The sequence below is a fragment of the Symphalangus syndactylus genome, chromosome 1, assembly GCF_028878055.3.
Source record: "Symphalangus syndactylus isolate Jambi chromosome 1, NHGRI_mSymSyn1-v2.1_pri, whole genome shotgun sequence".
NCBI lineage: Eukaryota > Metazoa > Chordata > Mammalia > Primates > Hylobatidae > Symphalangus > Symphalangus syndactylus.
In genome coordinates, this window is record NC_072423.2 from 29486588 (window position 1) to 30063303 (window position 576716).

The 576716-nt window shown below is 38.2% G+C and overlaps 2 protein-coding genes, 1 long non-coding RNA gene and 1 pseudogene across 7 annotated transcripts; 1 reads left to right on the forward strand and 3 right to left on the reverse strand.

Annotated features, from left to right (window-relative positions):
* Positions 1-12705: 12705 nt before the first annotated feature.
* On the reverse strand, positions 12706-26224 carry LOC129489549 (uncharacterized). The gene is made up of 3 exons (XR_008660031.2): positions 26188-26224; positions 24467-24629; positions 12706-12974 (listed from the first exon to the last, which is right to left on the reverse strand). It is a non-coding gene; the product is annotated as an uncharacterized lncRNA (long non-coding RNA).
* Positions 26225-46391: 20167 nt separating this feature from the next.
* On the reverse strand, positions 46392-417443 carry WDR7 (WD repeat domain 7). Of its 5 annotated transcripts, XM_055298158.2 has the most exons (29): positions 417198-417414; positions 416959-417031; positions 395587-395758; positions 388800-388906; positions 386849-386927; positions 385364-385538; positions 381961-382037; positions 381012-381131; positions 376626-376771; positions 376175-376277; positions 372935-373076; positions 372495-372743; positions 371229-371449; positions 353298-353493; positions 338966-339180; positions 313161-313930; positions 311530-311618; positions 293053-293151; positions 290399-290517; positions 288290-288413; positions 255285-255398; positions 190810-191031; positions 146718-146904; positions 133436-133553; positions 130671-130820; positions 129965-130047; positions 106647-106746; positions 55250-55354; positions 46392-49177 (listed from the first exon to the last, which is right to left on the reverse strand). In XM_055298158.2, exons 3-29 carry the CDS (start codon positions 395743-395745, stop codon positions 48974-48976), a joined length of 4473 nt encoding a protein of 1490 aa, XP_055154133.1. In that variant the 5' UTR covers positions 395746-395758; positions 416959-417031; positions 417198-417414; the 3' UTR covers positions 46392-48973. The 5 variants fall into 5 exon arrangements, with proteins under 5 accessions (XP_055154133.1, XP_055154126.1, XP_063497464.1 ...); XM_055298151.2 differs by lacking the exon at positions 416959-417031; XM_063641394.1 differs by lacking the exon at positions 416959-417031 and having other exon boundaries at positions 293053-293205.
* On the reverse strand, positions 111624-111823 carry LOC129461845 (uncharacterized; annotated as a pseudogene).
* A 14725-nt stretch (positions 417444-432168) lies between the features above and the next one.
* TXNL1 (thioredoxin like 1) lies at positions 432169-468059 on the forward strand. Its single transcript, XM_055298179.2, has 8 exons — positions 432169-432564; positions 444476-444572; positions 446467-446640; positions 452751-452873; positions 454561-454630; positions 456280-456452; positions 459800-459904; positions 467825-468059. The coding sequence occupies exons 1-8, from the start codon at positions 432467-432469 to the stop codon at positions 467852-467854; spliced, it is 870 nt and encodes a 289-aa protein (XP_055154154.1). The 5' UTR covers positions 432169-432466; the 3' UTR covers positions 467855-468059.
* Positions 468060-576716: the final 108657 nt, after the last annotated feature.

Below are 576716 nucleotides of genomic sequence, written 5' to 3' on the forward strand. Positions count from 1 at the left end.
CAGTAATTTCGCATTCTGTTTAAGTCTGTTACACCACAGACTTAATTACAGTTCCTCTCCCCATATGCCTATGAAGTTTGACAAGATGCTGCCAACCTTTGATGAAAAGGGTTAGTTACTAGAAATGTATCTGTCTGATGCCCAACCTCGGCTTTATAAAGGGGGACTAGCACACACTTTGTCTACATTAACATAGAAATAGCAACTGTTTTTAGTAATAAATAAATGGTAGACTGTCCTTGGGAACCATAGAAACGAAAATAACTTAAGTTGATGAGATTTTTTGCTCAACCGCTGGAGCTGGTATTCATGCGCAAATCCAGGCACCAACTGTGTATCACTGGGCAAGTCTTGTCACTTCTCTGAGCTTCAGTGTCCTTACACATAAACCACAGATAATAATAGTACTCACATCATGTTCTGAGAGTTAAAATAGATGATGCATATAAAGCCCTCGGCAAAGCATCTGGAATTTAGTTATTGCAAGATAAAAGTTAATTGTTGTGTAATCATTATAATAATGTAGTTCTAATCCGAGTCACTTTCAACCCCCTGCTAGGGACGAAAAGTAGCTTCCAAGGACATTTTTGCTGAGCTTCCCAGCACTTGTGAGGGGCTGCCCTGCCCATCTGATAGAAGATAAATTCTGAAGATGGGTAGGCCTCATTTCTGCTGGGTCCCCTGGCAGTAACGACAGCAGAGCCCACATGATCTTTTCGGAAAGGCAGAGCTGTTCAACTGGTCAATAATCACAGACCGGAATTCGGGACACTCCAATGGAACATGACATGAGTCAGCTCAATTCCCTCATCCTCAGCTTCCTCATCCAGGAGGTAAGAGGACAGGGCAAAGGCATTCCCATGCCCCTGTGCAACTCCAGAGTTTTGTGATTTCAGGATTCATAGTCAGAGGGCCCAATAGAAATTGATGACTGCCCCACACACTTTTGTTAACTGGAGGCAGAAGAGTATCATTTGCTTCTTCAATTCCTCCATAGTGCCCAGCATAGTGCTTCCTCGTGCTCAGTAGATATCTGCTGACTGATCCACTGGTCAGATTCCAGGTCTCATGACTCCCAGATCCCTGCTCATTTAATTTCAAAAAGATTGATCAATCAATCAGTCAATCAATATATTTTCTACAGTGCTGCAGTGCCATTGTGCAGATCAGAAGAAGGTCGGCACCAGCCAAATAGCATTCCCATATTCCCATGTCAATCCAACAGGCGGATAAAGACCACACACACACACATATGCACACACATATTAATACACAGGCATGCACACACGCACATACATGCACACATAAGCACATGCACACACATGACCATAACACAAGTGTACACACATGAATATGAACACATATGCATGCACACATACACATATGCCCACATATGGACACACAGAAATGCACACACATGTACAGACACGAGGATATAGTGGCTCGGTCATGATGCAGAACCCTCATTTCTAGGAGTCCACCTCATAAGCACAAATCCTTTGGTGGACTCACTGGGGAATTTCCCTAAGGGGCTTTGTCAGGCCTCTGAGCCCAAGCCAAGCCATCACATCCCCTGTGACTTGCACGTATATGTCCAGATGGCCTGAAGTAACTGAAGAATCACAAAAGAAGTGAAAATGCCCTGCCCCGCCTTAACTGATAACATTCCACCACAAAAGAAGTGTAAATGGCCGGTCCTTGCCTTAAGTGATGACATTACCTTGTGAAAATCTTTTTCCTGGCTCATCCTGGCTCAAAAAGCTCCCCCACTGAGCACCTTGTGACCCCCAATCTTGCCCTCCAGAGAACAAACCCCCTTTGACTGTAATTTTCCTTTACCTGCCTAAACCTTATAAAACAGCCCCACCCCATCTCCCTTCACTGACTTTCTTTTTAGACTCAGCCTGCCTGCATCCAGGTGAACTAAACAGCCATGTTGCTCACACAAAGCACGTTTGGTGGTCTCTTCACACCGACGCACATGAAATTTGGTGCCATGACTTGGATCGGGGGCGGGGGGGACCTCCCTTGGGAGATCAATCCCCTGTCCTCCTGCTCTTCGCTCCGTGAGAAAGATCCACCTACGACCTCAGGTCCTTAGACCAACCAGCCCAAGAAACAGCTCATCAATTCCAGTAAGCGGCCTCTTTTTACTCTCTTCTCAACCTCCCTCACTATCCCTCAGCCTCTTTCTCCTTTCAATCTTGGTGCCACACTTCAATCTCTCCCTTCTCTTAATTTCAATTCCTTTCATTTTCTGGTAGAGACAAAGGAGACACGTTTTATCTGTGGACCCAAAACTCCGGCGCCGGTCACGGACTAGGGAAGGCAGCCTTCCCTTGGTGTTTAATCATTGCAGGGACACCTCTCTGATTATTCACCCAGGTTTCAGAGGTGTCAGACCACGCAGGGATGCCTGCCTTGGTCCTTCACCCTTAGCAGCAAGTCCCGCTTTTTTGGGGAAGGGGCAAGTACCCCAACCCCTTCTCTCTGTGTCTCTACCCCTTCTCCGCCTTTCTGGGGGGGCAAGAAACCCCCAACCCCTTCTCCTTCACTCTTAGTGGCAAGTCCCGCTTTTCTAGAGGAAGGGCAAGTACCCCAACCTCGTATCTCTGCACCCCAATCCCTTATTTCAGTGCTCCAACCTCTTATATCTCTGCGCCGCAAACCCTTATTTCCGTGCACAGACCTCTTTTCTCTGCACCCCAATCCCTTATTTCCGTGTCCTGACCTCTTATATCTCTGCACCCCAATCCCTTATTTCTGCACCCTGACCTCGTATCTCTGCACCCTGACCCCTTTCCCGCTTTTCTGGAGAGTAAGAACCCCTGAACTGCTTCCCTCCATATCTCTACTCTCCCTTTTCTTTAAACTTGCCTCCTTCACTCTGGGCAACCTTCTACTCTCCATTCCTCCTTCTTCTCCCTTAGCCTGTGTTCTTAAGAACTTAAAACCTCTTCAACTCTCACCTGACCTAAAATCTAAGTGTCTTTTTTTCTTCTGCAATGCCACTTGACCCCAATCCAAACTCAACAGTAGTTCCAAATTGCCGGAAAACAGCACTTTCAATTTTTCCATCCTGCAAGATCTAAATAATTCTTGTTGTAAAATGGGGAAACGGTCTGAGGTACCTGATGTCCAGGCATTCTTTTACACATCAGTCCCTCCCTGGTCTCTGTGCTCAGTGCAACTCATCCCAAATCTTCCTTCTTTCCCTCCCACCTGTCCCCTCAGTCCCAACCCCAAGCGTCGCTAAGTCTTTCTAATCTTCCTTTACTACAGACCCATCTGACCTCTCCTCTCCTCCCCAGGCTGCTCCTCGCCAGGCCGAGCTAGGTCCCAATTCTTCCTCAGCCTCCGCTCCTCCACCCTATAATCCTTTTATCACCTCCCCTCCTCACACCGGGTCTGGCTTACAGTTTCGTTCCGTGACTAGCCCTCCCCCACCTGCCCAGCAATTTACTCTTAAAAAGGTGGCTGGAGCTAAAGGCATAGTCAAGGTTAATGCTCCTTTTTCTTTATCCCAAATCAGATAGCGTTTAGACTCTTTTTCATCAAATATAAAAATCCAGCCCAGTTCATGACTCATTTGGCAGCAACCCTGAGACACTTTACAGCCCTAGACCCTGAAAGGTCAAAAGCCCATCTTACTCTCAAAATACATTTTATTACCCAATCTGCCCCTGACATTAAATAAAACTCCAAAAATTAAATTCCGGGCCTCAACCCCACAACAGGATTTAATTAACCTCGCCTTCAAGGTGTACAATAATAGAAAAAAGTTGCAATTCCTTGCCTCCACTGTGAGACAAACCCCAGCCACATCTCCAGCACACAAGAACTTCCAAATGCCTGAACCGCAGCGGCCAGGCATTCCTCCAGAACCTCCTCCCCCAGGAGCTTGCTACAAGTGCCAGAAATCTGGCCACCAGGCCAAGGAATGCCTGCAGCCCAGGATTCTTCCTAAGCTGCGTCCCATCTGTGTGGGACCCCACTGGAAATCGGACTGTCCAACTCACCTGGCAGCCACTTCCAGAGCCCCTGGAACTCTGGCCTCCCTCTGACTCCTTCCCAGATCTTCTTGGCTTAGCGGCTGAAGACTGACGCTGCCTGATCGCCTCGGAAGCCTCCTAGACCATCACGGACGCCGAGCTTCGGGTAACTCTCAGAGTGGAAGATAAGTCCGTCCCCTTCTTAATCAATACGGAGGCTACCCACTCCACATTACCTTATTTTCAAGGGCCTGTTTCCCTTGCCTCCATAACTGCTGTGGGTATTGACAGCCAGGCTTCTAAACCTCTTAAAACTCCCCAACTCTGGGGCCAACTTAGACAATACTCTTTTAAGCACTCCTTTTAATTATCCCCACCTGCCCAGTTCCCTTGTTAGGCCGAGACACTTTAACTAAATTATCTGCTTCCCTGACTATTCCTGGATTACAGCTACATCTCATTGCTGCCCTTCTTCCCAGTCCAAAGCCTCCTTTGCGTCCTCCTGTTTTATCCCCCCACCTTAACCCACAAGTATAAGATACCTCTACTCCCTCCTTGGTGATGGATCATGCACCCCTTACCATCTCATTAAAACCTAACCACCCTTACCGCGCTCAACACCAATATCCCATCCCACAGCATGCTTTGAAAGAATTAAAGCCTGTTATCACTCACCTGCTACAGCATGGCCTTTTAAAGCCTATAAACTCTCCTTATTATTCCCTCATTTTACCTGTCCTAAAACCAGACAAGCCTTACAAGTTAGTTCAGGATCTATGCCTTATCAACCAAATTGTTTTGCCTATCCACCCCATGGTGCCAAACCCATATACTCTCCTATCCTCAATACCTCCCTCCACAATCCATTATTCTGTTCTGGATGTCAAACATGCTTTCTTTACTATTCCTTTGCACCTGTCATCCTAGCCTCTCTTCGCTTTCACTTGGACTGACCCTGACACCCATCAGGCTCAGCAAATGACCTGGGCTGTACTGCCGCAAAGCTTCACAGATAGCCCCCATTACTTCAGTCAAGCCTAAATTTCTTCCTTATCTGTTACCTATCTCAGCATAATTCTCATAAAAACACATGTGTTCTCCCTGCTGATCATGTCCGATTAATCTCCCAAACGTCAATCTCTTACAAAACAACAACTCCTTTCCTTCCTAGGCATGGTTAGTGAGGTCAGAATTCTTACATAAGAGCCAGGACCGTACCCTGTAGCCTTTCTGTCCAAACAACTTGACCTTACTATTTTAGCCTAGCCACCATGTCTCCGTGCAGCAGCTGCTGCTGCCCTAATACTTTTAGAGGCCCTCAAAATCACAAACTATCCTCAACTTACTCTCTACATTTCTCATAACTTCCAAAATCTATTTTCTTCCTCATACCTGACGCATATACTTTCTGCTCCCTGGCTCCTTCAGCTGTACTCACTCTTTGCTAAGTCCCACAATTACCATTGTTCCTGGCCCGGACTTCAATTATTTCAATTTCTGCTCCCTGGCTCCTTCAGCTGTACTCACTCTTTGTTAAGTCCCACAATTACCATTGTTCCTGGCCCGGACTCCCACATTATTCCTGATACCACACCTGACCCCCATGACTGTATCTCTCTGATCCACCTGATGTTCACCTCATATCCCCACATTTCCTTCTTCCCTGTTTCTCACCCTGATCATGCTTGATTTATTGATGGCAGTTCCACCAGGCCTAATCGTCACACACCAGCAAAGGCAGGCTATGCTATAGTACAAGCCACTAGCCCGTCTCTTAGAACCTCTCATTTCATTTCCATCATGGAAGTCTATCCTCAAGGAGATCCCTTCTCAGTGTTCCATCTGCTATTCCACTACCCCTCAGGGATTGTTCAGGTCCCCTCCCTTTCCTACACATCAAGCTCGAAGATTTGTCCCTGCCTAGGACTGGTAAATTGACTTTACTCACATGCCCCGAGTCAGATAACTAAAATACCTCTTAGTCTAGGTAGACACTTTCATTGGATAGGTAGAGTCCTTTCCTACAGGGTCTGAGAAGACCACCATGGTCATTTCTTCCTTTCTGTCAGACATAATTCCTCGGTTTGGCCTTCCCACCTCTATACAGTCTGATAATGGACCAGCCTTTACTAGTCAAATCACCCAAGCAGTTTCTCAGGCTCTTGGTATTCAGTGGAACCTTCATATCCCTTACCATCCTCAATCTTCAGGAAAAGTAGAACAGACTAATGGTCTTTTAAAGACACACCTCACCAAGCTCAGCCTCCAACTTAAAAAAGATTGGACAGTACTTTTACCTCTTGCCCTTCTCAGAATTAAAGCCTGTCCTCGAGATGCTACAGGGTACAGTCCATTTGAACTTCTATATGGACGCACTTTGTTGCTTGGCCCCAAGCTCATCCCAGACACCAGCCCTCTAGGCAACTATCTTCCAGTCCTCCAACAGGCTAGACAGGAAATTCGCCAGGCTGCTAATCTTCTTTTGCCTACTCCAGATCCCCAGCCATATGAAGACACCCTAGCTGGACGATCAGTTCTTGTTAAGAATCTGACCCCTCAAACTCTACAACCTCGATGGACCGGACCCTACTTAGTCATCATAGTACCCTGACTGCCGTCTGCCTGCAGGATCTTCCCCACTGGGTTCACCGTTCCAGAATAATGTTGTGTCCATCGGACAGCCAGCCTAATCCCTCCTCTTCCTCCTGGAAGTCGCAAGTACTCTCCCCTACTTCCCTTAAACTCACTCGTATTTCTGAAGAACAGTAATAGCCCTTATGAGCCTAATACATCCCTTCATTCTATTTGGTCTGTTTGTCCTTACCCTACTTTTTGCAACAGGGCTTTACAAAGTCACCCCACCACTTAGGCCGAGCCCCAAAAAACCTGTCATCCCTACTATTTTCTGTCTAGTCATACTCCTATTCTCCATTCTCAACTACTTATAAATGCCCTACTCTTTTTTTTTTTTTTTTTTGAGACGGAGTCTCGCTCTGTCGCCCAGGCTGGAGTGCAGTGGTGCGATCTCGGCTCATTGCAAGCTCCGCCTCCCGGGTTCACGCCATTCTCCTGCCTCAGCCTCTCCGAGTAGCTGGGACTACAGGCGCCCACCACCACGCCCGGCTAATTTTTTGTATTTTTAGTAGAGACGGGGTTTCACCGTGTCAGCCAGGATGGTCTCGATCTCCTGACCTCGTGATCCACCCGCCTCGGCCTCCCAAAGTGCTGGGATTACAAGCGTGAGCCACCGCGCCCGGCCGCGCCCGGCCGCGCCCTACTCTTGTTTACACTGCTGGTTTACACTGTTTCTTCAAGCCATCACAGCTGATATCTCTTGGTGCTATCCCCAAACCGCCACTCTTAATTCCTTCTTAGAGTGGGTTGGTGATCTTTACTGGCAGGACACCCTCCAATACTTCCACCCTGATGAAGTTCTATTCTTTACTTTTATACTCACTCTTATTCTCATTCCCATTCTTATGCCACCCTTTACCTCTCCCCAGCTATCTCCACCACACTATCAACCTTACCCATTCTCTCCTAGCCGCTTCTAATCCCTCCTTAGCAAACAACTGCTGGCTTTGCATTTCCCTTTCTTCCAGTGCCCACACAGCTGTCCCTGCCTTATAGACAGACTGGGCAACATCTCCTGTCTACTTACACCTCCGAACTTCCTTTGACAGCCCTCACCTTTACTCTCCTAAAGAACTAATTACTTTCTAGACAGGTTCAGCAAGACTTCCCCAGACATTTCACATCAGCAAGCTGCCGCCCTCCTCCGCACTTATTTAAAAAACCTTTCTCCTTATATTAACTCTACTCCTCCCATATTTGGACCTCTCACAACACAAACTACTATTCCTGTGGCCGCTCCTTTATGTATCTCTCGGCAAAGACCCACTGGAATTCCCCTAGGTAATCTTTCACCTTCTCGATGTTCCTTTACTCTTCCTCTCCAAAGCCCAACTACACACATCACTGAAACAATTGGAGCCTTCCAGCTCCGTATTACAGACAAGCCCTCTATCAATACTGACAAACTTAAAAACGTTAGCAGTAATTATTGCTTAGGAAGACACTTACCCTGTATTTCACTCCATCCTTGGCTACCTTCCCCTTGCTCATCAGACTCTCCTCCCAGGCCCTCTTCTTGTTTACTTATACCCAGCCCCAAAAATAACAGTGAAAGGTTGCTCATAGACACTCAACGTTTTCTCATACACCATGAAAATTGAACCTCCCCCTCTATGCAGTTACCCCATCAGTCCCCATTACAACCTCTGACGGCTGCCGCCCTAGCTGGATCCCTAGGAGTCTGGGTACAAGACACCCCTTTCAGCACTCCTTCTCACCTTTTTACTTTGCATCTCCAGTTTTGCCTCGCACAAGGTCTCTTCTTCCCCTGTGGATCCTCTACCTACATGTGTCTACCTGCTAATTGGACAGGCACATGCACACTAGTTTTCCTTACCCCCAAAATTCAATTTGCAAATGGGACTGAAGAGCTCCCTGTTCCCCTCATGACACTGACACGACAAAAAAGAGTTATTCCACTAATTCCCTTGCTGGTCGGTTTAGGACTTTCTGCCTCCACTATTGCTCTCGGTACTGAAATAGCAGGCATTTCAACGTCTGTCACTACCTTCCGTAGCCTGTCGAATGACTTCTCTGCTAGCATCACAGACATATCACAAACTTTATCAGTCCTCCAGGACCAAGTTGACTCTTTAGCTGCAGTTGTCCTCCAAAACCGCCGAGGCCTTGACTTACTCACTGCTGACAAAGGAGGATTGTGTATATTCTTAAATGAAGAGTGTTGTTTTTACCTAAATCAATCTGGCCTGGTGTATGACAACATAAAAAACTCAAGGATAGAGCCCAAAAACTTGCCAACCAAGCAATTACACTGAATCCCCTTGGGCACTCTCTAATTGGATGTCCTGGGTCCTCCCAAATCTTAATCCTTTAATACCCATTTTTCTCCTTTTATTCGGACCTCGTATCTTCCGTTTAGTTTCTCAATTCATCCAAAACCATATCCAGGTCATCACCAATCATTCTATACGACACATGTTTCTTCTAACAACCCCACAATATCACCCCTTACCACAAGATCTCCCTTCAGCTTAATCTCTCCCACTCTAGGTTCCCACGCCACCCCTAATCCCACTTGAAGCAGCCCTAAGAAACATTGCCCATTCTCTCTCTCCATACCACCCCCCAAAAATTTCCGCCGCCCCCACACTTCAACACTATTTTGCTTTATTTTTCTTATTAATATAAGAAGGCAGGAATGTCAGGCCTCTGAGCCCAGGCCAAGCCATCGCATCCCCTGTGACTTGCACATATACGCCCAGATGGCCTGAAGTAACTGAAGAATCACAAAATAAGTGAAAATGCCCTGCCCCGCCTTAACTGATAACATTCCACCACAAAAGAAGTGTAAATGGCTGGTCCTTGCCTTAAGTGATGATATTACCTTGTGAAAGTCTTTTTCCTGGCTCATCCTGGCTCAAAAAGCTCCCCCACTGAGCACCTTGCGACCCCCACTCCTGCCCTCCAGAGAACAAACCCCCTTTGACTGTAATTTTCATTTACCTGCCCAAATCTTATAAAACAGCCCCACCCCTATCGCCCTTCACTGACTCTCTTTTCGGACTTAGCCTGCCTGCACCCAGGTGAAATAAACAGCCATGTTGCTCACACAAAGCCTGTTTGGTTGTCTCCTTACACGGACAAAGGCTTTCCCAAATGTCAAAGACTTGGAGGAAAATGACCCAAGATGGCTCCAAGAACCACACACATCCAGGCAAGCCAACTGGAAGTGCAGACACCCCTGCAGACATGACCGTGTCCTCAACTGTGTTCCAGTCGTTGGGACTACGAGAGCTCTCAGGAAGATGAACGAGAAACAACATCTAAATAAGTAATAGGGGTAGGGCAATTGGAGCCTCCTCATTCTCCAGCTTCCTCCCCTGAGAGCTCATTGCTTGACCCCAAACTTTCCCCATTTTCCAAGTCGGTGCACTTGGTGGGGGCCCATCAGGCAATGCTCCCTGATCACATCCCGTCGTTGCTTGGCCAGGGAACTGTTGTCAGTTTAGAGAGGGTGGAATTCATTTCTTTATATTCACATCCGATCTTATCAAACGGGCTGCCATGAGGGGCAGAGCTGCTGGTTTTGTTCTTTCAGCTCTCTCCCCCTTCCTCCACTCTGTGGGTCTCTCTCCCCCTCCCGCTTAGCCCCCAAGCCTGAGTCAGAGATCTCCTCTCTGAAGTTAATGGCTGTAAGAAGATTTCATTTTATTATATCTTCAACAACAGTCCTGATATTTTAAATTTGCCTTTGACAAACTCAGAGCCCTGGAATCACCATTTAGGAAACAAAGCTTAACCGGGAGCTTTTAAGAAGGGTTTTTTCCTTTCAATTTTAGCAGGCTAGTAAAAATCAATAATGCTGTGTTCCCATCTGTAGACCACCTGACATCTCATGAATGGTCAGTGGAGCCTGCTCTGGCTGCAGAAGCCACTGAGAGACGAATTGGCCAGCCCGGCATGCAAGCTGGACACTCGCCTTGCCTTTCTGCCAATTTCAGGGCTTCACTCACCCCAGAAGGTGCTCCTGGGTGCCTTCCTTCGGAGGAAGGCTGGGTTATTCCTGACAGAATTTACAGTGGCCAAATTGAGGATGGCAGAATTGTGGGATGGGGAAGGGAGATGTTATCTGAGCCCAGAGATGATCAAACCCTTTGTCCCCCAAAGGATTCGTTAAATAGGACAAGCCTAGGATGAGGATTTGGAGGTTATTATTCCAGTGCAAGTAGCCATGAGCTCCAGGAGGCAAGAAGCTGTCAATTGGTCCTCACTGATGCCAAAAGGTTTGGGACCCCAAACCCTGCCCAGATGCTTGTCAACCCCTCAATGGGTTGAAGCAGGGGCAACAGCAAAACTCAGCCCTGGTGCAGGACACAACGCCCTCTGCCTCCATGTGTGCCTCAAGGCATGCACTTGTCCCACTGCCCAGAGGCATCTAAATGTGTCCTTGCAGGACAGCCAGTGTGGCCTTTCCCACAGCACATTCACGGAAACAAATGTGACTTCCAAACAATGGAGCCGAAATTTAGAAGCCCCTGTGACTGCAGGACCCATGAGAAACAGGACTCCGTGGAAAACAGCCAAGACAAGGCGGGGAACCATGAAACAGTCAACCCCCCCCGCGCACCACCCTGAGGCCTTTTCAAAGACACAGACTGAACCATATTGTCACTCCCAAGCCAAGTTTAACTTCTAAAGAAATCTTTTCAAGATGTTCAAAGCACCGAATGCAGTTTAGCTCTAAGCGCTACCATCTGCCACTGCAGGCAGGCCCATCCCGTAATCCCTGGCTCGGGCAGAGGCCTGCAGAGCAGGATTGCCTGCTGTGCCCACTGGAGAATGCACATTGGGTAGCGAGCGACAAAGGGCCCGCTGGGGCTCTGCCGGCTCCTGGGCAGGGGCACATGGAGTGCAGCAGGGTGTGGAAGCAGTTGAGGAGACAGCACATCTGTGCAGACACACAGCACACCTGGGCCGGAGCCAGGTCTCAAAGTGACACCCAGAGCCCCTGTAGTCATTGTGAGTAGGGAGGGAAAACTCAAGGTCCACTAGTGAAGCTTGGAATTCCTTTGCCTCCAGAATCTCAGGTGCAAATAAATGAACACATATTTGATTTCCAAATGGAAACTCATCTTGCGTTGGTTTTTGTTTCTCTCTTTTTTTTCCTGTTTATTTTTTTCTGTTCTGGAAAATGCCATCATGAGTTGCCATGAAATTAAACAGCTGCCCATTTTAATGGGAGAACTAATACTCTTTGTGAGCTATGCCTCATCCACCATCTCAACTCCAACTTTGTATATCCTGACTGCAGGAAATTCAAGACAGGCCAGAAGGTCTGTTACGCTGGGGCCAGGATCACAGCACTGGCACATCACAGAGACTCAGAGGCAGAGAAGGAAGAGATGCAGGGGCCAGGGCCCCTCTCGGTGGAGGGTGAAGGGGCTCAGGGGCGAACTCGAGGTTAAGGGAGATCAGGGAGGCCCAAAGGGTCAGAGTGGAGTGGAAGGAGGCGAAGTCAGCCAGGAAACAAGATGACCACGAGGACCTCAGATGTGCCCTCACCCTCTGAAATCCCCTGGAGCCCTCAGACCCAGTGTGGCCTCGGCAAGGGAGAGACAGCCCTGGATCCATGGGCAATGCCTGCCCCAGGCACAGGGGTAGAAAGAGGCAGCATGGAGACCACATCCCCTGACAGAGAGCTCAACTCAAAAGACTGTGATCATTGATCCTGGGCGGCAGCTGCCCAATTTGCTGTCCCCTGCTCTGTGTGACGAGGGAAGCTGGAAGTCAGGCAGGAGGGTAGCCCTGAGGCTCTCTGTTGCTCTGGGTGGCAGCAGAGGGGCAGCAACAGAGGGGCAGTAGGGTGGAATCATTAGAGACGCACAACCAGGAGCCATGTAGCGGCTGGCATGACCCAGGCTCATCACTGAAACTCACTGTGCTTCAGTCTTCCCATCTGCGAAAAGGGCATAGGCTATGATAAAAGTACACCGCTCACAGGGTTGTGGCAAGGATTAATATACATGAAGCATCTACAACAGTATCCAGGACATAGTAGATGCCAGAAGAGGCTCAGCCATTATTATCACTCCTTTATTTATCACAGGAATTGGAGGGTGTCGGTGTCAGATGGCATCTTGGTTGGGTGCAGAAAACAGAAGAGGCAGCTTTGACTGCAAAACAAAGCTGGGTTCCTCTCCTGCAGAACCAGAGGCGGGGTCAGCTGTGGGATTCCAGAGCTGATTTGGCAGCTCTCCTTCCGCCCTTGCCAGCCTCACGCCTGGTGGCTTGGCAGATCTGAGACCACCCGCAAGGAGGCTGGGAGTTCGATTTCTCGGTGCAGATGTCTGTCAGAAGCTCTTCAGGGAGAAACCCACCCTTCGGGCTCTGCAAAGCCACAATTGGCAGACGAGGTCTGGCAGCAGGCAGGTGTGGGAATCAAGGTTCAGATGGGATCCAACCCATACGTGGGGAGTCCTGTGGGCCTGGGGACAACCCAGCTGGCTTGGGCCACAAAGAGCAATGGCTGAGTCGTAACAGGACAGAAACAGGAGATTGGCTTGGTTTGGGGTTGGGGTGTCGTTTTTATTTTCTCTGGTGCCTGACCAGAGTCTGGGTGATAGCCTTTAAAACACCTTGAAATCTGTAGCCACCACTTCAGCCAAATGCCCAGCCCACCATGAAAGCATCTAGAAGCACAGCGAAACGGCTGCACGAGGAGGCTCCAAATTCTTCCTCCCCTCACCTTTCCCTTTCCTGCAGGGCCCCTTGCACCCACTCCATCCCTGACCCTGCTCAGGGTTAGTAAACCTGGGGCTCTAGGTGGTGGCCCCAGCAGGCCCGGCTCCCTGGGGGCCATGTGTCCTTCTGTGAACTGTGCAACAGGCCTGTGGGGAACATACTGCTCCCATGGGCTGGGGGGAAATTTCTGGGAACCTGTTTATTGTCCCAACAATTGGTAGAGGAGATACCACTGGCATTTAGAGGATGAAGACTGGAACCGCTGAAGATCCAGACCCCTGAGTTCCAATCACAGTTCTACCACTGATTGGCTGTGTAAACTTCTCTGGCCTCAGTTTCCTCATCAGTAAAATGGCAATAATAATCATACCTACCTCCCAAGATTTTTGTGCATACAAAGCCCCTAGAACAAGGCCTAAAACTTACAAATATCAGTGATCATTTTCCTGAAATCTAAGGGACAGAATAAATAATCGTCCCGTGCTCTATGTGACTTTCAGATGTTCCACTAAACATTGGAACAGATTGAAAAACGTCTTTATAGTGATCTGAGCTTGAAATGTAACTCTTTTTTATATATAAACATAAAAAATTTAAAAGGTTTTAACATACAACGAGTCTTCCAGGATTGCAATCACTATATTGGATCGGACACAGCATATTCATCTCAGATTCTCTTCACTGCACCTTTGCCACCCGGGCTTTCAGCTTTCTGCTCCACCTGAGTCTCAACAAGGCATCCTCATTCCACCACCTGAGCCCCACCAGCCATGCCCCCTTGTGCCGTGAATCTCAGGATGCTCCTGTTGCTTCTAGCATCACATAACAGGCCACGCTCAAGGAGGTGCGATCTGGCTTCCTGCTCAGTTGCCAAGGGACCAGATAACATAACCCAGAAGTATGGGAGAGTCAATTCCCCATGGAATGAACTTTGGCCATTGGGTATCAGGATTCCCACTTTCTTCCTTCTCCCTAGGGACTGTTCTAAAGTTTGATTTCTCTGTACAAGCTGGCTGGGGACTTCCCGTGTGGCCAAGCATACACACCCTCCTCACAGCATGTCTTGAAGCAGCGGCTGTCCAGCAGCGCATCAGTTTGTGTGGCTTTCCACCTTCACTGCCGCGCTTCCTTGTCTTTCATGCTTGCTGCCCTGGGATTGCACCTCCTAGAGAAAGCATCACCACTTTACCCCAGCCTCATGCTGCATTCCAGGAAACAGGCTCACATTTCTCTACAGAGGGGAGCTTGCACTGTGTCTTTACCGAGAGTTGTTTGCCATTTCAGAAAAATCACAAAATCAGTCAGTTGCGGCGGCTCACACCTGTAATCCCAACACTTTGAGAGGCTGAGGCAGGTGGATCACCTGAGCTCAGGAGTTCGAGACCAGCCTGGCCAAAATGATGAAACCCCATCTCTACCAAAAATACAAAAATCAGCTGATCATGGTGGTGCCTGTATGTAATCCCAGCTACTTGGGAGGCTGAGGCAGGAGAATTGCTTGAACCTGGGAGGCAGAGGTTGCAGAGAGCCGAGATCGCACCACTGCACTCCAGCCTGGGCGACAGAGTGAGACTCCCTCTCAAAGAAAAAAAAAAAAAAAAGGAAAAATCACGTAATCAACAGCAACAACACTTAAGGTATTGAAGTCACAAATGCAATACAACTTACCTCCATCAGTCTGTGTGTATAGCTGTGGCATTCATTTGAGTACAGTTGTGCCTGTGTATTTACTTATTGAACTACTTTATTATAAATGACTTTCCTTTTATTTCTCCCTATATTACAGGTAGGGCATTACATTGATTTTTTATTATGGATAAAGGCAGGTTATATTATCTATAAATGCTATATCAGGATAGTAAAGAGGTCATTATAAAATATTTGTCATGTAAAGAGGAGACTGAGTTGACAATGCTGAGAAGCCATGGTGGAGGAGAAAGAGCCCCAGACTCACTCTAGGCCATTGGCCTGCTGTGTCATAGTGGATAAGACACTGGTCTCCACGGGCATTGCTTTCTCCTCCACAAAATGAAGAGGTGGAATGACATGCTCCCTTGAGTCCCCTGCAGTTCTACCACCCAGAGGTTTAGTTTCCAGAGCTGTTATCTGCTGCTATTTTTCTATGCTTCCACTAAGCTGTTTCCTCTGTTGTCAGAACCCATCCGAGACTGGCAGGCAGTGAGTGGACACCCACCTAAGTTAGATTTCACTCCAAAATTATAGGTACACCATAGGGCCCTGCTGGCTGCCATCCTGGGCCACCTGGGTCACCTGCCCTGAGTGTAGATGTCTGCCTGCACTGTGTAAGTCAGCCCACCTGTCACATCACAATGTCAGGCCCCTCCTGGGTCTCCGCGTGCTTCCTGACCTTGCCACACTCACTGTGTCCTGTTTCCAGGGCTGGCACCTGCCTGGGAACTTTGCCCCAGCTCTGTCTCTGTCCCTCCAGACAATACCTCCTGATCCTCTTCCAGGCCCAACTGTCAGGGAAGGCAAAGGCCGAAGCCCAAGTCCCGTGGCAGGAGCTGGAAGTCCTTACTGGAGGGCAGATGCTTTGAGAGCCAGGCCACTGCCCTTGAGCCTTCCTAGAGTGCTGGTGGGGAGGTTCTTTTTCTCCCTGAGAAACTCGAAGTCTGGGTCAGTAAATTACAGCTTGTGAGACAGTTTCGTAGTAGTTGGACATGTAATGTCCCAGTTCTAATGACATGAACATTAGCATTTACTAAGCTTCTGAACTCTTCCCATGTGAATCTTCACATCATCTCTGCAAGGTGGATAATTATTAGCTTGATTTCGTAGTGAGAAAATCAAGGCTCAGATGAACCTTCCTCAAGTCCTGGTAAACAAGGAGCAGAGGCAGGGCTTAAACCCAGCTGCTGTAGCTCCAAAGCCTCACCTTTTGCTCCCACTCTGGTGCCTCTCACCCTGCTAACTGAAGACAGTTCCACCAGATGACCCAGGAGAGCAGGGGCTGGGACAAGGAAGTGGCTGTGACCTGGCCCAAAGGCAGTGCTTTTCTTTGCATAGCATTTTTTAAATTTAAAAAGCACATTGCATACCAGTTGATGCTCCAGCCCTCCCTCCCAGGTAGATTTTGAAATCCTCTAGATGTGGAAAAATCTAAACATATTGTGCTATTTACAGAGTAAACGAGGGGAGTTGAGGATTTCATAAGCATGTTCTCCACTTTTTTTTTCCCTTTTCCTCTTCCATCTTGGGAGTAGAAGAAAACAGATTCGGTTTACCCGAGACTCAACTTCAATCCCTTGGACAGAAGAGTGCTATGCTAGGCACCAGGGTAGTAGGGGTTGGAGGTACAGATTTGGGGTTTGGGGCAGAAAAGAGTCAGCTATGGGGTAAAGTGGAGTGGAACAGCTGCCCTGGGGCATGATTCCAGCACCATTGTTTCTGGCAGGGTGGAGGGGGGTCCTGGGTACTTAGCAGCTCTGAGCTTTCAAGTCCTCTCATGTAAAATGAGGACAGCCGGCCCCTCCTCAGGGGATGCTAGAGAATTCACTGATCCCATGGGTGTCAAGGGCTTCACTCATGGAAAGATGCTACATCCCTCCTGACCCTCAGAAAGCCCCAAAGAGATGTGCACAGGAAGGCAAGGGATGGTCGCAAGGACTTCAGAGGACACAGTGACTGGGACCTGGCTGGGCAGTAAAGGAGATGGGGTGGCAGGAGACCACACATAGAACAGACTGGGAAAACGGGGTGGCAGATGGTGGTGCAGGGCCATGGAGATTTGTGGGCAGCCTTCAACGGAGTGTGTGCTTGGGGCACGCCTGGGGCATTTCTGATTCTTCTTCCTCTTCCAGCCCAAAAACATCGTCAGAGTGTCAGGGTGGGTCTTTCCCCTGTGGTTTCCACCACCCTTGTGCCAACTCAAATGATGGGAATGATGTCGTTTAACAGACCTAGTGTGACCAAGACCACTATCTGTCCCTCAGTATCTGTTCTTTTCTTATCAGAAACACAACTACAGATTTCTACCTGGTGCATGGCCACCCCTCATGAAGACTACAACTTCCAGCTTGCTTTGCAGAAAGAGAGGACTTGATGGCATTGTTGCTAAGTAGGAAATAATATGTGTGACTTCAGGGTTGTCCCCTTAAAGGGAGGGGATATTTTCCATCCTGCTGTTCAGAGTGTGGATATGATGAGAGACATCTTGGATGACGAGAGGAGGTGAACACCCCAGGACAATGAAGCCACAGGAGAGAAAGAGCCTGCACTGGCCCATCTAGCATAGCCACTGGACGCAGGGACCACCTGCCTCTGCACTGTTATGGAAGGAGGAAATCTAACTTTCCCAGTTTAAGGCACTGTTACTTTTGGCTCCTGTTACACAACTGTGGCAGAATGAAGGTTCAACATGGAAACTGGCAATGTTGAAGAAACATAAAGTTCATTGCTTGAATATCTGAAGTTGTGGACTCAATCTCATACCTGCTCCACTTATGAGTTATAGGTGAGTAGTGTGCTCACTAAATTTCAGCTGCACGCTCAACAGCATTAGACAAGAGGGAAATGCAAATCAAAAACACAATAAGATGCCAGTTCCCACCCACTTGAATGGTTATAACTTTTTTAAAAAGAAAAAAAATAACAAGTGTAGATGAGAACGTGGGTAAAGTAGAACACTCATGCACCACTGGTAGGAATGTGAAATGGTGCAGCCCCTTTGGAAAACTCTTTGGTCTGGCAGTTTCTCAAAAAGTTAAACATAGGGTTCCCATACGACCCAGCAACTTTGCTCCTAGGTATACACCCAAGAGAGTTGAAAACATGGTCCCACAGAGAAACTTGGACACAAGTGTTCACAGCAGCACTATTCCTATTAGATAGCAGTAGAAATAACCTAAATGTCCATCAACCGATAAAGAGATAAAATGTTGTCTATCCATACTGTGGAATCTTAGTCATAAAAAGGAAGGGAGTTATGATACATGCTACAGCATGCATGAACCTTGCAGACATGATGCTAAGTGGGCTCCATTTATAAGAAGTGTCTGGACTAGGCAACTCTGTAGAGATGGACAGTAGATTAGTGGTTGCCAATGGGCTGAGGACAGGGCTATCAGTGGCAGGGGGAATTGGGAGTGTCTGCTAACAAGTACACGTTTCTTTTGGGGCTGATGAAAATATTCTGGAACTAGATAATGGTGATAGTTGTACAACATTGTAAATATAGTGAAAAACACTGAATTGTACACTTTAAAATGGTGGGAATTTTTGTTTTTTGTTTTTGTTTTTGAGACTGGGTCTCACTCTGCCATCTAGGCTGGAGTGCAGTGGTACAATCATGGCACACTGCAGCCTCAACCTCACGGGCTCAGGTGATCCTCCTGCCTCTGCCTCTCAAGTAGCTGAGACTACAGGTGAGTGCCAGCATGCCTGGCTAATTTTTGTTGTTATTATTATTATTTTGTACAGGTGGGGTTTTGCCATGTTTCCCAGGCTGATCTCGAACTCCTGGGCTCAAGTGATCCGCCCAGCTCAGCCTCCCAAAGTGCTAGGATTACAGGCATGAGCCACTGCACCCAGCCAAAAGCCCAAAATGGTAGGTTTTGTGTTATGTGAAATTTGTCTCATAGCAAAATTGTCACACATAGAAAAAGCACCGTGTTCCCCATCACCCTCTCCTTCTGCACACAGCGCTACCACATCTAGCTTGATACGCCAACAAACATCTCTACTGATGGCATCTCAGTTCTCCCAGGTCTCAGGAATGGGATCAGCAGGTCTCAGGGCTGTCCTCTCCTGGATGGCTCACCAGCCACCTCTAACCAGCTGCCATGGCCTGTCCACTTTCACTCCAATCTTTTCTTTCTCGTTCACCTCCCTTGCACACCCTGATAACCTCAAGAGAGAACTCTTCCCAAGGCTCTGCTCCAAACACATCGCCACTCTGCTTAGAACCTTCAATGACTCCTCATGGCCTAGCAGGTTTCTCTCCCATCTGGCCCCAGCTGACGTTCCCAGCACCTTCTCCTGACTTCTGTCTTTTCTAGAACCAGTTCTGCCCAACAAAGGAGGAAAGGGCTGACAGAGTGAAAATCCCAGGGCATGTGGGAATGTGAATCTTTTCACTTTAAATTCTACTATGACTGGAAAGTTATGGGCAGAGTTGGACATGTGCACTTAGCTTCCAGAAGACAGAATCCTTTTAACAGAGTCAGAGAAAACATTGGCTTCCTGCCATGACGTGAGATACAGACAGGAGAGTTGGGAAGCTTTTTAAAGATGGCACTAAGACTACAATCACAAAAACTCTCCATGAGGAAGTAAAAGAAAGCACCTGCAGCACTCCACCTATGCAGACCACTCTGTAATGGGCTCAGATCTGGACAGGTATGTGGAAAGGTGGGTCAACAGGTCAGGCATCACAGACTTGGAACATTCATGGCAGAAAAGAAAAAGCCCCAAAGAAGAGACTTCAGGATAAATGAGAAAATACTCAAGACAGCAAAAGTCTCTTTTAGAAATGTTGGAGAAAGAACATTTAATGTCAGGAGTTACTGTTGATTGATGGCCTTACTGTGTAGCAGGTGAGAAACCCATTGTTCAATTCCCTGAAATCACCCTATTCTCCCAATCATCCTATGGAGGGGGAACCATGATGGTTATCCCCATCTTATAAATAAAGCAACAGAGGCTTAGAAGGATGAACTCTCTTTCTCAAGGTTACCCAGATCATTTTGCAGAAGTCCCTAGATTTGAATCATGCTCTTGCTTTGAAGTTAAAGACACAGAGGAAGTCGAACTCCTTATCTCCTTCTATATCCTGAATAGGGAAAACCAAACATGATCAAGAGGAGAGGAAGCCTGAGAGTTGGCATGAATCAGAGTGCTAGGCAGTCTGGAGTTTTCCCCACTGAGTTGATGATGGAACAGTAGAGTGGGGCCTGAGCTGCTGAATGATTCATGTGAACCCCATGCACATGGCAGTGAGGTTTTGAGCAGTGTGCCACAGGGGCCTGCCCTCAGGCCCCGCAAGTCCTACCTTTTATCAATGACTTGTGTGAACACAGAAAATGTGGATACAACCAAAAGGTAACAATCCAACTAAAAAATGGACAAAAAACTTGAATAAACATTTCTCAAAAGAAGATACACAAATGATCAAAAAGCATATGAAAAAATGCTCAACATAACTAATTGTAAGAGAAATGCAAATCAAAACTATAATGAGATACCACCTTATATTCATTAGGAAGACTGCTATAAAAGTAGTAAACAAACAAACAAAATAAGAAGTGTTGGGGAGGATGTGGAGAAATTAAAACTTTTGTGCACTGTTAGTGGGAAAGTAAAATGGTGCCGCTGGTAAGGGAAACGGTATGACAGTTCCTCAAAAAATAAAATGTAGAAACAGCATATGTTCTAGCAATTCTATTTCTGGATAATATACCCAAACGAATTAAAAGCAGGGTCTCAAAGAGAGATCTGTACACCCATGTTCATAGCAGCATGATTCACCCTGGCAAAAGGAGAAAGTAGCCCCAGTGTCCATTGTGAATGAGTGGATAAACAAAATGTGGCACATACACAGAATTAAATATTATTCAGCCTTTTAAAGGAAGGAAATCCTGATACACGGTACAAAATGGATGAACCTTGAGGACCTTATGCTAAGTGGAATAAACCAGTCTCACTAAAGGGCAAATACTATAGGATTCCACTTATACGAGGTACATACAGTAGTCACAGTCATAGAAATAGAAAGTAGAATGGCAGTTGCCAGGGGTCAGGGGAAAAAGTTTAAGGAGAAAGCCCCTTTGGGGGACCAAGATGGTGCCTGGAAAATAGAGGTTATAAAACCTGCATTCCAAGCCTTGGTGGGCTCAAATCTTTCTGCATGGAGCCAGGCTCTCCCCATCTGATTCTTCATGAAGTTCCCACCCACTCCCTCATTTCCTGCACAGACAGAGAGCAGCCTGGATTTACTGTGACAGGGTGCAGAGGGGGTTCCTTGCAGCTGCCTTTTGGGGTGGGGGCACAGCTGGTTGTTCTTGAACCCTAAGTAAGTCTTGGGATAAAACTGTTGCAAATGAAGCTATTAAGAACCCTGGTTAGTTTAATAAGGGCTTTTGAATAGCAAAACAAAAAAAAGTAGGATTCTTAAATCAGCATCATCAGCTCTGTATGTTCCTGGAGCTTGAGGGGTTCCTGCCAAAGGAGCAGAACTAAGGAGGCTTGGGAGAGGCTCCAGGGCCTTTCTGGGGTGCTTCAGAGTGTGGCAGAGGTTGCTTCTCAGCAGGTTTAAAGAGTGATGATTTTACTTACAACTGGGGCTTTGTGGGAAGTTTGGATATTGCTTACAAGTTTCCATAATGTGGTTTATTTAAAACCAGAATTTGCTGAGGACCCACTAGTCCAAGTTTCTGCGCTAATAAAGCCTGATTTGCAAAGATGGTTAGGGCAGTCACGGCATAGTCTGCGGCGCCACCAAGACCCAACAGGCTCGGACTCAGCGTCCTCTCCTTGCTGTCTCCAAAGCAGAGCCCTTACTCCTGCACAACTCTGCCTGTCAGCTGTTTTGTCAAAGCCAAGGCAACAATTAAAACAAACCAGAAAGCAAATTCTGGGCACCAGGAAAGCCCCATAGCAAACAGGGTTGGCCCTGGCACCAATCTGTGGGTGCAGGGCATCAGAGTGCCTACCAGGTGGAGTTGGGGGATTCGAGCAGTTTCCACACTGAGAGAAGTGGGGATGGCTGGGCCTGAACCTGCTGGGGAGGGCTGCCCATCCTGCTGGGTACCCTGTCCCAGACCCTTTCAGATGCTCCTGGGACATGGAGGGTGACACAGCAGCTGAGTCAGATTGCAAGGGGTTCAAATGCAGAATCCTGGGCCTCCCAGGCCCACCGAATGGGACCCTGGAGCAGTATGGCTGGAGTGTGCACGGCTAGGAAGCCAGGTTTCTGACACACTTCCAGCAGATCTGGGCACACTCTAGTTTGAGACCATCCTCTGGGTGACAGCCCTGCTGCAGGGGTCAAAGGGTGACGGATGAATCAATTTTATTGACTTTTAAAGCTAAAGGAGTCATGGGGCCCAGCCCAGCTCAGCAGGCCCAGAGGCAGCACGTTGAATATTCACCTCCTCCTTCAGCGTCCATTTCCCTCCATCCATCCTGGCTGTGTCTCAGGACTGGCAGTGAACCAGACAGACAGAATCCCTGTTCTCAGGGACCCACCATTTCAGATGATGACGGTGCCTTCAATTCAAATAGCACTGTCACATCACAATCACCCATGATTCTATCAGCCTGTTGTTGAGTATATTGTTCCACCAACTTACAGATGAGGGAATAGGCCCTAAGAAGACCAAGGGCTTGGCCATGGTCTGGAAGCTTATATGGGAAGGACAAATCCTTGAAGGCCGTGCCTTCTGCCCCCGCCCACCCCCGCCCCATGCCAACCCACAGAGAATTACTGGGCCTCATCTCTACAGAGCAGGGGTTCTCAATGCGGGCACTTCTCCAAGGGACACTTGGCAATGTCTGGAAACATTTTTGGTTTTTACAACTGGGGGTGCTACTGGCATCTAGTGGGTAGAGGTTGGGGATGCAGCTAAGCCTCCTACAAAACGCACAGCAAAGATTGATCCACCCCAGATGCCAAACAGTTCTTGTGGCTGAGAATAGAGGCAGGGCAGGGATTTATGTTATTTAACACAGTAGATTGGCTGTTTCATAGAAGTAGTGTGAGATAAATACATTCTTCACTTTACAGAAGAGAAAATTAAGTGTAAAATGTAATGAATGCTAAAGGTCCCATAACTAGAACCAGGCAGAACTGGGACCTGAACCAGCATCTGTCCTGCTCTAAGTAATCACAGTTTTGCCCCTGAACCTCCTGGTCACCTTGGGGCCAGCAGACTAGGCTCAGTGCAAACAGGAGGAGGCCTGGGTCTGAAACAGCTTAGAGAAGCACCTTACCCCAAATCCCCACAGATCTGAATGCTCATTACTTGCTGCTGTCCCCAGGGCCCTGCCCAGTGCCTCATTTCCCACTAAGGAAATCCCCTTGAAATTCTTTTTTGGTTGTTTTCTGTTTGTTTGGTTTTGGTTTTTTGCAGCTGCTGAGGTTCAGGAGTCTATGCTCAGCTTGTCATTAAATCAGGCTTAAACTGGAAGTCTGTCCAGACTGGGGCGGGTCTCCAGTTACCTTGTGTGACAGCCACAGTGGCTCACCTTGCTACCACTACCCTGGCCCCTGCTCTGGGGGTGCATGGAGCCTCCCACCCACCCCACAAAACTGGGTCCATTAAAGGGCTTTCCAGGCCACACCCAGCTAAGTTCACAACACCCCCTTCCCTGGCAGGCTGGGGCCAGGAAGGGCCCTCCCTTTCTTCGGAGGGATGAGCTGGGACAGAAGGCAGGGGAAGGAGGAGATCAGAGATTCCCTCCATCCAATTCAGAAATAATGGATACCTAGAGAAAAGTCACTTCCAGGGACAATTTGGTGGTACCTGCTGATTGGCATCACTTTGGAGGATTTATTGATGGGCACACAGTTCTTGAAACCTACCGGGAGGTGGGCCCAGCACCAAGGACCCACTGGGGCAGGGCGTTTCTGGAAGTAGTGCAGCTGGTTCCCACGGGAATGCAGATGCAGAGGAGGCCAACCCAGCTTCCCCCAGTGTAGCAGCCATAAAGTCAGGGGATAGAGAGGAGAGAGAGAGAGAGAGGAAATGCTTTGCAGGGCGTTGCACACTTGCTGGGCTTCTCCCCAAAGCCTGGGGCTCCTCTCCTCACCCTCTTCTGGCCCCTTCCTTTTCTCACCCTCCTCACCCCACCTAGGCTCTAAGTGAGGAAAGAGGTGCCACTCCCAGGACTCAACCATCCGCTCCCCAGAGTGAGCCTTCTCAAAGCCTCAGAAGGAGGAACATTCCAGAAGGGAACCGTTCCTGTGCTTGAGATGGAAAGGGTACGCTAAAGTGGTCCAGTGGGCAGGAGAGATGGTCAGAGGCATGGCCCATCTGCCAGTCAGGGCTGGGGTTTGCAGACATCAGCCTGGCCAAGCTGGGACCTTTGTACCCCAGCCCAGATGCCAGTGAGGTCGGCGAGGCCACGTCTGAAATGTAGAATGCAATCATGGCAATAACTTCCCTGTTTCCATGTCTCACCTTTATGACACATCGTTTGGCTGGCGTTTAAGGAAGCAGAACCACTAGGAGTGATGTAGAATGAGGAGCCCACTGCAGGCATTTGACTGCTGTGGGAGCTGGGCACACAGTCTTTTCTTCTGAGTGGGGTCATGTGCCTGAAGTCCCAGGGCCAGCGTTGCAACTGAAAGACAGGAGTGACAGGGGAGAGCAGGGACAATGGGAACCCCCAGTGGACAAGGTAGAATCTACCTTGGCCTCTCTCTCTCCAGGCTCCAACCTGGTTACCCAGGAGGCCTGCCTGCAGGAAGAGGCACGCTCCTGCCCTGGAACTGCACTGGCTCACACCTGGCCACAGTTTGGAGCAGCTGAAGGAAGGAGTCCTCTGGGAGATGGGGGAATGGGAAAGGTGGGGGGTGCTTGGAGAACTGAGAGGAGGTGGGGAACATATATTAATAATATGCCCATACTAGCCAGGCAGTGGCTCAAGCCTGTAATCCCAGCATTTTGGGAGGCTGAGGCAGGCGGATGGCTTGAGCCCAGGAGCTCGAGACCAGCCTGGGCAGCATGAAGAGACCCCCCCGACTCTACAAAACAATACAAAAAATTACTCAGGTGTGGTGGTGCGACCCTATAGTCCCAGCTACTCGGGAGGCTGAGGCAGGAAGATCACCAGACCCCAGGAGGCGGAGGTTGCAGTGAGCCGAGATCACACCACAGCACCTCAGCCTGGGCAACAGAGGAAGACCCTGTTTCAAAATAATAATAATAATAATATTCATCATCATGATCATATACCCACACAAATCTAACTCAAGGGAGGTGGGGAGAGGCAGGGGAGGTAGGGGAGATGGGGGACTTGCAAATAGGTTGGGGAGGAGAAATGATATGGCTGGAGCTGGGGGTCAGGGGCTTCCTGAAGTGCTTTAGCCAGGCATGAGCTACAGGAGCGCCTGTAGGGACCCTCCAGGATCCGAATGGCTCAGCTTCCCATCCGCTTCACCCATCTTGCACAAATTTCATCTGCACAAAGCCAGAAAGGGAATTATAGAAACTGCTATTCAGCTTAGAAGTTGACACATTGCAAAATCACCAGATTTTAAAATTCCATATATGGTTGTGGTTTGTTTGGTTTTATAGTTCAGGCTCTTGTGTATTTTTATACAGGTGTGTGTGTGTGTGTGTGTGTGTGTGTGGACTCCCCTTGGATTGAATATACCTCTGCTTTTCTCAGCGGAATTCCTTTGAGGAACCCTAGAAATTCTGACAGAAAAATGAGCGCCACTGTAAGAAATCTGCTGGAAAAGAATGTGGGGCGTGTGTGTTTAGTGTGTGTGTATTCAGACCGTGTGTGTCTCAGTGTGTGCGCCCTGTCTCCAAACTCATTTCATGCAGGGGGCGGGAAGAGAAGAGGAAAGGAGAGAGTCAAAGACAACAACAGAAAACGAAGCTGCATATTGCAGCTGTGAGGCCAGTGTCCTTTCCCCAAGAACCAGATGCAGATTTCAATCAATTCAATCAATGGGCAATGTTTGCTGGCCATAAAAATAGCCCAGAGGTTGCTGGTCAGCGGCTCTAAGATGGATGACCAGGGGCCCTGGAGGTCCCAAAGGTCAAAGATGACTATCACCTTAAAATGTCATCTGTGCCGGCCCCCAGCCCTGCGGCTGGCGGGTGGGGCCGCATCTGCAGCCATGCACCAAGCCAGGCCACTCTCAGCCACAGCCTGGCAGAGGGCCTACCTGGAGCCACAGCCTGGCAGAGGGCCTTCCTGGAGCCACAGCCTGGCAGAGGGCCTTCCTGGATCCTGGGCCGTGGGGTCTGCCTGTCCATCCTCCCGAGCCCTGGCCTGAGGCTGCCGTCCTGCCCGGCAGAGACGCTGCGTATTTCTCCATCCGTCACTGCCCGCCATGATGTCCCATGAGAGGCTGCAAAAGAGCAGGGCTGCCGTTTGGCTTTCAGCCTTACCTCGCCTTTGCACTAGGCAAACCCTCGCCTCCTGCCGCTCTGCGTGGCTGCGCCAGTTTCTTAGGTATCATCGTCTTTCGTTTGTCGTGGTGAGAAGGGATAATGGCAGCCATCCCTCTGTCCCTGGTTAGCGATGATTGAGCGGCCTTGCCGTCCTCGGCTTCCTCCCCTCCTTGACTACGGCTCCCTCATTTCATTTGGCTTTTTCCTCCCTCCTCAGTCGGGAGTCAGCTGCTGCTTGTTCACCCAGACATTCTTTCCCGGGCCTTCCTGCATTAGCATAGACAGGGAGCCGCGTGGGGTGAATCTTAGAGTCTCGCAGCTCATCTTGAAACCTCTCTCCCCTCTTCCTGTTCACTGTCTGAGGAGTGCCACCTTTCTTCTCCCCATGTTTGGTTCAGTGGTCTCTTTACTTTTGCCATCTGCTGTGTTGCATTCGGGCAGTGCTTAAGGATGAGGAAGGCCTGATAAGCGCTTTGTCGAGTTGCATTGTCTCCTGAAAAGGGCTGCTTCCCTTTCTGTCCACTGTTGCAGGATGGTTGCTGGGGTTGTGGACTCGAGAGCAGGGTCTGCCTACTGGTTATCAACGTCTTTCCACAAATCATCGCTGTTCGGCTATTTAATGGTTGACGTGTCACTGGAAGATGCAGTATTTCCCAAAAGTAAGGAAGCAAATAAATTATTACAGTTTAAAAATGAATCTATTTATTGATCTCCTTCTTTTACACTATTAATGCTAATTGTTTTTCATGGTGCATGCATTTGGGATTCATTGAAATGAATTCTTAATGAATTTCCAAACACAAAAGTTATAGCAGGATAACAGATAGCATCAAATCATTCTACAATTTCTCAAAGGCCTTCTGCTCTGAAGCGACCTTGCAATATGAGGAGGAATCGCATATATTTGTCTATAAGATTTGAGATAGTGCTGCCAATCGTGTAGATGTGTGGGTGGACACTACAGCTAGCTACATTGTTTGAGCACCTCCTGTGTGCCAGGTTCCAGGCTAGATTGTTTACATTGTTTCATTGAATCTGCACAACAGCCCAAGGTCAGTTTTGTCATTTCCACTTTATTCAGAAACTGAGACCCAAAGAGGTTCACACATCTATCAAGTGGAGAACCCAAATACAAGCCCAATTTAATCTGGCTCTAAAGCACACGCTCTTTCCCCTGGGCCAATCTCTGTGCTGGACAGGTATCACACTGGCTGCAGCAGGTTCATGACAGGGGATGTGGTCACTGTTTCTGCCCATCTGTCCCATCGGAGTAAACCTTGGGCCTTGCTGTTGAATGAGTCCAAGTCATAGCACATAACTCACACCTCACATTGGTCTGTTCCTTCTTAATCATCACATCAGACAAAAGCCAGCATTGTGCTCTCTTATCTGTCTTGAACAAGAGGAGACAACTGTCTGTGTCCCCTTATACCTCTATAGTAATTTTTGAGCTAGACATGTGGCCAAGCCAAAGACTATACTTCCCAGGGTTCCTTGCAGCTGAGTGTAGCTGTGTGACTATCAAGATGTGAGCAGACTTGATGTGTGCCATGAATTTGGATGTGTGCCTTAAGTTTTGATGTTTTGATGTATGTCTTGAGTTTTGCCTTTAAAGGAAAGAAAGAGCTTTTTCCCATCTTCTTACTATCTAGAATTTACATCTGATGGTAGGTGTCGAAGGCGGCTTCTAGAAGCTGGAAAAAGGCAAGGAAAGATAATCCTCCTGAGAGCCTCAGCCAGCCCTGCTGACATTGAGACTTAACCCAGTGAAGATGATTTTGGACTTCTCAGCTCCAGAACTGTAAAATAATAAATTTGTGTTGTTCTAAGGCACTAAGTTGGAGAAACTTATTATAGCTGCAATAGGAAATATAATGGGGGATCCAGATAAAAGGAGAATCCAGTCCATGAAGGAAAGGGCATGCCAGGGTGAAGCAATAATGCTGTTCTGCATGTTCCCAAATCCCATCAGTGATCTTCTCCCCAACCTTCAAGGTCCAGCAGCAGCCTCCTCTCAGAAGCCTTCCTGGACCACACCAAGCAACTGGCTTCCATGCTGATCTCATCAGAGAAACTACATATTGGTATAGAAAGATAGGGCCTCCTGGGGAGGAAATGAATGTAGCCGCAGCCCTGCTAATCCAAAGCCTGGCACAAGCTGCCCTTCCTTGTGGAACACCTGGCACCATAGTTACCATCGGTGCAGACCATGGTGCCTTGGAGTTTCAGCCATTCAGAGGAACAAAGTAGGCCCAAAGGTGGAAAGAGGGAGGTACACAGGCTGTATTCCTTGTAGCCAGGCCAGTGTGTTGGCCTGAAGGCCCAACAGGCAAGATCTATTCTGTAAAGGGGAAGGGACCCTCCTAGAATTGCCAATATGGCACCTGTCTGCTCACTCTCCACCTCCCCTCACTAGGTTGTGAAAACTTGACCTCACAATCCTTCCCCTGTTAAGAGAACTTGACCTCACAATCGTTCTCACATAGAGTTCCAGAAGGCCACCACCAAGTGGTTGGAACTTGCCATCCCTGCCCCAGATCTTAAAAGTAAGAAGAGCAATAATTCAAACAACTTCACCAATTGCATAACAACCACCCCATGATTATTACTGGCAGGAATCATCAATGGCTGCCAAAATAACTGCAAAAATGTATGATGGGGAATAGTGTCTTTGCATAATCTCAAAGCATTTCCTCACAAGACACATATTAATTACAAAGGAAAAAAATTATACTTTACATATTTTATAGTTAAGAAAACTGACAGATACTACCTTAATCATGTGATAAAAGTGGACATCGCCAGCAATGACCATCATGTTCCTCTTGATACACTGCACTGAGAAGGACACAATGTCACTGCTGTGGTCTCCTGGCAAAAAAAGCACAATCTGAATCTAATCATGAAGAAACATCAGGCAATCTTGAATTGGGACTGTCTGCAAAACAACTAACCTGTACTCTTCAAAAGTGTCAAGGTCATGAAAGACAAAGGAAGACTGAGGACCTGTCAGAGATGAGAAGAGTCTCAATTGGTATCAGAATCAAAGAAACTGTGGGGTCTTGGATTGGATCCTGGACCAGAAAAAGAACATTTGCTGAGACATTTGGTAACATTTAAGGTCTGTAGCTTAGTTTAACAGTATTGGCCAATGTTAATTCACTGGTTTTGATTCTTGAACTATGATTATGTCACATGTTACCATTTGGGATACTGAGTAAGGGCACATGGGAATTCTTTCTTCAACTTGTTTGTAAGTCTGAAATTATTTCCAAGTAAAGAGTTTATTTAAAAACTTTTTCAATTGTCTGAACACTTTCATATTACTGATTTGATTTTATCCTAATTACAGCCTCTCAAGAGGGTGGCATTATCTATATTTACTGAGAAAATGGGAGATTAAGTAAGGAAAGTGGTTTGTCCAGGTCACCAGCAGGGAAGTAGCATGCAGACCTGAGACTTGACTCCAAATTTCCTATTTCCAAATTCTAATTGCCTTTCCAACTAGAATGAACTGGCTATGCTACATGTCCTCATAAAAGAAGAAGATGACTTTTTGAGAGACTTGGGTCTAACCAGGACATAGTCAACAGTCCCGCTCTGGGGGCATTCTGATTCCATCTGCCTTGCCTCCACCCATGACCCCACAGGTGCATGCACAGCATCATCCATGATCAGAGATAGGCTGACCCCCTTGCCAGTCCTTGTATTCACCAGCGATTCCACCCTTCTCAAGGCTAAAACAGGGCCTCTTTTCACCACAAATAGGGTTATCAATGCACTGGGGAGTAGAAAGGATGCTTGTAGGGTTCTTAGCCAGGAGTTCAGTTCAGCAGGAACTTTGAATCCATTCAATTCTGGTTACAAATGAGTTGACTTCAGCTCCGAATCTATAAAAGAATTGTTGAGAAACAGAGTGTTGAACTTGGAGGGAGCACATTTGGGTTCTGAGCTCAGATTGTCAGGGATTTTAATCCCAGTTTTCCCAGGATTGGCTAGGTTTATGCCTGCTGTCCTGGGGTAATTATTAATTGTTCCATCTTTCACCCTCAGAAGTGTCCCAATTAGGACAAGAAACTATCTGGTCACCACACACAGTGATTATCTGGTTGAACCTCTGATTTTCAAGGAAAGAACAGAGGGACCAGAGAGGTGGAGTAACCTGCCCAAGGCCACACAGTCCTTTAGTAGCAGTGTCTCCAGAGGTCTCAGTACTATTCCCAGGGATGACTGGTTTTAACCATTTCGGTTGGGACTTTGGTGGCAGTGCCTTCCACCCCAGTTCTCAGTTTCATCGTTGGTTGCTTTCTCTGGGGCTCGATCTCACTCCCTGCAATGGAAGCAGTTGTGCTCCCTTCATCATCTCCCTCTGGGGAAGCTGTAGTAGTCTCCTAATTGGTCTCCTCATGCCCTCTCTTAACTTCTCTCCAATCTTGCACATCAGCCAATGGTTTCTTTGAAACACAAATTTCATGGTGTTCTCTTCCTGCTAAATGTCCCATCCCCCACCAACCCTATGTGACCTGACTCCCTTGCAAACCACTCCCTACCCCCGGCATCTTCCTTTTCCCCTTTTGCTTATAACGACTGCTCTTTATCTGTCTCACCCACTGGAATGTAAGCTCCACAAGAGCAGAAACCAGGTCTCTTCTGATTCAAAGTTACATCCCTGGTGCCTCTTAAATTCTCAGCACCATGGGTGATCAATAAAGATGAGATGTCCTATAGACATGGGCAAGGACTTCATGTCTAAAACACCAAAAGCAATGGCAACAAAAGCCAAAATTGACAAATGGGATCTAATTAAACTAAAGAGCTTCTGCACAGCATAAGAAATTACCGTCAGAGTGAACAGGCAACCTACAGAATGGGAGAAAATTTTCACAACCTACTCATCTGACAAAGGGCTAATATCCAGAATCTACAATGAACTCAAACAAATTTACAAGAAAAAAACAAACAACCCCATCAAAAAGTGGGCAAAGGATATGAACAGACACTTCTCAAAAGAAGACATTTATGCAGCCAAAAAACACATGAAAAAATGCTCATCATCACTGGCCATCAGAGAAATGCAAATCAAAACCGCAATGAGATACCATCTCACACCAGTTAGAATGGCCATCTTTAAAAAGTCAGGAAACAACAGGTGCTGGATAGGATGTGGAGAAATAGGGACACTTTTACACTGTTGGTGGGACTGTAAACTAGTTCAACCATTGTGGAAGTCAGTGTGGCGATTCCTCAGGGATCTAGAACTAGAAATACCATTTGACCCAGCCATCCCATTACTGGGTATATACCCAAAGGACTATAAATCATGCTGCTATAAAGACACATGCACGCGTATGTTTATTGCGGCACTATTCACAATAGCAAAGACTTGGAACCAACCCAAATGTCCAACAATGATAGACTGGATTAAGAAAATGTGGCACATATACACCATGGAATACTATGCAGCCATAAAAAAATGATGAGTTCATGTCCTTTGTAGGGACATGGATGAAACTGGAAAACATCATTCTCAGTAAACTATCTCAAGGACAAAAAACCAAACACCGCATGTTCTCACTCATAGGTGGGAATTGAACAATGAGAACACATGGACACAGGAAGGGGAACATCACACTCTGGGGACTGTTGTGGGGTGGGGGGAGGGGGGAGGGATAGCATTAGGAGATATACCTAATGCTAAATGACGAGTTAATGGGTGCAGCACACCATCATGGCACATGTACACATATGTAACAAACCTGCACATTGTGCACATGTACCCTAAAACTTAAAGTATAATAATAATAAAATTAAAAAAAAAAAAAGATGAGATGTCCTTTGCAGGGACAGGGATGACTTGTAGTCCTGACATTCTGATTCTATGGAGTTGATCAGAAAACCACTTAAGGCACCCGGGCCCCAGTGGTACAGTGTTTTCCCTGGATCCGATTCCTTTTGCCTATGATGCAAAGAAACATATAACTAGAAGAATAACCTTACAGAATATGATCTATGTAAAATGAAACATCCCGAATCCCACATCTCCATACACTAGCCTCATCTGGAAGCTGCTGTGGTTCTTGTCCTGCCCTTTTCATCTCAACCTACCATGTTCCTGGAACATGAACATGAACATGGACAGAAATCATCCTATCAATCCCCCTCAAACAAAAACCAAACAGATGATAAAGCCATACTGGCCTTCTGACATCAGCCTTTCCAACCACTCCATCATACAGATGGGAAAACAGATGCCCCAGAGAGATTGGCTTTAGGATCAGGGCTTGGGCCAACCTTTTGATGGGGAGCAGCATATCTTAGTACATACCTGTGCAAGAGGCCTGGGGTTCCACCTTGGGACACAGTGAATGGTGGTGCCCAGAGCCAGCCCCAGCCTGGTGCCTAATGAAACTATCAACAGTACCTGTGACGTTCCACATGGACTCCCGTGAAGTGTTTCTCAAACTGTAGGTGCACACGAATCATCCAGGAAGCTTGACAAAATGCAGTTGTGACCCAGGAGGTCTGGGTGCGACCTAAGATTTTGCATTTCTAAATAGCTCCCAGGGGTTATGGATGCGGCTGGTTCCGAGACCACACTTTGCTTTTTTGTTCTTGTTTTTGTTTTTGTTTTAATTATACTTTAAGTTCTGGGATACATGTGCAGAACGTGCAGGTTTGTTACATAGGTATAGGTACACCTGTGCCATGGTGATTTGCTGCACCCATCAGCCCATCATCTACATTAAGTATTTCTCCTAATGCTATTTGCCCTCCACCCCCAACAAGCCCCAGGGTGTGATGTTCCCCTCCCTGTGTCCATGTTTTCTCATTGTTCAACTCCCACTTATGAGTGAGAACATGTGGTGTTTGGTTTTCTGTTCCTGTGTTAGTTTGCTGAGAATGATGGTTTCCAGCTTCATCCCTGTTCCTTCAAGGGACATGAACTCATCCTTTTTTATATGTCTGCATAGTATTTCATGGTGTATATGTGCCACATTTTCTTTATCCAGTCTAGCATTGCTGGACATTTGGGTTGGTTCCAAGTCTTTGCTATTGTGAACAGTGCTGCAATAAACATACGTGTGCATGTGTCTTTATGGTAGAATGATTTATAATCCTTTGGGTATATCCCCAGTAATGGGATTGCTGGCTCAAATGGTATTTCTGGTTCTAGATCTTTGAGGAATCACCACACTGCCTTCCACAATGGTTGAACTAATTTACAGTCCCACCAACTGTGTAAAAGCATTCCTATTTCTCCACATCCTCTCCAGCATCTGTTGTTACCTGACTTTTTAATGATGGCCATTCTAACTGGTGTGAGATGGTATCTCATTGTGGTTTTGATTTCTCTAAGTGATCATGAACTTTTTTTCATGTGTTTGTTGGCTACATAAATGTCTTTTTTTGAGAAGTGCCAGACCACACTTTGAATGGTATGGCTGTAGCTCAGGAGTCAGTCACCAGTGTGGACTGGAAGTTTGTGTCCCCTCAAAATACATACATTAAAACTTAATCACCAAAGCAACCATATTGGGAGATGGGAACATTGGGAGGTGATTAGGCCATGAGGGCAGAGCCCTAGTAAATGAGATTAGTGCCCTCATAAAAGAGGCCCCAGAGAGCTCCCTCATCCCTTCCATATCCTGCCACAGCAGGAAGATGCATTTTGTGACCAGGAACTGGGCCCTTACCAGACACTGAACCTGCCCATGCCTTGATCTTGGACTCCCCAGCCTCCAGAACTGTAAGGAATAAAGTTCTGTTGTTTATAAGCCACCCAGCTTATGGCAGTTTGTTATAGCAGCCAAAATGGACTAAGTCAGCCACCTTGTCTGCTGAAGGGCCAGATAGTAAATATTTTAGGCTTTGTGGGCTAAGAGGCAAAATTGAGAATATTGCACAGAGAGAAAACAAATTTCCACACATTTTTTATTGATGAAATTCAAAATATAATAATTGAATACAATTTTTTTGGTAATTTTAGGAGTTCAGTAAGGGGAAAATCACCCTAAGCAGGTTTTCAGCATGAGGAATGCAGACTCTACCCTTTTCTACCCAGACTCTTCTTTGTTATCTAATACCGTATTTTACAAACAGCAAGAAATATAAGCCCCAGGAAGTGAAACAAGAATTGTTTCCAGTGCATTTCTGAGCCGGCAATGAAGCTTAGCCTTTGTCTTCAAGAAATAGATCCAATGTGACAGACACTGCAGCTTTGTATTTTTTGACTAAGTTATTGACCAATACATTTGAAGTAATTCAGCCTCCCACTCACCCCGTGGCTTGTCACGTAGGATGGCAGTGTTCCGAGGGTAACGTAAATACAGTTCATAGAAGTGCTTCTCACTCCTGGAGCTGGTGTTCCTGACTGAGGGACTGCAAATCTGAGTAGTGTAAATGGAATCTGACTTCCCCATGGCAGCAATGCTATAACATGGGATTATGTGAATGGGAATTTGCTGTGGAAGGATCCCACCTGTGAAGGGAACAGTAGCAGTGAAGGAATCAAGGTGTGAACCTGGATGATATTTTCCAAGAATGTGAGCATTCTGGACTGGCAAATGCTGTTGGTCCCCGATCTCTTGCACTGGAGAACCCTGGGCCTCTGCCTCCCTCCTGACATTTCACTCACCAACTCCTCTAACTCCTGCCTCTTAGATGTCCCTTGGCCCTTCCTTTTGGTGTCCATCACACCTGCTATAGTTTGAGTTCTCAGAATCTCTTGATTAGACATGTAGCCATCCCTGGCCTCCTGTCACAGTGATCTCCATTTTCCAAACTATCACGCACCCTGCCACCAGGTTTAGCCAAGATATGAGATCATTGTTGCCCTGAAAATCATTAAGAACTCCCCAGACCTCTCAGGAAACAGCCTAGCTCTGTGTCACTGGCTACAAAGATCTTCATGCTGGCTTCAGCTCATGAGTTTGAATCGCTTCCTGCCATGTCATTGTACACTGTACAGTCTGTTTTCAAGGGTTGGCTGCAAGGGGCTCAGCCAGTGGCAAAGATGATTATATCATATGACAACGTGTAAGAGGTGGGTGTCTGCAGGGCTGGCTCCTCTAGAAGCCCAGTGGTGTCACCGAGGATTTACCCCAGTAAGTTGGCTTGAGCTGAGGTGGGTTCCAACATAGGCCCAAAATGGCTTGTGGGTTCCCAGGTATCACAGATTCACATAGCTATGTCCACAGACAGAAACTTCTACTTGAATGTCTCTTTTTACTGGGGAGGAAAACCTTTCCCAAGAGCACCCCCCTCCCACCTCACGGGCCAGAATGGCATTGAAGGACTTTCTTATACCACTAGGCATTGCGTGAGCATGCTGGCTTGAATTAATCAAGCTTCCATTTCCAAGGCTGATAAACTTCAGCCTGAGCACATGGTCATTTGTGCAAAGAACAGAGCCCAGCCCAGGCTTAGAAGCATGGAATAAAGGGGAACATGGCTCTGGGTAAGGGATTGACTACATCTGCTGCTCCCTGAAAACATCACCTGCCTTCACAGTTCCATGCCTTCAGTCATGTCCCCCCTTTGTCTGAATGTTCTTCCACCCTGGGAAACTCCTATTCATCTTTCAATATTCAGCCATAATGCCACCACCCCTACAGTGGGACTGTGTTGGGAAACTCCAAGTGGCAGAGAGCTGTAGGAAGCCTCTAGGCTCCAGCCAACAGCCTGCAAGGGCCTCCAGTGACAGCCAGTGAGAAAGTGAGGCCCCCAGTCCTGTAAGCAGAAGAAAGTGAATTCTGCCAACTATGACATGAACTTTGAAGCAAATTCTCTCCCTCACAAGCCTCAGAGGGGACCATAGACCCAGCCAGTACCTTGATTTCAGCCTGTGAGAGATCTTGAGGCCAAGGCTCCTGGATGCCTGGTTCCGAGAAGCTGTAATGCCATAAATATGTGTGTGTGTGCACGCACGTGTGTGCATGCGTGTGTGTGTGTGTGTACACGTGTGTGTGTGTGTGTTTTGAGACAGAGTCTCACTCTATCACCTAGGCTGGAGTGCAGTGGTGCCATCTTTGTTCACTGCAAACTCCACCTCCCGGGTTCAAGTGATTCTCCTGCCTCAGCCTCCCAAGTAGGTAAGATTATGGGTGTGTACCACCACACCCAGCTAATTTTTGTATTTTTAGTAGAGATGGGGTTTCACCATATTGGCCAGGCTACTCTTGAACTCCTTACCTCAAGTGATCTGCCCGCCTCAGCCTCTCAAGATGCTAGGATTACAGGCATGAGCCACCGCACCCGGGCAAATGTGTTTTAAGAAGTTTTTGCTAATATTGTTACTGTGTAGATAATTAACAAACCCTGTTTCCCCCAACCCACTCCAACCCATTCTCCACATTGCAGCTGAGTGGTGTTTTCTAGCTAAATTAAATCACACCTTTCAACTCACAATTGTCGGATGGCTTTTGAGTCCCCTAAGAGTGCCCTTGACCATTGCCTACGAGATTTAATACTGTCCAGATGCCTCACTTGTGGCCACATCTGGCTTAATACCTGCTGTCACTCTCCCTTCTGCCTCAGGGACCTCACACGTGCTATTTTCTTCTCTAGAAGCTCTTCCCGCTTCCAACTGCTCTATCAACATCCAGCTCCTTATCTTCCTTCAGAGACCCCGGGTTGACATTGCCCACTCCTTCCCTGGGCTATTGGGTTTCAGCTGCTCCTTGTTTCCATCATTGCTCAGGTTACAATTTGTGGTTGGCTTAGTCCCCACCCCAGCCCACTAGACTGTGAGCCCATACAGGCAGGTGTCACAACTGTTGCCTTCCCCACTACAATCCCAGCACCTAGTTCTCTGCCTGATGAATGGTAGATGTTCACCAGATATTTACCAGATGAATGAATGGGCTTAATTGTCTTTGGAATCTACCAGAATGTATATGTTCCAATGAATGTTCATCTTAATGTCTCATGACTCTACAGTCAGAGGAGACACTCCCAAGGCTGATGCTCGTTTCTTTTCTCTGTTCCCTCCTCCTCTGTGCTCCCATTGTATGCTTCAGGCTTGGATCACACGTCCTGGGGAGGAATTCTGTGGATCAGAGCTGGAAGAGAAAAAAAAGGAATAAAATCAGGGATGGATGGAGCTCAGGTGGTTGGGATCCAGGGAGGGGCAGCTGAAGAAGGAAGCACTGAAGGAAGCAGACAGAGGCCTGGGATGCCAGGGAGGTGACCCAGAACTCAGTGCCTGTGTGCACAGTGCGTGTTTCTGGCTATGCACAACCATTGAGCATTGCTCCAAGTTAAACCATCAGAAGGAGGGGCTGTGTGTGTGTATACACTATGGATAATGGGCCTCACAACATCCAGCGCATTAGCTAGATAGCCTTTGAGATGCATAAAGGATGTGAGTGCCTGCACTGTATTAATTTCACCCTTGCTAGAAATGCCTGGAAAATAATAGGCATTCAATAAGTCACTGTGGAATAAATAAATGAAGATTGAATTTTGAGGTCCTTGGTTTTTTACTGAGGTCAATATGAGAATAAAGCATGTCTCTTCCGCTACTATAAAGCTGGCCTTGATGATAGCGTCCATTGATGGAGAGGAAAGAGCACTTTGGATTTTAATCCCAGCTCTACCACCTTACTAGCTGTGTGACCTTAGACCACTTACTTAACCTGTCAGTGTATCAGTTTTCTAACCTATACAATGTGGGCTAATTCCAAATTATTGAGAGACTTAAGTGAAATTACATATGTCAAATGCCTCACATGGCCTCCAAGCACATCTGGACCCTCAATCCCTTGACTTGTTAGAAAAGAGACCTAAGATGTGTGTCACAGCCTGGAGCCTGCTGCAGGGCCAAAGCTGAGGCTAATGGATGTGAGTATGGTGGCATATTATGGTTTGCTCTGGGAGGTTCTGATACATTCCAATATTTCCCAGAATGAGATCATCAGGGATGGGGAACTAAGGCTATGTAAACCCGATATGTGACAATAGAGACTGGAATGGCCGCTGTCCTGTCAGGGGGTGCTCTTTGTTGATTCCGGCCAAGTGGAGGGAGTAAGTCTTGTAATACTTCTCTGTTCAAGTCACCTGGGAGGCAAACCATTTTTTCAATCTTAAGTTTCGGAAGTCTGTTTTATATATATCAGTGACTCTCAAGTTATTAAAGATTGCCTCTCTGGAGAAGAGTATCTAGAGGAAGAGGAGGTGTCTGCAAAAGCAATTGGGAGAAGTCAGAAAGTTGTGGCCCCATGAAGGCAAGGAGAGGGGGCAGTGCCAGGGACTGGACAGCAGCACCAAATGCTACTGCATAATCAATGAAAAGCAGGGCCAATTGCTGTCAATCAACTTCCACTTTCCCAAAGAAAGTATCCGTGGTCTACAAGAAAACAAACAAACAAACAAAAAACTGGTTGCTGAGTTGTAAAATCACTCATTTGTGAATAGTCCTACTATTCACAAATGAGAATCAACATAGTTCCAGTACTTGTAAAATTTGGTGCAATGGCCATACATCCAAAAGGGAAACACAGTGGCTTACATGAACCAAAAACCTCTTCTATTCTCTCACACTTCCTCCTGCTTCTAAAGAGTGTGGCCGGATATTCCCTGACAATTCCCTCCTCATCTCCTGTTCCACAAGGGCCACTGGAAAAACGGGAAACTGGGCCTTGGCAACAGAGTCTGGGACTCAAAAATATTAGATTTCCCTTTTATTTTTGGTGCAATCTTGGTCATTTGTCTACGTGACCAAGTTATTTTCATTTCTAAAAGGGAGATAATTCATGGCTTTCAGAATGAAGAATTAAGAAAAATAATGAATGCACCTACTATGGTACCTGGTGCAAAATAAGTCCTCAGAAATATTAGTTCCCTTCCAGCTTTCCTCTTTACTTTTTAAAACTGAGCATTTGGATTTGGCTGAAGAAAGAAAAAAAAAAACACAGGAATAGAGTTCATGGTAAAGCGTATTTTCCTGTAACACAGAAGCAGGAAATGAAGACGTGAAAAATCTCATAATTATACTTCAAGGAGACAAGAAGAGTTAGGATAGTAGCATTCACTCAATGTTTACAATGGTCTAAGTTTTCTCTTTTTCTTTTCATTCTTTTCTCTTTTCATTCTTATAAGAAGACTATGAGGGAGGCATGATCATCGTTCCCATTTTCCAGGCAAGGACACCAGGGACATGGAGATATGAGTGGTATGCAAAGGGAGTTATCTGGCTAATAAGTGGCAGAGCCATACTTGAACCTAGGCGAGGTCATCTGGGAAGAAGACTCTGAGACAGATTTGCTGAAAGTGGGTGTATTAGAAAGTGTTCCTGGGATCAATACCTGTGTGAAGGAAGCAATACATAGGCAGGGGGGAGCTGGACTGTGATGTGGTTGCAACAGAGTTCTCTGCCAAATGCCCTGGGAGCTATGAAGCTGGAATGGCCCTTCAGAGATGTTCCAAACTGAAGCAAAGAGGGTTGAGTCCTTTTATCCCCATGATGGGTTATTGGGTGTAGCTCTCATTAGGGAGGAGGATGAGGCCTTGAGGAGAGTGGCTCTCTTCAGCCTCAAGCAATTCCTGTAGCAGGTCTCAGTTGGGAAACGTCAGCTGCCAACAACCCAGTACCTGGGGGAGTGAGCGCATACCACGGTGTCCCCTGCCTTCACCCTTTGCCCCACACAGATCCACTTGCTTTGAAAAAAGCCTGGGAACAGCCATTCCAGGATTCTGGGGGAAACATAACAGAAATATTAGTGGAACAAACTACAACCCCTGCTGTTGCAGCTGCTCCTAAAGCCACCACTGATATCTATTGCTTCCCTTCTCTACTACTCATTCTAAACTCTCCCCTCCCCCTTGGCAAGAATCTCTGCTACTTTCCATTGCTTACTACTGGGCAAACCCAGAGCCTCATCCATGAGAGGTCTGAGCTCCTGCTAACCATGCCATTTGGGTCTACAAACCAGGCAAGGGATTTTGACTTCTTACTGGAATGGCTGCTTTCAGCCTCCTGTGATCCATTTTTTATTTCTTTTGCTTGTATAGACAACAATACCCTTGTTGGCTGCCCTCCCATCTTGCACTTAGCGATGACAGGTTTTATTAGATCCAAAGATCTCTGCAGGTCTGGTCTCTCTGGCCACCACTCCAAACTTGCTACTAATTATGATGATTGCACCCACCAGGTCTGTATTATTTCAGGACCTTATCATCCCCCTTGATACCTGGGGCCCAGTTCTGTCATGATATCTTCTACCCTCAGTCCTGGCCTGCAGGGATGTGGGTGCCCTTCTAGCACCTTCCTTCCATTCATTGCTGGAATGAATGTCCCCAGCCTCTCTCGCAGAGCAGAGGCATCCAGTGGATTTGGGGGTACCTAGCATACCTCAGCAGTCTCCTCACTCTGATCTTTCCTATTCTTGCCTCCACCCTCCGTCACGTCAGTTCTGACATTTCTTCTTAGTGTCAGCCACCATTTTCTCCAAGCCGAGCAGCTTATAACATCAGGGCAGCACCTTTTCCCTGGGTCCTTGCAGGTTGTTCAATCTCCTATCGATAAACTCTCCCTTGACCCACTTTATAGTCTGTTTCCCCTTGACCTAGCACCTGCTAAATCCAGTCCCTTTTCAGTGGCTATGTTGGGTACATGTTGGTGAGGACCTACAGCTCCTATGGGAGATGGTTCTTTCCCTGTCCTAGCAGGTCCAGCACTTTGGCAGCCAGGTTGTACCATGACTTAACCCAAGTCACTCCAGTGGGGGGCACGTGTAGTTCTGCACGGGAGAAGCCTCTGCATTATCTTCAAGCAAAGGAGGAGGAGCGCCGGCTTTGAACAGGAAGGAGCAGGCCATGTAGGCAGGCCCGAGGAGGGTTTACTGGAATCGGAGGTTCAAGATTGTTCAAGTGCATCAACCCAGAGAACCCCGTTCACCTCTGTCAGGGCTCTGACCCCAGGGCAGCAGATTTTCAGAGGCGGGTTCAGCCTCTGGAGCTGTGCTTCTCCATGGGCTCAGCCTGCCCATGTTTGGCTGTAGGAGATGAAGCTCTCCTTGGATGTTGCTAAGGAGTCTCTCTGGCTTTCACATTTAGCCTCTACTGGGTGATTAATCACCCTTCAGCTTTTCATTGTCTTTTTCCAGAGCACTCCACAATAGTCATCCAAGTCCATTGTCTTTATAATTTTTCCCTTCCCTTACTTTTCAATTCCTGCCACGTGGTACCCTCCAGCACATCGCCCTCCATCAGCATGCCATACAAGCATCACCAAGGAAAGTTTTAACAATTGTGCAGCCAAGCATGCCAGAGGCTGTCCATGAGGGCCCACCACCAGTGATGGGTCCTTCTTGCCATGGTTCAATGGGTGGCTCAGCTCCCAAACTCCACTTTCGAATCTGTTTTCTTGGGCCACTCATGGTGGGTTCCCTGGGAGGCAGACTGTGTGTTAGAGAGGTCTGCACATAGGAAGTTTATGGAGCAGTGTTCTCGGGATCAGCATCTGTAGGGGCAGAGAGAGAGGTTGAGCTGGGATGCAGTTCAGTGAAGCCTTCAGTCAATGCTCAAAGGAGTTCTGGAGCTGGGATGGCCTTTCCAAGTGGTTTCGAAATGGAGCTTGGGGCTGGGTCTTTTATTTTTATTTATTTATTTATTTATATTTATTTACTTATTTATTTATTGAAGCGGAGACTCACCATCCTTAGCACCTTCCTTACGACTTGCTGAGTCTCTGTCACCCAGAGTCTCACTCTGTTGCCCGGGCTGGAGTGCAGTGGTACGATCTCGGCTTGCTGCAACCTCCACCTCCTGGGTTCAAGTGATTCTCCTGCCTCAGCCTCCAGAGTAGCTGAGATTACAGGTGCCCACCAACACGCCCAGCTAATTTTTGTATTTTTAGTACAGATGGTGTTTCACCACATTGGCCAGGCTGGTTTTGAACTCCTGACCTCAAGCGATCCTCCCTGCCTTGGCCTCGTAAAGTGCTGGGATTACAGGCGTAAGCCACCACACCTCGGCTGAGGCTGGGTCTTTAAATCTCTTTCCTGACCCATTATGGGATGTGTTTGCTCCCCAGGAAAGGAAGCATGACCTTGGGTGAGACAGTTCTCTTTGGCTGGGAAGCAATCTTTACGGAAGGACTCAGCACACATCTGTCAGCATGCTTCGGTTCTGCAGTGGGATTTGGGTGGGGGTGGGGGGACCTGGGCAGTGCACTGTGTCAGGCATTCAACTCACTGTGCCAGTCACACAGTAGAATCCAGGAGTAGGAGGAGACACAACTCATTTTTAAAACAAAAACTTTTTTTTAAAATAAAGAAAATGAAACATGGAAAACACTAAAGCCGGAAAAATCTTTTATTAGGGTTTTTGACTTATGGATTTCGAGTGTCCTTTGACACAGGAGTCTGGTTTTCTGTTATTGCAATAATGGCTGCAAAGTGAAGAACTTTCTGGATTGTTGGCAGCATCTACCAATGCCCTTCAGGTTGTAGGTCTGAAGTAGTTTATACCCATTCCGATCACACAAAACTTTGACTTCCATAAATTCCTACATTATAACATCCCCAGTATCCTCCTAATTAATTCCTATTTATTTTTTAAGGCCTAGCCCAAATGCTTCCTCTCTGGGAAACCTAACAATACCACCTCATCAGAATTGATCACTTCCTGTGTTCTCATTGCTCTTTACCTGCCCCGGGTCTCAGCACCTATTCCATAGTGTTATGGTTCTTGGTGAGATTGTGAGCTCATCAGCAAGAGGAAAATAAAATAAAGAACATATGCTTGGCATATTCTAAGGTTCAATAAAAGCTTGCTGATTGAATACAAATAATGTTTCATTGCCATATCTTTATTCACACATTTTCACTAAAACTTGAAGTGCCGCTGGGTGGGTCAAGTTTTAGAGCATCATTTCCCAACAGTTGTTGCACGAGGGACCAGTTTCATGCAAAAAACGCTGGTGGTTGGGGATGGTTTTAGGATGATTCAAATGCATTATATTTATTGTGCACGTTATTTCTATTATTACATTGTTATGTATATAAAATAATTATACACTCACCATAATGTAGAATCAGTGAGAGCCCTGAGCTTGTTTTCCTGCAACTAAGCGGTCCTGTCTGGGGGTGATGGGATACACTGACAGATCATCAGGTATTAGATTCTCATAAGGATAGTGCAAACTAGATCCCTCACATGCTCAGTTCACAATAGGATTCACACTTTTATGAGAATCTAATGCCGCAGCTGATATGACAAGAGGTGAGCTCAGGCAATAATGCAAGTGATGGAGACCTCTGGAAATACAGATGAAACTTTGCTGGCTCACCACCACTCACCTCCTGCTGTGCAGCCTGGTTCCTCACAGGCCACAGACTGATACCAGGGGTTGAAGGCTGCTGTTTTAGAGAATACATTTCAAATTTGGGAAGACTAAAGCACTATGTCATTTTGATGCTAAGTCAGAACAAGAAGATATTGGCAACAGACCCTACATATTCAGTTTCCTGTGCTTTGGTGATTCCATGAAATCCACTCTACAATACTTTTGTCCAGAGTCTTATTCAATCTCGATAGATGCATATTTGGAAGAAACGCATTAAGAAACTCAAAGTCATCCCTGATGCTAACGTGAGTCCTACATTTAATGCAGTGATCTTCTTTTTGAGGAATCAGTGATAACTTCAGCCACAACCAACCAGTTTCCTCCATTGGCACGTATTTTGGCATTTCTTAATGTGTACAAATTTTGGTGAGAAGCGGGGTGGTAACACATAGCAATATGGCAAAGCAGCTGGGGAATACAAACAAAACCACAGAAGCCCTCCTTTGGATAGGATGTTCAGATCTACTTGTGGAGTCCACATAGAGATGAAAACATAAAACAAAAGTCCAAGTTTTCCAAAGAACACAGGTCATCTTGTTTATCCATGCTCAATTAGGACTCCTGTCTCCTAAAAATATTAGCTTACATCTATTGAGTGCTTCCTATGTGCCACTCTTCTCAGCATTTGACAGGTGCAATAAAATGGATTTCACAAATGCAGCACATATTTACTTCATACCCCTACAATTCAAGCAGTGCTAGACGCCTGGCCTTCTCTGGGAAATCTCAGAATATTGAGGAGGTTTGGCTGGCTGCGTTCTCTTTTTGAAACAAAACAAAATAAAAATTTCCAGCCTGATCTATCACCTCAGAATAGAATGGGATTTATTAATGAGTAAGCAGGTATATAAATAGAAGCTATATTTTCACTGTATTTTTAATACTCTTTAATTAGCACGTTTACAGCAGGCCTGATGATGTACTTTAGATACTTAAGATTCCTTTGTCCTTCCGAGATTGTCTGGAAGGTATGGGCACCAATGGCTTCTTAGTTTTCTTATCAGTAGGAAAGCAAAGAATCTATATCCACTTGATGGAGGTATTTGTCTACAGAATGAATGGCTCTAATCTTGCTGGTAAGAATGAATTGTTTACCATCTTTCTAGAGGTGCATAAACCTCTCACTCAGAGACATTAATTAGAATATCTTCGTAAGTAATTTGTTTAAAGGGACTTGGGAAACTAGAAAAAAATTAAGTTCTAGGTACAAGAACTCTTTTCTCATGCAAAGGATTGAACTGAATGTGAAGGAGGATCCAGGATTTACAATGCCATTATGGCAGAATCAACATGAATTGCAAAACCAAATTCTGAGATGTTAGCACAAAACAATGTAATCACTCAAAAAAAACAAAACAATTTGTAGCCAAAAGGTGTACAGAAGCAGGAAGTCTGAATGCTTTTTGAGCATTCAATATTCATTATTCTGCTGCTTCAAAAATATAACTTTTGACTAAAGAAGGATGATCACCTCAATGTTCATACAGTTGTGAGCTTGGTTCATTAAGAGGACAATTACAAGCACAAAACTCTCTGTAGTCTTTTTTTTTAACAGCAAAAAGAACTGAACATCTAATTTTTGAAATTCTTCTGGCTTTTCTTTTTGACCTTTGGTATTTGTATGTATTGACGATCTCTAAACCATTGCACAAAAACACCTTGAAGTGTCAGGCTTTAAAAATGAGTCTTCTTTTCTCTTTCTCCTGCGCAGCTTGGATTATCTTGGCCTTGTCAAAATACATTCTCTAGTTAGAGGGTAGAAATATTTCCCTCCTGGCTCCAAAGTATTGATTTTCTTCAACACTCAGCTCTGTCAGTCAGTCGAAGGGGTGAAAGGTGAAAGTTCACCCAGCACTGCTTGGCTTTACCTTCCTATTAATGTCACACCCTTTCCACATTTGATCAGTTTATGTGATCACTGATCATATAGAACTGTTACTGCCCCTATTTTCCCTATAAGAATACATTTAAGTCACAAGATGTTACAACATTTCCTGGGGCCCACAGTGGGCATTTAATAGGGCCAAAGATGCCTCAGACCACTCCTGGAATGTTCACAGAATTCTTATAGCAAATTATACTGTTACATGATGATTGACTCAATTCAAGCTTTTGTGTTCTTATCTGAAATAATTAAGAGAAAAGAAGTACATTCACTACTTACACATAACCCTCTATGAGCAGTAAGGACCTATTTTATTATTCTTGATTTTTCTGAAAACCAATTATACCCTTTACCTCAGGGATTCAAATTCGACTCCAAACTGAGTGTGAAATGCAATGAACTTAATGATCTCAGCCTCGCTCCCGAGAGGCAGCCAACCCATGCCATCCAATCTGACAAGATATGATTTGGTGCCATTAACAGTCTATTTGGGAGCATGTAGAGATAAAGCAACACGCATGCAACGCCCTTGCCCAAACCACAGAGGGTGCCAGTGAGTTTCTGGAGGCAGAGTTTCTGTACTTCTGCTCTACTGTCCTCTGGGAATAAGTTGCCTTTTCCCAAGCCAGTTCTCCTGGGAAATGAATGATTAGAGGCAGCAGGGCTAGGGGAGCATACGGATTTCAACTGAGGATGTTTAAGATGAGTGAACACTGGAAAAGGTAATATTGTGAGAAAAACAGTTTTCAATACAATTGTTTTATTTAACACACATATGTACACAGGAACATTCAGCACACATAGAGTCTATTAAGTGGAATCATTAAGAAATGTCTGGAGAGGCAGACATTTTAATTCACTCGCTGTACGCAGGGAGTTCAATCATTACATTTTCATACAGGTGTCACATCATGTCATCTTTTGCTTGTAAATTACCAATGAAGCCACATATGTCTCTACATATACAAGGACAGGTCCAAATACAGTGCCAATGAAATCAATAAAACATTAAAGGTGCACGCTGGGATGACAATGCAGAGTTGACCTCAGTGCTGAGAAATCTAAGCTGGGATGAAGTTTGGGACCGTGGCTATTAAAATAGCCAAGGAGAGATTTATGTTAACAAGAATGCAGGTATTAGTTTAGCAGTTAGAGATGACCGTCTAATCATCAAACATCATCCACCCCAGGGTTTTGCAGCCACAGCTTTCTACTGGCCTTGGTTGCCTGTGCAGACAGAACACGTGAAAGGCCGACCCACGCTTATGACTCAGGGCTGTTGCTCCTCTGGGCCCCCTGGCTTTGTTCTCAACCTTCGTGGCGGTGGGAGCCATCCGTGTGTTTGCGGCAGGCTGCCTACCGCTCTCACACCTCTTTCCTGATACACAGAATATTTTTGTTAAAGAAAATGCTAAGGTATACATTTACCTCATCATTCCAAATAGAGATGTAGCCTACAATAAATTAATTTCCATTTAAGTTCATAAAGTAAACATATGTTGGGTATAGAGAAGACTCTGGACCCATTGGAAAACAAAGTGAGCCTTTTAGTTTACCTTACATTTCTCTAGCTATGCCAAACACAACAGCACGTTCACCAAACAAATAAAGTCTACACTGTATAGGTCTTTGTTTCTTCCTTGGAAACTACATATATAATCTTTATAAATACAATGTACATGCATGTGCCTAAATTCACTTTTGAAAGAATACCCAACTCTAAAACCAAGGAACAGTATAGATTTGCCGTCAATGGAAATAACATCATATCAATATGAAAGAGATGATCTAATGGTCTTAATTTCTTAATATGTTCTTTAAAAATCTGTTTCAGTGAAATAACCAATGTTTGTTCCTAGACTTTGATCCTACTTTTTTATATATTAGATAAACTCTGACAACCTAAACTTTTAAGACTAAATTCTCCCATTATCATTTTGGTTCCTTTGTAAACTTCACATATTTTCTCTGAATTTAACAAATAATTTTCTATTTTTGCATGTAATAAATGATTTTGCCCAACTAACCAACCAATTAACAATTAGGCAACCAAACAACCCCTCACAAGTATATACAGATCAAGGTTAGAAACAATTCATACAAAATATTATTCTATTTTTTCATTATTATGAGCTAGAACCAGAACAATCTGACATAAGAAGAAAGTGATCTAGTTAAAGCTTACTTAGAAGCATAATGAACACCCTCACTGCAATGTCTGCTGAAATAAATTGAGAGCCACACATTTTTATATACACTCCTGAACATTTGTGCCATAGTTATTATTTTCCAGAATACTTGTTTAAAAGAAACACCTTATTAGCTTTCCTTTAGTTGATCAGTAGTAGTTTGAAGGCTGAATTATAATAATTTCATAACTGACATATGTCACACATATGGGAACTACAGGATTGCAAGGTTTCCAGGGGAAAGGGGTAAGCTCTTTCTTCAACAGGATCTGTAGCAGTAGATAGGAGAGTCTTCATTTTCGGTACACGTTATGCTTCTGAACTTGGCTCTTTATCACAAAAGTCCCTTCAAGAGATTAGTTACAGTGACTGGATAATTACATTAACTAGATCATAGGGAGTGATTATTTTTATTTTAAACTACTAAATATACTATCATTTAAGCAAGAGATGAGCACTTCAGAAGGCTGTCTGGAAAACTATTTTCTACAAGGAAAATATTTTTGTGTACATAATTAATCATGAATCTCAAATTGGTTAGATGTTGATAAAGAAGGCAGTAGCTAAACCCTAGGAAATTGGATTGAGTAATTTCCTAGCAATCACCAGAAGAAAAGAACATGTAAACACAGAATCTTTTTGGTAAACAATATTTTAGGAAATTCAAAGGGCAATAATTTCAATCATGAGGACTGCCACATGACCTCAACACCCAGTGCCAGAACGGCCAGATTGAAGCAGCACTTCAGAGGTGGGGTTGAGATGGCTAAAAATGCTGATCTGGGCTGGGAGTGCAATCACAGTGTTTATTGATTTTTGTGCTTCTGTTGCACCAAGCAACAAGAGCGTTCCCAGGAACCGCTGGCTTTCCCTGCCCATCTCTGGCAGGGAAAAACTACCTGGTGACAGGATGGCCACATCCTGCAGAGCATGTGTGCGTGCCTCTGAATTGATAGATGGCACGAGCGGGTTCTGCCCCCCGAGAAGCATGCACAAGTGACAAGACCTGGCCGCGCCCCTAGACGGCACTGGGGTGGGCAGGCCCTTGGGAACAATCTGGTGTGAGGAAGGACAGAGCAACATCGGCTTGGATTATTTAGAGAACTAAAACGCAGTCACGGCGGCGGGCAGCAGCGCTAGACCATGAAGCGGTGCTCCTTCCCGTCATGGGCCATGAGGATGACGTTGCGGTTGGAAGTCCAGATGAGCCGGGCCAGCTTGAGGGCATTGTGGGAGCCAGGGGACGCAGGCTGCACAGGGGGCACCTGGTAGGTTTTAATGCAGCGCAGCTGAGGTGCGGAGTTCAGCATGCCGATGCTTCCCAGCAGTGATGTGTTCATCTGGAGGGACAGGAGAGCACATGTGTCACTTGAACAGTCCTCTCCCTTTCCCTATCACAGAGACTGGGTCGATCTCTTCTGGCCACTTTCTCCTCCATCATGGTTATTCTCCTTCACCTGAGCTTGTTCTTAACCTCAAAAGTTCCTTTCAGTGTGCTTGGAATTGTTCTGATGCTGTTACAGTAAATGCAGAAATCTAGAGGAATTTTATGGGGGTAGAACCTGACAACAGGAGAGTCCATGGATCTTTAGGAAGAGAGCTAAATTATAGCTCTTAATGGTTCATTTAGACAACACAGGTATTTGGAAATTGTGGATATTTAAAACTGAAGACTTTCATGTTCTTTACCACAATGCTAACTGCACTCCCTGAAGGATGAGTCAGCAAAGACAAGTTTTGGGATTTGTAATTAGTTCAAGAAAAGGAAGCAAAGTTAAGCAGTAGATAGAGTGACAATTTACTGGATCAAATAAAGCTCAAGACTCCCTTCCACCCCCATTTCCCACCTACTAATACCTTCACTCTTCACTTGCTTTTTAAAAACTCGCTTTCTGGAAAGCTCTTGCTTATTATAAAGTGCAGAACCAGAATCAATTTCATCTCAACACAATGTCTGTTCCTCACTGTTTTGCTATCATACTAAGGAGAGTCTGCTGTTAATATTTTATTGACAATACCTTTTTATCAATTGATGATTTCTGCTTTTTGGCAGTTTTTCTGGATTTAAATTTTAGGTTTTCTTAATCCAGCCACATAAATGAAAAATAAATGAAAATTATGATTCATGAACAACTATGCATTCAGGTTGAAGTACTAAATATTGAATGGTAGGTGTCTAAGTGAACTGTTTCCTAAGCAACTGAGTCTGAAGATTTATTTAGATTCTAAATATTACTTAAAATATTTTCAATAGCATCGTGTGTGCTATTATAATATCACACAGAAAGAATACTGAAAATCTGGAAAGCAGCCTCGGAAATAACACTTTTTCTTTGTACTAATTTTCATTTCCAATGCTTCTCTCCAGTATAACCTCCATCTCAATGTGTAAGATTCTAGAGATTTGCATGAAGCATGCAGATTATGATCCAACATCTACAAATGGTTGATCCATGAAACTCTGGCAAATCCTAGGACATTTAAGATGTGTTATCACTGACATCATCCCCTGCATGTGGATCAGTGCAAAACACAAGCCATTCCTTTTTCTAGCCCTTCTCAGCAGCAGGATGGTGTCAGAGGGCGTAAATCATGGCATCTCTAGCAGAGTGCGTGCAGGCTCCACTGACATTTTCACAATTTAAATCATCTTGAGTAATAACCCTTTTAAGATGACTAATGTTACTGATTTTCCTGCATTAATAATAGCGCCGAACACAACACAGAGGTGAAAAAAAATCACTAGTGTACGAGGTCACATTTTAAAACCAAATGTATGGTTATTGTTAACTCTTTCCGTTAAAGTTCGGTTCCTGTTTCCAGCCAGGCAGTTCCTTACTGTCACCCTTTCAGAAGCCTGTTTCTTTGCTTCCTTCTCTCCTTTTCCCAAAAACTTCACAAAAGATAAAAATCAATGCCTTATTGCTTTCTTGGATGTTCCCAAATAGTTAATATAAATAATGATGATGAGCTTGATTTGATAGATCCAAATGACCCAGAAGATTGCTGGTTAACATTAACTGGCATCAACAGCCATAGTGTGTTTTAGAAAAAATCTAATTTCTCAGTTGATAAATAACTACAAGGTATTTTTCATTCTTTATAGATTTCCTATGACTATATGTACCAAGCTTGACTTCTGCTGGTAACTCAAAATGCAAGGGGCATATAATGCTCAGACACTTCCTTATTTTTAATTCCTCTCTTCAAATTTAGCCACGAACAAAAAATGGGTTGAGAGCTAAACATGAAAAGGGAGAGAATATCTCATGGGAATACTCTAGATGTAAAGATTTTAGAAAAGGCCATTACAACTGGGTTCCTCTTATAACCTGAGCCATCCCTACTTTGATAAATGCCTTTGGTCGGGTCAAATAGCCTTCCTGCCTGAGAATAGGGATATGTGAAATTCTATAAGGGACACAACATGTGGGACAATAGAGACCCCCATGTTCACTAAAATTCATTGCTCAAGATCATCCTTTCCCTATGACCTCTTCAAATTTGGCATGAATGTGAAGTATTATAGTAACGGTATTAATTTTTCCAACAAACTCAGACAAATGACTCTCTCTGAAACAACTAACAATTTTGTTATTCAATATTAATGTTTTCTTGAATAGCGACTGGCTACAAATGATGCTCAAGTAAGGACATCTTGAGCCCTGAACGAATGAAAACTATGTGGAATTATGAGATTTGGTAACATTCACTTTTTCCTGATTGCAAAATATAGTAAATACTCATTGTGGAAAATTCAAATAATAAAGAAAAGTACGGCCGGGCGCGGTGGCTCACGCTTGTAATCCCAGCACTTTGGGAGGCCGAGGCGGGCGGATCACGAGGTCAGGAGATCGAGACCATGGTGAAACCCCGTCTCTACTAAAAATACAAAAAATTAGCCGGGCGTGGTGGCAGGCGCCTGTAGTCCCAGCTACTCGGAGAGGCTGAGGCAGGAGAATGGCGTGAACCCGGGAGGCGGAGCTTGCAGTGAGCCGAGACTGCGCCACTGCACTCCAGCCTGGGCGACAGAGCAAGACTCCGTCTCAAAAAAAAAAAAAAAAAAAAAAAAAAAAAGAAAAGTACAAAAAGGAAAGCAAAAAACCCCTGAAATATCTTTTCCCAAAGACAGTCATTGTTAAAATTTTGGTAAACAACCTTCCAGACCTCCACATATACATAAAGATGAAGAGAAGCAGAGTTAATAAATTTTATATAAACAAGCTTATATTAAAATGTAGTTTCATAATTTGCCTTTTTGTTCAACAAAATGCTGATGGCAGTCTTCTCTTGTCAATGACTATAGATTTACATTATTCCTTTTAAATGGCTGAATAGTATTCTACTATACAATGGAGTAAATAAAAATAAACGAAACCAGTATCTACCTAATTTATTATCAGCATTTCTGAAAGAGGATATTTGCTGGACAGTGGTGGTAAGATTTGGGTGAGAGAATTGTGACTGTATTTCATTACCAAACTCCTCCTCTTGCTCAAATACCAATGGATACAGAGAAGTGAAATATTCAAATTGTAGAAAATGGGGTTAGAAAATCAAAGGGCTTGAATGACTGCCAAATTACATCATTTGACAGATGAGAATGTAAATTCACTCAAATGTAACTTTGGCTTTTTTCATCCCTTCAAAAATAAATGCTTCACAAAACTGGTTCTGTGAAGATTATTTTCTGAACACACAGAAACACAGCTATAATTCATCACAACAGGAAATGTTTTAATGCTATTCCCAATGTAAGTAATGCTGCACACAGACCTTACTAAGTCTCACTTGAGTAATTATCCAACCAATATTTCTCATTAACACTCATTTCTCAGCAAAGATTTTAATAGCTGATAGCTTTAGTAAGGTTCTGTATTAATAAGACTTCATTAACTTTTCAAAATATATTACAGTACACTTACTGGAATAATATAAAAGTATTCTGATACATCATTACAACGAAACAACATGTATCTAAATAAATCAGCAAAGCCTATTTGGGGAGAGCAGCAGTAGATCTAATACAGTTTTTTGGACTCTTTTTAATTCAAATAAGACAACTACACTTCTGGAAGAGATTTCATTGCATTTTCCTGAGAAAGCTGAAAGGACTTGTTTTTGTGTCTTCCATTAAAATTTCAAGACTGAGTTTGGTATAACACAAACATCAAGAAACGGGCTGTATGTTAAATTCCAATATTGGTTTTAGAGGCAAGAATGACCTGGGTGTTGCCTGGGCTGCTTTGGCTCTGGCACATGCAGATAACAGGAAGCAGCCCTTGGAGTAGGTGAGCTTGTGGATTAAGGACATGTGCTGCAGCCCCACTGTGTGCAAAGCCATGTGTCCAGGCACACAGATGTGAGTGTGCTTGGCAAAGCAGGAGGCTTCAGAGAGGAACTGGAAGACGAAAAGATGTTACCTGAAAAGGAAGCCATCTAATCAATGAGCTTGATTTCTAAGTGAAACTGAAAAGGAAGCCATCTAATAAACAAGCTTGATCTCTAAGTGAAAAGGATGTTACCCATAATCCCATCAGTGACCTGGGCAGTAATTTTGATATAAATAGAAAAATATTCAAGGAAGGGATGAGCATATCCAAATAAAACCTTGAAGATCTAAGGGGGAAAAGATAATTTACCATTTAGAAAATTCCATTTAAAATACTCCTGAAAATACCGGGAAAAGTTTCAAATCTGGCTAATATGTGAGGTATTTCTTATATAAGAAATTATGTTTTCTTAGCAGAAAGAAAGTTGGAAAAAAATGTTTTGTTTGTTTATTCCAAAGAAGAAACCCTGGACAGAACACAGGTTTCTGGCAAGCACGGACCCATGACTTACTGATCTGTGTCTCTACTGCACAGGCCGGTACCTACCACTCAGACATCTAATAAATGTGGAATGAGTGGAGCTTTATAGAAATATTCCTCCAAGATCCCAAGAGAACAGGAAATAAAATTTGTATGAAGGTACAGCTGACATAATAGAGGCCATGGAGTTAGACATGAGCCGGGGAGGGACCCCAAAAAAATCAGTAGGTAAAATCCTTAAAGAACCACTGCTGCAAAAGCCCAGTTTCTGGACACCCAACGGAATCACTGTGGAATTTCAGGAGTGGAAAACACCAGTGCTGTGGTTACTCACTGGGAAAATGAGGGCTGGGTGAGATCTCTGATAAAGGGAGTTTAATATGAGCGAATTAAGATGCTGGAGATATATTCTGGAAGAAAGGCTAATGAGAAACTGAAAAACTAAATTAGGTAAAAGTAGAAGAAGTCTGTGACAGATTTTGAAGTTGTCATGCTTTAATAGCATGTTGTTAATTAAGTAATTTATTGTATCCATTTTACATTTTATTATCTATTGATTTTTTTCAAATATCACCCAGTTGTGCTGAAGCCTTGTTTAAACTTTTATTTTGTTTTGTTTTAGCTTTCAAAGCAATAAACTGAATCTCATAAAACATACTGGCATTCTAAGAAAATAAAGGTAACAACAAAATTTTAAATTAACTTTTTTGGGGGTGTTGGTAATGTTTAATTTCTTGGTAATTTTCAGGACTAAAAGAGTAAGGTAATTAAAAAGAAGATGGGATAGCAATTAAGCAGTGAGGATAAAACATATTCTGTTGCCAAAATTAGTTGCTCAAAATTAATGTTCATTTTATTCAGAATTAAACATATGCATTCTCATGAACTGCTTACCAAAGACTATGTGAGATCTTAAGAAATGTTTCGAACGGCTTAAGAATTATGAGTATTATGTGGGAAATTCAGAATGCAAAGAAAAATGAGATAATTATAAAAGGGACATGAGGTGAACACTAAGAAAACACCTTATTATCCTATGCCCTACGCCTTGTTAGAGTCACAGACCCAGGGACCTTGTGTGAAGGCCTCGTGTAAATGAATAGCTGAAGCCAGCGAGGCTTCTCCTGCCCGATTCCTCTCAGGCCAGGCCCTCAAACATGCCAGCCCTTGCTCACGGCTACATGTGCACCTGTGCCCCCTTCTTAACCACCCACACCTCCTGACCCACCCTGAACACCCAGCCCTTCCTCCACATCACTCAAACCTCAGCTTAGGTGTCACTTCCTCTGAAAAGCCTTCCCACAACCTTATTCTCAGGCTCCCCTGGGACCATAATTGCTTGCTTATTTATGTATGTCTACTTCAGACTGCAAGCTCCGTGAGAGCAGATGCCCCTCTTTCCAGATTGCTAATTGTATTCTCAGCACCCTGCATGCTAGTGCCTGGCACATCATCAGCAATCAATACAGACTGGATGTTTGCTGCAAGGAGGGAGGGAGGACAGGAAGGAGGGCCGGCAGGTAGGCTCAACAGGAAGGCTTACTACCAAAGGCATATCACGCAGTATATGCTTTAAGACCCTGGAGCATCTACTCTTACCTGCCAAAAAGAAATGTGGCTGTCAGTGTTTGAGTAGGTGGCAAGATATCTTCCATCAGGAGCAAAAGCCACTGCAGTGATTGGTCCCTTGTGTCCATGGATTGTCTAAAATAAAATTCAGATATCATGAATGATAAGCATTCCACAGGACAATTACAAGTACACACACAAATGCATTCAATGTTGAACAAGTTATGTCACAGGTATCAGATGCTGTTATCTTCTTTGTTTATAAAATCAGCTTAGAAAAATAAGCAAAGCAACCGATGTTCTCTCATTGAGGGAACTCTCCAAGAGCTTCAATCTTGTTCTGAGGTGTCCACCCGCCTCCTAGTTGGGAGGGCAGCGTGAGCCCAAAGAAAAATAATCTATTAACAGGCAAACCAATGTGCTAATTCATTTATGTCCACCACAGGGAAGAATTTTACAATTAGTTAGAAAGGTAAGAAACTGATCCCCAAAAGTATCCACAAACTTTGCTCATCTGAAATAAAAAACAATCAAAGCTGCGTTATAAAAATCCCTGTTCTGGAAGGAGTTAAAGACTATAATTTCATCTCCTTAATAATTATACACTGCTCATGCTTTATGTTTCGTTTTCTACCAATAACACTGTATTTAAATGCATATAGCTGCAATTAGTAAATATACATCCACACACATGTGGGAGGTTTGGGCACACACATAAATCAAATACCATTAAAAACAAGTTAACAGGGATAGTTTTGAACCTCTGCCAAACAGCTATCATTGATTTAACCATGAATAATAAAAAGGAAGCTGTATTTTAGACTAGGTCTTTGATAGAAGGTCCCTCCTAATAAAAACAATACTCAAGTCTGATGATATTAATAATTACAGAAGACACTGGATACTAAGCAAATTAGCATAATATTGTATTAACCTTCCTGTACTGAACTATTAAAAACCATACCTCTGCCACAACAACCAATATTCAATCTGGCTTACAAGCTGTAGGTTGGTCTCCTCCCTTTGTCTAGAAAGGAATAGGAAATGTGTGCCCTTAAACTAAGAAAATTCAGGACAGGTTTGCTTCCAGCTGTCATTTTTGATAAAGAATTGTGAGCCCTGAGTCTCAGTGGGAGCATCAGGCTTGTTATGTGTTTCGGCCCATAGGTACTGTACATTTCAGAAGATTTTTTTTCATACTACATATCTGAATGCCTAAGATGAAGAAGAAGAGGGAAAACAGGGGTAGGGACACAAGCACATTCCTTGCTGCCTTTGCATTCTGTCTTTTCTTGTCATTAGACTTTCAAGGGACTGTGGTGTCCCAAATAACACTTGTTTCCTAACACTTAAAAAAAAAGTTATGTTGGTATAGAACTGGGCTCTGGGGAGGTAGAGAGCACTGATGTGAGCCAGACTTCCTGGGTTTGCATGTGAACTCCACTACGTACTAACTGTGGAACCTAAGGCCACGTTATTTAAGGAACTTAACATCTCAGAGTACCCATGTTTGTAAAGTAGGAACGATGGTGATGATAATGATAATATCTAACTCAAAGAGCTTTGTAAAGGTTAAATGAGGTAATACAGAGCGTTCTGCACAATGCATGGCACATAACAATTCAATACTTTTAATATTTTTGTTACTCCTGCTTGGAGATGACCAGACACATATAAACAGTTATGTAACTCAATCACTTGAGTACACCATTCAATGAACCCTTCTCGAAAACTATGCCTTAATCACATATCTCAGATTCAGCATCATGTAGCATACCAGGTTGCCTACAAACACAGACTTCAGACTGTGGCATTTGATTAAATATATGTGATTACTCATGATGCTGGCCCATAAATGTACTAATTTAAGAAATGGAGTGCACTTGCTGCATAATTATCCCAAGAAACCAGCTTAACATCAACTATTCTGGAATGAGAATCACTCAGGCAGGAAAAAAGCCTTTAACCAATTAAATCGGAAAAAGTGGTCCGTTCCCACTTTCTAGGTCAGTTTAATCAGCTCATTGGGAAAGCATTTTTAACTGTTTTTTAAAATCAAGATGTAGTTCTGCTAAAAGTCTGAAATTCTATTGGGCCAATCTGAGGCCACTTTATGGTAAAGACAGTAGGACAGTAAGGCCTTGACTTAGAGGCTACAAACTCAAAACCCTTAACCTGAAATTAGATAATAGATGTGTTTGCTTTGGCCTGCAAAAGTGCAAAAAACAAATTTTTTCAGCCCGTCTTTCTAACTGATCAGATCTTATGTAAAATCAAGATTTCCAGCCTCTCCTGAAAAACTGGAGGATCAGGCAATACTGGGCCTCTGTTCACATGTGGCAGCATCAGCCAGGGCTGAGTGGTGGTGAGCACTTCAGCCTGAGCATGTACTCTTCACTTCACCAGTCCAGCACTGACACAAAAGAAGACCTGTGTACCAGGCTGCCCAGCTCACTTAAGTATTTCCCACCTGGTCCCTCCCGGCATTTAATGCAACCTTTCTATTACAAATATTTGATTCAAAGTTCAAAGTTTCTTCCATGCTCTGCGATCCTAATATCCATCTAAAACTGTGAGTAGATTAAAAGTTCTTCTAAGAAAAACTGGTCCTTCTTGAAAGCCCCCAAAGCCCAACTCTGTGTAGAGGCGGACTGAGCCTCCTTCTGGAGATTGGGCCCCTCAATTTCAAAACAGAATGCCAAGGCTTCCTCCTTCAGTTTAGTATCCTTCCTTAATCAGCAACCAGAAGGTTGCTTCAGTAAGTCAGAGAACATAACAGTAAGCAGGCTATAAACCACCAGGTCCAAAGGATGTTACAACCCAGTGGACACATTCACACCCCTTTCTTTGAGGCTAGCAAGTTAGCTTTTCATGAAAGTAGTAAAACAGACTCACTGGGACCATATTTGCTCCTTCAGAACAGTCTTCTCTAAATATGCCATTTTTTGTCTTCCTCTGGCGAGTATTTAAAACATCCACGTGAAGGGTACTTCTTTTCAGCTGAAGACACTGATCATTGTTATTTAAGTGTCTCTCAAAGATTTTGGGAAATAAGTTCAGCCTGGAATTTTCTGCTGGGAAAATGTTTGTCTTTCCAGATAAATTTGTTGCTTTCATTTATCATGTAACAATAATTACATAACCTAACACTGGCTTGCTTTACTGCCAGGAAACTTAGAACTAAATTTATGCTCATTCTATATACATGAAGTAATAAATACTTCCTCCTACCCATTTTACTCATCACTGTTCCGTTTTCATTTGTTGTTGTTGAAGTCCTGTCATATACTGAGTTTAACTTTCTTGAAAGTCTTCTTTGGACAAAGGGGACTACATCTTGGATCAGAACATCACACACACACACACACACACACACACACACACAAACCCACAGCATGACTTGGATAAGAACATCACACACACATGCACACACACACACAGCATGATGCTGCTAGGTGCCCCATAGGGCTGGCTTTTTAAAGCAACCTAAAGAAAAACCACAGAGTGCTGACTGCAGCTGACAGACAGACCTGCTGTCTCGTAAGAGCAAGTACTGCTCAAGCAGTGCAGGGAAGTTCGCTGTTTTAAATGGCTTGGTACATCTGGTGAGTTCATTACAATCTCAGCCTGAGAGGTGCTTCAGCCCTCACTGTAATGGAAATGTTGCCATTGTCTTTTGTTCAGACTCTCTGAACTTCTAAGATCTGTGCAGGCACCACCTAAACTGACTTTAACCTCTACACTGGCATTAGAGATGCAGCTGTGTGGATCGCACAGAACTTGTAAGTGCTTTGTGATGGGGCAGATTGGATGGTTTGGGTCTCAAATGCTAGACCCTGAAGAACATCTTCCAAAAAACAAACAAGTTTCAACATAAAAAGAGGTTTGGTAGACTTTTTATATGCGAATGAGTATCATATCATGCCTTGTTAAATTTTTAGTCAAAGAAATTGCTGTCTTGAAAAGACAGAAATGGAATATAAAGAAATTAATCAAATTCAGGAAGTGCTACGAACAATTAAAAAAAATCAAGCAATTATTCCTAGCAGGAGATAGACTGTTGAACTGTTAAACACCCCCATCCCTTTTTCTCATTAAAGAAAAGGAACTGGGAAGCAGAATAATGAGCAATACTTAATGTACCCAACAGTTTTTAACATACATTTTCAATGTACTCTGCAAAGAAATATAATTAACCCAGTTGTACAGAGAAGGAAACAGAAATGAGAATTTCTAAAATGACTTGGTCAGTGTCAACAAAAGCCATGACTTTCTAGAATATTCTCTTTAAAACTGCTCTCACATGGTCAGCTTCCAAATGACAAGTTTGGGACTTGAAACCAACCCACTCTGAGGTTGAATAAAATTAAAGAGAACATTTTATGTTTATTTGTAGGTCTCATCATTTTTTTCTTTAAGGGGGAACACAAAATCCTATCTAAATTTTCTTAATTTTAACATAATTATGAAAACAAGATTTCCAAAAGTAGGTAAGATTTCCCTATCATAAATACCAGCACAAGGAAAAGATTCATAAGTACTGACCCATGTATTTTGTATAACATTTAGTAACATAAACTGGAAAAATGCAGGAGCGTGGACTCAACCTTGATGGCCCCCAAGGTCTTGAGGGGCTGAGAGGGAAGCAGCTAGTGTGGCTGTGGGCTTCTCAGGAAGCAACGTGGCTGACTTTAGATTAAGTCAAGCAGTTGCAATTTGAGGGGCGCTTGAAAGATCTGCTGAGCCGAAATACATCCTCCCAGTTGGCTGCATGTGGCCTCTGAAATCTCGAAAAACACAATTATGACTTCACCTGAGGCATTTTCCCTAGAATGCGCTCTGGCAGAGGGCAAACAGGACAAGCTTGTTTTCATGAGGTACAAGCATGGCAGATGCCCTGACTTTAGGGTGAGCCTGAATGAAGTGTCTGTGTGTGTATGGAGGCAGGAAATAGGTGAGACAGTCCAGAAATTCAAGGCAGCCAGCGCCTCAGAAATGAGGAAGAACTCTCAAAAGGAGAGGCAATACCAAAGACCTGCAAATACCTACATCTTCCCAGTGCTGCTCCCACTTAATGATACCCAGCAATGCCAAGTGAGGTGCAGCGGGTGCTTGTAGCACTCATCGTACGTTTGGTATCTCTCTCATATTAACAGCAGCTGAAGTCAGAAAAGGGCAGCTAAGGAGGGGGAACCAGGCTCTGATTTGCATGCCTTTCTGACATCCCAATACAGGAGCCCATAGATTTCATGGCTGGCTGGCAGGGAGGTAACTGCTCAAGGCAGAGAGAAGACAAAGACATCGCTCTGACTGACAGCTCTGTTAGGCAAGGGAAAGGCTCATCAAAAAAGAGCCATTTCAAAAGAGTTCAAAAGTTAAGAATTAATTATGTTCCAGGAAAAAAAAAAATCCCCCTTCTTTTCTCCCAAGCAATCAATTTGTGAAAATTTTATTAGATATTTAAGGTTCATCTGCTCAAGGAAACAAATTACAGATTCAACAAATAATTTAGGCAGATAATAACACCATTAAAAAATAGATAATCTCATCTATGGCCGATTAGAAGGCTCAAGTCCAATTTAATTATCACGATGAACTAAGCCTTCTCAAGTCTGTTTGTGCATAGGCTCTTAAGACCACATGGTGTTGCCAAGAACATTGAAAGGTCACCCATTCTGCTGTGTGTGTGGACAGGGCTACGGTGAAGCAGGTCAGACAGATGAAAATCTATTCTGTTTTCAAATATCTCCAGAGAAAGATTCCCACATCTCCCCTGAGGACCCTTTTCAGTGTTTAACAATGTGTGCTGTCAGGAAATTTTTCCTTATATCAAATCTAAATCCAAAACACTGCAGTTGAAGCTTGATTCCTCTGGTCCTGGCCTCAGTAGAGATGGAGAACAGCTGGTGACCAATCTTAGCGTGACAGCCTTTTAAAAGCTTGAGGACTGTTGCAGCAACCTGCCCCCTCTTTTACTTAATTTTTGTTTTCAGGATTAAAAAAAAAAATCCCAGTGACTATAACCTTTCCTATCAGGTCTTATTTCTCAACTTTTTAATAATTTCAGTGGCTTTTCCTTAAACTCTCTCCAAGCTTTCCAATCAAGACATCTTAGAGTTGGATGGTATCTTTGAGGTCACCTTATTCAACTACATCTCATGATGTGGAATTTCTTTTCTTTTTTTTTTTTTTGAGACAGAGTTTCACTCTTGTTGCCCAGGCTGGAGTGCAATGGCACGATCTCGGCTCACTGCAACCTCCACCTCCCAGGTTCAAGTGATTCTCCTGCCTCAGCCTCCCGAGTAGCTGGGATTATAGGCACCCACCAACCGCCTGGCGAATTTTTTGTATTTTTAGTAGAGACGGGGTTTCTCCACGTTGGTCAGGCTGTCTCGTACTCCTGACCTCAGGTGATCCACCCACCTCAGCCTCCCAAAGTGCTGGGATTACAGGTGTGAGCACCTGGCCTCAAGATGTGGAATTTCTTTTATTCCTTTTCTTTTCTTTTTTTTTTTTTTTTTTGAGATGGAGTCTTACTCCGTCACCTAGGCTGGAATGCAGAGTGCAATGGCACGATCTTGGCTCACTGCAACCTCCGCCTCCAAGGTTCAAGTGATTCTCCTGCCTCAGCCTCCCGAGTAGCTGGGATTACAGGTGCATGCCATGATGCCCAGCTAATTTTTGTATTTTTAGTGGAGACAGGGTTTCCTCATGTTGGCCAGGCTGGTCTCGAACTCCTGACCCCAAGTGATCCACCTGCCTTGGCCTCTCAAAGGGCTGGGATTATAGGCGTGAACCACTGTGCTCGGCCAAGATTTCAAATCAGACTGAGTACTGGAATTAGGAGATCAGATGTCATTACAGTTTCTCATAACACTATGCAGCCTGGCCAACATATGCTTATTTTATCAGAAAACGGCAATTGTGGCTGATGATCACCATTAAAAGATAATTTACTAGAACTCCTTGAAAAGGAAAAACTCATACAGTTGTTGCCATGCAGATGGCTGACATCTGAAGTGCTCCCCGTTATCTTTAGGAGAGTGAGATGTGCACACCTAAGCCAATGGACAGAGTCTTGGGGCTGCAGAAACATCTTGAGAGGCATCCACTGACAAAAACCCAGATGATCAGCCACCTCCTGCTCTAAAGCCTCTTCTACCACTTTCCAAAATACATTAGTACTAATTTTGCACCCTGTTTATTTTCATTAAACATGTACTCCCATTCATTTATTGCTCATTAACTCTCTTCTATTTCTTTCTTCTCCAATTTACTAATTCTCAACACTTATATCACCTGGGTGCTTAAAGAGGTTAGTTTCTGTCTCGCCATTGGGTCTTGATAAAATTGCATCATATAACTTAATACTTTAATTTAAAACAAAAAGTGGATTTAGCAAAGGTCAACTATAAAACAGCTGTTGTCATCCTTGAAATAAATTTTAAGATTGTACATGGAAGGGTAAACATGCATTACTATGCTATACCACAGAACAGCAGTCCTCAACCCCTGGACCATGGACTGGTACCGGTCCATGGCCTGTTAAGAACCAGGCCATATAGCAGGAGGGTGGGTGACAGGTAAGCAAGCCTCTGCCTGTCAGGTCAGTGGCAGTATTAGATTCTCATGGGTGCGCAAACCCTGTTGTGAACTGTGCATGCGAGGAATCCAGGTTGTGCCCCACTTATGAGAATCTAACTAATGCCTGATGATCTGAGGAGGAACAGTTTCATCACAAAACCATCCACCCCACTCAGGTCCATGGAAAACTTGTCTTCCATGAAACTGGTCCCTGCTGCCAAAAAGGTTAGGGACTGTTGCTATAGAGAATCCAAAAAGCATACTAAGAAGGCAAACTTTCGTAGCATGTATGATATGCCAGGTGCTGTTCCAGACACTTTTACATAAACTTTTTAATCTTTACATATCAACCCAATGAGATAAGCAGACTATGTTATTCCCCACCTCATAGATGAGGGGACCGAGGCACAGAGAGGTGCAATAACTTTTTTGGGTTAGAATCCAGGCAGTCTGGTGCCAGAGTCTGCTGCCTCACAGAATACCAGTTAAAAGAAGGCTATGAACTGCTGGATCTTCAATTTCCGTAGCTTGACTTTCCTACAGCCTAGAAAGTCTTATGTATATTATACACTAACACTTATAAGTGACTTCCCCACACCAAATAACAAAGACCTTGAGTGATGTCTGGTGGTGCTTGGAGGCTGGGTGCAGCCCCAGCCCAGGCAGCTACAGCAGGGCTGCTTGGAAGCAAGAGCTTGTGGCGGTGCTGGGGCTTGCCTGGGGGAAGTGTCTGTCCCCTCGTTCTGGACAGGCAACAGTCAGCCAGCCCACCTTGCAGACCCTTCTCAATTTCAGGGGACCTCACAGAACCGCTAGACTCCCAACCCCATGTGGCATGGAGGTGGCTTCCACATACACAGGAAGGTCCCTGGATTGGCCCAACCTCCCTTCCTATCCTGGTGCTGTCCTGGTCCACAGCAATCTCCCTTGCCCTGCCATCCCTGTGAGGACGGCTGGGATGACAGCACTGCCTGGGACATAGGAAGCCCACTTTCTCAGGGGAGTCCTGCCTCCGTGTGGGGTGAGGCAGGGTCCACTGGCCCACTGCCACAGTGAGGATGAAGAAACACTCTTTTATTTGACCCACCTCCAGGAGTTCAAACCTCTTAAAACAGAGTTGTCCTGGCCTTCTTCACTGGCTAAGAAGGAGGAAGGTACCTGTGTTGATTCCCCCAGACACCAAGGCCAGGTTACAGAGATGGTGGCCCCATTTCTCTCACCAGCAGCCTCCCTCCCTGGTCCTCAGTGCCTGAAGGTTTTCACCCTCCCATCAGCTTGTCTGTACCCCAAAGAGGCAATACTTTCCTACAAGGACCATAAATAAGCACTTTTTAAGTAAAGGATAATTAGAGTTAGGAACCTGTTTCTTTCTCACTTGGGACCCAAAATATAAAACCTAAAAATATCGACCAAAATGGAAGTACATGGTAAATGCAATCCTAAAACTCTCTAGTATTGAAAAGAGCTCAGCTTTTCTTATTGGGTGTACTATCTCCTATAGTCTACGCACATAAGTCTAGATGCATTAGAGATGCAGCTGTGCGGATCGCACAGAACTTGTAAGTGGTTTGTGATGGGGCGGATTGATCAACATTTACAGTGCAAGGAATGAAGTGGAATCAGATAAGCGTAGATGGCAAATTAGTCTGAAGACAGACCATAAAGGGCCCCGTGATTTTCTGTGAATATGCACTGTGAACACATATTTAACATAAGGATTCTTAAATCCAACAATCATAATATTTTTAAAAATATTTACTGAAAGATATCGTGGGATATCGTGGGATCCAAATCATTACATTTTGCATATAATTTAACTTTGAAAATATAGCTATTTAATACTAGATTAATCCCTGAACATTGTGCTATTTATGGAGATCAAAAACCTGAGTAACAACATGGTTTTGTTCATTCTATATTTAGAAAGTGTGTTTGAGTTTTGAGTAACAAAATGGTGAATAACTAGATCACTCTCTCTGAGTAATTAGAGAGTGCTTTCTAAACGGTTAACTACCATGTTCAAAAAGTAGCAACATTTCCTTTGGATTGAGGCAGATCTAAAAGCAAAATGTCCTTTTTTGTATTTTTTTAGTATAAATTCTATTTCAAACACAGCGTTAGTCTTAAACTGATAATAGTTTTGTTTTGGAATGCTTAGATTTATAAAAGTTCTTTATGAATTTTAAACACTGAAGAAGCACAAAACACAGAAGGGGTAATTACTGAAGTTCATCCATGTTTAAGTTTGGCTTCTGTGAACACTGTAAAAAATCTATACCAATACATCTCACAAATGCCTCATAAATTTACATCTTCTTTGATTTCTCAACAATTTTCAACAATAGCAAGATGAAACTGCAGTGAAATATCAAGATGTGTAATTTACATAAATGATGTATAAAATTAATAACTGATTTTTTTAAGTCAGGCATCTTTGCACTGATTATTAGAACTGTCTAGAATGTGAACTGCATGACTTTTGATGACTGCACACTCAAGGACAACAGTGAGTGACCTTGAACAGCAGTGTATAAAAATACATTTATCACTGAAATGGCATGCTGGCTGTCAGTCAATATATGCCTCTCATTTGTTAGGAGGCTCTCCTGCTGTGATTCCCTCATTTCAATTTTGCTTTTACTTCCTGGGCAAATGACAACTAGAAAATGAGGCAGTTTCTTTCTTGACCAAACTTAATCCAGAAAAAATGAGCTGACAGCTGCAGCCATTCAAGTGTTACAGAACATTTTACACGTTTGTAAAAGACATGATTATATATTCTAAATATTATATCACTAAATGTGACAGCCAACAAGTTATCTTACTTTCTTAGTCTCTTTTTGCTTATAGAACAGCTTCTTATATCCTCTTCAATCTATTTTTCTAATTAAATAATTTCTGGTGTAGGATGCGATAAACAGTAATTCAGAGACACATTGTGGAAAACATTCTTGGATACTTAACAAAAATGTATGCAGCTAAAGTCTGACTACAGAAATAACTCCTGTCCTACTTTTTATGATAATTATTTTCAATGCACAGTTTACATTTTTCTAGGATGCAAAAATAGGTATTCATTTAGATAATTTATTTGTACTATATGTGTGTTCATATCAATAAAGAAAATTATAGTATAGTCACATATAGGTTTAAGTTATGTCTAATTTTTTTCTGTAAGCATTTTCTGACCCAAAGATTTCTAGTCTGGGTTCAAGACAACTCAGGGCATAGTACATTATCATAGACACTATGAAATTATCACAAAATGCTGAAGATCAAAACAATTTTTCCTTTTATTTAAAAAAATAGATATTATTATAGAAAGCACCTCAGGAGGGGTAAAACAAAGGGAATGAAAACCTGAACAAATAATAAGGTATAGAAATAAACTCCAAAAGTAATGACTGCTCTAATCATGGGTATTTTTGCTTTTCCTTTATTTAACATGGTTAAAGAATTTCGGTTCCAGTGTAGATGGGCCCAGTTTTCTAGTTAGGGTTCATATTTGGGATTCTATATCCAGAAATTTAATATTAGTTCTTAGTAAGGAAACAGATTGAAATACAGGTTAGGCAGATGAACATAAACGTGATGCTAAGAGAAATAAGCTAGACACAAACAATTACATGCTGTATGATTCCATTTATATAAAATTCTTAATCAGGCAAAAACCACAGTGCCAGAAAGATTGGTGATTGTCAGGAGAAGAGGACTGACTGCAAAGGGGCAGAAGGACACTTTTTGGGTAATGGATATGTTCTTATCCTGATTATGGTGGTGGTCACATGGTTGTATACATGTGCTACCACTTATCAAACTGTGCACTTAAAACAAGTGAAGTTATCTCATGTGTATTTTACCTCATTAAGGCAGTTACCTATGCCACATGCACAGAAAAATAGATACGTCAGGAAAGAGTGAGTTGTGGGAGCTTCTGTTGCTCCTGCCTGGATCCACTGAGAAATGAACATGCAAAAGGCTCACTATTGAGAGCACAAGGCTAAGGCTGTTCCCCAGAACACATTTTCAAGTTTTCCATCAGGTCTCAACTGACAGTGCTCCCACAATTTCCCTTGGGGGAACTTAACCACAAGCTACCATTTCTTGGTAAGGATGCCTTTCCTGTAAATCTGCTGGGAATGTTCTTTTCCTTGAATTCTTGTTCATCACTCTCTAGTAGATTTGTGTATGCCACAAGTGATATTTATTTTTTTAAAAAATATAAGCTAGACATTTTTGCTTAATTTATATTACTAGCTATTGATTCAAGATTGCTTGTCTAAACCATTCTTAATGTTTTTATTTTTGGGCCCTAAACATAAACTTACCTCTCTTTCTCTCTCTCTCTTTTGTAGAGATGGGGTCTCATGGTTTCACACTATGTTGTCCAGGCTGGTCTCCAACTCCTGGGCTCAACTGATCCTCCCATGTTGGCCTCCTAAAGTGCTGGGATTCACTGTGCATGGCCCTACATTTACATCTCTTATTGTCCACTAATATTTATATTCAACTGAAAAGCTAAAGAATTTAGAGAAATATTTTTAAAATTCCAGAATCTACAAACCTCTATACGCTAAAGATTCTACACCAGAAATTTATTAAGATCTATATTTAATAAACAGCACAGTCCCGGAATTGACAGGCTTTTACAAGAAGAAAGCTTTTGAACATTTTCTAGAACCACCACTAAACTATAAGAAAATAATACAATCATGCACTTCCTGTGTGCATCACTACAGAGTTTTAAAAGGGCTTTCCTCTTCTCCGAAGGCTTGTGAGTAGAGAGTAATCAGTTAAATAGCTGCTGTTTGAGCTTACAAATGTTCAATGAGCAAATTCTCTTCCAAAAATAGATTACAAAACCACTAAAAAACAAAATGATTATGGCCCATTAGAAAAAATAAATCTTTTTACAGAATATGGTACATATAGCTAAAATAACCCAACAAAGGGGCATAGGAAACAAAAATAATATTCAATGAAGGGAGAAAAAAATCAGTATTTTTATATCATGCTTAATTGACACCTTCTTTATTAAGAAAAACAGGAAATTGAATAATACAGGATCAGTGGAAATCAGCAAGAGTACGATTCATTAAGCCTTCTCTTCTTCTTGGCCACTGAATTACTTCTGGTTTATAACAGGCTTTTAAAAATATAAATGTGATTTTAGTTAATTAAATACAAATACTAATAAATCTCTTTTAAACTACTTCATAAAGGGAAGGATTATACTGTCAGGATTTTGGTTTACCAACATTCTCCCTGAATGTTTCCATACTAGAGCTCTTATTCTATGACTAAAAATATTTGGATACTTCCAATTCTTCATGTCCAGTCTGCTCCCAGCTGAGGAAATTGTGGTACGCTGGCCAGCTGCAGCACTGTTCCAGGTCCAGAGGATAGGAATTTGTCACAGAGAATTCTGCCTCAAATGCAACTGAAGTGGAGGGAATTTTGTTGACAGGAGAAGTTCATGGTGGCCAAAAGATGGGAGATCCCTTCTGTTCAGAGAACTGTCTTGACAAGGCCATGGGGTGGTCCATTCTCTAGGGGGGGTTTCTAGCAGTCCTATTTCTGCCCCAGCTACAAGGTTCTCTGCAGTTTTCTACTTTTCTTGCCATCCTTCCTCCTGTCTCCTTGGTATTGTTGCATTTATTGTATAAGATGATAGTGTAAGAGCATTAAATTTACATTAGTTTTTGTTATTTTTCCTTAATTGTTTTCTCTACTATAATATATCTCTACCTTTTCTCAGCTGTCAACACAAAGAACATGTTTCCTTGATAAGTGCCCACCACCTTTTTTTCTAGAGATTTTTCAAGGACTTAGATATCCCAGACTAATATAGGGGCTGACACCATGGAGAAAGATTAAAAACAATTTTTTACTTTTCCTTCCTATTATTTTAGTCACCTCAGAATAAGTGGTTTAAAAGAGTTCTATGGATTTCTCTTTCTGTTCAACTGAAGTTTAATACATAAACCATTATCACTATTTCATATATATTTCCTAATATTTACTTATTCCTAAAATATTTATCTCTAATATCTCCACCCATCTAACAAATTTAACTTTTCTATATTTCTGTATTCAAAAACATTCCCCCAAACCCCAAATTCTTCACCAGGCTTCTTCTAACGCACATAGTACAAAGAAACCAGATGGATTTTGTAGAATATGAAAAGACTTAGAACTCTGTTATTGTTTGCCATGTAGCCTCACATCAAACTAAAAGGTTATATTGTGAGGATTTCATTTCACTGACAGTCTCTGTAAACTTCTTCATACTATATTTGCGAATATAAGATTCCATAAATATTTTCATAACTCTGACTTTTTCCTGCAGGACATCCCCAGACATTGGAAATTGGAAATAACACCTTCTATATGACACATTATTTATACTAGTAGTTGGAAAAACTGTTGCTAAAAGCTTGTTTTCTTCAGCTATTAAGTGCTACGATGTACCATCAAGAACTTGGGACAATCAAGAATAAGGCCTGCCATTTCTCAAGTATTCAGTATTTTTAAGTTTTTAAAATATATGCTCTCATTTTGTAAGTAGAATAATCACTTATTTCTCTTATATAAATAGCCACTTAAATCACATTCAGACCCACAAAAAAAGACTATTCCTTGGGTAAGAAAGATGACATTCTATGTACACAATTTAGTACATTTAATTTTTAGTGACTTGCTTTTGTATAAAGACATTTTACAAAGATTTTAACAGTTATTGCATCATTTGATGGCAAACTCATTGAAGTGTACCTTCTAGCTTCAGCTCATATTCCTTAATATAATTCTATGTGGGATGTGCTATAAAAGCAAACAGCAGAGTAAAGAAGTATAGAAGTTAAACGATTAATTCAAAGCTACCAAGACCACTGTTTTCAAGTCTGCTGATAGAGTTTAACTCTTTCCCTGCAGATCATTATGTCCCACAAAGTATGCCCCCACTCCCATGTTTTAGGAAGGTCTACTTTGGCCCAATGTTATCAAATGGAACCCATAAAAAACCTGCATTATGCCTACAATTGCAGAGTCAAATATATGTGCAGAGAGATGGCAGCAGTTGACCTTTGCTGCTGTGATACCCAGTGAGAATCCTGGGGAACGAGCACAGCTCCCAGGAGACCTGAGTTTAAACCCAATCTCTCATGGGTCTGAGATAGTAAAACAGGCACAAAAATTACAGATACCTAAGTCTTCACTGCTTATACCTTGGGTCTTTTTGATATCAAACTTTTGAAAAATGACCTCAGCACTCTCCTCCCAGGTTTTAGAAGCCCCATGATGTCCAAATATACACCTGATTTGTCTTCACTCCTTTGCTTTGTTTTGCACAGAACATAAAGAAAGCCATACATGATAAGAAGTGTGGCTTCCCCGCTGCTCTTCATCCTTCCTGGAAAGATGATCAAGAAAAATAGTTTATCTAATATCAGATCCAGGAGGAAGGAAAGTTTTATAACACAGACACATACACATTTATGATTTAATCAGGAGACATATAATTGAATTTAAAAAACTGCAAAGGAGAAAGGCTGATTACTTTCTCCAACACTTTTAGCTCTTGCTATATACGTTTTACATCCCACTGTTATAGGCAGCTATCTGCTCATCTGTTTAGTTTATACTCTAAGTAATTTATTCATCTTTCTTCTGAAAAAGATGGAATCTAGAGATCAATCCAAGTGCCAAAAAAAATCCCAAGATGAATTAAAACATATTTTTTACAAGGAGTGAATAATTTTCAAAGGCTTTAAAAAAAGCTGAAGGTTGTATCTGTTTGTTTTTAAAAAGCCCTAAATAAACAACTTTTCCCTACCTCCTTTGGTTGACAAGGTCTTTGTTTTCTGTCCAAATAGAGATAAGCACCCTTTGGATAATTCAGCATAACTCTGTATTTCACTTTGTCAGGAAACAACCCATCCACATATATTTACAATAATGCATTAACTTCTGGTTTGAGTCATTAATACCCAACCTTACAAGTCAAATAGTAAATGCCCCCCAGATCTGACCCATGGGGAAATTCAAGAATGAATGTTGTCTTCTCAGCAAACACTTTGGCTTTGCCTGAGATGTTTACAAGTGTGATAAACATTTATTTTTTTTCTATATCTGCCACTACTGTGAGATTATTGATCAAATCATAGTTGAAAACACTCTGCCAGGGAGCATGGAGAAGGATATATGTTGTTTCTGAAAAGTAATTGCTTCCTTTCCTCTGAACAATTCATTGTTCAGGTTTGTTTTAAATTTGATTTTTTAAGGTCTACAGTGCAAGTCATACTCTCTTATAAGATGCTCAGAAAATTAAGTATTTAAATTCTATAATTTTCACTAACAGTAAACTCATATGATACTGTTTCTGGTTAAGATATGTTATTCTTTGTTACTCCTTTTGTATTAAGCTTAGAAAAGATCCAGTTTTTTTTTCTTCTTTTTAGTATATTTGCAGGTAAATTTTATAGAATATCACGTGCTTTTTTCTACTCAAGTGAAACATTAGAGAAGCATTTAAAAATAAGTTTAAGTGCTATATGACCATTACAGGCTAAAAATAATGAGGAATATTTGTGGATAGGTAGATATGGAACATCCTGCTGTCTGCTGAAAGCCTGATTTTAAGCTCCATTTTGTACTGATTGAAAGCTGAAGGAAGTAATGAGGCAGCCTCCCCTGCCCACTTCCTAATAATTCTGGGCACTTCTAACTCCACTGAGGGTTCTATTAGACTAACTGCCTCAAAGTTGAAAGGAAAACAAAATTTTTATCAGACATCGTCTAATTCTACATGATTTCCTAATCTACCAGTAGCCTAATTTTGTTTCTATCCTAGCTGATAACCTTTTGGTTGCAACCATTTGTAAAAACTACTAAAAATTTTACATTTCCAAATTAAGAAATGTAATCTCTCTGATAAATTTGGTCATAATACTGTTTTATCTTCCTGAAAATGTAATTTCTAAATGCTTTCTATGATGTATGAACTATGCAAAAGACTCTTTCAAAGCCTCAGAATCTATTAGATGACTCCCTTATTTCTTCTCTCTATAATTATATGCACAAAAGAGCATGCTTTATACAGAATCTAATCTTTCCTTTTAATTAGGTTCACCTAAAAAAGAAAAAAGAAAAAAAGGAAGCAGTGACCAGCTCTCACGCAGACAGTAGATGCTTGATGACCAATTTAGGAGCAGAAACAGATTCTCAATCAATTTATATTACAGGAAATTTTTAATGCATGTGTAAATTAATCAGGGTAAGAAGAGATCACAGTCAGCGCCTTATTAAATGCTTCTAAACTCACTTTAAAAAGTGGGACATGCTGATGCTCAATATCCCTTTGGCACATCTCAAATTATTGCTCTATTCTGTGCTTTGGAATCATTAAGACTGCAAAACAGCAAGTGGCCCAGCTACCAAATGTGCATTAATTCCAACCACCCACTCTGTGGAGCCCAGCTTCTATATGTATAACACAATGGACAAAATAGCTCTTCACTTGCAGACCCCATTCTATCTCCATGACAATGCCTCGGGAAAGGAGCCCACGGACATGCACACATCACACCAAGCTCAGAGAGCTGACGCTGGGACTCAGTCTGGGGATGTAGTATACACAGACAGGAGGCAGAGGTCAGAGGAACGTCAGAAACAGGGAGGATCTCTGTGGGTTCTAGTAGTTCTCATGAAATCTCAAGTGAAAATAACTTTGTAATGTTTTGTAGTATAAAAGGCTAAATTTTAGAAATTTGGGATGAATGACTGGAGGTGGAGGATGAAAGAAAAGCAAATCTACGAATTTAGGAAGAACTAGGAAAAGTTCAGAAATAGGCGATTATGAACATGCCTTAGAAAAAAACTGTGATGTCAAATAATCTCAGCAGTGTTTGTTGAATACAGAATGAGTGATGTACGGACATACTTCTTAGTACATGTAGATCTACTTTCAGTAGTATGCAATTCTGACTATCAATCAGATCCTTCCCTAACCCTAATAGATGCTACACATTCTATAATCATTTATACCATGCTTAAATGAAACCACATATTTCATATCCTTAAAAACTTGTTTCTGCCATGGAATATCAGGGGATAATCATTTTGAAGAGGAACTCATCCTATGAATTCAGGTAAAATGTGTGTTTCTGAGATGGGCAAGATTTTACCAAAAAGTTTCTCAATGTCCTCCTCTATCTTAATTTATCATATAACTATAGGCAGTTACTAAGCACACCAGTAACCACTTTCAGAATTTAATATCCTTAGCTTTATACCAGACTCAGAAAATATAGAAGTCTGAGTTTCAAAAGGAAGTTTTTTTCTCTCATATTCTAGCTTAAATTATTTTAACACAACAAATACGATGAGCAACTAAAAAAACTAAATCGTTTTAGCAACTTAAATTCTAAATTTGATAATTTAATTCACGTGAGAAATGCACCACTGGTTCCTGAAATTTTTGTTGAAAGAATTAATAAATTACTAGAAATTTAACACTGTCTAGCCTCTGGTGAGTTTGTAAAATCCTCTGTTAAAATCTTGAAGCCTAGAACTCTGGATGCTAGAATGAAGAGAAGCTATGCTATTAGTGGGTTTGAAAGACTGAATGTGTGCAAGAGTAGCATGCAATTGGGTTTTTTTCCCCATAATGATCACTACAGGGTATAGTTCATGGACAGATAGTTTACCAAGATAGGATGCTGAAAATCTTGCTACCTATTTTAAAAGCACAGAACCTATTCAATTATGCCCTTGCAAAAGTAAACATATTCAGCCAACATCGTAAGAGTTTGCAATTAAATTTTTCAGGGAAAACTTTAGGAGAGAAAACACACAAAAAGAAAAAATTCCCAGGACTTATGTGAGCAAGCTCTTTTTTAAAAAAAGATGATAAAGCACATTTAATGGTAAAAATTTAACAGAATCATTGAACAAGTAACTCAGAAATGCTACAAGCATAACAAAACTCACGTGTTTCCAAGGATTTTCATTTACGTCAACAGAACATACATAACACACACAGAATACAATGAAAATGCCCCTTTAAATAGTAATGAATGGGCTGGTGCAGTGGCTCAAGCCTGTAATCCTAGCACTTTGGGAGGCTGAAGCAGGCAAATCACTTGATCTCAGGAGTTCGAGACTAGCCAGGCCAACATGGAGAAACCCCATCTCTACAGAAAGAATACAAAAAAATTAGCTAGGCGTGGTGGCGTATGCCTGTAGTCCCAGCTACTTGTGGGGCTGAGGTGGGAGGATTGCTTGAGCCCAGGAGGTCGAGGCTGCAATGAGCCAAGATGGTGACACTGCTGTCTAGACTGGGTGACACAGTGAGACCCTGTCTCAAGAAGGAAAAAAAAAAAAAAAAAAGCAATGGATGAAAAAAATAAAGAGTAATGGATGAGCGATGACACTTGTTCCATTCAAATCAACAACAATGTAAAGTAAGCCGTATACTAGTGAGGAACACTCTGTCTCCCCAGGCACCTGCCTACAATTGACTGGCAACAATTTATCTGTTTGATTTCTGCCAAATATGTATCCAGTAATCTGAAGATTATCCTCTGAAATGACTGATCACTTTACAGGAAAATACCATTCCTGTGAAGGGGTTTCCTATAAATTTGGATGAACAGGAAAAACACACACTCATCACTCTCCCGCATCCCACCATCTTCCCTAGACAACAGCTCCTTTTGACAGCCTGAACAAAAATGCTTTGCTAACACACTTAAAATGGAGCATTTACAGAGTTAAAAGCTGAAAAGGCCTATCCTGGGAGATGGAGGGAAATTAGATACATTTCTGCATTTCTTTTGATACAAATTCAATTTTTTAAGAGCCTTTACCCTAGACACGACGTCACACTTTTTACGATAATAAAAATTTAAAATCACAGTACTGGATGATGTGGCTTCAAGAGTGGTCAGCAACTTTACAATTTTTCCAGGCAGCCTCATCTCATTATAGCAGATGGCATCATTCCAAAAGAAAATAAAAGAAAAAAATTAAATTGATTACTATGTCAACCTTGGCATCCATATGCCAAATTGTTTTTTGATAAGAGCTAAGTATTAGGTAGAAACTTGAGAAAAATTATTTCCTCAATTCCAAATTCTTGCTATAAGAATTTCTTAAGTTCATAGATGCATATTTAAACAATCTGAGTATTTCCAAAATAACTTAACCAGCTTTTAAACTTTCCTTCTAAGGAGACCAATTTATTCATCTACTAAGTACCTTGTTTCTTCCCTCGAATTACTCCATTTCATCTAAACTATTTGTCACATATGTAAAAACAGATATAATGTATAGTCAACTACCAGCAATAGAGCTTTGAGTTTGAGTTTGGGAGGTGTAGAATTCAGAAAATGTTAGGTTATTACAGTAGTGAGTCAGCTTGTAGTTTGAATCAGCAAGGATTGTTATCTGTCAAAACATCAGTATAGTTTACCTACTGCTCTCATTCAAGCCCCAAATGAGGACAAACAACTATCCAGACTTGGGACATGTCTCTTCATGAGAATCTTACCAAATGCATGCTGTAGGTTCTTTTAACTATCCTATCCCTGAACTTCTAGTTCAGTGAAATATTTAGGAATTGATTGGATTGGCTTAGAGAAGTCACAGGACAAGACTGAGGAAGACAATGCGCCAGAAAGCGCCTGGTTCATCATACCTTCATTTGACTAGGTTTGCATTACATCGTTTTTCAAAATAATTACTACCTTTTACCTGGAATAGTTCTCCATTACTGTTATATGTTCTGTATGGCCCTAATCTTAACTTCCAATTCATACTCCTAATTAAGAGATAGACCTTTTCAGAGTTTTGTTAGAAATATGTTGATTTCTACTTTTGGCCAAAATTCAAGCTTTAATATTAATTTTAAAATTAGCTTAAGAAAGTTCACTCCTTTGGGAATAATCTCTTTATGCAAAGTCTCTACACTATCCCATATTTGCCTTGATACTGGTCCTATCATTTTTGAGATAACCAAGTTTGTTAAGAAACATTCCACATAGATAATTTCATCATCATAAAGATATTCCATAGTTTCTTCTCATAGAGATTTAAATTCACCAAGTGACAAGTTGCTCTGTTCTATCACTAGTTACATAAAGAAGGCAGACACTCTCAACTTTCCAGCTCTACAGCATTCATATTAATGCATTTTGCTACTGATAGGTCTAGCTCGGAATAGTTTCTTAGGCTGAAGGAGTGATTACAGAAGATCAGCTGTCTTAAGACAGGTAAGGAAAAAGGAAGTTGTTATTTGATTAGCTAAATTATTCTTTTTCATTATGAGTACCTTATAAAATTAAACAGCATGGGCTTGAGGTTATTTTACACTGAGCAGGACTCGTTTTCTATTTTAATTGATTAATATGATTAATTCGAAGAAATGGAGAATATTAAAAATCAGGCAAAATACATTTGTAACAAAAATAATATATTTTGAAAGGCATGAATAGTCTGAACATTTTATTAAATTACACATGAACTCATAATGAGAAACTGAACTGAAAGATACAGATCATCTCTGTCCATTAACAGTTTGTTCTTAGAGATCGTTGGGATCACATTTTAAAGCAGGGTATTAGTATTCACAATTTAAATAATATCTTGGGCTGTTGCCAATAAGCCACATTTCAAATAAAGGTATCAGTTATGGAGAGTTCAACAAAGATAGATTCCTTTTTCTTTCTTACTCTATAATCACTCACACTTCCAAATCCATAGCTATGGACTGCCCCCAGGCTCAGTGTTGTCCATAAACCTGTTTTGTTTGGTCCACATAATGTCTAAAATTTTTAGAGTTCTTTTTTCCCCCAAACAGAGTTAGGCAATCTCTAGTTTATCAGGCTTCCTTGCCTCCTTCAGGATTACTCCAACTCTCATTTGGCCAGTTTCTCCAATATTTAAAAAATGAGGCCGGGCACGGTGGCTCACGCCTGTAATCCTAGCACTTGGGAGGCCGAGGCAGGCAGATCACAAGGTCAGGAATTCGAGACCATCCTGGCTAACACGGTGAAACCCCATCTCTACTAAAAATACAAAAAATTAGCCCAGAGTGGTGGTGGACGCCTGTAGTCCCAGCTACTCGGGAGGCTGAGGCAGGAGAATGGCATGAACCCAGGAGGCGGAGCTTGCAGTGAGCCAAGATTATGCCACTGCACTCCAGCCTGGGTGACAGAGCGAGACTCTGTCTCAAAAAAAAAAAAAAAATGAGGAGAAGGTGTACGGTAGCAACTAAGAGGTGGTGCTATCTTCATAAGTTGTGTCCAAAGCTGAGAAAGGCACATGCCCTGACTTTCATCACAGGAGAACAGGCGGTAAGCAACCCGACCTGAATGGGAACTGAATGGAATGAGAATCAGTCTAGTACCTTACAATTTGGTGTACTAGTGAGGTGGTAAGTAGTTGTTGGGTTCAGGAATAAGTGAGGAAAGAAGAGAACCCAGAATGGGGAAATGGCATATGCAAAGGCCCTGGGGTGAGAGAGAAAAGCTGAGATTGAAATAACGACAACAAAAAGTCAGCCAGTGTAGCCTGAGCACAGAGGCTGCAGGGGAGAGCCTGGTGAGAAAACGCTGGAGCAATAGGTAGGAGGGTAAGACAGGATAACTACGGTATATAGAAGTAAAGCTTACCTCCCAAGTATTATTAGTAATATAAACATTTACATCAACTCAGCCTTTATAATATTTGCATTTTAAAATCATCATGGAAACTTTTCCAAGTGTACAACAGTAGACAGAACACTAACTATAATGAACCTCTGTGTACCCTTTGCCCAGCTTTAACATAATTTTGCTTCATCCAGGTTCATCTTCTTTTTCCACCTCTCATATTGTTTGGAAGAAAACCTTAGAAATCATATGTACTCATCTATAGGATGTTTGTTTTTAATATAACTTCTTACTATTGTGAAAAAGAAGTTTAAAATGAAACGTAAAGGTGGAGTGAGTTGGCTCTCACTGGGATCTGGAAAAGCACAAGGATTCCCATATGGGCTTTTGGTCCACAGCACCTCTGATTCCCTGATTGCTCCAAGTTCCTTTCCTGCTAGGCAACACTGGCAGCAGCTTCTACTGCTACTCACCTAAGGACTTCAGATCTTTGTTTCAGACAGTTTTACCTGCCATGAATGGCAATGCAGTTCACGCAATGAAAGGAGAATTCTTGGGTCTTTAGCTCTGTGCTCTTTGGTTTCCTGGATTTAATTCCAAATTCTATGCTTTTATATACCGGCAATTTTGTTTATAGTTTTCTGCTTAGGATGGCCTAATCTTTTTAAAAACCAAAATTAATTAAAAAATAGGAATAGTAAGGAGTCAGCTTATGCTTTAAGAAGTGGTAACTTTCCACTTAAAGAAAGACATTAGTTTTACATGGTCCTGTTTGCTCATTTAGTGAACACTTACTATAGACTTGGGTTTGATAAATATTTTAGTTTAAAATCCAAAGACTGTTTTAAGAATGAACAAACTAAGCCATGTAAGTGATGAAGGCTGGGTGCCATCGAGAGAGCAGTCAAGGTTTAAATAATATTCTGGACATTTTCAATGTAGGAACTGTACCTATGGGAATAAAGGTAAGCTTGGAAATTTATAATTCTTATTAAGAAAAAAATACTCTATTGAGACAAATAAAATTACGGGTATAATCAAGTATCATAAGTTATTTAAAAAATAGGCACCAAAAGTCCTGGCATTTTTGGTTGATAGAAATTCTTCCTAAAAAAGTCTTTCACTTTGCCAGTAAAGTTATTATTTTAATTTCATTAAATGCCAAACTACTCGACAAGACCTTCTGAAAATTGTATACAAATTAGAGTAGAAGTTGTACTAAGAAGAATTTTAAATCTTTATAAAATGAACAGATGCTTCCAGTTCTTATTTGAACCCCAAAAGATAAAAAAGACCATCAAATAAACTTATTACTTGGAAAAAATATCATTTTTTAAAGCCATAAGATAATTCATTTATTGGAAATTTTGTGAGGAGCTTGAGAAAAATTAACTTTCAAGGATTTTCTTTAGAATATGCCATCTAAGTAAAATAAAGAACTCAATTCCTCAGTCTTATTAGCCACATATGGCTAATGGCTATCACACCAGACAGTACAGATACAGAATATTTTTATCATCACAGAAAGTCCTAATGAATAATGTTGCTTAGAAGACACAGTTAATTTCATGCTGAAAACATTATAAAATTAGCCATGGTATTCTTGCCATTTTTTTGTTTTTCCAAAAAAACATACACACATATAGTCCTGAGAGTTATATCTAAAATGTGGCATTTTTTCTCCTTTAACAGTCAAACCAAAATTAGTGTAGATAATTCAATTTTTTCTGTTAAATACCAAATCAGAGCCAATATAAAAAATACAAATTATTCTTCCCTGAAATATGATCAATTTACAAGAAGCCGGAACAAAAACAAGGCTACAAAACTAACATTTTTCTCCATCCCCCTCTTCCTTGGTCTATTACTAACTGTGATAATTGCAAATAAGTTAAAAATAATTTCCTAAACCAAACATCTAATTAATATTCCCTATTGAACTTCCAACTATTTAATAACCTTTTTTGAATTAAAGCACAACCATGCTTCTTCTGAATTTATAAGAATGCCCAATTTTTTTTTATTGGAGTAGGGTCTATTAACTGCTGCAAAATTGTGATGACGAAATACATATATATATATACATTTGCCTTCCATGAGGTCTTTCTTCTGAGGAAACTTACCTTTAAAAAATAAATTTATATTTTTTTCAAAGATGTACTTGCATGTTCAACTGATATCACTTAAACAACAAAATAAAAGCTTATGGGTTTAAACTTTGGCTTATAAATCTGAGACCTGAACTAACAATTTTATAAAAGCACCAATTTGGATGGGCTGAGAAGGTGGGCAAGGAAATGTCAATTTTACCTGTACTGGAGTGGTGCGCACATGCGGCAATGATATCAATGAGCAGCAATGTGGTATGTTTATCATGAGATAATCACACCCCTAGAGGTTTAGAAGCACTCAGCTGAACCTTATGCCTCACAACACACTTGGGGTGTCATTATCTCATGATAACCATACTCCCTGTCAAGCCTTATTGCTTAATTAGGGGTTACGAAGGTGATAAGACTAAAAGAAATTGGATGAACAGTACCTAAGATGAATGATACCTTAATCAACTTAAATCTGGTGGCTGAAGGAGGCATGATGAACAAACACACACAATGAGTTACATGTTATTTTTAGAGAAATTTGTTAATAATTAATGAGGAGAAACCCAGTCTGCATTCCCAGATTATTTGAATTACGTTTGCCAGGAGACATGATATTTATGATTAGTAATTTAAATTGTGTTTTCACACAGTATGTAAAATGTTCAAGAAATTAATCATAACATGAAATTTAACTTTGACCTAAGATACCCAGCTTATGCATGACAGTGATTCATCATAATCCAAGCATAGGATTTAAGTATTAAGTCTGCAGGGGAACTGATCAACAACACCTACACCATGTACAATTTTAACAAAGTAACCTGAAACCAGAGACAAAAAATAACATGATACACTCTTTACTATTTTTTCTCTATTACACCTTAAAATAATCAAGCACAAAAGAAAAAAAATCATAGCACCAAAATGCTTTAAAAGGCTATGCCCAAATACATAACTTTAGTTCTTTTGTTCTATTTTCATAAACAACTGCCATATTTGTGGACAGAATATTGCTCCAGATATGGTGCACTTGAAGCTGCTTTCTAATTCACTGTGAAACCTCAATTATCTTTATCAAATAACAGTATCTCATCTCAGTCCATTATCAAGATGGAGTCTTATTTTAGCTGGACTGCAGCCCTATCTGTGTATCAGGGCTGGCCGCGGTGGTAGAGCGTGAGTGAAAGGCTGTGAGATAATCAATAATCATCATCAAATTGTGGTCGAAAGGTTGTGAGGATGGAAGTTTTTGATGAAACCTCACCTTTTTTTTTTCTGGTTTTTTTTTGGTACAGATGATAAGGCTTAACCTTTGCAATACCTGATGATTATGTCTCAGTTAGAGGAAGCCTTGTGTACACTTTCAAGTGGTTCTGAATGTCCAAAGACACACTGAAATACTTAGGCTTAAGTGGAACACAAACCTCATGCTATCAAAAACCATCAGGAGGAAGGGCTCAAAACAATTGTGAACACGGTTATTGTAAACTTGATCCGCAAGTCAGACACAGAGAATTCAAACCCTGACTTACTATGGCTGTTAAATCCCTGTGAGTAAAGGTCAGCTCTGGAAGAACAATGTTTGCATAACAATAGGTAAAACACACCCTGTGGTTTTCCCAAAGGTTACTGAACTGTTGCCTAAGCCTATGGACCTTGATTTTAAAAAGGCCTCTGCTTGAGACTTATAGGGTTTAATGGCATCTACTCTCATCCTGTGTCCTAAAATGTCATGAATTTGGCATGAAAAATGTTGAGAGGAGATTAAATTTTTTAATTCAATAGAACAACACTAATTTGGAGGGATGAGAAGTGGAATGCCTTTTTTTTTTTTTTTTTCCATCATTGGGTTCTATTTACATCAAGTGGACATAAACTGAAAGTAAATCAGCTGAGAAGCAGCTAGATTAAAATTAGGGACAACTTTGTTGTCTGGGGTTCTGTACAGATCTGTCATCCAGAGGCAGCCCACTAAGGCTATACTATATACCACCCCACCCTCTGAAGCCATACTTCCCAAAGCTTTAATTTAAAAATCCTTATTTTATAATGGTTTGACATTTTTAAAAGCATACATTTAGAAAACTATGTATCCTTCAAACATAAAACCTATCAAAGTATGATAAAACATGAAAACTAAATCCATAAACCAGAACAAAGGAATTATCATTTCAAAATGTCAAAGTGTTGGTAGTTTGACAATACGACAGTTTAAAAGCAAGATCCTTTTCTTAAATTGGAAAATTCACTGATATAAATGGTCAAAATTTTAAACATCTTAAAGTGGTGAGCTACTATTCATTGAACATATTGCTATCAGTATTACAGTAGATGTTTTGGAAACAGACCCTAGTTCAGGGAATTCATGAAACTGAATACACACACACACACACACACACACACACACACAAAGAAGCTGAAATTAGCTCTATTATAATTCCCAAAGTCTGAATTTATTTAAAGTAGGTTTGTTAAAGAAAATTTTGTTCTAATGAAAACACTCTAAACTTCAGTAAAAAGCAACCAATGATATTAACCTAATTTGTGACCTATCTTTCCTATAAAAATGTCCAACACAAATTTAGAGTAATTGCCCCTTTTTGAACTATATTGCCTTTCCTATAGTAACAGCAGTTAATATACATGAAAATATTTAAACTCTCTTTAAGAAACATGTACATTTTATTCACTCTACTAACAGAAAAAGCCTGTTTCTTAGGATCTCTAGCTCCTTTTGACATGCTATAATTTCCATCAACACTTAGTGTACAATACCTATTAATGCTAATTGTGGATTAGGAAATATATCGGAAATAATTTAAAAAATATATTAATAAAATATATAAAACCTCCAATATAAAACAATATAAAACAAAAATACATGCTCAAGGAGACCCATTTTCCACTGATAACAGCTTCAATTAAAAAAAAATTTCAAGGTAACTAAGAGGAAAGATTTGACTTGATTTCGTGTACTTGATATAGAGAAGTTAAAATGTGTCTTGGAAGACATTTTGAGAATGGCAAATTAGAAACATACTAATCAAATACAGTCAGAAACTTCAACATCCCCCACCTCCTCTCCATTCACTATAACAAATATGCAGCACAGTAACAAATCACAGCATAATCCTTGTGATATATTTTAAAATTTGGTTTTGAAAATACATGTTACAGCAACATGTCAAGCCTAATGTTAATGCAAAATATTCTTTTCCTTAGCCTATTATTTTAAAACTATAACATTTATATTAATCATGCTAAATTTCATGTTGACAATATATGCAAAGCTAGCATTGGCTTTTTTCAGACAACAAAAATTTAACAGTGTGTGGAATCTTGCTATAGAAGTAGCTATTAAAACTACACAGGACAGAATCCTAAAATTGCTACAACACTTTACCCCACATACAATAAATGTTCTCCAGAAACACTGTGGTGTTGTAAGGCTGAATCAGTTGGCTCCCAGAGCTGAGTAGCAATAAGATAGTATGTTTTATTATGAGTGTCATGGAGACGGTGTGAAAAATCAAGAGCCACAGGCAGTCAGCAGCAATGGGTCAATAATGCTCCCAGAGACATTGTGTAGATAATCAACAACAAGGCCCGAGGTTCTCTCAGCACTGCACACAGCTGAAGGGCAAATCAATACAGCCAGGGAAGGGCACTGCCCTGCTCCACTTCCCACAGTACACTATGGCTGCTGTAGGAAAAACACCCCCAAAATGAAAATAAAGGAAACTGGTTGTGCAACTAACAATCACAAATTCATCCTTCAAAGACGCTTCCAAAAAATCCAAACACAATTCAGTATAAAGTCTGCCCAAAAATGAACCCAAGGGAAGGTTTCATTTAAAAAGTGCTGCATAAATAGGGTTTAAGACATAATGACTTAAATATAAAAAGGGCAAACATGGTCTTATGAAGTATTCTAGTTTATAATATTAAAATCAAAGTTTAACCAAATTTTTTTGTGAGTAAAACATTCCAGTTTGGGAGATTTTACTTTGTTAACTTTGGTGTCTAGTATTGCTAGTGCTCAAACAGATCATGCTCATGTTTATCATTAGAAGGGTAAATAAGAACTAAAACTATGCTACATTTTAGAAAGTGTGAATTATATTTGAATAACTTTGTTTCCAAAAAAGGAACATAACATTTAAATGTATTGGTTCTGAGGACATTTTGCCAACAGTTTTTGTAACTGACACCTTGTTAAATATATGATGCTAATATTTCATACATTTCAGTAAAAATTTATGGGTAGGAATATGTTGATTTATTATTTCTCAAGAAAAAGGTGATTCATCACATCCGTCATTCTGTTAATCATTAGGTGTTATTTCTAAGTTACTGTGTAAAGCCATCTTTCATGAAACATGAAGAAAAGGTGCTGGAAGAAAATAGGACAGTGAAAATTTTTAAGGTTTATTTCTTATTTTTCACAATTAAAATTTCTTTTTATTTTCAAACAGATAAAATAGTATCTTTAAGCATTAGAACGTGCCCTAGCTCAAGACTGTGGTAACTGTAAACACTCCTCAAACATGTCATAGGAAGAAGTGTAAAATGTTCCTATTGTTATAATATTTAAAAAAAATTAAAAAAGAAAAAACTGCAATTGTGTAAAATGGCATGTAAGTGAATTTAGGAAACAAATCACTGATCCCTTATAGCATTTTAATTGTATTTTAAAGGAATGTTATCTGTTTATTCTAGTGATGAGACTATCTTGTTTCTTTTTTTCACTGACAATTATTTACAGCTATTGAGGATAACAGTTCTATACTGTTTAGTAAGATGCTACCATAAGAATGCTCCAAAATTATACTTATTCTGGGGACACATTTTTTGACTAGTAAGAATATGAATCAAAAAATAATCTCTTTGTTGATGGTTATGTTTTACTGTTAGGAAACTGACAGAGAGTTTATTTCTCTCTCTCTCTCTCTCTCTCTCTCTCTGTGTGTGTTTATTGAAACATGATGTCTGTAAAGTAAACCTAGACTTTAACTAGGAGAGAAACTGAGTATAAATTGTCCACTCTGGACTCTACATTTATGACTGGTAGGTTGGTGCAATATAGTTAGAAGCAGGTTTCCATTTTTGAAAAGTTATATTATCTAGTCACCATGACAACAAAACTGAAGTACTATAGCAAGCTACAGAAAAATTACTGCCTCGAAAATAGGAAAGGTGGCTTCTTAAGTAGTTTGAAGCTTTGTAAATATTTACTTCATGAAAACGCCACTTTTAGTAACAATCTAAAGGTATTTAGTAAAAAATAGGAACCATTTCATTATCAAATAAGACAGTTCATACTGAGATGCTGCTAACAATGAGAAGTCTGAAATAAAAAGCAAGAGTATACACAGTCTTTAAAAAGCAGTTCTCCTCTGGGACCCCTTGTTGTCCCTTCACATCTACCTATTATTAGAGAATTTGTGTTGACCTATTTAATTTTAGACCTTCCACCTCTTTGTCAAATCTGGTTGAGATCAGCTTGCCTAAGTCCTGCTGTTGTCCTGCAGCTGAGGAGTGTGTGACATGACAGCTGGTTGATTTGCATATTTTTCTCTTATTGGCTGAGGAAACTGCCAAGGCAGTGAAATACTCCAAGACAGACATAGGTTTTAGATGCTTCCTCATTTTGAAAACTAGGAACATTTCTACATGTTTAGAGAGCATCTGCTGAACCTCAGACACTACACATTATTATGGTGCTTTATTTTCACCTAACATGAGCAGAAGTTAAGAATAATTTAGAATGTACTCCTATGGACATAATGCTAGCAGATTAAAAACCCCTTAATTCTAATTGTGTTTAGAGGCTTTGGTATTTGGTGGGATTTTTTTAAGTCCCATAACCACATGATCAATCCAGGTGATTTAAAATCAATGCCAAACCCAGACAAAGGCTGTAGTAAACAGCTCTCTATCTGCTTCATGGAAAAAGGTGAAAAATTAGAAAGAAGCTCTTCTTTCAGTGAGATGCCTAAACCATGTGAAAACAGCTCAAGCTCATGAGCCTTCTTGTATTTCCTTGATGAAAATTTTCCTTGATGAAAATTCTAAAACTGAATCTACACGCCCCCCAAAAAAATGAAGAAAAAGCCTCTAACAATTGTGGGAATCAATTCTGATACTTTTGCCTCTAACAACTGTGGGAATCAATTCTGATACCTTTGCTAATATGAAAAGAAAGCCTTTGTTGTGAAACGAATAATGCTCCCTCCTTGGCAAAACAGATATGCTCATTAATCCTGTAAGCATGATTTCTTTTAAGAATATTCAGAAGCTGGGTGCCTTTGAAATCCACCAAATTTTAAAGTAATGTGTGTCCTTGAAATCCCTGGACAAGTGGCCCTTTTTAAAGTCAGATATGGGCTTTTGGCACAAACCTAGGATTTCAGGTTTGTCTCAATGGTCCCTTCATTACTTTCATCAGCACAGACCCTAATGCCCCTTGGATTTTGGGGGTTAACATTAAATTGATATTAAAATGGTTCAGAATAATAGTGTTAACACTGATCAGTATACAATGTGCAGGAGTATTTTTTTTCATGGCATATCCAAAATCATATCTTTCACATCTCTTTTTAAACCCTTCCCTATCACTGAGGGTTTTACCTTGGTAAACCATGGGTCAGTTGTTCTCCTGCAGTAGTGAAATATCCTACAGCACATGTAACAAAAGACATCTCAAAAAGCAAAACTCTCTTCTGTCTCTTCTCTTACTTTTCAAGCTAAGCAGGTCTCAACTGGCCTGCCTTCCTACTTAGTCCACTGCTGCCAGGCCATTACCTCACTACTGCACAGAGCTTGCTTTTGTAAAGTCACCAGTGACCTTCTGTTGCCAAATCTGATGGACTTCTCACAATTTTTATCTTACTTGACCTTTTGGCAGCATTTCTTCCATGAGACACTCCTCTTTGAGTATCTATGGCACCACCATGTTCTGACTTTTCTCATGCCCTCAAACCATCCATTCTCCCATTGTTGCCAGATGCATCTCTCCATCTTATCTCTAAACACTGAAGTTTTTCAGGGCTTTGTCCCAGCCCTATTTTCTTCTCACTCTACATTTATCTGTTGCCATGGCTCTAAAACAAGCCAATGATATCTAAATTTTTATGTCGAGCACAGACATGTCTGTGCTCCAGAGCCATGCATATAGCTAAATACTTGGCATCTCCACATGTATATAGCCGAATACTTGTTAGGTATCTCAGAGCTGACATCAAAAACTGAACTATTCGTTTTCTTCTACTCTTTATTCCACAAATTGCTCCTCTTCCAATGTTTCCCATCTATTCAGTTCCTCATGCCAAAAACTCGGAATTATCCTCAAAACTTCATTCTCTCTTAATTACCATACCAAAGTCATCACAAGTTCAGTCAATTTTACCTTTAGGCTTTATCTTAAATTGGTTCATTTCTCCCAATTTTCACTGTCTTCATAACGGTCAAGGCTACCGTCATCTCTAACCTGGAGTACTTCTGGAATTGCCTGAAACTAGTCTCCCCATTTCTACTTTTGTCTTGCTGAATCCATTCCCCACACAGGAGCGAAAATGATCTTTATAAAAGGGTAGATCAGACAATGTAACTTGCTCAGAACCCTTCATGATTTCTCACTGCACTGAGGATAATATCAAAATTCCTCATCCTGACTGGCGAGGGTCTCTGGTGAGCTGGCTGTGGCCCATCTGTCTGTCTTGTGTCAGGTTCCCTTTCCTCCCATTCACTCCATTCAGTTCCTCAAGGACCCTAAGATCTTTCTCACCTCAGGGCCTTTGCACATGCTCTTCTCTCCCATCCACTTGATGTCTCCATAACCCTTACTCATTACACATAGCTTTGAGTTAGATGTCACTTTCTTACAAAGGTTGGACATCATCCTTTTAGTTCTCCCTGTTTTATACTTTTTCACTACACTTTATACTTTTCTTCATAGTATTTATCGCAAAATGTAATAATGTGTTTCTTTGAGTAATTATTTGCTTAACTTCTTTAGCCTGTAAGCTCCATGAAGGTAGTCAGCACTACCTGTCTTGCTAACCATTCTACATCACTGCCTGACATAGGACCCAGCACACACACCTACTCACTAACATGTGTTAAATGAATGAGTGGACGAACGAGCTCAGCCTTGTAAAAATCACACTCCATATGTCTTGGGCTTCTACACACGGTTCCGCACCACTGCCAGAGCGTCTGGTATGCAAATGCAATCTGAAGGTGCTAGCCACAGCTTGTGGATGGGGATCAACAGTCCCTCTGCAGGGGCTGTTCTAAGAAGCCCCTTCGTATTAAAAATATGGCTGAGGGAAAGAGGATAGCTCCGAATTCCCAAACAGTCTAAGTCTCTAAAATGGGAGCACCCAGGAACCAACCTGAACCTCCTCTATGTCTCATCATGACCTAAAGCCAGAAAACAGCTCTCTGGTAGAGCCTAACCTGAGTCCCTACTTTTGCTCTGCAGCACGTGTAATTGCCATTGTGGGTAGAGGACACTTAGAAGAGAGCTCGGAATGGCCTGTGGCTTTGGCAGAAAAAAGGCTATGGCTGCTGGTTAAGGAAGTGTCTCTGGTTGCTCTATCATAAAACTGTGGTGCATAATTTCTTTTAGTATATCATTAAGGATATAGTAACAAACTAAATGCTTAGTATTTTCCCAACATATAGAAATGGCTAATATCTTGGTAATTTCACCAGATTTACCACTTGGAAAAGTAAGGCAGCTAAAAGTGTTCTTCTAATTATCTCCACAGAGGAGGCATTAGTTTCCTCATAATAATTAAATAGAAATATATTACTTCAATAGTGTGTAGCACTAGCCTACACACTATTATTTACTAGTAGGCAGTAAATACTATTTGTTAAATTTAGAAATTATTTGATGAATACTGCAGCAAAAGAAGAGAGTCTACCAAATTGTGAGAGAGATCCAGAGATAGAGGCATCCTGAATTCTGTGTTGATCTGAGTAGATGGAGAAAATGTCCCTGTTCGGGGCAAAGCTACAAAGGGTTAACAAGATATTGGTGACTTCCTTAAGCACATTTTCTATTAGTGATTTTATCAGATAGAGGCTCCCTCCTGTTGCAATTTGAAGAACTGAAAAGACATCAAAAAGGGCACTGGTCTAGAGAAAAGGAGACTATATGTGTCTTCAACAGTAGGGACTTAAAATTCTGGCTGGGTAGTTTAGCATAACGTCACAGGAAAATTCTCAAATGTAACACAAAAATCTAGGGATCCTAGCCCTAACTCAGCTCAGGACAGTGAGAGAAATTTCTGGGTAGAAAGGAATAACTAAAACCTTATTAAATTAAAATGTTATGATTTTAGGTAATATTTCAAAGCAAATATAGGAGCATATAGACTGCAAATATCTATACTTACACATATTAATAACCCATATATAGCCAAAAATCATTGTTTGCAGGAATATCATGGGTTTCCCCCCTCTAAACCTTTCTTTAAGGCTGTTGCTACATTGCCTTTTCAATAATAATAAAAAAATCAAATTCCACCCATCTTAAAGTTCCATTTCAGCCTATATGATTCTAGATCTAAAGCAAATGATTTTTCCTTATTTTTAAATTATTTGATTTTATAGGCCTTGGGGACTGAAATATTAATTCACACATTATTTGTTCCTCATACAGTATGTTATTTTATTCCGTAAACTCAGTTTCCAAATCCAGCCTGCCTTAGAATTACATGCAGGCATGCTATAAAAACATAGATACCTGTGTCCCTGCATTAAAGATTCTGAATTGAAGACCTCAGGACGTCTGAGGAAGGAGGAGTCTATTTTGAAATTTCCTACATGATTCTGATATGTCACCTGGTTTGGAAAGAACAATGCTAAATGGTAATGCCCAGTGAATTTATATAAAAGGAACTCCTAGACAGATGGAAACAGCCATGGAGAACTAAACACACATACGTAATCAGATAAAGGAAATACTGGGTTTGTATTACAATTAATGATTATTTCCCCTTGAACGGGCTTTGCAATTTTCAAAAGCCCTTTCACATACCTACTTCTAGAAGGTATCTCACCTTTCTCTTCTCACTCTCTTTTTGCAAAAATAAGGATGTTGGACGAAACTATTTCCTTTAACCTAAAAAAACAGTCTTGTGTCTGATATATAGTAGTACTCAATAAATGTTTCTTAAATCAATGAATGCATGCATGGTTACCACTAAAAGCCATGCAGAGTACATTGGGGGACACTGACAGGTTTTTTAAAAAATTGTCTTATCTCTAATAAACTTGGGCTCAGAGAAGTTAAACAACAAACTTAGTAAATGGGTATACAAGTAAATTTTCTGACTCCTCATTTGATGCTCTTTCTTTGATGCTAGCATTCTTGTTGAAATTTGTGGATTAGGCTGTGTTGGGTGAAGGACAGTCCACATGCCTGTATTTTGTATTCATACCACTACCAATGAATGACAAACTGCTGTATAGGTATAATGGCATGTAAGTTGTTGCCTTCTTCAACCTCTGTCTACAGTAGAGGCAGTAATTCCAGAGGCTTGATATACGTGTCTACAAGTAATAAATCTGTGTGAGTTACTGCTGTGTCCTTGTAGATTTACAACTATAAGTTTTAATTAATCTCTGACAATACATTTACATAAATTACAGCAACGTAGTAACAATGCCATATCGCTGGGACTTTCACCCAGAGAAACTCAAGAGGCTTTAAGCAGCTGGCTTTCTTACTACTATAAAGGGCCACTCTCAGTATATATGAGATAGAAGCATTTTACTTATAAGATGTTTTCTTATATACATTCTTATATAATGTTTTCATTATATAGATGTTTTCTTGCTCCTGTCATTCCTTTGAAAGTAAACTACGTTTTCAATACCTTTCTCTGCATTAATGAATATTCTAGATTAAGATGATACTTTAAAACAGGAGCAGAATTACTTAACATTCAAAGCAATGAATGCAAATTATTTCTAAGCACCTACTTTGTCTACAAGCTGCTTAACAGCTCACTCTAAAGCAGGAACACAGATCAGCTGAGCTGGGAGGGATGTGGGACACTAAGGTTTGCAAGGCCAGCCTCTCCTCTCAGTGCAATGAAGCCACAGGGAAGCGGGCCGTGGCCTCTGTGCAGGATGCCAGAACGGATCAGAGCCGAATTTTCCAAGGCTTATCTTGCACTCTTCCATTCCAGCTCACAGTTTCAGTAAGAATAAAGGGGACAGCTGAAACTTTTAAAGTAACTTTACTATTAATGTCTAGTTACTTTTAACATGTTTCCTATTGGCAAGAGTTTTGTTCTTAGACCAAGGCAAAAATTCTTTTTCAAATTAACTGGACTGCCCTTTAAAGATGATTATTAATCAACCCACCATCATGATTTATTGAGTAGTTAAAATGTAACAGTCATGAATCTAAATATCTTACACACATTGGCTTGATTAATCTTCAAGAGGATCTAAAATTATTCCTATTTTACAGGCAAAGAAGCTGGTTTAAAGAGAACAAGTCACTTGTTCTGGGTCTCAAGGACAGTAAGTGAAAGGGCAGCTACCCAAACCCAGATCTATTCCAAAGCCTCTGCCATCGACTGTTATTTTCCTGTTGACTTGTCTCAGAGTACTCCAGGGCAGATGTCAGCAAGTTTTCTTGAGAAGGCAAATGTTGGCTGCCTTCCTTGGGCCAACCCCTTGTGCTCAGGGAAGGGTGAGGCCCTCTCTTCTCTCAGAAATGAATCTCAGTCAATCATGATTTCCATTTTCATTCCAGCAACAAGTTTTTAAATCGGTAAGTGATACGATTTTGGTCAACAAGACAAAAGAAAGGGATTTTTTTAAACTGTGTATTTGTTTTAAAGTTCTCCTTTCTGCCTCAGGATGGTATCCTCTGCACAGGCTGCTGGCTTGGTGGCAGCCATCTTGTACCCTGAGGTGGTCCTGCCAAACAGGCTGAGATGCCGAATAAGCAAAACAGAGTTTCCTGACAGACTCGGGTTTCTTTTTTTTTTTTTTCTTTTTTATTTTATTTATTATACTTTAGGTTTTAGGGTACATGTGCACAATGTGCAGGTTTGTTACATATGTATCCATGTGCCATGTTGATTTCCTGCACCCATTAACTCGTCATTTAGCATTAGGTATATCTCCTAATGCTGTCCCTCCCCCCTACCCCCACCCCACAACAGTCCCCAGAATGTAATGTTCCCCTTCCTGTGTCCATGAGTTCTCATTGTTCAATTCCCACCTATGAGTGAGAACATGCGGTGTTTGGTTTTTTGTCCTTGCGATAGTTTACTGAGAATGATGTTTTCCAGTTTCATCCATGTCCCTACAAAGGACATGAACTCATCATTTTTTATGGCTGCATAGTATTCCATGGTGTGTATGTGCCACATTTTCTTAATCCAGTCTATCGTTGTTGGACATTTGGGTTGGTTCCAACTCTTTGCTATTGTGAATAGTGCCGCAATAAACATACGTGTGCATGTGTCTTTATAGCAGCATGATTTATAGACCTTTGGGTATATACCCAGTAATGGGATGGCTGGGTCAAATGGTATTTCTAGTTCTAGATCCCTGAAGAATCGCCACACTGACTTCCACAATGGTTGAACTAGTTTACAGTCCCACCAACAGTGTAAAAGTGTTCCTATTTCTCCACATCCTCTCCAGCACCTGTTGTTTCCTGCTTTTTTAATGATGGCCATTCTAACTGGTGTGAGATGGTATCTCACTGTGGTTTTGATTTGCATTTCTCTGATGGCCAGTGATGATGAGCATTTCTTCATGTGTTTTTTGGCTGCATAAATGTCTTCTTTTGAGAAGTGTCTGTTCATGTCCTTTGCCCACTTTTTGATGGCAAACTGAATCCTGCAGCACATCAAAAAGCTCATACACCATGATCAAGTGGGCTTCATCCCTGGGATGCAAGGCTGGTTCAACATATGCAAATCAATAAATGTAATCCAGCATATAAACAGAACCAAAGACAAAAACCACATGATTATCTCAATAGATGCAGAAAAGGCCTTTGACAAAATTCAACAACCCTTCATGCTAAAAACTCTCAATAAATTAGGTATTGATGGGACGTATCTCAAAATAATAAGAGCTATATACGACAAACCCACAGCCAATATCATACTGAATGGGCAAAAACTGGAAGCATTCCCTCTGAAAACTGGCACAAGACAGGGATGCCCTCTCTCACCACTCCTATTCAACATAGTGCTGGAAGTTCTGGCCACAGCAATCAGGCAGGAGAAGGAAATAAAGGGTATTCAATTAGGAAAAGAGGAAGTCAAACTGTCCCTGTTTGCAGATGACATGATTGTATATCTAGAAAATCCCATTGTCTCAGCCCAAAATCTCCTTAAGCTGATTAGCAACTTCAGCAAAGTCTCAGGATACAAAATCGGGTTTCTAAGAATACCACTGAGCTGCTCACCATACTACCTACCTCTGGATGCTTTGTTGTATGAAATAATAAATTAATTTAAAGCCTTTTTATGGCTATTACTTTGCAGATGAAATACCCTAATTATTAAATCTTTCTAACAATTCTATAATTCTTTTAAGAATTCCTGCCCATACCTAAACTAAATCTTTCCATTGTCTCATGTCAGTCTTTCCCATCAGTTTGTAGCACATCCTTTTTCTCACGATTCTCAGAAAATGCAGCTTTTGCTTCTGCATTATAGTATCAATTTCTATTTTTACTTAATGTATATATTTAACATGCTGTATTTTAAGGTTCATCAAAATCTGCTTGCTATTTGTCATGATTCTTACTCCTTTTCTTCACCCAGCCACCAGTGAAGTCAATGAAGTCCTGACCGACTGTGCTGGGATCATTCCCAAAGCCTCCAGGAGCAAACCTTCTTCAACTCAACCTCAACAGTGTGGACAACGACCTTCCAAAATTGAAGATCTGATTTTGTTGCTTCCCTGCTTCAAACTCTTCAAGTGGTTTCTCTGAACGTAACACCAGGCATTCAGCAGAGTATTAATTTATGCACTCAACTTCTGAAGTCAGTCACTAACAATTAAAAATTGGGAGATTTTAAAATAAAAATCCAGATTTTCAGCTTATCTTGAAAAATCTGAAGATCAGGCAACCCTAGGTCCACACTTTCACCTGGCACCAACTGATGGGATCTGAGGCACATCTGATTCCTCTACATAGAGCATGTGCCCTCTGGAGTGCCACAGTCTCCACTACTCTCAATTCCAATACTGAAGCAGAATATCACTTGGCATTTTGTTCAAGGCTTTACCTGTTGTTTTACAGATGGTAGAATTAAAAAAAATAAATTTCTGGGATGGTACTACCAAAAATGGAAAAACATAAAAAAAGAAGGCTGATCTTTTATTAATTTATGCCACCTTCTTCGTTCTGCAGGCATTGGTGTTTGTCACTGCTGACTCATGACACTCCAAACTATAAAGCAATCTGTCCAGGGGAGGCTTTCCATAATCTCATCCCTCCTAACCATTAGGCTTGTCCACCTCCTCCTCTATCACACTTTCACACTCCTTTGCAACCTTTGCTTCAGGCATAACAAAAATAAAAACCTTACAGTCCCTGGAATGCACCATCAGCTAAATGATTCTCTGTGCTTCTGTTGACACTTCATCCTCTCTCGGAAAAGTTTTCTTCTCCCATGTCTGCCCACAGAACACCTACTCAGGGGTCAAGTCAAATATTCCTTTGCCCCACTCCCCCCGAGACAGAGTCTTGCTCTGTCGCCCAGGCTGGAGTGCGGTGGCATGATCTCCGCTCACTGCAACCTCTGCCCCCCAGGTTCAAGCAATTCTCCTGCCTCAGCCTCCCGAGTAGCTGGGATTAGACGCCCGCCACCACGCCCAGCTAATTTTTGTATTTTTAGTAGATACGGGGTTTTCACTATGTTAGCCAGGGTGGTCTCAAACTCCTGACCCTGTGATCCGCCCGCCTCAGCCTCCCAAAGTGCTGGGATTACAGGTGTGAGCCACCACGCCCAGCCCAAACATCACCCTTCTGATGAACCTTTCCCTCTTCTTCTCCCCTCCACAGGATTCAGCCTGTCCTCTTCTGTGGACTGACACATTCTACTGTAGCACTGAAAAGCTTTATTGCACTTATTTGTTTCATCTTTGTCTTTCCTGCCAGATTGTAAATACCTTGCCCACCCAGGTAGTCGTTCCCTTTTGCATTTCATAGTGCCATGTCAACACTTCTAGATATCATATGTCGAAGGTATGATAACACAGTCTCTCTTAATTGACTTCCACTTTACTGACTCGTGGGGTTAACCAAGACTCTTATTCCCTCTGTCAAATATCCTAACTGGTGCCTAGCACATGAGCAATGCCTGTGGTTGGGAGGCTACTCTCTGATAATTCCACTCACTATTGCTCTAACTAGTTAAGCTCTATGACCTAGAGTTAACCAAAGCTGAATAACAGTAGTGTGTACCTGTAGTACCAGCTACTTGGGAGGATCACTTGAGTCCAGGAGTTCAGGGCTGTAGTGCACTATGATCATGCCTGTGAACAGCCACTGCACTCCAGCTTGGGCAACAAAGTGAGACTCCCATCTAAAAAAAAAAAAAAAAAAAAAGAAAAGAAAGGAAAAGGAAAAGGAAAGGACAGGACAGGACAAGACAAGGCAAGATGAGCTAATGCTAGTTGTGCTTGGCAATGCAGTCGGGTTACAATGCAGTCGGGATATACAATTCATACAATAAGAGTGGAAAGAGGGCTTTTAAAAAACATATGTACACACATGAAATTAGGTGTGAGATAACTGTAAAAGATTGGAAAAAACACAAAAATCTAGAATTATACTCTGAGAATGCTTTATAAGTATCTTTAATCTGTCAGTCCACTTAAACAGAAAATGGTATGTCTTAGCAAGAAAAATGTTCCAGAACTACAACCAATGGACCAACAATGGAGACAAGAGCCTTTGGTCCCACCATAAAAGAGATGGGAAATAAGATTATCTTCATAAAACTTAAAAGGAAATGGTTTAGGACATACATCATTTTATATGATCCTACACTTAAGCAACATTTTTGATGAAGTGACCGACTTCTGGGGCTGAGGTCCTGGATCCAGGGCTTTAATGGTACCAGGTATGTGCCTCTTCCTCTACTAGATTTGAGGTCTATCTGAAGTTCCATTTGAGACAGGACCTACCAAATCTTGACACAACCCTTGAAATCAGCATCAGCATCTCTTTACAACCTATCAGGAATGACAGACTCATATCCTCATTATATATGTTTTAGAACACTCATGAGTCATATTTGGTAAATAACTATCAAGATGCCAGGCCTTGTTCTAAATTCTTTATATACTCAGAGTGGATATAAAGAATATGAGGCAGTGAATCCAGAATGAATTTAATGTACTAGGACTCTTCTATCTAACATTTCCTAATTTTGTGGACTATATATATGTGGAATACACCCCCCCACACAATATGCATATATATTAGGCATTTATATTTATCTTTTTAGTGTTGAAGAGAAAAAGAGAATGGCTAGATGGGAAAGAATGGCATTAAGAAATATACAAAATAATGTGAATTTTTAATCAAAATAAATTTTAGCCTATCAAATGCTTTTGCAAGGATGTTGAAATGCTTATAATAACTGCTCAGTTTGTAAACAGTAGAACTCTCTGTCTCATCCCATTATAGATATTACAAGGGATATAATTTATTTTTTCTTGGTGCAAAATTCTTGAATACTGCCATTCAAAGTGTAACACAGATATAAGAAGTACTCATGGCCAGGCGCGGTGGCTCACGCCTGTAATCCCAGCACTTTGGTAGGCTGAGGTCGGCAGGTCACTTGATCACTTGAGGTCAGGAGTTTGAGACCAGCCTGGCCAACATGGTGAAACCCCGTCTCCGCTAAAAATACAAAGAAAAATTAGCTGGGTGTGGTGGCACACACCTGTAATCCCAGCTACATAGGCAGCTGAGGCAGGAGAATCCCTTGAACCCAGGAAACAGAGGTTGCAGTGAGCCGAGATTGCGCCACTGCACTCCAGCCTGGGTGACAGAGTAAGACTTTGTCTAAAAGCAAAACAAAACACAAAAAACAAAACAAAAAAAAACCAAGAAGTACTTGTGAGTGGTGGGATAAATAACAGAGAAATACTCCTCCACACAGTCAGTTAAAACTATTCTTTAAAAAATTTTAAATTTTCAGAATAAATGATGGTCTAATTTCAGGCATTGTTCTGGATATCTGTTTCTCTACCTAGAAGTTCTTCTCTAAATAGCATTTCACTTTTAAAACTAGTAGTTTGTTAGGCAATTCTTCAATGCAGTGTCAGGAAGCCATTGTCTTCTCCAACCATTCATCTTATGATCACCCCTGATGCCATATTTCTGGTTGTTGCTCCAAAATGTCACAGAAAACACCTGCCATAAAACCAGCTGCTGAAATAGAGCAGGAAGAAAATACCTAAAATGTCACTGTCTAAGTACTGTAGTCAATTCTCACTGCAATTTTTGCAATCACCACATAAGTGCCCTTGATGTATAAGCATTACAGACTTCTGCTCAGTGAAAACTGTGCCCGAAGCTCAAAATTCTGCCTCAAAGAAACATCAATCTTACTGTCCACAAGATCCCTAAGGTCCACTGCTCCTTCTAACTAGAAGTAAAATCTTTGTTATTTTTAGAGAGAAGAACACATTGTTTTCCAAACTTCCATTAATATAGGTGTGTTTGCTGACACTTCTATTTAGACTTGAATATCAGCTTTCTTTTGCTATCTAGTGTCTTAGAGTGCTTGACAGAATTAAATCTGTCATAGAAGAATACATGGGCTCATTTTCATTAAATGCTTTAAATCACACACTGAAGACATTTTCATACCTTGCTAAGCCCCCTTTCCCCAAAAATATAATTTTAGCTAACAGAAAATGTCAGCATTCAGTTATTTAATACTTTGCTAATACTACTGTAATAATACTCCTTCAGGAAGCCCTTCCTAACTAATCCTCCCTAGACCCTAAACAAATCTGGATTAGTGCTCTTCTTGCTTTCTTCCCTATCACTCCAGGCTGCCCTCCCTGAAAGGTTGTGCATGGCACTTCAATTATGGATTTATATCTGCCTACTATACCAAATTATGTTCCCTGAGGGTAGGAACAGTTCATACTTACTTTTTGATCTCTTGCCTATAATACAGTATCTGGCGCACATAAGAGCCATCATAAGTTTGTTTTATAAACAAAATGAATAATAAATCATGAATAAATGGAGAAACAATCTGTTGTCTAAGATGACAAATACAGGAGGCAAAACAGGCCAATAGTGGGGGTGTTCCTTTTTTTTTTTTTTTTTTTTGGAGACAGAATTTCGCTCCTTGCTCAGGCTGGAGTGCAGTGGTGCGATCTTGGCTCACTGCAAACTGCAACTTCCGCCTCCCGAGTTCAAGTGATTCTCCTGCCTCAGCCTCCTGAGTAGCTGGGATTACAGGCACCTGTCACCATGCCCAGCTAATTTTTGTATTTGTAGTAGAGATGGGGTTTCACCACGTTGGCCAGGCTGGTCTCGAACTCCCGACCTCAGGTGATCTGCCTGCCTTGGCCTCCCACAGTGCTGGGATTACTGGTGCAAGCCACTGAGCCCGGCTGGGAGTTCCATTTTTTATGAGAATACCCACAGTTCAAAAGTCTTTCCATTATTCACAGTTGCTTGTAAACTACTTGTGAAACAGCATCAGAGCATTCTGATAATAAAATGCACAAATCTTTTGACTTAGCAGTGCTCATCCAGAATTTACCCTAAAAAACCAAATATTCATAAAAGTTATATAAATAAGGATTTCTAGGGCAGTGAAACTATACTGGATGATACAATAATGGGTGAATACATGTCATTATACATTTGCCCACACCCATAGAATGCACAACACGGAGAGTGAACCCTAATGTACTCCTGGTGACAATGTGTCAGTATAAGTTCATCTGTTGTAACAAATGTCCCACTCGCGCAGGGGATGCTGATCATGGGGAAGGCTATGCATGCATGGGAGCAGAGGTATATGGAAAATCTCTGTGCCTTCTGCTGAATTTTGCAGTGAACCTAAAACTGTTCTAAAAAAGTCTGTTAAATAAATTTAATCACTTGACTCAGAAGGAGCCTAATATGGCAGTAATGTTAAAAGCAATATTTATTTTATAATACATTTTTTTAACATACTGAAGAACAAAATATCAGTAGGACAACAGATTAATGTGCTGGAAAAAAATCAGGATAGACAAAGTGACAATTATTAAGCACAGATGAATAAGGACAGATCAGTAAGTATAATCTTGAATGTCGTATTCATTCTACTACCAGTTCAAATAGTCCTGGGGGAAAAAAAACAGCAAAAAAAAAAAAAAATCCTAAGAAAGCAATTTCAACAGATCTAGCCAGTATGAAGCAGTGTATCCTACAGCAGGAGGGAACAGAATGGGGTGAGCTGATTTAGTCTTATTTAAACCGATGGTTAAATAATAATTAGGATAGCTAACATTTTCTGATATTTATTTTATATATATTTATAACACAATGCTAGAAGTGTTATTATGTCCATTTTATAGATGAAGAAATAAGTACAGGAGTTTAAGTGCCTTGCTCGAAGCCACAAAACTAAGAAGAAGCTGAGGAAGGACTTGAATTCAGGCAGCTCAGTTTCAGAATCTACTCTATTAACTACGCAACTACACTGCCTTCTCTAGTAAGAAAGAGGAAATAAATGGCCTAGTAATTGAATTTAGAGATCACATTAAGTTTGGCATAGTATAAACACCAACAATAAAATAATTATTTTGAGCAACAAATATGAATACAAATAAAGAGCCTGAGAGGGCTGTGTAACTTACAACGGGTATAAGTAATACAAAGGGCAGGCAAAATTAATTTCAATAGAAGCATTAATGAAAACATTAACAAACACAGAGCCAACACTCATTATTTTAATGTGGACTGTCTTCAGCATTTTTGTTTGCCAGGAGTGCTTCACCTATTAGTATACAGTAACTGTATTTACTTGGTGAGACATTTCAATATCATATAAAGATAAACGTAACTGGAACCAGGCATCTCCTGAAATCCTTACTGTGTTTGTAATAAATCATCCAACAGATATTTCTGAATGCTTCCTGTGTAACCTGGGAAAGGAGGATAGGGAATGATAGCGAATGGGGTTATTGAATGAAACAGCTCATAGGAAGAGGGGATTATGTATGATGATCAAAACCAGAATCTCAAAGGTCTTGAGGAAAGGCCAAGAGCCTAATTTAGGCTGTCAGCAGAGAGAAAAGGTAGATTTCAGGTATACCATTAAAGAAAAGTTAACTGAACTCAGTAACTGGATATGGACAGGTGAAGGAGAGGCAACATAACTTGTGGTACCATATTATTATGCCAGTTACAGGAAAAGGCAGGTTAGAAAGGATGCTGGTGGAAAGTATGGGCTAGAGAGATTGTCTGACACATCGAATTTGAGACAAAAGATATCCAAATGGAAATGTCTAGCAGACTATTAAAAGTCATGGAGCTGGAGTTTAGGTGGGGCCCTGGCTAGAGACCTGATTTGTCTTCCCTGATTACAGGGAATAATCAGTATCAATAATAATGTATGGATTTTCAGCCAAAGTCAGGAAAAAGAATAGATGAAAGGAGAAATCTGTACCCTGGGCAGTAGAGTGATAAGAATTAACATTAAAGTCCTCTAAGAGATTAGGAAATCCAGTAAATGAGATAGTTGCAAACCAAGGCAGGTGACAACGCTATGGAAGTTAAGAGAAGATAGAATTTGAGAGAGAGGGAAGTCAGTTGTATTAAGCCATGCCAAGGAGGTGTGTGGTTTCAGTGGCTCGGTAAAGGTGGAAGCTAGAAGGCGTGGGATGGAGGGGGTGCTGTAGGCTGCGTGACAAGGCACATGTTAACATTCCAGAATTTACCTCCTGCTCTATACGGGATTACAGTTAGACCACAGTTGCCACAGTTCTGTAGATATCATCAATCTTTGCTTCTATTTTATTTCTTTCATTATCTGGCCTATGTCAGGCCTGTAATGGTTTAATACAGAAATATAGATAGATCTTTTATGACTCATAAGAAAGGTTTTTCTATGCTTTTTCTGAAAAGATATCCTATTCTCTCTATACAGAAACAACAATTTGATGACGTGATTCTGAAATACTGAAATATAACTATACCCAAATTAATATATTTGATATAATTACAGCACAGTTTGTTTTAGTTTACTATGTCATATTATATTTTTAAAGTTTTTTTTTATTCTAAAGCCTCAGAGTTTTTTAGTTGAACAACATGCATTGTGTTGTGCATCTACGATGTACCAGGCACTAGACAACAGGAAGCTTTAAGAACAGGTTCTTTAAGGAACTTAAAACTTTTCAATAGTAAAGTTATTTTAATAATTTGATATAGAGAAGTCTTCAGCTACACTTTCTTTCTCTATACATCATTGCTTTTTTTTGGTAGCCCTTCACCAAAGCATGAGAAGAAAGTACATGCCTACATCTACCAGAGTGGATGACGCCTCCAAGTGACACAGTACAGTCTGTCCGTGGTTTTCTCACCCTTGGATTCAGTCAACTGCTGACGGAAAATACTTGGAGGCAAAATGGATGGCTGCATCTGCATTTAATGTATACAGACTTTTTTTTTTGTCATTATTCCCTAACCAATACAGTGTAACTATTTATATAACATTTACATTGTATTTGATGTTATAAGTAATCTAGAGGTGATTTAAAGTATATGAGAAGATGTGCTTTTGTTATATGTAAATGCCTCACCATTTTATATCAGGGACTTGAGCATCCATGGATTTTGGTATCCCAGGGTGGCCCAGAGTCAATTCCCTGTGGATACTCCACCGAGGGATGACTGTACAAACTTCACTGAGGGATGACTGTTCAAACTTCACGAGGAAAGCTAGTTAACCTGAGCCTAAGAGAATCTTGCAAAGAGCGAGCAGTTATTACAAAGAATGCATTCAAAAAGGATTGGAAATCAGTGAGATATGATATCAAGTCTGCCAAACCAAAGGCAAATATTGCTAGAGGGAAGATTTTCATTGCTGACTTAACCAAACACATGCCTGGATCACTAAGGAGTCAGGGACCCTAATTCATCTGCTTAGCAAGAGCACAGCCTATCCACAAAATTTAAGCACTTCTTCATAGGGAGTTAGATACTTTAAAAAAAAATTAAGTAAAATTCCAGTCAGGTATATTCCTAACTTGCTGGCAGTTCCCAAGTAAAAGTGCAGTCAGCAGCACAGCAGGACCTTAACTACTGAATTGCATCAAAGTTTCTGATCTCCATAATCAGTGGACTCAGCTACCACCACAGGCAAGAACAGCCTGCAGAAAGGAAACCTTCACATGGCCTAAGGCAGTGCTGCTTCAACTTTTCCACCCAAGTGCTCCCTGTTGAGCAGGGTGAATTCCTAGCCCTAGCACCTACAAAAGCCTATATGTCTCCAGTTTCATCTGTAAAATTCCCTACAATTAATGGAATTGTAATGCAATATATTTCCAATTTTATTTTAATACAATAATGGCCAACACTTACCGAATGCCAACTACTTGGCTGGTGCTGGCTAAGAATTTTACCTAAGTTACCACACTGACTTCTCATACAGACTCTCTCCTTTGACCAAAACCTTCATCAGGCTCCTCTGAGTTCCCTGCCTGACTAGGCCTGAACTTGGGCTTCCCTCTCTGTCCTTCTTGAATCCAGTTTGAACAAGAACCCTAAGTCAGTTAGAAGGAAATCTCCCTCCCTGGGCATCTGATCACACCTCCAATATCTTAATCCCCTGGCCTGCTTTCAGCAAGAATCCTGTCTAGTCAGCTTAGCCAGAAACCCCGTATCCTTGATGTTTCTTTGTAATACCGTTGACTCTTGAAGAATGCAGGGGGGTAAGGGGTGCCGACTCCCGCAGAAAGTCAACATGTAACTTTTGACTTTCCCCAAATTTGACTACTACTTATAGAGTACTAGAAGCCTTAACCGATAACATAAACAGTCATTTCACACATATTTTGTATGTTATATGTGTTATATACTGTATTCTTACAATTAAGCTAGAGAAAAGAAAATGTTAAAATCATAAGGCAGAGAAAATCTATTTACTCTTCATCAAGTGGAAATGTATCATCATAAAGGCCTTCATCCTCCTCATCTTCATGTTGAATAGGTAGAGGAGGAGGATGAAGAAGAGGCGTTGGTCTTGCTATCTCAGGGGTAGCAGAGGCAGAAGAGGTGAAGGAGGTGTAAGAGGGGGCAGGAGAGGCAAGGCACACTTGACATAACTTTTATTGAAAAAAATCCACATATAGGTGAACCCGCACAGTCCAAACCCTTGTTCAAGGGTCAACTGCAATTTTCCATGCACTGACCCCACCCTGCTCCTTGGTTATAAATCCCCAATTGTCCCTGTAGGAGCTGGAGTCTCTCCCTCACTGCGAGACCCCGTTGTAGTGGTCACTATGCCCACCACCATGTCCGCCTTTGATAAAGTCTGCTTCACCATGTTTGTTAACAAGTGTGTAGATACATTTCTCTTTAACACTTCTAACAATAATAGACATTTCTGTTACCATTTTACAAATCAGGAAGCTTCAGCTTGCAGAAGTTAATAAACTTTTCCAAGGATACAGTTAATTATATTAACCTTATATCAATATAATTATATTAATAATCATTAACATAGAGATGGAGTTCAACTCCACACCAATTTCTAGTTATCCGTATCCTCTATATTATACTATAATGTTTTAAACCACTTTTAAATTAGTTGACTCTTCCTCCTCAATTATTTCAGGTAGGGGTTAGCAAACCCTTTCTGTAAAGGGCCAGATGATATTTTCGGCTTGTGGACCACAAAACAGTTTTTGCCAGTGACAACTACCCAATTCTGCCATTGTACTAGACAATATATAAACGAATGTATGTGCCTGTGTTCGAATAAAACTTTATTTACCAAAACAAGTGGCAGGCTAGCTTCGGGCCATAGTTTGTCAACCATTGATATAAGGACAATTCATGTTTCAGACCAACATGTCATATTTATCCTGTGGTTTTGCATAATCTGTTTGGGAATAACAGATCTAAAACAAAAAAACAGATTTAAAAAAAAGGCAGAAGTCAATACCAAAAGGTAAGGGAGAGGGATTTAATTTTTCCCTTATCTTTTACCAACCAATCTCACAATGACAACAGAGGACATATATGACCCTTCAGTCTCTCAGTCATGGGTTCTCTGACCCCACTGGGCCTCTTCTCAGCCTCAGGATCCTTTCTTTCCCTTCAGTGTGATTCCCCCCATCTAAGTGATCATGTCTTATTTTTCCATCCAACTGGGACCATACCCCTACAGCCAAGTGAATTTTCTAGTTATCCCTTTATATGTATTTTTATGTGATATCTCTGTGTCTTTGTTCATGCTAAAAAAAATTGTCCCACATCCTCTGTTAACTGATTCCAACAGATTATTTAAGAAATGCTTCATTGCATTCTTAGTTCAAAATGATCCTTTGATTCACCTATAATACATCATGTCTAAACATGCTACCCATACTATGAATTTTGTTTCAAATGTTGGCTCATTTTTTTTCCAAATATTATAATGCTAGTAAAATAAAAGAATTAAGAGAATACCTTAAGAGTTCAGTGTCGCTGGATATAACTGGTAACTGACAAAAGTAATGATTGACGTTACAGATTTAGCTTTGTTTTCATGTTGTGAATGATGAGACGAAGGTGCAGCCTTCCCTTTCATACGGAAGTGGAAGTTAAAAGTTATTCAATAATTTGGGTTGGTAACTTTGGGTATCAAAATCAAGAAGATGAGGTAGGAAAAAATTATGGGGACACTAAAATGTCTAAATAGGCTGGACGTGGTAGCTCGCGCCTGTAGTCCCAGCACTTCGGGAGGCTGACGTGGGCGGATCACTTGAGGTCATGAGTTTGAGACCAGCCTGGCCAACATGGTGAGACCCCATCTCTACTAAAAATATAAAAAAATTAGCTGGGTGTGGTGGTGTGCACTTGTAATCCCAGCTACTTGGGAGGCTGAAGTGAGAATCACTTGAACTGAGAATAGCTTGAACCCTCAAGGAAGAGGTTGCAGTGAGCCAAGATCATGCCACTGTACTCTAGCCTGGGGAACAGAGAGACACTCCATGTCAAAAACAAAACAAAGATAAGATGCATAAATATACTAAAATGATATACATAAAATGGACTATGAATGACATTACATATTCGTGTTAAGAAAGAATGTCTTTTTGATAAGTGTTTCTCAAGTATTTTAATTGAAAAAGGTAAGATATTCAAAATATTTTTTTTTTTTGCATGTTACCAAGATCTTCACTGAGACCACCTAGTAGGAAGAAAAATAAAGAAATGTATCCTGAAGTACAACTTGGTCCTTTCTCATTAATTCTTCTTAATAGCTGTTGTTCTCTCACTCATCTTGGGGTCGCCTCACAGTGCTCACACCGCCTCACTTTTCCTCTGCTGATGGCAGTTGTGTCTTATGTGGTAACAAAGAGTCCTCTCTGTGATTTCCTCACTTCATTTTTAAAGAAGCCTGACAAGGTCGCCTTGTTCTTTTTTTTTTTTTTTTTCTTTACCTAGTAGATGCTTGTGGTTTACTTCTCTCAAATTTACTAGCAGCAATATACTCCAGTTTTAAAAACTGTCTTAACAAAAGAGAGTCTGAAAATGCTATCTGAAGAACCTGTCTCTCTTATGAAAGGATCCTATAAACAACATGCAATTTAACTTTTAAACAACTATTCAGAGTGTTTTCATTGTTCTCAGTGAGGGCCCACAGTAGAAGAATATGGTGGGGAGTTAATGTCTTTAAAAAATCACAAACAAAATTTGACAGTTAAACAAATATGGCAATAGTGCACACTTGATGCACTCCCAGAAAATGCACAATGCACATTCACACATTAGAGACTTTGAGAAGGTCTGAACAAAGAAAGCTGTTTAACATTCCAACAGTATCCCCTAAACTTGTCTGACCCCTGAAATTTTTACCCCCAACACCTGAACACCTGTTACCATCTCTTAGAACTACTTCATGGAAAAAGCCAGACAAGCTTTTAGATAATTAATTAATAGTTCATTAAATTTAAGAGACAGTATAACATTTTAGCTGCATCCTTATGAATTTCTTCCTATCCTTCTGGAAATTCCTAATACGATAATATGGTTGAATATATCCACATTAATAAAATGCTACAAAGAAATATAAGAAGCTATGACTTGGAACTATTTACCACTGCAACATTATAAATTTACCATGATCATGGTGGAGCCTAACCCCAATTTTGTGAAGTAACAGTGCAACTCTTGGATAAAGTGATTTAAGGCTATGTTTCAATTCCTTTATATCTAAAGTGGGGTCAGATTTGCCCTCTCTTCCCAACTGGTATATATTGAGAATCAGGTGATCAAGATCAGGAACAAAATCAATTAATTTTTCATAAATACTGAAGTGTTATAGAAGCATAAAGAGTGTTATAAAAGTATAAAAAGTATTATTTCAAGTACAGCATCTATTTCCTTTTCATAGAACTATAATAAATGCTGTTGTGATTTCTTCTTTTTTGAACTGAGTAGATCACTGTTTTACAATTGTGAAATACCTCATTTTCCTTAGAGAAAATTAATTTTGTTCAATCATTATATCATAATAACATATCAAACTTTTCAGAAAACACATGGCAAAAATAAGATCAGAAAACTCGGTTTAAAATAAGAAAAGACGTATTGCAAAATAGTTTCTTAGCAGTGCCACTTTACTCTGGGCTCTCTTATGAATTCTTCTGTGGCAACCCTTCAGTCTCAGTGAATGAAGACAGTAGGGCTCTATATTCTGTGCGTCCTTCATTAAACTATTGATCCCTTTAGCATTATCCATAATGTTCCAGCAGCTCAGCACGTCAACTGGTGAAGTGCTAGTCTCTCTCTCCTCTCAATAACTTCCACGCTTTATGGAGAGGAAGTCACAATGATTTATTTACCTGACATTTTCCAGTCCGGATGTCGTACAGGGCCACTGAACCATGGCGAGCTCCAACTGCTATTCTGTGATTCCGCTCATAATAGCTGACCATGTAGAACCTGAGTTGAACATTTCAACAACAAAAACAAAAACAAGAAGCCAGGTGAGATGACCTGCACTTGGAAGTGGATGGCAACATTTCAGAGGTTAAAGCTAGCTCTGACATATATTTTGAAATAAATATATCAATAATAAATACATTATGATTTTTCAAAAATGTTTCATTTTAGTAATTCTTGAAAATTAACTGAAAGAAAAATGATGTAGAATATCACTTTGGCCTCTTAATAATTATTTTCAACAGAAACAACTTACAATCACAAGCACCCTTGAATTTTTGAAATAAGAAATAAGGGCCAAATACAAAAAAATTAAATATGAAAATCCAGTTTTGCTACAGTGACTACTATGTAAATATTTCCATTTCAGCAGAAATGGAAAAGATGAAAAGGCTTACATATTCCATGTAATTATGTTCTCCTGGTTTATTATAGTATTAAAGAGTAAAATATACTTTCTGGCAGAACAATCATAAAAAGACTACATAAAATTTATGCCTAAGTTCATATCAGTAATTTAGAATAAAATTAGAAAACTATCCACCAGAAAAAGTTATCCTGTCAAGTTCCCTTGATTTCCCATGTTTACCAGCTTATCTAATGATAGCCGTGGCTTTTAGCAATGTGAATAAGCATATTTGGTACTTATATTGTATTGCATAAGAACAGGATTTAGCAAGGATGGTTTGAAGATTGTAAGAGAGTGATTTATTACTTATTTTTATTTTTCCAGATTAATTTTCATGATGAGGTTAAGTATTTGAACTCCTTGTCTGTGCCTTGCCATACTGATTTCACATCTACATGGCTAAGGCCTGAAGGTAAGAATAAAAATTATGAGAAGTATAAATAAGGTATCATTTTATATCTGCGAATAGTTTCAAATATACCTTCCCATTATCTAGTCCTATTGTCTCAGTGTGAGTTGCCCAGATGAACAAGTGGCCTACCCTAAATATTTAGGAGGATTTTGCATCAATTCTATTACACATTCCTTGTCTTTTCCCCTTGGGTTCCATAATACCAAACTAACTGTTCTGTTAATATTTATATTTTATAAGGGCGGAGGGGGAGGCAAAACATGACAGAAAAAAAATCTCATTTCTCTAATGCTTTCTCGAGGTAGATATACCAGGGCATGGGACAGTATTTCTGATATTCTAGTAACAGAGGCTGAGAGAGACAAGATATTTGAATGTGGGAACATTCTGAAACCAGGGATATTCTGACAAAGCCATTTGGCATTATCAGACACTATGACATTCGTATATATTTCATAAATCTGGAAAACAAACCATTAAATTTTTAAACTTTTGTTACTTATTACCAAGTAATACACTGAACAATATTTTTGTCCCAACCCTAAGCCCCACTGAATAACCAACCTCCTCCCCTTTAGTGGAAGGTTAATGCTCAATTTTTTTTAACTTTTAGTAACAGGAAGGAAACCACTTTAGTGTGTCCTGCTGGGTGGATTTTCTGTGCTCATGAATGGCACTGTCCTCTTTGTACATTGGTTTGAGAGAAGGAAGGATACAGAAAGCTCCTAAAACATATGAAGCTTCCCCGGCTACTAAGTGGTTAGGAAAAAGCTAGTTTCTCAAAGCTTTTCTCGTCCAAAGAATATTACTCTACCTTAAGAGGAAGAGTGGGAATCAGCATTCAAAACCTACCATTCTCACACTTGAAAATGAAAATGATTTAGAAGAGTTTAAAAAATATTTACTGTTTTGTTACTCAATAATTACAGCAGTCTAAGTATTGGGCATCACTGTGCCTATATCTACATCTATACACATATACCCATGAATAATTTATGTCCTATTATGGTACATAGAATATAATATCTAACAAATGTTTTAGCAAATATTTATTCTGTGCAGGTTAATAGGCACAGGAAAATATAATTTGCAGTGGTATTTTGTTTTACCTATTATTTGCACAAATTTAACAACTATATTGCCAACATCCTTTTGCAAAACTGAAAATAATTACCCCCAAAATAACCCTCTTCAAAACAATACATTGGTAAAATATACTTGTGTTGACAAAATCTTACGTAGTGAAGCTAGAATCTGAAGAGGTTTTGTTACATTGCCCATTTCCTATGCTCTGGATATCAAACTCATCCTTCTATATCATCCACAAACACCATTATTTATGGGAGAAAGAAAGATCAAATCTATTCTTGGAATCAAATCTTTACTCTGCCTGAAAGGACCATAATATATTACAGGTCTGCATTTTTCATTCTTTGGAATTTACTACTGGACTAATACTTGTAAACAGTAACTTAAAGAATTCTGGACAGTGAAGGTCTTAAGGCATGATTTAATCTTAGGATTTCTTGTTAAACTTTTTATTTCTTTAGCAGTGGCTCTCTTAACAGAAGAAATCAGTGGTATGTATGCAGTCACTTCCCAAGTATCCACTATGGGAACCAGCTGCAGTGAACCAATCCCTGCTGAGGCTTCCAGAGCCCACCATCCTCCTGGTCTGCTCTTTCCTGGAGCCAGTCCTCCATGTAGGGTCTGTCAAGATGAAGGATGGTAAGATACGCATTACTTGCTCCCTGCCCTGAAGGGATCAATGGATTGAAGAGAAGGGTCCGTTATAGTTTTTAAAGCTGCACTTTTCTAATCTTGACTGGATCCTGCATGACCAGATTTTTCCTAAGGGATGAAAATTCCTATAAGATTTGGGGGTTTCAGAGTGTTATTGTGTGCTGAGCCTTCTGGAAATGGTGTCTTGGTCTCCAGTTCACTGTGTTGATAACACATCACTTAGGCAGTTGGCCATGACCTGGCAAGAACCATTTTTATATTCATGTTTGAACAACAGTTCTCCTCTGCTAGGCGGACCACAAGGCAACTGTGAAGCCAGAGAGCACATCACCACTCAAGTCAGTGAAAGAAGAATAAAACGGAAGTGGGTAATGATGTAACGTATATTTCTTGCTGGAGCTGAGGTGGTCATCATCCAACATGTTGAAAGTCACTGATCTCCATGCTTTCATCATTGTCCGCATGCAGTCAGAGTAACTTTTCAACAATAAATCACCTCCCTTCTGTTCACAGCCCTGTTCATGCTGCTCTAGTCACAGTGACCTCCTTGCAATTTCTTGAATATGACAAAAGGGTTCCCATTTGTGGGTTTTGACAGTTGCTGCTCCCTCTGCTTGAAACTCTCATCAGCCTGTTAACCGCCATTGCTCATGCCCTCACTTCATTCACATCTCTGTTCCAAAGTTATCTTGACAAAGGAGGCTTTTATGGGGCACCTTGTTTAACGCAACAGCATTTTACCCATTACTTTTAACCCAATATCCTACTTTTTCTTTATTATGCCCATCACCATTGAGATATTAAACAATGATTTTTATTTATTGCTTTTTATCCTCCATCTGTGACTTTGTGTTTTGCATGAATACATAAATATGGTCCAAGCAAGTAGGATGCAACAGTAAGTAAAGTTTGAAACATTACACTTACCCATTATCCAGTGTATAATCTATGCTAAACATGGATTTTTATGACCAATGAATATTTTATAGGGTCTAAAATAATAATTGAGATGAACAACAAAGGAAACAAAAACTGTCCAAAAATGGCAGAAATCAAGAAATGGGCTCTCCCATGACCCTTCTAGAAATGTATTTTCAAGGGAAACAAGCAATTGTAGATTTACAAGAAGGTATCATAAAGGATCCTGGAGTCTGGGTACCTTAGCATGAGACTGACAGTTACATAATAAAAAATATGTAATTATATATTAGGGAATTAGAAAAGATTGCATGAGCTGAAATTCAAAAAGGTAAATACAAATAGTCTAAATAATAATATACATAATAAAATAATTTTCAATATAAATGTTGTCCTGAAAAAAAAATGACTCTAAGAATTTGCCAAAGATTTATATTAGCACACATAAATTTCAATAAAAATGCTACCATTTTGATGCCATTATTGAAATAGGGCAAAACATAATTAAAAGATTCATATATCAATCATCATTAACTATTACTAGAACAGGTTATTGTGGAGGAGTGATACAATCCAGTTCTTCCAAGATGTATTTGTGACTTCAACTATTGAGGAGCAACCCACAGTGGGGTGTACAAAACGCTGGAGAGGGATGGTTTGAGTTTGAAACACAAATATGAACTGAGTCTACTCTGGCACAGCAAATCACTTTGAAGCACACCATGTTGCTTGGGAGTTTGCCAAACACTCAGTACCTGCGTTTCTAAATAACTTTGGCACTCCCTATTTATACTTTCCCTTGGATTGATGAACTTTTAATCTTTATCAAAAATGGCCCGCAAATAAGAGAAAATGTGTGAAATTTAAAAGTTAATTTGAAAAAAGAAATAGAAAACATGCAACTCTCAGCAGAACTAGGACTTGAGAGAAAGATGGAAACCTGTAAAATCACTTTAACTATGACTTCAGCAATTTGCAAGGATCTCAGGATGTTAAGTTACTGCTGTATATCACTTCTCCTTGAACGTTAGAATGCAACAAGAAACACTCTTCAATTAATCCAAGATTAACCTCCAGCTTCACATGAAACCATCTTAAATCTAAGCGTACACAAAAGAGAATATAGGGAATACAACTATCTTTTTTTCCCAAAATAATACCACAACGACTACTATGTGCAGCTAACATTTACTGAGTATTATGTATCAGGCACTGTCCTAAGTATCTGTATATGTATTTTCAAAAGTAACCGAGGTATTATGAGCAATTCTTATTGAGTTGTTTTTAGGAATTCTTAACATTGATTTAAAATGTTTCACACCCACTAACAGTAACTACTCTTAACTATTTACTGGATCTGGATCTTCTGAGAGCTTTTTCTACCTTTTTTTTTTCCCCATTCAGACTGCATCCTCTCCCTCTTACTCTTGCAGAGGAAGAGAAGAACCATCAGTAATAGCAAAGCACAGTTGAAGGGAAGCAACACGCTCAGGGGAGGACGCTGCGCCTCCTCTTTGTGATTTCTGCTGCTCTACACGTTCAGAGCAATTTCTCTAGTAACGAACTATAGAAATGATCCCTGAAAGTATATTCTCTAACCTTTAATACAAAAGTGATGTACACACTACACATACTTTTCCGCAACTTCGCTTTCTTCATGGGATGGTCCTCTCATGTAAGCACACATGGATCTCATGTCATTCTTGCTCACATCTGCACTGTAGTTCTGTGTATGTACATTATATTATTTAACCATTCTTTTTCTGATGGGAACTTAGGTTATACTGTACACGGATCCTTGTATACCTAGGTATTTTTGTAGTCACCAAAGCTGCATCAAAGCATATGGTAAATTTTAAATTTTAGTAGACAATGCAAAATTGCCTTCACTTTTCACTAAAAGAATGTTCCTACTTGGTATTACCAAAGTTCATACTTTTTTGCCAATAAGAGGAAAAAAAGTATCACATTTTTGTTTTAATTTACACAAAGTGACTTTTTAGATTGATCCACTTGGTTACAGTCTGCAGGATATGCATGTAGGTTACATTCTTAATGTAAAGAAAAATCATTTAAAATCGAATCAACTGCATGGTGCATCCCTTTATTCATCATGCATACTGGATGGGAAAGGAAATACCTATGAGGTATTCCCAATAAACCACAGGAAAGATTTGATTACACAACACAGGCAAGCTGGTTCTGCAGGAAAGAACAACAGGACTTCTACAGTGGAGCAATGTACATGTCACTTTGACCCCAAGAAGGTACCAGTGACAACCAACTACCTCAACCTCCTTGGCTAGACAGGACAAGATGCCAAAGAGCTCTTTCAGGGCCACAAACTTGAGGAGCTCAGCCTAAAAGATTCAAGGGTAGGTTCTCAGAGAATTGGTCAAAAGCCCTCACGGATGCCACAGCCACAATCAAAGGGGACAGTTTTGTTCAGGAAGAGGCACTTTCTAGAACATGTTTGTATACACCCTCCAGAATTTCAGGCTGCCATGCTGCTAATGTTTGAAAGGTTCATAGACAGCAAGGTGGCTTTGGTGAAGGCATCAGCTCAGGGCGAGCTGTGTTGTTAGTTTTTGGGGCTATGAACGGTGGAGGGTGGGGCAATGTTTTCCAGAAATGCATCATTCCTGTGGAGAGCACTAGTTCAAAAAACCAAATGAAATGTCTCTTATTCTGGGATGGTGACGGTCACTGGAGAATTCCATTTGAGAGTCACTACTTCCCAATCAGGGTTTTGCACACTGTAAATAGTCAATAAGTATTTCCTGCTGAGTAGTTCGTTTCCCTCGGAAAAACTTGCCACAAGCACACTGTAGCTGGCATATTACAAGCAAGATCAAAAATGTTTCCTGGGCTATCCAGGCATCAGAAATCCTGTGAAGAAAAATGGCATGTACATCTAGGGTTTGAGGTACAATGGCTGAGAAACAGGTTCCTTATCGCCTGGATCTATACTTACTAATTGTGTAACCGTGAGTAAGTTCCTTAACTTGTCTATGTCTCAATGTCCTGATAGGGAACATGGGAACAATAATAGTACTTATTAAGGTATTTTGTGGTTGAAATGAGTTAATGCAACAGAAGTACCTAAAACAGTGCCTGACACACAGTAAACACTGGTAGGTGCGTGCAAACCTTATCAGCTATCATCATCATCATCATCGTCATCATCCATCTGCATCTCTGAATATATACTACAGAAAGATTAAATAAGATGTAGTTGATTTGCTATTTTCCTAGGGCAAATAAGTGTCAACTAATAACATGCTAATACATAAGGAAAATGAGTGCTCAGAAAATTTTAAATTTATATATTTTCAAATACTTACAATTTACAAGTATAAACCTGATAATAATTGCAAATTATTTTATAGTTTCCATCTAAATTTGCTAATATAATAGGGATTTGGTCTGAAACACTTTTCTGTAGCATTTCAAACAGGCTGAAAATTAAATATTCCTCCTGTTATACAGTGAAATGGAATACTGCTGGAAGGTCAAGTTTTTTGTTTTAATATGAAGAACTTTAGTATTAAAAGATAGCCATCTGTCTGGGAGATTTTAGGATAGACAAACTGTACTAGAATGATTTTAGAGGGATTTCTACTTGTGAATATAGAAGTAACATCTATAATTATTTATCATGAAATGTATTCTATAAAATGGGACCTAAAAGAATTTTACTGGAATTTAGGACTGAAGCTACTTTACCTCCCATTATTGTAATCACCATATGGGATAAAAACAAACCACAGGTTTGGAGGAGTTTCTTAAAAAATGAGCTCATGCACTGTTCTAAAGTAGACAGTGTTCATTTCCTTACTAGATTTTAAGTGCCCATTTAGGTGAACAGAGCTGATTCAGCTTTTCACTTGAAAAGCAAAATCAATCAGTCTGTCTACATAATAACGAAGTTTAAGAAAAGGTAAGCTATCTCTGAAAATATAGACTTTTAACTGTTCTGTCTAGATTAGCTTTCTCAAAAGTTTAAATACTTATTTTACCTTGAATTTTTTAAATCTTATCTGTGTTATAGCTACGTTTCCCCAATGACACTTTTTACTATTTCTTTCATTTGCATTATTCTTATATCCAATTTTAAAGAAACACACACTCATTGAAAAGAGAAACACAGATGATTTATTATAGAAAAACAGTTAAGAAGTGAAAGTAACTCTTTACCAATAATTCCCTCCCATCACCCCCAGTATTCACCAGTCATAGCTTGGGGTGTGTCTTTCCAGATCTTTTTCTCTTCATATATATACCTGTATAGGTATGAATATTGATCTTCACATATAGTTTTCTTTTTTAAAAATGATTTTATTTTACATGCTCTTCTGCAATATTGCTAGTTTCTTTTAAAATTTCTCTTTTACTAACATCTTTCCATGTCAGTAGAAATGGATTACCTCAATCTTTTTAATGGCTGTATGGTATGCCACAGTTCTCTACATTTAATAGAAGTAACTGTTAGTAAGAAATAATTTCATTTAGAGGACACAAGTGAATGAGTGTTTTAGTATAAAGCACATTATTCTATGTAAATACTAAGATAACTTCTGACAAAGGTTAACTAAAAGTTAGTCGGTTAAATCCAGCAAAAACAGTATTAAACACTTTAAATTTTAATGTCAATGATTTTAGAGGGATTTCTACTTGTGAATATAGAAGTAACATCTTAAGTAAATTAGAGAAAATTATATCCCAAGTCCTTTAAAGTTAGTATTCTCCTTGCCACTACTAATGTCTTTAATATCTACTGGAAAGCCAAAGTAGTTGAGTCATTACATACATTGTTCAGTTCTATGCACATAGTGCTTGAGAATTTCTTCATTCTTGGCCATGAAATATGCAATGTAAAAGAATACACATTGTAATTTTTGCAAAGTAATCATTGATTCATTAGTCAGCGATTCACAATAGTGTTTAATTAGTATTTCGTTTAATGAGTCATTCTTATATATAAAAATAAGCATAGATTTTGGAGTCAGAAGGATATATCTGCCTGACAAACATCTACTCATCTTTGAAAACTCTGCTAAAAATACTACCAGTTCTCCTTTCGTCTATGCCCAACTGCCAGCTCCCTCCTTTGTGTCCCTCTTATCATGGCACTGGGACTCTTCTGTGTGTCCTGGACACCCTTTTCTCATAGTGTTTGTGACAGCTCACTGATTGACCTCTCTGCCTCTGCCAAGCCAACTTGAAGGCCCTTTAGGGCAGGGACTGCCTGACAGGCACAGCATAGCACACAGCACAGACAAACGAATAATTGAATGAACTGGAAATTTTCAGAGAAGTCACACAAGTGCTTAAAAATTATTTTACTTTGTTAAATTGAACAAGTTCCATTTTTTGATTCCATCATTAAATATGACTGAAGTTTCTATTGATTTTTTATCTCTTTAATAAGTATACTGAGTGGATGATATGCTTTTAAAAAAATACAGTTTATTTTTTATTTTTTTATTTTTTTTTTGAGATGGAGTCTCGCTCTGTCACCCAGGCTGGAGTGCAGTGGCGCAATCTCGGCTCACTGCAAGCTCTGCCTCCCAGGTTCACGCCATTCTCCTGCCTCAGCCTCTCCGAGTAGCTGGGACTACAGGCGCCCGCCACCACGCCCGGCTAATTTTTTGTATTTTTAGTAGGGACGGGGTTTCACCATGGTCTCGATCTCCTGACCTCGTGATCCGCCCGCCTCGGCCTCCCAAAGTGCTGGGATTACAAGTGTGAGCCACCGTGCCCGGCCAAAAAAAATACAGTTTATTTTTTAGAGATGTTTTAAAATCAAAGCAAAATGAGGAGAAAGTAGAGTTCCTATATTACTCCTACCTCTGCATACACACAGCCTTCCCCACTATCAATATCCTCCACCAGGGTGACAACTTTCTGATAAATTTACATATCATTTACATTAGCGTTCACTCTTGGTTTTGTACATTCTATGGATTTTGACAAATGTATAATGGCATACATCTACCATTAGAGTATCATATGTATCACATAACATAGTGTCACTACCCTGAAAATCCTTTCTCCCCCGACCTCTGGCAACCACTAATCTTTTTCTGACTATAGTTTTGCCATTTCCAGGATGTCATATTGCTGGGGATCATATAATAGATAGCCTTTCCAGATTGATTTCTTGCATTTAGTAATATGCATTTAGTAATATGCATTTCTCCATGTCTTTTCATGGCTTGACAGCTAATTTTTTAATAGTGCTGAATAATATTCCATTGTCTGTAAGAGAGGTAATATGCTTTTAAAAAACTATCCCTTTGGTTTCCACTTAAACATTCTTCTCCATAAAACTTCATCAGATACAAAAATAGCATTAAACAAAATAGGAACTCCTTGTTTTTCTTAAAACATATGATTTACTTTCCATATTAATTGAGTTCTTTGTTCATTAAATAGTCTTAGTGTAGGATTAGGTTTGAGAGTAATTATTTCAAAGAATTTTTAGGAAGGCATCGAAGAACCTGCAGCATTCATATAGCCCTGCATTAAGATGTATATATTTTAACATGTTTCAGAATTTATTGTAAGATAATGGTTGGTAATCATATATTTGTAAGTCAGTCATGAGAAAAGTAGCTGCTACGCAAAAATTTCAATATTTTGGAGTTGAATGTTGCCATGGTTAGCAGGCACAAGAGCCCCTTGTTTCACACAGGAGGAAACTGAAGTCGAGTGATGTGCTCCAGACTGCACAACTGGGTGTGGCAAAGGCAGGAGCCCTCGCCACCTGGAATTCGCTGTCTCAGCAGAGGCAGTCCCACAGGGACAGCTGAGAGCAGTGCTTCTCAAGTGTCCACACTGACACCAGGATGTTATTTGCCCTTTTCACTCTCCTTGTCTCACAAATGCATAGCTGAGTTTTCCAGATTTTACATGATCTAAGATATCACAGGTGGAAGCGGATAGGATAATTCAGCTAACTTATGTTAAGCCAGACATCAAAGAGGTTGGCAAACATCATTTTTCATGAGAGTATTTTTTATGTTAACATATAATGGGTTCTTTTTAAATAAAATAATTAAAAAATTTCTCAGTTTAAATTTCTAATATGGCAAATATTGATAGTTATAACTCACTGTAAACAAATGTTCTTTGGGCTCTTCAATAATTTTTAAGAGTTTAAAGGGGTCCTAAGATTAAAGAGGTTGAGAATTATCCACTTAGAGTCTTAAATCTTTGAAAAAGCAGACTATATACATAGTGTATATATGCATATATATATATGTGCATGTGTATGTACATATAGTGTGCATATAAATATCTTAAGATATAATACAGATATATAGTATATATGTAGCTTAAGATATATACATCGTGTGTATATATCTTAAGATTTCATATATAAATTCCATATTTTAGGGAATTATATATATTCTGTATCTTTGAGAATTTTGTTTCAAAGACACAAAAGCAAGCTAAACACAAGTGCTTAGGGTTGCTGAGAAGAAACTGTAAGATAACCTTAGAATAGACAGATGAGATGACATTTAGGATGGGGAAGAGGTAACTGTGAACTAGAGAAGGGAAAGCCAAGGTAACAAAGGTGAGGAAGAGGGTGTGAGGAAGAGGGTGTGACGAAGAGGTATGGGAGTGTGCGCCCTGGCTCTCTGTTCTAGGAGCAGGCTCTTTAATCCTCAATGCAGGCACAGGGTCTCTGCATTCATCATTCAATAGTTAAGGTTGCTGGGACTATAATAGGAAATTATCAGAGAAGTTCCCTGTTCTTAAGGGCCTAATGAGTAAAAAAAAGGATAAACAAGAGGAGTGCAGATTACAGAATTCTGTGAAGCTAAAAGGGTAATAATGTGAGAGTGATGGCAAGGAGGCTATTACACATAGGGAGGTCAGAAGAGGTTGACCTGAATGATGAGACCAAGCAGGCTCCGCCAATATCTGGAGGAGGTGCCTTCTAGGCAGAGGAAATAGCAAGAACAAAAGTTCTGAGGTAGGAATAGCTTGGCTTTATTAAAGGAAGAGAAAAAAGACTAATGTGCCCTGAGCCTAGAGAATTTGAGAATGGCACTTCAAGAATGCAAGCCTGACACATTTAAGAGGACGTCATCTATAATGTAACCTCAAAACAATAGGCAGATTTGCTACCAAGTATTATGTTCATGGTGTTTTAACATCAAACGCCCATGGTTCCTTAAGGAGGTCCCCTTCTGGAACCAGTGGCACTGGAATTTGAGGACAGTCAAGAATCCCAAGAAAAGTTAACGGTCCTTTAAAATAAGTAGAAGTTTCAGGATTTCTATTGAGCTACAGGAAACGTAGCCTTAGTTTTCCTGAAATCTAGCCTACCTTCTCTCCAGGTACTGGATTGTAAGAAAGGTTATACTTTGGGATATGGGAGATGCAGAAAATAAAGAGTTTTAAGAAAGAAAAAATACGTTTCATGATTCTGTGCAAAAGGATTTCACTACATCAGTGGTTCTCAAACTGTGGTTTGCAGATGCCTTTCCTTTGAGAAGTCCATGAGATCAAAACAATTTTCATAAAAATACTGAGATATTATTTGACCTTTTCATCGTGTTGACTTTGCACTGATGATGCAAAAGCAATGGTGGGTAAAACTGCTGGCACTTTAACCCGAATCAAGGCAAGGGCACTGACACGTACTAGTTTAGCAGTTGCTATGTTCTTCACTGCCACACTGGCAGTGAGCAAAACAACAGAACAGCTTCACTTCAGAATATCCATGAGGAAAAAGTTATTAATCAATTAAATTTCAACCCTTGAGTACATATTGTTTCAATATTCAGTGTGACAAAGTGGGAAGTACACATAAAGCACTTCTGCATACTGAAATCTCATGGTTGTCTTGGAGAAAAACACTCGTCAGATTGACTTGCAAAATGAACTAGCTGCTTTTTTCATCAAACGCCATTTACTTGAAAGCATAACTGAGAGAAAAACTACAGTTATTTGAGAGATACTTTCTTGAATATGAATAAAGTTAAGCCTTTCCAGGAAAACAACTAACAAGATTTATTGCCAACGATAAATTCAAGCTTTTAAGTAAAAATAAGAATTTTGGAAACCTATATCTGGCTTCTCAAAACTAACTTTTTGAGGAGATCAGCAGTAATATTAGCAAATGTGCTATTTTAATATTTTTAAAGGCAAAGTGATCATATATGGAGAGCCAACATAACTCAGTGGACCAACATTCTCCGAAGACCAGTGCATAATGTTACAAAATCACAGGCAGGTGAAAGACCCATTCAAAGTGCAAGATACACTGGTGGATTTAATATAACAGTAAAGTTCATGTGACTGCAGATTCCATATTGCAACTAACCTTTAAAAAACAATCACATGTTGAGTTTTGGTGTAGTGCCCAAGAAGATACACAATTACCTGAAAAGGCTATTAATACATTCCTCCCTTTTCAACTACACATCTGTGCAAGCAGATTTTTAAATTCTGACCATATATTCCAACCAAAACAATACTGCAACAGATGAAAGACATGCATAGATATTAAATTCCACCTGTCTTCTAGACAGTAAAGAGATCTGACAAATGTAAAACGATGCTATTTTTCTCAGTATTTGTTCATTTTGGAAAGTATTTTTCAGAAAATGTTTCTACATCAATGCAAAATGAGTTTATTTTAAATAAATCAATATTTTTAAAATGCTCAGTTTTAATTTTTAAAAGATGAAAATATAGATACCACCTTCATAAACAAAAACTCAGGTCTTCAATTTTGATGAGATCCTGAGACCAAAAAGTTTGAGAACCACCACTTTAAAAACTGAAAAGCATTTCGTAATAAAAAATTGCTTGTAACCAAAGGGAGAGAGAGAGAGAGACAGAGAGAGAGAGAGAGAGAGAGAGAAAGAAAGAAAGAAAGAAATAAAGAAAGAAAGAAAAAGAAAGAAGAAAGAAAGAAAGAAAGAAAGAAAGAAAGAAAGAAAGAAAGAAAGAAAGAAAGAAAAGAAAGAAAGAAAGAAAGAAAGAGAAAGAGAGAAAGAGAGAAAGACTTTAGAAAACCAGTGGGGGCAAAAATCGGATTCCAGTAGATGAAAAGAGTGGGAGAGGTGACAAACTGGATGAAGCGTAAACTCCTTGTCCTGGAGAAGGATGGATTGGACAGTAGGTGGAGAAGATGCAGAGAGAAGGGTTTTTACAAGAGAACAAAATACACTTCCAGTCTGAGAAAGAGATGCCATAGAGAGAAAATGAGATGAAGGATGGAGAGGAAGAGGCCTGGGCATGGAACTCAGCAATGGTCAGCTAATCCTCTGATGAGATGGCTCAACTCCATGTGTGCCCCTGACATGTGTAAGCCTGTGTAACAGTGCACACCCCACTCTGAAGAGCACAGAGCAGGTATGAGATCTGTTCAGGAAAGCTGGGCTTCACTTTGGTCTTACTGTCAGCACAAAAAAAGGTCATCAGTTTGCCTGTTTTTAAAATGAAGGACAGGAGGCAGTAAGTCACAACAGAAAGTCTTTTATAGAATCAAAATTTTACAACTTGCAATTCTATAAAAATAATGCAGTAAGGTCACTGCTTAAGCGAAAGAACTGATGCCATTTATTAGGATGAAATTAAGGACTAAACACATGAAGCGGCATAGCTAGTGTCATTATTCAAGCACAGTTATTGAGTGGCTACATTGAGGGCGTATATTTTTTAAAGTAAAAATTGGGACAGAGCCCAAGAAAGGATCTTTTTTTTTTTTGAATCTGTGAATTTGTTTGATAAGTCTTTAAAAACCATAAAATTAAATCACTCTTGGTTATACATCAAATAAACTGCCTTAACTTAAAACAATAAAAGTGCATGAAATAAGGACCTATCTGGGAATGCTGGGACATATAGTCTTTGGCCAGTTGGAGTCCTCTACTAGTTGCTATAAAAGAAATGAAGCGAAAAGCCCCTTTCCTCAGCTACTTATAATGTGCATGACTGTGCAGTTTTAAGTGACCAAAAATCACATCTAGAGGCATATCTCATTTTTGCTCTGAAGAAATCCTAAAATCTCTTATGACTTACAATTTCATTTAAAAAAAACCCTAATCCTTTATTTGTCATGCATTACACCACTATCAGACCTCAAGATCATGATACAATCACCTTAAACTTAAAAAGTACATTATATTTGTAGAAGTATTTTATCTTCATTTCTAATGGAGCCTTGATAGTAGCTTCTAAGAGCTTAAACCTCTCTATTCTGACATTAGTAAAGAATACTTTTGCCAAATAAAAAACAAGCATTCCTTTCGGAACATGTACATATCACACATACAGGTTCTAGAGTGCTTTTCTCTGGGCTCAGTAACATCTGTGCAGAACACACCGCAAGTACTGCTCTACACCTTCACGTTTCATGATGCTGCAGCACACTAAGTAGTGTAATATCAGTCAGCATTGATCCAGTGACCAAAGGAAGACACATAATCCAACTGAGTCAAGCATGGCACACTCTGTGTTGATTGATCTTCTGCATGAGGGACTTCACAAGGGGATCTGAGTTCAGTAACATGGCAACTTGCAACGAAATTTTAACACGGAATTCTGAAGAAATTTCAGTGATGTTTATCCTCCCAAGCCTTTAAAGGAGTCAGTTCTACCTTCTTGGCGTCTAGGGTATTTTTAACTGAGGATGCTGTATTATTTGTAGTCCAGGCAATTAAATGTAAATTACTCAGAACCCTCTAACAATAATTATCTAGAGTGCTAGATGATGCCTTTTTGAAGATCACCGAGGAGACATATGAAGGCAAAGCCAAGGCCCAGCTGGGAAAGGACCTACAGAGATTCATTTCTTAAATGTTATCTTATTGTGCTTCCTATTCTGCTCATTTATAAACATAAAACTAATTCAGTGCTGCAGCAGTCTTGTGGCCAATATGTTTGTGCTTTAAAATGGATGCAGTTTGATTCCTATATAATAATACAGCCATATTTGTTACAGTGATAAAAAATCTGACAGGAGAACTATTTTGTATAACTGTGTTTTGAAGGATGTGTGTGCTACATTTTTTCAAGGGCACTGAAATCTAAGTAATTTTCTTGTATTATTAGTAGATGACACTATATTATTAATATCCCAGAAAGTGAAATGTGAATTATTAGGAAATATTTAAAGCTATGACTATAACATTAATACAGCTAGTTAATAGTGTGTGATTTTTATAACTTTTACTGGATTTATTATAGAAAAATATCTACAGCTATATAAACAACTCCAGGAAGAGCCAAAGTATTTCAGTTAATACAAAAAATGTCTTTTTTATTTTAGAAAATAATCATAGCTGATAATATTCTTACAGTGATTTTTACTTTCATGGCTTTTGAAATAAAACCATGTATTTCATATACACACACACATATATGTACTTAGGTACATATACACATATATAATACATACACACATATAACATAAAGGACTTAGGGAAGCTTCTAGAATACAGTAAAAAAAAAAAAAGACAAAGCTGGAGGTACGATTATGAGGGAAGGAATACAGGAGACAAAAGCCATAACTTCCTAGACGTAAGCAGGGACTTTGGCTTTGAACTGCTTAATGGCCAAGGCAAATTTTAAAATCAACACTGGTTATACGGGAAAAACAAACAAACAAACAAAACACAAACAAAAAAATAAAAAACCCCACATTCTAGGTTCCTTAGGAAAACAAAAACGGGCTGTCATCTAGATTTAAAAAAACATCTTGATTGAGTCTTCATAGAAGGGACACTGAACAACGTACTGAGTGACATCAACACAACAGCCCTGCGATAACGAGACCACCATGTTCTTATGCACTCCCTTGAAAAGTGGCTCCATGCAAATGGCAGGCCTAATGTTGAAGAGGGACATGGGCAAGGAAACCCCAGAGGAGAACAGACAGCCTAGGCCAAACATGCAGCTCTTGGATGGTTTCACCCAATCTAGGGATGTAAACTAGAATACTCTGAGGAATAAATGGACCGCATGTATTCTAAACTAGCTTCTTAGTGCTCTGTGTTTCTCAGTTGAGTTTTAGACAAAACCTGATTAATGAAAGTTTGCACTTAAAGTCATCAGCAGGCATTCTGTGGCACTAAGATCAAGTCTTTAAAAGCTCATGGTGTATCTCTGGAATGCATGGTCTGAAGGAATATCTTCAGGCATTTCCTTAGAAATTCTGAGTTTATTCAATATATAAATGAATAAACATCCAAGGACTTAAGGTTTTATATAACACAACATGGCCACAGAGAACAATGACTCAGGTTTTGTTTTTCTTGATTTTGGATTACTAGGGTACTTGGTTTTCAAAGTTTAGTGTTCATAAGAATCACAGGGGGAGGCTATGAAATTACCAGGCTTCAGGAAAGTCAGCTGTAGTGGCTCTCATGTGGATCCTAGAAATCAGGTCATTCTCTTGAAGGTAGTCTAAGAACAGTATTCTGAGTTCATTCTTCTCCCCAGTGCCTGACAGGGAGCAAGTACTCTGCATGTTTCTAAATTTCACCTTCCTATCTGTGTCCTCAGTTCTCTCAGCTAATAGCACTGAATGTACCTTTTTTAATACTCAGTTGTGTGAGTTCCTTCCTAGCATGTTCTTGACGGTCACGGAATCTCTAAAACCACCTGGTTTATAAACTACACACATATTTTATATCTTCTATATGAGAACCTTCAATTTCATGCTGACCTCAGTCCTACAGACAGCTAGAGACTATTCTAGGACAGTCACACTGTTCATAGGATAGATTTTTATAGAGTTAGACACGAATTGCATAATAGAAGAGTTGAACAGTGTGACTGTTCAGAAAAGTCAGGTCTTCTTTGCACATTGGCCCCTAAAAAGTTTACACACAAATGTATGGCTCACCTCTGGCAAACACAGAGGACTTCTATTCTCATGTTGGCCTTGTCTTGCTTTCCTACTCTTATTCTTCCTTTGCCTCAATTTCCTCACTATTTTTACATTTGATGGTCACTTTCAAAGCTGCTTAAACTCCTTTATGGAACAGGGTTAAGTGGATGTTTTAAGTATGTGTGTATGTATGTGTACATGCATACACAGATGGATAAATACATACAGGTTAAAAGCTAGATATAAAAAATAATCAATGATGAATAAGAAGGTTTGGGTTTTATCTTGGAGTTAGAACATTTTTAGTCACTTAACTAATAAATATCACTATCTAATTCTCCAAAAATGTTTACATTTACATAGTGTCTTCTTTAATTTGCTTGTGAATTAACAGGTTTGAAAACATTTAATCTGCAAAGTGTGATATAAATGAAAAATATATTATTAATTATGCATTGCTATAATCCCATGTTTTAATATCAACAAGCAAGATTCAGTCAGTGATATAGAAAGAATGTCTATCAAATTTTACTGGTATGCATTCTAACCCATTTCTGTTTTCAAACAGAAGACATCAAAAGTTGTAACAGCTGATAGAAAAGCTATTATATGAACAAAATATTTAAAACTAAATTTTTTGTATCAATGCTTTCAATGGATTCACAGTTTATAGCTCAAATTTTAAATATGTTTTGAAGAAAGTTATCATAGAACAAAGAAATTCAGTTAACATTGTAATTTGGTGACTGAATGTACCACTCATTAAATTATATATTAAGTCATTATGAAATCATTAATAGACAGGACTTTAATAAAATGGAAATTTTAATTTGCAACCTGATAAATAACTGTCAAAATAAAGAAAATCTTAGAGAAATTACCACGTTAAAGTTTTAAAACCCTGAACCTAAAAATGAAAACCCAGGTGCATATGAGAACTACAAGACTGGCTGGGTGCAGTAGCTCACGCCTGTAATCCCAGCACTTCGGGAGGACGAGCCAAGAGATCAATACCATCCTGGCCAACATGGTGAAACCCCATCTCGATTGAAAAAAGAATACAAAAATTAGCTGGGCGTGGCGGCTCACATCTGAAGTCCCAGCTACTTGGGAGGATGAGGCAGGAGAACTGCTTGAACCTGGGAGGCAGAGGTTGCAGTGAGCCGAGATTGCGCCACTGCACTCCAGCCTGGCAACAGAGTGAGACTCCATCTCAAAAAAACAAACAAACAAACAAAAAAACCACAAAACAAACAAACAAAACCCTACAAGCCCACTGGTGAAGGTGAAAAACTAAACAACAAAATAAAACCAAAAAACGCAAACTCAGGACTATTCAGCATTCTATATATAATGCTATTTTATCTTTGGACTCAGAGAATAGTTAATTTTATGTTTACCACAAGTCAGAATACATTCTGTTTTTAAACACTCAATGACTTCAGGATACTATATTAGCTCTTAATTAAATTAATACAACTTGAGATGTGAAGATCATGTTTACAACGTTGACTAAAAATTATTTATTACTTTTTTACAGATATGAAAGCAATAATGTCACCTGGTAGTTTTTTACTTATATATTACTTTGAAATACATATTAGCTAATATTTTGCATACATTTTGGATTTTCATATTATTATTAGAGAGATCCGTGGAAAAATTATATTGTGTGAATACCCAAATCATAAGCACTTTTCTGGATGCATCCATAAATATTTCATTTACAAAGAACATTAATGAAGTTTCACACCATTTTGTGATCTGTCAACCACAGCAACCGAATGCTGGCATAAGGCAACATTAAAGAGGTTAGTCTAAGATAAAACCCAGAGCACATTTTAAAAAGGGTAAAAGGAAGGAAACAAACAAACAAAAAGAATACAAAACTATATAAAGATTTTAAAAACATACATCACATATCTGAACCACAGATATTCATGCCATTGACTTTGGAGTTTCCTATTTCATGAAAGGCATTTTGTACACAGAAGACTCAAAAATGCTGTAAAGCACCTAGTAGAATCCAACGGTACAGACACGGCAGATATTCAGTAAAATAATTTTAACTCCTACTGATATGTTATCTTTGTTGTTGTTCATATATTAACCTAGTAAAACTCAGCCAATAGATGGAGTGGCATTGACCTGTAAAACTTCTGAGATCCCTGCAAGCTTAGTGTTCTCTGAAGTCCTCTATAATTTATCATCTACTGCAACTCACATTTAGCATAAGCTACAAGCTTATATTGTTATTCTTCTATGTTTATGTGCTGACTCACAAATAAATGGGCCTATGTGGACTTTATTTTCACAATCTTAATAATATCTACATAACTTAATAACTTTGTTATAAATCTGATGTTTCATAAAATTATGTGTTATCAACTATGTTCCAGTAGAAGAGTTACAAATTTTTGCTTAACCTTTGTAGACAAAAGTTTGTAGACAAAAGAAACTATTTTGTCTATTGTCTTCTATTGTCTATTTTTCTATTGTCTATCAAATACAGTAAGTCCTCACTTAATGTGAGGATTTAATATGTTCTTGAAAACTGACCTATAATGAAACCAGTTGTACCACAGGCTAATTGATATAAAGAGTTATGTTTCTATGGCACATTTCTGGCCACAAAAACATCACCAAACTCAGAAAGACCCAAAATACTTCCAATATTAAACACTGAAATGAAGTTGAGCTCTACATACATTTAAGAAAGATTAATAAAAATGTTACCAGGACCACCCTGATGAAATAATTGGAAAAGTTCTTTTTCTTACTGTTTTTCTTTATTTATGCACTTTATTTGTAGGCACGCCTGCATAAAGAAACCAGACAGCCCAGTAGCACCAGAGCTTCTCCATTCCTGACCAGATACCAGAGGGAGATAAGATCCCCAACTGGTGCAAACTGGAACAAGTGACCCCTAGTTGCGTTTAGATCCTTAATATTATCATTATAATGCTAAAATTCCCTCCCTCAAAAGAACAGGTCGCCATTTTGTGTCATGGGTTGCATGAAGACATATGTTTATGCACTGAGCCTGTGCATCTGGAGTCCCACTCTGCGCATGCTAACATCCCTCTCCCTCCCCATACCCGGTGGTCCTTAAACACACCATGCCTTCTATTTTTCGGGGAGAGGGCGTCTTTAGATCAAGAGTTCTTTCCTTCTCCAGGCCTGGCCAGGAATAAAGCCTGCTTGACTTTTTCCTGCTTTGCAACTGATAACAAAGCAGGGAAAGAACTCCACCTACCAGTGACAAAAACAAGTAAGATCATTATTTACCCACTTATTCTAATTCAGGATCATGGATGGCTGGAGTCTCTCCCAGCGACTCAGGGCACTAGGCAGAACCAGCCCTGGATAGGATGCCATTCCGTGGCAGAGTGCGCGTGCACACGCCAGACACTCTCGCTCAGATGGGGACCATTTAGAAATGCTAGTTCACCTAATGGGCACATCTTTGGGATGTGGGAGGAAACCGAGTACCCAGAGAAAACCCACATGGACCTGAGGAGAAAGTGTAAAGGCCACATAGACAGTGACCCCAGCTGAGAATTATTTTTTTCTCTTCAACATTATGATGAAATGAGGTTGAATGAAATGACATTATTCAAGGATCTGCTGTAATAGTCAAACTCTTTCCTATGAAATTCAAAGCCCTCTATACTCGGGCACTATACTAGACTCCTAGCCTCAACCTACATTCTAGCCACTCTACTACACAGCATTTGCCAAACTTGCTGTACACTTCTGTGCTGCCAAACATTTGCCAGTCTGGTTCCCTCTGCATTTCAAGATGACACAGCCCTAATTATCCTGCAAAGCCCACCCCATCAACTCTTCTGTAAAGCTTCCAGAATCCACCACCACTTTTCCATCACCACAACTCCCTCAGAGGGAAAATCCTTCTTTCCATTTGGCAGACACTTTTATTAAAGCATTTTTCACAGATTATTATTATTATTATTGTTATTATTATTATGCCTTCTCCTTTGTGAAACTTTCTCAGACTCCCATACCCAGAATTAAGCACTCCATTTATAGCCCACCTCTGTCCCTGGTATGTAATTCTACTCCAGCATAGGAAGAAGCTGGAATCATCTGTCTGTATAATTACCTCCCCTGTGCCCCGTGAGGATATCATCTTATTCATCATTGTTTCCCCAGGGCCTGGTTAGTACTTGATACACAGTAGGTGTTCAATAAATGCTATTAAATTGATAAACAAAATACAACTGCTTTCTGCCAAATCAGAAAAAATTTATACTGAGCCTTCAGTTAAGACACATGCCTCCTTAGCATTCTAGCAGAACCCTGACTCTTCACTGACCACAAATAGAAAATGAAAGTGGATATGCAGCAGACTAAGGTGGTTTTAGGGACTGAGGATATGGCTTGTGGAGGAGGCAGGCTTCCAGCAGAGGGGAAAAACAGATCCTTTAAACATTGAGCACTTTCATGTTAACTCCAGGAAGCTTCTTTACATGCCAGTGGCTGGTGCTGTAAGGAGCACTGTTAACATTCAGTAAAATAAGCCCTAATAAAACTGCTTCCTTATCACCTCCAGGAAGTGACAGGCAAAAGTACATTTTCACTTAGACATTCCCATAGAAAACAGTCAACTGGAAAAATAACAACTACCTGTATTCTTAAAATCAATTAATTGTGCATAAGATTTAATATATACAATTCTTAATAAGAAGACCATAAGCCAAACACATGGCATAATGTTAAAACACGGCTGTATTCTAATTTGCCAAACCCCATCACAAGAAAATATGCACCTGTAGACATGTATGCTGCAGTATTGTTTTTTCTAAATTTGTGTTTATGTTTTTAAATTTTGGGATGCATGAATCAGAAACTGCAAAATAAAGAGACTAGGATACAAGGTCTATTGTAAATACAGAAAAAGATATGTGAAGGCTTATAGAGTATAATCACGTGCTGAAATACATTTGCATAGCAGGTAATGCCATTGCTCTCAGGAAAGCTGTAGTATAAAATGAAGCTTTCTACTACAATGTATTCATAAAAATGAGCAAAAATAGAATATCATTGAACTTGTCTTAAAAAGATAAATGTTATATAACTATGAATAACTGGTTGTTCTGTTTTCTACAAAAACAATGATCTTCAACAGATTTAAATACTATTTCTATTGACCGCATGGAGATTAAACATTTTTTAACAAGATGTACCTCAATCTATAAGTATTTTGAGAACCGAGCTTAAAACAGCTTTGAAAGAAAAGTAAACATAACGTCACTATACTTTGGCTCTAAAAATACCCCTTCATGCTATAATAATTATATGCTATATAATTATTAAATTATGTATATATATATAATTCATAAAGTTATACTTAGCAAATGCAACATTGTTTATGAAAGTTTTAACTTTTCTTGGCTTCTTTTCCTGCTTTCTCATAAGGAAAACAGGAACGTAATGCAAAGACTGGCCTTTGTATTAAAAATAAACTTTATCAGTGAAAGCGTGGCACGAAGAGTCTGCTGGCAGAAAACAACATTTTCTTTCCAAAGCCAGAAGCTTCCTAACTCAATTTTGTAATGTAAATAATAATTAGAGTAATGAATATAAGAATACAGACATATTCAATGAATGTTCTCTCTTACTCATTTTTTCTAAGGTTTGAGCAAAATATCTTCATCACCCAATTTCAAATAGCTAACTCTACTATATTTTTGTTTTTAACTGTAACCTGCCCGTATTGTTTTAGAAAGTAAGCAGACATTAATAAATAACTGGATTTCCAATTGACCAAGACTACTAATACCATGCCAAAATTTTTTAAAATTATTTGTTACTGAAAATTATTTATTTTGAATGCTCTTGAAGGCTTCTTTACCTGCAGATGGCTGGGAAACATTCTTGAAGACCTTTCTTTTTAACTAAAGATCCTTCAAGGCAGTACATAATGATGTCCATAACCTTTGACAGAAAAGAACAGATTTAAAATTAATTTCAAATACTGAATTTTCCAAAATGTAAATGATTAACTTAGGCCTCATTTGCCCATAAAAAGTCTATATAGCTTTATTTTAGCATTTAAAATAAAAACAAAAGCCATTTAAGCCATGTATATACTACAGTCTATCCTTTCTCTTATCTGTGAAAAGAAATTTAAAGGACAGTGCAATAAAATAAAGACAACAGACTTGTTTAAAGTCAATTCATATTTATGTATACATAATACATTATTCAACATATTATATATTTTATTTATAATGAAAAATGTCAAAGGGAACATAATCTTTACATATTACAGACCTTTACATATTACAGACCAACTCCATGTGAATGGTGAATGAACTTGAAAGTTGTTTTGATTTTTGAGGAAATTTAAATAAGTCTTCCAGAAATGGCACAAAAATTTTAATTATCTCTCTCTTACGCACACACACATACACACACACACACACACACACTCATTCTTTCTCTTTCACCCTTTATCTTTTTTAGTGATGCTGGAAATAAAGATACTGATTTATATTACTTCATTAGAATATTTAATTTAGGTTGCTGATGAATCATTTAAAACAGGATATTCTTACCTCCACAAGAAGATCCACAACATCTGTGGGCATCTTTTCAATAAGAATTTCAATGACTCTCAGAATTTCCCCTTTAGCTCGTGCGAGAGTTGTTGTGTGCATATTCTGCTGTGATTGGGTATTTGCTGCAAGAGCCGTATGTCTGTGTACCTACAAAACATTTCTATGATGTAGATATGATTGACACTGATATAGTTTTACATTTCTAGCCATGCTTTATTTTTCACTTTCTAATACTATGAAAAAAAAAACTTCTTGTGGGTGAGTCAGAAAATACTTGTGTTTGCAAAAACAATACTTAGTATAATAAAAACTCAATAGATATTTCCTAACACAATTCTGTAAGTTCCTGAACATTATATGAGACATTAATACAACACTATCATGACATGTTTAAAAAGAAACATATTGAGGACTTGTGAATTTGGTACATTTGGAACTGAGGTAGACAGAAGTTGGCAGATGCCCAGGAAGTAAAAGATACGACCCTTGCTCTCAAGTAATGATAGTGCAGCTGACCCGTGAACAACATGGGTTTGAAATGCATGACCCGACTTATACGCAGATTTTCTTCTGCCTCTGGGCCTCTGACACAGCAAGACTAATCCCCTCCACTTCCTCCCCCTCAGCCTACTCAATGTGGAGACGACAAGGATGAAGACCTTTATGATGATCCACTTTCACTTAATGAATAGGACATAGATTTTCACTTCCTTTTGAGTTTCTTCACATTTTCTTTTCTCTAGTTTACTTTATTGTAAGACTAAAGTATATAACATATATAACATACAAAATATGTGTTAATTGACTGTTTATGTTATCGGTAAGGCTTCTGGTCAACAGTGGGCTAACAGTAGTTAAGTTTTGGAGCAGTCAAATATTATTCGTGGGTTTTGACTGCTAGGGGGATCAGTGCCCCTAACTCCCTTACTGTTTGAGGATCGACTGCAAATAATACTTTAACCACACTCACCGTGTCCCAGAAATTATTCTCTAAGTGCTTTACAATTAAGTTGGAAAATCCAAATGAACATGCCTCCAAAAATAATGAGCATGGCAAATAATATAAATTCAGTGTGATTTTCCCCATACAATCGTAAGCTTTATAGTTCAGAGGAGAAAGAATATTAACAGGCCCTGGACTAGCCTGGGAAGAGCCATAAGGTAGTAGGCATAGAAATGGGGTACAGGTCAGAGATAATAATGAGAAATACTTTAGTATTTTACTCTCATACTCTAGGATTGAACAGTGAAGTGGAAAACTTGTGTGTGTTTTTTGTTTCATTTATTATATAATATTTACAGATAGGGTTTCACTTCACTGTGTTGCCCAGGCTAGACTCAAACTCCTAGGCTCAAGTGATCCTCCTGCCTCAGCCTCCCAAATAGCTAGGACTACAGGCACACACCACAGTACCAGACTGAAAACTTGTTTTTAAAGGTAATAAATGTGGACTGTTACTTTAAAATTATCTTTCCAACCAAAAGCTGTAGTAGAATGAATTCAAAGCATGGGTATTCTAATAGTTCATTTTTAAAAAAATACTCATATGTAAATGGTGCAAATGAAGTTTGAAAACACAATTAATAAAAGTACCTGTCAGAGTAATGTGAGGCTTATTCACTATATTCAATATTATGACTTGTGCATATTCCACTGATGGGAAAAACTGGCAAAAAAAAAAAAACCTTCCAAGACTAATAAAATTGGCCATTTATACCCACATATATATACACACATTATATATAACTATATAATACCTACAAAATAAATACATACATATGTGCATTTTAAATCTAGTGGAAGCTTACTATAACACTATGCACTATTAGAAAAATGCACACCCTTAGTCTACAAATTCATTTTAGATATGAATTCAAAGCCTCAGTGCCTCACATAAGCCTATACAAAATGCTATTAGGACTTTCTTTCCTCCCCTCCCAGCGAAATGCACGGCACAAATATTTGCAGCATGCCTATTAGGGATAGCTCTGGGGCAGACATGAGCCCAATAGGTTTCAGTTTATCTGAGTAGACTCAGAGGTATTTATTTCGTATTTTAAAAATTCATCATAGCTACAGGAAAAACAACTCAGCCAGAGCCCATACCCTATAGACACTGAGTCTGCCCATTATTCATGCTGAAATGGAATAAACCTTTAAAAAAAATTTAAGAGCTGATCATCCTTTCCTTTTCTTCCTCCTACTAAGACCTGTAGGAAAGTTCCTATAATTGGCTCATTGTTCTTTACTAGTTTTCCAGTTAGATGTGGGCGATTAGTTTGAACACTAAGAATGTGGGAATCAATTGGCATTCAAGTCTTTATCTGTGACAAGTAATAGGAAAAACAATTAGCAAGTTTATGACTTACATTTTTTGTTTACAGTTAGAGAGCCAGTGCTAAATAAGAAGTTTAGTTTTGATGACAAGTAGGTACTTATATGTGAAAAATGTGAACACCTTTAATGTATTTGAGTTTTCATACGCCTGCTATAATTCAGATTGAAAAATGATTGTCAAATATTTACAAGTGAATTAACTTTGAGAACAGAAATGAATACAGAAGCACAAGTAATGAATGCACCACACCGTGGAATTCAGCGTACATGCACACAGACACGTGTTCATTTCAGTACTAAATTATTAACTTGCATTGTTCTAGAACAAACTGGAAAGGGGATTTGTGGAAACGAACTCTCAGCTTATAGTATCAAATAATTCCTCTAAATGAGAAGATGGAGCACACTGAGAAGTTCCGCTCACCTCTTTGGCTATGGTGGTGATGAAGGCGGGTGGTCTGGCGGTGGCAATGAGCGAGAGGGCATGCCTCGCAGAGCGGGCCGAGTCAGCTGCTGGACTCAGAGGCAACCCCATTGTGATGCTAAACAGGGATCAGAAAAAGGGAAAAAAAGAAAAGAAGCATTAGAAATATAGACTGAAAAGATTAGACACAGCTTATAATGTCAGTTCAAGGTCAATGGGAGCACTCAAACAGTTAGAATATAATGGACTTGCAACAATGGGCAGTGATTAGGAGTCAGGGTGTTCTGGCATCAAATACAAAATGGAATAATTAACCGTGAAGATTGAAAACAGTATGTGCATCTGTCCAAAGTGTTAAAAATGCCTTGTTAACAAATTATCAAGAACTAGTACTGAATACATATCACAAAGCTCAGAATGAGGTAAGAACGAACATCGTGCTGAATATTTTCAAATTTTTTCTAAAAATAGTTAATTATTTATTTATAAAGCCATATTAAAAGACTGTATCTAAGGTTGTATATCTGAAAGGAAGGCAAGATTCACTCCTGTCAATAAAATTGTCACAAGTACTGAGAATGACAAAATTTTTTGTTTGTATATTATTTTTCATTTGAAATATCCTTAGTACCGCTGGTTTATCCTGGTTTAGTACGTTTAGAACCAATCTACTAAACAGCATGCTCCACCAACAGTTATTTAGTACTAATGCCAAAAATTCTATTAGCTGATACTAATTCTGTTTATATAAAGAAGGGATGGCATGATGTTGTCCAGGCTATTTGTAAGACGAGGCACACAATGAAATAAATCTTCCCAAACTCTGAGAATGCCAGGGTCATGATAGGAGAGTGATGCTATATTCACTCCCCACCTCTACTACATGAAAATATCAATATTCTTGATTCCAAGCTTCCTTTATATTATATATAATCCACTGGGAACAGTATCAAGACTTTTACTAAAATGTAGCACGTGATCTGCCCATTAACTGTATACAAGGAGTATTTTGTTACTCAGTATGGGATACAATTATAGTTTCCCGAGTTAAATATTTTTAAATTTAAATATGTATTTGAAGACATATGAACACTTACTCTACTCCAATTAAATGAGTCTATGTGCTTTATGTGTAAACTGGATTGTGTTTACTGAAAATTTTCAAAAAGTTTACAGGTATCTCTATAATTGATCTAAGAACCATTATTTTAACTTGTAGCTGAAAATAAAAATTACATAGGCATTCTCTTCATTGTTAAAGGAAATTCTGCTTATAAGTCTTTGTGACTGTTACACTGCTTAAATCTCTGACTGATAGTAAAACTGTCTCTCTTCTTTTTCCCATACTGAGGGTAGAGACGAAGCAGGGGCTTAGAGGACGAAGTATGGAGAGTTTTCCTTTGATGTTTAACACTAAAAAGAAAGATGTGAGCTGAGAGAACACACACATATTGAACAATGCACAAGCAGAAGGCATCAGTGGGCATCTCTCCACCTCCCTGCCATGGAAGAGCCCGATGCTCTTGGGTCCCAGTAGGAGTTGGAAAGAGGTGTTTTGCGAGAAAGCAGGATGGGCAGTTGGCCAGTTTCTTTTCTAGATTAAACTTGGCTAACTGCAAATTCAGTGAAAGAAATGTTTACTGTGTGAGTAGTGCTGGGGCTAGACTGCTTAATACTTATTGTAAAATTCAGATTATAAACCCAAATTTTAAGTCAAGTTTTAAACAATACAAAAGCCAATTAAACTACACGTAGATACCCTGTGATGCTTCTTTTCATCCATCAATGTGGATGAATAGGGATTGATGATACCGAAAGGCTGTAAACAATCAAAATGTTACATTAATTGAATAATTCTAAACAAAATGAAATCAAGTTTGGGAAAATCAATAAAATCACAGAATGCTGGAGTTGGGAAGGATTTCCCAGGCAACATCCCTGACAAGCAGTCAGCCAGGGAAAAGGAATGTCCATCTCCCAGGCAGCCCCTCCTAGATCTGGAAGGCATGCTACAGAGGAAGAACTGGGTGCAGAGCCCAAGGTCTAGGTTGAAAGCCAGGCTTTCCTGTGTTATTTCATGCCCTTTGCATCTGCTCCAGAATATCCCTATGAAGTGGTTGATACAGGGATTTACAAGCAAGAAGGTGGGTCCGAGAACTTAAGTGACGGGCTGTGTAGTTGTGGATGTCTTTCAGGACAGCTAACCTTTGGAGACAATACAGGGGGGAGAGGCGTGACCATATTGTGGTTACTTGGATTACTGAACCAGTAACATGACTAAACTCAGTGGCTTTGGATAAATGGTTAGATTGCATCTTTGAGAGAAGATTTTAGTGATATAATACTTGGCCTTCAGCTGTTTTATTCAATATTAATAATGGTTTGAATGAAGATACAGGATGCACAGTTATCAGTTGGTGTGGTTATAAAGTTGTAAGGGAGAGCAGCCATATTACATAACAGAACTAAGATCTACAGAGTTATCAGAAAGATCAAACTCAGCTAAATAAAGAAGTCTTATGTGTGGGTACAAAAATGACCAACTTCACAGGTGTGGGATTGGCAATACACTGCTGAACCAGGCTTGTGTACTGAGGATTGCATCTGAAACATAAATATGTGTGGTAGTGATCCTGCTGCCCAAAGAGCTGGGCTGTGTCATGAGAAATACAGTAATAGGGAAAGTGTTACTCCTGCTGTAGTTCATGGCTCTGGGCACCTGTCTGCCCTCCCCGTGGATATACTGCTCCCTAGGTGCTAAGAGAAAGGGTCTGGCTTCTGCAGGACAAGAGTTACAGTGTCCTCCCAGAATCCAGAGAAGTCCAGTCTATCCCCAGCTGTGTGCTGCTGGGACCCCTTGCCATTGGAAACCAACATAAGCAGGATCATAGCAAACTTGCCATTACCTCTAAGTTCTCGCTTCCATCCCTTCTCTGGTTCTTTTCATGGAAAAGAAATGTTTAGTGAGAAGCTAAGAGAGGGAGACAGACACACGCACACACACACACACACACACACACACCCAAAATGAAGAGATACAATCATGTGTGCACTTGAGTGTGGGAGTGGTCAGTTGACAGATCTTCAGGGCTCATGTCACAGTGACAAGTGGATAGTTTCCCCTTACCCTTATGCTGTGTCCTGTGGCCACCCTGGAATGAATAAGCACAACATCTGTAAAATGGGTATATTAAAACATCTACTTCACAGCACTGACAAGAAGACTAAATGAGGTAACAAATACAAAAACAACTAGCCCTGCCAGTTCCTATATCATATGTACAATAAATGCTTCTTCTGACCAAAGATGCTTCTCATAAAAAGAAGCGAAGTGAAGGGAAAATGAGATAAACTATCAGCAGGTCGCTGCTTCAAGCCGAAAGGCCTAGCCACACATCATCCTTCCCCCATGTCAATTGGCCTTGTAAATTTGGGAGAATCAGCAAACTTCCTATAGCAATAAAAATGATAAAGGTTGGTGCTTTGGTGCTGGTTGGTGGGTCTAGAAGAGAAGCTATAGGGTAAGGGGGAAGGAAGTGAATCAAAGACATGTGAACCTATTGCCCACTGAGTTCAGTGGAAGCTGGAAAAGCCAGTGCTTTTGAAGAGGCATCAGTGTGCGCACCTGAGGGATTCCCTCCATTGGCGTTCAGCAGTCTGAGCGCAGGAGTGCAGAATGTGGATAATTCTACAGCTCTGAGGTCAGGGCTCTGCAGTGACCTGTAGGGTATGGCATCCACAGTGCAAAAGTAGGGGGCTATGTGTGTGAGGGTAGAGAGATGGTCAAGGCATAGGGAGAAACCCTGTGTCCCTCCTCTAGTCTACTCAATTCACCATCATCATAGTCATCTTCCCAAAGCACCAACTTTATTTCCTGGTTTCCCTACTTAAAAGTAGCCTTCTCTACCACCTCTAGGAAAAACTCTAAACACCTTGGCTTAAGATTCTAGGCCCTCCATAATCTAGTTCCCTAATTTTCAACCTACTCTTTTCAACACCAATGCTCCTGAGGTCAGGCTAATTTCCAAGCTGGTCCCTAAAGGTCTGTTCCTTTATTTTATTCCAGTATTTTGCTAATGTTTCTCCTCTAGCCCTTTCCCCATTGGTGCAGTCTCCTCCCTCCTCTCTGTTCAATTCTGGTCTTCCCACATGGCATTCTCTAACTACGATAGCACTCATTGACTTCTAGTGAAACAAAAATAATCAACAGTAAACCCCATTTATTCCAGGCCCTTAATACGAAATCACATTCTGCCAGGCCTTACTAATTAGTTGTATATTATGAACTCTGTACAGATTTGAAACATGCCTGCCAATTCTGTGTATCTCCCCAAAGTACACAGTACAGCCCCTGGACATGGTGGTAGCTCCATAGTTACGCAGTAAGTGAAGTAGCTGGCAAATTCAGCAGGAGGAAAAAAAAATCATTTAAGCTAGTTATTGGACTGAACTGACCAGGCAATGAAGTCAAAGCAATTGATCTGGTAGTCCCAACAGATGAAGTCTAATTCTGCATTTGGTTATCTTTAAAGTCAAGAGTGCATTGTCTGTGTGATATATTTTAATGTGAGATTCTATCTGAATAAAGAAGGACCATACTATCAGAGGTTTGAAATTAAAGGAGTGTCAACCTTATTCTGGAATCTGCATGTAAACATGGAACGCATTTGTGTCATCTGATCCCGCCTATCTGGCTGTTATGCGGATCATCCGTTACACAGGTTTACAGGATGGGTCTTTCGGTTCTCTTTATTCTAAAAAAAGAGGACATGACAGACTCTCTGTTTTACTCAGCATTTCAGTGTACACACCCAATATGAAATATCAGAGATGACAGGTATTTTAAATAAAAATATGAATGGAAAAATAGTCCATGCAGGCTGAGCTCCCTCTTCACAGAACTGCTCATTAATCCTGTTCTAAAGCTCACTCCATCGTGGTGAAAGCATTTCAAAAGTTACATGTAAGAACACTTTGGTTAAATGTCATGATCTAAAATTGTCAGACTTAATCATCTGTCAGATTAAGGGATAATGTAAGAGAATATTCCAGGGGGGCCAGTGGAGGAGACACATAAACTTTCATTGAATAGTCTGAAAATTTTGGTTAATAGGAACAGGGTAATGAAAAGAGGCCACATCAAAAACAAAGACTTCTAAAATGACTTTAAAAATGCATACTTAATGTATAGCCCCTGGGATTCCCATTTTATTCCTTCCTGGCTAAACAGGTATGTTAATATTTGTCCTCAATTTCACAAGATATCTTCAATTCCTCTGTCATGTTGTACCTTTATTTCATAACTCGCAGGTGGCATTGAGTTCCTAAACTCAAAGGTGGCAATTCCTCCCTCAAATGTGTAACTTTAAGATCTGTTTCCTATATGCTAAATACAATTACAGTGAATAAAAACTATGCTAATAGGATTTACTTATATGGCTTCCTCAGATTATAAATTTTCTATTAAGAATAAATTTCACAGAAACAGGAAAAATATGAATAGCTTAAATATGGAATCCTAAAGCATCTTAGTGTTTGTATGATGTGTTTCTCCACTCCTCATCCCCAAAATTCAAGAATGGTTGAGATTTGAGTTAGCATACAAAAAATGTTTTTCTCCCATTCTATGTAGTTCAAAAAGAATCTTTCTAATGTATGGCACTTATCTGTGTGTCATCAAAGCATGTGTGGTTTCCAGTGACTTTATGCTTCTCTCTGAATGTTTGGTAAACTGTGATGATCCCAGAAAAGCAGTGGGCAGTCTGTAATTCCCTAATGTCCCTCAGCTGTGGCAGTATGTGATGCTCATCCGGTCCCTTCAGCAGCTGGGCCGGCAATGCTCCACTGTTCTCTTTCAGAGTAAAGGCCCTGCCACATGAACGAGGCAAATGGATCAAAATCACAGACCACAACTTAGAGAGATGGAAGTCTAGGCTTCCAAGAGCACAAGAATTTTTCTGCTCCTTTGTATAGTGGGATTTTCTACTGTTTCTATCATGTTATCAATCAATATGTACATAACCATGCTGATCTAACAAAATTATGAATGCATAAAAACGATAATACTATATGTTTCTACCTTTCTCACAATTAGCTGGGGATGGCTCAGTCTATGATTCCAATGAAGTACAGTCTCAATTTTCTCTGAAACAGTTCATCATGAATGAACAGTCCATCCCCATTATTTAAAATTTCCTCACATAAGATTTTACCTGTGAATCACTCACCTTATTAAGGGTGGCAGAGCCATATGGTACAGGAGCTGCAAGATGGGAGTCAGGAAACCTGAGTGACAGTCGGCTCTTCGAGTACCACTGTGATCTCAGCCAAGTTGTTTAATCTGTCTAAACCTTATTTTTGTTTAATAGCACACTGGGGTACTGGATCAGACGATGTTGAAAAAGATTTTCATCTCTAAAATGAAAATCTTTAAATCTCATGACTTTATTCAACATTTGTTGTGTGCAAATCACTTGGCAAATGTTAAGAGTAAATAAGAGTAATTTGGTTATCTTTAAAGTCAAGAGTGCATTGTCTGTGTGATATATTTTAAATAATAATATAGGACACAAGCACTCAGGAGTTTACTGATATGTAAATAAGGCTTTTACAATCTAGAAGGTACAAAATCTTTGATGAAAATATTTTTTTTTTGAGACAGGGTCTTGCTCTGTTGCCCAGGCTGGAGTACAGTGGTACGATCATAGCTCACTGCAGTCTTGACCTCCTGGGCTCAAGTGATCCTCCTGCCTCAGCCTCCTAAGTAGCTGGAACTACCTGCTCCTGTAGTTTTTTAAATTTTTTAAATTTTGTAGAGACAGGTTCTCACTATGTTGCCCAGGCTGGTCTCAGACTCCTGGGCTTAAGTGATCCCGCCTCAGCCTCCCAAAGTGCTGGGATTACAGGTGTGAACCACCATGTCCAGCTGAAAACAATTTTATTAAACATATTTAAAAATCTAAAGTACACTGAAAATTCTGATTATGTACTTTAACAAATTGTTTTAACTCTGTGGATGTTAAGATTTGGAATGCAAGATCGCACAGTATTAGGAGCTTTGGCTTTTGCAATAAGCTAGACTAGGGTTTGAATCTTATTTTTTTCAGTGACTACAATGTTACTCTGGACAAGAGGCAACATCTCTCTATCAGATTCATTTTCTTCTCATCTGCAAAGTGGGGATGATAATGCCTATTTGTTGAACTTCTCTATAACAAGTTGAGGACATTGGAGATCTGAATAGCACAGAAACTCATAGGTAGTAAGCATCCCAGGGCTCTATATCCCTACATAAGGCTAGCTATGTGATAGGTGCTAAAAGCAAAGAAAAAACTCACTGCAACAATCTTTTCATAAAGTAAAGGTATACCAATCCTTTATCTGACCCTAATCTATTCCCCTGAGATAATTGGGAAGGAAATTATGTTTGAGATTTATTTATTTATTTAGAGTCAAGGTCTTGTTCTGTCACCCAGGCTGTAGAGTAGTGGTCCAATCACCAGTTACTGCAGCCTTGGCCTCCGAGGCTCAAGCGATCTTTCCTCCTCAGCCTCCCTGGTAGTTGGGACTACAGGTACATGCCACCATGCCCAGGTAATTATTACTTTTTTTTTTGTAGAGAGGGGGTCTCGCTATGTTACTTAGGCTGTTTTCAAACTCCTGAGCTCAAGCAATCCTCCCACCTCAGCCTCCCAAAGTGCTAGGATTACAGGTATGAGCCACCACATCCAGCCACTGTGTTTGAGTTTTACATGGGAAAATCCCAGTTCAAGTTCTACAAGAAATTAACAAATAAAATTAGCTAAAAATAGCATTTTCCTCCTTTCACCAGATGTTTGGCATGCCTGTGCTTTCCTACCCCTTTCTTTCGCATGCCCCTGTCCTTCCCCTCCTCTCCTCATAATTACTCAAATGACAGATCCAAATGAAACCCCTCCTTGCATCCCCTCTGGTTACCCAGGGTGATTCATTTCACTATGCCCTGAATGTCTATACTTTTCACCTTCCTTCTCACTTTGTGTCATGGTTATTTGGGGGCAGATCTTGTCTTTCCTGTAAGACTGCAACTGTCTTGAAGACATGATCTTTGATTCAAATTTGCAACTACAGAGAAAACCTAAGGTTGTTCCTTTCACATATTAGTTATTCAATATGCTTGATTCATTAATAAATAAAATTTGGCAAAATATCTGAAAACACTAGAAAACAACTGTAGATATTTTGATTTCAAAGATGTAAAACTGCATATCATGTTTCTAAAATAAAGGTGTAACCAATTCTGAAAAAAATACTCTATTTTTTTAAGAGTCGGGTCTCACTGTTGCCCATGCTGGAGTGCAGTGATTCGATCATGGCTCACTGCAACCTTGAACTTCTTGGCTCAAGCAATCCTTCCCCCTCAGCCTCCTGAGTAGCTGGGACCACACGTGTATGCCACATGCCCTGTTCATTTTTTATTTATTTATTTTTTAGAGATGGGGGGGTCTTCCTATTTTGCTCAGGCTGGTCTCAAATTCCTGGGCTCAAGCGATCCTCTCACCTCAACCTCCCAAAGTGCTGGGATTACAAGCATGAGCCACCAAGCCCAGCCAGAAAATACCCTCTTCATCTCGAGGCATATACAGTGTTTTAGGAGACCTCTTAGGAGTTAGCTCAGCAGGAGATGTCGGGACATGGAGGAGAGTCAAAAGGGAACTCTGCCATGGTATGTGTTCTCCAGACAAGGCAGGGGACCTGACTGGTTGCCCCTCCACAAAACCCTTGCCCTCATAAACTCACAAGAATATGAAGAAAGTAGGAAACACTGCTTATTTTTTTTTTCTTTTTCAATAAACGTGAACTGAAATTTTAAAAAGCACAGGCCTAACATAAAAGCTTCTTCATAAAGCAAGCTTAACATCACAGACAGAAGCAAGGCGGCTGAGCACCGTTACTGTGTACACAGTAAATCAGGCACAAAAAGGGGCAGCCCAGCAGGGCAGCACAAGGGTAAGATCCACACTTAACCCCCTGCACACATCGCTGCTCCACTTCCCACCATCTCAGGCCTCTGCACCCTCTGCTGAGTGTGTCACGGATGTAACAGGCCATTTTCCATCTAAATCTTGTTATAGATTAATAAGCAAACATTTTCTTGCTTATTATGCAATTTATCATGATGAAAATTACATTGGACTCCTCAAGGCTACATGCTGATACATTCATTTATTCAGAGCTGTGTATAGAAAGTCATACTAATCTTCATGACAGAAAAGGATGTAATAGCAAGATTTAAATTGCCCACTAAAAACTTCAGTGTTTGTGTCTGTGGACAAACTACATGTAGATAAGACCTAAGCGCATCTTTATGCTTGCTGGTACAAGCCTAATGTAAATTTATTTAAAAACAAAATCAAACAAAATATTAAATACTAACCCTGAATAAAAGCCCATCACTTCTCCTCCCAGGCAACAAAACAGTGTATACTACTGAAATTGTGTTTTGATCAGATTTAAAAATAGGCTCCAAATTAAGTCAAATTTCAGACAATCGAAAAATGTGAATGTCTCAAGACAAACCAGGAGAGCTGCAATAACAGAAGCCAGCACTGCTGACGGGTGGCGGGTGCACACGGCAGCTGCAGGCAAGGGGAGGGCAGAGGTTGAAAAGATGTTCTAGGGCTTCACACAAAGGCCAGCTGCCTCGTACTATAGGCACAGACTCCTGGGCTCAAATTGCCTCCTAATCCTTCAAGTCCCATTGAGAATCTTCAGTCCTCCTGTATCCAGAAAACTATCTTGCCTACCATTATGCTAAACTGCTCATTCTAGAGTCAGGCAGCTCTTGATCTGCTGAATACAAGGACCTAACAATGGCATCACCACCAGTACTTCTGCCACATAGGAAGACATTTCATCTCTTAATATATGCTCACTCTTCTAAGTAATTTGCAAATATAAGTCCATTTAATGTATCTTACGAGACAGGTACTTTAATTAGCTCCAACTTGTAGATACAGAGAGGTAAAGTAATTTGCTGGAGGGCATACGGCTAGGGAGATACCGAGGTAAAGTGTAGGATGCATAGTAGTATGATAGGAGGTAACTCGGGGGCAGGCAGCAGCTGTTTAGGTTTGAAATGAATGTCCTCTACCAATCTTCTTGGGACTTTATGCTGGCAATGCCCAATCTGTAGACAAAGCCACAGCGTTCCCACTCTAGCCTTCAGTTGCTTCTCTGGTCTCTACTTCCTGAGCATAGAGCAGTCAGTAGAAAACTATGGACCCTGCTACCTGACTTCAAACTATACTACAAGGCTACAGTAACAAAAACAGCATGGTACTGGTACCACAACAGAGACATAGATCAATGGAACAGAACAGAGCCCTCAGAAATGATGCCACATATCTACAACTATCTGATCTTTGACAAACCTGACAAAAACAAGAAATGGGGAAAGGATTCCCTATTTAATAAATGGTGCTGGGAAAACTGGCTAGCCATATGTAGAAAGCTGAAACTGGATCCTTCCTTACACCTTATACAAAAATTAATTCAAGATGGATTAAAGACTTAAATGTTAGACCTAAAACCATTAAAATCCTACAAGAAAACCTAGGCAATACCATTCAGGACATAGGCGTGGGCAAGGACTTCATGTCTAAAACACCAAAAGCAATGGCAACAAAAGCCAAAATTGACAAATGGGATCTAATTAAACTAAAGAGCTTCTGCACAGCAAAACAAACTACCATCAGAGTGAACAAGCAACCTACAGAGTGGGAGAAAATTTTTGCAACCTACTCATCTGACAAAGGGCTAATATCCAGAATCTACATTGAACTCAAACAAATTTACAAGAAAAAAATAAATAACCCCATCAAAAAGTGGGTGAAGGACATGAACAGACACTTCTCAAAAGAAGACATTTATGCAGCCAAAAAACACATGCAAAAATGCTCATCATCACTGGCCATCAGAGAAATGCAAATCAAAACCACAGTGAGATACCATCTCACACCAGTTAGAATGGCCATCATTAAAAAGTCAGGAAACAACAAGTACTGGAGAGGATGTGGAGAAATAGGAACACTTTTACACTGTTGGTGGGACTGTAAACTAGTTCAACCATTGTGGAAGTCAGTGTGGCGATTCCTCAGGGATCTAGAACTAGAAATACCATTTGACGCAGCCATCCCATTACTGGGTATATACCCAAAGGACTATAAATCATGCTGCTATAAAGACACATGTACACGTATGTTTACTGCGGCACTATTCACAATAGCAAAGACTTGGAACCAACCCAAATGTCCAACAACGATGGATTGGATTAAGAAAATGTGGCACATATACACCATGGAATACCATGCAGCCATAAAAAATGATGAGTTCATGTCCTTTGTAGGGACATGGATGAAACTGGAAAACATCATTCTCAGTAAACTATCACAAGGACAAAAAACCAAACACCGCATGTTCTCACTCATAGGTGGGAATTGAACAATGAGAACTCATAGATACAGGAAGGGGAACATCACACACTGGGGACTGTTGTGGGGTGGGGGGAGGGGGAGGGACAGCATTAGGAGATATACCTAATGCTAAATGACGAGTTAATGGGTGCAGCAAAACAACATGGCACATGGATACATATGTAACAAACCTGCATATTGTGCACATGTACCCTAAAACCTAAAGTGTAATAACAAAAAATAAAAATAAAAAAATAAAAAAATAAAAATAAATAAATAAAAAAAGAAAACTATGGACCCAAAGCATGCCAGAACTTAAGGGAATGGCAAAGCAAAGGGCTAAGAACTCTACTTTTAAAAAAAAAGTTAACAAGGACAAGAATGAAACACCATTCATTGAGAAAATCCAAGTGGTGGTAACATTTTCATTAAGGACGGCATTATGGGACAGTTCAAGAATTCCAACCACTTCATACCCACTGGGATGATCATACTAAAAAAATAAAAAAGAGAGAAAGAAAGAAAAAACCAGTGTTGGCGAAGCTGTAGAGAAAATGGAACTCTTGTGCACTGCTGGTGGGAAAACAGTCTGGTGGTTCCTCAATAAGTTAAACATGGAATTATCAGATGACCCAGAAATTCTACTCCTACATATCTACTCAAATGAAAACAGGTGTTCAAATACTTATGCACAAATGTTTATAGCAGCTATATTCACAATAGCCAAAAGGCAGAAACAACCCACATGTCCATCAACAGGTAAATGGATTAACTGTATGTGATATAACCATGAATGGAATGTTATTCGGCCATAAAAAGCAACAAAGCACTATTATATGCCACAACATGAATGGAATTTGAAAGACATCATATCAGTGAAGAAGCCAGTCACAAAGGACCACAGTTTGTATGGTTCTGTTTATATGAGATATGCAGAATAGGCAAATTCACAGAGACAGAAAGAAGATTAATGGTTGCCAGGGCCTGGTGAAGTGGTAACAGGGGAGGACTGCTTAAAGGGCATGGGGCTTTCATTCAGGGTGACTTCTGTGGGGACTAAATAGTGGTAACAGTTGCACAACACTGTGATTATACTTAATGCCACTGAATTGTACACTTTAAGATGGCTACAGTGGTAAATTTCATGATATGTGTATTATACACCAAAAGGAAACAAAAGAACTCTTTGCAGGAATCAGGAGGCTGAGTTTTCAAACCAACAGTAATCTCCACCACCAACAGGACCTGCTGCCCCATCAATCCTAGTCAGTTGGTCACCACTTGTGTTTCCCACCTATTTGACTTTAGCAACTCCCTCAGTTCATCTTCCTCTTGTAGAACTCTCTCATCATTGCTTCCCTGGATCACTGCCACCTCCTCATGGCTGGTCCTTTACTGTGTTTAAGTGAAACCTCAACGTAGTTGATTTAAAAGCTAATATGAGTGTGGAGGAGCAATTCCCCAATTTGGCCACATATGCTGGCCATAGTCATTTCTGATCAAGTATCAGGTATTTAATATATATATCATTTTCCTTATAAACAATATTATACTATTATTAGCAAGTAATATTTCACGGTATAACATACAATTGGAAAACTATGTCACATAACATTCACTGGCTCAGGGCTAAATCTCGATTGTGTTAAAATTATAGAAACATGCTTTCTTTTCATTGTCCATATTCAAAACTTCACAAATTGAGACACTTGGCTATTTTTTTGTCTATTAAACATGAACAATATATACAGAATGATCAATAAGCCCACCAAAAAAACCCCTAAAACAAAAAATGGTGACAAATTAAATTAACCAGAATCCGCACATACTTGGCAAGTTGTTTCTCAGCATCGGCACAAAGTTCGAGAAGCCCCATCAGAACAGCGGACACATCCATGTAAGGCTCCCAAACAGTGAACCCGCGTCCAATCAGATCAATGGCTGTTCTTCGGATAGTGCTGTGTGGAGGAAGTTTGGGGCTTGGAGGCTGTAGCAGAAGAAATGTCAGTGCCTTGCCTGAAATTACAGAATAAAAGAGCAAAAGGGGAATTTTACTTTTGTAATTCTTTTGAAGCATACTTACAAAATATAATCCATTTTTGATTTTTTAACTGAAAAATGTATCGAACCTCAAGACTACACAAGATCTTGAATAAATGGTTTGCTCAGCCACATTCTTTGAAAAGTTAGGCTATATTGTTTTATACCATATTCTAAAGTGTTTTAATTACATATTATATGTAAATGAGTATATATAATTTCAAAACATATCAGTGATCTTAAATTCCAAACAACGTTTCTCCCTAACTCAGGGTCTTGCAAAGTAGAGATGGTTTCCAATAATGTAAGATGGTATTTCTTAGCCTTTCTTCTGCATCTAACACAGTTCATATGTAAAATACTCCCCCTCAGTAACACCTCTCATTACAGGCACGTTGCAATGAAGGATAGAGAATGTAGAACACGTAGTTTGAAAAAGCTTCCCTCCTGAAGCATCTATTTTCCTCTATATTCTGGTGTATGTACTGATATAGAACAATGATGTCAAGTATGTGGTAGGCTCTTCATATGATTTTGTTAAACATGTTAATAGTTCACTATTATTTCTAAATCTGATGAGATGACCTAGATCTTAGTGAACATGTATTCCTTTATGTTGAGGATGATGCTGACAATTTGTATACTTACGTCTAATGGCTATTAAGCCACAAAACTTTATCTACTTCAGAAGGCATTTTGACATTTAAAAAAGAAAACCAGCAAGGGTTACAAAAAGCAAATTGTAATTTAGAAGAGTTTTTGTTTGTTTGTTTTTTGAAGGGAAGAAAGAAAATAGTTCCTAAGTCACAGAACAGTACAGCATGCTGATTAAGAGGAACACATGCTTCAGGTTTAAAACAGGGAATTAACCACAGTTCCATAAGTTATCGCGGGCAGGCCTAGGAAGGTACTCACTCACTAAGCCTGATTTTTCTCATACTGTTGGGCTTATTCTGAATACCTATTAAACATGGCTCTTTTCTAAATGAAGAAAATGGCATATAGACTTTAATACAACATATCCGACCAACAAAAGCATATAATAATTTTTATATTATAGTCAATTGTTAGATGAGAATGTATTGAAATGGAAAGGATGAGAAGGGAAGAGTATTGTAAAGCCAGGATAAGAGTCAGTGGAAACACTGAAAAGTAGTGATTCTGAATTTCTTCTCAGTCACGGAACCCTTTAAGAATCTGATGAAAGCCATCAGTCCTTTCCCCAGGAAACTACACACACAGTCATACCCATCAAATTCTGCAGAAGAATGTCAAGGAAGCCATGGATTGTGGATTAACAATTCCTGCAGTAAACTAAACAACATCCCAAAATTCATACTTCGTATGTGTATTTGTAAATTTTACTCTTGTATTTAACCATATAATTATAATATGTAAAGCTTCATGTTTTACTTTTGGATCAGAAAAATAATAAACTCCTTTAAAAAAGGTACCACACAGTTTTCTATTTTCTGCCAGCACATACATGTCCTTTTATCATATGAAATGCTCATATTTTTAAATACAAGCATTTCCCTTTTCCTCAGTAAGTCTGTCTGCTCTTTGAGGGTAGAAACTGTGTTTCACATAACTTTGCATCTTCTAAACCACCAACCACAGTGCACACATTATTTACATAAATGAAAAATAGGTCTGCTTTTACTGTCAGAATATTTCTAATACAGCTTCCTGCCCCACTTTGTCAGAATGATATTTCAAAATGTCTAGTAATCTACCATTTTCCTGTTTATTTTTTACTTCTTGGAAGTCATAAGAGCTATAGAAAAACTCCAACTGCTATTCTCTGCAGACATCCTGAAACACCAGCAGCCACGGCTTCCAATCTAAGCAATAAGGGTCTCTGGAGGTGAATCCTTGCTAAATATTGCAAAAGGAGGTAAAGTTTCCTAAGTACAATCTTTTACAGCATTTCAGTCATCATTTTCCTTAGTGGCACTTTACCATTTTTGTATTCATCACAGATGGGAGCATACAGGCAACACTAGAGACCTTACTGATTTCTAAGGGCCTCTGTGTTGGGAGCTCTAGAGGAAGCTTCCTCACCACTCTGGACAATTTTTTCCTGAGAGTGAAAGTAAACAATAAGTGGTCGATGTTTTGATATTTTCCGTCACTGTTCTGACAAAGTGGGAAGGACAGCACAGGGGAACTGATCACTTGCACTTGGATGAAATGACAGAAAAGCGTTCTCCTTTTCTGCCTCCTTTCAAAAGACCCTCCTTTCAGAAGGCCCTGGCTCTACAAGGGCCACAAGAGTGCCTGCTGCTCCTCTGTCAAGCATGGCCTCACTGTGAGAATGTGTGGCTCAGCAGAAAACACAGGGTCCCTAGAGCACCAACATCCCTTCTCTTAAATCATTTTCTATTTCACTCAACGATCTCATAAGTAAAATTCCCCTACAGCATCTCTCCTTCTTTAGTTCAAATTATAGTGTCCAAGTAACATAAAGTTAAAAATCCCTACAGTTTTGGCAGGGCAGTTTTTACAGCTCTGGCAGGCCATGTGAGGGCATTAAAAGGAGAGAGGAAAATGGGCTACTCTACACACAAATTTCAAATCTACCGGTAAGAGTATGATGTTTTCTCTTTTTCAGGGAGCTGTTTTGGAATTACAAAGATGTACAAATGTTAAAACTCCCTATCTATCTCTAACAACTTTTCCCAAATAAAACATGTAAATAACAGAAGTGAAAAAGGATTTTCAAGTTAAACCTTTTGATTTCTAGCCTTGTTGATCAATAGGAAGCATACTACTTTTCTGCTACTAGCATTAATGACAATGATGTTCTGAAGGAATAATCCGGGATGCCTAAGACTTCAAACTTCTTAATCATCTACTCTTTATGCTGATATTAAGAAATCAGCCTTTAAAAAATATTATGTAACAGAAAGATACAGCTAAATTTATTCCTTTCTTAACTTTTATTGTATTCCCTAATTTAGGGGTTTTCTAATTTATAATTCCATATGACACAGGTGCTCTGCAGCATGGATCAAAGAGGACCAAATGCTGAAATTAAGATAATGATAGGTCTTCCCTTTTGATAAAGTCTCAGGACAGAATTTTATGAATTTTGCCTCCCATAATTTTTCTTAAACAGTTGGTATTGAGTAAAAGTTGTATATTTTAATCTGTATAAGATAGAATCTAATTTTGTAGAAAATAAATATTTTCTTATTTTATATAAATGGACCACTATTCCACAGTATCTCACTGAGAGGGCAAGGTGGGGAATGATGCTACCATTGACCATCATCACCAATCCCTTCTTAAAGGTTCTCCAGTGATGGTATGAAAAAGTTCAGCTAACTGGCCTGGCATTCAGTCAAGGATTTTCGCATTTGGTGCCAACACATCGACTGAAAGATTCATGTAATACCTATGAATTGCATATTGCTATACTCTACTATGTGCTAGGGAAAAAAGGAGAATAAGACTCAGTTCCTTCCCTTAAGGAAATTTATTATAATTCAGGAAACAGGAGCAAACAGGCAATCTGAATATATTGTGCATTGTGTTATAATTTTTATAAGCACAAGATATCAAGACAGAGCTTAACAGAGGCACTTAACCTCATCTTGGGGGGTATAAGAAGGCTTCCAGGAGAAGGTGATCTTTATGCCACAATCTTAAAAATAAGTAGGAATTAGCCAATTAAAGGAGAAGGGAAAGAAAACATTCCAGGCAGAGGAAACAGCATGTGTAAAGACCAGGAAATGAAAGAAAACATGGCAGGATCAAGGGGTTACATGTAGTAAAACATGGATAGAAACTGTGTGTACGTATGGTTGGGGAAGGGATAAATGGGTGAAGGGGAGAAAAGGGCAGGGGGGATGAAGTATAACAGTGAAACAAAAGGCAAGACAGGTTATTACCGCTCCAGGACAAAGGGCCTTATATGCCATGCTAAGGAGTTTGTTTATTCTGGTGATAAGAAAAAAACATTACAAAGTTTTAAGCAAAGGAGAGATCTGATCACATTTCATTTTTAAAAAATCAGTATTTGAGGTGTCATGTGATTAGAAAAGGGCAAATGCCCTTTTAATTCTGATCTTCTCATTGCCAGCCAAATGGGATTAATTAGAACCATAGAATTTCTGAATGGAAAGACCTTTAGAAAAATCTGGTATATTTCTATGTTCTATGAGATAACAGAACCATAGAGGACAAGTGGTTAGGTGTAGCACTGGGTAAGGAGTTGAGGTCTCTGTGGCCCCAACAATATGTAATAACCAGTACACAACTTATATCCTTGTGAACATGTTGTATTCATGACACTACCAACTATGGATTCAGAACTACATCTACAGCCAATCCCAAGTCCACTTTCTCCTCCTTCAGAAATAATTTCAGCTGAGTTACGAGCATCTCCCCAAAACAGAAGATTAAGTAATGTTTTATCTTTTCTCAAACAATGAGTTTTTGTCACTGATGCAACAGTTAACAATACCAAGGTTCCTGTAATTGTCTTCGCTCTAACTCAGTTGCATCATGGCCACAAAATGGTTAATTCCACATCCAGCATAGCATCCACTTCCCAGGCAGGAAGTGGGAAGAGGGTGAAGGACAAAAGGACATGTGTCAGTTAAGTCCAGCTCCTTTTAAAGTCTAATTACATATTTCATTGGCCAGAATTATACCATATAATAATTCCCTACTTTCAAGGGAGGATGGGAAATGCAGTTTGTCAGCTGGACATATTGCCAGTTTCAACAAAACTGAGGCTTTGTGACCTGGAAGGGGAGAATCGTATGGGGTAGGTAGCTACCAATTTCTACTGCATCTTCCCTGCTTATGTTAGAATGAAATTTTTCCTTTTAATATGGCAAATACTGCACACACAGTGAACAAACACAAATATACTATCTTTTGGCGTTTATTCTATTCCTTAAAGCTATTTTTATGTATTTATTAATTTACCTTTCACACTTGCTAAATAGGTTAAGTTCCCTGGGCCAAATGAGATTCAAGAAAAACACTTTTATGTTTGGCCTAAGGCTTAGCACAGTGCTTTATACTCAATAAGAACTTAATATATAATTGTTGCTTTGGTAAATGTTGAAAATTACTTTATACCATATGTGCCTAGCACAGTCAAAATTATGCACAGGTCAGAAATTTCTAAGAGTCTGCTACAAACTTGTTTTGGACAATGGCAAAGTTTCCAGTTATATGGTGAAATATGAAAAATATAAATGATGTACAAAGTCTTTTTCATAAAGCTATATTTATTCAATGTAAAGGAGTGCTTATTCTGAGGTATGGTCTTACTATTTTGGTGAGGTGATTTTCTTACCACTTTTTTTGGTGAATACATTTTTTTAATAGAGTCGTATTCTCTAATGTTTATAAAAAACAAAAAAAAATTGAAATAGTACTAATACATGCCCTCACATTTTATTTTTAGAAATTTTACTGGTCCATGATATCCAAAAGACTGGAAATCATTGCCATTTGTAATAAATTTACTGTCCTGGGGTAACTAAAGAGCACCTTCTCTATCTAAGTAACACAAGCAGTAAGATCTTTTACTAGTCACCCGTCTTGATTGAAAATGTCAAAAGACTCCTAACTCAACTTGTTATAGGATGGAATTCAGCATTATTCATGTCAATCTGGGGCCATCTTCAAGATTAAGTTATCAAATTAGTGGTGTTTCTTACCTATAAACTAGGTGAGCAGTAGAGACACTGCAGCAGCTTTATAGTGAGAATTTAGTGTGTAACATCTCAGCACCACCCCTGTATGTCGGGCCAAATGTACAAATAAACTACTGAAATGCAGACAGACTCAGAACACTAGAAGACAAATCAAGATGAAACAAAATCCTTTAAAAAGCAGAAAACACTTAAAATCCAGCATTGGATACATCACAATGAACGTAGACCCTCTGGCTGTTGAGAAATGTATTCTGCTATGCTGTCAAGAATAATAATAGCTCAAATTTTAATGCTATTAATTCATATCAAATTTTTAATTTTCTTAAGAGTCCCAACTTGAATTGTACTGTTTTTTTTAAGGTGTTATGAGGTAATATGAAATAGCAAAGCTGCAAGAAAATATTTATACTTTGCTGTAACAGCAAAATGCTAAAAACGAGAAAAGGATTGAGGCAAAGAGAGCAAAATACAGCCTACGTAAGCTGTGGTTAAATAGATGACAGTATTATACGATGGGTAACTTGTTGCTCCGGCAAGATGAATATTGTTCAATCATGAACCGACCAATGAAAAATGCCAATGTTTAAAACTTTTGTAGTATCTGGCTATGTATAATGGCTAGCCCTTTTCAAAAAGTCATAACACACACCCACACACATGCATGCACACACATTTGTTCTCTCTTATTACTTAGAATTGCTTAATGAATTTCTTTTTTGGAACATTTATTTATCCCTATCACAAAGCACAGACTCAATTTATTAACGCACCCTACACTTATTGAATGCCTGTTATAGGAAAACACATCATTAACTACAAAGAAATATAGTTACGTATTTTTATAAGCATCACGTATCATTTTCAGCATAAATTTGTTTGATAAATAACACTTTTATATTGCTATTTCACTTTTTTCCTCTCTTACATCTCTAGAACAAGGGTAGGGACTACACCTGATAATAGTACCTTCAGTTCACAGCACATACACAACAGACACATAGAACACAGGCTTTTTTTTTTTTTTGAGACAGAATGTCACCCTGTCACCCAGGCTGGAGTGCAATGGCGTGATATAGGCTCTCTTCAACATCCGCCTCCCGGGTTCAAGCGATTCTCCTGTCTCAGATTCCCAAGTAGCTGGGATTACAGGCGTGCGCCACCATGCCTGGCTAATTTTTTGCACCACCACGCCTGGCTAATTTTTTGTATCTTCAGTACAGACAGGGTTTCACCATGTTGGCCAGGCTGGTCTCGAACTCCTAACCTCGTGATCCGCCTGCCTCAGCCTCCCAAAGTACTAGGATTACAGGTGTGAGCCACCACTCCTGGCTAATTTTTGATATCTTTAGTAGAGAGGAGGTTTCACCATGTTGGCCAGGCTGGTCTTGAACTCCTGACCTTGTGATCTACCTGCCTCGGGCCTCCCAAACAGAACAGGGACTTCTTTTAATCACTAGAATTATTTTATTCATTTAAAACACATACACACAAACAGTAAAATGCCAATGGTGTATACTAATAGAATACCAGAGGTGCCTCACACCTTTATTTTCTTATAACCACAGATGCAACTGGGACATTAGTCATGTAGTTTTTTTTAAAGTTTCCATTTGTGCAGAAATGGCACAAAATAATTAAGGATTTTAAAAGTTGTAAAACTAGTGACATTGTTCCCAGCCTTCCATTTGTAATTTTTATTTCCTTTTTAAAATTTTTGTCTAAGTTCTGGATTAAGAAAATGTGGCACCTATACACCATGGAATACTGTGCAGCCATAAAAAAAGGATGATTTCATGTCCTTTGTAGGGATATGGATGAAGCTAGAAACCATCATTCTGAGCAAACTATCACAAGGACAGAAAACCAAACACTGCATGTTCTCACTCATAGGTGGGAACTGAACAATGAGAACACATGGACACAGGAAAGGGAACATCACACACCGGGACCTGTCGTGGGGTGGGGGGAGGGGGGAGGGATAGCATTAGGAGATATACCTAATGTAAATGAGGAGTTAATGAGTGCAGCACACCAACATGGCACACGTATACCTGTGTAACAAACCTGCATGTTGTGCACATGTACCCTAGAACTTAAAGTATAATAAAAAAAAAAAATTTAGTCTAAGTTTTTCCTTGATGTTTCCCTTAAACCCAAAGACCTCATAGGAATCTGTGGTTACCCACAGGAAGTTTCTAGAACCAGCCATCATAAGCCCCCATAAACCGCCAGTACACCCATTAGAAGACAGTGACAGGCGGTGGATTACTGAGGAGGCTGACAGAGGGAAATGTGGATGGATGGTACACAGAAAGGAGGAGGGGAGAACTCCTCCATGACAAAGGGTCCCTCGCTAGAGGCAAGGGAACTCGGATTGAATGGCAACCAATGCTAACAGAAGACCATTGCCAGAGAGAGGAGTTTTTAGGATTAGAAATTAAAACAGAGTCAAACCATGTTTACCAGGGAGAATAACATTTTCTTACTAGAATTATTACAAAACCAGAGAGTTTTAGAGAATTTTTTAAACACCCCTGAGGCACAATTCATGACTATTACTGCTGTCTGCTGGTAGGAAACACAAATAACTACTTTCTTGGGCTTTGGTCCCTCCTAGGCTAGTCAACTGGCCTAGTTAAGACAATTTCATTCCTCATACTTAAAAGAAAATCATCAGTGAAGACATAGCCACTGCCGGTTGCTGGATCTGAATAGTGAAGAAGGGGAAAAAGGTCATATTTTAAAAATACTTTAATTAATAGCTCAATTACAACCAAATTCCTATGGGAGAACATATTATATGCACTTTAAACCAAATGAATTTATGATGATTTATGCCATTACAATGAGTGCAAAATGAATTAATAATGATTGGCCACTTATTTCAAAGTGTAACCAAGTGAATGAAGCCTTTTCCCACTTGCTAATGTCCATCAAAGAACAAGGATGGCAGAGTGCCATCTAGAACTCTATTCCTTTGCTTTATATATATCCTTGATTTAATTAAAAATAATTCCAAGGTACCCATTATTTATGAATATGGAATAATTAAGAAACACTTCTATAACTAGAAGCTTTGTGTTAATGCAATTATTAAAAATTGCTTTCAAACTTTTTATATCCTGTACTGCATAAAAATAAGTCATTTCTTTTAACAGAAAGCATACAATAACTGTTAAATTAAGAAATTAATTTAATAAAGATATTTTAAAATTCATTAACATCAGCTTAATCAAAACAGTCTTCAAACTTAGTTAGCTATTTCCTGTCCTATAATCAGAAGAGTATAAAATCCAAATTCTCTTTGATTTAAAGCACATTTTTTTCTGTTCTGCTGAATTTCAAATTAAGTTGTGTCATGTAGGGAAATTTAATCTCATTTTGCTTTCGGTATAATGTATTTTGGATGGCAGACCAAAATAGGAGATAGTCTTAGCTTCCTATAAATAAGCAAAAGGATGTTACTTAATGCATGTAGCCTTCTTCTACCTAGGGAAGGTAAAAAGTGCTGATTGTTTGACGGTCAGGGGATCAGCAATAAAGAAGTAAATAACAGAAATAGATGTTTATGAGGTCAAAGAGGTGTTAAAAAAATCCATTAATCTACTGAATCTTTAATTGAATAGTCCTAACACTTCTATATCCCCTTCCCAAAAGTGGAAGGACTATTGAATGGCATGAGTGAAAGAGATGGAGGGAGGGAGGGAGGGAGACAGACAAGAGAACAGCCAGGTTTCAGTTCTAGCTCGAGCACCTATTAGCTGAATGATCCTATTATTCATTTCGTATTTACTGAGTGCCTGCTGTGTACCAGGCCCTAGTTTAAGTGCAGATTTACAAAAGTCTATGCTCTTCTGAAGCTTATCTTCTAGTTGGGACATACAAACCAAATAAACAAATATATCAAGTGGCACTAAGTGTTGTGAAGAAAAATAAAGCAGAGTAAGATCCTAGAAAGTGACAGACAGGGAAGGACTCTGCAGAAGGTGACAGTTGAACAAAGACTTGAGTGAGATGAAAGAGAACCAACCGTGTGAGTATCTGTGGGAGAAGCACAAAGGGCCCTGAGGCAGGAGCCTGCCTGGGATCTCTGAGGGACAGCAAAATGTCCAGTGTGGCCGAACGGCAGTGAACAAGGCAGAGAGTGGTGGGACATGAAGTCACAGAGGTAGCTGCGGAATGGATCACGCTGGGCCTTTTAAATGTGGGGTTTTATTCGAAGTGTCATGAGAAACTTGTGGAAGGTTATGTGGAGGACAGTAATGCAGACTGCTTTCAACTTGAAAGCAGCTGGGTCCTGTGTATGGAATAGACTGTAGTGGGGCAAGAGTAAAATTAGGGAGGCCTACTGAGAGGCTCCCAACGGCTCAGGCAAGACAGAATGCTGGGTTGGACTACAACAGGAGTCATGGAGTAGTGAGAACCATCTGAATTCTGGATTTTTAATTTTATTTTTTGAGACGGGGTCTCACTCTGTCACCCAGGCTGGAGTGCAGTGGTGCAATCACAGTTCACTGCAGCCTATACCTACTGGGCTCACGCGATCCTCCCACCTTAGCCTCCTGAGTACCTGGGACTACAGGTGCACACCACCACACCCGGCTAATGTTTTGTTTTGCTTTGTTTTTCTGTAGAGATGGGGTCTCACTCTGTTGCCCAGGCTGGTCTCAAACTCCTGGGCTTGAGTGATCCTCCCACCTAAGCCTCCCAAAGTGCGTGGATTACAGGCATGAACCACTGTTCCTGGTCTGAATTCTAGATTAAAAACATTTTTTTTTTTTGTTAAGATAGAGTGGACAGGATTAATTTAGGGATTAGATGTAGTCATGACAGAAAGAGAGGAAGTATGATTCTCAAAAATTGGGCATAAACAATTAGGTGAATGGTGGTGACATTTAGTAAAACAGTAATAAGAGAGAAGTTTCCTCTTGTTGTTTTGAAGCAAGGGGCAGTTATCCAAAGTTTAGTTTTGGGACATTTCAAACTTTAGATACGCTCAAACATTTCAGGGTGGGTGTCAGCCAAGTCACTGGATACACAAATCTGGAGACCAATATAGAAACCAGCACTAGAATTAAAATTAGGCTGGGCACAGTGGCTCATGCTTGTAATCCCAGCACCTCGAGAGCCTGAGGTGAGAGGATCATTTGAGCTCAGGCAATCAAGACCAGCCTGGGCAACAAAGTGAGACCCTGTCTCTACAAAAAATTCTTTAAAAAAATTAGGCATGGTGTGTGTACCTGCAGTCCCAGATAGCTGGAAGGCTGAGGTACAAGGATCCCTTGAGCCCAGGAGGTAGAGGCTGCAGTGAGCTATGATCGCACCACTGCACTCCAGCCTGGGTGACAGAGTGAGACTGTCTCAAAAATAAAAAAAAAAAAAAATTAAAACTAAAAATACATGTACAGATGGCTCAGAGGCCATGGAACTGGATGTGATACCTACAGAATTAATGTAGATACTGAAGAACTTTTATAGGTTGAAAAGCAATGTCAAGACTGAGTACAAGTGGCCAATGAGGTGGGTGAAAAGCAGGAGATGATGTCACTGAAAACAAGTGAAGAAAGTGTCAAGGTTTAACATAGTTGGAATTATCATATGCTACCAAGAGCCTGAGAGAAGGGCTGAGAATCACTTATTGGATTTGGCAATTTATAAGCCACTGGTAACCTCATGAAAAGATTTTAGTAGAGTGAAAGGCAGGAAAGCCTGGTTGAAGCAAATTCAGGAAAGAATGGTAGCTGAGAAAGCAGAGAAGGTAAATTTAGTCAGAGTATTTAGTATAGAATGTACAAAATTATATAGATCTCCTGTGACAATGATTTCTTATGGCTACTGATAATTTGGTGCAGTGAGCTCAATTCAGAGATCACTTATTAATCATGATGTTAATCTTGGTGTTCATGTAACCTTCTATAGGAAGAGAATGGTGGATGAAATGGATATGAGTGTCTCTGGTTTATGTGACACGGATTTCTTACTAAAAATAAAGTAGCAGTCCATGTTCTATCCACTGCTTCTATCAGCCTCCTCTGGGCCTCACCACCTCCAGGAATCAACCAATCAGAGTGAGTCTCTGGCCTTCCCAGGGATAAAACTCACCTAACACTCCAGCTTCACTCACTCACTTCTGATTTCTACAGGAATGCATCTTCACCCTTTCTGGTCACCCATACACCATTAAACATCCATGAAGGGGGGCTTGCCACATAGATTCCAGGGTTCTGATGGTGTCAGTGTGCCTCCCCAAAGTAATTAACTTACCACTCAGTCAAAGGCTCATGCTCAGTTTTTTATCCATTTGCGCTAATGTAGAGAGTTAAGAATTAAAGTATTATTAAAAAGTACATAAAACCCAAACAATGACATTCTCCAAAGAAATGCCATTAATGTCAACCAAAAATATGGCAAGAAACTGAAAAGAAGTATTTCATTATAACTTCATAATTGTCTCTTCTTTTAAATAATTCACATAAGCTAATTAAGTAAGCTATCATTACAAGATAAATCTCAAAGCAATTTTATAGGTAGTCCAGTGGAGATTAAAATCATATGAAAAATTATTTGATCTCTTTTCTAATAACCACAGTAAAGGATTCAACTGGAACAAGGAATTGCTGAGTGTTAACCCTTTACGAATACATAGTCAAAGACCCCAGATAAGTATGCCCTTGGTGGACACTAAATACTCAGTACACTGTGATATGGATACTAGAGTAAGTGTAGGAGAAATAAATTCAGAATTGTTTTACATGTTGGTAAATGGACAAATACTGACATTCTCAATACAAGCACTTTAAATGTTTCCTTTCTACACATTTATTTTATTGAAATTGAGTAAGGGGGAAAAAAGATGAGCAAACAAAAGTCACTCTGCTGCCCGTTTCTCAGTCTGGACATCTTTGTTTAAGCTTTGACTTGGCTTAAATGAACGAATTAATATTGACAAAAACATCAACTAAGCTAATGAGTTGTTAGTTAAGGCAATAAACATGTCACATTAGAGTCAGCGCAGTAAAGAGGTAATTAGCCCTGGAAAAGCCCTGCTGATTGGAGCTGTTGAGATCCTCTGCTCTTAACCTTTGAGTCCATTATCTAACCCAGGAGTGGTGGCTATGTTAATGGGAACTTGCCAGTAAACAGCAGCCTGACTACAGCAGCAAGCCCACATTCAGAATTCTGGGATGAAAGGGGTGCTGGTGTATTTACAAGACAACCCTCAACAAAGCTCTATGAAAATCTGCAACAGGGCTCTTTCTGGAAGAGATGTCAACGTCAAAGAAAGAAAGAAGGCAAATATATTTCCAAAGAAATATTTTTTAACAAAAGGATACACAGTAATTTTTAAGTAACAGAATATGACAAAGGAAAAGTCACGTCAATCACAAAATACTCTCCCTTCTACAAATAAGGATGTGCTGATCCTTTCAAGATAAAGCACGAGATACTATAATATGAATTCCCGACTATCTGAGCTATAGAAGAGAAATTGAAATCATAGACAATTAAAAATCTTAGATACTTTACATTCATTTAAGACAAAAAAGAAGCATAACATGCTACCGTACTTCTGAAATCTATATGTTTACATGAGATTACCCTTTAGAGAAGCTTGCTTTATAAAATCTGGGTGTTTTTGGAACTTCTCACTAATTTTACTGATTTGGCTTTAGGACAATTACAACTAGCATTTCAAAGTCTATGTTGAAAAAAAATTAAATGCTTGGAGAAAAATCACAAATAGCAGGACAAAAATCTATATAGGAGTGAAAACATACCATATCATATGACTAAAACTTCCATTCTCTAGATTAGTGGGCCATTTCTGAAACAGAGTGAAAGACCACATTGGAGAGTACCATTTGAGTCTGCATAATCTTCATATCAACTTCCCCACAAATTATCAAATACAAGCTAAGTTTTTACATTGCTTCTAATATCATATATTCATATCTATAGAAGCTACTAACATATATGATAGACTGAGATTACATTATCAGGAAATATTTATTTTCCCTTTGGAACTTGTTTATCTTTTGAGCTTAAACAAACATGTCATGAATTTATAACACTACACTCCTGTTCACTTTTGAATATTTTAATACTTTTATGCAATTTTCTTTTACAAAGGAAGAAAATATTCCATCCTAATTTTGTTATAAGTTTGAAGGAAGAAATTGTCAAATATGCAGCTCTTGCCGCTACTGCCATGTACATATGTATGGTAGGGTGTGTGTGTGTCTGGATGTTAAAGGGGGAGAAACAATGGGACATTTACTATACAGTAAATCAATATGTGCTATCTTTTTTTCAGGCTGAGTAATTTCAAAAGGGACAGGAAGCAATTAGTTGCCTCATACCTTATGGCTAGTGTATGGTTTTAATATTTCCTAAGTTTTCCCTCAAATATAGCTCCTCTTTTACTAAATTTGCAAAATAGCAGCAAATGGCTTAGTTTTCATCAGCTAATTGTTCTATATAATCAAATTTAGACTGAAAAGCACTATAACACCATCTTCACTTTTAATAAAAGTGAAAGAATACTGTAAACCAAAATAAGAAATATTAATATATTTTTCTGTTATTCTATTGTCATTGATAGCTAAGCATAACCTAAAATAACATAATACAGTATTCACTTCTTATGTTATATATAAAACATATAAAAATGTCCAAATACTTTCAAATTGTCTAGGAGCAATAAAGAAAAATAAATAAGGCTGTCAAAGTATTTTGCAAACTTTACAACCATGTATGAGTTTAACTTGCTATAATTATTTCTATAATAATTTCATTACTAGGCAGTATATCATAGAACAATAGTGCTCAATCTTTTCCTCTACCCTAACATACCTGAAGAATACGACATTACCAAACCATGTTTTAAAATGGCAAAATGTTGCAAAACTGGAGGGAGAATAATTTTTAAAAGCCCTCCAGATGATCCAGATATATTCCCTCACTCCACATCTTGCCCCTTCCCCTTTCCACACAGGAGCCAAATGCTACCCTTCTTTCTCTCTCCAGTGACTAAAAATCTACGGATGGTAGGAGGCAGCTATTAAGTAAGACCTGGATTCTAATCCCAAGCTTAATATTTTGTAACTGTTTGATCTTGGGTAACAAACTGGGTACAAGTTTCCTCATTCAACGAGATAAAATGAGACAGAGGTAAGACCTATTCTTGAGCTGATAGGAGTAAAAATAACACAGGGTAGCCTCTTAATATATTATATGCCTCTCCCTCCATACTCCTGTATATATGTACAGATAAACGGTTCCTTAGTTACTTTCTTTAATCACAGATATTTATCTGGAAATTATACTTAGACTTGAAAACTGACTATTTTTTAAAAAGGAAAACTTACTGGACTCCGATCCTTTAAAAATACTATAAAGCATGTTATCAAACTAAAAAAAGACAGTGCAATGATTGAATGATGGGAAGGAAAAGAGGGAAAAAGGGAAATCTTATTTGCTGACTGACTGGTAGGTGGCAGTCCACCTGGTAGGTCCTGTGCTGGGTGTTTACATGTAGTATTCCATTCATTTCTGAAAACAGACTTGTGAGGGAGATGATACTAGTTTCAATCTTGAATATGAGGAAAAATTGCTTCTCCAAAACCTAAATAACTTATTCTAGATTATACTGTTTGAATTGCCAAAATAAGGTTGACCTGACTTGACAGCCTCTGTCTGACCATTATATTATATACAATACTTGTTTAAAAGTAATAATCTATGTCATATTCCACACTTAGGATGCTATCTGCAAAGGAGTTTTATGTTTAATATTGCAAATGAAATACACCATATTGTTTTCTCCTGATGATCCCAGCATTACGAACTATAAACTGGGTTCGTAATCAAAGAAGTGCTGAAGCATTTTAACATGTATGAAAAGTAAAAAGCCTGACTGGCAGAGTTTCCCAAAGATGGCGGAAATTAATTTGAATGATCAACATATATTAGCACATAAAAATAAGTCAGAGGAAGGCAAACAAATATTCCAAAAACTGGTTTCCCAGCCTTTGCCCTGTTAACTCTGGCCTAGTTAAACTGAACTAGCAATGCTATTTTTCTTCCTCTCGAAGTCTGTGGAGGGTGAATCAAATGTGAAAGCAAGATCAATTCTGTTCTAAGACAGTAAATGAACTTAAAATCGGACAAGTTTCAGCTTATGGAGAGAGTCTAACTATATGAGCTTAAATGCATGTTTATAGAACTATATTACAGAGGCAGAAGAAAAGAGAATACACTCCCACCCGCAATGACAAACAAATGTTATGGCTACTGATAGTGCCAAAAAGCCATTCAGTCCCACCTATCACATCTGCATATACAGCTGCTGTTCTGCATGTTTGTAGCCTCCCAAAATCATATGTTGAAACGTAACCCCCAAGGTGATGTTATTACGAGGTGGGGGTCCTGGGCACTAATGACATTAGTGCCTTTATAAAAGAAGTCTGAGGGAGTTTGTTCACCCTTTCTCCCAAGTGAGGACTCTCAGGAAGAAGGCACCATCGATGAGGAACGGGCCCTCACCAGATACTGAATCCACTAGAGCCTTTACCTTGGACTTCCTAGCCTTCAGAACTGCTGAGCAATACATTTCTATTTTTAATAAATTACTGAGCCTAAGGTATTTTGTTATAGCAGCCCAAGTAGACTAAGATAATAGCTAAAGATTACAACAAAATATCTTCATGCCTATTTTATAAAAGTCAAGAGCTAGAAGGGTACAACCTTATTAGGCAGATCAGAAAATCAAACCTCAAGAGGTTATTATGGTTTACTCCACACTAAAGAGCCAAGTGTCACAGCACGTCCAGAATCCAAAGCTCCTGTCTCAAAAACTAGCATTCCCTCCATGGTAATAGAAGGCATCCATAAGAGGTGAGGCTCAAAGTTGTTGTCATTATAAATGTTATCATTTTAACTGTTTTGATCACAACCATACCCCAATGCTTAACATACTCTCTGGCATTGAGGAAGCACTAAACAATATTTGTGGAATGAAAGAATTGATTCACACTTCACTGTCCATATTTTAAGCATCTTTCAAGGTCTCAGTTCAGTTTTACTTTATTTACCAGAATAAAGGAAACAGATGGTCACCCCAGCTATTTTGTTCTTGAATCTCTGTAGCACATCTTTATATCATTAAAAAACACACAGACTTGGAAAGCTGTGTGAAAAAGAATCTTACAGATAATCCGTCCCAGAGGGTTCTAACCCTGGTTGGTATTGAGAATCACCTGATGAGCTTAATGAAAACACAAATTCTTAGCTCGACTGCAGACCTAGAGATGCAGAACACAGTCCAGTGGCATGAAGTTCACTATTCTGTGTGACAGCCAGTGCCAATCTTAGACCTTTTTCATTATGTAAAATGCAAAGATAAGCAAAAGTAGAAAGAAGTGTAGACTGGGCACGGTGGCTCATGCCTGTAATCCCAGCACTTTGGGAGGCCAAGGTGGGTGGATCACCTGAGGTCAGGAGTTCGAGACCAGCCTGGCCAACATGGTGAAACCCCGTCTCTACTAGAAATACAAATTAGCTGGCTGTGGTGGCACATGTCTGTAATCCCAGCTACTCAGGAGGCTGAGGCAGGAGAATCACTTGAAGCTGGGAGGTGGAGGTTGCAGTGAGCCGAGATCGTGTCATTGCATTCCAGCCTAGGCAACAAGAGTGAAATTCCATCTCAACTAAAAAAAAAAAAAAAAAAAAAGAAAAGAAAGAAAAAGAAAAAAGAAGCATATAAGCCTTGCTGTACCCATTGTCCAGCTTCAACATCTTTGAACCCGTGGCTAATCTCGTTTCATCCACACTCCCATTTGCTTCCCCCTCTTTAACGCCCTCTCTTACTTGTCTCTTTCATGCCTTTTTTCTTTCCTTCACTTATTTACATCTGTCTCTTCCAATCATAATACAAACATGTCTCCTAAATCGCTTAATCTACAGTTTGCCCCTACCCCCTTTCTTGAAGAAATCAGTTCTTTTATCCCATAGAGTCTCCTCAAATCTGGATCCTGCTGATTATATTCCTATGACAATATTTAAAGTGTTCTTCTAACCTTTGTAGTTCCTATAAACTGGTTGAACAGATTCAGTTTGAATTTTTGACGATTTCTTAGATCTGCTAGGTACTTCCATCAGAAGCGTACAATGCCTGGCTCTCACTTACGGTGGTATTAGGAGTGATTGCCCAGGTCCATTAATACATTAGGGGTGGCAAAATGATTACATTCCATCATTCCTTCTTCATTTATTGGCTACAATATTGTTATAAAGAAGAATTTCCTTTCATCAATCATTTGATTATGCTGAGGTACATGTGTATAAAATGTACTAATTTTCAAAATAAGTTAATCTCCTAGTATCACTCAAAAATGACAGAGGTTTATGTGATTTTTTCCCCCAGTACCACTTTGAACTCTTGAATGAATCAAAGTAAATTTGATAGGTTCCTATTTCAATCCACTACAGTTAGTATTGTCTTTTTATTTTGCTTATAATATTTGATAGAAATATAAATAGATAAATCGCTCCTGGATTCTCAGTCACTGTATGTGGAGGTGTTTTCACATTAAATTACATTTCTTTTAGCACTTGTATAATTTCATATGATACATATATAGTTTCATAATAAATATAAATAAAATTTCATGTAATTATTGCTATTAAATATAAAAGATTTTCCTTGAATTGTAAGTTCTCAGGGTACATTTGTAACTCTAAATCCTCTAGAATAAAAGTAGTCAGAAGCTAAGCAGAAATCCTTATCAATATCTTCTTAAAACTGTCTATAATCACACCAGGCACAGTGGCTCATGCCTGTAATCCCAGCACTTTGGGAGGCTGAGGTGGGCAGATCACTTGAGGCCAGGAGCTCGAGACCAGCCTGGCCAACACGGAGAAACCCCGTCTCTACTAAAAATACAAAAACTAGCTGGGTGTGGTGGTGCACGACTGTAGTCCCAGCTACTCGGGAGGCTGAGGCACGAGAATCTCTTGAACCCAGGAGGTGGAGGTTGAGATGAGCCAAGATGGTGCCACCGCACTCTAAACTGGACGACAGAGCAAGACTCTCTCTCAAAACAGAATAAAACAAAATAAACAAACAGAAATTGTCAATAATCATAAAGGGAAATAACACAATCTACAAGTTCTTTATTGTTTGAGGTAAGATATTCCTTAAATTTTAGGTTTAATTTTCTTCACCAAAGTCCTACCTTTTTCGTCCTCTCTAAGCCACACTTACCTTTCAATCTGTGACACTATCCATCTACTTTCTTCTTATGTTTGTAATGGCTGCGGGTCAATTTTTTTTGCCTGGAGAATATTTGCCCTAATAAGTAGCTGCGTCATTCCTTCTATGGTTCTCTCACTGTTTTATAAAACAATTTGTTAATGTTCTCTGGTTCATCTGGAGATGACCACACTACAAAAATTCTGGCATTTTGAGGGAAGAAGCTAAAAAAAAGGCTAATTGAAGGTGAGTTTGCTAAGCAAGATAACGTATTCAAACATGAACTTACACATAGTCACTTAATAATCCTAAATAAGAGCAAAAGACTCTGCACATGGATTCTTTCTTTCTGTCAGGAAGAAAGTGCATTCTTTATCTTGATTTCCACATGTGGAAAGCAGGAATGGCTGCCACTCTCCACTCTGCACATGGGCAATAATTGTAAAAACCTAATAATGTCACATAAAAAATCATGAGTATCTTGAAATCAAAAGGTTGCCCAAAAAGTTAGGCTATTTTTGTTACCAAGTTTAGAGGTAATTAAGTTTAAATGCAGAACACTTCTAATTAAAAACTACACTAATAGCTGAGGTTTTGAAAAATACACTGCATTAAAAATTATTATGAGGCCAGGCGCGCAGTAGCTCATACCTGTAATCCCAGCACTTTGGGAGGATGAGACAGGCGGATCACCTGAGGTCAGGAGTTAGAGACCAGCCTGGCTAACATGGTGAAACCTCGTCTCTATTAAAAATACAAAAATTAGCTGGGCATAGTGGCAGGCGCTTGTAATCCTGGCTACTCGGGAGGCTGAGACAGGAGAATCACTTGAACCCAGGGGGCAGAGGTGGCAGTGAGCTGAGATCGCACCACTGCACTCCATCCTGGGCAACAGAGCGAGGCTCCATCTCAAAAAAAAAAAATTATTTTGAGCATTCTCATATTTAAAAGAGTTCTGCAAATTTATCAATCCATCAACTTTAAACAATGCATTAACTAAACATTGCATTAACTGCACTTTAAGCTGTGAGTCAGTAAATAAAAAATTCTCTGAATAGCACATTGTAATTTAGCTAGATTTTGAACCATAGTAAGGTGGAATTAAATGAGGTCACAACCAAATTTTTAAAATAACTTCATTTCTGGATAATAGAACAAAATGATTGCTTATCGCCAGTGAGATGGCAAGGAATCTACTTGTGGTCCATAGTACTTTTCTTGAATCTGACAGAACACCAAATCCAACTTCCACTGAAAATGGAAAAATGGCTGGGCGTGGTGGCTCACACCTATAATCCCAGCACTGTGGGAGGCCGAGGAGTGCAGATCACTTGAGGTCAGGAGTTCAAGACCAGCCTGGCCAACATGGTGAAACCCTGTCTCTACTAAGAACACAAAAATTAGCCAGGCATGGTGGCACATGCCTGTAATTCCAGCTACTCGAGAGGCTGGGGCAGGAGAAGCGCTTTAACCCAGGTGGCGGAGGCTGCAGTGAGTCGAGATCGTGCCACTGCATTCCAGCCTAGACAGGGCAAGACTCCTTCTCAAAGTAAATAAATAAATAAATAACAAAAATAAAATGAGAAACAAATATATCAATTGGCTACTGTTTTATTAATGGATACTTACTACCCACAGCTCAACTCTCAAAAGAACAAGTAAATTTTACCACCTGAATGAAGATTATTAAAAATAATACCGAACTAATTACAACTTCATTCATGGAATTAAAAGACCTCAGTGAAACACCATCTTTAGAAAATAAAGGCAGGCCAATAAAAGATGCAAAACCTCAACGGCTGATGAGGTACTCTCTAGTATGTTTTTAGGCAAGGTTGTTATTAAGTATAAAACAACAGCAAGTAACTACCACCCAAGGCATTAATACACAATGCTGCCAACGGGCAATCACCTTGATATTTAAGTCAGAAAGGCCAACATTTATTTCAGAAAGGTTCTGAAATAAGAACCTACTAGGTGGTGTGTCAGGAGGGCAACCACGTAAGCAAGTTTGAAAGAACCTACAAAAATTCATACATTCCTAGGCATAAAACGCATTTTTGAGAGAGTGAAAAATCTGTTAACCAAAATATTTTCTATCGATACAGTGATGAGAATCACACCTTCCTCATACTGCTGCAGTAAAAGACTGAGTCATAAGTCACTCATTACCTTTTACTTCCCTTAACATCATACTTGTCTGTCTTTTGTCCAATTGTTAATTTGAGCTTTAATATACTTGTATATTACTATAGTATACTAAGTATTAATATACTTAATATATTAATATACTTAATATACTTCCAAATCCTAGCATAGTTGATAATTTACTATTAGGATGAGCCATGTGAAATAGCCAATATTCGACCATCTTTGACCCTCAAAAATGGCAGTTTCATATGACACAAGTTAATATTTGATACAATAGTCCTTAATACCACTACACCTGCAACACAGGCATTCAAAGAGAAAAATCACATAGAGTTTCCATCTGTGTTTACCTGGATGTCTGTCTGTACATGATTTAAGGGAGGTACTAAATAAGAAAGACAATAACATTTCAATCTTTGTCTAGCATTTAAAAAATATTGTAGCTTTTAAATAAGCACATTATATAATTATATATACATGTCCCTATATAAATGTCCCAAAGGCCAACTCTACTTTGTAGTTACCAAAATTAACTTGATTGACAAATGATAGGTTCAGCACTATGACTTCTGGGCAATGAAAACAGCTTGAATGACACACTGCATATAACTATGTAATATTGCTATACTTTAGAAGTAGCCACATCAATATTTTAGGACTTGTGTTGTTGCCCAGAACTCTTTTCTTCCCAGAAGCAGAGTGGCCTGTTCCACTGAAGCCAACTGCTATATGCAGCTCCGGAGGTCACAGAACTGACACTGGCGACATTCTGAGCAGACTGCTTTATGATGTGACGGTCAGTCAAAGTAGAATTTTAAATGAGCTTGAGCTTAACAAGCCTGAAACTCTTCTCTAGCGCTTAAAAGTCCGAAGAATTCTCCACTTGCCAATAGTAGTATTCACCCTTTAAACCATGATCACAAAGACACTAGTAAATCCTCTGCTTGCTATTTTTATTCTTTCTTTACTCCCAGAATGCTGTCCCAGTGAACTGACAAGCGCAGCTAAAATGGATGGCACTCCAACATTTTACAACATATAATGCAACTAGGTTGCCTTTTCTATTTTGGAGAAAATACATTGTAATGACCACTGGGACTGAGGATAAGAGATTATAGGAACCATTTCTTCAGTCTGATAAAGCACCCAGTAGCAGGCTCAGAAATCCATAGCAATTAAAAGGCAAATAAAAGTTAAATATAGAATTTGTACATCTATTGTACATTATAATCAAAGATGTGATCTCGTTAACAGATCATTAATTATTCCTTATCACTAACATCCCTGTGAAGTACTAGGTAAGTGATAGAACATCACTAGGCCATTGAAATGCAAATTTGGGGACAACAGTTGCCAACCATCATTTATTTATCTGTAAATGCAAAATGGAGTTAGTTGTGCTTACTCTACAGAGGTAGAATTCATTTTTTGAGGCATGGCCCGGTTTTCAAACCTACCCCATGACTATATTGCCTAGAGATCTACCCAGCTATGATAAGAGTACCTCCCAGAAAGCAACAAAATAGAGAACAATTTCTTTTTTTTTTTTTTTTTGAGACAGAGTCTTGCTCTGTCCCCCAGGCTGGAGTGCAGTGGCGCGATCTCGGCTCACTGCAAGCTCCGCCTCCCGGGTTCACGCCATTCTCCTGCCTCAGCCTCCCGAGTAGCTGGGACTACAGGCGCCCGCCAACACACCCGGCTAATTTTTTGTATTTTTAGTAGAGACGGGGTTTCACCGTGTTAGCCAGGATGGTCTCGATCTCCTGACCTCGTGATCCGCCTGCCTCGGCCTCCCAAAGTGCTGGGATTACAGGCTTGAGCCACCGTGCCCAGCCTAATAACAATTTCTTGATTGTCCTTTCAAAACTTAAGACAATATTATAATAACTATTTATAGAGAACATAATTAGCATTATTATTTTAAAAAATTTTCATAGACACGGTCTTGCTATGCCCACACTGGTGTTAAACTCCTGGCCTCAAGCAATCCTTTGGCCTCAGCCTCCCCAAGTGCTGGGATTATAGGCATGAGCCATCATGCCTAGCCCATGATTAGCATTATAAAGAACCAAGCAGATAATAAAATTTTAGTGATGTGAAAGTTTTGACTTATGAGACTGTATTTAGAATTATAACAGTAAATTATTCCTTCTAGAACAGTTAGCAATTTATAATATCTCAGCTCTAAATCCCTTGTTTACCTACTGCTTTGCAATACTGGAGCTGGACTCTGGAAACATGTCCTTTGCCAGCTGGCAGAATGTTAAGCTTCATTGATAGAGGTCAATGGAGAGATCCTGCAAGGGGAAAAACACTCCCCTTCCCAAGCTGCTGTGGATGGCCTAACCCTTGGAAAATGGCAGGCTGTGTCTATAGACCAGCTTGGACCAGCCCATCAGCTCTAGCCCCCATCCCTAAAGAAACTTCCAGATTAGCACCAAGCTGCCTCCACTCACAGGCAGCGGTAGGCCACTTTGGCAAATTTCATTATCTACAAGCCCGGTGTTCCCTAGTAGTCACTGACTCTTTAAAGAAGTCTAATCTAAGCCTTGGAGGAGGGCCTCTCCCGGTCCTGAGTCAGTTTACTATCCACTCTTCCTCACCTTAGACGAGGTAGTAGCTGTTATTTTGCACGTGGTATCTCTGGACCCCTGAGTCTCTTTTTACCTCTTTTAGTAGTTAATCATTTTCTACTAGTGAGAAGCTCTTTATATTAAATTTTCACTGTTTAGGTAACTGATGTGGTTTCTATTTCCTGACTGATTTACCTCCCTTCCTCTCCATCTCCCTTCAAGAATGAATGGGAACCAACATTACACTACCTAAAGAAACTGCTTTTAATTCTGTGGTTTGGAGACTACTACATAGCTTTAATAGTCTTCTAGAAAATTCTACCTTCTCTTTTCTTTACAAAATCATGAAGTAGTACAATTCAGTTACTATAAAAGTTCTCCAAAGTGTCCAGCCCGTCTACTCTATAGATGACAAGATAAAATTTCTGATAACAGTGAAAATTTACTAAAATGCCTAAATCAAAATGCCATTAACAATTATATATAGATACATACATATATATATACACGTATATATATACACATACATATATACACGTATATATATACATACATATATATACACGTATATATATACACACATACATATATATATACACGTATATATATATACACATACATATATACACGTATATATATATACATACATATATACACGTATATATATACACATACATATATATACACGTATATATATACACATACATATATACACGCGTATATATATATACATACATATATATACACGCGTATATATACACATACATATATATACACGTGTATATATATACATACATATATACACGTATATATATACATACATATATACACGTATATATATACATACATATATACACGTATATATATACATACATATATATACGTATATATATACACACATATATATACACGTATATATATATATATACATACATATATATACACGTATATATATATATATATGTCCAGTGAGCTTAATTCAGAGATCACTTATTAATCATGATGTACTCTTATTTGCTTAAAGGAGAAAATCTACAGGTTTGGAGCATAAATCAGACAGTCATCACCTAGGGACACATACATAATGCAAAACTTTAAAGCACATATTGAATTCTTAGGGATTATTTCTAAAGTTACTTGTTTATCAATGTGTCAGCACTTTGTCAATGGAAATATAAAACTCCTTTATTCTTAAAGCTTATATGATGATCAGAAATCGTTAACACAAAAAGCATTTATTTCTTACACATTAGATATAGTCAAGATTAGTTTCAGGCTTGTACAGTCTAGAATGATTTTTTTAAAACAATAAAATACAAAACTAAAAGTAACAAATGAAAAGTGTGTTGTACTGGGATCTAATTCCCATGGGCAGCTTTCCTTAGTGTGGGCTCAAGGAAAATACCAATTAATTGCAGTGGGCATGTGCAGAAGACAAACAACCTGAAAAGGTAAAACAAAAGATGCCTTAAAATTTTCAGGAATTTAGGCGATACCTTAGAAACACATTATTGTGTCTTTAATATAAGAATTTTTAAAACTGAGGACAGCATGGAAGATTTTTTTTTCTTTTTTTCTCCTATGACTAGCAACAAACAAAACTCAGAATATGACTTACTCTAATATTTTGTTTCAACTTTATTTCATGTAATATAGTGGGGAAAAATATACCTATTTAAAATAACGAATTAGAGGTAAGAAGCATTCGTGGCTTAATGGACACGGATAAAGCTGAATGAGAAAAATATACTCTCTATTCCAAAACCTACCTAATAATACAATGATATATGCTACAAAATCTCTAATTATTATGCTTCTATTTTTAAATCTATAAATAAAACTGTACTAAACTTTCTACCCATGGGTTGTATAACATCCTTGAAAACTGGAAAGGGAGAAATATTGGGGAAGGAACAGAAAAATTAAATTGCTATTTTTAATTCTTAACATAATCAGCTACTTTGAAATATAGTATTACTTATACTACCATAAAATATAAATCTATCTTTATTCTGCTACCTAGGAACAACCACTTTTTAAGAACTATTTTGAAATAATTTTTGGCTTCCAGAAAACTTGCATAAATACAGACAGAGATTTCACAGAATTCTTCACTCAGATTCTTCTAAGGTCAACTTACATAACCATTGTATGATTGTCAAAATTAGTATTGGTAGAATCCTACTCACTAGCCTACACACCTGGTTTAAGCTTCACCAGTGCCCTTTTTGGTTCCCACATCCACTTCCAGATCCCACACTGTATTTAGTTGTCATGTCTCTTTAGTCTTCTTCAATCTGTGACAGTTCCTGACACGGCTCGTCCTCTCTTCCAAGACTCTCATATTTTTGGTGAATAACGGTCCATTTTGTGGAATGTCTCTCAGTCGGGATGTTTTCTCAGGATTAGATTAAAGGTATGCCTTTTGACTAGAATATCACAGGTATGTCCTTGCAAGTGTATCATTCCAAGGAAAATCTGACGTTGAAATGTTTTATTACTGACAATGCCAACCTTCATCATTTGTTTAAGCTAACAAATTACAGTGGAGAAATCAACTTTCCCTTTGTAACTGATACATATCTTGGGAGGAAAAACTTGAAGGCTGTGTTAAATATACTGATTTTAACATCCAGACCTGAATCTTGTCTGCAATAATTATTTCTGTGATCTTCGCCTAATAAAGATTTCCCTCATTCTTGCTATATTTACTAACTAGAATCCTTCTATAAGAGCTGTCCCTTATCCTTCATTTATTTATTTATTCTGTTATAATAGTATGGCCTCATGGGTATTTTATTCTATAGAATATAATTCCATAAAATATATCATATTCTGTTGCCTAAATTGTTCCAGTTTTGGCTATTAGAAGCACCTTCAGGTTGGCCCCATGTCCTTTTGAAATGTCCCTATCCTTTTTAAGCCCTTATTTTTTGACATCACAGACAGATGTTCTAAGCCCTAAAATCAACTACTTCTCCAAGGAGTCCTAGTTCCTTTTATTAGAGAATGGTATTTCAAAACCAACATCTTCGCTATAGGAATGGACATTGTTACTGGAATGTCATTGCTTCTGGACCCTCTCAGTGGCCAGAGGTAGGAAACATACGTTTCCATACCAATCAAGGTATAAAAAAGTATTTATATTTATTTCTATATCTGTATGCATGCATACTAAAAACTATGAGGTCATAATTATATTTCGAGATTCATTCTACCCTTTTCCTTTTCCTTAATTGTAACTGAGAAAAACATTTTTATAATCTTGGTCCCTGCTATTTTAGATACTTGAATCATAATATTTACTACAAAACTGAATCAAAGTGTACACATTTTTATGCCCTTCTTTTATTTGGCTCAACAATACAAAGGTAAAGACTCATAATTTTTATGTGACAACATAAAAAATATCAATGTGTCTACAATATTTATGAAGCCCCTTGGGTAGTTCTACCTGAATTCACCCCCTTTCTTAGCACTCTTTAGAGTAATCATTGTTCTGAATTGTGTGGTTATCATTCCTAGCTTTCATTTTCCTTACTACCTACATTTGTATCCCTAATAAATTATTTCATTTTACATGGTTTTGAACTTCATAAAAGTTCATTCTTTTTCCATTTTCTTTTTTTGCTCAGTATTATATTTGTCCAATAGTTAATGCACATGCGCTGTTTCCAATTTTTATTTCAAACTGTTTGCTATGAACATGCTTGTACATGTTTCCTGGGTTACATGTGAAAAGGTTTCTCTAGATATAGAATAGGGTGGACTCACAAGTTAATACACTCAATTGTTTTCCAAAGAGACTAAACCAATTTACATTCTTATAATAAGTGTAAAAGAGTTCTGGTTGTTCCAAGTCCTCCACAAAATTTGATAATGTTGGACTTGAGGCCTTCAGTCTGGAAGGTAAAATATTATAGTACATTGTGCTTTTAATTTGCATTTCCTTGATAATAGGGCTTAGCATCTTTTCATAAGTGTACTGGCCATCCTTGTTTCCTTTCTGAGAAATACTTTTTCAACCTTTATCCATTTTCTGCTATGGATTTGTCTTTTTCTTATTTTTTAAATATAAAGATATTTAACCATCTCTTGTCAGTGACCTATGTTACAATCACTTTTTCTTTCTCTTTGTACCTTTACTTTTCACTTTCTTTCAAGTATTTTTGATTAAGAAAAGTTTGTAAGTTTAATGTACTTGAATTTATCAGTCTTCTTAATGGCTTGGTTTGGCATTCTGTCACCTATTTATGAAATCTTTCCCCATTCCAAGGTCATATTTTCCTATATCATCTTTTAAAATTTTTGAAAGGTTTTGTCTTTAAATCCACATGGAATTAATTTTTGGTGATGATAGGCATTAGGTGATCCAATTTCATCATTTTTTCTTGTGGTTGGCCAATAGTATATATACCATTTATTTAAAAATGCAACCTTTTATTTCACTGATCTACAATGCTAGGTCTATATAGAATCAAATTCCTATGCATGTATGAATGATTTCTGTGCTGCCTATTTTGTTCTATGAGTCTGCTGGTCTCTCCTGCACCAAGGTAACAATGTAATAATTACAATAAATTTAGAACAGCTTTTGACATAAGGTAAGGGAAATCCCTCCACCTTGTTTATCTTCTTTAGGAGTGTTATGGCTTTTCTTAGTTTATTGCTCTCTCATATAAATTTCAGAATCAGCATGCCAAGTTCAATAACAAAAACAATGACAAATATTCAACTGGTGTTTAGTTTGGAATGGTATTAATCTATAAATAAGTTTATGAAAATTGACATCTTTATGATATTCAGCACTCCTAGTCACAAAAAATGTGTATCTCTCTAGGTGTTTCAAAATGTCTTTCAGTAAGATTTTAAAATTTTTTCTGTAAGTCTTATATATTTTTTGTTAGGTTAATGCTTTGGTATTTTATATTTTCTAATATTGTTTAGTTGATTTTTTTATTATTACCTACCTCAAAGGTTGCAATGAGGATTATATGAGTTAATATTTATAAAGTGCCCAAAATAGTAACCAGTATATTGTCAGCACTACATGTGTTTATTGAATAAAACAAATCATATATTCCGTTTATCTCCATATATTCATTTTAGAATAATTTTGCCTAGTTATTAGAAGAATGATGAGATTTTGATTGTGATTGTGTACGATTTGTATATTAGAGAGTAACTGAGATATTTACCATATGGAATCACCCATCCAAGAAATGCAAACCATTTAGTCAAATATTATTTTAGTTCCCTCGGTAGTATATTCCGTAATTCTTTTTTTTCTCTTCTTTATATTTTTAATTTTTAATTTTCATGCGTGCATGGTAGATATACATATTTAGGGGTACATGTGATGTTTTGATACAATCATACAATGTGTAATAATCACAGCAGGAAAATGTATTTCTTAAGTGTATTCTTAGCTATGCAATTTCATTTGGTAGCCATAATTGTTGAGTTTTTTTTACTATTTTATTAAATTTGAGCATTTATCATTTTAATTTATTTTAACCACGCAAATATCTATTCACTGTAAAAAAAAATTTAAAAAAATCCAAGTGTATCTAGTGAATTTTTCCTATCCCCTAATGCTTTTGGTAATTGGGTAAGTTGAAATTGTATTGTCATCTGCATTCCTCCTATGACAAAATGCCTACCTGTAGCCTTTTTAAAATATTTTTTTGTTGTATTTTACTTCCTGGTTTTTATGGTCTTACTAGTTAGAAGGGTCTTTCAAAAAATGATGTTTTTTTTATATTTTCTACTTTGTTCACTAGTAGACAGAGAAGTTATTCATTTTGATTATTTATCTTGCTGATTGACACCTGGATATCCTTGGTTTTCCAAATATACAATTACAAGCTGTTCAATATTTATAACTCTTGTTTCTTATTTTGCTACATCTGCTAAAATGTCCATGCTAAATAATACCATTACCATGCTACTTGTTAGAATATATCTAATGTCAAAAAACCAAACACCGCATGTTCTCACTCATAGGTGGGAATTGAACAATGAGAACTCATGGACACAGGAAGGGGAACATCACGCTCCGGGGACTGTTGTGGGGTGGGGGGAGGGGGGAGGGACAGCATTAGGAGATATACCTAATGCTAAATGACGAATTAATGGGTGCAGGAAATCAACATGGCACATGGATACATATGTAACAAACCTGCACATTGTGCACATGTACCCTAAAACCCTAAAGTATAATAAAAAAAAAAAAAAAAGTTCCAAATATCAAAAAAAAAAAAAAAAAAAAAAGAATATATCTAATGTGAACCGACTGAGGATGATGTAGCTTTTAGTTTCAGCTTAATATTCTGTATCATGCTAATGAAAGTTTTTCTACTCATTGTTTATTAACAGTCCTTATGTGGAAAAGATACTGAATTTTAAAAATGTCTTTTTTATTTTTTACTTCTGTTGAAATAATCATATATTTTTTCCTTTGACTACTTGTATACTTTTTATATTGGACAATATATCATACCATGAGTGTCCAGGTTAACAGACAATACACTTTCAAAAAGATTAGCAAACTCATCTCAACAGTTACATAATCAAAGAGAAAGTTTCAGTTAAAATGTAAGATACTACAAGGGCTGCTTTATGTATAACCACTTTAGTTTTCACTCATTACTTCAGTCATTGCTCAACAAAATAGACAAAGATTCATGACTTGGTAGAGGTTAACTATTGTAAATAGATAAATTATATATAGGATACTGGAAGGCAACAAATACTTTAAAAAAGAAAGTATAGGACAATATACAAGGGACTGGATATGGGGGCGGAAAGGCAGCAGTTTGCAGGATTAAATAGAGTGATCTGGATAGGTCTCACTGAGAAGTTGAAAATTGAGCAACTGCTTGAAAGAAGTGTAGTAGTTAACCAAGCAGGTATCTGGGGGAAAGAGAGTCCCAGCAGAAGGTGTGACTACTATGCCTGAGAAGCAGCCAGGACACTGGAGTAAGCAAGGTGAAAAGTAGGAGAAAATTGAGTTCACATAGTGCTTTTCAGGGCATGGGAAGGACTCTGGCTTTTAGACCCTTGCAGAATATTGAGCCAAACATTGATGTGATCCACATTAGGTTCTTAAAGAATCACTACCACGACTCCTATGCTGGAAAGGAAAAAGGGTGAGGCAGGAAGCCTTCACAGGAACCCGGGTAAGAATGAAGGTAGGCAACCCTGATGCTAACAGGAAAGGTGGTGAGAAGTAGCTGACTTTGGGATATATTTTCAAGTAGACCCAATAAGATATACTTGATAGATTAGATGTGTTATGTCAGAGAAAAAGAGGAATTAGGGATGAACCTAAGAAACTGGAAAAAATGAATAAGCATCAACTGAGACAGAGAAGGCCACAAGTAGAATAGGTTTAGATGGGAAAACCAAGAATTTTGATTATTATTGAGTTTTTGAAGGCTATATAACATCTAGTTTTCAAAGTTTTGTCAATTTTTTAGGAATCTAGCCCTATTTTTGCAGATACAATGTGATGTCAAACTCCAACTTCTAAAACACACATGCACAAATCAGTTCTGCTGTTCTTGAAGTAGTGCAAAGGGCCTAGGCAGCCACTGAGCCATCTCCATCTAACCCCAGGACTTTGAAGAATATAATTTAAAAACCAAAGGTATAAGGAAAGAGCCCTACATTTATTGATTTCACACAAACATTCGAGTCCTCTAGTGGATTTGGGTCTGGCAGTGCCCATTTGAACTGGGTAACATCAAGAAGTCCATGAGCACTTAACCATTTGACACACAGATCAAAGGGCAAAGAAACAAAATAGACTTGGGCTCCCTACCATTCAACAAAGTCTTAAAAATTGTGTTTTCTAAGGACATGGCAGGGGGTCTACAAACAAGTTCACAAAATGTTTCTATATACTTCTTACCGAAAGGCTTTTTAAGAGAACCATCAAAAGCTCTGCAGTTCTTAGAGGGATTAACACTAGATGTTCGTGGTCCTTTCTTGATATAAAATTGTCTGAACTTATAGAAACTTACATACTTTAATTACAGAGACCCTGATGCACTTATATATTAAGACATAGTAATATGAAGCAATCACTTACAGAACTGTCAGAAAACTACAGGCCAAGTTTATTTAAAAATTAGAAACCACAATATCCTAATGTAGAAAAACAAAAGTCACCAGCAAACAATGTGACCTGTTATTAAATTGGCTACAAAGGCAATCCAGTGACAAAGAATCAAGAAAACTGAACTAAAATGAAAAATTGAATCAAAGTAACTAGTATATACTTTAGGTGGCTGGCAGAAAGAGTCTTGTACCATGCTGCATCACATTCTAGACCAAAAATTATTATAAAGCCTTCATACTACTTAAATTCTTATAAAGGTACAGTTCTCATTTTGCTTTTACTTGTAAATATTGTATGTTGTATAACAGCTTTATAATTTTTAACTGTGATCTATACTTGCATTATAGACCGTCTTGATGATGTAATCTCATCCAAACTAAACTAAAACTATCTAAATGTTACTACCACGGATGTTATATTTAACTACTGAAGTATCTTCTTCATCAAAGTCACCTCAAAGCCCTTTTGCATATTAAATGCCAAGAAAGGACCATTAACAGACTTTTCAAATGATGTACAGTAGGGATTGGTAGTTTTCTGTTGTCTTTTTCCTTTTGTAAAAAGCCAGACAGTAAATATTTCCGGCTTTGCAGGCCATACGATTTCTATAGCAACTACTTGACTCTGCTGTTATAGCATGAAACAACCATTAATAATACGTAAACACATGGTTATGGCTGTGTTCCAATAAAACTTTATTTGCAAAAAATGGGAAGGGGGCCAGGTTTGACATACAGTTATGGTTTGCTCATCTGTGGCCTATAGTACAATTATATTCAACATAACACAAGTATATGAAGCTGAATATGTGTGGAAAATGAGTTATGTAAAGGACAGACAGCAGAAAAATACTTTAAAGATGCTCAGCTTCAAACACATAGCATAGGTATGGACTACTGGAATGTATAAAAGCAGACAGAACAATTGGTATAGAACAATTAAAGTGAGATAGGCAAGTTCAAGTGGCAAAATAAATACAAGCACTCTACAGTTAAAATAATAATACATTACATTAATTTCATAGAGGTCTATAATTTTAGATGGAAATGGTCTTAGAAATAGCTTTGTGTTAATTACTTGTTTTCTGGAAGAGAAATTCAAAGTCCTTAGTGTAGTGGCTTAACAAAAAATGGTTGCAAATTAAAGTTATTTTTGGAGAAGTAGGATGAGATTACATCATCAAGACAGGCAGGGTCTATAATGTAAGTGTCAGATCACAGTTAAAAATGATAAAGCTGTTATACAACATACATTATTTACAAGTATGAGCAAAATGAGTAGTCAAAACTTCCATCCGATCTGAACTTAGTATGCTGATGTGGTTGAAATGAGAAATAAGGTAATAAACATACAGAAATTCATCCAAATACAAATAATTACAAAAATATTTAGTGTTATATTTAAACATATAAAATGTATATGATAATGTGGCCAAAGAAAAGTATATTTTACACAAATCCTCTGAGAACTAATGTACTTTACCACAAACAGTGAAAATCAGTATATGTTACAGAAAAGAACAGCATGAGCTTTGGGGGAAAAATGCATCTGGATTCAGACTGTTTATAAGACAGATAACTTTAAGGAAGTTACTTGATTTTTTAAGAATATCAGTTAACTTATATACAAAATGGTGATAATACTATCTACCTCATAGTGTTCTTATGAAGATTAAAAACTATTTTTAATTTTAAAAATTAAAAGAGCTATTTCCTTTCCTTATTCTTCTACAAACACATCTAATAACAACAACAACAACAACAACAGAAACTAACATTTATAAGTACTTATATGTCAGGCATTTTTTTTCATGCATTGATTTACTTAATCCTTACAATAACTGTGAGGTAGGTGCTACTCTTATATATTATTCCTGTGTCTTACGTAAGGAAACCGAGCCACAAAGTATTCAAGGCCACACAGCTATGATGTGGTCATACCAAGATTCAAAACCAAGCTCTCGTTCCCAAATAACAAAACCACAATAAAAAGGCTGAACTACCTAAAGAATTAGTTCTGAAAGTAGTATAATGTCATTTATTCACTCTGATTAGTTCCCATTATCTCTTCCATTTGAAAATGTAAAGAAAAGTTACAATTTGTGCATTAAGGTAGTTTAATGACTACAGCTACCATAAAATACTCAATTTAAAATAACTATAAAAGATTCTAGATTCTACTGGGTCTCTCTACTCTGGCTACACATCAAAATTACATACAAAGCTTTAAAAAGAATACAGATGCCTGAATCCCGCCCCTGGCTTTCTGAACAGGAAGGCTACCTAAATGCTCAGATACTCATATTTTAAAAACATTCTGCAAGTGATTTGAGTACATAGCTGAAGTGAAGAGTCACTGTCTAAACACAGATGTAATGGTGATGTAAGTCCAGTGGCATCTGCAACCAGGATGATTTTCAAAGATAAAAATACAAGTGAGAGGTGGTGGTAAGGAACATGGGATGCTGAGTTAGTGCACTGAGAACAAACAAGTCAGAGAAGAGAGTAAGGAGTCAGACAGGAAGGCCAGATTCATTCCAAGTGCCAGGATGGCCAGGTTGGAAACACAAAGGAAATCAAACAAATGCAATCTCTATGGCCACAGGAGCAGTTCAGCAACACAGTCTGATAACTGTAAATGGTAAGAATATCTGTTCTTTTGCTATTGCTTATCCTTGCAAATGGCTTGTCATTGTTGCTACTTTTTACATAACTTGCAACTACCACTAGTTTTGTTATTAATTGCAATTCTGTGGCATTGTCATAAGCTTGCTAATAAAACATTTGAAATTTGGCTTCACTTTCTTCTCTTAAAATCTAGGAAATAAATTCATTATAAAATCAATCTCAACCTATATTAACCTATCATTAAATAAAATATGCATGATTAAAAAGCACAGGGAGTACTTGGGGGATCATTTTCACAAAGTACACTACAACAAAATAGAAACCAAACAGCACCAGAACAATATAAAAATTGAAATACAAGTTCATAGAATTACAATATCCCTTAGGTAGAATGGAGGCTCCCATTCAGTGGTGCAGTGTTGTGGCTGAACTAATCTGTAACTATATTGTTTTAAAAAGTCATAATAACAGGTAAGCAATTATTTCAACAAACTCCTGCAGTGGTTCTTATCCATTTTTATTTAATGGCGTTCTTTTGAGAACTTCATGGAATCTGTGCATCCTTTTCCTAGGGGAAAAAAAAACCCCACAAATGCACATAAATGTGGCATTTTCCATGTAATGGCAGGTAGATCACGTACCTTGGCCAGAATTATAGTATTTCTAAAAGACTCACTGTGGGAAAAAATTAATTATCTCTAGTGTATCTCACACCAAAGAGAAAGCCATTCCCAAAGCCCAGATACGTGAATTTTTTATGTCTATGCATATCCACAGCAACAGCACATTCCTAAATGAAAGCTTCAATAGATGTCCGTATTCACAGGTGACCTGGTACTTGCTGGCATCCCCTCCTCTCTTCTCTGTAGCAGCAGTTCTGAATCTTCTTTATAACACACAAAAATATGTGAAATGGTGAAAATAGGCTGCTTTAGAGTTGGAACACAGGTGTTTCAGTCCAGGCTTGGTACCTTTTAGCAGCATAATCTTTTAAAAAAATTTAACCTATGCCCTCAATTGATTGTCTGCACAAAGAAAGTTTAATCCAATTTTAGAAATCTTTAGTAAATATATTCAGTGGTATTAAGCAAAGCTTCAGTTTCTTCATCTGATAAATAAGAATAGCAATGGTACTTATTTGATACGACTAAAAGAGTAAATAATACACATCAAGTATACAGCAAAATGTCTGGCAAAGAGTAAATGGTCAATGATCAGCTATTATTAACATGCCTCATATTGTGCTAAGTGTTGGACAAAAATGTCTTTCAGGGTAACAAGAGATATGTATGGAGTTGGAATTAAAAAGGTGTTAAATAAATGACAGTTTCTTCCTCTCTCCATTTGTTAAAATAGAAAGGGAACTGGGACACACGTAAGTTAGTAGCATGCTGCAGAGGAAGCTGGCAAGGTTGCCCATCTCCTACCCATCAGGACTGAAGTCCCCACTTCCCTAAGTTCTTGTGTCTGTGGCTGACAAGTCTCAGTGGAATCCCTCTGTGGGCTTTGCCCTAGGATAAGGAAAGCTGCCTTATCCAAAGTTACGTCCCTTTCCTAGGCCTTCCAACCCTTTCCCAATCCAGTGACTGACTGACAAAGAGATACCAAAGTTGAGCCCTGATCCCTAATTCAGGACAAGTCTGAAGAATCATCCCAGCTCCAGAGTTCCCCCAAATCAACTGAGGCCTTCTATGTAACTAAAACACAATTCAACTTCCCCCTCTGCCTAATCCTGTTTCACTCCCCTAAAGATAGATATTGATCCTAAGAATACCCCTGCGCACAAATCTGCCTCGGAGTCTGCTGCCTCAGGAAATGACTTATGACACTTGCCCAAAGTCAAAAAGCTAATGAGAGCAAAATGGAATTTACTACAGATGTGACAGCATAATTCCACAATTATAAAATAAGCAGAAGAGACCCAATGAAAGAATGAACCAAAAGACCTATAAGGTAATGTCATAAATAATACCTTAAAACATTCTAATAATGCCTCATTTGTGGGTTGGAATAAAAATGCAGAAGGATCTCCACTGAAGTGTGCTAATATAAAACAAGACAGCAGCCATCCCTGCATGGAGAAGAAAATGGGAAGGTGATGAAGGAGATGAATTTCCTGGAATGCTTTGTATTTCACTTCAGGAGCAGAAGACTATTTGGACCAAAAGAAGTTTTAAAGTCAGAATAGCTCCTACCTTTTATTTTATGCAAGAGAATGCTGCAACCCAGAGGGATACATAGCTTACCCAAGGGCACAATGTAACACTAGCCTAATCTAGGCTTCTCATTAATCTTCAGAGTCCTTCAGTTTTGTCTTCGATATGTGATTTAAATATATGGAAAGTGTAACTCCCACAAAAGATTCACCTATGTTCAAAAATGTATAAGATACTTATAAAACTAAGTATGGCTTTTGAATTACACATTAGTGTCATTCTTTCCTCCCATCAATATGGATAACTGGGGTTTCACTACATTATGGGTTTTCACAGAATGCTTCAGGAGGAAGGTTAGAACTCACTATCTATGCCTCTAACTACATTAGCAATTAAAGTTCATTAAATATTGTATCTTAATGTCCTTATCTCAAAATGAGGATAATAATTATTATCTCATTCAATAGGATGCCATAAAGAGTAAATATTTAATGGTAGCAATGCCTTCTAAGTGCCACATAAACAAACATGGCAATATATATAACAGCTTCCAGCAGGTTAACATTATAATAGGTTAATATTACACATGACTGATCAAAAAGAGTACATGTAAGACACAGGATCATTTAGACATCTAATTGTTTTCAAACAGGAGTGCAAGATTTAAACTGACAAATTTAACTTTAATTAAGACATCCCAATTCAAGTAAGAAAGGTCTTGAAAATCCCTGTGGTAGGCAAAGTTACCATCAAGGAACTTAAGACCTCTGAGGAAAAAAAAAAATAGGTTAATGGGATAAAAGTTAAAAGCAAATCAATGATTACCTTTAAAATATTTTTATAGCAGTTAAAATAAAATAGGCTAAGAACAAGAAAGGAAAAAAGATATCAAGGACATTCTACACATTTTAAATTGTTTCTACGAGGTACTACATCATTCATTCTGATACACTATTCCTTGCCTGCTAGAAACTTCCCAAAATCTCTCATAAATAGAATTTACTAAGAAGCATTGCAGTTTTCCCTTCTCATATCTAGTCCTTTATTCAAAATGCTCAAAGAACAGGCCAGGTTCTAAAACACTTAAATATTTAAAATGTTTGCATAAATTTTATTTATCTCCATTGGGAAAGTTGAGGAGAAACCATGCAAAAGTCCCTCCCCATAGTGCCGTTCAGTCCAGGTTGAGCTCATGCCAGAAATACACTCCAGAACCCCTTTCCACATAGTTCAACTTCCTGTCTTTTAACAATCCAAATGAGCAGTCCTAAGGCCCTTCAGTTCCCAAGATTTCTTTGAAAAATATGTTTCTACTCTGCCACAGCTTTTCAAATCCTTTTTCCCCTAATTCTTTCCTCTTTTTCTAATGACAGTAGTAACAATTTTCAAATAAAATTAGCACAGTTAGAGAAGTATTGAAGTCCCCCACTACTATTGTGTTGCTATCTCATTTCTTAGCGTTAGTAGTAATTGTTTTATAAATTTGGAAGCTCCAGTGTTAGGTGTATATATATTTAAAACTGTGATTATTTTCCTGTTGGGCCAGTCCTTTTATCATTATATAATATCCCTCTTTGTCTTTCTGCTGTTGCTTTAAAATTTGTCTGATATAAGAATAACTATTTCTGCTTATTTTTTATGTCCATTTGCATGGAATATCTTTTGTAGAAAAAGATATACCCTTTAGCTTAAGTTTATATGAGCCTTTATGTGTTAGGTGAGTGTCTTGAAGACAGCAGAAACTTGGTTGGTGAATTCTTTTCCATTCTGCCATTCTGTATCTTTTAAGTGGAGCATTTAGGCCATTTACATTCAATGTTAGTATTGAGGTATGAGGTATTATTCTATTCATTGTGCTATTTGTTGCCTGAATACCTTGTTTTTTTTTTAAATTTATGTTTGTTTTGTAGGTCCTGTGAGATTTATGTTTTCAGGAGGTTCTATTTTCGTGTATTTCAAGGATTTGTTTCAAGATTTAGACCTTTTAGCAGTTCTTGCAGTGCTGGCTTGGTAGTAGCAAATTCTCTTAGCATTTGTTTGTCGGAAAAAGACTTTATCTTTCCTTCATTTATGAAGCTTAGTTTTGCTGGATACAAAATTCTTGGCTGACAATTGTTTTGGCTAAGGAAGCTAAAGATAGGGCCTCAATCCCTTCTAGTTTGCAGGGCTTCTGCTGAGAAATCTGCTGTTAATCTGATAGGTTTTCCTTTATAGGTTACCTGGTGCTTTTGCCTCATAGCTCTTAACAGTCTTTCCTCCATCTCGACTTTAGATAACCTGATGACTATGTGCCTAGGTCATGATCTTTTTGTGATAAATTTCTCAGGTGTTGAGCTTCTTGTATTTGGATGTCTAGATCTCTAGCAAGGGTGTGAATGTTTCCACAATTATTCCCTCAAATATGTTTTCCAAACTTTTAGATTCCCCTTCTTTCTCAGGAACACCAATTATTCTTAGGTTTAAACAGGAGAGGTCATTCAGGTCTTAGGTCATTTAACATAATGCCAAATTTCTTGGAGGCTTTGTTCATTTATAAAAATTCTTTTAAAATTATTTTCTTTGTCTTTGTTGGATTGGGTTAATTCAAAAACCTTGTGCTCGAGCTCTGAAGTTTTTTTTTTTTTTTTTTTGAGACGGAATCTCGCTCTGTCACCTAGGCTGGAGAGCAGTGGTGCGATCTCAGCTCACTGCAAGCTCCACCTCTTGGGTTCATGCCATTCTCCTGCCTCAGCCTCCCAAGTAGCTGGGACTACAGGTGCCCGCCACCACGACTGGCTAATTTTCTGTTTTTTTTTTTTTTTTTTTTTTAGTAGAGACAGGGTTTCACCATGTTAGCCAGGATGGTCTCGATCTCCTGACCTCGTGATCCGTCCGCCTGGGCCTCCCAAAGTGCTGGGATTACAGGCGTGAGCCACCGCGCCCAGCCGAGTTCTGAGGTTCCTTCTTCTGCTTGTTCAATTCTATTGCTGAGACTTTCCAGTGTATTTCACATTTCTCTAAGCATGTCATTCATTCCAGAAGTTGTGATTGTTTATTTATGCTATCTGTTTCACTGAAGATTTTTCCCTTCATATCTTATATAATTTTTTTTATTTCATTAAGTTGAACTTCACCTTTCTCTGGTGCCTCTTTGATTGGCTTAATAATTCACCTTCTGAATTCTTTTTCTGGCAATTCAGAAATTTATTCTTGGTTTGGTTCCATTGCTGGTGAGCTAGTATGATCTTCTGGAGGTCTTAAAGAACCTTGTTTTGTCATATTACCAGAATTGTTTTTCTGGTTCCTTCTCATTTGGGTAGGCTATGTCAGAGAGAAGATCTGGGGCTCAAGGCTGCTGTTCAGATTCTTTTGTCTCACGGGGTGCTCCCTTGATGTAGTGCTCTCCCCCTTCCACTGTAGATGTGGCTTCCTGAGAGCCAAACTGTAATGGTTATTTCTCTTCTGGGTCTAGACAGCCAGCGGAGCTATCAAGCTCTGGGCTGGGACTGAGGTATTCTGCATAGAGACCTGTGATGTGAACCGTCTTCAGGTCTCTCAGCCATGGATACCAGCACCCACTCCAGTGGAGGTGGCCAGGGAGTGAAATAGACTCTGTGAACATCCATAGTTGTAGTTTTATTGCACCAGTTTTGTGTTGGTTGGCTTCCAGCCAGGAGGTGGTGCTTTCAAGAGAGCATCAGCTGTGGTAGTATAGAGAGGATCAGGTGGTGGGTAGGGCCCTAGAGCTCCCAAGTGATTATGTCCTTTGTCTTTGCTATCAGGGCAGGTAGAGAAAGACCATCAGGTTGGGGCAGGCTCAGACTCTCTTTGGGCCAGGCTTGCTGCGGCCGTGGTGAGGGATGGGAGTGTGGTTCTCAGGCCCTTCTAGACATTGGCTTAGGCAAAGACTTCGTGATCAAGAACCCAAAAGCAAATGCAACAAAAACAAAGATAAATAGATGGGATTTAATTAAACGAAAAAGCTTCTACACAGCAAAAGAAACCACCAGCAGAGTAAACAGACAACCCACAAAGTGGGAGAAAATCTTCACAATCTACACATCTGACAAAAGACTAATATCCAGAAACTACAAGGAACTCAAACAAATCAGTCAGAACAAACAATCCCATCAAAAGATCAGCTAAGGACATGAATAGACAATTTTCAAAAGGAGATATACAAATGGCCAACAAACATATGAAAAAAATGCTCAACATTGCTAATTATCAGGGAAATGCAAATCAAAACCACAATGCGACACCACCTTGCTCCTGCAAGAATGGCCATGATCAAAAAATCAAAAAATAATAGATGTAGTCATGGATGTTATGAAAAGGGAACACTTTTACACCACTGGTGGGAATGTAAACTAGTACAACCACTATGGAAAACAGTGTGGAGATTCCTTAAAAAACTAAGAGTAGAACTACCACTTAATCCAGCAATCCAAATACAGGGTATCTACCCAGAGGAAAACAAGTCATTATATGAATAAGATACTTGCACACCCATATTTATAGCAGCACAATTAGCAATTGCAAAAATATGGAATCAGCCGAAATGCCCATCAATCAATGATTGGATAAAGAAATTGTGGTATATCTACATACCATGGAATACTACTCAGCCATAAAAAGGAATGAAATATTGGCATTTATAGAAACCTGGATGGAACTGGAGACCATTATTCTAAGTGAAGTAGCTCAGGAACGAAAAACCAAACATCCTATGTTCTCACTCATACGTGAGAACTAAGCTATGATGTTGCAAAGGCATAAGAATGATACAATGGACTTCCAGGATTCAGGGGAAAGGGTGGGAGAGGGGTGAGGGATAAAAGATTACACACTGGGTACAGTGTGCACTGGCAGGGTGATGGGTGCACCAAAATCTCAGAAATCACCACTAAAGGACTTATTCCTGTAACCAAACAACACTTGCTCCTACAAAACCTATTGAAATTAAAAAAAAAAAAAAAAAACTGAGAGATTAAATGAACTTTAAAAAAAACTGTAAACAGATAAAAATTTAAAAAATAAAATTATTACAGTTAAAAGAAAAGTCATATAGAAGCTAATTCACAAATAACAGAATTTTGTGTAAAGATAAACTGTGGTTAGAAAAGTGATGACAACAGTACTCTCTTACATAACAAGGATAATGAGATGTAAACTAACCTACCCAGCATCCAGCCCAGAGCCTGAATGCAACCAATCAGCAATTAATTTATTTACCACCTTCCTAATTTTTTTTTTTTTTTTTTTTTTTGAGACAGAGTCTCGCTCTGTCACCCAGGCTGGAGTGCAGTGGCGCCATCTCGGCTCACTGCAAGCTCTGCCTCCCGGGTTCATGCCATTCTCCTGCCTCAGCCTCCCGAGTAGCTGGGACTACAGGCACTCGTCACCGCACCCGGCTAATTTTTTGTATTTTTAGTAGAGACGGGGTTTCACTGTGGGTTTTAAGATACTCCCATTTGAAGAGGGTTACCTATTTTGAAAACCACTGAAATACAACACCATCCTTTTGTATTTGATCTTTTCCTGCAAAGAGAGTGAAAATAAATGTTGTTTCCTTTAGAATTTTTCCATTGCTTAGTACAAATATCTGTATATAAATGTAGGAATGGCCGGGTGCAGTGGCTCACGCCTGTAATCCCAGCACTTTGGGAGGCTGAGGTGGGTGGATCATTTCTGGTCAGGAGTTTGAGGTCAGCCTGTCCAACATGGGGAAACCCCGTCTCTATGAAAAATACAAAAATTACCCAGTCATGGTGGCCTACACCTGTAATCCTGGCTACTTGGGAGGCTGAGGCAGGAGGTTGCAGTGAACCAAGATCACGCCACTGCACTCCAGCCTGGGTGACAGAGAGAGACTCTGTCTCAAAAAATAAAATAAATAAATTGCAAAGTTATAGCACATATTAGTCGTTAAGCCCTTTCCAACTGGGAGCCACTGAACAGCAGCAGTTTGCATAATGGTCAAAAGCATGACCTCTGGAACAACAGACTAGATGGAAACAAAAACTCCTTTCCCAGAGGTATGATCCTTGCCAGGTTAACTAAACCTCTCTATGCCCCACCAGCTTTATGCATAAAATGGAGACAAGACAGATCCACTTTACAGGGTTATTATGAGGATGAAGTGAGTTAATGCATGTAAAGAGCTAAAAAAAAAATAGTGCTCATAATAGTTGCATCATTGTCGTTGGTGGTGGTATTGTTTAAATTTAAATGTTATTACTCTGATTCTCAAATTGAGATCAAGAGATTATCACTAATGAGTATTTGTTGAATGAAGTCTTTCAAAAAACAGTTATAGGAGGGGCAGCTAAGTCTATTGAAGGGCTTTCATAATAAAAGTCATTAACATGGCCCTCAGTTTTACAGCAAGAGTATGTGGCAATGGTCCAGTGAAGTTCACTGCTGTCATAAATAACAAAGTAACGTGCATCTTTTTCTCTTGATTAAAGGGCAAAAAAGCAAAAGGATCTATTGCATTTTGTTCTACAAGAATATTTTATGATGTATTCAGTTGGACTATATTTGTTCCTTAAGAGGACACAATTTATTAGAAATAATTTTGCTATATGGTGCCACATGCCACTTTGACCTTACTGAAAGGAATTCTGACACTGAAGAACCAAAAGAGCTTATTTTAAAGCACCCTTACCCATTATTAACATACCAGGCACAGAACCAAAGACAGTAGAATGACACAGCCCTTTGAATTTTGATTGTTATAGTCTATAGTCATTTAAAAACTGTTACTGGAATATTTTTTAAATTGCAAGGGCAATTCATAATTCATCATGTATGCTCTTTTTCATAAACACATGCATTATTTATACATATTATTAAATATACAAATTTATTAATATGCCAATTAATTTAACAAATATGTGTTGAGCATTTATTTATTGAAAGGAGAATGAATATATTTTCTTTTCAAAAGAAAAGATTGGTGTTCCACCCCAATCCTCACTTTTCAAACCACACTCAGAACAAACTGCATAGTTTTCCAGAAATTATTTTAAAAGCTTTAACTTGAATCTAGCTTTCATAAATTCTGGCTAAAATCTTGACCAACAATGCAAAAATACAAAAGTCAGAAATGTGTTATTTTAAGAAAAGCATTTGAAAGACGATGTTTTAACTTTTAAAAAGGAGTTCAGGTTACTGTAACTAATGGGAAATGTGCCAGATTGTACTGCTTTCTAACTTCATGCAAGCAATCTAAATGAGCTAAAACTCAGGATATATTCAATATTATGAGATTTTGCTAACAAATAATATGTATTCAGAAGCAACAGATCAGCATTAGAAATTTTAAAACTTACAAGTATGTCTGGCCAGCGAGTAGTTGGATCCACCACTAGTCAACCCGAATCCCTCAGGAATTTGGCTAGAGCTTCGAGGTCTGGTCAATAGTTTAGGAGGTTCAATTTCAGCACCAAATTCAGCTCCTATTACTCCAAGTAAAACAATAGCAGTAGCTTGCTTCCGTCTTTCCTCATAAGATGTAGAAATTTTTTTCATTTGTGGGACACTTGATAAGCAACCTGGACCAAAACACAGAATCTCAATTTAAAACAAATCAATATAAAAAAAAGACACATGATTAGAAAAACATTCAAGACTGCACATTCAGGAAAGAATAGCATTTTCAGCAAATGGCACTAGGACAAATGGTTACTCACACGCAAAAGAATGAATTTAGACAGACCCCTATCTCTAACCTTCCAAAAAAAAAAAACCTGAAAATTGATCATAGTCCTAAATATAAGAGCTAAAACAAAAAAAAACTCTAAGAAGGCAACATAGGTGTATATGTTTGTAATTTTGGATTATACAATGATTTATTAGATATGATACCAAAAGCATGAGTAATTTTTTTAAAATTTTACATAGGACTTCATCAACACTAAAAACTTTTGTGCTTGAAAAGACAGAATCAATAAAGGATAAAGACAACCTGCAGATTCAGAGAAACTATTGTCAAATCATCTATCTAATAAAAATTATTTCTGGAATATATAAAAACTTTTATGACTCAATAATAAGAACAATCTGAATAGATATTTTTCCAAAGTTGTATGAATGGTCAATATTCACATCATTAGTCATTAGGAAAATGCAAAGCAAAACCACAATGAGATACCACTTCATATTCACGAGAATGGCTGCAATAAAAAAAGACCATTACAGTGCTGTTGAGGATGCACAGAAATGGAAACCCTCATGCTTTGTCGTTGGGCATGATAAAAATGGCACAATTACTTTGGAAAACAGCTTGGCAGTTCCTCAACAAGTTAGACATAGGGTTACCATGTGGCTCAGCAACTCCACTCCAAGGTATCTCTCAAACAGAAATGACACACATGTACACACAAAGACATGGATGCTCACAGCAGCATTATTCAAAATAGCCTTGGAAACAACTTCAAAGTCCATCAACTGAAGAATAAAGAAAATGTATTAGGTTGGTGCAAAAGCAATCGCAGTATTTGCTATTACTTTCAGTGGCAAAAATAGCGATTACTTTTGTACAAATCTAAGTATATCCATACAAAATTATATTACTCAGCAATAAAAAAGGAACGAAGTACTGATACATGCCACATGAATGACGCTGAAAACATTATGCTAAGGGGAAGAAGATGGTCACAAAAGACCATATATTGTATGATTCCATTTATATGAAATGTTTAGAATAGGCAAATCCATAGAGACAGAAAGCAGATTAGTGGTTGGCTGGAGTGGGGGTAAAATGGTTAACAATGGCTAATAAGTACTAGTTTTAGGGAGTAATGAAAATGTTCTAAAATTAGATTGAGGTAATATCTGCACAACCCCAAATATGCTAAGAATCACTGAATTCCACTTTTAAAAGGATGAATTTTATAGAACATAAGTCTTATCTCAGTACATTTGTTTTTTTAGAAAGATTGCTCATTGAGTAATTTATTAATGTGCCGTTAATTTAACAAATATTTATCGGGCATCTACTTTGGATCAGAAAATAACAAGCATGAAAATAAACAGCTCAGGTTTCTAAGAATCTTACAAGTGCATGAAAAAAAGAGAGCACATTGGATTTAAGACTCAAAGGGTAAGTTTTCCAGGCAATAAGAGGGATGGGCCATACGAGGAGGAGAAGGATGATTATTTCATCCAGTATGGCCCAGAATGCAAAACAGCAATCAGATATTTGAAGAAATACTTGTTACTGGAGCAAAGCTCAGCATAGTTTCACATTCAGAAGAAAGATTAGAAGGATACCCCAAAATAATTAAAACAATTTTATATCTTGATTAGAATATCAATAAATAGGGCATAATAGGAAATTACCTAATACATAATGTTACTTCTTAAAATTTCCTTTCTTAACCTCACTCTTGCTACATTCTTTTAAGACCTACATAGTTCTACCCTTTTTTAGTTCTACTCCATTCTAAAAATAGTCTACCATTATTTTTGTTTGATATTTATTATGCAATATTATAAGCATCCAATTAGTAGAAGGTATATAAAGAAATCATGACTAACATGTATATAACTAATGAACTTTATAAAATACTGATGTTTTTCCAAAGGTTTCCAATTTTTATAAAGTAATTAACTAATCTGGGTATTATCAAAGCCCACCATGGACTGTGTCTTGACCTCACTGCCTTGCCCTCCTGCCCTAAAGGTCACCACAATTCTGACCTTATCAAATTTTATATCTATTATATAATTATATCAATGTTACCTGAAATAAATTAATATATTTTCTGGCCTTGAACTATGCTTCCATATGCGGGGTAAACCCTGGATAAACAAACGTATGCATGGATAAGCACTGACAGATAACACCAACAGATAAACACACCAGCAGACAGACCCTGAACTAAATTTGCTAATAGGCTTTTTTATATCCATGTCCATAAGTGAGATTGGTCTATAATTTTCTTTTCATATTCTATACTTAGTATCAACATAATACAAGCCTGAAAAATGAGTTAAGTAATGTTCACTCTCTCAGTCCCTGAGGTCCCCCTTCCGTCATTCCTTGAAAACAGTTGAAGGATTCTTGAAGTTTCATGAAAATTCTCCTCTAAAACTATTAAGAGTCTGCATTTCGAAACACTCCCTGTGTGGAGTCAGAGGGTAGGATATGGTGGCAAAAGTAGCAGGATGAAGGAAGGAATATTTATTATGAATTCATATTATTTAATAGCTCCTTATTAAGTTTGACTTTCTTCTTCTTGAGTCATTTCTGGCAGATTATAATTTTAAAAGAATTATCTATTTCATCTACATTTTCAAATTTATTGGTATGGAATTATTTACAGTATTCTCTATATGATTAAAAATCTCAAGTATATCAGCAGATATGGATCCTTTAAACATTGTGTATTTATACCTTCTCTAATATTATTTTTCATGCTTTTCTTAAAGTTCTGCTGGAAATATATGTTTTATCAGATTATTTTTGTTTTGGTTTTTATTTTTATTTTTGTAGAGACAGGGTTTCACTATGTTTCCCAAGGCGGTCTTGTACTCCTGGCCTCAAGTGATCTTCCTGCCTTCACCTCCCAAAGTGCAGGAATTACAGGCATGAACCACTGTGCCCAGCCTCAAATTAGTTTTAAAAAGTACTTTGGTTTAGATCTTTTAATCATTGCTTTCTATCTTATTAATTTCTGCTCTTATTTTTATTATTTCTCCTTCTACTGTCTTTAGATTATCTCTTTCTTCTCTCTGTTTTGCTTCTAGTTTCTTATGTTGAATAGAACTCACTTATTTCCACTATTTTACATTATGGTTAACATTGCCAGTCACGTATTTAATACATGCATTTTCCTCTTCTTCTTTATCAATTTTTTTCTGAGTAGCAATGCACTCAGATCTTTTCAATGTTCTTTCAGGAACTGAGGAAGCCATATCCTAGCTCCTGGCTTTAAACTTTATTCATGATGTATTGTAAGTCCTCTTTAGCTCATAGGAGCCAAAAGCCTGCTTCTGGAAAGCAGCTAATGGTTTCAGCCCAGATCATTACATTTCTATTTCATTACTGGTCCACAGAGATAACTTTTTTGAGCCTAGTTATGTCTCTTTGGTTTTCTCTTTGTATATTTTATCCATCAAAGCAATGTATTTGGCACAGAAGGATTAAAAAAGTAAACTCCTGGAGCCATCTTGATTGGAGATCAGCTTTCTGCTCTTTCTAATATTAATCCACCCAGTTTTTCTGGCCACTTTCAGTTCTTTGCGCCATATGTTGATTAAATGTGTATAACAAAGGTCACTCAAAGCTCAGTATGCCAACCCGGAAATTAGCAGCAAGGCTCTCTGAATACTTTTTGGTATTTTGTTTTATTTTATCTATTTGTTTTACTTTGTCGTTCTGTATTACTGGAGGTAAGGCAAACTAAAGAGGTGCCAAACCATGAGAGGCCTTGTATGGCAAGCTGAAGACTTCTAACCTATGGCTAACTGAAAGCCATTAAATAGTTTTGTATAAGGTGGTGATGTTAGATTCATTCACTGTTAGATCATGGTAGTGGCAGTATGGTGGATGAATTGTGAGGTCAAACAAGACTGGTGTCAAGGAAAACCAAAAGAAGACTCACAATGATCAGGTGAAGAACAATAAGAACCAGTGGTGGTGACAGTTCATTCCATCCATTATTGAACTCAGTTATTCAACATGTAAGAATTGCAGGTCTTGTGTATGCCTGGCATTATGCTAGATAAAAATTAATATAGTTAAGTAAAGCCCTGCCCTTATTGAACTTAAGGGCTACTAAACAGGCATTGGAAATATGTAGGTTACAGAATCAATGAGAACTTTCTGGATTGAAAAAACAGTATGTTTAAGAACTTAAAGCATGAAAGAGTCTGTGGATTTCTATTTCAAGGAGAGGTAAGTTGGCTGGAACTCTATAACCCTAGAGGAGAACTGCAGAAAATGAAGCAGGAGAGGCAGGCAAGGACCAGATCATATATGATTCTGTAAGTCATATGCACATTCCAATTTATATCCCACAAACAGTGGGAAGGTATGCAAGATGGGTTTTAAACTACAGAATAGCTTAATTAGATTTAGAGTTTCAAAAATCCACTGTAAGCATAGTATAAAGAATATTAGAAGTGGGGTGATCACTTTGGGGGTACTGTAGAAATCAAGATGAGAGATTACAGTGGATTTGGTTTTGTGATGTTAAACAGAAGACACAGGAAGTGGAGAGCTTTACGATACACAGTGAGGTCTGAGAAGACGGAAATATGGCAGAAAGATTTGAGATGTCATATCCTAAGTTCTTTTAAAAATTACTGATTAAAACAAAACAGAACAAAACAATCCTGGCAACAAAAGTAGATACAGCCTTTCCAGAAGCTGACTTTAAAAAACTTCTGGAGGACATGACTTTATAGCATATACTTTAAATTCCACTGTTTAGCTGTGCTGAAAGGCACAAACAAATCTGGATGTTGGCAGGAAGACCTAGTTGAGTCTAAGAAACGGAAATTATAGGATATTATAAAGAATCTAATAATTGAAAAAGAAATGACTGAGAAAGTGGCTTAAAGTATGTAAGGGAAAAAGGAGGACTGGTTATCTAGAAAACTAAGATGGTAACACCAGAGTATTACTTATTTGGATTCCTAAAATGTTTGGTGCAATTATGAGTATAAAAAAGATTTCTTCTTGTTGCTATTATGGTTTCTTAGCTTCTGCACATCACACTTTATTCTTCTTCTTTTTTTAAAGTTAGTTCTGGATGTTTGCCATTCACTTTTAGGTAGCGTATAGAAAGGAAAAATCGAGAAGGAGCCCACAGATAATAGATTTATCTTTAAAACTATTCTAATTGCTCATGTAAAAGTTTAGTTATGACCCATTTTCTTAATTTGTTGAATTTTGTATAGGATATTTCAGATCATGTGCAGGTTGATTAATAATGATGCTCCTCCAATGTTACAAATTATTTTGTCATGATAAATCATATTTCGTGAATTATATTTCTTATTAAAATACTTTAATATTTAAAATATCTTCTAGTCTGATACCAAGGTACGCATTTCTCTCTCTTCATGGAAATTTTTTTTTTAAAGACAGAGAGGAAATGTCAGTAAAAAGTATTAGCAGGTATATGCTATTACGGATTCAAAGTATGACACCAATCTGTGATAGCTATGGTAACTAAAGGGGGAAAAAAACGCCTAAATGCGTAACCATACTAAGAAAAAAAAATCAATAATCATTGCCTCTGTGTTTAGAAGAAACTTAATTCTAGAAAAAGTGATATTTAACATTTTGATAATCTATATCTCAGGATATGCATTTAAAGCCAACTTTCTTTATGTATAAGAACAGGCACAAGGAGGAAAAGCTCTGTGGCACAGCATCTAGATTCATGTACTATATATTTTACTCTTTACATAGTATTCTTGAAACAGGAAGCAAACCAAGCTCCCCTCCCCCATGTCTCAGCAAGAGCATGCTCCATAACAATAGTTCAAAGGAAAGCTCTATTCTGCAGTTGCACTGATTGTTCTGTCAGCTGACCTCTGCAGAAGGGAATTGCTAACCGCTGCCTTGCTCCTTAGCTGACAAATGAATGATCGCAGCTCCATCTATTTTCACTATGGCTGCCTCTAGCCCAGGTGCTCAGACAGAGAGCCTGGTGTGACATCTTAGATCAAGATGAATTGGCACAAACTCCTGATCCAAGATTGTTTTATACCATTTAATTTAGTTTCTTCCCCTGCTTGGATGAGCACAGCTCTGGTTATGGATTTCTATTCTAATGTACTGAAGCAGGCCCTGAAAGAAGCCAATGAAGCAGCTGCTGGAGCAAGGGACTGCAGGGATACTGATCAATAGGCAAGGCATTGACCCCAGCCGTTCAGCCTCTACAACGGCCACTGCTTGAAGCGGGAGGGGGCACAGAAGCACACATGGGCTGCTTCCAGTAGGAAATTAAACAACAGGGGCATTTGGTGAGCTCCGCCTCCATCCCTGGTCCCCCACCTTCTTTATGTTCCTTTTGTTTAATTGCCTCAATTTTGTCTTAACTCCCACTCCAGGGGAAGGAATTAAGACTTTAGGGAAGTTTTAACAGTATACTTTCAAACAATCATTTGTAAATTTTATCCCTAAGCTAATGGAAAGAATCATAACAGGTGCCCTCTGCTAAGTGGCCAGAATATGAAATCTTAATTAGCTGTCAAGTACATCACTTGGTGTAGTTTAAAGGTTGGCATGTACATAGGCTCATAAGAACACCGTCCAACTGGCAATTAGCACTGCTGATGCTGAAATTCTACAGTATGTAATTTTTATCAGTATTCAAAACTAAAAAGATGATAGCCCTTCATTAACAAGGAAAGAGGTAAAAAAAGAACAAGGAAAGGAGTCCCTAAAGGAGACACTGACTGATTAGTGATTCTATAAGGTAGAGATACTCATCCTGCTACTGTTCTAAAAATAACACGGCAATTTCTCATTCCTAGAATTTTTCAAATTTGGAAATATCTTTAAATTATTGGCTTGCCTGTACTTTGTTAGCAGAAGAAATATATAACTAGTTACAATGTTTTCCTACAAATAAAATGACAATCAAATGGAAGATTTTGAGATATTAAAAATAAAATAATTCTGTAAAAGTAAACCTTTCTACAGTTTCATTTGTCTCATGAAAATTTGGTATTTTTTTTCACAGAGACATGCCTCCATTTAATCATGCTAAGGGGTGACATGGAGATCCATTTTCTTGACAGGACGGTTGATCACCCTATCACAGTAAGAAAATTAATACCTTCAACTAGCCCTGTGTGGAAAAGAGAAGCTACATCCGATGGTAAAGGACATTAATGTTCTACATTTTAAGTTGCAAACAGAATACATGTTCTGTGTGAAAATGATACGTGGTCTCATTATTGGGTTACTTGTAACAAAATATGAGGCTTTAATTTTGATTAAAACAACAATTTACTTCATACAGTGTTCTTCAAACGTACATAATTGTCTTCAAATTTAGCATAATTGACTCCAGATTTACACAAACTGGAGTAAACACTTTACTTACAGCTTAACTAGAATACAGGTAAAATATTTGAGAAGTTTAAGCTATTTAAAGGGCTATGAGGTATTGATTACTTCATTTAAAAAGCAGTCAGAGAGTGCAACCAAGAGGTCAAGATAAATTTAACAGTTTGAAGCACTTTACTAAATAACTCTAAAGATCACGTTAATTGGCTTTGTGCAGTGCTAGGGTAAAATTAATTTTATCCTAGCTTACAATAAAAGGATTAAAAGACATATTAAGTTCTTCAGTTTTAACTGGAATAGGAATCAATGGATTTGAATTAAGGCTAAAGGCGGTTTTATGAGAGGATGGACTACTAGCAGATACTTTATATGTGCTATTAGCCATATATTGATGGGGCTTTATTATTGCATTAGGTATTAAAACCTTAGATAAGTAGATACCACCAATTTACTACTCTGAGAATACATTTTCAGAACTGTGCTTTGACCTGAAAAAACTGTTCTCAAACATTCAATTCTTTATTTAGAAATGAGTGTCATAATACTTGTTACAGCCGACTTATATATAAGTAAATTTCTAGTAAAAATTAAAATAATGCGGTTGAATTCAGTCAGAACTCCCTTCAAGATAATAACTATATTGAAAACATAAACTATAAAATAAACATGTCATTAGGATTTTTTTAACCCAACACATTATAATAAGATTTGTGTTAACATAACAATTTTATGCCAGAAATTTCTGGCACAAGATGGAGTCCAAACGACATTCACAATGATACAAATATTTTCTAAATTTGGTATAAATTACTATATACCCTAAAAACCTTTTGAAAGGTCAGAAATGTCTATTGGTTCATGATAAATAAAAATAAACAATAAAAGTGTTTCTTTACTTTTAAATATTTAATAATATGTTTGAGAATCATATGTGTAGAAAGATAACTTGGTTTTACTATTTGCTGCCTGGCAAAGTGAAAAATATAATTTGCATTGAATAAGACATAGTTTTAAAAATAGATAACCGTGACTTTGTAAGACTTTACATAAATGATTAGAAAAACAGTGAGCTGCAAGATCTCACAGCAGAAAACTAAATGGCAACATGTAGAGACTGAAATAATTTGGATTAAGCTAGAAAATACTTTCTATCATGGTTTTTTACAGCCTTGTTTTATTTGCAATAAAGTGTATTTGCTAATATTAGATTTTGATTAATTATTAAAGAGCAAGAGCAAACTTAGCAAAGTGAACTTTGTTAATACTGACATTCTGGAGAACAAGCGAACTTTCAGACTTAAGACACGATTTACTATGCACGATGTCTGCATATAGTTAAAATAAATAGTCTGAGCACATCATTCAAAGCCCTACAAATGTTAGTCAATAAAGCTACAAAAGATTTCTATTTTCAGACCAGTAAAATATTCTTCTAAAATTTTCATTTTATTTCTATTTTCTCAGTCCCAAGGATATTTTAAATGTGATATGGCATTATCAGCACACACTGACTATAAGAAGCATATATAAAATTGTATACTGTACTGAGTTTAAAACAATACATGATAGTGAAATGTGTCCAATCAAAATATATTTCAAACTAGGTCTTCGAAAGTGAGTTACATTCAAATTTTCTTTAGATGTACTTTAATCAAAATAACTTTACCTTTCTCCTGACTACTATCCAAATTGAGGCTGGGCATGGTGGCTCACACCTCTAATCCCAGTACTTTGGAAGCTGAGGCAGGAGGATTGCTTGAGCCCAGGAGTTCAAGGTCAACCTGGGTAACAGAGCAAGACCCCATCTCTAAATTAATTAAATTGATACACCTGGCTGTCTAATGGAATATTAACAATTTATTTTTAAGGTCTATCTTTTTAATTATCATTGTATGCTGGTAATCAAATATGTTAATTCTATATTTACATACACATAAATACATGGCATATACATAATTATACATATACACATAAGTATATAGCATTCTTAGTGAAGGTACCAAGACACGATACCTAAGCAAGCTAGAACTACACTTTTGAGATTTTTTAAAACATGTTTTAGAATTATAATGAGAAAAATGTTGGCCCTCAGTGGAGTTTTCACAGCGTAAATAAATTATTTCCATATATGTATGGCTCAAACATTTTCCATACCTACTTGCTATTCTTAGGGTTGCTTAAAGTAGGCATAAAGTACAATGCCATAAAAATGTCAAATTTTATCAGATATATAACAATAGTCTTTCAAAAAAGCTTGCTAACAATAGGAAAAAAATCTTGCTAACAATAGGAAAAAAATCTTAAACAAAAATCTGTTAATATTCATTTTTAAAACAACTTGGCTTTAAAAGAATTTAAAATGCTACATAAGTCATCCAATGGTAGTACCCGAAGTCTTTGAAGTCAAATACTTCAAAGCTAAATTTGTTAAATGGGAACACACAAAGACATAGATTGGTGATAATCCAGGTTGGGAGAAAGGACTCAAGATCTCGCTGTCCTGGTGGTGAATCCAGGTTTCATAGGCTCATGTGGAGGATGTATGTTGTGGATCCATGCCATTGTAAATGTATGTAATTAAGTTCTTTTCCTAAACCAAATGTGTTTATATGAATAGTATATATTATTTTCATTTGTTGGCATAACTTAGAGCTCTGCAATTTCTACAAAATATGTCAAATAAATTTTAGCAATACAAAAAAATAAAATTGTACATGGTTGTGTGGCCAACATGTAAATTTCAACCTGTGCACCTAAAGTAAATAAAGTTTTTAAGTTTTCTGTGCCTTCTTCTTTGCCTCCTATCAAGAAAATGAACTGATTAAAAATGGCTGTCATAGGACACTTCAACATTTACTTTCAAATTTTCACATTATTATCAAAGCTAGTGTGTGTATCGCTAATCTTGTGTTAGCGGCGTAAGATTTTCCCCCACTGTATTAAACACATATCTGAGTTGCTTTGTGACACATCTGCCAATGTTTTCCTCACATCTACTGACAGAACATATGGAATTTGCTCCCCAAATCTAAGAGGCTTTTGCTGCTGGTGTTGCTGCTGTGTTACTTCCCCCACTCACTTGAAAACTGAAGTAAACAAACACGCTATTAATTTGTAGGTATGCACGATAGCCCCCTGCTGGAACACAATAGGTTCTGCAAATGCCTATTTCTTTCTGTAGCTGCTGATTAAGCCATTCTGAAATAATGCCTCTTGTATACACATGTATTACGTGTGTGTATATTTGACAAAATAGACAAAGCTATTTTCCATTAAATCAGATAAATGCAAAATATATGACCACTCTAAAATGATTTTTCTTTTTCAAAGAAATAATATAATCACTCCTCTAAAGGTGTGTCAATTATTTTGATAATTATAAATCTTAGGCTTTGAGGGCAATTCACATGTTTTTCAAGTAATTCATGAAACAATTTCTTATTTTTCACAAAGATCCTGTCCTATACCTATTTTCCTACCATCTGCATCATCTTATATTTCCCTTTATTCTCTACCTGAATAACAAGTTAATTTTTTTTCTTTGCCTTTACTATTAGGGCAAACATTCTCAGTTTGAAAGGAAATTGGGATTTTAGTAATCCCAAGTATCTAAGACAGCTAAGTAATCAGAAGTCTTATAGGTAAAAACTATCTCCAAAAATGTCCAACTTTTTTGCTTCAATTGACCTTTCAAAGGTGAATCTGATACACATGGCAAATTTAAGAAACTACAAATTGTAACACTGAGACCATTATTCACATTTCCATGAGACAAGGAATATTTCAGAAACACAGTGGTTAGTGACTTGTAAAATTATACAAATCTGAAAACACAGCAAATCATTCTCAGATATTTTCTCATAATTACTGCTTAGAAAAAGAAACTCTGGCAATGAGATTTACTTATAAAAACAGTGGAGTAGACATGGTACGTTTCTGTAAAAGATCAAATAGAAAACATAAGACAACATTTGGTGGACTGGTGGAATACCTCCTATGAAGATTTTATATCTGTGCATTTCAGCATAGTAAGAAATAAATAAACCTAAGGTCATTTTTATTCATAAAATGACAAATCATTTACTGGATTCACTTAAAACATATTTTCACCTGGGTAATTATCAACTCAGTGATATAAAACTGAGATGAAAAAGGCCTTGCTCTACTTCTGAGCCATTAACAAGTACATCTGTTCATTTATAAGGAGTATCTGTAGTATTCATTTTTTTTAATTATATCGCAATAATGAAACAATGACATGTGACTAAAAGTCACCATTTTTTAAAGGTTCGTTTGGAGTAAATTAGAACCTCTAAAGGATCTCTAGCTTTGAAAAATGATCACCTTATTTTATGTTATTTTTTCTTCTGCTTTCTTTCCTGTAAGTGAGATGTTAAGTAGAAATAAAGGAGCATAGTTAGGGGCAACATAGCATCTTGGAAATTAATGCCCACACCTTTGTGGTAACTAGCTGTTATTTGGCAAATGTTTTTCACAGACCTTTTTCTATATACATAATTTCTTTTAGTATATACCTTTTCAAATGAGCATATAGATATTAAAATGTACTAATATTCTCTTTCCTGTAACTACTTTATAGGATTTTCCATTATCTAGTTAATTTCATTTTGAATTTGGCTCTGAGTTGCCTCTCTTGCAAATATCAAACTGAAACAGTTTTCAGTCCTTGAATTTTTTGCTCAATTATTCCAATGTTTAACTTAGCACATATCCCTAGAGATACTGAATATCTAACTCATTCATGTATTACAACTATGGATTTGGAAATGCTACTACTCCTGAAATAAACAGTAGGGGAAAAGTTTAATGTTTGCCTAGATATGTATGTAGTCAGATACTCAGGTTTATAAGATGCCATGCCATTTTTCCAAAACTAATTTTAAAACAAATCTGTTTCTGCTATACGATACAACACAATCATTTCCTCAAAATCCTCCCTATCTATCTCCCTCCCAATGATTTGAATCATTAGGTTACTCTGGAATTGTGAAGAGATGGCTTTCTGATCTCTTAGTGTTTTATTAAGACAGAGATAACAGCATATGTAAAAACCCGGAAAATACATATGTATTGATGTTGGGTAAACATACATCCTCAAGATGGCTATTATTGTACTTAAACTGCTCTGAGATTTAAAAAAAAATTTTATGCTGGGCATGGTGACTCATGCCTGTAATCCCAGCACTTTGGAAGACCAAGGCAGGCAGATGACTTGAGCTCAGGAGTTCGAGACCAGCCTAGGCAACATGGTGAAACCGCATTTCTACTAAAAATACTAAAGAAACAAAAAAAAAATTAGCCAGGTGTGATGGTGAGTGCCTGCAGTCTCAGCTGCTCAGGAGGCTGAGATGGGAGAATCACTTGAGCCCAGGGGGCGGACATTGCAGTGAGCTATTATTGTGCCACTGCACTCCAGCCTGGACAACAGAGTGAGACCCCGCCTCAAAAATAAATAAATAAATAAATAAATAAATAAATAAATAAATAAAGTTGATGCATAATAGATGTACATACATTCAGGGTATATGTGGTAATTTAATACATTCATGTAATTTGTAAAGATCAAATGAGTGTAACTGGGATATTCATCACCTTAAATATTTGTCTTTTCTTTATGCTAGAAATGCTCAGATTATTCTCTTCTAGTTATTTCAAAATATACAATAGGCTCTGAGACTTTCTGGCAGGACAAAAAAAGGAACATAAAGTCAAGAGGAGATAAACTTTACTGAGAACTCCTACCACCACTGCCATAAAATCACCAGTGTCAGTGTCACGAATATTTTGCCATATAAGGGCTCAACACAGACAAAAGCAATCCAAAGCAAGAATTTAATATGTGCTTATCATTTCTCTGAAACATAATTTCTCCTATTAGCGAAAGAAAAAAGAATTTATCTAATACTTAATCCAATGTTTTTGATTTCTAAAAAATACTCAATAAGAAACAGTATTTACTCATAGAAAAAAAAATCTTTCGAAATATGTAAAAAAAAAAAAGTTCCTCCATTTTAAAAACATCAACAAAAAAACTGAAGTCAATCTTTTACTTAAGGTGATTCATACACCTCCTAATACTGTATTTGTTATAATGACATAATTATATGCCTACTACAATCACTTTCCAGATTCTTAAAAAATAAATAAATAAATTAATTAATTAATTAAAAAAACAGAAAAACTATTAAGATTTAAAAAAACAAAAAACATATCGGAAGCTGAGTGTGTAACGCATGTCTTAGGTCCAAGGTAAGATGACTGGGTGAATTTTAAAATTTTAGAGAAAAAAGGAGATCATAGAACTGCTCTTTTAATCAGACCAACAGATATTTTATAGATAAGGAAAGTTAAGTACGTGAGGTGTTCAAGCCACAAGGTGAAGGGCACAGAGTGGGCATTCCTGGCAACATCATTCCGGATGGATCACCAGAATCTTCACTGACCTATAATCTCAGTGTTCACTGCATAGAAATTAGTTAATATTTGATGCCTACGCCAAGACGAATCTCTATTATGTATCTTCAAATCTTGTATAGTTTTAAATGTTTCTTGAAAAATAATAAGCAAGCAAAATTTATAATTAGAAAAAAGTCTTAAAAAAAGTTTTGAACCATGGTATCTAATGTTACATATATTTAGTACAGAGCTATCTAAAAAATGTAGAAAATGCCAGAAGAGAGATATTCTATCAAGCATATGAACTACATTAAATTGTTTTATATGAAAGATAAATATGAAATACTGAAACATACCAAAAACAAAGTACTGAGCATCAATGCATTCCCATACAGAAATCAAATACTTAAATGATTTAACAGAATAAAATCAGCATGCCTTCCACAGAAACATCAACCATTTCCACAGAAGAAAAATTTCTCCAAATACAATATATGGTCAACAACACTAATTCAAAATATGAATTAAACATTAATTTCTCTACATAAACCTTCCTGTAAGTTGTCTACTATAAACATGCATGTACAAATATTTTCAAAAGTCACATACTGCACCTCAGAATACTGCAAATAAATTCATAATCATTTCTGAAGTTTACTGTGTAGTATCAAACAATAGCTAAGAATCAACATAAGGGTTAAGACAATTATTTTCTACTGCATACTAGTGCTATTCTAAGCCGATAGTGTGTTTAAATCCACACCAATGAAATCAATACAGCACTGTTCTATTCAAGGTGAGACCAAATAAACCTGTCTGAAGCTTTGAGAAATAGGCTTTGCAGTATACTTTGAGTGCTAAATGCCTTTCAGTCTAGAGATCTGTCATTAAATAATCATTAGCTATCATTCACTCTTCCTAAAAAGCTTAACATCTAAACTTGTTCAGCATCCACTAAAGCATTAGTATAGACTACCAAGTAAGTACTCATTAGCACTTAGAGATGTTTCAACCACTCTGTTTAACCATGTATCACTTTTTCAAAAAAGACTGCAAAATATTAATACATATTTACTGCTGGATTAGAGTGCAATAGATACAAATGATTAGTAAAAAGGATATCAACGTAATGATTGGTCTTGTTTGGATAACACGGCATAACCTCACAGAGCTACAATCAACTCTTTCCTGGTTAATCTATCAAAATAAAACCCAGTGTCTTTCTTCCCATTGAGTAACATATATTATTCAGTACCACATATATGTCAAATGAAATTAAGTTAATAATGATAGAGAATTCATCAGGAGGCAATCTTGGCTTTGATCCTGAATGTATTTTAAAATAATGCTTCCTTTATCAATGCTATTCATATCTCAATTTCAATATATGATCATCTGAATTGCTAAATATCTACTATAATGGACCCTGCATTATTTTATATATCATGAAGTAGAGAGACAAAATTAAGATATATTTATCTTCTATTACCTAAGAGGTTAAATATATAACACAGAATGATCTTTATTTAGTAATGTTATTAGACCAAATGTATAAATTTGATGGTCAAGGTAATTTTCTCTGTACTGGTAAGAAGTTAATTTTTGTATGCTATTATACTAATCCTCTCCATTTCAAGTTAATGTTAATGAAAATGTCATTTTGGCAAGACATTAATTTGTTCTTCATTTTTAAAAGCTCAAACAAAAATATATGGCCAGATACTTATGATCTCACTTACAGTTTTATAACATCACTTTCAATTTATTTAATACAGATTTCAAGCTAAGTAAGAGTCATGACATTATATAAACATTTCATTTAACCAGGTGATATTTGATATTTTCCCAGAAGTATTTAAGTAACCAAAAATAAATAAAAGTATTATTTTAGCTATTAGATTTTTAAAATACACATTGTATAAATATAAACTGTAATATTTAGAAATGTCCTAGTATTCTAATTATCGTAAGTCCATTTGATGCTTTTTCTTTTTTCTCTCCAGAGCACAACATAAAATTTCAATTGCAAAGATATAAGCAAGTAAAATATTACTTGGATAGTTTGGTAAATGTAGTATCACAATATTACATTTCAATTTATAAAACATTTTAAGCCTCAGAAATTAAAGAAGATAATATTATATAAAACCAAAACTCATCACAGATCATTTTAATAGTCAAGTTGCCTTTTACATGCAGTATTGAGATTTTTAGAACTCTTTCAATACATTTCGAGATATAAAATGGCCATTCACTTTCACTTGTTAAGGTACATCAACAGGTACACTGAACTGATCAAACAGCTAACTAAAAACAAACTACCAGTTTAGTCATTGTGAAAAGGACAAACTTCTTTGGGAAAATTCAAGAAAAACAGTAAAGCTAAAAGTCATCTATTAATACTTGTATAATATGCAGATAACAAGAGAAAAGGTTAATATCCAAAGTTAACAAGAATAATGTAAATATAAATTACTTTCCTAGAAAAGCCCTGAATCTCAAAATTTTGTACTTTTGCAATAAATAAAAATATGAAGTTTACAATTATAATAATTTGCCAGGAAACGTAATACTTTTTCAAAAATATATAATCTATAATAATTTATAAAATTAGTACCACTGAACCTGACTATGCTCTCCCCTTCTTGTAGAGGTATACTCCTTCAAAACCTCAGTAAATTCTCATTTCTTCATCTACAAAACAGTGCTGGCAAAGTGCTTTTATCCCTCTCAAATTCTGTAACAAGAATCTCATATTGCTAATCTCTTACTTACTACAGAATCAATATTTATAACACCTTTCCTAAATTTTAAGAAATGTTTTGCTTTATTATTACAATCATTTAATTTAAAACAAAATTGATTTATTATCCCTACAATTAAATTTAGCCTTATTTTTAAAGGTAAAATAAGAAAAGGGATTTTATTTGCCCTCTCTAACACTACAATTGTTTTGTATATACTAAACAACTATGTTATGAAAAAGAAACAAAATGTTGTTTTCAAATAATTCATGCCTTTAAAGATATGTTAGATTAACTGTTAATACAAAAACATGATCAATAAAAGCAATTCATTCTTGACTCAAATCTCACTGGGTATAGGTGAAACTTCAATAAAACTGGTACTCTTCTGGATTTTACATTTTGAAGCATGATTACTATTTTATTGAAAAGTATATAGGAGTAACACACTATTCTAAATTAGTCATTTTGAAACTAAGTTGCAACTTATCCTGATTCTTTATGAACAGACTAGGTTTTTATTGGAAATCAATTGGAAGGCAGGTAAAATTAGATAGCCATGGTTACCAGAATATCAATAAGAGATATAGCAATATCCAATTCCGAGTCTTATGCTAAAATAAAAAGATACTAAAATAAAGGTACATCTTCTGCATGCAAATGTTTAAGATGCAGACCATATTTTCAATGCCATTATATATAACCTGAAAGACATAATAAAACAATTTCATTGTTGTTACTTCATTATCAAAATTATTATCAAGACAGGGTTTTATTTTATAGTTTTCATTTGCAGGTTCTAAAAACTAAAATAACTATATTGAAATGTAAGGATATAAAACAGGCAATTTAAGCTTTATCACATTTCAAATATTTCTTTAATATAGGTAATGTTATATAAATAAGAAAAATTTATTAAAATGTAGTGAGTATGCTATGTTGAATTTAAGAGTTGACTGTATAAAATTTAGATAAAAAACACAAGAGAGTTTATCACAAACTTTTAAATACTATTCATATACCGTTAATTCAAAAAGCTATAATTACAACATAAACATATCTTCAAAATGCATTACATGATGAATTTACATTTGTAAGTTATTAAATCAATATTAGATCAAAATCTTCACATTAAAAAATAAAGTATGCCGACTTCCAAGATATATAACATAATAGTGGATGATAGTAAAGTACTTCTAAAAGTTATTTTAGCTTTGCTTCTGAATTTTTCTTCGTTAGTTTATATTTATATGCAAATTTTCATCTACTAGGTATACTTAGGCTTATTTGGAAAAAGGCATAACTGAAATTTTATAGAATATACTTACATATATTAATAATCCATCTCATTTACACCTTAAACATCAATTTATATAAAGAAATGCACCTATCTATAGGTACAACAATCACAGATTTTTCTGTGTGTAAAAGTACTGAAAAAGTCCAATGGTCTAATTGTTACTGGAATGTAATAGTTAACATTACACTCGAGGCTATTAAGTATGCATTCCTTAACCTAATTAAGTGTTCAAAATCATGAGATTTAATTTTCATAGGAGCAGAGATCAGTATTATGATACTTTTCTTAAACTATTTCTCAAAACCGCTAAACCTTAACATGCTGTTCACTCCTAAAGTGACAAATACAGAAAATCAGTAGGTTCTTGAAATATGCTACCAACAATCCTGTTCAGAAATGAAAGGCCAATACTATATTAAAGAAAAAAAATGAAACCACAAATAAGTAACAGAATTATAGCAGGCCCTACAGTATTGCAGAAGCTCAATACTCGACTGCTCTGCTGCTGGAACAACTCCAGAGAGAGTTAACCTGGTGTGATAAAAGACTTGACAAAGCAATTCTGACTGTGCAGCAATGCTAAGTTGTGGACTAATACAAGAACAGGGGGCCAATCGCTGTCTTTCACCATGCACAATTTACACATGGCTTTATCAATAGCCTTAGTGCTGAATACAGAACACACTCTATTTGGCTTTCAGTCAATTAAGCTTTAAGCTGTCAGCAAACAAGACTTTTAAGTTAATTTTGAATCACCACGAATCAAGTTGAAGGTTGTGAAAGGGCGGCTCACATGCCGGCATGAAAAAACACAGTTTAATTGCCTCTGAATAGCTATTATATGCTGCAATTGGACTACTGAATCTCAGATGATCTATTTATTTATCAAAGTGCAAACCATCAAAGATTAGAAAAAGAATAATATAAACTGTACTTTTGCTGTTTCATGTAATTGATGTATTTTACAAAAGTATTTTAAAATTCCTATTTTTAAAGCAGATTTTTTAATGTAAAACATTTGTGAAATAGAAAGCAAAACGAAGTAGTCAACATAGAAATAGAGCAATTGTATTTATAGAAAAACAAAGATATATTTTTTAAAAGATACACTTTTTACTATGTAATGTTTTCATGTATTATTTGATACAAACCAATGGTTTAGAACACATGCACTCCTTCATAAATATTTACATTGTAAATGTTCATGAAATAAAGAGAGGCAGAAAAAGAATTATAAAATTGAGCTAAATCAGATTTTACAACATCTTAATTTAACATTCCTTAGATTAACTGCATCATTAATTGTGTGAAGAAAAAGAACACCAAATACATCATTTTAATAAAGACTTTTTTTAACCAAGATTAAGGATTTCTCAAGAAAATAGCATAATCAAATTAAAAGGATTATTATATTCCTAAACTGCATGATACCTATTTTCAAGAAAGACTGTGGCTGGTCACAATCCTAATGAGTTTTTTCCTGAAATTATTTTTTTCAATTGCATGTGATCTGGTTTATTATTATAGGGTTACTCATGAGTGCTGGATGCGTATATTGATTTTTTTATTAGAAGAGAGCACTGAAGCATTAGGTCAGCTGGGGGGAGGGAATGCTCAGATTTTGTAAACAGATGTAAACATAGATCAAATTTAAGGATGGTAAAACTGAACCATTTTGCTTTAGCTAGGATGACCTATGGTTCTTTTTTCACATTTTTACAAGTCAGTCTTTCAAGAGTAAATGTATTGAAGCATGCACTCATGATTACATAGGGAAATCATATGGAGATTAATGGCTATAAAGTATTCATGGTTATAAGAATTCAGATAGAATACGGGTTAATTTTAGTGTTCCCTCAAGAACAGTCACATATTCTTGGAAGCATGGGCCCATCATTCTGTGCTTCCAGTCAGCAGAGGCGACAGGCTTGGGAATCAGTACTGACTACCATCATTCCAGGAATTACCACACATTTGGGGGCTGAAATTCAGTGAAAGAGTATGGAAACCCTTTCTCCTTCCCTCTTTTCTCATCCATTATTATAAAATACTTTTCTTGCATTTATATTCTCAAAATATCTTAGGATCATTTACTAGTTATACACCACAAAAATCAATGCTACTAAAACCATGAAGATAAAGACATTAAAGGAGCAAATGCCTATATGACTTCCAAGGGAAACACAGGAAGGAAGGAGATGAAGTGTGAAGAGCCGGACTACCTGGGTTAACACAAAGTAGAAGCCACGGGAAGAAGGGATATTCTTCCTCATCATTACTAAGAAGTGTTAACAAAAGACCTAAGTTCAATGGTCACAAATGTTCACTGCACATTTCATTTTGTATTTGTGTATTTTACATATTTATACAAGACACAAGGTGTTCCAAATTATTTCATTTTACTCATAGAAACATCCATTTATTCAAAATGGGTGGGAAGGCATACTAGGGACTAAGAACAGGGTTTCTGCCTTTTTGTACCTTATATTCAGGGGAGGAAGGTGAACACATAGACAAATACAAATTCCAAAGTATAATAATACTAAGAGGAAGCAAGAGAGTGACATAGAAAATAAGGCAGAAAACAATCAATTTTAGAAAGAAATCTCAAGGATAAAGAAGAACCTGAGGCACTGGTTGATAAGCTGCCCCAGTCTCGTGGCTAGGGAGTGGTGGGGCCAGGAGGCAAACCAGGCAGACCACCTCTAAAGCCAATGCTTTTACCTACTACCCTAAAGAAACAATAAAAATCAGGTATACTAAGGTTTAATAACCCTTTCCTCAAAGATATCAGAGCTTAATAGGAAAGTAAAGATAAATTAACAAATAACTGGAAACCAAGGAAGAAAGCAATACTTATCAATAAGCAAGGTCAACAGCAATAAGAAAGTCATAGATATTCAGAGGAAGTTGACCTCAGTAGGTAAAAAGGAGGACCTCACAACAGAGGTGCCACCCCAGAGAGGTCCCTAAATCCATTCAGATTTGACAAGAAGAAATAAGGGTGCACCTAAAGACAAAGAAACCACAGCAGAAGTTGAATCCTATCCTGACCACCATCCCATTCCGCCTCCCCTCATGGCCACCGTCTTCTTCATCTTTTGCTCTTCTCTAGTGTTTTGGCATAGCATCTACCATCTTCTAATATATTATAAAAAATACACTAATTTATTCTACTTATTGCCCCTCAACCCCTTCCCCCTGCAAGAAGGCAGGGATTGAGACGACTTCTGTCATTTTGCTCACAGATGTTGCTCAAGGGCTTAGAACAATGCCTGGCATGTAGGTGCTTAATAAATATTTGAATATTTGATGCTAAATAAATATTTGTTGAATTAACGAATTAAGCCCAGAAGCAGAACAACTCCAATTATACATGGGAAAGAAAAACCAGTTTAATTTGGCCCAAGATAGAGATACTGAAAACAATAAGTGGGAACTAAAGCTAGAATGTGAAGTAGGCCAGCATGGTGGCTCACACCTGTAATCCCAGCACCTTAGGGGATTGAGGTAGGAGGGTCGCTTGAGGCCAAGAGTTCTAGACCAGCCTGGGCAACAGAGCGAGACCCTGTCTCCACATTAAAAAATAAATGATAAAAATCTTAAAAATAAAAAAAAGAATGTGAAATAGTTTTAGAATATAGGGGTCTTATATACCAGGCTAAGGAGATTATATTCTAAAAGCAATGACAAGCCATGGAAATTTTTGAATTATATGGTGATTATAAGGAAGCTCATTGTGACAATTGTGCATTTAAGAGATTTGAGACAGAGGCAGTAGCTACTAAAAGGGTAGTAGCAGTGAACATGGAAAAGAGGAGCTATTATACAGAAATAAAAAGTCTGAGCTAAGACACACAAAAGAGATTGAAAAGTCAAACATAATTTTAAGGTTTCAAATCTGTACGAATGGTGCTAATAAAAATAAGTAGAATTCAAGCACAACAGCTTGAAGTAACTGAAGGCTATTCACATGGAGAAGTCTAGCAAGCAGCTGAAAGTAAAAGCCTGGAGCTCAGCAGAGAGATGAGATCTGGAGAGAGGAAGCTGGAAATGATTCCCGGTCAGGTGATAGGTAATGATGAGTGTAACAAGGAAAAGAAGAGAGGAGGGGACCAAGTAGAGAATGCTGGGAAAACCTAGTCATGTACCAAACTGTAGGAGATAAAAAAGGGAGTCACAGAGAAGGTAGGAGGGGACGTTTCCTTTCCTACTTTCTTAAAGTGACAAACCTCCACACAGCATTTCGGGCTGCAGGTCTGCTAGCTGGCAGTCCTCTGGGCTCCCACACTGCTTCATGCAAAGCCTCCCAGCAGCATTTGCAGGCTTTTTTGTAATTTGCCACTTTCTGTCCTTTATCCCTCTATTTCCTATAGCATAATCCAGGGTGTCCCAGGGTGTGTGTGAGCATGTACACACATGCACGCACACATATATGTGTATCTGAGTGTGTATATAAGACTACATGCTGGCAAAATATATATGTGTATGTGTATATGTATGCAGAGGCGTGTACGTAAAGCTTTATGCTGCTGGTTGGGCACAGTGGCTCACGCCTGTAATCCCAGCACTTTGGGAGGCCGAGGTAAGCAGATTGCTTGAGCTCAGGAGTTCATGACCAGTCTGGGCAACACAGAGAACCAATCTCTACAAAAAATACAAAAATTAGCCGGGTGTGGTAGTGCACACCTACAGTCCCAGCTACCCTGGAGGCTGAGGCGGAAGGATTGCTTGAGCCAGGAGGTTGAGGCCACAATGAGCTGAGATCACACCACTGCAGTCCAGCCTGGATGACACAGAGAGACCCTGCTTCGAAAAAAGAAAAAAATGGTTTTATGCTACCAATATGTTCCGGGTCCACTAAGAGTTCCACACTCTGAGGGAGAATACTATATTAGAAACCACTATTTATTACTTTCCTTCCACTCTAGTATAAAAAACACAGAAGAAGCCCTACATATTGCCTCAAAGGAAGGTAATTACTCTGAATGTTTTATATTGAACCAACAAAAGATTTTAGGGCCAATACTGCCCACAGAACTTACACCTCATTCCTAGTGAGGCATTTGACACATTCTCACAGGATCTTCTGTGCTAGCTTAAGCTGACAGAGAGGAAATTAGAAGGAATCAAAGCAGGTATCTCCCTTATATTACGTAACTTTCTCCTTTTAGGGAAAACAATTATATAATAATATAATCATATAAGGGGGAAAGGTAACCATAAAAAACTTTAGAATAGCTGTGGTCTCAGCTAAAAATCTCTACTTCTCAAAAACGAACTAGGGGAGGAGGCAGGAGGACGGTAAAATGGCATTACATATACACTCTGGCTTCAAAGTATTGTTGCTGTTTTTTCTTTTTTTTTTTTTGAGACGGAGTCTCGCTCTGTCGCCCAGGCTGGAGTGCAGTGGCATGATCTCGGCTCACTGCCAGCTCCACCTCCCGAGTTCACGCCATTCTCCTGCCTCAGCCTCCCAAGTAGCTGGGACTACAGGCGGCCGCCACCACGCCTGGCTAATTTTTTGTATTTTTTTAGTAGAGAGGGGGTTTCACCGTGTTAGCCAGGATCTCCTGACCTTGTGATCCACCTGCCTCGGCCTCCCAAAGTGCTGGGATTACAGGCGTGAGCCACCGCGCCCGGCCGCTGTTTTTTCTTAAAGACATTTTAGGAAGTACAGAAGGCTACTCAATACTTCATTATATGAGGTTATCAATGTGGAAAGACTTAGTAACTCTAGGATAATAGCCTATAAATATAGATTATAACATATCTTTTTCTTAAGTAAAATGTTGATCATTCTTATTTAAATTAAAAAAAGATTTTTAAAGTTACAGTTTTTTATTTTTATTTATTTATTTAAAGACTGAGTCTTGCTCCATCACCCACGCTGGAGTGCAGTGGTGCAATCTCAGCTCACTGCAACCTCCACCTCCATGGTTCAAGCAATTCTTGTGCCTCAGCCTCCAGAGTAGCTGGGATTACAGGCATGTGTTACCTTGCCTGGCTAATTTTTGTATGTTTTGTAGAGCCGGGGTTTCATCAGGTTGGCCAGACTGGTCTTGAACTCCTGACCTCAAGTGATCCACCTGCCTTGGCCACCCAAAGTGCTGGGATTACAGGCATGAGCCACTGTGCCTAGCCAAAGTTATAGGATCTTTAATACAACAGAAGTTGATTTCTTCTGTAGAATAAATATACACAAAGGCCCATCTGCCGTGAGGCAGAGCTCTCACAGTGTGTCAGAGCACTGTGATTGTTCTAAAGAGTCAGTCTTGGTAATTTTGGTCTTATTCACCTCTCCTCTAGTTTCCTTCTAGGATTTTCCCTGCGCTCCCCTGGCTTCTTCGCCACCCCTCATCCAGTGCTTCCCAGAGGTACCAGAGTGACTTCTTTTATAGATGCATCTAGGGTATGCAGTTTGTCATGAATAGCGAGCCCCTTCCCCTCTCTTTAGGACACATTTACTTACAAAGAGCAGACTTCCTGCTCTTCTCTGAGAGTGGTGAGTTTTAAAGAAACAAGTGCACAAGTGGAAAGGCAGTGGTTTTCCAGCATAGCCTGTAATGAATAATTAATTTATCTATAAAATGTATTAGAGAACAACAAAGGGCCAAGAATAACCAAGACATTTCTGAAGAAGAAAAGAAGGAAAGACATGCCAAACCGGATATAAAGACCGCAGTAAGTAAAACAGCATGGTATTGGTGCAGGAACAAATTCACAAACAGAATAAAGTAAGCAAAAAACCCCCGGGGTCCAGATATGCATATATCATGAAGAAATGTTTATTTATATGAATAAAAATGAAATTGGAATTCTACACCATACACAAAAATCAACCTCAAGTGGATTAACAGCTTTTATGTCCGTAGGAAACTTTAAAACTTATGAATGAAAATAAATATGATGGCATAAGGAAGAATTTCTAAGATTTTAAACACCCTAGCCACAAAAGATGAATAAATTCAACTACATTCAAAAGAACTCCTCTTTATCAAAGGCATCTCAAAGAAAATGAAAATATAAGATACAAACAGAGAGGATACTTATCATATATATAACTGACAAACTATTAGTATTCTAAAGATATAAATAACTACAATTAAAGACAACCCAATGGAAAAAAAAAAACAGGCAAAAGACTTGAATAGGCATTTCATAGAATAGGAAACACGTATGTTGAAACTCACTAGCAAGAAGGGAAATGCAAACCAAGGGCACAATAAGACATCATTTTCTACTGTTATCAGTTATCGAAATTTGAAATGTCAAGAGTTGCATAGAATGTAGATCAATAGCATTTCTCATACATCTTGGATAAGAATGTGACTCTGAAGTTAATCATTTGCATATCCCAAGACACAGTAATTCCAGTCCTGAGTATATTATGAGATATATATATATATATATATTGGTTTTATCCATAGTTCCAGGCTCATAACTCCCTTGGCCCTTGTTACTGTCTTTTGTTATAATGTTGAAATACTTTAGGCCTCAGAAGCAGCCCTCAGAAAACAGAATCTCTCTCTCTGAACTTCCCCTGCCCTCTCTTTCACCAGCTCCTTTTTCTCCCCAAGGCAGGAATCCTTCCTCACCCTCCCTGTCTTGGAGCTGGTCATGAAAAAATTCCCTCACCTACTTTGTCTAATTGTAGGTCATAAAACCTACATTTCAGAAGGGGTCTTACCCTATACCTGGGAGGAAAAAATGCTACATAGAAAGGCCAAGAAGATCTGAATAGATAGGGCTTACTGGGTTTCCTCTACAAAGTGCATTAGCATTAGAGCATACCTTTTCTGTCCAATAGATGGATGTCCATGCTTCAGTCATGCCTATCCAATGAAGTCTCCATAAAAGGTCGAGGAGGATGGGGTATGGAGAGCTTCCAGACAGCTGATCACATGGAGGTTCCTGGAGGGTGTTATGCCCAGAGTGGGCATGGAGGCTCCATGTCCCTTCCCTATGCCTTGCCCAGTGCATCTCTTCATGTGTATCCTTTGTAATAGCCTTTATGATAAACCAGAAGATACAAGTATGTGTTTCCCTAAGTTCTGTAAGCCACTTTAGCAAATTAATTAACTCAAAGAGGAGGAGGTCATAGGAACTATGTTTTGTAGTCAGCTGACCAGAAGCACAAGTAAAACACTGCTGTGTCCCCGGCAGACAGTATGAGGACTGAACTGGAGGACAGCAGCTGCTGGCCACTGCAGAACTGATTGTTTGCTTGCTGGAGGGGAGAAATCCCCAGACATTTAGTCAAAGAAGGCTTCTGTGTCGACTGCAGTGGTGTGAGAACAAAGGAAAACCAGTTTTTTCCACTCACTACTCAAGAGAAAATTATATGTATGTGTACAGAAGACATGAATCAGATGTTCATAACAACATTGTTTGTAATAGTAAAATGAAACAAAAAATACTAATAACCCAAGTGTTTACTAGGTAAATTGTGACTTTTTCTATTTATTATTAGTAAGTCGTAAAAATGACAACTACAGCTACACACAACAAAACTAATGAATCTTTGTAAGACAATGTTAAGAGGAAGAAAGTACTAACGGATTATATATACTGCAATACCTTTTTTAAGTTTAAAATGGGTGAAACCAAGCAATATATTGTTTAGGCATACCAATATATGAGACAAAACAAATAAACAAAAAACAGGTGAAAAATATTCACAAAATTCAAGAGTGGTTACCTCTAGAAGCAGACAGGGAATGTAACAAGACAAGAACACACATGAAGATATAAGACCGGCCATATTCTAGTTCTTGGTTTGGATAGGGGTTCAGGTCTATGGTAGTTAAAATTAGGTGACTGACTGATTAAACAAAATACATTTAAAATTAGAAAATAAAACAAGATCTTTAATTTAATGAATCAAAGATGTTTGGGTGTGTGTTTTGTTAGCAGTCTGCATTAAATAAAGGAAACAGCCTGTAAGATAACCGGGAAATGAAAAGGCAAATTATTTGTATACACTGCACACAGTCTTTTAAACCATTAAAACAAAGACCAAGAACAATGTTTATGATATACGACTGAGGGAATAAAACACTAGGACACAAAATCACACAATTTTCCCTATAAAATTCCCTATAAGAATTTTCAAAATGCCTAGAAAAGAGGACTGGAAGAAAGTCATCACTATGTTAACAGTTACTGTTTTGAGATGGTGGTGTTTCATATTTCTTTACCTTTTCTGTTTTCTAAAGTTTCTGCAAAGTAATTCATATTACTTCTGTAATTTTTAAGTTTTAAAGCTGTACACACATACACACAAAATCTTCAAGGTATTTTTCGTATTTTGCCTGAATCCTTCATTTCATCTTAAACAACAAATAATGTTTTCAAGTTTACTAATGATTCAACAAACTTAAATCTTTTTGCATGCGTGCCCATGGTAACTGAATGTTATTATGGAACCTGCAAACATGTAAACACTCAGTAAAATTTCAAAGACTAGAAAACTTAAAGAATATTTTGAAACATGCTAAAGTACCTATTTAGTTGGAGCCATCAGTTCATCAGTAAGTATGTATATATTTTTATTTCAAACGAATGTAAATATCCACAGATATTCAGCAATCTAAATCTTCTAGTCCATTTATCCATATATGTGTATGTATATATATGTGTTTGCTTGTTTTTTTACATATAGTAACTACATTAAATATGCTAGAAATTAGGCTTAGCCTTTATACTAATGTGGCCCCAGAACAGTTTAAAAGTTTGAGTATTCTGACAATATGAAAATTAATCATTAATTGCTTGATATTTGAGTGAATATTAAAACATAGTAAATTTCTAAGACAGGCACTAAACCAATAATTGCTATTTACTAGAAAGGATGTACTCTGGATGCTTTCTTACATGATATAGCCAGATAAAATCCATTTTTATTCCTCAACTCAAAATACCAGAGGACAAAAATTCTTTTTCTGCCTGTCTAGGAATGAACTAGGTTGTTCTGATACCATTATATGACAGAACTTCACACTCATAATTCTGATAAAAGCAGAAGCTAATTCCAAATCATGCCAGAAAGATCAAGTTTCCTTTGGCTTCCTTTCTCAACAACTGAGCCCCCAGACAAAACTCAGTGAATTTCTGCACCCAGGTAGTAAGAAGGTCCAGCTACTGAGATATCTGTCTGAATATTATCTAGAGACAGAATTTATGGCCTTAAAACACGTTTTTCTATAGCTGGGTGATATAGGGTGGGAACAGGGTTGGAGAAGAATGTTTCAAGGAGGAAAGCAAGTGAACAGGCATGAAGGAATGAAAGACTAAGACGTGTCTGGAGAACTAACAGCAGAGAAGGTCAGAGGCTGAGAAATGAAGCCAGAGGGTCATTTTCTCTGTGAAGATGACAGTAACAGGAACTGAAGCTATAGCCTTTCAACAGCACTATCTACCAAAGTGAGCCCAACTGCTCAAATTTTCCCAAACAAGAGGAAGGCCATACTTTATAAGCATTTTCTAAATTAAGCTATATGTGCTAACAATGAGCAAGAAGGTGAGGGAAGGCACCTATATAATTGAAAACATGTTAAACTTTAAAACTGTACCAAAAGACCACATTGGTGATTTTTCAAGTTATTGAAGAAAGATTAAGAATCTTAAGTATGAATTGTGTCTCCAGAGAAATCATTCATAATCCTGACATTTTGTATGACATTACAGGCATTCAGGGACATCATGAAGGATCAAATTCAGAAACCTTGGTCTAGGTCAATGTTAAATCAGACAACAAACAATTATTGAGCAACTGTGGGCTGGGTGCTTTGGTAGGTCATCAAAATGCAATGAGATCAAAATCTAGAAAGGAAGATGAACAAGTAAAGGGACAAGTATGATATATTATATGTTTAAGCTAAGCTGGAGGCAAACCAAATACCAGTGACAGCCAGTCTAGCCAAGAGTGTGCTCTGGGGACAGGAAAATCTTTTCAGAAAAGATGTAAGAGCTGAGTGTTGTGAGATGAGTAGGAAATAGTTGGGTGATATAGGGTGGGAACAGGGTTGGAGAAGAATGTTTCAAAGAGGAAAGCATGTGAACAGGCATGGAGGAATGAAAGACTAAGACATGTTTGGAGAACTAACCGCAGAGAAAGTCAGAGGCTGAGAAATGAAGCCAGAGGGTCATATCATGAAGGTCGTAGAAAATTTTTAATTTTACTACAAAGGCATGAAGGACCCACTGAAGAATTTTAAGCAGGAGAGTAACAGTGATAGTATTTATATTTTATAGAGATCATTTTGGCAGCAGGGAGGATTTGAACAGGTTATGGCTACATCATAAGCAACAATAGAACCCTGAAGTGGTTAAACACAGTGGGCTACAGGAATGGAGAGGAGAAATTTAATAGAACCAACAACATATGACAATAAACTAGATTTGGGAGCAGTGAGGAAGCAGGAGTTAAGGATAATTCCCAGGATCCTGGCTGGAATAAACAGTGAATGGTGGTATCCTAGAACAAGAGAAGAAACCTAGGTCAAGGAAGCTGGCCGGTGCTTAGAAGAGTCAGTTCAAGCTAGGCACAATGGCTCACACCTGTAATCTCAGCACTTTGGGAGGCTGAGGCAGGAGGATTGCTTGAGGCCAGGAGTTCAAGACCAACCTAGGCAACAGAGCAAAACCCCATCTCTATAAAAAATAATACAAAAGTTAGTCAAGTATAGTGGTATGTGCCTGCAGTGCCAGCTACTCAGGAGGTTAAGGCAAGAGGATTGCTTGAACACAGGAGGTTGAGGCTGCAGTGGGCCATCATCAGGCCACTGTACTCTAACCTGGGTAAAAGAGGGAGATTCTAGCTCTATAAATAAATAAATAAATAAATAAATATAGAAACAAATAAACAATGAAGGTCAGTTAGTTTTCAAAACACTGCATTTTAGAATAATCTACGTATACATGGCAAATAGGCAACTGGAATATCAATTTATTCAATCATCTAACCAATATTTATTGAACACCTACTGGTTTTCAGGCACTGCTATATGGAATGGGGTTACACAGCCATGGTCAACAATGAAACCTGGTCCTGCTTTACAGCATTTACATCCAGAACATAAAGAAGTAAACAAATAAATGAAAAAAATAATTTTAGACTGTTATACATTTTATAAGGAAAATAAAACTGAATTATGTACCAGAGAAAGTGACTAGAAGGGGAAGCGGTACTTTTGGGCAGTCTGGGAAGGCTCTGTGACCAGAGAAAGTGACTAGAAGGGGAAGGGGTACTTTTGGGCAGTCTGGGAAGGCTCTGTGACCAGAGAAAGTGACTAGAAGGGGAAGGGGTACTTTTGGGCAGTCTGGGAAGGCTCTGTGACCAGAGAAAGTGACTAGAAGGGGAAGGGGTACTTTTGGGCAATCTAGGAAGGCTCTGTGAAAGAACTGGCACCTGAGCTCAGACTCAATCATCAGCTAGCCTTGTGAAGTTCTGGAAAAGAGGAAACAGTGTCAAGCTCCTAAAACTGGAACAGATTTGGCCACGTTCATGAAGGCCACATTCATGAAACAAAACAAAGGCAAATGTGGCTGTGTCACGGTGAATGTGAAGGCATGGAGGCACACAGGAGCAGATCATACGTAAGACCATGTCGTCAATAGTAGCAAGTCCAAATCTTAGTCTCAGGTGGGATAAAAAGTTACAGGGCCAGGCATAATGGCATGCACCCGTAGTCCCAGCTACTCAGGCCCAGGAATTTGAGGTCAGCCTAGGCAACACAGTGAGACTTCATCTTGTTTTTCGTTTTGTTTTGGGTTTTTTTAAAAAGCTATTGGAAAGTTTTAAGCAGAAAGTGACATGATTTGAATGATCTGATTTACATTTTTAAAGAATCACTCTGTGTAGCAAATGGTCTACAGGAAGACAAGAGCAGCCCCAAGAACATCAGAGACTACAAATCAAAGTGATGTCAACTAGGATGGTAATCCTGGAGTTGAATAGTGGAAAATGTAGAATTAGGTGATTATTTTGAAAGCAGAAAGAGACAATGGGAATTGATGACCCCAGAACTGGGCTAAAGATGTAGTAGCAATCAGTAATCACAAGTGGTTGGACATAAGGAAGCTTAGAGAAGGACAAAAAATTAAATCCCATGGAATATTGCCTTTTAAGGAAGGAGCAGCAAAAGAGAAATCCCTACAAGAAACAGAGGAGGAATAAGGAACGCAAAAGAACCATGTCCTGGGAGTCAAGGAAAGCTTCTGTTTAAAAGTAGTCAGAAGAGCCAAGGAGTCCTAATTTAGTCACAAAATTGAGTAGAACTAAACTCTAGGTCACTAGTGATCCTGATAAGGGTTTGTAAAATGGAATCTCAGGCAGAATACCAGATTACACAAGGTTAGAAGGAATGAATGGCTAATGAAGAAGCATATGCATCAGCTGTGAAGGAGAGAGATAAGGAGATAGATGAAGGGTATACTGGGTTAAGAGAAGACATTGCAATTTTAAAAGCTGATATATAAGTCTGATTTAGAAGGAAAGAGCCACGAAGCTTGGAAACTGTAAGAGGGAACATTTAATTATTTAGTAAGTGGGAAAAGTTAATATAGTGTATTATTCCATTTTGGCATTGCTATAAAGAAATACCTGAGGCTGGGTAATTTATGAAGAAAAGAGATTTAATAGGCTCATGGCATTGCAAGCTGTACGGGAAGAATGGTGCCAGCATCTACTTGGCTTTTGGGGACGCCTCAGGGAGCTTTTACTCATGGCAGAAGGTGAAGCAGGAGCAGGCATATTATAAGATGAGAGAGAGAGAGAGACAGCAAGCAAGGAGGTAGCGGGAGGTGCCAGGCTCTTTAAACAATCAGCTCTCACATGAACTCAGAGCCAGAATTCACTCATAACTATGAGGAGGGTACCAAGCTATTCATAAGGGATCCGCTCCCATGACTCAAGCACCTCCCACCAGGACCCAACTATAACACTGGGGGTTACATTTCAACAAGAAATTTGGAGACAAAAATCCATATCATATCATTCCATCCCTGGCCCCCTAATCTTATGTCCTTCTCACATTGCAAAATAGTCGTGCCTTCCCAATGGTCCTCTAAAGTCTTAACTCGTTCCAGTATTAACTCAAAAGGCCCAAAGACCAAAGTCTGATCTGAAACTCCAGCCAAGTTCCTTCTACCTACGAGCCTGTGAAATCAAAAATCAGTTATTTACTTCTAAGAGAGAATGGTGCTACAGGCATAAGGGAAACATTCCCATTTCACAAGGAAGAAATTGGCCAAAACAAAGTGGCAACAGGCCCCATGCAAGTCTGAAACCCAGCAGAACAGTCATTACATCTTAAAGCTCCAGAATATTTGACTCCATGTCCCACATCCAGGACACACTGTGCAAGGGGTAGGCTCGCAAGGCTCATCCTAGTAGTTTTGCAACGTGCAGCCTCTGTGGCTACTCTCGCAGGTGGGAGCTGACTGCCTGTGGATTTCCAGGCTCAGGGTGTATGCTGCCAGTGGATCTACCATTCTGAGGTTTGGAGGGTGGTGGCCCCTTTCCTACAGCTCCACGAGGCAGTCCTCCAACCCCACATTTCTCCTCTGTAGTGCCTAAGCAGAGGTTTCCTGCCGGGACTGTGCCCCGTGGCAGGCTTCTGCCTGGGCTCCCAGAGTTTCCAACACATCCTCTGAAATCTAGGGGGAAGCTTTCAAGCCTCCTTGACTCTTGCATTCTGTGCACCTGCAAGCTTAACACCATGTGGAAGCCACCAAGGCTTATAGCTTTCACCCTGTGGAATGATGGCCTGAGTTGTACCTGAGCACCTGAACCACAGCTGGAGCTGGCGTGGCTGGGATATGGGGAGAACTGTCCTGAGGCTAAGCAGGAAAACAGGGCCTTGAGCTTGGTCCTCAAAGCCATTCTTTCCTTCTAGGTCTCTAGGTCTTTGATGGGAGGGGCTGCCTTGAAGACTTCTGAAATCCCTTCAAGGCCTTTTTCCCATTGTCTTGGATATTAGCACTTGGCTCTCTTTTAGTCACACTAATCTCTCTAGCAAATGGTTGCTCCACAGTCTGCTTGTATCCCTCCCCTGAAAATATTCTTTCTCTGCCACATGGCTAGCTTGAAAATTTTCCAAACTTTTATACTCTGATTTCTTTTTAAATAAGTTCCAATTTTAAGTCATTTATTTGTTCCTGAATCTAATTACAGGCTGTTAGAAGCAGCCAGGCCACCATTTGAATGCCTTGCAACTTAGACATTTCTTCGGTCAAATACTCTAAATTATCATTTTTAAGTTCAAACTTCCACAGGTCCTTAGGATCTGGACACAATGTAACCAAGTTCTTTGCTAGGGTGTAACAAGGGTAACCTTTACTCTAATTCCCAATAACTTTCATGTTTTCATCTGAGATCTCATCAGTGTAGCCTTTACTGTCCATATTTCTGTGAGTATTTTGGTCACAACCACTTAAAAAGTCTCTTAGGAATTCCCAACTTTCCCTCATATATTCTGTCTTCTTCTGAGCCCTCCAAACGCTTCCAACGTCTGCCTGTTACCCAGTTCCAAAGCTGCTTCCACATCTTCAGGTATCTTTAAAGCAATGCCCCATTCCTCAGTACCAATTTTCTATGTTAGTCCATTTTTGCGTTGTTATAAAGAAATACTCAAGACTGGCTAATTTATAAAGAAAAGAAGCTTAATTTGGCTCATGGCTCTGTAGGCTGTATAGGAAATGTGGTGTCCACATTTGCTTCTGGTGAGAGCCTCAGGAAACTTACAATCATGGCAGAAGGTGAAGGAGGAGCAGGTGCATCACCTGGCAACAGAGGGAGCAAGAGAGAGAAGAAAAAGGTCCCAGACTTTTTTAAAACAACCAGCTGTCACATGAACTACCAGACTGAGAACTCACTCATTACCACGGAGATGGCACCAAGCCATTTGTATTAGTCCGTTTTCATGCTACTGGTAAAGATTACTTGAAACTGGGAACAAAAAGAGGTTTAATTGGACTTATAGTTCCACATGGCTGGGGAGGCCTCAGAATCATGGAGGGAAGTGAAAGGGATTTCTTACATGGTGGCGGCAAGAGAAAAATAAGGAAAAAGAAAAGTGGGAACCCCTGATAAACCCATCGGATCTCGTGAGACTTATTCACTACCATAAGGATAGTAGGGAAAGACTGGCTCCCCGATCCAATTACCTCCTCCTGGGTCCTTCCCACGTCACGTGGGAATTCTGGGAGATACAATTCAAGTTGAGATTTGAGTGGGGACACAGCCAAACCATATCACCATTCATAAGGGATCCACCCCCATGACCCAAACACCTCCCAGTAGGCCCACCTCCAACAATGGAGGGTCACATTTCAACATGAGATTTGGAGGAGACAAATATCCAAACCTTATCACATAATCTCTTTAGAAAATAAAAGTATTTTTGTTAGTCAATATTCTGCCTTGTCACAATATATCAAAGATTTCATGTACCTGGCACAAACTAGACTCTCAATAAAGAATGTGGGAAGAGAACAACATTTTACGTTTTTATAAAAAGCAATGTTCACTAAAAATGCATAAGTGTTGAGGGCAGGCTATTAAATACATAATCTTATTTAATTATTTCAGGTTACCAACTTTTAAAAACATAGAATAATATTTTTTCAAGTAAATTTCAATTTTAGTAGGACTAGTAATAAAATAATTGTTTAATTATTTGTTGATTCTTGTTTTAAAGTACATATATGCAGTTTTTTAGAAAGAAACTTATATCTAATACTGAATTATAAATACATGAAGACACATGAAAATGAGGTTAATCCATTTTAAATTGGAGATTACCAGCTAATAATTTGAATCACGATTTTAATAGAGCTGCTAAATACAACAGCAATGGAATGTAGATGGGATTCACAAGAAAATGAGTTTTGTCTATTTTAAATTGGAAATTACCAACTAAATAATTTAAACCATGATTTTAATATATCTGCTAAATATAACAGTGATGGAATGTTAGGATTCCATGAAGAATGCTGTATTTCTACTCCCCGTAAACTACGTTATTAGTAAACAGAGATTTATAATCTCTGGAAATATTACATTTACTTTTTATAAATTCTATTACAAATCTGTGGAAAAGATATTTAAAATACAAATACATTTACATAGATCTTATTATTTCCTCAAAAAGTATTATAGAAAAATTAAAAATACTCAAAATACCAAAAATAAAGTAAGTTTTATGCATAGAAACACTATAGAGCTTTGCAACTTTTCATATACAACCAAGCAAGGTATTATTAAAAGAGAAAATCTTTTGGTTAGCAAAGATCTCTTTTTGTAAATACTTAACATAATTACATAGAGTGGGACATATCAGATCAATTCATTCCAACCAAATCATTATATCTATACAAGAGGAAAATATACAGTAGTCTTTGGTTATCCATAGGAGATATATTCCAAGTACCCCAGTGGATACTTGAAACCTCAGATAGTACCAAATCCTATATATGTTTTTTCCCTATACATACATATGATAAAGTTTAATTTATAAATTAGGCACAGTATGGCATTAACAACAATAATGATAAAATACTATAATTATAATATACTGTAATAATTATATGAATGTGGTCTCTCTCTCTAAATATCTTACTGTATTGTACCATGAGTAACTGAGGAACTACTATGCCAAGTAAGAGTCTTTAAATCAACATAACTAGCAGGACAATTTTAAGCCTTGCTAGTTCCTCAGTTCTCATTATCTCTACCAACCTGTGTGTGCATATTTTCCCTCTGATAAATCATTCATTTCTAGCAAACGGTAGCCTTTAGCCTTGTAAGGCCTTGTTTGAACTCATGTAAGGTTTCTCTATGGCTGCAGAGTGGTAGCTCTTTTTTCTCTTACCATAAGCATTTAAAATTTAAAGTAATGAATTAAAAGTTTAAGCTCAAAAGTATAGTCCAAAATTATATTCTCTAAACTACATGTGAAAAGAATAACAATTTTATTTCAATTTAGGGTCTAATCTTTTTGTGACTGTCCTTAGTAGGCTGCAACACAATAAACACCATGGATCATTTTAAAAGCCACCCTCATATAAATGAAGTTGAGAAATTGTATACCAATGAGGAAAAATTTATTCTAATAATAGGACACTGAATGTAAGCATCAGAAATGATGTATCTATTTTTTAAAAAGTTAAAGTAATGGTCAATAATTATTATAATGTTCTTTTGCCTCAGCATCACTAATCATTAGGGAAATTCAAATCAAAATCACAATGAGATACCTATATAACTTCACACTTCACACTCATTAGGATGGCTATTATCTAAAAAAAAAAAAAAATAGATTGTGGTGGCTCATGCCTGTAATCCTAGCACTTTGGGAGGTCAAGGCAGGCAGATCACAAGGTCAAGATTTCGAGACCAGCCTGACCAATACGGTGAAGCCCCATCTCTACTAAAAATACAAAAATTAGCCAGGCGTGGTGGCGCACGCCTGTAATCCCAGCTACTCAGGAGGCTGAGGCAGGACAATTGCTTGAACCCGGGAGGCAGACGTTGCAGTGAACCAAGATTGCACCACTGCACTCCAGCCTGGGCAACAGAGCAAGATTCCATCTCAAAAAACAAAAACAAGAAAGAAAAAAGAAAATATCGAGTGTTGATGAGGATGTGGAAACACTGAGACTACAGTGCACTGCTAGTAGGAATGTAAAATGGTACAGCCACCGTAGAAAACAGCATGACAGTTCCTCAAAATATTAAAGATAGAATGACCATGTATTACAACAAATCCAACCCTGTGTACCTAAAATAATTGAAAGCAGGGACTTGAACAGATAGTTCTATATCAATATACATAGCAGCATTATTTACAATCGCCAAAAGATAGAAGAAACCCAAGTGTCTGTAGAATGACAGATCCACTGTTGAATGGATCAACACAATTGTAAGCTCCTGACACAAGCTCCAGCATGCATAAACCTTAAAGCCACTATGCTAAGTGAAACAAGCCAGACACTTATTTGATTCCACTTATATGAGCTACCGTCATTAGCCAAATTCATAGAGACAGAAAGTAGAACAGTGGTTGACAGAGGCTGGAGGCAGGAAGGAATGGGAAGTTAGCATTCAATGGGTATAAGGTTTCACTTTGAGAAGATGAAAAAGTTTCGGAGAAGGATTGGTGGTGATGGCTGAACAACAATGTGTATGTACTTAACACCACTGATTTGGACACTTAAAAATAATTTAAATGGCACAATAAAAAAACTTTCACAGTTTAAAAAAGTGATCTAATGCCCAATTTTCAATAGCTAGACAGCTGAAAGAGGCAAATATTCATTTAATTAACATCACTAATGGATTTTTATAAGAAAGGGGACTTTCAACATCAAAATTCATTTACTTCTTTTCATCTGTTCAGAGGTAACAGGATGAATCATCAGAATCAAAGCTTCCAGCTGCTTATAGCACTAGTTTAAAATTAATAGTCTTACAGCAACAACATCAAATGCCAAAAAAAGAGAAGCAATAGGCAGCAGGTTAATTCTTTTTGGTGTAAAATGTCTGTAATTTTCTCATAGCACACAAATATGTCACTGTTTTGGTCTGCAATGTCTCTTCTCTCCCCAAAATTCTTACAGTATGGCTCTAAAGCTAAAAGTGTATAACCAAATTAAAAACTATCAAAAATCTTCAAATAAAGTTTTTCTAAAATGTTAAAATACTTCCACAGTAATTTAGTAGTTTCCTATGTGCATTTGCCATTGACCACTGTGTGCGTGTGTGTGTGTGTGTAAGAGAGAAAACACGAATAAAACACTGAAAGACAGGATGTGTTATATTTAGCATACTTCAATGGGAATTTTGAATATGCTATATCAAAGTACTACGAATCCTTTACCTACAGTCTCCTATACAATAGACTGTCAAGTGCTTAGAATCAGGGAACAACCTTATACCTTTCTGTTTACTGTAATATCAAACCTTGCAACATGGTGTCAGTCCTTGCTATTGTTTGAAATATACTTAATCCCCGATGCAACAGTGTTGAGAAGTGTGCGACCTTTAAGAGATAATTAGATCATAAGAGCACTGCCTTAGTGAATGGACTAATGCTGTTATTGAGAGTTGGTTCCTGAAAAAAGGATGATTTGGTCCCCCTCCCCCCACCCTTGCAAGCACACAGGTGAACTCTCTTGCTTTTCTGCCTTCTGAAGGAATGATGTAGCAAGAAGGCCCTCACCAGATGCAGACCCCTTGACCTAGCCTCCAGAACCATAAGAAATAAGTCTCTATTCTTTATAAATTACCCAGTCTCAGGTATTCAGTTACAGCAACACAAAAGGGACTAAGACAGGTTTCAACTAAATGTTAAAATGAAAACAAATATGTTGATGATGACTAGTGTGGGGGCCAGGGAAGATGAAGCAGTGAGGGAAGACAACTGTTTCACAAGAAATGAAAAGCATTGAGTATGATGACATGTTCCTTCCATAATCTAGGCTCCTGAAAAAGAGGTGAGTAGAAGCATATCTGATTACTGAATCTGTAACATAAAAATTTTTATTAAAAAAGTAGGAAAAGTTATATTATCCTTCCATCTCTGCATGCACACATACAGAGAAATGTAAAAATCCAAGATTCAACCCCAGCATTCTAACTCTGGAGTCTGTCCTGTTAAGCATGACATTACACTCTTTCCAACTGTTTAAAATGTCAAGAATAGATCCAATCAGCTGTGTACCTCAAATGAGTCTTGCTATAAAGTAACAAAACCTACATAAACATCAATGTGGTAATAGTAATTCAACAGATTTATGTAACTTGTGGTGGAAAAAATATTTTTAAATTTACGCTTTCTATTAGGGCCCATCAATCTACATTACATACATGACAAAACATCCCCATTGTTGTATCTTTTTTTTTTTTTTAGATGGAGTCTCACTCTGTTGCCCAGGCTGGAGTGCAGCGGTGTGATCTCGGCTCACTGCAACCTCCACCTCCCAGGTTCAAACAATTCTCCTCCCAAGTAGCCTCCCAAGTAGCTGGGATTATAGGCATGCACTACCATGCCCAGCTAATTTTTTTCTATTTTTAGTTGAAATTGGGTTTCACTGTGTTGGCCAGGCTGGTCTCAAACTTCTATTCTCAACTGATCTGCCTGCCTCAGCCTCCCAAAATGCTGGGATTACAGGTGTGGGCCACCACGCCCAGCCATTCCCATTATTTCTCATTGTAAATTACAACCACTTTTCTCCAGGCTGGAGTGCAGTGGTGCGATCTCAGCTCATTGTAACATTTACCTCCCAGGTTCAAGCGATTCTCATGCCTCAGCCTCCTGAGTAGCTGGGATTACAGGTGCCCACCACCAAGCCTGGCTAATTTTTTTGTATTTTTAGTAGAGATGGGATTTCACCATGTTGGCCAGGCTGGTCTCGAACTTGTGACCTCATGTGATCCCCCCGTCTTGGCCCCTCAAAGTGCTGGGATTACAGGTGTGAGCCACTATGCCCAGCCCTGTTCCATTTTACAGTTTACTAACATGCATATTTTATAACAAAATTGTAGAAATGTGGGAAATGTCTTTTTTTTTTTTTTTTTTTTTGAGACAAGATCTCACTCTGTCATCCAGGCTGGAGTACAGTAATGCAATCACAGCTTACTGTAGCCTCAACCTCTCGGGTTCAGGTGATCTTCCCACTGTAGCCTCCAGAGTAGCTGGGACTACAGGCACATGCCACTACCAGCTAATCTTTTGTACTTTTTGTAGAGACAGCGTTTTGCCATGTTGCCCAGGCTGGTCTCGAACTGCTGGGCTCAAATGATCCACCTGCCTCGATCTCCCAAAACGCTGGTATTGTAGGAGTGAGCCACTGTGTCCAGTCAAACACGGTCTTTTACAAGTATGTTTCTCAAAAATATTTAACACTTAGTGTTCAGTTAGTATTAATTTAATTAAGTACTTAGTTTGATATTATTTTAAAACTTTTTACTTGATAACACTGAATATTTATTCTCTATTAATATTTATCTTCCTTTTTTGGATTATCAGTGCCACTGATTTTTACAATATTTTATTCTTCCTTTTTACTTTCATATATCTTGATCATTTTGGTTCACTCATAATTTTCTATAGTTCTCCGCTGCTCTTCCATTTTAGAATTATTTATTTCTCTGGAGAAACCCTCTAAGCCACCGTCATGGATGGCCCACTCTTCTCAAAATCTCTCCCCATTCCCTCTTGTCTTAGGGTAATCCCTCTTCCTCTCCTGACTAATAAAAATGCTATATAGCTTCTTTCTCCATCATGAGTCCTTTCAGTGTTTTTGCTTTTTTGTTTTTGTTGTTGTTTTGTTTTGTTTTTGTTTGTTTTGTTTTTGAGATGGAGTCTCACACTGTCGTGTTGTTGTTTTGTTTTGTTTTTGTTTGTTTTGTTTTTGAGATGGAGTCTCACACTGTCGTCCGAGCAGGAGTGCAGTGGCGCAATCTTGGCTCACCACAACATCTGCCTCCTGGGTACAAGCAATTCTCCTGCCTCAGCCTCCCAAGTAGCTGAGATTACAGGCGCCTGCCACCATGCCCAGCTAATTTTTTGTATTTTTAGTAGAGATGAGGTTTCAATATGTTGGCCAGGCTGGTCTCTAACACTTGACGGCATGACCTGACTGCCTCAGCCTCCCAAAATGCTGGGATTACAGGCATGAGCCACCGCGCCTGGCTGAGTCCTTTCAGTTTTATATTTCCATAGGCTCACCCCATCATTTAAAATATTCCACCTGGATAAAATCGTATCAGGTACATCTAATTATAAGCCATAAATACTCTATCAACTTCAAAAATAAGTGGCTGATTGCCATGATCTTCTGCTTTACACTATTTTTTTCTCCCATGAGATTTTCTGGTACAGAAGAACCTAGATTAGTATAGCTTGGCTAATACTATAGAGTTTGTGTCAATTCACTGACCTAATGTTAGATAATATTAAAGAATAGTAATAATTTTAATAACATTACAGACGAGTCATAGTTGAGTCAACTTATTACTCATATAAGTTGAGTCTTATTAGTAAGAGATACACACTGAAACATTAATGACAAAATAATATGATATCTGGAGTTTGCTTTAAAATAATCTAGTGAAGGGAAGAATAGATGAAACAAGACTGACAATATGCTGACAACTATTAAAGAAGGTAACTAGTAAATGGGCGTCCATTATATTGTTCTCTTTAATTTTGTTTGTGCTTGCAAATTTCCATAATACAAATAATTTATGAAGACCCTGATTTGATAATTACACATTGTATACAGGTATCAAAATATCACATGTACCTAAAAATATGTACAACTATTTATATATCAATAAAAATGTATGAATTATGAGGAAACTTATGCTGAATCAAACTGGGTTTCTTTTGTGTTAATTTGGCTTTGTTAAACACACAAGTAAGTATAGAGCATAAACAATATGGAGAATGGTGAATAAGTTAGGGTTTTTATGTGAATAAATGTATGCTAATGACAAAGAAGCCCTAATAATCTTTAAAATAATCATACACAGTTTTTATTTGAAAGTAATAAAAGTCTTGCTTTAACATATTTCTTTTTATATATTTCTAGCTTGTCCATTTAATCCTGTATCTAATTACAAAAAAACTTAAAGCTAATGAAATTTCAAACCCTTAAAAATGATGTTTATGATTAACATGCTCTACACATTGAATACGCAAAACAATTCACATCCCACTTAGCTTAAGCTCCTTAAGATAGAGCATCGCATATAAACATCACTCAGTTCTAATTTCAATTCATAAGAATCTGTATGACTGACCTTAAAATACAGGCTGTGTCTTTTTCCCAGCTTTGAGTATATGTAGCAAAATTAAAATTAGTGCCAAACAATTAAATCAGTAAACAATTTTTTAAAACTTTCTGCTATGGGAACAATTTTGTTGTTCACATTGTTGGGTGTCCCAGGATCAAAATTAAATAGATATAAAATGTACAAATTTAGAAGTAGAAATTTAGTCACTAAAGATTTTGTGTCCATACTCTATCAGCAGATGTCCAAAAATGTTAAGGAAAACTATACTTAACTTCCTCAAACTATTTCATTATTCAAGGGCAGGAGATCCAGTTTGGTACAATCAGTCAACAGTTCAATAAACAGCAAAGACTATAAACCTAAAATTCTCTAAGCTGTATATCCCTGCTTTAGCATAAAATGTCTAAGAACTTAAATAAGGATCAAAGAACATACTTTCAGGTATAAAGAAATAAAAGGCAAAAAAATAATAATAAAGCCACAATGACACATAAATGTTAGCATATGCTGAGTGCTTAGACTTAAATAATACAAACACAGATTTGTCTTTTATATATCATCATAATGCAGTGCTTTTATTGAAACACTCTTATTCTTGTTCATAATGCTGGTTAAGATGTAAATGCGTAAATATCTCAGAATTCCGTCTAAATAGAAATGTACTAGTTCTTCATTTTATACTGATATGTATCCATCTTAGTTATGGAATAGTAGTATATCAGCTCCTAATGTTCTTCTAGTCTTAAAAACAAATCGGCTGGGCACGGTGGCTCACCTGAAGTCAGAAGTTCACGACCAGCCTGGCCAACATGGTGAAACCCCGTCTCTACCAAAAATACAAAAATTAGCTGGGCATGGTGGCAGGCACCTGTAATCCCAGCTACTTGGGAGGCTGAGGCAGGAGAATAGCCTGCACCCAGGAGGCAGAGGTTGCAGTGAGCCGAGATCACGCATATTGCACTCCAACCTGGGCGACAAAAGCGAAACTCTGTCTCAAAAAAAGAAAAAAATCAAATTATTCACTATAAAATACTTAATGTTATATAAATTTCATTTCAATAAATCAAAATCCTTCAATATCTCTACTAATTCCCAAGCTATGTTTTCAGTTATTTTTCCCTTATGTTTTTTTTTTTTTTTTTTGAGACGGAGTCTTGCTCTGTCGCCGTTTCTTCTTAAATTCACTAATAATGATCTGACAAAGTGGCATTTTTAATATACTAATCAAAATTAAGAGGTAATAAAACTTGTTTAAAATTTTACAATAGCAAATTGTTAAGCAGATTCAGCTTGTGACATTTTTACTTAAACTTGTTGGTGATTACAGCTGATGAGAAGCATTAATAAATCCAATAACATTTTTCTACACGGCCATTTTCAAATGTCAGCCATTGCTAATCAATGTACTTCTTTTCTGACTGGTCACAATGGCTCACAAAATGGTCACAATGACTAATTTTGAGATCTCTTTACAAGTCATAACTATAAAAAGCTTGATCTGAATAGTTGCTAGTTTTGTGTGTTCATCCTTTCTCACCATCGAAAGAGCCAATTATATTGATGGCAATGGTCACATTTGTTTTTCAAATGCAAATGGTTAAAATGTGAGTGACTTTTAGACTAATCTTCCCAAATTAAATTGCATCTTAACTGCACTGACATCTGTCATTCAAACAGATGTCAGCTCATAAACTTGACAAAGGACAAATTGTTTATGCGTTTGTTGTATGACAGATATTTACCAGTCATAGCTCTGAGAAGTCATCTTTGAATATAAGATATTCAATGAGTGATTTTTTTGTTAAACTGTAAAAATATGCAGAAGAATTAATACACTAATAATTATCCTATTAAAATGACAAAAAGGTATTACTGAAAATGCTGTTAAATTATTTTAATTTGAAGTTATATGCCAATATAAAAATTCCCATTGACTAATGGACTATCTTTTTAGAAGTTTTAGTTGAAAGGCTTCTTTCAAATAATGAAAATCATTACAAAGCATCAATCAAGTAAAATACAATCATCCTTTGTGTTCATATTATCTTCTTTTATTGATAATTTTATGGAAAACAGATGAAAATAGATGCAAGAAAGAATGAATATTTTCATATTCAGCATTTGGAGAGGTTAAGTCTGTTTCAGATTTCCAAAAAGCACGCATGTCTAGGGTTGATTGATATACAATAGCAATTGCTAATATGGTGATGGCTATTCAAGGAGTAGTTAAACGCAAATTAAAAACGTCTTTGATCTCTGTGTGACTGGCTGGTGAGGGAGTCACATCCCAAAATATGTGCTGACAGGATCCGCCCTAACCCTCAGAAATGAGGCCCAGCAGGGGCCCTGTCCAGGGGCTGATTGGTGAGGCCCTACATTGTCAGCAACAGTGAGGTAGGGGCTGGTTGCTTGGGAGTGGCAGATGGTTTCGTTTGTTGTATATTTTCACCCTCCACCAAAATTTAGGTGAATCCTGGCCAGACATGAGAGAAAAGTAGCCTTACTGCACCTGCCACATTTACTTCAAAAAGAACAAACTCCAGTTGGAAGAGAATAAGAAAATATCTGTGTAAGTTTGGCTCTAGCCACTCAACAAAACATTGTAAGTTACATGACTACCTTGTACATGACTACAAAGCTTTCAATTAATCTTCACATTTTTCTTTTAATTTTCCTTAAAATTAAAACTAAACTCATAAAGCTTTAAAGAAAGCATCTCACATTTAAAGAAAATTATTCTCCGAAAAGTATAAAGTACACTTATACATCAGGTGCTTCACTTCATGAATCACATACAGTCAAACTGCAAATATCTAAGAATCACAATTTTAATACCAGAGGAACCTGAATTTTTATTTTTTATCCCAAACCAACTTTTCTTAAAGTGATATTTAAAACTAATACAGTATGTGAATAATCTCATACCTACCTGTTTTACTATAACTTTTTGTCAACTTTAAAAACCTAGTAACATAAGACATGTTTTAAATCAAGAACTTACACATTCTTATAAATACTCCATCAATAAATATTTGTCACAAAAATGACAGCAGATGCAAAGCGAGCAAAATGAGTTTCACATACTGTTGAGACATGCATAACTTCCTAATCTCCTTGACCAGATACTTACATATACCTACCCTATCCCACAACAATCATCCAGGCAATAACTCTCTAGGTGACCTCTGAAAATCCTGATGATGTTTAATGCTGTTGCTTGCTAATTTAAAAATTGCATATCTCCAAAATTACTGCAACTCAAGGCACGTCAAGAATGTTTTAAAATACCTTTATACGCTCATAAGTTAGATAAAATACTACAAATGTAAAACATTATAGACCTACACTGTCCATTAATGCACATATTCTGATCTTAGTACAGCATCTGAAGAAATCTCTTAGAGTATTAACAAGATGAATAAATCTGAATTATGAACAAGATGAAGAACTAGTGAATCCTTCACTAGTTCTCAAGACACGGGAGGCATATTTTTTGATACTCTAAAGATGTCTCTATTCTACTCTCACATTTCATTGATAGTTTGGTGTGGTATACCTTGTTCTACCTTTGAACATACCCTCTTAAACACTGAGCTAATGCGACACTGCAAAAGGGTTACTTTATATTGAGTTGAAAAACCATATCTGGAGAGTGACATCAGGGCTGATGAAAAGGTAGAGAAGATCCCTACCCTTGTGCTGCAGGAGTCTTACTGGGGCCTGTTCAGCAGTTAACTAGTCAACACAGACAACACAGAAAGCTTGTTCATCACATTCACAGAGGTCATAAAGCAGGGAGAAATAACTAATGCACTGAAAAAGATTCCAAGTCTGGATGATGGGCTCAAACCAATAAGATGGAAAGCAGAAAGAACAAATAACAAGTCTTGCTTCTAAACTGGGAAGACCTGAATTAATAGCACTTCATATAAAATCTGACATTTTAAACGATTCCACTTTTAGTAGCAGACAAAAATGTGGGATGCCTTCTAAAGTAAACCAGTTTAATTTCAAAATTATACAGCATCCAGAAAAAGGAAGAAAATAGTTGTGTAATACTTGCACTGGTCTGCTAGTGGGGGCATGGTACCATCTTCTAAGGAATATCATTGATAAAACATAGTACATACAAATGGAAGAGAGAAGGGTCTAGAAATCAGGTCACACAAGATGTTGTTGAAGGACAAAGAGAAGACAAGGAGGGAGATCTCTTGCTCTCTCACACAAACAAAACAAGCAAAATATGGAAGGAACGAAATTGCAAGCAGTGAGCCCCACACCTGGATAGGTGTGTATGTAGAGAGACTATCCTAAGGTAACCAACCCCCAGTGAGTCACACCGTTATACCACCCCTTGGCCTTGAGTAAAGGCAAGATATGTGACTTACTACCAGCCAGTGGAAGACAGCAAAGTCATGGGAGGCCATTTCTGTAATAAGATTACTTTGTATAGCATTCTCATAGCTAGGTTTCAATTTATATACGACTCCACCTTGCTGGCACCTAGTAGAGAGATTGTTGTGCTGTCTTCAAAGATGCAAGCTGTTAAGATGTGAAATGCCTATGGGTAGGGCCACATAGCAGGGAACCGAGGACGGCCTCTAGGAGCTGAGGACCTCAATCCTATAACTGCAAGGAACGGAATTGTGCCATTAAGAATGTGAGATTGGAAGAGGACCAAAAGCCTCAGATAAGACTTAGCCATGGTTAATGCCTTGATTGAAGCCTTTTGGGTCCTAGAGCAGAGGACATAGCTAAGCTGAACCCAGATTCCCTAACCCATGGAAACTATGAGATAATAAATGTGGGTATTTTAAACTACATTTGTGCTAATTTATTATGTAGCAATAGGAAAATTAATACAGTGTGTAAGCAAAAGTTCGGTAACCTTTATGTTCAGTGACGTGGTATGAAGGATTCTTTGCGATGGGAAAGATTGGTCTAGAATATAAAATCTAGCTACCAGATTATGAATAAGTCTTTCCAACTTTAAAATACTATATAGCAAAATGAGGTGGGGGTTAAAGATTTTTATATGGCACATGAATGACACTAATATTCTCTACAACAAATTCATAAAAACCCACTTATACAACATAATTTAACTGACATTTGTAATGCAGACATTCATTTTATGGGAATGTTTTATTTAATACTAGGTACCAATTAGCTTATATTAATTATAAACCTAGATGACTTTAGATATTTAGAATTTTTTTAATTATACTTTAAGTTCTGGGATACATGTGCAGAACATGCAGGTTTGTTACATAAGTTACATCAACCCCTCATCTACATTAGGTATTTCTCCTCATGCTATTCCTCCCATAGTCCCATAGTCCCATATTTTCACATAGTCCCATATTTCTTGGAGGCTTTGTTCATTCCTTTTCATTCTTTTTTCTCTAATCTTGTCTTCACAATTTATTTCATTAAGTTGATCTTCAATCTCTGATATCCTTTCTTCCGCTTGTTCAATTCTGCTACTAATATTTGTGTATGCTTCACGAAGTTCTCGTGCTGTGTTTTTCAGCTCCATCAGGTCGTTTATGTTCTTCTCTAAACTGGTTATTCTAGTTAGCAGTTCCTGTAACCTTTTATCAAGGTTCTTAGCTTCCTTGTATTGGGTTAGAACACGCTCCTTTAGGTTGAAGGAGTTTGTTATTACCCACCTTCTGAAGCCTACTTCTGTCTCTTCATCAAACTCATTTTCTGTCCAGTTTTATTCCCTTGCTGGCGAGGAGTTGTGACCCTTTGGAGGAGAAGAGGCATTCTGGTTTTAGGAATTTTCAGCCTTTTTGCGCTGGTTTTTCCTCATCTTCATGGATTTATTTACTTTGGTGTTTTCTGTTGGTGACCTTGAGATGGGGTTTTTGTGTGGGTGTTCTTTTTGTTGATGTTGATGCTATTCCTTATTGTTTGTTAGTTTTCCTTCTAACAGGCCCCTCTTCTGTAGGTCTGCTGGAGTTTGCTGGAGGTCCACTCCAGACCCTGTTTGCCCAGGTATCACCAGTGGAGACTGCAGAACAGCAAATATTGCTGCTTTATCCTTCCTCTGGAAGCTTCGTCACAGACGGGAACCTGCCAGATGCCAGCCAGAGCTCTTCTGTATGAGGTGTCTGTTGACCCCTGCTGGGAGGTATCTCCCAGTCAGGAGGCATGGGAGTCAGGGACCCACTTGAAGAGGCAGTCTGTCCTGTAGCAGAGCTCTAGCGCTGTGCTGGGAGATCTGCTGCTCTGCTCTCTTCAGAGCCAGCAGGCTGGAACGTTTAAGTCTGCTGAAGCTGCGCCCACAGCCGCCCCTTCCTCCGGGTGCTCTGTCCCAAGGAGATGGGAGTTTTATCTATAAGTCTCTGACTGGGGCTGCTGCTTTTCTTTCAGAGATGCCCTGCCCAGAGAAGAGGAATCTAGAGAGGCAGTCTTTCTACAGTGGCTTTGTGGCGCTGCGGTGGGCTCCGCCCAGTCCAAGCTTCTGGTGGCTTTGTTTACACTGTGAGAGGAAAACCGCCTACTCAAGCCTCAGTGATGGCAGACACCCCTGCCCCCACCAAGCTCAAGCGTTCCAGGTCGACCTCAGACTGCTGTGCTGGCAGCGAGAATTTCAAGCCTGTGGATCTTAGCTTGCTGGGCTCTGTGGGGGTGGGAACTGCTGAGCAAGACCACTCGGCTCCCTGGCTTCAGCCCTCTTTCCAGGGGAGTGAACAGTTCTGATCTGCTGATGTTCCAGGTGCCACTGGGGTATGAAAAAAAAACTCCTGCAGCTAGCTTGGTGTCTGCCCAAACAGCCACCCAGTTTTGTGCTTGAAAGCCAGGGCCCTGGTGGTGTAGGCACACGAGGGAATCTCCTGATCTGCAGGTTGTGAAGACCATGAGAAAAGCATAGCATCTGGGTTGGACAGCACTGTCCCTCATGGCACAGTCCCTCAGGGCTTCCTTTGGCTAGGGGAGGGAGTTCCCCAACCCCTTGTGCTTCCTGGGTGAGAGGGCGCCTCACCCAGCTTCTGCTCACCCTCCATGGGCTGCACCCACTGTCCTAACTAGTCTCAGTGAGATGAACCAGGTACCTCAGTTGGAAATGCAGAAATCACCCACCTTCTGGGTTGGTCTCGCTGGGAGCTGCAGATGGGAGCTGTTCCTATACGGCCATCTTCAGAATGTTTTAAATAAATACAAACAAATGCCATTTCAAGCACTTGCGCTACCTTCGTTCGGGCCCCTGCCAGCTGGAACCTAGACCACTGCTTACCCCTACTTGCCCCAGCATCATTCCCCAGTATTTTCAGCATCTATTGTCAGAGTGGTCTAGACTCTTTATTGATTCCAGCTAGTCCCCTGAATGTGAGTAAAGCAGCTCAGCCGACAAACAGAGCCTTTCATCATCTGGCCTGCCTTTAGCATCCCCTCTTGTTAGTCCTGACCCTGTTTCCACTCTATGCACATTCACAGGGAACCACTTACTCTTCCTCCCAAATGGCTGTACCACCTCTTGCTCTCTTCTCCCTCCCAGGATTTGACTCTTTTTGGAAACTCTTTCACTCTCCCCTTTTTCCTAGCTAATTCCTTGAAGTTCAAAGATGCTCAGCTGGTGTATCATGAACTCCTACAGGGACTCTCCCAGGCTGGGTTGATGTACAAAGTTTAGTCTGGCTACACTGAAGATCATGCTTCTACAGTGGCAGTCATCTGTCAGATATCCCACTAAGCTGCACAGAGTGAATACCCCATTCTGCATATCAGTAAAAAGTATGCTAGAGGAGGTCAGGAGTTCAAGACCAGCCTGACCAACATGGTGAAACCCCATCTCTACTAAAAATATAAAAATTAGCTGCGCATGGTGGCACAGTGCTTGTAATCCCAGCTACTCAGGAGGCTGAGGCAGGAGAATTGCTTGAACCCGGGAGACAGAGGTTGCAGTGAGCCGAGATTGTGCCACTGCACTCCAGCCTGGGCGACAGAGCGAGACTCCATCTCAAAAAAAAGTGTGCTGGGACAGCAAGCCAGACCCTCTGAAAGATCGCTTGTTTAAGGGAATCTGCCAAAACTTCCACACAAATATATCTGAGTGAGTCAGATACCCTTAGTATCACAAGTATCGAAGATGTATAGTACAGCACCCAGAGGTGATCTAGAGGTAGCACCATGATGGTGATTATTACTAGTGACATGCTGAACTGGGCTGTATGGCTGGAATTTTCTTAACAGACCTTTTCCTATTTTTTAGAAGTCCTCTTCCCTAATTCCTAAGTCAATTGATAAATTCATCATGAGAAAATAATAAGGATGGCATTAGCAATGATGCTTGAGCAAGTTTGACAGTAGTGAGTAATGCCAAACCAAATTTAAAAAAAATTCATCATGAAGAATAGCTTTCCATGAACAGAAGAATGACCCCTTCTATTGTGTGCTGCGTGTAGTGAAAACCCATAAGCGTATAAATGTCATTTTATGATGAAACGTATACATTTTACACCAAAACATCAAAATTATTTTAGATGATGAAGGGCAACAAAATCAACGCAACTGAAACACTGTGATAAAATTCTAGAGTGTGGTAAGCTCAGGGCACCTGTACTGCTTCTCACTTTTTCTTCTAAGTGCTCCCAAATCATATTTAACAATTCGCTGCAGACTTCTGGTATATGTGGACAGTACACTAACCAATTTAGAGCTGCTTGGATCCAATTTTCCCCATTTTTTAAAAAACAAAGACTTGTTGGACATTTGACTTCTTTAGAAAACTCTGTGTTATTTTCTAACTTTTCAATTTTAGACTTATCTATCTTTAAACTTATGATCCTCCACTATGATCAATAAAAACTGGGTTCTCCTTTACATAAACACAACTTGCATACATCACATACACACGCCACATTCACACATTCACATCACATACACACACCACATTCACACGCTTTCTCCTGCCTTCTTCCTCCTATGCCTCCCAATTTATGTCATAGTTCTTAATAAAATTACATCATAATTAAGGTTGATAGTTTCACAATCTGTGCATGTTATTCACAACTCAATCATGTGTTTTTTGATAACTTTATCAGCACTGCTTTTTTTCCCTCCTTGCAGTCAATAACTGTCTTTTGTTATTTACTTGGTTCTCTTTATATTTCAATAATTTATCCCCAAATTCTCACCCAGAATTGTAAATCTGTTATACAAGGGAGTAGATTCGGGAGCAGAAATCAAGCCTACCCTGGAAAATGGAACAGTTAGAACTTGCCAAATATCCAGAACATAAGGAAACTTATTAAATCAATACAGTCACTGAGACTTTCCACATGGGGAGGGGGTGCTGGACTTTGCAGCCTAAATGCTTCTCTCTCAGATTTCCCTTTTCCAAGCAACCCTCAGGGCAGCTAGGTTTCTGAGGATTACAGTCCTGTTTTATTTTGTGTGTGTGTGTGGTGGGGGGAGGTTGGGGTTTATTATTATTTTTTTTTTACAGAAGGCCTCCCTCTGTCGCCCAGGCTGGAGTGCAGTGGTGCAATCATAGTGATCATTTTGTCTCAGCCTCCCAAGTAGCTGGGACTACAGGTGCATACCACCACACTCAGTTAATTTTGTTTTTTTTTTTTTTGGAGAGATGAAGTTTCACTATGTTGCCGCGGGCTAATCTTGAACCCCTAGTCTGAAGCTATCCTCCTATGTGAGCCACTGTGCTCAGCCCTGAGCAGCACGTTCCTAAGAGATGTTGCCTAAAACAATGAGATGGGGGTCAAAGGGCAAGACAGGTTTTACAAGGGTTATATAAAGGGTTATATAAAGATTATCTGGATCACTAGATCCTCAGCTTCCTCTTTCTTGGTTTACTTTCTCAATTTTGGAGGCACACATCCTCCACCAGTTCTTAAGACATAGGAGGCATATTTTTTGATAACCTGCATTTCTAAACCTGTCTATATTCTACTCTCACATTTAGTAGATATTTTGGTGTGGTATACCTTGCTCTGTTTTTGAACACACCCTCTTAAAAACTGAGCTGATGAGAAACCATCCTTTGCAAGTATGAGAGTTATATTAAACGTTTCCCTTTTTTCTTTCTCGGCAAGACTATTTAATGATAGTATGGTGAAGATCCTCTTTTAACCTTCAGGTTTTAAAAAATATTTTAATTAATATTTAATATTTTAAGTTATCTTTCTCCATGGACCATATCCATCTTGCCTATTATTTTTCAAACATGTTTTCTAAAGTCTAGTAATGACTGTCAACTAAATGGCCACATCAGAACATTCGGAAAGCTTGTCTCCATTATCTCCTTTTTACCCCTCACTTCACCACTAGCTGAACTCACCTATGCATATGCAAATTAACTCTTCCTCAGCTACTTTTTCTACTTTTTCTTTTAAAGCTGCAGTATGTCTGTTTCGTCAAATAATTCACCTTTATGGTCAAATTCAACTCAGACAATAAATGTGATAAAAGAAATCAATATAAAAGTGTTTAAGAAAATATAATTTATCAATATTTCATGAGCCAATTTTTATAAATTTGTGAAAATTTGAAGTGGTAGTTTGGATATGGCTTATTTCTTGATCTGTAAAGTATAAATGTTTCTAGCAAGTTTATATCCTTGTGAAGGATAGTCAAACTACCTAGAATAAACACCACTAAGTCACTCAAAACTGATTTATAAATGATATTAGTCATCAACCATTTACGTTATTAAAGCAAATCACCTAAGGATGATGGTGGTAATGAGAATGGAAACGAGGCAAGAAGCCTATCATATTTATTGAGCACTTACTATGCTCCAGTTCTTCTGCTAAAAACATTCCATGCATCATCTCATTCAATCCTCAAGACAATCTTTTTTGTTTTTTGCTTTTTTAAAAAAAATTTTTCATTTTTGTGGGTATATAGTAGGCGCATATATTTATGGGGTACATGAGATATTCCGATACAGGCATACAATGTGTAATAATCACATCATGGGAAATGGGATATCCATCTTCTCAAGCATTTATCCTCCATGTTATAAACAATCCAATTACACTCTTTTGGTTATCTTTAAATGTACAACTAAATTATTTTGACTATAGTCACCCTGTTGTTCTATCAAATAATAGGTCTTATTCATTCTGTCTAACTATTTTTGTACCCATTAACCACCCCTCCCCCAACCCCCACTACCCTTCCCAGCCTCTGGTAGGCTCTCTACCCTCCTTCTACTCTCTATGTCCATGAGTTCAATTGCTTTGATTTTTAGATCCCATAAATGAGAACAGGCAATGTTTGTCTTTCTGTGCCTGCCTTATTTCACTTAACAGAATGATCTCCAGTTCCACCTAGGTTGTTGTAAATGACTGGTCTCATTCTTTTTCGTGGCTGAATAGTACTCCATTGCTCCATTGTGATTATGTCCCACATTTTCTGTAGCCATTCATCTGTCTCATAATAACCTTATTAGCCTCATATTCCAGGTGAGAAAATAGAGGCTTAGCATAGTCAAGTAACTCAAATAAGGGCATACAATGAACAAGTAAGGAAGCTGTCCTTATAGTCTGTCCACTCTGGGCAAGGCCATTCTTCTTCTCACTCCCTCCACAGCTAATTATTTCTAAGTCTGTAAACTAACAGCTTGAGCTTGGAAGCTTTTCCCATGTCTCTCCACCTCTGCAATAAGCGCAGGCTTACCTCTTACATAACTCCTACCCTTAACTAAGCCCAGTACCCTGAATTCTCCCAGCTACAGAGAATATGCACATATATGTCATCTGTGCACTTGCATGCAGACATATCTAAAATTTGATCATCACCTTCTCATCTAGAGGCTTGCTTTATTAAATTCTCCATAGAATGTGCTGATAGAAGACATAAGGCACTTATTCATGTTTTATTGAATAAAATTGAATATGCCTTATACTCCTTTTCAGTGGTACTAACCACACTGAAAAAATACATTTACAGAAATGGTAAACAAAGAGTAGCTGGTTCCGATTCCCTGAATCCTTTCACACTGGATTTAATTCATCCATCTTTATTTAGGATAAATAGTTATAACAAAAAAGATGAGAAAATACTCTCAGTATTTATCCTACCTATGAGTGAGGACTCCTCTTTCTGGTATGTTACGTGAGGAGAAAATACATTCAGGTTTATGGCTATCTTCACTTCAAATATTAAATATTACCTTTCATTTGTAATTTAAAACTTCAAATTAAGAGCAAAAGCTTTTACATTTGCAAGTGACTTTAAACCAAGAAATCATGGGGAAACTCACAGATGTTAGTAAATTTAATTATCTTTTTGTGTATTAAAAATGACTATGAAGTATCAGGAAGAAGGAGTCTTCAGAACCTGACATCCATTTTAAAACCTGTTTTTCCCCTTTAACATGGTTTGCACAGTAAAAGCAATCATTCACAGGTATGACATAGAGTCTGTGAATTATGAGACATTGTTGTCATTACTTTTGTGAATTACAACTTTTGGTCATATGGGTTTGATATCAATTATAAGGGCAATTCATGTAATATACAGATATATAATAGTGTGCCACAATATAATGCAATTCATTCTTATCCATGAGGTATTATTACACAGCTCACAAAAGGCTAAACTTTAAGTTCATCCTGAAGGTTATTCACTCACAGGGATGGCTTCCCTCTGCCACCCACCTGCCCTCCCCCAACCCCGATGCAGCATCTACATTATTATCCAAGTAAGTATTTCTGCTTTTTTCCTGTTTGGTCTAAATTTAGCAAAAGAAATATATAATAGTTAAGGCGAAACTCAAAACTTAAGGCTTTCTGATCTAATACTGTTTATGTGTTGGCGTATTTATGTGTGGTTTTATATGAACATGAAGTAGAAATTCTAGTTTATCTAGACAATACATAAAATTATCTTCATATGCTGAATTTCTATGTTTCTCTTTTAAGAAAGCAGGAAGTATTTTCTTCACATTTCAAACATTTCCTTGTACTACATAAAAAGTTAAGCTATATTAAAAATTAAAATAGAAATTTCTATATAACACAAAAAGAAAATGACAAGTCATAATACATGTGTTTATTTTTTCTCTTGTAGGGTTTATAAATGACTTGATTTTTAAAAAATTACTTAAATTTAAAAGCACAAGATCTAGAAGCAATAGCCCAGCTTCAAATCCTGACTTTGTCATTTCCTATCTGTGGCTTTTATGTGGCACGTAACTTTACCATTCTGTGCCTCATTTTCTTCTCCTGTAAAACGGAAGCGATAATGAAGGCATCACATGAACAGTGTGAGGATTTAAAAGAGCACAGAGCCACTCTGACACATATTAGGTACTCAATAAATGCTGCTAAGTCACTGAGATAGTTATTACTTTAAGTTCTTGATTTTGCAATGTGTTCTTTCACATAAGTATGCGAAGATGGTGTTAATTACTATTTATTTGCCCAAATCCCTTGCAAAAATATTACATGCAAACAATCTTTACATGCACACACAAAAAATAAAAGTGCCCTTATTGGAAAATAGTATTACAAAAGATTTGGTGCCAAGGCAACAGTTGATTAAAGACTCTGGCTTTTGCTGACAGAATCCATCCTAGAAATGAGGAGGCACAGTTACCAGAGCAAGGAAGAAAAGGGTGACTGAAGAGGCAGCAACCAAATAGGGATTCCCAGACTTTGAAGAAACTGGAACCATCATCCACAAGTACATCTCCACTGTCTACCAAACCTGCAAAGGCCAAGGCAGACCACAGAAAGGGGATTTTCTGAGAATTCTATCAGGTCTAGTTCTCTGCTTGTGCAATTCCAATAGCACATCCCAACTTCCACCTGCTCGTTAAGAGAAGTTACAAAGCACATTTGTTCCAGGTTTTTTTTCTCCTATCTTTTCTTATTTAAATCTATGTATCACATCCTTCTCCTAACTTTGAACACATATTATTTTCCAAGAGAAAAAGATAAACTTTTAAACAGAAACAATAGTGACTAACTCGGTAGAGCTAATTATGTTCTTAGATGTGTTCCCAGTCTCATTTTCATAATATCAAGAGATAATTTATCTACAAATAAGCCTACATCACCTCACTAATGTGTTACCAAGATTTTTTGAGCCATTTAAATAGCCACTAAGAAGGTGGGCAGAGAGGTTAAGGAGATATAAACTATGTAAGCATAGGAAGGATATAGCAAATGAATTTAAATACACAGTGTATAAGGAGTACTGCTTGAAATATGAGTAACCTTATGGATTCATTAATTCAACCATTCATTCAATAAACATTTATTGAGAAGATGCTATGTACCAGCTGTTCTAGTGCTAGATATACAAGAAGGTAAAAGTCACATGCCCACATGACTCAGGAAGGGCAAGTGAAATGATCACTTAACAAAATTACAGATGTCATTATTGCTACATATTATTAAGCTGCAAGAGCAGAAGTGTGTACAATGAACAAGGAGATATTATATAAGAAAGGTCCAGATAGGATTCATGAAGATGATGACACTCAAGCTGAATTTGAGGGGAATTCTTGGAATTTCGTCCCATATGTGAGAGTTAAGAGCATGCCAGCCAGATGGAGGGGCACATGCAAAGTATGAATCACAAAATAGCAGGGTACTCTGGGGAACAAAGTTAAGTACCGCTTTAGCTGATGACATCAGAGATACAAGTCAGCCCTTGAAGAACCCTAGATAGCTTGCGAAGGTATTTAGATTTGGAGCTATATTCAATGGGAAGTCATTAAGTAGCTGTTAATGAGGGTGAAGGATGATGAACTGGCTTCTTAAACTCTCAGGGTCATGGAAGACATGATCTGGATGAGAACAAGAGAATGAAGACAGGGAGATGGTTGCAGGAAAATGCAACGATAATCTGAAGAAGAAAAAATGCAAGGCTGGATCTAGGTATTCTCTGTGGAAATAGAGAAGACAAAAACCACTGAGAGATATTTAAGAGGCACATTTTACAAGAACTTATACCAACTGTATGTGGACATTGTTAAAAAGTGAGAAAGCCAGGATTATCCTTGGGCTTCAAGTTTGAGATATCAGGTAATTAACGGTACCATTAGTGATGTGCCTTTAACTGAGGTAAACATATGAAATAAGATGAGGCTTAGGAAAATATAGCTCCTTTTTCGTTTTTTGTTTGTTTGTTTGAGAGACGGAGTCTTGCTCTGTCGCCCAGTCTGGAGCGCAGTGACACGATCTCAGCTCACTGCAACCTCCGCCTCCTGGGTTCAAGCTATTCTCCTGCCTCATCTTCCTAAGTCGCTGGGATTAAAGGCACCTGCCACCACTATGAATACAAGTAATTTTTGTATTTTTTAGTAGAGATGGGTTTATACTATATGTTGGCCAGGCTGGTCTCGAACTCCTGACCTCCGGTGATCCGCTGGCCTCGGCCTCCCAAAGTGCTGGGATTACAGGCACGAGCCACCGAACTGGCCTATAGCTCCTTTTGCACTTGGTATTCAGGTATCTACAGGACATTCAGGCAGGAGGACATATGAATCTGATATTGAAAAGAGAAGGCTAGGTTGGAGATACAGATTTGATTGACAGTCATTAACATACAAGTGGTAGTTACCAAAGAACGGAAAAAGCAAATCACTCAGAGAGAAAATATGAGAAAAGAAAGTGTATCTCAGTTTTATACAGCATCATTTTTTTCTGTATTTTAATATTCATGTCAAAAACTTTCTCAAATACTGTATTTAGAAACATTCTACTTGTCCTTCAACACAAACTAAAGCTGAGCATTAAACACTAAACAAGAAAGAAATATTTTCATATATGTTTTCTTCTCCTAGATTTTTTTTAAAAAAGGACAAAAAGGTAAATTATTTGAAATGACATAGTTCACTCAGAAAACTATGAAATTTACACTTTTGTTTTTCTTAATATCTGTTTTCATGAAAACTGCAGAGTAAAAAAAACCATAGCTTTAGTAATTTATAATTACTAAGAGCCTTAATATAGTAAACTCATATATTTTGTAGTAGCTAACATTCTGAAGTCAAAAGCAAGGGTAGTGATAATTTAGAAGAAGTGACTTAAAATTCACCTACATCTAAACTACTTTTTAGGCTGTTAAATATAAGTTAAAGAATGAGAAAGGCAGAGGGTGCAGGTGGAAGTCTCTTATTCTAGTTTACAAATTATACAGCCTCTGACTCCTGGCTAGGAAAGAACGTCTGGTTTCTGAATACATAATATGCCGTATTTTGTTCTTTGGAGCTTATCTGTACTTTAACAGGGTAAATTTCCTATCTTTCATTCAGAACAAATGTAAAAACATCTTATGAATAGGACCTTTAGTAAGTAAATGCACAAATCAATATTTAGTCTCAGACTAGACGTCTTTTTCAGCTCTATTTTAAAATAGTAGAGATGTTGACTTTAGTGTATAAACACATATTAATGTATTAGTTTTATACTGATGACTTCAAAAAGCTGGACACAACAATGAACATTTACATGTATGCAATAAACTGACCATTTAGTAATGAAAATACTTCTATTTATATTATTATGTTACAACAGTCCTAAATAATGTTTGAAAATTTAAAGAACGAATATGTGGTGATTTTTTTCCTAAAAGAGATAATCTCTTGGTCTAAATTTAGAATAACAAATTTGCATTTTAAATAATGAGACTAGATGGACACAGTAGCACACCTGTAGTACCAGCTACTCAGGAGTTTGAGGAGAGAAGATAGTGTGAGCCCAGTTTTTCCTTTGTTTTTATTAGACAGAGTCTTGCTCTGTCACCCAGTTGGGAGTGCAGTGGTCGAACATGGTTCACTGCAGCCTTGACTTCCTGAGCTCAAGTAACCCTCCCAGCTCAGCCTCCCACGTAGCTGGGACCACAGGTGCACACCACCACACCTAGCTAACTTTTAATTTTTTTTTGTAGAGATAGGGTGTCTCCCTATTGTGTAGGATGGTCTCAAACACCTGGCCTCAAGCAATCCTCCTGCCTTAGCTCTCCAAAGTGCTGGGATTATGGGTGTGAGCCACTATTCATGCCCAGCCAAACCCAAGAGTTTGAGACTAGCCTAGGCAAGAGACCACATGTCAAAAAAAAAAAAAAAAAAAGGAGGGGTATGCAGGGGGAATAATGATGAGATTAGATATCCAGCAAAGTAACTACCTCTTATCATAAACAATCAAGGTAAACTGTGACATTATCTCATATTTCAAAAGAAAATGAAAATCTTCCAAAGTTTAATGAGTTACTTTGAGAATGTGAGGCAGTGCAGAGTAGGGCTTAAGACCACACATCAGCTTTGGAATCAGGTAGGACTCATTTTAATCCCAGATCTATTACTTGGTACATATGTGACCCTGTAAAAGTTCTCTCTCTAAGCTTGTTTCCTCAACTACATATCTGGAAATATATTAGTATCTACTTCAAAGTAATTTCATAAGGCTCATGTGTAATGTGCTTGATAAAAGAAAGTTGTCAAGTGATATAACTTTTAACTTCTCTTACCCTTCTCTATTTTTTCTTCTTTCCATGGCAGCTCTCATCTTCTAATACACTGTATATTTACTTCTTATTATTATTGTCTGCCTCCCTCCACGAAAATGTAAGCTCCACAAGGACAAGTGTGATTGCCTATTTTATTCAATGGCATATCCTAAACAGTGTCTGGCACTAAAGTGCTCAAAAATATTTACTGATTGAATGAGTAGATGACTACTGAGAGGATTACTACATACTATTAATGATACTATATAATATTACTTTTCATCATTACTAGATCTTTTCATTTTCATTCATGTTATATAGACTTTTCTGAATGAAAGGTCAAATAACATGTTTTGGGACACTGGGTATCAATCATGTAAGTTTTTAAAGAAAGAATGATATTAATTTATTTGATTGTAAAAGGAGAACATAAGCTAGTCTCTAAGATTATACCTACAAAAAAAATTTGATTCTACAATCCAAGAAAAACAAAAGCACATTTATAGAAAACTTACATCAATTTACCATAAGACAGGACATCTTCTCAGAAACTTAAAACTTTAAATCAGTAAAATACAGAGCTGTAAAGAATTAGATTTAAAATATATGCCTGTAGAACGTAACTGAGGGCAGGGGGAGGAGGGATACAGACACACGTAGGTTCTGTCAGCACTAAATACACAGGAATAGCAAAATACATTATTCTCTGCATCTACTAATGAGTAATGGGAAGATATAGATTTGCCCCTGAATGAGTAATCAAAATGTAGCTAATTATAATTTAACAAAAAATGTATCAAAAAGTAAAATAAGTACAGTCGATCCACCCATTGGAATCCATATATCATTGTTGCTTTTGTAGTTGAATCTGTCAACAGTGCTGCTGATCTAGTATCAAGGTGGTTTTTTTTTTTTTTTTTTTTTTTTTTTTTTTGACAATGTCAGTGACTCTTGACCCTTTATCATTGTTTTTGGTCAGTTTGTGTCCTTGCTGTATTGAACAAGAGGTAAGACACCAAACTATGACCCTCAGAAGAATATAGGGACTTTCTTAAAGGCATACACGCAGGTTTGTGAATGAAACCCTTCCAAAATTCTGTTAAGCCTGCAATTAAGGTGAGGTTGTTTTTAGATGCAGTATTTAGAGGGTGTATCACTTCACCCTCAATCAGAATGCTATACTGTACCACGATAAAAGACACATACAATTAACTAAGTCACAGGAAGGTCTCAGTTAAGAAAAGCAGATTATGATCAATCCAAAATTTCTTCTATGTATGTCAGCTTTAGCGAGATTTACTCCATTAGTATAATTATGACCTATTAATAACATAGTATAAATAGGAAAGTGTTATTTATAAATGTCAGTTACATATCTACATAGCAATTAAGTGATAATACTGGAAATAAAAGTATACATATAAAAGCAAACACACAGGTATACAGTACTATTCTTGGGACTCAAATTATAATCTAGAATCAACACTATTGTTTTGTTTTAAATTCTATTAAGCAGTTAAAACAGATTCTAAATATACAGAGTTTTATAAATCCTAAAGCAACGTCATTGAAAAGTACATTTCCCATGCATATTGTACAATATGAAAATGTGAAATAGGTTTTAATATTTTTCTACATAAAACAACATTAATCCACTAAGATGGCTAATATGTCTATGATATATAATTTAAAACATATGGTTAAAGGAAAGAAATTGATAAACCTCAAGACAGAATGCTAAGTAAAACTGAGTATGTGTGTTGACCAAGGCACACTGGCATAACTCTGTAGAGCCGATCAATAGATATTAGCTTTAAAAAGAGAGATAGAGAAAGAAGCTGCAGCATATTTTTTAAATGACAGAGTGAAGATTTAAATTGTATCAATCAAGACCCAATTTTTTTCCTCCTAGTCTTTCCAGCTGTTCTCTTCCAGTTAAGATTCGTCATTTCAAATAAATTTAATTAGTTCCAATTGATCATAGCCAACACTTGTACAGCTTAATCCATGTTTCTTTACTTTGATAAGGCAAATGCTAACAAAGGCTACTAGGCTCAGATTCAACTGTCATAAGACAGCATTCATACCTAACCCATTTGTACCCAAAAGAAAAATTTCAAGAAGTATTCTGCCTTTAGTGAAAGCATTATATTATACCTCATATTTTAGTTGTTATCTTCCTCAGACTGTTTCTAGAAATTAAGATCCAGATTACTACAATAATAAAAGTAATACAACTATACACGTTAGCCTAACTATAGCTTTCAAATAAGAATTCCCTGAAAGTGCAGGCAAATACCTGTCATGATATAATTACTACTTATTTTATGAAGAAATATTAGAACAATTCCTCTAAAATAACTGGGAAAATCATCTGAATGGCTGCACTGCCCAGCTTTCCCTTTTGTAGTACTGGCTCTCTACAACACTAGTTACCCCAAAACAAGATTATTGTGCTTGAATCAGATTTCTCTCAATGCATCTACCATATTTTTCAGAATGCAATTTATATAGGATTCTAGTCAATGAAAAGAAATACGGTTTTCTTCTAAACCCTCACAAAAATCTATACCACAGCTTAATCAAGTCACGCAACTTAAAGGTAACCCGAACGATCTACAGGCTGCAACATGCTAGTTGCTTTGACAACATGGTAAGGAAGCCATTTTTTTAGTTATTTAAGTTCTTCGGATATTGAACATTCTTGCCTCTAGTACCCATGAGAAGAAATGAATAAATCAACTGATAAAAGCCATTTGTCACATATGTTTAACCAAAGTTACAGATTAAAATATAGTGTATGTAGCATTAATAGACTCTTCAAATTAGATTTGCATTCTTAGTTTCTTGATTTTGCTAACAATAAAATTTAAAAATCATATACTATAATGCTATCTCATGACTTTGGTAGTGCATAATTCAAAATTTCAATGTACTGATTTAATAATGCTTACTTGACTGCTCAAAAATTCAGCTTTTATTCCAGAATGCAAATTGAGTTATTCTACTATTGCAAAGGCAAATTTATTTTTGCTATGACTTAAACAACTACGTTTTATAGATTAGAAGGCCTTTAAACTTTACAGGGAATTAAAATATAACAAAAAACATACATATAACAGTATGAAAAGCAGTGAAAACTGAACAAACACGGACTGGCTTAAAAATCTGCAGATAGGCCAGGTGCAGTGGCTCATGCCTGTAATCCCAGCACTTTGGGAGACCAAGGCAGGTGGATCACAAGGTCAGGAATTTGAGACCAGCCTGGCCAATATGGTGAAACTCCGTTTCTACTAAAAATACAAAAATTAGCTGGGCATGGTGGTGTGCACCTGTAGTTACAGCTGCTTGAGAGGTTGAGGCAGGAGAATTGCTTGAACCTGGGAGTGGAGGTTGCAGTGAGCCGAGATCACGCCACTGCACCCCAACCTGGGCGACAAAGCAAGACTCCATCTCAAAAAAAAAAAAAAAAATCTGCAAATAGATTTTCTTTAGCAGTTACTGAAACAAATTCTATAATTGTAAAGTGCTAAATGACTATCAGAAAAATTAGAAGTTCCTGAAATCGTTCATATTTAGGTTGGATAATATTTTTCATCAATGAATTTACACATTAAAAAGAATTTAAAAGTAATAGCCACCATCATCATCTCATTTTTATTGAAAATCAGATGTTCCCCAACTTTGGCAACATTAGGCAGCAGTGGCACAAGGCTATAGGTATTTAAATATACACTTTGTAAATTTTCAAGGGAGATCTTAAACTTTTTTCTTCCCATGTAACAGTAACCTACCTATCATGGAGGGTGGGACGGAAAGAAGAAACCTCCCCTTTCTTTTCTCCTTTTAATGTTTTTTTTTTTTTTTTTTTTTTTTTTGAGACAGAGCTCACTCTGTTGCCAAGGCTGGAGTGCAGTGGCACAATCTCGGCTCACTGCAACCTCCACCTCCCGGGTCAAGTGATTCTCCTGCCTCAGCCTCCCGAGTAGCTGGAATTACAGGCGCCCACCACCGCACCTGGCTAATTTTTGTATTTTTAGTAGAGACGGGATTTCGCCATGTTGGCCAGGCTGGTCTCAAACTCCTGACCTCAGGTGATCTGCCCACCTCGGCCTCCCAAAGTGCTGGGATTACAGGTGTGAGCCACCGTGTCTGGCCCTCCCTTTAATTTTTGTTAAAAGTTTTCTGTTATTTTCTGGGCATGCTTCTTTCTAAATTACTGATTACCATTAAATTAATATTTTCTGGGCATACTTCTTTCTAAAATATTGATTACTAGTAAATTAATATTTTTTACTATTAAATTAATATTTGTTGCTTCACAACAATTATACATTTAATGATCAAATTTTAAATTTTAACCATCCACACCCAAAACAAAAGCTTATTATTCTTAATACCAATGTAAGTATTTATACTAGGTTATTTTTATCCTCTGTGCATTCAAAGAAATTGAGCTGAATGTATTTGGAGATCCAGTAATTGAAACTGGCTTAAGAGTATAAAAAGATAGGCTAAACATTTATAGTGAGTTTCCCAAAATTTGCTTTATGTTTTTCACCTAAATTTCACTTTATGTGAAAGGTAATACAGATAAGAATGTTCAGTGGCCCGACAATTAAAAAGCAGCATTCACTTCTACAGTATGGGTATAAAGAGTAAGTCTTCCTATACAGCTTATATTGTATATATTGTGATTAAATTTTAGCATTCTTTAGTTTACCTGATAGTTGCAAAATCTTTCAAAACTTAATAAGTATATTCCTCTATACATTCCAAGGCTTTAGCAGTGGTCGCAGACTCTGAATTAAAAGGTCTCCAAAAAACAAGTGCACAGCTAGCAGGTTTATTGTTAGAGCTACAATGAGCAAACCTAGACCAAAGAAACAGTTCCACTTCTTTTCACCTCAAGATCAAAGAGGACACTAAACAGTTTCATAAAACTAAACACACCATCGGTACAAGTTTCCATCCTTTCCATTGAAATACTTAATCTCACCACAAATAACCTAGAAAATATTTTGCAATATCAAACAAAGCTCCAATCAGATGTTAAAGATGTCTGTGCTTACCAGTGGTGATGTCATCATCAACAAGGTCATGCTCTTCCTCCTGGACTTTTGCTTCAGGCCCTGAGGCATCAGGAGCCGTGGTGATAGTCTGCATGGCTTCTGATGTGACTCCAGCTAAAACAAATACAAGGCTTCATTTTAAAAAATGAAAAGTAAGGCAAACGGAAATTTTGAAGATTTTTAATTTATTTAATGGACAAATGCAATACATTAAAAAATATATATGTTCACCAAAATTAGAGACACAAATCAATGAATAAAACATTCACGTGTGCTCTATTTATTTGTATGTATATATGTACATGGGTATGTACTATATTTACTTTTAACCAAGATCTGGGAAAAACAGAAACAGGATGCTGAAGTATTATATTTTTTACTTGATTCCTTTCAACGTTTTTGCTACAGTTACTTTGGCTGATTTTGACAATTATTCAACAAAGAGGAAAGTAGATTGTTTCAAAAGTTTACTTCCTTTTAATGTTAGTTTGTTTATAACTTGGGAGTTGGGAGGAAAGATGAAGACAGGAGACGTATTTGTGCCCTGGGGCTAAGTAACGGACCTGAAACACACTACCCAAAAAAAGTATAACATCTCCCTCTATGAAGGAATTCGATATAAGGTCACATAATTATCACAATGAAAGAACCTAACTGAAAGCAGACGGGCAAAGAAGTTCAGAAGCCAAAAGCTTCCATTCTGTAAATCGCCTGAGAATTTGCCAGCTCACACAAATGTCTTTTCCTTACATACCTATCATTTCATCTTTGATGATACATATTTGTTGTCATCTTGCATCTGTCACATTATTTCTCAATTTCGCAACAGATACTAGGGTGCATCGATATTTTTCACATGGTTATCAAAAGGTATTTCTCAATCATGATAATATACAAATCTCCCCATTAGAAGCTACTCTAGGAGTTAAATTTTCTAACCAAATCATCTTAAAAGGATATCAATAACTGCCTACATAGAATCCACTTAAATATTTTAAAGACCAAACACTTCTTTAGTTCAAGGACTTCTTTTCTTCCAAGTGGTATTAACTTAAACGTTTATGTGAAATTCAGCCTTGCTACCTCCGGTTAACCAAAGGCATCAAAAGAGGAAGAACCTTAGTCACAAACCACCATAACAGATCCAGAAATGGACCTACCAGTAGGCAGTTCCAAGCTCTAAGGATTTAAACTTGAGGACTAAAACACACCATTTTGGTACCACTACTTATTCAGAGTTGCTTTAAATAATAATAATCATGCTAAAGAATGATCCCTGATGAATAAAAAACGACAAAGCCACCACTTTGCAGAAGCATTTTTTTTTAATTTTTAACTTATTTTAGGTTCAGGGGTACATGTGCAGGTTTGCTATATAGGTAAATTGCATGTCATGGGGGTTTAGTGTACAAATTATTTCATTACCCAGGTAATAAGCATAGTACCCAAGAGGTAGGTTTTTTTTGTTTGTTTGTTTTTTTTTGAGACAGAGTCTCGCTCTGTCGCCCAGGCTGGATGCAGTGGCGCAATCTCGGTTCACTGCAAGCTCCGCCTCCCGGGTTCACACCATTCTCCTGCCTCAGCCTCTCCCAGTAGCTGGGACTACAGGCGCCCGCCACCACGCCCAGCTAATTTTTTTTGTATTTTTAGTAGAGACGGGGTTTCACCGTGGTCTCGATCTTCTGACCTCGTGATCCGCCCGCCTCGGCCTCCCAAAGTGCTGGGATTACAAGCGTGAGCCACCACGCCTGGCCCCAAAGGTAGTTTTTCAATCCTTACCATCCTACCAGTGTCTGTTGTTCCCTTCTTTGTGTCCATGTGTACTCAATGTTTAACTCACAGAAGCACTTTTATTGTTAGATTTATATGATCAATTTTAACATAAAGGAGGGGATGTACTAGAAAAATAATATTACTTTATTAAAGATAGCTATTAGTAAAATAATCACAAAGAGGAGATGAGAAGGTAAACATCACATTCCTAAATGGATATTGCTCAAATAAAAAATCAAAAATCATTATTTCATATTAAATCAATATATAAATCTTTGAAATATCTGAGTCTCCATTTCTTGCTTAGAACTTGATAATTTTTAAAATGATCAGAGAAACATTGAAAAAATATTAAGAAATAGTTTGGATAGTAACAATCAGCATTAGTATTTTCATTTCCTATAAAATTAAGGGATCAATGAAAATAAAGCTGGCATTTAGGTAGTAACAAGTTTATGGATCCATTTACATTTAACTCATTTAATCAGAGAGGCTAAGTAATTGTTCAACATAATATGGCTACTAAATTCAGGAACCAGAATTGAGACATAGGTCTTTTGATTTCAAACTTCAATATCAATTTACCACCAAGTCTTTCCAGGTACTAAGCTCCCGGGGACAGGGTGGAAGGTGTCACAGAACATCACAGCCTAACCTTGAGAAATCACAGAATCACACAATACTGATTATAAATACTACCAAACATTCCATAGAGTTCATGTGCTGTGCCAGTTAACTATTCAACCAAGGGGATTCAGTATTTTGGAACGGAGCTTAAGGAACAAACATGTACATCTCAAAGTAACTGAGGCTGAAAGACCAGGGAGTTGTGCTAAAACTGGTTCTTTGATTGATGCTTTCCAAAACTTAGTAAGGGCTATAAAATCCTTGCCAGAAAAAAAAAAAAATACAAAGAAAAGAAAACTACAGACCAGTATCTCTCATAAAGATAGTCTCAAGAATTCATAACAAAAATAAAAGCAAATAGGATAAGCAACATATAAAAATAATTATATACCATGACCAAGTAGGGTTTATTCCCAGTATGAAAGGGGTTCAACTGGCCAAAATGGATCAATAATATCCAAAACATTAACAGGCTGAAGAGGAAGAAAAAAAAGAATTCCTGATCATATCAGTCATTTGACAAAATTCAACATCCGTGATTTTTTTTTTTTTTAAAAAAACCTCTAAGAAAATAAGAATACAGAGGAACTTGATAAAGAGCATCTACTAAAAGCCTACAACTAACATTACACTTAATGGTGAAAGTCTGAACGCTTTTGCCCTATGATCAGGAATATGGCAAAGATAGTCACACTCACCACTCTTACTTAACATATCATTGGAAGTTCTACCCAATGCCATAAAGCAAGAAAATACACACACATACAAACAGTTTAGAAAGAACGACGTAATTGCCCTATGTGATGGTTAATTTTAAGTGTCGACTTGATTGGATTAAGGGATACCTAGAGAGCGGGTAAAGTATTACCTATGGGTATGTGTGTGACGGTGTTTCCTGAGGAGACTGGCGTGTGTCAGTGTACTGAGTGGGAAAAATCGGCACTCAATGTGGGCAGACACCATTCAATTATCTGGGGGCTGTGGTTGAACAAAAGAGCAGAGAAAAAGCAAATTCTCACTCCTGGAGCTAGGACATCCTTTTTCTTCTGCCCTTGGACATCAGAACTTCAGGTTCTCTAGCCTTTGGACTCCAGGACTTAACACCCAGCAACCCTGTGGGCTCTCAGGGCTTTGGCCATGGACTGAGAATTACACCCTTGGCTTCCCTGATTCTGAGGATTTTAGACTTAAACTGAGCCCCACCAACAGCTTGGCTGGGTCTCCCACTTACAGATGGCCTATCCTGAGACATACCAGCCTTTGTAATTGCATGAGCCAATTGCATGAGCCAATTCCCCTAGTAAGTCCCCTTTTCTCTCTCTCGCGCTCTCTTCTCTCTGTCTCTCCATCTATTCTTTTGGTTCTGTTTCTCTGGAGAACTCTGACTAATACACCCCACTCAAAGATAAAATGATTGTCTACAGGGAAATACAGAGGAATTATCGAAACTAATAAGTAAAACATTACATGCCATATGATTCCATTTACACTAAATGTCTAGAAGAAGCAAATCTATGGAGACAGAAAGTAAATGTGTAGATTGGCCTAGGGCTGAGGTAGGTGGACAGAACATGGAGTAATGCTAATGGGGCTGAGGTTTCACTTTGGGGTGTTTGAAACTGTCCTGAAGTTGATTGTGGAGATGCTTGTACAACTCTAAATCAGCTAAAAATCCACTGAATTGTACACTTTCAAGGTTGAATTTAATATTAAGTGCATTGTGTGTCAATAAAGCTGAATTTCTAAAAGTTTGGTTTTCTAACATTCCAGATCAACCAAGGTATCCATGCCACCTCAGTGTACTCTTTTGATACTTTTTTCTGCCATATAGCTGAAGAAAAAAGGGAGGAAAAGAGTCACATAGAACATTTATACAATAGGAAAGCAAAATTTGACACAAATATTTTGTTTCAGAAAGGCATTATTTTCTACTTAAAATTTTTAAAAATTAAACTATATTATTTATGTTGACAATATTTGTAACTATATTAATCCTCAGTCAAAATTTCTGTATTATTTTGTTCCCAATCAGTAAGAAGTGATTGAATTACTTCAAAATTATATATATATTTCATTTTTTAAAGATCAGCAAAATATCCTTAACTCCCATAATACAGGGCACTGTGATAACAACAGACTACTTACGATTTCTAACCTTTTTGTGAGGCAGTAAAGGGGTAGGAGAAACTGAGAATGGACAGCCCCAATTACCACACTCAACTCTCAAATCCAAATGGCAAAGCTCATTTAAAACTAATTTTAACCATTTGCTTTAAGGAAAATCTGATGGGTGCTTTTAACTTTTGAAGTTTTCAGCCATATCGTTATGGTAGATTATTAAAAACCATTATTTAATACTTCTAAGCAAGGTAGTCATTATCTGCAAAAGAAGGAAGGAATAATATTTTTAAAAATTCCCAGGCATAAACCTGGCTATTTCTACTTTCTACCTTATTTAGTTCTATCAGGACCTTATGTTAATGGATCGAGATAACAGTAGACTTTCTGTAAAAGGCAAAACAAAAATGAAATCAGTGGTTGTCAGGGGTTAGGAGTGTGACAAAAGGATTGACTATAAAGAGATAAAGCAAAATTTTTAGAATAGTGAAAATAATCTATACCATGACTATTTACATGTGTTTAAAACTCATAGAACAATATGTTTAAAAGTGTGCATTTTACTATACATATATATATACTTCCAAAAACTTAGCTTGTTAAAAAAATGATACAATAGAAGGTACTACATCACTGTCACAAAAGAGAATTGAAGATTATGCCAGAATACAATGCTATTTTCAACAAAACACAGAGACTAGAAAAAATAGTTTTAGTTCTCCCTGCTACAAAAAGCTTAACCTTTGTGTACTATCCACTATCAAAGAAAATGAAATATCCTTGCAAAAAGAATAAAAGTCCACTAGGAAAATATATTTATGGAAATTTCACGGTATTTTGTATATCAAAGTTATAAATATTGTCAATTAATTATATGGTGATATTTTGGTATATTCTTTTGTACTTGACATAAGTGAGCTTATTTGTCAAATTACACCACACAAGCTAAGGTTTACTTACTTTCTGAGTATTTCCGAAATATTTGACAGTAATGAAAATCTCATAAAGGTTCAACAAATACAACTTGAACAGAATGGAATACTTTCTATCTCATGGCACAAATTGCGTTATTTAAATATACTAGAAAATAACAGTAAGGGTACTTGGGGGAAAGAGATATGATAAAAAGAATAATAAGGAAATAAGGAGAGTAAAGAGATATAATAAAAAAGAAATACAATTAACAGAAAGACATGAGGCAGGTAAAAAACCAGTGAGTCTCCAAATCCAGATTTCACAAAATAAAAAACCAATGTACATTATACCAAACAACAGTTCTCAATAAACAAGTTTTATACCATGAATCAGGAGGAAAATGGGGGCAGAGGGGGAATGGAGTGGGGCAGCAAGCCGGTATGAGTAAGTTTGGACACAACAGTAAAAGGGAGGTGGGAAGGTTGTAGCTAGTAGCAGAAGTGAGAATTAGAGGACAAGAAAGACTATGAGATCCTCATGCCATCTAGATTTCTAAACGCTTAGCTAACTCTTCATTGTGAAAAATCTATATACATAAAACTTTCCAATTTTATGCAATATTTTTTAAGCCACTTTAGAAGTTTTTTAAAATGTAAATATGGATATGCGGTCTTCAAAATCAAAGGAATTAAACTACACTCAACTAGCCCCACCAGTAAAATTGGGTATAGTATTCTAAAAATTATCTTTCATAAGCTTGTAAATTACCTTTATGAATTTTTTTCCAACTGGCTAACAATATCTGAGTAATAATAAACAATATGAACTCACAAGACTACAGTGTCATGTGATTAACATGAAATATGAGAACAAAATACTGATTTTTTAATATAGTAACATGGAAAAACCAGCACTTTTAACCAATATGGAAATATAAACCCACTTCAGTTCATTACAGTTTTATTTTTTTATTGAAGATTAGATGGTAGTGATAAACACTGCTAGGACTAAGAATGGAGAAGGATATTTATAAATATTAACAAAAATTCTATTTCTCATTCTCAGTAATATAGATTTCCACTGAGATTGAAAAATAGATCCAAAAGAATAGCAGATATTTTTATTTCATCAGTTCCTCACAACTGTGGTTTTCCAGTGGTCCAATTAAAGTACACCGGAGGCAATAATTTGATATGAACATTTACTGTGAATGAAGTAAAATTTAACAATAAGGGAGTATGTGAGTATCTACAGTTTCTTTTCAGGCAGAAGGCTTGAATTTATTGGAAGCAGATCTCTGCAGTGACTGACCAACACTGCCCCACATTCCCCACAATCCTTATGACAGACAGACAGCCTGCCTCACATTAATTCACTTCACACCACTTCTATCGATCCACAGTCGGTTCCCTAGTCTCTCTGCACACATTGCCTGTCTGGCTGCCTACATCCACATCAGCACATACACACAAAGGCCATAGAAAGATAACCTTTTGCTTTCCATTAAAGACACAGTATCCACTTTTCCTTCTGCAATAACATCAAAAATATGAAATTAACAGTATAGATGTCTTGCAGAAAAGCCTTTCTGTAAGGAACAGTGAGGGTATTTATCCCTTATTCTGAATAAAGACCACTTCAATTTATCAAAAACAATAAAGTTAGTTTATTAAAGGCTACAAAGTAGAGAAATAAAAATATAATTTAAAATAAGCAGAATGTCTTCAAGCTCAAATAACAATATAAGAATTATTTGGTAACATGAGTTTTAATCTTCGTTTCTGAAGAAATGAAATACATTTTTTCCTAACTAGTACTTTTATTTTTTTTTAGAAAACTGCTCTCATATAAAATGTAATTATTAGCAATTCTGAAAGCAACAAAAGGGAAACATTTACTGAAAAATATGTAAGTAAAATAGAAAACAGAAAGTATACTATATCAAGGGAATATTAATATGACAGCATAAAGCTTTATTATTTCTCTTTCCCAAAAAGAACTAAAAATTGATCCATCATTTAAAAAATCAAGCCTGATGCTTCTAATTATTGCATGTATTTCTTCAAAACTTTCTGTGAGATTTGCAGGATATGAGCTGACAACACCAATTTTGGTTTCAAAAGACACAAACCAAAGATTATGTTGTTCAACCTATAAACTGTTATGAAACAAAGAAAAAACTGTTTTGATACAGAACTGTACTAAAGCATAAGCTTAACATTATAACCTTTGGCTGATTTAGAAACTCAAACTATAAGCAGAATTACGTATCTCAGAACTGTGCTAAAGTATGTTCTTTTAGATAAGAAGGTACCTTTAAAATCCTTCATGAATTTTTTTTTTTTTCTTTTTTTTTTGGCTAACATCACCTAGGCAGAGGTTACATCATCAAGTGGTGACAAAAACAGTGCACTCACTACATACAGTACATTACACCTGTTGTTATTTATAATAACAGCAAGCTGCTTTGGAAATCAAAGGGAAACTGATGAAGGCTGCTGAAGTTGATGGCTCTAAAAAGGGGATGTTAAGATGTGTATTGAGCCTGAAGGATGGGATAGATCTGAGTAACAGAGAGGCTGGCATTGCCAGTATAAGTAAAGCAAAGCCATTAAAATGGTAAATGTAACCATGCAATAGGTTTAATAACTGCGCAATGTTCCCTCATTATATTAAACACTCAAGGAGCCTCCAGGCTATTATGCAACAAGCCCTATACCAGAGATTAGAGACACAGAAGTACAAAGACATACCCTTAGCTTCCAAAAAGTGTACATGTAAACTGAGGAAGTCATTAAATAAATTTAAGCATGGAAAATACCTTAATTTTATTTGTGTTTAGAAAGGGCTCTCCTGTAGAAATGTAAAGAATGACTTGGAGGGACTCGATTAATGAAGGTGGCAATGAGGCCAATGATGTTAAAACCGTGCTACTGGGAGCCCTAGTAGTTCCTCAGAAGTGCCAGAAGGGAGACCTCTACCTTCCCCATCCTTACCTCTATGTGGTTGTGTGTATGCATGCATGCATGTACACACATGCCTGTATGTTTTACAGAAGTTTTCATTTGAAGAAAGGATACCGCTTTTTTAAAAGTCTGAAAATCACTGATCTATATATTTTTTAAGACAGTATTTAATGGAGAGAAAATCAAGAGTAGTTTTCAGATAAAACATACAGAATGGTAGGGCTGTTCTCTGAGCATGGGGAAGGCAGGAGGAAAAATGTATTCATTTGGCTTTTTTGAATGATAGTTATACTAGGCAAAGGAAATAAAAATGAAGGTAGGGAAACACAAGGACTTTACACTAGAGAATCTAATAGCCATAATGAAAATACAGATTTATCAATGAATAAGTGAAAATAGTTTACATATGGAGAAAAATCAGCTCTTCTTAGGATGGGAAAAGGAAGAAATACATGTCAAAGACAATTTCACAAGAAGGAAATATTTGAGTTGGGTCTTGAAACATGTATAAGAATTCACAACGAAATGACACTAGGTGAAGAAAATTCCAGGAAGAAAGGGTATGCTAAAAGTCCCTGGTGTATCTACAGAAGCGGGTAGCAGGAGCCTAAAAAGTGTGAGAAGAGGTAGGCAATGAGGTTAATGAAACATTTGAGGCTAGAGTCCCAAAGGCAATGAGAAACAGGGTACTAACAGAAAATTTGGAGCAAGAAAGAAATTTTCATTCTTTAAAACAGACTCCTGGTTCCAGTACGGAAAATGAAGTAGAATCATTGGTAAATATAATTACAAGGTTGCTAGGGCAAGTGACTATGCAATGAAAGTAAATAAAAACTTCAATATCTGAGATTTGGGGATAAGCAAAAAAAAAAATCTTATGATTTCTCTTTCTGGTCATCAGAATAGTTCAGGAATTCAGTTTTGGGTACAGCCAGAAGCAGTTGTTAAAGACAATGATGAAGGCAAAGAGTTTAATGTGGTGTCAACCATAATCTCCAAAGACACAATCCCGAACGCCATAATCCTAAATGTTGAAATCTCGAAAGATGGAAATTCCTAAAGATCAAAATCTCTACAGTCTAAAACTCCACATGATGAAAATCTCTAGAGTCTGAAATCCCCAAAATCATAATCCCATAAGAGTAAAATCCCAAATTCTGAAATCCTGAAAGCCCGATTCTGGGGAAGTAATCAGTACGCTTTTTGGTTGTATGCAGGATAGCTACATCATGTTAGCTACATCCTTTTAGGAAGTATTACCTTTTTATTGTCTTCACTTGGAAATTAAATGGGTTTAAGGAGGTGCAGATGGGCAACAGCCTGACAAGCGGTAGACTTGTGGACTTAATTTTGGTATCAATTTAACTGGACTAAGCAACATCTAGAACCCAACCCAAAGCATTACTTAGGGTGTGCCTGTGAGAGTGTTTCCAGAGACGATTAATGTGAGAGTCTGAGTGGACTAGGTGAGGAAGATCTGCCCTCAGTGTTGGCAGAAACCATCCAATTGGTCTCCCAGGGTCCAGGGAGAACAAATGCAGAAGGGAAATTGGTCTCTGAGAGCTGGGACAGACTTCTCTTCTGCTGCCTTAAACATCAGAAATTTGACTCTACGCAAGTGCATTATCACAACATTGACTTTGTGTATAAGCATTGTGCATGTACGTAAAAATGTTGAAAGTTTCTCAATAAATGAAGAGATGTTCCTTTTGTACATCTGCATTTGCGAAAAATAAAATGTCTGAAACTCTCAGCTCTCAAATTCACATTGCCTATGTGATGACCTGTCGCAGTTTTTGATCACTCTCATCAAAAGACTTAGATTGTCTATCACAGTATCTCAGCGGACCACTGTTATAAAGCTGAGTACACACAATCACCAACCACAGTGATGTGCATTAATACATTTCACTTTTTGACTTCCTTCTTTATGAATAGGTTCACCGACTCATAACTGTTATATCCATGTGACTGTCATTAGTATACCAGAGTTTTTATGCTTACAAAACACAGATGTTGCTTATTTTATTGTGTGAAGTGGGCTACGAAGTGTTCTGACACATTTTTTATGTTTCTCAAATAAATTCTCTATAAAAAACGTAGAAACTATATTTTAAATTACTTTTTCCAGAATTATATTTTCAGGATTTTGATCTTTTGAATTATGATTCTCAGGGTTTTAGACTTTAAGGATTCTAATCTTTTGGGATTTCAATATTTGGAATTTTAGAGTTTGAGGTTGTGTGTTTCAAGATTATGGCTCAAATCCAGTTTAATCTACTAGCAGACAATCCCAGAGAGGTAACAAATAAAAAGCAATAATTTCTGGCAACCCAGCCAGGCTGCCTTTGTGTCATTGTATAAAACCTGATGAATACAAGATAATAGACAGCGATATGTCATACATTAAATTCAATGATGGGCCAGGTGTGGTGACTCGCGCTTGTTAATTCCAGCACTTTGGGAGGCTGAGGTGGCAGATCGCTTGAGCCAGGAGTTCAAGTCCTGCCTGATGGCAAAACCTCATCTCTACAAAAAAATACAAAAATTAGCTGGGCACAGTGGTGCACAGCTGTAATCCCAGCTACTGAAAAGGTTGAGGTGGGAATATTGCTTGAGCTTGGGAGGTAAAGGCTGCAGTGAGCCATGATGGCACTGCTACACTCCAGCCTGGGCGATGGAGCAAGACCCTGTCTCAAAAAATTAATTAATTAATTAGATAAATTCAATGATGGATACAAGGGGTTGAGGTTAGCACAGTGCCTGAGATGTAGTAAGTGCTCAATAAGTAGCATTATAATAACATTAAAGTTATTATCATTGCTTTTGTTATTATCAATTTTTGCTTATTATTATTCTTTTTTTTTTCCTAACTTCAGGAAAATACTGAATATTCAGCTTTTTTCTCCATTTCATGAACCCATTTACTTATGCCTTTTTTAAAACTTTTAGTATTATTTCCCTCCTTTTAGAGCCACATTTCCAGATGTCTTATGATACATGTTTATAAATAAGACGTTTGACGGCAAAAAGTCAGAATATTTACATTTCAAAGAACCAATGTATCTTATTTTCTTTCACTGCCAAAAAATGTTATTTTCAAATATCTAAACACACACACACACACACACACACACAAAGTAGGAAAGCTTTTGACCCTTAATCTCTTCACACATAGTGAATAAATGATTTGAAAATAAATACACAAGAATCTGGTTTTAATATTGCGCTAGCAGATGACACATTTAATTGGCAACAATATGCTATGAGATCACACTATAAGGCATTTTGGATATTCCAATAACTTATCACAGTAATAAATTAGATAAACATTGTAATGTGCTCTGACTTTACTATTTGAGAATATTCAGTTATTTTATAGATAAGAAGAATAAGACGGATGAAACTCATAAGAAGTGTTATATACAGACAGTAAAGAAATGAGTACCATGTAAGAATATAGGCAAAACTAATAAGATATATTAAGTACAGACAGTAAGTTAATGACCTAGAAGATACACGATAAAAAGCATGAAACAAGCAAGAATGTTACTTATAGAGAGAAATGAACGGAAAGACAGCTCATAAGATAAAGCTGTAACACCTCTCGGAAAAAAAAAAACACAGGAGAAGATCTGCATGACCTTGTATTTGCCAATGAGTGTTTAAGACACAACACCAAAGGCATGAGTCACGCAAGAAAAACTAATTGGACTTTATTAAAATTAAAAACTTTTGCTCTGCAAAGGACGTTGTTAAGAGAATGAAAAACAACCCGCAGACTGGGAGAAAATATTTGAAAATTATATATTTGTTTAAGGGATTCTATCCAGTACATACGAAGAACACTTAAAACTTTACTGTTGGGCCGGGTGCAGTGGCTCATGCCTGTAATCCCAGCACTTTGGGAGGCCAAGACGGGTGGATCACGAGGTCAGGAGATCGAGACCATCCTGGTTAACATGGTGAAACCCTGTCTCTACTAAAAAAAAAAAAAAAAAAAAAAAAAAAAATTAGCCAGACATGGTGGCGGGCACCTGTAGTCCCAGCTACTCAGGAGGCTGAAGCAGGAGAATGGCATGAACCCAGGAGGCAGAGCTTGCAGTGAGTCGAGATCGCACCACTGCACTCCAGCCTAGGCAACAGAGCGAGACTCTGTCTCAAAAAACAAAAACAAAACAAAAATTTTATTGTTAGGCAACTCAAGGTAAAAAAAAAAAAAAAAATTCTAACCATGGTAAGAAAAATTGGACAAAAGATGTAAATAGGCATTTCACCAAAATGGACACATGGATGGCAAATAATCATATGAAAATATGTTCAACATTATTAGTCATTAAGGAAATACGAACTAAAATCATAGTGAGATATAACTACATACTTATTAACATGTCTAAAGTTAAAAAAAATACTAACAATATGAGATGCTGACAAAGATGCAGAGCAATAGGAAAGCTCATTCCTTCTTGGTAGGCACAACTGCTTTGGAAAACAGTTCTGAATTTTTAGTCATACTTACATAACCATTATATAACCAAGCAATTCCATTCCTAGGTAATTGCTCAAGTGAAAAAACATGAAATTTATGAAACCTGGAAACTTACATTGACATAATACCCTGTACATGAATAGCTACTGGAGCTTCATTCATTATCATCAAAATCTGGAAACAACCCAGATGTCCCTAAACAAGTGAATGGATAAATATACTTTGGTACAGCCACATAATAAAACACTATTTAGCAATAAAAAGGAATGAACTGCTGATTCCTGCAATAACATGAATGAATCTCAAATGTATTTTGCTACGTGAAAGAAGCCAAACCCAAAAGACTACAGGTTCGGTTCCATTTATATGGAATTTTAGAAAAGGCAAAACTATAAGGATGGAAAACAGATCAGTGATTGCCAGGGATTGGAAAGAAAGGAGTTGATTACAAAGAGGCTATATAAGGAAATTATTAAAGTGCTACAAACATTCTGTATGGTACTGTGGTGATGGATACTTGACCATTTATCAAAACCTAAAGATCTGCTACAAAGAATAAACTTTGTTGTATACAAATTTTTAAAAATAATGAATTAACCAAAATGCCAAGGGAACCCAGGATGAACTGTAGATTCTGACGAATGAGTCTAAGTAAATTACAAATGTAGGACATAACCTCACTGAAGGTGTAAACAAAAACAGCTGACCTAAGCAACTTTGGAAAACAGGCCAAAAAACTGGTTAATGCAAAGCTAAAGACAAAAATAACTGTACACAGTACTACACTATAGTTGGTAAGCTGGTTTTTCACATTGTATGAGTTAGCAATTCTAAATTACTTTTAATGTCTTCTAGGGTTGAAAAAAACAAATATTGTAGATAATGAAAGTCAGGTTTCTCAAAGAAAGAAATTACAAATAAGCAAAGGAGAAAGATTAAATCTTTTGGTAGTGGATGAAAATGGGAAATATTAGTATGAACTCATATCCACTTTAATATACAGACACACACAAATACAGAAATAATTCTAGATATGTGGGGGATACATGGGCTAGTGTGCATACATGTTTCCCAGTTCTGTCCACTCACAGGACCTAGAAGCAGTGAAATCCCTGTAGTAACAAGAACACCTAGCACTCAGATCTTAGTGTCTAATACCTCCATTAAAAGGAACCAGGGTTCCTTAGAGAAATGACTGATTCTAAGGAAGGCAGGGAAAATACAGATGAGCAGGGAGCCTGTGCCAGAAAGTAAGAAAGTGCTTTAAGAAAAAGATGAGGCCATATCAAAATGACACTGAAGCAAACTTAAAAGAGCTCCCTATGGCCAATTGCCAAGATGATCTGAGCAATGAACTGGCATTATAAAAGTTATATTCCTCAGACAGTTATTAGGAGCCTGCTGAGGGTCTGGCGCTGGGTCTTTGGGGACAAAATATAAGGTCCTGGATCTTGGCCCCAAGGAGATCTCAGTGGAGTACTTTCTATATGTATTTATTTTTATGAAGACTGTATGGTTCAATATCACAATGGAACACAAATTATGTCTCAAAATGTAGATATGTATTTATATAGAAGGTATAAAGAAAGAAGTAAAATGGCAAGCTTCAGAGAAAACTAAGTAAGCAAATGCATGAAATATATTGAGTTCAGCCTGGAAACATGACAAAGTGGGATCAAACTGGTGAAGATTTAAACATGCATACACTGTAATGAGCATAATGCATCTATAGAAGCACATTATGATTCCACTACATTACAGTGATTAAACCTCACAATTCATTTTAAAGACTATTCATATCTAACCAATGATTTAGAGAATGAAAAGTTGAATTAAGTAAGGGAGCACCAATCATTGCCTCTGGCAGAGCTTTTAAAGAATTAACTTGCAAACAAAGTTATAAAAAGAATAAAGAATGAGCCAGACAGTAAGAAGACCACAGAGATACGACAGTGTATATAAAGAGAATATAAACTTTCATTTTTAACCCCATCCCACGAATAAAAGCTAGCAAAGTCTATTTTTAAATAAGGCAGCCTACTCTTAGACTACAAGTCTAATTTCTTCCTTACTCTGGCAGTGAGCAGGGGAAACCAGGAAAGGAAGTTGAGTCACTACAAATAAACTAGCATTAAAGAAAACTTGAAAAGATCAATAAAAGTAGATCAACTACTCTTACAGAGAATGCCAGCAATAAAAAATTATGCTTTAAAGAAGTTAAATGAATAATCCCTTCCACTTGGTGTCATGAGAATCATATTTGATTTTGCAACCACTGATTTCAGTTAGAGTGTTTCACAGCACATTTTAAAAATGTGTTTAATTCTGTCACCATAAATAGATATACACCCACATATTATCAGGCTAGCATACATATAATGTTTCACATAACATTTAATGAGGCATTAATAATATGTAAAATACTTCTTGAAACCGTGCTTGGTACATACCAAGTCTTATATATTTTTATATATTTACGAACAGTACAACTGTACTGTAAATATATTAGTGTTGTCAGCTCTTTTATGACCCCCACAGCACATAAAGTATTATCAGCAACACTGTAATATATTTGATTAACAGTAACAAGTATTAAAATGTCATAGTTCTGATGAATAAAAAAGTAAAAGCAAAATATTTGATATAAAAGCCACAAATATGTGACCTCAAGTAATATTTAAGATAGTCATCCTGTTCCATTTATCCGTTTTATTTACATATATTTCACAGAGATTCTACATTTAGATAAAAATTAAAATAGATTTATACAGTACAAGAGTACTACACCCTCAAAACAGTTAATATTTCACTCTGAAAAGATCTCTTTTAAATGAATTCCCTGGCACTTCCAAATACTCTGTTTATTTTCCAACTGTTTAAGTGACTGGCTATGCTGGGCACTCTGAGTGCTTCACCATCTCTATAATGGTTCTTACTGCACTGTTTCATTGTTCATTTGATTACCTGCCTTCCTAATACACTACAAGCTCCATGAAGACAGGGACCATGACTACTTTATCATTATATTCTCCAGCCTATAGCTGTTTGGCAGTTAATAAATAGCTATTGAATTAGGGAGGGAAAGAAAAAGGGAGGAAAGATTGAAAACAAGCTGTGATATATACATTGATCAGGACATTTACTTAACATTGTTTTAATCTTTTATTATTCACCAGAAGCAATTCTATATGCAAATATGCAGTGTTTATAAACGAAATTTTGACAAATGTCCCATGTATAAGATCTATTTTATATATTCTTAGTATCTATCAAAAAGTCTATAATACAAATTATATAATCCATTTATTAAGAAAACTTTTATAAAGCAATAGCAAATACTAAATGGAAAAGAAAATAAATTGGATAATTTAATTTTACATAAATAACATAGAAAAATACTACCTACTTAACCGCAGTATCACCCTCAATAATATAAGCATAAACAGACTATTCCTTAGAGATGTAATTGGAGAAAAGGCAAAAAATTTCACATGTTTAATTATTCTAGCCCAGGATATCTTAACTCATCACTAACATTCTGAGTTGGATAATTCTTTGTTGGCAGTGGCAAGGGCTGTCCTGCTTAGAAGCATCCCTGGCCTCTGTCCTAGTGGTGACAACCAAAATGTCTCCAGATATCACCAAATGTTGGGGTGTGAGGGTATGTAAAATCGCTGCAGGTTAAGAACCACTGTGCCAGTCAAATGAGTCTCAAAGCTACAGTAAACTCATCAAGTCAAGTGAACTGAGTTATGTTATATCCAAAAGAATCACATCAAAGTCAACTCCCTCTGCCCCCACCCCATAACCACTATTAATGATAGAAATGTGCTGCCCTACCAAAGCAGACTGATGTGCTTTCTATAGTGATTATTATCTAGTCACTATAATTGAATTTGCTATTACAAAACTCAAGTAAAATCATTATATCCTTTAAAAATAAAATGCTTTTAACCAGAGAAATATTATCATCTTTGGTCCATTAATATAGCACCAATCATCATGTAACAGATTACAGAAACATTTCCAAAATTAGTGTACATTTCCCCGAGACATATATATAATAAAGGGATGGTAGTGATGGAAAGTGGAAAAACAGAAAAGAACATTTACAGGTAAAGATGATAGGTTTGAAGTGCCTATAAACGCCCAAGTGAAGATGAAGATGACTGAATGAAATGGAATCTCATTTCTTTTCATATCTAGCATCCAGAACAATGCTGTGCTCCATGTATGTGCACAATACAATTTGTTTAACTGACTTAATGTTACTTTTAAGTTTTAGCTGACTTATTTTTTAGATAGATAGATAGATAAAAGTGTATTCTGATAAATCCACAAGATGGGGTTGTTTCTTTGGGAATGGGGAAAACTATGATTCTAATGAAGGGATCCAGTATGCTAGGAATAATCACCAACCAGATAAAGAATTGAAATCAGAATATCTTAATGAACTTTGTGTTCAATCAGAATTAACTGCTTCTTCCCTTTTTCCTACATATCCTATTTATACCTGTTTTATGACGTTTATATTTAAAAAACTACATGGAACTAATTAATCACCATTCAATCAATTAGGGAATGAATCAATTAGAGAAGAATTAGAGATAAATTTTCCATTTACCTCTAGTAAACTACTAGAAGGTGGGTTTGTTGTTGTTGTTGTTATTGTTGTTGTTCTTTTTACAGGTCCAAAGGTAATCTCTTTGGGCCTTATCAGGTAAAGCAGCAACTAGGGAGGCTACTGAGGGCCTCACACGGGCCCCTTCTACGTCCACAAGATTAGAAGAAAGTACATCCTTAGCTCAGTTCAACTTCATTTAAAAAGAGCTAACACTACTTGCCAAAGGCCCATCATGGATTCAAACACGTAATACCAAAGAGTTCCAGCAACTCACGAGTCTGTCTGATCTCTGCGATCTGAAGCAGAGCTGATGCACCTGGCTCACAGGGTCACATGATTCCGCCAAGGTGCCTCAGGGAGGGAAAGAAAGGCATGATGATGTCTGTGAGCCAGTACCTGATGGACCACTATAAAGGTCCCAGCAAAGGAAAGACACTCTTCAGTCCTAGGGTTGCAGTTTGATTTCTTTTTCCTCTAATTAAAAGACAAAATAGAGCAAAATCAAACAAACTTCCCTCAAATTGCTTAAAGAACTATGTTAGAAAATTTGGAGATGATTTTAATTTAAGGTGACTTTTCCTTTTTTCATCCATGCCATGAATTTTCTTCTACATCATTCACTAGCATATTTTAATCCAATAAAATTAAAGAAAATGTAAAAGAACTGATCATAGTTCATGGATTTAGCAGGTATTAAATCTTTTTCTTCTTTTGTATTATTACATAATTACTGAGCACCTGCAAACCTCCTAACAGAGGGCAATTAGATAGTGACACCTCATTTTTAGCAACAAAATGCTATTAAGTTTTTTTAGTGGAAATTTAACTTTTAGAAACATTAGCATATTTCAAGTAAAATCTCATCATAGTTATCAATGCAGAAATCTTTGTACACCAGCTGAGTCTTTGTAGAGTTTTCTAAAAATGACGAGTTTGAAATCAGTAGTCTTAAAGAAACATATACAATCAGTAGACATACATCTCTGGGTCTAAGTTCTTCATTTTCAAATGAATATTAACTAGATTAACTTCCCCAAAGTCATGCGATCACTTGAGTGGGGCAGTGGGGAGAGGGAGTGAGCCAGTAGGGTAATAAATCTTCAAATGGAGGTGAACAAGGAAGATATCCTCACAGTGAAATCTCTTAGTTGCCTGAAGATGAGGCATCACTTACAGTGGCACTATGTGCATAGCTATCCAACAAATTCCACCAGCTGGGAGAACTATGGGGTTAAGATTATATCTCTACAGAAATTGCATTGATATACATCCAATAATCTATGATTCCAGTTATAAGTATGTTTAGTGAGTTAGCTAAATGGTCCATTGTGATTTCAAGGTAAAAAAATTAACCTTCGAAGCACAGAAACTCATTATGTCATCGGTGTTATCTAATAAAATCTTTGTTGTATTCACATTTCCTATTTAACATTGTGGTGGAGATATTAGCTAATACAATTGTGCAACTAAAATGAAACGAATGTAACTGTTATCAACTTAGTAGTATAATCCCACAGAGAGAAACTATTTCCAGTGACCTTTAAGCACAATAATTTAACTGTTCATCTTCAGTGGTTTATACCCTAAGAAGAAAAAATAACTATAAGCAAACAAACAAAATCAAACAAATACAAATAAAGCTAGGCATTGGGGTGCACATCTGAATCTGAGACCAGCCTGGGCAACACAGTGAATACAAACAAACAAGAACACCCACACAATATTTTTGGTAATCATATCGTGTATGGCAGTGCTGACAGTATTCTGAACTGTTGTGTATTGTGGGGGAGAGCAGATGAGTCATTACATAGATGTCGTGAGGGAAAGTAAATACAGATGTAACGTTAATCAAATTAAGTAAAACTTCTGTAGTTCCAAATTTATTGGGGAATATCAGTATAAACTCAAAGTATTTTATGTACTCTAAGATTCAAATGAAAGTGTGCATGCATGTATCTACCAAAAAGGCAAGTAACAGTGAACAAACAGCAAGAAGCATATCTAGCACTTTTTGTGATCTTAAAACACAATTTCCCACTAAAAGGACCAAGATTCTTACATGAGTTGACTCAGGTCTGAGTCAGGAAACGCACAAGATGGGCACAGAATGTCAGTAATTAGGCTACCAAAGACTACCAGGGTCTTATCAAAAGGATTCAGGAGTCAACTAAAGAGGCTTCCACTGATCAAAGATAGGAAAATTTGTAAAACGATATGAATTATTATAATGGACCAAAACCTAAATACGTTTCAATCCATGAATTCATATTAATATTTAAATATTTTAAAAATCACTTCGAGTCTTTGTTCTGTCATTTCTGAAGTGTAGCCAGGGTGTAGAATAGTTGATGAGGATAAGATTCTCCTTAGAGAAGTATTCTAGCCAACAAATGAGGAAGGAATGTTAGAATTTATAATACTGGGATCTGCTAGTCTAATGAAAAGAAAGGCAACACTCATCACACTACAAACCTAATTTATTCTACAAATAAATCATAAAGAACGGGAGGAGAAAAGAGCTAAAGACAAGTAGATGATTGATTGATACGAACTCTATAGATTAAAAGAAATATGAAACATGTTAGCCAACTGTTATATACGGACTTTTATTTGAATCCTAAATGGAACAAACTTTGAAAAAATTATGAAATGTATTGGCAAAATAGAAACACTGAGTTATTGAATAATATTAACAAATTAGTTTTAATTTTTTGGCATTCAAAGTGTAGTGTAGGCTTTGGCTTTTTAAAAATAGACTTTATCTGGCCAGGCATGGTGGCTCACACCTGTAATCCCAGCACTTTGGGAGGCCGAGGCAGGTAGATCACAAGGTCAGGAGATCGAGACCATCCTCGCTAGCATGGTGAAATCCTGTCTCTACTAAAAACACAAAAAATTAGCCAGGCATGGTGGCGGGCACCTGTAGTCCCAGCTGTTTGGGTGGCTGAGGCAGAAATGGCATGAACCCCAGAGGCAGAGCTTGCAGTGAGCCGAGATCACGCCACTGTACTCCAGCCTGGGCGACAGAGAGAGACTGTCTCAAAAAAAAAAAAAAAAAAAAAAAATAGACTGTCTTTTAAGACACAAACAAACATTCACAGATAAGGCAATATTGCGTTTGAGAACTGCTTTGGAATAATGTAGGGCAAAAGATGAAGAGATATCAAGAAAATAAGATTACCCAGGAGTCAGTAACTGTTGAAACTAGGCAACAGGTATATGAAAGTTCATTACATTACTCTCCACCTTTCTCTATGTTTGATATATTCCAAGATACAAATGTTTTTAAAACGGAATAGAAAACACATAGTTTTTATCCAAAACCAGTCTCTAAAATTGTAATTTGGCAAACGGATCATTTAACAAATCATCCTATTATCTCTAAGCAGCAACTCGAAGAGAAATAAGAAAAAAAGAGTTACTGATTAGTAGTAAAGGTTAATACAATTTCTCTGAAATGGTCCCTGTTTGATGTGTTTTCTCCCCAAATACCTACCCTCCTACCAATCACTACTGAGGATGTTTGACATATAATTAATAGAAAGATGTAAGCCCGCCTTCTAAAGAAGCATTTAAATGTGTTCTGGCCAAAAATATAAGAGGAGTATGTCTCTGTTATCCTATTCATGTGTTTGAATGATAAACTTCAAGAATAAATGTTTCTGCTTTTTATCATGATCACCTTATGCATACCACAGGGCTGCAGGGCATGTATAGCCAATGATAAAAAGAGAAAGCAAGTATGTGCAGAATTAATTATATAAGAATTCCTCAACCAAAAATTTAATCTGAAACAAAACCTCTTGCACATACTTTTAAATATTTAGTGTGAAAGAAAATCAAAACTCAACTAGTGTGCTTTCTAGAAATTGATTTACTGATTCTACACAGAACATGTCACGGAAGCTTTAGTGTGCTTACTATGCCTTGAAAAGAGAAGAAACCAAATCAACAGATTTAACTTCATCCAATGACAGGCAATTCATTGAAGTCAAACAGGCAAGTGATTATTATAGAGGTCTGTTAAGTGCAGCATGGCTATTAAAAGATGACTGTATATGAATCTAAACTCATATTATACAATGAGAGTTATATAAGAACAAATAAGTTCTAAAACCAGATAGTTGGCCAAGCCATGTCTGATAGGTTATCACATTTTAATTCAAAATAACGAAGTATATATCAGATAAGATCAGGCGCATTCAGGGTGGTATGGCAATAGACTGAAGTATGTATCAAACATTAATGTAGCACATTCAAAATGGTTTCTGTGCTTCCAGGAGACAACTATTTCAGTCACATACTGAATTGAATGCACATACTGAGCTGGCACTGTTAGTGTACTTTGCTCAGTGCAACCTACTATGAAGCTCTACAAAGAGCACAGTCATTTTCTGGAGAAGTAGTAAGAATATATTTCCCAAGTTGCCATACAGAATCAAAGGAGTTACAGAGAAATAAAAGTTGTCCCGCATGACAACAAATTTTAGTAATTGCCCTATATATAAGGGAAAGATTGTATTAACTCTTTACTAATTCTGCCCTATATCATAGTGTAGGTATGTGCACACGTGTGTGTGTGTGTGTGTGTGTGTGTGTGTTAAAGAAAATAATTTGTTAAAGCAAGAAGGCTTTTAGGGAGCAGATAATTAGGCAGTTTTCAATTGTGCTAGATAAAATCCCAAAAGACAAAAGAATAGCATAAAGGTTTCATTGTACAAGAAATGAAACATTTAAAAAAAAAAAAAACAAAGATTTAAATGCCTAAAGAAATACTTTTTATCTGTTTTATGTATTGGAACTCTGGTTAAGATTTCATGTGTAAGTTTACTACCTAAAATGTTTGAAAAACATGGATTTACTTGCTCACTCCCCTCCTTTTACACAAGAAGAAACTATGATGTAGTTAAGATTAGTGCAGAAGCTATGTGATCTCTCTGGGGTTACAGCTAACACATGGTGAAGAGGAGATACTCCTCTTTCCACTGAATTCCCAACCAATAACCTGGTTCAGTAAATGATCACTTATATATCATTAGAAAAATCCTTGGCCAGGTACAGTGGCTCATGTCTGTAATCCAGCACTTTGAGAAGTCAAGAAGGGAGGATCACTTGAGCCCAGAAGCTGGAGACCAGCTTGGGCAACATAGGAAGACCCCTTACAAGAGAAAAATTTTAAAATTAGCCAGGCATGGTGGCGTGCACCTGTGGTCCCAGCTACGTGGGAGGCTGCGCCAGGAAGACTGCTTGAACGCAGGAGGTTGAGGTTGCAGTCCGCCGTGATCGTGCCACTGCACTCCAGCCTTCATGACAGAACGAGGCCCTATCTTGAAAGAAAGAAAAAGAAAAGAAAACCCCTTAGGAAAAAAAAAATCGTATTTTTCTCCCTAATTATTGTCATCCAATTTGGAAACTATGAAATGAAAAAATACAGATTCTTGGTTGAGGAGACAAGGCTTACAAGAATCGTCTTTTGAAACTCGTCCCTCCTGCCTCTCACTTTCCTTTTGAGAACCATCATGGTAGAGTCCCTTCGCCACAAGACTGGGTAATGACAAAATGGAGAAGGAAAGGTTTCTAGCCCCAAGTATCCATCCACTTCTAAATGAGAAAAGCTTGGGATGGTCTCAGAATCCTGATCACACCTTTAAAATAGGTGACATCTGAGACTATGTGGTTACTTTAAACCCTAAGTAAACATTTTATGAAAAGCACCATGGCTCTTTAGATTAACTGAAAAGGCCCAATCCTCCAACCATCACCCAAAATTCAGAGACTCATTTCTCGTTTAGTTTATCTGACTGATATTTATTTGCTTTGAAGACAGATCCTTGCTTAAGGAAAAAAAAAAAAACCAGATAAAAATCAAAATAGAACCTAAGACATAGTAGTCACCTGCTAGGAGAGGGTAAAGAAAAAGCCTTCTCTACTTCATATCCAAGATATAAAGGTATATAAAAATAAGTTAATTTACATCTTTGTATCTATAAGATATGCCAGAACTTAAGATTACACACACACACACACACACACATACACAAAAACCCTGTGATTATAGCATGGACATTGACTGTCAAAACAATTTTTTAAAACAAGCAATAAAATAAGTGGTTGTGGTTATTTTCATCTCTAAATCAAGGAAAATATTTTCAAGTGATAGGTAAGTTTTACAGAATAAACACAGAAAATATGTACAGAAAAATTACAAAAACACTAAGTACTGTTACAGATGACTGGGTTGGCATTTAACAGGCTGAAAGAAACCAGATCAATCTCAATCTTGCTGGGGTCAATTCAGATGCTCAAACAAATAAAAAAAATTTTTTTCTTTATGTTTGTGTACTAGAGGTGCTAAAATATTAACCAAGTCTGCAAATGTCATGCACAACGAAACCATTTATAAATATTAAAACATATCTAAAATACAAATTTGTATCAAAATCTGGTTAATAGAAACAGATAGCAGATGTAATAAATCATTAGGACAATATCACTAAGGAAAAATAAAATATAATATACCATACTTCCCCCCCCAAAAAAGCAGGAAGAGAAAGAATGGATTAAGCAAGATATTTAGGTATAATTTGATCATTTCAATCCCAGAATTTATAAACAATACTAGAGCAAAATCTATCATTAGCTATTATAATAAAAATATTACAGGTAAAATAGGTTAATATAATTTTCTTGCAATGACTTTAAATTACTGTTTTCCTTCCAATCCATAAGATCTATTCTGTCATATGCAGATCACAAGGCCAAACAAAAAAAGAAAATAATGCAAATACACATACCGTCCAATCAACATAAAGAGATAAGAGAATCAGAAACAAGGTACAAAATTATAAATGCCTCACAATCCAATCAAAATTGGATTTCTATATGCATATTCAGTGTCTAAGTGGTAAAACATCACAAGATTATCAACTCAGCTTTTTGCTCTATAAAAACAAGTTGGACAGGACTCAGTATCTGTATTGGAATACCATGTACTAGAATAAAGAAAATTTATATTTAAAAGCTTACGAGACACTTGTTCTCTTACAAAGACATGTTCTGGTATTCATGTGCAGTGTTTTGTAAAGTACTTTATTTCCATTAGCATTATAAATTTTTGTTCTTCAGCAAATCAGCAAGAGAATAATGGCACTAATCAATATTGTACTCTTCACAGAAACTAATATTAGGTCATTTATTATAGCAAAGGCCACTAGAATCTCAGCTAAAGGTATATCAGGCATTTCCATTTGAACACCATTTTTTAAAATGAATGTGTCACAGGCTGAATGAGTGTTTTCTTTTATAAAACAGTCTTCTTAGACTTAAGTATGAACAACTTCTTAAGGCAGACGGTAAGTGAACACCTCTAAGAAAGTCAGCTACGCCTCCTAGGGGCCTTGTCACCAACTACAACTATAGGAGGTAATGAATTTCTGCACTGAAGGTATGAAGACAGGGAGAGACTTGTGAATGAGAAAAGGGGGACATGAAGAAAGAACTAAAGTTATTTCAAAGCCTTTCAAGCCCAGCAGTTTTGCCTCAGGGGCCCAAGTAGGATGAGAGAGAGAGAGGCAGGTGAAAATCACACTGGATGGACTCCCCCATCTCCTCACTGCTATACAAGGGACATGGGATTGAATTTCCTTATGCTTCACTCCTTGCTTTGTTCCACAAAATGGCAAACTGTCATGGGGTTTCTACTGACATCCTGAGCGCAGGCTGTTGGCTCCATTGTTAGAGGACCGCTTGTGCAGAGGAGTTCCCTGGCAGCAGGAAGTGACTTCGTCCTGCAGCGCTCCTAACGTACAGAATTAACTTGATAACAAGGAGTTTTCTGTTTATTACTTAGAAGTAAAGTCTAAATAACCAGTCTATCCAAGAATACTTTCATTTTTAATTTGCCACTTGACTAATGTTCAAGACTTATTAAAAAGATAAAAAACTCATGAGAATATTAAATGTTAACTCAAAGAACCCAAGTCACATGGAACGAATTTCCCTTTTAGATAGTCATGACTGATTAAGAACAAATTCCATTGTTATTCCATTAGGTTAGTGGCCAAATATAGACAAGTAGAACAGTTTAATGCTGCTAAATACATGATCAGTCTAGAGCGCTTAAAATTAAGCTCAATAGCTCTGACACTCTGGAAGAAAAAAGAGGAACAAATCCCTCAGGTCCCAATGAAACACTGCAAACAGATACAATACAGATACAGTGTGCTTTGCATAATACAGTTTGTCTTAGACAAAATCTTTCTGCCTCACAATATAAAGTATCACACAGAAGTAGTTTTCATATATATCACTCAGTCATAATTTAGTACTTCCCCTTCTAATCACCATGCATAATCATTTCCAGTTGGCTTTGTGAACACTATAAGACAACTATTACAAATATTTTCGAAGAAACCTCATCCTTTAGTTTCAGCTGGTTCATAAAACAGGCATTACAAAAGGGGTATTTTAGAATTACTGAGTTCTTCATGAGTAACTTTCTCGTTCTTTCAATTAGAATATTCTTGCTCAAAAAGAAAAGACATCCAGAATACCACAAAGGAGCTAGGAAAGTAGTCCAGCAAGCAGAAAGTGAGGAGCCAAGAGGGACAGCACAGGGTGCTTACCTAAAGCTGAGGTATATTTTTATCAGAGAGCTCTTATTCTTATCCAGTTTACTCTTATTTTACATTTAACTCAAGCTTGGTTGCCTGGCATCCACACCCCCACAACACTAGAAACAGTAAATTCGAAATTAGGGTAAAAGCTGCTAAAGGTGAAAGGTAGCAGCCCAAGAGCAATAAAAATTGGTAACAATTACTACACAATAAAAAAGAGGAGGAAGGAAAATTAGTAAAAAACTACTATATAAAATGTAAGAGGCATTATCAATCTGGGGTCTTTTCCATTCAAATAAAGAAGTATATTCTCTTCAATAAGCAAGTGGTGGTAATTTTACAGCATGGGCCAAAATAACAACTCTGGCTAACGAATAGAGGATGAAAAAGCCAAAGACTTTTTGAAATATTTCAACAACAAAAAAATGGATATATTTTTTAAAAATAACCCGAGCATCTAGTAATTAAAAAACCCTTAGTCATCTAGAAAACCATTCCTTAAAAAACAACTATCTCACAGAATTGCAAACACTGAGGCATATATAAAAAGAGAAAGAAGGAAGAACGCTGTGTAGTTTAAGGCCTTTGGGTGGGGGAAAGACTCATATCATGTTTATCAAATCCTCTCCCTATCTTTCCCCCCATCCTCTTCCTACGAACATACCCTAAAAATATCTTCCTACCAAAGAATACACTAATATTTAAATTATTTTTACTAGCTACAATATCCTTTTCAACTCCCTCTGTAACACAGTTTCATCTTACCTTCTTGTATAGTGTTGGTCCATCCACATTTGTGCTCAGAATGACCACTACTTTATAATCATCAGAAAAGTGACTTCAATTCCAGGTTAAAATAGGTACTACAGTGTGGCTTGTTGAAAGTCAAACCCAAAACATTTACTAGGAGTGTCTTTCATTGAACAAAGAAAGCCTATTCTGTTTCCAAGGGGGATAAAAAGACGAGCCTAACCCTAGTAACCTTAACACAAAAGGAAGCTTAAAAGGCAGGGACTCGATAAGAACAAAGGATTGTGCTTTCTGATGACATCAATACGTATTAAACACGATGTGTTACACATCTTTCTATCAATATCTGAGATGATACATTTGCAAATTAATACTATGTTGGCCATAACTGCATAAAATGACAACAGCACCCTCTTTAGAAGAGATTTTGATTTATATAATGGTAGTGACTTTTATGTGTTTAATGTTTCTGAAACTAAAAGAGGAGATGAGCCCCTGTGAGCAGGCAGAATACAATGTACGAGAAATAATTACACTTGTGACCTCATGCCCTGTAAGGTCACTCTGCGTCGCAGGCCAAAGGAAATCAGGAACCATCAGCATTTGCCTCAGAGTCGTCACCGACTGAAATGAAGGGCAAGTGTGGGCATATTTCATAAACCAGCAGGTGCTTGACCTCATAAAAAATTCAATTCTCAAAATGCTACATGTAGAATATCACAAATAAGAGACATATAAAATTGGGTTCTGCCAAACAGCTTCACTTCAAAATAAATCTGAGACAACTCATAAGATTTATCTTCGTCTGAATTATAATGCAAAAATTTCAGAAAATAACATTAATCTCTATTAGGTTGGTGCAAAAGTAATTGCGGTTTTTGCCACTACTTTTAATGGCAAAAACTGCATTTATTTTTGCACCAACCTAATAGTAAGAATAACCAATAAAATTTTTAAAAAGTGTTTTTGGAACATAAAAGCAACAAACGTGCTAAAGACTGAGGGCTCAGACAAGATTTATAATGTTTCTATAAGTCAGTATTACAAGAATGTATGCAGTATTTAAGTCCATTACCATTAGTATAGGAATCACAATGCACTTATCCTCAAATTATCTATCAGAAATTAAGCAGCAAAAGTTTACATACTCACAATATTTTTAAAGGATAAAATAGTATTTCCTGGCTGGTTCAAGAACAGAGCACCATTATCTGAAACAAAATTCTCACAGTACTCAATCAGGGCTTGACTCTTTTTTGATTTTTTGTTTTGTTTTGTTTTGGAGACAGTCTCGCTCCTGTCGCCCAGGCTGGAGTGCGCGATCTTGGCTCACTGCAACTTCTGCCTCCCGGGTTCAAGCGATTCTCCTGCCTAAGCCTCCTGAGTAGCTGGGACTACAGAGGCGCACGCAGCCGTGCCGGGCTAAATTTTGTATTTAGTAAAGACTGTTTTTCATCCTGTTGCCCAGGCTGGTCTTGAACTCCTGAGCTCAGGCAATCCGCCCGCCTTGGCCTCCCAAAGCGCTAGGATTACAGGTGTGAGCCACCGCATCCAGTCAGGACTTTATTCTTATAACAATCTGTGAGCTGGCTTTTCAGTTAAGACATACTATTGCTCCTTTTTCTTTCCCAGTGATCTCCAGTCTGGCAGTGATCTGCCAGAATCCCTGGGCAATATAAATTAAAGTGAATTCTGAGGCAGCGGCAATAAAGAGAACAAAACTATAGAAAGCAACATAGAAAAGGAAAGGTACAGCCAGCCAACATTCTGTGCTTGTATTATGCACTTTACAATAAAAGCTTTACGAAGAGTTTTTCCTTTCATGCTCTCCTGTCCTGAGAGCCAGGCATGGTGGTGTGCACCTTTCATTCCAGCTACTCAGGAGGCTGAGGCGGGAAGATCCCTTGAACGTAGGAGTTCAAGTCCAGCCAGGGCAACATAGCGAGACCCTGTCTATTTTTAAAAAAAAAAAAAAAGAAAGAAAGAAAAAGAAAAAAAGAATCCTGAGAAAAGCAAGTGGCTCACTGTTTTCCTTACATTCTCAAACTAACCTGCAAAGGGCTTTTTATTGCAAAATGTACCTAAATAAAATATAGAAGATCCCAGTCAGTAAGACCAGATGCTTTATCATCTTCATCCCAGCCCAATCACTTACGGACTGTGAAGTAGAAACAGTTACCACCCACATTAAACTTCATCTCTAAGATGAAGAACTATCACAGTCCATCAGCTCAGTATGCCATTCTGCTCTTCAGGTAAGAGCATTTTCTGATTTTCAGACAAATATGTAAGAAAAGGACTCTTAGACAAAGCTCAATTCTAAGTTAGGAGCTGCCAAGATTGCTTAGGGAATTATTGCATTTTGTAAAGTGCCTAGAATTATTAAATTATAATAAAATATCTGATGGGTGGTATATTTTGCCCATTTTCAAAGAAGATTCTTATGCTAGAAACAGGTTTTGCATTTCTAAAGCAATACTTTAGGTTGTAACTTGCTAGAATGATCATCTCAAACATTAATGACAATGGTAGAGGCGATTTCAGTACAAGCACGTGGATGGCAGGTGTGGGCTGTCTACCAGCTGGCTCCATAACCTTTTGATCCCTTCGGACAGCAAATCTGTTCAACAGCCCTATGTGGTCATTCCTCATTTGTTGTATGCTTTCTTCTCCTTTCATACATTCAGAATCCCTACTCCCTTAGCCTGACACCCTTTTATTAAAATAGAAAGCTCACAGTAAAGTAAACTAAAATGAGTTTTACACTCAGTCAATGTAGAAGTTCCAGAAAAGATTAATGTATTATATCAAGAGTTGTCAATGCATGTTTCAGTTACATGTAGAATGCATGTTTGTCTTTCACACACACAAAAAAATGCTATAATAAATGACCAAGATCAAAGTTTTAAGTAAGCCAGCATTTAGCTAATAAATGAAGTACTCTGGGATACTATAATTAAATACAAAAGACTTACATAAATACAGAACTTAAATATACAACATAAACATAACACATAAACAGAAAGGTTTAAATATGACATAAGAACAGCCTACTTTATACTTATTTAAACAGTGACCAGAGCCATCAAAGAGTCATTTTCTTACAATTTTTTGACTCCATTTTGTTGTTAAATGTAACACAGCTGCAAAGAACAGTGTCTGAAAGCAATATTAGTTAAGCTAAATATCTACTCATTTTTCCACCTTCACCCCCAATTTAAGATCCAAGGATGCCAGAGCAAGCAAGATGGAATAAATAGTGATTAACATACGTTCTCACTTATAAGTGGGAGCTAAATTCTGAGTACGCAAAGGCACACAGAGTGATATAATGGATTATGGAGACTCAGAAGGGGGAGGGTGGAGGAAGGGTGAGGGATAAAAAAAAACTATGTATTGGGTACAATGTACAGCAATGTGCACCTTTACCGTTCAGGTGAAGGGTGCACTAAAATCTCACACTCTACCACCTTACACTCCATCCATGTAACCAAAAACCATTTATACACCAAAAGCTATTGAAATAAAAAATAATTTTTTAAAAAAAGGAATAAATAGTGGTTACAAGAATAAGTTTTGGAGTCCGTCACTTAGTAACTGAGGGACCTTCAGAAAATTCTTTAATCTCTCCTGGCCTCCATTTACTCCTCTGAAAGAAAACAAAAGGCTGGGGGCAGAGGGAGGCCGTGATGGCAATAGTGGGTACTTTACAAGGTTATTGTAATGGTTAAATGAAATAACATAGACCAGGTACTTAGCAAAGCCTGACACAGAGAAAGTGTCCAATTAATGGTAAGTATTATTATTTTACTTATATTTTATTCTCTCTGGGCCTGCTAACAGACCTCTCGCCAAACAACATACACAGTTCTGGCACAGCTTCAGGGAGTAATTTGTGGCTATATTTTGCCTTTACCGTGTAGCTAACTTATTCTCTTCTTCCCAGGAATAAAATAAAAAGGCATCCACTACAATTGCTAATGGCATCTCTTTTTCCCAACCTTTTTCTCTGTCAAGAATACAACCCTGTACTAATCTTTGGTGTTTTTCTTAGACCTTTATAAGCAATCAATAATCAAGTCTTAGAAATTATCTTTTATTCTACCCTATCTACATTTAGGTCTGGTTCCCGTAACCTCCCTTCTGCAATAGCCTGCCAGCTAGTTATGCTACTTTAATCAATTCCCCTACTTCACACTAGTCCATTCGTAATAAAGATGTCTTAAAAGCATCAATGTCTCAATATTTCCATAATAGCATTCTTCTTTTAAAAAAAATTCTTCAGTGATTTGCCATTATCTATTTTCACCTTCAAACAACTCTGTAAATACTATAGTCATAGTTTGTCCTTAACTTGGGGGATCTTATATTCAATAAAGTTTACGATGAGCTGATCATCTAACTATATTTTCTGGAATATTATAAAGTTAATGCCCACAAATTATGAACAAAGAATACTTTTTCCAGACTACCTTCTCATCTACTCAAAGACAAAGCTCTTTTCATCCCAATTTTATTTTATTGAAACTCTTTTTTATATTCTGGAAATTTATTTGAAAATCTGCACATATTTTTAAAACAATCTTAAGCTAATAACTTAGAGTCCATATGTCTAGATGCCTTGTTTTTTTTTTTTAAACTTAATTTGCTTTATTAAAATAGAAAAATTCCCAGTAAGCAAATGACAACCTGTATTCACCAAGTAAATATTTTACTCCTCAAACAATTAAGAATTTTAACTGGAGCTGTTAATGTGTGATATTTTGGCTATAAGTGAAATAAACTTTGCGTTTTTATACATTATATTTAACAAAAGTATTATGCTTACTAAGGGCTAGGAATTGTTCTACGCAAAGATTAACTCATGCCACACACATAATAACCCTATAAAGTCCTATTATCATCTTTATTTCATCTACGATAAAACTGAGACTAAGAAAGCTTAAGAAAAGTGCCCAAGGTCACATGCTTGATTAAACGTCCACTAGAGTCACCACTGGCAAAGATCTGGTAGAGTTAAACCAGTTATAAAAGTTATAAACCTTTCTGAATTTTGTTTTCATTTTCCTTCTTGCATAATAATGTACTGTCCATCTTGACATGTGTAATGAGTATTTCATTAACAAGAATAACTGGTATTGGCAAAAGGTCATTTAAAATGAGTCCACCTAAAACCCAGGCCAAATTTTCATAATAAAAAGTTTTTTTAAAGTTTCACTCAGAGTTTATCTTGCAAAATTGAACCTAATTTATCTTATAATGAATATAATTTAGGGTAAAATTTTAATTTTAATTCAATATAATTTAGGGTAAAATTTTTTAATCAATATAATTAAGGGTAAAATTAAAATTTTATTTGACTCAATTATATTGATTATAATTTAGTCAGTAACTGAGGGACCTCAAAAAAATTATTTAGTAACTAAACTGTTTTTAGAAAAATACAAAACAAACCAAACAAAAATACAAAACAAACCAAATGATGAACTAGGAATGAGTATGCTCATTATGATAGCAAAATACAACTCTTTTCCAATGCACATTCCAATGTAGCAACATAATTATAAAGTTTTTATTTTGCAAAAGAACATTGAAAAAATTTCAACAATTTTTCTAATCCTTTCAAATTATACTCTTTTGAAAGATTTATCCATCAAAATCCTTCCTAATTTTCTCTTTGTAAATAGTGCATGAGTCTAACTCTATCAGATCTTTGTTTTTTTAAGGATTCACAATCCCAACTTCAACTAGCAAGAGAATTTGCCTTGTATCTGCACTTGCATATCATCAGATCAATATCGAACAAACTGGCATCCATAAGCATAATAATGCAATGGGTGGAGACACATGTTAGTACTAGAGTAGGATGTTTGATGGGGAATTCATTTATAAAAGTCAGTTCATTAATGAATATTTTGATATAGACAGCCTTTGCCTTTTGTTTTTTAAAGCAAGTTCCAAACTACAGAGATTCAGAAAATAATAAAGTGAATTTGAGGATCTGTTCTTTTCACTTTAAGGTCAGTGACTCATTTTTGTTGATGGGTAGTAGCATATATATTTGTGAGTATAGGTACCTTTTCTACATATTCCTGCAAAGCTTTGTAGAAAAGCATGAGAACTCTTACGTGATATGATGTGGTCTATGTACTGAGGTAAGTAAGGAGCCCAGGCATCAATGGCTTCCTTCCTGCCTGCCTGCTCAATTCTTCTCAGTTCCGCCAGAAGCAGGGCCTGCGCGGCTTCTCTCACCTAAGACCACAGACCCAAACGTAAAAGCAGAAAGCAGATTAGTTGAGGAGGTGAATATTTTATAAACTAGAAAATTTATAATGAAATAAAGCTAGAAAACATAAAAACCATATTTATTTACATGAAAAAAACTATTAACCGAATGAGTTAACTACTTAAAAATCAGATGCTAGCAAATCATCAAAGACATTTTAATTAATGATTTCACTGAAAACTATTTTAACACTAATGGAAAGAATTAGGTTTCAACAATTTAATCACCTTTGGGGATAAAACTGCATTTTCCAAAGCATTCTTGTACTTCAATGTAGCGTTTTACTTTTAAAATCTCTATATTAACATTATTAAGCTACTGTGAGAGCTATTAAATTTTTTTTAGCTTGAAGAAAGTTAACCTTATCTATTTAATTTCTTCATATTATATATGCTAAGTAGATACTACTTATACAAACAAATACATATAAGTTAACATGATTCACGTATACCTAAGACATGCTTAAACAATGCTTTTGACAAATAGATAAATATTCCTGTATAAAGGCATAACTTCTTTTAGTTTTATAGAGAAAATCATTTTTCAAAATTATATATTTTTCTTTCAATGTAGCATACAACTTTTATTTTGCAGTTTTAATTTAGTGTTATTTTGGCAAAAATGCCACAGGCATGAAGTCAAAAAAGCTAGTCAATTATTAAGTGCTGTACCAATTTATTAACTCTTTTTTTCTGAGACCAAATGTTGCCCTGTCGCCCAGGCTGGAGTGCCATGGCGTGATCTCAGCTCACTGCAACTTCCACCTCCTGGGCTCCAGTAATTCTCAGGCCTCAGCCTCCCGAGTAGCTGGGACTACAGGAGTATGCCACCACGCCCGGTTAATTTTTTTGTATTTTTAGTAGAGACAGGGTTTTGCCATGTTGCCCAGGCTGGTCTCACCCACCTGGGCCTCCCAAAATGTTGGGATTACAGGCATGAGCCACCACACCCGGCCTATTAACTCTTTATAATTGAAAAGATAACTTAGCAGCATCTAAATAAAAGTAGCAGTAAAGAAGTTGTTTTTAAGTATAAGTGACTTCTGAAGTGAATTCAAAATATTATTCAATGAAAACCCATGAAAATGTTAGTACTCTGCAATCCCTTTGGAGTTGAGGGGAGAAAGTCCAGGAAAGAAGCAATTATATTACTCATACTTATATTTGGAAAATTAAGAATCCTGGATAATATAAACTGCTAAGGCTATACAGGTCGAATGCCATAATAAGGGAAATCTTTATTAAACATTTCCAAGTCCTTGGTAATATTATATTCCAAGTAATATCTAATACAGAATAAGGCCATTAACATAAAATAATGGCTACCATTTAGTGAGCTCCTACCGTGTGTCAGGTACTGTACTTCCTGTTTTACTTGCATCATCTGATTTGATCCTGACGGCAATCCCATGAGGAATATATTATTATCCTCACTTTACAAATGAGCTTTAAATAGGTTAAGTAAATTGCCCAGGGTCACAGAGTTAATAATTGGTGGGAGTGATATTTAAACCCAGGTGTCTTCTAGTTCCAAGGCCTCCTTTTACAATAACACAGTACCTTTCATTGAAATATGGCAATTCAATTAGAACTTAATTTATGTGATGACACTGAGTGTGTAATTCTGGGGGAAGCAGGTTTATGTATTTGTTTATGCATGAGTGTGTGTGATCTGTACAGAAACCAAACTTAAGAAATAATTCCATAAAGTATATAAGACTTCATCAAACAGTCACTGAATTCTTTAAAAGTAACGGAATAAACCAGCTGGAGCATTCCTGGTTGGTATAAAAGCTGACAAAGAAGAAAACATAAATCATGATTCTACATTTTCTATCACACAATGAACAGATGATAAATCAGATAAACATTAATCATTTTTGTTTCAAGTTTACATTTGACCAATGCCTTTTTAATATTTTTGTTTTCTATCCTTATCGCTTCAGCATTACCTCCAAGCATCGATCTTGCCATCTTCGGGCCAGCATCTCCAGAAGGGGAGGCCTAAATTTATCCAATCCCAGTAGGTCTGGCAGCATAACACAGTGCATAGCAGCTAACTGACTCCAACCTGTCAAAAACATAATATATGACAAATTCTTTAACCATTTTGGCATTCCCTAAGTCAACAGTTCTTTATGTAAGTATACCAACAACAAAAAAAGGCAGATCTGCTAAGTTATATTACAAATGATTTCAATTTAATAGTAGACATTTTGTGCAAAGAATTATACTAAATGTATTTCATCCCTAAATCATGTCATTGGTGCCTATAAGAATTCTCAACATTTTAAAAGAAATAAAAATAAATTTCCACAGGAAGTATATCCAAATTCACAAGAAAAACACATTTCTTAACAGTCCCTCTAAAATAAAATATATATTAAAGAATGGTAAAACACAGAAATAAACACATACTAGAGCTATAGATTTGAAACTACTGTCAGTTAAAAGGGCATTCACACAGATATCCAAAGATAGGTTCACGTCACTTAAGGCATGGCCATCTGTGTGTTACTACTATGTCAGCCAAAAGAGATGTCCTCCCTTTCTGTCAGGACCTCTCATTAAGGGACTTATTGACCCCTTTTCTTACAAAATGAATCAGATTAAATATCTAACCATAATATCTAAGTAACATAACCCCTAATTTTGAAAGAAAAAAATGAATTCAGACATTCCACAAAATAAAAACCTAACAATTCAATATTTACAAAATCTTAAACATTGTTAACCCTAATCTATGAGAATAAAAGTGACTTTTTCTAAAATTCTAATTCACAATATGGAACTTGATTATAGGAAAAAAAGACAAACACTGTATGCCAGTGCAACACGTAAAAATATTGGATAACAGACATTCCCAAATAGTCACTCCAATGCCACTTTAAAGGTATGTGAAAATAGATATACAATAAATGAAGTATTAGATAACAGACATTCCCAAATAATCACTGCAACCCCATTTTAAAGGTATGTGAAAATACATATACAATAAATGCCTCATTCTTACGAAATTATCGATGAGGCCACTATTAACCCATGATAATTACCATTACCTCCTAGGGATAATATTTAAAGACAAGTAATCAAAGATGGGTGCAAAAAAAAGTCTACTATCGTGTTACAAGATGAATTATCTGTGAAGATAGAATTTTAGCAAATCAGTGTTTTGAAATAATCTAAACTGTAATCTTCTTAAAAGAATGACAAAAACCTTACCATAAAATTTTAAATTATTGGACTTGCTAAAGAGAGTGAATGAGAGCGGGAGAGAGACAGACTGACAAGCCACTTATCTAAAGATTCATCCTTTCAGTGAGGAAATTCTCATCAACTAATAAACATGTAATTACATTAATTAAGGTGATGGAAACACATTTTAGATTATAACTTCTTTATAATAGAGGGAGATATACTTTAGATATACATATATGTATATACCTAGTAATTTCCTAAAGTATTTCAATGTTTCATGTAAGTATAAAGTATATTCATGAGCTAAATTTTAATATATGATGATTCTCACCAAGGTCCAAACAGCTTATTTTTTGAATTAACAAATAGTGTAACAAATATGACCCTAATTATTTTGGTAAAGTTCAAATTTTGCTAAAATTCGGTCTTAACATACAAACCTTGATAAAGTTCTATGACAAGGAAACCAAAAATGAAGTTATACTTTTAAGGCCCCATGTTTTCTTTCCAAAGGAGTAGTGCTTGCAACATGGGCTCTGTACTTTATGGACATTGGAAGATTCAAGATTGCAAGATTCCTTCCATTTGAAAAATGCTTTTTCATGAAGAAACAGGTCTTACTGTTATATTTTTGATTTTGAAAATTTCTTCCTTTTTATGTTATGCAAAGTGGTAACTACAAACGCAATGAAGACAGTGGATGTAACTCAGAGCTCATGTTTCATTAAGCTTCCAGGCAGTACAAATAATCCTAGATAGGTCTTATGGAATAAAGGTTTGTAGGTCCCATTCCCATTTTCAGGGCTCCAAAAATACTTTCGACTTGTGTAACTCCACAGAGATAACATGGTAGCCCAACTACACCTTAAATACTGAAATAATGAATTTTTGCCTGAGCTTAAAACAGAAATAGTAAGGAGGATAAATAGGTAAATTCCTATCAGTCTATAATCACTGGTGCCAATAATCAATCTGAAGACTTTTCCAACAAAAATGTTAATTAAGAGACTCCCTCACAACTCCCTCTAACTGGCATACACAATTGTGAAAAGGCAGCAAAGTAATGATACATATAAAATAAATTCATTAGCTCTAATGCCAGAGATCACATGGCAAATACCATTACAAAAACCAATCCACCTTTAACACTGACTTTACATCAAAGATTGGCATCTCTGCACTTAACAGTATTCTAGATTATAGAAAACATGGATTATACCAGCCAGAGGTAACATTACATTTTTAAAACTGGCTCTTGTCATTGACATTAACAAATAAAGTCATAAAATGGGAACTTTAGAATCTCATACATAACAAAGCAGATGAATGTGTAACTCAGATAAAAAGAACATGTCTGTTAGAATAAAGCACAGATTGAGAGAAAGTTGTTAGAAGTTGAGAGAGATACCTTCATTTACTAAGAAACAGGTATGTAAAGCAGGAGCAGAAGCAGGGTCAGAGCCAGAGTGATCAGCATCAGACCGAGCGGAAACGACAGGTGCAGCGACTTGCAGAGGAAAAGAGAAGAAGTAAAGAGGAGAGAATTGAAGTACAGCAGTTTCTGAAAAAAAGCTTAGTATTAGTGAAGAACGAAAAACAAAGTAGGCAAAACAGAGAATGTAGAACTGAAACAATGTTTTCATCAGAAAAGCATGATCATTAAAGATTACAGCAGAAAAATGATATCTTTTATTGAACAGTAATCACAATATAGTTCAAATTCATCTTAAAGTCAAAATCTAATATTCTGATGAATGTATGACTAATGCAAAACATAGCTCTAAAACAACTAAAGCCATCATGAAAAAATGACATTAAAAATTAGCAAAAATGTTATTCGATTTTTAAAATGTATCACTTGATGAAAAAGCTTTATGTTGGTCTTCATATTGTCAGTTACATTTTTCTAACAGTTTATTCTCTGACATTATGTGTAAATTATTTTTAAGTTTTCAAACCAATATTCACTGAGATCATTTCAACTTTTCACATTTATTTTATGAAAACTCCATTTAAAATATCCCAACTTGCAAAGAATATATATACCATGTTTAACTCTTGTTAAAAGAATCCTAACAGGTTCATTCATTAGAGTTTTAATTATTTCACAAATGCTCCCTATGCTAAAAAAAAATTTTTGTGAATTTTATAATTCTTATACAGGTACCAATTCACTCCCTAACCCCTCAAGAAAGTTATGTTGCCAAGAAAATGTTTCAGCTTAAATTATCATATGAAAAAGCAAAAGAACCGTATGGCACACACATTCTACAACTGGAGGTCAATGTTAAGATTTAGAGGTCACCATTTGACACTTCCTTCCTATGGCGAAATTACCATATGTCATGCACAAGCATCTTCAAATTAATCCCTCTCCTTTATTCTGTCATTGAACGGCAATAGGTTTGGGCTCCTGAACAGATTAAGCATTGTCTGCTGAATGATATGTTTGCTTTTCATGCAGTGAAGTTCTTTTGTGACAACAGAACAGCTGCATGAAAACAACTTTTTCATAATTTCCACACGAATGCATCATAATGTCAATCAGGCACGTGCGAGGTAAACAGTAGAACGAAAAGAAGTCCATGAAAAACAACACAAAAAGCAACTCTAACTCCATAAACCCTAAGAAGCACGTCTTGCACAAATGAAAGTTTCATCTGGGAAATTATAATTCTTTATTATTATAAGAGATCTGATTTTTGTTCCTTATGAAATTAAAATTATTTTACAATGTTATACTTATGAAAGAAATAGAGCTACTTTTAATTCTATATTTCATAAGATCTACAAACTCCATTACAAAGTTAATCTTGCAAAGAAATCCCAAATTCTATATTCCAGGGAATAATTTTATCATTTTTAATTACAAATTCAGTGATTATGACTTATAAATTATTCATCCTCCATGCAAAAAGTTGGTAAGCCTTGGTAGCCAGGAGTAAATTTGCAGGTTTTAACTTTTGTTCTGCCAAAATGTTCCTCTGGTGGCTTCAGTTAGGACTTTTCTATAATTTCACTTTTTCAAAAATGGGGAGAAATTGTTATCCCTGGAAAGGCTGTGTTAATTTTGCATGGTTTTACTCTTAATTCTGAAAGGACAATAGAATGAGAGGGTGAGGAAATTCAATACAAATGAATAAAAGTTTAGGATTGAGTGGTCATTACCCTAACACAGGTCAAATAAGTGGTGGGATTAATGATTCCTATAAGGAACAAGTGTAAAAGGAAACTAGAAATGTTACTGGCACAAATGCTAGAGTAAGCATATGTCTTAACAGAATATTGTTTAACATATATAACTATTTTTAAGGAAAGAAAAAAACAGATTCTAGATATTGTATTTTTGAAGTCATATTTAAATGACATTTCATTTAGAAAAAAAGGCATTTACACTCATCCTTTAATAAATTTTATGGGCACTAAAAATCAAGAAAAATATTGTAATAGAAACCAAAGAATCAGATTTACTATGCTTTAAAAATCTCTGCATCTCCACCAAAAAATACTTTATTCACACTACCTCACAACTGAAATGGCAAAATCTAGAGCACTTTCAAAATTCATCAGGAAATTAAACTCTGCTACAGCTTTCACAACTATCTACATAAGAAAAATCAACTATTAACACAAAAAATCATTACTTCCAAAAAGCTCAAGATTTAATAAATAATAAATCTGAAGTTTCATGGGGCACTGAATATGGAAGATTTACACCATAAAACATAATCAAGCATTCGATTTCTTAACAGAAAAGCTGCTATGTCACCTATCAATTTGCTTCTCTTATTAAGGATTGGGAAAACAGTTTTAGCACACCTTCAACATAGTGACAGAACACAGCTCCATTATTTTATCCGAGCCTCTTCAACTGCTTACTCTCATAAGAAAAGACAGGTGAAGATAAACGTGTGTGACAACATGTATATGCACACATCTGCCCTGGCTTCCCCTTACACAGCACATACATACCCAATATTATAACATCCCTAGATTCTGCTTATCAATAGGATTATTTCAGTTTTTAATTGAAATTTGATTCTAAACTCCATTTAAATTTGATTCTAAACTACTCCTATTGTGATATTAAAATATTTATAGGACAAAGTTAACATACTTCGGGTGCTCCATACATATTGGTCTAAATCTCATTATCTTCCTAGCACATAAACACAAGTAGCCCTTTTCAATACATTTTACAGAGAAAAAAATTGTTAAAGTACAAAAAAATGCAATGTTTAAAAAAGTAAAGTTTTTTTCAAAGCTTAATACTAAAAAAATACAATTATTTAATGATGAGTCTTTTTAAAGTATTTCATGGTAATCATGATGTTATGGGGAGGGTGGGTGAGGGGAGAGAAGAAGACAGAGAAGAAAGAGAAAACAGGAAAAAATTAGAAGTTAAGAAACTGTAGAATTAACCACCACGTACTTAACATAAAGGCATTCAGCACTGAGTCTGCATCTAGTCCAGATATTATAGAGCAACATTTGGCTTTTTATAAGTTTTCTTTTGTGTCAATACTTTTATGTTTTAGGTAGATGGGCATTTTAGCCACCTTTTAAATCAACATGAAACATTTGGATAAATCATTAGTTCAGCTTTCGTTGCCTCTTTTTTAATGCTTGACTTTTTGAGGTACAAAACTAGATAATGCAACAACCTGTTTGGTTGTGCATAATATATCTCCAATGCTTCACGCAATTGCCATAATTAATGCACTAACTTTGCTATGAATGCAATATTGGCAAGAAAACTCTAATTCTCCTTCCAATTCCTTTTGTTAACTGAAAAATTCTCATTCAATATTTCCTAATGCCTAAAAGATTACAAAAAGCTATACCAATACATTTAACTATTATCATGACTAGAAGGTTAGAAAACAAATACATTAGTAATGAATGATCAAAAAAAACTTCTCTTTAAAGAAAGGAAGACTCCAACCTTGTATGTGTAGTAATCATAAAGACTGTGTGTCTTGGAGCCCAATTACAATGCTATCCTTTAGCATCGTACCACCAGACCCAGGTAAAAACAAAAGTGCCTTCATAAGGGGTCCTATTTCTATTTCAAGAACCCTGCCTCATTAAATTAATCTACAAAATACGTCCAATAAGCTAGAGCTATTTTGTTATTTTGTTATTATACAAGACGGTGCTGCGCTTTAATTCTGCATGTTTTAGTATCTCCAATAGAATTGGCAGCTCATGCAACATAAAGGGCAATAATACAAGCACAGTTTTAATAAGTCAAACAGTATTAAAAAGCTCATTTTGAATACAGGATTCCCCTGCCCCATCCCCAAGTATGGCTTCTGTTAGGAAACCATTTTCAAACATTTTAACTATTTCTTACAGCATTTACTTCCATGTCACTAAATAACATGCTAATCCTGCAATTTCTTGCTTTACCAAATCTAAACATTAGCTATTGGTTTCCACCAATACTGTGGAAGATGATTTAACTTTGCCATCTCCTAACCAATCTCCTTTCCTTAACTCCCAATATATATACTATCTATATATTATTTTAGTTTTTCTATTATACGGGTATATTTTATATGATATATATCTCCATATGAATAATCATTTATATAGAGAGATAAATATCTCTATCTCTATGGAAATAATGTTCAATGTTGACTCAAATAGCTTACTAAGATCATACTTCTTTCCTTGGACACCTTGCTGGGATTTTTTCAGAATTTAAAGATTATATTTTCTCCCCATTTGCCTTCTTTTCTGTGTACCTATTTCTTCTAAGTTAAACCCCTCAACAGCTTCTCAATGACTTTTCACAGAGCAGTGTCATTTTCCCATGAACCATCTCTTCGGAAGCCATCTCACAGCCCTGCTTGTATCTGCCACGTAGTTGCCATCCTGAGACTTTCCTTCACTGTCATTCTTCACTGATGACTGTGTCAGGTCATAAGTGCTCCCCTCAATGCGTTTCCCAGTTCCTGGGCCCCATGTTTTATTTTTCCTTGGTTTACTTCTTTATTTTGATGGAGCACATCTTGCAAAACTTTGCTGAGAAAAGGTACTCCATATAGTAATAGTAATTTTTTAAGACTATGAGTGTCTGAAATTGCTATTATTCTGCCTTTTTATTTGACTGATGGTTTGCATTCAGAATTTTAAAAACGCAAAAATTGTCTTTTCTCTAGTTTTTTTTTTTTTTTTTTTTTTGAGACAGGGTCTCGCTCTGTCACCCAGGCTGGAGTGTAGTGCTGTGATCACAGCTTACTGCAGCTTCAACCACCCGGTCTCAAGCCATCTTCCCAACCTCAGCATCCTGAGTAGCTAGGACTACAGGTGCACACCATCACACCCCGATAATTTCTGTATTTTATTTTCTTCTTTGAGATGGAGTTTCGCTCTTATTGCCCAGGCTGCAGTGCAATGGCATGATCCTGGCTCACCACAACCTCCGCCTCCTGAGTTCAAGTGATTCTCCTGCCTCAGCCTCCTGAGTAGCTGGGATCATAGGTGCGCACCACCACACCCAGCTAATTTTTTATTTTTTAGTAGAGATGGGGTTTCTCCATGTTGGTCAGGCTGGTCTCGAACTCCAGACCTCAGGTGATCTGCCCACCTCGCTCTCCCAAAGTGTCAGGATTACAGGCGTGAACCACCATGCCCGGCCTGTTTTTTTTTTTTTTTGGGGGGGGGTAGAGATGGGGTTTTGCCATGTCGCCCAGGCTGGTCTCAAACTCTTGGATTCAAGCAATCCGCCTACACCTCAGCATCCCAAATTCCTGGGACTAAAGGCATGGGCCACCACGCTCCACCTTTCCTCCACATTTTTAAGAAACACACATCTCCTAACCAATCTTCATCGTCCTCTCTTTAGCTTAGGGTTACTATTAAGAAGGCCAATAACATTTTTACTCTTTATATATAACTAATGAAACTGTTAAAGTTAGTCCAAATGTCACAAGAAACCATACAAAGAAAATGAACATCATATAAGTACTATGATCATGAAACAGAGCTGTATTTGGAAACTAATGACAAAAGCAATTATATTAGCAGCTATGACAATTTCAAATATACTACTTACACAATGTTAAAGTTTTGGTGGTATTGGTATTTCTGGACACTGCATTTCATAAACAAATTCCTATCCTAAAAAGTCACTGCAGAGTTCTTGGGCAATATGGGCATAATTGTTTGGGTCAGTTGTTGTAGGGAACAAATGAAAAACACAGAGGAAAGTGCATGGTATGTACTAAGTAAATATATTTAGTCATGTTATAAATTCATTAATACCATTCATCATGGTGCTGATACAAACAATATATGAAAACCTTATTTAAGTGATGGACTCATTAATAATCTAGACCCTTTCCATTAGATAGGAAACCACCAACTGAACACATTTAGAAGCAATATAGAAATGCAATGTCCAAACATTCTTAGGGAAAAAAAAAAAAAAAAGGATATCCTTAAAATACCATAAATGAAGAACACAAAAAACTAAGGGAAATACGGCAGTACAAAGGTGCAGGCAGCAGAAAGGTAAGGACTTACCAGAGCAGAATGAATTAGCAGCCCAAGATGGCACGCTGACAAACAACAGGTACACAGGACAACACATGAAGGTGCTCATAATGTTTAAAAAATACAGTCACACTACTTCACCTGTAGATCACCACTGAATTATATCAGAAGTGCAATAAACACAGATGTGATGAAAATTTTACCTTGGCCTATAACTCAAATCAAGAAGTCAAAAAACAGACAAAGTTTCTGTGAAAGGTCTCCCTCATTACTAACATCCAAAATAAACCAATGAGTTCTCTAAGACCAAGAAACATGGGGAGAGAGTTCACTATTGTAAAAGATAAATTTATAACATAAACACTAACTTGAATTCGGTATATGAAGGCTACTAAAATTTTCTACTTCACTAAACACTAAATAAGTGACAATTACTATATGTCAGTATAGGGCTAAGCACACAAAAACACACAAAGATTAGACAAAGTGTCTGCCCTCAAGGCACTCATTGTCTAGAAAAGCATATAATAACCAATTAAAATATTATCATAAATTGCACTCCCATGGATTTTCTCCAGTAGACATAATAAGCACCTTGAGGGCAGAGATTTGTCAGCCCTTATAGCCTCAGCACCTAGTTATTGACATACTGACTCCAGAAACATAAAAGAGAAGGTTATCTGTAGATTCATTCATTCAGTCAATATTTCCTGAGCTCCTTCTATGTATCAGCCACTGTTCCAAGCACTTAGGACAAATCACTAAACAAAGTGGAAAAAAAATGTCCCTACCCTTTGGGCTTCCACAGCAAATCAAAGGTGTACACCAATTAAAAAAAATAAAGGCACAGAAGATCAAACCCACAAAATTTTAAGGGATTCTCAGATCCATTCCTTAATATGATATATGGACTCTATGTTAAGTACTGTTTATTTCTCTATAAATCCTGGAAAAGCATAGTGATTAAACTATTGGTTAATTTATGTAACTCTTTCCTGAGATAATTTAACAATGACTACCTCTTACTTCTAAGTTTAGACAACCTAAATTGAACCCATTTCTGAAAAATAAAGTTGCAAAGAACATAACATAATCTTAAACTTTACATTGCTTAAACTTGCTTGGGCACCTCCCACTGAGTAAAGATGCAACTACTAAACATAAAGATATGGTCACAATCAAGATAAGCATTAGAGACACAGACCAGAGACTTATGTCATGAGATTAATGAATAGAGAGAATTACAGTACATTAGAACGTAGAACAGTCAGGCACAGAGGCTTACTCCTGTAATCGCAGCACTTTGGGAGGTTGGGGTGGGAGGATCACTTGAGCCCAGGAGTTCCAAACCAGCCTGGGCAGTATGGTGAAACTCCATTTCTACAAAAAATTTAAAATTAACTGGGCATGGTGGCCTTTGACTATAGTCCCAGCTATTAAGGAGCCTCGAGTGGAGGTCGAGGCTGCAGTAAGCCATGATTGTGCCACTGCGGTCCAGCCTGGACAAGAGAGTGAGACTCTGTCTCAAAGGAAAAAAAAAAAAGTAGAAAAGCCCAAAGCCATGAGCAGACTTATGGCTATATTTACCATGAATAAAAGTGTGGTTATTTGATATCTCTAATCCCTTTTTCTCAAGTAGCATGTTTCATAAACTGCAAAATCAAGTGTCAAAAAAAATAAACTGTATAAAACAAAGTAGACAACTGACAGTAAATGTTAATTACTGACAAACATTGAATTAACAAGTCCACTGTTAGGCAAAATAAACCTCATGTGAAGATACTATTTTCCAATGAAGTACCCTAATATTGGTTATGGAAAATTATATAAGCTAAACTATCTAAACTATCTTTATTCTCAAACCCAAATGTCTATGAAAGTTCCAATCCCCAGCTGAAGTCTTTACTTCATATAGATTATTTGGCAGCTGAACAAGTATTAGCCAACATGCAAGTGACAGCTTATTGAAAAGACGCATATTCATGTTTGCAATACAACTTAAAAAGACATTGTGAGTCAATGTGCACAGTAGAGAAAGTCAGGAAATAAAAAACATAAGAGGAAAATGTTTAAAAGCAAACCAAGCTAAGAAAAGCCAGAGTAGAAAGATGAAGAAATAATGCTCTAACTGCTGAAATCTTAGAGAACTCAGAGTCCTTTGTATCTCTTACCACTTCCAACCCTAAATTGGTTATTTATGTTCAGGTTATAGACTAGACACATACTACTCAAGAGAGTATACGTCAGACCAATCACTCTAACCTCCTTGACAAGAGTTGTTAGGAGACAAAAAGAACTTAATAAATATTTTTGAGAAAACAATTACACTATATATTTATTTCAATATTAAAATAGAAAGTGACCTTCATAATGGTATTCTAAAGTATTTTACTATGTAGCTCTCTCTCAGTAGGAACTGCTGGCCTTCATTTACTTTAGAAGAAAAGCATATATGCTTTCCAAATGAAAATTCCTGTATCTATTGCCTTAAGTAAATGCTTTTTTAAAAAAAGACCCAATTTTCAAAGCCTTCCTCACTGCTCTCAAAACTCAATGCTTTTCTGAGAGAAGCAATATTAAAGTATTCCAACTTTAAAATCTTCAGACTTGACCAGGTGAGCAAATCTAACACCATCATGGTGGTGAATATATAATGCATCATGACAATGTCACAAATTATATGAGAATGTTTCCATCTACTATGATTACAGAGAAGGAAAAATGTAATTCAAGAAGAATCACCAACTGCTAAGAATCATAATGAAGATGATGAAGAGGATAACAAATAATATCTCTGACAGAAGTCAATCTTGAATTGTCCCGCCATTGATTCTTTGAGTATATCCTGGAAAATATTTTCAATGAATTTGGAAAAATAAAACATATACTATTGCAGAAAAAGCATGGGATCTACAGTTAAAAAGCGCTGGTTGTGTCCTAATCATACCACTATTACTAAGAATACATTAAACAAGTCCCTTGCCAATATGAGCGCCTCTTTCCATTTCTACCAGTAATAACACTCTAAAAATATCACAACTCCATATATACAAATAATATTTACTTTATAAAATAATAGATATTTGGAACATTTTTAAATAAAGGGAAAGGAACTTCCACTTCTGGCCAAGATGGAGTAACAAGAAACAGATTTGCAGTCCGGCCCAAAACAACCAAAAACAAACAAAAAGACAAAATGTATAAACAACGGTTTTCAAGCCACTGGGCATCATGCAATGAAGGACTGACAGATGGGAGACAAGCAACGTGAGCCCTGTGATCCTATGATTACCCCAGCTTATTGCCTTAAGAGAGTTCCTAGGTGAAGCTACATGGAGAACAAAGTGAGCAGCCCAGCAGTTTCCCTGAGTTCAGGAGACAAAACTGAGAGTCTCAGGAAACCAGGGCAGCTAGAATTCAATGGAAAGAGAGAAGGGAGCTGCAAAGATCAAAGTTCTTCAGAGGATCTCCCTCAAGTATTCAGCAGAATACCAATCAGTACATGGCTGTAAAGAAACTACTCGAGCTGGGGGGAAAACATCTAAAGGACCAGAAACAGTGTCTGCTCCCAACAGCCTAAATGGAAAACCTCATAATCCACAGGGCATTGGATATTCTGGAAGGTTTGGCTTCAGTAATAGGGAGTAATTCATCTTAGAGCACTGCTCCAAATCCACCTAACAAGTCATAAAAGACCAGGAAAAAAAAGAAACTGTTTCCACATGACATAACTGCATCCCATAACAAAGCTCAAGATTTTTAAGAACACAAAAGTGTCCAGTATCCAAACAGGCAAAATTCAAACATCTCCCATCTATTCTAAGATTATCAAACATGCAAAGAGGCAGGAAAGCACAGTCCACAAGGAGGAGAATAATTAATTTAAACCAACCCAGAACTGACAGAGCTATCAAAATTATCAGTGAAGGGTGTTAAAACATTTATTATAACTGCAATCCATGTATTCAAAGCAGTTAGGTAGAGACAAGGAAAAAAAATTTTAAGACCCAAATCAAAATTCTGGGGACAGGTGGGGCGCGGTGGCTCACGCCTATAATCCCAGCACTTTGGGAGGCCGAGGTGGGCGGATCACAAGGTCAGGAGATCGAGACCATCCTGGCTAACACAGTGAAACCCCGTCTCTACTAAAAGTACAAAAAATTAGCCGGGCGAGATGGCGGGCGCCTGTAGTCCCAGCTACTCGAGAGGCTGAGGCAGGAGAATGGCGTGAACCCCGGCAGGGCGGAGCCTGCAGTGAGCCGAGATCGCGCCACTGCACTCCAGCCTGGGCGACAGCAAGACTCTGTCTCAAAAAAAAAAAAGAAAAAAAATTCTGGGGACACATATAACAATGTCTGAGATTAAAAGTGCATTGGATGACAGCTGGGCATGGTCACTCATGCCTGCAATCCCAGCACTTTGGGGGGCCAAACAGGGAAAATTGCTGCAGCCTGGGGGTTCAAGACCAACCTAGGCAACATAGCAAGACACTGTCTCTATAAAAATAAATAAATAAATTTTTAAAGTGCACTGGATGGGACCAATGGCATATTACACATTGCTGAAAAAAGACTAATAAACTTGAAGACGTTGCAATAGAAACTATCTCAATCAAAACACAGAGAGGAAAAATAATCCCAAAATAAAAGAGCACCATGATAGGTGAAACAACTTAAATCAGCCTAATGTACATGTACTTTCAGTCCCTTAGAGAGAGGAGACAGGAAAGGGCAGAATGAATATTTGAAGAAATAATTATCGAAAATTTTTCAAAATTAATAAACTCAATGAACTCCAATCACAGGAAACATGAAGAACACTACACTGGCCGGGCGCGGTGGCTCACGCTTGTAATCCCAGCACTTTGGGAGGCCGAGGCGGGAGGATCACGAGGTCAGGAGATCAAGACCACGGTGAAACCCCGTCTCTACTAAAAATACAAAAAATTAGCCAGGCGTGGTGGCGGGCGCCTGTAGTCCCAGCTACTCGGAGAGGCTGAGGCAGGAGAATGGCGTGAACCCGGGAGGCAGCGCTTGCAGTGAGCCGAGATCGCGCCACTGCACTCCAGCCTGGGTGAAAAAGCGAGACTCCGTCTCAAAAAAAAAAAAAAAAAAAAAAAAAAAAAAAAGAACACTACACTGAAGAACCACATAATCAAACTGCTCAAAACCAGTGATAAACAGAAAATCTTAAAAGCAACAAGATTAATAGAGTAATGTTACAGTCAGAGGAACAAAGATAAGAATGCCATCAGAACTAATGCAAACAAGAAGACAACAGAATATCATCTTCAAAGCATTAAAAGATATAAAAAGTCAACCTGGAATTCTATACCAGAAAAAAAAAAGCTTTCAAAAACAAAGACAAACAAAGACGTTTTCAAATGTACAAAAACCTGAAGAGCAGATCCTCACTAAAAGAAAGATGAGCATGCAGGGCTTAAAACCTAGATGACAGCTTGATAGGTACAGTAAAACAACATGGCACATGTGTATCCATGTAGCAAACCTGCATGTTCAGCACATGGATCCCAGAACTTAAATAGATAGATACATACATACATACGTACATACATACGTACATACAGACATACAAAGAAAGCTTAAAGGAAGTCCTTTTGTTAGAAGAAGAATTTTACCAGATAGAAATCTTGATCTACACAAAGGAATGTAGAACACCAAAAAAAAGGTAACTACATGGGTAAATATGTATTTTTTCTTATTTCAGTCTCTTTAAAATATAATTACTATTAAATACAAATCACAAGAATAGTCTGTGAGGTTTATAACATATATAAAAGTAAAATGCAGGACAACAGTAGCATAAAGACCAGGAGATGAGAAATGCTAATATAATATTATAAGGTTTAACATTTATATTAAATGTTAAATAGTATAATACCACTTGAATGTACACTGTGATAACTGAAAGACAGACTACAGACTCTAAAAAAACTATGAAAATAATAAAATTAAAAATTAGCTTATAAGCCATAAAGGAGATAAAATGGAATCATAAAAAAAATCTTTTTAGTCTAAAAGACAGCAGAAAAAGAACAAAAAATAAATGCAACAAAGAGAAAAATAAGGTAGTAGGATAACAGATTCAAACCTAACCATATGAACAATCACATTAAATGTAAATGGCTTATGCATCTCAAGTAAAAAGCAGGTCAGATTAGATTAAAAAATAAGACCCACTATATGATGCCCACAAGAAACACATCTTAAATATAAAGAGCCAAATAGGTAAAAAGTAAAAGGATGATAAAAGATTATATTATGATAACAGTAGCCAAAAATGTTGAAATTACCGTATTATTATAAACAAAGTAAATTTCAAAGCAAAGAATATTACCAAGGATAAAGAAGGTCATTTCATAATGCCGAGAGTCAAATAATCAAGAAGAAATAAAAATTCCAAAGGTTTATGCACCTAATAAGAGAGCTTCAAAATACATGAAGCAAAAACTGGGATAGAAATGCAAGAAGGAATAAACAAACCCATAATTATAGCTGCGGATTCAATACTCTTATTTAATTGATAAAGGCAAGCAGGCAGAAAAATCAGCAAGTATATACTAAACTTGAACACAGGCAACTTGACCTGACTGACAGTTATAAAATATTCCACCCAACAACAGCAGCATACACATTCTTCTGAAGTACACACAGTATATTTACCAAGACAGACTATATTTGGGGCCATAAAACAAGTCTCAATAAATTCAAAAGGATTCATATTGTATAACACGGAGACTAACTATAGTTACATAACTATAGTTATACACTATACTATATATAGTCTAAGTAACAACGTATTATATACTTAAAAATTGCTGAGGGAGTAATTTTAAGTGTTCTCAACACACATATAAAATAATACATATATGAGGTCACAGATATGTTAATTAGCTTGATTTAGCCATTCCACAATGTACACATGTATCAAAACATCATGTTGTACACTATAAATGTATGCAATTTTATTGGCCCATATATAAACACAATCAATTAAACAAATGCCAAAGGATTCAAACCACACAAAATATAGTATCTGACCATAAAATGAAAACCAGTAACAGACAGATCCTAGAAAAATCCACAAGTGTTTGGAAATTATATTAACTCATTACTAAATTATCCATGGGTAAAAGAAAAAAATCAAAATGAAAATTAAAAGTACAATATGGCAAAGTGTGTGTAATGCCACTAAATAATACTTAGGGGAAAATTTGTAGCATTGAATGCCTATATTAGAAAAGGAGAAAGATTTTAAATCAATGATCTCAGCTTTTACCTTAAACTAAAAAGAGCATAGAAAAAATAAATAACAATCAAATCAAAAATCAATGAAATAGAAAAATAATAGATATCAATGAATAGAAAGCTGGTTCTTTGAAAAGATCCATAAAATTGCTAAACTACAAGACAGACTGATCAAGAAAAATGGAAAAAACATAAATTATGAATAACAGAAATGAGTGAATATAATTTCAAATCCTACAAATATGATAGTAAAAGGAAAATAAAAGATTACACACAACTTTTTGCTGATAAATTTGACACAAATGATCAAAGTTCACCCAAGTAGACATCTATCTATAATACTTTTAAATCCGTAGTTAAAAACCTTCCCATAAAGAAAACTCCTGGGCTTTCACTGGTGAATTAGATCAACCAAATATGGAAGAATTATCAACCTATGTTCACCTGTCCAGAAAATACATGGAAAGATGCTACTTCCTAATTCATTCTGTGAGGCCAGCATTATCCTATCAGCAAAACTGGACAAAGGCATTAATAAAAATGAAAACTAAAGACCAAACTTCCTCATGAACATACACATGAACACCCTTAACGAAATTTTAGCAAATTGTACCTAACAAACTATAAAATTGGTAATTCAAAATGTGGTCTATATTGCAAGGTTGTTTTAAAATTCAAAAGTCAATATACCTTGTCTTATTAAGAAAATAAAAGACAAAAATCAAATAATCATTTCAATAGATGCAGAAAAAACATCTGAATAAAATCTAACCTCTATTTATAATTTTAAAAATCTCGACAAACTAAGAATAGAATGGAACTTTTTCAACCTGATAAAGAACATCGAAGAAGGCCGGGCGTGGCGGCTCACGCCTGTAATCCCAGCACTGTGAGAGGATCACAAGGTCAGGAGCTCGAGACCATCCTGGCTAACACGGTGAAACCCCGTCTCTACTAAAAATACAAAAAATTAGCCGGGCGTGCTGCGAGCGCCTGTAGTCCCAGCTACTCGGGAGGCTGAGGCAGGAGAATGGCGTGAACCCGGCAGGCGGAGCTTGCAGTGAGCTGAGATCGCGCCACTGCACTCCAGCCTGGGCGACAGCGAGACTCCGTCTCAAAAAAAAAAAAAAAAAAAAAAAAAACTTTATTCTAAGGCAACTCAAGGTAAAAAAAAAAACAACAACAAAAAAAACCAAATTCTTACTAAAGTAAGAAAAACTGGACAAAAGATATAAATCAGCATTTTGCCAAAATGGACATATGGATGACAAAAAAAAAAAAAAAAAAAAAAAACAGCACACTGAATCCAAAAAAATGGAGGAGGATGTAAATAAAGAGCAGAATTTAAGGAAGTGGGGAAAAATATGCACTAGAAAGGATAAAGTCAAATTGAGGTCATTAAAATGACCAATAAGATTGATAAACCCCTGGTAAGACTGATGAAGCAAAAAGAGGGAAGACCTAAATTATTAAAATCAGGAATAAAAATAAGGACATATTACAGATACCAGAGAGATTAAAAGACATATTATAATCTCAAATGTCAATATATTTGAAAATTTGAATCAGAGAAACTCCTAAATATGTACTACTTAACAAAACTGACACCAAAGAAACAAAATCTGAAAAGTCAAACAATGAGATAAGTTGAACCTAGAATTAAAAACTGCCTACAAAGAAAACTCTAGATCTAAATCCAGCAAATTTAAATCTAGAGTTTGAATTTATGAAAGAAATGTTGCCAATCTTATACAAACTCTTCACGAAAATAGAAAAAAAAAAAAGAAAACATTCCACAACTCAGTTTTTGTAACCTGAATAATCTGAAAGCTTCTAAGGACATCAGAAAAAAAAAGTTTTCCTAAATAAAAAAAAATTAAATCAAATACAATAATTTATAAGAAAATAATTCATCACAACAAAATTGGTGCTATTCTAGGATGCAAGATTGGGTTTATGTTCTAAATTTGCCATATTAGTAGAGGAAAATTAAAAGTTATACAGTCATCTCAATCAATATAGAAAAGGTATGATAAAATCCGAATACACTGATGATAAACATTAGCAAAGAAGGAATAAAAGGTAGCTAGTTTCTTAACATCTACAAAAGCATACAAGAAATATCATAATTATGAAAGGTTTAAAAGTTTCCCTTTGAAACTGGGAAAAGGTTATCTCATATGATTACCCTGACATTCAAAGGAATCCCCAGATAAATTATTTTAATTAATAGGTGAATTCAGCAAGATTGCTTGATACAATACCAGTATACAAAAATCAACTGCATTTCTATCCTGGGGCACAGAAATGAAAAATAGTTAAACACTACCAGTTAAGAAAATTTTTTAAAACCAATATCCAAATCCAATATTTAGATACGTGTTATGTATCTAAACTACATATAAAACCTCTACACATAAAACCATGAGTTATGATAACACCTAAATAAATGCAGACATATCAAGTTGATGTATAATGAGTAAATCCCATAAAGATATTAATTATCTCTGAACTTATCTAAATATAACTGCAACTAAAATCACAACAGGTTTTTGAGGCAATTGAGAAACTGATTCTAAAATTTATATTGAAATTCAAAGGGACAAAAAAAGCCAAGACACACTTTAAAAAGAATAAGGTGGTAAGATTTCATCTACTGAATATCAAGTCTCATTAAGAGCAACAGTAATTAAGACACAAGGCTAGACAAACCAATCAATGGAATCAAACAGCCCAGAAACATACTATCATCTATAAAGAAATTTTATTGGCCAGATGCAATGGCTGATGCCTGTAATTCCAGCACTTTGGGAGGCCAAAGTGGGTGAATTGCCTGAGCTCAGGAGTTCAAGACCAGCCTGAGCAGAATGGCAAAACCCCATCTCTACTAAAAATAGAAAAAATTAGTCAGGATGGTGGTGTGCACCTATAGTCCCACTTGCTCAGGAGGCAGAGGTGGGAGGATTGCTTGAGCCTGGCAGGTGGAGGCTGCAGTGAGTTGTGATTGTGCCACTGCACCCCAGTGTGGGTCTCCTAATAGAAAAATATGTAAGAGTTGAATATTTACTTCACAAAAGAAGATATAGAAATGAGTAATCAACATATAAAATGTGTTTGAACAGTAGTAAAGGAATGCAAATTAAAGACGAGAGACTATTATACACATATCAAAATGGCTAAAGTGAAAAAGACGGAAAATATTAGGTGTTGGCTAGGGTACCTCATCAGTTGTATATAAGAGTTCTCATTGCTCCATATCCTAGTCAACACTTAATATTTTCTCCTTTTCACTTTAGCCATTGTGATGAATGTATATCAGTCTCACACTTAGGAAAACACTTTAACATTACCTACCAAAGCTGAAGATATTCAGAAATTTCCAATTTCAGTTATATACAAAACAGAAATGCTTATAATATACACTAAGTTTAAAATACAAGGATGCTCATAGCAGAATCATTTATGAACACCAAATACTGGACACAATCCAAATGTCTAATGACCAAAAAAAGAGAATAAACTGTGATCTATTCATTCAACAGAATACTACACAGCAATGAAAATGAACAAACTATAGTCAAATGCAACAACACTGATAAATGTCACAAAAGACAAGCACAAAAGAATATATAGTTTAATTGACTAAATTTATATAAAACTCAAAAGATAGGCAAAATTAAACAATAGAGTTTAGAAATTTAAACTTAGGTGGTATAACTGTAAAAGAAAGAAAAGAAGTGGCTTCACAAAAGTCAAGATGGTGATTACCTCTAGGAGGGAAAGGTATAATGACTGGGAAGGAACAAGCAGGATGCTTCCGAAGTGCTGGCAATACTCTAATCCTTGCCAAGGACATAGTTACAAGGGTGTTCTGCTTCTAAAAATCACTGTACATTTGTTTTGTGCATGTTTCTGTTTGTATATTATATTTCACACATGCAAGCATAAAAAAGTTATCTAACCAAAACTATTATAAAACTTTTATATAGCTTAATATAAACTATTACATAATGATCCTATAACTTTAATTAGAGGTCAGGGAAATGAGAAGAGTGACCGTGTGGGGTTGGAAATGATGGAAGGAAATGGCATAGAAAGTGTGGGAGTTTATCTTCCATAATGAGAACCATCTGACAGTGCCTAACGCTGAAAATCAAGCACACCATTTAAGGATGTTAAAGTTAAGTCTCAAATCAGCTAAGAGAGATAAAAGTACTTGTCCTGTGGAAGAGGAAAACTACAGATATAAAGTTGGGGGTCTATTGTTTAACAAACCTTGTAAAACTACTGTTTGACTCTTTCAAACTTAAAAAAAAGTAGGGAGAAAAATGCCAGTATGCCACCATTTATAAGCAGAACCTGCATCAACCCATCTGTTGCTTACTTCTTTACTTTTCTCTATCACATTCTGTGAAGAGTCAGTATTAACTCTGTCTAAAGGAAAGTTCTCTAAGTAGACATAACTCCCCAACTCTCTTGATTAGCTCATTTGTCAGTCTTAATAGGAATAGAAAAGATATATGCGGATACATCTAAGTATACTAATTAATTATACTCAGGAATATGTAGGAATTATTAGTAAAGGAAGAGAAACTCAACCTTTCTTCTACCTCCTAATGAAAAACAAAGCCATAGGTGAAAGTTAAGGTATATAATGACTTAAATAAAAAGATAAAAAGAATAGCTTAACAAGGATTTCCATTTATGAATCACAACACATGAACTATGGGAAAATGGCAGGAGATTAGTTATATGATGGAACTATGAACTTCAGCATTTCTAAATGTAGTTTAAAATAGGTATAACTTTTAAACTCAAGAAACACACAATTAAAACACTACTGTTGTCAAGTTAAGGTGCCCCTAATGCATAAAAATTAGGCCAAAGACAGTATAATAAAATTATTTGAAATATGCTCATTTATCACTTTCTAAATAAATCTGATTTATTCTTAACTGACATCTTAATTATCCATATTTACATCTGGAATATAACAACTTTTCTCTCTTTTAACAATCCAAGACAAACAAATATTATGATTATACATTAGCTATGCCTCCTCAGTTTCTAGAGCTGAAATGTCATGTCAATTACTTAATAAGATTTAATTTTACCTTGTTTAATCTGTCCTTGCACAATATTACTGGAAGTTGGAGGGGAACCCCTTGCCTTAGAAAGGTCTGGGGTGCTTGGTCTAGGTGGCCTTAAAAAAGAAGAAAAAAATACAAGATATATTTTGACACTGTCATATTTCCAGAACTATTTAAAATAAAAAATTTTCTACTTCTAAACGAATCACAAAAGAAACATATATAGAACATTTTCAATTCACCACTCCAGAAAGATTTTTTTTTGGTTTGGACCTATTAACGTTTTCCATTTCAAATGAGTAAATGATTAGCAAGTAAAAATCTGACATGTACAATTTGTGCTTTACACTAGTTTAAGAAATATTTTCTAACATCATACTTAACCCTTTGTTTTTCAATATTCAGATGCTGAGATTTCAGTCTACTCCACAGCATTAATCCAAGTGAATTCATAGAAAGATAGATTAAAAACATTCAACCCAAAAACCTAAAAACAGTCTTTAGGCATTAAGAAATCTTGGACTATAGAGGCAGACTGTCTCAGTTGTGAATTCTGACACTACCACTTACTACACTTACTAGCTATGTTACCTTGGGCATGTTACATCATCTCTCTGTGTCTCAGTTTTGTTCTCTGTAATAAAGGGATAATAAAAGTACATACCTTATAGGGTTAAGGGAACTAACAAATTAGTTTTTGTAAAGTACTTACAACAGAGACTGACAAAAAGTAATGCTATATAGTATTTGTTAGAATTGTTTTTAATTCTTCATATGGTAAACGCTCAATAAAGTATAATAAAAAGTTGCCTCCATAAAAAGACAAATTGAGGCTAAGTATTCTGGAAATATTAAAATAGTATTCTCCTGCATTTTAAATAGCTTTTTCTTTCTCTGTTGAAAAATTCTGACTATACTTCTCACAAAATTCTGAAGCCAAATCTCTGAACATGTCAATAATTACATATAAGTTACAATGAGAAGAAGCATTTAACCAAATATACATTTTTTTTTTTTTTTTCAGACAGAGTCTTACTCTGTTGCTTAGGCTGGAGTACAGTGGCACAATCGTGGCTCACTGCAGCCACGAACTTCCAGGCTCAACTTCCAGACCCTCCCACCTCAGCCCCCCAAGTAGCTAGGACTACATGCATGTAACCACCACGCCCAGCTAATTATTTTTATTTTTATTTTTGCAGAAGCAGGGTCTCACTATGTTGCTCAAGCTGGTCTCAAACTCCTGGCTTCAAGTGGTCCTCCTGCCTCAGCCTCCCAAAGTGCTGGGATTACAAGTGTCAGCCACCATGCCCAGCCTCAAATATATATTTTGAATTGAATATTAGGGCAAACTTCAAGTACATACACAATTTTATAATTATATTTACAAGAGCTAGTCTGTACGACCAACTCCCTCATTCCAAATTTTTAAAGAATAACATCTAAGTATGCCAATGTATATATAAAATTGTTTAATTTTATTATGTTTTAACCGGGTATTTTGAAACTGGTGTTTTAAAATGTAAAAGGGAAACAACTGAGATGACACTAAAATAATAAAATTGTGTAGAGCCAAAAAAGAGTAATCAACAATGAAGAAATAAAACAGGTTTCTTTTTTTGAAACTTAAGAATAAAATCGAACTATCATGGTCACACCTGGTAGGACCCTTCTTCATATGATCACCAATAAAAGTTGCATTGGTCATACTCATTAAAGTATTTGCCAAAGAAATGATAGACAGGAGATGCTGTGTGGTGACGGCACGGGACACTCCGTAAGTTCCCTTTCCTACTCCCTCAGTTGCTGGCAGCTTCCTTCCTACTTCTGTTTTCCCGTGTGACAGTTTACAAGCAGGCTGATTATAACCTGGCAGCATCAGTGACATATGGCCTCCTCTTGACAAGAGGCCAAACGATACTGTGCAGTGGGGTTTCAGCATTCCAAGGCGATCCAGGCAAACTTCATCCAGTACTTCATTCAAACCCCAGGCGTGAAGGCAGGACATAAACAGCTTTGCAGTGTCCATAGTTAAATTATATTCTAATAGGGTCAATGGCTTTGATTTGCTGGACCGATATTCAGGATCACTTTCTTCCCTTCTCTGCCTCATTATCTCCTCCTCCTCCTCTTCATCATCAAGGAGATGTTCCTTGATGTTCTCTTTGATCGTTTCTTTCACTTGTTGGAAGAGAACTGCTGCTCGTTTTCCAGTTAAAAAAGAGCCCCCTTTGTCTGAACTGCCAGATGCTTTTTGCAAATTCTCTGGGGAAATAAGCGCAGTATTCGGCCTAGAGGCTTCTTCAGTCAGGAGTTGAATAATCAACGCTTCCACATCAAAGAATAGCACATGTATGTCCGGGTCTGTTAGGTTTGTCTTTATTGCTTGAACCATCAGGGAGTTATGAGAATATTTAGGTAAATTTCCCTGTAATAAATATTTTTAAAAGATAGTTATAATTAAAAGTGCTTAATTTCATATATTCATTAATAAACAATAAATAATCAGAGGAATTAACATGCTTATTAAGCTGTCCTTCTAGGAACCTACATCATGAAAAGTAACATACTAACTTTGCCAATCAGTAGCATGTAAAAGATATCACCTTACACAATTAGAAGAACTTTATGCTGAAACAATCACAAAATTGCCAATTAGTTTAAAAACCAAGAAAATAATAGTTTATTATTGAAGCAAGGAGTCTTTTTACTCACAGTAATGATTAAAATTTGTTTCAATAATTTATGAGCAAATCCCGTCTCTGAAAATAAACTACTGTTCCACCTGATGGAATAATCCGTTTATCGTGGCTCCTGATCCTTTAAGGTGCTACAACCATCATATCCCTCCTTTTTCCATTTTACCTTCAATCTCTCCCTATTCAAAGATTCCATTCTCTGAATAAAGAACATATTAGAGTCTACTTAGATCCTTTAAAAAATGCTATCTTTTGACCATGCTCCCTTTTCTATTTCTCTCCTCTTCTAGCCAAATTTCTGTCCCTTTTAGCAAAATTTACTGAAAGTAGTAGACTAATCCAATGAAAATTCTCAGTCCCTCTCTTCCTTAATGTCTTTGCAGTATATGACATTGTTATTTTTTCCTGAGATAGAAAGAAAAAGAAACAAAGAAAGAACTAAAAGAAAGAATAAGAAGCCACCTCTCCAGCATCCTGGAGAGTAATAAAGACTTACCTGGAGAGTACCTCCTGGTAAGTCTTCTACCTCTGTCAATCTCTCCCTCTCAGGCAGCTGCCCTGATAACTCATTCTTCCCCCCACATGGGAACTATCACCTATATGTAGATCGTTCTCTAATTTCCATCATCAGCCAGACCAGTCTCCTAAAGGAGTTTCAATCCTGTATCTCCAATGGCTTGTACTGGGATATCCCACAGTACCTACCTCACATTTTAACGTTCTCATCTCCATCCCTCACTAAACCTGCTGGGCCTCCTGATTCAGCAGATGGAAATCATTCTGTTTTCTTCCTATCCCACTGTCACGACAGAAATTCAGACCACTTATCTTTGCTCCTCAAGACAGGTTTCACTGTCCCTGGTCTCTTACTCCAACACGTGTGACCACTACAGAACCACAGACTTCTTTCTGAGGCAAAAATCTAATCATGTCACTCCACCAAAAAATTTCCATTATCATGAATTATTAAGAAAAACAGACAATACAAAATTCTTAAAAACTAAATCAAAATATAGGTGAATATCTATCTGATCTTGAGATGAGAATGGACTTTCTAAACATACTTAAAAGTTCACTACGATAAAAAACATGTTAAATGACAACTAAAAATAGGAATAAAATGTTCCAGAAATAGGACTAACGAAGAGTTGTAATAGATACAAATATTTCTTAAAAGCAATAAGAATACTATTGCCAAAAGAAAAAAAACTATGAAGAGCAAAGACAGTAAAAGAAACATAAAGGGTGAATACAGGGAAAACCTGCTCAAATTGGTTGTCAAGGAAATAACAGTTAAAATAACTACAAGATAAGTGTTTTATCTTATTAACTTATTAGCAAACAGTAAACACTAAAAACAGTATAGAGAAAGTCAAACTCATACACTGCAGGCGTGAATTTAAATAGTTTTAAAAGAGTAATTTGGCAAAATACCTCATAAGCCTTTATGATTGATATTGTTTGATCCAATACATTTATTTCCAGGATCCTATCTTAAACAGTCAGAAATACAGACAAGGATTTATGTTCAAAAATGTTCAGTGAAACTGTATCCAATATTTTAAGTTGGAAACCACCTAAATATCTAACAGTAAGGAAACTAGTAAATAATTTATGCATAGCCATATAATGTAATAAATATTGCAGTATTTATAAATCATCTTTTCTGGGCACATCTAACCATGTAGAAAAATACCCATAGTCCAATTTTAAGTGAGATGAAACTATACACACATCCACATGTACATGCACACGCACGCACACACACCAGTTATGGTTCCAATTTCACGTATTTAACGCTTAAGTATATATACATATATACATACACACACACACATTATATATAAGCATGGCAAGAAAGACTGCTTATATATGTGTGTATATACGTGTATATACACCTCCTGTTGTGGTGTGGCAGAAGCATATGCAGAAATACAATATACATATATATATACACATATATACATATATATACACATATACCTGTATATATACACATATATACATATATATACACATATACCTGTATATATACACACACAATGTGTATATATATATATACACACACAATGTGTATATATATATATACACACACATATACACACACAAAGCACAAAACATCCTCCAAGATATACTGCTGCTTACCCTTCCAATTTCATCTCTCACCACAATCCCTATAAGTTCTGCCGAATCAAACCACTTGTACTTTCCTGGACCAAATTGTGTGTGTGTATATATATATATATATATATATATATATATATACACACACACACACACACACACACACACACACATATATATATGTGACTGGAAAGAAATGTGTGAAAATATTAATAGTAATTACAATCTTGTGATGGAATTATAGAACATTTTGTTCGTATTGCTATATATTTCTTAGATTGTATATAATCATATACAATTTAATTTGTTTGTATTGTTATATATTTCTTAGATTGTATATAATCATATAATATATATTTTAATAATTAGAAAATAAAGCTCTAGAATAAAATGTGAACTCCTTTAGCACAATCTTCAAGGTCCATTACAGTTTGACACCAAATACCTTCCGAGCTTTAACAAATAGGCCCTAGTACCAAAACTATGGCCCCTCAAATATAAATCCTTTTACTTATTCCCCTTCCCAAAATGCTCTTCCTTTACTCCACTCCAATCCCTTCTCTTCCATCGACACCCTATTATTCCACAAGTATATCAAATCATCACACTGTACACCTAGGATATACACAATTGACAATTTGTCAATTGTCCCCCAGTAAATTTGGGGGTGGGGGACATGGGAGAAAGAGACTAATTCTGCCAAGGAAGTTAGTCCACAGTGAATCCAACTCCCACAACATTTTATGTCTACTATGTATCACATATTTGTATGTCTTTGCCACATGTATATAATTTGTTGTTCTAGATATTTGCATTTTCCTATACTCTACAGGAACATTTCAAAATCAAGGACTAATCATGTCTTACTCATCTTGTATAGTCTTCAACCTATTACAGTACCTAGCAGAATGAACAAAGACCATTATGAAAATTGTATAAAACTGGCTGGTCCAAGTGCAGTGGTGTTTGTTTAGAACTAATTGGTCACAACCAGTTGCAGATTTCTTTGTTCCTTCTCCACTCCCACTGCTTCACTTGACTAGCCTTAAAATTTTTTTAGGAAAATTATTTTAAATTGCCAATCAGCTCTTCTGTCATAAAATTACCACGAATCCCCTTAACTGGTCTCTTTTCTGTCTTAATTTCCTCCCATCTGACCATGTTTCTTTCTAGCTTAAGAGACTTCAACATTCTGTTGAACACAAGGATAAAATCCAGACTTACCTGCAAAGCACAAAACATCCTCCAAGATATACTGCTGCTTACCCTTCCAAGTTCATCTCTCACCACAATCCCTGTAACTTCTGCCAAATCAAACCACTTGTACTTTCCAGAACCAAGTAGTTTCAGACATTTGTATTTCTCCATATGCTTATGCCAGAATCATGCTCCCTCCTGAATCTCTCTTCTGCCACTCAAGTCATACATACTTCTACTCATCCTGCAAGAAGTATTTCAAGTGGCTTCTCTTCTGAAAATTACTTACAAATTTTTCAAGCAGATCTATCACTACTTCCTGTGGGTAAACTTCTGCTCTAAATATTTCCATACTACAGTTAAACATCCTAAAATACATAAATAATGTGATAAATTTACACTACACAATCATAAAGTTACAAATGCAGAAAAAAATCAAGACTTTCCGAATCTCATTCTCGTATTTAATTCATTCATTCCCCCAGTTGCCTAACACCTATTTATGTCTTGTGTTTGCACAGGGTATTGAGGGTACCAAGATGAGTCAGAAATGGTTTTTCTAGTCATGGAACTCAAAACAGATGATGATGTATACATAAGTTATTATAATGTTGGATGAATGGTGCCATAAAGAGAGATGGCAAGGCACAAGAAGGGGACGCAATGGAGAAAGTACCAGCTCCATCTCGGGTGGCCGGGAAACCCGCACGGAAGATGTAATGAGAAATGAAAGAGCACTCCTGGCAGAACGATGGCCAGATGTGAAACAGGACAAAGGCAGAAGTATCACACGATGGATACTGCTGAAACCACAAGTGTCCATGATGAAGAATGCAAGGCATGGCTTTATCCTGCAGGCTTGGGAGCCACTAAAGCAGTATTTTTCTCAGAATCATCAGGAGCGCTTGTTAAATACAGCTTCCTGGGCCTGATATCAGACCTGAACCAGTATCTTTAGGAACGTGTCAGAATCTAATGAGCACCCCAGATTACGTAGTAAAGTTTGAGAACTGTTGTCTAAAGTCTTTAATGAGGGTAGTAACATGATCAAACTTAATTGTATAAACATTTATCTACCAGCAATGTTGGCTAAAGGGAGCAAGATCAGTAATGAATGTGAAATGGAAGGCAACTGAAACCATCCAGATGAGAGAAGATAAAAGTATGCAATAGCACTGAGCATGTAGAAAACAGGACAGACTGAAAAATGTGTACATTACCCTTTTATTTCTCGTAGCACTGTGCTTTATATTTTCTTTTTCAAATGCTGAATGGGTAATGTCAGACACTATGCTTACTGCTTTTTACCTACCAACACTAGTTTGAGTGAATACTACATAAAATTACATACAGTATTTTATCTAAAATAATATTGATATAAAATGATTATTAATAACGATAGCTACCACATACAAAGCTGTTGTTATGGCCTAGGCACCAGACTAGGTATTACGGCTGGTTATGTCACAGCAAAAGATAAAATATCATCATATATCAATATTAGGTAGACAGACCTGACACTGGGTATGAAGGAATAGCTAATAACAACATTAGGTAAAAGAAGAGCCCACCACAGTGCTTTGGCAGATGCTGCCTCTCTGGGAAAGATCTGCAAAATTCTTTTAGGATAAAGATAAAGACGATTACTACCAAAGAATATAAAATCAAACATGCTTGGTAAAGAAATTATTGAAGCAGCACGAGTGACTTGAAGAAAAGAGGCAAGAGTGGTAGCCTCAAGATAGCCCTTTAAGCTCTCTCATCTGCTGTCAACCCCACATGCCCGCTTTCAGCCCCTGCAGATCTGCGAATGTTTCTGTCCCTTCCCGGGAGGTGTGCCAGCAGACAGCCCATGTGCATGGACAGCTGAAGGGTCATCTAGTGTCTGGGACAATGATATCGGGATGCAATTGTGTGTGATTCCTCTTATCAGAGCTTCTTAGTGCACTGATTGTGTCATTATAGCAAAAACTATAGCTAACAGCAATCCACAGAAAAAGAAAGAGTTTAAAAAAAAGAAAGAAGAAAAAACAGGAACAAAAACAGATGAGAAGACAACAGGAGGAGACTAAAGAAAAGGAGAGAAAATGAGTAACCTCCAAGTCCTATAGATAAACTATAATTTCTGGTATCACCAAGTCCTGCATAACTTGTAATACCTGACAATAGATTTAACTAACCTAACAAAGTCTTGTTACAACAAAATATAGGTATGCAGCAAAGTTGGGAGGATATTTTGGCTAAAAGCATGGAGATGGCAGAATTAATCACCCACATGTCTGATATTGTAATGTAGTACACTAAGCTTATCTATAGGGAAATTAAAACATCTATCAAACTCATAAGTCTCTTGGCTTAATCATAAGATATTCGTGTCTAGAGCACACTAATTCATTCAAATGAGTTTATATTCTTAACAATTTCAAATATGAGCTATCGGATCCAGAAAATTCTCTAGCAGGAAGCTTAGTATGCTTCTGCTGCTACCTTTATTAAGAACATTTGAAATGTGTGCTCACAAACTCACCTTTACATTATCATGGAAGAAGATTAAATTCAGTTTAACAAATATTTGTGGAGTGCCTTTTATGTGCAAGATGCTTGGGAGAAAATAAAGCCTCTGTCCTTATGAAGAAAGCCAACAAGGAAAGTTAAATTATAAGGCATATACAAATGAAAAGATCTCAAATTTGCTAGTAAGATTCAACGATAAATGCAAAATACATACACCTACACACACTTACTTAGAAGGGTAGTAAGATAGACATATTTGACATTTTCAATGTAAGAACCAAGTCAATTGTAACTTTAAATACAGATCTAACCATTTCAGGTTTTAAATAAGGAATCTGACTTAAAACATTACAGAAATAAAACCACAGAAAAAAATTATTGGATTGCTTCCTCATTGCTGAAAGTGAACCTGTGGCAGTTATAGGTTAAGAGTAGCAGGTAAAATTGTCAAGTAAAAACGCAAGGAAAACAACAGAACTATGATTCATGAGATTAATCTGTATTCAAGCATGGATATTTTTTGGCATATAAACACACAGACACACACACACATACATACACACACACACACACACACACACACACACCCCCATACAAAGTAGCCTCCAGCAACAAAAAAGCAATAACTTAGCATCTGCAGAGGAACAATGTTGATGAATCCTTGTTTATCATTATTATATATTTATAATGTTTATCATTAAATATTTTAATATATTCTAGGGTTAAATCATGTCTGATGAAATACCTGAAAGCTTTGTTTCCTAAAACCAGTATTATAATTATATTTTCAGTGTATTTCATTTTATCCTGTGACGAAGAGAAACGTAAAACAGTGGCAATAATTGTACTCTTCCACCATTCACTTCAATGATCCTGACTCAAAGCTGACTTATTTCAGAATCATTTTTTAATACTGCAGTTTTCAAGAGGATTTTAAAACACCTTATAAAATAATTTACTATTTATCTTGAATGAGCACTGAGTCCAATCTATAGTGATATCAAATGGTTCCTATTGTTAATTAAAAAGAGTTTATTTATACCAGCAAGCACTACAGACATAGGCTGATTTTCATGCTAAAGTATAAAGCAGAAGAGTTAATAATTTTAAAAAAAATCAGAATTTCCTTTGAAAGCATAGATTAAGGATATTAAGAACAAGGCTAGGAAATATTACAAATCTAACACACACACACACACACATACACACAGTTCTATAGATATTAATACTTTGAGTCTTGAAATGGAAAACAAAAAACACTTGACGAGTGTTAGTATGCTGTTTTACAAAATTATGTAGCCGTATTACATTGCATGTTCTAAATAATTTTAAATTTCCTAAATGTGAAAAATGGTTTATTGCCTAATAATATTTTGGCAGGAAAAATAAATTAAATATTTTATAATTTTACTCTTGATTTAGTATATTTATTGAATAAAAGTTTTTAAAAGAATTTCTGAAACTTTGATGCATGTTAAATGTAAAAGGGTCACTGAATAAAAACAAATTGATGTCTTGATGTAATTTTTAAATAGCTAAGGGAAAAACCTCATCATCTACTAAAAAATGTGCACAATATTAATGTTTCAATATTAAATATTTTAAGTACTAGAAAAAAGGAAGAAAGGAAGGAAGGAGGAGAAAGGCAGAGAGTGAAAAGGGAGGCACAAAAATTAGAAAATATCAAGAAACTGTGGAGACCGAAATGGATATTTGGTGCCCTCTGCTGTTGTTTTGCTGTTACTTAACCTTAAGAGTTAGGATAATACAAGTGAGTTTCATCAGAGAATCCATTTATGTTGGAATTAGACAATATATACTATTATTCATCTTAAATATTTTATTTTAGACAAGATAAGACTTCATGAGTAGGTGTGAATGACAATATAGTCATGGACTTCATGATATTTGACTTTTCATGTGTTTTCATTAATAAGTATGTTAATAAGCATAGAGATATTTGACTGAGGTTTTAAGGTTTGATATTACATTATAATTTAATATGATACAAATAAAATATAAATCACTTAATTACAGTAAGTTGTAACCATTAAGTATAAATGTTTCGGTCATGCCTTTGATAAAATATCTTTCAAAGATATTTCTGTAGACCATGTCTTACTGGATAATGCCTAAATAATAATATCCAAATAGTATTAATATATTAAGAGGTTAGAAGATCAATATATTAAGAGCTTCCACAACAGCAGCACAAAAGAGATTGATTTTCAACTCTTCCCAAAGGGCCAAGTTACCAAAGTAACAAGACCAGGAGTGTTCCTCCATTGTACAGACCTTTACACGACTCAGTTAGCTTCCCTAGCATCAATCCTTCTATCTTCCAAATAAAGACTGCCTACCTCAATGAAGTGTTGCAGACAGCGAACAGATAACACAAGCAGTATTCCTTTCACTGGTAAGAGAGAGATAACAAAACCCTGCTCATTTCATCTCAAACGAATGTATCAAAGATACATGTGAACATAGTTTAATACCAAGTGAAGGAAAGAAAATGCAAAAGCCCAAAGAGCTCCTAGTATAACACACCCTTCTAGATATGCTAAAACCCTTAAGACACCTGTAAATGAATGGAAACAAGGTGAGATTCTGGGAGACTCCACTCAGTAAGAACAAGGATAAGACTGATAATGAGAAAATGAAAAGAAGAAAAAAAACACTGCCCTAATCGACCCTGGGTCACTGTGATGAAAAACCCCTAATTTCAGAAATGTTCACGCTCGTGTAGATTCTAAGCTATTTTGAACCCTCTTCTCTCATCACTGTCCAACTTGGCCCACATCTCGCTATCGTCTCCACACAGTGGCCATGCCCACCTGCATCTGCACAGGCTGCTCCCTTTGCCTGGGATGTTCTTCCCCACTGTCCTCCTAACGTCAAGCCTCTCTCTTCTGAAAAGCCTTCCCAACAACCCTTCAGGTCAGTTTGGCTCCTTGGGGTTCTCTCTCACTGGGTTCATATCTTAGGTAGTAAAAGGCTCAACACAATGAACTGCACACTTTTCTCCCACATCAGAGCAGGAACTCCCTAATGCCAGGGCCCACTGGGTGTGGGTGTAACTGATGCCCTCTCCAGCTGGTTGTAGCTTGGGGCCTAGCTTATAGTATGCACTCAATATGTGCTGAATGAATGCATGAATCAATCAATCAAGAGTACTAAATTATGTATGTTGAACAACTATTGTGATGAATGTTTTCAAATCTGTTATCCCATTTAACTTCATTGCAACCCTATTATACCAATTTTAAAACTAAAACCAAGTTGAAGGTAAGAGATAAGTCAGTCAGTCACCTGAGGTCACACAGCAAGTCAATGGTGACGATACAGGAGGAAGTCAGGTTCCTCCTCTATCTGCCTACTACTTCCTCCATGTTTTGAATAATTCTAGCTATCAAGGGACTCTCAACATTCATTCTGTAGAGATTTTAGAGAGAAGGGAGGTGGTAAAGGAAAGACTGAATCCACTCCACATTAGTGAACCCTCAAATCCTGGGTTATTTAGTGATTCAATGAACACTTTGTGCTGAGCACTGAAAATACAAGAAGCAATACGGTATGGTCCTCTGAGAAGCTCTTTGTCTGATATAGAGCAGTGGTTTTGAGCAGGGGGTAATTCTCCCCTCACTCCCAACGGACACTTGGTAACGTCTGGAGACACTTTGCTAGTGACAACTTGGAAGGGGTGCTAATACCATCTAGTGGGTAGAGGCTAGGGATGGTGCTAAAAATACTGCAGTGCACAGGATTCCACAAGAAAAAATTATCAAGCCAAAAATGACTATAGTGTTGAGGTTGAGAAACTCTGATACAGAGAAATAGAGATGGAAACAAATACATCTACCTGATTACATATACTGGTACAATAGAATAAGTACTAGGATAGCAATATAATCCAAGTGCCAGAGGATCAGAGAGGAAGACCCAACTGCCCTTGTCTGATCTGGCTGTATTATACTTGAAAAATTCAGGAAGCCTTTGCAGGGACAGAGGTCACAGAACTCATGCTCATGAGATGAGTAGGAGTTAGCCAGGTGAAGCGTGGCAGAAGCATATAGCAAGTACTACACTTACTGAAATAGAAGTGAAGGAGACTAAAAACCAAGTAACATTACACTGTAAAAACCTAAAATCCTGGCTTATGCTGATAAATCTGTTCCCCTTTTACCAAAGTTCCCATTCTTTTTCCTACCTCATCCTTTCTACCCATCTATTTGCCTGAGAAAATATCACTTTTACTGGAACTGATTGCTGCTTGGTGTGATTGTGATTGAGGTGTGAATGTAATTAGGAAAAATAAGTATTTTTATACAAAATAAGAGAGAGATCAGTGGAAGACATTAACAGAAAGATCTTTGGATATATTTTCCCTGTTGTAGTCAACTGACAGCATCATATAGAATTCCAGTCACAACCACTATGTACCAATTATACTTCCTATACTTGGACAATGCAGTAAACTGTCTCCCTGAGATAACTGACAAATATATTTCTATTCAAGGTTAATTTTAGGGCCTGCAATACCATTTCATATAAATCATCTTATGAGATTCACACTGGAAAAAAATGTTTAAACCTTGAAATCATTGTCCCTGACTCACACCCTTGCTGGCCAACCATTGTCCTAGGAAAGTTCAGCATCCGTATAGGTCAGTGATTTTCAACTTATGGTCTGCAGTTGTTGGAGGTCAAGGGGCTTCTTTATGGGATGTAAAAGGATTCAAAGTAGGAGGGCAAATGACACAATGTTAAGCATAGAGTCATTTAGTAAAGTGAGTTACTAAGGTTACTTTTGCTAATTATGCTACAAGTGCTATTTTTGTATTTTGCTATTTATAACCTTAAATTAGCATGTGACTAGTTTTCTAGAACAGGTGTCCCCAACTTACAGGCCAAGAACTGGTACTGGTCCACAGATCCATGGCTTGTTAAGAACGGGGTCCTACAGCAGGAGCTGAGCAGCGGGCAAGCAAGCATTACCTACCACCTGAGCTCCACCTCCTGTCATATCAGCACCAGCATTAGCTTCTCATAGGAGTGAAAACCCTATTGTGAACTGTGTATGCAAGGGATTTACGGTGTGCGCTCCTTATGAGACTCTAACGCCAGTTTCATCCCAAAACCGTCTACCTCAGGCCAGGCCATGGAAAAACTGTCTTCCACGAAACCAGTCCCTGGTGCCAAAAAGGTTGGGGCCTGCTGTTCTGGAGACTTTCAGCATTCTAATTAGATGTCATACTATTATGAACTGTAGAGTAATGGTACAAAAATTTTACTGCATATGAACACCGGACAGTCTCACATAAGGGATGCCTTCATATATTATCTTGCTTTCAAATTGCAAATTCCTATTAAATTCTTCATTTAGTTTGGGGATTTTTACTTGCATCAACAATATTTTAAACTATAATTTTCCGAAACACATTCATAAGGCATGTATGAATCCTATTGTTAAGTCATAACTTAATCCCTACCCCCAAATTAGCCTGTTAGATGGCACTGTATTCTTATCACAAGGCTCTTTATCCAGTGGGAGGAGAAAAGACCAGGAAAGTGCACCACCAAATACTAAAAGCCATAGTAACTTTCACAACTTCCCCTCCACTCAACCTCAGCCAGCCACTCTCATGGCCATGCACACTGGGTCCTGTCCTTACCTGAGAAACCTTAAATGCTAATATCACCACTCTGGCCACACCTTCTAGAGTTCCAGCTCTTCCCCTCATCTGCTCTTCAGCCTCTTGGAGCACAAACTGCTGTAACCTGTAGGTGGGAACCATCTGGGAACCTTTGAAACCTCCCACGCAAAGGTTTCACCCCATACCAATTAAATCAGAAAATCCTCGTGTAGGGGCCAGGTGCCAGTAGTCTCTAAAGAGCCCCAGGTGATTTCAGGTGCAGCATGGTTTGGCAACCACTATCATGGGGCATTCAGGCCCTGGATTCCACAATTTCATCCCCATCAGCCCCTTCTTCCCCTTCCCTGCCTGTCCAACAACAGTCGGTCCTAGCAATCAGTCTTTCACAACCACCCTCCATTCCCTTTTACGTCTGCATTTCAAATACAAATTCAGTGAATCCCTACACTTGCTCTTAGACCCCTCCTTCCCTAATCTCTACCACTCTCATCAGGTCCCCTACTCAGGATCACTCCCTTCCTCCCCACAGACAATCTTACCTCCAACTTCTGGGAGAAATGGAAGGCTTTAGGAATATTCTCTCCTCAATCCCCATCCACTATCCACAGAAACATATACCCATCCGGACACCCAGCCTGTGCTCTTTCCCTTCAGTTTCAGAAATAAGGTTTTCCTCCTCCACATCAAGGCCAACTGCCTTCCTTCCCTTTACCTTTGAAATCGCCCACTCTCTCATCCCCTGGGGAACCTAGCTTCATCAATTATCAATTCCTCCCTATCCTGATCGAGAACGTTCCTCTCACTACTTGATTATCATCCGCAGCCCACAAATACTCTCAGCTGTCTTCAAAACTGCATCTCTCTCTAGCTACTCTCTTTCCTTCTCATACACACCTTTCAAAAGTATTATACATTTGTTACTATTTCTATTTCCACACTTTCCTTTCACTCCTTAACCCTCCACAGTGAACCTTCTGCTCCCAACATCCTGGGAAGACAGTTCTTAAAAAGAATACTAATGACTTCACTGACAAACACATTTCGATCCTTCTAATACCCAACATCTACTGCATTTGACACAAGTGATTACTCTCTACTCTGCCTGAAATTCTTGATTCCCTCTGTTTACAGGTTAGCCCATTCTCCTGGCTCTCCTCACATGCCTCACACCACTCCTTCTCTAAATCGTTTCCTTTTCCTCCTCCCTTAAGGTTAGTAAGCCCAGAGTCTAGCTCTGAATGATCTCCTCCACTTCCACAGTATTAAGAACCATCTTTTGGATGTCTCATCACCACAGCCCTGCCTCAAGTTTCACTCTCTTAAAGGTCTTGCAGACATCACAACATAGATGTCCCATAAGAACCTCATACTCACCATGAACAAAGCAACTCCTCATCATCCCGGACAAAACCTGCTCTTACATTCGATATCACACGTGATAGAGCTATTTTCTATTCTATCACCCAATCAGAAAACCTGTGAGCCAACCTTCCTTACCACCTATACCTAAGCAATCATGAAGTCTCGCCAAATCTAACTCACAAATAGCTCTTGAATTTAAACTCTTCTCCCTATTACCTATTATCTGTTTTACATACTGGCTTTCATATATAATTCCTTTTGAGAGTAGGATTACGAAGCTAATTTTTTTTGAAGTTTGAAAGCCACTGAGATAAACGATAAAGCTTAAGCACCTTCACATGGTGCTTCAATGGACTCACCTCATTTCCCACCACACCTGTCTCCCCGCACGTGGTATTGCCTACTTCCCACTTTGCTTGGGCCACCTAGTCCTCCCGGAACACACCGCAACCCATCTGCTTCCATCATCTGAATATATCTACTCATCCTTGAATGTCTCTTCCTCCAAGAAGCCAGTCCTAATCACCTCAAGCTAAGACAGGCTTCCACAATACTTTCTGCATGTCTCAGCCATCCTTGCTACTTTATTCAATTGTATTTATCTGAGTGTATTTTCTGAAGGTAAATACGTCTTATTTATTTGGTTCCCCAGGACCTAACACAGTACCTAGTAGTCAGTCAGTGTTTAACTGAACTTGACTCATTCAATTATTTTCTAACAGAGGCTTTAAAATTCAAGAAGTTTAAAAAACTTCTATATGGTCTCATAAAGAGCAGATTTTCAAACATATTAGAAGAGAATAAATTATTTCATCTCCCAAAATACTAAATTATTAGCATTTTGCCATAAATATGTATATTTTTATAAATTACTTCACAATACCGTTGAGTTCCCAAATAAGAGTTAAATATAAAGTATTATACACAAGGGCTAGAAAGATCTGGCTGCTGAAAAGCCACAGGGTTTAATCCACCTAGCACTCCCTATTCTCTCAGCATTCTACTATTTGATTTATGATGTGAGATAGTAAAAGAAATTTCTCCTCAGCTGTGTCTAACATACATTCCACAATAATCTATATTTCTTCTTAATATAGTGTATTTTTGTTAATGTATTTGCAAGGAAAAACAAAACTGTTCTGAATTTAAAACCATCATAGAACAAGACTGCTTCCCCTTGGCTCAGAATATGATGAATTATATTTAGTATGAACTATGAATCCCATTCATAAATCCATTGAACACCTATTATACGTAAGGCACAGGGTCAACAAGGCACTAGAACCACAGGGTATATTAGGCTTCAGGAAGGGTTGTTCCGTTGTATATGTCATTATTTGATGGTATTATGAAATCACCACAATAAATCCAGTCATGTCCAATTCAAGGATCCTTAAAAAGGGAAAAGAGACAAAAATCCTGTAATCATCAGAAACTTAGCAAATATGAATTAAATATTTAGTTAGGTTTGAGAATTTAGTTTTGTTCCTTAATGTAATGGTTGAGAGTGCATTCATAGTAACCTAAAACTCATTTCCTTCAAACTGGAGAATACTTGGTGGAAAGGTACCCTGAGTTGGAAATTTTCAAAGTATCCATCCCAAACTCTCTGAAATATACACACATGATGCACACATACATTTACACATAAAGGAGCACATGCACTCACAACCTACATATAGTGTAATTTTCTATGTGTGTGAGTCCTATGACAGTGGACTTTAATGGAGAACTTGGAGCAGATGTCAGATTTGTGGGAGCAGGAAGGGCTAATTAAATACAAAAAGATCAATCATAAGGTATTATCTGGGGGAAAGATCATAAACTAGAAGAGTGGCAGAGGCAGAGAGAAGACTGCTTTCAGAAAGAGATAAAAATGACAAAAGTTCATTTTGGATTTGTTTTCAAGAGAAGATGATTCGATAACATTTAGGATTTGTAATATAGATAATGGGACAAACAGTGATGACAGTTACTAGGACAGAAAAAGTATTGGCAAACTTTTTCTGTAAAGAGTCACATAGCAAATACTTTAAACTTTGAGGGCCACAAAGCTTTATGTCACATATTCTTAAGAATCCTTTTAAAATATAAAAATCATTCATAGCTCAAGGGCCCTATTGACCTGTAAGCCACAGTTTGCACCACTAGGTAGTAGAAAATAATGAGAAATGGAATGTTCTATGGGACATGATTTTGAGTTCAATCTTAGACATGCTGGCTTTAAAGTACCTTGGATAAAGCAGAGATCAAGCAAGCAGTAGGACCATCACTGGGAATACAGAAAGCAACAGAGCTTTTGAAAGTCTTGTGGGGCTAAAGAGAAAATTGAATATTCAAGGGACCAAAATCCTAGTGAGAAGGGAGGGAAAGAAAACAGAAGCTGACACAGGGCCATTCATGTCAAATGCCAAATACTGAAGTTGTGTGGGGAGACTAAGAATGTCTCTAGAAAGCAAAATGGAGTTTTTGGCAGGGTTGTCATGCTAAGAAGATAAGAAATAGGATTCAGAACTCAACAAGCAAAAGAACCCCATTAAATACTCTGGGCTCTCTGTTGGAAGCCCTGGAAGGACTAGAGAAGTAGAAGCAAAATCACAGATAGGCAGAGATTTAAAACACTGCAACCTAGCCTTGACTCAGGTTAGTCCCGGATTATATTAAGTTGGTTAGCCTTTATTCCATCTGAACAGCAGAGAAAGGGTGAGCCCCCTCTAGAAGAGGATATCATTTGAACAAGCTACTTTTTTTATCTACAATGTCTGGTATTTAACAAAAAATTACTATACATGCCAAGAGATTACAGCATATAACTGAAATTACAGGCAATTAAAAGAGAGTCACCAGTGATACAGATATTAGAGTTGGCAGGTAAAGATTTTAAGATAATTAGGATTAATATGTTCAAGAAAATATAGAAAATGATGGAAAAGATAAAAAGATAAAGAATTTCAGCAGATAACTGAAATCTATTTTTAAAAAAGGATCAAGTAGGTAGCCTAGAAATACAGTAATAATAATTAAAAGTAGTAACTCAGTAAAGGAGTTTGTGGAAAGACAGGGCAGAAAACAGTCCTATGGAACACAGAAAATATATACATTGAAACACAGAGGGAGAAAAAGATTACAAAATACAGAGAAGAACATGAGACCTACAAAAAAAATTTTTTTAAAAACTGGCAAAGGAGGCAGTCTAATTTACATGTAATTGGAGTTTCTGAAAGAGAGGTAAGAAAGTAGCATCTGAAAAGATAATGGCCTCAAGAACTTTCCTGCACTAGTGAAAGACACAAACCTACAGATTCAAAAAGCTCTGGCAACTCCAAGCAGTATAAATACAAGAAAAAAAAATCACATCTAGGTATGTCATATTTAAACTGCAAAAAAACAAGGGAAAAATAGAAAACCTTAAAAGCAATGGGGGGATCCAAAGGAATAATGATAGCTTATTTCCCCCTCCCCCCAAAAAAAAAGATGGAAATGAGAAGATAATGAAATCTTTACAGTGCAAAAGACCACCAACCTAAAAATCTATAATCAGCAAACATATCCTTCAAAAACAGAGAACATTTTCAGACAATCAAAAACTGAGAAAATTCAATGCCAGTAAACTTGTACTAAAAGAAATGAGTAGTTCTTTAGAGGAAGAAAATGATCTTAGATGAAAACATGAAAATGTAAAGTACAAAAAGAACAGAGTTTAAATATAAGAATATTAAATAATATTGACTGAACAAAACAATAATAATGTCTAGTGGAATTTAAAGTATATGTAAAGTTACAATGCATGGCAACTAAAATGTAAAAAGAAGGGGGGGCAAATGGAGTTGTAGTGTTCTAAGGCTCTAGCACCAGCAGAGAAATTCCAATAGGAATAATTTGTTTTAGACTGTAGTAAGTCAAAGATGTACTTACAATCTCTAGGGCAAAAACTAAAAGAATACTAACATAATCTATAGCTAACAAGTATAAGAAGGGGAAAGTAAAATTTAAATATATTTGCTGAATCTGAAAGAGGCCAAGAAAAAATAAAAATAAACATAAAAACAGTGAAATGGAACTCGAATGTTAAGATGGTAGATCTAAACACTACTATATCGGTTTTCAGAGAAAAACAGAGACAGAGTAGCAGGGATTAGCAGTGGCCACAATAGTCAAGAGAAGAGCAAAGAGATAAAAGGTTTATAAAGAAGCAATTTAGAAAAAAAAAATCCAGCAGTCTAGGAAACTTGGAAAGGAAGTAAATGTGGATAATATTTTATCAACAGATAAATCTAGAACGCATTATTATAACCAATGTTTGCACTGAGTTACCAAAAAAGAGTTAACATTCAACACATCTTAATTAAAAGATAGGAATCATAATTTAACTATTCAAAAAGTTAAAAAACACATTTTGCAAAAAAAAAAAAAAAAAAAAAAAAGGATTTTATGCTATCTAAATGATCTGGACATTTCAGAGAATCCACAAAGTCCATATTTTAATATGTCAAATCATGGAGGAGAAATTCCCTGATTGCTATTCTTAGCTTATAAGTGCCAGGATTCAGAAAGCAATCAAAATTATGAGTGTAACTATTATGATACCCAAACATTATTCTTTCGGAGTATCATCTCTGTTATCATGTGAGAGACTGACAATAATTTTTTTGTTTGTTTTTGTTTGAGACAGGGTCTCGCTCTGTCACCCAGGCTATAGTGCTGTGGCATGATCTCAGCTCAATGCAGCCTCAACCTCCTGGGCCCAAGCAATCCTCCCACCCCAGCCCCCAGAGCAGCTGGGACCACAGGTGTGTGCCACTAAGCCTGGCTAATTTTTGTAGAGGCAGGGTTTCACCATTGCCCAGGCTGGTCTCCAACTCCTGAGTTCAAACAATCCGCCTACCTTGGCCTCCCAATGTGCTAGGATGACAGGCATGAGCCACTGTGCCTGGCCAAGTTTTAAATATCTCTATATCATATAATCACCAAAGCTAACAATAAGCATGTTAGAAGATAATGATTATTTTATTACTGGAATAATATTACTTCTAGTATCTCTCCAGAATGGAAGAGGACAAACGTTTCCTTTATTTGACTGAGAAAATGTATTTCCCCTCTTATAGTCACAGGCTTTTACTCCTTTGTTTTCTTAAGACTGGACAGCTTAGCTAAGGCTCCTTTATTTATTAGGGACTAGACAACAATTGGCGTAATTTAAAATTTTGTCCTAACAACCACTGAGGACAAACAAAACTTACATACTTATGAATATACGATAATCAATATATTATCAACATACTCATATTTTCTATTAAAATATTCATTAAAGTTTTGGGACAGAATGTTAAACAAATTTAATTGATTCTTCAAAGGTCATACATATCATAAGAATTCTTCTAAGGACAAAAACAGTTCACTAAACAAGGCCTGGTATCGTGTACACAACGTCATTTGGCTTGTCCTTGTCTGTACCTTACAGTGACCTTTTCACAGTGAATCATAAAGTCAATTCAATCAGTATAAATTTTTTTAGAGTGAATTTTGCAAGCAAAGAACACAGACTATGTTCTTAGTAGGTTATATTTGACTTCTAAATTCCATTCTCTTGCCTCATTACACAGAATACAAAGCTACTGACCTTTGCAAATATAGCCCATTCATTTTTTTCAGGCTTTTGACTAATTAGACAACATGAGAGAAGTGTAAAGTAAAAGATAAATCATCCTGGTCATTTTTCCACTTCCTCAACCTCATCATTTTCCCCTATAAATAAGGTGATTCTGATTGGCACAACAATGCTCAAGATGTAAAGCTGCAGAACAGAAAATTACACACAGTAGGATGAAGAAATTAATTTCATGGCAGTAATGGTTTTCTAGCTTCACTAATAAAATCCCTTTAGCCCAAGATCTCTTTACAAAGAAGCATATATGTGGCAAATGCTTTATGAGAAAAACATGTCAGAAACATCATCTGATATGCTCAGACCATCTTCTAAATATACGCATGTATGCATTCACCAAATATCATCATGTGCAATCTACAAATGACTGGTTATCTATATTTTACAAATCTTCTAACTCCTAATCCACTCAACTGCTTATGCTGGGTGGTGTTGGGATTTAAAAAAAGAAAAAAGAGAAAAAAAGATGGCTCTACCTCCAAAGAATTATAAGCATCTCTTTCTTCCTTTTAACAGAAATCACAGCCTACTTTCACTCTCTTCCACTGAAAATGACTTGGTACATTCATCTTCCTCTCTTCATTAATTTTTTTTTATTGTACTTTAAGTTTTACGGTACATGTGCACAATGTGCAGGTTTGTAACATATGTATCCATGTGCCATGTTGGTGTGCTGCACCCATTAACTCGTCATTTAGCATTAGGTGTATCTCCTAATGCTATCCCTCCCCCCTCCCCCCACCCCACAACAGTCCTGGAGTGTGATGTTCCCCTTCCTGTGTCCATGTGTTCTTATTGTTCAATTCCCACCTATGAGTGAGAGCATGCGGTGTTTGGTTTTTTGTCCTTGCGATAGTTTACTGAGACTGGAAATCATCTTCCTCTCTTCAATCATTACCAATCACAAGGAAACAATTTCTAGTAAGGGTAAACTCTCCAGCTCTGTTCTTAACACCATGTCCTCCTGCATTGTCCCACCCATTATCCTCCCACCAACATAAATGCTCAGTGATCTCCTAAACAGAGTATAAACCCAGATCTTAAATCCCTAGCCACTGAAGCTACTACCCTCCTCTTTTTCCATCAAGAGCTAATTTCTTCCACACTCTTTACCTCCACTTCTTATACTCAGCTCACTGTACCCTGATTTCTGACCAAACCAACTCTACCAAAACAGCTCTCTTAATAATCACCAATGGCTTTCCTAATTACTTAACCTACACATCCCAATTCTTAATGTTATTTCATTTCTCTGACAAACTGTAGACCTTTTACTTTTGTTTTCAACTGTATGTGTGATCCAGAATCTGCTTGTATGATTTCTCTTTCTGTGCTTCTCACTGGCTCATCTTCATCTTCCTGATATCTAAACAGGCATCTGTCTTCAAATTTCTTCCATTTCCATACGCTGTCCCTCAATAATATCATATGAAGATGTGGCTTAAAAAGAATTTCTTAAAGGATAACTTTATAAACAACTCTCAATTTCTATCCTGTAATTCTATACCAAGATTTTGCAATCATTACCAGTAGTCAAAATGTACTACGTATAATTCATTCATTTTTCTCATTCATTAATCCATTCAACAAATAGTCATATTTTTAAAAAGAGTCAGTTGGCTAGAACTGGAATAATCAAGGATTGAAGAATAAAATTAAATGAGGGAAGCATATGTCTGATCACATAGAGTTTCAGAGGCAACTGTAAAAAGTTTGAATTTTGTTTTAAAGATGACAGGAGGCCAATGGAGGTTACCTGCCCAAGGTCACCCATGGCCAGCAAGTTACAGAAACATAATTTGAATACAGACATGTCTGTCACCAGAACCCAGGCTCTTAACCACTCTTCTGAACTGCTTTTATAAAAATAAAGCAAAAATCATTCCACCAGAGAACTATACTTACAATCTTGATATTAACAATGCTATCTTCTGATGTAGGGGTTGGCAAACCATGGCCCATGGGCCAAATCCAACTCACCACCTGCTTCTGTAAATAGTTTTATTGGAAAGCAGCCATGCTCATTTGTTCACATATTGTCTATGCCTGCTTTCACACTATAAAGCAAAGTTAAGTCACTGTGACAGAGACAGCACACAAAGCCTAAAGTATTTACTATCTAGCCCTTTATAGAAAGAGTTTGTCAATCCTTGTTCCATCCAACTGTCTTTAGGTGCATCAGTTGCTAATTGGGGACAATAAGAACTACCTCACCTATTTGCAGTGACAATTCAGGAAAAGAGCATATCTGAAAAAAATCAAATGATAGCAGGCACCCAAAAATGTGAACTGCAGTCTAAGTCAGGCTCTACACTCCAGCATCTATTTAGGAAAAAAATAATACCATCTCTATTTTATCTCACCATCATGTCACTTATTTCTCAAAGGTATTTTGCTGACTTGCACACACCCCCAACTCCTAACACTACCGATAAGATGCACGTCTCCTACTACAATCATCCTCAAAGCCTATTCCATGGCCTGTGCACTCCTGTTAATAGCACTGCCATTCTCCCTTCAGCCAGGTTTTTGTTTCTGAAATAATCTTGAACATCAAACTCTTCAAGACCAGAGTGAAGTCCTATTTATTCAACTTATGCAACAGCTTCCCAATCATCCCCTCTTCCACATTTCCAGGGCCTAATCCTATTTCCAGTCCCCATGACCTCTCACTTTATCATTCCAATAACCTCACAATTCATTTCCCAAATCAATATTTGTAAGTGTCTTACATTAAAATGTTAGATATGACAAAATATTTCTTAAGCAATCAAAAATATCCTTTTAAAAGTATTCAGCATCATGTCAGCACCCATTAAATTACATCCTCAGCTTTGCATTCAAGTTCTTATACAACACAATTCTAATAGACACCTCAAACTAACTTCCTACTAAATTTCTTGAGCAATTACTATTTTTCACTAGTATATACCATACTCTGTGTGTAGTTATACTACAATGCAATATAGTTATACTACACTGAGTATTGGAAATAAAAAGATGAAAAACTGAATTGCTGTCCCGAAGAAGTTTAAAATCTAGTAGGGAAGACAAATATAAAGAACAAAAAATACCCCATACAAAGGGAAAAATGTTTTGGGTAACATATGAACAAAAAAAATGTGAGCATAAAAAGAATGTAAGAACTAACTCTGCCAAAACGCGTGGAGGGGCTAAGGGTTGGTAATGGCTTCACTGTCCTGAGGAAGAGTGGGATTAAAAAAACAAGGGTAGGGAAGGGAAAAAAGGGATAGGATAGAGGATGCAGGATTCCTGCTATTTCAAGCTTTTTTTTTTTTTTTTTTTTTTTCAAAAGCAGTGGTTTTAAACCGGGGCAATTTTTGCCTCTTAAGGGAAATTTGACAACATCTAAAGACATCTGATTGTCACAACTGGAAAGAGGAGGCTACTACCAGCACGATGTGATGTAGGTAGAAGACAGAAATGATGCTCAACATCCTACTATATAGACTATAGTCCTCCAACAACAAAGAATTACCCATCCCAAAATGTCAGTCTGTCACAAATGAGCTATCATGGTCTACAGTCAAAAGGAACAGGAATAAAGGAGATGATTTTAAGATAAGTCCAGGATGAGTTAGAACACTGATAACACAGAGAAGGCAATGAAGGAGAATGAGTTATATCTACACAACTTCACTCACCAAAAGCAAAGGAAGAATGCAAAACTGAGCAAAACTTTGTTTTGCAAAGGAAGAATGCAAGTGACTAATGAATGCTCCACATCTAAAGGTTCATGAACGCAGACAGCCTTGAGGCTGCAATGCAGGGGTCTTAAGACAATCAGTTATGAGGGAATGGCAAAGACAAGGGCAAAAAAGTGAAAGAAAAGGCTCTCTGCACTTTCTGTTCCACATCATCCAATTCAACACATAGTTATTGCACACCAGCTGCTGCTAGATGTCATGGAAAAGCACAGAGATAAATAAGTCAAAAATCCCTGCTCTCAAAAAGACTGAATTTCAGTAGGGAGAATTAGATAAATATATAAGTTATCATAATATAAAGAAAAAAATACAAGTCATAAGAGAAATGCAAAGGGTTTCAAATACACACAATCTTGCAAAAGACTCATTGCACAGTAATAAAGTATAATTTTACTTAATACCCTCTTGATCTTCTAGTGTGAGAAAAAAAATCACATGCTAGTAAATTCTCCATCTTTGTAAAGTTTTGAATGTCCAGTATAATTAACATAATTAGCAAAATAAAATATCTGTTTACTTCCATAGAGCCCTGATTGCTAAGACTATGCTACCAAGACAAAAAGCAGCACTTTCTATAGAGTATCCCAATACAGGCTTCACTTTCCATTGAAAGACTCATGTAAAAAATTAGATCCAATATCCTAGAGTAAGTCCTATACCATTGAGAAGCTCTTAGTTGTTTGTTTTTTAACTTTGGGTGGGTTTATTTCTCCTGAGGTTAGAAAGCTATCCAGAGGACAGCTCTTTAAATATTCCCTTCAGAAGGAGCCTCAAACTCAACATGAGAAAATAGTTAGAGAAATCCCTAATGGTCCAGCCAACATACATTTTTCATAAAGTGATTATCCTCCTGCAGCCTCAGCTTCCTAAGCCTTTTTCCTCCCTTCTATAATTGTTTTCCTTGTAGGCCAGGCAACAATTACCACTGCTACAAGACTAAGGAGGTTCACAAGCAATATATTTTACAATACATAAGTGTAGTGTCTCTGATATCTGGTGCTTTTATCACTAATTGCACTATAAAATACGCTATTAAAAGAGGGACAAACAAGATTGTAAAAATCACATAATGGACCATGACCACTTACAAAAGCCATTCATAACTGTTACTGTACCACTTATTTTTCTTTAATTTTCAAGTTATATAATTATTTTTCCAAATTTTTACTTCTAGGGGATACCACCAAGAAAAACAATATATCTGGGAGTTACACCACATGCATGCATGCTCTTAAACATATTGTTTTATAAATTTGCTCAAAATCAAATTACATATCATGTCAGAAAATGTGCTATGAACACTGAATTCCTAGAGACAGCCACATGATTCCTTGGAAGTAATTGTAGGTATGGCCAATGCATTTAAGCTGTGATTTCTTCACAAACTTTAGGGTGTGCTACTGAAAGCACAGAGGAAAAATGTAGAAGGATTTCACAGTTCCAATTGTTGAAATATACAATACAACATAGCTGATAAAACATTTATATCTTGAGTGAAGAAAGAATGATCAAAGGGTGACATTACTGTGAATTACTGGAGGATGTGGGTCAGTGGAACTGCCTACAGTATTTCATGTGTCATCAGCACACATGAACTCATGGTTAATTTTCAAGTCTGCAGATGAGCCTTTCAACCCCTTCACTATTTATTCACATGTCTAACCATTTAAAAAAATGAAAATCAAGGAGAGATTAAATTAAAAGTATTTGTGCCTATTCATTAATAACTCTAATGAATATTTAGATGGAACTAGAATTTTAAATAGTGATTCAGATGAAATACTCAGATTGTCTCTAGGTTTCATTTATCCATTACTAGAGACAAACTAGTTCTCATTATACCACATTACACAAATACCACAGACCAAACAGTGGCTAGCCTCTACAAAACTAAAGATAAGTAACCAATTCAGGAATTGGGATTGGTTTTTTTAATAGGATAATCTTCTGTTAACTGAAGAAGTTAACTCATACTTTGATTATTAAGTGTCAATAAGGAAAGTGTGTTTGAGCTTAGGACTCAGAAAAATTTCAGTACTTCTGCAACACCATCATACATATTCTGAAACATTTTCTTAAATCTTTACAATGGCTTAACCTTACTAAAATCAGAACCTAATTTTAAAACAAATGATACATCACAATTACAGACATCTTAATTGTACCTAAATTACTTTTTTCCCTCCTTAGGACATTAGCTAATGCTCAATCTTTCAACAGAAAGACTACCAAAAAGTAAGACAGATTATATACACTCGTTTGCCCTAATTTCAGAAACTAAAGTCACTTAATTTAGTCGGAAGAACTTTAAAATATTTAAATGGTAAGAATAATTTACTTTTTCAAAATGCCAAGTACTTGAAAAACTCAAACCATGTTGGATAAACCTAAATGAAAATCAAAAGCTTATTTTTCAAGTGTCATTTCTCAAAAATTATTTTCTAAGATATGCCAAAGCCATGTTACTAAATGAAGTTAAATGGGGTCTACACACTTCATGAGCCCACATATAAAACTTACCTTGTCAGATGCCTCAGAAGCCAAGAGGTTAGTTGCAAGGGTTTGTAGCTTATGATGGGCCATATTTTTAAGAGCAGCAAGACTACGTCTCGTCATAGCTTGTTTTAGGTTGACTGCTGGATGACTAAGTGAATCAACAGCAGCAGGAACAGCTTCATCACAAGCGTTTAGAATCTCTACTGCTGTTATCCCCATCACACAACGATCCAATGCACCTGCGAGAAAAATATATTCACAAATATTTCATTATACTACAACACTTTGAATAGTTTAAGTAAAGAAAAAATGGTATGAAAATTTTTTAAGTAGAAACATGTTTTATCAATGCCTCCTGGAAATTTTTTTTTTGTACTTCCTTCCTCTAACAATCTTCCATGTAGTACCTACCACCTCAATGAATTCCTCTCCCACAAAGTCCCTGATGCAACTTCCCAATAAAGTCAAGTTCAGAGCTAAGATTCCGACAACCTTCTCCAGGCTTTTCCACTCCTTCTACCTCCCAGATGGTTTTCTTGACTACTCCTGTCCCATCACACCATTACAAACATTAAAATCTATGATTTGACCTTCCTCTAAGTTGTATATCAATCTTAAACAAAAAAGTCTTACTAAAATTTGTTTTTTTTCCTCCTTCAATAATTGCTGAAGCTTCTCTAAGAAACTTCCACAAAACAGAAAAAATATTATAATTTCTTCATTCTGTCTGCAAATTCTTGACTCTTACTCTCACCACCCAGCCAAACGTTTCTTCGTATGTTTATGGAAATTACCACTACTTCTACTTACAACTACTTTACTTATTTATTTATTTTTATTTATTTATTTATTTATTTTTTTGAGACAGAGTCTCGCTCTGTCGCCCAGGCTGGAGTGCAATGGCACAATCTTGGCTCACTGCAAGCTCCGCCTCCTGGGTTCACACCATTCTCCTGCCCCAGCCTCCCAAGTAGCTGGGACTACAGACACCCGCCATCACACCTGGCTAATTTTTTGTATTTTTAGTACAGACGGGGCTTCACCGTGTTAGCCAGGATGGTCTCAATCTCCTGACCTCGTGATCCGCCCACCTCAGCCTCCCAAAGTGCTGGGATTACCGGTGTGAGCCACCACGCCCGGCCTACAACTACTTTAAAGCTTCTTTATTTGGCACGCCCGGCCTACAACTACTTTAAAGCTTCTTTATTTGGCTATCCTTTCTGTTTATCTCCATCTATGCATTTCTTGTCTAAGTCAGAGCAAAAACTTCCTCCAATGCGAGCTTCACCACCTCCTTCACCCACCTTTCAAGCTCTTAATGTTGGCCGGGCGCGGTGGCTCACGCTTGTAATCCCAGCACTTTGGGAGGCCGAGGCGGGCGGATCACGAGGTCAGGAGATCGAGACCACGGTGAAACCCCGTCTCTACTAAAAATACAAAAAATTAGCCAGGCGCGGTGGCGGGCGCCTGTAGTCCCAGCTACTCGGAGAGGCTGAGGCAGGAGAATGGCGTGAACCCGGGAGGCGGAGCTTGCAGTGAGCCGAGATTGCGCCACTGCACTCTAGCCTGGGCGACAGAGCGAGACTCCGTCTCAAAAAAAAAAAAAAAAAAAGCTCTTAATGTTACATTTTCAATGAGTTATTCTCTGGCCATCTTATCAAATTCTCCCTTTTCTGCTTTATTTTCTCCATAACACGAACACCAGAGAACGTACTATATGTTTAAAGTTTTTGTTATTTTTGACCTGCCTCTTTCCACCCAGAATGTAAACTACACAAGAGCTAGAGAGTTTCCGATGTTTTGTTCACTGTTGTATCCCTGGTACATTGAACAGTGTCCAGCACATTGGAGGCACAGAGTAACTATTTGTTGATTAAATGGAGATAGAGTTAGCAGCCTCAAAACACAGAGTTCTAACAAATCTATGAGAAAAAAATAAGCCAACAAAATAATGTTTAAAGAATATGAACAATCAAGAAAAGAAATTCAAATAGGTAGTAATCATACAAAAAGATGTCAACCTCACTAATAATCAAATAAATCAAATTGAAGCAATAATGAAATACTATTTATCTCTTACCGTACAGATATTTAGCATTCTCAAGTATGTAAGAAAACTGGTAATAAACTTTCAGTACAAATAAAAATTAGTAATTTTTTTAACAAATTCTATTAAATTTAAAACTCACATTTCCTTTAACACAGGAATTCTTATTCTAAGATTATGCTAAATAATGATACCATATCCAAACATATATGTGTGTGGTTGGGTTATAATTGTCTTAATCATAATAGAAAAATTTTTCAGAAACCTAAATATCTATCATTAGTAGACTGTGTCAATAAATTATGATGTATCATAATAAATAATAATGTATCATAATAAAAAATAATAAAAGGAGTACTGTGAAGTTACAAAAACAATGTTTAAAAGGAAGCTCAGCTATATATATTAACATAGAATGAAAGCCACAACATATTGTTAAATGAAAATAACAAGTTAGAGAAGAGTATTCATAGTATAAAGTGGGAGAAGGGATATTAGTCACAGAAAAACACTCTCAATAGATGTACACTACATGGTTTACAGGGTATATTTACATGGTTGCATTAGTATAGAACTTCATATTCTTGTACATGAAGATTTGTAACATATCAATTTTTTACAAATGTATATCATATTATGTTTTCAAATATTGTGGGAAAAGATTATTTTAAGTAAATTAAAGTTAATTCAATTTTGAAAATAATATTATATTCTTTCAGATATCTTAAAGTTTCACAGGAATAAATTTAGAATTTACTGCTCTAGCTCTTAATTCTCTATTAAATGTGGTTTGTAGTTATAATGGAAAGGCTTAAGTGACTTTCCCTTATTGATATCTAAAATAAAATCACTAATCAACAAATAAGTGAGAATATACTACCTGCAAAAGCTCCAAGTAACTAATTTGATCTCTGGTGTCAAAAGTTTATACTTCCTCTTCTCTTCTGAACAACCGAGCCCAAAGTTAGTGTAAATACACCTGAGCAAAGGTAGGAGTCCATGTCAGATAAGGGGCATGGTGGTGAAAAGCGGGCCTGCAGCAGCCCAGAGCAATATGTCAGAGGCTGAGAGGGTGCAGAAGGAAGCTAAACAAGAGGGAGGTGGTGGCAGCAGCTTGGCACAGGGTTCAGACCCAGAAGCATGTGCATCAAGAGACACTGTTGGAACCTGAGTGGAGAGAGGAGGGAGTTCACACAGTGAGGCAGTCCAGTACAGATCCTAAAGGTGCGACTAAGAAATCAACACATGAAAGCAACCTGGCACAGAAGGTTGAAGTCTAAGAGGTATGTGAAGGGCATCCATATGGTGAGGGGGAATGGGATGGGGCCCAAAGAGAGAAGAGGGCATCTATGCAGGTAGGCAGCTTTGCACAGGGTGCTGGATCCCAAAAGGGAAGAAAGGATGTCCATGCTAGGAAGAAAGGACATCAGTCACAGGGTATCAGCCAGGATGGATAAAAAGCACATCCACACGAGGAGGCAGCATCATCTACTTGAGCTGTAAAGCAAAACAATGCTGAAAGAAAAAAAATATCCAGTGTGAAGGGACTCCCACTGACCAAATCCAAGACATCACATAAGAGTTTAGGAATGTAATCTGTTGTATAAAATAGAGATCCAATTGAAAATAAATGAGTAACTTAAATGTTTGATTAAAAAAAGCTATTTACATGGTTTCAAAGTATCTCTTCACAAAATGCTTACTAATTACAAAAAGAAAAAACATAACTTTCCAGTGAAGAAGCCAAAAAAAACCTTAAGTGACCTAAGTAAACACTAGTGATGAAACAAAATCATATGCCAACTGATAAGATGTAATGAGAAAAACGTCAGTGATTTTCTTGCCAAAGACACATATTCTGAAAATAACCATGAAAAAACATCAGATAAATGGAAATTGGGAAACATTTTATAAAACGACTGGCCAGAAATATGCAAAACTTTCAGTCTTTAAGGTGAAGGAAGAACTCAGGAACTATTTTAAATTGAAAGGGGGATAGAACTAACCATGCACAATTCTAATCTGGACCTTTTTGCAGTAAGACTGTAGTGGAACAACTGGAAAAGTTGGAATAAAGTCTGAAGATTAAATGGTTGTAACACATCAATGGTAATTAACTTCCTGGGGTGGGAGGGAAATGTATACTCCATGAGTGTGGGTCAAAACATTTGCACACAAGAAGATAATCAACAACACAAGCCAAAAAGAATAATAAAGAGGCATGGTTTCGCCCTGTGTTCCCGCCCAAATCTCACCTTGAATTGTAATAATCCCCATGTGTCAAGGGCAGGATGAGGTGGAGATAATTGAATCATGGAGACAGTTTCCTCTATGCTGTTCTCCTGATAGTCAGTGAGTTCTCACAACCCCATCAAAAAGTGGGCAAAGGATATGAACAGACACTTCTCAAAAGAAGACATTTATGCAGCCAACAGACACATGAAAAAATGCTCATCATCACTGGCCATCAGAGAAATGCAAATCGAAACCACAATGAGATACCATCTCACACCAGTTAGAATGGCCATCATTAAAAAGTCAGGAAACAACAGGTGCTGGAGAGGATGTGAAGAAACAGGAACACTTTTACACTGTTGGTGGGACTGTAAACTAGTTCAACCATTGTGGAAGACAGTGTGGCGATTCCTCAGGGATCTAGAACTAGAAATACCATTTGACCCAGCCATCCCATTACTGGGTATATACCCAAGGGATTATAAATCATGCTGCTATAAAGACACATGCACACGTATGTTTATTGCGGCACTATTCACAACAGCAAAGACTTGGAACCAACCCAAATGTCCAACAATGATAGACTGGATTAAGAAAGTGTGGCACATATACACCATGGAATACTATGTAGCCATAAAAAAGAATGAGTTCATGTCCTTTGTAGGGACACGGATGAAGCTGGAAACAAGATCTGATGATTTTATAAGGGGCTTCCCCCTTCGCTCGGCACTCTTTCTCCCTTCTGCTGCCCCGTGAAGAGGTGCCCTCCACCATGATTGTAAGTTTCCTGAGGCCTCCCCAACCATGTGGAACTCTGAGTCAGTTAAACCTCTTTTCTTTTATAAATTAGCCACTCTCAGGTATTTATTCGTAGCAGCATGAGAATGGACTAATACAAAGGTTCAAAAGATAGAAAAAAAAATACATTCCCAACTAAACCTGTTTTAAAAAATATCAGGGAAAGAGTGGACTCTGGCTGAATATTTAAAGATTTTGAAAATTCAAATTAGCAGAAAAGACTTCTGTGTCCAGCCAACATGGAGTAATAGGAACTGAATTTACCCTTTTATGTAAAATAATTGGGAAAAAAAATAGATACCAGATTTGAAACAATGCTTTTTCAGACAATCTTTAATTGACTAATGTCCATTGTCTGAACATTGACTAACATCCATTGTCTGAATAGCCTAACAGATTCCTTAAGTTGAAGACAGATAGCTGAGAGTACAGGCAGCTAGAGTTTGCAGAACAGAATACCAGGGTGAAGAAAGCTCCACAGAAACCTGCAGAAGGCCTTCCTTACATATTTGGCAGAGTACTGATTACTGTGTGACTATGAAGAAACTACCCAATGCCAAGGAAAGAACCACTTCAAAAGATTAGAGGGTACAGTACCCAGGACTCAGACACGATTGTGAATAGTGCCTACTCTGACCAGCCAGACTGGAAACCTCACAATTCATGAGCCACTGGGTACAGTTCTCAGGAAGGTCTTCCATTTGCAGAGAATAATAATTAGCTCCACATTTAACCCTGCTCCAGCCCTACCTAACAAGGCAAGACCCAAAAGGATCAAACTGTTTCTCAGTAATTTAACTGTGTCCCATCAGGCAGGAGAAAGAAATAAAGGGTATTCAATTAGGAAAAGAGGAAGTCAAATTGTCCCTGTTTGCAGATGACATGATTGTATATCTAGAAAACCTCATCGTCTCAGTCCAAAATCTCCTTAAGCTGATAAGCAACTTCAGCAAAGTCTCAGGATACAAAATCAATGTGCAAAAGTCACAATCATTCTTATACACCAATAACAGACAAACAGAGAGCCAAATTATGAGTGAACTCCCATTCACAATTGCTTCAAAGAGAATAAATACCTAGGAATCCAACTTACAAGGGATGTGAAGGACCTCTTCAAGGAGAACTACAAACCACTGCTAAACGAAATAAAAGAGGATACAAACAAATGGAAGAACATTCCATGCTCATGGATAGGAAGAATCAACATCGTGAAAATGGCCATACTGCCCAAGGTAATTTATAGATTCAATGCCATCTCCATCAAGCTACCAATGACTTTCTTCACAGAATTGGAAAAAACTACTTTAAAGTTCATATGGAACCAAAAAAGAGACTGCATTGCCAAGTCAATCCTCCAAAAGAACAAAGCTGGAGGCATCATGCTACCTGACTTTAAACTATACTACAAGGCTACAGTAACCAAAGCAGCATGGTACTGGTACCAAAACAGAGATATAGACCAATGGAACAGAACAGAGCTCTCAGAAATAATACCACACATCTACAACTATTTGATCTTTGACTAACCGGACAAAAACAAGAAATGGAGAAAGGATTCCCTATTTAACAAACGGTGCTGGGAAAACTGGCTAGCCATATGTAGAAAGCTGAAACTGGATCCCTTCCTTACACCTTATACAAAAATTAATTCAAGATGGACTAAAGACTTAAATGTTAGACCTAAAACCATAAAAACCCTAGAAGAAAACCTAGGCAATACCATTCAGGACATAGACGTGGGCAAGGACTTCATGTCTAAAACACCAAAAGCAATGGCAACAAAAGCCAAAATTGACAAATGGGATCTAATTAAACCAAAGAGCTTCTGCACAGCAAAAGAAACTACCATCAGAGTAAACAGGCAACCTACAGAATGGGAGAAAATTTTTGCAATCTACTCATCTGACAAAGGGCTAATATCCAGAATCTACAAAGAACTCAAACAAATTTACAAGAAAAAAGCAAACAACCCCATCAAAAAGTGGGCAAAGGATATGAACAGACACTTCTCAAAAGAAGACATTTATGCAGCCAACAGACACATGAAAAAATGCTCATCATCACTGGCCATCAGAGAAATGCAAATCGAAACCACAATGAGATACCATCTCACACCAGTTAGAATGGCCATCATTAAAAAGTCAGGAAACAACAGGTGCTGGAGAGGATGTGGAGAAATAGGAACACTTTTACACTGTTGGTGGGACTGTAAACTAGTTCAACCATTGTGGAAGACAGTGTGGCGATTCCTCAGGGATCTAGAACTAGAAATACCATTTGACCCAGCCATCCCATTACTAGGTATATACCCAAAGGATTATAAATCATGCTGCTATAAAGACACATGCACACGTATGTTTACTGCGGCACTATTCACAACAGCAAAGACTTGGAACCAACCCAAATGTCCAACAATGATAGACTGGATTAAGAAAGTGTGGCACATATACACCATGGAATACTATGTAGCCATAAAAAAGAATGAGTTCATGTCCTTTGTAGGGACATGGATGAAGCTGGAAACCATCATTCTCAGCAAACTATCGCAAGGACAAAAAACCAAACACCGCATGTTCTCACTCATAGGTGGGAACTGAACAATGAGAACACATGGACACAGGAAGGGGAACATCACACTCCGGGGCCTGTTGTGGGGTAGGGGGCGGGGGGAGGGATAGCATTAGGAGATATACCTAAAGTAAATGATGAGTTAATGGGTGCAGCACACCAACATGGCACATGTATACATATGTAACAAACCTGCACATTTTGCACATGTACCCTAGAACTTAAAGTATAATAAAAATATATATATAATTATAAAAAAGGAAAAAAAAATTAACTGTGTCCCACAACAAAGCTCAAAAAAATTTACAGGAATAAAAAAATATCCAATACCCAACAAAATAAAGTTCACAATATCTGGTATCTAATAAAAAAATTACCAGGCATGGCCAGGCACGGTGGCTCATGCCTGTAACCCCTGCATTTTGGGAGGCCAAGATAGGTGGATCACCTGAGGTCAGGAGTTCAAGACCAACCTGGCCAACATGATGAAACCCCCGTCTCTACTAAAAATACAAAAATTAACTGAGCGTGGTGGTGCCTATAATCCCAGCTTCTCGGGAGGCCTGAGGCAGGAGAATCACTTGAACCTGGGAGGCAGAGACTGCAGTGAACTGAGATTGGGCCACTGCACTCCAGCCTGGGCAACAAGAGTGAAACTTTGTCTCAAAAAAAAAAAAAAAAATTACCAGGCATGTCAAAAAAATGATCAATACTGAGTGAAAAAAAAAAAAATCAAATCAAGAAAAACAAGCCCAGAACTGACAAACATGTTAAAATCTGAACACAAAGGCATTAAAAGTTATTATAATTATATTCCAGATGTTCAAAACATTTTGCATAGAGACATAGAAGATATCAAAAGACCAAAATCAAACTTTTAGAAATATAAACTACAGTGTTTGGGATGAAAAATATACTAGACGAGAACAATTAGATTAGACATTATAGAACAAAATATCAGTAAACTTGAAGGCATAGCAATAGAAATTATATAAAATGAAACAAAAAAAAATTTTTTTTAATGAAAATACCATCACAGTGAGCTGAAGAACAACTTCAAATGGCTTAAAAGACATATAATTGGAGTATCCAAAGAAAAGAAAAGAAAATGGAGGGGAGAAAAACATTTGAATAAATTATAGCCAAAAGTTTTCCAAATTTGATAAAATCTATACAGCCACAGATCCAATAACAAACTCCAAGAACAAGAAATATAAAGAAAACCACAATCAAATTGCTCAAAACCAGTAATTACGGAAAAAATTTAAAAGCAGCCAGAGAAAAGAAATGTTATATACAGAGCAAACATAAGGATGACAGCAGATTTCTCGCTGGAAATAATACAACCCAGAAGACAGCCAGAGTACAGACAGCAAAAGACAAAAATCTGTTGACCTAGAATTCTATACCTAGAGAAAATAGCCTTTAAAAATGAAGATAAAATAGTTTTTTTCAAACATGCAAAAGCTGAAAGAATTCATCACCTGCAGACCTACACTAAAAGAAAAATTAAATATCAGACAAAACAAAAATGACTCCAGGCAAAAATCTGCATCTACACAAAGCAATAAAGAGCAATGGAAATAGTGACTACATAGGTAAATATGCAAGACTGCATTCTTAATATTCAAATTTCCTTAAAATATCATAGATACTTTTGTTTGTTTTAAACAAACAAAAAAATGGAAAGAAAAAAGCAATGTTCCAAGTGAGTAAAAATCATGAAAACAATATGGATGATACTAGCAACAAGAATTGGGAGTGACCCAATTATTATTGACTAGAGCAACTGGTCTGTGTAAAAGAACAGTAAGAGGTAAAGACAGAAAGGTAGGAAGGTACCACACTATGGAAGACCTTGTCTTGAAGGCTTTATGAACTAATATTGTTTATGGCTTATTCATTAAGACATGAATATGAAGCAAGTGTTGTCAGTGTTTTCTTTCCTAAGATTAATTTCCCAGAAGAGTACAGGATGAATTAGAAGGTAGAAAGAGTAGGCAGGGTACCCAATAAAGATAGCCCAGGTATGGAAAAATATGGCCATAAATTACAATGGTACACTGGAAAGAATAAAAAAGTAGTTGAAGGAGACCTAACGGGAAAGACTTAGTGATTAATTGCGTGGAGGGGTTGTGAAAGGAGGGAGTAGTAAGCACAGTCATATCTCCACTCTAACAACCTCTTCCTTCAAAAAGGGAAGCAATGAAAATGGTAACTACATAGGTAGGTAAATATGTAAGATTTCATAGAGTCAATCATTAAAAGAGAAAAAAAGAAACTCTCTGATTATACTTGGTTTTACCAAGGTTTTAGTCAATTACCTTTTTTTCTTAACCCATTCATTCTCTGTGTCTTTCCCTGTCCTATAGCATGTTTTGTAACAGAATGAAAAGCAAAAATGTACAGAAAAGCTGATGATGTAATGGCAATTTATAATGAAATACAAATGTAAGACCTAATTTCCACTGTATTAAATTCTACTGACAAAGGGTCAAATACGTGAAGAAAACACTTGCTACTAAATATAAAATCCTCCACTAATAACAAAAGACTGAACTTCAGCACTACCTCTTGATTCTCTTCAGCAATTTTAGTAACAAGAGAAAAACGTCAATTTAAATGTATCAAAATAAAAGCATGAAAAACGTTTTCAAAAATTAGTCTTAAGGAAGAATAACAGTCACTATGACTTTACTTGACAGTCTGAGTCCCTGAAACACATGCTTTTTGTTAGCCATGCTTTATATATGTTTTCCAAAGACATATGAATATACACAAATTCATAATTCCCTGCTAGATTTTATTAGGTACTTAAGTTCAAAAAGATGACTCAAATGCATATTTCATGAAGTACATGCAAAAACAGAAATATGAGAAAACATGGAGTGCAGAACATAAAAAGAAACATCACAGAACAAATAAATTCACAAGTCCTCATACACTAATTTCTGATATTTGTCAAGCATTAATGGTATTTGCGTTTGTACAAGAACATCTAATAATTATACATAAGGAATAGAAATATGATGTGGGAATCACTTTAGTTGTGTAGCAAGAATGATAAAAAGAAGCAGATGAAAATGTGGTTTAGGCTTGGTAATGGCTAGATAAGAAGAACATTTTGTAACATCAGTCATTACTTTCAGCACGCCTGTTTCCCAAACAGACAGGATTCTGACCTTGTCAAAGGCCTGTGAGAATGGCACTGCATACTTACTGGGAATACAAATGTAAAGAAAGAGACGGTTGATCCCAGAAGCACATCAACAGCTCCACAGAAACCACCTAGGTCAGTGACCCACCTTTAATAAGTTCATAAGAGGGAAGCAAGAGGTTCACCTGGCTAAATCTTGTTGCTAGAGTTTGCGTAGTTTTTTAAGTATTTAGAGATGTGAAAGAATAATTTCCAGGGCCATCACTATTACATTGCTATTGCATATAAGAAAATGTCACAATAAAAGAACAGAAGATTCTAGAACTCTAGCTCTCTACATTTTGTATTGCTAGCTTTGACTGCATTTCAAAGCTAGCAAACTGAAAACACAAAGTACTCATTTGAAGGAAAAAAATGTTTAAACATGCTGCATAAACATATAAAGGAAAGACACTTCAAGTGTTTTAAGCTAGAAACATCAGTATAACTCAAAACAATAACTAGAAAATTGCCCAATATGCAAAACAGGGTTAATGTGGTACGGCTGCATTTGGAAAAATACATTCCCAAAACACTAAGAAGAGGGATCAGAGTTTAAATACATTTCATACATCAAACCCTGGCTGAATCTGATTTTTCTAGCTTCATTTTTTATTTATTTAATAAATAAATAAATTTAATAAATAAATAATGTCAATACCTCCAGGATGTACCTTACTGACTCCCTAGGGAACTTTTTATCACTAGCTACAGCATGAACAGCAAGGAGGAAAAAAACAATGTATGCCTCCTATTATGGTTGAAATTCAAAATAAATTCAGCTTCTCTACAGCATTTATCTTGAATGTCATATTGACTGATTGTTTACCCAAATCTTCAGCATGTAATTTCAATATTACATGCTGTATTTTATCTAAATTGGCTTAATTATACTAAACTGATTGTAACAATAACCTCTTCCAGTACCCCTACAGTTAGGGCCTATTTGTCATTTCCTTCTAGAAAAATTACTAGAACAGTAACTTTGTCTATCAGTAAGGCCTCATTTGTAAATAATTTCATTTTATATTCCTCACGAATGTATTTATAGTATCTGAAATATTCAAGTGTTATCTATTTAAGCATCAGAAAAGTTCAGAAAAATGATACTTTCATCATATTTAATTTGAACAAGTCCTAGACAAGTTTACTATACATTTTTACTTAAAACATATCAGCTATTAATTTAATAGTTACAGGGTTTTTTGTTTTGTTTTTTTTTTAAGACAGAGTCTCTCTCTGTCTCCCAGGCTGGGGTGCAGTGGTGCAATCACAGCTCACTGTAGCCTCAACCTCCTGGTCTCAAGTGATTCTCTCACCTCAGCCACCTGAGTAGGTGGGACACAGGCATGTGCCACCACACCCAGCTAATTTTTGTAGTTTTTTTGTAGAGACGGAGTTTCGCCATGTTGCCCAGGCTGGTCTCAAACTCCTTGGCTCAAGCAATCCACTCCCCTCCACCTCCCAAAGTGCTAGGACTACAGGTGTGAGCCACCGCACCCAGTCTTAATATTGATAGTATCTTAATACAGTGTCTTACAAATGCCATTATTGCTATAAGAACTTTCTTCAATACTAATTCTCAAAAAATTATTTCTAAATGTAGATAAAGTCATATTCCCAAGTTCAACAAAGTAACAAGTTAAGCAGCATGCTTCTTTAATAACAGTAGTAGGAAATATATACACATGCATGTATACACACACACAAGCTTACAATTGCACACACATACACAAACATATAAACACACTTACATTCTGTTTACCACATGCCAAAGAAATATTATCTCATTTTATTCTTAAAGGATCTCAGAAATGCTTTAAGATAGAAAATATTATTACCCTAATTTTACAGATGAGGAAATTGAGGGACAAATATCCAGTCACTTGGAATAGCTCACAGTGCTAGCTAGGAGTCCATCCTAGCTAGTTCAGACTAAACAGTCTGACTCTAGAGCTAAAGACAAATTCCATATATTCAGTTTATGAAGTGGACCAAAAAAGAAAACACAAGACTGCTATTCAGCAGATAGGACATAACATAAAGACACACAAAAGAAAGATATAAAATTACATATGTAGTATGACAGCAATTCTGTTTTTTTTTTTTTTTTTTTTGAGACGGAGTCTCGCTCCGTCACCCAGGCTGGAGTGCAGTGGCACAGTCTCGGCTCACTGCAAACTCCGCCTCCCGGGTTCACGCCATTCTCCTACCTCAGCCTCTCCGAGTAGCTGGGACTACAGGCGCCCGCCAACAAGCCCGGCTAATTTTTTGTATTTTTAGTAGAGACGGGGTTTCACCATGGTCTCGATCTCCTGACCTCGTGATCCGCCCGCCTCGGCCTCCCAAAGTGCTGGGATTACAAGCGTGAGCCACCGCGCCCGGCCGCAATTCTGTTTTTAAAAATGCCCAGAAAGAGATTAGAAAGACATATGCCAAAAATGTTAACATTTACCACTGAGCAATGAGATGTGGGCTCATCTTTCTTCTTTTCTGATACTTTTGTGCTTTTAAAACCTGACCAAAAGTATGAATCTCTTTTACAATGAGAGACAAGAGAAAGAAAGGTTACATGCAAAAAGCAAGGAAGTTTGACAGACTTCAAGAATGCTTCCTCTTGTCAAGATTGCCTATGTACTAGCAGTTAAAACAAAGACAATAAATAAAAGATTACTGAAGCTTATGGCTATTTATTCCCAAAACACTTAAGAGAACTCCCTTTTGCACAATAGTGCATGCAGAAATATGTATATAGTCTGATTTCAAAAAACACTATTTAAAACAAAGATGAAGAAAAGGAAAAAATCTAGTAGAAATATTAGTACAATTAAGAATCAAAAGAAAGACTTTAATAACTGATAGATGATTAGTGAAAATTGTAAAAGTAAAAAAGCAATGAGTTTCAAAAAGGCCTAAACCAATAAACATTTAGTTATATACTTACAAATTTCTGAGGGAAAACCACCGCAGTCTGTGTATAAATATTACATATCATTGTCTGTGCTTTTAAGCTAAGCATTACTTGTTCTACATTATACCCCCAATACATAAACTTTCTGAAACTCGAAATTTTAAATGTTCTCTCTAGAACTTGAAAACTTCATTTTAATTACCTCATACAAGTAACTGCCCAGCATTGCTTTTCTGCTGTTCAAAGGAAAAAGGGTTGTATCTTTTTCACCATATGTGAACCTGAGACAAAAATGATTTCTTCTTCTTGTTCACAGTTTACTCGTGAATTATATAGAAAACATATATACTTTGTTGTCCTTATGTCTGTCTTCATCTGTGTATTATCCTTAATTCCATGCTTTTAAATTAAGATTCGTGAAATATTCTACAAACATTTGGCATAGCAGAACAAAAAAGAGGCCACTTAAACAATTAGAAATAAAAGTAGCAACTATTTTACATTTCAAGGCTTTTTTCTTCATATAAAAGACATTTTCATTTCTAGAAAATGAAATATACCCATTTAATTTTCTATAGTATCTCTTCATACTCATTCTTACCAGTATCCATTTGCCAGACGTACACAGAACCATCTGAACACCCCACCACCAGGTAATCATCAGAAGGCCTCCATTTGATTACTTGAATAGGAAAAAGGTGACGAGATGCCAACATTATGCATTTTTTCTCTCGCAAACTTAGAAGTCCTACTGAGTGGTCACTGGCTACAGAGCAGATGCAGTGCTGTACTCTTGCCTGAAAAGAAGAATAAACCTTAATTGTATTTAAATTAAATTTACAATAAAATGGATCCTGTTTTCAATAACTTAAGGCAAAATTAATTATACATTTGCTGCCACTGAAAAACAACCACAATATTAGGTCATGTTGAAAAATGTGTTCCTTTATATTATACATAAAACCCAGATCAATCATCAAAATATTTTTATACTAAATTAATTCTAGATTAAAGATTGCAAAAGGTACATTGGAAAAACTGCTGTTCAAATTTAAAGATGACCTCACTACAATGATTGCTATATTGGAGCAGGCAAAGCTGAGAAAAAATTGATCTGTTATTAGGTGTTCTCTTTCCATGGTGTGAACTTTCCTTTGTTTGCTGCGGGAGCTGCTTTCTGCAGTGCTTCTGTCTGTGACTCTTTCATTTAGACCCATGCTCTTCCCTGCACCTTTGCTCAAAAACAATACCCTCACCGTCTCTGCCACGATCATTTCTTAGGAGTCATAGATATTCACATTATATGTAGATATGCATCCCTGTTTCCTTCATGGTTTCTATCTATAATGTCAGCAGATGTATCACCTCAAGTAGCCACACAATAGCCAATTAAATGTTCTGCTGTCTATTTTCTGCTCACCTCTAGTTTTTGCCCTTCAACTCCTTTTTAGAACAAGATATAAATAATCAAAGATTTTCCCTGGTAAGAGAGAACTGAACCCATGACCTAAAAAATTAAAAATTAAAGTCTAGATTTCTGTAAAACAATTTATAAACAACTGAAAACTTAACTTTTCAGTGGCTTACTAGATTATGCTTTCAGGTCATACTGAGGGAAACCATATAAAAACAGCCATCTGAAACTCATTCTTGTACATATTGTGGCTATTTATCGAGGGGGAGGCCCACTGCACTATAAATATCCTCTTTCCCTTGTATGGGATCTAAAGAAAAAACACGTCAAACCTCACCCTGCTGGGGTTCTTCTAAGCAAACAGGCTGTTTTTAAACTAAAGATCAATATCTCAATATCTTTCCCAAATGGGACATGTTGATAGGTATTAGGTGAAAAAAAGGGAGGAAAGTGTGGTCAAATGTGCATGGGAAATACTGACAATGCTGAGGTTGGGTAGTAGCTGTTGTTTTTAACCACAGGACTTCCACTAACCTTTAAAATGCTGTGACTGTAATTGTCTCTTTAAGGGGATACAACATCATTCATTTCCAAAGTTGTTTGACCACAGCAATCTTATTAAGACCTAGTTTTAGATGAACACGCTTTGGAAACTCAGGACTGAATTTTCTATAACAGTGCTGGATCTTGGGCATAAGTATCTGAATATGGTCTATCAATGGTCTCATTTGCTTTCTTCCCTTATATTCTCTTCACCATGATTTAGCTTTATTGTTATCATATTAGATAATGTTTATTTTTGTAAACAACCTAAAATCAATGTTTGAATGAAGCTGCATAGTAATAAAACAAAAATAACAGTAATATTTAACTATTTACTTTATTCTTAAATTCAACTGTTTTATTTTTATTCTTTGTTAGCTTCATTTGTACTTTGTGTATTATAATTACACACTATAATCAGCATAACAGGTGTTTACTCATGTTAAAAGTTAAAAAAACTAAGTTCAGAGAAATGGTATTACAAACCTTTATTAAAATGTTATATAGAATTTTTTTAAGCATTTTTTAGGCTTACTTATTTTCCTGATAAACATTCAATTGAAACATGAAATGTGATTCTTAATGTCTTAACAAAAGAAATTAAATACTGATGGGTAGTTGATTCTGACACACACAAATTAGTTTTATAATTAACAAATCAAAACAAAATGGCAAGCTATAAAAATAGTTAAATTTGAGTATGTTAGAACAAAACTGGGTAAATTTATACACACACACACACACACACACACTGCTACGTATGTACGTTGCTAATTCAAAGCAACAGAGAGTTTAACACAATGGATGCTTTGCATTTCTACAGCTTATCATCAGTACTGACTTTGTCAAATATATCCATTATTCATTTTATAAAAAGGGTTGGTTGCTACATTAATGGTTAAATACAATATCTATTTTATAACATTAATCTGCCAAAAAGTGGTCACTATATTTATTGCCCTCATCAAAGAAACAGTTATCTTTTTCTATGGGTATAATTAACTTAAAGAATGATGCCTAAACAGTATTCCTTTTAATCTGTTCATATCCTTTCATCAGGCACTCATCAGTCACAGTATTCACACATCCAACACTACTGTTTTTATATATAATATTTAATAGAGCCTCTATGTTGCCCAGGCTAGTCTTGAACTCCTAGGCTCAAGCAATCCACCTGCCTCAGCCTCCCAAAGTGCTAGGACTACAGGTGTGAACCACCGCGCCTGGCCACTGACCCTACTTTTGATTCTGCTAGTTAGACTCCCAAACTCTCCAAAATCTTCTTCATAAAGAGCTAATCCCTAATTAGTGCCACACATCTAACTGACCTACTTGCTAGTCCCCACGTCGAAAGTCATTTCATTCATGCTCACATACACTCTAGTCATTCCTTTTCAAAAAGTAGAGAAAATGAAGTATGAGTCAATATGAAGTTTTGCCAATATTCTCTACTATGTTAGGTGTTCCTAAAATTCTGCCCTACTGGAGATCTCAACATCTGAGGTGACACAAAGCTACTGACAACCACTGAGCTACGCATACTCTCTCTCTGTCAAAGATCTCCTTACCATAGTTTGTAATTTAGCAGAGCGAGGACTACAGCCATTAAGCAAAGAAAAAAGGTTTTCCCATTCTTATGAGAAACTTGACCTTCCACATTATCAACCCCTCATGAGAAGTTTCCCTGTCAGAACTTTCACCCTCCCCACAGATACACAGACAGATAATTTCCAAGATTTAAGAAAACATAATCTATCTTCATAAGACTTAAAAACTCTACATTATTACTCTCATGAAGTAAAAATAAAGGACATACAAAATGAATATTAAATAAGAACATAGGATCTGTTTTAAAAAGTAGATTATGAGATGTAATTTTCTGAAGGTTAAAAAAAGAGCTTTAACTCCAAGATTCTAGCTTTCCATTTCTACATGATGCATTCTCCTCTGACACATATATTTAACTAAATATGTTTTAAAGAATACTTTTATTCCCCTTTCACATAGTGTAATAATGAAAATTTGCAAATAAGAAGCTCAATCTACAAAAAACTGTTTGGTCCAGGCCAGGCACAGTGGCTCACACCTATAATACTAGCACTATGGGAGGTCGAGGGGGACGGATCACCTGAGGTCAAAAGTTCAAGACCAGCCTTGCTAACATGGTGAAAGCCCGTCTCTACTATAAATACAAAACAGTAGCTGATGGGGAGGCTGAGGGAGGAGAATCACTTGAACCTGGGAGGCGGAAGTTGCACTGAACTGAGATCGAGCCATTGCACTCTAGCCTGGATGATGGAGTGAGACTCCATCTCAAAAAAAAAAGTTTAGTCCAAAGTAAAAATGATACACCATCTCTGTAAATGATAAGAGGTATCTAAAGAGTTAACTTTAGCTTTACTGTAATAAGAAAGACTGGAAATAGCCAAAATAACCAAGAATGAAAACAAAAAAAAATCAATATTACTAAGCCCAAGAAAGCATAGTTATTAGAGGTACTTAACTCACAAGAAAAGATGGTTCTGTGCTTTTTAAATATGGATTAAAATAAATCTAATTTTTCTTCTTTCAAAAAAATGCTAGTCCAACTCATATAAAGAAAACTGGCCTGAAGTGGAAATGACCCAATATAGGAAAACCTCATTAATTTTGATTTCACTAATTAATTCTGAGTTGATGGCTACCTTTGCAGCCTGTGTGAAAACAAATTAGTGGTATAAACAAAGCAAATGTCTAGCTTATTTAAGTGTAAAAGGAAAAAAGACTATTCAAGCAACATTTGATATTAATTTTAATTTAAACAATGAACAGAGTAAGAATAAATAATTCTCAGCTATCTTTTAAATAAAAGCACTTAAAAGTTCTGATAAAACACAGTTAACTGGGTTTCCTCTTATATGTCCTCAAAATTATTAAAGCACTTCTTAAAGAATACTTTATAACTCATATTTCTTCCTGATTTACACCCAGCTTCTTCACAAATGAGTTAAATTAGCACAATTCCTTTATTATTAAATTCTAGAGATCTGGGTTACTGAACACCTATTTCACCTGCAATGACTCATTCTATAATTTGATTAATTCCATTCTACTTCATCTTTTTCCATTTCAACCTCGAAAAGTCACCTAAACATGATTTAACACCAATGGCATTATAACAAGATAATGTATAAAACATTTAAACTGTATAAGTAAAATAATAATACAACAACTAAAAAATGTGAACCTCTTCACTTTAAACTTATTTGAAAAATATTTATGCCTCAAATTATTCCTATTACACATGCATTAAATAATTTTGAAATGTGTTCCAATAATTGTATATTTATAAATTGTATAAGTGTAATTCTGTGCAATATATCACCTAAATTGTAATAGATGCACAAATACATATATTTTAAAAGGATGACTCAAGGTTTAAATAAACAGATTTAAGAACAAACATTTCTCAAATGTCTCACTTAATGTGAGTAACTTCATATTACATTAGCCAATATCTCATGTCACAAAATAGATCCTTAGGAAGGTTTCCTTGTTAATGACAGTGGATGTAAATATAAATTTCATATAATTATAAATTTTTTGCTGCCCTCCTGCCAGACTGATCAAATGATCATTAAAACTTGTAATATAGCTGATGCAGAGATTTTTCATTAGAAATATCTCCCATCCATATTTTCCCTATCCATTTTTTGATGGCTAGGTTTAGAACTATATAATATAATCTGCAAATCCCTTAAGCAAGCACATTTTAACTGGAAACAAACAGGGTGAAAGTAACTCTGGCACCCGACTTGAGGCTCACCCACTCTTGCCTGAGATGATGCGTGTCCCTCTGGCATGCAAAACAGGTGAGGCCATCAATGCCCCTCCTTCTAGTAAATGTTCATAAAGCTCAATTTCCTGAGATTAAAAAATAAGTAAGTAAAAGTTCTAAGATTTTCTTCCTATACCTCCATTGACCGTCTCACCTATTCTACTTCAGTAACCACTGCTATCAACTGACTTAAAGAATGTAAACATAAAATTCCACTTAAAAATTTGTATTGTTATGGAACAGAACTTATGTAGCACAGATGAAGTATTCTATCACCTCAGCTAGTATTCTATAGGTGAAAGCTATTCAAATTCATGTTCCAAACACTGTACTAATTCTGCCCTAGATGCAATATGCACCAATGACATCAAATGCCAATTAAAAGTAAAGGCTAACAACAATCAACAGAATATTTAACCAAGTAAAAACTCTATTTTTATTTGATGAAAAAACAAGGAGAGGGGAGAAGATACTGGCCCAAAACAAGTATATTCTAAGGTGAATTATTATTTTTCCAACAATTATCATCCTAAGCCAAATAAAGGCTCATTGGATTTGCCAGTAAATAATCCTCACAGTACATTAGTGCTAAACAGCAGAATGCCACAAGCTATCATAGAATCTGATAGAGTCAGAACATACCACCTAGGTCACCCAGTCTGACCTTATGCATTTTACAAGACTTCATTTTAAACCATTCCCAGAAACCTCTTATGTAACCTGTTCCTAAGCATCTGCCATGAATTACAGAAATCAGAGACAGCTAGTTTATCCCATCCACTAGCTCTCTGGGGAGATGATTCCACTTTCCAATAGCTCCCAGTGTAAATAATACATATTCTTTATTTTCTACTTTTGCTAATTTGTTTTCTAAACTAAATTACTCTTTTTCTTCGTATCATTTCAGGAGCAATGGTCTTATGTGCCCAAAACAATTTTTCTCTTTGCCTGAATAGTCACTAAACATATGAACATTCTATTGTCTTTCCTTTTAAACATGCCCATCATTAGACATGCTATAAATGACCAGCTTCTTTTGCTCATAAATCAATCCCACAATTCACTTAATCATTATTTCTTGTACTTCCCAGAACTCTTGCTATGGAACATAAATGTGCAGTTAAGATGCATCATTTATCACGTTAAATATTCTACCTGAAGGAGAAAAAAGAGGCTATGAAATTAAATGTTAATTTCACTTCTACACTTTCACAAAACTAGACTTTTAAAAAAAAGCTTTAAAAATCCAAACTTCATTTAAAAAAAGAAAGTAGAGGACTGTTTATTTAATACATGTTTTAGAAAAAAAGACCATATGGTCCAATCAAAACACTGATTAACAAACTAATTGGATAATTACGTGAACAAGAAAACTTTTAGGGACTAGTTTTAATGTCTTCCTTTATTCACTGTATAAAAAAAAACACTGAAGAAATAGTGGGCTAATTAGAACTCTATAATTCTTCAACTGCTTCCTTATTAGTAAAATGGTAAAGAAATATGAAGGATTTAATACAAGATTAAGAAAATACTGCCTATCAAAGAAAAAAACATGTATTTAATAACATTGTGATAGCTTAGAGAGGAGCAGATATTTTTTATCCTTACATCACCCCACAATCATAAATACATTTCAGATATATTATTTTATGTTTGTTTTTAATTTAGCCATTGTTTCTCATCAAGTCTTATCACATTTCTGGGTGGGATAAGATTTCAAGCTTCAAAAAATATGGAAGAAACTACAAATAAAAAAATAAATTTGATTACATAAAAACTGAAAATACATGTAGGTTAAAAAATTCAATAGTAAATAATAAATTACAAATTCCAGCAACAACAGAAGCCACATAAGCTTAATATTTTAGTTAAGAACTCAAACACTAACAACCCTTGGAGAGGAAAAAAAAAGCAAAGGACAAAAAGAAAAATGTCTTTAAAAAAAAAAACTAAAATCCTTTTAGAAAAATTTGAATATCTCTAGGTATCAAAGAAAAGCAAATTCAAACATTAAAATACTATTTTTACCTGACAACTTGGACAAAGATTCTAAAAATTACAATGCCAAATAGTTAACATTTTAGGGGTTGATACTTTTTGCTAGGCATGTTCCAACTGCTTGGCAGAAATTCATTACAGTCTCATAACAACCCTTTGAGGTAGGTACTATTATTTCCATTTTTAAAGATGTAGAAACTGAAGCATAGAAGTAACTAACATTTGTGCTGGCAAGCGGCAACGAAATGGGTGCTGAGAGTAGAAAATAATTTCATAATATAATTCAGCAGTCTTAAAAATGTTAATAAGCTATTATATCAAATTTCTGAGGTTCTGATATTTTCATTGAGTAGACTATATCCAAAGAAAATAATCCTAACTGAAAGAAAATATTTACATACAAAGACATTCAATATTGTATTATTTACAATAGAAGATATTGGGAACAATTAAATACCCAAGGTAGAATTGCTAAGTAAACATGATATGCTCACACAATGTAATGGAAAATTACTTTCATGAAAAAGTAAAATAACTTGGAAAATATTTGTTATAATATTAAATGAAGATGCAATATGCACAAGAAACTGTATCTACAGTATAATCACAAGGACATAATAAAATGGATTTTAAAAGGCTAGAAGAACGTGTATCAAAATATATTAATTGGCCAGGCACGGTGGCTCACGCCTGTAATCCCAACACTTTGGGAGGCCGAGGCGGGCAGATCACGAGGTCAGGAGATCGAGACCATCCTGGCTAACACGGTGAAACCCCGTCTCTACTAAAAATACAAAAAATTAGCCGGGCATGGTGGCGGGCACCTATAGTCCCAGCTACTCGGGAGGCTGAGGCAGGAGAATGGCGTGAACCCGAGAGGCAGAGCTTGCAGTGAGCCAAGATCGCGCCACTGCACTCCAGCCTGGGCGACAGAGCGAGACCCCATCTCAAAAAGAAAAAAAACCTATATATATATATATATAGTGATTCTCTTAATTGTAGAAGAATAACAGGTGACCTTTTACCTTCTTAGTTATCTCTATTTTCAAAAATGTTAACAGTGGGTATACATTAATCAAGGTGGAATGAAAACTATACCACATTTTTAAAGAGCAAGTGATACGTTACAAGTAAAAGAAAAGGGGACTAAAACTGAAAAACTCCAAACTTGAATAATCAAAGATGAAAAACTAAAAGATAAATTATGCAAATCAATAATGAAAAATGACAAAAATTGGAGAAAACTAATTACTTTGAAACAGACTACTAAATCTGCTAGAGGGCAGCATTTATCAGTTCAGGCTGTCAAGTCAGACTACTCAGGATCAAATTCAAGTTCTGCCATTTGCTAACTGTCTGACTTGGATGAGTCATTTAACCTCTCTGAGTGTCTTTTCGCTATATGATGTGGTTAACAGCAGTAACATACCCAACAGAATTGCTGTGTGAATAACACGAAATATAAATTCGTGCAGTGACTAACATGTCATGAATACAAAAGATGATAATATCTCCATCATTATTATTATTAATTATATACCATAGAGTCTATCTTTTATAATGTAATTGTATTTATTTTCTGAAGGGGTTAAGTATTGCTGACGTCTAGGTATCTACCTGAAAATATGAAAATGTTCATAATTCTTCAAGAACATGAATTTCCCTTTTTCAATACTTTCTTCTCATATGTAATACCTCTGCTTTAATTTAATCTGAATAGTTCCATCTGCATAATCATCAGTATCACTCACATACTACCATAAATTACATTAGTAAAGCTTTATAACAATTTATAACTAAATAAAATACAACTCCTCAATGGCCAGCTTCCACAGTTCTCTGAATATTTCTTCTTATGTTTTTCTACTGAACTTACTTCATTATTTTTCACTTCATGCCTTTAAAATATTAAAATGCTTTCTTTAATTTCACTTATTTATTTATGGGTTTTAGAGACTGAGATGGTTCTATCTGCAGGCTCTAAAAATATTCTAAAGTTTTTTTGGTGGTGGTGTTGTTGTTTGAGACAGAGTCTCGTTCTGTCACCCAGGCTGGAGTGCAGTGGCGTGATCTTGGCTCACTACAACCTCTGCCTCCTGGGTTCAAGTGATTCTCCTACCTCAGCCTCTCAAGTAGCTGGGATTACAGGCGCATGCCACCACGCTCGGATAATTTTTTTGTATTTTTAGTAGAGACGGGGGTTTCACCATGCTGGCCAGTCTGGTCTCGAACTCCTGACCTCAGGTGATCCACCTGTCTCTGCCTCCCAAAGTGCTGGGATCACAGGCGTGAGCCCCCACGCCAGGCCTTATATTCTAAAGTTTGTTAAGGAACTCAAAGTGTTGCCCCTTTCCACACTCCACACACCATTCAGCTGTCCACTGTCATCTGTCCAAGCCCACAAACCTTGGGCTGTACAGACTCAGGGAATGAGACCTTCTGAAAAAAGACTGCCTGGTATTATAACTCCCAAAAGCTCTCTGTTGGTCCTGCCCTTCTACTTTCTCACTCCTCAACTTAGAACTTAAATGGCAACCACACAACTGACCAAGTGATTTTTAATCTGCCTGCTTGGCCTTACTTGTTTCTACAAATCATACCTATATCATTACAAGAAACAAACACTGGGCTGGGGCAGGCATGATGGCTCATACCCATGAGCCCAGCCCTTTGGGAGGCCGAGGTGGGCAGATCACTAGAGGTCAGGAGTTTGAGACCAGCCTGGCCAACACGGTGAAACCCCATCTCTACTAAAAATACGAAAATTAACTGAGTGTGTTGGCGAGCCCCTGTAATCCCAGCTACTCAGGAGGCTAAGGCACAAGAATCGCTTGAACCTGGGAGGAGGAGGTTGCAGTGAGAAGAGATAGCACCACTGTATTCCAGCCTGGGTGAAAGAGCAAGACCCTGTCTCAAAAAAAAAAAAAAAAAAAAAAAAGGAATAAACACTGAATTCACACACCTCTGATACAGCCACAGAAAACTTTCTCTTTCCTTTCTCATGGAAACAAACAGGTTGACAGATACTGTCCTCATTTTTCTAACTGGAGATGCTCAACAAATCTGTATATCTCTTTCCTGGCAGTAAATTAACAGAACACAATATGCTAAAAGCACCTCTTTGTTTTGAAAGGATGCTGGCTTGGTCTTTAAGCCTGTATCAAAAAAACAGAGAAACCTAACCTTCATGTATCAAAAAAAAAACACAGAGAAACCTAACCTTAGGTGTCCACAAAACACTATGGGCTGGCAAGAATGCTGTGCCTAGCCCATAATTTATGTTCTAAGAAGAGCAATAAATGGGGTCAAACCTCCCCCTTGATCATCTGGGGTCATGTTGACAAAGGCTTTGCATGTGTAATACCCCACTGTAATCTACCCACAAATGTCCAGAAAAACATGACCCACTTTGGGCTTCTCAGACAGTTGAAAACCCCAATTTTCAGGCAATGAGCAGGAAAGAATGGTACTTAGGACTATAATTTCCACGGAATTAGGGGAGAGTAAAAACCTGTTATCCAGTTGTTGGTTCTTAATTATCTTGAAACTTCTATCTCATGCCAAAAAAACAAACAAACAAACAAACAAAAACGCAAAGTTAGACTGTCATAGAAAGAGAAGTCATCTCTAATTTGTGCAGGTTTTAAAACCACCTGGCCATAGTTGGGAAACAAGCAAATGAAAAGTACCTAACAGAGGAACAAAGTATATCTACAATAAAGTCATTTGAGGCTGGGCACAGTAGCTCATGCCTGTAATCCCAACACTTTGGGAGGCAAAGGCAGGCGGATCATTTGAGGTCAGGAGTTTGAGACCATCCTGGCCAACATGGTAAAACCTCATCTCTACTAAAAACACAAAAAAATTAGCTGGGCGTGGTGGTGCGTGCCTGTAATCCCAGCTACTGGGGAGGCTGAGGCAAGAGAATCTCTTGAACCCAGGAGATGGAGGTTGCAGTGAACTGAGATCACACCACTGCACCCCAGTCTGGGTGGCAGAGTGAGACTCTGACTCAAAAAAAAAAATAAAAATTTGGCCGGGCGCAGTGGCTCATGCCTGTAATCCCAGCAATTTGGGAGACCGAGACAGGCCGAGGTCAAGAGATTGAGGCCATCCTGGTCAACATGGTGAAACCCTGTCTCTACTAAAAATACAAAAATTAGCTGGGTGTGGTGGAATTCACCAGTAGTCCCAGCTACTCGGGAGGCTGAGTCAGGAGAATCACTTGAACCTGGGAGGTGGAGGTTGCAGTGAGCTGAGATTGCGCCACTGCACTCCAGCCTGGGTGAGACAGCAAGACTCCATCTCAAAAAAAAAATAAAAATAAAAATAAAATTTTTTTAAAAAGCCATTTGAGTACTGAAAATGAACGTACAAACTGCCCAGATTTAGGCATTTATCATCCAAATGAAAATGTAGACAACAGAAAATAGAAATAATGGCAACAATAATGATGATTCAATGAGCTCTCATTACATGCCGAGTGTTACTCTAAACCTTAAACCAACACTTCACAGAAATTGTGGCTAGGGCCTAGAGATGTTAAGTAACCTGCTAATGCCACTCCAAGATGGGCAACACAAATCCAGGTCTGTTTGATTCTAAAGGCTGTTCTCACTGGCCTGACCAATTGATGGTCCCATTATTTCAAGCTCCATATGCCTTCAGCAGAGTGTGCTCTCCAACTCCTTTAGAAAGTCTTCACCAATGATTAAGAAAAACTATTGATAATGACTCCAAAAAGAGAATCATCATACAAAAGTCAACTTTGTTGTTTGTTCTTTTTTTCTAAGATGTTATCATCCATTTTCATTTCATTTTACCAGCTTGTCAAATCTTTCTTTAGACAAATAACGTGAACATTTTCCCTCTCAGTACAGTCCCATATTTTATTATCTTTACTTTTTTCTTCCCTACCTAAGTAGGATGAAATAAAGTATCCTATTGCAGCTAGACTGCAGCACATACAAAACCATCACTCTCATCTGTTGGTCATTATTTTCTTTTTTTTGTTGTTTTTGAGACAGAGGCTCGCTCTGTCATCCAGGCTGGAGTACAGTGGGGCAATCTCAGCTCACTGCAACCCCCACCTCCCAGGTTCAAGTGATTTTCCTGCCTCAGCCTCCCGAGTAGCTGGGACTATAGGCACATGCCACCACACCCAGCTAATTTTTTTTGTATTTAATAGAGACGGGGTTTCACCATGTTGGCCAGGATGGTCTCGATCTCTTGACCTTGTGATCTGCCAGCCTCAGCCTGCCAAAATGCTGGGATTACAGGTGTGAGCCATCGTGCCTGGCCAGTCATTATTTTCAAAGTAATGTATGTATGTTCAATTCCTGCCAGGATCCGCCTAAATCCAAGTACTATCAAGTATTATCTATTGTAGACAGATCCATCAGGTATTAGTCAGGAAAACATCAATTGTTCCAGACTCCTCCATATAACATGCATAATGCTAAGAGCATCTGCAAACAGAGGTTGTTAATGTATCATTTACGATTTTATAAATATCCACAAAACTAATATATTCAAATATCATATATATTGACCTTCCTTAAAGTTTTCCAAAATCACCCAAAGTAGACTTCCTAATGCCCTTTCTATGTACTCCCCGAGGGCTTTGAAAAACCCCTTTTCATAAGATTTATCATACTCCTTTATAACTGCTGTTTGCTGGTCTGGCTCCCTCATTAGACTAAATACTACCAAAAAAAAAAGATACCTTATCCATATCTCTGGTTCTAGAAAGTGCCTGAAATATGGCAGATAGTCAGATATTTGCCCAATGAATGTCTAATCAAAAATATGTTGCACCAAACTGAATACTACACTTAAAAGGTAATTCATTTCTTCCTAGCAATTTCTGCCATTTAAAAATAAATTTAGAGGGCAGTGCATGGTGGCTCACACCTGTAATCCTAGCACTTTAAGACGCCAAGATAGGAGGATCACTTGAGGCCAGGAGTTCAATGCCAGCCTGGGCAACATAGCAAGACTTCATCTCTAAAAAACAAAACTTAAATTAAAAAAATTAAATGTAAACTCATTTTGAAACTGTCCTATGATTGTGTTACTCAAGAAAAATTAGTTGTTGTGTAATACTTTCTCTCCAGTCTAAAATAAAGTCAATTTAATCAGCTACTTCATTCACTAGGTTTAGCATCAAATCACTTCTGACCATTATTAAAAGTAAATTTCATGCCTAATCAGCAATATGATTTAAGATTTTAAGGAATCTTTCCAAAACATAAGAATTTCTAATTTTTTTAAATGTTTGGCATGATATCAGCACAGTCAGCTAAGGATGCAGTCTTTCTCATTACTGTTAAAGGGGCCTCTCACTGCCTCCTACACAAGAGACAGGTGTAAGATATTAAACTGCAGTTTTGCCATTAAAATAACAAAAATTACTTGCACAACCTAATATTTGAATGTATACATAATATTCATAGAATGACAGTGTCTCACTCTGTCACCTAGGCTGGAGTGTAATGGCACAATCATGCCTCACTGCAGCCTTGAACTCCAGGGCTCAAGCGATCCTCTCACCTCAGCCTCCCAAGTAGCTAGAACTATATGCCCATGTCTCCAAACCCAGCTTTTTTTTCTTTTTCTTTTTTGGTAGAGACAGGGTTTCACTATGTTGCCCAGGCTGGTCTTGAATTCCTGGTGTCAAGTGATCCTCCCAGCTTGACCTCTCAAAGTGTTGAAATTACAGGTGTAAGCCACCATGCTCAGCCTCAATTTTTTATCTTAAACACAATAGTATAGAATAGTAGTACAAATTTGGAAAACATAAAATTATCAAGAATATAAAACCAATCAGAATGCACAACTAATATAGTGTTGGTATATTAACACATTTGTGCTTTTACAATGAAAGTGAGAGACTTACATACACTCTACATGCAGCCGCTTTCAAGACTAGAAAACTAGCAAGGCTTAAAAGATTATAAGCAGGATGATGAAGGGTTATGGTAGTAAAATGGTGACTGTACAAACCTATTCCTCATCGTTTGAAGAGCAATTTGACAATACCTATTCAAAAGCCTTTAAAAATTAATATGCCCTTTTTATAGCAACTCCAAGTATAAGAACTTATCCTAAGAAACCATTCTAGAGTTACAAAAATATATAGCTGTACTAATTATCACTCCCACTGTTGATAACAGGCAAAAAAAAAAACTCTCAAGCAACATTCTAAAATGTCCAATAAAAATGAATTACAGAATATCATTTAAAATAATATTGTAGGAATATTCTTAGTGACAAATATGACATCTTTAGAAAATATCTCTATTTTCTATAACTATGTATTATTTAACTTTTAAAAATAAAATTAGTATCAAAAAGATGGTGCCAAATACATAAAAATATATGAAAATGTTCTCAAAATCTAAGAGAATTAAGTGTTAAAGGAAAAAGGATGACACGGAACATTATGTACATTGTATTTTAAGAAAATAATGTTAGTTCTGCTTCCTGTTTTTGCTTAGTTTGTATTAACAAAGTTTGCTCTGCTTGACTTCAGATATTAAGCTATAGGTATAGACACTGCTTTTTAAATGCAATATTCAAATTAAATTAGTAACAAAAATCTAGAATCAAAAATATGAGATAAGAGCAAATTCAGGCAAAAGCTTTCAGTACTTTGTCAGAACAACAGTATGATATATTTAAAAGAATATCTAATTTGTTGATTGCCCTTACTGGCTGTGAACATTAGCCACACTGGTACACATACAGTCACGTGTTCCATTCATATTAGCATACCTGTTTCTAGGAGGCGGGAATCTAATACTGGTTTTAATACTGTCAATTGAAGGCACAAACACTAATGTTCAGGTTAGATGCCTCACACTCCTGTTTTCACAAATCCATGCTGCCCCCTTCTGGGTATTTTTGGAGATTATGTGATCAAAAGTTTAATACGATAAATTAAACAAAAAGTATTCATTTTTTAACTAATATATTAAAGAACTTAGCCTATATGCTTACATGTAGAAACATACTACATGTTTAGTACATAAAATGTACTAAACAGTTTATTTTTAGGCATTTTCCAAAACTTCTGTTCTGAATAATTCTAACAACAGAAAGACAGCTCTGAGAATTTAATCGTCAATGCAAATGAGGAAAATAAATAGTAAATATTAAATAGCTATAACACTAAAAGTAAATAAAACATGACACTTTAATAAGTCTCCCTACTCCTTCCTCTCACTCTCAAAAGTAAACCAGGGTCTGAATTTGGCACTAGCTTTCCCTTCGGTTTTAATGTTTTTACTACCTATATATGTATCCAAAAATATGCAGTATGGATTTGTGTTTTTAAAATGTACATAAATGGTATCACACTGTATTACACACACAAAGGTTCCATACCACAAACTGTACTTCTAAATCCAGCTACCTGCCACAATTGAAAATCAATTAAGAAAATATGGATAGTTTTATGTAAAATATCACCACAATTCAGTAAGTTGGAAATATTATACTGGGTGATTAGTGTTATTTTTTAATTTCTGAATTTTCATTGCTGTCAACCATATCTATCTGGTTTATTAAGGAAAATGTTTTATAAAGTACTCTTGATATATTAAAATAATTTTATTCCCTTAGTATTTTTTCCAAAACCTAGTTTCTTTCTCTAAGAGTAACCTATGTGGAAATAAAAGAAAAAGTGCCTGGGTCTTGGACAATAGACTCCTTAATGCTAAAATCTATAATAAAAGGAGAACGATAAGTAACAGGGAAAGGTAAAATAAACTGGGAGGGAGGTGGAAGGGAAGATGTCAGATCATCTCATCTGTAACTGCATAATTCTAATGATGGAGCCTTGGAGGAAGTTTTCTGCCGCAGCACTCCAAAGGCATTAAAAATACCTGCCTTCCCTTTCACCAGCTCTCTTCAGATTCCCCAGGCAACCGGTACACTCAAAGGCATTAAAAATATCTGCCTTCCCTTTCACCAGCTCTCTTCAGATTCCCCAGGCAACTGGTATACTCTTGGCCTCAGAGTCTCACTTTGTTGCCCAGGCTGGAGTGCAGTGGTGCTATCTCAGCTCACTGCAACCTCCGCCTCTCAGGTTCAAGCAATTCTCCTGCCCCAGCCTCCCAAAGAGCTGGGATTACAGGCATGCGCCATCACACCCGGCTAATTTTTTGTAATTTTAGTAGAGATGGGGTTTCTCCACATTGATCAGGCTGGTCTCAAACTCCCAACTTCAGGTGATCCGCCTGCCTCGGCCTCCCAAAGTGCTGGGATTACAGGCTTGAGCCATCGCGCCTGGCCCATTCCAACCTTTTAATCACATTTGTAATTTAAAGAAAAACTATATCTTATTCTATCTAATATTCTATTATTTTAAATATTTCATTCTCTCACACACACACAATATCAATCAAAACAGAAATGGTTGTTCTAAACTGGTATAGAATTATCTAAATAATCAATTTTTGCACTGAAAAATTAGATATTTCACCAAATGTGCATTCAGAAAAGAAAATTGTCATGTTTCACCACAGGACATAACTACTATAAAATGAAGTTTAGGAGAGGGGTTGTAACAATACCTTAATTTACTAATGTAATTACAATAATATCTATTTCACCAAAATATGACATAAAATTGGTTAAATAAATACATGGCAGTTTTTCACAGTGAATAAGAAATTAACAACCTAATTGGAAGAAAGGAATAAAAAAGAAGGAAGAGAACAGTTAAGGAGGTAAATTTGCCAATCTGCCAGGAAAAATAATGAGAAACATTGGTACTAGGATTTCTTACAAAGCCACCAATATCAAATCAAACAAAATCTAGCACTGGCAGGACATGGTTGATAAAATGAATTAGCAGGAAGATTAAGCAAGTAAGCAGAAGGGCCAAGAAAAATTTTGTAGGTTTTGAAATGAGATATCTTGTAGATACTACAGCAGATACACCAGTAAGACTGTTTTCAATTTCAGTAATACCAGAGCTGGTGACAGTGAATGAATTATAAGCATGACATGTCTACAAGAAGACAATGTGTCTATATGTGCACACAAATGTGTGAGTGTTGGGAGATAGTGATTATGCACACAAAGATGACTAATCACATGAATAAGTCCCATGATTAATAAAGAGTAAAAAAAAAAAGAAAAGTACTGTTATCAGTCCTAAGCCTTCCTAAAATCTCATATTTCTATTTATATGACATCATGGCCTAACTTAAAATGCATCAGAAAGCAATCTGGTTCCACAAAGGTATGTATGAAATTTTCCAAAATCATCATCAGTGACTGTTAGGCTTTGTCTCCCTTGTTAGAACAATTTTTTATTTAAATGAACTCTATCCATAAGTATTTTGCCTTTACCAACATATACATTCATTGTCTTTGCTCAGATGGACCCAAAAATAATGAGATTGTACAATGTCTTCAGGCATACTTAAATTATTTTAAAATATAAAATTGAAACTTCATTCAATAAACATTTTCTCAACTGCTGCTATGTTTCAGAAAAAAGCCAGACCATTTCGAAGCTAGTAACAGGAAAAAAACACCATGTCCATCTTCTGTTTCTATGTGCCCCAATAGTTAGTGACCGTAACTTTGCCTAAATGTTACTATTATTTTAGTTTTAAAATTAAAAGGGTTTTCTTAATTCTCTTGTCACACTTCCTTTAAGTTAGTCTGGATTCCATTTACATTCCTGATAGTAATATAACTCAGCTCTACCACAGTGAAATAATCTTTTATATAAATCAACTTACACTACAGTTTTCAGGTGGAACTAGAAGTTGTGTAATCTCACCACCATGAACACAGAAGATATGTTTCATTTCTCCAGAAAATATGTCCCAAATTATGACTGAAAAATCCACACCTCCAGATATCAGGTATCTTTGATCATACCGAGCTGAAACCTGATGAGGATATAGCAAACATGTGACTTTGTTCCGATGACCACGGAGTGTTCTGTGAGGTGGCCAACCTGTGAATGAGGGTTTGGATTTAAAATGGGAAAATTAAAGGCTTACCAAGTTTCAGTAAGTAAAAGTAAACATGAATGTTTAGAATAGCTATAAATTATATCACAGCAAAGGTTTCCAATTTTATCTTCTAAAACAACTCTGCCTAATTCAGTATCTACTAGCCACATGAGACTACTGAGCACTTGAAGTGGGGGTAATCCAGATTCCTATGTGCTGTGAATTTAAACTAGTCACGAGATTTTGAAGAGTTGATATAAAAAACGTAAAATATTTCATCAACAATCTTCATATTGATTAGAAGTTGAAATGAAAATAGTTTTTGCTATATTGGGTTATATAAAACAGTCAATTTCACCTGTTTCATTTTATGTTTTAACATAGCTATTAGGAAATTACAGGTATGGTTATATATATATGGTTGATATTACATTTCCACTGGCTGTTGGGAGGCCGAGGCAGGCGAATCACTTGAAGTCAGGAGTTCGAGACCAGCCTGGCCAGCATAGTGAAACTCTGTCCCTACAAAAAATATAAAAATTAGTTGGGTGTGGTGGCACGTGCCTGTAATCCCAACTACTTGGGAGGCTGTGCAGGAGAACTGCTTGAACTCAGAAGGCAGAGGACGTAGTGAGCCGAGATCATGCCACTGCACTCTAGTCTGGGCAACACAGTGAGACTCTTTCTCAGGAAAAAAAAAAAAAAAAAGATTTCTACTGGATGGTACTGTTCTGGAGGATTTTCAGAATTACTGATAATACAGTAATTATTTAGTAATCTATAGAGATAACTAAGAGACAAAACTATTAACATATCTCCAAGAGATAAAATTGGATACTTCTTTATTTACAGTCATTACATTGTATTAATTCTAATAACAGGCACTGAATATTTTATCTGTGCATTAAACTCTACCAACTACATAGCACCCCAACAACTAACTACACTGATTCACTGTATTTATTTAAAAACAAAGAACAGAGACATTTTCACTATCTGGGTAAGAGTTGTCAAAACACTTTAGACATACAGAGCTCTTCAGTATACCTCTTCTGAGCATGTGTTCCCCTTGCAGCAGCTGTACTATGGCCGTCTGTGTGGCAGGTACAATAACTATGCTTCCATCTTCACGACCACAAACAAGTCGTCCATGTGCTGGTATGTACACACTTGCAGTTACTTTAAGAGGTTCATTACTATTGGGAATCACACTCAGCTGATCTATAATTCCAGCAGGACAAGGATTCAGCTTATCAAATGCCTCTTGCAAACTAACAGAAGTTGTCATTGCCAGCCCTGTAGAGGTTTGGTTTTGTATAAAAGAAAAACATTTGTGCATGTTAAAAAAAATTTAAAACATTAAAATAATGTTGATTGATCCAGTAATCAAAGAAAATGACATATGTACATTATGAATATGTTATTCAGTAGTTAGTATTTAAGATATTAAATTAATTAAGAAATTATTACACATGATTTACTATTACCTTCTTCACTTTCCTGTTTATCAGCTGTGTCTGATATGTTCCAAATATTCAACCTTCCAGAAGAATCACCCTGAATTAATAGTTTATGGAAATATTCTCTGCATCCATAGAAGAACCGAGTAACAGGAGGACAAATTAGCAACTGCCAAAAAAAGTATTTGAATATCTTTAGCTGTATTTTTAATCAAAATATTTCACACATTAATGCTTTTCAAATAAAGATGTTAGGTAATTTGTCCCAGTAGCCAAGTTGAAAAAGTGTTTATAGCATGATTATTCAACAATATTTTAATGTAATTCTATAGCACTAACATACATGTCAACTAATATTCTAATCTAGTATAACATAAACATTGAATGAAACAAAAATTGTATTTACAGCCTTTCTCTAAAATTAGTATTTATGCTACTTTTCACCACTTTATAATAACTCATGTGTAGCCATAATAATGCAATTTAACTGCCTATTATGAAATAATTAACACAGAACTAAGCTTTCTTTATCAAAAAGAAAAGTCTTCACTTAAAAGGTCAAGATGAGAGAACTCACTAATCCTAGCTTTTTTTGCCCACTCCTGATTAATCATTAAGAATAGCAACAAAATTAGGGCACAGTGGCTCATGCTTGTAATCCCAACAATGACAGGAAAGATCGCTTGAGGCCAGGAGTCAGAGACCGGCCCTGGGCAACAAAGCTAAATCCTGTCTCTACAAAAAAAAAAAAAAAAAATTAGCCCAGCATGGTGGCACAGGCTCATAGCTCCAGGTATTCAGGAGGCTGTGGTGGGAGCATCACTTGAGTCCAGGAGTTTGAAGCTACAGTGAACTATCATTTCACTACTGCACTCCAGCCTGGATGACAGAGCAAGACCTTGCCTCAAAAAAACAAAAAGTAGGCTGGCCACAGTGGCTCATGCCTGTAATCCCAGCACTTTGGGAGGCCACAGCAGGCAGATCACTTGAGGCCAAAAGTTCAAGACCAGCCTGGCCAACATGGTAAAACCCTGTCTCTAATAAAAATACAAAAATTAGCCGGGCATGGTGGTGTGCACCTGTAATCCCAGCTACTCGGGAGGCTGAGGCAGGAGAATCACTTGAACCCAGGAAGCAAAGGTTGCAGTGAGCCGAGATCACACACCACTGCACTCCAGCCTGGGAGTCAAAGGGTGACTCCATCTCAAAAAAAAAAAAAAAAAAAACACCAACAAAATTGAACTATCAAGCTTGCACAACTAGAGGACCCCATTGTTAAAATTAGTATATTTTTCAACTAATAGCATATCATGTTTTACTTGCTCATATTTTCATAATCAATTTGAACCTAGCCTCTGTTAGCTACCAGCTACCAGGAACAAAAACCATTCATTAGGGTCTTATGTGTACTTTCATTTTCAGCTTCAGATTTTGTGCCTTCAATGAAGTACTATCTGAAAATACTAAATAGTGTAGTGGACTTCTACTAAAATTCAGAGGATTACATCACAAATACTGGAATATTAAAGAACATAATCTTAGCCTGAAAAGCAATATTAAATTTGACTTCAGTTTTAACAATTATAGTTAACAGCCTAATTACTGTATTCAAATACTGGTTAATCAAATACAGTAATTAACAGCTAAAAGCATTAGCCAATGGAAACTACACATATTAAGCATAACCAATTGTTTGACTTTACTTACTGAATTTTTTTTGCTTTTGAGACAGGGTCTCGCCATGTTGCCCAGGCTGGAGTGCAGTGGCACAATCACAGCTCACTGCAGCCTCCACCTCCCAGCTCAAAGGATCCTCCCACTTCAGCCTCCCAAGTAGCTGGGACTACAGGCGTGTACCACCACACCATGCTAATTTTTTTTTTTTAGAGATGGGATCTCACTATGTTGCCCAGACTAAAATTTTTAATTGATAAACTATATATTTAACAAGGAAAAATTGCTACAGCAGCTGTAATAACCAATATTCTACATTTCAACACATCACAAAATACATGTTTTTAATTTAAAACGTATTAGGGAGCTGATATTTAAAGAAAATGATTTTTTTTTGGTTTTGCTTATGTATATTTTTTATACAAGTCATTATTCCTTAGGTTAATTGGACGTGACTATCTAGGTTGAAGAGCAGTAAGTGGAAGTTTGAGTAAAGAACAGACAGGCTACAGATGATCTTAATTGTATATAGATATACAAATTCTATATATTCAAAATATTCATGGAAAGAACAATTCCCTTCCCCTAGCCACCCGGCCACATAAATGTGAGATGTAATGTTCAGAATGATAAAGCCATGGAAACCTAGAGCATCAATTAAAAAAAAAAAAAAAAACTCTGCTTTCAAAGCCAAAGCTTCTTTCTTACTGCTCAATATAGAGTTGAAAACCCAGTACTAAGTGCTGTTGTACTTCAACATTAAGTGGATATTAAGCACGTTTTCAGAAATCACAATAAACTTTTATTTTTATAGAGAAAAAATGTCTTATTCTTTATTTCTAGTTTCTAATGATTTAAACTGCTACATGATTTTGTGGAGGTACTGCAATGCCTTGTTCAACAAAAGAACTATTATTACTCAGCATTATTACAAAACTATGTGTGCTCTTCTATTTTTTTATTTTTTTTGAGACGGAGTCTCGCTCTGTCGCCCAGGCTGGAGTGCAGTGGCGCGATCTTGGCTCACTGCAAGCCCCGCCTCCCAGGTTCACGCCATTCTCCTGCCTCAGCCTCCGGAGTAGCTGGGACTACAGGCGCCTGCCACCGTGCCCGGCAAATTTTTTTTTTTTTGTATTTTTAGTAGAGACGGGGTTTCACTGTGGTCTCGATCTCCTGACCTCGTGATCCACCCGCCTCGGCCTCCCAAAGTGCTGGGATTACAGGCGTGAGCCACCGTGCCCGGCCTGTGCTCTTCTAAAAATATATCTGTCACTATGTTTATAACTGCATGATAGTATGTAAAATAATTTACACCATCAATATGAACTTCATCAAAAAGTCAATTTCAATATGCAATTAGCATAAGATCACTTGTATTCTTAGAAAAACGAATGTTATTTCATAGGCATATTATGTATTTTTAAATGAGCAGATTTTGAAATGTCCTTATAACTGACCATCTCAAAATGTTTTACATCTAACACAGTGCTTTGAATTGTATAAATTTTTTAAACGTATCACAAGACAATAAATACAGTTGTAGAAGTTTTTCAATGTAACTTTCAATTATAAATGACACCTCAAGAATTTTACCTCTTTATCTTTTCGATCCAAGAGGCTATGTTGTACCGGAGGAATTAAATTTTCAACTGCTTTCCCCACATCACTGCGGAATGAATCACTAGCTGGAAGGCAACTGAATATGGGAAAAATACAATATTCAATTAAAATACTGGCATTAAATACTTTATAATTCCATATGACAAGGTTTTTTGGTATTGGACAAAAAGGGGATTTTTAAATTATAGTTAATTTAATGCAGGCATTAAATAATGTTATAAAAATATTGTCCTTCAAATAAAAATCCACCTAATTTTTGCGCTTAGAAGTTAAATTGGAATTAAAAATCTAACTTAAGAAGTTCTGAAGTGTTTTATCAAAGTTAAATATTTATACTACATACATTTTCTTAAGTTCAGGTTGTACCCTAAATTCTGAATCTTTTACTTTTGATGACTGTCCTAATTTATTACTTGCTGCATACCTGGCAGGTAGTTTGTAAATATAACTTTGCCCATTTTCTGTCCAAATGATGACTTTATCTGCTGAGACAAAGTCCCCTCCAGTCCATGTCTGTCCATTTTCACTAGGACCTGAACACAACAAGGAATAGTCTCCGGCATCGAACACCTGCAAGGAAGAAAGAAATTCACAATCTACTCCATATTGTTGTAAAAAGTAAGATCCAGCGACATTTCAAGTTAAAAAAAAAAAAAAAAAAAAAAAAAGCCTGGAAATGTATTTAGAAAACTCAGTTTGCTGCATCAGATAAAGACAGCTTGTCAATAAGCCCTGAGAAAGGTCACCTTCAATAGGGAAAACACAACTAGGCCCCTAGTTATGGCTAACCTCCCTGTGGACAGGGAACAGACTATGACAAGTGGAGCGAGGGTGCTCCCCCCTACAGTAACAGTTATCCTCAGACTTTCTATCTAGAGAAAGTAGTCCATTAAAGAATTGCAAATAATAGGGAATCAACCTCAAACATACAGGCTTGAGCCCTGTTTTATTTCTATGTCTAGTAACAGCATTTCTTTTTTTTTTTTTTTCTTGAGACAAAGTCTTGCTCTGCCACCCAGGCTGAAGTGCAGTGGCACAATCAGAGCCCACTGCAACCTCAAACTCCTGGGCTCAAGTGATTCTCCGACCTCAGCCTCTCGAATAGCTGGGACTATAAGAGCATGCCACCATGCCCTGCTAACTTTTGTATTTCTTATTTCTTGTAGAGACAGCGTCTCACCATGTTGCCCAGGCTGGTCTCGAACTCCTGGGCTCAAGTGATCCTCCCACCTTGGCCTCCTAAAGTGCTGGGATTACAGGCATGAGCCACCTTGCCTGGCCCGGTAACAACATTTCTAACAATAAACTCTGGCATGGGAATAACTCATTATTATAAGGGAGTTACTTTGCTTTACATTATTTCATCAATGTTCTAAAATACTATAGTTAACAGGCTCAATTTTACTACGTAATAATTTTCACATATAAAATTCAAATCTCTATAATTTCACTAGCAATAAAGACTACTAACCTTATAGGGCTTTACATTTGCAAGGCACTGCAAAGTTTACAAAGTACCTTTACAATTATTATCTCATATGAACCTGAGAATCATTGCAGATGTTACTATTCCAGTTTACAGACAATTTGATCAATTGCTCAAAGTCATGTGCCCAGTAAGTGACAGAGCTAAAACTAAAAACTCTGCTCTTATCATTCCTAGCAGAATTATTCTATCACTTTCAAAATTTGAGAAAAGTACATTAAATGTTGTTAGAAAATTTTCCCAGGAGGAATGAGTAATTCCTCATTCCTCAATAGCTCAGAGGTTCTATTTTACTTTTCTTTAAAGAAAACAATGAAGTTGCTTGTATGCAGCCTTGAAGTTATAACACATCCTAGCTGCATTTACCATGATTTCTTATAATATTTATCAGTATATAGCATCAGCACTACAATTATAGCCAAGAAAACTCCAAGAAAGAGTAATGAAGGGAAACCAGCCCTCCAGCCCTATTATCTGTTAAAGCAAATCATACAACTATAAAAGTTAGAACAATACAGTATTAATTCATGAATGGGCAGACAAATCCAGAAGTCTGAAAACAGATTCCAATAATGTAGGAATATAGTATATTATCAAGGGACAACAGACGAATGAATTATTCAACAAATGGCATCGGAAACTGGGGGGTCCATCTGGAATAAAAATAAAACTGGATCTATATCTCACAATTTATACAAAATAAATTCCAGATTAAAGATTCAAAGGTATGTAAGACAAAACCATATAGGCCAGGCACGGTGGCTCATGCCTATAATCCCAGCACTTTGGGAGGCCAAGGCAAGCTGATCACTTGATGCCAGGAGTTCAAGACCAGCCTGAGCAACATGGTGAAACCCATCTCTACTAAAAATACAAAAATTGGTCAGGCGCGGTGGTGCATGCCTGTGATCCCAGCAACTTGGGAGGCTGAGGCAGGAGAATCCCTTGAACCTGAGAGGCAGAGGTTACAGTGAGCTGAGATTGCACCATTGCACTCCAGCCTGGGCGACAGCAAGACTGTCTCAAAACAAACAGACAAAATTAAAAATAAAACCATATAAAAATTAGGGGAAAATGAAAGATTTTATTTGAATCTCAGCTTATGGTAAGCCCAATTGAAAACTTCTTCATGATACTAAGTATCTTAAAAAGCCATTCTGGTGGGTGGTAGTACTAGCTCAGTATTGTCTTAATATGATGATTAGTGAAGTTGAGCACCTTTCTATACATTTACTGGCCATCAGGCTTTCATCTTGTGTAAAATATTTTTGTCCAATTTCCTGCTGAGTGTTCCATAGTTTTCTTCTTGATTTGCAGGAGTTGGTTTTTTTATAAATACTGGACAATTCTTCATCATCTATGTATATTGTAATTATCTTCTCTGACTATGTGAGTTGTCTTTTTACTCTTATGTATGCATTTTAAGAAAGAAAAAGCTGTTCTCACATAATTATAAAATGTTTATAATGGACACAAATGAAACTGGTACTAGATACTCTTATCTGGAAGGGAAAAGGAAGTTCCAGTGGGGAAGAGACACATTTTTCACTGTATCCTCTTGCCCCTTTTTTTTCCCAAGACAGAGTTTTGCTCTGTCAGCCAGGCTGGAGTGCAGTGCCGCAATCTCGGCTCACTGCAACCTCTGCCTCCCGGGCTCAAGTAATTCTCCTGCCTCAGCCTCCCAAGTAGCTGGGATTACAGGTGTGTGTCACCATGCCCTGCTAATTTTTTTTTTTTTTTTTTTTTTTTAGTAGAGACAGGGTTTCACCATGTTGGCCAGGCTGGTCTCAAACTCCTGACCTCGTGATCTGCCTGCCTTGGGCCTCCCAAAGTGCTGGGATTACAGGCATGAGCCACCATGCCCAACCTGTTTTTTTATTACTATTTGCATCTGTTTTAAATTTTAAGATAAAGGAAGAAACCCATAAAACCTACTCTAAGCAAGCAGCGGCTAGCTTTTCCTAATTTTATTCTAATATAGTAAGGGACAACGATAAGGTTAAGATGCTGCTTCCCTAGTCATTCCTTTCACCATATGGCCCATCCCCTTGTGTTCTAAGCTCAGGAAACCAGCCCATTCCAGGTTCTAATTACGAGACAGTATAGCATAGCAGTAATGAGAGCAGCTGCTGCAGTCAGATACCTGTGTTATAACGCAGCAACTCGGCTGCCATTTACATAACTTTTGTCAAGTTATTCATCCCCTCACTGCCTCAGTTGCCTCATCTGCAAAATGGGGAAAGTAACAAGTCCTCCTGTGGTAAGCAGTCTCTAACAGGGCCCCAGTGATCCCAAACCCTGGTATTCACACCCATGTGTAATCCTCTCCTCTGAGTGTAGGTTGCATTTTGTGACTGTTTTTAAAGAACAAAATGTAGCCAGGAATGGTTGCTCATGCCTATAATCCCAGCACTTTGGGGGGCTGAGGCAGGAGGATTGCCTGAGCCCAGGAGTTCAAGACCAGCCTGGGCAACAGGGTAAGACCCCACCTCTACAAAAAAATTCTAAAATTAGCCAGGCTTGGTAATGCATGCCTGTAGTCCTAGCAACTCAGGAGGCTGAGCTGGGAGGATCCTTTGAGGCCAGGAGTTCAAGGCTGTAGTGAGCTGTGATTGTTCCATTGCACTCCAGCCTGGGCTACAGAATGAGACCACATCTCTTTAAAAAAACAAAAAACAAAAACAAGAACCTGGTGCTAAAACATGTTTGTTGTTTTAAACTAATAATTTTTGGAATGATTTGTTATTCAGAATTAAATAGCTAATCCACCTAACCTCAGAGAGTTGTAGGGATTAAAAGAAATAATACATGGCAAGCTTTGAAAAAAGTGCTAGTCACAGAGCAAGTGCCCAAAACATGCTATTTTTCTATTATGGAAATATTAAAGTCTGGCAATGTGGAAGTAATACACCTCTTCCATCATTAGCTCTGAAGGGATATGAGAAGACTTTCCAACTATAAGAAGCCAGGGAAAATACTATTAGCTTTAATAACATCCTACAAAGAAATGTCCAACCTGTAAAAAACTCCCTACAACTGCTTATATTGTACTGATAAGATTGTGACTAAAACAGTAGCAAAAAGGAGAAATTAAGACCAATGAAATACAGTCTCTAACTGAATCATTCCATAAACACAAACAAAAAAAGACAACTATATATAGCCAAGTCCCAACTTCTCAAAATGTGATATCAAAAGCAGACATGAATTCTAAATGGTGAAAATAGTCTTGCACCAAGTACTTCTTTAGGGTTCTTTGGAAATCTGATAAACCAATGTCCTGAAGGATAAAAATACAGCTTCTTATTTATATAATTATCTTACCCTCCAATATTTGGAACACACAACCAAAAGTGACCTTTGTGTAAATGCACAAAAAGAGATGCTTTGGCAATTCTGACAATAAATTGGTTTGGATTCCTCCTCAAATATTGGCTCAGTATCCTGAAAAGAGAAAGATTTGTAAAGCTTTAGGACTGCCATGACTGTCAATTAAAATTATCACACAATGATAAAGGCAACAAAATTAAATAAAGGCATCGCTTCATATGTTCATCATTTTAGCCCCTCAGGTAAGCACCAAGGTAGTAAACAGCAGCAAAGATATACCCTAAAAGCAGCTAGGCACAAATACTGTTGCTACAAAATCCCCTGAGATTTCAATTCTGATGAGACTCAGAGTATCATTGCTCTGGTAATGACAGATGATAAAGTCTGCCTTAATCCTAATTTTTGTAGCTATATGTGCTTTTAAAAAAAATCTAATTAATTCCTCTATATTCTCCTGAATTCCATGCCTAAAAATTCCCTAGCTGAAGAGAGTAGCATCAAAATTGTCAGAGACTTGATCTTTCTCATTGATAAAAAAAAAAAGAACAAGGAATTCAAGCCCAAAGAACTGAAATAGACGACTAAAAATGGCTTTGCTTATTTTTTATGGTGATTTGCTTAATTATTTTTTCCTTTGAGTCAATTTAAACAGAAGCAGTTGAGGAGAACCCCATTTCTTTTATGTTTCTCCTCTGCATATCCTGTGCAATATGTTTCTCTATTTTATATCCATGATAGAGCAGATGTTGCCATTAAAAGTGAATAAAAAATTCACTCCCATAGCATACTAGAGAATCTTCCATACTATGCCTATAAGAAAATTATCAAACAATAATCGCTTTGTCCTTCCCCCTTAAAAAAAATGGAAGGGGCAAATCATTACTAAAATTTTGAGCTATAGAGATTAAAAACAGAGAAATCACCCCGCTTTCCTTTTTCTCACCTGCATGTCACTTATTTCCGAGGTAACAATCCAGACCTTCAGGATGCCAGTCACCGAGAGTGCTACCACCGTGTCCTCTAAAATGAGAAGGGACAAAAAAGCAGCCCAGATTACAAACATAATACGCTTTCTTTCTAAATATTAAGATGTTTTGCTTGAATGAAATTAAACAATAGCATGTTTTACAATTAGCAGAAAAACACAATTCTCTATTTCATGAAACAGAAACCAGGTTTTGAAACACAAGTTAATAAAGATGGCCAACAACTTAAAATTCAAGGAAAATTATTTCTAGCTAATTGAATTTTTTATTTCTAATCAAAAAGCTTTTAATAATTTCAAATGTTCTTGATTACTATGTTAACAATGAACTTTTACACTTCAAAATTCACAACTTTTAATTCTTTATCATGGATGAGCTCAACCACTTTATTTCTTCAAGGCACTAATTTCTCCCCCTTTCCCACATACCTTGCCACCTTCCAGATACTTCATTGCACATTACATCCTCCATAGAGTGTGATCAAGAGAAAGATATGATATAAAATCTAAGTTCCTAAGCTTCAGGTAAAAGGGAGCAGTGACAACACCAGGGTCACGTACAGGAATTTTGAGAGGATGAGCATTGGAAAGCAGTCAATGTGGGCTCCAGAGTGAGGGAGGGGAATGTTCAAAGCAAAATCACATTTTTCTTCACTAATTAACCAATGAACTTTAGATAACAAACTATCTTAAATTCAATTTTCTTATCTGGAAGCAAATATAAATGAGTAACAACAGTACCTATCCTAATAGGTTGTTATAAAAATTAAGACACGCCAAGGGAAAACATTCAGCACATACTAAATTCTCAATAAGAGAATGATAAACCAATGTCTTGAAGGATAAAAATACAGCTTCTTATTTATATAATTATCTTACCCTCCAATATTTGGAACACACAACCAAAATGACCTTTGTGCAAATGCACAAAAAGAGATGCTTTGGCAATTCTGACAATAAATTGGTTTGGATTCCTCCTCAAATATTGGCTCAGTATCCTTAAATAAAATACTCTGTCAAATTCTCAATAAGAGAATTTAGTATGAGTTATTACTGTTATTTAAAAAATGATTATCTTTAAATAATAACCTTATCAATATCACATAGTTCTCTAGGCACTGTAAGGCATTGGAATTAATTGATTTAAGTTACATTCTATTCTGTTCAGACTACAGTGTAAACATATACAAAAGGAGTGTAAAAATTTTAAATATGCAAACTGCTTGGTCACAAATATAGATCTTTTTTAAATAAAAGATTCATTGTAACTAATATTAGAGATAAATATATGAATGATTAGTTCCCTATTGCCTGGAAAATTAACACAAATCTCATTCTCACTGTTATGCTTAGGAATAAAGCAGTAATTCTCTAATATGCATAAAAAACCTCTCTCAGAAAGTTCACATTAAAGAAGCCTGCTCAATTTTATTTCACCTAACATCTCCCAAATATATTTAACCAGAGATCCCACCTTTTTGACAAATACCTATTAACAAACTTCAGAACCAACACTCTGAAGAACAGTGGCAGGAAATGAAGCCAGTGCATCCACTCTTCCTACAGTCCACTTTAGAGCAGGCCTGCACCACTCTCAGCTGGGCAACTAACCTCTTAATTTGCTCCCATCTTTGAAGTTTAAAGCATAAGTCCCTTCAGAGACTGCCCATCATCTACAGTGACAGCCTGCAAGCTACAGCTCTTGAGTCAACTCCAGCCCACTGGCTGTTTTTGTAAATAAAGTTTTATCGGAACACAGCCAGGCCCATTCACTAATGTATTGTCTGTGGCTGCTTTTGTGCTACAACAGCAGAGTTGAGTAGTTGAAACATGGATCATATGGCCTGCAGAGCCTAAAATATTTCATATCTGGCCCTTTACAGTACAAGTTTGACAACCCCTGATCCACAAAGTGAATTCTCTAGCTGATACACAGGGCTTTCAAGACCTGTCTCCTGCCAGTTCTGCCAGCCTTATATCCTGCCACTCCTTCCCTCATATTTCTTGCCCCAGAAAAAGATAATCTATAGTTTCACATATACACCTATCATAATTTTAATGCTTTTGTACCTACAGACTATCTCCTTTGCCAGAAACATCCTGATCGCATGTCTGCTAAACTCTTTCTCATCTTCCAAACCCTAGATCAGACTTCATCTGATCTGGGCGGCCCTCTACTGCCCTCAATCAGCCTCACTGCCATCCTCTCCACACTATTTTTCCATCTTGCACACTTTGCACTCTAAACTGTTATTTGTTTATATATCATTGTCCTTTATTAGAATTGACTCCCTCAAGTATTAGTATTTCAATCCCTTGCACCTGGAAGTTTGTAGGCATTCGATAAATATTTGTTGAATGACTCCTGAATAAAAAGCTATGTGCTGATTTTCCAACCCTAAGAGGTTACAAAGGGAAAGCTCCTATAAAGTTGAAGGCAATTCACTAATGGGAAGCAGTGTAACACAGTGGTTAAAGTAACTATTCCAGGGTCCTTTAGCAAAGACGTCATCACCCTAACTCTCATCATTCTCCCCATCTATATGATGAATATTAACAGTACCTACCCCACTAAGTATTGTGAGAATTGATCATATGTAAATGCTTAGCATGGTGCTTGGTAGTGTAAACACACAGTAAATGAAAGTCCTCATGGTGATGGCGCTGGTGATACTGGTGGTAGTGGTGGTGGTTATTTACCGGCCTCTATAGGGAGCACAAAACTACGAAGCCATTTGAAAGTAAAAGAATGCTCCTTAAAAGGCTTATAAAAGTAGACATTCAATGTTCTGCATTAACTATTGCTCTTTTCCTGACAACTTTACTTTTGCTTTCATGGTTGTTATTGAGAGGTTTCAACAACAATGAAGAAAAGATAATAATATTTTTTGAGCATCAAGTACAAATCAGCCCCTTCCAGGAACTTTCACTAAATTTAACTGTGTATAATCTCTCCTTTTTCACTATCTCCATTTGAAATGGAAACATTTCCTATGCCTCTTAAGCAAGTGACAGAACCAGACTCCAGAAATATACAGGTAAAACTACAGTTCCTCCCAAAGGTAAAACTATACCCCCAAAGGTTAAGATATTCTTCCTCCACTTCAGATAATCACCCATATACTCTGTCAAAAGCTGGTGACTTATACATCATGGAATGGAGATAAGCCAACAATTAAGTCTTCATTCAATCAAAGATTTCTTTATGAAGGAGGAAACAAACCATAAATTATTGGTGTAGTTATTTCTTAAATAGAAGAATATATCCCAAAGTATTAATTTACAATAAATTGTAGAATGTTATAGTAAACTAAACATTAAGTCATGGTGCTAAAGCTCCTAACAGGCTTAATACACTGACCTTGTGTTCGGTGGGATCGAATAATACTCATGGAGCTAATCCAGTCTGGTGATATCTTTGATACTAAGGAGTATAATACTTCAAGGCTGGTAGCATCCACAACAAGGATTTCAGGGTAATGTCCATGGCATAAAAGCCTTCCTTCTTGCTGATTCCCAACAGAGAACTGGTAGAACTACATTCACACCAAAAGGAAAAAGATTTCTGAGTGTTCTCCTTTAATTTAGATACTTGATTAATATGCATTCATCAAGGTTATTACAATATTCTCCTAAAGCTCAACTTCTTTGGTAAGAATTTTAGATATTTACCAAATGGTACATATTATATGGGTGTATGTGCACACACATATATTAAGTTATATTGACATTTTTAAATAGCTAACAAAAATTATTTTCCTAACATCTTATCCTCCCTTTTGAACTATTTTGAAACAGAATTCATGATAATTGTTTTTATCCCCCTCTAGCATCTAAAACAGAACTGTTGAATAAATTAATAAAACACCTGAATAAAATCAGCTTTACAAATCACATCAAAAGGGAAGCTCAGGTGGGTCACAAAAATAACATGAATTTTAAATGAGTAGAAATAGTGAAATATAAGCTTATAATTACAGTTATGCAAATACAACTTAGAAGGATGATTGACGTTCAAACATAATCAGGGCCTCAGCCTCCTTATATGTAAAATGATAATCTCCTATTTAATATGTAAGGGTGTCAGGAGGACTAAATCCAGCACAATACAAGAAATGCCTACACTGTATCTGCTCAATAAGTGTGAGTTACCTTCTCTTCCTTTCCCACTGAAATCATAATTGATCATATTTTTAATATAATTCATAATTTCCCAAAACTCAACACAGTAAACAATTAGTAAACTGAAGTACAGAGAATTAGAGAGCTATGAAAAAGCAAAAAAGAACACCAGGAATGTAAGTCAGAAACTACAAATTCCTGTGTAACACTCCACATATTAAGCCAGGCATATGAAACAGTCATGTCTTCTGAAGAGTTGGAAAGTTTTAAAAATACGTGTCCAAGGACCAACTGCATGAGCAAAACGACCAACTGCATGAGTGAAAAAAAAAAAAAGATACGGTCCAAAAAGTAGGTCAATTTGTGTCAATCACAAGTGGAATCACAAAGGCTTTTGCAAGGAAGAATTCCATTATTTAGGACCTAGAGCATTTTGCCAAGTAGTGAAGGGGCTCTCACTTGGGTAACCAAGGTAGCCCAGAACAGCAGAAGCAGCAGCAATTTGCTTGCCCTGTATCTTTCTCCATTAGTCTCCTCTCCTTTCTTACCCTTCCCAACATACCATCTTATGAGGAATACTTTTACCACTTCAATTCTAGTTTTCTTGTCCTATTACTACTACCCACCACTTTTCATACAAAATGACAGGCTCAATGTTTTAAAAATATTTTAAATTATATACTTATAATAGTTTGTGCTTAGAGTCACAGAAATAGATACTAACCTGTATGCCAGTATGTGTGCAAGCTAATTTTGTAAATTCAATACATCTGCCATCACTCACATCCCAGAGGCACATCTCTCTATAAAACAAAATAATGGTCAGCTTTGAATGTGACTTTTTAAAGCACCATTCAACTTTGTCACAGTGATTTAAAATTAATCTTCCATTAAAACTAATATATTTCAGAAAAAGTAGCATACAGTCATTACTGCTGTTCATCAAAATTTCCAGTCCTCCCTCGACCCTCCTAACACCCCTTCCAAACTGCCCACCCCCCACCACATTCCACATCCTTTCTAGGCCCATAATAAGACTGCATTTCCTGGTTCCCTTTTGGTTAGTGAAGTCTTGTAAGTAGTTCTGGCCAGAACCAATGCAAGGCTTTCCAGAGCTCTGTTCCAGAGACTGGCTGCTTCACATAGAGGTTGCTCCCTCACTCTGAACCTCAAAGTAAGGATAGCAGCGAAGCAGAGTAGAGGCCTCAAATGACACATGAGGAACAAGTGACAAAAACAAGAAATAAACTAATTTAAACTACTGAGATTTTATATTTGTCATCCAGATAGCTAGAGAATTTCAAACTGCAAAAAACAAAAGTTAAAGTCAACTGAATTTCAAACTTTTGCAAATAAAATCCAAGATTACAATTTTCATTCTGTATTTATTGTAATTTTATTGAATGCGTACAAAAAAACTAGATATAAGATTGAAAGATGTAACATTGAAAATCAGAAATGTCAACATGCCTTGTCTATTGAAGAAATACATTTAACAGAAAAAAATTAATAAAATGCAATGATCCTGATATCATTAGGGTTTTCTCTAAGATACTATTTTCTGTATCTCACATGGTTTTATATAAGACAATTTTCAAAGAACATTCAATTTAGAATATGCATCCTAATGGGAATTATCCTTTAATTGACCAACAGCTATTATATTTTTAGCTTATGTTGCTTCTTTTTGTTCCAATGAATTATACAAGGTTCTCTTCAGTGGGGAGAACAATTTCTGATTTGTTTTGCTTTTTTGAGACAGGGTCTCACTGTGTCACCCAGGCTGGAGTGCAGTGGCACAATCACAGCTCACGAACAGCCTCAATCTCCTGGGCTCGAGTGATCCTATCACCTCAGCCTCCTGAGTAGCTCAGACTACAGGTGCACACCATCATGCCCGGCTAGTTTTTGCATTTTTTTGTAGAGACAGGGTTTTAACATGTTGCTCAGGCTGGTCTCAAACTCCTGTGCTCACGTGATCCACCCATCTCAGTCTCCCAAAGTGTTAGGATTACAGGAGTGAGCCACCACACATAGCAATAATTTCTTATATAATTCTCTTCAAGTTCCCCAACTTTCTTCAATAGCATATTGTATAAATACGTGTAATTTTCTAAGCACCACAAAATGTTTTGAAAACTGTTTTTAAATCTTTTTAAACATTTAGTAACATTGGACCCTACAACTACTGTTCAATGACCTGCTTCTCTAAAGCAAGCTTCATTCTGAGACTTGGGAACACAAATAGTTATGTTAGCGTATTAATACATATCAATATCATGTTATGGACTTTTTCATGGCATCATCTTCAAAATTTATGCTAGCCTAGCACCATTCAGGTTTTTAAAAGGAAATCTCAAAGTTGTCTGGCAACTCAATAAAAACAATATGGAGATGAATGATTGTGCTTTAACTTTTATAGTATTTTGAGTTCCTTAAAAGCAAGCCAAAGGACATAATCATAAATTACAATAAAAGTATTGTAAAATCATTAACACAGATAAAATTTACATCCCTAAAATCAGATTTTAAATATCTACCTTTAGATTTAGACAATAAAAAGCATTTATTTAGGAGATATTCTAAAAGAAAAAAAAAATACCTCGCTACTTATAAGGCACTGGGGCTAGTTATAAAGACTCATGAGAAAAAGAGGCAAATGAGAAAATACTTACCCACTTTCAGATGCACTCACAATATACTGCTTGTCACTGGAAGCACAAGCTTTAGACAAACAAGTGATTGACGCTGTATGACCAAACAACAGTGCTCGAGGATTAATCTAGAAATGCAAAAATATGCTAGTTTAAGTACCAAACTTAAAAATTAACCTTTTATTTGAGTGCCAGCTTAGCCATAGTACAATAGAAGACTAGGAAGACTGCTAAGATTTTTTATTCTAGCCCCTGGCTCTTGTATAGCACTGCTGGAGCTGCCTGGGAGAAATTCTAGCCCTGAAAGGAAAGACAGAGGCCTGGCTGGCTTTGCTACTGGCTGACTGTAGAGACCCAGAGCCTTAACAAACATAGGCAGTAGCCAGGGAGTGGTTACAACAGGCCTTAAGCAAAACTCAGTGCTATGCTGGCTTCCGGTCTGACCCAGCGCAGAACTAGTGAAGGTGGACACAGGGGTGTTTGTGTCATTCCACCCCGCTGTCCAAGTGGTTCAAAACAGAGAGAGAGAGACTCCATCTGTTTGGGGGAAAGGATGAACAGAGAACAACAGTCTCTGCCTGGTAATCCAGAGAATTGTCCCGAATCTTGTCCAAGCCCATCAAGGCGGCACCTCTACAAGTCTGCAAGAACCACAGTGCTGCTGGGTGCAGTGGCTCATGTCTGTACTCCCAGCACTTTGGGAGCCTAAGGTGGGCAGATCATGAGGTCAGGAGTTCAAGACCAGCCTGACCAACATGGTAAAACCCCATCTCTACTAAAAATACAAAAATTAGCCAGGCGTGGTGGTGCGTGCCTGTAATTCCAGCTACTCAGGAGGCTGAGGCAGGAGAATCACTTGAACGCAGGAGGCAGAGGTTGCAGTGAGCCAAGATCCCTCCACTGCACTCCAGCTTGGGGGACACAGTGAGACTCCGTCTCAACAAAAAAAAAAAAAAAAAAGGACCACAGTGTTACTGGGCTTGGGGCTCCCCTAAAGCAGATACAGCTTAGAACACAACACCCAAGTCCTTTCAAATATCTGGAAAGCGTTCCGAAGAAGGAAAGGTACAAACAAGTCCAGACAGTGAAGAATACAATAAATACTTAATTCTTCCATGGCCAGACAAGACAAACATCTACAAGCATCAAGACCAGCCAGGAAAACACGACCTCACCAAATGAATGAAATACGGCAACAGGGACCAATCCGGAAGAAACAAATATGTGACTGTTCAGACAGATAATTCAAAATAGGGTTTGAATTCTCTGTTTTGAGAAAACTCAAAGAAATTCAAGATAACACAGAGAAAGAATTCAGAGTTCTATCAGATAAATTTAAGAGACTGAAACAATAAAAAAGAATCTGGCAAAAATTCTGAAGCTGAAAATGCAATTGGCATACTGAAGAATGTATCAGTCTTTTAATAGCAGAATTGATCAAGCAGAGAAAAGAAATAGTGAGCTTGAAGATGGCCTATTTGAAAATACACAGTCAAAGGAAACAAAAGAAAAAAGAGTAAAAAGTCATGAAGCATGCCTACAGGATCTAGAAAATAGCCTCAAAAGGGCAAATCTATGAGTTACTTAGTCATAAAGAGGAGGCAGAGAAGTAGACAGGGGTAGAAAGTTTATACAAAGGAATAATAACAAAGAATCCCCAAATCTAGAGAAATATATAAATATCCAAGTACATACAGAACACCAAGCAAATTTAACCCAAAGATGACTACCTCACGGTATTTGATAATCAAACTCCCAGAGGTCAAACATAAAGAAAGAATCCTAAAAGCCAAAAGAGAAAAGACACAACATACACTGGGCCAGGCACAGTGGCTCATGCCTAAAATCCCAGCACTCTGGGAGGCCCGAGGTGGGTGAATCACTTGAGGCCAGGAGTTTGAGACCAGCCTGGGCAAAATGGCAAAACCCCATCTCTACTAAAAATACAAAAATTAGCCAAGTGTGGTGGCACGCCATCTGTAGTCCCAGCTACTTGGGAGGCTGAGGCACAGGAATCCCTGGAACCCAGGAGGCAGAGGTTGCAGGAAGTTGAGATCACACCACTGCACTTCAGCCTGGGCAACAGAGAAAGACTCTGTCTCAAAACAAACAAACAAACAATTGAGCTCCAACACGTCTGGAACCAGACTTTTCAGGGGAAATCTTACAGGCCAGGGGAGAGTGGCATGACATATTTAAAGTACCAAAGGAAAGAATAGTAAATCCAGCAAAAATATCCCTCAAGCCTGAAAGAGAAATAAAGACTTTCTAGACAAACAAAAGCTGAGGGATTGCATCAATCCTAGACCTATCCTACAAGAAATGCTACAGGGAGTACTTCAATCAGAAAGAAAAGGATGTTAGTGAGCATCTGAAGGTACAAACTCACCAGTAACAGTAAGTACACAGAAAAACACAGAATATTGCAACACTGTAATTATGTTGTGTAAACTACTCTTAAGTAGAAAGAGCAAATGAAACAATCAAAAATAACTACAACGTTTCAAGACACAGCCAATACAATAAGATATAAGTAGTAACAATAAAAAGTTAAAAAGCTGCCAGGCCCCTGGCTCATGCCTGTAATTCCAGCACTTAGCCGGACATAGCGACCTGGGCCTGTAGTCTCAGATACTCGGGAGGCTGAGGTGGCAGGACTGCCTGAGCCCAGGAAGACAGACTGCAGTAAGCCAAGGTCATGCCACTGCACTCCAGCTTGGGTGACACAGTGGGACTCTGTCTTCTAAAAAAAAAAAGTTAAAAAAGCAAGGGGAGGAAGTTAAGGTGTAGAGTCTTTATTAGTTGTCCTTGTTTGTTTGTTTTTGTTTATGCAAATAGTGTTAAGTTATATTCAGCTTAAAATAATGGGTTATAACATAGTATCTGCAAGCCTCATGGTAATCTCAAACCAAAAAACATACAATGGTTACACAAAAAATAAAAAGCAAGAAAATAAATTGTATCACCAGAGTAAATCACCATCACTGAAAGGAAGACCTGAAGGAAATAAAGATCACAAAACAACAAGAAAACAAAAAACAAAATAGCAGAAATAAGTCCTTACTTAGCAGTAATAACAAGGACTTATCAATAGTAACACTCAATGTAAATGGACTAACCTCTCCGATCAAAAGACAGAGTGCCTGAATGGATGAAAAAGCAAGACCCAGTGATCTCTTGCCTACAAGAAACACACTTCACCTATAAAAACACACATGGACTGAAAATAAAGGGATGAAAAAAGATATTCCATGCCAATGGAAACCAAAAAAAGCAGGAATAGGTACACTTATATCAGACAAAATAGGACTTCAAGACAAAAACTATAAGAAGAGACAAAGAAGGTCACTATATAATGATAAAGAAGTCAATTCAGCAAGAGGGTATAACAATTTTAAATATATATGCACCCAGCACCAGAGCACCCAGATACATAAAGCAAATATTATTAGAGCTAACAAGAGAGATAGGCCCCAATACAATAATAGCCAGGTGTAGTGGTATGCACCTGTAGACCCAGCTACTCAAGAGGCTGAGGCAGGAGGATCACTTGAACCTGGGAGATCAAGGCTGCAGTAAGCTATCATTGCACCCTAGCCTGGGCAACAGAGTGAGACCTTATCTCAACAAAAAATAAAAATAACAAAAATAAAAGTGAAAGACTAGATGCTTTCCCTCTGCTAAGATTAGGAACGAAACAAGGATGTCCACTCTTGCCACTTCTGTTCAACGTTGTTATGGAGGTGCCATCCAGGAATATTAGGCAAAAAAAAAAAAATGAAATAAAAGGCATCCCTATTAGAAAGCAAAAAAGTAGAACTATCTCTATTCGAGAGTGACATTATCTAGTATGCAGAAAATCCTAAAGGATCCACTAAAAAACTATTAGAAGTAGTAAGTCCAATAAGGTTGTAAGATACAAGATGAATAAACAAACTCAAATGTATTTCTATACACCAGCAATGAAAAATCTGAAAATAAAATAAATGGAAAAATTATATATCTAATAGATTCAAAAAATAAAATTCTTTGAAATAAATTTAACAAGAGTAATACAAACTTTATATTCTGAAAACCACAAAATATCGCTGAAAAAAACTAAACATCTAAATAAATGGAAATGAATTCGATGTTCGTGGGTCAGAAAACTTGACGTTGTTAAAATAGCAATACTATCCAAATTGATCTACTAAGTCAACATATTCCCTATTAAAGCCCAACTGACTTCCTTGTAGAAATTGACAAGCTGATTCTAAAATTCATATGGAAATTCCAGGGACCCCACCAAAACAATCTTGAAAAAGAAGAGCAATACTGGAGGACTCACATATCTGGATTTCAAAACTTAATATAAAACAATGGTAATTAAGACAGTGGGTATATAAAACAATAGTAATTAGGACAGTGAGTACAGACATCTAGAGGACATGGATAAGAACACATACACAACCATAAAATAGAATTGAGAGTCCAGATAGAAACCCATGACATTTATGGTCAACTGATTTTTCTTAAGAGTTCAATAGCATTCAATGGAGAACAAGTAGTCCTTCTGACCAATATTGCTAGGATAATTTGATAGCCACATGCAAAAGAATGAAGTCAAACCCTTCTCTCACACCACAGAAAAATTAACTAATATGGATCGAAGACCTAAATGTAAGAGGTAAAACCAGTATATAAAATTCTTAGGAAAAAAAAACACAGGGATAAATCTTCGTGACCTTAGATTTAGCAATGGTTTCTTAGATATGACAACAAAAACATAAGCAAACAAAGGAAAAAGAGATAAACTGAACTTTATCAAACTTGAAATATTTTGTGCTTCAAAGGACACAATCGAGAAAGTGAAAAAACAACCGATAAAATGGGAGAAAATAAATGTAAATCTTATATCTGTTAAGGGATCTGTACCTAGAATATATGAAGAATTTTTACAATTCAATAATAAAAAGAAAAATAACCCAATTTTAAAATGGGCAAAGGAAAAAATTTTAAGTTAAAAACTGTTTTAATGGGCAAAGATTCTGAATAGACAGTTTGCCAGAGAAGATATACAAATGGCCAATGAGAACATGAAAAGAAGCTCAACATCATTAGCCATCAGGAAAATTCAAACCAAAATTACAATGAGATACCACTTCACACACAAAATTAGGGCTAGAATCAAAAAGGTAACAGTTATTGATTGACAAGGATATGGAAAACCTGGAACCCTCATGCACTGCTGATGGGAATGCAAAATGATGCAGTTACTTTCGAAAACAGTCTGGCAGTTCCTTAAATAACAGATTAAACATAGAGTTACCTACCATATGACCCCACAGTTCCACGCAGGGGGTGTATACCTAAGTGCACTGAAAACATGTGTCCACACAAAAACTCATACACAAATGTGTAATACTCATAGCAGCATTACTCTTAAGGGCCAAAAATATATGGCCATAAAAAGAAATGAAGTACTGATACATGCTACAGTGTGGGTGAACCTTAAAAACATTATGCTACCTGATAAAAGTCAGTCATAAAAAAACATATTATAGTTATATGATTCCATTTATATTAAATGTCCAGAATAATCACAACGTTAGTGACAGAAAGTAGATTAGTGGTGGTCTAGGGAGAATGAGTATTAGAAGTGACTTTTTTTTTTTTTTTTTGGAGACAGGGTCTCACTCCCATTGCCCAGGCTGGAGTGCAGTGGTATGAGTAGCCTTGACCTCCTGGGCTCAGGTGATTTTTCCACCTCAGCCTCTGGAGTAGCTGGGACTACAGGCATGCACAACCACGCTCGGGTAGTTTTTTGTATTTTCAGTAGAAATGGGGTTTCACCATGTTGCCCAGGCTGGTCTCAAACTCCTAGACTCAAGCAATCTACCCACCTCAGCCTCCCAAAATGCTGGAATTACAGGCGTGAGCCACCATGCCTGGCCCAGGAGGGACATTTAAAGGGTTTGTTTTGGAAGTGATGAAAATGTTCTAAAATTGACCTTGGTAATGGCTGCACAACTTTATGAACATACTAAGAAACATCAAAATGTGCATTTGAAGCAGATTAATTGTGTAGTATGTGAATTATATCTCAATAAGGCTATTATCCAAAAAAAGTAATTTAAAAAATCACCTTTCTTGACCCCACATTCCATACCAGCTACCACTCCATTTTCTCTTTTCCCCCTGACAAAAAATTCCTGGAAAGAGTTGTCAGAGAAAGGAGTTACAAATATGGAAAGGAGAAAAGTAGGATAAACGCTGTGGTGTTATGTTGGAATTAGACGTATCAGTGTGAACGTGTGTGTGTGTGTGTGTGTGTGTGTGTGTCCCCAACTCCTATTTCCCTAGCTCTGTCCACTGAGAGCCCTGGAAGCAGAGCACACTGAGCATTCCATAGTAGTAAGGAATGACAATAAAGGCACAGTCATTTCAAAAATCAATACTACAAAATCTACACTTTGTAAAAAGTTTTGCCCTCTTCAAAGCATTTACCATAGAAGGTTTAAGTGTTTTAAATTTTCTAAAACCTCTTTGGAAAACCTTCTTCAGTATGGGTCGTCATTTGAAAAATCTTAAATGTAACAAAACATTAAGTCACTTAGGGTAGATATTACAATTGAAAATGGCCAAAAGCCCTCAGAAGTCAACTCTGATGAACAGTGTAAATAACGAATCTGTATACTACTAGTTTTAGTCAAAACACATTTTTCAGAAAATCTATTGTGGGCCCAAAAACATCATTCAGGGACTATATTATCTTCTAATAAGTAGATTTTTATATCTAAAATGTACAATAGGCATTTCAAATACTCACTTCCAGTTCTACTGAAAGATCCCAGAGACATATTTGTCCATCGTGGCATCCTGTTATGATTGTGGCCCCATCATCTGTTAAAAGTACCGCTGAGATGCAATGTGTGGGCGCTTTTCGACCCCAAAGAACAATGGGTAGAACAAGGCTGTTTCCTGCCATTGTGTTTTCAAACCTGAAAATGTTATAAAAATTGTCAGATATTACAATATTTCTCTCGAAAACATGTTATATATTTTTGTTATAAAACCAACAATTTGAAAATAATCATATATTCCTGGGAGTAAATTACAGCTACTTAAATATTTATCATTTTCAAAAAAAACCCGACTAGTTTATTATAACTACTCTAGATTCAGGTGCTTACAAAATAATACACAATCAACACCTGTGAAAAGAAACAACAAAATAATAATAAACAGGTCTTCACCCCAGGCATTCATGGTTTTTAAAATTTACTAATGAAAGGCCAATGACTTCAGTACCTCATATTTATCTAGGATTTCACAGTTGATAAAGCACTTTTATGTGTAGTATTTCATTTTGATTCTCAAACAGCCTTTTGATGTTGGCCGACTAGAAACTGAGGCATAAACATGACCTGCCCTAGGACACAGAACTAGCAAGTCATAAAACTCAAATAAAAATCTTGACCTTCAGATCCCAAGTTGTATGCCTCCGTTAAAAAAGACAGGTCAAACTGTTCTCAGAAAGTCTGGTACATACAGACTGTACTGTACCACTACCACTAGACAATAATTATGAAGAATTTTCTAAGTCCCAGAAATTCTTCTGAACATTGTATGTGTGTGTATAACTATAAGTACATATATAAACTCAATTAATCCTTACAACAAATCAGGAGGTAAACACTATTATCATAGGTCATAGACAAAGTGTCATAGACAAAGACACTGAGGCACAGAGTGACAAGTGATGGAGTCCAGATCAGAACCCAGGCGGCCTGACTTCAGAATCTGTGGTCTTTCTCACTCTGCTAGGCTACTGATTACAAATGAGGTCTCCAAACCAGTAATAAATACCAACGCCCAAGAAAAACTCAGTCCTGTTTCACACTGTGCTAAACATTTTCAAAACTTTATTCAGGGCCGGGCGCAGTGGCTCACACCTGTAATCCCAGCACTTTGGGAGGCCAAGGTGGGTGGATCACCTGAGTCAGGAGTTCAAGACCAGCCTGGCCAACAAGGTGAAACTCCATCTCTACTAAAAATACAAAAATTAGCCAGGCATGGTGGCGGGTGCCTGTAATCCCAGCTACTTGAGAGGCTTGAACCTGGGAGGCAGAGGTTGCAGTGAGCCAAGATCGCACCATTGCACTCCAGTCTGAGCAACAGGAAACTTTGTCTCAAAAAAAAAAAAAAAACAAAAAACACTTTGCTCAGTGAGAAACCCATTCGACCACATTTACTCCAAACCTGTTATGCCTGAAGGTCATGAAAGTCTTTTGTTGTAAACTCTGAATATTGAGGGAAGAAAAGAATGTCTTTGTAAACTCATTTCTCCATTAAAGAAAAAAATGTAGTTTCTGGTGAAGGGATTTAAATTTGAGATAGTAATCAATTAACCAGAGCATACTGGAGTGCACCTCTTGCAGGACAGCACATATGAGAAAGTATTCCTTAATATAACAAAATTAAAATCTACTTGGCAAAACAATATTTAGGAGTTAAAAACTGTGGTTAAAGACCTAGATAACAGGAGTTCAGAGAAGTTAAAAAAAGACTGAATAGTCAAAGAAAGCTGCATAGAAGAGAGTACTCTCAGATCTCATTAGACACTAGGAGTCACCTATAGCCTGACAGATGGCCAATCAAAAGGTATAATCATTAAAGATAAAATGAGGCAATGGCCAGGTGCGGTGGCTCACATCTGTAATCCCAGCACTTTGGGAGGCCAAGGTCGGCAGAACACTTAAGGTCAAGAGTTCAAGACCAGCCTGGCCAACATGGTGAAACCCCGTCCATGCTAAAAATACAAACATTACCCGGGCGAGATGGTGGGTGCCTGTAGTCCCAGCTACTTAGGAGGCTAAGGCAGGAGAATCGCTTGAACCCAGGAGGCAGAGGTTGCAGTGAGCCGAGAACGTGCCACTGCACTCCAGCCTGGTGACAGAGCGAGAGTTCGTCTCAAAAATAAAATAAAATAAAATAATAAATTATATCACCAAAGATTTCTCTCAAGTAAATAAGTACTAAACACTGAATCCAACATGATGACACCTGGAAATAACACTGTTTCTCTAGCTAGTTGGCGACTCGTACTCAGTACATACTGCCTGGCTTAAAGAGAATGCAAACAGATTCAGGAGTATGGAGTATAGGGTACTAAATGCCCCAAAACATTTTTTTCTAATACCTTAAAAACCTAATAAAAATGAAACTTTAGAAAAGCCACCAGAAGCACTAATGAAATAATGTGAAATAGAGGATAATATGGCTTGTGATGATAGAATAGTATATGACAATCAAATACTTCTAGGAAGGACTACCAGCGAATTGGCAACCACATAAACCTAGTTCTAAGCAACTGATCAAAACAAAAAAAAAGGGCAAATTAGCCAGGACCTAACCATTTAGTCAGGTAGATCACAGGAATCTAAGTTTGAATTTCTTTAAAATGAATAACGGAGGAGCCAAGACACACTAAACTGCCAACACAAGGAAGTTTTTTAAGGGGAAAAAAGGGCAATGTAAATCCAGAGCATGTAGTTTTTCAGCCAACAGCATTCAACCAGTCTATGTATTAGTTAATAATCCGTGCTTAACGTTCCCAATATTATCACCTATTGTAGCAAAAAAGCTCAATATGTTCCAAAAGCTTTATATTAAGTGGAAGTAAGCAAGTCACAGGACAGGATTTATTGGGATAAAAAAAATTCTATTTTTATGGAAAATGCCAAAAGCAAAAGTGATTGAACAAATGACTAGAATAATCTGTTATGGTATTAACTTTAATAGAAACTCTCAAATAAAATTACCTTACTAATTCTCCAAAATATTATATATATAATATATTCAGATTTTGCAACTAATACATTGAGGGCATATGCTATCTTTCAAATTTCAACATGATCTTACAAATTGATATGTTCTTAGACTAGATGCTTCTAAAAACAAAATAATATTAGGAACATTGAGTTTTCATTTATGTTTGTATCAAAATCTGGCTTAAAATTACATTTAGAGACTGCTTATTCAATTAAAATGTTTAAAAGATAAAGCTCTAGAGTCAACAAATAGTAGTTTTAGATTATATTTCTCATTTTGTCACTAGTTATGCAGTCTTTGATGATATCTCATTTCTGAGGCTTAGCTTTCTCAAGTTATGAAAATTAATATTGAATCATTTTTAAGTCAACAAATCAAATCATAAGGAAACAGGTGCCTTAGAGATAAAATTTCAGTCATCTCTTTTGATTAATTTCAGGTATTGCTTTATTTCCCCTAATTTCACCTATTTCTCAGCTCTGTATAGAAATAATTTAAAATATTGTACTCCAGTCAACAAGAGCAACAAAAATAATAACTGAAAGAACAGTGGGCCTACAATCAGAAGACCTGTATTCAAATCCTGGCCCTTCTATGTGATCTTGACAAAGTTATCTCTCTAGGTCTCAGTTTCCCCATCTGAAAAAGATGGATAATAATATTCTCCTCCTCTCAGAAAGATGTCATAAAGATCAAGAGACCATATATGTAATGCAACTAGTACAATACCTAGCACATGGCAGATGCTCAGTAAATATTATTTAAAAAACACACACACACACAGATTTTGCTACTTCTTCACATTCTGCTTACACATCTCCAGGTTTCTTCCAGCACTTAATATTCAATAAGATTGGACTTTCCAACAGGTTAATACCTTTCATTGACTTTCTGCCAAAGTATAAAAGTATTACTGTATATGCCTGTCAAACACAATTCAAACTGTGCAATTGGGCAATGCAAATATAACAACTTAGCTCTGTATTACTTTCTTAGAAATAATACTACCAACTTCCATCCCAAAACTAAAATGGCTTTCAAATAAAATTTCAAACTTCTAATAATTAGTATATATTTTAGAGCAGCATTTCTCAGGTTTCCAGTTCATGGCAATACCATGGTAGGTATAGGTATTACAACAATAAATAAAATAGACACAATTCAGCTATCCAGTGGGGCTTACATACATGTAAACAATTACCACAGAGCATGAGAGAAGTCTCAAGACATATGGAAACACAAAAGATGGATTCCCTAACCTAGACTTCAATGGGTCCAGGAAGGATTCCTAGAAGAAATGATGACTAGAATGAGTAAGAATTAACCAGAATAGGCTCAGGTAATCACATGTTCTAAGGGCCAGAGGTAAAATCTCAATTCTTTCTAAACAGTAAATAGTAGGGCTGATATTTAAAGTAAAAAGGCAGAATGGTGAAAAAACAACCAATAGCCAACATGCATCAGATCACAAGGGGCTTCTTGGTAAGACATTTTCAAGAGTTTGGACTTTAATTTGACAGCAAAGGGAAGCAGGTAAAGTGTTTTAAATCTGACGTTGCTTTTCAGAAAGATCACTCTAGCTGTGATATAATAGAGAGGGATAAAACTGAGGACCCTGAAGACCAATAAGGCTACTGAAGTTCTGCAGGAGAGAAATGGTGGTGCCTAAATTTATCACAATCTCTCATTACTTATTTCTGGGGCGTCTCTGTTAATGGCTGTCTCCGCCACTACTCTTTCAAGCTCCCTGGTTACAAGAGGCATACTGTGTACTCACTACCAAATGATGCTTAGCACAGCATCTAACACATAGGACATCTTTAATAAATATATGGTGAAGGGTGTTCATGGTGAGAATAGTACTAATAATAATGCTGATATGACAGCTACTTTAAAGATATAATAGATAAGACTTGATTTTCAACACACCAAGGTGATCAGGATGCAACATGGATTCTGATGCAAGTTTCACACAAAGGTACTTCGAGGATAAAAGAAAAGAAAAAGCAGTTTTAAATACTGAAAGCTTTCTAAGTAAAGGATGGGCATTATTATTACAATACTGATGCCTAGAGAAGTATCGATAATTTAGATTCCAACACGGAAGATAAATTATTCTATGCTTAACCATAATTCATTAACTCTAGGTTTGAGGATGAGAGAAAATACAAGGTTCCACACTGATCTTCAGTTGGGCCACATTGTAAAGATACTTAATGGTCCAATAAGCAGATATCTACACAGAGAAGCAACATGCTCAAACTTTTTGAGACAGTATGAAGGTTGGATTAACACAGAGAAACAACTAAAGACAGAGAAACCAAATATGATGGTACTGCAATAAGCCTGGGTGCTAAGTGATAAGAAGCTTAGCTAAAGTTAGAGTACTGAAAGAAAAATAGGAGACATTACAGAGGAAGAACCATAAGTCATGGGGGTTGGCGAAATATGTAAGGCCACAGGCAAGAAGACTATTGCTTTCCAAACTGGGTAGTAAGGAAACAGGTGGGAGGGAAGCATAGTGAGGCAGAGGAAGGAAAGAGAGTGCAATGACGCTAAAGAGGAATCTGGTCTCTGAAAAATTGTAACTCAGAAAGTATTTTCATAAAATGATACCAGAGACCTCAACAAAAACTGTTCTACCTGAATGGTAAAAAGGCAATGAGCTTTTGCCAAACCAAGCCATTTCAAAAGTTTATGAAATAACACTCTGTCTCCTGCTATTTTGCTTTTATTTTTTATATTTAAGCATTTAAAAAAGAAAGGCTTTTATAATTGACAAAAAAAAGATAGCCTGGTTTCCCAATCTAGAACGGAGAGTATAGCTGGTTACCATCCGGGGAATTTTTTATTTGGGTGGATATTTAGGTCTGTTAGCCACTCTCTCAAGATCACACAGCAAATTGATCTCAGAGCTCAAAGGCAAACACAGATCTCCTGGGTCTTAATGCAACACTTTTCACTATCCTATATTGTCTTCATTTACCACAAAATTCCATTTATCAGAAAGCTTCATTATCCAGGCATTCCGGTTAATCAAGGTTTTGCCAAAACATAGTACTCATTAAAAAGATAAATGGAACTGCAGTGTTTACAGATAAAATCATATGATGTCTGTGATCAGTGGCTCCCGGGAGAGGAAAGAGAATATGGGCTAAGACGTGTTAGAAGGAATGAAGATGAGGCCGGGCGCGGTGGCTAAGGCCTGTAATCCCAGCACTTTGGGAGGCCAAGGTGGGTGGATCACCTGAGGTTGGGAGTTCGAGACCAGCCTGACCCACATGAAGAAACCCTGTCTCTACTAAAAATAAAAAATTAGCTGGGCATGGTGGCGCATACCTGTAATCCCAGCTACTAGAAAGGCTAAGGCAGGAGAATCGCTTGACCCGGGAGGCAGAGGTTGCAGTGAGCCAAGATTGTGCCATTGCACTCAGCCTGGGCAACAAGAGTGAAACTGTGCCTCAAAAAAAAAAAAAAAGAAGGAATGAAGATGAAATAGTATCCTAAGTATGATGGATGCTATGTGCCCAAATCTTCCTTCAGGAAAGAAGGACCCAACTGGTGAGAGAGCTCCCAGTAGACAAGCCCAGGTTGTCAGCACCACTAAGGATTGCCTCAGCCCAAGAGAGATGGCTTGTCCAAGCTCTTGTATCCTTCCCATGGGACAGCCCACATCCAGTGACGGATCAATATGGAAATATAAAGGCCAGACCCCCTCACAATTCAGGATATCTGTGAAGGGTCATCCCATCTTCAGAACGTCCCCCAGGGTCAACTGAGACTCCTCTGAGACTCATCACGACTCAACTTTAACCCCGGGCCAAAGCTATTTCCTTTCCCTGGGTGTTGATCCCAAGAGCACTCCCTAACAAGCCTGAGTCTCCATCTCAGAGTCTGCTTGCCAGGGAACTCAAACTGTGAAAGTAAGTATTGAAGCTCTTTTTAGTGCAAGAGTGTGCATTATACTGTTCTTTCTACTTTTATATATTTGAAAATGTCTATAATTTTTAAAGGGTACCTGGAAAGAACTTCAATGTCCACAAATCAGGGATTAAATAAATTGTGATAAAGCTTTATAATGGAACACTGCAGTATGAGATATAAAACAAACACCAAAATATACAGTGGGTACACACACACTTTGAGTAATTCTGAAATGATAACGAACAAAAAAAATCAGTAATAATGACTGCCTTTTAAGAGGAAGACTAGAAACAGGAGACTGGGCTGAGTAGAATTCCTAATTCTCAAGATAAATTCCTGGGTTTTTTGTTTGTGTGTTTGTTTTTGCCCCATCATTGTGTTTTCCATTATAATACAGTTAAATAAAGTGGCCTAGATACACCTACACCACATTCTTCTTCTTCTTCTTTTTTTTTTTTTTTTAGATGGAGTTTTACTCTTGTCACCCAGGCTGGAGTGCAGTGGTGCAATCTCGGGTCATTGCAACCTCCACCTCCCAGATTCAAGGGATTCTCCTGCCCCAGCCTCCTGAGTAGCTGGGATTACAGGCGCCCGCTACTAGTCCCAACCAATTTTTGTATTTTTAGCAGAGACAGAGTTTTGCCATGTTGGCCAGGCTGATCTCAAACTCCTGACCTCAGGTGACCCACCCACCTCAGCCTCCCAAAGTGCTGGGATTACAGCCATGAGCCACCGTGCCCAGCCACACCAAGTTCTTTTGTTTCAAAGTTGTACATATGAACACAACATGGGGTTTTGAAAATACATTTAACTTTAACAAGTATTTATCTTTAGCCTATAATCTTTTCAAATGCTAGCTCCCTTCCACTGTGAGTGCCCTGTCCTAAGCCGCATGATTTACTACTCCTGCTACTCCTATTTTCGCTACACCTTCCAAATGCTTGATGCATAACACTCATTCATTTGCACAGCCTATGTTTCTCAAGGATAAAATCTGTAAATCTAGCACATTTGTTATCCAAGCATTATCAAGTAAGCTGCATATCTGCACCTAAAACGCTGACTTTTACTAGTGGCCAATATGTATTTATTGAATGAATAAACAGAGAATAACAATAACTAGCATTTATTAAGCCCTCACTATGTGCCAAGGGCTGTATTAAGGGTTTCATGTACAACTCAAATTTAATTCTTTTGAGGAAAAATGTCTCTTAAAAAAAAAAAAAAAACTTCTCCTGAACTCTGCAAAAATCTTCCTCCTTTAATTCTGCTCTCACCGTCTACCATTTCAATCTATTTTATAAGTTAACCTTTGCCCTTCAAACATGTCTACATTTCATTTTTATCCAAATACCTTCACTGGCCTCTACTTGGAACCCTAATAATCTCTCTCCCTATCATTACAATTAGCATTTTGAAATATGTGGTCTTTAACTTGGTGCTTCCATTTCCTTAGTATAAAGGCCTCATGTACTCTAGTCTGAGCCCTCAAAAAGACTTAATTTAAGGACACTCAAGATCTCCCACTACATGAAGGGGTTAACAATCCTTCTAAAATGACACTCCAGGGCAGAGCTCTCCAATATTGCAGAGACAAGCAACACCTTATAAGAGAAGTGAGGAAAGAGGATGTTCTGACATTAATCGATTGTTGATACCTATTCTTCCTAAGTCCAATTATCTTATATATACTTTATAGCTGCTAGAGTGACGTTGCTGATTTTTTGCAATGCACTCTCTTTTTTTCTGGTACAGCAGACTGTCCCCATTATCTTCTTCCTATTTTCTCATCGTTCCTCTACCTAGACATGTGAAGGCCCAAAAAGCCCTAAGAAAAATTCCAAAGACTTAATTAACCCTGTTACCTCATGTTGGTTTTTTTTTTAATTTGATATGCCTTTAAAAATTTTTAAATGAAATTACCTTTCTCCTCGTGATTCCTCCCAAATTTTTATTATGAAAAATCTCAAATATACAAAAGTTCAAAGAAGAATATAACAATCACTCAAAAAATAGTATCGTGTCATATTTCCCTTGGCAGTGTGGTATATCTACATATATGCTGTGCATATATATATGTATATATGCTGTACATATATGTGGTGTGTATATGCTGTGCATATATGTGTGTTTTTAAAGTCTCTGCATCTATATGTGTACGTATTTTGTGTGTGTAGAACCACTTCAAAGTAACTTATACATACCATGATGATTCACCCCTAAATGCTTTTAAAGACAGAACTTAAAAATAAGGGCATTCTCCTTCATAAACACAATACTATTATCACACTCACTATTATCAACACCATAATCATTCTCTAATAGCATCTACAAACTAGTCCATATTCAAATTACTTCAATAATCTACAAAATGCTTCTCATAATGTTTTCTCTCAAACCTGTAAACAAAATACTCAAGTTTTATGCACTGCATTTGTTGTTATGAACTGAATGATATGTCCTCCCAAAATGCATATGTGGAAGCCCTAACCCCCAGTGTATTTGTGTATTTGGAGGTCAGGCCTGTGAGAAGGTGATAAAGGTTAAATGTGGTCATCACAGCAAGACACTACTGTGATAGGGCTGGTGTCCTTGTAAGAAGGGTAAGAGACAGAAAAGCTCTCTCCCTCTCCACCACTGTGAGGACGCGGTGAGAGCGCAGCCATCTGCAAGCCAGGAAGAGAGCCCTCACAGAAAATAAACCTTCCGACCTTGATCTGGGGCACTTCTAGCCTCCAGAACTGTGGGAAAATAAAATTCTGTTGTTTAAGCCACTCAGTTTGTGGTATTTTGTATGGCAGCCTGAACAGGCTAAAAAAGCTGTTATGTCTCTTTAGTTCTAGAATAATCCCACCTTATTTTTTTTAATACTAATTTTAAGAAGCCAAACCAATTGTTTGTAGAATGTTCCATATCTGAAGATTTTTCTGATTGTTTTTTATGATATCATTTAACTTGTTCCTTGTTCCTCCATCACCTGTTTTTACTACACCTGTTCCTCCATCACTTGTTTTTACTACAAACGAAATTGGATCTAATGTTTGCCTCAAGTGAACACTGTTGGCAAGAATACTCGATAGATGTTGATGTACACTTCACACTGCATCACCTCAGGAGGCATATAACATCATATTGTCCTATGAGCAACTATACTACCTTTGACCATTTGATTCAGATGGTGACTACCAGATTACTTTCACTGCTACTGTTTTTGTTTTTCCTTTTGAAACTATCAATGACCTATGGGGCGATATTCTGATAAGACCATCCTGTTCCACACTATCCCATGTAATATTGGTAGCACACATGATTTCTAAAAGCTATAAACAGTTAAGATTATATACAAACTAGTATCAGATCAATGTTAATTCCTCCACACTGTTTGTCTAGCTCTCAGATGCAAAAGTAAGATGCATTTCTATCCCAGCAGGATAGTCAATATGTTCTCAGTCTGTGTACTTCTCGTGTCCCAGGCAGGCCCCCTGTGACTTGCAGACAAAAACAAATTTTCTCTCATGAGAATGGGCACACATGAACTGGCATAGGCCTTAGCTACCCACCTTCCAATGGGGAACATGAGAAGCAAGTACTAAACCCTAAACAGCTAAATGTATTTGCCACAGCTGCAGTGAAAGAAGAAGGAGAAGTTTGTAAAAGTTTATTCAAACTCTCAGAGAACATTCCTATGTCATTTGTCAAAAGAGTGTACCTAAGTCAAGATCACAGTATGATGTGATGAGGACGTGATGATTAAGATGATGTATTTTGTGTGTGTGTATGTGCTTGTGCATTTACCACCAATCGACTGAAGACTTGGAAAACAAATCTGAAGCAGATAATGAAGACTCTGTTTATTATACTACAATGGAACAGCTAGGTCATAAAAACACACTAAAGAAACTACTCAGCTGCTTCCTTATAACAAAGTGTTTCCAGAATTTAAGGGCTGTAAGGGACACAACCTTCAGAACACTTAAGCAGCTGACAAGATTATACTTTCTTATTTGGGTGGTTAAGAAATATACTGTACTCTCAATGAGCCTGACACTTTAGGACTGCTTGGTTAAAGGGAGTTCCAGTGTTCAGTTTCAAAGGAACATGTGGAATGAGCAGATGGCAACAGGAGACTACACTTATTTCTTATTGCTAAACAGCCCTGAGTGTATGAGAGACAGATTTTGAAGAACTGCAGAACTATCTGGTCAAAAATAAATCACATTTTAAAAGTGATTCATAGATGTTGAGGCATATAAATCATGTTTTAAATTTGTAGGCCGGGCGCGGTGGCTCACGCTTGTAATCCCAGCACTTTGGGAGGCCGAGGCGGGCAGATCACGAGGTCAGGAGATCGAGACCACGGTGAAACCCCGTCTCTATTAAAAATACAAAAAAATTAGCCGGGCGTGGTGGCGGGCGTCTGTAGTCCCAGCTACTCGGAGAGGCTGAGGCAGGAGAATGGCGTGAACCCGGGTGGCGGAGCTTGCAGTGAGCCAAGATTGCGTCACAGCACTCCAGCCTGGGTGACAGAGCGAGACTCCGTCTCAAAAAAATAAATAAATAAATTTGTGCAGGTGCTATTAGAATGAATGAACTCTACTGCTTATGCTCTATCCATCACCAACCTACATCAATTTCAAGAGTTACTGATTAAGCTAAAAGCCCATTATGCCCACCAAGACCTTACTTTTTAAAGGAAATTCCATTTGGTTGACCAACTTCAACTTTCTCCTGCCATCCACCTCTAATCTCATTTGCATCTCCAGTCATTCCAATTTCTTCCCTTAGGTTGCCATCAAAAGTCTAAACTGCGCACTGAACTTTCTCATTGTATATAAATTGAATTAAACAGAAAAAGAAGAAACAAACATGCTTCCACAAATTGGAAGCTGAATTGTCACATTAGTCTTGGAATCACTAAAATAAGACGGGCAACTGTGAAGGTATGAAAGTCACACTGACTAGAGAGGAACCCAGCTCTCTATTTCCGTTTTAAACTCTGAGGAAATATGTGATGTCTCAAATTAAACTTCTCATTTGTAACATTACCCTCCTCCTGCTCTGCCTGTCACAAAAACTGCCCTTGACAAGGTCACCAATGACCTCCTACTGTTAAGCCCATTATCAAGTTCTATCCCTTATCTTACTTGACCTACCAGCAACATTTGACAGTTCATATTCCATCCTTGAAATAAATACTTCTTTACCTGGCCTCAAAGTCTTCATCTTTTCCTGACTTTCCTTCTTCTTCTCTAGCTTTAGTCTCCTTTCTTTCTTTTCTTTCTTTCTTTTTTTTTTTTTTAACCTTTACATATTGGCATTCCCAGAACTTAGTCCTTAGACTTCTCTTCTCTGGCAACACTCCCTCCCTCAATGATCTCATCAAGCCTCATTGCTTTAAATATCATCTATAGGTTGAGTATCCTTTATCTGAAACACTTGGGATCAGAAGTGTTTTAGATTTTGGATTTTTTTCAGATTTGGGGATATTTGTATTATACTTACAGGTTGAGCACCTCTAACCTGAAAAATCCAAAATGCAAAATGCTCCAATGAGCATTTCTTTGGAGTGTCAGGTTTATGCTCAAGCGTTTTGGATTTTGGAGCATTTTGGATTGCAGATTAGGGATGCTCAACCTGTATACACTGACAGTTCCCCAATTTATTGTGTGGGATGCTTTTCTGAAATCCAAATCCATATGTCCAGCTTCCTACTCAACATCTCCTTTTGAATAGCTAATAAGTTTCTCAAACTTGGCATGTCCAAAAGTGAGCCCCTGATCATTCCTCAATCATGCCCCTCCCACAGTCTACCCATCTCAGTTATTGGCAACTCCAGTTTTACAGTTACACAGACCAAAATCCTAGAATCATCTTTAGTTACTCTATTACTCTCTCACACATACACATTCCACATCCCAATCCATCAGTAAACTCCACTGGCTATACCTTCAAATCATATCCAGAATCCTGCAACATCTCAACACTTTCACTACAACCACCCTATTCTCAATCAGCATGTTCCATCAGGGATAACACAACAGCCCTCTAACTGGTCTCCCTGTTTCCATCTTTGCTCCCCTGCAGTCTCAACACAGCATATAGAGTAATACTATTTAAAAAAAAAAAATCATGCTGTGATCACATCTCAAAATCTTCCAATGGCTTCCCGTCTCACACAGAGCAAAAGCCAACTCTACATACAACTGTCTATCCTATATGAGTGAGGTGGTTGTTCTCTCCCTTGCTTACTCTTTTCCATCTGCCCTGATTCATTGCTGTTGCTCAAAGATACTAAACAGAATCTTACCTCAGAACAGTGTCCCTCACCCCAGATTCCTTCTGGCACACTCCTTCGCCCTCTTCAAATCTCTATAAAATATTACCTTTTTAGTGAAGGGTTTCCTGACCATCATAAATTGCAAAATCTACCACTCAAACAAAACACTTGCAATCATTTAACATACCATATGTTTTATTTATTTATCATCTGCCTCTCCTGCTATATGTTCTATGATGGTAAAGATCTGTGTTTGGCTTCTTCTCTATTGTATTCCCAGTGCCTAAAATTCTTTCCACATAGAAGGAATCCAAATACTTGAATAAATAAACAAACTAGTGAATGAAATATGTTTGCGTTGGTTTAAGTAAAGTTGCACCCATCAGCAAATTAAAGTATATCCCGACTTTATATGTTTTGGATTTCACAGGGGAGTTTCTTGTCAATTAGTTCTTCTATAATAATGTCAACAATTAATACAAGTCTCCTTAATCAAAATGTCATTAACATATTATTGTTTTTTCCCCAGCTACAGGTTTTACTTTCACTCCTGCCTCTGTTAGTCTATCGTGACATATACATAGCAAAATATATCTTAAGGCCTATGAAGCAAATTAGCTGACATAATCACTACTACAGTCACTAAGGCCTAGTAATTAATCACAACACTGTTTCTTAAAAGTAAGTACAGTGGGCCAGGCGCGGTGGCTCAAGCCTGTAATCCCAGCACTTTGGGAGGCCGAGGCGGGCAGATCACAAGGTCAGGAGTTCAAGACCAGCCTGGTCAACATGGTGAAACCCCGTCTCTACTAAAAAAAAAAAAAATATACAAAAATTAGCTAGGCACAGTGGTGCACGCCTGTAGTCCCAGCTACTTGGGAGGCTGAGGCAGGAGAATCGCTTGAACCCAGGAAGTGGAGGTTGCAGTGAGCCAAGATCGTGCCACTGCACTCTAGTCTGAGCAAAAGAGTGAGACTCTGTCATCAAAAAAAAAAAAAAGTAAGTACAGTGATATTTCATTCGTGTGAATTTTTTGCTCCAACTAATGGAAGTTTATACTGTTTATTTGTATTTGAAACGTTTAGAAAAAAGAAGAGCCTTTAAGGAAGATAGCTTGAATGTGAAATAAACTTGAATGTGAAAACAGAAGGTAACTGGCTCACTCTTATCAGTCTGTTATCACTGACATACACCAACTATCAACATTCAGAGAAAAACATGACGTGCAAAAAACTATCTTCTGTGAGCTTGAAGGGTCATAAATTACAACTGCTAAGCTGAATGGGAGACTGCATTTTCAAAGTCATGTATTTCCAGGCTGGGCACAGTGGCTCATGACTAATTCCAGTACTTTGGGAGGCCCAGGCAGGCAGATCACTTGAGGTCAGGAGTTCGAGACCAGCCAGGCCAACATGGTGAAACCCTGTCTCTAATAAAAATACAAAAATTAGTTGGGTGTGGTGGTGCACACCTGTAATCCCAGCTACTTGGGAGGCTGAGGCAGAAAAATTGCTTGAACCGGGGAGGCAGAGGTTGCAGTGAGCCGAGATCGTACCACTGCACTCTAGCCTGGGCGACAGAGCGAGATTCTGTGTCAAAAACAAAACAAAAAAACAAAGTCACATATCTCCAGAAATGTTATATTTTAAAGAGCCTACAGAATAACGCTTAGCACTTCAGAAATCTTCCCTCCCCTAAACTGACCAGTACCCTAACATTCATTCGTTGTTCCAACATTTTATGGCTCCCACTAACTCAAGTAATCATCAGCCAGAAAAAAACCCCTGTAATTTCATTAAACGTCACCAACATATTTTGAAAAAAAAATCCAATTTTATTTAAAATGGTAAATACTTCATGAATGTAATATATGTTCCTTAATAGAAAGGAAGTAAAAATTTCCTTGGACCCATAAGGACTTTCTGAACGCAGTCATGATGTAGGATTTCTTCTTCCAACATAATTGTGTTCTTTTGTATTCAGCAAAGTAGCTTTAAGTATCAGATACAGACAAAGACAAGTGAACCATATGGATGGAATTCAAATTGTAAGTTAACATTACTATCATAGTACCTGTCAGTGAGAACATAAGGAGTCCTCTTACTGATGACAGAATTTCACTGAGCTATCCATAGCTCTCAGTTGATTTTGCCTATGATCACTGGCATGCACATATGTAAGACTATTAATTCTTTAAAAAGTGCATCAATTAAATGGACAAAAATGAGAACAGAACCTGCAAACCTCACTAACTCCATAATTTAATTGCCAGGCATGGTGGCTCACGCCTGTAATCCCAGCACTTCGGGAGGCCTAGGTGGGAGGATAACCTAAGGTCAGGAGTTTGAGACCAACCTGGCCAACATGGTGAAACCCCATCTCTACTAAAAATACAAAAATTGGCCGGGTGTCCTGGCGGGCACCTGTAATCTCAGCTACTAGGTTGGCTGAGGCAGGAGAAACGCTTGAACTTGGGAGTTGGAGGTTGCAGTGAGCTGAGATCACACCACTGCACTCCAGCCTGGGCAACAGAGTGAGACTCCATCTCAAAAAAAAAAAAAAAAAAAAAGTCCCAACAAATTAAAAAACTGTCACAGGGAGATGTAACAGATAAACCCAGGAATAAAGGCACTACATAGTTCCAGGCCTCACTCTACACACACTAAAATTACTTCAAGATTTACACTATGAATTTTGATTTCTGCCTAGTGGAACACAAAAAGACAAAGGTAGATTATCAATATATGAAAATCAATAGCATTTTCTTGTATCAGCACTAATCTACTTAAAAATAGTATACCATTCACAGTATTTTTATAAACTACAATATTTTACTCAAAGTCATAAGTGAAAGACCATTCCATGTTCTCAGATAAAATGTCTAATATTATAAAGATATCGACTTTCCTCAAAATAAATCTGTAAGTCAAAGTTCTACTGGTACTGTTTTTAGAAACTCAAACTAACTCTAAAATACATAGGAAAGAATAAAAATCCATAAATAGCTGAGGCAAACTTTGAAAATGGGCAAAGATGAGAGAAAGTGCTCTCCAGATATTTAACATCACTAGCTATTTGGGAAATGCAAATTAAGACCACACTGAGATATCATCACACATCAGAACAGTTAAAAAAAAAAAAAATAGTGGCCGGGTGCAGTGGCTCACATCTATAATCCTAGCACTTTGGGAAGCTGAAGTGGGCAGATTGCCTGAGCTCAGAAGTTTGAGACCAGCCTGGGGAACACGGTGAAACCCCATCTCTACTAAAATGCAAAAAATTAACTAGACATGGTGGCATGCGCTTGTAGTCCCAGCTACTCAGGAGGCTGAGGCAGGAGAATTGCTTGAATCTGGGAGGTGGAGGTTGCAGTGAGCCAAGATTGAGCCACTGCACTCCAGCCTGGGTGACAGGGCGAGACTCCATCTCCAAAAAAAAAAAAAAAAAAAAATAGTGACAGTATCAAATGCTAGTGAAGATGCAAAGAAATGCAATCTATCATACATTCCTGGGAGAAATGTAAAATGGTACAACCACTCCAGAAAACACTTTGGGAGTTACTTCAAAAACTAAACATACACTTACCATACCATCCAGCAACCATGTCCTTGGACATTTATCCCTCCAAAAAATGAAAATTGAAATCCATACGCACACACACACACACACAACTGTACAAGAATGTTCAAAGCAGCTTTATCTATAACAGCCAAAAATTAAAAACAGCCCAGATATGCAGGTGAATGGTTAAACTTGGATACATACATACCATGGAATACTACTCAACAATTAAGAAGTACAAACTGGGCCGGGCGCGGTGGCTCACGCTTGTAATCCCAGCACTTTGGGAGGCCGAGGCGGGCGGATCACGAGGTCAGGAGATCGAGACCACGGTGAAACCCCATCTCTACTAAAAATACAAAAAAAAATTAGCCAGGCGTGGTGGCGGGCGCCTGTAGTCCCAGCTACTCAGAGAGGCTGAGGCAGGAGAATGGCGTGAACCCGGGAGGCGGAGCTTGCAGTGAGCCGAGATCGCGCCACTGCACTCCAGCCTGGGCGACAGAGCGAGACTCCGTCTCAAAAAAAAAAAAAAAAAAAGTACAAACTATTGATAAATGCAACAATTTGGATGAACCTCAAGAACTGTCTCATTCAACAATTTGGATGAATCTCAATTTCAAAAATTACATGCTATAGGATTCCATTTATATAGCATTCTGGTAATGACAAAATTATAGAGATAGAAACTGATTAAACTGATTAAGGGATGGTGAGGGTAAGGGAGGTGGATGAAACTAGAAAGAGGTAACATGAAGAAAATCTTTGTAGTGATGGAATAGTTCCATATCTTCTTCTTCTTCTTTTTTTTTTTTTTGAGACAGGGTCTTACTCTGTCCCGGGCTAGAGTGCAGTGGCATAATCACAGCTCACTGCAGCTTCAACATTCCCAGGCTTAGGTGATCCTCCCATCTCAGCCCCCCAAGTAGCTGGGACTACAGGCATGCACAACCACACCAGGCTAATTTTCGTATTTTTTGCCAGAGACGGGGTTTTGACATGCTGCTGGTCTCAAACTCCTGGGCTCAAGCAATCTGCCTACTTCAGTCTCCCAAAGTCCTGGAACTATAGGCATGGTCAACCACGTCAGGCTAGCTCTGTATCTTGATTGCAGAGGTAGTTGCAGGAATCCACACAGGTGATAAAATGGCACAGAACTATACACAGGCATTGTACAAAATCAATTTATTGGTTTTGATATTGTACTACAGTAGTATAAAATGTAACTATTGAGGGAAATTCCTTGGGTGAAGCTGCATAAAATGTAACCACTGGGGGAAACCAGACCTCTCTTTACTATTTGTGCAACTTCCTATGAACCTATAATTATATCAAAATAAAGCTAAAACAAAATAAATGGGAAGAGTTATTTATATAGGGGGAGAAAACATACTACTACAAAACCATAGAGTTAAAACAGTATGGTGTTAGGGCAAGAACAGACAAACCAAAGGAAATGACTCAATATTCAGAGTGTACATGAGCACCTAATACACAGTGTGACACCGTATCTATGGGAAAAGGGAAGAAAGATGCCAGGAAAACTGGCACAGTACATGGAAAATAAACTAGATCACAAACTTGTGACACATAAAAAGTTAAACTCTGCATGTATTAAAGACCAATAAGTTTAAAAAGAAAACTATGAATTTAGCAGTACATAACATAGCAGAGTAACTTTGTGGCATAGCACTGGGGAAAGATTTCTTAAACAAAACCTCCAAAATACAAACCATACAGCCAAATGATTTTTTAATTTGATTATATCAAAATATAAGATTTCTGTTCAATGAAGAACATCATGAAAAAGATTACAGACAAATAACAGATTAGGAACAGATATACTTGTAATACTTAAATGACTAGTATCTATGAAATACAAGAAATGTCTGCAAATCAACAAGAAAGAACTGAAACCCCAAAATAAAAATGGGTGAAGGGATGAACAGGCAATTTCACAAACAAAAAATTCAAAAAGATAAAACACATATGAAGAAATACTCAGATTTGGCAGGGCACACTGGCTCACGCCTGTAATCCCAGCACTTTGGGAGGCCGAGGCAGGCAGAGGTCAAGAGATCGAGACCCTCCTGGCCAACATAGTGAAACTCCGTCTCTTCTAAAAATACAAAAATTAGCTGAGTGTGGTGGCGCGTGCCTGTAGTCGCAGCTACTCAGGAGGCCGAGGCAGGAGAATTGCTTGAACCTGGGAGGCAGAGATGGCAGTGAGCCAAGATCACGCTACTGCACTCCACCCTGGCAAGAGTGAGACTCCATCTCAAAAAAATAAAGAAATGCTCGGATTCATTAGTAATAGTGAAATGTAATTTAAAATGAGATTTAATTTTGTATCTATTAGTCTGGAAAAATTGGAGCACTGAATAAAACCAAGCATTTGTGGGGAAACAAAGATAAAGGAACCCTCACAAGCTTCCTGCAGGTGTATAGACCATTGCTGCTTGTTCTAAACACCATCTGGTGGTGCGTCAATAAAATATATGAAAACCAAATGATCCAGAAATCGCATATGGATCTATAACTCAATGAAAGTATCACAGAGGTCTAAAATGTATGCTTATCATGGTATTATCTGTAGAGGTAGGAAAATGAAAATAACATGGGTATCTACAAATAGGAGAGTAGACAGATAAACTGTAGTAGATGTACATTCTGAAATATTGTGCAGCACTTGGAAGCAAAGAACAGCAACGCAATAGATCTTTAAAACATAATAGTGAGACAAAAAAAACTGCACGATATCATCTCTATAAATTAAAAATGTGGGCACCCAGAACAATATATATTTAATAACACATACAAACAGAAGAATACACATCATACAGAATGGTTGCAAATGGGTTGATAAGCAAGAGAAAAGAGTGGGAATTAGAAATAAAAAACAATGAATGAGGCTGGGTGTGTTGGCTCACACCTGTAATCCCAGCACTTTGGGAGGCCAAGGCAGGTGGATTACCTGAGGTCAGGAGTTCGAGACCAGCCTGACCAACACAGTGAAACCCCATGTGTACTAAAAATACAAAAATTAGCTGGGCGTGGTGGCACAGTCTGCAATCCCAAGCTACTCAGGAGGCTGAGGCAGGAGAATCGCTTGAGCCCGGGATGGGGAGGTTGCAGTGAGCTGAGATCACGCCATTGCACTCCAGCCTGGGCAATAAGAGCGAAACTCCATCTAAAAAAAAAAAAAAAATGAATGAAAAATGCAGGCAGGGGAGATGCCTTGAACAGCCCATTTAATTGAGTAAGATTAACTCCATCCTCTGCACCTGAGGTCCAAAATGAACTTTAAGGATTCATACATCTAACAAACATCACACCACTAAAGCTAAATGTCATCCTACCCTTCTCACGAAGAAAGCGCAAAACAAGCTCACTACTTTGAAGATTTTCAATGCCAAGTGTGTTACATGGAGAAACCACCCAACTTCCTTTAACTTCAAAACAGAACATGTATCAAAGATAAAAGGAAACTGTAAGATACAAGGGTCACTACCCCTAAAATTTAAGTTAAATTCTTACAGTGATATTCAAACCAAGCCAAGCCCAGTCCCTTTGATTCACCCAGTCACCGAGATCTTTTAAAATTTAGTTACAGGTGGCAATAAGAAAAAATAAATGGCATACTCTCATTTTTCTCTTAAAGTGTTTCTCTGAAACTCTTAAAATAAGGATTGGCAGTAAAATAAATGAATTTTTCTACCATAATCCCTAATTGACATTAATAATAAAGCATTAATTATATTTATAGTGGTTCGTTTTCCCAATTTATAATAACTAATATGCATTGTTCTGGATGGAACTAGACAATTTTTTATTCTTTATAATAATGAGGGCATTTCAACACATGTTCACTTTTAAGCTGACCATACAGCCACGAGTTTGTTTATAAAGCAAGAACCAGAGTCAAACTAAAATTTTTGTTTAACAAAATGTCAAAACCTCAGTTAATTTCTTTCATATAACAGGCAATTCCTGCAACCTTGCCCATAAAATCCTAAGACATAAACATCTGAAAGAGTCAGTCTGCTTTTTTTTGTCTCATGGCAAATATTACAGTGAGGGGAAGCTATAGCTGCTACTGACCGAACCCTAAATTCAGCAGCATCAACAATATCAATGCAGCCTGTGATGCAACGGTAGCTTCCCTAGTTTCAGACTATCTAACCCAGCAAATTCTGCCTCAAAAAGTGACATACTAAGTGGGTCAAAAACATAAAACGGCAATTTTTGAATCAAAGGGTAGTGTTGACTTCAAACATAGCTTCAGAACGCTGGGACCCATCACTAAGTGAACGGGAGTGACTGGTATCCACTCAGACAAGTACTAGGGCAAAGGGTTAAGAACTGGCAGGAGGCATCTCAAAAATGAAATTCTAACAGTGGTGTCAGTACCTTGGGCATGGGCAAAAGTAGTACCAACAGGAAAGGAAAGACTATATGAACCCCAAAAGCAAGCACATCGCCCAAAATTGCTGTCAATAACCACCCACGATCATCACCAACCACCTGATCCCGTTTACATTGTACCTGTGAGCCAGGCAGTCCCACCTCAAGACCAAAGCAACTGTCACAGTAGCAAATATCACTCACCAGGCAAGGGAGCCACAAAGACCCCCGGCGAGCTCCCAAGCTCTTGGTAACGGCGCCTAGTTTTGGGCCCGACCTGCAGGCGAAGCAAGGAGCAGAGCTTGCAGCCGCAGCGATCTGACAGCTAGCACCGCCCCCGGCTAGGGCGGGCTTGTGACCTTTGACCCCCGACCCCTGATCTCCACGGTGCAAGCACATCCCGCCCTGCGGTTTCCCATGGAGAAGCTTGAAAGCCCCCTTACCTGTCACAGCTTCATCTCATGCCGCGATGCAGCCTGTCAGACCGCCGGTGGGCGCCCCAGCCAAGGAGGACAAGGATAGGGCGGAACTACCGAGGATGCGGGGTGCGCAGATCCTGCTGGGATAACCCGTGGGGCGCCAAGCGCTATCCAGCCGCCGTCTCCCCACTGAGACTGCAAGGTGCCGGTGCCGCCGCCGCCGCCGCCACTGCAGTAAATCAGTTGACACCAGCCCCAACTGCCGTGACTTTCGCTGCAACTGTCGCAAAAATGAGGGGGCGGGAAAGACTCACCATTTCCCTACATGCAAGGCCTAAGCCGGCGCCGAGAGAGCCGGCCGCGTTACCATGGAGACCGAAGGTGGAGAAAAGGTCAGCTGTGGGCAAGGAGTGCACGGCCGCCATCTTGGTTGTGGGATGTCTGGTCTAGGCTGTCCTGTCGCCAGTTGGGAGGACCAAGATGGAGCGAAGGATGAAGTAGCAAGTGTAGGTTTTTCTTGGGACCAGGATGTTGCGCAAGTTTACACTTCTGACCCCATCACTCGGCCCAGACGCCTGGAAATGTCAGTTGCTGTTTCCTTTTTGCCTCTGAACTTAATTGTTGGCCAGGACACAGAGGGCCAGACATAGACGAACTCTGCCACTCCACTAGAGGAAGTCTGACCTTGTGCAGTACTCCTGCAGAGGAGAGGGGATGAATACACTGAATCCGTGTGGGCGGCAAAGAGTGGTGGAGTGTGAGCTCTGCCTTCAGAGAGGCGTATATTCAGATCCCGGTTCCTCCACTGCACACCATTAGTGTCGTCGTGGGCATTTTGCTTCTTCTTCATTCTCTCTTCTAAATTTCCCCATTTGCAAAATACGGATAATAACCTTGTGGATGTCTAGGAAATTAAACGAGCTTAATAAATGTTAATAACTTACACCTGCCCATCTTTCTGTCAAATATTGGTTGAATAAACGAATGAGTGGCAACCAAGGGGAAAACAAGTGCCATGCTGTGGCCAATGGTCAGTTTTGTTAAAAAGATACAAAAGATGATCATCCCATGGCGTTATTTTTTCTTTACAGGCTCACTGGTGGATTTATAAGTTAAGTTTGAATGCTGTTACAGTCCTCAAAAGTTACTGTGTGCGTATACCAATAAGATGGGAATCTTGTTAAAATAAATTTCTGAATCAGTTGGTCTGGGGTGGGTTCTGAGATTCTCCATTTCTAACACGCTTCCAGGCAATGTCCATGGCTGCTGGCCCTTGGAAAACACCTTGCATAGCTAAATCCTACTGGGCACAGGGCCTGGAGCATAGGATAAGGAAACAGAACAGGGCAAAATCAGCTTTTTCAGATGGATAGTTTCCTTGCTAATTTGCCAAAAGTATGCTGAGTGTTGGTTTGGTCTAAAGGCTTCCTGTCAACAATTGGTTGTTTCTGCTAATGGCAAACCACTACCTGTCCTTCTTTCCAGTATAGACGTCTTCCCCCAGCAACACATCACAGACCCATCAGTGTCCTGGGTGGCTTACCCATTGTGCCTTCACTCCACATCCAACTATTGCACTGTACTGTGTTGTTTCTTACATGTTGTTTCTGTTTATTTTTAGAGACTAGCTCTGCTGCTACCATAATGAGAAAAACTAAATTAATGTTGACTAGAGAAGTCAATAGAACACTTGAAAATCAATAATTCTGAGATTTTCTTGTACTGCAAATTGGAATTCTATGCTTTTCTTCTACTTTTAACTGCCTTGCAATCAATCACGTGAGTAGAGGGAGAAGAATGATGCCCAATAGAAGAAATTGATTCCTTAGCCAGCTGGCTTCAGCATACTCACTTCCTCTGTTGTGATGATGAATACATTTACACCATTAAGTTCATAATCCTTTTTACAATTTATAAGAACTTTGTGGAAACGTGGGAAGCACAGAGTGGTTATCATAGGACAATCTTAGGCTACATTAAATCTTGTTGGGTTTGTGAAGGAAATATATAGGGTATCTTCCCCAAAGACTCTTTCCTTCAACAAATATTTATTGAATGCTTACTATAAGTTTCAAATAACTTCCTAAAAATGCAACGGTTAATAGGAAGATTAATGAGAAGCTCTCAAATAATTACCACTCTCTGGCCTCTCTCTACCAAGTTTATAAAAGTTATTGCCAAAGTCTATATGTATATGGAATCTCCTGAGCCACAGAACTAAAATAAATAGTCAAATATTAATGAATAAAATGCTCTAGTTCAGAAAATTCACACATTTATATATATATACACACACACATCTTTTTTACATATAACCTTCCTGAAAATTAAGATTTGTGTCTTCAGTAAGCTGACCTTCAGTATATTTAGTTGAATAAATTATTTATTCCTTTCATCTAAAAGAATTATACAAAAATGTTAACAGATTTGACTAACTGAAAAATTCAGTTCAACATATATTTATTGAACCTTAGCTGAAGGTGAAGCTGAGAAAGGGAGAATCTGACATATTCGGCTTCCATGGATGAGGGCAGGCTCTGCTTCCCACTGAGATGCAAGAGGTAGGGAATTCCCTAAACACTGGAAAGTGTGTTGGATGCTGGAAAACTAAAAAGAATGACAAATGTCCACCAAGACAGATAAGCTATAGTATAGTGCAGGATGAGAAATACCAGATAAGGAGCAAGGAAGAAAAGAGATGAATTATTTCTAGGTTGGGGTAAGGAAGGATAATCACAATATGGAAGTCTAGAAAAATTGGATTTGGAATAAGAATTGGGAAAGGAAAACAACTTTGTCACCAGCATTGAAATGTAAAACATGAATATATGCAATAAATAGAAAGTTAAATTTGGAAGAAATACAAGGGACATGAAGTAGGTGAAATGGGAAAATGTGGTATCAGGGCTTAGCTGTTTCTGCTCCATGACGGGCTCCTTTAACAGGCAGTCTATGCCCTGGAGCTCTCTTGTGGGTTGATAGAGACTTCATCACATTGGGCCTAGACCAGGTAATAAAAAAGTAACATGGAAAAATAGAATAATGTCAGATAACAAGAGGCTTTTAGTGGCCATATAAGCTTTTTGATCTTTATTCCAAAGACAATGAAAAGTAATCAAAGACTTTTGACTAATAAATAGTATAGCTCTTTTCCTAACCACATGGTATTCAGGTTTTTAAAATTGCTTTACAACAAATTATCACAGTCTTAGTGTCTTAGTGTCTTAAAACAACACATATGTATTGCCTCACATTCCATGGGCAAGGAGGTCAGGAATAGTTCAGCTGAGTCCTGTGCTCATGCTCTCACAAGGCTACAAGTGGATGTCAGCCAGACTGCAGTTCTCATCTGGAGGCTCAACTAGGGAAGAATCTGATTCCAAACTCCTGTCAGCTCATTCAGTTCCTTGTGGCTGTCTGACTAAGGGCCCTGGCTTCTTACTGGCTCTGAAATGGAAGTGGCCATCAGGTCCCAGCAGCCACCCACAGTTCCTTACCACATGCGCCTTATTAAAGGCTCTCTCGCAACATGGCAGCATACTCCTTCAAAGCCAGCAAGGAGAATCCCTCTACTGAGCACAAGAAAGGAGTCACATAGATGTAGATACAGCCATGGATATGGACATGGATATAGATATGGAAATGGATGTAGATGATAACCTAAATTAGGGATTGACAACCATCACCTTTGCCATATTTTATTGGTTAAAGTAAGTCATGGGTTTTATCTGTACTCAAGGAGAAAGGATTATACAAGAGTGTGACTCATCGGGGTCACTTAAGATGTGCCAGCCACAAATATTAATTTGGCAGCAATGTACCATGTAAATTAGGTGGGAAATACAGGGAGGCAAGGAGACAAGTGAGATGTCGTCATTGTTGTTGTAACCAAAAATGTATGGTTATCACTGCAACAGAATCATAAATGAGACCTACAGGATAAAGTCAGGAATTTCATCATTTTAGAGGCTTTTTTTTTTGAGATGGAGTCTTGCCCTGTCACCCAGGCTGGAGTACAATGGCGCCATCTCAGCTCACTGCAACCTCCACCTCCCGGGTTCACACAATCCTCCACCTCCCGGGTTCACACAATCCTCCTTCCTCAGCCTCCCAAGTAGCTGGGATTGCAGGTGCACACCACCACACCTGGCTAATTTTTTGCATTTTTAGTAGAGATGGGGTTTCACTCTATTGGCCAGACTGGTCCCGAACTCCTGGCCTCAAGATTGGCCTGTCTCGGCCTCCCAAAGTGTTAGGATTACAGGCATGAGCCACCACACCTGGCTTTAGAGGCATTTTTAAAACTTAAGTACTACTCTGTCCTTAAAATTTAGTAGCAGGCTGGGCACAGTGGCTCACGCCTGTAATCCCAGCACTTTGGGAGGCCGAGGCAGGTAGATCACAAGGTCGGGGGGGTTGAGAATTTAGTAGCAAATTACCCTATAGCACACCAGTACCTTCTGGACTTCTTAAGCTCCAGCTTAGCTCTGCAAAAGGCAAGGAGGCTTGTTCTTCCATTTTACAAATTTCAAAAGAGGGAGGTCTAACAGTGACTTTATTGCTACTGTTATTTTCTGATCACTTCACGTGTGCTGTTATTTTTTTCTCATTGAGGTTTTCAGTCTTAGTTTGGTATTCCCCATGGTGCCTAGTACTCAGCTAATACTCCCCTTTCCTTCCTGGACCCTCTCCCAGAAAAGTCCTATCATGGTCGATGGCTTTATTTTAATACCAAATGGCAAAGAGGCTTAATAAGGGTTTTTTGCATGATTTTTGTGTAATTAAAACTGTTTCGTGCAATTAAGAGATTCCTTTTGCACTTTCTCACATGACATAAAAGTCAAGTGTTGATACTTCTCTTTGTCTCCTGTCTCATGACTTCCATGATTCAAACCATTTCTTTCCAAGTAACAAAATGTCTTTTTCTAGAAACATCTCTAGTTACTCTATACTCAGGCCTTTTAGGAAGGAGTGAAGGCGATAAGGTTTGGGGTGCTAAACCTCCTTACAAATGAGGTTTTCACAGCCCCCCTCACCAAACCAGCAAGACTAGCAAGGGAAAACTAGAATAGATAATGAAGGAGGAGCTGATGAGTACTAGTGGTAGCCCTGATCACCAACTGCAGCAACAGGGCTGTAGATCATCTGCTAACCTCCCTCTTCTAGGTTTCCCATAAGGAAGAGAGGATGACCAGAAACCTGGAGGAGTTGCTCCCCAAACCTGTGTAGAGAAGGGAACTCATTTTTGTGTAAATAGTGGACTATGGGAGACACATGAAGAACCACCCAGATTCCCCTTCAAGAAAGAACCACTTCCTAGCTGCAAGGAGAGTGGTTTGCTCACACTCTTGCTGTTAGCTTCTTCGGCGTCACCTGGGCTTTCCAGCTGAGATCACACTAATCTTGGGGCAGCTTCTGATGAATGACTGAGCAGGGTGAGGAAAGTCCAGGGCACACTCTTCTTGGGGAGGCCCCTGTTCTAGGCGGTGGTATCAAGGCAAAGGAATTTCTGCTCCCATGGGGGACTCTTAACAGACGATCTTTGTACTAGAGCTCCCTCTTGGGTTAGTAGAGACTGTCAGATCTGCTTTTTCGCTTCCTCAGCCCAATCCTGCTTCCTCCCTTTTCCTCTCACAGATGTGAGAGAAATAAACCTTTTGGACTCCTCACTCCATGTCAGCATCAGTTTCCCAGAGAACCCAGCCTGCACCATGACACCATTTTTAACAATTGACAATCAGGAGCCGTCATTGTTCTTTTGCAACTTTTCTTTCGGTTTTTTTTTTTTCCGAATAAAAAGTTGGAAAAAAAGAAATAAAGATTAAACTGATTTTTAATAAAAGAGAGACATAAGACTTATCAACCCATGCAATGCATATGTCTTATTTTGATATTGATTCAAGTAAGCTATAAAATAAATTAGGAGAAAAATGGGAAATTTTAACTGAGTGGATATTTAACGATATTAAAGAAGCCTTGTTAACAGAATGTAATAATGATATTTTGGTTATGTTTTTAAAGGATTCCTCATCTTCCAGATGTGCAGGCTGAAATATTTATAGATGAAATTGTCAGATGCCTAGCATTTGCTCCATGATAATCTGAGGTAAGGAAGACAGTGGCAATAGCTACCTTAACTTTACTTCCATCTGCATGAAATAGTACATTCTTTTACTTCTAATTCTAATTCATCAAGGTGAAAAAAGTCACTTATTCACCATCCAGTGGTTTTAGGCACTATGCTGAGCTACGCATACAGAAAATGCAGAGACTTGGTTCTTGTGGTCAAATTACTCAGTCTGGCAGGGAGGCAGGGAGACAGGCAGACCCATACTGTGAGGAGTCATGTACCTGGTGCTTTCCACCAGTTGCTGTGGGGCTGATCCTCCTACTGACCTGGTAATACTAATGTTCTGAATTTTGATGGGAAATATTGTTTTTAACATTGTGTGAAAAGCCACTTCCTTATTGTACAGAAACCACTAACATACATTTGACTTTTATGGGATTTCTTCAGTATCTGGCCCTCAGATATACTCAGATATTCAGATATCTGCTACTTAAGAATGGACCGAATGATGAGTGTGTGTATGTGTTATGTGTGTGTTTGCTCAAGGGCATGCTTGCGAGAGGGCTTTGAATAAAGTGAAGCTTCTGTTAAGAGTTTTATCAGCTGGACATAGTGGCTCATCCGTGTAATCCCAGCATTTTGGGAGGCCAAGGTGGGTGGATCACTTGAGGTCAGCAGTTTGAGACCAGCCTGACCAACATGGTGAAACCCCATTTCTACTAAAATTGCAAAAATTAGCCAGGTGTGGTGACATGCACCTATAATCCCAAGTACTTGGGAGGCTGAGGTAGGAGAGTCGCTTGAACCCAGGAGCCAGTGGTTGCAGTGAGTCAAGATCACACCGCTGCACTCCAGCCTGGACAACAGCATGAGCCTGTCTCAGAAAAAAAAAAGAAAAAAATAATTTTATCATTTCCTTCCTTGCCTGTCTTTTCTAGGAGACAATATCTACAATACCACAAGCAAAAAGAGCTCTTTTACAGCTAATGATTAAATGAAAACACAGATTGTTAGTTTTGTGTAGTTTCTGAGTTCCAAAGAGTTAATTCCAATAATGCGAGAGACTAAATGTTCATATCCCCCAATATTCATATATTGAAACCCCAGTGTGATGGATTTGGAGATGGGGACCTTGGGGAGGTAACAAGGTCATGAGAGTAGAGCCCTTATGAAAGAAGAGACAAGAGAGAATACTTGTTCTCCTGCCTGCCCTCTTCCTCTCCACTCTTTCTCTCTCTCACCCACTTCTTCCCCACCGTATGAGGATACGTCAAAAAGACAGCCCTCCTAAACCAGCAAGAGAACCCTCACCAGACACAGGATTTGGGCCAGCACCTTGATCTTGGACTTCTCAGTCCCCAGAACTGTGAGAAATAAATGTTTGTTTAAACCACCAACTCCATGGTACTCTGTTAGAGTAGCCTGAACCAAGACAAAACCCTCAACATACTCTTTTAAAAAATTAAAATAAAATTTAAAATGCTGTTTTTATTTCAGAGGCTGAGGTGTTAGAAATATTTTTCTAAATATCTGGGCTTCTTAATAGAAACTCTAAGCAGTTTAATGACATCAGATATAAATTTCAGAAGAAAAAACTATTTTACATATTTGGCAAACACCCGAACTGACTCTGAGAATTGCCAGTGAGTTTCTTTAGTATGCTCCAGGAGATTTGTGACAGTGATAGAACACTCTACAGCTTCCTAGGAAACCCTCTCCTCCAAGGCATAGCCTAGTGTCCAAAACTAAAGAATATAATGTTAGCGCGATAAATGGTACATCTGGAGACTTGATGGCATCTAAAGAGACACTTGCTATCAAAGGGGAAATGAGATCCTTTTGACTAAAAATATATTGCGCCACCTAGGGACACCTGGGAAAATAATATATTCAATTTTCAAATTCAAAGCATACAACTAGAAAGGATTTGGAAATTATGAAGCAGGATTTTCTTTTTATTTAATATTTATATTACATAAATATCACACAAATTACACCAGGCTGGAGTGCAGTGGCTCAATCCTAGCTCACCGCAGCCTTAAACTCCTGGGCTCAAGTGATCTTCCCACTTTAGCCCCCCCAAGTATCTGGAACTACAGGTGTGTAACATCATGCCTAGCTTGAATTCTTAGATATGACAGCAAAAGCACAGGCAGCAAAAGGAAAAAATAGGTAAGTTGGATTTCATTGAAATTTAAAACATTTGTGCATCAAATGACACCATAAAGAAAGTAAAAAAAGACAACCCATAGAATGGAATATCTGAAAGTAATTTATAAGGGATTGATACCCAGAATATATAAAGACCTCCTACAACCCAACAGCAAAAACAACCTGATTCAAAAATGGGCAAAAGACTTCAACAGACACTTCTTCAAAGAAAATAAAAGAAATAAGCATTATGCACATGAAAAGATGTTTAACATCTTAAGTCATTAGGGAAATGTGAGATATCACCTCACTCACAAAGATGACTATTATCAAAAAAATTAAAATTAGCAATTGTTGCTAGGATGTGGAGAAATTGGAACCCTCATACATTCCTAGTAAGAATGTAGAATGGTGCAGGCACCGCGGAAAACAGTTTGGCAGTTTCTCAAACAGTTAAACAGAATCGCCATACGATCCAGCAATTCCACTCCTAGGTATATACCAAAAAGAACTGAAAAGCAGGGACTTGAAGAGATCCTTGTACACCAATGTTCACAGCAGCATTGTTAACAACAGCTAAAAGGTGGCAACAATCTGAGTGTCCATCAACAAATGAATAAGTAAGTAAAATGTGATATGCCCATATAATGGAATATTATTGAGCCTTAAAAAGGAATGAAATAAATTTTGATATATGCTATAATATAGAAGAAATTTGAAAACATAGTGCTAAGTGAAATAAGCCAGGCCGGGTGTGGTGGCTCACACCTGTAATCCCAGCACTTTGGGAGTCCGAGGCAGGCGGATCACTTGAGGTCAGGAGTTTGAGACCAGCCTGGTCAACATGGTGAAACTCTGTCTCTACTAAAAATACAAAAATTAGCCGGGCTTGGTGGTGCATGCCTATAATTCCAGCTACCTGGGAGGCTGAGGCAGGAGAATTGCTTGAACCTGGGAGGCAGAGGTTGCAGCCTGGGTGACAGAGCAAGACTTTCTTTCAAAAAAAAAAAAAAAAAGAAAAAGAAAAAGAAATAAGCCAGTTAAAAAAAGACAAATAACCATATGATTCCACTTATATGAGGTGCCTAAAATAAGCACATTCATAGAGATAGAAAGTAGACTAGAGGCTAGCAGAGATGGGGAAATGGGAAAATGTGGAGTTATTTAGTGGGTACAGAGTTTCTGTTTGGGATGATGAGAAGGTTCTGGAAATGGATAGCAGTGAGTGCCCTTAATGCTACTGACTTGTGCACTTTAAAACTGGTTAAAATGGGCCAGGTGCGGTGACCCACATCTGTAATCCCAGCACTTTGCAGGGCTGAGGCAGGAGAATTAGTTGAGCTCAAGGAGCTCAAGAACAGCCTGGGCAACAAAGTGAGATCTTGTCTCCACAAAAAAAAATAAAAAATTTGCTCAGCATGGTGGGATGCAACTGTCAGCCTAACTACCTGAGAGGCTGAGGCAAGTGGACCAGTTGAGCTCAAGTGGTCGAAGCTGCAGTGAGCCATGATCATGCCACTGCACTCCAGCCTGGGTGATGAAGTGAGGCCCTGTCTCAAAAAAGAAAAAGTTAAAATGCTAAATTTTATGTAAGTATATTTACTCATACATATGTATATACATATATATGAGGAAATCCTTCTTCATACTTTCCAAACTCTGTCTAGTTGTATGCTTTGAATTTGAAAATTGAACACATCATTCAATCATATATATACATACTGAGTATATATATATATATATACACACACTGAGTGTATATATATATATATATAGCAACTTGGGTTGATCACAAGTCTATGCCTTCCATTTTAGCCCATACCCCTGGACATGGAGCCATCACAAAAGTGTATACTCCGAAGGACAGGAACATGTAATAATCATCTTTAACATCTGAGGCTATGGCACAGTGCCTACCACACTGGAGGTTCTGAAGAACTTGTTGTGGTTGTCAGTGAGCTGATTCCAATCTTAATTCACTGAACTGTGCTGGTTGTTCAGATAAAAACCAATGACTCCCTTGCTACATTCAAAGGCATTTCACAGCTTTCATCCTTTTGGTCTTTGACATTTACTTTTGTGATAGTCCTCCTGATTCTCTGCTTCTAACTTTTCTCATTTTACTCCCTATTTGTAATTGTCTTTAAATTTCTGTTGTAACTCTTTGCTTTTCTGTATACTTCCTTATGATCTACTTTAGTGGTATCATCTATGACCACTATGCAGCAAACTCTCTTATATTTATTTCTAGCCTGCTATGTTAATCCTCTAACCTCCAATTTCCCTGGTGTTAAACAATTCTTAAATTTTTATATCAGGCAGAGTCACAAAAGGAAAAAGCACATTCAAAATGGGTAATTGAGGATAATTTGGTAAGGGGAGTATTAACAAACATGTAGATAGAGTTTAGGAAAATCAAAAAAGTAATGGTGGGCCAGGCATAGTGGTTCACGCCTGTCATCTCAGCATTTTGGGAAGCCACAGCGAGCTGATCAGTTGAGGTCAGGAGTTGGAGACCAGCCTGGCCAACATGGTAAAACCCCGTCTCTACTAAAAATACAAAAATTAGCCTGGTGTGGTGGCAGTTGCCTGTAATTCCAGCTAGTCACGAGGCTGAGGCAGGAGAATTGCTTGATCCTGGGGGCAGACATTGCAGTGGGCAAAGATCATGCCACTGCACTCCAGGCTGGGTGACAGAAGGAAAGAGGCTCTGTCCCACCCCCCATCCCCCCCAAAAAGCAATGGTGTTGCTAAAGAGAAAATAATGACAGCAAGGACTGAGCAGTGAGTAGAAAAGTTTAACTGTAAAGTAGGGGACTAGATTCATCACACAACTATGCTCTGGGTGGGCAGGGTTGTTCTTTTTAAGCCAAAGGATCCTTATTGTTATTAGGAGAGTGAAGTTTCTGGATGTTGCCCATTAGCTGGTGGCATCTGGGCTTACCAATTAGGCTAGTGCTAGGTGGCTGGAGATAGTTCATGCTATAAGCCCGGGAAGTCCATTTAGGAATTATGGCTTCCAGGTACCTCTGTTTCCTATGGGTGCCTGCCTTGGGATTACAGTGGCAAGTGTCTCTGCTCTTTATGTGAAGTAACCAATTCAGTACTATCTTGTCTAGTCAGGTCTAGGTAGCATCAACAGGCTGTCACGCCCAGTGTCTGGTTCCAGCCCATGCTGATGTCTGAAGGGAGTGGGTGGATGGGTGGCAGATAGCTGAAAGAACACTCGGGAGGCCATAGGCCAGTGAAAGATGGTTTTACTCAGCAGCTCTCTTACACTGTGTGTCTCTGTCTAGGCTGCCTGCTCCGGCTCTGCCGCTCCCATGCCTGCAGCTACATTCTCTGGTCTGTAAGGCCAGATCTCCCTTACAGGGTCAGCAGCTTAATTCTCTCTGGGCATGAGCCAAGCCATGCTGTGCTGTATGTACAGTGCAGCGTACAGCATATGCTGGAGGCACAATAGTGCCTCCAAACCAGGCGATGAGCCTTCCCATGTTATAGCTACATAGCTGTGATTATATAACAAGTGGAGTTATGCGCCTGTGCTCCAAACTCACTGAGTCACACAGGATGTTTACCTCCACCTATTCTTGACCAAATCACATCCATTTTCCTTACACTAGGTGACTGGCCCAGAGTTTCTCTGTTAGTATCCTGGTGCTACCAACAGCCAGGAGTGATTCCTGGTGCTACCAACAGCCAGGAGTGATTTCTACTTCCATATCTACAGAGACAATAGAAGACAGTGTTTGCAGGAACCCAAAGAGGGTAATGGTATGACAAGAGCTGTGGCCTTTGGTGGAGACACAGACAACCTGTGGCAACACAGCAGGAAGGGAGCTAAGGGAATTACTAACTGGATCATATTTTCTTCTACCCTCCAATCTCTTCAAGAAGCTCCAACAGAGGGTCCTATTGATGCAGTCCATGTAGGCAGGTTCCTAGGGCTGGGAGCAGAGTGAAGAAAGGTAGAGAGTAGATCTGAAGGGACACATGGTGTCTCTATCAGAGCTAACTTTTGCAATGCCTCTTTTCATCTTGCTTCTCAAGAATCTATAATCTATCTTGTTTTCATAAGCCCTGTTCCTCCCTTCATATCTACTATAGCTGCTGTAGTGGAGACCACTTCTACTTGCTTCTTGGGCAAAACTGGAAGGACAGTTGGGAATAATAATAATCCATCTGTTCTGGATAAACTGTGCTCCCTCACCCCACCCAAATTCATAGGTTGAAGCCCGAACCCCTAATATGACTCTAAGTGGGGATAGGACCTTTAAGGAGGTAATTAAAGTTAAGTGACATCATCAGAGTGGATCCTTAATCTAATAGGACTGGTGTCTTTGTAAGGAAGAGAAACAGACTAGTACTGTATGTGCATGTGTGTGTGTGCACAGAGAAAAGGCCATGTGAAGACACAGTAAGAAGGCAGCCATTTAAAAGTGAAGGAGAGAGGCCTTAGGAGAAACCAATACCAGCAGCACTTGGATCTTGGACTCCCAGTCTCTAGAACTGTGAGAAATACATTTCTTCTGTTTAAGTCACTCAGTCTTTGGTATCATTATAGCCAAAGACTGAGTTGCTATAGCAACCCTAGCTGACTAGCTGAATAGACACCACTGTTTATAAACATCTTTTATCAAGTGTCTTATGATTTGGTTCTTTATAAACATCATCCAATATAACCTTTTACCACCACGATCCTAGAAAGCAGGTGTTATTAATCCAAGGCTCACAGACAAGGAAGCTGAGGTTCTGAGAGGTTAGTAGTTTGTGCATGGCCATAAAATTTAAGTAGCAAGGCTGGTCACAGTGGCTCACGCCTGTAATCCAAGCACTTTGGGAGGCCGAGGCGGGCGGATCACCTTAGGTCAGGAGTTTGAGACCAGCCTGGCTAACATGGTGAAACTCCGTCTCTACTAAAAATACAAAAAAGTAGCCAGGCGTGGTGGTGTGTGCCTGTAATCCTAGCTACCTGGGGCGGGCTGAGACAGGAGAATCGCTTGAACCCGGGAGGTGGAGGTTGTGGTGGGCTGAGATTGTGTCACTGCACTCCAGCCTGAGCGACAGAGTGAGACTCTGTCTCAAAAAAAAAAAAAAAAAAAGCAAATATTTATTATGGGGACTTTTGTCTATTAAAACCATTACAATGTGCTGATATCACATGAAAAGGAATGTAATTACTGTGCCTCTAGTGTGGCTGGGTTCAGTTAAGAATTAATTATATTAATATGTTTCTGCAACACCTTTAGCTTTCTCTTTTCACATGTCCTGGGCTTCAACTATCAACCAATCTGATGACTCTCAAATCTGTAACGTCATCCTAGTCCTTTTTCTTTAGTTCCAGGCTCATCCCTCTCACCATCTACTATATCTCTCACTTGGATGTCCTACAGGCATTTTAACTCATTTTTAAAAAGCTACACGATTGAAATGTTTGAGTTATCTTAAACTCCTCTGTCATCTCACTAAATTGGACCAATAATTGTTTCTCAAACATGTCCTTTCCTCTTCAGTTCCACTGCAGATGCTTTCCTAATTTAGTTCCTGGATCACCACAGTATCCTCCTAAATGGATCTCACTGCCTTCCATCCTCCTTGCTGCTACCTGAGGGCTTTTCTAAAGACACTTTTTCTTTTCTTTCTTTTTTTTTTTTTTTGACACAAGGTCTGGCTCTGTCGCCCAGGCTGGAGTGCAGTGGCACAATCATGGCTCCCTGCAGCCTTGACCTCCCCGGCTCAAGGAATCCTCCCACCTCAGCCTCCCGCGTAGCTGGGACCACAGGTGCGTGCTACGACGCCCGGCTAATTTTTTGTATTTTTGGTAGGGACGGGAGTTTCACCACACTTGTAATCGCAAAATTGCCCTGAAGTGATTTTTCCATTCTCTTCCCGACAAAATCCAAATTCCTTAGCTAGACATTATCTGACCTCGGCCTTCCCTCCAATTTCATCTCCCCAGCTAAATCCAAAGACAAATAATTTGCCACCTAGCCTAACATTTAAAAGAGTACACTGGCGTTAGCCTGCCTTGACTTGAAATGAAATCACAGAACCTACTTCAGAGGGATTAGACGAGCTAGTACACATATAAAGAGCTTACCTCTTGCCTGCTACATCATGTGGTAAATATTAGCTATTCTTCTTATCCACCCTCTCAACCCATGCATTTGCACCTGGTGGTCCCCTTGCCTGGAATATTATCTCTCACCATCCATCTAACCCCTGCTTCTCTTTCAAGATTCAATCCAGGAGTCAGATTCTTAGCAAGTTTACCCTGCCCCACCCTTCCATCTCGTTAGTCTCCACCGCTTCCTATTCAAATTATCGTCTGCGTCGGTCACTAGACCGTGAACTTCCTAAAGGAGGGATAGTGTCTTCATCTTTTTGGTCAAAACCTAAAGACAAGTGCACGATACTTTCTGAATGACTGCACAGAAAGCGCCCCATATGTAATTAAGTCTGTTAATAAATATTCCTAAACCTTATTTTGTCTTGTGTGTAGACCTGCCCCGAATACAGTACAGGAGCATCTTCAAAGTACTTCCAGTGGGTGCCCTGACAGCAGCTAAGAACCCCGAAGTCAAACGAGTTCCCTCTCCACAGTTAGAACTCAGAAACCTCCTCGGTAAAAGCCTCAGATCTCGGAAACGCGGACGAATATGCCAACTTTTGGATCTCAGTCTGCCTCTGCGCCTGCGCCGCTCAAGGTAACGCGAGGCTACTCAGTCGAGGGTGGGACTACGCTTCGCGTTTTGGGATTGGGCGGTGAAGACCAAACCTAACGGCGCGGAAATGACGTCACGCAGGCGGCCCTGCCGCGCGGTGTCTGCTGGGTGCCGCACGCCTTCCCTTCCTTCTCCTCTCCCCTCCCCCATCCCTCCCCGCCCCCTCGGCCGCTCAGCTCCCTGGCGTGACTCGGCACTGAGAGTCCCGGGAGAAGACGCCGTGGTCGCCACCTCTTCTGTCCAGGCCTCGGCCTTCCTGAGCGTCTCTCCTTCCTCTCCCAGATCGTCTTCTCCTTCAGTTTCGAAGCCAGTGGCGTCGCGGCCACCCTGCCGTGCTGTCTGTGAGGATGGTGGGGGTGAAGCCCGTCGGGAGCGACCCGGATTTCCAGCCAGAGCTGAGCGGCGCGGGCTCCAGACTCGCCGTGGTCAAGTTCACCATGAGAGGGTGAGGCCAGGCTCGAGCTCTGTGGGTCCCCGTCTGTCCTTCCTTGCTTTCCTTTCACTCTTCGTTGGCCCTGGTTTCCTAGCCGTCTGCTGCCCCGGAGTGTCCGGCAGTGGCCGCAGCCCCAGGAGCTGCTGGAATTAGGCCTCATTTCTCGGGTATGAACCTCCATTTATGCACAGGGGTTCCTAGACGGGCTCGGAGGCCTGGCTGGCCGGCTTCTCCAGCTCAGGAGATTCCTCACCTGCTCCTTTTCGATTCTCTGACAAACTGGTCTTGGGGGTGGCCCGCCCCTATTCGTTCCAGCCTGTGGGAGTCTCCGCACTTGAACAGGCAAGAGTTCACCCTTGCCTGAGCCTGACCCCTTCTTTCTGCGGAGCCAGCTGTCATTTGCATCTCCAGAGCTCCAAAAGCTTAATTTACCGAACACTTTGTTTCTCTTCACCACCTACATCTCTCTAAAGCCTTTGAAGATTCAGATGGGGCGATCCAACTAATATGCGTAGCTGTTAGTCCTAAATTTCTACTAATGCATTTTGAACTAAGTAAACGTTGGGTTAGGGTGCTTTTTAAATTATTTAAACTTTTTTCTTCCTCATTCGGCCACTAACTTGTAGCTTAGGCTCCCCTGTGTTTGCGATTGCAACTGGTCACACATGACAGTACATATATATTTCAGGTGGACAGTTGGCCGGATGTCTTAGTTTTGACCAGGCTCTGTTTTTTCACTTAAGAGGACAGGGATCTTGAAAAATGTTAACTGTCTTTGGTAAATATCAACAAAATTATAGGTCGTAGAACAGGTGGACCTTTTATAGTGGATGTGTAATAAAATTCCTGTATAAGAATGACATGTTGGAACTCGGCGTTGAGAACCAAGATTTCAGCGTGTGTGTGTGTTTCACAGATCTCTCCTTGTATATGTCGATAGTGTTTAGTTAGAAGTATGAGAAGTTTCCGCTTTTATTTTCCTTGACTCCTTGGCGTTATTTACACATCTAACTTGGAGCAGTCTACTACTGGTATCACTGTATGTAACACTCTTTCTTGTCCAAATAACCATATAAACACAAAATTCCATTTTGAATTTCAGAGCAAAAAACAAAGTTTCTACTAGATGGTTCACTAAATGTTGAGTATATAAATGGTGGCATAAGGATTGTATCGTTTTAAGGAATGGATGCAGATAGATGTGAAAGCAAGTTAAGACTTATTTTTTGACCAGTCTGTCTTAAACCGAATTGAAAAAGGATAGTACCTTGCATTTCATGTGGTGGACTAGAGTACCCATATGATATGCGGAATTTTGCATTTACTAAATTTAAAAGGATAAGTGATGTCATATATATATAAACACCTAAAGGGAATGTTAGAATTCTATAAGTGTGTCTTCTCATTTTTAGCAATTTTGTAATGTCTGTATTTTTAATAATAGGGGAATACCTGTAGTACATTAAGTATCTAGGCCACAGTGGAAAAGGGAAGATAATGATTTCAATAAGGAACCTCACCTCACTTTTAGTTCACTTTTCTAATTCTGGCCCGTCGAAGCTTTTATACTTTTGTCCTTCAATGATATATTGTTTTTCCCCCTTACCATAGCAGTGGGAAAGATAATAGAATAATAAATAAATATTGATTGAAGTGAGAAAACTGGGGAAACATTGCTGCGAAGGAAGGTTTTTTCTATCAATGTGGTGTCATTTAAGCATAAGCATAACTGCAGACATTGATTGATAAAGAACTGTTACATTTAAAAAGATATTTTAGTGGAATTAAAATTTTTTTTCTTTGTAAAAACTGAGGGAAAATTAATGTTTGGATTTAGAGTAAGTTCAAAAGCATATTTATATTACGTTTACAAATCTGGTAAGGTTATTGTATTTACCTTTAATATTCCTCGAACTTATTGGCCATTAATACATCCTGTCTAAACTCATTGTCAATAGGACCCCAGAATTATGTATATGAGGGGTCAGTATTAGACTCAGAAACAACTGTATTCAGTAAAATCTTGTAAGAAACTTCTTAGATCAAAGTTAATGCTGTCCCAGTTTAGACTGAGGGCATAGTTTCTCCAGCACCTATTTCATTTCCTTTTCAACCCTGTTTTAAACCTTTTTTTTTTTTTAACTTCTATGCTTTATCCACTCTCAGTCTAAATTTTACTAAAATGATACATAGATTGTTCTGTGTAAGAATCTTTAGTGGCTTATGATAAAATATATATAACATAAAATTGACCATTTAGCCATTTGTAAGAGTATAATTCATTGGCATTAAGGACAGTCAGCCCTCTTTATCCATGGATTGAACCAAATGCGGATAGAAAATATTTGGAGAAAAAAATTGCATTGGTGCTGATCATGTACACCCTTTTTTCTTTTCATTATTTTCTAAACAATACGGTATAACAACTTTATATAGCATTTACCTTAGGCATTATAAGTAATCTAGAGATGATTTAAAGTATATGGGAGAATGGTCGTAGGTTATGTGCAGATACTGTGTCATTTTCTATCAGGCCGTTGAGCATCTGTGATTTAGTGTCTTGCTGGAGGTCCTGAAACTAATCCCCCAGATACCCAGACATGACTGTACATTCACAATGTTGTGCCACCATCACCACTGTTTCCTATAACTTTAGACAGAAATTCTGTATCCATTAAAGGATAACTCCCCATCCTTACTTCTTCAAAGGGACAAAACTGTACCCATTAAGCAGTAATTTGCCCGTCCCCATCTACCTCCTTGGTAACTTCTATTCTGCTTTCTGTCTCTGTGAATTTGTCAATTTGTGGCACCTAATATAAGTGAAATCGTAACAATATTTGTCCTTTTGTTTTTGACTTCACTTAGCATAGTAGTTTCAAGGTTCATCCATATCTTAGTATGTCTCAGAATTTCGTTCTTCTTTATAACTGCATAACATTTATTTATATGGCAGGTTTTGTTTACTCGTTCATTTTTTGATGGACATTCCAGTTGTGTCTTCCTTTGGCTGTTGTGGATAATGCTGCTAGGGGATATTGCTATACAGGGATCTCTGCTTGCTTGTTTGCTTTTCTTTTTTCCTATTTGTTAGAGACAGGGTCTTGCTCTGTTACCCAGGCTGGAGTGCAGTTTTCAGATGATGGCTCACGGCAGCATCGAATTCCTGGCCTCAAGCAATCCTCCCGCACCAGCCTCTCAAGTAAATGGGACTATAGACACATGCCACCCTGCCCGCTAATTTATTTTTTGCTTTAGAGACTAAGTCTCACTTTGTTGCCCAGGCTGATCTAAATCCTGGCTTCAGGTGACCCTCCCACCTCAGCATCCCAAAGTGCTGGGGTTACAGGTGTGAGTCCCTGCACTGGGCCTTCTGTGCCCATTTTTAAATTGAGTGGTTTCTGGGTTGAGTTGCAGGAGTTCTTTATATATTCTGGATGTTAATATTTAATTTGCAAATCCTTTTCCCATTCTGTGGGTTGTCTTTTTCTTGATGGTGTCCTTTGATGCATGAGTTTTAAATTTTGATGAAGTCCAATTTATCTATACTTTTGTTGCCTGTGCTTTTGGTGTCATATTCAAGAAATCATTGCAAGATTCAATGTCATGAAGATTTCTCCCTATGTTTTCATCTAAGAGTTTTACAGTTTTAGCTCTTGAGTTTAGGTCCTTTATCTATTTTGAGTTAATTTTGGTATATGTCATAAAGTTAGGGTCCAATTCATTTTTTGGCATGTGGATATCCAGTTTTTCCAAGACCGTTTATCGAAAACACTGTCTTTTCCTCATTGAATGGTTAGCACCCTTTTCCCAGAGTATTTTTTAAGGATTAAAACAGTCAGCACTTACATATTCCTTAGTCTGTGTAAGGAACTTGTTTAAGCTCTTATATTGACTCATTCATTCCTCAGAATAACCCTAACAGCTATCTCTGTTTTACAATTGAGGACATTGAGTCACAGAGAGGTTAAATAACTTGTTTAAGGTCCCGTTAATAAATGCATCGTTTGAATTATAAAGTGCTGTTCTTGATCTTTCCGTCCTAAGGAGAAAAGAAATGCACGTTCACCTCTGTGTATCTGCACAGAGCCTGACAATGTTCAATATGCCTTTCCTTGAATAATTTACACGTCTGCCTGCAATTCATTTTACTCTCTGATACTCTTTTTGGTAATATTTTTAAACAGTGTCTCCAAATTGTTACTGATGCCCAGATACATTTTAGTGGTTATAAGTAGTACCAGTTTTGTTGTTACTAAAGGGTTAAAAGAATATACATTGTGTTGTCCCTCATCCCCCGTCTCCCCCCTCCCCCCATTAAACAGTGTGAATGAATTTTTTTTTTTTTTTTTTTTTTTTTTGAGGTGGAGTCTTGCTCTGTCATCCAGGCTGGAGTACAGTGGCATGATCTTAGCTCACTGCAACCGCCGCCTCCCAGGTTCAAACAATTCTCCTGCCTCAGCCTCCTAAGGAGCTGGGATTACAGGTGCGTGCCACCACACCTGGCTAATTTTTGTATTTTTTGTAGAGATGGGGCTTCACCATGTTGGTCAGGCTGGTCTCGAACTCCTGACCTCGTGATCCGCCCACCTCAGCCTCTCAAAGTGCTGGGATTACAGGCGTGAGCCACCACACCCAGCCAATGATTTTTATCTTGAATTGATGAATGTATCACTTTTGTAGATAATGTTTACCATGCACTGATTTTTTTTTTTTTGAGACAGGGTCTCGCTGTGTTGCTCAGGCTGCAGTGCAGTGATGTGATCATGGCTCAATTGCAGCCTCGACCTCCTGGTCTCAAGCCATCCTCCCAACTCAGCCCCAGCAGTAATTGGAACTGCAGGCATGCACCACTATGCCTGGCTAATTTTTTTTTTTTTTTTTTTTTTTGAGACAGAGTCTCCCTCTCCTGCCCAGGCTGGAGTGCAGTGGCACAATCTCAGCTCACTGCAAGCTCCGCGTCCTGGGTTCATGCCATTCTCCTGCCTCAGTCTCCCAAGTAGCCGGGACTACAGTCTCCCGCCACCACGCCCAGCTAATTTTTTGTATTTTTAGTAGAGATGGGGTTTCACCGTGTTAGCCAGGGTGGTCTCAATCTCCTGACCTCATGATCCGCCCGCCTCGGCCTCCCAAAGTGTTGGGATTACAGGCGTGAGCCACCGCACCCTGCCTAATTTTTAAAATTTTTGTAGAGATGGGGTTTTGTCATGTTGCTCAGGCTGGAGATAACATTGAATTTTCTTAAAGCACATCTGCCTTTGTAGTTTGTTAGGATTTGTTACAATCTAAGAAGGATGTCAGTGTATATTAGGATGTTGAATTCTAATAGTTACAATAGCTTGTCCAAATAATTATATATTAAACATATGTTAATTACATACCGCAAAATTACTCATGACTGAAGGTAGTTTGTTGAAGTACAGAGTTAGCAGGCCCAGTAGTCCATAGGAACCAGGCAGAAAACGTTAGCAAGTAGCTATAAGACTAGGGCATATTGAAGCCCTGGAGAATTGAGTTGCTTTATTTGTTAACTTTTTATTGAAGTGCAAGTATACAAAAATATGCAAGAAATAGATCATTAACCCCAGACTCCTCGCACTGCCCAGGCTTCTTCCCACTACTCTTGAATTCTAAACACTACAAATCAGTTTTGCCCGTATTTGAACTTTATAGAAATAGAATCATACAGTTATGTAGTTTTTCTGGCTACCTTTCAAGAGTGTGTACACAGTTTAATCTTGGCAATTGATTTGGAAATAACAATGAAAGGCACTGTGTAGGACACTGTTTTGGACTTTTTTTAGCATAGCTGTTAAGAGTTGGGTTCTGGGATCTAATTCAAGCTTACTAATTTGTTGTTCTTTAGAGTCATAAAGCTTAAATGAGGTGACATGAGTTTGTGAATGCATAACATATAGTAAGTGCCCAATGAATGCTAGCTGTTTTATGTAATTAATAATACCAATTGTCATTAAGTCTGCCCATTAGTAAACATAGCACATGTATAAATTGCTTGAAGTTTTATCCTGCAGGTAAAAAGAAAAAATAAATTCTTTAACCATGGCTTTAGAAAGCATACTTTTTTTATCCACTTACCAGTTGTGTGTATTGACACAAGTTGTTGCTCAAGATAAGACACTGGCTACTGTAGCAAATAAGGAAGGACAGTTAGCTAGTTCATGAAATGAAATTTATTTTATATTATGCCTGTGGAAAAAAGTGTATTAAAAAGAAGCTAATGGTCTTTCAAAGAAAGGTGATCTTGGATTGTATTTAGGAATTGCCTGTTCTAGTGGCCCTGCCCTAGTTGGCTCTGCCGCCAACTAGGATGTTTGGTGTTGGGCAGGTCATCTTCTGATCTTCAGTTCTTACTTATTGGTTAATTATATTAGGTTATGTCTGTTTTAAAGTTTTAGTTCTGTGGGTTCCTCTTTTTTGTTTGTTTGTTTTTTTGAGACAGAGTTTCGCTCTTGTTGCCTAGGCTAGAGTTCAATGGCGCAATCTCGTCTCACTGCGACCTCTGCCTCCCAGGTTCAAACGATTCTCCTGCCTCAGCCTCCCAAGTAGCTGAGATTACAGGCATGTGTTACTAGACCCAGCTAATTTTGTATTTTTAGTAGAGATGGGGTTTCACCATGTTGGTCAGGCTGGTCTCAAACTCCTGACCTCAGGTGATCTACCAGCCTTGGCCTCCCCACAGTGCTGGGATTACAGGCATGAGCCACTGCGCCCGGCTGGGTTTATTTCTTTATACATTGGAGAAAGCTAGCGGTTTACTGTATTCTTTTTCTCAAACAGCATAACTCAAAATCCTTCTAACATATACATTTTATATATTGGACTAAGCAGGTAAGTTTTCAGTCAAAGAGAAGGTTTAGGGTAGAAAAGTAACTTTTTTTTTCTTCATTTTAAATGTCTGGACTAGGTGATCTCTTGAACCTTTTGCAGCGAAATAAGAAATCCTGGATTGTGCAAAGGGCTGCTAATCAAGGTGTGTGCAAGAGAAAAAGGTGTAATTCTGAAATTCGAGCATACTGGGTTCATGTTTATGATCTCAGCTAATGGAAATTTGTTTACTCTCAACTGCTTATGTTAAGGAAACAGACATCTTATGTAAAATGATCAGTTGGCTGGGCACAGTGGCTCACACTTGTAATCCCAGTACTTTGGGAGTCTGAGGTGGGAGAATCACTTGAGTCTAGGAGTTCGAGACCAGCCTGGGCAACATAGGCAGACCTTGTGTCTTCAAAACATCAAAAATTGGCAGGGTATGGTGGCACGTGCCTGTAGTCTCAGCTGCTTGGGAGGCTGAGGTGGAAGGATCACTTGAGCCTGAGGGAATGAGCTGCAGTGAGCCATGATTATGCCACTGCACTCAACCTGGGTGACAGAGTGAAACCCTAAAAAAAAAAAAAGAGAGAAAAGAAAATGATCGATTTATTTGAATGATTGTTTTGTGAAAGTGCGCTGCTGTATATATTTGTGCGTTTGTTTATATTTATGCTTCTCTGCTGATGTATTTTGATTTTTGACCAAAGTTCCAACCTTTGATGGCTAACTAAAATTAAATAATCTAGATAAAGTTATATCTTGAAACAGTTTTTTGCACAGTAACCATAATTTTAATAGTCTGTTCAGCTGCAAGATGTATGTCTGTAACACCAGTTAGCTTGTAAATAATTGATGAATAGAGATGTCAGTGTGATATGGAAGTTGTATTGGTTCGTGTTTGATTATTCCTAGGTAGTGAAAAATAGACATAGAAATAAAACCTTCTTCTGGAAGCAGAAAGCTCTCAGCCACACAGGCAAATTCCCTTTCTTGTTTATTTTAAGAAAGTTAATGAAGTTAAATAAGAATGCCTACACCTAGCGCTTGTTCCCCAGAAGGGTTTATTTTCAGTGTTGCATTTTCTGCTGTCCCTTCCTTAATGGCAGCCCCACTGGCTCAGAGCTCCACTTCAGTCTGCTTTGTCACAACACCTATAAACATCATTTCCAGTTGATTTTGTTCTTTTCAAATATTCCCCAAGGTCGCTTCCAGCTCTGAGCCACATGCTGGGATGTCCATCTTTTTCCTGAATCCTAGTTACTGTCTTTTTTTTTTTCTTTTCCAAGATGGAGTCTCGCTCTGTTGCCCAGGCTGGAGTGCACGATCTTGGTGACCTTGGCTCAACTACAACCTTCCGGGTTCACGTGATTCTCCTTCCTCAGCCTCCCGAATAGCTGGGGCTACAGGCACCCACCATCAAGCCTGGCTAATTTGTGTATTTTTAGTCAAGATGGGGTTTCATCATGTTGGCCAGGCTGGTCTTGAACTCCCAACCTAAAGTGATCCACCTGCCTTGGCCTCCCAAAGTGCTGAGATTACAGGCATGAGCCATCATCGTGCCCAGTCTAGTTACTATCTTCCTTACTGATCTGGTTACAAAATTGCATGGGTTTCAAGTAGTTTGCCACAAACTTATTTTTCCCATAAATTCTCTCTTTTTGGTGTGTTTTTGCAGGAGGGTGGTTTTCATGAACGGAAATATTGAACTATAGCATGGATACCTCTGTAATTTGTGACACCTGTGTAAATGCAGTTAACACTAAATTCTTTATTCTCAACTCATTTAATATTTTAAAATGAAAATACCTATTCATCACAAAACAAAAGATGCAGAATTATGGATACTAACTGTTCATTGTGCCTGTCTGTCTTTTTAATATGCATTTACATATATACATAGGTTTGAAATGTGATCCTAGAGAACGTTTTATAATGAGACTTTCTTCCCCCCCCAAACACTGCAAAGTATCAGGAGGCTGGGGTGCAGTGGTGTGATCTTGGCTCACTGCAGCCTCTGCTTCCCGGGTGCAAGTGATTCTCCTGCTTCAACCTTCTGAGTAGCTGGGATTAAGGCATACGCCACCATGCCTGGCTAATTTTTGTATTTTTAGTAGAGATGGGGTTTCACCATGTTGGCCTGGCTGATCTAGAACTCCTGGACTCAAGTGATCCGCCCATCTTGGCCTCCCAAAGTGCTGGGATTATAGGCTTGAGCCAGCGTGCCTGGCCCCTGTCATAACTTTTTACACTAGTTTTCCATTGATTGCCATTTAAATTGTTTTCTAACTTTTTACTATTACAAACATGTTACATTGAACTTCCTTATACTACGTGTTATTGTGAAATAGAGTAAGTGTTGTTAAAATGGAATAGACTTTCAAAAGGGAGATTATTGGGTCTTGGCTTGTGTTCATTTAAGATGAATAGATATGACCCAATCAATGGCCTTTGAAAAACAGTGTAGTGATTTATATTCCCATCTATAAAGTTTAAGACTAATTTTAGTTGACTGTAAATATTATTTTTTGTCAGATTTTTGGTGTATGGCTTTCAGGATAACACAAAGTGAAATGCTGATTGAAATGTTGAGAATGTGGAGTTGATCACAACTTGAGTTTTAACATTTGTTTTTATTTTGTGCATTAGAATTTGCTTTTTCTTACATTTCTTATTTCTGCAAACTTTTATTGAGACATACATGGCACACAATTAGAAATGTATAGTTCAATTAATTTTCACAAACTGAACACACCTATTTAATCAGCTTCCAGACAAACAAAACATTGCTAGCCTCCAGAAGTCTTATTCTATGAGTAACTCACTAAGGTAACCATTGTCCTGATTTCTGATACCATTGATTGGTTTTGCCTGTATTTGAACTATACGTAGTCATATAGTACATGCTAGTAGTTGCTTTCTTTCCTCAATGTTATTTGTGAGGTTCATCCATGTTTTTGCAAGAGGTTTTTACACCAGTTATTTTCGTTATTGTGTAGTATTTCATTGTATAAGTATAATTAGCTTACCCATTCTTTTGTTGATAAGAATTTCATTGTTTCTGATTTTTGACTCAGAGCTATTACTAATAATACTTTTTCAAATGTTTTAAGGTGAACATGTCTCTCAGATGTATCCCCCGGGACTGTTGATGGGTTGGTGTATTTTAGCAGTTTGTTTTTTTCCCTCCAAAATGGTTAATACCAGCTTGCACTACTACAGTGTATAAAAGTTTAGTTGCTCTGCATTCTTGACGATACTTCATTCTTCTTGTAGCTATTTTTGCAGAGTTGGTTTTAATCTGCATTTCCCGGGTATCCCTGATGACTAATGAAATAGAACATCTTTCCTTCTTTATAGAAAGTTTTTGACTTTATTTATTGACTGTTTGGATAATCTCATTTATCAAGTACCTATTCAAGAGTTCATCCTTTTTCTTTTGGGGTTCAGTCTTGTCCTTGTTTTGTAGGAGTTCTTTACATATTAGAAGTATAATTCCTTTGTTTGATATGTTTTGCAAATACTTTTTCCTAGTCTCTTAAAGACATTTTTTGATGAATAAAAGGTTTTAATCTTCCATTTTATCAAATATAGTCCAGTCTGTCAAACCTTTTTTTTGTTTTTTTTTTAGTACTTCTTGTGTTTTGTATAAGAAATCATTGCTTAGTTTGAGGTTTTAAAAGTGTCTTCCTGTATTTTTTCCTAAAACCCTCATTGTTTTACCTTTTACATTTAGATCTACAACCCATCTGGAATTGGTTTTTGTGTATGGTGTGTTGAGATTCATTGCTTTTCCTGTATGAGTATACAGTTGATCTAGCAGTATTTATTGAAAAGACCATCCTTTTCCCACTGCAATGCTGCATCAAGTTTTTCAGACATCAGAGTACTGTATGTGAGATGGGTCTGTTTCTAGACTCTTCTTTCAAAAGAAAACTGATTTGATCATTTTGCTTATTCTTGTACAAGTACTATATTCCCTTAATAAAGGTTTATGATAGTTTTTAAGATCTGATAATACAATTTTTTCAGATTAGAACCTCAAAACGACTTGGGCTGTCCTTGGTATTTCTCTGTAATCTTTAGAATTGAAATTTGTTAATTTCTACAAGAAAACCTGCTGAGATCTTATATCAGTTGTAAAGATCAAATTGAGGAAAATTAGTATCTTGGCAATATTGAGTTTCAAATTCTTAAGCAGAGTAAATTCCTCCATTTATTTAGGTTTTCTTTAATTTCTCTCATTGAGAACAAAGCTGGAAGACTTAACACTATTAGTTGTGAAGACTAAATGTAACATCTGGGCTCATTAAGACAGTATAGTATTGATAAACGTATATGTAAATAACTTACTCAAATAGACCAGAGAATCAGATCTAGGGTTATGGTTCATGTCTGTAATGTCTGCACTTTGGGAGGCCCAAGGCAGGAGGATCACTTGAACCCAGGAGTTTGAGACCAGCCTGGGCAATATAGTGAGACCCTACTTCTCAAAAAAAAAAAAATTTAGCTTGGTAGCTGGGTATGGTGGCATGCACCTGTAGTTGCAGCTACTTGGAAGGCTGAGGTGGGAGGATTGCTTGAGCCTGGAAGATTGAGACTGCAGTGAGCCATGATCATGCCACTGTACTCTGGCCTGGGTTATAGAATGAGACCTTGTCTCCAAAAAAAAAAAAAAAAAAAAAAGACTGGTGCAGTAGCTCACGCCTGTAATCCCAGCACTTTGGGAGGCCAAGGCAGGTGGATCACCTGAGGTCAGGAGTTTGAGACCAGCCTGGCCAACCCAGTGAAACCCTGTCTCTACTAAAAATACAAAAATTAGCTGGGCATGGTGGTGGGTGCCTGTAATCCCAGCTACTGGGGAGGCTGAGGCAGGAGAATCAGCCCAAGAGATGGAGGCTGCAGTGAGCGGAGATCACTCCATTGCACTCCAGGCTGGGCGACAGAGTGAGACTCCATCTAAAAGAAACAAAAAACAAAACAAACAGTCAAAAGCTAGCAATATCAGTGTTTGTTCTATTTTATGTTTAATTGACGAGGCTTTAGAATTACAATCTTTAAATTTTACTTAATGTTCCTTTTTCTTTTCTAACAGGTGTGGGCCATGTTTGAGGATTGCCCCAGCATTCAGTTCTATGAGTAATAAATATCCACAGGCTGTTTTCTTGGAAGTCGATGTACATCAGTGTCAGGTAAGGGAAAGCAATCTTTTTTCTTTTTAATTTACTTTTAAATAAATTTGAAATCCAACATTAATATTCTTCATTTATCTCTTGATGCACATAGTACTTATTCCTTTGAAGATAGGAAGATGTTATGTTGTCATTATTACAGATGTCGTTATGGCTGCATTAGTTAAGAAGAGTAGCACATTATTAATTGCTTCAGGTTTGTATTAATCACCTTCTGATATAAAATTAATACGACGTTGTTAATAGGTCACCTAGCAGTTCTGTGTATTACATTTCCTTATGTTTTGCAAACCTAGAATTACATATTCTACCCCCGAGGCATTGGCATTATATAGCAGTGGCAAAGAGTTCTTGGTTGTAGTTTGAATTGATCAGTTTGTTATCTTATCTCCAAATCGACACACTGAGCAGAAACTTTAAAATGGTGATTACTGTTGATTGAGCCACAGTGTTGTAGGTGAATTGCCCTGATTACATAGTTGGAATGGTATGTGGCAGTTCTGTATTTGTATATGCAGAAATGTGGGGAATTGTTAAGGAAAAAAAAAATTGGAAGGCTCCTTCCAATACTAAAGAGTAGAGTCTTTAGTTCTAACTAAGGAACAACTCTACAGCTCTGCAGCTTTATCTTTGTTAAATTTCTGAGTGTGGAAAAAATTTTAGAATATTATGTAGTGTGTAGTTACTTTGGGGGTTTGTTGAAAACCCTACATTACACACATTTATGTTTCAGCACTTAGTTGCATGTTATTGCACTATATCATTGGCCCCTGATTTAATCACTATTTCTAAAATGAAAGTGCTTTCTCCTGAAGCTGTTGTGTCAGGTATTGTAACTACTGGCTACGTGTGGTTACTGAGCACTTTAACTGTGACAAATTCATATTGAGGTGTACGGAAAGTATAAAATACAGATCAGATTTTAAAGACAGTATAAAAAATGTAAAATATTGCATTATCTTTTTATGTTGATTAGATTGAAAATGCATATATTAGATTTGCTGTAATATTAAACTTGATTTTACTTATTTTACTTTTTTAATATAGATAATAGAAAATTTAAAATTGCATATGTAGCTCACATATGCTACATATCCATTGTTTTGGGCAGCACTTTCCTGAAAGGTCATAGTTTTTTCACCTAGAGGCTTTGAGAAGACATTCCTATATTATCTTTATGTTCTTTTTCTTTAAAAAGTGTAGTAGTGACTTTCATAATATTTGAATATGTAAGGTGCCATAGTTGCTTTACTCTTTCCTTTATACTTGTCATGAAAAGTTTAAACTAGGATACTCGGTGGGTATTAGGTAATTTCCATTCAGTAGTTAGTCTTATACAATTGCGGAGCTAGGACAGAATTTAAAAAGATAGCTGTTAGAATGTGTTTGATGGGTGACCAAAAGTCATTTCTGTAAGAATAAAAATTGGGTGATGGTTGCAGTGCAAAATACATTACATGCTCTTTTTCACAGGCAGATTGGCTACCGGTTTTCAGACGTGCATTTTTTTCTAGCAGCAGTAGTTTGTGTTGACTTTATCAATACCCTTCTTGGTTATTCGTTTTGAGAAATACCTGTAATTATGAAAGACCTGTCTGGCGTTAAGCACAATTTCTGCATTGGAAGCTAATTTTTCTACTGGATGACGTATTTAACAGTAAAAATGATAAAAATATAGGGAATGTTCTTTATTGTCTGTGTGAAGGTAATGTAGCTATGCCCAAAGAGGAACTCTCTTAGGAATAGGTCTATTTTTTCCTTAAATAACAAAAATGCAGTATTTTACAGGTTTTTAGTTCATGCTTATGGTATTTAACTTCCATAAAGGTGTAGAATGAATATTCAAAGTGGTTTAAGATTTAATTCATAACACTGTCCAACTTGCCAATTCTAGGGAACAGCTGCCACCAACAATATATCAGCAACACCTACATTTTTGTTTTTTCGAAACAAAGTGAGAATTGATCAATATCAAGGAGCAGATGCTGTGGGATTAGAAGAAAAAATCAAGCAGCACTTAGAAAATGACCCTGGAAGCAATGAGGACACAGATATTCCAAAAGGCTATGTATGTAGACTGAAAAGTGAAATCATAATATATAATATCTTGTACCTGTCATTATTTGGTTAAAATGAAATATAACTATGTTTTCATGTTCTATCTCTTATTGCTTTAGAATACTTTTAAATAAGAGCTTTCAAATTTATTGACTATTGAGTTTTGTCTGTATGTGTACGTTTGTGTGTGTGTTAAGCCTCTATCATAAACCATTTTTCCTAAATTTCTTCTAATTTTCTTTGCCACTTTTTTTAATCTGCTTTCTGAACTATTTTAATAGCCATTTAAAAATACTTGCTTTATACTTTCTTTTTTCCAAAAAATGTAGAAATGTAAAATGACTTACAAGTTTTAATTATGGCCATTAACTCCTTTTACTGCCACTCACTTCCTATGGTTTTATCTTTTTAAATGTATGCCATTTCTGGCACTCTATTTTTTCAAAAAAAGTCTAGTCACTGATTTTGTTTTAGAATCAAATTTGACTTTGGTATCACATGTATTATTCTAGGTTTTAAGGGTAAGTTATTTCAAATAACAACATGAAGACTTAAGAATCTAAAGGATAGTGTGTGGAAACTGCAGAGTATGAATAGTTAGGATGCAGCATTTTTAATTTGAGAGCTATTCAAGAAGGAAGCAAAATTTGGAGGTATTAGATTTGTTTATACAAATAGGTAAATCCTGTATACTAAGAGACATATATAGTTTTTAATTTCTCTGGTTACAAAGTTACTGCACTGGCAGATCAAAGAATGAATTTTTAAAAAAGTTACCTCAAGTTAAAGTTAGTATCTATCTTTTTTTTTTTTTTTTTTTTGAGGCAGAGTCCCTCTGTCACCCAGGCTGGAGTGCAGTGGCACAATCTCGGCTCACTGCAACCTCCGCCTCCAGGGTTCAAGCCATTCTCCTGCCTCAGCCTCCCCAGTAGCTGGTATTACAGGCACCCGCCACCATGCCCGGCTAATTTTTGTATTTTTAGTAGAGATGAGGTTTCACCATGTTGGCCAGGCTGGTCTCGAGCTCCTGACCTCAGGTGATCCACCCGCCTCGGCCTCCCAAAGTGTTGGGATTACAGGCGTGAGCCACTGCGCCTAGCCAAAGCTAATATCTTAAACAAGGTATATCAGGCATATTAAAGCAGATCTGTGTCATGGAGCTACAAGTCCTCCCTGTAGGTCTAAATTCATGCCGAATGAAGAGATGCTATAGTCCAAAAAAAATGAGAGATTCTTTGAATATGGGTGTGTAGTAGGAGATTGTAAGGGTGTCAGAAAGCATCAGTAATGTGATACCAGCATTAATTTAGGGAAGTACAATTAGTGTTTATTTAAAATAGACCTGTAATTTGAAATTGTAATGTCCAATTAGGAAGTATGAACATATCGTTTATGTTAGGGTTGTTACATCTTTTGGACAGTTTTAGAAATCATTTAACTTGTAAACCATTGTGTTTATATCTTTGTATTTTTTTCCCTTTAGTACTAAGGGTGTTTGCATTAAAAAGTCTTAGGAGCACAGCAGTCTTGTTGCCTAGCTACAGGCATACTTCTTTACACATCCTCTGTGGTATGAGTGTTTTGGCCTCATATAGGAAATAGGCAGGAAAAATGAAGTTTTAAGAAATAAAAATTTAGTTTTTGTGCAAATGTTATGGATAAACTATGAAAAGCTGTTATTTTTAAATGTCCCTTTTTTACTGTCAGATGTCAATCAAGACATTAAAATTTTGAACTATTTAGGTCTTACAGGGTTATTCAGTATTTAAAATTGGTAATCTTATATAACGATGATACCATTACAACTCCCAAGAACTTTAATATTGATACAATATTTCTAATTATCTTACAGTTAAATTTGCTTAATTATCCCCAAAATATTCTTTATGGCTGTTTCCCACCATTTAGGATCAAATCAAGGATCATGCATTGCATTTAAGTTGTCCTAATTAATGTTCTTTAATCTAGAAACTTTTCTCTGCCTTTTTTTTCTGTCATGGTTTTTCGTTTTGGAAGTCTAAACCAGCGCCGATCTAGTAATATGGTAGCCACTAGGCACACTTGTCTATTGAACATTTTGTTATATGACTAGTGCAACTGAGGAACTTAATTATTTTTAATTTTATCTAATTTTAATTAATTTAATTTTAAATTGCCACATGTGGCTAATGAGTATTATATTGAACAACATGGGTCTAGGCTATCTGTATTATTTAATTAATTTTTTTTTTTTTTTTTTTTTTTTTTGAGATGGAGTTTCACACTTTTGCCTAGGCTGGAGTGAAGTGGCACTATCTGCAACCTCCACCGCCCCCCTGGCCCCTGCCCCTGCAGCCCGGTTGAAGTGATTCTCCTGCCTCGGGCTCCCATGTAGCTGAGATTATAGGTGCCCACCACCATACGTAGCTACTTTTTGTATTTTTAGTAGAGAGGGGGTTTCACCATGTTGGCCAGGCTGGTCTCAAACTCCTGACCTCAGGTGATCCACCTGCCTCAGCCTCCCAGGGTGCTAGGATTACATGTGTGAGCCACCGCGCCCAGCTAGGATATCTGTTTTATAGACTGTTGTGTATTCGGGATTCACCTGATTATTTTCCCATGATTGACATGTTGATTATAAAGGTAGCAACATTTATTTCTCATTGCAGGTTTTCAGAATATGTCAGTTTCCAGTTATGTCAAATATGCAATGTAATAATGCCAGTTTGTCCCAGACAGTTTGTATAACAAAATAATGCAGCCCTTTAAATATGTTTTGTGGGCTGGGTGCGTGGTGGCTCACACCTGTAATCCCAGCACTTTGGGAGGCCGAGGCGGGCGGATTACCTGAGGTCAGGAGTTCAAGACCAGCCTGGCCAACATCAGAAACCACATCTCTACCAAAAATACGAAAATTAGCCAGGTGCGGTGATGCACTGCTGTAGTCCCAGCAACTCGGGAGGCTGAAGCAGGAGAATTGCAGGAGGCAGAGGTTGCGTGGAGCAGAGATTGCGCCACTGCAACTCCAGCCTGGGCAATAGAGGGAGGCTTTGTTTCAAAAAAGAATATGTATATATATATATGTTTTGTGTGCCCCACAATAAATAAAAATGAAAACTATTTAGAAGAATTTACCCACTTAGTTTATCATTTAGGTATTGCAAGTCTGACTGTAATGTTGTCTTAATCCTAGATATCATATTGAAGTGACATATAGATAGGATGGAAGACAAAAACATTTAAAAGATTTTGTCAAAACTGCCCTTTTAAGGCAAATGTTCATAATGCTCCGAATAGTTCTGCTGTAGTAAAACTTTGCTCTGTAGTCCTTTTTTCTTCCCTCCCCATCTTTTAAATTGGCTATACGTTACCCTGAGTAATACATTTACTATAACATTTTAGCTTTGAAAGCATTTAGGCTGTTTTATCTATAACTAGAGGTCTATACTAATGATGATTACCATTTTCATATTTACTTGACATACAAAGTTTTCTTCATTCTTTCAGAATTATGTATGTATGTATTCGTATCTTTAAAAAACATAATGAAAACCCTTTGAGATAGAGAGGTGAACATGTGACTCATCTATAATACTTGGTAGACTTGAAGAGTAATCCTTGTTTAGGAGATGAAATGGATACTTTTCTAGAAAAATACACTTTTACCAAAATCAACTCTACTAGAAGCAGAACATCTAAATAGACCAGCACCATAGAGAAATAGAAGAAATAGTAGTAAAGATTTCTTCCATAAAGGCTTCTATGACTTTACAGGTAAATGTTGCCAAATCCATATAAAGATCAGGTAATCTAGTGTTACTGTAACTACTTAAGATCTTAAGTAAAAAGAAAACTTCTAAATTTATTTTTGAACTGTGACATTGATCTGATAATTTCACAAAATATACACCAAAAAAGAAAGCCACAGACCAGTTTCAATTATGAATATTGATGTAAAATTTTTAAATAAAGTGTTAGTAAACAAAATTCAATAATATCATCATAGGCTGGGCGTGGTGGCTCATGCCTGTAATCCCAGCACTTTGGGAGGCTGAGGTGGGCAGATCACTTGAGGCCAGGAGTTGGAGACCAGCCTGGCCAATGTGAAACCCCATCTCTACTAAAAGTACAAAGAGTAGCCAGACGTGGTAGCACACGCCTGTAATCCCAGCTACTCAGGAGACTGAAGCAGGAGAATCGCTTGAACTCGGGAGGTGGAGGTTTCAGTGAGCCAAGATAACACCACTGTACTCCAGCCTGGGCGACAGAGTGAGACTGTCTCAAAAAAAAAAAAAATAATATTAATAATAACAAAATTGAGTTTTTTTAAAGCATGTAAGAGATGTTTATATTAGGAAGTTTACTTAATCTGTCACATTAATAGACCTAAGGATAAAAATCATGATCTCCAAATATGCAGAAAAGGCATTTGACAAAACTTAAATACCCCTTTATTCCTAAAGCATTCAGTAAAATCTTAATAAAGGAACATTGGAAGCATTCCTACTAAAGTCAGAAATAAGACAAGCATGACCAACCACTGTTAACACAACTCTGACGTGCGGGAGGTATGGAAGTATTAGTTAATAAGGTATACAGAGATGGGCATGTGCTGACTGACACCACAGGGAAGCAAACAGTAAAATCCAAAGTATTGAGAAATCTATAAGCTAAATGACTAGATTAAAAGAGATTTCAGAGACATATTAACGAAATATAATTTTTTTTTTTTTTTTTTGGAGACAGAGTCTTGCTGTATCACCCAGGCTGGAGTGCAGTAGTGTGATCTTGGTTCACTGCAACCTCCGCCTCCCAGGTTCAGGAAGTTCTCCTGCCTCAGCTTCCCGAGTAGCTGGGATTACAGGTGCCCACCACCATGCCTGGCTAATTTTTGTATTTTTAGTGGAGACAGAGTTTCACCATGTTGGCTAAGCTGGTCTCAAACTCCTGACCTCAGGCAATTCACCCGCCTCGGCCTCCTAAAATGCTGGGATTACAGGGGTGAGCCACCCCCACCCGGCCTCCAAATATAATGTTTATACTTTTTTTTGTTTGTTTGTTTTGTTTTGTGACAGCGTCTTGCTCTGCTGCCTGGGCTGGAGTACAGTGACGCAATTTCAGCTCACTGCAGCCTTGATTTCCTGATCTCAAGCCATCCTCCCAGCTCAGCCTCCCAATTAGCTGGGACTAAAGGCACATGCCACTGCACCCAGCTAATTTTTTTGTTTAAGTTTTTTAGAGACAAGGTCTCACTATGTCTCACTCCTAAACTCAAGTGTTCACCCACCTCGGCCTCCCAAAGTGCTGGGATTAGAGGCATGAGCCATCATACCGGGCCTTTTTATCTCTATTATTGGCGTATACTTTTTTGGATCTTTGTTCTGAGTGTAACAATTCAACTGTAAAATATTTATGAGACAGTTGAGGAAATTTGACCACTGATTTGATGGTGTTAAGGAATTATTGATTGTGATAATGATGTGGAGAATGTTTTCTTTTAACTTCTTATTGCTTAGAAATTCGTAGTGAAATGTTCATGAATGAAATGAAAAGATGCTTTTTTTTTTTTTTTCAAACTAATCAGGAGGAGAGTTAGGATGTAGTTGGGGATTAAAGATTAGGCAAGAGTGGCCTTGAGTTGATGATTATTGTAGCTGGAGGTGGTGGATACATGGGATTTACTATATTATTATATTTTTGTCTGTTTGAAATTTTTCATGATAAAAGCTTTAAGTCCTTATTTGCTACTCATCTTAAATCGGACATCATCATAGATATAAAGAGTCCTTGGCCACTAGAAGAGGGAAATAGGCTTTCTCTGGATCTTACAGATATTTTAATTTGCATATTTTCTTCTGTAAAACACTTATTTTTTAAAGTATAAGTCAACATTTTATAATCTTAGTGTTAAAGACATCATTTCTGATACCTTAACAAGTAGGCTAAGCCTAGATTTAGCTTTAGTAATTGATGGTAGATCTCAGTCAGAAATGCAAATGAAAGGACAATGTAAAAGTTTTATGAACTATTTTAAAAGTGTTTTCTTTAAAATTGCCTAAAGAGAATCACAGATTTAAATTTTTTTAACATTTTTATACCTAATCCAAATATGTTGCCTAAAATCTTGCAATTTTTTTTCAGATGGATTTAATGCCTTTTATTAACAAAGCTGGTTGTGAATGTCTTAATGAAAGTGATGAGCATGGATTTGACAACTGTTTACGAAAAGACACGACCTTCTTGGAATCTGACTGTGATGAACAGGTAATTGAGGGCTGAAGTTAAGCTTGTGGAGATTATCACTATTTATGCCTGCTCTTGTTTCTTCCCATCTTGTGGCTTACGTCTCGCCTTCCCAGATGATCACTTCTTCCTTTCATTTCTATAGCTTTTAGTTTCTTTGACTTTTGTTTTTTGACCATACATACTCACCTCCTTTCTCTGTTCTTGTATGTGGGCTGCCAGGTGCACTAAGAAAAATTGCTGAACTCTTGGATAGGACCCACTGCAGAATTGAGCTCTTACCACTGTTTGGTCTTTTTGTTCATCCTTGACCTGACTTCCATACCTTCTTCCCACCCAGATGGATTTGTATTTGAGAAATAGAGACTAATGAGATGAGCACTCCCTGTGTGGCTAACTCCTTTCTCCTAGATAGAAACCTGTATTATATTCCCTATGCTTCCCTGCCTTGCCCTTATCAGAGTAAGTTGGTTGTTACCACCTTGATCAAGCTTTTTAAATCTTCATTTTGGCTGTTACTTTTCTCTGTTTACTTTCTCTTCCATTGTCTTTGATTTGTCCCATTCCAGTTCATCTTCTATATGGTAACAGAAGTTATTTTTCTAAAATATAAATCTGCATGTTTTCCTTCCTTAGAAGAGTGAAATGACTCTTCACTGGCTTTAGGAAGAGGCTGACTTGATCTGTTTTTAACTTTCTCGTCTCTTCTGCTCTTCACCTACAGTTCAGTTCCCTAGTCATGTCATGCTTATTATTTTTGATACACTATTATGGGTCAAGTATAAAAAGTATTGGTGTAACTAAAGGAAATAGCCTAGTTATGTTCTTAGGCAGATAAACCACAACGTGATTCTGAAATCATAAATCCAAACCCCATCTTTCCATGCTGTAACCCCAGAGCCACCATGTTTTACAGCTTTGAGAGTATCATTCACATTGTGTTTCTTGTAAATGGTGCCCTAAAAATACTGTAATAATGCTAATCAGCAGGACTGGCTCAGGCTTCATGAAATTTTCCTGCCCAGGAAATCTTTCCAGGGTAGACGCATAGGTACGTACATCAAACACACTTTTGGCTGGAAAGAAGATTGAGCAAATGATCCAGAAGAGTTTCGGAGAGATAAGCATTCTGACAGTGTTTCATATTCCTCTTCCCTTATATGGCCTTCCAGATTCAGTCAGTCAAGTAAATGTAGGATGGAAGTTTGGAGGTTACTTCAGAGCTGTAAGAGCCCTATTCTCTTGAGTTTGGGATCAGAGTCCATTTCAGGGCTAGTCTCCGCATAACCTGTGTATTGCCTCTGAATCGTCAAGTAATGTGAATAGATACTTGACAAACCATCGTAGAGCTGTATGCTAAAATGTATAGTTTAAATTTTATTTTAATTTGAGAATTTTGTTTGATTTGTTAGAAAGCAGGTTGCTTGCCAGTTTATGGCTCATAAGACCTTACATTCCTATGCATAGTTTTAGTATTTACTTGATTAATTTTTTCTTGTATTCCCTTATATACATAACTAATAGTAGTATTTCTCAAATGTTATCTAATCAAGTGACTTTCAACTTGCTGATTTTTCATATTACGTTGGTTTTGTTCGATGAATTAGGTTGGTTATTTTTTTCTTGCCTGTTATTTTCATTCTGCTTCAGTAGTTTGTGTACTCAAGGTGTACAAGAGCTCTTTAAAATGAAACTCTTTTCCCCACAGCTACTTATTACTGTGGCATTCAATCAACCTGTTAAGCTTTATTCCATGAAATTTCAAGGGCCAGATAATGGTGAGTAAAGGATAGCTTTTCTTTAAACTAACTTCTGCTTTGTAGAACTGTCAGCATAAAATTAATTAAAACGTTTTATTAAATAGAGGTAGTTGGTTTTTTTTTTTTTTTTTTGGAGACAGAGTCTTGTGCTATTGCCCAGGTTGGAGTGCGGTGGTGCAATCTTAGCTCATTGTAATCTCTGCCTCCTAGGTTCAAGCGATTCTCCCACCTCTGCCTCCTGAGTAGCTGGGACTGGGACTATAGGCAGGCGCCACCACGCCTGGCTAATTTTTGTATTTTTAGTACAGGATTTCACCATGTGTTGGCCAGGCTGTTCTTGAACTCCTGACCTCAAGTGATCTACCCACCTCGGCCTCGCAAGAGTGCTAAGATTACAGGTGTGAGCACCGCACCTGGCTTGTTTTGGAACAAAGCAAGATATAAATGAATGGGTAAATAATGTGAGATTATTAGGTACTGAAAGTATGAAAGAAAGAGAACTTATTTTTATACTTTTTCATTTTAAAATTTGTGTCCTTTTAATCTGAGAAGTGCTGAATCCTTTTTTCCAACTGTTCTAAAACTGTAGGTTCTGAGCAGCCATATTTTAGAAATAAAACTGAAAGATTTATTTCAAACCCCTTTTATTTTAAGTGAGAAAACTGAGGTTCCAGATATTCCTGTTTGTGCCCTATTAATAGTATCATTTTTTTTATATCGATACATGTAAATATGATTGCGCAGACTTAGGATTTCTCTTCTAAAATAAAGAATTTTCCTTTTTTACCCTCCCATTTTTTCTTTTTCTGTTAAGCTTTTTCTGAGGGGGAATAGGGGAATGGAGACTAGGGTTCTGATTTTTTTTTTTTTTTTGATTGATTGGAAGAAATAGCCAAGGCCTTATTTAGAAGATAGCATTTTCTTATTTGTTCTGCTAAATTTTCATGTTAATAATTTTTTATTAATAAAATCGTACTTTTACTCTGAAATTACAAAGAATTTGTATAAGCAAATGCTGTAGAAATGAGTCTTACTTTTCTTTCTTCAGCCACAAAATATGGGTCTTAAATTGTGCCTTGAAGTTAAAGGAATTAAGGCATTCTATACATGGGACTTTACCACTTAGCACGTCCTAATCTAATCCCTACAATGAAATTTGGCAATTTTTATTAATTTTCTTTTGGCTAAATGTTGTCACTGATAATGCTCTCCTCCTAAATAACTAAATGTACCAACTATTGACAACTGTAAGATCTAGCTCAAATGCTATTTCTTTTATGAAACTTTTTGTTAACCTGCATATATTGTCAGAATCTATTGTCACCTTCCTTGTACCTCGTCTCCTGTGGTATTTTGTTTATCGTAGCATGTCTTTTGTAGTTGGGGGGCAGGGACTCACTCTGTGTGTGTGTGTCTGTTTTAATCTTATATTCCTAATATTTACCACAGTGTTAGCTAGGCCAAGAAGGAACCAGTAAATGTGTATTGGAAAATAAAGGATTGGCTACCTGAATACTCAGACTTTTGTACAAGTTCTAATAATGGAGTTATTTGAAGTATATGTATATTGATTTGTGTGTGTCTGTGTATAGTGTGAGTGTAGTGGTAAAGGGAGTAAAGTATATTTGAGGTTTTTAAACATTTCATTTTATTCTACCATTTTATAGGTCAGGGCCCTAAATATGTAAAAATTTTTATCAACCTACCCCGATCTATGGATTTTGAAGAGGCAGAAAGAAGTGAACCAACTCAAGCTCTGGAACTGACAGAGGATGATATTAAAGAAGATGGCATTGTTCCACTTCGTTATGTTAAGTTTCAGAATGTTAACAGTGTAACTGTAAGTAGTATTTCATTCATATGTATTTAATAGGTTTGTGAGTAACAATACTATTTTCAGTATCCGAGGTGAGTCTAAGTGATTCTTTAAAGTGGTATTTATCCACTCAGTTTGAAATGAGTAAAATGTATAATGGGATAAATTTTCTTTTTAATTTATGTACCCTAAAGAGGAAGGACAGATTGATTTTTGAATATTTGTGGGGTTTTGTCAGTTATTTTATACGTGTATGGTAACTTTTGCTAGAAGTTTATTCTACAACTTTATACTAAAACTGAAGATATTTGTGCTTTATTCTTTATACCTGGTGTAGTAGTGATGCGTTTGTAAAATCCTATTTACTTTTCTTGAATATGGAGTTTTTAAGTGTGGTGGTCATGATCTTAGTAGAAATGACTTTTTATTTTTATTTTTTGAGATGGAGTCTCGCTGTGTTTCCCAGGCTGACTTGAACTCTTGGGCTCAAATAATCTTCCCACCTCAGCCTCCTGAGAAGCTGGGATTACAGGCATGCACCACTGCACCTGGCTTAAAAATGACTTTTTAAAAAGATACTACATTTTATAAGATGACCTAAGGTATATCTGAATTTTTTCTTCCTTTGAGGCGGGTTCTTGCTTTGTTGCCCAGGCTGGAGCACAGTGGCACGACCTTGGTTCAGTATAGCCCTGATCTACTGGGCTCAGGTGATCCTCCCTCAGCCTCCGGAGCAGTTGCAACCGCAGGCACGTGCCACCTCACCCAGCTAAATTTTATTTTTGTAGAGGTGAAGTCTCCCTGTGTGGCCCAGGCTGGTCTCAAACTCCTGGGCTCAAGCAGTCCTCCCATCTCAGCCTCCCAGAGTGCTGGGTTTATAGGCTTCAGCCACTACACCCAGCCTTTCTGAAGTTTGACTAGTGCTTGAGATGATTTTAAGTGATATATTTTAGATGTCATTATTAAAGTGCCACTCATAAGAATCAGCTACTTTTTAGCAGTTATTAATTGCTTTTAAAAAATTTAGCATTGAAACCCAGCTTACACTTCTCACCTACAGTCATTTAGAGGAATGGGTAGGATAGTTAGAAAAGAATAGCAGAATACTTAGAAAAGGAAAGTAGGACCCAGCACAGAGCCACTGAGAATGTCATGCCAAACTGGTACAATTTGTTTGTTGTGATGGAATAATTCTATTTTTGTAAATTAGAAGAATGCTAAAATATGTGTTCATTTAAGAATGTTTTTGCGAGTTTCACAGAATATACGTAGTAGTAGTATGAAGAATTATAATTGGCTGGGTGTGGTGGCTCACTCCTGTAATCCCAGCATTTTGGGAGGCCAAGATGGGCAGATTGCTTGAGCCCATGATTTTGAGACCAGCCTGGGCAACATGGTGAAACCCCATCTCTACAAAAAATACAAGAACTAGCTGGGCATGGTGGTGCGCCTGTAGTCCCAGCTACTCTGGAGGATCACTTGAGCCTGGGAGATTGAGGCTTCTGTGAGCCGCAATTGTGTCATTACACTGCAGTCTGGGTGACAAAAAAACAAAAAAAAAGAATTATAATCATGTTGAGTTTTAAGTATCAGAAATATCCTACTCAAATGAAATCAAAGAAAATGGTTATATTAAACTTAGTATACTAGTTATCAAATATTTTCTTGAAATAATATATGGCTGCCTATGAAAACAATAAAAACTGACCAATGAATGGCATCTCAGAATGAAAGAAGTATGTTGTTTAAATCATGAGAGGCAGTTTTTAACTGGGCATGGTGGTACGCTGGTACTCCCAGCTACTTGGGAGGCTGAGGCACTGGCATCACTTGCACTAAAGAGTTCAGCACCAGCCTAGGTAACATAATGAGACCTTGTCTCAAAAAAGAGATAGGTGCAATATTTTAAAGTTGACAGCACCTAGAATATTGTGATTTTAGAAATGGAGCAAATTTTTAAAATCCAATGTATGACAAAGGATCAATGAGTAAAGCTTTTAGTTTTTAACATGCTGAGGGGAGTTTTTAAATATAGAGTCAAGCTTAAAAAAAAATGAGGCACATAGTATTGTTTTAGGAGCTGATTCCCAATACTATTTTTTCTTTTAATATTCTAGGAAATAGAATGGATACAGGAATATCAGAAAAAATATAACTTTAGAGATTTTCCTCAGTGAAAAACTACGATTTTAATAAAATTTCCAATGATAGTATGTCCCATTGTAATGGTAACTCTTAATACCCTTTCAACATTCTCTGTAAAGAATTTAATTGCTGGGTATGGTGGCTCACGCCTGTAATCCCAGCACTTTGGGAGGCTGAGGCGGGCGGATTGCCTGAGCTCAGAAGTTCGAGACCACCCTGGGCAACACGGTGAAATCCTGTCTCTACTAAATTACAAAAAAAAAAAAAATTAGCCAGGCATGGTGGCGTGTGCCTGTAGTCCTACCTCCTAAGGAGGCTGAGGCAGGAGACTTGCTTGAACCTGAGAGGTAGAGGTTGCAGTGAGCTGAGATGGCACCACTGCACCCCAGCCTGGGCGACAGAGCAAGACTCCGTCTCTTAAAAAAAAAAAAAAAAATTAGCCAGGCATGGTGGTGGGCTACTCAGTAGGCTGAGGCTGGAGAATCTTTTGAACCTGGGAGGCGGAGGTTGCAGTGAGTCGAGATCATGCCACTGCACTCCAGCCTGGGTGACAGAGCGAGACTCCGTCTCAAAAAAAAAAAAAAAAAAAAAAAAATATATATATATATATATATAGAGAGAGAGAGAGAGAGAATTTAATTGTGACTCTGCCATAACTATCACACCAAATTATCATGAACTTGTATATATGGGTCTCTTGCCATGACATCTCTGGAGAAAGTGAGAATAGCAGGGCAAACAGCCCTATAATTAATAGTCTTATCCTATAGGAGTACTAGTCTTAATGTTATATAATTTAGATTAATTTTTCTTTTTTTTTTTTTTTTTTGAGCCAGAGTTTTGCTCTTGTTGCCCAGGCTGGAGTGCAGTGGCACGATCTCGGCTCACTGCAACCTCCACCTCCCAGATTCAAGTGATTCTCCTGCCCCAGTCTCCCAAGTAGCTAGGATTACAGGTGCCGGTCACCACATTAATTTTTTTGTATTTTTAGTAGAGATGGGGTTTTGCCATGGTGGCCAGGCTGGTCTTGAACTTCTGACCTTAGGTTATCTGCCCGCCTCAACCTCCCAAAGTGCTGGGATTACAGACGTGAGCCACCGCATCGAGCCTAGTTTAATTTTTACAAAGAATGGAGAATATTTGTATGGTAATTTAAGGACATTGATTAAACTTAAAGCATGTTTGTGAAGAAGGATTGTAATTATAAATGTAAACTTTTTTGGTAGATATTTGTTCAATCGAATCAAGGTGAAGAGGAAACAACAAGAATTTCATATTTTACTTTTATTGGTACTCCAGTCCAGGCAACAAATATGAATGACTTCAAACGAGTAAGTTTGCTTAAATGATACTTAGGGATAGTAAAAATATAATTTTAATGGAATAATTTCATGTATCTCAACTGTCACACTTTCTTTTAACGAAATAATTCAAAATTATATCATGTCATGAAATTTTACAAGGCTGAACTAGGATAGAAAGTTCTAACTATATTTTTAGATATCCAACAAAGTAATCTTTAATAAAAAATGATGTCTTAACTGATAACGAGTCTTTTAATGAATGACATCAACATAAGGGTAAAAATAATAGCTTGGTTATAGAAAGTGGTTAGTAATAACGGAAAAATGAAAGTAAAATCATTTGAAAGCAGTTGTGAGAATTAAATAACTTAGTTGATAGTAAGATTCTGATGATTATTTCTGACGAAATTTTAAATTACTTGAATAATTTTATTTAAAAAAAATGGACTGAGTTTTAATATACCGACATGTTAACTTTCCAAACCGTGTTTGTATGCTGAAATAGCACATTTCATCAAATAATGGTAAACAGGCAAGTTTTCTGAAGTATTTTTATATATCTTTATGTGTGTGCATATCATTTTCTTTTGAAAAGACACAATTATAAGGTTTGTAAAGAATTAATAGGGTACATGGGACCTTTGTTAATCCAGATTAATTCCTTTTGTACATTACTGGAACAACTTCTAATGGGCAACAGTTCCCTAGGGTCACTCTTAAATATAAAGCCACAGATCGTCAAAGTGCTACTGAGAACTTTATCAGTACAGAGCGTTAGTTGCTATATATTCAGTTTAAATGTGGCAGCTCAGAATACATAGGTATCCCACTGTCTCTAATGATTGCATCTGGCAGGCAGTCTAGAACTTGAGGAAGAGTTTCCTTAGGCCTGACAATTCCTAGATGAAGAGGCTCCCAACAGACCCTTGTTGTGGAATTGAAGATGGAGAACATCTTGAGCACTCTCATTGTTTTTGGTGGCATCTACAGATCTGACTTTAATTCAATTATAGAAAAATGTATTAGATTGCATAACAGAGGATGATCTTACAAAATTGTATGCTGTTTTTACCAAATTGCAAACCTGGACTGGACAATAGGTATTTTAACTGGTTGTTTTCCAATTACTATTTTCCTGTCTCATAGCGTGATTACCTTTTGGGGACCGCAGGAACAATTATGTACTTTAGAGCTGTTATGTCTAGATGTTTCACATATGTATTATGACAGGTCAGAAGAAGCAGAGATTAAGCATCTACATTTTTATGATGTGAAATATGTTTTATTGGGAAAATGTGTGAGCAACAAAGACGTCTTGGCTGCCTGCTTTGCCTTTTTGAATTAGATGCCATTGGACTTGACTTTAAGTGTGCCTTGTGTGGTTTGTTCTTAGCTTAGTTTTTTATAGGATCTATTACTATAAATCTTATTATTTTCTCATATCATTCATTAATTTGGCTCTAGTTTCCTGTTTCTCACTTCAGTTTATGCTATTTGATTTTCATTTTTTTCTGTAACCACCATTCTATCTTGTTTATCTTCTTACCAGCTAGCCATTCAGTTAAAGTTTCTCTAATTTGCATGAATAAATTATCCATTTAACTATCCACCTCCACCTCGTGTTTAACATCGCCCTCACATCCCTTCTAGCCTAGTATTTTCTCTTTTCTGACTGTCAAACTACCTTTTTGGGGGCTGTCTTTAGGATAGCAAAGGTGTTAGACCTTTTTTGTTTGAGAGTATTTGTGCTTGTTTTATAACAGCCATTTATTCATTTGATTTTTTTTAACTTTAAATTACCATATGGTAGCAGTTCTCAAGCTTTTTGATCTCAGGACCTCTTTGTATTATTAAATACTATTGAAGGCCAAAAAGAACTTTTGTTTATGTGGGCTATATTTATCTGATATTTGCCATTTAGAAGTTAAAAGTGGGAAATATAAAAAATATTTGTAAATAATGAACACATGTTAACAAATATTTTAAATTAAAAATAAGCATATTTCCTAAAAGAAAAACCAATTTGGTAAGACCACTGATTTATAATTGTATGATTTTTTTTTTTTTTTTTTTTTTTTTTTTTTGAGACAGGGTTTTGTTCTGTCACCCATGCTGCAGTGCAGAGGCACAGTTATGGCTTACTGCAGCCTCAAACTCCTGGGCTCAAGTGATCCTCCAGCCTCAGCCTCATGAGTAGCTGGGACTACAGGCATGCGCCACCACACTCGGCTAATGTTTTATTTTTGTGTGGGGACAGGGTCTTACTATGTTGCCCAGGCTTCTCTGTTTACGAGCCTTATAGCATCCTTTCCTTCTCATATCTGCTTCTGCATTCAGTCAGCTTTCCTGTCACACATCATATAGCCCCTGGAAAACTCCCCTGGATACTTGTGAAGAGAATGGGAGTCTAAAAGGCAAAAAATGATTTAGCATTATGAAAATAGCGTTGACCTCCCAGACTCCTTGAGAGGGTCTTGGAGACCACACTTTGAGAACTGCTACAAGAATAATTTGAATACCATAATCTACTCCGTTGTTGGTGTTCTGGGTTTCTTAGCCCCTTGCTTTTAATGTTTAATAAATTTTGGCTGATTAAGTGATTTTCTTATGTATATTAATTTACATTTTCTTGTAATATTTCTGAATGACATTTGTACTGTAGTCACTCTTTGTCTTTAGGGTTATTCTTTAAAAGTAAGCTAGTATTTCATTGTTTTTATATTGTACAAAGCAACAACTTCAATGTAGTTAAAAAAAGAAAAAGAGGGCTTACATGTAACTGAAATTGGCCAGCTTAGTCCCTGTACAGATAGATTTGCTTATTAAAAATTATAATTGTGTTTGGTTCTCATTGAAGGAAATAATAGATGTATGGTATGGTTTGTTTTGTCCCTATAGTACGATGGTAGTACAATAGTCCCTCCTTATCCGTCGGGGCGGGGGGATACGTTCTTAGACCCCCAGTGGATGCCTAGAACCACAGACACTAACAAACCCTATACATACTGTGTATTTTCCTATACAGATGTTTCCCAACTTATGATGGTTCAAGTTTACAATAGTGCAAAATTGATAATGCATTCAGTAGAAACCATTCTCTTAAGTGTGGGGCAGTTAAACATTTTTGACTTACGATATTTTCACCTTACAATGGGTTTACTTATTTTTATTTTTTTGAGATGGAGTTTCACTCTTGTCACCTAGGCTGTAGTGCAATGGTGCGATCTCAGCTCACTGCAACCTCCGCCTCCCAGGTTCAAGTGATTCTCCTGCCTCAGCCTCCCGAATAGCTAGGATTACAGGTGCCTGCCACCATACCCGGCTAATTTTTGTATTTTTAGTAGAGATGGGGTTTCACCATGTTGGCCAGGCTGGTCTCCAACTCCTGACCTCACTGCCTGCCTTGGTCTCCCAAAGTACTGGGATTAGAGGCATGAGCCACCACGCCTGGTCTTTACAATGGGTTTAATCGGGATATATTACCCCATCGGAAGTCGAGGAGCATCTGTATATATATACATACCACTGATAATGTTTAATGTATAAATTAGGCACAGTGAGAGATTAACAAAGCCAGAGCATGGTGGCTCACGCCTATAATCCCATCACTTTGGGAGGCCAAGGCAAGAAGATCTCTTAAGCCCAGGAGTTCAGAACCAGCTGGCAAACATAGTAAGACTCCATCTCTATTTAAAAAAAAAAAACAAAAAACAAAATTACCCATGCAAGGCGGTGGGTGCACCTGTAGTCCCAGCTACTTGGGAGGCTGAGGTGGGAAGATCACTTGAGCCCAGGAGTTCAAGACCAGCCTGATAAACATAGTAAGACTCCATCTCTATAAGAATACACACACACACACCCACACACACACACACAAAATTACCCAGGCAAGGTGGTGGGCACACTTGTAGTTCCAGCTACCTGGGAAGCTGAGGTGGGAAGATCACTTGAACCCTGGAGTTCAAGGCTGCAGCAAGCTAGGATCACGCCACTACACTCCAGCCTGGGTGACAGAGCAAGACCCCATATCAAAAAGAAAGAAAGAAAAAAAAAGATTAACAACAACTAATAATAAAATAGAGCAATTACAACAATATACTGTGGTTAAAAGTTAACAAGGATATGGTCTCTCCCACGCTTGCTCTTTCTCTCACTGTCTCAAAATATCTTATTGTACTGCACTATAGGCAGTTCAAACTGCAGAAAGTGAAAGCACAGATAAGGAGGGACTACTCTTCAATCATGATCTCTGTCTACAGCAAGTTTATATTCTTGTAGATAATGGACAAACATAGGGAAAGTTAATCAAAATTAATCAAAGATTAGTTCAAGGGTCTCTTTGTCCACAGAGTATTCTCAGACATTACCAGCTAGGTGACTTTTCCTTTTCCCCCAACGACTGGGAAAGTCTGAGAATACTTTGTGAAGAAAGAGGGCCTTGAACTAAGTTTTGAGAGTAGAATTTGGACAGTTCAACAGGCAGCTATGGGCACTCTTGATAGAATGGAAAAGTAGGGACTTGGACATGAACTTAGGAAGGTGGAGGATTCATTGAAGGACAAGTCATATTACTCGTTTGGTCAGTCTGAATTAGTATATACGTAGTAATTAGAATTGAAAATTTTTTATTATTTTTGGTGTGTTGCCCAGGCTGGAGTACAGTGGTGCGATCTCGGCTCACTGCAAGCTCTGCCTCCCGGGTTCACAACATTCTCCTGCCTCAGCCTCTGTAGCAGCTGGGACTACAGGTGCCTGCCACTACGCCTGGCTAATTTTTTTGTATATTTAGTAGAGACGGGGTTTCACCATGTTAACCAGGATGGTCTCGATCTCCTGACCTCATGATCCACCCGCCTGGGCCTCCCAAAGTGCTGGGATTACAGGCGTGAGCCACCGCGCCCAGCCTAGAATTGAAAATTTCGAAGTAGATTTGGCATATATTTTATAGGCACAGGGAGGAAAATTTTGATGACCTCTGTGTAGCGAAGGGCGCTATATAAAATGGCTTAATGAATGATAAAGTAGATCAAGTGTTCAGCATTTTCAGTTTATATTTTTATCTTGTGTGAGCTGTTTCTGGATAATTTCAGTTTTCAGTATGTCACTGACTTCTTATGTCACTAAGATATCTGACAGAAGCTAAGGTAATGCTGTTGAATCTCCAATGTGGATAGAAATCTTAGACAACCTTTCATGCTATTACAACTTTTAAGGTTAGACTTTTAAGGTTTGACAGACTAGAATACCCCTTCCACTTGTCTGTTTTTGGCTCTTATAGGCATCATGCACAGATTGTAATCTATACTTTGGCTGTTTGTTGTTGTCAATGGATTTTTTGTGTTGCAGCATGAAAAGCTTGCCATTGCCATCTTAATTGGAAGTAGATATTTTTGCTAAAATATGCTCTTTATATGGATTGCTTTATTTTAATACAGAATTTTTAATTACAATTTTATAAAAATATAAAAATGAGAAAATTATAGGGGCTTCTGCTTCTTAGGAAATGAGGTGCATGTGAAAAGATTTTTATCAGTATAATAAAAATAGACTTCTAAACTGGCCATTCACCGTATCAGCTATCTTTGTAACATTTCTGTCTGTTTATTTTTCAGCTTTTTTAATCCAACTCAAATGAACTAAAAACAGAAGATATTTTAAAATGAAGTAATATAAAGATTGACCTTGTCTCACTCTACTCCCCTCCTTGCTTCTCTGCTCATCTAGCACCTGTCTGCTCTCACCCTTCCCATGTTCTCGCCATTGTTGGTGCAAGATTTCTACAGCTTCTATCATCTGGATCAGCCTTGTTATCTAGGTTTCCTCAACCATCTCTTTCTTCAGATCTCATCCTACTTGTGTTTCTTAATTGGCCTTTTATTTTGTTTTGGCTTTTGTTTTGGGCTTGCAACTAGGTGCTTTAATTTTTTACCATACCGTGTTGCTCACTGGTCTGTTTATTTTTTTTACTTTCCACTGTTTCATATTTAATTTTGTGCTACATTTTGAGACGTAACATCACAATAAACTTAAATTGTTATAAAATGTTTTAGATTTAACTAGTTGTTGAATAGTTTTAATCCATTCTAAACTTTAAATTTTATTTCCTAGGAACTATAGAATTCTTTTGGAAATTAAATATAGCAGTTGCATCAAGTTCTTTTATATTTGTGCTAGTTTAATATATTGATTACATTTCAGTTGAGGGGTGTTGGTTTTCTTTTCCGCATTGGAATGTTAGCCCCAAAGTCCTTTTGATGATTGATTGGGGTATGTCCTCTGCTTTTGCCCAAGTGAGCTCAAAACCAGTTGAAGGACTTATGGACTGAATATTAGGTTGGGTTAACATATTAATAGAGAAGATCAATGGACTCTTTACTGAATAAATATTTTTACACCTAATTTTTGTGTACCTAAATTTTGGTTTGTCTGAGGTGTAGTATAAAGACTTAAGAATGAATAAAAGAGCTTTACATTTGGGATGACAATCCATGTTGGAATGTTGAATTTCTTCTTTTTTACAGAAAATACACATTGGCAAGTTGAGAGTTATCAACCTGTGAAACAGTATTGTGTCTTCCGTATCACATCTGCTGGAAGTTTAATTTTTAATATTTGTTTTTGTTTTCTTTTGCTTAATCTAATATCTTTGTGTTTTGTGTTTCCCAAGTAATACAATGATCAATAATGCTCTCAGTGTTTATCAGCACAAAATTTACTTATGATAGAGATAATGCCACTTCCCCTTCTAGTGGCTCTTAAAACCTGAATTTCTTACTCTTATCCACATTCTTTTGTATGAAACTGCCTTTTTATCATCTTGCTAGCTTGTGAGCTTTCTAACATGGTGTCTTTGGACCAAAGGGGAGTTCTTTTAAGGTACTAGAAGTGAGTTTTCTTAGGGTGGGAAAAACATTTCTAGGATTGTGTGATTGGGATTTCAGTGGAAAGCTTTCAGGCTTCTCATGAATGATGTTGACCCAGCTATGTTATATTTTAGACCAGACATGTACTGATCACCTTTATGAGTTTTGCTGGTATAGATACTGCCATTTAGAATAGAATCAATTTAAAATATGAAAATTAAATTTATAAATGTACACAGAAATCTTTCTACACAAACATACATTCAGTATTTTGCAAATAGGTTTCTTTTGAGCCATTTTTGCTGTAAGAATACATTATCTAATGATAAACTGTAAGTTTTAGGTACATTTCTCAATTAGAACATAGTTTTCAAACTCTCCTGCAGAGAATTTGTTTTGTAGATTTGTTGGTAGAGAACAAATTTTTATTCTTCACATTTTTATGCTGCCACATATATAGCAACCAGAATGTTTTTTATAATCCTCCAGTAGAGGATTTTTCTAATCATTGACAGAAACAAGGTTTATTCATTTCATTTTTAATAGTACTCTTACAGTAACCAGTTCTTTTTTTCTTAAACCAGAAAAAATTAGTCACTTTTAATCTGTTTTCATTGCATGTCAGTGTATTGAGGGGGAAAGTCTGGAAATTTGCTATATTGAGCATGAAGACATGAGTTTAGCATACCCTTCTAATTCCAGATTCTTTTGTGATCAACATTTGATTTCTAACTATCTAAAAATAGTATGTCAAATATGTTTTACTCATATAGCATCATTTTTTAAATTAACTTCTCTAAACTTTCAACCTTGTTTTTAAAAATTGCTATATATTTCTTTTAAAAAACAAAAAACTGTGTGAAACCAAAAATAGCCTGCATGTGTCTTATTTTTAATTCCTTGTGGCTGAGATTGGAGGGGAGGTCACAGTTTGCTTCAACAGTGAAAATACATTGCATGCCAGAAAAGATCCAAGGTTAAAAATTAATACCTAGGTTTTAAACTGATTACTATATTAGTTTTTTTAATAACTCATTTTTAAAATCAATAGGATGTACATATAAACTTATTTTTGTTTTTCCAGGTAGTTGGCAAAAAAGGAGAAAGCCACTAAGGTACAAAAGACCCTGGACAACCATATTGCAATCAGATCTACAGCTCCTGGATAATTGCTTGATTCTCGCCAGAGACTGTCAATGTTTCATTCATTGCCATTACCAATAAATCATTGCTTTTGTTCAGATGGTATCACTAGTGTTTCCATTGTAATCTTGACACATGCAATTGTAAATAAAAGTCACTACTTTTGCCAAGCTTAATTTTTGTCATTCTAAGTCAGTATTTTCTCTTTCCATGTATTTGAAAACTGGTCAACTTCTGATTTTAGAAGAGACTTAAGTGTCTGGTAGTATATTGATTGAAAGCCAGTTTCTTTAGAAAAGGAGAAACTGTTTTAGGGAATTAAGAAGTACATGTGTACACATTCATAGCAAGTTATTTTGGTAAGTGAACCTGGAACAGCTAACCATGTTAAATCATTACTAACTTGCATTTTTATTAAAGGACATTTGGATATCTGAGCTATAGAAGTTACTCAAATTATAAATTAGAAGAAATAAACAGGTTTAATGAGATTTAGCTACTCTTACCTAAAACTTAGCTAATAGGTCCACAAATTCTTTCTTGGTATATACCAAGATTTTAATCTCTTCTGGTAAACTTTAAAATTTGAGTCAGCCCTTTTTTTTTTTTTTTTTTTTTTTTAACTGATAGAAGAATGTGGAAATCAGACAGTTGGGGAAAAAATACAGCACAGTGAATTCAGAAAACAGGAATTGGCCAGGTGTGGTTGCTAATGCCTGTAATCCCAGTACTTTGGGAGACTGAGGTGGGTGAATCACCTGAGGTCAGGAGTTTGAGTCCAGCCTGGCCAACATGGTGAAACCTTGTCTCTACTAAAAATACAAAAATTAGCCAGTCTGGTGGCGGGTGCCTGTAATCCCAGCTACTTGGGAGGCTGAGACAGGAGAATCGGCTGAACCTGGGAGGCAGAGGTTGCAGTGAGCTGAGATTGTGCCATTGCGCCCCAGCCTGAGTGACAAGAGCCAAACTCCGTCTCCAAAAGAAAAGGAATTATTACCCTTAATCAAATATTTATTATCTGAACTACCAAAACGTGCAGTGTAAATATACAGAGAACATGATTTAAGGTTGAAAATGAGGTGCCCAAATAGAAATGTTTAAAAGGTCTTTCACAAAAGGCTGGTAAAATACCTATTCATTACCTTTTTTATCTTAAAATTGTAATCTAAAAAGTATCGGTAGATTTAATTTTAAAATTTCTGAGTATTTTAAAAACTTTTTAAAGAGTACATAAGACTGTAAAATTGTGATTCATTTAAATATTTGAGGGCATTCTTATCTAGGAATATGTTAGAGATACCATTTGCCTTTGTGAGAGCAGTGTGTTTATACTTGTTTATGAAAAAATTCTACAGAAGTTTTAGTGTTGAAAGAGTCCCTTTCTGAAACCCAAGTGTCATTAGTTTAGTTCATTTGTATATGGGCACGTTAACTGGTCTGTGATGATCTTAACACTCCTTAAATAGACCATCTCAGATTAATCACATCTGAAATTAAGGATAAGATTAATACGCAGGGTTTTGGTTTACAGTTTTGTACACTTAACCTTTTTGAGTAATTGTTAAAGTGCCTCATCCTAAGTATTGCTGACCTTTTCCTATTTATACCTGATAGTTTGAAAACCCAGTGAAAGAAATTTCATATTTGTAAAGGTTTGGGCATCAGATTTATATTGTTTATGTGACTCTTCTATAACAATTGGTTGCAGTATGCAAGCATTACATAATTCAAAGTGTAAATAGTGAAAAATGAATGTTTATAGGTAACTATAATATGTTTCACTTAATGGGAAATGTTACTATTACAAATAAATATGCATAATTGGCATTTAAAATATCAAGCTGAAATGCTGTTTTCTCCTAAAACAGTATATATATATATACACACACACGTATGTATATATATATAACATTTATATAACTGAATTTTCCAGATGAATAAGAGCATTTGAAAAAATGTAATTATTTTAACTGAAGTCATTTATTAGTGCGTCTAGAAAACTGGTATTCGGTTTCTTGTTCATTTTGTCAGACATAGCAAAAAAGAATCTCATCATTTGTGTATTTTGTTACATTGACATCAGGTGCTTTTGACGAGAAACAGCAGTGAAATACCGTGTTCATAATAGAAACGAAAGTCAAGTATTGCAGTAGGAAGTCTTCGTCAGCTTAATGCTGAAGCCAAGAGTAGCACAAGGTACCACATTCTTGTGCCCATGGCAGGCTTTTATAATCCTTCTGAGTTCTCTTTGACATCAAGCCCCACATTGTTCCCGAGTCTCAATATACTGTTGGAGGCAGCCACTTAACAATTAGAGTTGAAACCTGCCCCACATTGTTCCCCAGTCTCAATATTCTGTTGGAGGCAGCCACTTAACAACTAGAGTTGAAACCTGTCTGCCATCCTTTGTCTCAATGTTTGAGGATGTATGCAGTGTTTTTGGCAGCGATTATAGGAATGCGGTTGTATATTTGGCCTCAGCAGTTTATTTATGGCTGCAATTAATATCCCTGATCATGGGCTTTTAAACCTAAAATAGTTCAGATCCTCCCTTGTTCCTGTTAATGTCTAAAAGCCTTGATTCTGTAGTACAAATAAAGTGTTGGAGTTGAATAAATTAGTTACACCCTTTGTAAGCTTTAAAAACATGAAATTTAAGGCTTACTCATGTTGCCTGTATTGATATTCATGTAGTTCAATTTAGTAGGTTAATTTTTGTGTTAGGCATATCTCTTCTGGAATTGATAATTTGTAATCTTAGACGATTTTTTTAAAGATAAGTAACTTTAAGAAATCCAGCCGGGAACAGTGGCTCATGCCTGTAATCCCAGCATTTTGGGAGGCCAAGGCAGGTGGATCACTTGAGGTCAGGAGTTTGAGACCAGCCTGGCCAACATGGAGAAGCACTGTCTATTAAAAATGCAAAAAATTAGCCAGGCATGGTGGCAGGTGCCACACCCAGCTACTTGGGAGGCTGAGGCAGGAGAATTGCTTGAACCCGGGAGGCAGAGGTTGCAGTGAGCCAAGATCGCGCCACTGCACACTAGCCTGGGCGACAGAGATGAGACTCTGTCTCAAAAGAAAAAAAAAAATCCATTCACAGAACTGCTAAAGAAAAATTAGAGGAATATTTTGCTCATTTAGCTTTAAAACTCATTATTAGAGGTGTGTATTTTACAGTTTTCTAAATATAGATTATGCTTTATAACACACATAAAGCAAGTATATATAACATGCATATAGTAAATAAATTTTAAAATATTGACTTCCCAGTTAAGCCTATACTTCTTAAGGAAGACTACTGATGTCATTTTAAGCATGTTTCAAAATTCGTTTTATTTTTAGATCAATAAGGTTTTTTTTTTTTTTACATGCTCAGCACTATAGGAATAAGAGGACAGTGATTTGTAGGCTAATAAGATCGCTTTTAAACTTTGTGGTCCATGTAAAATTAGTTGGAGAATGTGTAATTAGATAACTATAAGATAAAGAGATAACCTTTAGAATTTGAATGCACTGAAATTGTACACAGCTTGGAATAATATTAAAATCTTAAGGATATGCAATGTTAAAACTGCTAGAGTGTTTTTCCTTTGTGCTTGCTATGCTGCTCTGTGGGAAGGAGAATTTTATTTTGGAATTATTTCTAAGTTGGACAGACCAGAATTAATTGTGAAAACATGATCTGTGGGTTTATAATTGGACACACATTTGGAGATACTGGCTCATCATACTACCTAGGAGCAAAATCTCTGAAGTTTGAATCTCCTCCACTTGTTAGCTGTGTCATCTTGAGCAAGTAACATCATTCAGAGCTCAAATTTCTTCTTGTGTAAAAATAGGAACATCTATCTCTTAGACTTGTTCTGAAGATGCACCTTACTTTGTATCTGGAACAAGGATAAGCATCTTCTGTATCCCGCTCTCATCTGTCACTGCTTTTTAGGCCATCATTACTTGCTTGGCATACTGCAGTGCCTCCTAATTGTCTCTTTGCTTCTGCTCTGGCCTCTCTCATGTATCCTCCACATGGCCGCTGGTTATCTTTTCTTTATGGGGTCTTTGTAATGTAATCTCTCCTTCTCTAGCCTCCCCATGCCCTTCATTTCTCTAGTGTGCTGCGCTGTATTACCAGGTGCCAGAACGTACCCTAATACCGTATGCCTTCCTCTGACCTAACTTTTCCATCTGACAAATTCCTACTTATCTACAAGGCTCAGTCCAAGCAAAACTGATACCGGGAATAATCATAACAATTGTGCACGCCTCCTCAGCTGCCATGGCACCTTGCCATTATTTCATCTGGATACGTATCAAGCTACTTGTAATTATTCGTAGTCCTATTTGGACTACTAGATTGTGAGCTGTAATACAAGGATTTTGTCTCTAGTATTAAGCCAGTTTATTTGGTTTCTATCATTAAATACAATGTTGAACAAATTCTCAGGGTAATTTATCTCAGGGTAAATTCTCTTTGGTAATTTATCTTTTTAAAGTTTATTCCTAGTTTATTCTTTTGATACTATTGTGAATTGTTTGCTTAATTTCATTTTCGGATTGTTCATTGTGTGTAGAAATTTTTTTTTTTTTGTATATAGAACCTTTATCCTGAAACCTTGTTGGACTCATATTAGTGCAACTAATTCCTTTAGGAATTTCTACATACAATATTTTGTCTTCTGTGAATAGTTTTACTCCTTCTCTTCTGATCTGGATGCTTATTTATTTTTCTTGACTTATTAACCTGACAAGAACCTCCAATACAATGTTGACTATAAGCAGTGACAGCAGACATCATTTTCCTTATCCTGATCTTAGCAGGAAGTACCCAGTCTCTTACCATAAAGTGTGATACTAGCTGTGGGCTTTTGGTAAATGCCTTTATCAAGTTAAGAACATTCTATTCCTCGTTTGTTGAGTTTTATCATGAAAGGGGTTTGGATTTCTAGTGTGTGTGCATGTGTGTGTGTGTGCGTGCACACACACACACGCTTAAATAACTTTGCTTAATGACTTTGGATTAATATTGTACTAAGGTAATCAATAGTTATGTTTTATCTAAATATACCTGATCGTGCCACTGCACTCTAGCCTGGGCAACACAGTGAGACCCTGTCTCCAAAACTGAAATAAAATAGTAAAATAAATCTGAGATATTGTTCTGGGTGAGAACTGCTATACATAACAAATGGCTTGTAAATCTTCTAAAGAAGCTTATCTCATTCCATAAAATAAGTTACCAGCTTTATGATAAAGTTATATGTACATAAAACAGCTAATTCCTGAAATGGCATACATTTGTTACAGAGAATCGTAGTAACAATTGCTTAGAGCACTCTGAAAAGTAAGTACATTGGACCAAAATGAGGAAGCAATGAAGCAATTATATAAAATGCGGGTTAATATTTTTACTTTACGAAATTTTTTTTCTGTTTTTTTTTTTTTTTTTTTTTTTTTTTTTTAAGACGGAGTCCCGCTTTGTAACCCAGGCTGGAATGCAATGGCATGATCTTGGCTCACTGCAACCTGCACCTCCCGGGTTTAAGCGATTCTCCTGCCTCAGCCTCCTGACTAGCTGGGATTAAAGGCACCCACCACCGTGCCCGGCTAATTTTTGTATTTTTAGTAGAGATGGGGTTTCGCCATGTTGGCCAGGCTGGTTTTGAATTCCTGACCTCAAGTAATCAGCCCACCTTGGCTTACCAAAGTGCTGGAATTACAGGTATGAGCCAATGCACCATGACGGAAATTTTTTAAAGGTAAAAATTGAAGCCCAAATGTAAACACACAATGAACAATCTGAAAATGAAATTAAGCAAACAATTCACGATAGTATCAAAAGAATAAACTAGGAATAAACTTAAAAGACGTGTAAATACTCTGAAAATCACAAAACATTGTTGAAAGAAATTAAGATATAAATAAATGAAAACATCCTGTGGTCACGAATCAGAAAACTTTATTAACATGGCAATCCTCCCCAAACTGATCTACAGATTCAATGCAATCTCTGTCGGAATCCCAGCAGACTTCTATATAGAAATTGACAAACTGAATCTAATATAGAATTTCAAAGAATCCAGAATATCCAGAACAATCCTGAAAAAGAAGTACAAAGGAGGACTCACACTTCCTAATTTTAAAACTTTTTACAAACTAATAGCAATCAAGACAGTGTCATACTGGAACTATTGAACTCTTGTAAGAAAACATAGAGGCAAATCTTCATGACCTTGGATTTGGCAAAGGATTCTTATATATGACCAAAAGTATGAACAAAGAAAGAAAAAGTAGTAAATCGAAGTTTCATAAAAATTGAAACCTTTTGTGCTTTAAAGGACACCATCGAGAAAGTGAAAAGACAACCTACAGAATGGAAGAAAATATTTGGACATCATATCTCTGACAAAGGACTGGTATTTTGACTTTATAAAGAACTCTTAAAACTCAATAATAAGAACAACCCCCAAATTTTTTTTTTTTTTTTTTTTTTGAGATGAAGCCTTGCTCTTGTTGCGCAGGCTGAAGTACAATGGCGTGGTCTCGGCTCACTGCAAACTCTACCTTCTGGGTTCAAGCGATTCTCCTGCCTCAGCCTCCCAAATAGCTGGGATTCCAGGCACCCGCCACCACACCTAGCTACATTTTTTATTTTTGGTAGAGATGGGGTTTTAGTAGAGATGGAGTTTCACCATGTTGGCCAGGCTGGCCTTGAACTGACCTCAGGCAATCCATCTGCCCCGGCCTCCCAAAGTGCTGGGATTACAGGCATGAGCCACCATGCCCGGCCAAGAACAACCCAATTTTAAAAACAGGCAATATGAATTGAAAAGATTCTAGACAACCTTAGTCATCAGAAAAAATGCAATTCAAAACCACAGTGAGATACCACTTCATATTCACAGGGTAGCTAGAATCAAAAATTCATACAACAGCAAATGTTGGGGAGGATGTGGAGCAGTCTCAACCCTCCTACACTACTGGTGGGGATGTAAAATGGTTCAGCTCCTTTGGAAAACAGTTTGACAATTCCTTATAGGATGAAACATAGATTTACCATATGACCTAATCATTCCATTTCTAGTTATATGCCTAAGAGGGAAAAATAATGTCCACACAAATGCTTGTACCTGAATGTTTATAGCAGCATTATTCATAATAGCCCCAAAGTGGAAACAACCCAAATGTTCATCAATGGACAAATGAATAAACAAAACATGATGTATCCATCCATGTTGGCCAGGCTGGTCTCGATCTCCTGACCTCAGATGATCCGCCCGCCTCGGCCTTCCAAAGTGCTGGGATTACAGGCGTGAGCCACCGCGCCCGGCTCTGGATTTCTTTTAAATGTTGTAGAAATGTTTTAAAATTTATTGTGATTGTTGTGCATATCTGAATATACCAAAATCATTGAATTCTACACTTTAAATGGAGGAACTGTAAGGTATGTGAATTTTATCTCAATAAGGCTATCAAAAGGTAAATAAAAATAAAAACAATGCAAATATACATGATTAGCATAATAGTAAATTAGGGAGAGAAAGATTTCATCTGAGTGTGATCCTCAGTTTAGAGATTGATATACTTTGGATTTGTGTCCCCACCCAAATCTCATGTCAAATTGGAGGAGGGGCCTGGTGGGAGCTGATTGGATCATGAGGGCAGACCTCCCCTTTGCTGTCTTGTGATAGAGTTCTCATGAGATCTGCTTTTTTTTTTTTTTAAGTGTGTAGCACTTCCCCCTTTGCCCACTCTCTCTTCCCTGCTGCCACATGAAGACATACTTGCTTCCCCTTCACCCTTCTGCCATGATTGTAAGTTTCCTGAGGCCTCCCCAGCCATGACTTCTGTGGAACTGTGAGTCAATTAAACCTCTTTTCTTTATAAATTACCCAGTCTCAGTTAGTTCTTTATAGCAGTGTGAGAATGGACTAATACAGGGGTCTTCATATTTGCAATGTTCTCTGAACTAAAAAAAAAAACTATACAAGTTCACTTCTACTTTCAATTTATACTTTTACATACTTCAGAGTTTTTTTTTAATCATAAGGCAAATGTAAGAAATGTTTAAAGTATAATCTTTATGCAATGAAACTTACATGAATGAATGACAAACTACTTGCAATTTACTTTTGTGATGACACATACAAACACACACACCTCACATGGATAAAAGGCATCATCTATAAACCAAAATCTGAAATTCTGCCATGTTTAATTTGCCCTCCTATTTTATGACTCTTTGATTTTTCATGAAAAATTTTAATTCAATGAAAATCTTTAAATGTTTTATAAATTCTGTAAAGAATAATTTAGCTAAAGAAAGGGGTTTAGGGCCTTTTCTGCCTTTTGGTTTTTTTTTTCTCTCTATCCTTTCAAGGACTACTAGTTACTAGCTTATCAGTGAACATCGCAGTACTTTGCTGTTTATATTTTGGCTCAGAATCTCTGAAGCCATTTAAAGTTGTTATCTATTTTAAGATGAAACTTCTCTCCCTTTTAAAAAACATTTTAAAGTTGATATGCGTCTTTCAATTTTTTGTCATCACAGTTTAATTGATTGTTCTTCCAAATAGACTTCTTGCAGTCTATAGAATCTCAGAATCAATGAAATACAGGAGATTCCTTGCCCCTTTTGCTTTTAAAGGGCTTTAAAGAAGAGAAAGGGATATTAGAAAAAAAAGAGATTAGTTTGAACCCAGGGAAATTTGTGATTCAGTTGTACTTTTATAAGTGTTCATATACATAGAACATTTTCAGAGCTCAATATTTATAATTCTTGAACTAAACTTTTACATGCCAAATGAATATTTTAATCTTCCACTTGGAGAATACATTTACAGGTAGGAAGTTATTTCAATACTTAGTTTTCCAAAAACTTTAGCTTATTTAATGTAGTCACCATTCTCCTGATAGGCTGGTCTTACCTATAAAATAATAAAGATTAGCTCATGCCTTCTGGAGAATAAAGATCTCAGTCCTTAAAGTGGGCTATCAACCAGTAAATGTGTAAGGAATGATGTAGTTAGAAAATCATTCATGGATGCTAAACCTAGTGAATGAAAGTTTGAGGAAAAACATTATATTTACACATCTCAAAATACACCTCCCCAAATAACTTAATTTCATGCGAAATATAGGCAGACTCCACCTTAACCAAGTAAAAGTAAGTCTTCTTTAATCTCCCTGATTGGTCTAACTGCTTAATTGATTTTCATTCATCATTGGAAATCACCTACTAACTCTACTTCAATAACTTTTGGTTATTCAAAAGCCAAAAACAATACCTCAAGATTCCTACACCTTAAAATTAGAAACATTATTTTCTTTGGAGTTAAAAAGTAAAGAAAAGCAACAAAAACTGGGGAGTGGGAGTGGAATTTATATGCAATTATTACTACTTATTCCTTACCACAATTAGGAAAAGCACATGGCTTTGACAGATGTAGCACCAATGGCTTAAAATACTATATTTCTCATGCCGGATGTGAGAAAGATTGCTGATTCTCCTAAGAATGAGAGGCTTATATCCACATAATTAAATTTCAGAGTTGAAGTAGTTGAAACTCCTGCTGCCCTTTTTTAGGATTTTTGGGCACCAAATTGTACCAAAAAACATAAACAAACCAAAAACAAAAACCCCAAAAAAACAAAAAAACTATTTCAAGACAAGGAACTTCAATAATCAGAATTTGTTAAATAAGACTTTGCTCAAAGGAAGAAAGGTAGGCAAAAAGAGTTTGAGAACCTGATCTGCAGACTTATGATTTAATACAGTTTTTTATATGGCATTTTTTAAGATAACTACAAGACTACATTACAAATAATGTTTTTTAAAATTACAAATCATAACATGGGCATGTTACAAATCAACATCTAAGTTCCTTTCTTCAACATAGATCTGAATTTGTTTTCAATCTAATGTCATAAAGAAAATTTCTGTCAGGAGCTTTATCACAACAGATTCTAAATTTCTATATAACTTGAAGTGATTGAATACTTTATAAAGTTTTTTTCATTAGATAATGCTTTAGATAAAGGCTTTATCTATGGCCTTTGGTCTTTGGTCAATGTTAAAAACTAGCACTGAATCTAGACAGTCAGTCACACACATACACACATATACCCCTAACAAAAAAGGTAACAGTAATTATAGTTTTTATATTATGTAGATATATGTGGTGTTGATAATTTTCTCCCTGCATGAAATTGCCTCCTCAATGGACTTCCGATCTTATGATCTTCCTTAGACTGGTATGGCAGTCTAATTTTCTTTGCTGTCCCCTGGCTGCCTGAAACTGTGGCTACCCCTTCAAAATGTAGTTGTGAATTAGCCGGGCATGGTGGCGTGTATCTGTAATCCCAGCTACTCGGGAGGCTGAGGCACGAGAATCGCTTGAAACTGGGAGGCGGAGAGGTTGCAGTGAGTTGAGATAGTGCCACTGCACTCCAGCCTGGGCAATAGAGTGAGACTCTGTTTTTTTAAAAAAAAAAAAAAAAAAAAAAGTAGTTGTGTGTAAACTTCTTGAAGCTGAATCTTTCTTTAATTTTTCATATACTTTCCCTGAATACTGAAATGATAGAATTAAAACCGACATTTGAGATGAACTAGAATTCTCACTCTGCACACTGAACTATATCCTCAGATACCTTCTAGTTTCCAAGTGTACCTCAATTAGTGTTGTTTAACCAGGGAAAGCAGTAGGAATATTGTTTCCATGCCAGTGTAATACCTTATAAACTTTTAGCTTCAATTCATGCTGTTGGCCCTATGATTTTTAAAAAATGTTCACTCTTCTATGATATTAGCTCTCAGCTTCGGATTATCTGCCTATAAATATCCTTTCACATTTAAAAATATCAAAGCAAGGAAATATTGTTGATCCATCATAATGTGCCTGTAACTTAAAAAGGCATTTTTTTTAAGTTTTCAAAAAAAATTGGGTACTTACATATTTTAACCTGACACTGATTCTGGAGAATTACCCACAGTTTGGGGTTTTCTGATATTTCCTCATGATAAGATCCGGGTTATACATGTTTTCAGAAATACTACCAAAGTGATGTTGTGCCTTTCTCTGTACATCTTTTCAGAACGCACATGGTGTCTGTTTCAATATTGGTGATGTTAGATTTGATGACTTGGTAAAAGTGGAGTCTGCCAATTTTCCCTTTGTAATTAATAAGTACTTTGGGAGGCTGAGGTGGGCGGATCACCTGAGGTCAGGAGTTTGAGACCAGCCTGACCAACATGGCGGAAACCCTGTCTCTACTAAAAATACAGAAAATTAGCTGGGTGTGATGGCACGCACCTGTAATCTCAGCTATTCGGGAGGCTGAGGCAGGAGAATCGCTTGAATCCGGCAGGTGGAGGCTGCAGTGAGCTGCAATTGTGCCACTGCACTCCAGCCTGGGTGACAGAGTGAGGCTCCATCTAAAAGAAAAAAAAAAGTATTTTTCTTGAAAGCTAATTTGAGATATGTGAATATCCTGTTCCTTATCAACACTTCACTTGCTAATTTTAGCATCCATTAATGATTTTGTAACTCCATTCTTCCATCTTTCTATTGATAGTTTACCATATGGAAGACCTTTCCCTTTTCCCCTGTTTATTGATTTATTCATTTAATATTTATATCAGCACAGGCTTATGGATTCTAATTTTTTAATGGGTTATATCATTTTTTTGATGCTTATATTGTCCCAGATTTGTTCTGTGAGAGCCTCTGCCAGTTGGCACTCATGTTGATTTGACATGTCCCCGAGATTCTTTGAGTACTTTTTAAACTTTGTGGCATAAAGTTTTCCAAGTTCTTTCTCTACTCCCTGCCACCCCCATCTCCTGCCCCTAACCCAAGCCTGGAATCACTGATTTATTCAATAAGTGGTTCCTTTTAGTGGAGAATGATGCTGAGAAACCAAGATCTGAGTGTTAGCTATGTATATTCCCACTTGTATGTCTTTGCTTCTGGGCCCTCTCAATGGGCAGAGATAGGAAATGGAATAGAATAGGGTGAAATATTTATGCACATATGTAAACACATTTTTATTTATTTCAATATCCTTTTTTTAAAAAACAACTTCATACTGATACCTTCCTTCAAGTCCAATCCAACAGCACAGAGAACATTCTAGACTTCCTCGTGTCTGTATTTGCAAGTCAATTTCTCATATGAAAAACTGGCTACCATTATCCTCAGTATATTGACACATTTGCTCAAGCCAAGAATATAGGAAGTAGTTTTAAAGTTGCTAATATGTACCCCAGAAAATTGAAACCTACTAACTAGAGTTTATTTATTTAGTGTTTCATAAAAGTAAAATTTACATACCTTGAAATGCACAAATTATCATATGCATCAAATGTCCAATTAATTATATTTATTTCCCCGTTAGTCCTCCCAACCTTAAAACCAACCACTGTTTTTGATATTTTCACCATAGATTTGTTTTGCTTGTTCTAGAACTTCATATTAATGAAATCATAAAACATGTATTCTTCTGTATCCAACATCTTGCCTTAGCAAATGTATGTGAGATTATCCATGGTGTTGCATGTTTTGGTAGTTTATTTTTTTATTGCTTAGTAGTGTTTCATTGTATGTATGAACATGCAATTTATTTATACATTCACCCAGTGAAGGACATTTAGGTTGTTTCCAGCTTTGGTCTATTACTAATAAAGCTTCTATGAACTATCTTTTACAAGTCTTTTTGAGGATGTAGGCTTTTGTTTTTCTTGGCTAATATCTGTAGAATTACTGGATCAAAGGATAGGCGAATGTTTAACTTTACAAACAAACTGCCACATCTTTTCCAAAAGTAAATGGCCCATTTTACACTCCAGCCAACATTGTACGAGAGGTTTAATTGCTTTACATCCTTGCCAATGTTTGGTGTTTCAGTCTTTTTAACTTTAGCCATTCTAGGGGGTATATGCAGGAGTTTCATTATGGTTTTAATCTGCATTTCTCTGATGACTAATGATGCCCAGTATCTCTTCATGTGTTGACTGGATTTTTTTGCTTTTATTGTGAGTTTTGTCATAATAATTGTACATATTTATGAGATACAGTGATATTTTGATACATGTATATACCATGTGTAATTAGCATATTCATCACCTCAAACATTTATCATTTATTTGTGTGGAACATTCAAGATTTGTTCTTCTAGATATTTGAAAATATATGATAAATTGTTAATTATATGGCTGGGCATGGTGGCTCATGCCTGTAATCCCAGCACTTTGGGAGGTTTCGACTGGAGGATCGCTTTAGTCCAGGAGTTTGAGACCAGTCTGGGCAACATGGTGAAACCCCGTCTCTACAAAAAAATAAAAAATTAGCTGGGCATGGTGGCACACGCCTGTAGTCCCAATGGATTGGGAGGCTGAGGTTTCAAGGCTGCAGTGAGCCAAGATCAAACCACTGCACTCTAGTCTGGGTGACAGAGCAAAATGCTGTCTCAAAAAAAAAATTGTTAATTACAGTCACCCAATAGTGCTATAGAACACTAGAACTTATTCCTTCTACCTAGCTGTACTTTTGTAAAATTGATATTTTTTATTGGGTAGTTTGTCTTTTTATTATCACATTATAGGATTTCTTTATATACAGATGCTCTTTCACCTATAAAGGGGGTATATACAGATAAAGCTAAGTTGAAAATGCATTTAATACCCCCATAAACCCATCATCAAATTGGAAAATCATTAAGTCAAACCATCGTAAGTCAGAGACCATCTGTATTCTGAATACATATTCTGTATTAGATGATAGTTTTGTAAATATCCTCTTCCAATGGCTTGCCTGTTCATTTCCTTAATGAATAGACAAAAATTTTGAATAGACAGAATTTTTTATTTTGATGGCATTTAATTTATGCATATTTTTCTTTTATAGTTACAGTTTCCTAGATCCTGTCTAGAAAATCTTTGATTACTCACAATTCACAAAGATATTCTTGTACGTATTATTCTGAAAGCTGTAAACTTTTATTTTTTATGTTTATGTCTCTATTAGTCCATTTTCATATGCTGTAAAGAACTTCCTGAGACTGGGTAATTTATAAAGGAAAGGTTTAATTGACACACAGTTCAGCATGGCTGGGGAGGACTCAGGAAACTTACAATCATGACAGAAGGCAAAGGTGAATCAAGGCATCTTTTTCACAAGGCAGTAGGAAGAAGTGCCCAGCGAAAGGGGAAGAGCACCTTATAAAATCATCAGATCTTGTGAGAGCTCATGCACTATCACGAGAACAGCATGGGGGAAACCATCCGCATGATTCAATTACCTCCACTTGGTCTCTTCCTTGACCTGTGAGGATTATGGGTATTATGGGGATTACATTCAAGATGAGATTTGGGTGGTGACAGTAAGCCTAACCATTCCAATATTTATGGTCCATCTGAAATTAATTTTTGTATGTGGTGTCAAGTAGGTAAACGTTCATTTTTTATTCACAAGACTATCAAATTTTGTGGTATGTTAGAAAAACTTTCCTTTCTTTATTAAATTGCTTTTGCAACTTAGTAAAAAATAATTAACTACATAAATGTGTTTCTGGACTCTCTATTCTGTTCCATAGACTTCATTGTCCACCGTTATGTGACTAGCACACTGTGTTGATTACTGTAGCTTTGTAGTGTGTCTTGAAGTCAGGTAGTATAATTCCTGTAATTTTTTTGAGACTGACTCGCTTTGTTGCCCAAGCTAGAATGCGATGGCACCATCTCAGCTCACTGCAACCTCTGCCTCCCAGGTTCAAGTGATTCTCCTGCCTCAGCCTACCGATTAGCTGGGATTACAGGTGTCTGCCACTATGCCCAGCTAATTTTTGTAGTTTTAGTAGAGCTGAGGTTTCACCATGTTGGCCAGGCTGGTCTCAAACTCCTGACCTCAAGTGATACACCCACTTCGGCCTCCCAAAGTTCTGGGATTACAGGTGTGAGCCACCACTCCTGGCCAATTACTGTAATTTTCTTCTTGAGATTGTTTTAGTTATTCTAGGTCCTTTGCATTTCATTTTAGAATCAGCTCATCAATTTCTTTTTTTATAAAAAGCTTTCTAGTTGGATTACCTTGAATATGGCAACTTAACTATATTGAGTCTTCCAATCTATGTATATAGTAGGTATGTATCTACATCTACCCATATACATGGGTAGATATAAGTATATAGATATGTATATTAATATATGTATGTGTAGATGTATACATATATGTGTAAGTATTTCCATTTATTTAGATCTTTAATTTCTAAATGCATTGTTTTATAGTTTTCATCATGGAGGCCCTTCATTCATTAGAGTTAACATTTCATTTTCCAATTGTTTGTTGCTGGTATATACTAATACGGTTCATTTTTGTATATTGACCTTTAGTCTGTCATCTTAATAAACTCTTTTATTAGTTTTAATGGTTTTTATACATTTCTTATTATTTTCTATGTAAACAATCATGTCATATGCAAATAGTTCTAATTATTCCTTTCCTAAGTTTACCTAAGTTTGTGCCTTTGATTTCCTTTACTTGCCTATTGCAATGCCTAGGAATTTCAGTACAATATTAAATAAAAGTAGACAAAGTAGATAATCCTGCTTTATTCTTGATCTTAGGGGGATAGTATTCAGTGTTTCACTACTAAGAGATGTTAGTTGTAAGTTTAAAAAAAAAGTCCTTTATGAAATTGAAGAAGTTTCTTTCTATTTCAAATTTTCTTTAAGTTAAAAAAGAATCATGAATTGGTGATAAATTTTGCTGAGTACTTTTTTGGCATCTATTGAGATGATTATATGTTTCTTTGTTTTGTCAATAGGGTGAATAATATAAATCAATTTTTAAAATATTAGGCCAACCTTGCATTCCTTGGATTAACTGCTTTTGGTCTTGATGAAATATTATTTTCATATATTGGTCAATTAAATTAGCTAATAGTGTAATAAGGATCTTTTGTGCTTATGCTTATTAAGGATATTTCTTTACTAGGTTTTGATATCAGGGTTTTTCTGGTTATACTTTAAATGTTTCATAGAACTCACCAGTTTCTTGGTGAGAAGCTTTCAAAATACATATATATTTAAAATACATCTTTAAATATATAAACATTTAGAAGTACATCTTTAAATATATGTACATTTAAAAACACCTATTTTATATATTTGATAGATATTAGGGTTATCGAGATTTTCTATACGACCTTGAGTTTAACCTTTTTGTTGTAAACAAAATTGTAAATTTTATTTTCCAAGAGATTTGTCTTTCATTTGTCAAATTTATTAGTGTAAGGTTTTAAATTATAATCCCCTATTATCCTTGAATATCTGTAAGCTCTATAGTGCTGACCAGCTTTTCATTCCCATTTTTGGTCATTTATCTTTTTCTCTCTTTCTCTCTCTTTGTAAATTAAGCTGGTAAATGGAGTTATCAATTTTATTAATTTTCTCAATCATTTTGTCATTTTAAAATTTTACTGATTTACATACACACTTCTCTTTATTATTTTCTTGTTTCTACTTAAATTTGCTTTTCTTTTTCTATCTTATTAATGTGAAAACTTTGATCACAAATAGTAATCTTTCTTTTCTAATATAAGCATTTAAAATTATAAACCTCCTACTGAGCTATGCTTGCTACTGAGCTAAGCTTCAGTTGCATACAAAAATTTGGGATATTTTAAAATCATCACTTAATTGAAAATATTTTCTAGTTTCTCTCATAATTTATTCTTTGATTCTGGGTAATTTTGAAATCTACTGTTTAATTTCCAAATACTTGGGGATTTTCTAGATATCTTTTTTGTTGATTTTTGGTTTAATTCCATTTCTATAAGAGAACATACTCTAAAGTTTTGATCTTTTAGAAATTTTTGAGACTCATTTTATGTCCCAGCATAACAGTTTATCTTGATGAATGTTCTATGTGCACTTCAAAAGAATTTATATTCTGTAGTTGTTGAGTACTTTATAATTTATCAATGAGATCAAGCTGGTTGATGATGTTGCTTACGTGGTCTACATCCTTACTTCAATATTTGTTATTCTATTAAATCCCCCCACCTCCTTTTTTCTTTTTCTTTTTTCTTTTTTTTTTTTTTGAGATGAAGTCTTGCTCTGTCACCCAGGCTGGAGTGCAATGGCATGATCTCGGCTCACTGCAACCTCCGCCTCCTGGATTCAAGCGATTCTCTTGCCTCAGCCTCCCAAGTAGCTGGGATTACAGGTGCACACTACTACGCCTGGCTACTTTTTGTATTTTTAATAGAGACAGGGTTTCACCATTTTGGACAGGCTGGTCTCAAACTCCTGACCTCGTGATCTGCCTGCCTCGGCCTCCCAAAGTGCTGGGATTACAGGCGTGGGCCACCATGCCTGGCCCCACCTCCTTTTTTCTGAGACAGAGTCTCATTCTGTCACCCATGCTGGAGTGCAGTGATGTGATCCCGGCTCACTGTAGCCTCAACCCCTCAGGCTCAAGTGATCCTCCTGCCTCAGCCCCCACAAATAGCTGGGAGTACAGGTGCACACCACCACACCTGGCTAATTTTTAATTTTTTTGTAGATGGAGTCTTGCTATGTTGCCCAAGCTAGTCTTGAACTCCTGAGCTCAAACTGTCAGCTGCCCTGGCCTCCCAAAGTGCTGGGATTACAGGTGTGAGCCACTGGCCCAGCCTATTCTGTTAAATTTTGAGAGAGCAGTGTAATAACTCCAACCATGATTGTACATTTGACTTAAGCACATATACCTTATGTGTTTCTGATGGATTGATTCTTTAATCATAAATGTGTCTCTATATCTCTGGTAATACTCTTTGTCTTGAAGTTTATTTTGTCCGAAGTTAATATAGTCCTTCTATCTTTATTCTGATTGTTTTCATGGCATTGCTTTTCTCATTTTTTTCCTTTCCATATATCTGTGTCTTTGTATTTAAAATATGTCTCTTGTGGAGAGCAATTAGATGGGTCTTTCTTTGTTAATCCAGTGTGAAAAATCTCTGCTTTTTAAATTGGAATTATTCTATTTACATTTAGAGTACTTATTGATATGATTTATTTAGGTCAACCATTTTGCTATTTGTTTTCTAGTTGTCTTATCTGTGTTTAGTTTTTCTGTTCTTTTTCACCTGTGTCCTTATGTGTTAATCAGAATTTATCCTAATTCCCTTTAAATTTCTCTCTTTTTTTATGAATGCTCTAGGGAATGCATCATGTATCTTTAATGTATCACTTAGATTTAACATATTATGCTACTTTGCATAAAATATAGGAAACTTGTAACTTTATGGTTCTACTTAGCCTTCATCAATTGTGCTAATATTGTCACATATATTATAATTTAAATGTTATAAAATCCACAATATAGAATTATAATTTTTACTTAAAGTTTTTTAACAGTGTGAAAAATTATTTGTCCATTTTCTGTGCCATTTTCTCTCTTCTTTCCTTCTTAATTCCAATTAAATGCATACCAGTCCTTTTTACTGTGTCTTACCATTTCTTCTGTGTTTTCTATCCTTTTACTTTTTTGCATTGCAGTCTACATATTTTCGAATGATACATCTTTCAGTTCTCTTATCCTGTCTCCTGGTGTTCTAATCTTCTGTTAAATTTATCTATCAAGTTCTTAATTTCAGTATTTATACTTTTCATTGCTAGAATTTTTATTGGATTCTTTTCAATAGATTCCAATTCTCTGATGATATTCTCCATCTTTTTATGTAATTAAAAAAATTTCCCATGTCCATTTCCACATAGCAATTGTACTTATTTTAAAGTCCTTTTCTGCTAACTCTAATATCTGAATCACTTTTGGGGTTGTTTCTACTTTCTATTTTTTTTCTCTTGGATTTTGGTCATTTGGTTCTATCTCTTGGTATGCCTAATATATTTTATTAATATTTATTTAATATCTGTTGCATTTCAGACATTGCAGATGAACAATTGTAAAGGGTCTGGGTAATATTATCTTCCTACAGAATGGATTTACACTGTCTGCTAAATGGACATAGTGGGGCAGGTTACCTTATCCAATAAGTAACTAAGCCAAGTCCAGGCAGCCTAATGTATCAGGTTGGTGAAAAAGGAATTTTGGTTTAAAAGTAATGGCAAAAAATGAAATTACTTTTGCGCCAACCTAATAGGTACTGAGGCCCCTTCCCCATAAGACTGAACTTCAACTGTTTCTCCTTGACACTGTGAGACTGAGGAATACTCTATTTTTTGGAGTTTTCTTGATTTCTTACCTCTAATCTAACAGTTTCATAATTTGGCAAATGTCTTGAAGGAAAAGTCAGCCATGTGTCAAGATTTGTTCTCTACTTCTCTCTTCTTGCAGAGATTTTGGATCCTCAATTCTCTGACTTTTGTCTGTCTAGATCTGGTAGGTGGCCAAAGGCTCTCTGGTTTCTCTGCTTCCCAGAAGTGACCTTTTGCCTGTATCCTTTGTCCAGACTTTCAGCTGTATCCAGTGAAAGAAAAATGTATCTGCAGAAGGTTGACTTACCTTTCAACAATTCCTCCTTCTGTGAAATCAGCCCCTTAAGTTTTGGTTGCCTCAAGAAGGCTCCAATGTGGATGCAATCACATTTCATCTAGTTTTCTAGTTATTTTCTTGGGCACATTGGTTTGCCAGAAATTACTTTATCATAGCTGGATAAAGCAGTCTAAATATAGCTATTTTAAAGTTTATGTCTGAATATTCAATTATTTGGAGTCCTTTTGAGTCTGTTTCTATGGACTGTTGTTTCTTTTTATTTTTATTCATGTTTTTGATCTTTTTATTCATCTTTTAAATAACAATTTAGATATAATTGACACAATTAATTACACAAAATTAGTATACAAGTTGATATGTTTTACCCTATGTATACATCTGTGGAACCATGACAACAGTGAGGAACGTGAACACATCCTCACACCCAGTATTTCCTGTGCCCTTCATAACCCCTATTATCTTCCTTCTCAGACATGTATTGATCAGCTTTCTGTCACTATGGATTAGTTTGCATTTTTTAGAATTTTTTCCAAAGGATATTTTCCAAATATTTTTTAGAATTTTATATAAATAAAATTATACAGTATGAATTCCTTTTTTCTGACTTCTTTTATTCAATCTAATTATTTTTAGATCCATCCATCCATGTTGTTGCATGTATTAATAGTTTATTCTTTTTTCTACTTGTAGTGGAGACTTATCTCATTCATTTAAATATTTTAAATATTTAAGGCATATTTACCTGTAGGGGAACTGGTTTAACTGCTATACACAAGGCCTGTTTACTATGGTGTAGAAAACCAAATGTTTTCTAATCTTTTCTTTGTCCCATTAGCTATTCAGAAATACATCTATTAATTTCCAAACAGATGGATATTTTCTAGATATGTTTGTCTTTAATTTCTAGATCAATTGCATTGAAGTCAGAAAACATTTCTCTGATTTAACTGTTGAAATCTGTTGGAATTTGATTCATGGCCCTATATAATACATTTCCATAAATGTTTTGTAAATGTGGTTTTTGAAAATATACTTGAAAAGAATGTGTATTCTTCAATCACTGGATACAGCTTATATAATATGTCCACTCTGGTAATCTCTGTCTTTTAATTGATATATTTAGGCCATTGATATTTAAAGTGATTATTAATATAGTTGGATTAATGCTTACCATATGTGTTACTGTTTTCTGTTTGTTGCCTTGTTCTTTGTTCTCATTTTTGTCTTCCACACTTTTGCTTCCTTTTGTGGTTTTAATTGAGCATTTTGTGTAATTCTGTTTTCTCTTCTTTCTTAGCATATCATTTTTTTACTTTTTAAAAATGTTTGCCTGAGAGTTTTCAATATGTATTTCCAACTAATTCAAGTCTATTTTCAAAAAACACTATACTGCTTCTTACATAGCACAAGTACAGATAATAAGAAAATAATCCTAATTTCTTCTTCCTATGCCTTGTATCATTTCTGCCATTTATTTCACTTACACATAAGTATAAATAAGTGTGCATCTGTATAAACATATGTAAAATAATATGTATTATTGGCACTATTATTTTTAACACACTTTATGTTAGATCAACTAAGAAGACGAAAAATGAAAGTTTTTATGTTACCTTCACTTATTTCTTCTCCAATGCTCTTTATTTAGACCTATATCAATTTCTTTTTCTCTGGAGAACTTATTTTTAACAACATTTCTTGCAAGGCAGGTCTACTGGCAACAAATTCCCTCAGTTTTTGTTTGTCTGAGAAAGTCTGTGAGCTTCCTGGATCTATGGTTTGGTGTCTGGCATTAATTTGGGGGAACTCTCAGTTATTATTGCTTCAGATACTGCTTCTGTTTGTTTTTCTCTTTCTTCTCTTTGTGGAATTCCCATTACACATATGTTACACCTTACAGTGGTCTCAGAGTTCTTGAATATTCTGTTCTGGTTTTTTGTTCTTATTATTGTTGTTGTTGTTTTTGTTTTCAGTCTTTTGGAAGATTCTAACATTATATCCTCAAGCTCAGATATGTTTTTCTTAGCCATTGCCAGTCTACTAACGAGCCCATCAAAGGCATTCTGCATTTCTGTGTTTTTGATCTCTAGCATTTCTTTAGATTCTTAGAATTTTTATCTCTCTACTTACATTATCCACCTGTTCTTGCATGTTGTCTACTTTTTCAATTAAAACCTTTTGCATATAAATCACAGTTGTACAATATTCGTGCTCTGATGATGCCAACCTTCCTTCCAAATCTGGCTCTGGTTCTGATGTTCTTTCAGTCACTTCAGGTTATGTTGTTTATCTTTTGGTATGTTTTGTAATTTTTTATTGTATGGTGGACACGAGGTACTAGGTAAAAGATACTGTGGTAAATAGGCTTTTAGTAATGTCATGGTAACGTGCAGGGGAGGGGAATGTTCTATAGTCCTATGAGTAGGTCTCAGTCTCAGTAAGCCTGTGCCTCTGCCCTGGGAACTTCACAAATTCTTCTCAGTACCCCCTTGCCCTCCTTGGGTGGGACAGGGTGGCTAAAGGGGGCTGGAGTTGGGTATTCCCCCTCCCCCAGGTCAGATAAGCTCCAGTAAAACCCCAGCTGGCTAAGCTCTGGTAAAATAATTTCTACCGAGAGCAGTCCTTGTTACGAACAGCATACTTAGGCAAATTTCAAAATGTTTGCTTTTCCCCACCTCCTGCGGGAAGCACAAGGGGATTTTTCTCTATCTTCACCGTGAGACCCCTGGAAATAAAATAAAAATGTGGAGTCCCATCCTATTACTGGGTCCCCCTGTGTTCTTATCTCTCAGGCTTATCCACATGGAGCCTCCATCACTTCATCAGTCACAGTTTAGATTTTCTTACCCTGGTGCTGGTTCCTGTGCAGGCTTCTGCTCCGGTACACTATGATTCCCTGTATCTGCATCTGTCTCCAATTTTTGGGGCGGTGGCCTCCCCTGTGACCTCACTGATGGAGCTCTGTGAGTAGCTGATGGAGTTGTTGATTTTTCAGTATATTTAGTTTTTTACTTGTTGTTTGGATGGAATGGTGACTTTTTTTTTTTTTTTTTCTGAGATGTCGCCCAGGCTGGAGTGCAATGGTGTGATCTCGGCTCATTGCAACCTCTGCCTCCTTGATCCAAACGATTCTCCTGCCTCAGCCTCCCTAGTAGCTGAGATTACAGGTGTGTGCCACCATGACTGGCTAATTTTTTTATTTTTAGTAGAGATGGGTTTCACCACGTTGGCCAGTCTGGTCTTGAACTCCTGACCTCAGGTGATCTGCCCACCTCGGCCTCCCGAAGTGCTGGGATTACAGGTTTGAGTCACCATGCCCGGCCAGAATGCTGACTTTTAAGCACCTTATAGTCTAAACCAGAAAACAGAAGTCACCTTATTAATTTTTAAAATCATATATCCAAAGACCTATATCACCTCACACCAAGGTGAGGACAAATTTTGGGCCAAATTACTTATGGTATCTTAAAATTGAAATACCTTTTTTTTTTTTTTTTTTTTTTTGAGACAGAGTCTCACTCTCACCCAAGCTGGAATGCAGTGGTGCAATCTTGGCTACCCAGAACCTCCTCCTCCTGAGTTCAAGCAATTCTCCTGCTTCAGCCTCCCGAGTAGCTGGGATGACAGGTGCACACCACCATAGCCAGCTAATTTTTTTGTAATTTTAGTAAAGACAGGATTTTGCCACGTTGGCCAGGCTGGTCTCAAACTCCTGACTTCAAGTGATCTACCTGCCTCAGCCTCCCAAAGTTCTGGGATTACAGGCATGAGCCACCGCACCCGGCTGAAATATATTTCTTACTAGGTAATACAGCTAGTTTTCAAAGAGTATAAGTATACAGAGAAAAATGATTTCCTCATCTCCATATCTCTACCCTCACTTCTAGTCTCCAGATCTTTCTCACAGGGAACCACCACTCTCTGTTTCTTATATATTATTTTGGAGTTGTTTTTACTTAAATGTTTATAATGTCTTTTGGTATATGTTCTGTTTCTTCTCTGTAGCAGAAGATCTATGGAGATATATATATCTATTTTTTTCTCCATTTGTTTTGGGTTTTGTTGAATTTAAATATGTATTTATTATCCATTTGTTTTAAATATACGTATTAAATTCAACAAAATTATTTACATGTCTTTATATATTTAACATATATTTAAATTCGACAAAAAACCAAATCAATAAAGCCTCCCTGATTCTGAGATAGTGATTAGATATATCTTTTCATGACTACTTTCCTGTTTACCAGAACCAAGAAGTGAGCAGACTCGGTTGGAATCCTGCCTTTACTGTGAGAGTGAGGATATATTTTCGTCTTCCAGGGGCACGGAAGGTAGGGAGCCGCAATGCTGATACCGAGCGTGGCTGGCGTCAGAGCCTCGGTCTGCCAGTGTGTCGGCGCTGGCACGACCTGTCCCACATGCCTGGGAAGCTCTTGCTGAGCAGGGATTAGGATGCCAGCATCTGATGCACAGGGTTGCTTCCTGCTCCCCTTTGGAGTCCTGACGAGAAATGACCTTGTTCAACCCTGCTGAGCTTCCTAGATTTATTGGGCTTATAGCAACACATGGGAAGGAGATTATGTTTATTTTTAAAACATAAAAAAATGCAACCTTCCCAAGGCCTTCGTGGTGTCTGTGTGCAACAACACAAATACACACACACATGCAATGTATGTATAATCACTTCTAATTAACTTCAGCTCTTCCTGCAAAACTAAGTGTGAAGTCTTAAGGACTTGTCAGCTTCTCTGCCTGTGAAATTTATCTACTTCTAATTGTGAATAACAATACATTCAAGGTTAGCTATAAATGACTCAGATTTTACTGGAATTGAGTCTTAAAACTACATTTGAAGATGAATACAGTTATGCAAAACATTTTTTGTGGTGTGTTTCCAGCTAAAAATATCGTTATTTATGCTTATCCAGAATGTTTTTTTCCCCTAAACCAATGTGGTTCTTTCTGACATCCGTGAAAAAATAGATGTGATTGATTTCAAAGTCAGCCCAAATTTAAAAGGTATAAAGCCACAGATATGCCTAAAATAAAAATGAGTATACTATTATAATGGATTGACAGATGAATTCAGTTTACAATTTCACAAAACATAATATTCAAAGAATGAATATCAAATAGGATTAAGAATTGTTTTCCCATCTTCTGCCACGTTTAGAGTACTGGAAACTCTTCCAGATTTCGCCACTAGATGTCATGAAGAGTCCAGTTAAATACAGTAGGCAGTCGCGTACAGTCTAATACAGAAACTTTTAAAGTTTTTCCCGATTTTGTAGTTAATTTGGGTAGGAAGCTATTTCCTTTCGAGTTTTATGTCAAAAATATCCGTTATGGATTAATTTTAAGTGAGTTGTTAGAAACCCTTAATGTGGTCAGGTATTAAATGCTGGGACTCTAACCTATTAAGTAGGCATTGGGATTATCTCCAGGGAGAATGTCATGTGCTGGGTGCAGAATCAGAATTGTGCTAAGATCTGCTTTGAAGACACTAGCTTGTAGATCCCTACCTTCCTTTCCTTTTGAAACAGGAATGGGCTTGTCAGATGTGTGGTCATCGAGGTTTCATAGGATTGTTCATAAAACTAGATTAGTGAGAGGAACAAAAACAGGGAGGACTTCAATGCTTAGGTGACAATGTTTGAATTTAGACTTTGAGATCCATTAACCAAAGTAATTCTGGGAGACTAGAAATGATCAATTGATGTTTAGAGAGATAAAGTTTGATTCAATAAAAAGAACTTCCTAAAAATACAATAGTCCATTATGTAACACAGTGCCTTATGAAGCAATGAGGTCCTTGTTACTGCAAAGGTTCAAGCACCTACATAGTGGCCATCAATGGGGGAGATATCCTAGAAGAGACTATTTGGGGAAGAAAGTTGGACTAAGTGACACTAAGGATTCTTAGATCCATGATTCTACACATGGTGATGACAGTCATTCAACAGCCAAGAAGGCAGCAAGAGTTGAAAATGTGTGCTTATGGAAATACAAATGAAATATTTGAGTTTACTTAAACCAGGGAAAATAGGGTTCTTAAAGAAGCCTCACAGGGGAAATGCCATGATTGTGCTGTTTGGTGAGGCTCTGCCTGGGAAGCACTGGTGAGAAGGAACTGTTCGGCTTTGGTGCTTCCAGCCTCTGGTTCCAAAATGCTCCCCATCCCAGGGACACAGCTCTTCCCTCCCAAGGACACATGGTCTATTTGGCCCTCCTCTGCTCCTCAAAAGTTGATCTCAACTTATCCTTGTCAAGTAAATCTAAGAGTAACTTAAGTGACAATCTTTCCAGTGTGTTGCATTTTATTAGGGAACAAAGCCTTAAGGCTAAACTAAAGGACTGAAACTCAGTCTGGGAATGGAAGGTCTCAGCTGGCTTGCAGGGGAGGAAACATGCCCTTGTTTGACCTCTGGACAATTGCTTTTTCTGCCAAGACGATAAGCCCCAGAGTATGGCTGGCTCTTGAAGGACATCACGTGAGCTACCAAGATTGATAAAAACAAAACAAAATATTTTCACATACTTCTTGCTCTTAACAAAAGAACCACAGCTGAAATATGACCTAAGGCTACCCAAGACCTTGAGGTGCAATCCTAATATGTATCAGGGAACATGGCTTGATAAAATCGATCTAAATACATTCAATAAAAGCCAGATTTTATAACATCTTTCTAAACTCAGAGTTTGGTAAAATATCACATGATTAGCCTAGAAAGTGGGTTTACTATTTCCTTCTCATTCCAAGAGTGAAAGGATTTACTCATGCTCACACTCCCTAGGTATGCAAGAGAGTTTCTCACCTGTTTACTTGGACTCTTGACCAGATGTTAAATGAAATATCTTCATCTCCATTCCCACAGTATCATAGATGCTTAGAGCTGGGGTGATCCCTGATGGATCCCATGGATCTACCAGTCAATGTCTTAATTCCACAGATGAGAAACTGAGGCCTGGAGTAGCTTTCTAAACTGGCAGTTTGCTGTCCCCCCACCACACTGTCACCTTCCCAAAGGTGTGTTCTTGAAACACAGAGAGAGGTTTATACCGACCCAGGCACACATCTCCACCTGGCCCTGCAGGGCATCATGAACAGAGATGCCTGGGTGGGAGTGGGAATGTGATCTATTGCCATCATCTACATCAATGGTTTTTGTGATTTTACTACCAAGGGCTGAATGTAGTAACTGCACCCCTCACAGTGGGCCTTATGTTTTCAAAGATTAGGTCTACAAAACAAACCCCATTTGTTAAGTATTTGTTACTGCAATGACTTGCAGACAGGTATTGCTATCAACCTCAACCTTCTGATCAGTACAGAAAGCCGAGGTTTCAGCCTGAAGTTGATGCTAGCCCGGCCCATTGCAAAGAAGTTTGGTGTTTTAGCCTGAGCAATCTTCTGAAAAACTTGCTTTAGGAGTACCGAAATGTAGGGCAGCTAAGGCCCTCCAAAGGTCTGGAAGCTCAGGTTTGCTTGCAGATCACCTACCCAAAGGTTATTCACGAGAATCCTTGGCCTTGACTTCATTAGCGCCCCTCCCTGAGTTAACCATGGTTCATCACGGAATCGGTGTGAGGTGAGGTTACAATCCGCCACCATCTAGCATCTGCATGATTGCAATGGCCTTGTCACTATCTCCCTGCTTCGACCCTGCCCCGTCCTCCCTGAATCTATGCCCAACAGAGCAGCTGTTAAAGTCATTCAACACTCCTCTGCTCCAAATTTGCAATGGCTCTGCCTTCTACTCAGAGTGGAAGCAAAGTCCTTCCAGTGATTCCAAGGTCCCACCTGCTCTGGCTCTTGCCCCCACCCCTTTACTCCTCTCATGTGGTCTAGTCTTTTCTTCAACCCACTCTGCACACTGAGCAGGCTAAGTCAACGCCAGCTTGCTGTTTCTCAGTGAGTCCAGGTGTGTCCGGAATTGGTGGGTTCTTGGTCTCACCGACTTCAAAAATGAAGCCGCAGACCCTTGTGGTGAGTGTTACAGCTCTTAAGGTGGCGCGTCTGGGGTTTGTTCCTTCTGATGTTTGGATGAGTTCAGAGTTTCTTTCTTCTGGTGGGTTCATGGTCTGGCTGGCTTAGGAGTGAAGCTGCGGACCTTCGCGGTGAGTGTTACAGCTCTTAGGGCGGTGTGTCTGGAGTTGTTCTTTCCTCCCGGTGGGTTCGTGGTCTTGCTGGCTTCAGGAGTGAAGCTGCAGACCTTTGCAGTGAGTGTTACAGCTCATAAAGGCAGTGTGGACCCAAAGAGTGAGCAGCAGCAGGATTTATTGCAAAAAGCAAAAGAACAAAGCTCCCACAGTGCGGAAGAGCACCCGAGTTGCCACTGCTGGCTTGGGCAGTCTGCTTTTATTCTGTTATCTGGCCCCATCCACATCCTGCTGATTGGTAGAGCCCAGCGGTCTGTTTCGACAGGGTGCTGATTGGTGCGTTTACAATCCCTGAGCTAGACACAAAGGTTCTCCACGTCCCCACCAGATTAGCTAGATACAGAGTGTGGACACAAAGGTTCTCCAAGGCCCCACCAGAGTAGCTAGATACAGAGTGTCCATTGGTGCATTCACAAACCCTGAGCTAGACACAGGGTGCTGATTGGTGTATTTACAAACCCTGAGCTAGACACAAAGGTTCTCCACGTCCCCACCAGACTCAGGAGCCCAGCTGGCTTCACCCAGTGGATGCCGCACTGGGGCTGCAGGTGGAGCTGCCTGCCAGTCCCGTGCCGTGCGCCTGCACTTATCAGCCCTTGGGTGGTCGATGGGACTGGGCGCCGTGGAGCAGGGGGCGGCGCTCGTCGAGGAGGCTGGGGCCGCACAGGAGCCCATGGAGGGGGCGGGAGGCTCAGGCATGGCAGGCTGCAGGTCCCAAGCCCTGCCCCGCGGGAAGGCAGCTAAGGCCCGGTGAGAAATCGAGCTCAGCGCCGGTGGGCTGGCACTGCTGGGGCACCCAGTACACCCTCCGCAGCCGCTGGCCCGGGTGCTAAGACCCCCATTGCCCGGGCCGGCAGGGCCCGCCGGCTGCTCCGAGTGCGGGGCCCGCCAAGACCACGCCCACCCGGAACTCCAGCTGGTCCGCAAGCGCCGCGCGCAGCCCCGGTTCCGGCGCGCGCCTCTCCTTCCACACCTCCCTGCAAACTGAGGGAGCCGGCTCCGACCCTAGCCGGCCCAGAAAGGGGCTCCCACAGTGCAGCGGTGGGCTGAAGGGCTCCTCAAGTGCCTCCAAAGTGGGAGCTCAGGCAGAGGAGGCGCCGAGAGCGAGCGAGGACTGTGAGGACTGCCAGCATGCTGTCACCTCTCACAGGTATGGTCCTAACTCTGGGCCTTTTCCTTGCTGCTGTCCCTCCCTAGAGCTCTCTTCTCCAGGTATCTGGGCTGGACTCAAAGCCCAGCTCACTCACCTCCCTCATTCTTTACTCAAATGTCACCTTCTCACGCCATCTTCCTGGCCATCTCATCTAAAATTGCAACACCCTAGTCCCCACCACAAGCTCACCAGGGCCAATTCCCCCACTTTATTTTATTTTATTTTATTTTTTTTTGAGGCAGAGTTTCACTCTTGTAGCCCAGGCTAGAGTGCAGTGGCGCCATCTCAGCTCAGTGCAACCTCCACCTCCCAGGTTGAAGCAATTATCCTGCCTCAGCTTCCTGTGTAGTTGGGACTAGAGGCGCACACCACCACGCTCGACTAATTTTTTGTATTTTTAGTACAGATAGGTTTTCACCATGTTGCCAGGCTGGTCTTGAACTCCTGACCTCAGGTGAGCCACCCACCTCGACCTCCCTAAGTGCTGGGATTACAGGCGTGAGCCACTGCTCCCGGCTGAATTCCCTCACTTTCTATCCTTTTTCTCTGCTTTATTTTTCTGCCTATCAATATCTAAGAACCCAAATATTTTGCTAAACAAAATATTATTGTCTTTCTTCCCAAGTAGAATGTAAATCCAAATCTAGTACTGAGGGGGAAATATGGAAAGGAGTAAAGGAATAGGAGCACAGAATGATCAGTATGTCAAACCCCAAACAGAAATAATTAAGGAGAAGAGGATGTTGAAAGTTTGGGTCTTTGGATCCACATTGGAGACCCATAGCACTGGCTAGAGAGGTGGAATATTCTTTGCTCCAAACAAATTAGGCCAAGTGATGAGAAGGATGAGATCATGTCATAATAATAACAACTACTGTCTATTTTACTTCCTTTTTTTTGAGACAGCCTCGCTTGTTGCCCAGGCTAGAGTGCAGTGGCACAATTTTGGCTCACTGCAACCTCTGCTTCCTGGGTTCAAGCAATTCTTGTGCTTCAGCCTCCCAAGTGCTGGGATTACAGCCGTGTGCCACTCTGCCTGGCTAATCTTTGTATTTTTTTTTTTTTTTTTTTGAGACGGAGTCTCGCTCTCGCCCAGTCTGGAGTGTAGTGGCGCGATCTCGGCTCACTGCAAGCTCTGCCTCCCGGGTTCACGCCATTCTCCCGCCTCAGCCTCCCGAGTAGCTGGGACTACAGGCGCCCGCCAACACGCCTGGCTAATTCTTTTGTATTTTTAGTAGAGACGGGGTTTCACCGTGTTAGCCAGGATGGTCTCGATCTCCTGACCTCGTGATCCGCCCGCCTCAGCCTCCCAAAGTGCTGGGATTACAGGCGTGAGCCACCGCGCCCGGCTTAATCTTTGTATTTTTAGTACAGTTGGGGTTTCACCATATTGACCAGGCTGGTCTTGAACTCCTGACTTCAAGTGATCTGCCTGCCTCAGACTCCCAAAGTGCTGAGATTACAGGCCTGAGCCACCGCACCGAGCCCTATTTTACTTTCAACTGTGAGCTCCATACTATGGGTTTTAGCTAGGTTATTTAATCCTCACTACACTCTGAGGTAGGTATTCTGATCTGTATTTCATGGGCAAAATACTGAGGCTTAGAGAAGTTAAGGGATTAAGTTCAAGTACCTATATATAGTGCCTGGGACATCAAACCTATTCCTTTTCCAACCTCTGACCCTGCTTTCCATTCATTCTCAGCCAAGTAAGAGAGAATTCTGAAGTAGCATTCTAGATATAAAGTCTGGAATTTTTTTAGGATCAAAAATTCTCAGGGCTGGACGTGGTGGCTCACGTCTGTAATCCCAACACTTTGGGAGGCTGAGGCAGGGGGATTACTTGAGGCTGGGAGTTGCAGACCAGCCTGGGCATAATAGCGAGACACCGTCTCTATAGAAAAATTTTAAAATTAGTATGTCCCTGTAGTCCCAGCTACTTGGGAGCCTGGGGTGGGAAGATTGCTTGAGCCCAGGAGTCCAAGACTACAGTGAGCTATGGTTATACCACTGCACTCGAGCCTGGATAACAGAGTGAGATCTTGTTTCTTTAAAAAAAAAAAAAAAAAAAAATTAAAAACTCGACTTTTCTTCCTTATAATAACATCTCACAATGTAGTACATGATCAAATACCATCAACCATCATTCTCCCATTTCTACATTTGTGCTAATCTTGTCTCTTTAAACAGCTTTTAATTTCTCAGAGTACCTACCGTGGTTTTGGGCATTCAGTGGATCCTCACTGAATTGTTTGGCTAAATGGGTTCAGTTTCCTGCATGCTGTTAAACTACTGCGTGACCATTTCTGGGAGACTAGAATTTTAAGCTTTCTCAACTTCCTGTCTCCCACCTCTCTGAAAAAAAAATGAACATTAGATTAGGGAAGTTGGTGAGGAAGAGAAGTTTCCATTTAAGGATTTTTACAGGAATGAGTTGGTGGTGGAGATTTTGACTCTTATTTGTGCATCTAAATAGACTCAAGAAATGTAAGATTCTAAATAGACTAAAGAAATGTAAGATTCTTAACCCCAAACAGTTTAATGTATCATTTCTGCACACTTTCCAGCTTAGAAAAGGGAAGCTATTCATTTTCCAAAATATGAACAATATATAAAAAGTGAATTGATCTAATTTTCCACCAAATTGTATGGTTCTGGGATATTCGTGGTTCCAGGCACCTAAAATGCACTTGAGCTCTGAAAACAGAAGCAACTTTTAGAGAAGTGACGTGTTGTCTTTCCTTCTCCAAGATTGTATTGGGAAACCACCACAGACTATTGTAGTCCAAATTACTGCTTAACTTGAAGGACTTTTAACTGATTTAGCAAATGATTGCCTACAGCTTGGCATTGAGCAGCCTGAAACCACAGCGGAAATCACTAGAGTAAAAGAGGAAAACAAAATGTAGTGAAGATGTTTATGTTCATTCAAAAGTCTACATGTGTGTTTAAGTAGAAGTTATAGCCAAGTTCGACTTTCAAAAGTTCCTTAGAAAGTTTTCTGCTGAAGAGACAGTAGCAGAGAGAAGCTATGCTTTTCCAAGTCTGAAAAACCTATGTGGTGTGCCCTCCAATTCCATGGAGACAAAAAAGTAATTTAGATGTATTTTATACCAAAAGACCTACTTGAGACATTGAAAGTATTTCTCACATTAAAAAAAAATTTAATCGTATATTAAGTTCCGAGATACATGTGCAGAATGTGCAGGTTTGTTACATAGGTGAACGTGTGCCATGGTGGTTTGCTGCACCCATCAACCCAACCCTTAGGTATTAAGTTCAGCATGCATTAGCTATTTATCCTGATGTTCTCTGTCCCTGCCCCCCTGGCAACCCCCTCACATTTTGTTTTTATTTTTTTGCTGTATGAAATTGAAACTATATATATATATATATTTTTTTTTTTTTTTTGAGATGGAGTTTCACTCTGTCGCCCAAACTGGAGTGCAGTGGCACGATCTCGGCTCACTGCATCCTCCGCCTTCCAGGTTTAAGCAATTCTCTGCCTCAGCCTCCCAGGTAGCTGGGATTACAGGCATCCACGACCATTCCCGGCTAATTTTTTTTTGTATTTTTAGTAGAGACGGGGTTTCACCATCTTGGCCAGGCTGATCTTGAACTCCTGACCACATAATGCACGCGCCTTGGCCTTCCAAAGTGCTGGGATTACAGGTGTGAGCCACCGTGCCCGGCCTATTCTTTATGTTTTTTATAGGTGGAGAAGTAAGGAGGCAGTTTGTATATCGCCTCTCAATTTCTCTCTCTCACACCCCCTTATAATATGGATGCTGAGTGACATCACTAACATCCATGTTGAAGACAAGTTGGATTTTAGTGACTGTTTTCCCTAGGTTTTGTGGGTACATAAATTGACTCACATATTTTCTATTTGATAATAGGTTCCAATTTGTATACACTCTCCAAAGTTCAGGTGTTTAGATAGTCAGTGTTGTACGATTCCGTCAAACAACATCTGTGATGTCTGAAAGAAAAATAAAATCACTAGCATTGTAGGTGGAATGGAAGAAGAAAAGCAAGAGACATTTCCGATTGACTCTAATTAAAGAGTTTTTGCAAATCATTGCTCACACCTTGGCTTGTTCACGGTGCAGTTTGTATGGGTTTTAATTTACTTTCAAGTGCAGTTCAAGGTGTGGATATTGATCTATAACCCCCTGACGGTTGGTCCCTGGGTACTGAGCAACATCTTTGTGTACCAGTGTGACAGCTGAGGTCAATTAGAGTGCTGGTTAGCCATCCTCAAATCTAAACACTCTGAAAAGGTGTCCTTGATAAAGTGCCCCAAGCTCAAGAGTCTCCTTTCCTGGTTGGCCTGGGTCAGAAAGAATTGCAAAGCAAGGCCACTTAGCCAAAATCTTCATTCTACCCACTCAGGTTCTCTTAGGTCATCCCCCATGCCATGCCCCACGCCCAGGTTGGGGCTATGGCTTTATTTGATTCTGGGCGTTGTGAACAGTTCTTGCTGGGACTGTCTTCCTGTGTCCATGGAACATGCAGTATTGAAATCAGCGCTGCTCAAAGCGTGACCCACCAATCAGTGGCATCACTTGGGAGTTGGTTAAATATGCAAATTCTTGGGCCTCATCCCACACCTACTGAATCAGAAACTCTAAGGGTGGGACCAGCAATCTGTGCTTTAAGGAGCCCTCCAGGTGATGCTAATACACTCTAAAGTTTAGGAGCCCCTGGCATATGGGATGATTTCAGGGACTACGAGGTCTCCCTCCACCTGTTACACACCAGAGCTTCTCTGCAGTTTCAAGCTTTGGGTCTTGCAATATGCAAATGCCTAGGAGCACTTTAAGCTGGCATCAGCTATTTATATCTTAATATGAACAGTTTTGTATTTTGCTGGCTTTACTAGAAAAACTGACCTAAAATGCGGATTTTCTTGGGAGGATTCTCTCCAGCTTTTGGAGGAAAATGGTGCCACCAGGAGGAAGCAGGGTACAGAGGAAAAAGTTCCTTTGGGTTACAGTTTTCCTTAGAGCCAGCTTTATGTCTTGTCGTTGGAGCCAATTTGCAGACAAATGTCAGGAGGCTAAAAACTTCTGGGCAAATAGAAAAAATATTGAAGGATCCAACATACTAATCAAGGAGGAGTCTGCTTAGAGTTGAGAAAGTGCAGATTAGTCAGTGTATCCCCAAAATGTTAAGGAAGAGAAGAAGCTAATTTGGGAAATTAAGTGGGACACATCTAAAAGGGAATTTTGTTGCCCCGAAATAATTTACTAGGGGTCGTTAAAGGCTTTTTTTTTTTTTTTTTTGAGATGGGGTCTTGCTCTGTCACCCAGGCTGGAGTGCAGTGATATGATCTTGGCTCACTGCAAGCTCCGCCTCCTGGGTTCAAGTGATTTTCCTGCCTCAGCCTCCCGAGTAGCTGAGATTACAGGTACACAGCCCGGCTAATTTTTGTGTTTTTAGTAGAGACGGGGTTTTACCATGTTGTCCAGGCTGGTCTTGAACTGCTGACCTCAGGTGGTCCGCCAGCCTCAGCCTTTCAAAGTGCTGGGATTACGGGCATGAGCCAAGGCACCTGGCCTCTCCAAAGGCTTTCTTTGTCTCTACCATAGAAAGAAAAAAGAAAAAGGTTACAATCAGATTTTGCCCACTACCACTATAGCTTGCATCATTTGTGGAGATAGAGGGGAATTTATATTTTCCTCGTGGTGGAGCTGAGCAGTTGTCTTGGAAGCAGCTGGCTTGCCTGGTGGACTGAACATGGGACCCAGAGACAGGGAACCTGGCTTTCTTAATCCTTTCGCCACCATCAGTTCAGCCAAGCCCTGCACAAGTCTCTTAACTTCTCTGTGATTGTTTCTTCCCTGTAAATCAGGAATAAAAACGTTCACCTGCACCTCAGGGGGGCCTCTGGGGGACTGACTGGTAGATGACAGGACTGCCCTTTATATTTTCAATGTGCCACATAAAAGCTGTTTTGCTTGTTGGGGCAGTCTTTGTTTGGTTTCTCACAGAGCAACCTTTAATGGCGCTTGAGAAAATCAATTCCATTTGTAAACTCTATCAAGTAATCACATGGAACTTGAAGCTTTAACTTCTGAAACTGAAGTTGCACAATAGGAAATTGCCAAATGTGGATATTATAGGAATTTTAACGTGCTGAATGTGGCCTTGTGTTGGATAATAATGGTATTGAGGAATGTGCAGCTGTTTGTATTGGAGTGAGTAGCCCCAGTCCTTGGAGAGCGGGGAATGGCAGGAACTGCCTCTATTGTAATCTACAAGATTATCCCATTAATCATATTTGTCTCTGGGAGTACCTTAGTTCTAACTCTAAGTGTTGTTTTTCCCTTGATGCATCACATGCAAGAAAGCTTCTAATTGAAAACATTACAGGGACAAATTTCAAAATGTTTCTAAATACAAGATGAGTTTCAACTGCCAATAAGATAAAAGTAAACTGCACACATCAAAATCTGGTCTGATTAGATTTTTTTGGCTTTTCTGTTTCTTTGTATTTTTTCAAACCTACAAAGTGTTATCATTTATTATGATCTGGATCACTGCAGTTTTTTCCTGAGATATTTCTCAGGCCTGCATTCATCACCAGACAAAATGGCTAAGAGTTCCAGGCCTGTGGGCTAGTCGGGGAGTGACCCACCTCTTCTCTCCTTTCCACCCAGAACAAAACAAGATCTAGGAGCTGCAGGGTAGTCTGAGGACAAAAATAAAGAGCACATTTAAAAAATGAGATTCAGATGCATAAGTTTGAGATGATAGATTTTTATTAATGACATAATATCGGGAGACATTAGCCCAGTTGCAGCATGTTTCAAGGCCCAGGCAGCTTCCTCTTCAGCAGCTGGTGTGACTTTTCATGCTGTTTCTGGAGCTTTCTCCTACTAAGAAGCTGTACAAATTTTAGGGTATGTGTGTTTCATCTCAACAGCCACTTAAGAATATGGTACTATATTGATCCCAGGATTTAAAAATATGCCCTGTGCTTTTGCGTGTATCCTCTAATGAATATATGAGCTGTATATGTTCTTACACACATGTACCATTCACGCAGTAGTTTTTAATATACATCAGAGCTAAAGACCAAATGCTGGCAGCACCGGAAATGAATGATATGTTTATTAACTTACACATAAACCTCAAACAAAGGAGATGACTTTTTGTTTATCTAACAAGTTCTGAATTGATTACAGACCAAAAGTGGCAGTTAATATGTAAAAACACATTTGTAATTGGTAAGAATATTTGGTTTCTTGGGTCACGTATTTCAACTAAGTGGTCCAGCAAAACTGGTACTTTCAAATTTGAACTATATTAGATGAAAGTATAGAGGGAAATATACATATACTGTTTTTGGAACTGAACTATAAAACCAGAAGTAGGAGTAGTTGCTTCATGAGTTGATAATTCTTAAGTCTCTCTCTGTTTCTTGAGTCAGGGTCTTGCTCTGTCACCCTGGATGGAGTGCTGTGGCATGATCATAGTTCACTGCAGCCTCAAACTCCTGTGCTCAAGGGATCCTCCCACCTCAGCCTCCCAAGTAGCTGAGACTACAGGTGTGTGCCACCATGCCCAGCTAATTTTTGTAATTTTTTTGTAGAGATAAGGTCTCACTGTTTTCCTCAGACTGGTCTCCAACTCCTGGCCTCAAGTGATCCTCCTGCCTCGGCCTTTCAAAGTGTTGGGATTATAGGCATGAGCCACTGTGCCTAGCCCAAAGTTTCTTCCTTTAAAGTGGATCACTGCAGTGGGCCAAAGCCAGAGAGCTGTGTGCAAGTCCGGATTGTCTCTTACCAGTGGTGTGATCTGTGGCAATTCACTTCAAGGCCTCAATGCTGCTGGCTTTTCATTTTGGTAGATGGCAAGAGCCACCAATGCCTTATAGAGTGTAAAGTGTTGTATGAAGTGTTTCAAGGACTCCACCCCAAGTCCTGAAACAAGGAGCAGAGGCAGCCAAGGTCCTGGTACTGTCCATGAGGTGTGAGGCACATTTGTCCCCTCTACCTCCTTGTGCTGCGGTCTAAAATAGAACAGCAACATCTGCAGCCCCGCGTCAGGGGTGTGGGACAGTCTGGTGAGGGCCACCAGGGGGCCGGCTGGCTGCAAGGGGCACAGGCAGCCAGATGGCGGCCAGCAGGGGAACTGGGCCTGATCTGTGGGTGTTCCCAACGGGGTCAAATTGCCTGGTGTCAAGTTGCCCTGCTTTTCTAATCCACGGGCAGCGGATAGTCAAGGATTAGAAATAAGCACTGTGTGCACTCTCTGGGTTTAGCCTGTAAGATTCCACTGCTTAGCTTTTAGGAGGGGAAGGAAAAGCAAGTGAAGGGATAGGGGAACGTCCCCAGGCTCCCTTCCCATGGCAAACTTTCCTCTTGGCAGTACTGTCCCCTGCCAACTTTTTTCTGCCCAAATATCATGCCAGGGGGCGGGGCTATGCAAGAGATGGACAGAAACTCCATTTATTGTTTTCAATTTCAGCTTAGCAACCATCTCCTTCTGAGAGACTTCCCTGAGTCCTTTAGTCTCCACCACCCTTAGGACTTACTGTAATTGTCTGCTCACTCGTCTCTACCCCAGACTAGATTGTAGGCTCCAGGAGGGCAAGGATTGTTCCTGTCTTGCTGAATCCCAGGAACCTGTACTCAACACGGACAAATGATCCCAGACATTGGAGTCCAAGGTGGCTGGAATGCGGTATAAACACATAGGGAAAGGCCTTCCCAGCTTTGCCCTCCCGGTCCCTCGAGTTGAGGCAGTTTCACTAGATTTTCCCTCTTAACCCAGGTCTGGGGGTCTCACAAGCTGGGGATCCCAGACTGGTCTTGTTGGTCCCTGTGCCCCCAGGTGTGCCACAAAGCTTTTCTCCCTGGGATTCTGCCCGGGGCATTGTGTGGAGTGGGTCCGTACTCTTACCCATCTCACAAAACCTTGCAGTCTAGGGGAAATCTCTGAAACCTCCTCTCTCCCTCCAAGCTTCTCTTCCCTGGGACGAGCCAGCGGGATTGAGAACCTTGGAAACAATCTACTGTTTTCTGAGAAGGTTGTTGAGTGGCTACAGCAGCAGCATGAGAAGAGGGTATAGCAGTAGAAAGCAGCAAGTCTGAGGCTGTGTTTACAGGAAAGGCAATTGGTCCTGGTGGTCAGCGATTGAGAGGTTTGTGTTAATTCCTCCCAGAGCACAGAGCCTCAGTGACAAAGACATCCCCAGCAGCCGGCTGAGTGACTGCAGGGGGAGGATGAGCCATGCACGCTAGGAGGAATGGTGTGAGATGAGCCACTCCTTTTTGCTGAGAGAAATCGGGACTCACAATTCAACCCATAAATACTGTAGATAATTTTATGTAGAAAATCCTGTAATTCATTGTCTATGATCAATTTCACTGCTAAATACAATTTAGCTAGGGACATATCCTTATTGTGTAATATAATTAAAGTCCGATTTCAGAAGCATAACTGGTTATTTTGTGGAGAGGAAATGCTAAGAACTGGGCAATAGCCAATAATCATAACTACCATTGGTTAACTTCTTTTTTTTTGAGAAGGAGTCTTGCTCTGTCGCCCAGGCTAGAGTGCAGTGGTGCAATCTTGGCTCACTGCAACCTACCTCTGCCTCCCGGGTTCAAGCGATTCTCCTGCCTCAGCCTCCGGAGTAGCTGGGATTACAGGTATGTACCATCATGCCTGGATAATTTTTGTATTTTTAGTAGAGACGGGGTTTCACCGTGTTGGCCAGGCTGGTCTCAAACTCCTGACCTCGTAATCTGCCTCCCAAAGTGCTGGGATTACAGGTGTGAACCACTGTGCCTGGCCGGTTAACTTTCTATGTGCCATGCCCTATTCTAAGTGCCTCATGCATATTAGAAAATCCTGAAAAAATTCTCATCATAAGTGTATGAGGCAGGAACATTTATTGCCCTCATTCCACAGTTGATCAAACCAGGGACATTTGCCTAAAATCACACAGCTGAAATGGCAGAGATGAGATGTGGACATGAGGGCCCATGCCCTGAGCTCCTTCTCACAGGAGAACCCTGTGGACCTGACAATCCTTCCTGGGATGCCCAAAGAAGAGGGCAAGGGTCTACCCTCTTTCTACTATTCAGGCCAGCAGGCAGGAGGGTGGGAGAGTGATTACCAAGGCTGGCATGCCATCACATCATTTTCACAATGGTACTGGAGTTATCTTTCAGTTTACCTTGGAGCATTTGAGCATCTTCCCTCTTTCTCCAGTTTCTATTTTTGTTACCAGAATTTACTCAAGGTGCATTATGAATAACTGAAGGATGATTAGAAAATCCAAATTCCAGCTTTTTAGTATCATCTTAATTTGTTTTTTTTTTTTAAATTGCAACAGTGACATATAAGCAGAAAGAATACCAGTTTTTCTTTCCTGCTGCCAAAAAGCTTCCTATTAACCTCCTGTTTTTCATCTGAGTGATTTTTTTTAGAGGCCTCAATGATTTCAAATTTTCTTTAGTCCTCTCCTGTATGATTTGTGTGGCTGTGCTCATATGCTCATAGTTTTTAGAATTTCTTCTCTCTCTCTTTTAAACTTAAAGATAACTGCCTCCTTGGGTTAGGCAATGATCCTAGCTCAGCAATGTATAATAGAATGATAATCAACTCTCCAAAAGCTTTTATTGCAGGCTGGGGAGAAGATGCCTGTGAGTTAGGAAATGTGATTGACTCCTAGGCTGGGCTCTGCCACTGATCCCCTGGGGCAGCACTTCCTCTTTCTGGTCCTCAGTTTCCTCACCTAGTAAGTAAGGGAGTTGGACTATTTGATAACTCAAGTTCCACAGCTCTAAGCAGGTTCTATGAAATTGCAGGGCCGTGTTGAACTGCCTGAAGCTCTTCTGTTGAAAGAGAACTGAGGTTCTCTTTTTCTTCCCTTTACCAGTCTCTAAACTTTATCTTCTTCTCCCTTTCTTTGATCTGTGTGTCTGAACTGAGACAACTTATGTGTCCTCTGTGCTCATCACCAGTAAAATTCCCCATGTTTTTTCCGGATTCTCTGCTCGGGTAATACGTTTCTCCCTGCCATTTCCCGTAGTCTATTCTTAATGTCTTCAGATTCCATAGAACATTCTGGAAACATTAACTGTCAAAATAGTTAACAATAACGATAGTTCCTATGTATACTCTTCTGAGTGCTTTCACATACATTTTCTAGAATCTCTACCACCAACTAACACAGAACTTTGTTCTTAGTACACACTAGGTAAATATTCAGTAAAAATGAACTATGTAAAAGGAAACTTCTGATTTTACAGATGAAGAAGCTAGGGCAGAAAAGTGAGCTAACTTACTCAAAGCTACAGCGAATTGGTGATGAAGAGCTGTTCTCAGGTTAGCGCTCATTCCACTAATCCAGATGCCCTTTTGAATCCCAGATGCTGTCATCCAGTTTTCTTGTCTTACGTTTTGGCTTTGGCAAACAGAGTTACCTGCCCTGCTTGCATTTAGAGGAAGACTCATCATTTCATGCTGCTCTGCTCTTCTCTAGCGGGTGAGGTATGACTCTGACTAGATGGGTACAGAAAGCATGGTGTGGCACCAGCATGCTGCCTTGCTTGATAAAAAATGATGGGGCAGAATAGATGAATGATTGACAAATCCACAGACCTGGAATTGAGTCTAGTTACCAGCCAGGAGAACGTCTGTAGAATTCCTAGTTTAAATCATTTCACTCCACTGTGCCTTTGATCCACAAACTTTCTAGACTGTTCATATGTTTTCAAATACTTGCCATTTTCCAGAACCGTCTTATAGGCTGCCTTAAAGAAGTGGCATTAAACCAGCACACAACTAGCAAACTCCACTTATGTTGGAGGACATGAATCTTGATGTCTCCGTTACTGTTCTGCAAGACTGGGCTGATAGGGTCAAGAACCCAGCATAGGTAATGAAATTCTTCAACCATCTGCAAATCCTTACGTATTTACAGCTTTCAGCTTCTTCTTTTTTTCCTCTAAAATGTTTTCTCACAACTGCCGACAAGAAGCAACACTGATCAATGTGGTTTTCAATTTCTTTCTTTTCCTCCCTCCTGCCATGCTGAGAAGGAGTCCAGTAGTCAAATACAGAGGCTGCAGGTGGGAGAAGGACAGAAACAAAGAGACACCCATACACTGGGTTTCCAGCTTTGGTCTGACCCCAGAATTGAGGAGTTTCTTCCCTCTTGCGGCTACTCCTCAACCTGATTCCCTTAGCAGGTTTCTGTATTCTAGTCACTGTCCTGGCTGTCCAAGTACAAACCTCTAGTGTCTTTCAAGTGGATCCAGAAGTTATTTTTGAACATTTTCTATGTTTAGCAAATTCACCCAAGCACAAAGCATGAAATACATGAAGCTGCAAATTTTGCTTACGCCAGAGCACTGAGGGGTATTGTGTGTGTGTGTGTGTGTGTGTGTATAAAATATATATAAATTAATATAAACAAATGGGAAAAATGCACATGCAGCCTATAAATGCTTGTTTTAAAGGGTCCTCACCTTGGCTCGCCCATGCAACACACCATGCTTTGCATCTGAGTCATCATAGCAAGCATGCCAGCCAGCCAGCTAGCCAATGCTCTGTTCCAAGGAAACTCAGTTACACCTGCATCTATTTCATGCAGATGAGCTGTGGCCATGGGAGCTCGGCGGCCTTCCACCATACTCTGATATGGACCATGCTTCCTGTGATAGGACCATTTGAGAAGCACATGAGAAAGGAAGCATATGGCTGTCAACAAAAATCCCTGCACCTTTTAATTTATCCCAACTCCACAGATGGGTAACTTGGGCTTCAGGGATGTGCCGAAGGTCATAGAGCTAGCTTTGTTCGAAGCAGAAAGGGCCATAGGGTTCTGACTTCCAATTCCTGGCTGGGTCCTTCCCTGCCTGAAAATGAAATGCATTAATAAACATTTCTTGATCCTTTCTTCTCTATCTTGATTGATGCCACCTACCATTTTCTTATGATGGTGTGACAACAAATGTGCTTATACCACTCAGCCACTCCCAATATACCTTAGTAATTTTTATATATTTAACTTTGTGCTTTTCATACAATAACTGCTGTTCCTATATAAACAACACCCACTTCAAGTAGTGGATGTGTTACTGAAGGATTGTGAGCAATCAGTTTTTTAAAGTCTGTCTTCTCACTGAGTTATATTTTCTGCCATTATTCCTATTTATGATTGGACTTAATAATGTCTTCTTACTCTAGTCAAATTGATCACTTTTGTTATTAATTTTCCTAGCTATGTCCCCACTCCTAGCTTCTCTGTTAAGTAATTATGAATCAGTAAATGCTCATTAAATGTGCATTAAATCAAATTCTTTATAATGGAGAGACAGAATACTGCAATGGTCATGAGTGGGATTTGGAGATTCAATGAAACTTGTGTTTGAATCCTGGCTTTTCCTAGATTACGTGGGTTGCCTTAAGCAAGTTAATTGAAATCTCTGTAAAATTAAGCTAATAATCCTCTTGGGCTTGTTGAAGTACAGCATGAGATAAAGGACATAGAAACACCTAGTACAGTGTCTGACACACATTAAGCACTCAATAAACTTTAGGTTTTGTTATTAAGCTATGGTAGGCACTGTGCTAAGCTCTTGAGGACAACAAGGAAAACAAGGTTCTTTCACTAAATCACATGGGGGTGACAGACCTGTAGACAAACAGTTATAAAATGGTGTGACATGTGCCGTAATAGAACCTGGCTCAATGTGCTAAAAGGGCACAGGGATTCAAGCAGTGGAGTCAGATTTCACTTTCACAAGTCAAACCATGCATGGTCTGCGTTCTCTCTTACATATGCTGGGGAACGATATTTTCATATGTTTCCTATCATAGTCTATGTTATTATATAGCTTATAAATTTATACCCATGTATTATAAACTTGGGTTTTATTCACAAACTCATGTTTACTAAACTTCATGGGAGATTTGGGGATTTTGAAGAGCAATTTTAATTATTTTTGATTCTAATCCGTTGAGTCTAAGCCTCCCCGCCCTTAAATGCCTCTCACCTGTACCTAGGGTTGCTCTGGGTGGTTGAGAAAGGTCTACTGGAATGATTCATTAATCCAGGTCATTCATTTAGCCAACAGATACGGATCCCATGCCATGGCCACACATTCTTTTGGATGGCAGGATGCAAAGAGAGTCTACCCAAGGGACCAGGTCTTGTCCTCAAGGGGCTTATTTTTATTTATTTATTTATTTATTTATTTATTTATTTATTTATTTATTTATTTATTTTAAGACATGGTCTCACTCTGTTGCCCAGGCTGGAGTGCAGTGGCGTGATCTCAGCTCACTGCAACCTCTGCCTCTTGGGTTCAAGTGATTCTCCTGCCTCGGCCTCCTGAGTAGCTGGGATCACAGGTGTGTGCCACCACGTCTGGCTACTTTTTGTATTTTTAGTAGAGATGGGGTTTCGCCATGTTGGCCAGGCTGGTCTCAAACTCCTGACCTCAGGCGATCCACCCATCTTGGCCTCCCAAAGTGCTGGGATTACAGGCGAAAGCCACTGTGCCCAGCCCAAGGGGCTGTTTTTACATGGGGCAAGACAAACAGGCAAGTTGTGTCAAATATGTCACTAGAGTTTTGAAGCCAGGGCTACAGGAGAGTGATCAATTCTGCTGGGGCCAGGTGCAGTAGCAGAGAGTAGGGGAGGCCAAAGCTTGCAGGGTGAGTGAGTAATCACTGCCAATTATAGTTAGAAAATATTTTTCTTCTTCAGAGAAAAGAATTGCAGGTAACTGCCTACAGGCAGAAAGCATGAAGTAATTAAGTCAGACAAATGCATTATCAAGTTCCATTTTAAGGAACTTGAAATGAGGTGTTGTTCTCAGCGACAGGTTTTATTACCTTTAACATCACTGGGCTTCCAGAGGTCTTCTGTGTGGTTGGTGAAACTCATACTTCCAAACTGACTTCAAAAAGAGATTAATGTATTGTATACTTGAAAATTGCCCAGAGAGTAGATTTTCAATGTTCTCATTACAAAAAGTGATACGTATGTGAGGTGATGGATATGTTAATTAAGTTGATTTAATCATCATGCAGTGTATACATATATCAAAACATCATGTTGTAGACCATAAACATTTACAATTTTTCCTTTGTCAATTAAAAAAATAAATACATAAAAAGATTAACAAGATTAACGAGTGGTATAAAACATGCTTTAGATATATTCTTTTTATGTTTACTGAAAGTTTAAAATATAAGTAAATGTATTTAATTATATAGCTAACTGAACAAATGTAAACTTATTAGAAGAAAAGAAAAAAAGTCCTGTAATCTTTACCCTCCTAGAGATAACTACTGCTGAAATTCTGATTACTAAGCTCCTAGATTTTGTAATATGCAAAAACAAATGAATATGAGATCAAACTATATTCTGTAAACTCTTTTCACTCAGCACTATAGTGTCAATATCTTTCTATGTCAAAATATATATATATATATTTATAAGGCTAAATAATTATTATAACTTTAAGAATAAAAAATAGCAATCATAGAAAAAATACTACAATAATCAGTGAATATATCTTTGGGATCTTTGCTAGACCCTGTAAACCTATTTAGAAACAACAACAAAACGCAAGAGATGACTAAGAGATACACATGGAACCTCAGTCTATAATTACTCTTCTATAAAACTAATGAGGCCAGGTGTGGTGGTTCATGCCTGTAATCCCAGCACTTTGGGAAGCCGAGGTGGGAGAATCACTTGAGCCCAGGAGTTTAAGACCAACCTGGGCAACATAGGGAGAACTTATCTCTAAAAAAAAAAAAAAAAAAAAAAAAAAAAAAAAAAAAAAAATTAGCCAGGCGTGGTGATATGTACCTGGGGTCCCAGCTGCTTGGGAGGCTGAGGTGATGCCTGAGCCTGGGAGGTCGAGGCTGCAGTGCTCCATGATAATTTTACTGCACTCCAGCCTGGGCAAAAGAGCAAGATCTTGTCTCTAAATAAAATAAAAGCAATGTGAATTTTCATATAAGACACTCCTTCCTGGGCTTAACCAACATGGAAAATACCTGTCTGTGTGTGTACGACAATCAAGATGGACTTTTCCTGGCTGATATGGTTTGGCCATGTCCCCACCCAAATCTCATCTTGAATTGTAGCTCCCATAATTTTCACATGTTGTGGGAGGGAACTGGTGAGAGATAATTGAATCATGGGGGCAGTTTCCCCCATACTGTTCTTGTAGTAGTCTCATGAGATCTGATGGTTTTATAAGGGGAAAGCCCTTTCACTTCATAGTCATTCTCTCTCTTGCCTGCCACCATGTAAGACGTGCCTTTCACCTTCCACCATGATTGTGAGGCCTCCCCAGCAATGTGGAACTGTGAGTCCATTAACGTCTATGAGTCCATTAACTATTTGAGCTCATTAACCTCCAGCCACATGGAACGGTGAGTCCATTAACCAGTCTTGGGTATGTCTTCATCAGCAGTGTGAAAATGGACTAATAAACTGGCCCAGTTACCATGACCACAAGAGAATCATGAACTTATTGTAGCATAAGTCACCTCATCTCTAAAAACAGAGGGCCAGAGAAGATCTCTAGCATGCATTTGGCTCTTTTGATCTATGATACCGTCTTTTGGGAGAAATGGCTTATTTTAGAAGCATAGATAGAGTTAAATAAAAGAAATCTCATGCAGGAAGGGATTGTAATATGCCCTGCGTTTAGAGTTCTGATTAGAGTGGCCCATGTTTTCTAATCCAATTCTAAAATGACTATTTAGGGGCTCATTTCTATTAAGAACAAGTTAATACAGTGGTATGACAGGCTAGGCCGATTGCTGGGAAGCCAATTAAGAGGGTTAGCCCTGGTCCAAGGACCTGAGCTGGGGCCAGGAAAGCATAAGGCAGAGGTGAGCTTGGGGGTGAGAGGGCTGGGGTCAGCTCTGCCTCGACTGCCAAGGCTTCAGTGTTCTTTGGCAGCTTGAGGTCCTTGATGATTCATCGCCTATGTCTCTGGGGGGGATGAGATGGTCCATGTGCACTCTTGGCTCTGCTGCCAACTGCTTAGTAGGTTCAGAAACATGGATTTTGGGCTGCACATGTGGCTCGCGCCTATAATCTTGCACATGTGGCTCACGCCTTTGGGAGGCCAAGGAGGGCAGATCATTTGAGGTCAGGAGTTCGAGACCAGCCTGGTCAACATGGTGAAACCTCATCTCTACTAAAAATACAAAGATTAGCTGGGTGTGGTGGCGGGTGCCTGTAATCCCAGCTACTTGGAAGGCTGAGGCAGGAGAATTGCTTGAACCCAGGGGGCAGAGGTTCCAGTGAGCTGAGATCACACCACTGCACTCCAGCCTGGGCGGCAGAGTGAGACTCCATCTCAAAACAAACAAACAAACACCAAACAAAACAAAACAAAACACACATCGATTTTTTAAGGGGGAGAGTCTGGCAAAAATGCCCCATAGGGATTGGAAGAGACAGACTGAAGAGACAAAGGCCAGGGAGGAGTCCAAATATGAACCACCACAATCATAGTTTGTGGATCCCTTCTCTGTATCAGGTGCTGTAATGCACACTACATTCATTTACAAAGATCCTATAGGATAGATACTGCTGTTGTCTCCAATTGATGATCAAGAAATGGAGACTAGGAAAGGTTATGTAACTTGATTGAGGTTACACCGTAATAGAACTGAAATCCAAATTCATGCAATTTATTTCTAGAATCCATGCTATTAGGCACCGTGGCACACCCACAGAGGTGAAAGCACAAAAACTAGAGGTGGGGTCCAAGGGAGAGATAAGCAGATTGCAGAGTCAGAAACAATTGTAAATAAAGAACTGACAGAAATAGGCAAGTCTAGGAGGGAATTAGTTTTGATATATTATGTATATTCTATGCATTTATGTATAGCCTATTTCTCAAATGAATTTAAAGTAGCTTCTATTTTATATCTTAATTTTTGAAATTTTTTTTCTACGGCCAAAAAATGGATATCCCTGAAGTTTACAACCTGGCATACACACAGTTTGCATCCCAGTACATATGACTTTTTAAAAACATATGACTACATTTAAGCCTAATTGTTTGAGGATCTGTTTCATTACTTGGTCTTTTACTTGGCCATATACATTGAAGAGTGATTATAGCTCCTGAATCTATCTCAATTTCACAAATTTTGCATTTGTGCTGAGAACCTCTGAGGTAAGAACCTTAATTAAGCAAATGATTAGTAATGAGAACAGAAGTAAACATAAGTCTGGTTAAGAATAATTAGATGATATATCCTCTGCTGGAACATTGATAGATTTTAGCATTAAAATGTATGAACCAAAAATATGGCTTTGTCTTGAGAATTGAAGGACTCACAGGTTTTTTTTTTTCACTAGTAGTAGTACTATGAACCTATATTTGAACTTTATTTTTATGCTCTTGCATATAAAGATTGTACTTCGGTTTGAATCTTCAGGTGTTAAACCATAAATGTAATAATCATCAAAGCATGGCCTTAGGAATGCTTCCTGATGTTGTGTCCTTTGTCCTTAGGTCATTCTAATGAGATTAGTGAAGAGACAGTAGAGTCCTGATTTTAAGGCTGAGCAAAGAAAAGCAAAGAGAAGGTGGGGTTGCTCACCAGCCCTGCAGCACCTTGACTGACCTGGGTGCCCTGACTCTGGAGCCAGTGTTCTCTCCAGCTGTTCCTCCCTTTTGTCATTCTTATCAAATTTGAGGATTGTTGTGGAAGAGAGATATTTGAATGGCTGGAGCACACCACTCAAGACAGAATCCCTGAAAACAATGCTGATGTTTTATAGGGACAGCAGGATTGTGGAGAGTATCCACTGGAACTGTCTTGTGCGGTCAGGCACTTGGCTCAGCTTAGCCACTAACTCTCTGGGTACTCCGGGCATTGAGCATTTCATGATTACAGGAATAGCTAACTTTCGGGTAGTTATAAAAGCACTTTGATAAGTATAAAGGGTTCTGCAAGTATGAGGTAGAGCAACTGTTAAAAGAAATTAAAAAGAGGAAATTTCTCTTTTCAGTGGTGAATTTCTCTCTTATTGGCATAGAAGCTTTTGGCCTGCTGGTGGCTTCCTTTAGGTCTGTTTGTATATTCTTCTTTGAGTTTATCAATGTTCCATTCAGCTAGGTCACCTGTCCAGCAACCAGTTCTTCAGCTTGGAGACTCAGCAAGTTATCCAGGCCTGTGACCACAGAGCCTTCATTCTTTCTTTGCTTCTCTCATGCTATTACTTCCTTGTGATCTGAAAGGGCTGAGAGTGGTGGGAGGCGGGGAAACAATATCAGTCACACTTTGGGAGGCCAAGGTGGGTGGATCACTTGAGGTCAGGAGTTGGAGACCAGCCTGGACAACATGGCAAAACCCCATCTCCACTAAAAATACAAAAAAATCAGCTGGGCAGGGTGGCGCTTGCCTGTAGTCCCAGCTACTCAGAGGCTGAGGCATGAGAATTGCTTCAACCCGGGAGGCAGAGGTTGCAGTGAGCCGAGATCACGCAACTGTACTTCAGCCTGGGTGACAGAGCGAGACCGTGTCTCAAAAAACAAGCAAACAAACCCAATGTCAGTCAATTTGGCTACTTCTAGGAGTTACACATTTTGTATGTGTGTGTGTGTGTGAGAAGAGGTTAAAATTAACAGATAAGGTGAGGTGGATTGGTGAATCTTATTTGTTCAGTCTCTTTCTGTTCCTAATTATCAGAGATTAGAGTAAGCTTGGCTGGACTTTCAAAAGGATTTGTAATATTTTTAAAGAAGGTAAAGGGAAAACAAATTTGATTAAAATTTTTTCAGTTCTTGAGGGCTCATTTTGCTTTGTGTGTTGTCATTTTGTTTTTATTTCAGGGTTTTAGGGGAAATGCAAACCCAAACTGCAATTTTAATATATTGTAACGAATTTTGGGGCATACACGTGTGTTTTGCAGCTCCTTTCAATGGAGAATTGCTATTTGTCTTCAAATCATGGGGATTTGGATTAAAGTTATGGAGTGTCTGATTAAAAATTGGAACCTGAGATGAATAATAGGGAATTAAGGCATTTTGTCATAATTTAATTTTTATTCCTTTCTAGAAAAAAAATTGCTCAACATAACATAAGCTGGGCCCACTCAAATGGGGGCACGCATATGTTACCCGTTCTGCCAGGCTCACAACCAATTGGAGTGTTAGCTATTTATAAATTCAAGGTTGACTTAAACCATCTCACCACCACACAGAGCTCCTTCCTTAATAAAAGAAGATCCACTGGTAGGTGTTGGGAGCAAATGTTTAACAAGCGTCTTCCGGCTCTGAAATATGGAGGAGGAGAGGAAACGTATGGCAGTTGCAACTGAGGCCATAGATGGCAGTACGAAAAGACTGCAAAGGGAAAGGATGATGCTAGAATCAGTCTGTCCATATGGGGACCTTCCCTGATGGGGAAACCGGTGGGGGAGAGAGGCAACAAAGAAACGTGATGAGAAAAGCATGAGAAATATGCCTACCCCTTCCAACATGATAAAGAGAAAAGCAGGTGGTTATTTTTGACTTTAGGTGGACTTGCTTCCAGTGTGATCTAGAGGTGCTCATTTGAGAAGGTAAGTCAGAGCAATCTGGCAAGCTGTTCTATGTGTTGCTCTATTGCCGGGAAGATGGAGGACACAGAAAAACTCCTTGCCTTTTTCCATGGAAAACTTAAATTGCAGTGATCTAAGGCAGTGGATGGGAAAGAAGATATATCAGTTAAGGCTCATTGAGTTGCAAGTGCCAGAAAAACCCAACTGAAGCTTACTTTAAAAAAGGAATTTATTGGCTGCATTATAGAAGTCCAGGAGCAGTTCTGCCTACAGGGATAGCTGTATCCAGTGTGTCATTAATAAACGGATTTTTGCATCTTTCCATTCTGTTCACCTCCCTGATAGTTTCATTCTTGAATTGAATGTGGTGGTGTGATGACTGACAGTACCTTCAGGCCAACAGAATTCCAGATTCCTGCCTGATGCAAAAGTAGCCTATTTTCTCCCAACAGTTTGAACAAAAAAATCTTGGGCCTAATTTTCCTGGGTCTGAATTGGGTTATGTACTTAACCTTGAGCCAGGAGAATGTAATGTGCTGATTGCTTAGGTCTGGGTTGCACAGCAGCCCTAGAGTTGGAGGTGGAGCCAGATGCAGTAAAGCACAAGGACAGTGCGTAGACAGGAATGGACGCTGGGCCACCAAAACACAGCAATGGGCACTAGACAAGGGAACCTAAAATATGTTGAGTGCCACCTATGAGGTGCTTGGTTCGTTCACCTTTTGTCATGCAAAGTTCACACTCTTCCTTGGAGGAGGTCTTGATTTCCACCATTTTGTGAATGAGTAAACTGTGACGCAGAGAGGTGAAGTAATGCTCCCAATGATGCACACTAGTAAGTGGCGGAGCTGGGGTTTGAACCTATGCCTTCTCCACTCTGCTAGTATTCTCCATGCATCTAACTAACATCCAAGACCAGTTATCTGGCCAAGCACAGTGATTCATGCTTGTAATCCCAGCACTTTAGGAGGCCAATGAGGGAGGATGGCTTGAGGCCAGTAGTTCAAGACCAGCCTGGGAAAAAAAGTGAAGCACCATGTCTACAAAGAAGAAGAAGAAAAAGAATGGGGCGTGGTGATGTGTGCCTGTAGTCCCAGTTACTTGGGAGGCTTAGGTGGGAGGATCACTTGACCCCAGGAGTTCAAGACTGCAGTGAGCTAAGATCAGTTTGGGTGATAGAGTGTGGCCCTATCTCTAAATAAAATAAAATACAAATGGATCACCTACTGATCATCTAACCAAATCCTTCTTAGCTATCCTGCCCCCTTTTTGTTTTACAAGTACAGCCATGCACTGCACAATGAAATTGTCAATAAGGGACTACATATATGGCAGGGTGGTCCCATAGATTATAATACTGTATTTTTACTGTAGCTTTTCCATGTTTGGATATGTTTAGACACATAGATACTTACCATTGTGTTACAGTTGCTTACAGTATTCAGCACAGTAGCACGCCGTACAGGCTTGTAGCCTAGGAGCAATAGGCTACACCATATAGCCTAGGTATGTGGTAGGCGACACAGTCTAGGTTTGTGTAAGTACACTCTGATGTCCTTACAATTGCGAAATTGCCTGAGGATGCATTTCTCAGAAAGTATTCCCATCGTTAAGTGATGTGTGGCTGTTTAGTTCTGTCCTGGATGGCACTGAGGTGTCTGTCTATAGGAAGGGTGGGGGTATTTCTTTGCTGACATCAGACCCCCGCCATTTAGCACTACAGAAATAGGGAAGGCTGAGTTGCTACCTGGGGCCTATTGACTACAAGGATCGTAGAGTAGAGGGGTGTCTCTCTTCGTTTCTCTTCCCCCTTCCTTAGATCGCATCGTCACTCCATACCTACTTCTACCCGGCACCTAGCCTCTCCTCTACCAGTGGCAACCTCCACTCGACGTTGTCAAACCAACCTCATTCCATTGCCCAGTATCTGAAAACACCATATCCTATTCCATCAAACCTCAGGTCCTCTGTCTGGATGTCACAGATCTCTGTAATCTGATTCCTTATCCCCCTCCCTAGGCCACTCTGCCAATCTTATTTGCTAGTTTCCAACTCAACTCTAGTCAGGTTTGTCTCCTCACTGTCCCACAAACCTGCCAGGCCCGTCTTTGCATCACAACTCCCTGCCAAGAAGAACCATCCTCCACCCACTCCTCCTGTCCAGAACCTTCAGGCCCAGCTGTTCAATGAAGTCCCCCTGCACGCTCCCACCCCTGGTCTCCTCATCCCCTAAATAACATTCCATTTTCATTTGTATATACAGAAACACACACACACACATACACACACACAGTCTTCGTGAATACACACATATGCATGTACATGTATATATACATTCATACATGAGTGTGTTCACATGTATCTCAAATGTTCCTATGAGAGCATGAACTCCTTGAGGATAGAATTCCTGTTTCCAATTTTAAAATTTTCAATTAATTGTATTTATTTATCAATTTTGGGGGTATCTTTATTGTGCTTGGCCCAGTTGCAGGCTTGTAATATACTCTTTGTCAATAGAAAATTGTTGACTGCTTCAAAAAATGTATCAGAATCATGCATGTGATAATACATTTAATAATAAAGAAGAGCTTATGCTAGAAAGCAACAGTCTCCTGCTCTACTTCTCATCAACAGTTTCAGACTTTAGGCTGGGTGTGGTGGCTCACGCCTATAATCCCAGCCTATAATCCCTGGGAGGCTGAGGTGGGCAGATCTCTTGAGCCCAGAAGTTCAAGACCAGCCTGGGCAACAATGGCAGGACCCTGTCTCTACCAAAAATACACACACACAAAATTAGCAGGGCATGGTGGCTTGTCTCTATAATCCCAGCACTCTGGGAGCCTGAGGTGGGTGGATCACTTGAGCCCAGGAGAAGGCTGCAGAGAGCCATGATTGCGCCACTGCACTCCAGCCTGGGTGACAGAATGAGACCCTTTCTCAAGAACAAACAAAAAACAGTTTCAGACTTTAGTTCTATTGGTGGTTCTCCCTATAACTGTCTAGACAGTCTGTTTACACAGCTATTTCTTGATTTATAATTAGATAATATATATTGACTCTCCTTTGTGAAAGTTGAGAATTTACCTCATTTTTACTAATTCCTTCTAACCAGTGTTGACCTTTTGGTTATCGTTATAATTTTGAATATTATACTTAATCCTCTATTTCTTATCCTATTAATTTAAAATACAAATTAGGATATTGATTGATTATTTGATGGGAAAGAGTTTGAATTGATGACAAGTCACCTAGCTACTTTTTTTTTTTAAACTTTTTTTTGAGGCAGAGTCTCGCTCTGTCACCCAGGCTGGAGTGCAGCAGCATGATCTCAATCTCAGCTCACTGCAACCTCCGCCTCCTAGGTTCAAGCGATTTTCGTGCCTCAGCCTCCCGAGAAGCTGGAATTACAGGCACCTGCCGCCACGCCCTGCTAATTTTTGTATTTTCAGTAGAGATGGGATTTCACCATATTGGCCAGGCTGATCTCGAACTCCTGACCTCAAGCAATCCGTCCGCCTCAGCTTCCCAAAGTTCTGGGATTGCAGGCATGAGCCACTGTGCCCAACTTCATCTAGCTATTAACAGTGCCCTTTCATGATGTTATGAGTGTATCAGAGAATGTAATGGTTATGCATATATGGCCCATATAAAACCTGGCTCCCCCATAGTACCATCTCACATTATATGGCATTCAAAGAAATATTGATCCTGCACAAATTTCAACTGCTTTAATTGGAAAGCAATTAAAATATATACTACAGTTTCTTGTGAAAGTGTTAAAAACCTGCAGTTTTTTAAATCACACACATCTATAACTGAATGTATATTCCTTTTATCCTATTGTACATAGGTAAGGTATTATTACATAATATTGTTAAAGTGAAAGGCTAGGGTTCACATGACCCCTTATTATTGTGTGCTTAATTTAAGTCAATTGCTATTGAAAAAGGACGTACTTGTTTAGGAGATGAACAAAGTGGATGGGTAAACTGCTGAGACTTGGTAAGACAAGGTTGCAGCCGGGCGCAGTGGCTCATGCCTGTAATGCCAGAACTTCGGGAGGCCGAGGCCAGTGGATCACCTGAGGTCAGGAGTTTGAGACCAGCCTGACCAACATGGTGAAACCCCGTCTCTACTAAACACGAAAAATTAGCTAGGCATGTTGGCACAAGCCTGTAATCCCAGCTACTTGGGAGACTGAGGCAGGAGAATTACTTGAACACCTGGGAGGTGGTGGTTGCAGTGAGCCGTAATTGTGCCATTGCACTCCAGCCTGGGCAACAAGAGCAAAACACCATCTCAAAAAAAAAAAAAAAAAAAAAAAAAAAAAGAAGATTGTATCTGTGAGAGATGGGGCTGAAAGATCGGTGGGAAGCTGAGAGGGAAGGAAGGCAGGCAAAAACAACTACTTTTGACAGCAACAATTTTCTTAGGATTAGAATATTTGGGGGCCCAGTGGTTTTGTTGTGATGCAAATACAAAATACATGTTACAAAGTTACAGTGGCACAAAAAATATGTAACGAAAAGTATATCTTCCTCTCACCCCATGGACTCCAGGCATTCAGTTATCAGTTTCCTCTGTGTTGATAGCGATGTGCATATACAAAGTTATAAATGTATGCTCATTTTCCTCCACATACTGTAGCGTTCTGTAAACACATACTTGTCCTTGCTTTTTTCCCTTTAACAGTATAATTAGGATCATTTGATGAAAATTCGTATAGAGTTGCCTTTTTTTTTTTAGCATTTTATGAATGTATCACAATTTATGTAAGTTATATTGGAATGGTTTCAAAAACATATTATTTAAATAAATTCTTTAAATTTATTATTTATGGGCCCCATGGATGGTTTTCTTAAGTGGTTTCCAGTCTTTTGCTGTTTTAAACCATGTTGCAGTGACTATCTACTTAGGTATCTAATTTTGTGCATATGTGGTATATTTGTAGTTTAAATTACTATAAATGGAATTACTGAGTCCAAAGTATGCTAGTTTAAAATGTTGCACATACTATATATTTGTAAATAGATATCTATGTTATATATCTATGAATAGGTATTTGCGAATAGGTATTTGCTAAATTTTTGTTCATGGGAATTTTATCAATTTCCATTCCTACTCTTTTTTTTTTTTTTTTCTGAGACAGAGTCTTGCTTTGTCACCCAAGCTGGAGTGCAATGGCATGATCTTGGCTCACTGCAACCTCCACCTCCTGAATTCAAGCAATTCTCTTGCCCTAGCCTCCCAAGTAGCTGGGATCACAGGAGCCTGTCACCACACCTGGCTAATTTTTTTGTATATTTATTAGAGATGGGGTTTCACCATGTTGGCCAGGCTGGTCTCAAACTCCTGACCTCAGGTGATCCACCCGCCTCAACCTACCGAAGTGTTGGGATTACAGGCATGAGCCACTGCACCAGGCCCCTGCTCTTTTAAAACATTAATTTTTTTTTTATTGAGGTAAAGAATGCATAATCTAAAATTTACCACCTTAATCATTTTAATTGTACAGTTCAGTAGCTTTAAGTGTATTCACATTGTGCAATCTTTAGAACTTTGGTGTCTTGCAAAATTGAAACTCTATACCCACTAAACAACAATTCCCCATTTCTTTTCCCTCCATGCCCCTAGCAACAAACATTCTACCTTCTGTCTCTGTGAATTTGACCACTCCAGATACTTCATATAAGTGGAATCATACAGTATTTTTCCTTTTGTGATTGGCTTATTTCATAATGTCCTCAAGGTTCATCTATGCTGTAACATGTGTCAGAATTTCCTTTCTTTTTAAGGCTGAATAATATTCCATTGTGTGGATATACCACATTCTGTTTACCATTTATCTGTTGTTAAGCAACATTTGGGTTACTTCCACCTCTTGACTACTGTGAATAATGCTGCCATAAACATAGGTGTGGAAATGAGATTCTGCTTTTAAACCTTTTGAGTGTACACTTAGAAGCGGAATTGCTGGATTATACAGTAATTCTATTTTTAATTTTTTAAGGAGCTGCCATATTGTTTTCCACAGTGGCTATACCATTTTACATTCTCGCTAACAGTGCACACTGTCTTATGAATGAGAGTGCCTGTTCTCCAACAATTCTGTCAACTGTAGTACATGACCTGACACTTTGATTTTTGCCAAATTGAGAGACAAAAATGGTTTAACGTTACTTGACATCTCTCTCTCTCTCTCTGTATTTTTCTTTTTATAAGAGAGCTCAGTTACATTTTGCTCTATTAATAAGCCTTGCATATTTCCTTTACTGTAAATGGTGATGGTATTCTTTGTCCATTTTTCTATTGAGTTGTTAGCATTTTCATTTGTAGAGTCTCTCTATATTAAATAAACAAGCCTGATTTCTGTAATATGAGATGCAAATATTATTTTCCACTTTGTCATTGTGTTTTGATATTCGATTATAGTAATTTTGTTTTTCACTAGACAGGTTTCATTTTGTTGTAGTCAAATTTATCAATCTACTGTTTATGGCTTCTGTGTTGTTTCATACATTCTTCAGAAAGGCCCTTTTTGCTTCAAGGTTGTAATAAAATTTTCCATGTTTTTTTCACATATTTTTATGATTTTTTTATGCTTGAAAACTTCATATACGTGGAATTAATTTTGTTCCAAGGTGTCAGGTAAAAATCCAACTTTACTTTCCTCCAGATTCTATTAAACAACTTTCCAATTTTTTCCCCTGATGTGTGGGAATTTTTAAGATCAGAAACCTGTACTATAGAAGCTTGCTTTTAAAATGCATTTGCAAATCAATTTTGGTAAATATTCTTCCTCTCATCCACTTTAGTTAACAGTAAATTTTTGAAAATAATCTGTTCTGCTAAAATGGAAAAAAAATTAGAGATTTTATCCATCCCTGGGCTGGGATTTTAAGGGAGAGGAAGTTTATAGTGATAGCAGGAATCTTGAACAGAGGTTCAAGGGGACAGTGTTTGGGGGCTTCTGGATAGCTAGACATTTCAGGTTCCCGGAGGATGGCCCGCTGAGGAGGGCGTGGAAGCTCCGTGCTCCTTTCCCCACACTGTGCTGTATGCATCTCTTAATCTAGATCCTGTGTAGTCTCTTTTATAATTAGCCACTACATGTAAAAAACATAGAATATGAGTTTTGGAAAGAATGGTTGGGCCACTTGCATAGCCTTTTCTTACACAAAAATCTGGGAAAATTAAGCCTTTCTCCTTGTTGCTAATCACAATTATTTTGTTAGTTATGTAATTAGTACTTTGCTACTTGTTTCTTTTTTTAACTTTTTGTGGAGAACTGGGTCTCACTATGTTTCCCAGGCAGGTCTTGAACTCCTGGGCTCAAGCAATCCTCCTGCTGCTGTCTCTCCAAGTGCTGGAATTACAGATGTGAGCCACCGTGCCTGGCGATACTCATTTCTTTTGATAGACTTCAAGCTCCAGAAGAGCAGGGAGCATACCTATGTCATTTATTAATTTGTCTTTAGCAACCAGCAGAATACTTGTCTCAAAATGCGCAGAGTGAGTGACTAAATTCCTGAAGCCTCCAAATGTATTCCTCCTCTTTTGCCCCCAGCAATTTGTGCACCTTTTAGGGAGAGGAACTCCAACTCAATAGTCTTCTTTATGAGCCTTGCACGTGGTAACTGTTCATTCTATGCTCTTTGAATAAATGAATTCACATCATTAACAATGATGCCGGCATACCAATAGCCACTGATCTAGTCACAAACGTGTGAGGTAGATGCTTAATTCACCCAGTCTTACCAGGTACACAGCAGCTCTGGAAGTTGAGGGAACTGTCTAGGACTCAAACAAGAGCATCTGGACATCCTTTCATGAATCCTGTGTAGCCATCAGAATGTTGACCATGATTTCCACATTGGCAAAGGAAAGAATGAAGAAAACTTGACATTTCTATTGCTGTCTGACTTCTTTGAAGAGACCTCATGTTAAGGTCAACTTGGAAACACTGACATTTTCTACCTGAATGGAACTTGATTTATGAATCCACTTAACTGACCATTTGAGAACATTATTCTTAATTTACAGGCCAGTTTAAAGATAAAATAAATAAAAATAACATTTATTGGAGTTTGAGACCAGCCTGGGCAACATAAGGAGACCCTGTCTCTACAATTTTTTTTTTTTTAATTAGCTAGGCATGGTGATGTGTACCTGTGGTCTCAGCTACTCTGGAGGCTGAGGTGGGAGGATCTCTTGAGCCCAGGAGTTTGAGGCTGCAGTGATCTCTGATCATGCCACTACATTCCAGCCTGGGCCACAGAGCTCAAAAACAAACAAACAAACAATTCCTTAAGTGTTAATTAAGGGCAGTTATTTTGGTCAGGAAAGATGTATTCCCTTACCAGTGAAGTAATGTTAGGGTTCCCAGCTAGGCTGCTTAAAGATTTTAAAATGCAACTCGATTGATACCTACTTTTCTAAAAAGATACATTTTGTAAAGAGTGCAGGTTGCCATTTTGTTTCCTTCGAAGGCAAAAGAAAAACAAAATTGTGTTCAAGCTTAAATAACTTATTCTTAAGGCAATGTCTGTGTCACCTCACCGTGGTGAGCTGACAAAATTGCTCAGTTTGCAAGGAATTAACTCCCACAGCTGGCAGATCAGCAAGAATGTAGTTCCAGGGTTGGCCAATTACATGATGTCACTAAAGGGAGAAGGGGAACTTTCAAGGGGACAATAAAAAACAACCACAGAACGAAAACCTAAAGAACCTACAGTCAGGAGATACCTAAATGGAACAATTGAGGAAGAAATTCATCTAAGACAGAAACACAGAGCAGCTCTTGTTTGGAGAATATTGTAAAAACACCGATGATCATATGTCATAATTAGGTGGCAAATTAACCTTATAGAATATATCTGAGTTTTGTAGCACTTTAAAAATAATTTTGAACCTCCATTTTATGTTGCAACTTATTGCTGAAAAATATTCCATTAAAAAGAACCCAATATTTGTGTCACTTTGTATGTGGTCGCATTTAGTACTATTTTATATTCTGCTCTTTTCGCTGGACATGATTTTGTATCTGTATTTGCTTATTGCTACATGGTCCAGTACTCATATTCTTTTAGTACATACATAGTTTATAGAATTTTTTTTTTTAATATGAGGAAAGGAGTTTTATGTTTTCAAATTCATGCAGTAACTGCTGACAGGACAAGGGGAAGTGGAAAAGTTGAAGTTGCCTATGCATTTAAGAGTCTCCTGTAAGTGCTTTAACAGATAAGATGTGCTTCAAATAAGCTCACCCATCGTTTGAATAAAAACTGCTGGGAAGGTGGTGCTTAAGCAGTTTGTAGGCTTTGATGCAAATAGGGTTGACATTCCCTTTGGTTACCACATTGTTCATGCTTCCTTTCAAAGCTGGTGTACTCCAACCTCAGCCCAGTGTGTTCAAAGGGCTGTGCAGAGCCCTGGTATGAAGGTTCTGGTCTCAGCCCTGAATTCCCTGCAGAGCTTTCAGAATTCCAGATTCCCAGGCCTTATCCCAGATTGGCTGCATCAGAGAAGGGGTCTGGGTATCGGTGTTTTTTTTCAAAGCTCCCTAAGTTGTTATAACATGCAACCAGGGCTGAGAACCACTGGTCAGGAGACTATTAATTGATTAATCATATGGGTCCTCTGATTTGTATAAACAGGTTGATTTAGGTCACCGGAAAGCAAAAGACTTATTTTCATTCCCTACACAGCAAATTTGTCAACATATGCCAACCACTAAAGTGAAAATGAAACAGACTGAAATGCTGATGGGTCAAGATCAAAATATGTACTCATTTAACAAATGGTTATTAAGCATCTACTGTAGGCTCTGTTTTAGGCAATAAGAATGGCTTAACAAGACACAATCTCTCTTCTTTTCATAGTATCATTGGAATTATAAAAAATATAAAATGAATAACAATAATATATAGCAAAATCTCTTTTGATTCACAAGAGCTGTCCAGGCAAAATGCAACCAGAGTTTAGTAATACTTTTTGAGGGGAAGGCTTTGAGGAGGAAGGGACATTTGAGCTTCTTGGGATGATTGGGAAGAATTGCACCACGTGAGATGTTGGGGAAGGCTGGGAGAAGAGAAGCTAGAAGGGTGTTAACACTGGTGGGAACAGGGCTGGGAGAGGGAAGACATGGGGAATAGATGGAAAGCGAGAAGTTTTGGTGTGGTCCACATATTCCCGGACTGTATGGAGCAAAGGGTTAGATAAAGTCTTGAATTTTGGTACAAGGAGACAAGGATGCTACATTTTGTGTCAGGTGTGTAAAGGGGGCATTGTTAGAGACACTTTTCCTTTGGAAAATTTGGGAATGTGTTGATGTAAAAAAATGTGTGGATGAAAAATGTTTTATCTAGATAGAAGACTGACTTAGTTTGGCTATTATAACAAAGTACCATAGACTGGATGGCTTATAAACAACAGAAAGTTATTTCTTACAGTTCTGAAGGCTGGAAGTCTGAGATCTGGGTGCCAGCATGGTCAGGGGTTGATGAGGACCAGCTTCCAGGCTGCAGACTGCCCACTTCCTGCCATGTCCCCACACGGCAGAACGAGGGCAAGTGAGCTCTCTGGTGTTTCTTATTTTTATATTTTATTTTATTTTTTGAGACTGAGTCTCACTCTGTCACCCAGGCTGGAGTGCAGTGGTGCGATCTCGGCTCACTGCAACTTCTGCCTCCCGGGTTCAGGCGATTCTCCTGCCTCAGCCTCCTGAGTAGCTAGGACTACAGGCACCCACCACCACGTTCAACTAATTTTTGTATTTTTAGTACAGATGGGGTTTCACCATGTTGGCCAGGATGGTCTTGAACTCCTGACCTCAGGTGATCCGCCTGTCTTGGCCTCCCAAAGTGCTGGGATTACAGGCTTGAGCCACTGTGCCCAGCCTCTGATGTCTCTTTTTAAGGGCCCCACCTTCACAAACTAATCACCTCCCAAAGGCCCCACTTCCTAATACCTCTATCATGGGATTAGGGTTTCAATATGAATTTGGGGGGACACAGACAGTCCATCACAAAGACCGTAGAGATAAAGATGTCTAAATCCATCGTGTCTGGTCTAAGGTTTCCTCGATTGTTCATCCTCCCAAGGTGGCCTCTGAGAAGGCCGGGTGAATTTGCCCCCTGCCATATTCAATAATGGCTAAAGACTCAATTAGCTTTATATGAGACCAACAGTCCTAGTTTTCTGTTGCTCAAACACAAAGACATCATCTATCTTCCTCAGACACTTCAGCTGTTGAATAGGGGAGGAGGATGAGTTTGCTTAAACAGCAGCAGGGGTAGAGGTGTGCAGTGTGCAGTCTTAGGTAAACGTGTACCCCAAAACCCAGAAGTCTAGAGGAGCTGGCCTGTGGATGAAATGAAATAAACACTGAATGTACCCAACACTGTGTGTGGCACCTGCTCAGTACAGAACAACTCTTTACATTTAAAGAATCAGTTATCAGCTAGGGGACTCAATGAAGTTTGACTTGCGTGTTTTTTTGTTTTGTTTTGTTATAATTTTAAGAGACACTTTCCTTTTATTTCTTAAAATACGATTGTCATTATAAAGAGAAGTATAGAATGTTAAGTTTATGCTTTATCAACATCTCAGCTTCAGGCCATATTTGCTTCACATTTTTTTCCCAAAGGAGTAAAACTGAAACAGACTTATGATAGCCTGAGCTGTTGGTGGTTTAACATTTGATGTAAATGGTGTTTTACTGTACATATTATTTGGCAACTTCCTTTTTTTTATTTAATATTATGTTTTTGAGATTTACTTCTATAGATTCTTATAGTTTATTCACTTCATTGGCGGTTTAAGTATATCATGCTGCATAAATATACTACAGCTTGTTCATTCACATTGATAGACATTTGAGTTGCTTCCAAAGTGCCACTTTACAGTGGATTTGCCATAGTGAATATTTCTGTATGTGATTTCCTATGAAGATGGGAGAGAATCCCTGGGACATTTGTCCAGAAGAGAAATTGCTGGGTCATTGGATATGTTGCCTGTAATCCCAGAGACTCAGGAGGCTGAGGTGAGAGGATCGCTCAGGCCAGGAGTTCAAGATCAGCCTGGGCAACATAGCAAGACCCAGAAAAACAAAAATTAGCTGGACGTGGTAGATGTGCCTGTAGTCCCAGGAGTTGGAGGCTGCAGTGAGCCATGAAAGCACCACTGCTGTCCAGTCTGGGTGACAGAGCGAGAGACACTGTCTCTTAAAAAGAAAAAGAATGCCTAGTTGCTTTTTGTCAAAGTCTTCCACCCTATGGTGTCTTCTGCTATGGTGTAGGAGACAGTGTGGTTTTGTGGTTCAGATTTGGGCCCTGCATAGGGAATCTTTGGTGATGATAAATATTTTTTTAAATTGTATTATGGTGATGGTTACACAACTCTGTAAATTTACTAAAAAAATCATTGGACTGTACAGTTAAAACAGGTGAATTTTATGGCATAAAATTATATTCCTATAAAGCTGTTAACAACGACAGAAAAGATTTAGGCTCTAAAGACAGACAGCTTTGGGTCAAATTCTGATTCTAAAACTATTTAATTTCTCTGTGCCTTAGTTTGCCCATCTGTCAAGTGAGGATATTATACTGCCTATAATAGCCTGTTAGAAAGGAATAAATAGATAACACATGAGCTTTGTGCCTGGCACTTAGAGCTCAATAAACATTAGCTTAGTATGACTTTCCCAGCACCCAGAGCCCTTGCACTGACTTTGATGTTCCACCTGCTTCTTCCCCACCTGCCACCTGTGCCTGATCAGGTTTCCTTAGCTTATTCCATGTTTTGGCTCTCTCTCATACCCACCTTCCCTCTTCCTTTACCCAAACAAAATCTGTTCTGAACACCACCCCCACTGGAAAAGTTTAGACAGACTGATGCATAAAAAGTTACTCATGACTGATAATGGTTTATTTGCATTTTAAACAGCATAACTGAAAAACAACTAGAGTTAGAAAATGTGAAGACATAATGCATTAGCTTGCAAGGGCTGCCATAACAAAATTCTGGAGATTTGGTGGCTTAAGCAACAAGAATTGTATTTTCTCACAAGTCTAAGGGCTGGTAGTCCAAGATCAAAGTGCTGGCAAGGGTGGTTTCTGGTGAGGGCTCTCTTTCTGGCTTGTAGACGGCTGCCTTATTGCTATGTCCTTGCATGACTTTTCCCTGTGCACATGCACTTCTGGTGTCTCTTCTTATGAGGATACCAGTCCTGTTGGATTAGGGTCCCACCTATAACCTCATTTAACCTTAATAAACTTTTTAAAGATTCTATCTCCAAATTTAGTGACATTGGGGATTAGGACTTCAACAGATGAATTTTGCAGGGATGTTGGACATAATCCAGTTCAGAACAGATCTTATAGAGGCCGTGGTGTACTTGAGCATGAGGGCAGCCAGCCTTCACGCAGGATAGTTTCACAGGGGAGCACTTACTATGATCATCATGTCTTTGGCTCATGTTCTGGTCAAATTAAAAAAAAACCCAGGCACTTGATTCCATCAATGCAGCCAGAGCTGATCAGATTCTCAGAGACTCTCAATAACTAAACTAACTGGAGATGCAAGTAAAAACCTGAAGCTAGGAGTGAGAGTTGCCCTTTTTTCTTTTCTTTTTTTTTTTTTTTGAGACGGAGTCTCGCTCTGTCACCCAGGCTGGAGTGCAGTGGCGCAATCTCGGCTCACTGCAAGCTCCGCCTCCCGGGTTCATGCCATTCTCCTGCCTCAGCCTCTCCGAGTAGCTGGGACTACAGGCGCCCGCCACTACGCCCGGCTACTTAAGCCCAGCATTCTTGGTTCTCTGTTCACTTTGGCCAGCATCAGAGTTCCTGGGGATCACCATTGGTTAGTGCAAGTTAGATGGTGAGTGTGGAGTCACAGCTGAGGATGATAGGCTTGAGAGATATTTTTCCAGCCCATTGAAAGCCTGGCAAATTCTCCCTGCTTCATCACTTGGGGCTTCTTTTTGATGACCGCATCCAGTGTCTTTCACTCTTCCTAAGTGGTAGAACCAGGCTAGATCCAAGGCTGTCTAGCCTCAAGCCCAAATCTTAACCAGGAGGATTCTGGGCCTCCCTTTCATCTACTTCATGCAGCTATCTTTTCTTTTAGAACTCTATTTATCCTTCTTATAAATTACATTAAAGTTACATTATCTTGAGAGGAATGTACTCAAGATGCCAGTGATCAGGAAATCTGTACATGTCATTATTGTATATAGTCTTCCCCATAAAATGTGGTGAAGAACAGCTTAAAATTTTAAGCAAGTCTTTAGCCTCTTGGTAAGGATGAATTTCGGTGTGACGGTGAGTGAGTACAGTGGAGCCTGGTTGATAGATGGATGCTGGGTGCTTGATTAGTCTTCTTTTTTAGTCAAAGACTCAGAATCACAGACTGGTCTCACTTTGGGTCTGGTTCAAATTCAGGCCTTGGCAAAATAATAGGTTTACAAAAGTCATAGACCATCAGGATTGTTAAGTGACATATTAAATTTGGCGATGCCAATAAACAGTATTGTAATGCATCACCTAGCGATGGGGATACGTTCTGAGAAATGCATTATTAGGCAATTTCTTCATTCTGCGAACATCGTAGAGCATACTTACGTAAACCTAGATGGTGTAGCCTGCTACACACTTAGGCTATAAGGTCCAGCCTATTGCTCCTAGACTACAAACCTGTACAGCATGTGACTTCACTGAATACTGTAGGCAACTGACCATAATGGTGAATATTTGTGTATCTAAACATAGAAAAGGTACAATAAAAATACAGTACTATAATTTTATTGGACTACTGTGGTATATGTGGTCCATCATTGACCAAAATGTCATTATGTAATGCATAACTCTATAATTCACTGATGAGTTTTCAGCTTTCATAGAAAAAGTCACGATCGTCTTCTACCTTATTTGAAATGACCTCTCAATTGCCTCATTTATCATTAGGCATTCTAGTGTTTCTTCAGCCACACTTTTTTTTTTTTGAGATGTCTCACTCTGTTGCCCAGACTGGAGGGCAGTGGCGTGGATCTCGGTTCACTGCAACCTCCATCTCCCAGCCTCAAGCGATTCTTGTGCCTCAGCCTCCCGAGTAGCTGGGACTACAGGTGTGCGCCACAACACCCTGCTAATTTTTCTGATTTTTAGTAGAGATGGGGTTTCTCTGTGTTCCCCAGGCTGATCTCAAACATCTGGCCTCAAGTTATCCACCTTCCTTGGCCTCCCAAATTGCTGGGATTACAGGCAGGAGCCATTGTGCCCAGCCTCAGAAACACCTTTATAGACAACTTTTTAGAACACTATTAAAACTCTAGGATAAGATGTTTACCAAAGCAGCTAGTATGATTCAATATATGTTGATTAATTTTGCATGTTGATAGAATTCACTTACTAGTTTTCCTTCTTAGAGGGTAACCTTTTCAGATTCTGGGGTACTTCAGTTGATTGTTAAAACTGACTATAGCAATCATCTCATTCTGGCCACCTCCCACTTTAAAAGAATCTTTAGAGCCGATATCTAATTTCAAGGAATGAATCTCTTGCATTTGAATTTCAGGCATCAGGTTGGTGAGGGAGATACATGTTCATGCTCCTGGAATTCTGGATCATGGGTGATTAGCTCTCGCTATGTGGAAGAGACTAACCTACTTTCAATTAGCAGTTACCCCAGAAGCATTCCTCACTCTAATCAGAGGCAGAGTGGGGAAATAGAAGAGGCAAGATGAGGGAAGCACAAGGATTGTCAGGGTCAGGTTGTAGTCTGTTCTCACATTGTTAATAAAGACATATCTGAGACTGGGTAATTTATATATATGAAAAAGAGGCTTAATGGACTCACAATTCCACATGGCTGGGGAGGCCTTACAATCATGGCAGAAGGTAAAGGAGAAGCAAAGGCACGTCCTACATGGCAGCAGGCAAGAGAGCTTATGCAGGGGAACTCCCATTTATAGAACCATCAGATCTTGTGAGACTTATTCACTACCACGAGAACAGTATGGGGGAAACCACCCGAATAATTCAATTATCTCTACCTGGTTCCGCCCTTGACACATAGGGATTATTACAATTCAAGGTGAGATTTGGCTGGAGACAGGAATCTCATCTTATGGTGACATCACAAGTTCCTAGGTCTGAGTCAAAATAGTTTTGAATCTTTTTGTTTCCCATCTTGACTGCAGGTGTGTAAAGAGGGGGGAGAAACCCAATGTCATTAACAGAAGAGAAGGACATAGGCCTACAAGCAGAGAAACAGAAGTTAGAGCCCCTAGAAAGAAATGAGAGTATGATTGCTGCAGAAACCTGGGAGAGAAAAGATAGAAGCAGACATGGATGAACTAGATATAGGCTGTTGTAGGAAATGCATGAACAGTGATGGTGAGTGGGATGGTTTATTTGTGGAACTCATGCAGTATTGACTTCTTGACACATGTAGCTTCCATGGAATACCAGAAAACCAAAGGCATATTGTCATTTGCAGATGGAGAAGATGCCAAGTAGAAAATCTATAGACATGCCAAGAGGAAATGATCATTTTACTCATTTAGACTAATTTTTGGAAGAAGCAAAGTCAAATTAGCATCAGAAAGACTTAATCAGAATATTTTCATTCGAGTTATTTATTGCTGTGCAACAATTTACCCCAAAACTTTGTGGCTTAAAACAACAACAATCATTTTATTATGCTCATAGATTCTGTGGGTCAGCAAATTGGGGGATGTCTGGCTGGGTGGTTTTGGCTCCGGGTCTTATAAGTCATTGTAGTTACATGTGGCTGAAGCCAATGCAGTGGGGGCTGGTGGGCTCGCTCTCTTTCTTCTTGAAGTCTTAGGGTCCTTCCTTGTAATTTGTACATGAACTAGTAGCCTCAGGGAAGTCAAACTGCTACATGAGGGTGCAACTCTTCAAAAGCATATGTCCTAAAAGAATCAAATGGAAGTGGAATTGCTTTCTGTGCCCTCACCTGAGGTCACATTATATCACTTTCCCCATAGTTATAAGCTTACAGAGATTCAACGGGAGGGAATGTAGACCCTGCCTCTCAATGGGAGGAGGGTTAAAATCATGTTGTAAGTAAAGCCATGTAGGATGGAATACATCATTGTGGTCATCTTTGGAAAATGCTATTAGCTGCAATTTTAGAAATATTTATTTTTATAATTATTTTCAGGTATGAGCAGAAATATACACGAGTTAGAGAAAAATTTGCACAGTGAAGGGACCTTGCACTGCCTGGGGTTGTCCTTCACTTGCATCCAAACAGGCGCTGGGCAGCTTTGTATTCAGGCCCTTGTCCTTGTCTAACGCTTTGATTTTTATCAGGGAGTTGTTAGTCCCATGTCCAGCTCAGTTAGTTATCTGTTTGGAATCCTGTTTCTCTTAACTGGTTACAGAGAATATCCCATTCTTAGGTAGTGGCTGGCGGCTTTAAGCACCAGATGAGGGCTGCCCGATACTTATTGTAAGGCCTGAATTCTGTCCCCTAAAATTCATATGTTGAAGTCCTAACCCCCAGTATCTCATAATGTGACTGCATTTGGAGATAAGGTCTTTCCAGTGATAATGAAGTTAAAAGGAGGCCTTTAGGGTGGGTTCTAATCCAATACAACTCACCTTATAAGAAGAGAACATTTGAACACAGATGCTCACAGAAGAGAAACCATGGGAAGACACAGGGAGAAGACACCCATCTACAAGCCAAGGAGAGAAGTCTCAGAAAAACCCACCTGCTGCCAACACCTTGATCTCAGACCGTGACTCTCCAATCATAAATTGACAACAGTCAGTACATTTCTGTTGTTTCAGCCATCTAGTCTGTGCTATTTGTTATGGCAGCCCTTGCAAACTAATATACTTATTCAAGGTTTCAGCACATGAAATGTATTTTGAGAGGTGCTTTTGAAGGTTCTATTTCTCTGGACCGTATTTTCAAATTTATTTTTATTTATTTTTATTTTTTGAGTCAGAATTTTGCTCTTGTCACCCAGGCTGTAGTGCAATGGTGCAATCTCAGCTCACTCCAACCTCCACCTCCTGGGTTCAAGCGATTCTCCTGCCTCAGCCTCTCGAGCAGCTAGGATTACAACCATCCACCACCATGCCTGGCTAATTTTTGTATTTTTAGTAGAGATGGGGTTTAACCATGTTGCACAGGCTGGTCTCGAACTCCTGACCTCAGGTTATCTACCCACCTCAGCCTCCCAAATTGCTGGGATTACAGGTGTGAGCCGCCTTGCCCAGCCTCAAACTTATTTTTTTAAAGCAGCAGATGCCTTTTTTTCTCCAAAACTAAATAGAATTCTTTTATCTATAAAATATACAAATAGTATTTTATTTGTATATGATTTGTTTAGAAATTTGAAATAATTCCTTGTAACAAAGACACTCGATGGGAACAATGAAATGGTTTAAGTATACAAGTGCTCAGAAACCTACAGCATTTGGGCAGAAGACAACAGCCGACTCCTTCACCTCTCCCCTGCCATGGAGACATGCATTCTTCTTGCTCACAAAGTTCAGCATTGTGTTATGAGACTAGCACTTTAACCTATTTCCAGGCCAGAAAAATGAGAGGTGGAAACGTAGTATGCAACTCATCCAAGGTTGCTGATCTCCTCACCAAATGACTCCTGGCATCTACACCCAACAAATGACTCCTGGCATCTACACCCAAGTTCTAGAGGAAGCCCCAAAGGGCCTGAACAAGACTGCACCTGAGCAAGCCTGCCTGGTGGCTATGCAGAAAGACATGTCATAATCTGCTGCTCTTGTAGTGCACAGTGAAGCAGGCCTGGACTTTGGAGCCTGATGATCTAGCTGCGAATCTTAACTTGACCACAACTAGCCATGCAGCCCTGGGCCAGATCTGTCACCTCTCTGAGTCTCAGTTTCCTCATCTGTAATAAGGGGGATTTGAACACTAGCCTTGTGGGTTCTTGTGAGGATTAAACAAATTAAAATGTGTGTTTACCCAGCACAGTGTTTGGCATATGGCTTATTAAATATTTATTTTTCTTACCCCTGGGAGAGCAAGTACAGGGCCCAAATGAGATAATGTAGATGGAAGTACTTTGTAGTCTGCGTACAGTCATCTCTGTGCCAGTTGGAACTGTGATGTGGTTTGACATTGACTCATTCCTGACCATGTGGGCCTGAAGTCAATGGATTCTCATTTTTTCTTGGGTGAGAGAAAGGGGTAACAACATCCAAAGGGGAACATGGGTGTGCTGGAGACTGAATGTACTCAGTGTCACTTGTGCAGGCTTGAAAAACTGGTGGTCAGAATGAATTTTCAATTTTTTTTTTTTTTTTTTTTGAGACACAGTCTCACTCTGTCACCCAGGCTGGAATGCAGTGGCATGAACTCAGCTCACTGCAAACTCCGCCTCTTGGGTTCAAATTATTCTCCTGCCTTAGCCTCCCGAGTAGCTAGGATTACAGGTGCCCACCACCACACCCAGCTAATGTTTGTATTTTTAGTAGAGATGGGGTTTCTCCATGTTGGTCAGGCTGGTTTCGAACTCCTGACCTCGTGATCCACCCTCCTCGGCCTCCCAAAATGCTGGGATTACAGGCGTGAGCCACTGCACCCAGCCCTGAAAATGTTTTTATGGTGTAGTAGGCATGGTGGCTCATGCCTGTAATCCCAGTACTTTGGGAAGCTGAGGTGGGAAGGTCGCTTGAGGCCAGGAGTTTGAGGCCAGCCAGGGCAACACAGCAAGACCCTATTTCTACAAAAAGTTTTAAAAAATAACCGGGTCTGGTGATGTACCCCTGTAGTCCTAGCTGCCCCAGAGGCTGAGGCGAGAGGATCACTTGAGCCCAAGAGGTTGAGGCCACAGTGAGCCATGATTGCTTCACTGTACTGCAGCCTGGATGACAGAGAGGGACCCGTCTCTAAAATAATAGTGATAATAAAGTAAAATATTTCTTCTCAGTTACCAAGTCACTAGTTTTATGAAGGATTTTGGAATGTTATAGACCGCTCAAGAGTTCATGCCCTACCCCAAATGCCAAAGGGATTATGTCAGAATCTGACCATATAATTTCCCAGCTAATCACATTTGCCATTTGGACACTGGCATATTAAATATTATTTAATAAAGTTAGGTTATAGCTAAGAGTCTGTTTTATGGATTTGCCACATCCAAAAAAGGTATTTGTATGGGAAATTGTGTTTAAATCTGCAAAGAACATAGCCATTGGGATGTAGCGAACAGATGGGCCCGAACAGGGCTATTTTCCTTGAGCAATCCTGAATTAGCATCATAGATATTGAAGATGGCATAAGCTAATGTTGCCCTCTGCCAAGAGGGACAGCTGTGTCCACATGAGCTTCTCACACCCACCTGGGGACCCCCACGCTGTGGCCGGGCTCTCATAGTTCATCTTTGCCTCTCTTGTCTGTTGTTGCTCCCAATCATATACCTTCTGGACTTTTGTCTGTCTTCATTATAGACACCACCCCTTCTCTGCTATCACTCATGAAGTCATTCTTTTCCTTAAAGGCTCTCTCAACATGGAAGAATTCCATGGGATAAGCATTCATAAAGTTTTCTCCGTAGTTTTGCAATTTACTCGGCTGCCTTCTGCAAACAATCTTCCCTTTCTCTTGTCTTTCTGTTGGTTCGTTGGGCCTCAAATGCTCCCAACTCTGGCATGTGTAATGTGTAGATAGGAATGAGCGGGTGGGATAAATACTTACCTGAAGTTGCCACCCGCTCCTTTGCCTGACATCCCCCATTTAGGGATTCATTCTATGGGGCTTTGCAGATTTTCCACTCTATGGTTTTTGTTATCTTGCAAACTCCCCTGGGAGCTGTTCACCTTACCAAGATCTTGGGCAGTTGCTGATAGGACAGTGGGGCCTGCAAGTGAGGATAAGCATCTAAGGGAAACTGGATGGGAATGGGTCTTCTTTAAGGAAACGGACCATGATGTGGGTGGCAGGAAGAGTCCAAAATCTCTCCTTCACAGGTTTCCTAGGGTTCTGGACTGAACTACGAGGAAGGACTAATTAAATGCTTTGCTTTGACTTCTAAGTATAGGAAGATCAAATTGGCTCAGTGTGAGAATAAAGCAGGAAGAAGGGCATACTTGTTTATTTCCATTTTGACTAAAGTATGTGTGTGTGTGTGTGTGTGTGTGTGTGTGTGGCGCATGCATTCACCCCAAAACAAATGGCAGCAATTGGTATTAGTGATCTGAGGGAGGTAATGTTGAGAAAGTGTGGGAGACTCTTTGAATCAGCCCATTCTTAGTGAGCTGGCACTAACAGGTATGGTGAGGACTATAAAGAGATGTAAGAAATTATGCCTGCTGCCCGAAAACCTTTCATTTAATGGGGAAGACCAGATGTCCACAGAGAAAGGTAACTTTGCAATCAGAGGCCTGTGTGTTTAGAGCCATACTAGATACAATAAGCACTTTGGAATTCAGAGGTGGGCTGGGCTGGTTAGGGGAGGCTTCACAGAGGAGGAGATGACCCTTGAAATGGACTTTATAGGATGTGGGAAGAAGTGAGGCTCAGAGGGACAGGAATGAAAGCAGAATATTCCAGATAGGAGAAATCAGAAGTACCCAGGGTTTATCTGGAGGGCAGGAGAGAAGCAATTCAGCAGGCACTCAGGGTTTGTGGAGGAGATTAAGGGAGGGGAAGCCAGGAGAAGAGGTGGATTAGTTGAGGTAATACCTTGGGGAGCCTTCGGTACACAAAAATTAGAGGCTGGAGAAAGCACAGATATGAAACCGTCATGAAGCAGGAAGCCGGAAGTGCCAGTGCTCACTGGGGAAGGTGGTTTGGCTTCCCATGAGGGCCAGGCCTTAGTTAACACCCCAAGTCAGCTATGATTCCTAATGTTTAGAGGAGGAACTGGGCTGAGTAAGAGGGAATAGGGGTACGCTGTCTGTGGCAGTAGGGACTTCTGTGACCCCTTGTAGAGCTGAACTGTTGTGGACTACCCTGGAGAGGTTTGCTCTGGCACCCTGGGGAGGTCAACATCAACATTTATAGAAGGGTCAGAGGGATAGGCAGACCCAGAGACTCTCAACGGCTTGCCATTGCTACTGCTTCTTTTTTTTTAAAAATAATATTATTACATTCAGATTTTTTCTATTTTATCTTAAAATAATTTCAAACTTGAACTAAACTTGTATAACTAGTACAAAGTACTTTAAAAATTCTAAACTATTTGAGAATACTTTGCTAGCTTGATGTTCCATCACTTCCAAATGCAAGCATGAGTAATCCCTGCAAACCAGGACATTCTCCTGCATAGCACAAGACAACCACCAAAGTCAGAAAATCAACACTGACCCATTGCTAACGCCTGATCCTCAGAGCTCATTTGACTTCCGGCGATTATCCCAATACTGTCCTTTCTAGTAAGAGGATCCAGTTCAGAGTCACACTTTGCGTTTATAACTCAGCCTCTCGAGTAGGGAAGAAAAGAAGAGAGGAAGGGAGGACAGAAGAAGGAAGGAAGCTCCTTTTAGATTTCTCAGACCATTAGGCCTCATAGAAAGTAGCAACAGACAATGTAATACTTTGTCTTCATTTTCTTTTTACTTCCCAGTCATCATTCAGTTATCTGTCCAACGGAAAGGGAATGTGGTAGCATAGATAACTTTGGAACAATTTTGGATTTTTAAATGCATTTTCTAACAGTCTTGCAGGTATGTTTTTTCTTGGTTTTATTTAACTTCCATAAGCACATAGATCAGAGATGTGCTGAGTAGAAGTAGAATCTGGTTCTTGTGATCTGTTAATACTTCCAAAAGTAGAAAACTGGGATTCTTGTACACAGCATTTATTCCCAAAGTGGATCAACTGAACCTAAGCACAGCTCCTAAGACCTTGCTTCCAAGCTAGACCTGAGCAAATTCATTTGTAAGGATTGGCAATTGCTCCTTTAGCTTCATCTCAGTACAGAGTCTCAGATTTACTGTAATTGTTTATTTCACATAGCTTTCATCCTTCATTTTGCCAATGATTCATGTGGAGTGTAATATGCATCTCTGAGTGATTTCTTGCCCCCAAACTTGCCTTCCTTTGATATGATTGTCTATTTCCCAAATTAAAAAAAAAAGGGAATTTTCAGACAAGGTACAGAAGCCATCCTTCATCTCCTTTCGGTTTGAATTCTTTGACATCATTTATTCATTCATTTCATGAGTGTATACTGCTGCCATACATGGGCACACATCTATGAATAATAATAATGTTTATTTTCAAGGAGCTTGCCATTTGAGCTGGGGAGAAGAGCACATGTGAACATGACCTTTGCAGTAGATAATGACCATACCAAGAGGAGGCCAGATAAAGTGCCCTGGCTTTGATCACCAGGGATGGCATTGTGGAGAGTGTGCATTGAGTTGGAGCGTGAATGGGTCGGACAGGGCCCTTTGCTTTCCAGTAAACTTGGAGACTCCACCAAGGAAAAAATGAATTCCTCCAGGGCCATATTTAGTCAAAACTATGATGATATTCACATCAGTTCTTTAGTGTTAGGAAGGGGCACATTAGGCAGTACCTAGATTCATAGAACTCATAGCATCCTGGACTCCCAGGAGGAGCAGAACCTTCCATAGTAATTTAACATGCTCATTTTACAAACAAAAAATGGACGCCCCAAGAGATGAGGTTTCTCAACTCAGGTAGCCCTGCTGAGCTGAAAGCAGACCTCGGATCTCCCAACTGTTCATTCCACCATCACCTGTGCTCACAAAAGCCAGGCTCCATGTGGCTCAGAGGCCGAGCCGGCCACCAGGGAGGGGCTGAGGAGTCCTTGGCAGTGCTCCTGTGGTCTTCATTTGAATCCATGCATGCAGCGGGATGGGAAACACCCTAGGCTCTCAGCTCTGTGGCTGCCTCCCTAAAGGGAGAGGACAGTCCCGTAGGGTCTAGGGAGGGATTGCAGAGTGGGGATCCGGCAAGAAGCTGGGGATGTGGGGGAGAGGTGCTGCCTTGCAGATACACTGGACAAAGATTTTCCTGGTCCTCTGACCAGTGGATCTGTTCTGCTAAACCTTTTTTTTCTTCTTTTTTGGTCAGCCTCTTTTCTTTCCTTTCACCCTTTCTCCTTCTTACTGGTTAAAATCTTTTTTTTTTTTTTTTTGGCTGAGTGCAGTGGCTCATGCCTGTAATCCCAGCGCTTTGGGAGGCCGAGGCGGGCAGATCACTGGTCAGGAGTTTGAGACAAGCCTGGCCAAAAAGGTGAAACCCCATCTCTACTAAAAATACAAAAATTAGCCAAATGTGGTGGCACTTGCCTGTAATCCCAGGTGCTTGGGAGACCGAGACAGGAAAATCACTTGAATCCAGGAGGCAGAGATTTCAGTGAGCCAGGATTGTGCCGCTGCCCTCTAGCCTGGGCCACAGAGCTAGACTCCGTCTCAAAAACAAACAAACAGCCTATCTTTTTTTTTTTAAATGCCTTTAATTTTGGAATAATTGTTTGTTCACAGAATGTTTTAAAAATAGTATAAACAGGCCCCATGTACCCTTCACTCAGCTACCCCTGATGGTTACATCTTATGTAACTATGTACAATTGCCTGCCTGTTTTAAAAACCTTAAATTCCTCCCCCTCTACATCCCTCTCCCTCAGCATCATTGGTCCACCTAGCATAGGGCTCAAGACCTTTCTCAGACAAACATCTCATGCCTATAACACAAGAGCAATTTAGCCTATATCCAAAGGTCCCTACTCTCAGTGAGGGGAGGGGAAATTATGATACAGTTGTCTTAGCAAATTCTAAAGGGAAATACAGGTGTAGACAGGATTATTCTGAAAATACTAAACTATGGCTGCCATATTTAGTGAAGACTGAATGTATCCTTAGATTTGGGAGCCAAGACTTGATTTGGCTTTAGTCCCCTGGCGAGGGTACTGAGTGAAGCCTTTGTACCATTGAATAGAACCAGTAACAGAGTTGTGGGGCACAGCCGTGAAAGGAGTAAAGGAGAGCAGGGTCTTCTGCTCCTGCCTCTTTCTCAGTCTCATCCCTGCAGCTCACTCCCTCAAGCTATCCCTGCTGAGAACAGCTTCTTCATCATGTCTTCACCAAATCATGAACATCCAGAACTAGGCCGCTTGTTCCCAAAAAAGTCTGGGTCAGGAGCACTCTTTCAAGAAACATGTACAAACCTTGTCACTGTGCTCTCTCTTGTCAAATTCATCTTGCTCAACACCACCAGGTCCGTCTTCGAAAGCCCGCTTCCCTTGCACCCCCCTGGCTAAACATCTTCAGTAACAACGCTTTGGCTTTTGAACCTGTTCTGAAGCCTCCATGTTCATGTTCATCTTCTTAGGGTCTTCCTGCAATCAGGAATCACCTTCCCTCTCCAATTGCTATGTATACTTCCAGGTATGATCAGAGCCCCAACTTCTCCATCGACTAAGTCTCCCTTGATTATTTCAACCCGTAAGGAGAGTTCTGTTTAAGAATTCCCACTGTTGATTGCCTATACTGGCTCCTTGTCACTTAATACTGCTGTATGTTGTTAGTTAATCTTTCTATGATTGGATCCTCAATATAACTATATCTTCCAACCTGGCGCTACTGCTGAGAATCATTTTCTAGCGGTCTTTGCACATTTGCGTCCGATACTCACGAGGCAGCCCTTGGGCTGGAGTTTTCGGATGGACCTGCCACATTCCTGTACTCTGTGTGCCAGTGGGAGGAAGAACGAATGTCTGGTGGCTTTAAAAGTTGAGGTAAGGATGCCTTTAGGGAGCATCGGGAATCGCCTGGGGAAGGCTTTCTCCAGTAATAAGGGTGTTTGGTTGCCAGGGAGCCAGACAGGACAAATGCCACTAAAGGTTCACCATACTTATATAGGACATTGAAAATGCCTGCCCGCCCGCCTGCCTGCCTCCCTGCCCGCCTCCCTGCCCCCCACCTGCCCCCCTGCCCGCCCGCCCGCCTGCTTTCCTGCCTTCCTTCCTTTCTGCCTGCCCGCCCGCCTGCCTGCTTTCCTGCCTTCCTTCCTTTCTGCCTGCCTGCCTGCCTGCCTGCCCGCCTGCCTGCCTGCCTCCTTCCTTTTCTCTCTCTCTCTCTCTCTCTCTCTTTCTTTTTTGAGACAGAGTGTCACTCTGTTACCCAGGGTGAAGTGCAGTGGCACCATCTCAGCTCACTGCAACCTCCATCTCCTGGGTTCAAACGATTCTCGTGCCTTAGCCTCCTGAGTAGCTGGGACTACAGGTGCATGCCACCATGCCTGGCTATTTTTTATTTGTTTGTTTTAAATAGAGACAGGGTTTCACCAAGTTGGCCAGCTGGTCTTGAACTCCTGGCCTTAAGTGATCTGTCCGCCTCGGCCTCCGAAAGTGCTGAGATTACAGGTGTGAGCCACTGCACTGGGGCAGGACTTTGAAAATCTCTGAGTCCCAGTTTTCTTATGTTTGAACTGAAAATAATAATATTTATCAAACAAGGTTGTTTTAAAGATTAAATAAAATGATATGTGCAGTCCCATACTGCCTGGCATAAATGAACACTTAACAAATGTGAGCCCTTCTCTCCTACTGTTAGTTCCTTGATCCTTTATCAGGAAGATTGTTTCCCATTACCCTTTAGAGCTGTTAATCTGGACATAGTAACTTTAATGGAAATCTCTAATGACAGTTCCCTTCTAGTCTTTTGTGTGTGTCTATTTAGATGACTCCAAGCCTCTTTTGCAACAAAAGATAGTGACAGCCTGCTTTTATTTTATTTTATTTTATGATATGCCTTCCTTAAATGAAAATTACCACTTATGAGCTTCACTGATTTTTATTTTATTTCATTTCTTCTTGCTGATTTTGAAATTCCGGGTGGATGAGGACTAGTTGGGTTTTATGGTTTGGGCGGCATCTGTCTCACTGTCTATTGTAATTGGTAGCACCAAGGGGACTTGGAGAAGAAGAGCTGAGGGCACTATTGACTTGACTGAAGATGTGGGCGTCGTTACAACTAGCAAAGTCATGAGTAGATATGAGTCTGTGGTCTCAACTGAGTAACTAGCAGTAAACCAAGAATTGATTCTGTTGCTAGGGTCAAATTTTTCCAAAGGGCAGATGGAAGTGTTCAATTGAATATCATCCTCAGGTCACAAATGCTGCTCTTTTCCCACCCAACTGTAGGTGTTCCTTCAATGGCCCCTTATTATCTTGACTCATTTTTGACAAATACCCACTCCAGGTTTGGGACCCTGCTGCTGTTTTTGTTGTGAAAAACCTTTACAAACAAGTCATGCTGAGGAGATGAGTCATTTAATCACAGTCTGCGTGGACCCCACCAGCCAGTCCCCAGCCTGTGGGGCTGAGGTTGAGGGGGCTGCACTGTGATGTCAAGGAATGAAATGGGGAGCAACTTCTCTCGCTCATCAAGAAAGTTACTTCTGGGCTGCCATCTGGCAGCAGAAATTACTTTTCCAAAATTGCTAGTATAAGTTAATGGGGCCTAGAGTACAAATAACAGGCACATCAGCCACAACCTGGCCTGATTGGCTTCTTCTTATCATGCATGGAAACATGACTCTACTGGATATGGGGTGGGAATTTTTTTCCTTCATTTTTCTTTAATATCCCCACTGGGCCGCTACATAAAAGATTCATACATTCTATAACGTGATACCTCTTTGATGCTTAACTCTTTACATATGGTTCCATGAGGGAGACTGGGTAGAGCTGCCAGATTCAAAGAGGGGCCACACAGAAGACCCAGGAGCTTGAAAACAGCCTGGCTTTATGGCTGTTCCTGTGAAAGCCTATCTCCCTTTGGATTTATGGCTCTCCTTTTATTTGTTTCCTCCCTTCTCAGACAATTGGACCACATGTCTCAGCTGCTGGTGCATCAGTAAATATTTTCTGAATGAATGAACGAGAGGAACTATTGCCAATGTGTATCAGGATATGTAAGGGTGACCACAGAGAGAATGGATGGAGCTGACCCTTACTTAGACAGTGACCTAACATGGGGGGACCTTGCTCAGCCTCTTGGTGAGGTGAACGGGAGTATTGGTAAAGAAGAGAGAAAATGAAGACACTTGGTTTTAGGCCATCTGGGATAATGGGCTTCCTTTTTAGAGAAAGTGTTTAGGAAGTGGAAAGATAGGCCAGTAGGCATGCAAGGGGGAAAATATGTGTTTTAGAGCCAAACATAGTCCCCTGGCTTACAATGGTGATAAATAAAGGAATGAAGTAGATGGATGAGCCACGGCGAAGCACTAGATGATTCAGAGTTGGGAGCCAGCCACCTGAAGTCCTGGGGGGTTCTCGAGGTAGCTTGCTGTTCTAGAGACTTAATTACCACTGTAACTCATGACACATAATTGCATGTCAGATAGGCTAGTCTTCGTGCTGAACTGCAGCCTTTTGGAAATAAATGATGCTTATTCCTCTTTCTCCTGCAAACTGACCCACTAGATTTCTAATATACATCTTATTGTTCCTCTTTCTTATCCTAGTTCTTCAACAGAAATAGCAGCAGTGGCACGATTTCATGTAGAACTCACATAAAACTTGTGGATTCATAAAATCTTAAATTTTTAGAGTATATTTAGAGTATATTTGAGAGCTAATCTCAGTTGCAAAAGTCCCTTGAAGTTGATTAAAATAAAGAAGCAAGTCAAATTTTCAGGGAACCTCAGTTTTAAAATACATTCAATCTAATTTTAATTTAGGAACTTTGTAATCTCTTTTTTTTCTATAAAGAGTTACTTCTTTTTTTTTTCCTGTCTCACCATGTTAGATCCAAATCCCATTACAGTGTGAGGAATTGTGAATAGAAAGTAGGTAGTTTCCTTTGAAAGAGAAAGTTGAAGATGGGACCCAAAGGCATATAGAAAAATCTGGAGGAATTTTATTACTTAATCATGTCATTGTTTTACTGAACAGAGCATGACTTCTCCTTACATTTTTAACATCTGTTTTTTTCAAATAGCCCTCATTACCCTGTGTTCATTAATTTAATTAAAAGGCTCATGATTATCATCAAATTCCTGAATACGAGGCCAGATGTTTTGAAAATTATTTTCTAATGTAGGAGTTTCTCACCTTTTCTTAAATATATTTCTTTTGTCCTCCTATTAACCTAAGAGCATCTAAGAAGACCGAAGCAGGAGAAGTCTGTTGGTGGAGATTTATATTTATAGTCCTTGATGAACTGAATACATTTACAAGCTGCATTTTGAAATCATAATAATCTCATGTGAAGCAATCAAAATTCCAAAATCATCTAATCAAGAATGACATCAGAGGCAAATATTCTCTAGATGGAGTAGGTATAATTCCCTCTGTAAATCTTATATTTAGAGCAGATGTTCTAATTCCGTGGATTAAGTCAGGAAGTGTTGAGCTAAGTTGTCCACAAGACAGTTATTTAGAAAAGGTGAACTAATATGAACTTGAGTTTCTTAAACAGAAAGATAGGGAAGTCATTCATAATCCATGCCTTCCTCCCCTAGCTTATAACCATCCTCTCTCAGTCAGCTGAGGGGAATTGGGCTGCCAAATAAAACAGAAAGGTCACTACCAAAGAGAAAGGGGTGCTTTCTAAGGACAGCCTTGGGGTGACGCAAGACCTGTAGAAGTGTGCATATTCTTCCTTCTATGGGAGATTCTCTCCCTATTCCTTGCCTTTTAGCTCTTTTCTATAGGATCGAGAACAAAAAAGAACAGCAGCAGGTTCTGCAGCTTTTCAATTCCAACGAGTAGCTATTTTGGTTCATTGATCAAGCAAGACATATGGATTCAGAAATACAAGATCTGTATGTTTTACTTCTGCCTCACATCGCATCATTTGGCATCTCAATTAGGTGGACCTCCTATGGCGGGAAAGAGGGTGTGGAATGTATTGATATGGCCCTGGTTATTGCAACATTTGGGCCCTGGCCCCTGATCTAGAAACAGAACTGTCGGCTCCAAAGGTCTGTTGTTAACAGTTTATGCAGTGTTGTCAAAAGCTGCATTCATTCTTTACTGTTTTCTTATTGCTTTTATAATAAATATTTACAGATTTATTGCATACTTATTTTCCAAATGGATAGACATTTTTAGAAATGACATTTCTGAAAGTGCAGAAGCTATCTGGCACATATACAGTGTATCGTACCATGTGTTTTCTGACAAGAGCATCATCGAAACTGTCTCCGTAGTTTATCTGATGAAACTCGATTGCAATACGTTGTATCAAGTTTATGGCCCCATTCTTCTCCTCTATGCTTTTTATTTTTACATCTGACATAGAGAAAATGGCAAGATTTTCTTTATTCCCTAGCAAACGAATCTGTAAAAGCCACAGAAACTTCTCTCTTCTTCACCAATGAAGAGGGAGATCCTGCATTCCACAGCTTGTCCCCTCTGCTAGAGAATTTATTTTGAGACACATTGTCTATATATTGTCTTTCCTTTTAAGGAAAGGAGAAAGTCATGTAAAAAACTATAAGTTGTCTTAATGCTTAAACTGTAAATTTTTTTTAAATGCCTGTTATTAGACAAAGGGTGCTACAACATAAGAGTCTTGTGTATTATATGGGTGTCACAGCATAATGTGAAGCTGCGGCCATTTCTCTGACAGACTACAGAAGAGTTCCAATACCTGCAGAAAAATAGATACAATGACATTCTTGGAATTATAGGATAGTGGAGCAGAATAGGACAACACCTTATTTTATTATTGTAATGTCTTGGTTTTGAAAGAATCATGTGTTTTGGTTGTGAAGTACCTTATTTTTCCAATTAAAGGTTCAGAGTTTAAAGGAATATCTATAAAAATATCCACGAAAACCTAGGAATAACATTGCAACCTCTGTGTGACTTGGATTCTGTTTATAAGGGGTTGATCTGGATAGTTTGTGGCAGCAATCAAGGTGTCTAGGTTTATAATTGTTAATTCTTGACTTTGTTTGAAATGATATAGCAGACATAACCTATGATAATTTTTTAGACCTGTTTTGTTCCTGAAAGAATCTGCAATGGCAAGTCAGCTACACCATTACAGGAGAAGGAAGATAAAAGACAGATTTTACGTGTCTATTAATATTAAAACTGCAACTAGGACTAGTGGGTGAATATTTCAAGGAGGGAGACTTTGATGAATTAGAAGGAAAACTTTCCAACCATAGAAGCTTTTAACCATAAAATAGCCTCTTGGAAAGAGAGCGAGCCCCTGTTAATAGATGTGTTCAGACAGGTTGATTACCCAAGACTAATTTTGAAGGGATTTTTTGCATTGTATTAACTGATATCTTTTTTTTTTTTTTTTTTTTTTTTTTTTTTTAAGACAGAGTCTCACTTTCTCACTTAGGCTGGAGTGCAGTGGCGCGATCTCGGCTCACTGCAATCTCTGCCTCCCAGGTTCAAGTGATTCTCCTACCTCAGCTTCCTGAGTAGTTGGGATTACAGGCGCCCACTACCATGCCCAGCTAATTTTTTGTATCTTTAGTAAAGACAGGGTTTCTCCACGTTGGCAAGGCTGGTCTCGAACTCTTGACCTCAGGTGATCCACCCACCTTGGCATCCCAAAGCGCTGGGATTACAGGCGTGAGCCACCATACCGGCCTGCATTAACTGATATCTTAGGGCTCAATCCACTGCAAGCATTTTAAGAGTCAGTGTTCTATTAATTTACATATGTAAAATTTCATTAAAGTAGGATTTCATGAATTTGTAATTTGGAATAATTGAGCTGAAATCTTTCATTATGTAGCACATATTTTTTCTTTTTAAAGAGAGTATAAATAAGATTAGAGGAAGATTTTTAAAACACTTGAAATATGTGTTTAAATGCTCTAGAAGCATCAATTTATTTAGGAAAATACTCATTATAAATCATTTATTAAAGTATTGATCTCTATTGGCTGATACCTCTTAGTATAAACTTGAAAGTAACCCAACTATTCCTTTGAACATGCTCTAATAAAAAGACTTTTTTCCTTCTAAAATAAGTCTAGTTAATGTCACTTTACATATATCTATGTACATATTTTAAAGAATAATTTTTAGGCTGGGCGTGGTGGCTCACGCCTGTAATCCCAGCACTTTGGGAGGCCAAGGCGGGCGGATCACAAGGTCAGGAGATCGAGACCATCCTGGGTAACATGGTGAAACCCCGTCTCTACTAAAAAATACAAAAAATTAGCCGGGTGTGGTGGCAGGCGCCTGTAGTTCCAGCTACTCGGGAGGCTGAGGCAGGAGAATGGTGTGAATCCAGGAGGTGGAGCTTGCAGTGATCTGAGATTGCTCCACTGCACTCCAGCCTGGGTGACAGAGTGAGACTCCTTCTCAAAACAAACAAACAAACAAACAAACAAAAGAATAATTTTTAAAAAGGTAAAACCATGACAAGTTTAAAATGAACACATGCTAATGATTTTATTTAACTCACTAACTAATAAGGGAACAAGAAAAGTGTTACAGCTGGTTCCAAGTGGACTCCAAAGACCAGTATTTATAGGTTATTAAGAAAGCCAGAATGCATTCGTTTAGGTAGATGTAAAACTGGCTTCTCTCACAGTGGGAGAGGCAAGCCAACAGAACTGACAACCCTGTCATTTTATAAATGTAAAAAGAATCTCCCATCCAACTATGCAAACTCAACATCTACAAAGGGACCAAACAGCAAGTCTCCTAGTGTAGAGGCATTTAGAGGAAGAAAATGCCTGATCCAAGGTCATAAAATAACTTGCCCTTGAAACCAAGGCAGCCATGGGCTCTTCGTTTTCAACTCCAAACTTCTCACTCATTGCTAGTTTATTCCTGCAGCTGACACTGTGGAGAAAAATGAGTCTCTTTTAAGAGTTTCTTTCCTAGAGCTTGTCATGCTGCAGAATTCTTTAATGTTTCAAGCTCATGATAATATGTGGTCTTTGCTAGAACTCCTGTGGCTTGACACCGGCCTATACTAGAGATTATGGCAGCTTTTGTTTTCTTAAAAACCTGCCCGCTCTTGGAATTTAGGCTTGAGAGAACAGAAGTGAGATTGGTTTGGCTCCACAAAGCAGTGAAGTGTAACTAATACTGTGTTATTAGCACGGGGTTGAAATTTTCAACTTTCAGTATCTTGATGAAACATAGGCAATAAAAATTGCTCAGTGACTTTTTCTAACCTTTCTAACCTGTATTTTACTTCCCAAGACCACAAGCCACTTTGCATTCTCAGACAATAAACTAGAGAGCTTGAAAGTGTGCCACTCATGGTGAAGGACAGCTTCCCCTAAACTAAACAGCTACATTTGGCAAATTTAGGTCTCAAGAAGTCTGAAAATTTTCCAGGTACTGAAATGTTCTTCTTAATGACAGATTAAAATAGTTGTCAAGGCTCTGATGGGGTGAAACTCTGTCATTAAGAAGTTCTGAAAAAGCTAAGAAACTGCGCTGGTCAAGTCCCCAAGTGTGATAAGAAAACATTTTCTGCATCCCCATGGATATTTAATTAATCTAATTGTTTTGAGATGTTCTATTTTAAAATACAGTAGGAATAAAACAATACAATGTATTAAAATCACAGTGGTCTTAGTCAAGGCCCATTAACATTGCAAGTATAGAAATCTATACACATATCTTTATTTGGGGTTTGTCTAGTTTTTCTCTCCTTTAGGCATTTCGGAAGGCTTGGAATATGGTGTATGACTTTGAAATGCACTTTCTAGCTGTCAGGAATTAAGTGACTAGGGACAATGTGTTTTTGCATTATACAAGAGAAAAAAGAATGCAGTTTGTTGCTACCTTACATTTTTCTTCTTTGGTGGAAAAAGAAAGCTGTAGGAAGAATCAAGACCAGTTCACGGCCTAATAATGAGATCAGGTTGAAGCTACTCTCTTTGGTGGATTCCTCAGAGCTCTCCTTCCTCCCATTCCCAAGCCTCACTGTAGTGTTGGGTCCAGGAAGTGGTCCACCCTGGAATTCCCCAGGTTCCTGATTTGTCAGCTGGCTGTTTCCTGATTGCAGGACATTTTGGCTTGAGAGGAAAATACGTAATGAAGGTCAGGGAGAGAACACTCAGGCCTTGTATTAGTTTGTTTTCATGCTGCTAATAAAGACATACCTGAGACTGGGTAATTTATAGGGGAGAGAGGTTTAATTGACTCACAGTTTACCACGGCTGGGGAGGCCTCAGGAAACTTACAATCATGGTGGAAGGGGAAGCAAACACATCCTTCTTCACATGATGGCAGAAAGGAGAAGTGCCAAGCAAAAGGGAAAAAGTCCCTTATAAAACAATCAGATCTCGTGAGAACTCACTCACTATCAGGAAAACAGCATGGAGGTAACCGCCCCCATGATTCAATTACCTGCCACTGGGTCCCTCCTGTGACACATGTGGATAATGGGAACTACAATTCAAGATGTGATTTAGGTGGCAAAACAGCTAAACCATATCAGGCCTCTAGTAGAAGGTGGCAGGGGGAAAGAGTGAGTCAACTGCAAAACTGTGTAATGAAGCATCTGAAAACAGAAACTATAGTTCCAGTCTAGCCCTGACTCCAGACTTTGAGCACAACATTTAAATCCATTTTATCACTTGGAAAAATAAGGGAGTAGAACTTGTTAGTAGTTCTCAAACTTTACTTTTAGCCTCAAGATTCATTCTTTAAAGGAAAACTTATACATAAGAATAGTAAGATCAAGAGTCAAAGTGGTGTTGCTCTGTTTCAATGGGACAAGTACTCACCTCCTGGGGCTCTCCTTCATCTTATGCTCCATCCTCGACCCCATTAGTCCCAGAAGGGTTCTAAGGAACGTGATCGAAGACCTAGACGGGATGTATGTTGAAGCCTCTGAATGATTCTCCCCACTGTGGGATGCAAATATAAAGAGAAGGTTTTTCCTTCCATGTACTGAGATCTAATAGGAGAGAGACAAAGGCAACGAATATTAAATGATTAAGGAACACTAAAGTTCTACATACTCAGTTCTACTAAAGAGAATGATGTTAGCTTTGCCTTTTCTCTAGTGAGATTTATTAGTAATTACACCCTTAGAATAGCGAGTTTTAATCTTTTTGGTATCATTTAAGAAACAGATGAAAAATGCACATTGAACCACAACATTTTGAAAGTGATTTCAAGGATTTTCAGATGCCCAAAGCCCAACCATGGATCGTGGACTAAAAGCACTGCCTTAAAGACCTCTCATGGACTTAGCTTCTAATCTCTAATTCTCCCAAGGGCCTTAGTGGTTGGTCCCAGATCAATGCCAGAGGCATTTGCATTTTCAGGCAGGAGTTGTGAAGGTGAAATAACCCAAAGCAATGACTCTAATCCTAGAAATTTTGGGACTCACTGCTAAGTTAATAAGTGGGTCTTATTAACAGTCTTAGGGAAAATATATAATAGTATTGTTTGCAAAAAACAAGCATTGTTATTTTTATTGGCTTCTGAACATTTTCAAGATTATTTATTTTTAGTTTTTAGAGACAGGGTCTTGCTCTGTCACCCAGGCTAGAGTGCAGTGACATGATCCTGGCTCATTGCAGCCTCAAATTCCTGGGCTCAAGTGATCCTCCCGTCTAGCCTCCTGAGTAGCTAGGACTACAGGTGTGTGCCACCATGCTTGACTAGTTTAAAAATTTTTTTTTTGTAGTGATGGGTCTTTCTATGTTGCTCAGACTTCAAGATCACTTAAAATCACCCCTGTTTTTAATACGGTACACTTATTGCAGGAGAAGTAGTCTGTATTCCTCCTGCCTATTTGTGACAGATTATCTCCAAACATGGTAGCCAATAGTTTCTCTGTTCTATGAACATGTATGTTACTCCTCCCTTCAAGAAGTGGAGTCTATTTCCTCTCCCCTCTTGTTACCAGTGGAAGGTGTCCAGATTCTTGGTGTCTTGAACAAATAATTGGACAAAATGCACAAAGCAAAGAAAGAACGAAGCAACAAAAGCAGAGATTTATTGATAACCAAAGCACATTCCACAGGGTGGGAGTGGGCCAAGCAAGCAGCTCACTGCTGGTTACAGAATTTTCTGGGGTTTAAATACCTGTAGAGGTTTCCCACTGGTTACTTGGTGTACACCCTATGTAAATGAAGTAGTGGCCCACGATCAGTCTGATTGGTTGCAGAAAGTGGTCAATCAGAGGCTGAAGTGAAGTTATAAAGTTACATCCTATGCAAACGTCTGATTGCTTGCAGAAAGTGACCAATCAGAGGCTGAAGTGAAGTTACAAAGTTATACTCCTATGCAAATGAAAACTTGGCCTGCAAACAGCCTGATTGGTTGCAGGAGGGAACCAATCAGAGGTACTTTCAATTTTTCATCTCCCAGGCAAAAAAGGAGGGGAGGTGCAAAGGGAGTAGCCCCTGGTCCTTTTGTCATGTGGGCATGGAAAGTTGGGGTTTCCTTTTGATTTAGTTCTAGGAAGTCAGCATGAATTGACTTCATCCATCCTTTCTGGGCCAAAGTCCCAGAGTAAAAAGTGTTCTAGAGAATTGAGGGGAATGTCATGTGTCATTCAAAAGAAAAAAAAACAGTCTTGTTAATGAAATTTTGTAGAGTTTATTTAAGAAACAATTAATTTCCTCTCTAAGCCTGTGTATGGCTGAGATCTGGATTATGTAACGATGGAGTAAGGAGATACGAATACAAGGAAGAGAAAACATGGTGGAGCAGGGGCAATTGAGCAGGATAGGAGGCAGGGCCTGTGTGTAGAAGGTGAGGGATGAGAACGAGTCAGTGGAGAACTTTGGGGTTAGCGAGAAGCTGAGAAAAGAACATAGGAGAAGGAAAGGGGCAGATCAGGAAGAGCTAGAGTTGGGGAAAAGCTGAAGAGTGGCAAATCGGATATGGGCGTGAATATCTGCATGAGGATTTCAGGAACCAAAGGACTTGCAAGAATGTGGTTCATCATATGTCTTTCAAGTCTCTCAATATGAAATGTGCATGTCTGACAAGCAGAAAGGCAATCAGGTGAAGGGCATGGGTTTTATATCTATGTGGATCATATACCAGCTCTAAATTATATTCCATACCTTGATTTTGGTTAGCCATGCAATAATTTATGTCTCTGTACCCAAGGGACATTGGATGAGAGAGTGAAAAACCCCTAGAAAGGCCACATTTATGACCAGGGAATGGCGCTTAAATAATTGCATCTTCGCACAGCCCGGTTGCATATCACTGCTTTAATGCCATCTATATCATCTTTTCATTATAATGCCCTTGGTAGAGCACCCATAATTTCCTTTTTCTGATCTAGAGCTTTTGAGTAGGTTGACAAAGACATGGCGAGACGCAGCTACTTTCTTCACTGAATTTAAATAGTCTATATGTAATATATATGTGTGCACACACACATGCACAATCCCCCCCCCACCTCCCCACCACACATACACTCCATAATCTATTTTAATGTGAATGCTTAAAAAAACCTGTTTGAATCACCACAGTCTTCAAATTTATCTTTTCAAAATATCCATATTTTCCTTTGTGTCTGTGTTAGCTTGGGCTACCATAACAAAATACCACAGACTGGGTGGCTTATACAACAGAAATTTGTTTTCTTACAGTTGTAGAACTAAAAGTACCAGATCAAAGTCCAGTGGGGTTGGTTTCTGGTGAGGGCTCTCCCCCCGGCAACAAGGACACCGTCCTATTGGATTAAAGCTGCCCCTTTATAACCTCATTTAACTTGAATTACATCCAAAAGACCCTATCTCTGGATACAGTCTCATCGAGAGTTAGGGCTTCAGCATATCAATTTTGCAGGGACACAGTTCAGTCCATAACAGCATCTTGGCATAGTTTTAAAAAATCTAAATTTTAACAGAAGTTACATTTGAATTAAACTTAATTTTGATATACTTATAGATTCATATGCAGTTGTAAGAAGTAATACAGAGAGATTTGATATACCCTTTAACCAGTCTCCCCCAATGGTAACATCTTGTGAAACTATGGTACAATATCACAGCCAGGATATTGACATTGATACAGTCAAGATTCAGGACACATCCATTACCAGGAGGATTCCTCCTGTTGCCTTTTTATAGCCACACCCACTTCTCTTCCATGGTGTGGACATACTATGGTTTGTTTAACTATAGTTTGCACCTCCCATTGACCGGACATCTGGTTGTTTCCAGGATTTGGTTATTATTAATAAAGCTGCTATAAACATTTGTGTACAGATTTTTATCTGAACATAAGCTTTAATTTCCCTGGGATAAATGCCTAGGAGCATAATTGCTGCTTCGTATACATGTTACATGATTAGTTTTCAAAGAAACTGCCAAACTGTTTTCCAAAGTTTTAAACTGTTTCAATTTTACATTCCGCTGGCCATGTAAGAGAGGTCCAGTTTCTTCACATCTTCGCCAGCATTTGGTGTTGTCACATTTTCTATTTTAGACATTCTGAGAGGTGTGTAGCGCTATGGCACTGCAGATTTAATTTGCATTTCTCTAACATCTAATGACATTAAATGTCTTTTCATGTGCTTATCTGTGCATATATATATATATATATATATATATATTTTAAACATTTGGTTGTATCTGGGAAGAAAAACATTTAATTGCTCTTTAATGTTTATTTCACATACTTAGTTCCCATGTTTCTAGCCTTCATCTGTGGAAGTCGGTGCTAGCCACAGAGATGAAGCTAAGCAGAGATTTCCAACACACTGGACAAGGAAAAGAAGTAGAGATGTTATTTTGAGCTGGATGTCATTCCTTGTTAAAACAAAAAAAAATCTGTTTTATGTAAACGTCAGTGTAACACAGTATAACAATAATAAAGGTTATTGTTTTATATCCCCTCATAGGTCTAGCTCTTTTACCTCACATAATGTTAGGAGTTTTTGTAGCTATCTTAAAGACGTTGTTATCTTTGGCAGAAGCATGGTGGCTTGGCTCAGAAAGCAGGCAGTAACAATGATATCAGTTCCTTTTTATATATTTTTTCTTCTCCTGGAACACCAAGTTACCTAGAATACATGAGAATCTGGCAGAGATCTCCATTTTCTTCCCCTGTATTCCTTTCACACCATCTGTTTGGGTGTGCTAGAATCCACTGGAATGCCTTTACAAGGTGTCAAAACTCCGGGAACTCCACTCTGTTTGGCAGCAGAGAAAGAAAGGATAAAGTGATAGTATGGAAGAGAGAATCTGGGGGAGTGTCTGTCACAATCACAAAAGAGACAGTTTACAGCGTGGTGGAGTCCAAGGTTAGTGTGACTTCTCTCAGGCTCGATTTCTGATGGAGGTGTCCGGAGTGGATGCCATGCAGGCTCCCTCCTTCTTCAATGAAGGAGCATCATGTCATGCTGGAAACCCTTTATGTGCCCGTCTAGAATGCTCTCAGACAGCCAAACAAGTGCAGGGTGAGGATTCGGTGGCATGAGCAACCCCCAAGTTTAGCACACTTCCATTTATGGGATGGATTAGAAATCCAGTTAGTTAAGTCATTTCAAAGGCAGGATTTGAATTTTGTTTCTTAAAAATAAAGAAAAACAAAACAAGACAAAACCAGTCTCTCTACCCCACAAAACTTGTTTATAAACTGTATCATGTGAAAATCCAACTTGGAAAGAATTCTAGTTTGACTTTAAATTGTTTGTTCACAAGCTCATGAAATAACATGGTTCTTGGATTCATTAACTCTTATTTATAAACTTAAGGTTGTTTTGGAACAGGAAGCATAACATTTACTAAAAAGAACATTGAAATGTATTTGTCTTTTTAATTAAAAAAATACTAAGAAATGAAGTCTGCAAAACACAAAATCTTAATATTGCAGTAGGATTTCCCCTCATTAAAAATATATATCAAACCATTGTCTGATTGAAACTAAACACAGTTAAACATATATAGATATAAATTATATAATTTACATTTATTATACTTAATCCAGGTACGCATGCAAACACATTTGTATATATAAATTATGTATGAAATATAGCTAAAATTTATGTGGCTATATTTGAAACTGTGACATCAGAGATAGGCTTAAAACACGTTTAATTACATTACCAGCGTGTATAATCAGAGTTAGAACTACTGATAGATTTTGCTGACAAGAATTATGGAAAGTAGCAGCTAATTCAGGATTGTTCTGTTACAGATATTACAGGGGAAGCAAGTCTGGAAAGTGGATTTAGACTCATGCTATGCACATTTTTTTGGGGAATTTTATCATTAAAAAGGCGTATTTCTTAAGCATTTAGGCAAGTAAATTTTGGAATAAAATAGTAGTCATTATTTTTGATAACTTCCTGTGACTTTCACCTAATATTCATTTAGCTGAAATTCACTGTAGATTGCATAAAAGTATAAAAAAGTATAATGTGAAATACACACTATATAAATATATAACACACCCGTTTTTTGTCTTTTAAGGGAAGTTTATAAAAATACAGCATTCAATTGATTTGGAAACATGATAAAAAGTGTTTACTAAAAAAATACAAAATTAGCCGGGCGTGGTGGTGCATGACTGTAATCCCAGTACTTGGGAGGCTGAGGCAGGAGAATCGCTTGAACCCAGGGGGCAGAGGTTGTGGTGAGCCAAGACTGTGCCATTGCACTCCAGCCTGGGCAACAAGAGCAAAACTCCGTCTCAAAAAAAAAAAAAAAAAAAAAGCTAAACAGTTTAAGGCCTCGCGCAGTGGCTCACTCCTGTAATCCCAGCACTTTGGGAGGCCGAGGCAGGGGGATCATGAGGTCAGGAGATCGAGACCATCCTGGCTAATATGGTGAAACCCCGTTTCTTCTAAAAATAAAAAAAATTAGCTGGGCGTTGTGGCGGGCGCCTCTAGTCCTAGCTACTTGGGAGGCTGAGGCAGGAGAATGGCTCGAACCTGGGAGGCGGAGCTTGCAGTGAGCCGAGATTGCACCACTGCACTCCAGCCTGGGCGTCAGAGCAAGACGCTGTCTCAAAAAAAAAAAAAAAAGTGTTTATAACAGAGTAATAAAAAGAGCTCTTTCCCCTTAAAATGCTACGGGGCTCTGTGGCCAATGCTTTAAAAACCCTAAAAGATGCAAGTTCACAGTTCCTCTGAGCAATGCATTTAAAAGATGGGAGGATACTTTTTAAAAATATAGAGGCTTTAAGTATCTTATTCAAAAGTTTATTTTATTTACAGTTTGGAAATATTTTCCGATAAAGCGGCTGAATTTTAGCAACCACAGCAAAAAGGGATCTTCTTTGACCAGAGCTCTTTGGCTCCCCTGAACCAAATAGCCTTGTTGAAATGAGTTTACTTTTTTGTTGCATGATCACACTAACAAAATGAACAGTGTTTGGAACAACCATTTAGTGAAGTGACATCAAAGGCAGCTTTGAAAAGTGTTTCAAACAATGTTGGTATTCTGCTTTACAGACATTTAAGAAGACACTGCTTCACTCCTACCCATTTGTATCTCCTAGATTCTTGTCATAATAGGCTATTCACACATCCTTTCTATGTTCAGGGTTTCTCGATGCTTACGGATGTAAGCCACAATGTGAGAAATCCTGTGGCCATTTCCCGTAGAGAGTCTCTGACAAGTCTCATTGTGGTTCAGTGTCTAGCAAGGTCCTGCATCAGAGAATTTGGGATTGAGATTAGTGTATTTTGAGGTTATGAGGCATTTATCCTGACTCAGGGAAATTTCCCTGTCTGTGGAACTTCTCTGATCCTGGCAGATCAGTGAGCCAGCCAGATTTTATAAAAAAGCACTGGATTTGGGTAGCTAGATACCCCTAACCTGCATTTCTAGAGTTTAGACTGGGTTCAGGTTTGGCTTGGGAAGCTTCAGTTTGAACCATCATCTGGCTGTGGGTTACTCTCAAGGTAAGCCCTCCAAGAACAAATGAGAAGCAGTACCCCAAACCTGGGATGGGATTTGAGTGCAGAATCAACGGTGGAGTGAAATGTGACTGTTTTGAAAGTCGTGGGGAAATGTGAGCGCCCAATGAGTATGTGAAGTCTCTTAGCAATATGTGAGAGACTGCAATATTTTCCCCTCTCAGAAACCTTTGGGGTTTATTTGTAAATGATTACACAAAGGTAGATAATATCATCAAATAAATTAACATATTGTACACAGAAAGATGAGGTGGACAGAATGAGGGAGAACAGATGGCCAGAGATTGCTTCCAAGCACAACTCCAAAGGCTGGTGGCCCAACAGGGGCCCCAGGAAAGATTCTGAGGCTGCCACAGGCTGGACACCATTCATTCATTCATTCATTCCACCAGCTTTTATGGAGCTTTCACTCTGTGCCAAATCCTTGTGTAGGCTCTAGGGATTCAGTAGTCAACAATAACAAGAACAATAAAAGCAGACAAAAGTTCTTGCCCCACTGAAGTTTTCATTGCTACAAACCAAATATATTATTATTAAAATAGTTAATAATCAGAAAGCTATTAAAAATAGCAGAGCATTTCATTTGAATATTTGTATGTGACAGCAATACTGCTTAATCTATAAAGAGAAAAAGATTTAAAAATAAAGATTGGCTTTCTGCTTTCAAAAAGAAACTGACTTAGAATAGATAGGGGTTGTATGTAAGAAATTCCTTCTAAAAAAAAAAAAAATAGAAAAAGCTATTTCCAATAACTACTAGCAAACTTTTAAGTAGGTTATAATCTCCATTTTTTAAACATGGAAATTAAAATTCTTTTAAATGTTAACTAGCAATTTTTGCCTAGTATTTTATTTCTGAGATTCTCATGAACTGGTCAAAAGTAAATGTAGTCATTACATATTTAAATAAATAGGGTGTTAATTACTTGGACAAATATTTTAAGTGAAAAATAGAGCAAAGGAAATGAGAAGCAAGTTTATAAATAGGGTAGAGAATCGATTTGAACTTCATGCTTTTTTTAACCTCATAATATTTCTGTTATTTTAAAATAAAGGAATAAAATAGCGGGTTAAAGCTTTAATCTGGATACAAACTAAACCCACAATTGTAGATAAAATAGAGAGTTAAAAGAGAGCATTCAACTTCATGTGAAAACATGTGTGTTTTATTCAACTTGACTATAACAAAGGAGCAGATTTTTACTTACTTTGACTCTATTTTCTCCATTAACCTCATCCACTTCTCAGTGAGCCTCATTGCTGTGCAGTTCTGTGTTAAATAGTACAAAGTATGCACTCAGTGAGTTTATGGTTTGTATCACTGGAGAATTTCTGAAAATGCCAGGTTGTTCTTCATGTGTGGAATACAGATCATCTTTCTCTTTTCTTGATGAATTATAGGTCATTGCATAAAATATTACATGGGTGAGTGAAGAAACGAATGAAGCATGACTGTGGACAGAGACTTGCTCTTGCACATGTTCCACTCAGGATCCCATCCATCCAAACTTAATTCATTCAACAGCGATTATGCTACTCCCAGTGATAAGTAAGAGGGAGTCCTGCCACCAATGTAAGGGAGGCTTTGCTGAGAAACTATCATTTAAGCCATTTGGAGATCATGAGCAGGAGTTTCATGGAGGGAGGAGTGGCCTTGAAGATAGAGGGAGTAGGTATCAGAGACGAAGAGGAAGGAGTGAATCTGAGGGGGGAATAACAGCACTTGTGGCGCTTTTTGTTTATTTGCGTGGATCCAGATTTCCATCTGGTATTTATCTGGTATCATTTTTCTTCTGCCTAAAGAACTTTCTTTAACATTCATGTAAGGCAGGGATGCTTGTGATAAATTCTCTCAGTTTTGGTTAGTCTGAAAAAGCCTTCATTTCACCTTCATTTTTGAAATATATTTTTGGGGTATTGACAGGTTTTTTTTTTTTTTCTTTCAGTATAGTATTTTAAATATGTTGCTAGATTGCCTTCTGGCTGGCATGGATTTTGGCGGGAATCTGCTGTAACTCTTATTTTTATTCCTGTGTATGTAATGTGTCTTTTTAATTTGGCTTCTTTTAAGATTTTCTTTTTACCCCTGGATTTCTGCAATTTATTTTGGTGAGATTTTGGTGTGGTTTTCTTCATGTTCACTCTCCTTGGAGTTTGTTGAGCTTCTTGGATTTGTGAGTTTATTGCTTTCATCAAATTTGGAAAAATTTGTGCCATTATTTCTTTAAATGTTTTTTGTCTTTCACCCTCTTTTTTTCTGGAACTCCAGATATGTTGGACTGTTTGAAATTTTCCCATAGGTCAATGATACGCTGTTCAGTTTTTTCAGTCTTTTTTCCCCATCTGTGCTTCATTTTGGATAATTTCTCTTGTTATATCTCCAGTTTACTGGTAATTTCTTCAGTAATTTTCCAATCTAGTGTATTATTTAAAATTTTCAGATATGTAGCTTTCATCTCAAGAAGTTCCTTTGATTCTTTTTACATCTTCTATTTCTCTCCTTATCCTATTCATATTTTCTTCTACCTTCCTAAACATTTGGAGCATATTTACAATACCTATTTTAACGTGTTTGTCCCTTGATGACATCATCTCTGTCATTTCTTGCACTGTTTCTAGTGACTGACTTTTCTCCTGGATATGGTCATATTTTCCTGCTTCCTTGCATCTCTGGTAATTTTTGATTAGATGATGGACATTGTGAGTTTTACTTTGCTGGATTCTGGGTTTTCTAGTATTTTTAAAAAATGTGTTGGATTTGTTGTGGCACCTAGTTAACCCATTTATGCCTGAGGTTGCAATTTTTTGAATTTTTACAATCAGACCTTGGTGACGACCTTGAAAAGTAGAATATAAATCCCACATGCTTAGCGTTCCAATAATGGAACACTAGTCCTAAAGGGAATACTTAAAATTCATCTGATTCTTTCAAGGACTGGTTAGATTTGAATCTGCCTTTAGTTTAGGGCCAATTTAGCTTCCTTACTAAGGCAAAATCTTTCTGAACACCCTGCCTTATGTTCTGTGTATTCCACAGTCTGGTTGCTGGAAGCACAAATGATACCAAGCCCCATGTGAGCATCAGGAGTTCTTCAACCTACTGCTTTCCAGTGTTTCTTTCACTGACCTTCTATAGTTTCCCCTCATGCATGCGCAGCCAAGGGACAGCTTTTCAGATTTCTGGAGCATGCTGTCGCTCTCTGTGCAGCTCTCTCTTCTGCAGTGCTCTATCCTGTACATTCTACAGACCTTAGCCTCCCTCAGCTCCAATCTTTGTCTCCACCTTGCAGTGAGAATGCTGAGCTTCATTTGGGTTCCTCCTTTCTGTACTACCACATGGACACTGTCTCCTGGCAATGAGCTGGGGCAATTGTAGGGCTCACTTCATTTTTCTCCATACACTGCTTGTTACTCAATGTCTGAAAATAATTGTTTCATATATTTATTTTTTTCTGGTTTTCTAGGGCAGGAGAAGAAATCCTGTCTCAGATACTCCATGTGGTTGAAAACTTTTTTTATTATGACAATTTCAAACATATATCTAAATATACAGAATGATATAATGGATCCCCTGTACCCACCACCCAGAATCCACAATTAGCAGCTCATGCCCAAACTTCTTTAATCTATATGCCCTCCTGCTTCTTATAGGGGAAGTTATTTGGATTTATTTGAACAAATCCCATATATTTAATATTCTCATTTATAAATAATTTTGTGTGCATTTCTAAAAGGTAAGGGCTCTTTTAAAAAGCATAACTACACCAGAATTATCATACCTATAAAAATATATGACAATTTCTTAATACCATCAATTACAGACAATGTAAAATTCCGTGTTCTCCTAGAGGGTAGGGTGTGCTTGAGTGATATATTCTCAATGAATGATATCCCAGGGAATGGTCGTATCTGAGCTTGAATCTCTGCCTCTACTTACAGACCCCTTTCTTTTCAAATTTGCTCTTCTACCAGCAAATAATCCCCAGTAGTTCCTATTCTTTCCCTTTGACAACTGCCGGCAGCCATTCCCTCTGGCCCTTCCCAACCATATTCAAGGCCCCTTTCCTCCTCTTGTTTAGTCTGAACCCTAAGTTCATATGCACGTCTGGCAGATTAGTATCTTTAAAGATAAAGGGAGCATCCTACAGTGTCTTCCAGCTCTGACATAATATGATATAAAGAGAAAGTTACATGTTTTAGGAACATAATGCAATGCTTACTCTGTCTCGTGATTCTGAATGAGTGAAGAGAGTACAGCATTGTCTCTGAGAGACTGTGCTATAATTTCTTTGACTTACCTGTAATCATAACATTTAACTTATTTTGGACTTTCAAATTTCTCAGAAGAAGTCATAAGACATTTATATTTATCAAAACAGTCATGGGTTTAAAAAGTATGAACGGCATTGATTAATATCAAGCAGGATTCCCCCTTCTAACATAATTAGCAGTACTGACCTATAGGGCTGATTTCAGGGGAACAGGAAGGGTTTCTGTTCTTCCCTGCTCACTCTCTACTTCCCAAATTTCTTACCTATTCTTGGATACTTGCAATTTTCTGCATTGGGAAAAAAACCCACAGATTTTTTTTAAGTTTTTTTTTTTTAAATCAGCATTATTGATATTTACTTCATATGCCATGCAATTTGCCGACTTTAAATGTACAATCCAGTAGTTTTTGGTATATTTGCAGATGTATGCGACCATTACCACAATACTTTTTAGAATACTTTCACCATCTAAAGAGAAATCTCATTCCCATTAGCAGTCACCCTTTTTCCCTTCGACCCTCCCCGTGCTGGGCAAACACTAATCTATTTTCTGTCTCTGTTCATTTTCCTATTCTGGACATTTCATATAAATAGAATAATATAACATGTGACCTTTGATTGGAGGAGAAGTGATTTGAAGTGATTTAAGATATTAAGGAGGAAAAAGACTACTTTCTATCGCTTTAAATAGGTTTTTGAGAGGGGGAGGAACAGACCATTTTAGTATGAGGTGGGTGATTAGAACAGCCAAAGCACAGTGAGCAAAGAGGGGTGGGCCTCAGTACACAGTTTTGGCTGGGCCAGGCCCTGGCTGTCGGCCCTAAATGTCAAAGCTTCAAGATGATAATTCAGATGTTGGTATAAAGAGAGAAGGACTTACTCAAGCGGTCCCATGTATAGCCACCTGTAAGCCCCGGTTACTGTCTGTCACATTCATAAATACTGGAAATGAGACTTATAATTAGACCTCACTTAACTGACAGCTCACCTTGATTTCTCACTGAGCTGCTTACAGGACCAAAGTGCCTCCTTCCTCTACCGTGGCTTGTAATGCAAAACACTAGAACGATGTTGCACAGGCTAGTTGCCCGAAAAGGCCAGGTAATGGGGCACCAGGCTGTCATTTTTATCATGAGGAAATAGGTCTTTTGGTGTAATTTTCTTCCAGTAATTAGTCTCTCTGTGATTTTTAGACTTTGTGTCATGTTGTGAATGCAACATGTTTGACAGCATTCCTGCCGAGGAAGTATCTTCTATGGTGGGCAAGCAAATACCATCTTTCATTAGAAACATCACAAAAATTTCATCTGAAACTTCTGAACAGCCAGGGGGAGGAAAACTCCTAATGACAACGAAAAGCCCACTTATGCCGAAATCCATATGAGGGTGTCTTACAGGGAAGTTTGAGAACCAGACTTGCTAGTCCTTTCTCTGGCACATTGGCTAGACATCTGCTCTTCTATGAGTGACATCTTCTGAGACAATTGCTATTTGCCAAATGGCGTTATTTAACTAAGATAGGTAAGTGGATGGTCTCAGTGATGTGTACCAAATTAGAACAGTTTCCTAAGCCAGGAGTTTTGTAAGTCAGGTTTTTACTTTACCAATTTGTATTTCTCTTTATTTTTCTTTATGAGTACATTCCTGTTAGTAAGAGATCTTTGTAGAATTGAAGCAGTGGAAAAAAAAAAAAAAACTTCTTTCTCTTTGGTGGATGAAATGAGATGTTCATGTAATAATGTCCTCCTTTTAGAATACAGATGACATTTAAAGGAAAAACTTATTCTGAAATTCACAGGACAAAAAAGCCATAAAATCTTTTGCTGTAAATGGAGTTAGTTGGAGTAAGATTTGGCCATAATGGATGTGTGGAATGACTGGAATTCTCAGACGCTACTGGTGGGAATATAAAATAGTGTGGCTACTTTGGACTACATTTGGCAATATCTAATAATGACAAATATATGCCTACCCTGTGACCCAGCAATTTCACTTCTGGATATATACACCAGAGAAACAAGTGCCTGCATAACAACACATAACATGTATAAGAATGTTCTTAGTAGCTTTACTCGCAATAATAATTGCTTAGAAGCAATCCAGATGTCCATCAACAGGAGAATGGATGAATAAATTGTGGTATTCATACAACAAAATACTATACAGCAATAAAAAGAACAAACTCCTGACACACACAAAAATACAGATGAATTGATATTATTTTGAGTGAAAAAAGCTAGAAACAAATGAGTTCATACTGCATGGTTCAATTTAAGTGATCATGAGTAGACAAAAGTAATCAGTGATGATAAAAGTCAGAAGAGTGGTTACTTGGCAGACAGGAGAGCAGTATTGACTGGGAAAGGGCATGTGGGAACTTCTTGGGGGGCTGAAATTATTCTGTATCTTAATTCGTGTGGTAGTCACTCAGATGTATTCATACACGAAAATTTATCAGTTGGTATTCTTTAGATCAATATACTTTACTGTAAATATGCATGCATAGCCTCAGTTTTAAAAAGTAGATATCACAAAATATTGGGCTGTAAGATATCTGAGGGCTGGGCACATTGGTGAGATTGCCATATTTGGCTTTGCTCTTTTGCCCATGCAATCCAGCCACAATAGGTTACTGCTGACTCTCTTCCTCTTTTGGGGTTGCATGGAGCTCATTTTACAAATAGAAGAAATACACAATGTCTAATCCAATCCACTACCCAAAGACTGTATTTGGAGTTCTGTTGGATCTTCATGACATTTGAAGATAGAGCAACTTTACAGAAAATTAGATTTGCTCTGTAGGTTGCTTTAAAAGACCGTTTTAAGTTGGACACTACTCACTGCCTCTCTCTTTTCTTTCACTGCATTTCAAGGCACAGTATTGGAGGGTGTGTTCCATGTATCTGTTAGACTTCTAGGCCAGGTACTTCAGGATGAAGCTGTACATTTGGATAAATATCACAAGGAGAGATGACCAGAGGAGCACAGTGAGAGAGGACAGGAGCGCCAAGAACAGCAGCTTGGTAGCAGCCATATACATGTAAGGGAGTGGAGGGCACTAAGAGGAACCAAGAAGACCAAAGGTGGGAGAAACCTGTCTTTCCTTGCAGGCATCTTTGTTTCTGGTGCACATTTCTCAAGTTTCTGCTCCTCTTTCTGTGTTTTCTCTCTTCAGAAACTTCGTCTATTTTAATGATGTCAGTTTTCTGCTAACATCTTCCACATCCACACCTTCTGTCCTGCCTTCGCCTTCGAACTGCAGCTCTAAACCTCATTCCCTCACTCAGTCTGCACATTTCAGGTGCTACAAAACATGTAGGGAAGGTCCTTGAAAGTGTGGGGTTAGATAGGGTCAAGGAGGTAAGATGTTTGCGGGGGGAAAAAAGAGCATACTAATGGATAGGATCAAGGAGGTAAGATGTTTGCGGGGGGAAAAAAAGAGCATACTAATGGACAGCTAAAGACTGAAGATGCAAGAAGAGAAGATCCTAAAAGAACTCAGAGGGGCTTCACTTTGGGAAGAGGGAAGAAAGGAGGAATGATAAATATGAAGATATTTGGAACTAGAGCCTGCCTGTTTGCAATCGCTTTGCAGTGAGTCTGCTTCAAACAATGCTAGCACTTATTTAGCTATTGCTATTTGCCTAGCACTATGCTAAGTGCTTATGCATATTATCTCATTTAATCCTCAGAACAACCCTCCAAAGAAGATGCTATTATGAGCCTAACTTTTTAGATGGGGGAACTATAGCCTAGAATGCTAGAGTAATTTATGTAAGGTCTAACAGCAATGGCATGCTGGATCTAGGGCATAATCCAGTTTGCTTGATTGCAGAGTTCATATTCAAAACTGCTAGGCTGCCAGTGCCTCCTTCTGGACACAGACACACCTGGTAGTAGAGCCCCTTGCTACTGCCTGAGGCTCCCTTTCACCCCACTGTCTGCTTAGACTGTACCTGTCTCCAGATCTCAGGTTGCTTTATGTTCTGCTCAGTTTTGCATCCAGGAAGACCATTTCAGGGCGAGGACCACATGCAGTCAAGTAGGTTGAGATGGGAGAATGCCCCTGTCTGATCTATCCTGACTACATATGAAGAAATAGGATGAAAGATGGGAAAAGCAAATAGAGACTGGAGCCAGAATGGCCTTGAATTTAAGAATGAGGAGTTGAGTGCAACTTAATTGGCAGTGCAAAGCTATGGAAGGCTTTTGATGAGAGCTGGGCTTCAGGGAGATGAACCTGACAACCCTAATGTGGGATGGATTGGAACAAGCAGCGGGTGCAGGTGAGAGGCCAGTTAAGAGCTTTTTACAACAGTCCAGGTGAGGCAATGGACCTGGTAGGATGAATGTAGGGAGGGCAGAAAAGAGAGGATGGGAGTTACTAGAGAAATAGCTTTTCCCAGTGGCCCAGGTAGGGAATGTGTTTATCCAGCTTCCAAGAGGGCTAGTGGAAAAAAAATATCTCGTTCATTTAGTACTAAATCAAATCTAGATTCCCAAGGTGAATTTTCAAAGGCCCTTTGTAAACTGATGCCAACCTTCTCGATCCATCTTTTCTTCCCACTCCTTCCTAACTTTCATTCTCTACCATGCGTAGGCTGGTCTTATTCTTCCACAAACATGCTATGATCCATAATGCAACCCAGATTCTGTCCCTAACTCTTAGAGTGGTCTCTGTTTTCTCCATCCTAGGCAAGTTTTAAAGCCCATTTCTCACACAGAGATTGTGCTGATTATCCCTACTATTATTTATTCCTCTGTCTTCTGAAGTCCCCAAGCCTGTCAAGGCGATTCCACATGGTGTAGCTGGCCTTTTGTCTTCCAGAGCTCACTGAAGAATGGTTGGTGACCACCATGTCCGCAAGGCCTAGTCTGGCCTAGACGCATGGCAAGTGTTCAGACCCATCCGCTGTTTGGGGTTTGCACATAGAGGAACTAGCTTCCACACAGAGCGTTGACATGCTGACATTAGTTCTGTCTTCAAGCTTAGTTTTCAGTGAAATGCCCCTTTGCAAAAAAGGAGGTGTTATGAAAAGCCAGGAGAGGTGACTGGAGGTGAAGTGGTGAGGAGAGGGTAGGTTTGGAAAGAGAATGGCTATGAGTGTGCATGCTTTGTCACACTCTGCCGTTTCTTGACCCTGCAAACTCTAGACCTTACTTGTCCTAGATGATGAAATGTCTTCTTCATTGGCTTTTGGGGAAGAGTGAACCTGAGGTCTGTCCTGGAAGAGAAATAACAGTGAAGACTCAGGACCAAAGCAGAGAAACAGAATTTGCATGAATATCTATGACCAAGACACTGATGGTGATGAAGGAAACTTGCCATCTTTATAGGAAATGAGTGTCCATTTTAATGCTCCATGACTGGCACATGCCCAGGCTGCATTAGAATCTCACTCAGGTATGTCTTCCATAGCACCTGTTCCCCCATAAGTCACCTGATAGGTGCCAGCTTAGTGCTTCTTGATTGATAACGCATGTTGCTATATATTTAGCAAGAACTTACAGAGTGCTCACTACACATGTTTAAAAATGTCAGCTTTTAAAATCCTTGCAACAACTCTAGTGGATACTATTACTGTGGTTGTCCCTAGCTTAATACGGGACAATGGGGGCACAGAGGATTTTGCCAACGTCATAGCACCAGCGGGCAGAGGAGCAGGATTTAAACCCAGGCATTCTGGCTCCACAGTCCCTGCCCTTAACTGCCACTCTCTGCCATTTTAACCATTACTTGTGCTGTGTATGTTTGAAGTGCTTGAGGATGGAGTAATGCTAAGGTCCCTAGGTCCCTGGATAGGGGAGGTGAATGTGGGGTATAGATGGGTAGAGGCAAGGAAAAAGATGGAGAAGAGATGGCAATAAGAGGACAGTCAAAGGCCAAGACATCTGCCCTTGTTTCACAATCTACCCAGGGCTTGGTTGGATGTTAGTCCTTTCCCACTTTTAATGGAGGAGTCCTCAAAGCCAATCCCAGATATTTAAAAGTAGCAATTAGATGTTAGTGTCCTTGGTAGTTCATCATCCGCACTCACTGACAGGAAGGAACAGATGCTGCATGAAGATCATGCTGTCATGGACGTTGCACAACAATTTGGGCTTTGTGGATGTCACTCCCTCACCGCTTCTCCAGGCAGACAACCTGGGGCATGGCAGGGACGGGAGGTCTCTTATCGGTTGCCTCTTCAATCTAGATGTCTTGAGCATTCCAGGAGTTTAGCTGCCTAGGAGGGAACCCTTTCTTGGTGATGCTGTGTTTGGGAAGCTTTTTGGAGTGGATTTTTCACCAAAATTAACCCCACAATTCTGGAAGCACAGAAACATGATCTATCTATTATGGTGATGCAACTTCTATGTCATAGGCTAGCATTTTCTGTTTTTCTTTGAGATGAAGAGCTGTTTGTTTGATGAAAACACTTTGCAACTCCCTCTCTTCTCTCTAAGATGGCTCAGAGAGAATCATTTTGTGTGGCAAAGGATAAATACCCCAAGTAGCCTTCCTGACAGGCATAGGGCCTGGAGGCTTTCACAGAGCTGCTCTGAAGTTCAGTTTAGAGTTGAAAAAGAAAACGACTTCCTTTTTAAGTAAATTTGAAGGCGTCTAAGGCTCTCTGTGTCTCTGTTCTCCACCTAATTAGGCTGGGAAAGTATTTCCACCTCCTCCCATTGGAGCTCCGACTCTTTAGGTTAAGACATCACAACTTTAGGAGTCCCCTCCTGTATAGTGAGGGTCAGCCGGGGGCCTCTGTGTGTATATTTGTGTGTGTGTATGTGTGTGCAGTATATAATACATAAGGTATTGCTACATTACTATTACTTAATAGTTCTAAAAAGAAACCATGAAAATAGAGTTCATCAAATTATACTAAAAACCTTCTTGTATTATATACATAACTGACTTGTGATGATGTAACAAGGGTTATTTTAGGACTCAGGGTATCTGGAAGGATGTGGGAGTTGAGAACAACCACTGGGAGAGGAAGGAGAATCGATCTGCATGAAAGAGCTTACTTGAGAAGCAAGACTGTTTTTGCCTTGGCATTCCCCACTGTGACTTGGAATATAGAGAAGGAGGCAGACCTGAGGGGGAAATGAGAGAATGAAAACGCTCATCATGCCTAATCTCCACTTCTCTTGGAAGATTTTATGTTTGTTAATGCTATATAAAATCTCAGTTTGGGTGTGAGTAGGGGTATCTGTGTAGGCATGATAACTTACCTTGTTTATTAAGGGTGTGATTAACTACCTTGGTTGTTTGCCTGGTGGAAATGTTTTAAAGGAACATAAGCGACTTGTGTTTTAGTTAAGGCTGCAAAGAAACTGCTACACATTCCTTGTGAGACTCCCAGCGCTAAGTTGGAGCTTGGTTACTTATCAGTTCCCCAGGCATCCGTCTCTTTCAGGATGTGCTCATTCCCCATCTCCACACTTCTCTTTCCTGGTGAATCCCACCTGTAGAGCCAGGCAACCCCCTCCACATAGCAAGGGCCAGCATGCTCACTCAGGAGGAGTTTGAATTTGTCATTGTGGTGGCTTGGCTCACTCTTCTGCTCTGGGGCTAATTAATATGTCTTCAGACTACATTTTGGGAATTGTGTTTCCAGTTTTGGTGGCTGGATCTCTGTCTCGTCCCCCATGGCTGTATGCCTGACCTGACAACCTTTCTAGGTCCCTTTGACTATCTAGGTCTTCCTTATCTTTTCTATTTTTCCTCTTCAACATTCCATCCATCCCCCTGACTCCATCCCACCTCTTTGTGGTGGGATTTCCGGGATTTTTCCCCATGCTGGGGACTAGAGCCCTGTTACTACTTACAAGCCTTCCTAACGTTTACAGAGTAAGGTCTGTCTCTTGATTCCTCACTGCTAAGCTTGCCTGTCTACTAGCTACCTTCTCTTGCTGGACTTGTTATATACAACTTGCTGGTCTCCAACACTGTTCCTCAACTATGCCTCTAACTTGCTAAATCAGTCCTTCTGTTATTGGGCATGGGAATTTGCACTTCCTACTGGCACTTACATTTGAGACCCACAGTAAGGAGGCATCAGAATCACTTGGAGGCCTTTTTAAAACACAGATGTCTGGGACCCACTCCCAGAATTTCTGATTCAGTAGATCTAGGGCAAGGCCTATTAAGTTCCATTTCTAATAAGTTCCCAAGTGATGCTTATGCTGCTGGCTTAGGGACCACACTTTGAGACTCACTGCATGAGACAAATGCTTGTCTTTGTACTGCCTGCCTAATGGGAGTTTCTCCCAATAGCTAGAGCTGAGCATTTATAGCCCTGCTTCACCCTAGGAGGTAAGACCAGGTGCGAGTTCACTCTGCTTCTACTCTGGACCTTTTGTGCATATTGTGTAATGAGATATGTCAGGCTCCAAATGTCCCAGTTTTACTAGTGATGGCAGCATGAGCTTCAGGATAAGAACAGGGGAGATCATATATTTCAGGAAATGAAGGATTAACCAGGGTGGCTACGGAACATTAAAAAAAAATTGTAAAGCCAGTCATTTTGGTTCAGTTGTCCCTGGCTTTTATTTCACCCAGGTAGAGGAAGAAGCAAAGAGACTGCCTTGTTTTGAGAACATGGGGCTCAACCTCAAAGCCAGGGTGCTGGAGGAGAACATGTAAATCAGATCTTTCTGTTGCCTGGGGGCAGAGCCTTGTGTATGAATAGGTATGTTCTTGGGTTTCTGGCAGTTCAACATGTTGTTGGTTTCTGGCTTCCCTGGCATGTCACATTTTAGTCCAGTTTGGGTCCCAGTCCTGGTGAAAGCTTGTATGAGAGCTTATGTGTTCACCTCCTGTCCTGGCTGATGCAGTGAAATTGTTTGAATTAAGCATGTTTGATACTTGCTATAGCTAAAGAAAGCTTATTTATAACATGGTGCAGAGGAATTTTTAAAAATTATTTTAAATTGTGATAAAATACACATAACACAAAATTTACCATTTTAACTATCATTTGAAAATGGTATGATTCAGCGATGTTATGGTTTGAATTTTTTGTTTGAATGTTATGGTTTGAATGTCCCAGGACAAATATTCAAACCATAACATCACTGAACCATACCATTTAAAAATGATGGTTAAAATGGTCAATTATGTACTCCAAAATTATGTACTCCAATTATGTACTCCAAAACTCATGCTGAAAGGCTGAATAATATTCCAGTGTACAAATACCACATTTTGTTTATCCATTTATCCATCAATAAATTCTAGGGTTAATCTTGCTACTATAAAGACACATGCACATGCACACGTATGTTTATTGTGGCACTATTCACAAGAGCAAAGACTTGGAACCAACCCAAATGTCCGTCAATGATAGACTGGATTAAGAAAATGTGGCACATATACACCATGGAATACTATGCAGCCATAAAAAAGGATCAGTTCATGTCCTTTGCAGGGACATGGATGAAGCTGGAAACCATCATTCTCAGCAAACTATCACAAGGACAGAAAACAAAACACCACATGTTCTCACTCATAGGTGGGAACTGAACAATGAGAACACTTGGACACAAGGTGGAGAACATCACACACCAGGGCCTGTTGTGGGGTGGGAGGCTGGGGGAGGGATAGCATTAGGAGAAATACCTAATGTAAATGACGAGTTGATGGGTGCAGCAACCAGCATGGCACATGTATACCTATGTATCAAACCTGCACGTTGTGCACATGTACCCTAGAACTTAAAGTATAATAAAAATAATAAAATAATAATAAAATAAATAAATCCTAGGGTTTCTTCCATCTCTTGGCTTCTGTAAATAAGGCTGCTATGAACATGTGTGTACAAATACCTATTTGAAAAGATGTGTAATTGCTGGTAATTATGGTAATTTTATGTTTAATTTTTTTAAGAGATAAGGTCTTGCTATGTTGACCAAACTGGATTTGAACTTCTGGCCTCAAGCAATCTTCCCACCTCAGCCTCCCAAAGTGCTGAGATTACAGGCATGAGCCACTGCCCCCAGCTTTATGTTTAATTTATTGAAGAAATGCTATACTGTTTTCCATAGTTGATACACCATTTAAGAATTCCAACTCATAGTGGACAAGGGTTTCAGTAGGGGAATTTGTTTTGAGGCTGCTTATTAGGGCTGACCTGGCTTCTCTGCATTTCTTGTATTGTCCCTTGTCTTGAGGAAGACTGAAGAGCTGAGCTTGGATGGAGACTGGCAGGAGACAGATGACATTTTTTTTTTTTTTTTTTTGAGACGGAGTCTCGCTCTGTCACCCAGGCACCCAGGCTAGAGTGCAGTGGCATGATCTCGGCTCACTGCAAGCTCCGCCTCCCGGGTTCATGCCATTCTCTTGCCTCAGCCTCTCCGAGTAGTTGGGACTACAGGCGCCCGCCACCACGCCCGGCTAATTTTTTGTATTTTTAGTAGAGACGGGGTTTCACCGTGGTCTCGATCTCCTGACCTCGTGATTCGCCCGCCTCGGCCTCCCAAAGTGCCGGGATTACAAGCGTGAGCCACCGCACCCGGCCGACAGATGACATATTTAAGGGGTAATTGAAGAGTGTAATGAAGGGATAATTCAACATAGGTGAGAACAAGGTTGCAGAAACCAACAAAAGATGATGAGGTCCCAGCAACAGTGGGAAGCTGCTACCACATCCAGGCTTGATGAGATAAAAGGAGGTGGTTGTTCCTGGAACAAACCTAACGAGAGTTGCAGCCATGGGAAAGAGACCACTTGACCAGAGTGTGGCATTAAATAGGGGACTGTAGCCACTGTCATGCCACAGCAAGGCAGGGAGAAACCTGAGGAAATGAATACCGTGAACTTTCTCTTTTCCTGCCCTCTGATTACCTGCTAGTTAGTCCCATTGGTTGAAGCCAGATGGCAAGGGAGACCAGTGCTATAATCTACAAAGAACTTTTCTATACCTAGAGCAGGTTAGAGAAGGGAAGAGAATGGATATGGAGGGTACAATAGAGAATTAGCACAGTGGGTGTCAGGGTCTTCTAAGATGCATTCTCGCAGCTTCATTTTAGCTCAATACAGCGCCTTCATGTTTGCAGATCTTTGCCTCTAATGTCACAATGAGGAGCATGGAACTGTTTCAGAGAGGGTGCATGAGTCTCCCTGGGTGGATATTCACTTCTAATTAATACTTCTTCTGTATTTGATTCCTAATGTTGGCAGGCATTTTTCCAGTGGGACTCTGTTTCTTATCCATTTGTTTCTACATTTTTGTGTTGTATCACACTTCTCAAATAGCTGAGAACAAGACACAGTTCTGGTAAGTTTTGCCTCTGGGAAGGTGCACTGGATGAGTCTGAAGGATGGGGGAGAAAGTGCAATTATAAGGGAGGGGGCTTCATCAGTCAAATGTATGAGAACTGGGTTCCTTGGGTGGAGAAAAGGGATGTGAAGAAAGCTACTTGTCAGTAGTGAGGAGAAAGAAAAAATTGTACTGAAGAAGAAAGAAAGTGTGAAAGGCTCCCAAAGATCAACTTGTTAACCATTTTACCAATGGCAAACTGTCCTGAGATTCATATGGCAGAAAACATGGAGAGCTGCACAGCCTGTTGCAGTAGTCTTCATAGGAGCAAGAAATAACCTTTGATAGTGCTAGGCACTGAGATTTCAGGACCAATTTATTATTACTGCGTAGCCTGGCTCATCTTTACTGAAATAGGGCCCAACTCAAAGTCTCTACCTCCGAGTCTGTCCTTGCTGTGCCACAGAGGTTTCCTCCAGCATCTTGTCTCTCCTTGATTGTAGAAATTACTCCATTGTTTACACAGAAACTCCTTGAGAACAGGCACTGTCTTTGATTCATTTTTATGTTCTCAGTGCACTTGTCCCTCGTGCATTTCTATTTTTCCAGCTCAGTGCTGAACATGATGTAGGACCTGTGACATTTTGAAATAAGTAGTGCACTCAGCATAGGGGCTGTGATGGGTTTGTGTTGGCTTCTTCTAACAATCCTTTCCAGGCTCAAGCCTCTGGAGTGGGGAAATCATTACTTTTATTTTTTAAATATAAGATTTCTTAGATATTAATATGTTGAATAGTATAAAAAAGAAGCAATAATTACCCATCATCCTACTGCCCAGATAATACTTGATGACATTAGAATAAAAAGTAATTAAGGCACAGAGCTAGAAAATTCAAATAGTAGAAAAAGGTCCCTCTTCTGAAAGGTAAACACTTAAAGTCTTGTGTATCCTTGCAGAAACATATGCAAATATGACTCTTTCTTTGTGTGTGTGTGTATGTACATACACACAGATGTACTTTTTTTTTGCATTAAAAGGGTCAAACTAAACACACTTTTTCATACTTTTTTGTCCTCTTTAACGGTATATCTGGGTGATTTCTCTACACTAGAATAACTGCTTTATTCTTTTAAAGGCTCCAACAGTATTGTTTGAATAGATATATCAATTTAGGTATCATTAGCTATTTATTTATTTATTTGTTTATGACAGAGTCTCACTCTGTCACCCAGGCTGGAGAACAGTGATGCAATCTCAGCTCACTGCAACCTCTGCTTCTCCAGTTCAAGTGATTCTCGTGCCTCAGCCTCCTGAGTAGCTGGAATTACAGACGTGCACTACCACACCAGGCTAATTTTTTTGTATTATTATTATTATTATTATTATTAGTAGTAGTAGTAGAGACATGGTTTCACCATGTTGGCCAGCCTGCTATCAAACTCCTAGCCTCAAGCAATCGGCCTGCCTCAGCTTCCCAAAGTGCTGGGATTACAGGCATGAGCCACTGCACCCAGCCTCATTAGCTTTTTAGATGGTGTTTTAGGAACACTTTTGGGTGAGGAAAAAAAGTTTATAGCATGTGTCCTAGTCTGTCTTCTGCTGCTACAACACAGTAACAGAGACTGGGTAATTTCTAAACAACAGAAGTTTATTTGGCACATTATTCTGGCTGCTGGAGAGTCAAAGAGCATGGCACCAGCATCTGGTGAGGACCTTCATGCTGCATCATAACATGGCAGAAGGGCAAGCGAGCATGTGGAGACAGAGAGAGGAAATCAAGCTGAATTCATCCTTTTTTTTATATATAAAAAATCCACTCCTGAGATTACTAACCCATTCCCACAATAATGGCATTAATCCTTTACCTAATCACCCGTTAAAGGTCTGACCTTCCTGCACTGTCACAATGGCAGTTAAATTTCAACCTGAGTTGTGGAAAGGACTTTCAAATGATTGCAGCGTGAATGGAAAAATCCAAGTGGTGGGTAAAGAATAAGAAATAAAAAAGTCGGAAGGAGTAGAAACACGTGAACAAAGTAAACATTTAGAAAAACAATAAAAGTAACCAAACACATTCGAGGGAGAATTTTGCTTTCATTTCAGATTTAGGATATGTTGAATTCTGTAAAAAATGAATTTTGTA

Coding starts and splice junctions, on each gene's coding strand:
- WDR7 (XM_063641394.1), bottom strand. CDS start 395,745: ATGGCAGGAAACAGCCTTGTTCTACCCATTGTTCTTTGGGGTCGAAAA. Junction 191,032..255,284: donor TGATGATGACATCACCACTG/GTAAGCACAGAC, acceptor GTTTTGGTCCAG/GTTGCTTATCAAGTGTCCCA. Junction 106,747..129,964: donor TGTTTCCCAGCCATCTGCAG/GTAAAGAAGCCT, acceptor TGTTCAACTCAG/GTTCTACATGGTCAGCTATT.
- TXNL1 (XM_055298179.2), top strand. CDS start 432,467: ATGGTGGGGGTGAAGCCCGTCGGGAGCGACCCGGATTTCCAGCCAGAG. Junction 432,565..444,475: donor GTCAAGTTCACCATGAGAGG/GTGAGGCCAGGC, acceptor CTTTTCTAACAG/GTGTGGGCCATGTTTGAGGA. Junction 444,573..446,466: donor TCGATGTACATCAGTGTCAG/GTAAGGGAAAGC, acceptor TGCCAATTCTAG/GGAACAGCTGCCACCAACAA.